This window comes from Ambystoma mexicanum, chromosome 8 (genome assembly GCF_040938575.1).
Source record: "Ambystoma mexicanum isolate Mex_15411 chromosome 8, UKY_AmexF1_1, whole genome shotgun sequence".
NCBI classification, from domain to species: Eukaryota; Metazoa; Chordata; class Amphibia; order Caudata; family Ambystomatidae; genus Ambystoma; species Ambystoma mexicanum.
In genome coordinates this window covers 45,661,298-46,238,013 of record NC_090929.1, presented here as the reverse complement: position 1 = coordinate 46,238,013, position 576,716 = coordinate 45,661,298, and the positions used below count along the sequence as shown (strand labels likewise).

At 48.6% G+C, this 576,716-nt stretch overlaps 1 protein-coding gene across 7 annotated transcripts; it reads right to left on the bottom strand.

The window, feature by feature from the left end:
* Positions 1-129,735: 129,735 nt before the first annotated feature.
* GPR107 (G protein-coupled receptor 107) lies at positions 129,736-517,087 on the bottom strand. 7 transcript variants are annotated; one of them, XR_011268472.1, is made up of 20 exons: positions 516,921-517,087; positions 423,118-423,243; positions 421,881-421,931; positions 411,498-411,586; positions 410,669-410,787; positions 388,717-388,754; positions 379,884-379,940; positions 364,659-364,769; positions 361,784-361,917; positions 361,070-361,145; positions 359,370-359,443; positions 359,150-359,267; positions 343,329-343,459; positions 319,438-319,481; positions 258,365-258,414; positions 257,877-257,960; positions 207,853-207,974; positions 134,221-135,368; positions 133,995-134,090; positions 129,736-133,927 (listed from the first exon to the last, which is right to left on the bottom strand). XR_011268472.1 is itself a non-coding variant. In XM_069609259.1 (18 exons), the coding sequence occupies exons 1-18, from the start codon at positions 517,026-517,028 to the stop codon at positions 135,272-135,274; spliced, it is 1,629 nt and encodes a 542-aa protein (XP_069465360.1). In that variant the 5' UTR covers positions 517,029-517,087; the 3' UTR covers positions 129,736-135,271. The 7 variants fall into 7 exon arrangements, 1 of the variants encoding a protein (XP_069465360.1); XR_011268468.1 differs by having other exon boundaries at positions 129,736-133,564; positions 133,717-135,368; XR_011268470.1 differs by having other exon boundaries at positions 129,736-133,870; positions 133,947-135,368.
* Between the last annotated feature and the right edge of the window lie 59,629 nt (positions 517,088-576,716).

Sequence of the window (576,716 nt, the reverse complement as noted above, 5' to 3'; positions counted from 1 at the left end):
ACAGGGCTGTGCAGGTTCTGCCTCCCCCCATGTCTTACCTGCACTGCTGCAGGCCATGCTCTACACAGAGCTGTGCAAGCTCTGCCTCCCCCCAGGTCTTACCTGCACTGCTGCAGGCCATGCTCTACGCAGGGCTGTGCAGGTTCTACCTCCTCCCAGATCTTGCCTGTACTGCTGCAGGTCATGCTCTACACAGGACGGTGCAGGCTCTGCCTCCTCCTCCTCCTCCCAGGTCTTGCCTGCATTGCTGCAGGCCATGTTCTACACAGGGATGTGCAGGTTCTGCCTCCTCCCAGGTCTTGCCTGCACTGCTGCAGGTCATGCTCTACACAGGGCTGTGCAGGATGCGCTTCCTCCCACGTCTTGCCTGCACTGATGCAGTGCATGCTCTACACAGGGCTATGCAGGCTCTGCCTCATCCTCACAGGTCTTGCCTGCACCACTGCAGTCCATGCTCTACACAGGCTGTGCAGGTCCTGCCTCCTTCCAGGTCTTGTCTGCACTGCTGCAGGCCATGCTCTACACAGCGTTGTGCAGGTCCTGCCTCCTCCCAGGTCTTGCCTGCACTGCTGCAGCCCATGCTCTACACAGGGCTGTGTAGGCTCTGCCTCCTCCCAGGTCTTGCCTGCACTGCTGCAGTCCATGCTCTACACAGGGCTGTGCAGGCTCTGCCTCCTCCTCACAGGTCTTGCCTGCACAGCTGTAGTCCATGCTCTACACAGGCTGTGCAGGATCTGCTTTCTCCAAGGTCTTGCCTACACTGCTGCAGTCGATTCGCTAAACAGGGCTGTGCAGGATCTCCCTCGTCCCAGGTCTTGCATGCATTGCTGCAGTCCATGCACTACACAGGGCTGTGCAGGCTCTCCCTCCTCCCAGGTTTTGCCTGTACTGCTGCAGTTCATGCTCTACACAGGGCTGTGCAGGCTCTGCTTTCTCCAAGGTCTTATCTGCACGGATGCAGGCCATGCTCTACACCGGGCTGTTCAGGCTCTGACTTCTCCCAGGTCTTGCCTGCACTGCTCCAGTCCATGCTCTACACACGGCCGTGCAGGTTCACCCTCCTCCCAGGTCTTGCCTGCACTGCTGCAGTTCATGCTCTACACACGGCCGTGCAGGTTCACCCTCCTCCCAGGTCTTGCCTGCACTGCTGCAGTCCATGCTCTACACAGGGCTGTGCAGGCTCTGCCTCCTCCCAGGTCTTGCCTGCACTGCTGCAGTTCATGCTCTACACAGGGCTGTGCAGGTTCTGCCTCCTTCCATGTCTTGCCTGCACTGCTGCAGTCCATGCTCTACACACAGCCGTGCAGGTTCACCCTCCTCCCAGGTCTTGCCTGCACTGCAGCAGTCCATCCTCTACACAGGGCTGTGCAGGCTCTGCTTCCTCCTCCTCCCAGGTCTTGCCTGCACTGCTACAGGCCATCCTCTACACAGGGCTGTGCAGGCTCTGCTTCCTCCTCCCAGGTCTTACCTGCACTGCTGCAGTCCATGCTATACACAGGGCTATGCAGGATCTACTTTCGCCAAGGTCTTGCCTGCACAGCTGCAGGCCATGGTCTACACAGGGCTGAGCAGGTCCTGCCTCCTCCCAAGTCTTACCGGCACTGCTGCAGGCCAAACTCTACACAGGGCTGTGCAGGCTCTGCCTCCTCCTCACAGGTCTTGCCTGCACAGCTGCAGTCCATGCTCTACACAGGGCTGTGAAGGCTCTGCCTCCTCCCAGATCTTGACTGTACTGCTGCAGGTCATTCTCTACACAGGGCTGTGCAGGCTCTGCCTCCTCCCCCTCCTCCCAGGTCTTGCCTGGATTGCTGCAGGCCATGTTCTACACAGGGCTGTGCAGGTCCTGCCTACTTCCAGGTATTACCTGCACTGCTGCAGGCCATGCTCTACACAGCACTGTGCATGATGTGCTTCCTCCCACGTCTTGCCTGTACTGCTGTAGTCCATGCTCTACACAGGGCTGTGCAGGGCCTCCTCCCAGGTCTTGCCTGCACTGCTGCAGTCCATGCTCTACACAGGGCTGTGAAGGCTCTGCCTCCTCCTCACAGGTCTTGCCTGCACCGCTGCAGTCCATGCCCTACACAGGGCTGTGCAGGATCTGCTTTCTCCAAGGTCTTGCCTGCACCGCTGCAGTCCATGCTCTACAAAGGGCTGTGTAGGTCCTGCCTCCTTCCAGGTCTTGCCTGCGCTGCTGCAGTCCATGCTCTACACAGGGTTGTGCAGGCCCTGTCTCCTCCCAGGAATTGCCTGCACTGCTGCAGTTCATGCTCTACACAGGGCTGTGCAGGTTCTGCCTCCTTCCATGTCTTGACTGCACTGCTGCAGTCCATGCTCTACACAGGGCTGTGCAGGTTCACCCTCCTCCCAGGTCTTGCCTGCACGGCTGCAGTCCATGCTCTACACACGGCCGTGCAGGTTCACCCTCCTCCCAGGTCTTGCCTGCACTGCAGCAGTCCATCCTCTACACAGGGCTGTGCAGGCTCTGCTTCCTCCTCCTCCCAGGTCTTGCCTGCACTGCTACAGGCCATCCTCTACACAGGGCTGTGCAGGCTCTGCTTCCTCCTCCCAGGTCTTACCTGCACTGCTGCAGTCCATGCTATACACAGGGCTGTGCAGGATCTACTTTCGCCAAGGTCTTGCATGCACAGCTGCAGGCCATGGTCTACACAGGGCTGTGCAGGTCCTGCCTCCTCCCAGGTCTTACCGGCACTGCTGCAGTCCATGCTCTACACAGGGCTGTGCGGGCTCTGCCTCCTCCCAGGTCTTGCCTGCACTGCTGCAGGCCAAACTCTACACAGGGCTGTGCAGGCTCTGCCTCCTCCTCACAGGTCTTGCCTGCACAGCTGCAGTCCATGCTCTACACAGGGCTGTGAAGGCTCTGCCTCCTCCCAGATCTTGCCTGTACTGCTGCAGGTCATGCTCTACACATGGCTGTGCAGGCTCTGCCTCCTCCCCCTCCTCCCAGGTCTTGCCTGGATTGCTGCAGGCCATGTTCTACACAGGGCTGTGCAGGTCCTGCCTACTTCCAGGTCTTACCTGCACTGCTGCAGGCCATGCTCTACACAGCACTGTGCATGATGTGCTTCCTCCCACGTCTTGCCTGCACTGCTGTAGTCCATGCTCTACACAGGGCTGTGCAGGGCCTCCTCCCAGGTCTTGCCTGCACTGCTGCAGGCCATGCTCTACACAGGGCTGTGCAGGCTCTGCCATCTCCCAGGTCTTGCCTGCACTGCTGCAGTCCATGCTCCACACAGGGCTGTGTAGGCTCTGCCTCCTCCCAGGTCTTGCCTGCACCGCTGCAGTCCATGCTCTACGCAGGGCTGTGCAGGCTCTGCCTCCTCCTCACAGGTCTTGCCTGCATTGCTGCAGTTCATGCTCTACACAGGGCTGTGCAGGCTCTGCTTTCTCCAAGGTCTTACCTGCACAGCTGCAGTCCATGCTCTACACAGGGCTGTGCAGGTTCTGCCTCCCCCCAGGTCTTGGCTGCACTGCTCCAGGCCATGCTCGACACAGGGCTGTGCAGGATGTGCTTCCTCCCACGTCTTGCCTACACTGCTGCAGTCCATGCTCTACACAGGGCTGTGCAAGCTCCGCCTCCTCCTCACAGGTCTTGCCTGCACCGCTGCAGGCCATGTTCTACACAGGGCTGTGCAGGTTCTGCCTCCCCCCAGGTCTTGTCTGCACAGCTGCAGTCCATGCTCTACACAGGGCTGTGCAGTATCTACTTTCTCCAAGGTCTTGCCTGCACAGCTGCAGTCCATGCTCTACACACGACTGTGCAGGCTCTGCCTCCTCCCAGGTCTTGCCTGCACTGCTGCAGGCCATGCTCTACACAGGGCTGTGCAGGCTCTGCCTCTTCCCAGGTCTTGCCTGCACAGATGCAGGCCGTGCTCTACACATGGCCATGCAGGTTCACCCTCCTCCAAGGTCTTGCCTGCAATGCTGCAGTCCATGCTCTACACAGGGCTGTGAAGGTTCTGCCTCGTTCCATGTCTTGACTGCACTGCTGCAGTCCATGCTCTACACACGGCCGTGCATGTTCACCCTCCTCCCCGGTCTTGCCTGCACTGCTGCAGTCCATGCTCTACACAGGGCTGTGCAGGTTCTGCCTCCCCCCAGGTCTTGGCTGCACTGCTGCAGGCCATGCTCTACACAGGGCTGTGCAGGATGTGCTTCCTCCCACGTCTTGCCTACACTGCTGCAGTCCATGCTCTACACAGGGCTGTGCAAGCTCCGCCTCCTCCTCACAGGTCTTGCCTGCACCGCTGCAGGCCATGTTCTACACAGGGCTGTGCAGGTTCTGCCTCCCCCCAGGTCTTGTCCGCACTACTGCTGCAGGCCATGCTCTATACAGGGCTGTGCAGGATGTGCTTCCTCCCACATCTTGCCTGCACCTCTGCAGGCCATGTTCTACACAGGGCTGTGCAGGTTCTGCCTCCCCCCAGGTCTTGTCTGCACTGCTGCAGTCCATGCTCCACACAGGGCTGTGCAGGCTCTGCTTTCTCCAAGGTTTTATCTGCACAGCTGCAGTCCATGTTCTACACAGGGCTGTGCAGGCTCTGCCTCCTCCTCCCAGGCCTTGCCTGCACTGCTGCAACCCATGCTCTACACAGGGCTGTGCAGGTTCTACCTCCTCCCAGATCTTGCCTGTACTGCTGCAGGTCATGCTCTACACGGGGCTGTGCAGGCTCTGCCTCCTCCTCCTCCTCCCAGGACTTACCTGCATTGCTGCAGGCCATGTCCTACACAGGGCTGTGCAGGTTCTGCCTCCTCCCAGGTCTTGCCTGCACTGCTGCAGGCCATGCTCTACACAGGGCTGTGCAGGATGTGCTTCCTCCCACGTCTTGCCTGCACTGCTGTAGTCCATGCTCTACACAGGGCTGTGCAGGCTCTGCCTCCTCCTCACAGGTCTTGCCTGCACCGCTGCAGTCCATGCTCTACACAGGGCTGTGCAGGTCCTGCCTCTTTCCAGGTCTTGTCTGCACTGCTGCAGGCCATGCTCTACACAGCGTTGTGCAGGACCGGCCTCCTCCCAGATCTTGCCTGTACTGCTGCAGGTCATGCTCTACACAGGGCTGTGCAGGCTCTGCCTCCTCCCCCTCCTCCCAGGTCTTGCCTGGATTGCTGCAGGCCATGTTCTTCACAGGGCTGTGCAGGTCCTGCCTACTTCCAGGTCTTACCTGCACTGCTGCAGGCCATGCTCTACACAGCACTGTGCATGATGTGCTTCCTCCCACGTCTTGCCTGCACTGCTGTAGTCCATGCTCTACACAGGGCTGTGCAGGGCCTCCTCCCAGGTCTTGCCTGCACTGCTGCAGTCCATGCTCTACACAGGGCTGTGAAGGCTCTGCCTCCTCCTCACAGGTCTTGCCTGCACCGCTGCAGTCCATGCCCTACACAGGGCTGTGCAGGATCTGCTTTCTCCAAGGTCTTGCCTACACCGCTGCAGTCCATGCTCTACACAGGGCTGTGCAGGTCCGGCCTCCTTCCAGGTCTTGCCTGCGCTGCTGCAGGCCATGCTCTACACAGGGTTGTGCAGGCCCTGCCTCCTCCCAGGTCTTTCCTGCACTGCTGAAGTCCATGCTCTACACAGGGCTGTGCAGGTCCTGCCTCCTTCCAGGTCTTGCCTGCACTGCTGCAGTCCATGCTCTACACAGGGCTGTGCAGGCTCTGCTTCCTCCTCCCAGGTCTTGCCTGCACTGCTGCAGGCCATGCTCTACACAGGACTGTGCAGGCTCTGCTTCCTCCTCCCAGGTCTTGCCTGCACTGCTGCAGGCCATGTTCTACACAGAGCTGTGCAGGATGTGCTTCCTCCCACGTATTGCCTGCACTGCTGCAGTCCATTCTCTACACAGGGCTGTTCAGGTCCTGCCTCCTTCCAGGTCTTGTCTGCACTGCTGCAGGCCAAGCTCTACACAGGGCTGTGTAGGCTCTGCCTCCCCACAGGTCCTGCTGCACTGCTGCAGTCCATGCTCTACACAGGGCTGTGCAGGTCCTGCATCCTTCCAGTTCTTGCCTGCACTGCTGCAGTTCATGCTCTACACAGGGCTGTGCAGGCTCTGCCTCCTCCTCCCAGGTCTTGCCTGCACTGCTGCAGTCCATGCTCCACACAGGGCTGTGTAGGGTCTGCCTCCTCCCAGGTCTTGCCTGCACCGCTGCAGTCCATGCTCTACGCAGGGCTGTGCAGGCTCTGCTTTCTCCAAGGTCTTATCTGCACAGCTGCAGTCCATGCTCTACACAGGGCCGTGCAGTATCTACTTTCTCCAAGGTCTTGCCTGCACAGCTGCAGTCCATGCTCTACACACGACCTTGCAGGCTCTGCCTCCTCCCAGGTCTTGCCTGCACTGCTGAAGGCCATGCTCTACACAGGGCTGTGCAGGCTCTGCCTCTTCCCAGGTCTTGCCTGCACAGATGCAGGCCGTGCTCTACACATGGCCGTGCAGGTTCACCCTCCTGCAAGGTCTTGCCTGCACTGCTGCAGTCCATGCTCTACACAGGGCTGTGCAGGTTCTTCCTCCCCCCAGGTCTTGGCTGCACTGCTGCAGGCCATGCTCTACACATGGCTGTGCAGGATGTGCTTCCTCCCACGTCTTGCCTGCGCTGCTGCAGTCCATGCTCTACACAGGGCTGTGCAGGCTCTGCCTCCTCCCAGGTCTTGCCTGCACTGCTGCAGTCCATGCTCTACACAGGGCTGTGCAGGCCCTGCCTCCTTCCAGGTCTTGCCTGCACGGCTGCAGGCCATGCTCCACACAGCACTGTGCAGGATGTGCTTCCTCCCACGTCTTGCCTGCACTGCTGCAGTCCATGCTCTACACAGGGCTGTGCAGGCTCTGCCTCCTCCCAGGTCTTGCCTGCACTGCTGCAGTCCATGCTCTACACAGGGCTGTGCAGGCTCTGCCTCCTCCTCACAGGTCTTGCCTGCACCGCTGCAGGCCATGTTCTACACAGGGCTGTGCAGGTCCTGCCTCCTCCCAGGTCTTGCCTGCACTGCTGCGGTCCATGCTCTACACAGGGCTGTGCAGGCTCTGCCTCCTCCTCACAGGTCTTGCCTGCTCCGCTGCAGTCCATGCTCTACACAGGCTGTGCAGGATCTGCTTTCTCCAAGGTCTTGCCTACACTGCTGCAGTCTATGCGCTAAACACGGCTGTGCAGGATCTGCCTCCTCCCAGGTGTTGCATGCATTGCTGCAGTCCATGCTCTACACAGTGCTGTGCAGGCCCTGCCTCCTCCCAGGTCTTGCCTGCACTGCTGCAGTCCATGCTCTACACAGGGCTGTGCAGGCTCTGCCTCCTCCTTACAGGTCTTGCCTGCACTGCTGCAGGCCATGCTCTACACAGGCATGTGAGGGCTCTTCTTTCTCCAAGGTCTTACCTGCACTGCTGGAGTCCATGCGCTACACAGGGCTGTGCAGGCTCTGCCTCCTCCCAGGTCTTGCCTGCACTGCTGCAGTCCATGCTATTCACAGGGCTGTGTAGGCTCTGCCTCCTCCCAGGTCTTGCCTGCACCGCTGCAGTCCATGCTCTATGCAGGGCTGTTCAGGTTCTGCCTCCTCCTTACAGGTCTTGCCTGCACTGCTGCAGTTCATGCTCTACACAGGGCTGTGCAGGCTCTGCTTTCTCCAAGGTCTTATCTGCACGGATGCAGGACAAGCTCTACACCGGGCTGTGCAGGCTCTGCCTCCTCCCAGGTCTTGCCTGCACGGATGCAGGCCATGCTCTACACATGGCCGTGCAAGTTCACCCTCCTGCAAGTTCTTAATTGCACCGCTGCAGTCCATGCTCTATGCAGGGCTGTGTAGGCTCTGCCTCCTCCTTACAGGTCTTGCCTGCACTGCTGCAGTTCCTGCTCTACACAGGGCTGTGCAGGCTCTGCTTTCTCCAAGGTCTTATCTGCACGGATGCAGGCCATGCTCTACACCGGGCTGTGCAGGCTCTGCCTCCTCCTCACAGGTCTTGCCTGCACCGCTGCAGTCCATGCTCTACACAGGCTGTGCAGGATCTGCTTTCTCCAAGGTCTTGCCTACACTGCTGCAGTCTATGCGCTAAACACGGCTGTGCAGGATCTGCCTCCTCCCAGGTCTTGCATGCATTGCTGCAGTCCATGCTCTACACAGGGCTATGGAGGCTCTGCCTCCTCCTTACAGGTCTTGCCTGCACTGCTGTAGGCCATGCTCTACACAGGGATGTGCAAGCTCTGCTTTCTCCAAGGTCTTACCTGCATTGCTGGAGTCCATGCGCTACACAGGGCTGTGCAGGCTCTGCCTCCTCCCAGGTCTTGCCTGCACTGCTGCAGTCCATGCTATTCACAGGGCTGTGTAGGCTCTGCCTCCTCCCAGGTCTTGCCTGCACCGCTGCAGTCCATGCTCTATGCAGGGCTGTGCAGACTCTGCCTCCTCCTTACAGGTCTTGCCTGCACTGCTGCAGTTCATGCTCTACACAGGGCTGTGCAGGCTCTGCTTTCTCCAAGGTCTTATCTGCACGGATGCAGGCCATGCTCTACACCGGGCTGTGCAGGCTCTGCCTCCTCCCAGGTCTTGCCTGCACTGATGCAGTCCATGCTATTCACAGGGCTGTGTAGGCTCTGCCTCCTCCCAGGTCTTGCCTGCACCGCTGCAGTCCATGCTCTATGCAGGGCTGTGCAGGCTCTGCCTCCTCCTTACAGGTCTTGCCTGCACTGCTGCAGTTCATGCTCTACACAGGGCTGTGCAGGCTCTGCTTTCTCCAAGGTCTTATCTGCACAGATGCAGGCCATGCTCTACACCCAGCTGTGCAGGCTCTGCCTCCTCCCAGGTCTTGCCTGCACGGATGCAGTCCATGCTCTACACAGGGCTATGGAGGTTCTGCCTCCTCCTTACAGGTCTTGCCTGCACTGCTGCAGTTCATGCTCTACACAGGGCTGTGCAAGCTCTGCTTTCTCCAAGGTCTTATCTGCACGGATGCAGGCCATGCTCTACACCGGGCTGTGCAGGCTCTGCCTCCTCCCAGGTCTTGCCTGCACTGCTGCAGGCCATGTTCTACACAGAGCTGTGCAGGATGTGCTTCCTCCCACGTATTGCCTGCACTGCTGCAGTCCATTCTCTACACAGGGCTGTTCAGGTCCTGCCTCCTTCCAGGTCTTGTCTGCACTGCTGCAGGCCAAGCTCTACACAGGGCTGTGTAGGCTCTGCCTCCCCACAGGTCCTGCTGCACTGCTGCAGTCCATGCTCTACACAGGGCTGTGCAGGTCCTGCATCCTTCCAGTTCTTGCCTGCACTGCTGCAGTTCATGCTCTACACAGGGCTGTGCAGGCTCTGCCTCCTCCTCCCAGGTCTTGCCTGCACTGCTGCAGTCCATGCTCCACACAGGGCTGTGTAGGCTCTGCCTCCTCCCAGGTCTTGCCTGCACCGCTGCAGTCCATGCTCTACGCAGGGCTGTGCGGGCTCTGCTTTCTCCAAGGTCTTATCTGCACAGCTGCAGTCCATGCTCTACACAGGGCTGTGCAGTATCTACTTTCTCCAAGGTCTTGCCTGCACAGCTGCAGTCCATGCTCTACACACGACCTTGCAGGCTCTGCCTCCTCCCAAGTCTTGCCTGCACTGCTGAAGGCCATGCTCTACACAGGGCTGTGCAGGCTCTGCCTCTTCCCAGGTCTTGCCTGCACAGATGCAGGCCGTGCTCTACACATGGCCGTGCAGGTTCACCCTCCTGCAAGGTCTTGCCTGCACTGCTGCAGTCCATGCTCTACACAGGGCTGTGCAGGTTCTTCCTCCCCCCAGGTCTTGGCTGCACTGCTGCAGGCCATGCTCTACACATGGCTGTGCAGGATGTGCTTCCTCCCACGTCTTGTCTGCGCTGCTGCAGTCCATGCTCTACACAGGGCTGTGCAGGCTCTGCCTCCTCCCAGGTCTTGCCTGCACTGCTGCAGTCCATGCTCTACACAGGGCTGTGCAGGCCCTGCCTCCTTCCAGGTCTTGCCTGCACTGCTGCAGGCCATGCTCCACACAGCACTGTGCAGGATGTGCTTCCTCCCACGTCTTGCCTGCACTGCTGCAGTCCATGCTCTACACAGGGCTGTGCAGGCTCTGCCTCCTCCTCACAGGTCTTGCCTGCTCCGCTGCAGTCCATGCTCTACACAGGCTGTGCAGGATCTGCTTTCTCCAAGGTCTTGCCTACACTGCTGCAGTCTATGCGCTAAACACGGCTGTGCAGGATCTGCCTCCTCCCAGGTCTTGCATGCATTGCTGCAGTCCATGCTCTACACAGTGCTGTGCAGGCCCTGCCTCCTCCCAGGTCTTGCCTGCACTGCTGCAGTCCATGCTCTACACAGGGCTGTGCAGGCTCTGCCTCCTCCTTACAGGTCTTGCCTGCACTGCTGCAGGCCATGCTCTACACAGGGATGTGAGGGCTCTTCTTTCTCCAAGGTCTTACCTGCACTGCTGGAGTCCATGCGCTACACAGGGCTGTGCAGGCTCTGCCTCCTCCCAGGTCTTGCCTGCACTGCTGCAGTCCATGCTATTCACAGGGCTGTGTAGGCTCTGCCTCCTCCCAGGTCTTGCCTGCACCGCTGCAGTCCATGCTCTATGCAGGGCTGTTCAGGCTCTGCCTCCTCCTTACAGGTCTTGCCTGCACTGCTGCAGTTCATGCTCTACACAGGGCTGTGCAGGCTCTGCTTTCTCCAAGGTCTTATCTGTACGGATGCAGGACAAGCTCTACACCGGGCTGTGCAGGCTCTGCCTCCTCCCAGGTCTTGCCTGCACGGATGCAGGCCATGCTCTACACATGGCCGTGCAAGTTCACCCTCCTGCAAGTTCTTAATTGCACCGCTGCAGTCCATGCTCTATGCAGGGCTGTGTAGGCTCTGCCTCCTCCTTACAGGTCTTGCCTGCACCGATGCAGTCCATGCTCTACACAGGGCTGTGCAGGCTCTGCCTCCTCCTCACAGGTCTTGCCTGCACCGCTGCAGTCCATGCTCTACACAGGCTGTGCAGGATCTGCTTTCTCCAAGGTCTTGCCTACACTGCTGCAGTCTATGCGCTAAACACGGCTGTGCAGGATCTGCCTCCTCCCAGGTCTTGCATGCATTGCTGCAGTCCATGCTCTACACAGTGCTGTGCAGGCCCTGCCTCCTCCCAGGTCTTGCCTGCACTGCTGCAGTCCATGCTCTACACAGGGCTATGGAGGCTCTGCCTCCTCCTTACAGGTCTTGCCTGCACTGCTGTAGGCCATGCTCTACACAGGGATGTGCAAGCTCTGCTTTCTCCAAGGTCTTACCTGCATTGCTGGAGTCCATGCGCTACACAGGGCTGTGCAGGCTCTGCCTCCTCCCAGGTCTTGCCTGCACTGCTGCAGTCCATGCTATTCACAGGGCTGTGTAGGCTCTGCCTCCTCCCAGGTCTTGCCTGCACCGCTGCAGTCCATGCTCTATCCAGGGCTGTGCAGACTCTGCCTCCTCCTTACAGGTCTTGCCTGCACTGCTGCAGTTCATGCTCTACACAGGGCTGTGCAGGCTCTGCTTTCTCCAAGGTCTTATCTGCACGGATGCAGGCCATGCTCTACACCGGGCTGTGCAGGCTCTGCCTCCTCCCAGGTCTTGCCTGCACTGATGCAGTCCATGCTATTCACAGGGCTGTGTAGGCTCTGCCTCCTCCCAGGTCTTGCCTGCACCGCTGCAGTCCATGCTCTATGCAGGGCTGTGCAGGCTCTGCCTCCTCCTTACAGGTCTTGCCTGCACTGCTGCAGTTCATGCTCTACACAGGGCTGTGCAGGCTCTGCTTTCTCCAAGGTCTTATCTGCACGGATGCAGGCCATGCTCTACACCGGGCTGTGCAGGCTCTGCCTCCTCCCAGGTCTTGCCTGCACGGATGCAGTCCATGCTTTACACAGGGCTATGGAGGTTCTGCCTCCTCCTTACAGGTCTTGCCTGCACTGCTGCAGTTCATGCTCTACACAGGGCTGTGCAAGCTCTGCTTTCTCCAAGGTCTTATCTGCACGGATGCAGGCCATGCTCTACACCGGGCTGTGCAGGCTCTGCCTCCTCCCAGGTCTTGCCTGCACGGATGCAGTCAATGCTCTACACAGGGCTGTGTAGGTTCTGCCGCCTTCCGTGTCTTGACTGCACTGCTGCAGTCCATGCTCTACACACGACCGTGCAGGTTCACCCTCCTCCCCGGTCTTGCCTGCACTGCTGCAGTCCATGCTCTACACAGGGCTGTGCAGGTTCTGCCTCCCCCCAGGTCTTGCCTGCACTGCTGCAGTCCATGCTCTACACAGGGCTGTGCAGGCTCTGCCTCCTCCAAGGTCTTGGCTGCACTGCTGCAGTCCATGCTCTACACAGGGATGTGCAGGTTCTTCCTCCTTCCATGTCTTGACTGCACTGCTGCAGTCCATGCTCTACAAACGGCTGTGCTGGTTCTCCCTCCTCCCAGGTCTTGCCTGCACTTCTGCAGTCCATGCTCTACGCAGGGCTGTGCAGGCTCTGCCTCCTCCCAGTGCTTGCCTGCACGGCTGCAGTCCATCCTCTACACAGGGCTGTGCAGGCTCTGCTTCCTCCTCCTCCCAGGTCTTGCCTGCACTGCTGCAGGCCATCCTCTCCACAGGGCTGTGCAGGCTCTGCTTCCTCCTCCCAGGTCTTGCCTGCACTGCTGCAGTCCATGCTATACACAGGGCTGTGCAGGATCTACTTTCTCCAAGGTCTTGCCTGCACAGCTGCAGGCCATGGTCTACACAGGGCTGTGCAGGTCCTGCCTCCTCCCAGGTCTTACCGGCACTGCTGCAGTCCATGCTCTACACAGGGCTGTGCAGGCGCTGCCTCCTCCTCACAGGTCTTGCCTGCACAGCTGCAGTCCATGCTCTACACAGGGCTGTGCAGGCTCTGCCTCCTCCCAGATCTTGCCTGTACTGCTGCAGGTCATGCTCTACACAGGGCTGTGCAGGCTCTGCCTCCTCCCCCTCCTCCCAGGTCTTGCCCGCATTGCTACAGGCCATGTTCTACACAGGGCTGTGCAGGTCCTGCCTCCTTCCAGGTCTTGCCTGAACTGCTGCAGGCCATGCTCTCTACAGCACTGTGCAGGATGTGCTTCCTCCCACGTCTTGCCTGCACTGCTGCAGTCCATGCTCTACACAGGGCTGTGCAGGCTCTGCCTCCTCCCAGGTCTTGCCTGCACTGCTGCAGTCCATGCTCTACACAGGGCTGTGCAGGATCTGCTTTCTCCAAGGTCTTGCCTGCACTGCTGCAGTCCATGCTCTACACAGGGCTGTGCAGGTCCTGCCTCCTCCCAGGTCTTGCCTGCACTGCTGCAGTCCATGCGCTATACAGGGCTGTGCAGGCTCGGCCTCCTTCCAGGTCTTGCATGCATTGCTGCAGTCCATGCTCTATACAGGGCTGTGCAGGATCTGCTTTCTCCAAGGAATTGCCTGCACTGCTGCAGTCCATGCACTACACAGGGCTGTGCACGATCTGCCTCCTCCCAGGTTTTGCATGCACTGCTGCAGTCAATGCTCTACACAGTGCTGGGCAGGTCCTGCCTCCTCCCAAGCCTTGCCTGCACTGCTGCAGGTCATGCTCTACACAGGGCTGTGCAGGTCCTGCCTCCTCCCAGGTCTTGCCTGCACTGCTGCAGGTCATGCTCTACACAGGGCTGTGCAGGTTCTACCTTCTCCCAGGTCTTGCCTGCACTGCTGCAGGTCATGCTCTACACAGGGCTGTGCAGGTCCTGCCTCCTCCCAGGTCTTTCCTGCACTGCTGCAGGTCATGCTCTACACAGGGCTGTGCAGGCTCTGCCTCCTCCTCCCAGGTCTTGCCTGCACTGCTGCAGTCCATGCTCTACACAGGGCTGTGCAGGTCCTGCCTCCTCCCAGTTCTTGCCTGCACTGCTGCAGGTCATGCTCTACACAGGGCTGTGCAGGTTCTACCTTCTCCCAGGTCTTGCCTGCACTGCTGCAGGTCATGCTCTACACAGGGCTGTGCAGGTCCTGCCTCCTCCCAGGTCTTGCCTGCACTGCTGCAGGTCATGCTCTACACAGGGCTGTGCAGGTTCTACCTTCTCCCAGGTCTTGCCTGCACTGCTGCAGTCCATGCTCTACACAGGGCTGTGTAGGCTCTGCCTCCTCCTCCCAGGTCTTCCCTGCACTGCTGCAGGCCATGCTCTACACAGGGCTGTGCAGGCTCTGCCTCCTCTGAGAGTGGTAGAGGAAGTTACTGCAGTAGGATTGGCCAGCTCCTTGCAGATTTGAAAAAGTTCTGGCTAAAAGCGTGTTTTAAACAACAGCAAGCCATTTACCATACAGCTATAAAGGTGGTCAAGCGCCTTTATTATGCAAAAAAACGTCAATCTGTGGTAAATGCTCCCAAGGAGGTATTCCAGGCAGTGAACGATAGGATATGATAAGTCATTTATAGCAAGCCTGTACACACGTCTTTCCAGAAGATGTACTCTTCTGACCTCTCAGACCCTGTGTGACAACTTGTCCAATTTTTGTGTTCACAAACTTGAGACTATAAGGTCCTGTTGCCATTCCATCCTCTTCCCCTTTGCCTCCACGGACGAATCTTGGCTTTCCTTCTTTTAACTCGTTGCAGCGTATTGATCGTTTGGACTTTGTTCGTGCCACGTTAGGTCTTAAATCGCCCTCACCGCTGGATGCCGTTTATTTATTTAATTTATGTATGGCGCGTATACACAAGTGTTTCCAGGCACCGCAAGGCAAGAAGGGGGGGGGTCAGGCGGTAAACATTGGAAATCAAAGGAAAACAACAGCAAGAACAAAACTAAATGTTTATATTGGCCTTGTGACAATCCTACCGTGTAAATGCATGATAATGTGATACACGTGAGGCATGGGGGGAAGAGGGAGAAGTGCAATAGTGGGGAGCCTTACGGGTGGGGGCAGGTAAGTGCCATTCAAGCCAGGGTGGAAAAGTGCCCAGGGAAAGAAAAGGGAAGGGGAGGAAAAGTGCAATGGGCAGGAGGACTGGGTAGGGATAGTCCGGGAAAGGACACCCAAGAGCAAGTGCTGGCATAGGAAGCTGGCAGGGAACTGGTAGATGGGTGGGCGGGTCCCTGTATGACTCTGAAGAGACCAGGCCCCATTTGCTGCAGTAGCAGCTGGAGAGCTTAGCATGCAAGAGGGAAGGAAGAGGAGAAAGGGAAGGTCTAGAGAAGTCTCCGGTACTTAAGAAGATCCGGCTCATGTCTGAGGGGGGAGGGAGTCTGTTCCAGAGGGAGGTGCCATTTCTTATTTCAGATCTTTAGTTGTCTTTTTTACTGAGGCTATAAATGCGTCCCTTACGTTTGGTCAGATTCCTGATTCACTGAAGCACGCTCTGGTGATACCACTTCTAAAAATAAACACACTGGATGCCTCACTATTCCCTAACTATCGGCCCATTTCCCGCCTTCCTCTTTTAATGAAGCTATTAGAGGCTGTGTTTACCCCTCGGCAAAGTTCTTTCCTTGAATCCTTTCACATTCTCGACCCCTTCCAACTGGGCTTTCGACCCTTTATGGTACAGAATCGGTCCTGGTGTCTATGGTTGATGGTCTTACCCTCACTCGTGACCAGGGTGGTATAGCTGGTCTTACCCTGTCAGATTAGTCTACCGCTTTCAACACCATCGATCATGCCACTCTGGTTAGGCTGTGGGATGCTGGCCTCTCAGGTCCTGTACTTGAATGGTTTCGGGCTTTTCTGTCATCACCTTCTCAATCAGTATCCCTATTTCCGTTCAAATCTTCCCTGGTTCACATTTCTCGTGGGGTCCCTCAGGGCCCTGCGCCTTCCCTGTTACTTTTTACGTTTTATATTCAGCCCTTGGCTCGTCTTATCCACTCTCACGGGTTTCATTTTTATTCCTACTCTGATGGCACCCAGATACTGTTAGGGCTCCACCTTTAACGTGAGGCAACGGCAGCCCATCTGAGATCCTGGAAGCTGCGGTAGTTTGGATGGGGCATAATTGGCTGAAACTCAACGGCACAAAAACTGAAGTCCTGGTGATGGGCCCCTCTTCTTAATCTTCTTTATGGACTCCTGATTTCTGGCCACCTACTACTTACATGTTCCAGGCAAGTCAGTAAAAAATCTTGGCATTAAGATCTGGGCTTCTTTGTCGCCTGATGCTCGGATCACCTCCACGTGCAGCGCAGGCTGAAGAAAGTCATTGCATATATCCCCGTCACTCTTCATGCCCCCATCATAGCTGCCACTACCCATGGCAGCCTTGACTATTGTAATGCCACTTTGTTGGCCCTACACTCCTTTTTGCTTAACCGACTGCAGGTGCTGCAGAATGCTGCGGTTCACCTGGCCAAAGGTATACCCTATGGTCAGTCAGAATCGTCTGCCCGTCTGAGCCTTCATTTTCTTCCTGTTGAAGCACACATCCAGTTTAAGTCACTTTGTATGATCCATTGTGCATGTTATAGGCAAGGTTGTCTATCTTGAAAAAAGAAAATTGTACCTTATCGCCCTAGCCATGCGCTGCGTTCTGCATCTTCTGTTATTCTCGTTGTTCCTCGCTATCGCTTAGAACGCTGTGGTGGGCATGCTTTCTCAGTGGCTGGCCTTAAGCTTTGGAGTTTGCTACTGGCGTCCTTGTGGGCCATCCCTGATTTTAATCAATATGAGGCATCTATTTGCTTAAATCCGCCGGTATCTCTAAAGCGCCATAATACCTTCTTGGTGAAAGTCTGCGCTACACAAGTCGTAGATAGATTGATAGATAGATAGATAGATAGATAGAGTTAAGACGCCGTGTTTTATCTCTGATCGCGCCGTGATCACGAATAGCTGGGGTGACTCTAGCAAACGAGCACCTGAAAATGAGACTCTTACCCACAGAGACAGGCAGCTAGAAAGAGACAGAGTGACTGAGAGAAAGCCATGGAGAATGAGACAGAAAGAGAGCACACAGAGAGAAAGCACTAGATAAGCGTCTAGCATGCCAGATTCAGCTAGTGGTTGATCTTTCCCTTGAAAGGAAGACAGAGACATGGGGTGGTTGTGTCCTTGGAAACATCTCCTCTATCTGCCTCATTCCTGTACAAACATCTTACTCCTACAGAAGTAAATAACGCTTCAGATCATGGGAGGGCTGTTTGTTGCTTTGAATTGGGATACGAGATCTCAGATGCTGAATGGAAACATATGTGTTCCTAGTCCATACCGGTTTATATTAGATCTGCTTCTGAGATATTCTCAGCAATGGATTTTGCATTGTATTTCTTGGTCGCCTTGGAGAATGAAAAAGTGTAAACTGGCTGAGAATGACACTTCATGGAATGGTAAATCTGATGTGGAGACTTTCCTCCATATGTTTTGGTTGTGTTCTAATATCAATTCCTTTTGGGAAGATGTCCTTCAGCGTGTCATCTTCATTCAGGGTCTTGCACTTCCTCGTGATGTGCGGGATATATTGACCCTCTCAACAGCATTGCCTCACATCACAAAGCTGCATTTGCGTAAGAAACAGCAACCTGGCGGCGCTGGCTCCTGTGCGCACCAGGACCTCAAAACTGCATTTTGGCAGCAACAAAAGAAGGCTGCACCATCCTGCCTAGCACACTTCAGGCAAGATGGAACAAGGGAATACACTGAGAAAGGATGCCAGTGTGTTCTGAGACATATATATGGAATTGAGTGAATAGGCAGCACTGCATTGCTGTAAAAGCCGAAAATTCCCCTTCAAAATGAAACCTTTTGTTCAAATGCTGTGCTATGTTATTTCCATCTGTGTATTCTGAAACCACTGTGATGGAAACGGCAATCCCAGGCCCAGGAAAATTCATTGTGCCTCAGGAAAACCGGGCATAATTCCTGAATGACAGGTCATGTCAAAGTAGATTTGAAAGAAATCAACAAGCAACTTTCTTTGCGCTCGCACAGGAACACGCGTTGATTTCTTGTCAAAATGTATCCAGGCACAGTGGTTCAAAGAAGGCTTTTTACTCTCTGAGCCAGGTCAAGGGTAAATGTATCTTTACTTTAGACCAGACTCCTGCTGCAAGGAAAATGACTACAGCTGCAAAGACAGTGGCAATCTGAGGAGCTGCAAACCGAATTAAAGAAAGAAATGCTAGCAGTTTGTAACGTGTGGAAAAATGGGCTGTGCTGACTGAAGAGGAAAAAAATGGCCTGTTTAAAACTAAATTGTTAATGAAAGCCGGTTTACTCAGCAATATAAAGGAAGTATGTTAGTGGTGATAAAACACACATAGGATATCTTCTGTCATAGGTCTGTTTAATTCAAGACAGAAAGTAAGAAATTAAACAGTTTAAAACACATAGGCTGGAGTTGAAAGCTCTAAGATAAACCTGTTATTCCAGTTGCCAGACATGAAACTCCTCCTGTCAAAAGAGAAATTATATTGTGCCTCCTAATGCAATAAATATATGTTTATTGGCCTACGCCAAGCTGCTCGTAAGTCGCTTGCGAAGGAATCCGTGTTGCAAGGTCCTGACCTTAAAATCAATGTAAGCCGCCATTTTAGGCCAATCTGCCATTTTAGGATTCGCTTTGTAAAGTCACCCTGTGAGTTAAAATGGTGGACAATGTCATTCCAAAATACAACATGGCCGTCTTGACCTCTGTACGTAGCTAATATGTAACTTGCCTGGGTCGTGAACTGAGACCTTGTCCTTCGTTGATCTATGTGTAAGGGATTACTCGTGCAATGAAACTAATCCACGAGTATACGATAAAGACAATGTATTCGAATACTGAACGTAGAACTCTTGTTTAACTACATTGTATTCATGTTTAAGAAGACCTACATGGAAAATCCCAGAATACACAGTTGCCGTATAGGCTTGTTGATATATGTATTAAAAGCAAACCAGTTATATGCGGAGGTGCAAGACTTGGCATGAACCCTAGATCGATGATGTATTAGTGGAATATTAACCCGAAGTTGGGCTGGACAACGTGCTCACAAAAAGTATAAAAAGCCAATGCATTCTAATGTACAGCGTCTCTCACTGAACACATTGAACCACGCTGGAGTTCGTTGTGTTGTACTGAGGGCCGATAGCTATCTTATTTTTGCTCTGTTTGTAGTAACTGGATTCAGTATAAAATAAAGTACTTTGTATGTTCCTTTGTAACCCATGTTCGGTGTATTTCCTTTTGGGGTACTCAGGCTCGATATTTTGATTTTGTTTTCACAGTTGGCACCCGAATAGGAACCCTCAAGATTGATGCCGGATTGTTGAAGGTTGACTCAGGCTATCAGACCGGGATCGGATGGTGTGACAGAAGGGGGCCACCACTGAATGAGACGCGACACCTCAGCAGCGCTGCACGACCCGATCCCTGGACGATTAGCTTGTGGTCCGAGACGGCATCTTGACAAGGGTCCACTTATCGAGGCGGGCAGATTTGCCGAAATCACCATACACGAGGTAAGATTAGTTAGGTAAGATTCTTTGAAATCCGATTGTACCTCCTTAGGTTTGTTCAGCTGAGTCGTGACCCGACTCTTAATTCAACCCTGATAATTTGAATTTGGCTCTTTGTATCTGCAGACACAATTATTGACAAGGTAACACCAATAATTTGATATGCCTGGGAAATTGTCTACCTGCTTCAGGACGTTGTTCCGCAGCAATAGACAATCTTTGGAATTTAGCTGTCCCGCACCACAGGAGGGGTCGCCGGCATGTACTATGTACTGTAAGCATGGTATTGGAAGTATAGTATTTAATGACATTTGGCACAGACAAACCAGACATGCCTCCGAACTTCAGTGGCCAATCAATGGCAATTTTGAGATCCCTCGTATTGAGTATTTAGAGTCAATTCTATTAAAGAAAAAGGCTAGACCTGCAGCATTTGATGTTTTGCAGAATTAGAAAAAAGAAGCGCTGCAACAACTTAAAAGTAGAGAAAAACACGCGTGCCGTCATAAGACGAACGCTGAAAAAGCATTATTGTATGACCAAGATAAACATTCTGAATCGACTAGGAATATGGATAGGGCTTTCTCACTTGGAATTCAAAAAATATATCCTTCCAAAGACCTCCATGCTTCCGATGAATTTATAGATACATCGTTAAATGAGCGAAGGCCTGGTGCCTCTGCACCACCTCCGTATGTTCCTCTTCCTGCTGCTTTGCCTCTTCCTCCTGCTATTCCTGCTCTACCTGCTCTACCTGCTGTTGTTCCCGTTGTTCCTACCCCTCCTAATGTTCCCCTTCCTCGGGCTCCTCCACCTCTTCTTATCGCACCAGTTACAGTACCTCCATTGAATTTGCCTGTTCCCTCTCTTCCAAGTGGTCCTGAACCGCTTGTAGTCGATCGAGGTGCAGGGTCAAAGGGTGTCACTCGCAATACTGTACCACCAGGGAAGAAACGTGATTTGATTGCATGGGCTAAGCATTGTATGGAGAGAGATGATCAAGCTAATGTTTTTGCCACACTTTGTAATTTGAATAATTTTCCTAAGAAAAATGTTTTTATTGAAGGTTTAGGGATTCATTTGTGTGTAATGTGGGGAAAATTAAATAATACAGATCTCCCGCAAGGGTTAAGGGATCTAAATACTTTAGCGTTTTCTAGAGACACTGTGGAGAAAGTAAATGAGCATGTCGAGAGGTTATTTGGGTATAGAAAGGAGTTAGAAAAGTTGCAGAATGAGGATGACGAGGAGGAAAGTATGTATGTACAGAAACGGTTCCTTCCTTGTCGTAAATCGATATCTGAGGAAGCACGAATTTGTACGAAGGACACGCTTAGATGGATTTCGGATATGTCGATAAGTCCAGTTGAAGTATATGACACATATAGTCAGTATACGCCAGAAATGCAGAGGAAAGTGATACAGGTAATGATAGAGTACCTACTGGACGATTGTGTAAAAAGAAAGATTAGTTGTCCCACAGAGTTTTTCAGTATTTACAAGAGAGCTTTTTCACTTGACACTTCTTCAACTGCTTTAGCACTCGATTTAGCTCTGTTGCTTAGTAAGAGTTCGGAGCGACCTACTTCTCAGTTGCCTCTGAGAGAGGTTCCTCCGGCATTTGTCCCAAAGGTTGAGATTGCGGCCGATGCTGCACGAAATATAGTCGCTGTGAACATTCCTGCACATTATGCATCACAGTTTGTCCACGTCCCGTTCTCAAGACAGGAAGTGAATACTATTAGGCAATCCATTCCTGATATTAGGAAAAATCCAACAGGATTCTATAAAGAAATAGAATCCGTCTTGCAATACTCAGTGTTCACTTTAGGTGATATTGATTTGTTATTCCCTGTACTCCTGCCCGTAGATTTGTGGAAACAAGTTAAAACTATAGATGACGTGCCAGGGTTCGGAGATACATGGGTGAATATAACTAGACTCGATGGAGAAAGGCCAGCTGGTGAAAGACCGCCTCAGGTGATATTAACTTTGCCTGATAGAATCATTGCAAAATTGAAAACCATAATTCCAGAGAAAAGAATTATTTGGGACAAACTTACGGCCTGTGTCCAAGGAAAGTCTGAGGGTGCTACCGAGTTCTTTAATCAGTTCGAACAGGTATTCTCGGATTTCAGTGGACAAGACCTAGGCACAGAGTCTGGGAAAAGGTTATTTGTGGACAAATTTGTGCGTGGATTGCTGCCTGACATCCAGTCACAAATTATGTCTTCTGAGAGCCTTGGCAGGCGAAATCGCAATCAGAAGTACTGCACATGACTCAATACTACAAGAAACGTGTACATAATGAAAAAGATAGAGTTGAAAACAGGAAGGTGATTTGAAAACTAAAGTGCTATTGCAGCAAATTGTTAGAGGCCCCAGAGGGGGTAGTTCTCAGATTAGAGGTCAGTATGTCCCGCAATGGAATGTGCCCTTGGGTCCTGTGAACATTAACCAGTGCGCCTATTGTCGTCAAGAGGGTCATTGGCGTGCACAATGCCCCGTCCTTCGACAAAGGTCAAATAACACATTCGGGAATATGGGTAGACGATCCAGAGGTCATCTGGGTGTAGGGGGCCCTGGTAGAGGTCAGTTTACAGAGGATACTCAGCAACCTTTCTCGCAGGACAATCAGATTTCGAGTGTGGACACCAGGAACATATTTGATCATCCTTCCGCTGCATATTTATCTGAAGAGCTTCCTTTTGATGACATTCTGTTTCATTAGGATTGCCCGAAGCAGGGTTTGGAACCTACACCTATTCCCGTCAATCAGAAAGGTCCCTACATTGAAATGATGGTGGGAAATAGGAAACATCAGTTTTTGATAGATACTGGAGCACAGAAGTGTTCCATTGATCATTCACGAGTTCCAAACATTCCACTGTCAGGGCAAATCAATGTTTCTGTAGGGTTTTCTGGCACACCAGTTGTTTGTCCGGTTTCTTTGCTGGTACCCATTTCTTTGGGTCCCTTTATGGACCACTGTCCATTTCTGTTGACTTCAAATTGTGGAGAGAACTTGCTGGGGTTGAATCTGTTAAAAGAATTAAATGCAGTGATTTATTGTTCTTCTGATGGAGTGCGCTTGACGATTTCACCACAGCAATTTTCTGTCTCGCAATTCTTGACTAGACCTTTGCCACCAGAATTCATTAATGTACCAGAGAGCTTATGGGCTATTGACGACAATGATGTTGGCGTTTTACAGATTGAACCTGTTAAGATAGTTTTGTAACATGGAATTGAGCTGTCACGCATTCCCCAGTATAAGATTTCAGTTGAGGGCGAGCAAGCTTTGAAATGCATTGTTTCCGATTTTGTGCCTCGCGGGGTGATTGAGGAAATTTCAGGAAGTTTGTGTAATAGTCCGATTTTACCCGTGTACAAGAAAGGCGATAATGCAATTCCATTCCGTTTCATAATAGATTTACGTGCCATTAATAAAGTCATTGCTCCACAATTTCCAATTGTGTCTGATGTAACAACAATCCTAACCATGATTCCAGCTACAGCTACTTACTTTAGTGTGGTGGATCTAAAGAATGCTTTCTTTAGTATTCCTATACACAAGGATAGTAGATACTTGTTCACGTTCACCCTAGGGGGACGCTCGTTCACATTTACTCGTGCACCTCAAGGGTACACAGAGAGTCCTAGCATCTATAGTAGGGCTTTGAAAGAACAGATTGATACCCTTGAATTGGCCTCTACTTGTAGATTGCTTCTGTATGTTGATGACTTGCTCTTAGCTGCTGACTCTGAGAGCGCCTGTAAGGAGGGCACTGTGTTATTTTATCCATCTAGCTAAGCATGGTCACAAAGCTTCGCTTAAAAAATGTCAATATTGTTGCCAGGAGGTCGCCTATTTAGGCTATCTCCTGTCAAAGGAGGGAAGAAGATTGACACCTGAAAGAATAAAACACATTTCTGGCATGTCTGTCCCAAATACACAGAAGGAAGTTAGAGCCTTGATAGGTATGGCTACTTACTGTAGGTTGTGGATCCCACATTTTTCACTAGTGATCAAACCGAGGTTGGCTTTGACAAAGAAGGGCATTTCTTCGCCATTGCCATGGAACGCGGAACACCAGCAATCGTTTGACTTGCTTAAAACTGCATTATGCTCTGCACCAGTTTTGGGCACACCAAACTATGAAAAGGCCTTTGTGTTGTTTGTGCATGAATGTGATGGATGTGCTTTGGCTGTATTAACACAGGAACATGGAGGGAAGAATGGGCCGTGTGGTTACTTTTCTTCTGCCCTTGATCCTGTAGCATGCGCTTTGCCAAGATGTTTGTGAGCTGTCACTGCTGCTGCTGCGTCTGTTAAACAAAGTGAGGGAATGGTCCTAGGCCATCATCTAACCCGGATGGTGCCTCACTCTGTAGATGTTCTATTGAACCGAACCCAAACGCAACACCTCACTTCTGCACGGTTGACAAGATGTGAATTGATCTTGTATGCTCCTCACATTCAAATAAAGAGGTGTTGTGTTCTTAATCCAGCTGAACTCCTACCTTTCCCGCAAGATACTACTTGCGGCGATGAAGAGTCACAGGACTGTCTGTATACTACCAAACAAGAGGCAAAGGGTAGAATTGATTTGAAAGACACTCCTTTGGATAATCCGCAAGGAGAACTGTTTTGTGATGGCTCCTGCTTCAAACTTCCGGATGGTACATCCACAGCTGCTTATACAATCACTACATTAAGCACGGTTGTGGAAACTAAGAGAATCACGCATAATTCTGCCAAGGCCGCAGAAATAATAGCATTGACCCGAGCTTGTGAACTTTCCGAAGGGCTTGCAGTAAATATATATACTGATAGTCAGTATGCCTTTGGGATGGTTCACAACTTTGTGAGACTTTGGTCAGAGAGAGGGTTCCTAACTTCACATGGCACTAAAATCCAACACGGCTCCCTAATAGTACAACTACTCTCAGCGCTTGCGTTCCCTATTCAGTTAGCAGTTATGAAATGTGCAGCACATGGAAAGATTACAGATGATATGGGGAAAGGGAATGCTTTCGATGATCAAATAGCTAGACAAACTGCTACCGATCCCCTTATGGAGATGTATGTTTCAAGGGAGACTGTAAATGCTTATCTAATGGATGAGGGTGTTGGGCCTGTACGGGATTTCCAAGCTGATGCCACGTTAGAAGAATCCAAGAGGTGGGCTGAAGGCTTGGGGAAACTTGATGATGACGGGTGTTGGGTGGATATAGTGGAAGTGACATGGCTACTCCCTGACGCGTATATAATGATGATGGTCATCATGGCCCGTGGTCCTACGCATGTATGTGCCCAGAAGATGACAAAAATGTTAGAGAAAGTTTGGGTAAATGACAACATTTCAAAAATTGCCCAGTGCTACGCCCAGGATTGCATGATTTGCCTACAACACAATGTGGGAAATGGAACGGTAACTCCAAGGGGAAGTTTTGGGCCACCCTCTGTCCCTTTCGAAGTTATCCACTTTGACTTTATTGAAATGGAACGATGTGACAATAAGAAATATGTGCTGGTGGTCATCTGTGATTTTAGTAAGGAACAAGTTACATACCTGTAACTGTTATTCTCCAGCATGGGTCTGGCATGGATTCACATGCTCATGAATATTCCCCGTCGTCAGGCTGGGAATCCTCGGTAAAGAAAAAATCAGTATCAGTTTCTTTTCTGATCTGTCTTAGTAGGTGGTTGGGTAGGTGGGAGGGTTTGCATGTGAATCCATGCCAGACTCATGCTGGAGAACAACAGTTACAGGTAAGTAACTTGTTCCTTCCCCAGCATGGGGTCTGGCATGGATTCACATGCTCATGAATAAAAGAATACATAGCAGTATACACATGCACAACCACAGGAGGTGGCAAAGGCTCAACATTAAGCATTACATACCAACTCAACATTAAGCAATTCTTACCTCCTCACCAGGCTCACCTTAGGCAAACAGGTTACGCAGTACTGCTTGGCCGACCCTGGACTCCTCCCTGGAATCCTGATCGACGCAGTAGAATCTTGTGAAGGTGTGCGTCGACCTCCATGTAGCAGCCCTGCAGATGTCCAGCAGGGGCACACCAGACAGGAACGCCATGGTAGCAGCGATCGCTCTGGTCGAGTGGGCTCTCGGATGGCCGGGCAGCGGTCGGTTTGCCAACCGGTGACAGTGCATGATGCAGCCAGAGAGCCATCTGGAAATGGAAGTCTTCGAGAGAGCCTTCCCTTGATTCACAGACCCAAAGTTCACAAACAGCTGTGACGTCTTCCGAAAACTCTTCGTGCTGTCCACGTAAAACTTCAGCGCTCTAGCCACATCCAGCGAGTGCAAAGTCCTCTCGGCCGGTGTCGAAGGCGACGGGAAGAAAACTGGTAACACCAAGGGCTTGTTGAGGTGGAAGTCCGATGGCACCTTGGGCATGAAGGAGGGGTGCATCCTCAGCACCACCCTTGTGTCATGAAAAGTCAAGTATGGAGGCTTGCATCTCTCCCACTCGTCGTGCGGAGGTGATGGCCACAAGGAAAGCTGTCTTCCATGACAGGAACTTCAAAGGCGCCGAATGCATAGGCTCGAATGGGGCCCCCATGAGTCTGGTCAGCACCACATTAAGCTCCCACGCCGGGTCAGGGGCCTTCACTGGCGGGAACGATCGGAATAGTCCCTTCATAAATTCTTTCACCAGGCGATGAGACCACAAGGACGCCCGTCCCATAGTTCTGGTATATCGGGAGATGGCAGCCAGATGTATTTTGATGGAGGCGTGAGCCAGTCCAGCTTTGGCCAGCGACAGTAGGTACGGCAGTACTTGAGGGGCTGTAAACCGCAGAGGGTTAATCTTCTGTGCACGGCACCAGACAGAGAACCTCTTCCATTTATGACCGTAACACTTGAGAGTTGAGGACGCCCTGGCCTTTGCAAGAACCTCTCGGCAATCAGCCGGTGTATCGTACCCTCCAAACTCTAGTGCTGCAGGAGCCAGGCCTGCAAGTTCAGCGACTGTGGGTCGTGATGGAGAATGGCGCCTCCTTCTCTGGAGAGAAGATCCGCGTCCGCCGGCAGCTTGACTGGAGGGGACGTTGACAAGTCCAGAAGGTCCGGGAACCAGATCTGCCTCGGCCACACCGGTGCAACGAGGATCATCCTGCACCTGGACTTCTTGAGCCGGTTGATGAGGCGGAGCAGCAACCGCAACGGAGGGAACGCGTATAGAAACAGCCCGTCCCAGGGGAATGAGAATGCATTACCCATGCTCCTCGGCTGTGGGAACCTGCTGGCGAACCTCTGGCACTTGGAGTTTGTTACCGTCGCAAACAGGTCGATCTGGGGTTTGCCCCATCGTTGGAAGAGCCGATATACTTGATCCTGGCGCAGTTCCCACTCGTGGCACAAGTGCAACTCCCTGCTGAATGAGTCGGCGAGGTTGTTTTTTATTCCTGCCAAGTGGAAGGGAACCAGAAACATCTCCTGGCCGACAGCCCAGTGCCACAGATCCTGGGCCTCCTTGGATAGGGCTGGGGATCTGGTGCCCCCTTGTTTCCTTATGTAGAACATCGTGGTGGTGTTGTCGGTGAAGATCCTCACCACCTTGTCCTTGAGGGACGGATGGAACGACTTGAGAGCCCAGAACACTGCTCGGAGCACCAGAATGTTGATGTGAAGAGACCTCTCCTCCGGGAGCCAAAGGCCTCTTGCGTGGAGATCTCCGGTGTGGGCCCCCCAACCCTCCAGAGAGGCGTCCGTCGTCACCGTCCCCTGAAACGCCGGGGTTTGAAAGTCTGTGCCTGTAGTGAGGTGAGCACGGGTGCCACACCATAGGATCGCCCGGCGGAACTCCTCGTCAAAGAGGGATCCTGTCCTCGAAGCAGCCCCTCGCCTGAAACCAGCGGGCGTCGAGGAACTCCTGTAGCGGACGCATCTGAAGTCTGCAAAGGGGTACAAGATAGATACATGAGGATATTATCCCGAGAAGGGACTTGATGGACCTCACCCTGGCCACGTCCGTGGCTAACAGGTGCCGCACCTTGTCCAGGATGGTCTTGGTCCTCTCCTCTGAAGGGGAGGCCAATTGCCCCACTGTATCGAGCTTCGCTCCCAGAAACAGTGCTACTTGCGATGGAACCAGGTGGGATTTGGGGTAGTTGATGGTGAACCCCAGCTCTGTGAGCAACCGGACGGTCCTCGCCGTGTGTTCGACGGAGAGTTCCCTTGTCCTTGCCCGGATTAGCCAGTCGTCCAGGTAGGGGTAGACGTGGATCCCCTGCAGGCACAGCCGCGCCGCCACTGGTGCCAGGCACTTGGTGAAAACCCTGGGTGCCGACTTTAATCCGAACGGTAGGGCTCTGAATTGGTAGTGGTGTCCCTGAACCACGAACCTGAGGAACTTCCTGTGCTGTTTTAGAATGGGGATGTGGAAGTAAGCATCCTCCAGGTCCAATGACGATAGGAAGTCGCCCTCCTCCAGCTGTCCCAGCACGTGCTGGAGGGTGACCATCCTGAATTTCTGCACCTTGATGTATTTGTTTAACCGACGCAGGTCCAGGATGGGGCGCCAACCGCCTGTCTTCTTTCTGACGAGGAAGTACCTTGAGTACACTCCGGAGCCCCGGAGCCTCCTGGGGACGAGCTCAATGGCACCTTTCTTGAGCATCACCCTTACCTCCAACAGCAGTTGAGGGACGTGATTGTCCTTCCTGGCCATGGGAGGAATGCGAGGGCACTTCTTTTGGAATTCCAGCGAGTGCCCGTTGGCCAGGGTGTCCAACACCCAACGGTCGGTGGAGATGGACTCCCACACGCTGACAAACTTCGTCAGCCGGCCTCCCACCGGGCTGCTTCTGTGGGGGCCCGACAACACGGCCGGGTCAGTCTTGCTTGGAGGTGGCCTTGCCGCCTTGGCCTCCCTGGCGATGACAGCGGGATCCCCCTTGCTTGCGGTGACCTCTGTAGGCCTCCTGGGAAGAGGCGCGGGGGTTTCCTGGCGGTAAGTGGAGGAGCCACCGCTGGATCCTTTGGAGGCACCCTGTCTGCCTCCGGAGCTCCGAAAAGGACCGTCGCTGTTGAAGCACCTCTAGGGCCTGGGCCATCTCCGAGTCGGTCTTGATGGCCTGTAGAGACTCGTCCACCGCCTTACCAAAAAGGTTGTTGCCGTCGAACGGCATGTCCAACACTCTGGTCTGGACGTCCTGGCGAAGGTCTGTCGCCTTGAGCAATCCTCGTCGTCGGAGGCAAACTCCGTTGCCCAGTTGGCGAAAACCGGTATCGGCAATGTCCGTTGCCACCGTTATGGCGTGATCCGACGCCACCTCGCCTTCCTGCAGAATTTCTAGGGCCTCCGCCCTCTTGTCGTCAGGTAGGAAGTCTAGCAGGGGAGCTATCTTGAACCAGAGCTCCCCATCGTAGCGGGCCACGATCGCTAAGGCATTGGCCGCCTTAATCGTCGTCGCCGCCGACGAGTTGACTCGTCGTCCCATGGAGTCCAACTTCTTGCCCTCGCTGTCCGGCGGGGAAGTGGAAGTTGAAGCCGTCGCACCCGCTGCCTTCTTCTTAGCCGTTGCCGAGACGACAGAGTCCGGCGTGGGCTGGGCCCCGAGGCACAACGGGGCGGCATCGGGGACTCGGTACTTCTTCTCGTACCTGTCCCTCTTGGCGGGTGTAGTGGAAAGGTTATTGAGGACTGCAAGCCCCTCGTCCCAGATGTCGTCGAGCAAAGGCACCGCGAGGACCGTCTTCCTCTTGGCCTCTCGTCGTTGGTACAGAAACCCTTCCTTTTTTTGTTCTTCAGGGCAGAGCTGGAAGAGCTCGGATGCCCTGGTTATCATGGCGTGGAAAGAGCCAATTTCGCTGGCTGGAGAAGCCCGTGGGGGGGATGACGGGATGTCCGCTGTGTCATCGCCGCCGTCATCATCCGTCCCCGTCGCTGAATCCGTCGCCGTATCCTCTCTGGGGTCTAGCGAGGGGGATGCGGGGTCCACAGGTCTCACAGACACAAAGGGCAGAGTGGGGTGGACTCTCCTCCGCTTGTTCGGAGGGCTTCCCGACAGGCCGGGTTCTGGATCCTCCGTCGGGGTACGTGGCAATCTCGTCCTTATCTCGGTACATAAGGATTGGATTGCCAACAAAATGGCCGCCGAGCTATCTTGGGGCTCGGGTAATGGCTGCGACGGACGGGATGGCCGTTCCACTGGGCCCTCTTCGTCGTCATCGTTGCTATCCTCAATCACGTCAGCAGGGACAGCCCCCTCAGTTCAAACCTTCTAGAACCTCTCGTTGAGGCCTATGAACCTCTCGTTGAGGCCTATGGACCTCTCGTTGAGGCCCTTCTCGGTTTCCACCAGCTCTTCCTCAGAGGCTGATTCCGAGTCTGTAATGGCCACCGGGCCCCCCCCTCTTTTTTTCTACCGGGGGCTTCACGGGGGTCTTAACGATGGGCTGGAAAGAGGATTCCCTCCGCGTGGCAGGGATACTCTGGGTCCGGAGGCCGTTCCCACTGGTGTAGTCTCAGCCGGCTTCGCCAGGGTCGCAGCGACCACTTCGATAGAGGCCTTTGCCAGCTGGATCAAAGCCCTCACCACCTTAGGTGTGTCCTGGGCCTTTGCCTTAGGGGGAGGGTCAGCGCCTCGCTCCCCCTCAAGATCGACCGGGTCCGCTCCAGCAGCTTACCCGGATTCTCGGACTTCCTCTTCCCCGAACCAGAGCGCTGGCTCGTGGTCGAACGTGCCGGGGAAGTAGCGCCCTGCCTGGCAGCCGAAGAGCCCGGCCTTTCGGCGCTCCCGGTGCCCGCGGACTCGCGGTGCTTAGCCTTCTGTTGGGCCCCCGTCGCCGGGGCACCCTCACAGGACTTAGAAGCCTGCTCAGACTTTTTCTTCGCCTTCTCACCTGCTGTGCCCTTCTCCAGCCAGGCGGCGAATTGGGAACGACGATCTTGTTTGGTCCTTTCCGAAAGGTACTTGCAGAACGCACAGTCCTTCTCCACGTGCGTCTTGTCCTCATGAAGGCAGTAGAGACATTGCGATTGCTCGTTCTCCTTGAAAACGTTTTGCAATCCGCATCCAGGGCAGCACCTGAACAGCTTGGATCCGGGCGTCGAGCTTCCCTTGTCCTGGGCCATGTCTGTTGAGGTAGGCCGCAGATCTTGCGGAGTCCCCTAAAAAGTGTAAACTTGATGAAAACTTCACCCTTGAGGGGCATAGAAGAATTCCGAAACGGGTCCCCGTTGTCGGAAGTAGAAACAGTGTAGCTTGAGGCTCGATTAAACCGAAAAAAGGAGAAAATCTCCTGAAAAAGCATGAAAACGCAGCAAAAAACTCGAGAGCTGAAGCACGAGGACTCCCAACACTTGAGCGTGCAGTAAAAATCTGAGGATGGCTGCCAGAGGCGGGGCTTAGAGAAAGGGCAGTCATTGGCTGGGGGCAGTATGACCCAGAGATCAGTGGTTGGTTACTACTAAGAAAGACAGATCAGAAACGAAACTGATACTGATTTTTTCTTTACCGAGGATTCCCAGCCTGACGACGGGGAATATTCATGAGCATGTGAATCCATGCCAGACCCCATGCTGGAGAAATGGGTTGAGGCTTTCCCCGTTAAAGATGCTACAGCCATGACTACTGCAAAAACCATGTTAAGGGAATACTTCCCGCGGTTCAGGCTACCAAGAATTATCTGGTCGGACAATGGTCCACATTTTGTCGCTGCTGTAATTCTGCAGATATGTGCGGCGTTACAAATTGAAAAACGGTTCCATTCGGCCAGACATGCTCAGAGCGCCGGACTAATAGAAAGACACAACGGTATCATCAAGAACAAGCTCACTAAGACGTGTGCCGGCACCAAACTGAAATGGCCGGACGCCTTACCGATCGTGTTATTATCTATGCGTACAACCCCTCAAACTAAGACTGGGCTCTCTCCATTTGAGGTGGTAATGGGGAGACCTGCCAATATTTGGAACCTTCCTAAATGCAATTCATTGAGAAATGTTGAAAATGTATTACTTTCAGACTATTGCAGCCAGTTGACTAAACACCTGTATTTGATTTATCACCAGGTGCGAGAAGCTTTACCTGTGCGATACGAGGGCCCGGGCCACAGTATATGGCCTGGGAGTTGGGTGCTCGTCAAGGCATTCGAGCGCTCTTCCTGCCTTGCGCCTCGCTGGCGGGGGCCATTCCAGGTCCTGTTGGTCACCCAAACAGCAGTGCAGGTCTCTGGAAGAAAGAACTGGATCCACGCGTCCCACGTCTAGAAACTTCCTCACCCAGTGCCACACGTTACAGAAGAAACAGAACCTCTCACTAATGCTGCAACCAACGATCCCAAAGCAGTAAGTAGCACTGAGAGTGTGTTGGAGAATCTCTCTGAACAGGAAGTGATGACATATTGTTTCCGGATCAATCAGTACCGGGAAAAGCAAGGCACAATCTGCGTCCAAGAAATTAGACTTACGGCACGGTTTTGCTGTGCATCTGATAGATTATGGCACGGTTCGGCTGTCCATTCGAAGAAGAAATGGATCATCGAGGGCTTGTTTTTGCCCAAATTTGAGAAAGGGGATTCTGTTGGCTAAGGTTGTGGAAGGAACAGGAGGTCGCCAGCAACGAACATTGGGGTATCCGTCTGAAGACTACAATGCCTGCTACCGCTACCGCTCGTATGGGACTTGTAAATGAGGGGGTGACCAACCGGGACAATGGACAAAATGCCTAGGCCCCGAAAACGTATTGCTGTGTTTTTATAATGATATTTGGGTTTATAATAGTCACTGCTTTAGGATTGTGGTACCTTGAGGAAACTCATTCTTTAGAATTTTTGTTACCTACTGAAAGTATACCTACTGTTCCTACTCCCTTTGTACATTTGCATATTCTGTCCCCTAGGGACTCCCAGCACAGACAAAGGTACCACAATAATACTGTAACTACTTATCATGAATACAGAGGAATGGAACTCAGTCAATGGGAGATTTTCTAGGTTATGCCAATGTTGGAAATTTGACTGGGGAAAACAGACCTTTGTATGTAGGCGAACCTGTCTACTTTGTCTGCGGTAATGTAGCATTCCCATGGTTGCCCAGGGATTGGCAAGGAACCTGTTATTTAGTGATCCTGTTACCTGGGGTGTTTATAGCTAGTACAAAAGAAGTTTCAAAGGCTCGTCCACGGCGGGACGAGAATGGTGACACCCCAGCACAAATATTGGGAGATAAAACAAAATCAGTTGTGCCATTTTGGGGGCAGATAGCGAATTCAGAAGATATCAGAAAACTAGCGAGAGTACTGGAGAGAACCATCAACCGGACCACAGACATACTCTATAATATGACGTTAGAACAGAAGGCAATAAGACTAGTAGCACTTCAAAACCGGATGGCATCAGATGTCATTCTGGCTGAACGTGGTGGAGTGTGTAAATTAGTGGGGTCCGCTTGCTGTGTTTTCGCACCAGATTCCTCCCCAACCATCTTCAAGGCATTACAGAATCTGCACGTCCTTAGTTCAGAAGTGCATGTTCCCGAGGGAAACTGGGATCTTAGAGCTTGGTTCTGGGACTTCTTGCGATCTTGGGGTTGGAAGGTGCTTTCGGTCTTGCTGATTATTTTGGGAAACCTGTTGTTTCTTTGTTGCTGTATTCAGTGTCTACCTGGTATATGTTCGATGCTAGGGGGATGTTGCGCACAAGCGATAGGTTTGATAGGACATAAAGTGTTTGCCCCAGATAAAACTTCCAAAGAATATGTGTTGAAAGAAATTTTAGCGAATGACCTAATGGCAATAGATATTTCCGACAGCGATTCAGGGTGCATGGACAATGATGCATGGAGTTATTTGCAAGGAGATCCAAAGTAGTTTTAGCACTTGGCATAGGCCAAAAGGAGGGTTTGTCAAAAGAGAAATTATTTCGTGCCTCCTAATGCAATAAATATATGTATATTGGCCTACGCCAAGCTGCTCGTAAGTCGCTTGCGAAGGAATCCGTGTTGCAAGGTCCTGACCTTAAAATCAAAGTAAGCCGCCATTTTAGGCCCATCCGCCATTTTAGGATTTGCTTTGTAAAGTCACCCTGTGAGTTAAAATGGTGGACAATGTCATTCCAAAATACAACATGGCCATCTTGACCTCTATACGTAGCTAATATGTGACTTGCCTGCAGGCCACTTGTTGAGGTCGTGAACTGAGACCTTGTCCTTCGTTGACCTGTGTGTAAGGGATTACTCGTGCAATGAAACTAATCCACGAGTATACGATAAAGACAATGTATTCAAATACTGAACGTAGAACTCTTGTTTAACTACATTGTATTAATGTTTAAGAAGACCTACATGGAAAATCCCAGAATCCACAGTTGCCGGATAGGCTTGTTTATATATATATTAAAAGCAAACCAGTTATATGTTTATGTGCGAGACTTGCAATGAACCCTAGATCGGTGATGTATTAGTGGAATATTAACCCGAAGTGGGGTTGGACATCGTGCTCACAAAAAGTATAAAAAGTCAATGCATTCTAATGTACAGCGTCTCTCACTGAACACATTGAACCACGTTGGAGTTCGTTGTGTTGTACTGAGGGCCGATAGCTATCTGATTTTTGCTCTGTTTGTAGTAACTGGTTTCAGTATAAAATAAAGTACGTTGTATGTTCCTTTGTAACCCGTGTTCGGTGTATTTCCTTTTGGGGTAAATACGGGTGTAGAGAAGCACTCTGGAATTCCGTGTAAATTGAGGTGATTTCTTGTGTAATTTAAACAGTGCTTAGGTGATATACAGAGTCTGATTCTGGGCTTTGTGTGATCACTCTAGCTAAAATGATCGTACTCTGTGCACACTTTTGAGCATGAAACATGCAAAACAACTTGCTAAATCTCGTTCGATATAAACATGTTTTTAAATCCAAAGATAAATGAAAAGTTTCTCAATTCTCTCAATCAATGTGTCTGTTTGATTTAGTTAATTTTCCAAAATAAACATTTTAGCGAACATTTCATTCATGCAATCTTATATTTTCAGATTATATACAGTTTTTAACACATAAACAATATAAATCTTTTGTCGAGTTGTTTTTAAACCAAGGTCACTTGATTTCTTTGATAATTGATTTCCCGTTGGGTCTTTATGCTTCAAAAAGTGTCCCAAGTTTACAGTCGACTCATTTTATAAATGATGTTTTTTCTCTTTAATGCACAACGCGTTTCGGGCTATCTGAGCCCTTCATCAGGTGCGACCAAATTCTATTCTTCAAAAGTGGTGTATCTGTAAATAGATATATATTTTTGTTTAGTTCTTGTATCCTTATTTCCAGTGTATTATTCATTTAAAAGATTTCCCTATACTACAAAATAGGTCATTGTACCTGCAACACTGTGGATCACTCCCGTCTTCAAATATCTGAGCCTCGTCAGTTAAGCTTCACTGTTATATCTTCATCAATTTTTATATCCTCCATGTGTGTTCTGCCCAATCTGCAAAACGAATAGTTCAACCGCTTTTAATCGGAATTTGTGAACATGCATATGTGGGTTTTGTGCTGGGAACAGTCGCTGTGCCCCAGACACAAAACCCACATATGCATATTCACAGGACGGGCGCGGGGGTGCTAGGGTTGAACTTGTGAGTCAACCCTGGGGCTTACTGTGTCTCAATCTGGTAGCCTACACTGAATGCTCTAGTGTAGAGTAAAACTGTCCTTGTTAAAATTGATTTCTTTTCCTTTTTCTTTTCCTTTTTCGCGCCTTCATTTTCTCAAAATGCACCCCACTAGATCTTGCATAACCCACTCAATTTGGCAACTAGAGACCTCATTTCACTACCATATTGTACCTAGGATCCATAGCTACACCCCAACACCGTATCACAAATTACAATATTTCACCCATTTTTATTAAAAACCGTTTTGGTAAATTCAGGCAGGAATTATAAAAGTTTGTTAAATTTACACTGTGTCATTTGACTATAAACTGTTTTAAATCTTCCATTCAATTTCGAATTGTATGCTTTTGCTCAATCCCTAGCTTGTGATTGCTCGTATCTTTCCAGTGTTGCATTGCTTTTGTTTCAAGAGTTTTATGCGCATTCATTCTTTTATTCGTCCATTTCAAAGTGTCATTTTTAGCATTGCCTGCCAGGGTTTAAAATCCGTTTTTCTCTCTTGTTTGGGGAGGGAAAGTCGGATTCCAGTTCTGTTTTCCATTTGTCATTCCTGATTATCTGTTGCTTCTGTTTATCCACTTAGAATTGATTATTTGTGGTTTGAGGGAACATTGCAGGGAGACATTCTAACTCAAGTGCTACCTTACCTAAAATCAAAAAGTGCACCTATTCCCTGGTGTTTTGTAGTTGTGTCAATAGAAGGTTAAACTAAGTGCATTGCTTACATTCCTGTTGTTATTATCACCCCATTGGTGATTGCTGCCCCATGTTAAACATTGTATGATTTCTTTTGAATTTTAAAATAAAGAAATAAATATTGTATTTTATCAACCAGCCTGGTTCATGGTCCATTGTGACCCGGGGCATTTGAAAAGGTGGTGTGATATGAGTGGTGTGCCATCTCCATATTGAATCTGACATAATACATAAGCATTTCAATCGAGCGCTGCATACTGGGTCGAGACTAAGGTGTGCGTCGCCTGATTGAAATCCTTAACAGTGACATGTTATTGCGTGTGTTGGGGTTATTTACGTTCGGGTTTCATTTGTGTGTTGTCCTGCGCTTTTGGGCCTACACAGCTCAGACAAGAAGCAGAATTTAAAGTGCTGGAAGAGCGACCTTAGGCCCCCTGTAGAAGACTGGCTACATGATGTATTAATTCTTTCAAGTAGAGAAAGAGTGACTTACCAGGTCAAGAAAAACGTTGACATATACTCTGACATTTGGCATTTTTATTTGTCGTCTTCTCTCTTCTTTCTCGTTTTTATTCCTTCTTCCCTTTCTTTCCTCTTGCACTTCCCTTCTTTGCTTATAGATAATGGTTACTGGTATTACACTGTTGTGTAATACATACACCTTTCTTTACTTTGTGTGGATTTGTATCAACTTGAGCATTTCAATAAATACATGTTTTTTTTATTTTTTGAAAAGCAACTGTTCTGCTCATCGTTGTATCTTCAGGGGTCAGGACAGTCCATTTTCGCACATTCCTCCCTGAAACAGACATTTTGTGAAGCGGCGCTGGAGAGACATTCAGCTCAGCTGTCTGCTCTCACCCAGAAACCCCGCAGGTGACAGGGGCCACATTTCTGGCTGGAGACTCCATCAGCATTCCTTCTTGCCCCTGTGCTTTTGTCACTGAAGCAAACCTATCAATTTTCCTCCCATTCGAGGTATTTCCTGTGGCTCTGCACAGCTGCTTCCAGCCATGACCTGTTGGACCCAAATCAGGTTCAGGGCTAGAGGCTTGTTCCCCAAGGCCCCAAAGAATTGCTAAATATTACCTTTTAGCAGAGCCAGATTTTGTTTCCCAAGGTTGTGCTTTTTCGGTGATTGGAAACCACACAGTCTCTTTGATATCACACTGAACGTTGTGATAGGACCGCCCCTATCACCCACATCAGACACATCACTTTCAATGATAACCAAATGTTGAAGTCACTAATTGACAGGAGGGGGAGGGGTGGCTAAAAACGCAAGAGGACATGGTGCATTGTAACAGAGGCTGGAATCTAAATTCACAGAAAAAAAGGACACCAATTCTAGAAACTCAAGCGACTCTTCACAGCAGGAGATGTGAACAGAGGGAGATGTAAAGTAATGGAGAAAACCCTCAAGACAGAATCATCAGAAAGCAAATATGATGTCACCTACAGGAGAAATTTCCCAACAATGGGTGCAGTGGCAACTTTTGGGGTAAACCTGGCTAGCCAGTGGTGGGTGCTGCCGTAATATACAACCGCTAAGTGTTCCCTGGTATACCCGAGTGTCGGGACTTGCTTGAGTCCGCCGGGTCTAGCAGGGTACTTGGAGTCCAGGGGCTTCAAGCCCAGCAGCAGCGTTCAGGGGCATTGGGGCCAGCTTGGTTCTCAGAGGCATCATAACCAGTTTGGCATTCAGGCCCATCGAGTGCGGCATGGCACCCAGTGGCCTGAGCACCAGTCTGACAGTGTGGGATCTTTGCATTATATTGTGAATAGTGTTTGCAGATGTTGTTTGTGGCCCAGTGTTGTCTTCGAGAAGAAGAAAGAAGACCGGATGGCTTCCCCTTCAAAGGTCTCTGCAGACTTGGGGTGGTCAGAGTTCTGTGATTGCTCTGGTGAATGAGGGCGAAGATGGGCCACAAAGAAGCGTTGAACTGTTATGGCACTGTCGGTACATTAGGGTGATCAGTGCTCACCAAAGTAGACCACAAACTTTCCTAACATTGAATTAGGCCTGATGCATTCACAATTCCTAGGCATTCACCTGACAAGTCCTTATTTTCTTGGTAATGTTGAGTTTACAATAATCGTTCTGTTCCTCTTTAAGATGGATGCCCTTAAGGGTCATTGGGGTCCGCTCACTATTGTTCTAAAGTTGGATTGTTAAGAAGATTAAATCGAGCGCTAAGACAATCATCAAACATGTAGCCGAGTCAGTCACTGTCCTGCCGTGTCCACGTGCTTCTCCCCGCTACTATTCTCCTCCATCCTCTGATGTTCTATATTTTCTGTCCCTCCAATATCTCACATTCCCATATCTTGCCTCCACCCTTTGATGTTACTACCTTCTTTGTGACCCTTCTACTCCCTACTCCACACCACCACTACTTCCTGTGTACTCCTTCCTCGGCACTGCTACTCCCTAAGTCCTACTACTGCCACTTTACCATACTACTACCCAGATACATTCTTGTCGCTTACACCAATCACTTCATATTCACTCCATACACTTACTCCCCTAACCACACTAATTACCCTTTCATGCCCACTCACAAAGCAGTATGGCTTCACTAACCATTACGTCACCTGATCCAGAATTTGCCTCCACGCTCCACTTCTTTCACCATCCTCCCAATGGATCCTTGGTCTGCCACCACCTCCTCCTCTGACCTCACCCGAACAACCCACACCTTCCTGTTTCCTGTCTCCTCTTTTGTACTTCCCCCTCCTTTTTCCATTGGTTCACTTGCCTGAGCCAATCTAGTCCTGACTTTCCCTCCCGGGAGGTGTTACAGACAGTGAAGAAGCTAAATTGCAGGCTAAGCCCCACCCCTTTCTCCGCATGGGACCACAGTAATCCTGCAATGGCGGCCAGTGAATCAGCAAGTCTCAGTTCATGCTACGGGGTCTGTGGTTGGTGCGTCCCCAGGTAAGTAAGGCTCCTTGTGTGTCTCTGGTGGTCCAGGATTTGGTCTCTGTTGCTGGCCGAGCATCCACTAGTGTTGTGGAGCAGACCAGTGTTTGTTCCACAGTCGCATAAGTCCGATGGCTCCTGCGTTGCTCTCTCTCCTGTTGGATGTTGCTTTGTTTGCATACGGCACTGGTGGGCTGTTGTCACTGGTGGGCTGCTGGCGCTGGTGGGCTGCTGGCGCTGGTGGGCTGCTGGCGCTGGTGGGCTGCTGTCGCTGGTGGGCTGCTGTCACTGGTGGGCTGCTGTCGCTGGTGGGCTGCTGTCGCTGGTGGGCTGCTGTCGCTGGTGGGCTGCTGTCGTTCAGGTCCAGTGTGATGTCTCTCAAAGAAAGGAAAGACTCTGGTGAGCAATGTGCTTAGGCGGCATGGCACAAGAAGAGTGTGCACAGAAAAGAAACCTACTGGCACAAGGGGACAGGAACTGTGGCCCTCTCAGATGTCACCACCCTCCTCAGGGAAAGAACTGGCTCTGGATGTCTCCCTGGTAGGCCTACCAACCCCGGTTACCAGGGGTTCCAGTCCTCTCTTGACATGAGTATTGGTCTTCTCACACATGTCATACAGGCTATGTGGTTATAAAGATTATTATAACTTTACTCTGGGCCTCATTGCTTGCCCGCGTGGCAGCTCTCTTCTTGATACACTGGGTGGTCATTGACCACAAGTTCCCACATGCAACATTTATTTGTCAGTTCCCTTTCTTAAATAGCCCTTTCTGTTCCCTAGGGCATTTCCTAATGGGCTGGGTCACATGACTACAGTCAGGGAAGACAGACTCAATGCATGGTCGTCCACCAGAAGTTGAATGCATGTTACCTCAATACCAGAGCGATGAATGCTGTTAGTGCTTTCCCATTCTATTCTTGTGAGGCTGTTGTGCACGTCACCTTCCATCGTTGCCCAACAACGTGCATATAAGTGACAAGTGGCCAGCATATGGGCACTTCACAAGTCTTCTGCTTCTCTATATTGCAGCCACCTACCAGGGCTTTCCTTACGTTTTTGCCTGATCCCAGTAGAGTCCTGTTTTTTTCTTAGCCTTGCAGCTGCCCCTCTGCCCCAGAGAAGAGAATTTCCTATGTTCGTCCTAGTTCTCTCCCTTAGTACCCAGTGCCCATGCGTGGCACCAGAAAGGCTAAACACTTTGGAATAAGAGGGTGGGGGTGAAACCAGAGCGTCCAGCTCGTGGCAGCTTATTATGCAGTCCTGCAGATGTTCTGGACTTCAACTCCCAGCAGCCCTGGCCAGCATAGTCAGTGCTGAAGCATCCTAAGAGTTGTAGTCCAAAGCATCTGGGGGGCCACATTACGAGTCAACATGATCCAGATCCAGACAGTTGTGGCACAGGTGGTACTACTAGCTTGTGATACAAGCTTGGGCAACTCCCCTGATCCGGTAATTGGTGTAGGAATCCTGTAGATTCAGGTCCTAATGTATGTTTTCAAATTTGAGCCACTGTTAAAAGAAAAAGAAAAGGAAGATAGGAAAAGAAAGAAAAAAGGGCTTATTTGCATCTTCCAATATTGAGATGAATATTCCTTTTTCTCTGTGTCGCACTCAGAGCCCAGGCCGCCATCTCATTAGCTTTATCACACCTGGATTTTGGTTCGCCTAGTGCTCAGCTTGAGCTGCTACAATCCTTCCTCATGTGCGTTGGCCGTGCAGCGCGGGCCACCAATGGAGCAACAAGAGAGGAGGCCAGGAAATAAATAGGGTCCGGTGAAGAGGGAGGATACAGGCAACTCCTTACAGGCACACGGATTCTCTTGCCATGGTTTGCTTTTCACAAAAAAAATCTTCTGCATTGGTAAAAAAAAACAAAAAAAAACGGGTGCATATGTGAGGCATTTGAGTAACAGATCATTGTGAAACTACTAACCCCCCACACCTGTGTGTCAAAAACACCATATTATTCAACACATATAGACCAGCAAGTTAATCTACAATTGTCTGCGTTGTAGTTGTAGAGTAAGTCACCTGGCCACATGATAGTACTGTAGGAAGGGTCTGTTCTGAGGGTACCCGCAAAGCTTTGGATCATGCCTAGACTTTCCTCATAGACATGCATTAGACTTGGCTATCTCAGTGATGCTTAGACTTTGCTCATAGACATGCATTAGACTTGGCTATCTCAGTGATGCTTAGACTTTGCTCATAGACATGCATTATACTTGGCTATCTCAGCGATGCTTAGACTTTCCTCATAGACATGCATTATACTTGGCTATCTCAGTGATGCTTAGACTTTACTCATAGACATGCATTAGACTTGGCTATCTCAGCGATGCTTAGACTTTGCTCATAGACATGCATTATACTTGGCTATCTCAGCGATGCTTAGACTTTCCTCATAGACATGCATTATACTTGGCTATGTCAGCGATGCTTAGACTTTCCTCATAGACATGCATTATACTTGGCTATCTCAGTGATGCTTAGACTTTCCTCATAGACATGCATTATACTTGGCTATCTCAGTGATGCTTAGACTTTACTCAGAAACATGCATTATACTTGGCTATCTCAGTGATGCTTAGACTTTACTCATAGACATGCATTATACTTGGTTATCTCAGTGATGCTTAGACTTTGCTCATAGACATGCATTCGACTTGCCTCTCTCAGTGATGCTTACAGTGTTCATAGACAAGCATTAGACTTGGCTATATCAGTTATGTTATGTTATGTTAAAGGTTCTTGTACTGCGCACTGTTGCCACCTGCGTGGTCTCTTGGCGCTCTGACAGATCTGCAATCCAAGGAGAGTGGCGGGGTTTGTTAGTCAGATTGAGCGGGAGAAGAGCAAGAGAGCAGTGATGTGCTGTTGGCAGCTTCAGTTCGGAGAAACCGGTCACTGAACGTTGGTGCGTTTTCGGTTGGTAATGTCATGTGGTGTTGAGGTGAGGTGTATGATTTGTTTCCTTGTGGGGGTGTTGTGACGTGCATGTGGTTTGTGGTGCTGTAGAGTTATAGTTGTGTTTAGTTCAGAGTTTGAGAGATCATATGCAGTTGGGTGAGTTTTTAGTACGGTAAGTTAGTGGCAATACATCTCTTTCCCCCGACATTCCGACACCCCCCCCCCCCTCTTAATTCATCTGGGTATGTTACAATTCATGCTCCCATCATTCTATTGGGTTTGATGCATTTCCCACCCCAATTAATCCATCTCGATTGGTCCAGCATGATGCAGAAGTTATCTAGTGTCTGTTTCAGGGTGCAGCAAGGGGCATAAGGCTTAGGTATACTATTAGACTGGATGCTGAACGCGGTTAGCCTCCACTATGTGAGAAACCACAAGGCACTCTCACAGCCACTCCCCAGGGATCTTCTGCTCAGGTGACCAGGGAAGTGCCATCATTTTTGGATCCCGAACCCTGGGTGCAGACAAGCAAGGCAAGATTACCTGTGTGGAGGGTCCCTAGGGATTGGGGAGAGGGTGCCGGATGGCGAGACATGGTATCTCCCCTTCCCAAACACTGACTTACCCTCCATTCCTTCAGCCTTCATGGGCTACTTCGATTCATGCCCCGTTTGTCCCTGATAGTGCCCACCAAGTACCGAGAAGAGGAAGAAGTAACTAGGAGTAGTGCACACTTCCTATTACAGACACCACTTTAGTACTGGGACGAGGAAGAGGGGCATGAAGGCATCCAATACTGAAGGTCAGGCATGGCCCATTGATTGGGCTCCGAAATGAAGTACTCCCCAGCCTCTTATGGTTACTTCTATATGGTTTATTCACGGGTTCTTCCGTTACATTGACAAGCAAGTTTCATAGGTTACAAGTAAGATAAGTAGGACAGACAAACACTGGCTCCCATCACCTAGGCAGGGGCTTCCTAACTGCCTGGGCATGGAACCTTCACCAAACATTCTCTCATTCACAAGCAACACTCCAGATGACATCACAGACTTCCATCATGCAAAAGCAGGCACTACACAACACATCTCCTTCCCTTACAACACCATAGCACACATACGTCTGACCAGTCACACTCTTCCATCATACGGTGGCAGGCACTACACAACAGGCTCATTATGGTCAGGCAAGACAAACCAACAGCTCACAACGAGGCCCCTTAATAGGGCTCAGGTGTTTAAAGGGAGAAAACCCACGCAAGTGAGAGAAGGAGAAACGCTGTGTTGGAACGAGATCAGGAAGTCCAAAGAGTGGCAACGATCCCAGAGGACCTGCAGGACTCAAAGTGAGCCGGTTGTGTGGTGGTTGCAGGACCGGGAGCCTTCAAACTGGTAGGCAGACAACTGAAGCTGCCAAACCGCTGAGGAACAGATAGGACGCCGTCCGCACCCACACCACAGCCCGGGTGCAACTGGAACTGCGGAAAGAGCGGGAGCAAAGAGGATGCATACATTGCGATGCAACTAGTATGCCGGCATGTGCAGAGACGTGCCCGGCAAGTAAGCAGAGCTCAGGCAGTCTGCTTCCCGGCTACAGAAAAGATGAGCGGGAGCAGCGGTAACCGCCGTTGGGAGAAGCAAAGAGCCGGTGAGTGTCAGAGGACACAGGATCACCGGAGCGTTCCCAGGGGACCGCAGGCAAGTAACAGTCCATGAGTATATTTGAATGCGAACTATATTGAATACTGTGAGACAGGCATGGTATCAAGAGATGACACTGACAACAGATCTCAAATTTAACAGAATTTGTATTGATTATCAGGATGGTGTAATGCATTACTTGCCCTATAACTATGGTGGAATTTCCCCTACCTAAGGAAACTAAGGAAAGTCTATGTCTGTAAGCCCAAATCAAATATCGGTGTGTGTCAAAACCTATCCTTGTCCTCATGTCTAATCCTAAATATAGTGTAGGGTTATTAAAAATGAACTCTGTGTTCAAAATAAAGTCTGGAGCGGCTTCTGGCTCCCGTCCCCAAGTTCTGGCTATAGTTCTCAAAGTTGTAGGTCTGAAATACTCCACCAGGACTTGGATTTCCCTTTCAAAGCACTCCGGGTTTCAGTATGCAATGTTCAACTGGGTCCACACTGTTCCAATAGGAGTTCGGGGTTTCCTTCCTCAAGTTCAAAATATTGGTTCACAAAAGCAGTCTGTCAATGTTCATCATGAGTTCAGGATTCCCTTCCCCAAACTTGAAGTACTGATTCACAAAAACAATCTCACACTGTTCATTTGGAGCTTAGGGTTCCTTCCCCCAAGCTTTCACATTTCTCTTAGATTTAGTTGGGGCTTCGTGGTCTAGGAGCAGTTGATAGACCGCATGGTCCACCCATTACAGGTCACGTAACAGTGACCATCTGTAAAGCTCACCTTGTATCCACAGGGACGCCTCTGGACTGGTCTGGGACACCTCTGGCCTCTCTGCACCTTCCCCGGACTTCGTTCTGCCAGGAATCAGTTCTAGAAGATAGGAGGGGGGTTTAGCGACTTCTCCTTCTCTCCCGCGGCCCACCTCCCAGTTTTCCCTTGCGGTTTCCCCTTGGGACTTCGCTCACCTTGATTTTTGCAATGCCGCACTCTCCGTCCTGCCGTACTAGGCAGGGGCACGTCATTGTTGGCTTGATCCGCCGAGTTACTTCACTGGCGTTTGCCTGGAGTCCAGACCGGCTGCGACTCCACCTTTCAGGTAAGTCTTTTTAGTGTTTTTTGAATAAAGTCTATATTGATGAATGTCCAAGTAACCTTCTTCTCTTGTCTTGCAGAGGCTGATGGAGATTGCCGAGGCCGACAACTGAGTTCAAGAAGGTAAGGATGCGCTAGCTGCAGCGCTGAAAGCATCCTTGCAAGGTGACTGACCTGTGCTTTGTTTCTTCGCAGGTCGCAGGGAATTCCTGGAAGCGATGATGTCTTGGGACAGAACGCCAAAGGAGATGTTCGGAATGGCAGAGGCCTTCCAGGTGAGATGGTAAGTAGCTTCTAATTCTTGCCTCTATTGTCCTGAAGATGTAGCTGGGGACCGGTGGAAAAGTCCTCAAGGCGCTACTGGATGGAAGAGCTGGAGCTGAGCAGGTAAGGATAGCGATGTACTTCCAAGTTGTTCGCCCGAGCAGGCCAGGATACAGAGCAGGACCCAGTGAACGTCACGCTGATAAAGCAGAATAACGCGAAGCGCGCGCCTCGGGTCGGGCGTGGTTTAAATACCCGGCAGGTATCCCAGGTGCCTTTGGGGCAGACCCCGCCCTGAAGCTAGCCTGCTTGTTGCAGTTCCCTGATAATCCTTGTGGGGGCAGCCATGTTCACCCATTGTCCATTGGAAACCATACTTGCCAAGTGAACCTGGTGCCAACGGCGCCAGGATTGCATCCAAGGCACCCGCAACGGGCAAGTGTGGGTCTTTCTGGCCTTGGAACAGTACTGAGGCGGGGGCCATGGTGCCCAAGACCCATAGTCTGGGTTCGAGGTCGTGACACCCTCGCCCAAGTTTTGTGCCATCTTGATTTGAGTTGATTCACAATTAATTTACAACGATTCAATAGTTCCTTGGTTATCCAAATATCTTCCTTATCACCTTTTATAATATCTAGATACATTTCTACTTGGTCGGCTTCCACTGATAGCCTTTTCCCTTATTTATGCAGCTTTAGTTTGATGTTTTGCTCAAACTTCACTGCTCCCTTCGGCATCCTTCGGTTTTGCCAATGTAATATTTTGCTCACACTTCACTGCTCCCTTCGGCATCCTTCGGTTTTGCCAATGCAATATTTTGCTCACACTTCACTGCTCCCCTCAGCATCCTTTGGTTTTGCAAATGCAATATTTTGTCACACTTCACTGCTCCCCTCGGCATCACACCACTCACAGATTTCATAATCATCATCATCAACAGCTTCATTCGGATATAAAACCACCAAAGCACGTATCACAAAATCTGCATCATCATCACTTCAGATAAAGTCCATAAAACAATTCAGGGTATTAGAAGTCCTTGAAAATTCTTAAAAAGATAAGAACAGTATATCATGATTACAAATATATAAAAATGAAAAAGAACAAATAAATATAAAATGTAAACTAATTTAACCGATTCTTTAAGAATTCTCGTTCTCTTTAGCCAGGCCTTGTAGCAGCATTCTGGATTTCGATAGAATTTTCAGTTTTAATACAAAAATAAAGAGCATCCGCTACCCTTCAAATATCATGCATTCCAAACATAGGAAGTAAATACTGTGATCTTAAGGGAGCACATACAGGACATAGCAGCAGAAAGTGAGAGACTGACTCCACAGGGGCCCCACACATTAAGCAAAGAAGTGAGTTTTGTGGGGACAATTTCACTGAATATGCAGCTGTTCTCAAGGTGCCAGCTCTTAGGTTCAGAAAAAAGAGAATGTGCATAAGGGGGTTGTACTATGTCTAAATAGGGCTCATACCCACAAACCTGCTTTCGATCCCAATGCTGTTGGCCGCAGGAACGGTTTAAGCAGGATGTTACCAATAACTTCCTGCTCACATTCACACTTGCTATCTTAATCAGGCGCAGACTTCCCCTAATCATATCATATGGCCGGTCCCAAAGGTCAGGCAAGCCGAACCTGCGCAACTTGACATGTCTGAGCCACAGAGTCGCGCCACTGCCATCTAGTGATATAAACTCGATAAGCATTGACTTAAAGTCTGATAAAACAGGAAACGTCCAAATACGGACCCAAAAAAGCTGTGGCTTTATGGACAAAGTTACTTCAATTGGACAAATGTCACATTCCAAATGTAATGTCATTGGGGCTCATCTGGGCTGTAAAAGAAAAGATTTTAGAAAGTTATTCTCTGAAACACATAGGTCCGTTGAGTTTGCGTATTCCCAGATTCCGGCCCCATAGAAAGACGCTTGCACTGCTTGCAGTTGTAGAGTTGTAAAGCTGGAGGTAATGCACCACCACCATGCGATGAGAAAAACGTCTGTCTTCCTCCTCCATACGTCACCAACTTCAAGTTCGCTTTCACTACTTGTTCTGACCACAGACCATTCTCGGCGAAGCGGAAACCCAAGTAATTGTAGGCATTCACTTGTTGCAGCTGAGCTCCATTGGCTTCAATATGGATTTTGGTTTTCCTACATGATGTGTATCTGAGAATCTGAGAATTGGCAGCTTTGTTTTGGCTGTGTTTATGTCCAGACACAAAATGTCTTACACTTCTCTGCAAAGGTCATCATCCCGAGCTTGATACCCAAAGGGCTAGTTGCAAGCAGCACAGCGTCGTCCACAAAAAATAACGCATCCTGGAACATATTCCACAATTTGAATATTGCCATTCTCTTATTCAATGTTTTCCTCTTCTAAGGCTTGTGTATATGAGTGTGTAATTGTTGCTGCACACATTTGTAGAAGGTCCCTCCTGTTGGCCATGGCTGAGGCATGTCCGTTCCGCACTATATTTACAAATGTTGTCCTTTTATCGTAGAAGGGACCTGCACATTCTGTAGGGGTGTGACCCCACATTGCTTCCATGATACATTACTTTAATACTTACTTGACCCCAAGACGGGGCTTTCGACACTTCGCTGTTATCGGACAAATACACTTTACTTTATGTTAACTTCAAATTCTCAATCAACAGTTCAATTCACAAAATCACAACCCTCTCCAGCTCTCAATCAATATGCTGGGACTGCTCCACACACCTTCCTCCTACAGCCCTTGGCCTTCTCATGCACACCCACCAATCTCGCGCATGCACCTTCCCGACAATGCCACAACTCTGTCAAACCTTGATTGTAAAAAAGTTCTGTACCACCTCGTTCTCTCCGAGTCCTATACAGAAACGTCACTGGTGATCGCATCTCTATAGCGACACAAAATTGCCAATACCCACCCACTCACAACATTGCAGACAACATTTCCCAATGACATTGCGACCCTGACAAGTACAAACAACATATATCCACGGCCGTCTTCCTGCCTCCTAACAGGGGATACCAATATTTCACATGCTCAATCTGTACCTACAGCGTCACCTTGTAGATAAAACGCCTCTGCAAGACTTGACCAGAAAAAAACCTTCTGTGATTCAAGCTAGCTTCACTTGCTGTGCCCTAAACACAGAGATACCATCATCCATGGGCCGAGATACAATGCTCAACCCACAGGAAATCCAATATCTACATAACTTCTGTCATCTGTACCATTAACACAATCGTCTAGGCCAACTGCTGCAACTAATCGCCTCAAGATCGAATGTTCCCTAACCACAAACAGCGAACATCCACTTCTACGTCTTACCACCCAATACTCAACAATACCCAATACTACCCCACACCCAACATCTGTTCACCCCCTTCCCCCTATTTGTCATATGGCTCAGTCAATACTTGCACTCCGTGATCCGCTGAGGCTGCTCGGCCACCGGCTCTCCCCAAACCTGCCCTTCTGGACAGCTGGGCGTCCCACGGACTATGGGCAGGATTTTCTCCAAGGGAGCTCCTGACTGCCTTTTCACGGGGTGCACCTTCTTTGTGGTCCTTGTTTTTCGTGGGTCACCTCACAGTCCTCCAGACATTGCGACGGATGAGTTGGCTCTGTGCCGATCAAACGTAGCGACCCTCCTCTGAAACCAATTTGTACAGCAGTCCAGAGGACCAGGGGTCCGTTTCACAAATCACTGCTTAGCGGGACCCATATTTACCAAACAGACAGGGATCATACAGGAAACAAACATCTCTGGCAATCACAGCTCCTGAGCCCGTGTCACAGGCTTTTATCCAGTAATGAAATCACAATATCAACCCTTCCCGAAAAACCTAAGAGCCAGCTCCATTGGGTAGCTCGGGTAGTAGCACCTATAGGCATCCCCTATATGAGCTGTCTAACTGGTCCTTCCATGTCAGGTGGGTTAGCCTGAGACTTCCCCAAAAATGATCTATTACATTGTTGCATGGACTCAGGATGACCATTGGCCCTTGCCCCATTATACATCACCCCAGGATCGTGCTCCCTGATTGGCTGTAGCGGGTCTCCCCAGGCCTGGGACCCTGTTCTGTTCACAGCGCTCAGTGTACCGTTTCAAGGTAATGAGAACGACTGTGTGTCCCCATTGTTGCCACTGGTGTAGCCACCTAGTCTGGGAGAGTGCCTGCAGGCTGCAATATCTGTTGGACAACATATGCAACAATTTTGTCTGTCTTCGCTGGGAACCGCTTCTCTTCCCATCGCGGGTAAATGGCCATCATTCAGCTTGGCTGAGTCATGTGGGTAATGCCTGCAAAACCAAGCTTTTCGGTCTACAATTAGTGAGGATTTATTCTGTTATTTTGCAGGTGGCTCCCTGCCCCGGGAGCCAGGAATTGTCCTCCCACCCTTGTTCTTGGCTGTGAGCACTGGCTCCGTGCCTCGGGCTGCACCTCTTCTTCCCTTATTCTGTGGCCTGTGGCTTCATGTGAATTCACTACAGTAGTTCTATGGTTTTCATATATATATATATATATATTGTATTATTCTCCTTGTATTATTCTCCTTGTATTGTAGTAGTATTTGGCTCATCCAGGTTCCTTACACGTGCCTGAAGCTCCATATGGTTAGTTGCAATAAGCAGCTGCAAGCTTGCTCTGTGTGAATTTTGCTTTCTTACGTTTCTGCAGTTGGCTAGTGAAAAGGAAAGGCTTCTGACAGTATGTATATGTATCCGTCCTCTAGCTACAGAACTGTGTATGCATGTTATTTGTGTGTGCACGTGTGTGTCTGCGTAACTTCATGCAGGAATGCAAGTTTACTTTGTGACTAACGTTACTAGGTTGTGGTGTCACTAATGACGCCAGCACGGCTGAATATTTTTCATTAGTCAACCTTGTCCATTGATAGGGCACCTGTATCCACGAAGACATCAGCAGAATAGGGTTTGAACGGTTGTCTAAGAGAATATCTGCTCACATACGTGGAATGCACGGGCCCACCTGGGGGTTGGCTAAACAGCGGCTGACATCTCTTGTTTCTCATCCTTTGGCTGACATACGCATAGGGGACACAAGGACCATTCTAGGGGCCCTCTCTTCAGAACATTTCCCATCCTTGGTGCATCTAGGATATTAGCCACTAGCTCTTTGCGAATTGCTCGGTGCAAACGCCTCCCGGACTCCAGCAAACAACAGCCTTACTGTCCCTGTAGAGTGCTTGTATTGAGCTGAGTAACGCTGGTGGTATTTTTACAAGCGGCTAAAACAGACCATAGCTTGCTCCGTGAGACTGAAGAGCGCGGTACGGAGATCCACGAAAATAGCATAAAGTTTGGTCTTGTAAAGAATTGTGTATTTTTTTACCAGCAGATCAAGCCAGAGACATTGTTCAACTGTTCCCGTGCCTCCCTTGAAACTGGCTTGCATCTGGCTTAGAATAGCCTCGGAAACAGTCCAGCTCTGCAGGTGGTCCAGTAGAACCTTAACATAGATTTAACATAGATTTTCCCATCTCCATCGAGAAGGGGGATGGGTCGATAATTACCCGGCATCTCCCTCCCTCCTTTTTTATAGATGGGTATTATTATAGTCCCTTGCCAGCTCTGTGGGACCATGTCCAGTTCATTGATGGCATTGAACACTCGAATGAGTACAGTTAAATGTCATAACCCCGCATTTTAAAGCCTGAACATAAAAAAATACTTTTTTTGGGTCTGCTTTTGTGTAGGTTTAAAATGCGATATTATTACATAGAACCCCGTCTTCCCCCATCCTCTCCCACCCATTCTCTTGTTAATTGGGGGGGTTTAACCCCCCTTTCCCACACCTAAACATGCATTCTCCCCACACATACACATAAACACACACAAACGTACCCGTTCTCCCACAACGGTTCTTCCTGCTACTGACATGCCTGTTAGGCATTGCATGCACTTGTGTGCAGCAGGGGAATGACAGTTTGATGTAGAAAGACTGCTCTGTGCGGTCACAGAGCGGTCTTTCTAAATTGATTCTTTTTAGTTTTTCTTTTTTTAAAAGGTCCTTTCACTTTGGACCATGAGTACTGGGCCCCATGTTGATGGCTCATACATGTACATGTCAATACTTAAACAGTCTGGGCCAGGAGCTTTCCCACCTTTCATGACTCTGATTGCCCTGTTCACCTCCTCAAGGTGAACTCTAAAGCTTGTGTCTTCTGAAACTACTCTCGAAGGCTCCAGCATCACAGCATTTCTGCTCTCTTCTATCTGATATAGTGTTCAAAGTGGCTCCGTCAGGTTTCGGGTGCGATGTTACAATGTTGTCCATCTGTACGACTGGAGTCATTCTCGGCCACAAGCTTCCAGAAAGCATTGGAATCCTTGTTTCTGCACACCGCAGTTAAGGTTTCCCAGCTCCTGTCTGCAAAGATCATTTTCTTGGTTCTGTTAGTTGATTTGTAGACGCTCTGAGATTTTTCAGATAGACTTTGTCTACAGCAGGCTACGGTGTGAGGCAGGAAGTTAGAGCTGCTCTGCATTTTCTGCACTCCTTGTCGAACCAGGGCTGCCTAGGTTGGTAGTGTCGCATATGCTTTTTCTTGGCTAGCAGTGGTTTCAGACTATGCTTAATAGATGAGAATCTACTGCCTGATAGAGTTAAGGTTTAAGATTGTGATCTAAAATCCTTGACCATTTCACATTCTGTTTTGTAATTCGATACCCATCAGTTGCTTTGACACTCTCTCCTCGTAATCTCTTTTCTGTAACATTGGCAGCTTTTGCGGCTTTCTAATTGTCCTTAATTGGTCAGAGACTTTTGAACATGTAATACTTTATCATGCGTGACCACTCGGACACTTCTAGAAAATCCATTGTATTTCACTGCCTTCGTTTGTTTCCTCATTCCTCTTTAATCAGAGACTTTCGAGAACGTGCCGATTGCACACGACCACTCCGATACAATGTATTTAATCAACTTTCATACGCGCAACAGGTTTTATGAATTCTCTGAAACTCATCAGTCACGTTGCTGGTTTCACCTGTTTCTTCGCACACACAGCTTTTGCTTTCTGAGGTCAGGGTCTCACCGCCTGCTCCTCAGGTACCCCTGGGCTATTTCCTTCACTCAGGGGAACGAGCACTGTTCTGCCAAAACGAAGGGACCAGCACTCTTCACAGTTCCCTTCTACCGCTTCCACCGGCTCCCTCGCTACACATTTTCAACCTGCTTCACCTTTCAGTCTTTCAGCATCTCAGTGTTCCATTCTCCCATGGTGCATAGCAGGTTGGGCTGGCCTTCCTGCTGTTCTCTCCTCCTGCTCACTTGTACTCCACCTTTTATACACCTGAACCCTTTCAAGGGGTTTCAGGTGTAACACCCTCGCCTGGTTTGCCTGACTCCACTTAAACCAATTAATATGACATGCCGGACCTTCAGTCCTGTATTCTTCAGGATCTATCTTCTTCGTCTCAGCACTATAGTGGTGTTTCTTACAGGAAATCTATGCATTTCTCTTGGAGGCCTCTTTGGGAGGGAAGGATAGCTCAGGGGCAACATGTTAGTTTTGGAAGCAAGACAATGCAGCACAACACAGGTTCGAATCCCGATCCTGCGATTAGAAACCACTCGCTGGAATTAAACCTGTTATAAAAGAACACTTATATTTATAATTCCTCCTCTCAGTACTTGGTGAAAATTCAAGGGAAATTTAGGATCTGAACATCAATATCCTATGAAGACTGATGGAGGGTCAGGCAGGTCAGTGTCAGAAAAGGGGGATACCATGTCTCATCTTCCAGCACACTCTCCCCAAATCCCAAGGACCCTCCACCCAGGTGATCCTCCCTCGCTTGTCCACCCCCAGGGTTAGGATCCAAAAGCAATGGCCCTTCCCTGGCCACCTGAGAAGAAGAGCCCAGGGGAGTAGTTGTGAGAGTGCCTTCGGGTTTCTCACAATACTGAACTGAAAGGAAATTTCTATTTGAATAAGACCATGTTATATTGAATACCGAACACACATTTGAAGTTAAACAGACATATTGAATGTGATACTGTATATAAACAGAACTGTGAGCAGAACTAAAGCATATGGAATGTTTAACAATCACTTTAGTATTCAAACAACCAATATGAGAAAGAATCATAAATCTGTGGCAAGGCAAAGACTGATGCAGAATAGTGTTACACTAGCAAAAAAGAATACAAGTGTGAGAAATCAGAAGCCCGAAGCAGAATAGCCTGTCAGGGGCCAACCAGATCCAAGGGGGACTTATGGTTGCGCAACCTGTGATGGGTGGACCGCGTGGTCCGACAACTGCGCTTAGACCAAGGAGTTCCCTACTGTGAAGATCACAGACATCATGGATCAAGCCAAGGAGAAGCATAGGGTTCCTGGTTGCGTGACCTGTGATGGGTGGACAGTGTGTTCTGACAACTTTGCCTAGACCAGGGAGCCCTAAATGGCCACAAGCAAATGACATTGTGAGTAAGCCACGGTGAACTGTGAAATAATTGGTAAAACAAGCGAGAAGGTGGGTCAAGTGGACCTATTGTTTTCTTGTATTGAATATTGAGCGAGTGAAATCAGTATAAGTACTACAGTGAAATCTTGGGGAAGGGAACCCTAACAGTCGAAGGAACTGAGAAACGCTGTCTTGGGAAAGGGAACCTAAAGACCTCCTTTTTGTGTGAACTGTGCTATATTGAGCTTGGTGAAGGGAACCTCAAGACCTGGTGTAACATTGTTGAGACAAGCAGCTATTGGAACTGTACTAAGCCTGAGATAGAAAGCCAAAGAAGAACTTAAGCTGAGAGCAGCTGAGACTTTACTTTTGAACACTATTTTGTAAGTTAAGAACCCCATGCCATGTTTATTTCTAGATGTGAGGGCAAGCATAGGTTACAGACACAGACTTCCCTTACTTTTTTTATGCAGGAGATAACATCCCTGCATGCTAAGTGCAAGAGTGGCTGTTTTACACAAAATAGGCTGTATGCTGGATAAGGCCGGCATATGTGGGTTGGTTGAATGCTGCTCGCAGGATGTTATCATGCTATTCACATAGGGGGATTTCCCAGAGCACTTTATTTAGTGATTGTAATGTCCGCTTTTCAGGCAGGTTTCTCGTGCTGGGTTTTGTCTGGTTTGGCCTGTTGGATTGTGTTGATGGCGGTTAGTTCCTATGCTCGGTCTCGGTTCATGTCGGGTGTGTTCTTGCTGTCCTTGGTTTGGCTGTGCTCCTTTTCTGTCTATTTGTTTTGTAGAGGAGGAGCCAGGTACCCCCCACTCCACTTGCCCCGTCTACATTACCTGAAAAGTATGAACCAAAGTATGTGATGTATACTGCACCAATAAGAAAGCAAGAAGAAGAGCAACAACTCTGTGCAGTACCCATAAGAATACCTATCCCTAAGAGAATATGGGAAGTAAAGTACTAATTGAGGAAACCATACCTGCATCCAAGACAATATGATGGCCATTTGAACGCGATTTCTGATGAAACAAAGAAACTGAATGACTAGGGTGAAATGGTGAAGTATTACGAGACTGAATCGACTCTATGTAGAAGATAACCAGACCAGAGAGGCAGACGATTTATGAAGAACAAAGAAGTATCATGGATAAGTGACATCTTGGGATCAAGATAAAGGGATTTATGCCATAACCACGATGAAGAAACTCAGTTTAAACCTGTGCAGAGGCAATGAAACGCAAGCAGCAAAGAAATCATGAAGCTAGCCAAATGCTTGTAGTAAATAAATTGCGACAAGCGCCAACATATGCATATATACCTCATAGATACATATGGATTAAATAAAGAATGAATGTTCCACTACGTATATAGCAGTCTTGAGCAACGAGGAAGGCCTCAATTCAGTGTCGAAGTTACAAATGCAATCAAATTAAACAGAATATATTTCAGCTAAGCAGTTGGCTGAGCAAAATCAGAACTAGAATTGGCTGACATTGGATACAATTAACATGAAAGAACAGAAGCTCCTGTTCAAGAAGGTCAAGTGAAAACAAAAGACATCAGAGGACTATTGGAGAATAAAATCAAATACATGAAAAGGCTCAAATCATGGTGTCCAGTCACGTGATGGAAGAAAGTTGGATGCATGAGATGTATAAAATGGGGTGTCCAATTCTTTGCCACCAAAGCAAAAACTGCACTGAAACCAATTTTAGAGGAATCTGTTTGTGAGAGAGGGCTTTGAGAAATCTGGCATCATTAGCAGAGTTTGACTGCATTAGGTGTTCCTTCAGATGTTGGAAGGTTTTTCTTCTTCCTGGCACGATACACCTCCAGTAGGTTGTCCATCCCTCAACTTAGCCTTGAAAGATCTTTCAATAGTGAAAAAAGAGGGAACGATTCTACGGGAGTCCCTGAAAGGATTTCAGTGCCTTCTTTGTAAGATGTAGTGATGCCTGCTGAACAACCTCTACTGTCTTCACCAGCTATTTCACAGCTGGTTGGGTTACTTTTCATTTTGTAGGGCTGGCTGTGGAGCCCATTCAACAGTGTGGACACCAGATATATTTAACATCATGCAACCTTCATGAGTTGCTGTGGATCATTCAATCCTCCAAGTACATCCCAGAGACCTGCAGGAGCCCCATCAATCCAAAGGGTAACACTGGGAATTGTAATAATCATTACTGGTAGGAAAATGTTTTTTCTTCATGAGCTAAAACCGGTACCCGCCCACCTCATCACAGCCATTTTGACACATTTTTTTTTTAAAGGGGGGAGTGGGTGGTTTATAGATTTAAAAAATGATTCGTCAGGGGCGGAGGCTACATGGGCTTGCCCCCCCCCATTAAAAAAATGCCATGGAAAATTAGGCAAAAAGACCCCTGTCGCTGGCTAGATTGGCTAAAAACATCTGCAAGTATCCTCTGATCACGTCCACAGTAGAGATGACCGCTTTTCAATAGGTTCATCCATCTGTGACAACCATCAAAGGCAGATACCTCATTGACTTCCCTAATGTATATGCGAAAATGCCAGGATCCATCACGTTTAGCTACCAGCACATCGATGCATTCCTCCAACCATTAGTGGTTGAGAAAAGAGCTTTTCTTAAAGACACTATGGCAGCTATCAATACATTAGAAGGTCTGCAGTATAGCCCTGAAAGAGAATGTTTGGTTACTTGCGACATCACAGCATTGTACATTGTACTCCAATTTAACCCATTTGGAGGCTCTGGAGATTATCAATAACAAGCTTAATCACCGGCAAGACCCGCATTTAGACCCCACCAAATTTATAGTGACCGCCTCAAGATCGCACTGTGTAACAATTACTTAATGTTTGGACAGGGCTTGCATCTTCAGAAAAAAGGCGTAGCCATGGGTGCGTTCTTTGCTCCGAGGCTGGACAATATATACATGTCCGATTCTGAAGACAAATTCACATTCTCGAATAATCCTCACCTTGATCACATATGTTGGAAGTGATACATAGGTTATATTTTCTTCCATTGTAGGGGTACCAAGACAGAATTAAGTATTTTAATTAATTGGCTTAACCAATGCAATCCCAATTTACAGTTCACTTGCCAACACAACAGACTCATTGCCTTTCTTGGATCTTGGCATTGGCCATAGAAATGCCACTTTGTTCACTAGTCTGTATAGGACAGAGACAGACCGCAAGTTGAGTGCTACAATATTCTAGCCAGCATCCGAAGGCATTGCGAGACAATTTACCTTACAGCCAATAAACAGTGTTCAAACATGAGGAATTCCAATGGGCGTTCAGAAGCTTCACCAATTGTAACTCAACAAATGTCATTTATTTATTTTTTGCATTTGTAAAGCACCCAAGCCCAAGGGCATCGGGGCGCTGTTGCAACCAGTTACACTGAATTCAGTTCGAAGTAGGAAGTCTGGAGGTCTTGTTTAGGCAAAGAGACAGGTTTTTAGTGCCTTGCGGAAAGGCTATAGGAAGTCTCTGCTCTCAGTTCAGGCAGTAGGGAGTTCCAGTGTTTAGCTGCGACTGAATGCGAAGCTGGAGCCTGCTCGTCTTGCCCTTTCTGTCTTGAGCGTTTTTAGGCGGTTCGCATAGATTGTCCTTACTGGTCTGGTGGATGTACATCTTTCAATCTTCTGGCATAAGTATTGTATAGCCATGTTGGACAGACATTTGTGCGTGATGGCAAGAGGTTTGAAAATGATTCTTTCCCCAGTAGGTAAGTAACCAATGGACTTTTTTCTAGTTCTGAAATATGGCCTCTTTTGGAGATATTTAAAGCTGCTCAAAGAGCATTGTTTTGGATGACTTGGAGTTTGTTCACAATGTATTTTGAATTTCCAGTGAGAAGGACATTACAATAGTCAAGTCTTGCTCCGATGATTGCTCTTGCAGTGGTTAGGCAGCTTGCTGGGGAGAGGAACTGTCTAGCTGCATTGATGAGTTTCATCATGTATGCGGCCGAGGATGAGATTGTATTCACTTCACTTGCTTGGTGAAGGAGAGGGTAGAGTCCAGGTTTTACCCCAAGTGTCTTCACTGAAGAGGAAGTTGGTATCCGTAGACCATCAATGAGGAAGGAAGTGAAATCTCCTCTGAGTTTCTCAAGCATGGTAGGGGAGCCCACCAAATGAATCTCAGTTTTCTCGTCATTCAGACATAAGTGGTTGTTTGCCATCCAGGTTTGGATCATGGAATAGATTTTGTTGATGGTAAGGGAGTCAGAGTAGGATCCGGATAAGGGGAAGGACAATTTGGGTGTTGGCAGCATAGTTAGTGTAGTAGACACAGAGGGAGCCTAGGAGGTTGAACAGGGGCTTGGTAAAGATATTGCAAAAGGAAGGGGAGACACAGGACCCTTGTGGGACCCCGCAGGGTTTAGGGATGGGGGGTGCAATGTCTGTGTCTGAGAAGACTCTCATGGGTCTGTTAGTTAGGAAGGAGTTGACCCATAACTTAGCTTCCGGTGAGAAGTTGGCTGAGGTGGCAAGATGGTGGCAATGGGTACCATGGTCCCCCAGCTCAAAGGCAGCCGATAGGTCTAAGAGGAGGATGATGGCTCGTTTGCCTTAATTTTTATAGGAGTCCAGTTGCATTTTTAAATCAAGGAGGGTCGATTCTGTGCCATGTCCTGGGCGGAAGCCTGATTGATGAATTCCTAGGATGTGGTGTGCTTCAAGGTAGGCTTGAACTTCTAAGTAATCTGCCCTATCTAGGATCTTGAGGATAAACGGTACTGTGGTGATAGGGCGATCGTTGTTCGGGGAGAGTGTGTCAAGTGAGGGTTTCTTAAGCAATGGGAGTACCCAGGATTCTTTTAGGCTGATTGGGACTAGGCTAGAGGCGAAGGAGACATTCATAAACTAGGAATTAGGAAAGGGACTAAAGTTGCCGAGCAGTCTTTGATGATCATGGCTGGTCATACATCCCGTTTGCACCTTGAGGGTTTTGAGTACCTGTTATACTGGGCACACAGACTACAGCCAGAGAACACATACATGTTAAAGGCTTACCAGGACTTCAAGTATGCCCTGGTTTGAATTGCTGTGCCCTGGTGAATGATGAACCTTTGTAGTAATAAGACCTCCCTAATGATCAATCCCACTAGCTGAGAGAACCCTAAAGCTAGTGGATCACCGGAAAGGGCGTGGTGTTCCCTATTACGGGGAAGGCCAGAGTTGAAGAGCTGCAGGTTCTACTGATGGATCTTCGATTGCATCTTCTCCTTAGCATGGAAATATTAGGTACTCGATGAACTGGATGAATCCAAGAAAACGAATTAGGAAGGGTGGTTAGCGAGGGACTATAACACTAACGGCACGAGGGACGCACTAGAGTCGGGCTGGTGCACCACAACATCTGTAAAGCATCTATAAGTCCAGTGCACGGGCGATATGTGTATGGAGATCCAAATGATAGCAATAATAAGTATAGTGTACGTGTCAAATGATTTGAAGATCCCCATGAGGAATGAAAGTAGCGAGGGCGTTAGAGGTAATGTTGAATGCTTCTGCCATATGCGTGCTCAAGCACAAATACAGGCAAGTAGTAGACTGTAGACACTTGAAGGAAAGTAGTGCCAGTAGAAGCAGAAGCATTGTTACCTGCAGTTGGTAGAAAACTGCACGGCTGGAGAAGCTTATCAGATGTTAAACAGCAGGTAATGGAACAGCTGTTGTTGCGGACGATATCTGTTCAGTTGTGTAACCCAGACGACAGGGGAATCAATGCAACCCGCGGGCTGTGAGCGGCTGTAATGCTAGTGTGAAAAATGCCTCTTTCCTAACGGTGAAGTTCCCTATATTCTAATTTCTATCTATCTATATATATTCACTAAAAAAAAACTTTGTTAAGGGGACGTTATGGTTAAGTTGCACTACTAAAAACCTGTGAAATTCACTAAAAAAAACTTTACAAATGTGACATTATGGTTCAAAGTAAAACCGAAAACCCCCTGAAATTCGCCAGTTATGGTACGCTAAGCAACCATATCTGCCCACACCACTGTGCACTGCTAACACTAACACCCAGGACATCAAAGATGACATCACAAATGACAGGCAACCGCTCACCAGCAGTTGTATTTGCCGTCCAAAGAAGCCCTCACTCGGCATTTGGAAACTATGGCACGCACAGTACGGCAATATGTACCTAGGCGGGAAAGGTTACAGAAAATACATGTCAATAACCAACCTCTACCAAATAATTTCAAAAAAGACACAAAAAATGTGCAAACTACTACACAAATGTACATGTTCAAACATGACATTTTAGTAAAATGTTACTAATATCCATGTGTACCTATAGTAGCAGGCTACAAACGCTGAGATTTTGCATGCCCCGTAAGAGGAAAAAAAATAGCAACTACACAGGAAGAGGTTAATTCAGTTATGAAATGAAAAAGAATGGACAATTGAAAAAAAATTATGTCTTGTGATTTCAAAGAAGACCAAAAAAACATGCAAAGTTATACACAAAGCTATGGTGACAAAGATAACATTTCAAATAAGAAATATGAATGCTAAAAAAGGATGAGTGCAGTCATCCCCTACAAATGTGCAACCTGTGCACTCTGCAATATTACAGGAAAAATGTAACAGCGCAGAAAGATAATACAGTAATTATAGTGGCACAATTAGATGTGCGGTAAGGTAACACTAAAGCGCGGTTCGCTGTAGAGTGGCCAAAACTAAACTTACATAATATTTACTGCCTCCATTCTTTGTGTGCAAGTCAGACACCAATGTATTTGCATCGAAGAATCTTTGTAGACTGATATTGCATGTCCCTTACAAACTTTTTAAAACATAACCTTATCAATTGCTATTTTTTTCGACCCTTTCATTCCGTGAATTGCTAGTAAGTTTCCCTTTTGCTCATGGTCAAAAAACAATTGCCCCTTATACATTCACTCGGATGCGCGGGGGTATTGAGCGTTCAACCAAAAAAGCAACTCATGTGGCCTTTACTAAGAAGCCAAATACATTCTTTCTTTGAAGCAACATATTGAAATCCAATTATGAGAACCGCTACTCCCATGCACCTCCAGAAGCGCTGTTTCCAGCAAATACTGCAGATGGTGGCCTTAGTTTTCAAAACTTAGGAGGCCAGTCTGACGCCAATATTATTGCAAAAACATTTTAACCCACACGCAGTAATTGGTCGTGGTACAGTGAGCATGAACTTCCATTTAAACGTATCACTTTGGTGAAAAGAAAACTCCACTTTTTCAGTTTGTGCTTCCACATCCCATTCTGCCCCCCTCAAAGGTCACCTTCTGAAATACTATTACATGAGTGTGTCAAGATGCTGTCTTGTTTTGGATGTGTTTCTGGTGATATCCGTGTACACTAAAACATGAATAAAAGATAGGGGTGGCACCGAAGAAAGCTGACTTACTTCACGCTGTTCTACAACCAATCAGGGAAAGAGCCACATGTTCGCTGGCACAAACCTTTTCCCCCATTCAGTCTAAGGGGAAAAGAGACTTTTTGAGAACCTCTCCCCCTTATAACTTTCACCCCCCTGCACCAAACATCACCAAACTTTCCAAAGAAATTCCGAGTGTTCAATATATTTTTTTGCAAAGTTTGGTGATGAATCGTCCAAGGGTAGCACAGATATAAGGCGCCAAAAAGTGTTCTTCCTATGGAAACAGCAACTCCACCGTAACAACACTGCCACTAACGTGCCTGTTTAATGTGCTGCAGTGGTTGTGGGCAGGACCTAGAGATTTGGATATATGTCCACAGATATTTGAATGTATGTACATTTGAATGTACATTTGCTTATAACTCCACCGCTTATAACGTCGTTTCTGGATGCATGGCCTTTGGCCATGCACCCAAGACTGTACACCCTCCCCAAAACCATCTAACATGCTAACCTATAGTACGGGTGTATGCATTGCTGTAATATGATGTGGTGGTTCTAGCCAGGGCCTAGGGTTATAGGAGTATGTTGTATGGGCTACAGCCTGCAGCCATGCAACCAAAACTCTACATCCTGCCCACAACCACCTCAGTGATGTGCAGTAGTACACACCCAACACTGTACACACTCCCCATAACCATGTAATCGATAATCAATACTACAGGTGTATCCATGGGTGTGACATGCTGCGGTGGTTGTGGCCAGGGCCTACAGTCTTGGAAGTATGGTCTACGGCCATGCATCCAAGACTCTAGGCCCTGGCCACAACCAATGCAGCATGTCACAACCATGCTGGCGTACTAATCAATAACAGACCCATAGGAAAATGTAATGTAATCATGACATGTACTCAATTTCAATGGTCACTAATACCACGCGTGTCCTTCGAAGATTTTCAAGGTGCCTGTACAGAGCACGGACTGAAATACTACCCTTATTAGACCCCTCATTTTCGGCACGTACAAACATCCTGAACAAGGTGGCAATGGAGAACACCTGCCACCCAAACGAGTACAGTGTTTAACCCATCTCTTATTCTGTGATCCTCCCCATGCACTGTAGGAGAGCAAAACAGTTTCCGAAACAGCATTTCGCCTCTGGTAGCGACCGCACTGTCTTCGGACCCAAGATGTTGGCGCATCCACACATTCTGATGCACATCACGGCTCGCTGTAGCCAATCGGCGAAGATGTCGCGTGTTCGCGGTCATGACGCCACCCCCCTGGCCAATCAGTATCTTGTCCGTGGAGCGAACAGGGAAATGTGACCGCGGAGCGGACACAGATATCACTAATTGTTTGAGCCATATTTTTGGGTCGTTTTAAAGGAAAGTACTGTACGGATTGTCATCAAATTTACTAAAGCACGCTTTCTGGACCAAGCCCCTGCCCCTACTGCAAATTTGGTGAAAATCCATCCAACGGTTTGCCCTGTAGGCGTGCGCAAAGTTTTTCCCCCATTCAGTCTATGGGAAAAAAAAGATGTTTTGGGACCCCCCCCATAACTTGTGGCCCCCTGCACCAAACATCACCAAACTTTGCAAAAAAAAATCACAGTGCCCCATATACTTTTTCTTCAAAGTGGTGATGATTCGTCCAGGGGGAGCGAAGTTATAAGCCGCCCAACAAGTGCTCTTCCTATGGAAACAGCAACTTAACCATAACTAAACGGCTACTACCGTGGCCGTGTAATATATATATAGACATATATATATTCAAATGTGTAGGTTTATTTGTGTCTATATATTTACATGGTATAAATAAAGGGCCTGTAATGAGCCGTTTTATAACTTTTTATGATATATGTGTGTGCTTTCTGCTAGTCGAGTCCAATTACTTGTTTTTGCGAGAGGGGCTGGAGAGGCGCAAGTATTAGTGTTTTCCCTATAGGGCCAAAATGACGCAAAACATTTTGGCGCTGTGAGCAGGGTCTTTGTGCTGGTATGGATGCCAAAGAATCCTGTAGTTAAACTTAGATTTAAAGTTTTTGGACTCGGAACAGTAGAAAAAAAAGGGGGGGTTTCTTTCCTCTCACCCGTGGAGATAATATTATTTAAATATTTTTTTTGTTTGCTTTGTTGTGTAAATATGTATGTGTTGCCATTGCAATAGGGGAATTGAAAGATCCATTCATTGATAATGTCTTCCTTATTTAAAAAGATATAAAGAACTGTGGCTCCGCTGGCAGGGATTGCCCAGAGGTAACTATTCTGGGTTGGTCCAAAAGCCCTTACAATAAAATCGCACAGACTTGGGCATGTGGTGCAGGACTGAGTGAGACCTGGGATGCTAGCATAGGAGAAGCAAGTCCAGATGAATTGATTAAATGTTTACAATTAGTCCTAGTGGAAAAGGGGAAAGAATGTTCATCCCTGAGGAGAAGAGGTTGGATCTTATTGCATGTGTTTCAAAAAATGCATCAATTAAATATATAATTACAAAGTTCTGTTCAGAAATTAGAAAAAGAGTTGGCTGCTGAGAAAGAAATTGCATTAATGCAACAACTCCAGATGAAATGCTATCACAACAAAGCAGATAAATATCAAGCAGTAGCTGAGAGAGCTGCAATAAGACTTGCTCGATATAAATATTGAAAAAGAAGAGGTATGGTTAATTCATGTAAGGTAGCAACAGTGATTGCCGCCGCAGGTGTGGATTGGGATCCCGACCGATGGGATGGCGATGTTTTGGATAGTACTTCCACTGGTAGCGATTCTGATGCATCAGATCATGTGACTAAACTGAAACCTGCATGTAAAGAAGTGACGGTTAACCCAGTCAATTACAGGAAATCCGGTCGCCATCCGTTAAATCCGGGAGGCAGTGTCATAGACATGATGGCCCTTGAGGATTATTCACAACAAGAAGTTGGGGAAATAATGAATCGATTAAAACAGAGAGCAGGTGAATCTCTGCTAGCTTGGATGGTTAGAATGTTTGATGGAGGGGTTGCAGGTCTTCTTGTTGATTCCACGGATGCTGCTAGGTTTTTACATTTGTCGAATGATGTTCAAATACAGGAGGCCCTGCGTGCTGGTCCTCCTCGTGATGGTAATGGACAATTATCCCTTTTACAATTGGCTGCCCAACAGCGTAATCATAAACATCGAATTACTTCAGATTGGCCGACTGATGTCAAGAATTGGCATACATTGAAAGAGGCGTTTCAAAGGATTAGAGCACATGCTATGAAGGAGGCTATTCATTTAGATACTCCTGAGTTTATGGGAATGGTAAATGTATCTGTTTTGGCTAGGAACACATTAGTTTGTCTCACATATAAAACGTCATAATGACCTTATTAATGGGAATGACCGGAAAAGTCACTGATGAAGTTGTCATTGCAATCAGACAACTAGAAGATTTGAGTGAATGGGAAAAGCCTCAGGAACAATTTCGAGAAAGGGAGGGGTGAAATGAAAAATGCACTCCTGGCAAAAGGTTTGATAGTCGAGATTCCTGTGTATCCAGGAAATTATATGTTCCTAGCTTTGCTGAAAGATGGTGCCCATGGGAAGAAATTGAGGGGATTGCAAAGCGTGATATGTATTTGTTGTATAAAAAACGAGGTTTGGATAGTAAAGAGCGATATAAACAGGTGAAATGATAGGATTTGCATAAACCAAAAAACGAGGTGGATCCTTTTGGATCATCCCCGGATGGGACTGATGTGGAATCCACTACTATATTGATACCCTCCCAGCAGACTTATGCTGATTTGAGAAAAATGGATAGTGCCGTGGTGGAGAGGGAGTCAAAAGGTACACACTCTAAAGATGAATAGGATATTGGTCAAACTCCAGTAACTACAGCCCATGTTAAGGTAGACAGACGACCCCATGGAAAAAGTGAAATTATTTTGCCATTCAGGTAACACACAGGGCGTTCAGCCTTAATAGATACCGGAGCGGAGGCCTCTTTGATTCATGGCACCCCTTCCAGACTTAAAGGTAAACATTTTATGATAACTGGATTGGGTGGCAAGGAAACGTTTGCTGTACAAACAGAAATGAACATGAATATTCAGCAATTAAAAAGAAACACTTACCAGGTATTGATTGTTCCCTTGGCTGAATAAATTATTGGATTTGATATTTTAGAAGGATTGACCCCAAGGATTGGGGGGGTAAAACGTATCAGTTCGGTGTCAGTGCTTTCACTTGTACACCAGGGGTGGTTGGTAAACTAAATATGCCCCCTGTACAGGTTCCAATTGCTACAAAGAGTATCCATGAAACAATATCAGATACCCAGTGGGAAAAAATAAATTTCGGAAACGATTAAGGGATATGTTGAGGTGGGTGTATTACGTTCTGTTACTACAGCTTGGAATAATCCCATCTGGCCTGTCTAAAAACCGGATGGCAGTTTCAGAATGACTATTGATTATCGTGAATTGAACAAATATACTCCTCCTTTAGTACAACCAGTACCTGATGCCGTAACGTTGATTGAGAATATACAGAATTTGAAGGCACCTGGTACGCCGTGTTGTATTTGGTTAATGCCTTTTTCACAGTGCCTATTGCGGCTGAATGTCAAGAACAATTTGCATTTTCTTGGAGTATACGTTTAATCGTCTGCCTATGGGCTGTATGCATAGTCCAATGATGTGTCACCGGCTGAGCATTTGGATAAAATTCTGTGTAAACCTGATGTGCAAACTGTAAATTACATTGATGACATTTTAATTCAAGGAAAAACTGAACAGAGTGTACGAATGCATTTAGACCTCATTAGTGAAGGTTTGCCTAAGGAAGGATGGGAAATAAATTGCTAAAATACAGGATCCAGCAGAAACAGTTATTTTTTGGGGAATTCTATAGCACAATGGACATCGTGAGATGGTGCCTTAAGCTAAACAAAAGATTCTTGAATTTCCGACTCCGAAAACCAAAAAGCAAGCACAATTGTTTTATTCGGATGCTGGAGACAGCACGTCCCTCATTTGGGACAGATTCTACCACCCCTATACAAGATTACACGTAAGAGGTTTGAGTTCCTATGAGGTGAAGAATAGGAAATGTCAATTGGCTAAGAGTACCATCCAAAGAGTGCTCGATTTATGGCCCCTGAGGGATGGTGATGTTGAGTTGAATGTATCCACTCAAGATTCATATGCAAATTGGAGTCTGTAGCAAAAACAGGACCGAAAACGTGTTCCGTTGGGGTTTTGGAGTAGGAAGCTGCCTGATGAAGGTGATAGATATACCCCTTTTGAGTAATAATTGCTGTCCTGTTATTGGGCTCTAGTAGATACTGAACAGATGACTGTCGGGCATGATGTGATCATTCGACCAGACATACCCATCATGCAGTGGGTGCTTAGTTCCCCTAAAACACACAGGATTGGATATGCTCAAGAAGCTAGTGTTATTAAATGGAAATGGTACATACAAGACCGTGCTGAACCTGGTAAAACTGGCGCAGCTAAACTGCATGAGCAAGTGGCAGGGGGTGCCGCTGATTGATCTTGAACCGGATTTTGAAAGAACTATGGAGAATTCTCCAGTTACGTGGGGAATCCCATATGGAGAATTGACTGTTGAACAAGCAGTACCTGCTTGGTTTACTGATGGTGCAGAAAAATATGTAGGGATTGAACGTTATTGGAAAGCGGTTGCATACAATCCCAAGACAAAGAAGGTGCTTACTACTTCAGGTAAAGGGAGAAGTACCCAGTTTGCGGAATTATATGCTGCATATCAAGCATTGAAACAAGAATCTCCTGGTACCCGTCATATTTATACCGATTCATGATCTGTTGCTAATGGTTTGGTTGTTTGGCTACCAACTTGGAAAAAGAATGGATGGAAAATTCATTATAAGGAAGTGTGGGGAAAGGGAATATGGCAAGATGTTGCTGACATGCTGATGCATATTACTGTGACTGTGTATCACATAGATGCGCATTGAGCAACAGACTCATTTGAACGGTGGTTCAATTCTATTGCAGATGAACGTGCAAAGATTGAAGTTATGGACTCGAGGGCTGAAGATGAGTTGGAGGGGATTGCTAAATGGCCCCACCAAAAGTGTAGACATCTTGGAGAGAAGGCTACTATCAGGTGGGCACAAGACAGAGGTATTAGTATCCAATTGGAAGTGGTGAAAACTGTTATTTTGCAATGCCCTGTAGCCAACATCAGAAACAGATCCCAGTCCCACATATAAATCATGGTACATTGAAACGAGGAAAGTTGCCTGGTCAGATTTGGCAAATTGATTATATTGGTCCCATGCCTACAAGTATGATATGATATGATATTTTATTTGTATCGCGCTCGTACACAAGTGTTTCAGACCGTGACTAAGCAAGGGAGGGGAACAAGGGAGAACACAGCACAACATAAAAACGATCTTACTAGGCCCAGTGACATTGAGAACGCGCAAGTGCATGGGAAAGGGAAAAGGGAAAAAGTTAATGGAAGGGGGATAGTGGAAAGTGCAGAAGCCGAGGAGCGCAAATAAATAAAATAAATAGAAAATTGAGGCAAACTGTGGTAGTGCAGCCAGCAAGTGCTGTGTTTAAGGCAGCAGACTGGGTAAGTCTGAATAAGTGCAGAAAACGAAGAAAAATGGGGGGGGGGCTGTATGGGTACAGATACAGTCCCCAGTGCAAGGGGTGGCCAGGAGGCAGTGCAGGAAGGTGGCAGGGTGAGCAGGTACCTGGACCCAGGGGACAGAGGGTGGCCAGGTGCACAGTGCCAAGAGAGCAGATCAGCAGGGGAGAAGGGGAGCAAAGGCAGAAGCAAAGAGGAAGGTTTTGAGGTGCTTCCGGAACCGGAGATTGTTCTCCTCAGATTTTAGAGTGGCAGGGAGGCTGTTCCAGAGGGAGGCCACAGCCAAAGATAGAGATCTACCCCCACCTCGTTTCTTTGAAAAACAACTGACCCTGAGGGAGTTAGAGGTAGAGGAGTGAAGAGCTTGAGAGGGGAGGTATTTGCGGAGGGATAGGTTGTAAAGGTTGTCAATATGCATGCACTATTGTAGACACATATTCTGGCTACCTAATTGTTCTGCCGTGCAAGAGAGCTACTCAACTGAACACAATTAAATTATTGGACCAAGTAGCCGTGTACTATGGTGTCCCATTGCAAATTCAGAGTAATAATGGATCCCATTTTAAAGGAAAAATGGTTATGGATTACTGCAATGATAAGAGAATAGAAGGGATCTTTCATGTCCCTTATCACCCGGAAGCATTTGGTCGTATAGAACGCATGAATGGTTTATTGAAGCAACAGTTGTGCAAAATTGGAGATGGTACTTTGCAAAGTTGGTGAGAACACATATTTGAGGCTGTTCAAATTTTGAATAACCATCCCATTGCGAACAGCGAAACTCCATTGATGCGTATATTAACGCCAGCCTTGCAAATGAAACCAAACCATGCAAATGAGGCTCTGTTATATTGGGATATTTCTCCTGGTGCCTTAGTGCCTTACCGAGCCACTCCGGTGGATTTACATGCAAGAGAGGCGATTCGGCTACAGCCAAAAGGCAGAGTTGTAATTGACACTGGAATTGGTGTACATATGCCTTCTGCACATATGGGTTTGATTGCACCAAGATCGGGCCTGACGCTAAAAGGCATTCAAGTATTGGGTAGTATTGTTGACACCGACTAGCAAGGCGTCATTAAAGTAATTCTCTTAAATAACGGTGAAAAAGTACTGCCTATTCATAATGGGGACATAGTTGCACAATTGATTTTGGTACCTGTTAAAATGTCCACAGTAATGAAGGGTGAGCCTCCCACGGTGTTAACTATTAGTGGGATAAAGGATTTGGCTCATTGGATAAAATGGTCCCTAGTGCAAAAGTATGGGTTGAGACGCCTACTGGTCCGCCTTTGCCAGTTGATGTAATTGCGGCCGAAGATGATCAACTTGTATTGGTGATGGAACCCGGGAAGAAGAAATGGGTGCATATCCTAGCTGACAAATGTTATTTGCGTGAGTGATGTATCTCACTGATATATATATTTGTTTTAATTTTGTTTTAGATCCGGAGTGTGTTGAGTGCCTGTGTGTCCATTTGGGACGGTCTGGGTTCATAACCGAGGAAGTGGCAGACTTCTCTATTCTTCAAGTGGAGCAGGGCATATAGATGAAGACTGACACTCGACCCATTACTTATGCACCGCAGGATGCATTTGTTGGTGCCAATCATATTGCATTCAGGAAACGGCGCAAACACAAAAATAAAGTACTGCCTTTATCTCCTCCTGGAATTACAGCTTCTTTTTCCCCCATCATGGATATTCATCAGTAGTTAGGCAACCTGAGAATGTTTGGGTCTTTTTGGCCCAACGAGTTTTGAATATTTCGCATTTCTGTTTGATGGTGTCCACAGCTCTGCGGATTTGATTTCTACTTGTCTGGTGGTGATTCCAATGCCTACTCTAATTTTGAAAAATCTATTTGGTATTTTACACAGTGATTGTATGATACAGCATTCGGATATTAAAAGTTCATTCTCTGTATATGAATACTGCAGGTTCTGCGATGACACTGTTCACAAATGGAAAAACATGACTCGCATTATGACACATGATATTGCTCCTGCTGACGTCTGCTACCGCATGACATGCGATCCTATTCATATCAAAAAGTGTCAACTATTGAAACTCGATAAACACCTCAAGAGGACTGATTTTGACAACCGACTATATACTAGATCTGTAAAAGTACGTGCTGATGTTTCAAACAATATGATGTGCAATTTTACAACTGTCACTGCTGGCCACCTGAACCATGTAAAACCTCCACCTGGTTGGTTATCTTCTTGCGGTCATTTTACTTATTCCTACAAATATTTCAGGTGGTCCATGTGCTTTGACACGACTTGATGTATCCATTGAATCTGCTATTTCACGTTCTATACGTGCTGCTTCCTATACCACTTTGACTCCAGATTGTAAGAGGTGCATTCGCTTTCTGAAGCTGAAGTAATAGCCTTAGCTGTTTCCATTATTGGGGTTTAGCTGGTAGTAGTTATAAAACCATGCTTAAGCTTGCTTGTTAAGTGGTTAAAGGGCTTAATGAAACCTCACAAGCATTAACAGAATTGTTATTAAACAGTAGACTTTTAATAAAAAGCTATTTTGCAGAACAGGGCAGCCATTGATTATTTGATCCTGAAACATAATTTGGGTTGTGTAGCAATGGAAGGTATGTTGTTTTGACCTCAGTGATGATTCCCTCTCTATTGAGAAGCATATTAAAAACAGTAAAGGCCTTGTGGCACAAGTAACGCAAGATCGATATGAAAATTGGTGGGAATACTTATTATCATGGATTCCTGAAGCACTACGTTCTGCTTGGTTTTGGCTTTTTGGTATTGCTATAGTTTTAATTGGTCTTTGCTGTTGTGCTACTTGTATTCCTGTTATATAGGGCCTCATTACATGGAAGGAGGTAACCATGGCGCTATTAGCGCCATGGTTGCCGCCGGTAATTTACCGATCCCGTCATGGTGAATGGCAGAATTACCGCCACATTCCAAGGTTGGCGGGCCGTAATTCCCCATTCACCACTGGCCCTTCCCCATTCCCATTTGAGCCCCCATAGGGCTCAATGGGAATGGGAAAGGCGGCAATTACAGTACCGCAAATTGCGGTGCCGTAATTGCCTCCAAGGTCCCTTTGCGGGTCCCGTCCTTAACGGCTGGTAAAACCAGCTGTTAAGGCAGGGACCAGCAAAGGGACCTCGTAGTAGGGCGGTAAGGGATTACCAGCACCGGTGCCCTAACTGGTGCCGGTAATCCCTTCCCCCATCCATGTAATGAGGCCCATAGAGATGGATTAGTTGATTTTGGACTACATCTGAACGACCTTCTGGGTATGGCAGTTGAGTGTTCGAGGGGTGGAGTGTAATTCTAGTGCGAAAAATGAGAGCCAGAATAAAATGGCGTCAATGCGCAGCCATTTTGAACACTCTTCTCCCAGTATAGTAATAAAGTCTGCGTTTCAGTGGGCCTCACAGAATGAGCAAGTTGCAGGGAAAACAGAGCAAGGTCACGAAAACAGTATTCGAGTGAGCGAACTGCAGAGAATAGTTATCATCCGTTGAAGGACAAATACACAAAGGGAGTCGAAGCGCACTGCAAATGCATGATAAGGGGTCTGGGAATGCATGCGAGAGAGAGGGGCGCTGGGTTTTTCAACTTCTAACTGGATTTTTCCACACCATGTCCCCTCGATTTGTGATCTGCTTTTCAGCCGAGAACAGAGTGCAGCTGGAAGGGGTGGGGCTGGGAGGGGAATGCCCGCATAAAGGAGAGAGCATTATATGGAGAAAGTTAGCTGGATGTTGAAACCCCAGGTGATGCAGTCTCGCTGAAAGGGAGGACGCTCCGCTTCAGACCCGGTTGCAGTGATCTCTTTGCCCACCTGCTGAGGGACTACTAAGCAGTGTTGCTGGTGGCCAAGATCAACTTTTCTTCTGCCTCTTTCCTAACAGTGAAGTTCCCTATATTCTAATATATATATATTCTAATATATTACATGGCCTGCGGTAGCTGCCATGTAGTTATGGTTAAGTTGCTAAAACCATAGGAAGAGCACTTTTTGGGTGACTTATAACTTTGCTCCCCATGGACGAATCCTCACCAAACTTTGCAAAGAAAAGTATATGGCCCACTCTGAATCTTTCTGCAAAATTTGGTGACGTTTGGTCAAGGGGAGGGGCGGGGGGGGCAAATTTATACCAGACATAATGTAAAAAAACTTCTGTCACGCCTACAGCCCAAACCACTGGATGGATTTTCACCAAATTTGCAGCAGGAGCGGCAGCTTGGTCCCGAAAGAATGCTTTTATTAATTTGGTGTAAATCCTTCCAGTAAACAACCAAAACGTAAGGCAAAAAATGTTTGTGAGATCTATGTACGCTCTGCAGACTCACTTCCCTGTTCAGTCCGCGGACTGGCCTCTGATTGGCCAGAACAAATCAGTGACTTTTTTGCGTGGTCCGCAGACATCGGGACACGGACGCTGATTGGGGGGTGAGAAAACGTGAAATGCGTAGGTTTTCCTGAAACACCCATCATCTTGGATTCACAGGCTTTTTTGGGGACCGTGCACAGCGCAGTGAAAACTAAAGAAAAAGCAACATTGCACTTGTCAAACTCAACCAACAATCTCTGGGGAGGTGGGGGGATGAGGATGGGATGGCATATGGCCATAAGAAGTCAAAAAATGGGTTGTTTCACCCCCGACAGTCCGCAAACACTCCAGATGTCCTGGGGCAGTCCTGCGGTGGTCGCGGGCACTTCAGATGTCCTAGGACATCTGTACCTATTTCTGCATTACAGGGTTGGGGGGGAAAAGCAGTTTTTGGATGGCTTTTAACTTTTGCGCCACTCAATGAAACTGCGTGTAATTTTGCAATTTTATTCTAGAAATAATCCTGAATGGTTTTGCAAAGTTTTGTGGAATTCTGTCAAGAGGGGGCAACATTAGACGGGGGGGGGCAAAATATTGTAAAGGCATATAAATGTGGTGTCATTTCACAAATCTGCACAACATTTGGCAAAACGAGTGGATCTAGATATAAATGGTTTTCTAAAGTTTGGTGGGATTTTCTCAAGAGGGGGGTCTCAACATTTTTTGAAGACATAACTTTGTTGCTATTTGACGAATTTGGACAAAAGTTTTGAGAAAGATTATAGACCCAACCTTCAATGTTTGTGTAAAGACTGAATGGATTTTGTCAAGTGGGGGCTAGGTTATTTGACTATTGTATGTACATTCATTTTGACACTTTAAAAAAAAAAAAACATGGGCAGATTTCGAGCAAACTTGTGAGGAGCATTGGCAAGGACATTAAAGCATTGTTTTGCAAATGTGCCATAATGGAGGTACAAAAAATAGTCATATATCTTTGGTGACTGAGGTATAGCCTGTGGCCGTGGGCAGTTGCCAGATTTTCCGGGTCATGGCATAAGGTAATGACGTGGACAATCTGGCTACTGGCCATGACCGCTAGGGACGAAAAAATGGTGTTAAAGTGGCTATGTCTACCTGGGACCGGCTATGTGGTAAAGTTACTCGAAGGTAGGATAGGTTTGAATGGGAAAAAAAGTGCTTGTGGTACTATGTTCATAGGGTTTTGCAGGCTGCCATGGCAAGGGAAGAGGGGCTGTGTACGGAGCCCCGCCTTCTCTTTCCATGTTGGCTGTCTTTGAAAAGGCTTCCTGCTATAGGAAGAGAAATCTATGTTTTAGCACCTTGGGTTCCCGCGTTGGCCTTTATCCCCCATTTCAGGGGCTGCAATGGACGATAATTGTCCGTAGCCCTCCTTATTTATTTTTTTATTTATAACGCGCCAAAGCCCACAGACATCAGGCTGTGTGGTTACAGTATTTGTTGAAGAAGATGAGGTGGAGGGAAAACCTTTCTGAGAGCATTGCGGTCATTGGATTTGGTGTGGCGGCGCATGGAGGTGGTCCCTCTGGAGTACTGTCCAGGTAGTCTGTGACTGAGTACAAAATTGCACTCAGTGCATTTCACTTTGGTAGCTTTAGCCTTTTGTACACTCCCAACAGTAGCAAAGAACTGGCACACCTATGATTCGATCTTGGTGCTAGAAGTAGGCACTTCCTCTACCTCATCTTCTTGGTCCTCTTCATTGTCTTTGAAAGTACTGCGCTTTTTTTTGTTGTGAAGGTCCTCCAGCTGGTGGAGATGGTGGCTCTTGGGGAGGAGGGATGGTAATAACTGATGCCATTTTTAAGGTAAATAGCAGTTTTGATACAATTCTTCCAATTATGTACTTTGTACAATATTGGTAATGGATAATGAGTACGAAAAGGTGTAGGAGGTGTGCAAGGGAACTTTTGAAGTTGAAAGTTCCTAGATCAGTAGAAAATGCAGTTCCGAACTGTCTTGGAAGCATGTATCCGATCACGAAGTGCAGACCCCTTCGTGAACACGTCACCATGCAGCGCGCAAGCGCATGGTCGTGGCACTGTCCAGAAGGTCTGAGATGAAGTCAGATGTTCCTGGACGTCTACAGATGCAAAATTATTTCAAAAAGTTGCAAAAAGTGTATAGACGTGTTAAAAATGATGCTACAAGGTGGGAAATTGAGTTTTAAGGTGAAACTTTCTAAATTGGACAAAAGAACAAGTTACTCTCTTACATGGTAATGTTCTTTCGATGGGATGGTCCGACGACGTATTCCATATCTATGACAGTAATCACCACAGCTGTGCTGCTTCGGAAAATCTTTCGGCGTCTGCGTCCTGCGTCGATACGCTGTCCCCGAGGGCCTCCGTCGAGCCGACGTCACTGGATGTTATAAGTAGGACACACAACGCCAGTAGCCTCAGTTGTAGTTTTTTCCCAGAACGTGTGGCACCAATCTTCTGCCAGTATGACCACAGAAAGCCTTGCGGAAACGTAAGCTGCAATCGCATAAGAAATTTTGTAGTGGGGAAGGCAGGGAGGGAGCGATATGGAATATGTCGTCGGACCATCCCATCGAAAGAACGTTACCAGGTAAGAGTAACTTGTTCTTTGAGGGGATTGGGTCCTCCGACGTATTCCATATCTATGACAGACTCCCAAAGCAGTACCAACGTAAGGAGGTGGGGAAAGAATTTAGCATATACAAATTTAGAATGCCCAATCAAATTGCAGAGTAAAGGACCGCCTTGACAAAGGCCAGATCCTGCCCATGGATAGAATCTAGGGAGTTGTGACATACAAAAGTATGGACCGAAGCCCAAGTGGCTGCTTCACAGATGTTACGAATAGGAACACCCCTATGCAGGGCAGTAGAGGCAGCCATACCCCTAGTCGAAAGGGCCTGTAAGCCTACTGGAGGGTCCTTACCCGCCAGGCGGTAACATTCAGACATTGCCAAGATAATCCATCTAGATAAAGTCTGCTTAGTCACAGCTTGTCCCAAACGCCTTCCAGCGTAACCAGTAAAGAGCTGATCGTCCACTCTGACCCAGGACATGCGTGAAATGTAGAAACGTAAAGCTCTCCTAGGACCTAACCTATGGAGCCTCTCCTCATCCTTACCAGGATGCGGAGGAGGATAAAATGCCAGAAGAATGACCTTCTGGCTCAAATGAAAATCTGACAACTTTTGGAAGAAAAGAAGGACGAACTCTAAGAACAACCCTGTTCTTATGAAACACAAAGGGAAGGGTGGCTTAACAGACAGTGCCTGTAACTCACTCTGCGAGCGGAAGCGACCGCAACTAAAAACACAGTTTTCAGAGTTAACAGTCTCAAAGGACAAGAATGTAAAGGCTCAAATGGAGTACCCATTACAAACTTGAGAACAAGGTTCAAATCCCACCCAGGCACCTGGAAAGGTGACGGAGGGAACACATTAGTGAGCCCTTTCAGAAACTGAGAAAGTAAAGGGATTTTAAAATAAGAACACTCCTCAGACGAGCGCTTAAATATGGACAGCACCGCCAGGTAACCTTTAATGGTACCCACTTGCAAGCCCCTGTGGGCTAAAGAAAGCAAAAAAGAAGAACCACAGGAATGTCACATGAAAAAGGATTCACATTCTTAACCCTGCACCAGTCGCAGAACTTTCTCAATTCCGGTTGACACTGGAGGCGAAGAGATCCACTTAAGGTGTCCCCCAAAGGGCGAAGATCTCCAGGAGAATGTCCTGAGCCAACTCCCACTCGTGAGAGATCGCACGCTGCCTGCTGAGAGCATCCGCCGTCTCGTTTTCGTCTCCGGCCAGATGAACTGCCGAGATCGAAATTTCCTGCTGCATGGCCCAGAACCAGAGCTGCATCGCCTCCCTGCACAGAGGAAGTGACCCTGCTCCTCCCCCCTTTTTGTTGAGGTAGTGCATGGCCAATGTGTTGTCCGTCAGAATCGGGACATACTGTCATCGCACAGTCGGCAGAAAAGCCTTCAGGGCAAGCCTGACGGCCCTCAGCTCCAACAGATTGATATGGAGTCTGGACTCCGACGGAGACCAACGACCGCTGACTGTCAGCTCGTTGGCATAAGATCCCCATCCCGTGAGGGACGCGTCCGTCACGATCGTCACCTCTGGCCAGGGCAGCCAAAACAGAGCCCCCCTCATCAGATTGCCTTCAACGGCCCACCACAGAAGGTCCTGGGTGACTGAGGTTGGCACGTGAACGGGGTCCAACATCCTGCCGAAGGACTGTGACCACTGGAGCTTGAGAGCCCATTGCAAAGATCTCATCCGCAACCTGGCCTCTGGCACCAGAAGAATGCAGGATGCTATGAGGCCGAGCAACCTCAAGAACTCGAACGCTGGGAGACTCTGGGCATGTTGAAACTTGTGCACCATCTGCTGAATCTGGTGAGCCCTCACCTGGGGAGGAAAACACTGCCCCAGGGACTTGTCGAGCACTGCTCCGATGTACTGGAGCCGCTGAGTTGGCGTTAATTGAGACTTCTTTAAGTTGAGGGAGATGCCCAGCTTGTGAAGGGAGTGGTAGGTGATGGACAGATGATCCAGGACTTGCTCGGGAGAGCGCGCTCTGATCAACCAATCGTCCATGTAGGGCTAGACATGAATCCCCCCTTTCCTGAGATACGCTGCCACCACCGCAATGAGCTTGGTGAAAACCCTCAGGGCGGAGGTCAATCCGAACGGCAGGACCCGAAACTGAAAGCGAAAGTCGCCAACCGCGAACTTCAGGTACTTCTTGTGCTTGGGATGGATCGGCACATGAAAATAAGCGTCCTTGAGGTCGAGAGACACCAACCAGTCCTGAAGTTGAAGGGCCTGGAGGACTTGAGAAAGAGTAACCATCTTGAACCTGTCCTTTCTGAGGAGCTTGTTCAAACCGCGCAAGTCCATGATGGGTCTCAATCCTCAGTCTTTCTTCAAAATCAAAAAATAAGGGGAATAACATCCCTTGTGCCTCTCCGCTACAGGCACCAGTCCTATGGCGCCTTTCTCCAGCAGGGATTGAATTTCCTGCGCAAGGAGCAGATCCGGACTCTTCAAAGAGAGGTTCCCTGCTGGATTGTCGTGCGGCCTCTGCCGGAAAGGAAGACAGTAGCCCTGGGTTATGATCTCCAGAACCCACACATCTGAAGTAATGGCACGCCATTCTACAAGATGCTGCGCCAGCCTTCCCCCAACCGGAGAAGCATGGGCCTCATGACTGAGCTGAAGCGGCAGTGCCTGAGGGCAAAGAGGCAACTGCTCGCGCGGCCTTGGCACCTCGAGTACCTTGTTTTCCACCTCTGGCACTCCTACAGTTGCCCCTTTTGTCTTGCAGCCCCTCTCGATTTACTAAAGGATGAGTAATATCGAAAGAAACCTCCCCTCCATTGCTGTCCCCTAGGACGAAAAGGCAGAGGTTGGCGAACTGCAGCGACCAACAACTTTGCTGCAGCTTTGGAGGTAGGCAACCTCTCAAGACTCTCGTCAGCCTTGCTGCCAAAAAGATGGTCACCATCAAAGGGCATGTTGAGGAGCCGGGCTTTCACATCAGGAGCAAAACCCGACTTCCGCAACAACGCAAACCTGTATATTACGGTGCTCGCCGCCATGGACCGGCTGAACGCAATCAACCATTTCCAGACCCGACTGAACGGATTCACACATTGCATCCTTGCCATCCTGCACGCTAGCAAGGAAACCATCCCGTTCCTCCCCTTCGGGAATATGATCAGCCACTAGGGATATACAGTTCCACAGAGTGTGCTTGCAACAAGACAAGGCACAAACGGAGTTGGCAGCCTGAAGCGCCATACCACCAGAAGAAAATACCTTCTTCGCCCAACCGTCAAAACGTTTGTCGTCCCTATCAGGAGTGATGGTAGGGTACAACGCCTGCTTTGCCGGAGCCGTAGCCGCCTGCACCACCAAACTCTCCGGAGTAGGGTGCGTGGTCAAGTAGCAGGGGTCGCCACTGGCTGCGCGATATTTCCTCTGCAAGGACTTGTTCACTGCCGAAAGACTCTCCGGAGCAGTCCAAGCCGCAGCCATCCTTCTCTGCAAGGCCATATGGAATGGCAGCACCAGGTCAGTTGGAGGACCTTGGTCCAGGATATCAGTCAGATCATCCTGCTGAAAATCCCCAGGGGGGTGGTGGGGCAGACCACCCCAGGTAGTCTGTGACCCTCGACATGAGGCACCGGTATGAGGATTCGGCATGCGTGCCAGGCTCCGGCCTACCAAACTCCACCTCCGGAGAGGTGTCCAGACCACAGGCGTCGTGCAGCGACTGACGCAGGTCCTCAAGTTGACTATGACCAGAAACAAAGTCATCAGGAACCTCACCTTCCTCAGAAATATAATCCAGAGGCTGGAAGGAGGGCACAGAAAAAGGCACAAAGACATGTTTAGCCTTGGCCAGCGCCTTTCTGGGGGGTCCACCGTGCCACGGGGTATCTCAGACAAGGCCGCCTCGAAAGGAGTCAACGGAATCGGCGTCGAGCGTGGCGCTGACAGCTTTGACGGCATCGACACAGGCCTCGAGGGCAGAGCCCCGAGCGTGTCTCTCAACAGCCTAGGCGCCGATGGCGTTGACAACTTCCTCGGAGGCGGGGCCTTGAGAGAGTCCGTCGATGACCTCGGCGCCGCTGGCGTCGATGCCTTCCTCGAAGACTTCACAGGTTCTCACGGTCTCGAGGGCGTCAAGGACCGGGACCTGGAACGGGCATGTCTAGAGCGACCATCCTTGTCCGACCGGGACCTCGAAAGCGCCCGGTGGTCGCAACGACTGCTCGAGTCCGAAGGCGTACGAGCGGTGTCTGTAGGACGGCCACGACTGGCGTCCTCAGACGGCGCGGATGGACCAGAACGAAAAACAAAGGGGACGCTGCAGGTGACCTAGACGGGTGGATGAACCCCATTTGCAATGCCTTGTCAATGTACTGTTTAAGAACCAAATCCTCCGTTTGTGTTAATGAATAAACACGACCTGCAGGAATCTTGGCGCCGGGAACCATCTCGATAGGGCAATCATACGGTCTGTGCGGAGGGAGTTGTTCAGCCATACCCTTGTCGAATACATCCGCAAAAAAAGCATACTCAGGTGCTACCTGTGCCTCTTTACTGGATACAGTACAACTGACAGGAGCAAAAGCCATCAATGCTAGACAAGGCGACTTCCGGGTAACTTCCTGATCCAAGAAACAATAATCATTGCAATACGAAGATGGAAACTGCAAGTCCCGATTCACCCACTCCACAACAGGGTTATGTAATGTTAACCATGCTAACCCTAGGATCAGTTTATACTGCGGAGCGGCTATGGTATCGAAGGCCATAACATCAGTGTGCCCTTCCTTGGTGAGCATGCGTAACAGAATGGTTTCTTCCGTAACCAGGCCCGAAGAAAGAGCCGTACCGTCTACAGCACTCACAGTTTCGGGACTGTCCTTAGTTTGGAAAGGAATCCCAAGGGAATTGGCGTATTGTTGATCAGTGTAGTTCTTAGTTGCTCCTGAATCTAAGACAGTTTTAGCCTGTTTATTCGCGATTGAAATGTGCAGTGTAATAGGTACCAATATGGGTGAAAAAGAAGATATAAGGCAGTCAGGGCACAAACCCGGCAATGGGACCCCAACTATTGGCGTTTCCCTGCTTCCTTGTGGGTTTTTTAGGGCAGGTAGCAAGCATATGTTCCGCAGAAAGAAACAAAATACATACAAAGATTGTTCTTCCTACGGTCCTGGCTTTCACGACGACAAACAACCCCTGACTGCACCAATTTGCGTGGGTTCTGGTTCAGGAGGAGTAGGAAATGTGATATCAAGCCTCGAAACAGATGGAGGTAAGGATTTCTTTTCACCCTTTAACGCGGACCATTTGGCTTCAATCTGCAGGACGAGATCCACAAACTTGCTGAAAGCCGTGGAGACAACTGGCACTGTGGAGAGGGTATCATTCAACTCCTATGAAAGACCTTTGTAGAAAACTGCAGCTTTCTTCCCCTCGGCCAGTCCATCTCAGTAGTCAATTGATTGAACCTGGCCAAATATGCCAAAAAGGACTGATTACCCTAATGCAGATTGAGAAGTTCCAGATCTGTAACCTGTGTGGCATATCACATGTCAAGAACTCTACACATAGCAGTAAGGAGAGCATCACAATCATACAAGAAAATACTGTTGGTCTCCAACAATGGATTAGACCAAGATGCAGCAGTCCCTCCTAAATAGGAGAGTATAAATACAGCCTTAGTCGTAGAATCCGGAAACGAAGCGGGCGGCAAAGGAAGTGTAACCACATTGGTTCACAAAAGTCCTGTATGACTTAGGGTCACCTGTGAACCTCTCTGGCGGAGCCAACAGGAATATAGTAGGCACAAGAACTGGTACTGCTTCCTGTTTTGGTGGCGGGAATCCAGACCCTGAAGCAGTAGCACCAGGCATTCACCCCCTTGAACAGGCACACTTACCGCATACTGTAAAACATCAATGCGATAACGCATTGAATCATGGGCTGTGGTCATGCCATTCCGCAATTCGTTAACCAATTGCACCAAGGACCCCAGGGTCTCCTGGACATCCATTCTGGCTTCTGATTCTGTTGTACTGGGCACACAGAATACAACCAGAGAACAAATTAAAGTTAAAGGCTTATCAGGACTTCAAGTACGTCCTGGTTTGAATTGCTCTGCCCTGGTGAATGCTGATCCTTTGTAGTAATAAGACCTCCCTAATGATCAACCCCACTAGCTAAGAGAACCCTAAAGCTAGTGCAGTGGATCACCGGAAAGGGCGTGGCGTTCCCTGTTACGGGGAAGCCAGAGTTGAAGAGCTGCAGGTTCTATTGATGGATCTTCGATTGCATCTTCACCTTGCATGGAAATATTAGGTCCTCGAACTGGATGAATCCAAAGAAACGAATTAGGAAGTGTGGTTAGTGAGGGACTATAACACGAACGGCACGAGGGACGCACTAGAGTCGGAATGGTGCACCGCAACATCTGCAAAGCATCTATAAGTCCAGTGCACGGGCGATATGTGTATGGAGATCCAAATTATAGCAATAATAAGTATAGTGTACGTGTCAAATGATTTGAAGATCCCAATAAGGAATGAAAGTAGCGAGGGCGTTAGAGGTAATGTTGAATGATTCTGCCATATGCGTGCTCAAGCACAAATACAGGCAAGTAGTAGACTGTAGACACTTGAAGTAAAGTAGTGCCAGTAGAAGCAGAAGCATTGTTGCCTGCAGTTGGTAGAAAACTGCACGGCTGAGTAAGCTTATCAGATGTTAAACACTAGGTAACGGAAAAGCGGTTGCAGACGATATCTGTTCAGTTGTGTAACTCAGACGACAGAGGAATAAATGCAACAACAACCTGCGTGCTGTGAGCAGCCAGATTACCTGTGTGATCTCCAGGTGGGTAGGAGGCAGCTGCTGTACCTAGAGGATGAAGGAAGAACGCCGAACAAGCCACGTGAATGCAGCAGAGCTGGAGTTCACCAGCGATTAACGCGCTGCGTAACTTAGCAGCAAAGGAGGCTCAAAACCAACCTGAGCAAAATGCCGAAATGCAAGGCAGAATTCTTTCCCATATAGCAGTGGGAAAACAGGAAAAAAGTCACTAGGCTAACACAGAGTAACTGGAGCTCTGATTGAAACCTAATCAGACACACCAGGCTACTATCCCAGCAGAGCTGATTAATGAAACGCACACGCCCCCAGACACGTGATCAGAATCACGTACCTTGTGAACGGCGTTTCCAGATACTAATGCTGTCTCCATGGGAACCTCCCAAAGAGTCTGTAGCATGAATAGAACTGTCTGGCAGCTGTTCTATGTGCAAAGTGTTGTTTGCTAAGTAAAGCATTTGGACTCCTGGAAAGTGATCTCAAAGAAGCATTAGAAGCCAATCTAGCAGGCATGACAGTATGTTAGCGGTTTCCTCCTGCGTCACCTTTCTGAATTTGAAGGTAGGAGTGGTTTGATAGGACTTTAAATGGATATTTAATATTGGAATGTCAACCCGTAAAATTGATACCCGGATGACTGAACACCGTTCCAGAATACACAGAAAACCATCAACCGCCCCTTTGGTACAACACTTTATAAACAATAACCACAATGATCGAGATCTTAGATGGATGGTTATAGATAAGTTGACATCTGACATACATAATGAATCTAGGACTAGCAGGCTGTTGAAATTGGAACACATTTGGACACTGTTTAAAAACACATCAAACAGGCTTGAATGGGGGCTTCCAATGGTCAGCAATTTTCAGATGAACATATGAGAATAACTCAAAAGCAACATGTTCAGTTTTTCCTTTCAAAGTTGCAGCCTTGCCTCTTTTTCAAAAATGCTTCTTTTGGTTTATTTTATGGTCTTTGCTATATTTATACCAATAGCGCTGCGCCCTAGTCTTGATTTTCAGACTAAGGGCATTAGTATCTCCGATAGAACATGTATAAGTTACGTAGAAGTACAGTTTCGTTATTCAAAATGGCTGCCATGCTAGCCCATTCTTTCAGTATATATAGGTTCTAGTGGTCTACACAGTTCCTTTAATTGTATGATGTTTTGTAGAAACAATATTTCAAAATGGTTACCATGTAAGGCTTTACTTCCGGCGTAGTACGCTTTCGCTGTTTTCACAGGCTCTCCTAATGCTCTTATAAAAAACATAGAAGCACTCCTGTGCAGTGCAACCAAGATATGAAGTGGTGTTGCACCAACATTAACACAAGTTAAAGGGCAGGCAAGTGTCAGAGGTCAAGTCGTTTGTCTAACAAGTGGGTCAGATCCTATAAGTAAGCTTTCAACAGTCTTTATTATAGAAGCAATCAACAAGTCACAGTGTCAAGTGCTCTGTCCCTCTATTATAATTTGATCTCGACTGTAGACTAATGGCACGGTTACTAATGCATACCCTGTTTTTGCATTTTAGGTGGAAAAAGTAAACTTTGCTGTGTGATGCCGATCAGACAGGTAGGCTGATTTTCGAAAACCTCTATAGGGCTTTTGTTTACATTAAGATACCTAGATTATAGCGCCTTGTGGAGCCAATTTTTGCATCCAGCATTTGATGGGCTCCTGGATTCCTATCTGAGGATAGTGGCCTCTCGCACAACGGCTCCATACTAATAAAAAGCTTTGTATAGTTGATCAGGTGCGTTCTCCTTATTGTGATCAATTATATTTGCAACTAACGGTTGTATAGCCCCAAGAGATTGTAGCAGGAATAAAAAAAAAATAACATTTTTTAAATACATTTTTAGATATGTTTCGAAACTCTCCAATGTGGCAAAAACAAGACTCGCCCCACGGAAGGCTAGGTGTAGAAATTGTGAAGCCCAGATAGCCGAAACTGAAGTTGGCAGATCAATTTAATAGCCTTTTTGATTCACAGCAACATTTAGGATATGTTCACAAAAAGGCACGGACACGTTTCATCTCGTCATGCTAAACTAGGATGGACACATTTTTAGAATGTGCGAGTGTCTGGTTTACACTTATTTGTAAAACAATTGTGTGATTGTGTAATGTGCATTGTCTATGTGTGTTTAAGTTCTTTATTTCAACAGCAATTGTGTCGCTGTAACTTGTCAGTGAAGAGATGTAATGTGAAATGCTTACCATCGAGATGCGGCATTTTTTAAGCTCTATGTATTTTCTCATGATTGTGTAATTTCAATGGCAAATTTACGTTTCTATTGATTTGACAAAACACTTGAAATCAATTCAGAAATCAATAAATGAACACTTAAATTGTAGATGATTAACAATTTAGAAGCCATTTTATGGTTTGTTTTGTTCCCCCAAGATCGTAGTAAGGGGAAAGTCCTTCTGGACTAAGGCAGACCCCGACGGGATCCGGATAAGATGAAATTCCTTGCATTCGGCTCTGCGGTCACGGAACACATCAGGAACGTTACCAAGGAAAGCCTGCAAGTTCTCTTTGGCGGTATGAGACAGCTCCAAAGGAATCTTCATGTTTTGTAGGTCTTGGTAGACTGGGGCCATCCTATTGGAATCACTGCTCTCTTGCTGTGCTTGAGTAGACAACATAGAATAACTGATCGGAATGAAACCGTATTGGCCGATTCTTTCCAGCCATGCTGGAGTATTGATTGGTTCTTTACTGCTTTCTCGACTGTTGCAGATCAGGAGAATACTGACAAACTTCAGTTTCTTAAGAGTCAGCTGTGTAGGCTTCAACATTTGCATCAATTACACTATTCTGAAGAATTTTGAAGTCTTCTTTAGAATGAGTACACAATGGAACACTCTGGATAATAAACGTAGCAACTGAAGTTCTTCCGTTATTAAATGCGTTTGACAAATGACTAGAGGCAGTGCAAATCTAAGTAAAGCTTTGTGAAAAGCTGCAGAGATATTTCTGCGGAGTCGAATTCCATAGTTCTGCAAGGGAAATCCGCAGGGACTTCTAAAATGAGCAGAGTATTTTGAAAGTATGACTATAATAAATCTGCCTACAGATTTGGACACTCTCTACACATGGCCCCCTTATGTAGATCAAGTTCAACACATAGTTATGAAGTATTGGAACGTTTTTGACTTTGAAATAGGGCCATTGTATATGCATTAGCAATTATCAAATTTAGTCAACCAGCGTATACAATGTGATGTCCTTAATCCAAAGAAAATACAGAGGTTTCACTGAAGCAAAGTGGGGAATTTGTGCCCGGCTGAACTGTACTTTCTGGGATAATGCAATCAAGTTGAACTATCATCTAGTGGGAGAACATTTCGCTGCAACAAGACATCACCCGCATCAGTGTTCAAGTGATACGTGGTCCTAAATGTCCCTGTGGGAAAATACATAAAGGACAACGTCACAAAAGGTCAAAAGACAATTATTGAACATGGATCAGATATCAGAAACACTAAGTCACCTCTTGCTGGGCATTTGGGCACACAGCCTCTTACCATTCCAAGGTTTGAAACGCATTATTCTGCGTCCTAGACAGAGACAATATTAGTGCAAACCATTGTGGATTCCCAAACGGTAATCTTGTCAGCCATTAAATTGAAATGAAGACAGATTGGAACGTGGGTCTATGTTGAACAAATTGGACTTATTGTTTGGATAGTTTTTTAAATTATATTATTGATGTAATTATACATGGTTGAAACAGCTGGGCACTTAATAAAAACATTCTCAGGAGGATCTACTTTCATTTATATTTGCGATGGGAATAAGCGTCATTAAGATGTGTTTATTATTTTGTATTCAACAGCAACGATTTAATGTAGTTGATATAATTATGAGAGTTTATCTAGTTCCATTCTTACGTTGATCTTGATTTTATTTTGTGCATGATCTAGATTGTTAAAGTATTCTCTTCGGGGAGCCATCATTAATTAAATATATTAGAATTGTATCTTTGGATATTTTCAATTGTTTCATACTGTTTAAGCTGACATTGTACACATTTCTAAGACGATTTGTCATGCACTTCAATGATTGTGTCATTGTATGGAGGTGCATGCAGGCTGCAGTGCTCTGGTGCAGCACCTACGACAACGAAATTGCGCAGTTGTGTGTACCAAAGGGTAAGGTTTCACATTTCCTGCGCTGTGCATGTGCAAGGCAGCTCACTTTTATTAAAAAATTATCTGGACCAGAGGAAAGGTTTTTTACCTTCGGTCCTGGCTGCACATCAAGCTGACATGATATTCCTTTCAAGTGTTGGGAAAATGCGTTGAGCAGATTCTGCTTTGTTTTTCATAATAAGTAATTTATTTGCACATTGTGAGACTATATTCAAATTAGACATAATCCCCATGTTGGTGCATTTCCGTAAAAAGGGACAAAGGAATACCAGGACATGTCATGGTGAGAATGGATAGGTTTTGTATTGTGGCTGGCTTAATTATATTGAATGCTTTTACAAAACAGAACAGTACTTGATCATTCTGGAACACTTTGGGAAAGTGGTACTAGAGTGTATTCTATCAGATAATAACGAATACCCCAATTTGCATATTAGTTGCTGTTCTCCTGCCGGGCTTGAGACACTAATACTTGGGACAGTAGTACTAGAGTGTAGTCTTTGAGATAAGGAACAAGTTACTTACCTGTTGTTCTCCAGCATGGGCCTGGCATGGATTCACATGCTTGTGAATTTTCCCCGTCGTCAGGCTGGGAATCCTCGGTAAAGAAAAAAATCAGTTTCGTTTCTGAACTGTCTTTCTACTAGTAACCAATCACTGGTCTCTGGGTCATACTGCCCCCAGCCAATGACTGCCCTCTACCTAAGCCCCTCTGGCAGCCATCTTCAGATTTGGTAGCACGTAAAATGCCAGTAGGACCAAGTGAAGAGCCGCAGAGGGGTAGGAGGGAGGGTTTGCATGTGAATCCATGCCAGACCCATGCTGGAGAACAACAGTTACAGGTAAGTAACTTGTTCCTTCTCCAGCATGGGGTCTGGCATGGATTCACATGCTCATGAATATAAGAATACATAGCAGTACACACATGCACAACCACGGGAGGTGGCAAGGCTCAACATTAAGCATTTCATCAACTAAACATTAAGCAACTCTCATCTCCTCACCAGGCCCACCTTCAGGCGAACACGTTGCACAGCACTGCCTGGCTGACCCTGGACTCCTACCTGGAATCCCGGTCGACGCAGTAGAATCTCTTGAAGGTGTGCCCTGACCTCCACGTAGCAGCCCTGCAGATGTCCATCAGGGGTACGCTAGACAAGAACGCCGTGGTAGCAGCGATCGCTCTGGTCGAGTGGGCTCTCGGACAGCCGGGCAACGGTCGGTTTGCCAACCGGTGACAGTGCATAATGCAGCCGGAGAGCCATCTGGAAATGGAAGCCTTCGAGAGGGCCGTCCCTTGCTTCACAGGTCCAAAGTTCAAACAGTTGTGATGTCTTCCGTAAGCTCTTTGTGCGATCCACGTAGCACTTCAGCGCTCTAGCTACATCCAGCGAGTGCAAAGTCCTCTCAGCCGGCGACGAAGGCGACGGGAAGAAAACAGGTAACACCAAGGGCTCGTTGAGATGGAAGTCCGACGGCACCTTGGGCATGAAGGAGGGGTGCTTGTCTCGTGGAAAGTCAGGTATGGAGGTTTACAGGAGAGGGCCTGGATCTTTCCCACTCGTAATGCAGAGGTGATGGCCACATGAAACCCGGTCTTCCACAAGAGGAACTTCAACAGTGCTGAATGCAGCAGCTTGAATGGCAGCCCCATGAGCCTGCTCAGCACCACATTGAGCTCCCACGCTGGGAGCCTTCACCGGCGGGAATGATTGGAACAATCCTTTCATAAACTCCTTCACCAGGCGATGGGACCACAGAGATGATCGCCCCGGAGTTCTGGTGTAACTGGAGATCGCCGGCAGATGCATCTTGATGGAGGCGTGTGCTAGCCCCGCCTTGGCCAGCGATAGTAGGTACGGCTGCACCTGGGGGGGGGGCCGTAATCCCCAGAGGGTTAATCTTCTGTGCACGGCCCCAGACAGAGAATCTCTTCCACTTATGTCCATCGCACTTGAGAGTCGAGGACGCCCTGGCCTTTGCAAGCACCTCCCTGCAGTCTGCCGGGATATCGTACCCTCCAAACTCTAGTGCTGTAGGAGCCAGGCCTGCAAGTTCAGCGAACCCGGGTCGTGGTGGAGGATGGCGCCTCCTTCTCTGGCGAGGAGATCCACGTCAGTCAGCAGTTTCACTGGGGGGTTGGGGGGGGAAACGCTGACATGTCCAGAAGGTCTGGGAACCAGATCTGTCTCGGCCACACCGGTGCGACGAGGATCATCCTGCACCAGGACCGCCTGAGTTGGTTGATGAGTTGCAGCAGCAACTGCAACGGTGGGACGCATACAGGAACAGACCGTACCAGGGGAATGAGAAGGCTTCGCCCATGCTCCCCGGCTGGGGAAACCTGCTGGCGAACCTCCGACACTTGGTGTTCGTTGCCGTCATGAATAGATCGAACTGGGGGTTGCCCCATTGTTGAAATAGCGGATCCACTTGATCCCGTCACAGTTCCCACTTGTGGCACGAGCGCAGCTCCCTGCTGAGTGAGTCAGCGATGGTGTTCTTTATTCCTGTCAGGTGGAAGGGTAGCAGAAACATCCCTTGGCCGACGGCCCAGTGCCACAGAGCCTGCGCTTCCTTGGATAGGGCTGGGGATCTGGTACCTCCCTGCTTCCGGATGTAGAACATCGTGGTGGTGTTGTCGGTGAAGATCCACACCACGTTGCCCTTGAGGGACGGAAGGAACAACCTTAGGGACCCAGAACACGGCCCAGAGCTCCTTATGTTGATATGGAGTGACCTCTCCTCCGGGAGCCAAAGGCCTCTTGCGTGGAGAACTCCGGTGTGCGCTCCCCATCCCTCCAGGGAGGCGTCCGTCGTCACGGTCTCCTGATGTGCTGGGGTCTGGAAGTCCATACCCGCCACCAGATGCACGCAGGTGCACCACCACCGGATTGTTTGACGGAAGGTCTCGTTGAGCGAGATCCTGTCTTCAAAGCTGCCCGCCGCTTGCATCCAAACGGGCATCGAGGAACTCTTGCAGTGGCCGCATCTGCAGTCTGCACAGGCGCACTTTGAAGATGCACGAGGACAACATGCCGAGAAGGAACTTGATGGACCTCACCCTGGCCACGTCCACGGTCAACAGCAGCTGCACTTTTCCCATGATGGCCTTCGTCCTTTACTCCGACGGGGAGGCCATTCACGCAACTGTGTCGAGCTTGGCTCCCAGAAACAGTGCGACCTGCGACGGAACCAGGTGGGATCTGGCAAAGTTGGAGAATCCCAGATCCGTGAGCAGTTGGACGGTCTTTGCTGGGTGCCCGACAGCGAGTTCTCTTGTGTTTGCTCAGATGAGCCAATCATCGAGGTAGGGGTAGATGTGGATCCCCTGCAGGCGCAGCCGCGCCGCCACTGGTGCTAGGCACTTGGTGAATACCCTGGGTGCCGACTTCAATCCGAAAGGTAGGGCCTTGAATTGGTAGTGCTGTCCTTGGACTACGAATCTGAGAAACTTTCGATGTCCTTTTAGAATGAGGATGTGAAAGTAGGCATCCTCCAAGTCCAGCGACGATAGGAAGTCGCCTTCCTCCAGCTGCCCCAGCACATGCTGGAGGGTGACCATCTGGAACTTCTGGGCCTTGATGTACTCGTTTAAAAGACAAAGGTCCAGGATGGGTCACCAACCTCCGGTATTCTTTCTTACGAGGAGGTATCGAGAGTACACTTCGGAGCCCCGGAGCCTCTTTGGGTTGAGCTCGATGGCTCCTTTCTTCAGCATCGCCCTTACTTCCAGCAGCAGTTGAGGGATGTGGTTTTCCTTCCTGGCCACAGGTGGAATGCGGGGGCACTTCTTTAAAAATGAGAGTGTGCCTGCAGGCAAGGGCATCCAGCACCCATCGGTCGGTGGAGATGGACTCCCACACGCCGACGAACTTCGCCAGCTGGCCTAACACCTGGGGTGCTCAGGTGAGGGCTCGATGCTACGGCCGGTTCAGTCCCGCTTGGCAGCGGCCTTGCCGCCGAGATCCTCCTGACTTGCCGCGTCCTCTGTAGGCCTCCTGCAACGAGGAGCGGGCCCGCCTGGCGGTACATCGAGGAGCTGCCGCCAAATCCTTTGGAGGCACCTTGCTTGCCTCCGGAGTTCCGAAAGGGCGGCCGTCAATGCTGCAAAACCCCCAAGGCCCGGGCCATCTCTGTGTCAGCCTTGATGGCCTGCAGTGATTCATCCACTGTCTTGCGAAAGAGGTTATTCCCGTCGAAGGGCATGTCCAAAACTGTGGTTTGCACGTCCTGTCGGAAATTGGTCACCTTGAGCCAACCATGCCGTCGAAGACAAACACCGTTGCCCAACTGGCGGAAACCAGTGTCAGCAATGTCCCTGGCCACCATTATGGCATGGTCCGACGCCACCTCGCCTTCCTGCAGGATCTCCAGGGCCTCCGCCCTCTTATTGTCCGAGAGGCAGTCCAGCAGAGGAGCCATCTTAAACCAAAGCTCCCTGTCATAGCCGGCCACAATCACTAGAGCGTCGGTCGCTTTAATCGTCGTCACCGCCGACAAAAGGACCCGTCGCCCCATGACGTCCAGTTTCTTCCCCTAGACGTCCGGAAGGGAGGTTGAAGTCAAAGCTGTAGCCCCTACCGCCTTCTTCTTGGCTGCCGCCGAGACAACCGAATCCGGGGTCGGCGGCGCCCTAAGGCACAGAGGGGCGGAATCCAGGACCCGGTACTTCTTCTCGTACCGGTCTCTCTTGGCAGGGGTTGTGGACGGGTTCTTCAGGAGCAACAGCCCCTCGTCCCAGATGTCGTCAAGCAACGGGACCGAGAGGATCATCTTCCTCTTGGCCTCACACCGTTGATAGAGGAAACCTTCCTTCTTCTGTTCTTCGGGGCAGAGCTCGAAGAGCTCAGATGCCCTGGCAATCATGGTGTGAAAGGAGCCAATTTCGTCGGGCGGGGAGGCTCGAGGGGGTGGTGATTGGAGGCCCATCCCGTCGTCATCCGTTCCCGCTGTCATCCGTCCTTGTCGTGGCCGTCTCTGTTCCCGTGTCCTCCCTAGGATCAGGGGATGAAGGCTGTGAGGGCAGCGAAGGCTGGAAGGGCAGGGGGGGGGGGGGGGAGTGAACTCTCCTCCCCTTGGTTGGAGGGCTCCCCGACGGGCCAGGCTCCGCTGGATCGTCCGTTGGGGGTAAGGGCAACCTCATCCTTATCTCCGTACATAAGGCTTGGATCGCCATCAAGATGGCTCCCGAGTTGTCCCGTGGCTCGGGTACCGGTTGCGATGGGCGCGACGGTTGGAGTGTGGAATCCTCCGCCTCCACAGGAACCTCATCGGCACCGCCGTCGCTCTCTTCGCCCGCCTCATCGGGATCCCTCCCGTGGGACCGGACCTCCTCGAACGTCTTGTTGAGGATCTTCACGACTCCTCTTTAGAGGCTGTATCCGTGTCCGTGATGGCCACCAGCCCCCCCACCCCCTCTTCTTCCACCAGGGTTCTCACAGGGGTCTTATCGATGCGCTGAAAAGAGGATTCCCTACACGGTGGCAGGGAAACTCTGGGCCCTGAGGTCGCCTCCACTGGGGGACCCTCCACAGTCTTCACCAGGGCCGCCACGACTCCTTCGATAGAGGCCTTAGCCGGGTGAATCAAGGCCTTCACGACTTTAGGTGCGCTTGAGGCCTTCACCTTTGGAGGGTTTGGGGGGTCACTGCCTCGCTCCCCCTTGGCTGCTTCTGTCGGGATCGACCGGGGCTTCTCCAAAAGCTTACCGGGGTTCTCCGATTTTCTCTTCCCCGAGCCAGAGTGTTGGCTCATGGTTGATGGCGTCGGTGAAAGCACACCCTGCCTGGCAGCCGAGGAGCCCGACCGTTCGGCACTCCCGGTGCCCGCGGACTCGCAGTGCTTAGCCTTTTGTGGGGCCCCCGTCATCGGAGCACCTTCAAAGGACTTAGAAGACCGCTCGGACCTCTTCTTCTCACCTACCACCGGGCACTTCCCTTCCAGCCAGTTGGTGAGGTGGATCCGCCGATCCTTCATGGTCCGCTCCGATATGTTCTTACAAAATGCACAGTCCTTCTCCATGTGCGTTTTGTCTCGTGAAGGCAGTAGAGGCATCTAGAATGCTCGTCCTCCTTGAACACATTCTGCAATCCGCATCCAGGGCAGTTCCTGAACAGCTTGGATCCGGGCGTCAAGCTTCCTTTGCCCTGGGCCATGTCCACAGGGTAGGCCTTCTGGAATCCTCCAAGAAGCGTAACTCGATGAAAACTTTGCCCTTGATGGGCATAGAAAATTCCAAAACGGATCCCTGTTGATCGGAAGTAGAAATGGTGGAGCTTCAGGCTCGATTGACCGAAAAAAAAGAGTTAAAACTCTTTGAAAAATCGCAAAACACAGTAAAAGCTCGAGAGCTATAGCACGAGGACTCCCAACACTTGAACGTGCGGTAAAAATCTGAAGATGGCTTCCAGAGGAGGGGCTCAGGTAGAGGGCAGTCATTGGCTGGGGGCAGTCTGACCCAGAGACCAGTGATTGGTTACAAGTAGAAAGACAGTTCAGAAACTAATCAAATTGATTTTTTCTTTACCGAGGATTCCCAGCCTGACGACGGGGAATATTCATGAGCATGTGAATCCATGCCAGACCCCATCGTGCAGAATACAAAATACCCCACTTTGCATATTAGTTGCTGTTCTACTGCAAGTCCTGAGACACGAATACTTGAGACAGTGGTACTAAAGTGTAGTCTACCAGATAATATTGAACACCCCAGTTTGCATATTAGTTGCTGTTCTACTGCCGGGCTTGAGACACTAATACTTGGGAAAGTGGTACTAGAGTGTCATCGCTGAGATAATAACGAGTACCCTATTTTGCATATTAGTTGCTGTTTTCCTGCTGGGCTTTGAGACACTAATATAGATGGTTTGCCGATTCAGAAATAAATCTGGGTATTTTATTTTTTTCAAAATAGGTTAAAACTTTAGATCCAGTATTTAGGGTTGGGGTAGTCAGTCACATGTAGGGGTCTTTTATATACTATTTCACCATTCAGAAGGAACCTTAGCACATTGTGGGATGTGCCCCCGTCCTACTGGCCTTTAAACCATGCCTCTTGCGATAGATGCTGATGCAGCCCCCCAACAAGTCTGTTGCAGTGACAAAATGATGCAGCCATAAGAGGCTTCCAGCCATCACTAGACTGTGTGTGACTGACCCTGTAAAATCCCAAGCTGCTCGTCCAAAGCACCACTCATTTGGGAACCCCCAGCATTTTACAGGCATGTATCATCAGGGACAGTAGCAGTACATGAAAGAATGTGGTCCTAGTTGATAGACATTTGGAAAGCAGCAGGGTCATTTTGCACGCCATTGCCAAAAGGAAAATGATTGCCATTTCAAAAATGCACTCGAGTTCTGCCCCATGTTCATTTAATATGGCCATTGGCAGGCATGCAGTGATTTGTAGTATGCTTATTGGCTGCCATCTCAAGCCATTTCCAGACCTGTGACAGGTGTTCCCGTGTGCTGCCGCATCACATTTCTTTTAAAGGACAAGTATTTCTTTGTAAGCTGGGGTCAAATAAAGGTCAATGGCAGACTTCTCGTCTGCAGAAAGAGCTTCACTCCAAAGGGTTCACAGCTGAGAATTACTCTCCTCCCAGGTCCAGTGAAAAGCAATCCACAAGGACCGTGTATTTGCTGCTCTCATTGGTGAGTGGGCAAGTACATTTCTCGAGGCCTGCCATGCTGGAGCTCGAATTTATGTTCTCAAAGTGTTTTTGGGCCACACCTTGATGAATTACTCATACTAGTGTAGAGATGGAGTTGGGTACCCGCACCCAAAGCTACTCTCCCATGATGCCTATATGTTGGGAGCCAGAATGGGGAAACACGTGCATTGCCAGTAAGAATACCTACACCAAAGAGAATCCTGGAAGTAAGATTCCCATTGAGAAAGCCATACATGCATACACGACAATATGATGTCCATTTGAATTAAGTCCCGGAGGAAGAGGGAAAGGCAAGCGAGAAAGCATATTGGTGACATCATGGAAAGCAGAGTTTGACGCACTTAGACGAGATGCAGAAGACGAGAGAACAAAGATTCTATAAGCACTTAGGTCAAGGTATTAAAGATAAGCAACATTTCGGGCTCGAGATGAAGATCTTCATGCTATAAGAATAATGGAGAAATTATTGAGTCATTTTACAAGTGTACAGTCGCAGTAACTCAAGTAGATGAAGTATTCTTTAAGGCTGGCTATGTAGTGAATAGACTGCAGCAATGCGCCAACGTTTATACATACGTCTTTTTCTCCTTAAAATCGACTCCAGATCCAAAACTATCTGGAGTCACACCAGCTATTAGGTTCACGGCAATCTGGCTTCAGACCACTTCACGTTACTGAAACGGCCCTAATCGACTTCAAGACACAAATCGACGAGTTGAAGGATAAAGGTAGACCAGCTATGCTCCTCCTCCTTGACCTATAAGTGGCCTTTGACCTGGTGGATCATGCAGTATTATGCAACCACTTAGCATCTGCCGCCCATTTCTCAAGTGAAGCTATAGCATGGGTACAATCCTTCCTAGCCAACCATACGATAAGTGTTCTCCCCCGTAGCTGCAGCGGACCCAATCCATATCACTTGTGGTGTCCCACAAGGCTCATGTGTCTCCCCAACAATGTATAATATCTTTACTAAGCCACTCTTCGACAAACTTGACAGATTAGGGGTAATCTATACTAATTATGCAGACGATACGCAGATTCTCATACCACTATCAGGCACCTTTGTCGAAGACACAGCTCTAGTAAATAAAATGTACCTCCTCATTCAGGCATGGATGGGCTCCCTGCCTAAATGACGACAAAACTGAGATACTGCTCTTGGGCTCCGACTCCACCCTAAAAAAACTTAGTACCAATTATCGCAATTTCAACATAGATGGTAACACAATCAAGGTGGCAACCAAGGTAAAAACACTAGGCTTTTACCTTGATTCCACTCTCTCTCTCAAAAAACAAGTTAATACCTTGGCATCCTCTACAGCGTACACCTGCAAATTAATCAGGACCTGTAGACCTTACCTCTCCAAAACTAACTGCATCACACTAGCTAACGCATTAATAATGTCAAAGCTGGACTATTCTAATGCCCTCTATGCAGGAGCTAATAAAACTATCATAAATAAAATACAAATCCTTCAAAATAACGCTCTCAGAGCAGCCCTTGACATACCCCGTAGAGCACACATTTCCAACATCAGGAAAGACCACCACTGGCTAAAAATCTGCGACAGAGCCCTTCTCAAGACACTATCTCTCACCCACAAAGGGCTCAACAACACAGCACCCCCCTACATCTCGGCCAGACTGACCAGAAAATCGTCCAGCCATCACACCAGAGCTACTAACCACTTCCTGCTAGAAACCCTTCGATTTAGACGATCCAAAGCGGGCGGAGAAAGCCTCCCTGTTAGAGCTGCCCAGGCTTGGAATGCATTGCCCACTGCATTAGGAGCAAACCTATCCTATTCCAGCTTTAGAAGGTAAAAAAACTGGCTGTGGTCCAACGAAAACTAATTTTCGCTGTACCCAACTGTCGTGATACTCCTGAAATCCGGTTCAAAGACTATTTTGCCTCTACCCATCTACCTATCTGTATACATGTACTCTTATGTTAGCTCTCATTTCGACTGCTTGTATTGACATGTATGCACTGTACTGACATGTTTCTTATCCTCCGTATAAATGTAACCTAAGTTTAAGTAACCTTGTACCTGCTGCGCCCGGCTACCCCTGGGTTTTGTGCGCATTATCAAATAATAAACAAACAAACAGACTATGGACAATTCCACAATGCTTTTTAGCAGAGCTGGATTCCAAAAGCAGGAAGACGTTTTCAGTGTGGCGCAGTTAGAAATGGAAAACTTATCCATGGAGGCGGATCAAAGGAAGGCTTGGTAGGATCAACACCAAGTAGTCAAGGTCGTCTTAGGCCTCAATGTGCGTATAAACAATTACAGAACGTGTGAAAGAACAAAACTACTGCCTCTAGTGAGGGGCGACAACATTAAAGACGTCAGAGGTCCATTAAATAGTATTATTTTAAATACAGTAAAACTCAAACTCGTGGTCTACAGTCACGTGGTCAGATGAAAAAAACTATGATGAACTGTATAGAAATCAAGACGACAGATTATGCTATAATCCATCATATTCTTCAGCACGGAGAACACTTCCAAGGCCAAGTTCAAAGCCTTAATTGACTAGTTGCAAAAAGTGTGATGATGGATGCCAGGGCTAATTGCTGGGAAGCTATGGTTGTGGCCATCCCACTGGCACTTGGATGCCAGCCTGCATGTTGCTTAAGCATGTGGAATATTACAGAGGGTTACAAGGGTTCCAATTAATTATAGAGTGACACGTAATAGAGCCCTATAGTTTGTATAACCAATGAGACGTGTATTTGATGACGTTCATAGTGATCTGCACTAGAGGAGGGTTTAGTTGCCCCACCTGATGTTAGACACCCAATCACTTTCCCTGATTGGAATGTATACCTAGATGTACCTTGTAAGCCTAGCACCATTCCAAATAGGTTTTTGTAGTTTGCAACATAGATGGACGTCAATAGTGACTAGTTTGTAGTACATACCCTGCTTTTTTTTAATGTTTTGAATGGAGTGTGAGGATCGAGCAAACGTGCTGATGTTCTTTGTAACTCCCCGTTTTAGATAATTGACATTAAAACAGTTGAATTTTCCCAACTTCCGTAGTTTGATTATTGATATTTGCGTAATATTCTGCATCCCCATCTGTCTTCAAGTATTGTTAGCTCATCTTAAAGGGCTGTGTCTTTCCCAGTTCAGGTGGTAGCAGAGCTGATGGTTAAAACCCATCTAGTAAGCTTTGGGGTCCCTGGTAATATCAGACGTCCTCTGCCATTTAACTGGAAGACAAGAGACTCCCTGTAAACAGCGACAATTCTTTAAAAAAATCTTGCAAGTTCATTTTCAAGCAGAATCCCCTCCCGAAATCTACAGGAAGCTGAGCGGACTGAAGGATGAAGCGGCTGGTTTGAGGAGGAGACGATCCAGAGGGTCGGAAGTCAAAAACGTGAAAGGTGAGTAAGCTGAGTGAAGTGGCAAACTGAATAAGTATCAAGGTGGAAAAGTGATAAACGGGATAGAATAACAGAGTTGATTGGGGTATTTTATTATTTATTTGAGGCTATGAGCGTCACAGTTTAAGGACCTATAGACGAAGAGCATTCTACGAGGTGAAGCCTGTTAAGCTACATCAAGGATGTTTAGAAGGAGCTCTTCGTAAAAGCCAAGCGTATATCTAGGCTTCAAACGACCAAGGCATCAAAGCGGACAGCTCATACTCCATTGGAGTCATTTTAGGGGCAGAAGAAGTCACAAGGACTGTGGACTAAAATATGTGGGACGGACAGTTTGTCAGTATTGTCTGTTTGTTAATATGTTGCACGAGATGAACTTCTTACCTTGTAACGTTCTTTCGATGGGATGTTCCTCCGACGTATTCCTCATCTTTGATAATTCGTCTCCAGCTTGCTGGCCTCGGAAATTTTTTCTCTGTAGAGGGCGCTGCGCGTCGACGTCCGCCGAGTTGAGGTTCCTCGACAGCCACCGTATCGACGTCACCATGCCCATAAATAGCCACGCGCAGCGTCCGTTGCTCAGTTCCGTTTTGTAGCATAAGATAAGTCATGCCTGAATTGGTTATTGACCTTGAAGGAGCGTAAGCTGCAACCACAAGGGAAGTATTACTGCGGGGGTGGATGGGAGGGGGCGATAAGGAATACGTCGGAGGAACATCCCATCGAAAGAACATTACAAGTTAAGAAGTAACTTGTTCTTCGAAGGGATTGTGTCCTCCGACGTATTCCTTATCTTTGATAGACTCCCATAGCAGTGGCATGTAATTGGAGGTGGGAGTAATAATGTCATGTATCCCTTTTAGGAATGCACCGAATGTAATATGGCTTTGCCAAATCTGGTCTCTTGATTAGTGGAGGAATCCAGGTTGTAAAATCTTGTGAATGTATGTGCGGACGACCATGTGGCAGCCGCACATATGTCTCGGACCGGTACCCCTCTTTGGGGGGCCGAAGAGGCTGCGATACCCTTGGTTGAATGAGCCCTAAGATTTTGGGGTGGCTCTTTCCCTGCCAGTTTGTAACATTCCAGAATGGCCAAAATAATCCACCTGGAAATGGTCTGTTTTGTTATGGGTAGTCCCAACTTGTGACCTGAGTATCCTACAAACAGTTGGTCTGCTTGCATAAACCTAAAAGCTTAGAGCTCGCATTGGGTCCAGCCTATGTAGCCTTTCTTCCTCTTTCCCCGGATGGGGTGGAGGGTAGAACGAAGGTAAGGTAATTGTAACGCTCACCTGATTCCCGCAGAGGCGCCGGTCTTGACTGGGTGAATGCCGTATCTTCAAAGGTGATGTGTAACACACGGTTGGCTCTTTGGGCTGGACCTCTGTGCACTGTATGTCTGACTCGAAGAGTAAGATGTCTGCAGATAGAAAATATGGGATTAATGAACTGGGGTTATTGGGTGCCTCTCTCCTCTTCCCTTTCTCTTCTCCTGTAGAACCCCAAAGGTTAACGCCCTCACCTTAGGTAAGTGAACTCCGAGCTCTCCATCTGCCTCAGGGCAGGGTGCCGTAACCAGTTTCTTCACTGGATAAGGGTGCAGGCCTCTTGACCTCAGAGGACTGCTGTCCGTCGTTAACTGCACGAACGGTAAGTTCTGGGCACTTCAAATGTCTTAAAAGTCTTTTGTAATGATATCTCTTGTTTTGCAGGGTTCCGGCGATGGCGGATGGCGGGCTGATGAGAGTTGAGGATCGAACCCGCGTGAGGAATAGAAGCGCCTGGAAGCACGTAAGTAAGCGCTTGTAGCCTGCTTCACGATGCGCACTAACTGTCCCTTTTATCTTGCAGGTACAAGTTCGGAGCTTTAGAGAAGCTGAAGGGTGCTGGAATACCCACTGGATTCGGCGTGGGAAGGAGTAATGGCACGTGAGTAATAAAGTTGCCCAATGTCTTTAAACGCACCTTCTTTTGTCTTTCAGATGCGGGATGCAGCGCCGAAGGCCTCCGGAGCGTGCAAAGAGCTGGTAAGCTTTTGTCTTTCAGATGCCGGAATGCAGTGCGAAGACCTCCGGAGCATGCGAAGAGTAGGTAAGCCTTTGTCTTTCAGATGCCGGAATGCAGCGCGAGGCGTTGGTGACAGCCGATGGACCAGGTAAGAGATGCGCTGCCACTGAAGACCGTAGTGCTAACCTGTTCTTTCTTTGTCTTTACAGGTGCTGCTGAAGACTGGATTCCAGGATGGTAAGCCTTTGTTCCCTTAGGCCCAGGATCAGAAGCAGAAGACACGATGAGCGTTCTGCTGCAGAGAATGCAGAATAACGCAAAGCAAGATTCATCCATCGGGTGTGGTTTAAATAGCCTCCTGTAGTGCTTAGGTGTCTCCTTCCACAGCCACGCCTAGGTGAGAAAAGAGTTCCTGCTTTCCAGAAGAGTTCCAGTGTTCTGAACCTAGGGAGTGGCTCCTGCCCCACCCAACAGGAAAAGTAGTCCCAAACAGAAGAGGATCAGGGGTTCAACTGGCAGGTAAGTAAGCAGCATGGTCTGCTGCAGGTAAATCCACCCAAGCATTATGAGCCCGGCGCTTCCAGCGCTAGGACTGGGCATCTTTATGAGCCTGGTGCCACTGGTGCCAGGACAGGGTCCAAAAGGTCCCAATTGGGACTGGCTGGCACTCGGAACCGGGGTTATGGGTCTGCTTCCAAGGGAGTCGGGCAAGTCCTGATCTTTTGGAAGCAGAGATCATGACAGTAATTTTCTGAGTGATGTGAAATTCAGAAACAACCTTTGGGAGGAAATTAGGCTTCACCTGTAGGACAACTTTTGTCCTTATGGAAAATTGTATGGGCGGATTACAAGAAAGAGCTTGTAATTGCTCACCCTCCTAGCAGATGTTAGTGCTACCAATAGGACAGTTTTAAGATTTAGAAATCTCAGCGAACAAGAGTGGAGTGGTTCGAAGGGAGTACCCATTAGGAAATTTAAGACTAAATTTAAGTCACATAAGTGAACTTGGAATGGTCTTGGAGGATAAACATTAGTTAATCCCTTGAGAAATTGTATTACTAGGGGTAGTTTGAAATACGATGGTTCCTCCGCAGTGCGCTTGAAGATTGATAGCGCTGCGAGATAGACTTTTAGTGCCAACTTGAAGGCCTGAGTTTGCCAAGTAGAGTAGAAATGATAACACCGTTGGTGTACCACATGGAAAAGGGTCGATATTCTCTTCTCTACACCAGCTGCAAAATTTGTTGCAACGGCAGCGGTATAAAGACTTTGTTGCTGGCCTTCTGGCCGAAAGCAACACCTCCATGACGTCATCGGGGAGGTCCCAATCCTTGTACCTCACCATTTCAGAAGCCAAGCGTGAAGGTTGAGGGTTCTGATGTCTGGATGGAGAACCTGACCTCCCTTCTGTGAGAGAAGATTCTCTTTGAGTGGAAGACGGATTGGAGGGCAGATGGACATATCTAGAAGGTCCGGGTACCACGTTCTCCTGGCCCGGTCCGGGGCAATTAGGATCATGGTTTTCCGGAATCTTCTCAACCTCCTGATCATTTGAGGAATAACAACAGGGACTGGTGGAAACGCGTAAAGGAGTGGGAACTCCCAGTCCACTACGAACGCGTCCCCTAGAGCTCCTCTCGGGGGAAATTCCCTTGAACAGAACAGATCGCACTTCCTGTTGGCGCTGGTGGCGAACAGATTCACCTGAGGGGTTCCCCAAAGGGCGAAGATCTCTTGAAGGACTTCCTGAGCTAGCTCCCACTCAAGGGAGACTGTGCTCTGCCTGCTCAGAGCGTCCGCTGTCAAGTTCTTCTCTCCGGCTAGGTGGACTGCCGATAGAGAGATTCGTTCCTGAATTGCCCAAAACCAGAGCTGCATTGCCTCTCTGCACAGTGGTAGTGATCCTACGCCGCCTCTTTTGTTGAGGTAGTGCATGGCCACTGTGTTGTCCGTAATTATCAGGACATTTTTCCCCTGTACAGAGTGCAGAAAAGCTTTCAGCGCTAGTCTGATTTCTCTCAGCTCTAACAGGTTGATGTGTAGTCTGGACTCCGATGGAGAGCAACGACCGCTGATGGTCAAGTCGTTGGCATGGGCTCCCACCCCCTGAGTGAGGCATCTGTGACTACAGTTATCTCCGGCCATGGTAGCCAAAACAGTTCTCCTTTCAAGATGTTCTTTGGATAGGCCCACCATTGAAGGTCGTGGGCTACCTTGTCCGGAATCCGGAGCAGATCTGTCATTCTTCCCGAGTATTGTGACCACTGGGTCCTTAGTGCCCACTGGAGAGATCTCATTCTCAGGCGAGCCACTGGCACAAGGAAGATGCAGGATGCCATGAGGCCTAGCAATATCAAAAAGTCGAAGGCTGAGAGATGTTGGGCATTTTGAAACTTGTTGACCATCTGCAGAATATCTTGAGCCCTCACCTCTGGTGGCAAGGCTTTTCCCAGGGAAGCGTCCAGGACCGCTCCAATGAACTGGAGTCTCTGTGATGGTATCATCTGTGACTTCTTTAAATTGAGGGAGAATCCCAGTTTGTGAGGAAGTGGCAGACATAATCTAGCTGGGTCTGAGCTTGTCCCGAAGAAACAGCTCTGATCAGCCAATCGTCCAGGTAGGGGTAGACGTGGATCGCTTCCCTTCTTAGACTTGCAGCCACTACCGACATTAGCTTGGTGAAGACCCTTGGGGCGGAGGTCAGCCCAAATGGCAGAACTCAAAATTGATAATGAGAGCCGCCAATTGCGAACCTCAGGTATCGCCTGTGTTTGAGATGGATTGGCACATGGAGATAAGCATCCTGGAGGTCCAGAGATACCAGCCAGTGCTGTATCTGGAGGGCCTTAAGGATCTGGGAGAGCGTTACCATCTTGAACTTGTCCTTCCTGAGGAACTTGTTCAAGTCTCGTGAGTCCAAGATGGGTCCCAGTCCTCCGTCCTTCGGTATGAGAAAGTAGGGGGGGGGGGGGGGGGGGGGAGTACCAGCCCTTGTTCCTCTACGCTACAGGTACCGGTTCTATGGCACCTTTCTCTAGCAGGTCTACAGTTTCCTGCAGGAGGAGCGGATCTGGAATTTTTAGAGAGCTGTGCCCCGGTGGATGACTCTGAGGGATGTGTAGGAAGGGTAAGCAGTAGCCCTGGGCAACTGTCTCCAGTGCCTAAGCATCTGACGTAATAGCCTGCCATTCCGTCAGATGGTGAGTTAACCTGCCCCCTACAGGTGTTTTGTGTGGAAAGACCTCAGAGTGGTTTGGGAGCGGCTGATGCAGATGCCGATGGTAAAGAGGCACCTGCTGCTGCTGCGGCCTTAGTACTTTTGACCCGTCCACCTCCGGTGGATCTCTTTTGGCCTCTTTGAGCCGGCTGTCCTCTGCCTTTCCCAAATGCGGAATAATAGCGAAAGGACTTTCCTCTCCCAGAGGTTCCTGAGGGGCGAAGAGGAGTTTGGCGGATTGCAGCTCCTAAAGATTTTGCTGCTGCTTTAGATGTTTGCAACTTTTCCAGACTGTCATCAGCCTTTTTACCGAATAAAGAAGAGCCATCAAAGGGCATATTCAAAGGTCTGGCCTGTACATCTGGAGCAAAGCCAGACTTTCGCAACCATGCATGCATGCGGATTGTAGTACTTGCCACCATGGCCCTGCTGATACTGTCAGCGGAATCGATGCCAGTTTGGAGAGATTCGCACATGGCATCTTTGCCATCTTTAATGATGTTAAGGAAGGCTTCCCTTTCCTCTCCTTCCAGTATGCAGTCAGCCGCTGATGAAGCACACTCCCACAGTGTGTGACTGAACCTGGCGAGCGTACAAGTGGCTTTGATGGACTTCAACGCCATACTACAAGCAGAAAAGACTTTTTGCCATAGAATCGTACCTTTTGTCATCTCTATCCTGTGGGACAGTAGGGTAAGCGGATCTGCTGCTTGATGAAGTTGCTGCTTGAACCACCAGGCTCTCTGGAGTCAGTTGTTTTGATAAATATTCAGGGTCAGCCGCAGCTACCCTATACTTGGCTGACAATCTTTTATTGACTGCAGGGATAACCTCAGGAGTTTCCCAATTTGATGAAATCTTCCTTTGTAAGGCTGCATGGAAGGGGACCACAGGATCCTCCTGTGGACCTTGGTCTAGTATGTCTGTAAGGTCATCCTGTTGAAAAACAGGTGAAGGCGCAGACCAGCCCATGCGTTCAATAATCCTTGCCATTAGGGTTCTAGAGGTGGTTTCGGCATGTTCCCCTGGGTCTGGTTTTACAAATTCCACTTCCGGGCAAGTGTCCAGCCCACTTGCCTCATGTAATGATTCCTGTCGGTCTTTCAACCTTCTTTCCTCAGAGGTAAAATCCTCTGAAACAGGTGGTGTGGTCCTCTGCAGCCCAAAGGGTCTTTCCAGGTCAGAATCCTCCCCTTCTTCATAGATTGAAGATAATCTGGGGTACTCTGACCTCGGAAATGGTGTAAAACCCATTTCTAAGGCAGAAGGAGCCAAACTCGTCATTATTGGGCAAGAAAGTGTTGATGTCGTCGAAGCTGATGTGAAAGGCTTCGAAGGCGCTGAGAAAGGCGTCGAGAAAACCGGAAGAGGCCTCGAAGAACTCGAGAGGATCACGATCCTACTCGAGGATGTCGACAACGTTCTCGGCGTCGTGCCGGAGGCTCTTGGTATAACCGTTGGCTGTGAAGTAGCTGTGGTTTTCTCTTTTATCGGCGTTGATTCGATCGACCGATGCGTCGAAGAACCCTTTGACAACGGCATCGATGGCGCCGATACATGCGTCGAAGGGATCTTCCTACCCGATGGCCCGTGGCGCTCTTGGGTGGACTCTTTCGCAGGGTGCAACGACTCGCAGCGTTTCAATTGTTTGGGTTTTTCACCCAGGGTATCACCCTCAGCTGTCTTTCGAGGGGGTCAAGGCCGCTTTCTCGAAGACGCTTAGCATTTTCTTCCTGAATTCCTCCCACTCAGCCTGAGAGCTGTGTTTTGTGGGGCAGGAGACCCTTTCTGGGGAAGCAGAAGATGACGAGGAAGGGGATCTTCGACGTCTCTTCTTTAAGTGTCTAGATCACGAGTGATGGGAGCTACTTCGAGACCTAGAATGGGAATGCTTTCGACGGCGAGGAGACGAATGTCTCGACCGAAGAAACTTTCGAGGATGTTTTGACTGACTTACCTCTCTCAAGCTTCCCCTTGCGCTCCTTCAAGGCTTTCGCCATCATGGACATGCAGTCCTCACACTCCGAACAATGGTGCTAGACTCCCAAGCACCACGAGCAGATCCTGTGAGGATCCGTTATCGACATTTTCTTTCCGCAGTCTCGACATTTTTTGAAGCTGGATCGCGGAGTCGGTTCGGATGAAGAAGCCATCGAGACCGAGTTGGTTATCGAGTAAATATAAGAGGTTTATTCTGACTGAACTGAGCAAAGATATTCCGAGGCCCCACGAAGCGCGGAAAAACGGAACTGAGCAACGGACGCGGGCGTGGCTATTTATGGGCATGGTGACGTCAACGCCGATACGGTGGCTGTCGAGGGACATCGACTCAGCGGACGTCGACGCGCAGCGCCCTCCACAGAGAAACATTTTCTGAGGCCAGCAAGCTGGAGACGAATTATGAAAGATAAGGAATATGTCGGAGGACACAATCCCTTCGAAATATGTGGTAAGGAAACGAAAAGTTGAGAAATAAAGAAAGAAATAGACTGCGGCGGAAACTATGAAATTTGAAGCAATCTGATTTTTTATTTATTAGTTAAACTGATAATGTTCAGTGAATAAGAGACTGAAGTAAAATGTGATAGAGGCTTGGAGCGGCGATGATTGGTGCACGCTCATAAAGGTATTTTTCTGGAAAGCATTTATTTGTGTAATATAACAGAAAGTGGTGATAGTCAATTGTGACTAAGTCATGAAGGAGGATATTACCTTGCTCATACATTTGTGAAGCCAGCTGCCAAAACACACATCCAAGCTTAAGCAATACAGTGCAGAATGAGTTAAGGGTATGGCAGATAAAGTGTTCATGCCATAGCCACAAGGGGGATTGTGGTCTAAAGCGGTCCTGCAACATATGACGACATACTTGCATGTAGCATAGACAGGAAAGAAGTTACAAAAAAGATTAGCAAGCTTAGAGCTCTGGAAGATGTACCAGGTAGAACGGGAAGACGCGCCTCCTGAGGACTGGATGCTTAATCAGTGTAAAGAGGGGGTGGAGAGCCTTCTGATCCATCTTCTCCGTCTGAAGTAAATGGCGATAATATGAAAGACGACGGTTTATATCCTTTAAGAGAGCTTAAGGCATCGACAGGATCTAGTAACCCACATTGTTACTCACCACTCCGAAATAGGCCAAAGATGCAGAGAAGTGACCTTGGAGATGATGTGGTACAAGAATCGATATTTAGCCTTCCATCCCAGCTCCCCTGAGTACAAGACTTCGGCTTCCTCAAAGAGGGGCTCTTTTCCACAATGTACCTCTCTGCTGTTTCAGTTGGGACAGACAAGGTGTCAATTGAATAAAAGAGCGGGGAGAACACACACCGCCAATACCAATGCTGCAAAGGAATACAAAGACAGTGTTGAGGTTAAATGCAAGTGATTAGAGCAGTTAAATTAAATGGGCAACTACCTAGATAGATATTGGAGTGGAGCTTCCCCGGGGTGGATCTACAAGGAATAACACAAAATGAGTGGAAATGGTCTAATTCAATATCGGTCCCAACTATATATAGAATTGATAACAACTAACCTGAATAAGGATATATTGAGGAAAGGAATCCAGGAAACAGAAGACAACGACAGGAGAAAATAACAAACAGGGATGCTATTATAGGGAAGTAGCCCCGGACGGCACGAGGGTCGCACTAGTGCCGGGTGTCAGGAAAGCGTTTATATGTACTTAAGGACAATCTCACAGGAAAGTCACTCAATGTCCCAGAATCCAACAGAAGACAAATATCCAAACAAGTCGTGGAGATAAACAGTAGCAGAGATGTGGATAGTCAATTAAGTATGTACCTGAGCACACATGTAACCCGAGTAGCTGTAGAAAAGATCCGAATAGTAGACAGCAATTTGATTCCGAGTGCATAAGCGGCAACCAGGAATGAAGTACCGCAAGAGACAGAAGGGAGCCGGATCCAGTAACGTCCAGAGTCAAACAACCAGATGAGCACGACAGGAATAAAGGAGGAGACGAGGCAATCCAGTAGTCAGGCAAAGGTCAAAACCAGGAGTTCAGATGAAGAATCGTGTAGGAAGACACAAAGAGGAAACGGACGAAACCGCGTGTAGCTTGTAACGCTAATTAGCAGCAACGAGCCCCTTGGAAAACGGTTTATAGTCATAAGAGGGGCGTGTCTTGCCGTACGTCTTCCACATACAAGACGTGTCAGCTGCCCCGGAGTCCGTCGAAGTTTGTACAGACGCGATGGTAGCCTGTATCTGGTCCATAGAGGAGCTTGTAAAGAAGTCGTACTCTGCAAGGAGTCTCGCGGGGAAGCCTGAAGTGTAACAGCATCCTCCCCCAAAGACTCTGGCAACCCCTTGGCAGAATGGAAACTCCTCAGAAGATCCAGACAATGCAAATTGGAGAGAGGCTCCCAAGTACGGCCCATACCCCTTCCAATCCGCGAGGTAGAACAACGTACCCCTAGGACACCCTGCAGTCCAGGATACGCGAGACCTCATATTCTTCCTCACCATCCACCAAGATCGGCGAAGGACAAGTAGGCAGATAGGTACCCTGGATGAAAGGCTTAATCAGGGAGACGTGAAAGACTGGATGTATGCGCCATGATCACGGCAGAGAAAGCTTAACCGCCACAGGATTGATATCAGCAATGACATAGGGTCCCACATATTTGGGTAGAAGCGAGCGTTTGCCTGCAATTCACAAATTACGGGACAACAACCACATCTTCATGCCACTGCGGTAGACTGGAGCAGGTGATCGATGCACATCAGCAGACTTCTTGGCACGATCTTGAGTTTGGAGTAAATGACAGCGTACATCCCGATGAATCTTATCGAGATCTCTCCTACAATCTCTTGCTGCAGGATTAATGGCCGGTAATACCGGATCAAGTGGGAGTGCCCTAGGATGTCCACCATACAGGGCAAAAAAGGGAGAAACTCCAGTTGATGTATGCATAGAGTTGTTATATGCAAATTCTGCATATGGCAGAGAAGTAAACCAAGACTGTTGGAACTGAAGGCATAAACAGCGTAGGTACTGTTCGATAGTAGCGTTAGTTCTCTCAGTCTGCCCATCCGTTTGAGGATGGTAAGCCGAGGAGTACCTGTCCTCAATACCCAGAGAAGCAGTAAGAGCCTTCCAGAATCATGACGTAAATTGTGTGCCACGTTCGGAAACAATAACCGAGGGTAATCCAAAGAAACGAAACACATTCGTCAAGAACAGTCTCGCCAATTCTGGAGCCGCGGGCAAACCAGAGCAAGGTATGAACAATGCATATTTTGTGAAATAATCAACGATTACCCAAATGGTGTCATGGCCCTGAACGTCAGGAAGTTCCACAATGAAATCCATTGACAGTATCTGCCAAGGTTTGTACAGAACAGGAAGAGGTAACAAACCGACTGGTTTGGCTCTAGAAGTTTTACACCGAGTGCATATGGAACAAGTCAAAATGTAGTCTTTTACATCACGAACCATGGAAGGCCACCAAGCCCAACGCCGTAAGGCTTCAAGAGTTTTTTGACTTCCTGGATGTGCAGCAATCAAAGAATCGTGAGGCCACTGAAGCGCTAAATCTCTAGCTTGACCTGAGGGTATATAGACGCGCCCTTGAATGAAGGGCATACCCTGAACTATTTCCAGGTTGAGGTCAGTGATCTCTTTTGGATGGTTTGAGACCCAATCAAGGATGATTGAACGCAAAGAGGGCTGAACCGAACAACCACAAACAACTTTGTTCAGTAGAAGAGGAAGTGCTTCGATCTGTTGAGACTGGCCATCCGCATGTAAGCGAGAGAGAGCATCAGCCGACACTTGAGCTTTAGCAGGACGGTATGTGATAGCAAATTGGTATTGTGAAAAGAACAAATGCCACAGCGCCTGTCTAGCTGTAAGACATTTCATAGATTTGAAGGCTAACAGGCTGCAGTGATCCGAGTATATTGTTACAAGATGTTTGGCCCCCAGAAGATGATGTCTCCATTCCAAGAATGCGTCTCTGATGGCTAAAAGTTCACGTTCTGTGATGGAATAATTTCTTTTGTAAGCTGTCAATTTACGAGAGAAGTAAGCAACAGGATGAATCTCTCCCGAATGAGGACAGGTTTGAGACAACACCGCCCCAAGAGCATAACCTGAAGAGTCAGCTTCGACAAAAAAAGGAAGATCAGGATCAGGATGTTTGAGGACAGGGGTGGAAGTGAAGGCTGATTTTAATTGATCAAAAGCTTTCTGAGCTTCTGAAGACCATACAAATGGCACCTTGGCACTAGTCAGAGAGGTAAGAGGTGCAGAGATTTCAGAAAATCCATTGATGGTCTATAAAAGTTTGCAAATCCCAGGAATGATTGTAAAGATTTGACTAAATTGGGCACAGGCCATTCCAGGATTGCACTAATTTTGGACTGACTCATGCGCAGTCCATTGTTAGTAAGATCATATCCTAAAAATTCCACCCGTGAGGCATGAAATATGCACTTTTCAGCTTTTACAAACAATCTATGTTCTCTCAGGTGTTGGAGTACTGTTTTGACATGTTTTTCGTGGTCTTCCTGGTTTTGTGAATAAATCAAAATGTCATCCAGGTATACAACAACAAATTGATCAAGAATGTCATAAAACAAATCGTTCATGAATGCCTGAAAGGTGGCCGGGGCATTACATAACCCAAAGGGTATGACAAGATACTCAAATAGACCGTTACTGTTTTAAATGTGGTCTTCCATTCGTCCCCCTCTCTCATGCGGACGAGATTGTAAGCTCCTCTGAGATCAAGTTTAGTAAATATTTTGGAAGAACCCAATTGATCAAGGAGGACAGAAATCAGAGGAAGGGGGTACTGGTTTTTTATGGTTGCTGCATTCAAAGCACGATAATCAATACAGGGACGTAGATCTCCTTCCTTCTCAGGAACAAAGAAAAGCGGTGATGAAATTGGTGATTTGGAAGGACGAATGAATCCCATGGCCAAGGCCTTGTCTATGTCATCTTTAAGCACTTCATCTTCTTTGAGAGTGAGGGAGTACACTCTGCCGGATGGAATCTTTACTCCCGGTATTAGGTCTATTGGGTAATCATAGGCTCTATGTGGGGGTAGAGTCTCCGCCATCCCTTTATCAAAAACATCTGTGTAACCTGCAGATTGAGAAGGTATCACAGAGACAACATTTTTAGAGACAGCTTCAATATGCATAGTAGGAGAAACCAGCGCCCTGACCGGACTATCCTGGGTAATACCGAGTAATGTAGTACATCGAGTATTGCATAAATTGGAAGGGAAATGAATCTGAGACGTCGACCAGTCGATGGCAGGATTATGAAGCTTCAACCATGGAATGCCCAGAATGACTTTGTAGGCTGGTGCTTTAATGATATCGAATGATATGTCTTCAGTATGGCCTTCATCGGTACTCATATGCAGTGGAACCGTTTGGTGAGTTACCATTCCTGAGACAAGAACTGAACCATCCACTGCATTTACTGTTTCAGGTATAGTTTCACGAACCAGTGGTATTCTTGACATGGAGGCAAAGCATTGATCAACATAATTACCTGTTGCACCTGAATCAATCACGGCTGTTGTCTGAAATGAAACACCGTGATCTAAGGAAAATGTAACAGGTAGGCGGACTAAATGACTCGGATTCTGTAATGTAGAGTCCAAAGGTGAGTTTCCCCGACATAGGGACTCTCTCTACTGTCGGGATTTGGCATTTCCCGCCTTTCTTTTGGGATTTTTGGAACATTCAGGCAATAAGTGATCCGAGGCCCCACAGTACATGCAGAGATTGTGTGATCTACGATATTCTCGTTGAGCAGGGGTAAGTGGTCCCCTAACCACACCAATCTGCATAGTTTCTGGTGCAGTAAGTGAGGAAACCGAGGACTTTGCTGAAACCGTGCTGAACAATGCTGGTTTCTTTTCACCACGTCTTTCGGATTTACGAGCATCAATCTGAAGGACTAAATCTAGCAGTTCCCCGAATGCCGTGGGGACTACAGGAACAGTGGAGAGGATGTCCTTTAATTCATCTGAGAGGCCTTGATAGAAGATGGCTGTCTTCTTTTCCTCAGGCCAGTCAGTCTCTGCTGCCAACTGATTGAACCGGGCCAAATAGACCAATAAAGAATTGTTCCCTTGTCGATGCTTTAAGAGTTCCAGGTCAGTAGCTTGAGTAGTATAACGAATATCAAAAACTTTACTCATCATAGAAAGAAGGGCATCACAATTGTAGAGAACAGGACTTTTGGATTCCAACAATGGATTAGCCCATGCGTCTGCAGTGCCTCCTAAATTAGACAAAACAAAAGCCGCTTTAGTTGTAGAGGTGGGAAATGAAGCGGGGCGACACAAAAAAATGCAGTTTGCATTGGTTAATGAATGTTCGATATTGTTTAGGGTCGCCTAGGAAGCATTCAGGAGGAGCTAGAGGGAACTGGGTTGTAAGCATGATCGGGTTTGATTCCTGCTGTGGAGGTGGAAACCCTGAACCTGATGCTGTAGCACCAGCACCGGCCATCTGTGGCGCTGGTGTGTTAACCAAAGCCTGAATGGCGTCCATACGTTGGCGCAGTGCCTCTTGTGCATTGGTCAAGTCGGTACGTAGATCCGTGAGCATTTGCACGATTTGATTCAAAGCATCACTGGCCTCCGTGGACATTTTCGTGGCTGCTAATTCTGTTACTCACCACTTCGAAATAGACCGAAGATGCAGAGAAGTGACCTTGGAGATGATGGTGGTACAAGAATCGATATTTAGCCTTCCATCCCAGCTACCCCGAGTATAAGACTCAGGCTTCCTCAAAGAGGGGCTTTTCCACAATGTACCTCTCTGCTGTTTCAGTTGGGACAGTCAGAGGGGTCAATTGAGTAAAAGAGCGGGGAGAACACACACCGCCAATACCAATGCTGCAAAGGAATACAAAGATATTAGACAGTGTTGAGGTTAAATGCAAGTGATTAGAGCAGTTAAATTAAATGGGCAACTACCTAGATAGATATTGGATTGGAGCTTCCCCGGGGTGGATCTACAAGGAATAACACAAAATGAGTGGAAATGGTCTAATTCAATATCGGTCCCAACTATATATAGAATTGATAACTAACCTGAATAAGGATATATTGAGGAAAGGAATCCAGGAAACAGAAGACGACAGGAGAAAATAACAAACATGGATGTTAGTATAGGGAAGTAGCCCTGGACAGCACGAGGGTCGCACTAGTGCCGGGTTGGTGCAGTTTCAGGAAAGCGTTTATATGCACTTAAGGACAATCTCACAGGAAAGTCACTCAATGTCCCAGAATCCAACAGAAGACAAATATCCAAACAAGTCGTGGAGATAAACAGTAGCCGAGATGTGGATAGTCAATTAAGTATGTACCTGAGCACACATGTATCCCGAGTAGCTGTAGAAAAGATCCGGATAGTAGACAGCAATTTGATTCAGAGTGCAGAAGCGGCAACCAGGAATGAAGTACCGCAAGAGACAGAAGGGAGACGGATCCAGTAACGTTCCGAGTCAAACAACCAGACGAGCACGACAGGAATAAAGGAGGAGACAAGGCAATCCAGTAGTCAGGCAAAGGTCAAAACCAGGAGTTCAGATGAGGAATCGTGTAGGAAGACACGAAGAGGAAACGGACGAAAACCGCGTGTAGCTTGTAACGCTAATTAGCAGCAACGAGCCCCTTGGAAGACGGTGGTTTTATAGTCGTAAGAGGGGCGTGTCTTGCCGTACGTCTTCCACGTACAAGACATGTCAGCTGACCCGGAGTCCGTCGAAGTTTGTACAGACGCCATGGTAGCCTGTATCTGGTCCATAGAGGAGTTTGTAAAGAAGTCGTACTCTGCAAAGAGGCCCGCGGGGAAACCTGAAGTTTAACACACATGTAGCAGTGATGTAAGTCCCCAAAAGACTCCAGAAAGCGATATGATTACTAAAGTCCTACGGGACAACGAAAGAAGTGACCGACCAGGCATGTCTAGATATAGAGAGAAATAAAAAGATGGAAAGGAGAGAAAGACAAAGCTGACAAAATAGCGCTCTTACAGAACAAAAGAATGGGCGGTCAGATATTGTTCAAACTTGATGGAAAGATCATTGAGAAAGTAAGGCAAGATGATCAGGGTGAACAGGATCAAAAAAAAGACAGGGAACCAGAGAAACGATTAAAAGAGGACAAGGCTAAAAGAAAGGACAGACAAAGAAGGGAACAGCTGTATCAAGATGACCAGTTGAAAACAAGAAAGAGGAGAAGAACTAACAAAGCATGATAATAGACACAGCAATCAAAGAATGAGAAGCTAGAAAAGAGAAGAATAGAAATTGAGAGATAGAAGAATACAAAGATGAAGAGATGAAGTGCATAGAGCCAACGAGAGAAGAGGGATGAAAAGATAGGAAGAGTAAAGGATTAGAGAAGAATCTAAAAAACGAAGGGAAATCGAAGAAATGGCACGAAGAGAAGGCAAAGGGCATGCGACATTGATCGCATAGAGAAAGAATTAATGGAACCTAATCCAGTAGTAGCATGGGAAGACATAGAAGAATTCTTCCCGGCACGTGAGCCAATGCCAGGTCAGTCGAGAGCAAACCTAGAAGATGATTTGGATATCAGAAGCATTAGGGATAAAATTGATAAGGTTTACCATGACATGAGGACCAAGAAAGAATTGCAAGGCAAGAGCAAAAATTATCGATTTGAAAGTACACAGTCGCAAGGCAAAGAGGGAAGCTTGTTTAGCCTCAAGCATAGAGCTTTGTCTTTGTACAGGCTGACTCCGAATCGAGAAAGAGGAAAGTCACACGAGTTGGGAACAGGATAGGTCAGACGAAGATAGAGAAACTTTCCATGGGGAGGAAGGGGCTACTCCATTGGTCCTGAAGGGTATTCTCCTACGGACAGAGAAGTAAGACGATGGGGGGGGTGAATGCGATTTCGGAATGCCCATTGTTAGAAAAAGGAGGGGTCAGACCACAGTATATACCGTGGCCCCAGATGGATAAGGATAATTTAAGATGTAAACTCCTGAGTTTGTCGGGTGCCGGAAAATGGATCTATGAATTAGAGAAAATGACAGGAGGAAAAAACATTAGCTATAGGGGACATTAAGGGTCTTCTAACAACTATACTTGGGGAAAGAGCTTCTAACATTGGGCACGAGCAGGATACACAGGTGTCACTGCTCAGAATACTGCTCATGATGGAGCACTGTTGAATTATTGTAGAGCAGCGGTCTGGGAAGCGCTTGGAGTGCAATTATCCAGCCACATCAGACATGGGAGCTATAATGGCACAAACGATGCAAAGAGGACAGGATCCATTGATTTATTCTCAGAATTTCCAAGAGCAACGACGCTTTGAAACACACGGGCCGTGGGAGAAATCTATACCTGTATTCTATCATATATTATGTCTGGGATTGACAGAAAAGGTACAGAGACAGCTCAAAAAGCTGGTAGGTATGAAGGCAAAACCTTGGCCAGAAATACAGTTGGCAATAGCACATCATTGCCGTCTATTACAAGAGAAAAACCAAAAGAAAGAAGAAGGAAGGAAGCTTGGAGGCGGCTAAATTGGTACAGAAAAAGCTATCGAAGTATGCTATTGAAGGGGCAATGTTAACTAGTGGAGAAGGGCAGGGAGCACAGCAAGTAACATGTATGCCACAGGTGAATAACCAACAGCAGTTTGATCAAGAAGGGATGAGACTTGTACCAAGAGGTAGAGGAAACTTCAGTGGAAGAGGAGGCTTTCAGAACAATCAAGGGAATTTTCAGAGTAACCAGGGTGGGTTTCAGTCCATACAGAATGATAATCAGGGCATGCAGGGAGGGCAGATTCAGGGACTACCTCCTGTATGTTGGACATGTGGAATAACAAGACATATAGCGTGAACATGTGGGAGTCAAGGGAATGTACAGAATGGGCAGTTCTCAAGAGGGGTTGGCTGCTTTCCCACCTGCATATGGCACACAAAGTAGGGATGGTTTTGGTCAAGATCAAACAGTATATCAAGCCAAGGCGCCGAGAACACAACAGGATTTGCAACCACCATTGGGTCCGCCACAAAGGCCGTCACAGCAGAGTGCAAACACGGGACAGTTACTGACTCCTAGGATAGGGGGTGTCACCATCGAGGGAAGGAATCCTTTCACAGGCACAGGAATAAACATGTACCCACAATAGGACAGCTCACTGGGAGACTTGATGTGTTCAGTACTACCTGTCAGGAATAGGGTCTGGGGCAAGCCTAGACGACAATATTGTAGGAAATATTAAACAACTACGATTCCCAGCATGCTTAGAGGCACAATGTAGTCCCGGATTCACGCCAAGAGACAGCTGGAGTTCTTTACTGGTGTATTTAGCCGTTAACTGCCCTTGCACAGGTGCTGATAATTAATGTTGTGCAACACGGGCGGCCACGACGGCGTGAGGAACACAGGAGGAAGAGCGAGTGATTTATGTCCATGAAGGCGGACGAAGGCTTTCGGCAGTAAAGGAGAGCGTCTGGCCTGAGCATGGTTAACCTTGCTGGTTAACTTGGGAGGCAACGCAAGCATTCACGCAGCTCTCCCCATATCTCCCGGGCCGCAGCGGTGAACAATTCCTCCCTCTCAGACCGCTGCCTTAGCTTCTATACGCGGCAGCTGCTCCACGGGGCGGCTGCGTTTTCACTGCGTCATATCAGATCGTCCGGGTGTACTTGTGAGTCACCCGGACTCAAAGATAAGTATCCTGATACAGGTTTGTTTATATTGGCAAGAATTATGTTTACATGATACGTTAAAAGACTCAATTAAGTTTGGCAAGCTGTATGTAACATTATTTCCAGGAAAAGTATGAGGCAATACTTATTGCAGGAATATTTCTCCTGAGAGATAAAGGGCAAGACTGTTCATTCAGATTCTGAAGGGAAAACTTGGGTTATGTTACTGCTTCTGTTTGCTCATGTTCAATGTCAGCCATTGGGGCCATATGTATGTTGACTTCATGTAAGTGAGTTTCTCCTTGTATGTGCCATGCAGTTCGTATCACTCTTGTCCACTATGTGTTAGCTACATGTTATACTACACGGTCATAAGTATGGTCATGGTATAGGATAATTAAGAACCCTAAGCGCTTAGGAGGCTAGTAAAACAGGTAGTATCAAGTAGGAAGTACCAGGCTATATTTTTGGTTCAGGATTAAGTATTGTATTGCAAATGCAGGTTGTCTGTGCCCTACCTTTCCTTTGTCATTCCACCCCCTTTCCCTAACTCCGTCTTCCCCCCCCCATTGGCTGCCACGTGGTTATCTGTGTATTTCCATTCAGAGGCCCGTGCCAACACACGGTGGGAGGGTCGATCTATTCGGCTTCTGTGGTTCGGGAGAGGGGGTTGAAACCCTATCTCCTTATTAGACTTGACACTACCTGTAACGCCAAAACCTCAAGAGGAACCAAGGGTTGATGTCACGATAGGAGGCAAATCCTTTTCTTTTTTAGTAGACAGGTGCAACACGCTCGTGTACATGGGAGGGAAAAAGTTTACTCTTGGGTAATGCCATGAATGCGCAAGGTTTCTGTCAGGATTAGTCAGGCGAGTACAAAGGCAGCGAATATGGCAAGGGAAATGTGCACTAAATAACACAGTGAAGAGCTTCGAATTAAACTACGTGCACCCAGGAACAATGACTCATGTATGCTAGAACCCAGGAGTGCAAATAGAGTGTGACAACAAAACCAATATATGAAAAGGGATGTGGGGTAAGCACCTGACCGCGAGGAAAGTCGGCAAGCGCCTTACCCCCAATTGCTGTTACAGGTACTGACAGCGCTAAACCCACGTGGAGGGCAAGCAATGACAGGATCTGTGAACTAACACTCTTGATGGTATTAATTAAGGGAACTAAAGAACAGTACTCACAAGGACGAGATAAACCTCTTGAATGTCAGCTAGCCCACGAATCCTGTTGATGAAACTGGGACCCAGAAAGGCTATAACAGCAATGGGAGAAGTAGGAAGGTCCAGAGGACAAGGGCTGTAGGTTGCCAGAGAGAGGTAGACTGCAGAGCAGGGGGCCCCAGAGGACAAGGGCTGAGGCAGGAAAGCAGCAGAGCGTGATCAGCTGCAATGTAGCGTGTACGCAGGGCAAGGGCGGAGACTGGAAGACAGCAGAGCGTGATCCGCTGCAGAAAACTAAATACCTAAGTGGGAATAGTGATTACAAATTAGAGAGGAAAACATAAGCATTCACACAGGAGCTAGCTACAACAGCACACCACACCTAATAATCAAATGGGAAATAAATGCAGAAGTGTAAAGGAAAACATGGAATGGATCCCAATGGAAAGTAAGGATCAGGAGCAGGGAAAAAACGAACTAACCAATGCAAACTTCTCCCTACCTCTCCAAGGAAAAGACAGGAAGCTAATCTAAGAGGAAGGCTAAGGCATACGGGTTTACAGCAGCAAAGGACAGAGTGAAAGAAATATAGAACACAGACAAACTGGGCTGCATCTAAAAAGGGAAAGCACTGAGAATTGCTGCCTGCAAACAGAGGAAGACAAAAAGGGAAATCAAGGGAGCAGAAATCAATTAGCGCATGAATCCGAAATTCAGGGCGGAGGAAACAAGAAAACAGGAACCAGGGACTAGTCAAAAACAGGAACACTGCAATCGATGACCAGCGCTGGACTGAAGTAAGACTGAGGCTTTTAAAGCTGCTTAACGAGCACAAGCCTCGGGTGTGCTGATTGCTGCACCTGCCACCACAGCTGTTACCTATCCTCCACCCAACCTTGTGTTGCAAGGGTGGAGGTGGAGCAGTGGACCAGGCATTCTGGGAAGCATAGTCATTTGGTTAAAGAAGCATGCTGGCTGCCAAAAACCTGAAATGGATCCGGAAGGGAAGTAGCTGGGAAAATAGGGATTTAGCGCTCCCAAATCATCACAGCGCTGTAGCATAAAGTTCGGAGGAAAAGTCCAGTAGGGAATAAACCCCAAATCATGCCCCCAAATGGTGGGAACGGGAGCGAAGGGAGCGAGTCGTGACAGTATACCCCCTCCTACGGCCGGCTTCGGGTGCCCGCCACCCGCACGAGACATCTTCTTTCCATGATGGGAGTGCTTTTTCTTTGGAGGTGGCACTGATGGTAATGGTGGCCTGTGGGCAAAGGCAGATGGACTTCCATGATAGGAGTGCTTTGTCTTTGGAGGTGGTACTGATGGAAACGGTGGCTTCTGGTGAGGAAGAGACTCATGGTTCGAAGAAAGGCATGAAGGACTTGCAGGACCAGAAGCAGAGTTGGAAGGTGCAGGAAGCTCAGTCACTGGGAGTGGACCCTTATAAGTCTTTGAGGAGGGAGGCAGGCTGGTGCAACATGCCTTAGGCAATGGTAGAAGCTCTGTTAGCCTTTCTGCCGAGAGTGGACATGCGGGAGGTGAGGAAAATGCTGGCTTCAGGAAAGGTTTATGCCCAGCCATTAGAGAAGGTGGTGGCTGAGGTAGAGGTTCAGATTTCCTTCTGTCATCCATCTGGGAAAAGGCTTGTGGTTGAAAGTGACTAAGGTTTGACTGCACGTGTTCTACGCCTTGGAGACCTGAAAGTCCAATGGGTTGTACAAGGCTAGTACTCCTGGTGACAGTCGTGTAGCCACTTTGTTTCACGTGGGATACCACAGCAGGGATGTTTGGCATCCTGATAGGAGTGATAGACGCAGTACTTGGTATTTCAGGCAGACTCGCAGAAGGAGCAATAACAGACACATCTTGAACTGCAGCAGTCATTCCCTTCCTTTGGTTACTAGCACCCGACTGGTGCTTCTTGGCGGAATTCTGTTGCACAAGTCCTGTAGGTAATACGCCGGTCTGCACCACCCCTTGTGCACACCCAAGTGAGTGGTTCTGACTCACCACTTGGTCCAGCTTGATGACTCTGAAGCGGGAGCTGGCAAAAGTCTCAAACTCTGATGCTGCATCCTTAGGAGGCTCTGATGCTAAAGTGAAGCAGTTGGGAGAATCGTCTTTTGGAAAAGGCAGGCATTCTGGTGCTCCTGCTGAAGCAAAAGAAAGGCAGGCTAGACGTTCATCGACTGTAAATGGTTGGGATTCAGGAGGAATCGCTGGAGCAGAAGAAAATACAGCAGAATCTGATGGTGTAGACAGGTATACCTCTGATATTGGCAGCGAGGCTATGCAGGATACAGGCGTCTCATGAACTGAAGGCAAATACTCAGTATACTCCGGGACTGAAGACATGCTCTTTTGATGGACTACCGGAGGCTCTAAAGCTGAAGGATGATCTGCAGGATGAGTCACTGTAGCTGAAGACAGGCAGGTCAGGGGAAACCTTGAGGCTGAAGGCATGCAAGCTGGAGCAATCTCGGTTGCTGGATACAAGCATGTCCAGGTCTTTGGGACTGGCTCTTGAGTAAATGGCAGACATGGCAGCGGTTCATTGGTTGAAGACAGGTGTGCCAAAGAGGACTGCAGGGCTGTGGATTGAATCATAGAAGAGTCAATGGTTGTAGGAGGACCGACAGAAGTCTCAGAAGTTGACAGACCCATCGGTGGCTCAGGAATGAAGGGCACCTTTAGGGCAGTAGACTCCTTGGCACCAGTAACCAAAGACTGAGCTGTACCCTTGCAGTCCCTTTCTTTAGTGGGTGACACAGAGTCTTTTTCTTTGTAGAAGTCAAAGTCAATCAGTGGAATCACCATAGTAAAGTCTCTGTTAATCAGGATTTCGTCTATTGTCCATTCCTCTGTTTTAGCTTCTGAAAGAGGCAGATTATCAATCAACAGTTCAGGAACCGCCTGACGGTTCTTTGGTTCGGTATACTGTGGAATGAGTCCATCAGAACATGAAATCTGTACTATCTCTGACTGTTCGTATTGATCAGAAGTGGCAGAAGGAAGAGTGAACCCAGAGGTAACATTGTTTTCCACATCAGCTCTAACATCTACTTCAGTCTCAGCAGCTGTATCAAGAGCAGGGCCTAAGCCTACGGTAGTGACTGAATCTGTGTATGCCACCATTGTGGATTGTGTTTGGAAATCAGAAGCTTGTATGTGTGCTAGCTCAGAATTATGGCAAACTGCTACACAGGGTATTTTTGGTAAAGGAGTGGCTTGTAACTCTTCAGCTAACTGCAATCCCTGATAAACAGCAGAACAATTGTTAGAACCTGTGCCTAGATTAAGCGCTGTGCTAGACGAAAGACCTTCACTCCCAATAGATCTAACATATCGACAAATATCATGGTTTACCAAAGTCTCTGCACTCAGGGGCTGAACAGTGTTCACTTCCTCCACATCAACAGATAAAGTCTGAGGTGTTTTCAGTAAAGAGTGTAAGGTTTTATTTTCCTCTTGTGCAGGAATGAGTTCTTGTCTTAACTCCTCAAGTTTAGCTCTTAGCATGCCCTGCATTAACTGTACATCACTATCAGTAGGCACAGGGGGAAGCATAGTGGCATCAGGGCTGGATCCTGCACTAGCAATCTGGATGTGCATCGATTGTACATTGTCCTCTACTGCTTGCAGGTTCTGTGATTTATAGTTTATTTTTCCAACTTGGTCTGTGTTTCCCTTAAACAAACTATTGACATTAGACCTCTTGGCATTAGGGACTACAGTATGTACCTGTGCAACGGAGTATGCGTTAGACTGAGGGTAGAAAACAGAAGTTATGCAAGAAACCCCTCCATTCTTTATGTTGGTATCATGAAACTGTTCTATCTGAGGTGAAGCACAACTGGAATCATGGGGTTCAACAACAGAGGTACTCTCGTATAATAAGTCTAACAGTGTGTTGTTTTCTGCGGCTAAGGCTTGTGCTGACATAGAATCGGGATCAAAACCAAAGATAGAACTAGGATCAGGCCATGTAGGATGTGCCATCCTATGGGAAAAATACTTTGCACGTAAATGCCCATTCGTGACAAGGAGTTCATTGGAGTCAGGACTAGTGATTTGATTGTCACAGGTAAATGTAGGGGAAGCTTTCTGTACAAACTTGTTAGAGGCCTTGCTGCCTTTCTTTCTTAAACTTGCCATATTCAATGGGAATTTTGGGCTGGTCATTCTGTCAGGATTAGTCAGGCGAGTACAAAGGCAGCGAATATGGCAAGGGAAATGTGCACTAAATAACACAGTGAAGAGCTTCGAATTAAACTACGTGCACCCAGGAACAATGACTCATGTATGCTAGAACCCAGGAGTGCAAATAGAGTGTGACAACAAAACCAATATATGAAAAGGGATGTGGGGTAAGCACCTGACCGCGAGGAAAGTCGGCAAGCGCCTTACCCCCAATTGCTGTTACAGGTACTGACAGCGCTAAACCCACGTGGAGGGCAAGCAATGACAGGATCTGTGAACTAACACTCTTGATGGTATTAATTAAGGGAACTAAAGAACAGTACTCACAAGGACGAGATAAACCTCTTGAATGTCAGCTAGCCCACGAATCCTGTTGATGAAACTGGGACCCAGAAAGGCTATAACAGCAATGGGAGAAGTAGGAAGGTCCAGAGGACAAGGGCTGTAGGTTGCCAGAGAGAGGTAGACTGCAGAGCAGGGGGCCCCAGAGGACAAGGGCTGAGGCAGGAAAGCAGCAGAGCGTGATCAGCTGCAATGTAGCGTGTACGCAGGGCAAGGGCGGAGACTGGAAGACAGCAGAGCGTGATCCGCTGCAGAAAACTAAATACCTAAGTGGGAATAGTGATTACAAATTAGAGAGGAAAACATAAGCATTCACACAGGAGCTAGCTACAACAGCACACCACACCTAATAATCAAATGGGAAATAAATGCAGAAGTGTAAAGGAAAACATGGAATGGATCCCAATGGAAAGTAAGGATCAGGAGCAGGGAAAAAACGAACTAACCAATGCAAACTTCTCCCTACCTCTCCAAGGAAAAGACAGGAAGCTAATCTAAGAGGAAGGCTAAGGCATACGGGTTTACAGCAGCAAAGGACAGAGTGAAAGAAATATAGAACACAGACAAACTGGGCTGCATCTAAAAAGGGAAAGCACTGAGAATTGCTGCCTGCAAACAGAGGAAGACAAAAAGGGAAATCAAGGGAGCAGAAATCAATTAGCGCATGAATCCGAAATTCAGGGCGGAGGAAACAAGAAAACAGGAACCAGGAACCAGGGACTAGTCAAAAACAGGAACACTGCAATCGATGACCAGCGCTGGACTGAAGTAAGACTGAGGCTTTTAAAGCTGCTTAACGAGCACAAGCCTCGGGTGTGCTGATTGCTGCACCTGCCACCACAGCTGTTACCTATCCTCCACCCAACCTTGTGTTGCAAGGGTGGAGGTGGAGCAGTGGACCAGGCATTCTGGGAAGCATAGTCATTTGGTTAAAGAAGCATGCTGGCTGCCAAAAACCTGAAATGGATCCGGAAGGGAAGTAGCTGGGAAAATAGGGATTTAGCGCTCCCAAATCATCACAGCGCTGTAGCATAAAGTTCGGAGGAAAAGTCCAGTAGGGAATAAACCCCAAATCATGCCCCCAAATGGTGGGAACGGGAGCGAAGGGAGCGAGTCGTGACAGTTTCACAGGAGCTACAAGTAGAGTTCCTTTTACTGAAGAATTACCCGTCTCTTTAGGAGAATGATATTTCTGTGCTATTGTATTCAAGGCAGACACCAGTTAATATACTGGGTCGAAATTTAATGACAAAGTTGAATAGGACAATTTCTTTTACTGATGAAAGCATAGTGTGTTCTACACCAGGAATACATTTAAATGTTAATGAATTCTTTATGGCATTTACAGGACAGATAGCCATACGATGAGTACTGTTAGAACCAGAGGTGTTTCATTATGGGGTACACATTCTGTTAACATGGCTGCCTGGTTTAGTAAGTAAGATGAGGATACCTGATGAGTTTCTCTTTAGACCAGAGATTCCCATGGACGAAGAGGTGGGACAGATTTGTCCCTTAGAAAAGCAGCTGTAGTACGAGGGGTCTTGGCTATGCTTGTAGGATTTAACGATCATGGCAGAACATGGAGCACAGTAATTGCTATTGGAGAAGACTACAGATTAACTGATGAGAACATGTTTAATGATGACCCATCTGATGACGAAGTAGTGTTCGAGATGAGCATTGCATATTGGGTTAGAGCAGAAAAACACGAGTCCACAAAGGATGATGTTAGTGAGACAGCGACCTACATTTTTTGATGAAGACATGGCGAAAGTGCCAGTTTCTTTATGGACCACAGGCCCCTATGACGCAGGCCTATTAAAGCGGGTTGGAGAAGTTAAGATTAAACTGAACCCAGGAGCAACTCTACTATGAGCACGACAGTATCCCATGTCTCAAGAGGCAGACAAGGGTATTTTTAAGACAATATCCGCCATGATGGATCAAGGCATTTTAGTGACATCAGAGTCACCATGCAATACCGCGGTATATCTGTGAAAAAACATTTTCGTGGCACTTAGTGCAAGACATGCAGCCAATTAATCAGATTGTAGAGGCCGAGTTTTCTCTAGTTCCTAATCCAGCGACTATCTTATGTAGTATCCCTGTTGAGGCGCAATATTTCACTGCGATTGACTTGTAAAATGCGTTTTTCTCAATCCCATTGCATAAAGATTCTCAAGATCTGACATTTACATTCAGACAGACTAAGTTACAAAGCATGAGATTACCCCAGGGGTACTGTGAGGCTCCATCGATTGTCAACGGAGCCCTGCAGATGGACTTAAGCAATATTTATTTGCCAAGTGTTGTGTTGCAATAAGTAGATGATATTTTTGTCTGCAGCATATCAGAAGAGGAGTTCAGCCGAGACTCAGTTCAGCCAATTATCATCTAAGCTGAAAAGGGATGTAAAGTGGACAAGGAGAAGTTGCTATGTTGCCAAAAAGAAATAGATATATCTAACAGTTAATTTCACGTGAAGGAAAGAAAGTTACAACTGAAAGGGCTGAGGCCATTTTTGGGACTGTGCAATTAAATGAGAGCATGGGTATTTGATTAAAGTTCGTACACAAAGCCATTGTTGCAAGCCCTGAAGAAGGCACAACGTCCAGAAAAGATTGTATGGACAGAGGAAAGGTTTGACGAGTTGAAAAAGGCAATTTGCACAGCTCCAGTTCTAGGGATGCCTAATTATTCAGAAGCATTCTTTTTATTTTCGCACACAAATGGAACAGTTATGACAACAGTACTCACGCAGAGAACCAATATTACAGTGGGATTTTGGACCCAGTAATGAGAGGTCACTTCCCGTGCAAACATTCCTTGGCAGCCGCAGAGTTCGTTATTGAGAAGGCTGCCAGCATAGCAATGGGGTGTTCTATGACAATGTTTGTTGAACATGCATTATTTGCTGTTTTGGAAAAACCTAAGGGTACGTTGGCGTCTCAAAGAGCTTTTGCTTATGAGGTGGTTATATCGAATCTGCCGATTAAAATAGTCAGTTGTAAAACAGTAAATCCTGCCACGTTTGTAGCTAAACCACTGTCAGGTGACAAGCAAGCACATGATTGCTCCAATTATGAGGAGTTCTATGATGAGATTCCGAGGGTGCAAGAAAATGCAAATGGAAGTTCAAGGTAAAGCATCGTAGGATGAGAAAGGTCTGTGGACACAGAGAGGGTGTTCTTTATACCCTCCAAAGTATTGTGGTGACAGGAAAGCACAGGTGAACCAGTGATGCCCTTAGCCTTATTAAGGGTGGCGTTTGAACAGCTACACTATCCTGCACATGTCACTAGGATGAGCCTCGCAGCAACCATTGCAGAAGATTGGTTTGTACCAAATTTGTTAAATACGTTGCATTTTATGTGGTAAATTGCATCGTATGTCAAAGGTTTACTGCTGGGCACACGCTGCAAACAGTTCGAGGTGTTACTCCTCAACCAAATGGTCAATTTCAGCATTTACATATCGACTATGTTGATATGCTGCAGGTCTGAAATGGTTGCGATACTGGTAATGTGCCCTTTCTCAAGGTATGTCAAAGCTGGCCCGTGCACACATCCAGATGCCACTTGCACTTCGAAGTTTCTAGTCCAAGAAGTATTTCCTAGATGGGGAAATTAAGGTATTAAGATCAGATAATGGCCCCCAGTTTGTGAATGAAGTATTCAAGCAGATCAGTTTAATATAAAAACATATGTTTTCCTCCATTTTTTTTATTACCTGCAAGCCAATGGGATCTGTGAGAGACTTAACAGCTTGCTTAAAGAAAGGTAGCTAAGCTCCAATTAACTTTGGAAAATAGATGGCTGCATTGCCTACCTCTTGCATTATATGCGTTGAGGAATCAGCCAGGCTCTGATCATCATCTTACGCCCCATGAACTAGTAAAGGGAAGGCATATGAGAACGCCTCCAACACCTCCATCGAGGACTAGAAGTGATGCCCAGACAACAGCAGAATTGTTAGGAGATGAGCTGCATGCCTACTTAACACGTATGACAAGCATCTGTCATCTCAGAACAAGTCAGCCGAACGGGGTGTAGGTCTCAGAACACAGATGAAGACCATACAGCAGCTGGATCAAAAGAACTTTCACTGCCAAAAAATTTCCCCGGAGATCAAGTGCCAATCCAAAATTTCGTTCGCAAATTGCACCAAACCAGGTTTAATGGCCGGTTCATCATGCAGGATGTTACTCCATTCGCAGTGAAAGTGCAAGAAGACGTGCTTGGATATTCCTGCGAGATGTGAAGATCTACAGCGGCGAGACCACCACACCCCATTCGGAAGCACGTCAAGGAGAAGTATTTCAGCATGTGCAGACAAGATCGATGACTAGGAAGGAGGACGCAGAGACTGTTAAGTAGACAGATGAAGAGTTCATTGGACTTTGGTTCGTTCGAGAAACGTTGTAGCTGCCAAACAAGGAGTGAAAGGAAAAAGCTATTGTTCGCGAGCCACAGAAATTTGCTGACATTGGACTGAGACATTTTGAAGTCTTGAAAGGAAATGCCAGATCTAGAGTTAGTCTTTGACAATTGGAAAAGGGAGCAATATCCAGATTCCTCTCACTGAATTTCTTTTTGGAAGTGTCCATGGTGGTGCCTAACAGCAACATTCAGCGGATCATTCTTGCATTTTTTCTCTTCATTCTTTGTGCTTACCCATCATTGGTTGGGAGAACTACTGATGTTCATGTATTCTTGCAAGATCCTATAAATTGGCTAGTTATAAGGAGATTGCTCACAGCTATACTAGAGCCAATCCGCCAGCTACCCGAGTACTCTATGGAAAACACTAATGCCTCTGTCTGATGACGACGGGAGTAGACCATTTGGAATGGTCTTTCATTTCTTGATTGAAGAACGCCCGCATCTTGTTGGAAAACAAAGCGATGTTCGTATATTTCTGAGAAATCCTAGGAATCAATTGGCAATCAATTGCTACGTGACATAACTGAACAAGTATGTTCCTTTTCTGAGGCAACACAGAGCATCTTGAATGAAGCTTTCGAGTGAAGACATTCAAAACTTACTGTCCTTGGTCTTTTATTACTGACTGGAAGCACATCCTCCTTTGGTCTGGAGAAAGGACAACTCTTTTGTTTTCATCAGGAACCTGCCATCAGCCAGTTGCTTGTGTAGCTTGTGAAGCAGATCCAGATATTGCCAGAATATTTCATGAAATTACCCAATTAAAGAAACAATGAGAGATCTCTACGACATGCAAGAGGTTATTGTTACATCCGGATGACCGATTGGTATATTACATATACATACATTAGGTTTATTATTCTACTTTCTCTCACAGTACGTACTGTCTATTACGTAGATCCAAATAAGGCAGGAGTTCCTGTGTATCTTCCTATGCGATTGTGCCTACACCCAGTAGCACATGTAAAAACACCAGTTCTACTGACAAATGTTTGTATGATTACCCCAGTAAGAAGGAACTATGAAGACATAATTCATGATATGAGAGCTCATGAGGCAAGAAGACCGCCTAAGAGAAGTACAAGGGAAGACTATCATGGCTTGAATGATTATCTAGACAGCATAGTACATTTGGGAAACAACATGTGGTATCAGCACATGAAAGAGGTATGCAAAAAGAACCTCAAAGGAGGAATGCTATGTATGTGCACTCCTGCCTTATAATATGGGGGCAGTCGATATTTGTAGCCATTGAAATAGATGTTCAGACAGCGCACTGCCTATCTCACATTGCACTATGCCGAACAAGAGGTCAATTCATGAACCAAACAGCTTATTTAGCATGGCAACTGAGTGGACAGATCCGGATGAAGATTACTTTGTGCAAGACACAAAAAGAGCAAGAGCCCACACGAGGAATCATGTGATAAGATCTGAACAGCCTGGAGTAAAAGGGGCTGGAATTAGATGGAAGTAAACAAAAGACTTGAGTCCAGGAAATTATGCAGAGGACATTCAAATATGGAAGAAGAGGCCAGATGCAGATTTGGGGATCAGTACTTTCACCAGATGGATGGGAAGGTGGTGTGGTAATCTGCAGAGCTTGGATAGTCATTGGTTTCTACAAACCAACTGTTGACATTGCACAGAATCGATACAAATCTTTATGGCCGAGACTTGCTAAACTACTGACATGGGTCAAAGATAAAGGAGGGTCTTTGCTGATAGTGCCTCTGGAAAGTGCAAAGCTGTGTTTCAGAAATAACGGCACAAGAAAACTTGGGAGAAAACTGGAATTGTGGTCAAATCTTTGACGTGCCAGGAGTGAGTATAGGAACAGCAGTGATAATGGATCACTACTGTGCTTGTGGATCCAGAGATTATATGAAGCTGCCCAAGGATTGGGGAGGACTGTGTTCTATAGTGAAAGTTCATGTTCCAGCATTGGGGATTCGTAAAGGTGATCTGAACATTGGCGAGTTTCCAAAAGCAGATGCTCATTTGAGGAAGTAGAGATCTGTTGAGTTCCTGAATCGAATGAAAAGAGAACTATTTTTCAGCTAAGTCAATAGAAGCTTTTGATTCTATTCCATATGAGCACAGACTATTCAGTCAGACTTCATTGATATTCACGATAATCTTCATGCCAAGGATCCAAACTGCAGCGAATACCAAGTGCTTACAGATAACCAGATGGGAACTTCTACCGACGATTAAGACGACTATCAAGGGATTCAATGCAATCAAGAAGGAGCTGAGAGCCATATGACTGATGACTCTTCAGAATAGGTTTGTCCTGGACATGATTACAGCTATGGACGGAGGTGCTTGCGCCAAAATCGGAGAATCATGTTGCACGTTCATACCTGCCCATGACAATGAGAATGGCAACTTGACAGAAGCCATAGAAAAGCTGACGAAGCTGCACATCCAAATGATAGACGAAGTAGAGATAGTTGGATTGGATCACTTTTCTTGTGGGTGCCACAATGAATGGCAGATATGTTTAATTTCCTTGGAGCTCTGTTGGTGATGATCATGCTTGGATTCTGTGTAATCTGGATAGTAATCTCACAATGCAAGAAGACTGCCAAGGAAGCTGTGGGAATGAAGATCATGATTGATGTCAAGTCAGGATGAAAGACAAAAGAGCCCACAGATAATCAATGACTACGTGAAGGCCAGCGTTCATGCACCTGAGGGGACAAGGTTCCTGTACCCGAAGAACCACAACAAACATGTGGGGAAATTCATTTATTGCAGTCCCAGTGGACAATGCATGCTTATGTCTTGGAATAAAGATGAGCATGTGAAATCGACAGGTTGCTTGAAGGGAGTAATACAAGATAAGGGTCTCAAAGAACTAGTTTTTCAGACAAGGATGTCTAGATGTGAAGACTGATGAGTGGTCGATAAATCGCCCAGAGAGGGGAGTGAGAGGTGAGTCGAGTACCCCCATCAAAAGCTCCTCTCCCATGATGCCTATATGTTGGGAGCCAGAATGTGAAATGCATGCATTGCCAGTAAGAAGACCTATACCAAAGAGAATCCTGGAAGTAAGATTTCCATTGAGGAAGTTAGATGCATACACACAATATGATGGTAATTTGAATGAAATCCCAGAGGAAAATGGAAAAGCAAGCGAGAATGCCGATTGGTGACATCCTGCAAAGCAGAGTTTGATGCACTCGGACGAGATGCAGAAGAAGAGAGAACAAAGATTCTATAAGCACTAAGCTCAAGGTATTAAAGATGAGCAACATTTCGGGCTCGAGATGAAGATCTTCATGCTATAAGAATAATGGAGAAATGAAGTCATTTTACAAGTGTACAGTCGCAGTAATGCAAGTAAACAAAGTATTCTTTAAAGCTCGCAATGTAGTGAATAGATCGCAGCGATGCGCCAACGTATATACATCAGTATAAGGACTATGGACAATTCCACAATGCGCTTTAGCAGAGCTGGATTCCGAAAGCAGGAAGACATTTTCAGTGTGGCGCAGTTAGAAATCGAAAATTTAACCATGCAGGTGGATCAAACAAAGGCTTGGTTGGATCAACACCAAGAAGTCAACGTCGTCTTGGGCCTGGATGTGCGTATAAACAATCACAGAACGTGTGAAAGAACAAAACTCCTGCCTCTAGTGAGGGGCGAGAACATTAAAGACGTCAGAGGTTCATCAAAGAGTATTTTAAATGCAGTAAGACTCAAAATCGAGGTCTACAGCCACGTGGTCAGATGAAAATAGACACTAATGAACGGTATCGAAATCAAGGAGACAGAGTATGCTGTACTCCCTCATATTCTTCAGCACAGAGAACATTTGCAAGGCCAAGTTCAAAGCCTTAATTGACTAGTAGGCTGCAAGTGTGATGATGGATGCCAGGGCTAATTGGTGGGAAGCTATGGTTGTGGCCATACCACTGGAACCTGCATGCCAGTTTGCGTGCGGTTTACACAAGCGGAATAGTACAGTGGGGTACAAGGGTGGCAACCAATTATATAGGGACACGTACTAGAGAGCCCTATAGCTTGTATAACCAATGAGATGTTGTGTATTTGATGACGTTCGTAGTGACCTGCACTAGGAGGGTTTAGTTGCCCCACCTGATGTTAGACAGCCAATCACTTTCCATGACCAGTATGGAACTTATACCTAGATGTTCCTTGTAAGCCTATCACCATTCCGAATAGGTTTTTGTAGTTTGCAACATAGACTGACATCAATAGTGACAAGTTCGTAGTACATAACCTGCTTTTTTTATGTGTTGAATTGAGTGCGAGGATCGAGCGAACGTGCTGATGTTCGTTGTAACTCCCTGTTTTAGATAATTGATATTAAAACAGTTGCATTTTGTCAACTTCCTGAGTTAGTTTGATTATTCCCCATCCGTCACAAAGTATTGCTATCTCGTCTTAAAGGGCTGGGTCGGCTGTTCAACTTCACTGCAGCCTAGGGACAGTGTGTTAAGAAATGAAAACCCTAATCCTTCCAGCAAGCCCCATTCTATCTGGAAGCATCAGGTAGTGGGGTCCTAAATGCAGCAGCATTTCCCTATAAGCATTTGAAACAGCGAAGGTGCGTTTCAAGTAAAAATCAAGACATATGGTATAGACCTTCGAGACCTCTTGAACTCTCTCACCGCTAATTGATGTATAGGGAGATTTTATTGTGTATAAAACTGATGCTTTATCCTTCATGAGTGGAGATTTCTTTTTTGGATTGTATATGCCTAAAGACTTGAGCTCAAAGCACTCCAATAAAGTGCATCTTGCCTCATCGCCAACCTGCATGGATTTCCACTAAATCCAAGTTTATTGTAAACCCTAGAAACTCCAGAGGAAACCAATGGAAGTAGTTTTGCTCTTTAAATTCCATCTTGCACCTTTTGCTAGCATCCGAGCCGATATTAACACCAGAGACCAGTCTCTAAACGTGGGACCGGGATTCAAACCTATTTTGCTCTGCGTCGCCTTGCTTCCAAGACAAACACGTTGCCCGTGTCATGCTCTCCCGGCATCAAACCCACTGGCAAACTAATACAAGCTTGACATGAGCAAGATCTGATTTCAGAACACAAACTCTGAATTGTTATAAATTCACTGGCTGCACAGAACCGTGCAGATCCATACTGCAAGCAGGATTGTGCCTCATGCATTCCCCAAATCCACCACCACCACCTCACACATCTGGCTTAGCTCAGAGACTTCAAATCAAACTGCTGATCCCACAAGCCATCAAACAGGACTTTTTTTTGCCAACCTTTGTTTTCTGAAATGTGCCAAAATGTTAAGCTGCAGCTACTTCGATTCAACCAGTGTCTTCTTCACACTGGACAATTACAGATTTAAACCATCTCATTATGGGGCCTTACACAGAAGTCGTATGCGGTCCGCCTTCACTCATCCACACGTTACACCAACATTCATCTCTACTCTGTGCCATACGTGCTCCACTTATAGATTCTTTATTATCAGCGCCCATATTTTTCACATAAGCGCCAGTGAAAGAGACATCAACCCCTTCAAGACTGACGATTTCACCAGCCTCCTGTTCAACGCTTTCCTCTGACCTTTGCTTAAGTTATTTTAAAAATGGACGAATCGATCTGTGTTCCAAGCTTGGAAGAAAATTATATTCATATTTACAGATATACAGACATCATAAAACAGGAACTTCTGCTTTGCAACACAACCTTGCCTCACTGCTATAGGGGGCAAATTCCACCTTGGGTCTGTGTGGAGTGGGGCACGGCCACCTCCTGGGCTAACAGTCTCACCGGGGGGTGGGGTACGGGGGTGCATGCTCTGGACGCCCAGTAAGAAGGTTCGGAGTGCTGCAGCATTTCTGGGTTTTGACAGTGAAGGTCAGACTGCATTTCAACTCCCCTTATTTATAGTCCAGGCTGCTGGATTCATGTCTCTGGGGGCCTCTTACTGTACCAAGAGACTCCTTTTTATTCTTTACTGCTTCTTTAATCCTGTGCACATTCTGTGTTCTTGATCCTAGTCTCTCGGCTTGTGGGGATGGATAGATTTCAGTTCCCTCTCAATGTCTCTAGTGGACAAAGCAAGGAGGGCAGTGTTCTCAGGATGGTGCCCTACAAGGATCACAATGGCAAGAAAGCACAGCAACACCCTGAGGATGCTAAAATCACACCACAGAGCGCGATAAACAAAAGCACTGTGGGTTTCAGAAATTAGAAAGATATTGGCCAGGCATTGTGGCCAAAATCCCCAACTGCTCTGCAATTGTACTGACTGGCACTAACATTTCTGACTGCAGATTGCTGTGCATCACGTACACCCACACACCAGTGCCGTGTCTACCTCTTTTTCCACGTCCACGCAAGTTCCTCAAAAGGGGGGTGCTGCGGTGGAGAATGGCCACTTCTGCATCTTTGGGGCCTATGAAATCTGAAAGGAAAAACGCCCTGCCTGCTGTCATGCTCAGTTTGCTCAGGTGGGAACTGGCTGCAATTAGCTAGACATCCACCTTAGACTTCACAAGAGTGCAAATAGAGACATGACAATTCCCAAAATTAAAGGGAAAGCTAAAAAAAATCCCCCCTCCTGCAAAGGAACAATATGCTTACTAAACAGTGCGCCATCATTATCTGCAATACCAATCAAGGCTCAGTGCAAGCTTCATCCATTGACTGTGTGTAGTAGAGTTTTCACCGCTAACCAGTATGAAGAGTAAGCTTTCGCCCATGCCCTTCAATGACACCACAAACGGCAGCCTAGGATTCCTACCAATGGCACCAATAAGGACCCGAAAAGTAGTCCAAGCTTACTCCTTGGCTAACACACATCTTGGATAACTAACACCTGTCACACAGATAGAACCAGCACCGGTGCCAGTTGGGACATGCCCCAAGTGACTCCCTTCAGCTACAGTGAGTTTGCATGCCCTCAAAAGCACATTGGTGTTTCAGGGATTTCAAAACTAGAGAAGGCTGCCTAGAGGAGGATCATGGAAACAAGAGGTCTAGTGCCCAAGAAAAGACCACAGACACAGTCGGCAAGGTCTGAGCAAGTACATATATCATTCTACATAATATGAAATGCACCAGCACGCAAGCTCGGGGGGGGGAGGGGGAACAACCCACAATCTCCCCAAACAGCCGTTACCATCTCGGTGGCTTCCAGTAGCATCTTAACAATGACTCTTTGTAAGGGCCACTGTCATTAATGCTTCGCGAGGGAGCTAAAGGGACTTCACCACTGACATTGCTTGGCCAAACTTCTGCAGCGACACTTGGGGATAGCCGGAATACAGACTCGTGTGAAAGGGGAGGTCCTATTATTGCTACATGATCCCATTGATGTAAACATATATTATATATACATTCATCCTGTACAGGTTTATACAGATATGGAAGGAAGGAAGGGTATTCCTAGCTCAACAAGGGAGTGTAACGGCATACAGCAGAACGCAACCAACACTTTAAAGCAACTGTTTCAAGAAATGGAGGACAAAGAATGCCTACAACATGGAGAGCCCGACCAACAGTTGGCTAACAGGAAATGTGTGCAAAAAGAGTACACCTTAAAGGCAGAGGAGTGCATATGCATAGGTCATACACGGGAATAGGGGCAGGAGAGACCTGTGCCGGCCCAAGCTGTACTCGGGGTGTTGGGGTTAGGGTGTGGTGGGTGGGTGGTTTGGATCTACCCCTGCAGTACACCTGAAAGACGAAGGAGACTGATCTGCCTCTACAAGGAAATCCCTGCAAGGGCTCAAGAGATAAAAGGAGACCTGGTTCTAGGCGTGTGAACCATGGTGTTGTGTAGCCAGCATCTCCGGTCCTAGAGCCATGCGGGCGGCCCATTTAGCACTGTCACCTAAGGAAGCATAAGCAGATAGGTAATGTCAGCACACACAGCATGCCAGGGCACAGAGGGAGGAATCCATGTGGCATGCCCGCTGCCTCTGTTTGCAAACGAATGAAGCAGACAATTTCGAAACCCTGTGACTATCTACATCTTCCGGCAATCAAAGCAAAATCACTGACACACACACACAGGCAGACAACCGGTACCCAAGCAACATATGCCTCACAGGTGCCCAACCAAAGTACCACCTGCCCGTCTACATGCAACATCTGCTGCACTATTGCTTTGCCTCACCTACCACCAGCACCAAATGCCTTGCCCCACTGCTCACTACTGGCATCAGTGTCTTCTGGCATGGGCCCTACAGCAGTGCACCAACTGCCTTGGGCTGGGTGCACTACACTTGGTAGTGCACTCTACACCACCAACTTCAGTCCTGCGCACATAGTCTACCGCCAACACCACCTGCCTCACGAATGCAGTCTACCGCCTGCATATCTACCATCAATACCACCTGCCTCACGAATACAGTCTACCGCCTGCATATCTACCGTCAACACCAACTGCCTCACGAATGCAGTCTACCGTCAACACCACTTGCCTCACGAATGCAGTCTACCACCTGCATATCTATAAAGATCACACTCTTCTGCAGGTATGCCCACCGCGGCACAATCTAAATCACACGCACAACCCTCCACCCACACAGCACCATCCGCTTCATGCATGTGTTGTAAAGGAAAGTGCCATCTGCCATCCACACTCTAGAACTGCACACTCCACCCCAGGAACCATTTTGGTGTTCTCTACCTCCAAGTCTCATCTGTTTTGCATGTTCTATCCCTCAGCACTAAGCCTCTCACTTGCACATTCTATCCCATCCCCCACCCCATCTCCCCCTCGCTTGAGTCTACCATGCACAGTCCCACGTTGCATACATAACACCTATGCGCAGTAACCCGGCAGAATATGCGGCGCACAAGCTCCGCCTGTGTGCCTGTTCATACAGAAAGTGAGCCTAGTGTAGCTCGCCACCAGTTGCCAAGCATGCTCCTACCGTCAGCGCAATCTGCCCCAGAGCCCCATCCATCGTGCATGCCCTGCCCATGGCATCTTCCTCATGCATGATGTGACCCTGCTATGCCAAGACTGCCATGCTCCGAGACCACCTCACACCTACTAACCTCTCCTGCAGCCTCCCGGCAACGGGCATAACCATTACCCAAACTGCAGAAGGTTTTCAACCCTCTTCCCACAGGAGCTACAGCTTCACACTCATCACTCCGACAGCTGCTATAGCCTCACACAGAGTCCCTTCCACTAACCAAGTCCAAGTGCAGCTGCAACATGGACACAGCGGCCGCTGCTGCCACTTGCATTTACACAAACCTATCACAGCTCCGGCTGCACAGGAACCCAATCCAAGTCTATCTGCAGAGGGACATGCCACCTTCATCCATGAGTGCTTCCTGTGGACCCCCTGCCAATCCCACCCAATCCACGTCTACCTGCAGAGGGACATGCCACCTTCATCCAGGCGTGCTTCCTCTGGACCCCCTGCCAATCCCACCCAATCCAAGTCTACCTGCAGAGGGACATGCCACCTTGATCCGTGAGCACTCCCCGTGGACCCCTGCCAATCCCACCCAATCCAAGTCTACCTGCAGAGGGACATGCCACATTGATCCGTGAGCACTCCCCGTGGACCCCTGCCAATCCCACCCAATCCAAGTCTACCTGCAGAGGGACATGCCACCTTGATCCATGAGTGCTTCCTGTGGACACCCTGCCAATCCCGCCCAATCCAAGTCTACCTGCAGAGGGACATGCCACCTTGATCCATGAGTGCTTCCTGTGGACCCCCTGCCAATCCCGCCCAATCCAAGTCTACCTGCAGAGGGACATGCCACCTTGATCCGTGAGCACTCCCCGTGGACCCCTGCCAATCCCACCCAATCCAAGTCTACCTGCAGAGGGACATACCACCTTGATCCATGAGTGCTTCCTGTGGACCCCTTGCCAATCCAAGTCTACCTGCAGAGGGACATGCCACCTTGTTCCATGAGTGCTTCCTGTGGACCCCCTGCCAATCCCACCCAATCCAAGTCTACCTGCAGAGGGACATGCCACCTTGATCCTGGAGTGCTCCCGCTGGACCCCTTGCCAATCCCACCCAATCCAAGTCTACCTGCAGAGGGACATTCCACCTTGATCCATGAGTGTTCCCTGTGGACCCCTTGCCAAGAGAGGGACATGCCACCTTGATCCATGAGTGCTTCCTGTGGACCCCCTGCCAATCCCACCCAATCCAAGTCTACCTGCAGAGGGACATGCCACCTTGATCCACAAGTGCTCCCTGTGGACCCCCTGCCAATCCCACCCAATCCAAGTCTTCCTGCAGAGGGACATGCCACCTTGATCCACGAGTGCTTCCTGTGGACCCCCTGCCAATCCCACCCAATCCAAGTCTACCTGCAGAGGGACATGCCACCTTGATCCATGAGTGCTTCCTGTAGACCACCTGCCAATCCCACCCAATTCAAGTCTACCTGCAGAGGGACATGCCACCTTGATCCAGGAGTGCTCCTGCTGGACCCCCTCCCAATCTATACCCTGGAGCTCTTGGCAGGTTTCAGGGGGACTGTGTAGATGTTAAGTGACACGAGGAGGATTAGGAATTAACTGTTAACCCCCATACATGAGTGGAACACTTCCCCCAATAGTCCGCCGACTCAAAAGAGCACCCACCCGCTCTTAGAATAGAGTGTTTATAGTCGCAGGGGGCCTGTTGAAGAAGCACACTTCCAGTGGGAAAGGTTATGGACAAACATTGTCCTGGGCTCCCAGAGCAAAGGGACGGATTAGATAAAGGGGGCATTTGAACTCCACTGCTCACACTAGTGGCATTTGCCGTAACTAGGCAGAAAAACTAAAAACGAATCCCCTCCTCCCCAATAGACCCTAGAATAAAATATGTTACACTGCAGAAGGACTGACTGGCTCTAGTCATTTTACACTCAACCCAGGCCCTGCTTCTCTCACCCCAAACCCAAATAAATGAGGCTCTGCCTCTTCAGGATAGCACACATCTGGAAAAACGGAAAAAAAAATACTCTGTCTTAATCGAAAAACTCTCCATGGCTCCGATGTGTGTTCCACAAATAGTCCTGGCTCAGGGTGGTGGGGGGAGGGATGGGGGAAGATCTCATGCGGAGGGGGGCGTGCTACATCATGTCCTTAAAGCCCCTCCTTCAGAGGTATTAATAAATTAAAAGTCTGAGTGAAAGCGCCACGCCAAGCTGCCACTCCCATCATGCCGTGCTCTCCCAGCTGGTGCGTTGTTCTGCGGAGCCATTGACCACCTTCTTGACCTTCTTTACGCCCTCCATGGCCCCCGACGTCGTCACCCTGAGAGGTACAAAGGAGAGCGTTAAAAAGGCAAGAGAGAAGACACTTCACTACTTCCAAGAAGAGCTTTAAGCAGTACCTACACATTGAAGCACCTGAGAAGCCATACCACAAGTTTCATAAAAGTGATATATTCTCACAAAAAAAGTAATGGCAATTCAAACCACGCATGAGAGCAGGGGAAGCTTCATGGGGTGGGAAACCAAGTTTGGGTAACAAGACAATTTTCCTCATCCATGTGTTTACAAATGAGGGGAGAAATCCCACAACATGGGAAGAGTTTCCCACTAGCGTTCTCTGTCACAATTAGTTTTAGGAGTGGTTTAGCAGTTAAAGGCAATTTAGGGTGTTCGAGAACACACGTCTGCACAATAGTTTACGAAAAGTAGAACTTTATGTTCTGAGAAGGCAAGTCAAATGTTATCCAGGTTACAGATAAGTAAACTATACGAAGAGGAGTCTCTTCAGTCTTTGAAGGGAATGACCCCTCATTTAGGGTCACTAGAAACGTTGACAATCACGCAGATAATTCAGGAACCCAATCCCGTTGGTCAGGGGGCGGTGCTTGCAGATCGGCAACCGGCAGCCAGTCTCTCAGAGGAAGAGTACGAAGAGACTGAACAGGGTCCGATTGGCTGAGCAGAATATGGCCCAGATGGCGCGGGCTACAGGCACGATTTTAAAGATCAGGCCCGTGCCCCTAGGTCTGTATGGTTCAGACGGTGGGCTGTTGAACTTTGTAAAGTTTGTCCCCGCTCTCCAGATAGGCAGAGGAGGTTCAGCAGATGCGCGGGATGACTGGAGACCCACTGGAGAAGGACCTGTTTCAGAGGAGATGCACTTCTGAAGTTTGGGGTCCCTTGCATGGCTCCTTTGCAGTCAGTGACCAGCAGTAACAGTTATGATATTTTATTTATATTGCGCCCATATACAGGTGTTTCAGAGCGCCACCAGGCAAAGGGAGGGGGAGCAGGGGAGAAAAGAAAAACAAACGATCTTACTAGGCCCAGTGACATTGAGAACGTGCAAGTGCATGGGAAAGGGGGCAGTGCAACAGAAAAAGGGAGGGGGGCAAAGAAGTGCAGGCATTGGATAAATAATAAGTTAGTGGATACATAAGTAAATAAATAAGGTAATAAGAGCAGTGATTGGTGCAGCCAGTGAAGGGTGCAGTGCAGGGCAAGTCAGATAGGGTAACATCTGATAAGTGCAGGAGAGGAGTGGGGTGACCTGCGAGGGTACAGATAACCGGCCCCTGTGCAGGGGTGGCCGGGAGGCAGTGCCGGAGGAAGTCCAGGAGGGCAGGTAACTGAGCCAAGGGGGTCCCGTTGGCAGGTGAGGCAAGACTGGACTCCTGCCCTCAGGAGTCCAGTCTTCCAGTTATGGAAGACTGAACTCCTGTGAGTCCCGATGATGCATTCAAGGGTCTTGTATGGGTATTGTCAAGGCGTCAGGAAGCAAGACACAGACAAAGTCACAAAAGATCTTTATTAACTTAAATGTCAGGATGGAAGAAGGCCCAACTTTCTCTATGCTACGGTGGGATTTCCCTACCTCAATGAAACAAAAGAAAGTGAGTCAAAGAGTTTAACTTAAACGTTTGTGTCCAAACTCTATACTTGCCCTCACAACTAAAGCTAAACAGTGTGTAGGGATGTCAATAACCAAAGCAATAGTGATGAACACAATGTCTGAGCTTCTACCAGGCCTCAGTTTATTCTTCAGCTCCCCTTCCCCAAGTGCAAGACAGTTCCACAAAAAAGTCTTAAGATTGACCTTGTTCAAGTTCACATAGTTCAACAAGCTCCTCAGGGCTCTCTTCCCAAAGTTCAAAATAACAGTTAAAAAAAAAAAAGGTAGGTCCTGTCCACAAAACAAAACTTGTAGTTCATCAAGCCTCAGGCTTCCCTTCACCAAGACTTCAACATAGAAAACAATGTGTCATCCAGTCTTTTAAAGTTCAACTAAACACTGGGTCATCCTGACACTTTCCAGTTTGCCTCACCAGTTCACTTGCAGCGCTCCTTCTGGGTTGGCATCATGCCTTTATCTTCACGATGTAGGACTCACTGGTCTAGGTGCTATTGTCAGACCACACGGTCCACAGGTCGCACAACCAGGACCCCTTGGCTCTTCAGCCCCCGTTTCCTCTGCATTTGTCCCTGCGTACAAGGTCATGTTCCTTTAGCTTCTCCTTGATGGCTTCTTGGCTTTCTGTGCAGTATTTACACTCCTCTGGCTTCTCCCGATTAGCATTAGTCACAGAGTTCACTTGGTGGTGGTCCTGTTCATGCCCCACCTTTACTTGCGCTTCTTCACACTTGCTTCCATCCCTATGGGTTTCTTTCATATGGGTGTTTTCCTGTTCAACCTTTATTAGCCATTTGCTTTGCTTAGAAAGGTTATATTTCCTCTCACAATTCAATATGGTTTTGATTTTTAGGTTTTCAGTTAATTTGGTATTCAACTTGCGTGGTTTAGCCCAGTTTAAACTTTCATTCTGTTCTGCGTTCAATATGCGTTGCTTGACACTTTAAAACTTTCATTCAGTTTGGTATTCAATATGTATATTTTTAGTGCTGTTTTCACCTCCCATTCAGCTCGGTATTCAAAAACTATATTTTTAGTGCCATTTAAGAACTTCCATTAATTTCGGTATTCTATATGTAACTCATCTTTGAAGATTCGATTCGTACAATTCTTAATTTGTTGCATGCAGCCTGCCCGGAACGCGCTGCGGTTTTCTAGTGTCGTTCCCCAACGCTCACCAGTCTGTTGCAGCAGCACTGCTACTTTCTCTGGCTTCCCAGGTTGGCGCTCAGACCTCTGCAAGCCCTGCTCACATGTCGGGTTTACTTCTGCATGCGCAGGCAACCCTGTTAGCTGTGGGTGGACATGGACAGCATCTTTGCTCGTACGCAGCTCCTAGCTGCTCAATCTTGATCACAGAGCCTCCCACGCCTCGGGATTGTCTTCCCACTACTGCAGCTGCCTCTTCATGAAAGGGGTCCCCTGGTCTCTCCTACACCAGCCTCCCTGTTGTGCTCTCTCGTTCTCTTCATTGGTGTCCCTTTATACACCTGCAGCCCTATGACAGGCTTCAGGTGTGGATGCCTAATTGAACTTGCCCAACCATGATTAAGGGGTCATGCCTGACTCTCTCCATACTTTGCAGACATCTTCCTCATCTCAGTACCATAGTTGTAAAACAAAAGTGTAGTGTTCATTCCTCATAGTATCTTCTTTGTCCCAGTACTTTAAAGTGTTACATGCGGGGAAATTAGGGGAGAAGTCTTGCAAAACCCCATAAAGGTTGGGGTGGGGGGGCTAGGTTGGTCAAGGTTAGGGAAAGGTAGCTATCATGCTTCGCCCGTGGGTACCCCATTCCCAAACTACGAGGACCCTCTACCCAGAACTGGTCTTTGCTCTGCAGCCTTCACTCTTCCAAAGTGGGAGGAAGCCACAGCCACACATGCCAACATCCGTGCCCCATTTATACAAAGTGTACCAGGAGAGGGAACCAGAGAAGAGCGTAGCCCAGGGGACCCACAAAGAAGACTTCCAGGACCAGCACCCCAACCCCAGGACTCCAAATGCAGCCTAGTAATGGAGGGGTGTTTGGCCGTTATGTTTTAGGACTGCTAGGGTAGTTGGGGGCTCTGGCTGGGGTAACTCGAACCCATGATGCAGCAAACACCCAGAGGCTCAACAACGACGACACCAGAAAGGAGCATCTCCACGGTGAATAACTCTGAAGCAGAGAGGACACTGGCAGAAGCACTACATGGCCCAGCAAATGTGACAGGACAGCAAAGAGGGAGCAGAAGGGAACAGGGAGCCAGCAAGCAAATAAATGGTCCCAAGGTAACGGCTGAAGGTGACTGAGCGGAGGCAGAGTAGCAGTGACCTACTTGGATTTCCAAGCCAGTAACCCTGTACCCGAGACATTTGGGCCAGAAGGCTGTTTAAAGTGGCTCTGAAAATGCAAGTGAGGAGAAGTCCAGTAGGAACCACCAGGACAACAGCACGAAGCAAAGAAAGAGCTTTGGGTGGGAGTCAACCAGCAATGAGACGCAGGATGTACAGGACAAAGGAGCCAGGGAGAAACCACTCTGGCCAGACCAAGATGTTCACAGCAGAAGCCCATCTTTACAGAAGTCTTCATATAAGTTTCAAACAGGTCAGAAAAACGCACACTGTCTCCCTAATGAAAACTCACCCATCTCCCCAACCCCTCTCTAGGAAGCAAACTAAGGTCTTGATTGCAGTCTGCCCAACCCACAGGCACCTCCACAGAGGATGAGGACTGAGATGCCGGTGAGACTTTAGACAAGTATGTTTTGATCTAAACCTAAATTAGAGGGTGAGCTCACGAGGAGCTTAAATCAAGAAAACCTAAATTCTGGCCATGGATCAAGGTGCACACAAAGGATACCCAGCATGAAGACATCATTACCACCAATGGCTAACATATAGAAGCATTTGCGGTCTACTAATGCCATAAAAACAGCTACAACCTGGGTGTAGCCAAAACTAAACTCCAGCCGCCACCCGCCTTCTCCACAACACACTTTCACAGTGTTAGAACATCTCCTTCCAAGGAAGCCAAATGAGAGCCAAGGTCAGCACACTAGCAAACGGTTGCTGTGACAGAGAGGGCGGGGAGGGAGGGGTCTTTAGTGCACGTCTTGTTGCGAAAGGTCCACAAAACAGTGAAGCTAGCAAAAAGATTGAGGAACCCAAAAAGTTCAGGAGCAAGAACTTCAAAATGGAATTGTGTGATCATGACATGAAAACGCACTTTTGACGACAGTGGTTTGTAGCAGCAGTCTGTATATGTTGAGCAGGGCAAAATCTCAGGTTCTTTTCACTATGTTGACTGAGCAGGTGGTGTGAAGAACGGAAACAAAGAACATCTCAGAGACCAACACAGATTGGTTTCCGAGGCAGAGTTTGAAGAGACAAAGATCGGTGAGAGCACAAACAAGGAATTTGATTTTCAGGTAAACATATACTTTGAATTTTATGTTGTTCAACATTTTGAGTTAGGGAGGCCTCAAACTAAGAGGCAATAAGATGAATGTTTTGTTTTTAAAGAGTAGCATGATGACCGTCAATCTAGCAGCAAGAGGCTGAATGAGATTTAAGTGTCTCAAAATGAAATGTAAAAAGCATGTCCCGTTAACAGAACCTTTTTCACATTTCACAATAAGTAGAAGATAGAACAACAACAATTGGACATTACCAAATTAATCAATTAAAACAATATAGTGCTATCTTGTCTTCTCCCCGATGGCTACAGGTCATGTCCATGTCCCGCCCCAATGGTGCTGGCAGCGGGGTTGCTTCAATTACCCTAAGTAGGTCCCTTCTTCCCTCATACCCACCCAGCCTTACTCCTCTGAGAGACTGGTCTGCAAGTTGGTCATTTCTCTCCTCCCTCCTCTCGGACCATGGCCACTGTCTACAGGCCCCTTCACCCCTCGGCTCTACCACCCTTATCTCTGAATAGGACGATTTCTGCTCGTCTCTCCTCTCAACCACCTCTGAACTCCTTCTCTTGGCCGATTTCAACTTCCTTCTGGACTTCATCACCGCATCCACTCTCTTCCATGACCTCTGCACCTTGCTCTCCCTCTCCCTCCTGGTCCAACCCACTCAGCTGGACACACTCTAGACACCCTCATCCACTCTGATCTTTCACACTCTTCTCCCCACTGGTCACCCCTCTATTCTGTTCAGATCACTCTCTTCCCACCAGGGTCCCTTCGGCCCTCTGACCGCACCTCCCCCAGTCCTGCCAACCTTGTTAATGGACGTCCGTCCGGTGAAACTAGTCTCAGCTGCTGCCTTTGCTTCCACTTTCACCCCCCCCCCTGCACCCAGACTACCTCCGACTCTATTCTCAGCAACTTCCATCTTACCGTTAGCCACGCTCTGGACATTCTTGCCCCAATCATGAGGATCCGCCCGAAACCTGCCACTAAACAACACCTGGTACGACTCTGAACTTGCAACCCTGAAGCACAAGTGCAGAGCTGCGGTACAGAAGTGGCAGTGCTCTAGCTCGCCCACTGGCGCTGGCGACCGGTCAGTTTGTCAAAGACAATACGACTTAACATTTGTGCCAAGAAAAGCGCCCACATTCAGGAGCGGGTCTTTGGCACATGAACCAACTGGGCTGAACTCGTTAAAAACTGCAGGGAACTAGCCAACCTATCTGCAGGCTCCTTCTCACCCCTGCCCTTCCAAGCCGTCTGCAACGCATTGGCCACATACTTCACTACTAAAACTCAGGACATCCTGAGCACTCTTGCGTCCCTCTCCCCTGACCCCTCCTCCACTCCCTTGCCTCCTATGGCCTCCCACCTTCCTTCCTCTTCTCCCGTCATCACCTGATGAGGTCACCAGAGTTGTCTGCTCCATGAAGCACTTCTCCAAACACGTGTCCCCGCCCCCCCGCTCCTCCAGAACCATTAAGGACAACATTGGCTCTCTTGGCCCTGCACTCGCGGATTTCTGCAACCACTCCTCTGCCACTGCATCTTTCCCCTCAATCGCTCCCTTGTACGCCCTCCCTGCTCATGAAAAAACCTCCAGCAGACCCCACCTGCCCAGCCAAATACCGCCTTATCTCCATCACCCCCTTCCTTGGGAAACTCTTGGAGGAACTTGCCTTTTCACAACTTACTTCTCATACTGAACTTGATGGCGGTCTCCACGACCATCAGTCTGGATTCTGAGCATCCAGAGGAACGGAAACTGCTCCCCTGAACACCTGTGAAGAACTGCTCGCATCTCTGGACTCTGACTCCAGCTGTCCTCATTCTACTGTCTCTTCTACCTTTGACATGGTCAACCATTTCATCCTCATAAAACAGTTCCACGATACCCTGGTATCTCAGAACAGGCACTGGGCGGACGGACCCCCTTCCCAGGTTATTCTGGGCACCTCATTCTCCACCTGCGGTGTCCCCCAGGGCTCCAACCTCTCCCCTTGGCTCTTGAACAATTAACTTGCTCCAGTGGCACTCCTCATTTTCACCTTTTCTACTAACTTCCAGTGCAAGGCAGAGGAGACAGAACTTTTCTGCTGACCCTCTTCTTCCATCATCCCGGACTACCTATCTGCCATCCAGTACTGGTACACGTCCAACAATCTCTGCCTCAATATCAGCAAGACTGAGGATCCTGCCTATTGGAACCCCTGCTCCCTCTTTCTTCCCCTCACTTTGGTCATCCTCTATGGGCCCTCCCCCTTCTCTTTCACATGAAGACAGAAACCTTGGGGTCACCTTCGACTCCCCTCTCATTCAGGACATTGCCAAGAAGTGCCACTTAACTCTTCCTTCTCAAAAGGAATTCTCCCTTTTCTCATGTTCCCCCAGAGGTTCAACGTTACCCGAACCCTGGTTCTCTCTAGGCTTGAATACTGCAACAGCCTTCTCTTAAATCTACCCTCTTCCTCTACGACCCCCTCCAGCTAATCCAGAATAGGGCAGCAAGACTTATCCTTGGCCTCAAGTGCAAGGGCCGCATCTCTCCACTGGCTAAAGTTTGCTGGCCAGATTAAATTCAAATCTCCATCGTCCATAAGGTTGTCTGGGGCCGTGGGCCACACTATCTGCAACTTGCTCTTACTAAATACTCTCCCCCTAGACCTCTGTGTTCCTGTGGTACCAAATCCCTGTGTGTGAAGTGTTTTGCTAAACAGAGGACCGGAGAGCGACATTTCACCTCAGCTGGATCCCTCTTATGGAAAAGCTTCTCTGTTCCTTGTCTGCAGCCAGACATCCTCAAATTCCAGAAGCTCCTCAAGACTTTTTTCACCACCTCCTTCCCTCCTCTACTAATCTTACAGTCGCAGTGATTGGTGACGAGGGCCCTTCTGTGTCCTTCGGGGCCTTGTTTCCCCCCCCCCCCTCCCCACAACCAATCGACTCAGCCTCTGCCTAAAGACAGCACTTGCCTTGGCACTCACTGGCCTACGTCACTGCAGGCCTGCACTTAACTACTTAGTGCATCTCAATGCTCCCTAGCGCTTACTACACTGAGCACTTACATCTGCTGCTCACCAACACGCACAGGCACTCCAGCACTTACCCACTCCCTCCTTCCATTTACCTCTTTGCACTTGCACGCTTTGAATGCTCACAAGGCCTAGTAGGTTGATCTTTATCCTCCAGTGTATATATTGTTTTCAATCCCTTGTTCCCACTGTGTTGCCCTGTGGGCGCTTTGAAACAAGCCACTTGTTGTATAAGTGCCTAACAAATGCACAATCAATCAATAAATGCCAGTGCTGGGAGGAAAAGGGGCACCAACCTCTGTCCACAGAGACAGGTCCCAACATTTTGGTTGTAAAGACCTCAATTGTATCCATTTGAAGCCATCGATCTTCAGCCGCCACACTTGCCACGAGGGTGGTTCTCAGCTGTACCCATCTGAAGAATGCTCATGCGGCGGCGGCTCCTGTCCTGCAAATGCTAAAAGCAGACCAGGCGCACGGGACCTTTGGATTAGGAGCCACTGCTATCTAAAGTGGAAGCTTCTCTTGCTAAGCGTTCCTCCTTCAGCATTTTCCATCCGACCCCCTGTGCAGGGACCATAACCACCATCATGTGGTCAAACTGAATGCAAGATATGCTCCAGTGTCCCGCGGACACCGTGAATCAGACTCGGCACCGAGGCGCGAACGGAAGCCCATCGCGCAGAGACAAGAGAAAGCCTGATGGTGTGGGCCACCACTGTGTAGCTTGCACGTTCCAAAATGTTAGGATGTCCCTCACAGAGAGAGGAATGAGAGAGCGAGAGGCACTCCTTCGGGGATCTGAATTCTGCGCGGCAGGGCCTGCAGCTGCTGAGGGTTGATCCAAGGCAAGCCCCTCCCCCGGCCCAAAAATAAAGAGTGCACTATAGCCCGAAGATTGGGGCACCTGCAAGGCAATGCTAGCTGCAGTACAGAGGACAACAGGTGACACCCTGCTCCGGTGGGGACGATTAGAGGAGACAGCACCGCTTAAGAACAAAGGGTGAGGCGTGCTCCTCCTGCCAATGCAGGGTTATGGAGGAGCTTGAAGTTCAGATTGCACGGTGATGGGCACAGAGAAGAGGGCTGAGTGCCAGGGCCTCTCACCACACAATAGGTAATCGTGCTCTGATGTGGATTAGCCGTATAACAGTCAGACATGAACTAAGCAACAAGAGGCACAATAGCCCCAATCAGCAAGACGGGTACCTGGCATGAGGAGAGAAACAGAAAGGAGGGAATTTAAATTACATTTAGCACTTACTGATCATTGTAAACTTTGGATTATAGTGGTTCTGCCAAACCGCTGCAGCAACTGAGAACAAGCCAAGAGAATCCCTCCAACACTCTAGATCTGCATCTAGAGAAATCCCCCAGCCGACTACATCTCAAATGAAGTCTCAGAAAACAGATGGAGAAAGCAAACAAAAGCACCAATAGCAGAGATGTTTGCTCACGATTGCAGCGCAAGATAAGTCCAATAAAATGGGCACTATGATAGATCAGACACACATAATGCACAGAAGGGGATAGCCATGAAAGCACTGGTGACCAAGGCTGACGGACAACTTTAAATAAAAAAATAAATACATTAAAAAAAAAAAAGGATCCCCACCAACATAGCGGAACGAACGCAAAAAGACCCTGCAATTAACTAAACAATTCTGGAAGAGCAAAGACTGATTGAAGAAATTGAAACAGCATGTGAACAGCGCTATGATACTTCTGAATCAGATAAATTAGTCAAATGTTGAGGCAGCATGAAAAGCTATGCAAGACAAACTGGCGGATCTCAAAACCGCTGCTGAAACGTAAGGGTGAGGGGTGCCACTTCACACATTCCTGACACAGAGTTGGAAAGCTATTGTAATGCTCTGCTGATTGGAGCGAATAAAGGCTGCCTCGATAGACTCCAAGTGCTGCAGAACGCGGCGGTTCATATTATGCGCACATGTCCCGGCCGCAAGCAGGAAGCTTCACTAGTTCGCGGTATCACCTAGAGTACGATTCAAGGCTCTCTTTGGCCCCCAAATGTATCAATGGTAAGGTGCCCATTTACAGTTAAAAGAGCGTATGAGATTATACGCTCCTTCTAGATCACTCCGTTCCAGTTTTTGCTGGCTCTTGCAGGTGCCAAAACAAAGGGTTTTAAATGATTTACTAGAAGAGGGTTCACTGTAGTGTAAAGAGGCAGGATTGCAGTCAGAGACTTGTTTGCACCCGCCTCATGCTTTCAAAGGACTGAAGGTTCCGCCTCAACGCGGATAAGAAAAGGAGAGGAATCCTGCACTCTGCAAGCAACATGGGCACCGGCTAGACAGATTTCCTCGAGACAGACGAGTTTAGTCTAGGAGGCCGCTATTCCCACTGCAATCCTCAAGCGGGTCAAAAGGGGTTCCTTGGCAGAGCCAGAGCCTAGCTAGAAAATCAGGGGTAGAGCTTTATGGATTCAAATGCACCTTTGAAGTACCAAGTTAAAAGCCAAATTAGACTTCTGCAAATATGGCAGTTACAGCAGCCTGACGAAATTCATTACACCGTCTTCTGTCATGTATATAGAGGTTTTTCCAGAATAGATGACACTTTAATGTCCCCAGAGCTTTTCTCTGCCTATATTAATAAGAGACATTAACAAGAATGTTAGACAATTCTCCAGCATCCATTAATATAAAATAGGCAAGGTGAGTCTTAAAATATTTTAGTCACCATGGGGAGGGGGGTGGGGGGGTTGTTTTATTCTTCAAGATGCAGTGATGAAAAAGAAAAACGGCAGAACTCTATACAGTCAAGAAAATAGCTACTAGAAGTCCACCCAGGAATCTCACACAGCAGTGGCGGGGGGAAATAAGCCAAGCATATGAGTTTGTAAAAGCTTCTGAATTACTGAAGGAACACCTGCAGCAAGAGGCTAGGCAGTGTGGAAAAGCACACAAAATAAAGGTTCCATTCAAAAAATATAGGAATTGAGGATAGCTAAAACAAAACGAGTGGCTCATTTGACCAGGACAGTTGCCAACAGTATGTTTAACAAAGAATACTATTTTGCATGTGGCCTTCAGACATCTGGGGCATAAAATACATTAAAATGATATTCCTCATCTAAAGGATAGAAGGGCACACTACTCTCAGGAAAAAGAAAAAGCTAACATCTTAAAGGGCTGCTTCGACCAGTTAATGAAACTTGGTCATCTAGATTACACAATACAGAATATATCTCTAGCCTCATCAGAAGGGAGAAAGCTCGGCATTACAGGCCGCAATCCCAAGGCAACAGAGGAATCTATTAACACTTCACTCACCAATAGAGCCCTGGGCCGACCCCAAATATTATAGCGTATTTAAATCCCAACAAACTTAAGCCATGGATACATGATCAGTTTCAACTCCGGCTCGCTAAGACGGAAACAACAACCGCTCTGCTTTTAAACCAGGCAAGGCTAGGACTGAGCGCGAGGCCGATAAACCTTAGTTCCTTGGTAAATGCAGACACCAAAATCTATGCAAAAGTCCTAGTGAACCGCCTGATGAAATGGGGACGAACTAATCAGATGCACATTGTAAGGCAAGCAATCCATTTAATAGGTAAGTGCAGAGATTCAAATGTCTCTTTGCTAGCTTTAGACACCAACAAAGCTTTGATACCTTTTATATAAATGGTATACTTTAATGTTTTTATTGTGCATTGGTTTGAAACAAATTTCACACAAAATCTTATTTCACAATTACCGATCACATGTCAAACCACAAACAATTTAAAAACAGTCTTACAAGTCATAACAGATTAAATGCAATTAACACCAGCTATAACAGGCGACGTTTGTATCCTTTGTTAAAAGCTTGATCATGTACAAAACGCGCAAAGTCAATTTTCTCGAAGTTGCAAAACTAGGCATTCCGTGAATAGAGGTTTCAAAGCTTCCACTGTCTTCACATCTAACCAAAAGCTACAATAATGCGCTGCTCTCAATAGGTCACTGGATACAAGTTCAGACACGCCGCTATAAACCTAGGACTCAACTTCTGGTTCGTAAATGTAGGCAAATAGCACAGAAGGCAATAGAATCCCTTTCCTCTATGTAGATCTATGTAAATAATACATCCGGTCCTGCTATCAACATTTTCATTTACCATTGAGGGGACTGAATAATAAATGATCTTGTGTCAAGTTCAATAAAACTAGTAATTAATTGGTGTGCTGAAGCCAATTAAGTTCTCGACAACCCCCTTTCTAAAATGTCCAAACAGCACATTGGGCGTACGGGCTAAAATCTGTGTATGCAAATTCAACATTTTCCAATGAACTACTGGACACAAAGACAGAAGACCCAACGCATATCCAATAACTGCAGCTGGAATATGATTTGGTAGTTGCAATGTCTTTTCCATAGCACAGCCTCAGGTTTTGGCCACTTCATTTCCAAAATGGTTCAACATAGTTAGGCCCTGTAAAATAGATACAGCACTCTTCATTATCAATGGTGTAATAGAAAAAAAAAGACCATATTCTTTTCTCATTTGGGCCACAAATACCATGATTCACCGTTTAATATTAGTAGAGGTTTTCGTATAATTCGTCTTCTCAGTTACCATAAAACCGAAGTATTTCCAATTATCCACAACCTTCAACCTCACATCTTTTAAATCCGAATCAACATTCTTTTTGTGTTTTCTTTTAAAGGGCCAAGAGTCAAGCTCTTGGTTTTTGAGGTGTTTATTTCCAAGTCATTCTCTCACATGTAAGGCTTCAAACCATTAAGTGCATGCTGGAGACCTAGAGGGGTGTGATCGAACATAATTAAATCATCCGCAAAAGCCAAAAATGGAATGGAAGCTACCAGTGGCGGAAATGTTTCACAATCACAGCGGAAATGGTAATATTCAGAACGCCGCAAGAATACACACCATATGATAGCCATCAAGAGCAGAACACTGCAGGAATACACAGCATAAGATAACCATCAAGAGCAGAACACTGCAGAAATACACACCATAGGATAACCATCAAGAGCAGAACACTGCAGAAATACACACCATAGGATAACCATCAAGAGCAGAACACTGCAGAAATACACACCATAGGATAACCAAGAGCAGAACACCGCAGAAATACACATCATAAGATAAGAGCAGAACACCGCAGGAATACACACCATAAGATAACCACCAAGAGCAGAACACCGCAGAAATACACATCATAAGATAAGAGCAGAACACCGCAGGAATACACACCATAAGATAACCACCAAGAGCAGAACACTGCAGGAATACACACCATAAGATAACCACCAAGAGCAGAACACCGCAGGAATACACACCATAAGATAACCACCAAGAGCAGAACACTGCAGGAATACACACCATAAGATAACCACCAAGAGCAGAACACTGCAGGAATACACACCATAAAATAACCAGCTAGAGCAGAACACCGCAGGAATACACGCCATAAAATAACCAGCTAGAGCAGAACACCGCAGGAATACACACCATAAGATAACCAGCTAGAGCAGAAAGGTAGGAATGTTTAATATGAGCCCGCTGGAGGAAGAACAAGCTTCGTACTCGATGCATTATCTTTTGTTTAATAATAACTACACAGGACGACAACTTGTTGCACCTTTTTATTACAAATCATTTTTGTGATTTGCATTAAAGACACCAAAAGGAAGAGCACAAGGAGGAGACTGAGTGCAGGAATGTCCAATATGAGGGGGGCCAGTGGCCTTCTCCAACTTGCTCCCAGAGTCCCGGTGCAGTGGAGCGAGCTACAGCAGACTGCACACCAAGCCTTCAAATGGCTTCCTACAAGTGTCTCAAGTCACTGAAATGGCTGCTAAATAACTGATTCACTACATGTTTCTTGGAACTAGGATTCCATTCTTGCGTTTACTCCGGAGCCAACCCAGCTTTAGTTGCAGGACTAGTTAAGCTCTTGGCTCATGTCCGGGCGCAAACGAATGCCTAGAGGCAATGTCCATGTGCTCCACATTTACACTGCAGGGTGTCTGGGCAGGTAGGTCAAATTTAAAATAAACTGGGGTACCGCCACTCCCGCTCCAATTAGAAGTGCTTGAAGATTGGGGAAACGCGTCCATTAGGTCCTTGACTCCAATGAGCATTGGCGTGGGCGATCCTTGGACGCTGGGTAAGAGCCTGGGGTCTAACTTAACAGGGCTCTGCTGCCAAACAGTGGCCAAGGAATGGAAGGCACTCTTGCAGGCCGGGACACTGCGGTTCGTGCTTTCTCCATCGCTGCACAGGGCACCGGGCACCGTCTACACATAACCAGTGAAGCACCCGCCTCTCTTCTGAAGATAGTTTATGTCACCGTATATGGGGGGCACGCGTGGCATGACGAGCACTTGGTGACCTCGGGATATAGCCAGTGCGAAGGGTGATGTGCGCCTCCAAGTACAGTCGCATATTGGTATGATCACGTGGTTTGGGCACAGCTTGTTTAAACAGTGCTCTGAACACGGATTGCACGTTTGCCACTGTAGTGTCGCTGGTCCCCAGGTTCTGGGCCTTTTTCTGTTCTCCGAGAAAGAAGAGAAACACGGTCTCATGTATTGCGCAAAGCCCGTCTCCATCACATGCAGCGATGCCACAGGGGAGTAAAGCTTCCTGGCCACAGCGATGCCACAGGGGAGTAAAGCTTCCTGGCCACAGCGAAGCCACAGGGGAGTAAAGCTTCCTGGCCACAGCGATGCCACAGGGGAGTAAAGTTTCTCCATTCACCCCTCTCCATTTGTTTCCAGAGACCGGAGTGATCACAGGTACTATGCACCCCGTTCCTTGCGACTGTACCCCAACATGCTTTCACCCCTTGTCGGGGGAAGTGCTCCGATAAGCGAAGCTGCAAAGCCTACTCTGAGGAGCGGGATATTGCACTACGTTGCAGCCGCGTGTTGAGACAGGAGGATGTGATGGGAAAACCCTTGATGGGCACCCCTGAACCGGGGCGCCTGGTGACCCTCCCCACGCTCACCTCATCGGGCTGAGAAACTACAAACAGTCTGTGGGTGAGTAACGTTCGCCACCCTCACAACCCCTTCCGTCACTGATTGCCGCCAGGAAAGTCACCCCCAGAACATTGCAGAGAATTCACAGCAGAACGCCGCCTGGCAAAGCTTGGCACAGCCCCAGCCTGTGCAGCAGCACTCGGGAGAATTCTGGGATAGGATACGGCCTGCCCTCAGTCGCCCCCACCCTCCCCATCCCATCCATGATTTCCCCCTCCCCACTGGCCAGCCCCCGCTAATATAGAAGATGGCAGAGCAGCGCGCGGGCAATGGGGTCCTTGGAGCAGAAAATGAAGGCGGCGGCGGCCAGACACCTGAAATGATTGGGGTGGCAGTGCGCGGTGACCCAGAACAGAGGAAGACCCGCCACCCTGTCACCAATCCCCGAGGCATGGGCAGCTGGGTTACATGTGCGCACCCCTCCGAAGCCGACGCTGCTAGAAAGGTTCAGGATAGGCTGCGGGGCTCCTTAATGCCCAGTGCGAGGCCAACAGGTCAGGTGTAACCCCCACCAGGGGAACGTGCCCACCGTGTGTTACTGGACTTGCGTTCCTTCTGCGGGTGCAAGCAGAAGAGACGATGCAAGCGTTACAGGGAGGCCACTTTTTAGGGCAGTGACTCTAGCAGTCACTTAATGCTCAGCGGTTCCGTGCGAGTCCCAGGCAACGTTTTTTTTTCATCCTATAAAATACAGTCAAGAAGAAAGCTCCGAGTCCAGATTTGGCACAATGCATGCTTTCGCACCGCTTGCAGCCAATGCTTGCAGCCAATGCTTTGCTACGAGCCCAACACGAGCAGAAAGCTCACAGTTACGGTGAAAACGAGCTTTCAAAGTCACAGAACAACCAAGGAGCAGGGTGTGCAGCCAGGCACCCAGCCAAGGACGACTTGCGGGCCCTGGACAATGCTGCTGGCATACTCGCCACATGAGCCAGGTATGCAGCCAAGGACGACTTGCGGGCCCTGGACAATGCTGCTGGCATACTCGCCACATGAGCTAGGTATGCCGCCAAGGACGACTTGCGGGCCCTGGACAATGCTGCTGGCATACTCGCCACATGAGCTAGGTATGCCGCCAAGGACGACTTGCGGGCCCTGGACAATGCTGCTGGCATACTCGCCACATGAGCCAGGTATGCAGCCAAGGACGACTTGCGGGCCCTGGACAATGCTGCTGGCATACTCGCCACATGAGCTAGGTATGCCGCCAAGGACGACTTGCGGGCCCTGGACAATGCTGCTGGCATACTCGCCACATGAGCTAGGTATGCCGCCAAGGACGACTTGCGGGCCCTGGACAATGCTGCTGGCATACTCGCCACATGAGCCAGGTATGCAGCCAAGGACGACTTGCGGGCCCTGGACAATGCTGCTGGCATACTCGCCACATGAGCTAGGTATGCCGCCAAGGACGACTTGCGGGCCCTGGACAATGCTGCTGGCATACTCGCCACATGAGCCAGGTATGCAGCCAAGGACGACTTGCGGGCCCTGGACAATGCTGCTGGCATACTCGCCACATGAGCCAGGTATGCAGCCAAGGACGACTTCCGGGCCGGGCCCTGGACAATGCTGCTGGCATACTCGCCACATGAGCCAGGTATGCAGCCAAGGACGACTTCCGGGCCCTGGACAATGCTGCTGGCATACTCGCCACATGAGCCAGGTATGCAGCCAAGGACGACTTCCGGCCCTGGACAATGCTGCTGGCATACTCGCCACATGAGCCAGGTATGCAGCCAAGGACGACTTCCGGGCCGGGCCCTGGACAATGCTGCTGGCATACTCGCCACATGAGCCAGGTATGCAGCCAAGGACGACTTCCGGGCCGGGCCCTGGACAATGCTGCTGGCAACCTGAGAGATGAGCCAGACGTGGTACAGCACTGCAACTTCAGTAGCCATGATTGCAGTGTCAGCAGTCAAAGAGCCATAGGCGACGGGCCGCGTTTCAAAGAGGGCAACACGGTGCCTTGGGCAGTCGGAGGTTGGACATTACTGCCATCCCTTGATATGATATTTTATTTATATTGCGCTCGTACACAAGTGTTTCAGAGCGCGACCAGGCAAAGAGAGGGGAACAGGGGAGAACACAATACGACAGCGATTTTACTAGGTCCATTGACATTGAGAACGTGCAAGTGCATGGGACGGGAAAAGGGAAACGTGCCTGGAAGAGGAAGAGTGCAAAGCGTGGAGCAGAGGAGAGCATACATAGAAAATGGGTGTCCAGTCAATTCGTCGACCTCAAATTGGTCGAATGACATTTGGTCGACGCAATTTCGTCGAAAACCATTTCGTCGAATTTTTTTTTTAAATTATATATTTTTTTTGGGTGTTCGTTTAGGCAAAAAAAGGTTTTTTAAGGCAAAAAAGGGGGGTTGGGGGGGACCCCCAAAAAAATAAATAAATAAAGGGTTAAAATAGAAAAAAAAAATTTCGACGAAATGGTTTTCGACCAATTTGCTTCGACCATTTGTCTGGTCGACCAATTTTTTTCGACGAATTGACTGGCAACCATCCAGGCCTCTATCTGCAAGTAACTCCAGGGCACCAGGGCCGGATGGCCTGACAAACTGCACTAAGAGGATCCAGAGGGATGGACTGAGGTTATGTACAACTTATTCAGAGAAATGAAAAGAACAAAGAAAATTCCAACCTCATGGAGTACCTCGATTATTGTGCCAATATTCAAGAAGGGCGATAGGGAGGAACCATCTAACTACAGACCTATCGCTCTTCTTGACGTAATGGGAAAGATCTCTGGTGCCTTGATTTTTGAGAGCATTTAATTCCTGAAGGATGAGTTCGGGTCAATTTGACAAATGGCAAGCAGGCTTTGAAAAGGGCATAGGCACCGATCTAAACCTCTTTTCCATCAGTCACATGAAGGCATATGTTAAAACCTAAGAGCAGGGGGCACTTGGCGTCAATAGACCTTGCTCAAGCTTTTGATGTGATTGAGAGGCCCAAACTGTGGGATAAGTTAAAGAGATGGCATTGCCCTGACGACTTGAGAGAAACATTAATGGTCCTTCATACGAACACCAGTATGCGGGTTAGACTGGATAAACAAGGCAATCTTACTGACCCTATATCAACAACAGTAGGGCTGAAACAAGGCTGTAGAGTAGCGCCGACAATGTTTAATCAATGTATCTCAGACATACCGCTAGCCTTTGGTAAGATCAGAATGTTTCCCCCCAAGAGTGGCAGGGACTGCCGTGGGCCGTCTGCAATATGCAGACGACCTAGTCCTGCTTGACCAAACAAAGGTAGGCCTGCAAGGCCAGCTGGATGCAGTAGCGAAGTACCTAGATGAAAACAGTCTGAAAGTCAATATCTCTAAATCCAAAATCCTGTCATTTACGGGGAAGGACGCTCCTAAGCCATCAGGGAAACAAATGTGGTACTTGAAAGGGGAGAAAATTGCAGAAGTCACGAGCCTCGTGTTTTTGGGGACTTGTATTAACAGCATTGTAGAGGCAACACAGGGTCCAGATTAAGATTAAAGATGAGAAACCTTACATCGCATGGAAGAATAAAGAAATTCTGTAAATCTACCTTACAACCAGCTATTGACTTCTATAAAATGAAGGTTGTACTGATTATAACATACGGTTCAGAAACCACATTGCTCCTTCCTAAGGATCTTTGACCTAAATTAAAAAGCATATACTGGAGACAGGTGTTGGCCCTTCCTTCTGATCTTCCTATTGACCTGATACGAGAGGAACTGGGGTTGAATTCACTTTTGGCTACTGTGCAATGGAAGACCCTGGCCGCCTTCCGTAAACATATTCTAAACAACCTGGAGGGCGGTTTTAAAGTATTGAACCAAGCACTCCAAGACGACTTGGATCAAAAGTTAAAAACCTGGAAAAACTATTGTTTAAACATTCTTGCCGAACTGAGTACCTTGGAAGAAAGCCTAATGACAAACCCTGCCAAAACCAAACAAACCATTGGATCTATACTAGAGAAAACGCCGGATCCTTAAAATTATATGGACAAAGATCCAGCCCACAGGGCAAGAGGAAACCCTCTGCAATATTTGAAAGAATTCCCTTGCAGCTGATCGAGAACGGAGTTCATGAGACTCCGCATGAATTTGATGCCCATTAAAGAAGTCCTGGAAGCAAGAAAAGCTAAAGTTATGAGAGATTATACGTGTAGGTGGTGTAAAGAGCAAAAGGAGACGCTGCAGCATCTGACCATGCTTTGCCCTAACTTAAACTTACAGAGAAATAGATGGATGGGCAATTCTTTCGGAAGTATACAACTAGAACAGTTGAACATTGGTGGTCAACAATCCTTCAAGGTGTAAGTACTTCTCTGATCTTAGCAGTACTTGGATATCTGAAAGAAATATTTGCGTGGTCAGCTGAGGAAGATACTACAGATGGAGTGGCCGCTTCGACCAACCCAGGTGATACCACTGCATCTTGGGACTTCATACTCGCCCCATGATAAGATTGTTCTTGCTTCCTAAGTGGTCAGCTCTTATCTTAATTCATTGTGTTTTAAAACTTAATTTGTTTCTTTCTTAAGAAAAGCTTAAGGTTTTCAAGTGTAAAGCCAAACGCTTAATAAAAAAAAATATCTATTTTTTAAAAAGATGAGTACCACAGAATGAGTTGCGTGAAATACATGTTGTGGCAAGGTCAAGAGAATGCCAATGAGAATCTGAAATTGATGTTGATTGATATATCTGAAGCATACAGAGACTTAAAGTGCCACGGGTTATTGGTTGTGTGGCCTGTAATGGGAGGACCGTGTGATCCGACAACTGCGCCTAGACTGAGTGACGCCTATCTGGAAAAGGCCAAGGAAAGCAGATGTGAAGAAGTTTGCATTTTGCCTCGGTTACTTCTGCATGAGAAATACAGAGGCAGAAAAAGGAAACTTTGTGAATTATTGAAAAGCCTGAATGGTTAACCAGTTGAACTGGAATCAGTTTTGAAAGTCAGGGGACTTGAACTGTTCGTTGTTCTGAAACCTAGAAGAGCTGACCTCTTGCGGAAGGGAACCCCAAGACCTTTTTGGAACTGTCTAATTGGAGACCTGGCGTTTGGTCTCGGTCTCAAATTACAGTCTCAGCCATTCCTCCCGGTCCAGTTACCAGGAGAATGACTTCCTTCTCCTGGTGGTCTTCTCCTCCTTGGGTTTCACACTTGCGACACCCAACTCTGCGTCCATGACCTGGTTTCTCTCTTCTTTGATTTGGCCCATTTCCCTGTCAAGTACTGCCACACGGAAGATAGTCCTGCTTGTAATCTTGGTGCAGGGTTTTGTGCCTCCTGCTTCTTTCGGCTCCTACCGGTCCCTGAGCATCTCCCGTTATCTTGTCTGCACCTGGAATGCGTGGCCGGTTCTTCCTGGGATCCTTCTCCTGCTTGGAGTGTTGCACGGGCTTCTCTGCGTCTCAGCTCCTTTGCCTTGCGGATCTCCTACCTGGCCTTTGGAGTGATGGTATGGAAGCTGCTTCTTGAGGTCACTGTCTACCATTCTCCCAGTACCATCTGGACGCCATCATGGGGAAGGAGTCCTGTTGTTGTCTTGACTCCGGGAGCAGACTACTCTTGGCTCTTTCCTGCCCTCTCCACGTCTCCTTCTTGCTTCCTGGGCTTCAGTCTCCCGTCCTGGTTGGCTGCATCTCCCAGATAGGCAGTCCTTCTTTAGTCTTTATTGCGTAAGTGGGACTGCATCTCTGTGGAATTCTATACCGTTGCAGTTCCTTCTTATTCTTCATTGCTCCTGTCGCTCATCATCCTAGTACTCGGGTTAGCTATGTTCCTGATATTCTTATTAATTTCAGTACTTTCCAGGAGCTTGAGGTAGTCTACCTTACAGGATCACATAGGCCTAGTCTCTACAAACAGATTAGCAGTGGGAGAAGAGGCCAGAGTGTGTAGGGATGTGATGTTCCTAAAAGGGCTACACCTTAGATGGCCGTAATTCTCACAAGGGGGGAATTCCTCCTCATGAGGGGCGTTCCTCCCTATGAGTTCCTCTCACAATTTACCACCCCTGGGGGGGGGGGGGGGGGGGGACTATATTTTACCAGTCGCACCTCTCTGGCTTCATGGAAAGGGTTGATGTCAACCGAAGGTTCGTCGGATTCCACAGAAAGAGGCCCTACTATCCTTTAATTGGGTCAATGAAGCGCCAGTCTTGGAATTGTGGTTGAACCAGCCTCATTCCAACTGTGCTTCGCGATCCTCCGGGAAGCAGTGTGGCCCCTTCTGATCCACTATTCCATCTCGTGCCTCCCCAGAGAGTTTAGCTGTCCAGGCGGCTACAGCAATACTGAAGATAACTTGTTTCCCCACTTTGCCCCCAGACCGGGAGAGAGTGGATGTCTGGAGGAAAAAGGTTTTTAGGTCAGGCAGCCTAGGCACGAGATGCATCAACTCCTGTGCCTTGGCAAAATCGTTTCTCTGTTCTGCGATTTCAGGAGTGGTGGATCATATTCCTGGGGGTGACACGAAGGAAGGCTTTGATGCCCTTGCAAAGGATGGCAAGGAGTCATGTCAGGTCCTCAAATCGGGTCTGATACTGCTGATTGTGTGGCTAGGACAATGGCCACTGGAACACTGTGGAGGAGGTACTCCTGGCTGAGTATCTCGGGTTTTGTCTCGGATGTCCAAACCAAACTTGTGGACAGTCTGTTCGGGACAAAGGTCGATGAGTCACACCAGAAGTTTCAGGTTTTTAAGGCTGCCACAAAGTCTCTGGGCTAAGCGGTCCAGCAGCAAAAGCCACTGACACCCATGGGCAGGGATGGGATTTTTTTCACTCCTTCACCTTCTATGCCCATGGGGGCAGAGGCCAGGCTACCTCTGGCAAGCAAGTGTAGCACGGTCAAGAGGTTATGGCAGAGATGCTCCTACAGGAGAATTGTAAACCTCTGTTGTACCCTCAGCAGCCTGCAGTGTAAAGCCCTGGTAAATCAGACTACCACCACTCCTTCCCTGTCTGAGGCAGAACTTCCCAGTTTGGCAAGGAATAGATTCTTTCCACATCCGATGTTTCGGCCTTACAGGTTGTTCACTAGGAATATTGTCGTCTTTGTTAAACGCCCTCCAGGCCTTAGCCCAGGCAACCAGTTCTTGCTTCTGGATCCCCCGCCCCCGCTTGAGCATCTTAGTCGGCTTCTAGCGAATGGGGTGGGGGCAGGCATAGGTCTGGTGCCCCCCTTGAATCGATGCAAAGGCTGGTCCTCCATTTATGTTCTGGTGCCGAAGTAGGGACAGGAGCTTGAGTCCAATTCTTTCGTTCTTGAACCTGTACTGGTGCAGAGATAATTCCAGATGGTTACTCTGGCTCTGAACCTTCATCCCCTTGACCTGCAGGACTTGCTGTTCTCTCTGGATCTCCAGGACGCCTACTTCATGTGCCCATTCACAAAAGGCCCAGAGTTTCACAATGCAGCACTGCCACTACCAATTCACAAAGTCCTGCCATTTGGTCTCTCTTTAGCACCCAGGATCTTCAACCTGCTGGCGGTGGTAGCGGCTCACTTCCAGAGGGAAGGCATTCATGTCTTTCCTTATCTGGACGAGCTTGCTCCCCAGACCAGGCGTCGTCACACTTGTACCAAAAACGTGAGGCCTATTGCACAGCTTTGGCTTCTCCCTGAAAGTCAAGTCTTACGTTTTGCCGTCCCAGTCTGTTTCATCACAGCGGTTTTGGACAATAGCCTGAATGGGGAACATCTCCAAGATGACCTGTGTCCTTCAATCATATGAGAAAGTTCCAGCTACAGCCTTCCTGCACTTGCTAGAACGTATGGCCTCCTGCATTCTTGTGTTGGAGGCTGAGCTACTCATGAGGTTCCTACAGTGGCTTCTTGTAAGTATTTTCCCTTTCAGGGATGCACAGATCTTTTTTTTTTTTTCAACTTGAATTTTATTGGTTTTGACATTGGAAATGAACATACAGGTGGGTGTATATTATGCATTAACAGTTACATCAGAAGACTGCTTTGTTCCACCTTAACAGTGTTTAACAACATTGATGCGTTCTGTTCCAATAATAGGAAATTTAAGGTCCTGCCCCCCTCCCCTCTTCCCAGCTAATGAGTCTTCTTTGTTTGTGGCATTGCTGTGGTGAACCGTATTGGGCTGCGTGACGTTCATCTTTAGTGACCCATGGATCGTGGAGCCCTATCAGTCTGACAGGCATGGGTGGTTGGTAGTGAGTCATTTGGTGTTCAGTTACTGATGGCGCAGACTGGGTGTCAAGGTCCTTGTTGCGTCGAGTCATCTGTGACTGGGCGTGTGATGTATTACTCGGTAAAGTCGCACCAGGCTTCATGTCGTGCGGCTTTGCCGCTATTTTCTCCATTGTATAGATGTTTGTGGCAATCTGTACCCAGTCCTTTTTGTCTGGAAGGCGAGATTTACATTTTATAACCAGGCCCGCCCTCGCTGCGAGTAGCAGGGGGGACACTAGTCCTTGTATCCTAATCAGTTTGTCATCCTCCTCTTCAAGGCCAAAAATAATCAAGAGGGGGGATGGTTCTCTCTCTCTATGCCATCAAGCTGTTTAATCAATCCCAGGATTTCTTGCCAATAGATGCAAACTTTGGGGCAGTTCCACCACATGTGCCAGTAGTCGGCATCTGGGGCTGGAGGTTTGGAACATTTTGGACAGCCTGTGTGGGTCCTACTGCCACCTGTGGAGTAATTTTATGTCGTGTAGTTTATACTGGGCTGCGATTGATATTTTGGATGGCGTTTCACAAATTTTGTCCCAAGCCTGCTGGTCAAATTCTCTGCCAAAGTCTTTCCCATCTTCCCTTGAGATGGAGACTTGGAGTGTCATCTTTAATGATTTGGGCCCTGTACATTCGTGCTATTAGGCCTTTGGAGGTGGTGGACATGTCCAGTATCGTCTCAAAGGGCGTGAGTTTTCTTTGTGTGATGGCCTTCCATTCTCTTCTGGATAGTATGCCTTTCAACCGCAAATACAAGAAGATCGGAATCGGGTGGATTTGGAGAGCTTACTCTAGTTCCGTAATTGAAATACATTTCCCTTTTCTCCACAACTGGCCGACTCTCCCAAGGCCAGTGTCAAACCAGGATTGGTATCTGGCGTGTTCTGGGATTTCTTCTCTGATCCCGGGGGACCAGAGATGGCTCAGGGATGAAGGCCACGTGTTGACCCCCGACATTGCTTTCCCTTTCTTCCATATGTTCCACATTGTTCCCAATATCGGGTGATCGCGCAGTCTTCTTGTGAGCTTCGGTCTGGGGACCCATAACCATTCTGCTAGGGTCACAGTGGCTAGAATGTTATCCAACTGAATCCATTGGAGGTCCTTTCTGTCTCGCAGGTGTGGGATCAGGATTCTGAGTTGTGTAGACTGATAGTAGCGTTCTATGTTCGGAAGGCCTACTCTACCTAGTTCTTTGGCAGTATTAAGATGTCGTAGGGGATCCTGGGTTTCCTTCCATTCCACAGGAATTCTAGTATGGCCTTCTTGACTTGTCTGAACAAGTGTTCGGGGATCGTGATGGGCAAGACCTGAAAAGGGTATAAGAACTGTGGGAGGCTCACCATTTTGATTGCGTTTAGGCGTCCCATCCAGGAGATTGTGAGTGGTTTCCATTTCCTAAGCCTTGAGTGCTTCAAGAAGTGGAGGAAAGTTTGCTTCGTATCGTGTCGAGATGTCGCGTCAAATTGATCCCCAAGTATTTCAGTGTTGGACCTCCGATGATCAGCCCAAGGCGTTCAAGAGCCATTTGCTGTTCGGGGGATGATTCGTGAAGTGGAAAAAGAATGGATTTGGTTTGATTAATTTTGAAACTTGAGAGTGTGCCGTATTCTATCAAGTGGATCGCTCGCGGGATTGAAGACGTTGGGTTTAATACATGGAGTAGGATGTCATCTGCATACAAGGCCAGCTTATATTCTCTGCCGTTTACCTGTATCCCCTCCATGGCAGGATCTGCTCAGAGCGTTAGGGCAAAAGGCTCCAAGCACAGAGCAAAGAATATTGCCGAGAGGGGGCAACCTTGTCTCGTACCCCTACTGAGAGGAAACCAGTGGGACAATTGGGAGCCCACTGCCACCGATGCTCTTGGGGCCGTATAGACAGCCTTGATCCCGCGACGGAGTGTGGGGCCTAATCTTCTTTAATGTGGCTTCTAGGAAATGCCATTCGACTCTGTCGAACGCCTTCTCGCCATCGATTGAAAATAACGCTGGTGTGTTCAACGATTTTTGGGCCTCATGAATTAAGTGCAGGGTCTTTCGGGTGGAATCTGCACCCTGTCTCCTTAAGATGAAGCCCACTTGGTGGTTGTGGATTATTGCGGGCATGTGTGACTCCAGCCTTGCAGTGAGGATTCTTGTATAGATTTTAGCATCGATGTTTAGAAGGGATATTGGGCGGTAGGAAGCGCACAGCTTTGGGTCCTTACCCTCCTTGGGAATGACTGTTATTAGTGCTTCTGAGAAGGATTCGGCTCCACGCCGGATTGGAGGATGTTGTTAAAGAGGTGAACTATGAATGGGAGAAGGGCATCTTTGAAGGTCTTATAGAACCCCCACTGTGTAGCCATTGTTCCCGGGGCTTTCACTATTGGGAGTCTTTTGATTGCCTCTTCAATTTCTTCTCCTATAATGGGCACTTCCAAGGTTTGTACTGTCGGGTGGGAGAGCGGGCAAGGATATTTTGTCCCTGTAATCTGTTATCGCTTCTGGATGCGGGGCAGCGTGCGACGTGTATAGCTTTTCGTAGAAGTCGGCAAAGGCTTCGGGGACACTGGGGGGATATGGGTCGCAGGGATCTCCTTCGTTTTGGATCGTGGATACCCACCGCTCTTGGCGTTGGCCACAGAGTCTTGCGGCTAGTAGGGTGCCTGCTTTGTCCCTGTGTTCATAATGCTTCTGCTTCAGGCATTGGAGCTTGCGAGTGATGCTGCCTGTCTCCATCTGTCGTAGTTCTTCCCTTTTGTCGTTGGCTTGCTTAATCTTTTGTGGTCTATCTTGGTCTGCAGATTGCGCCATGAGGTAGAGTTGGGTAATTTCATTTCGGAGCCTACTTTCTATGAGTTGGTGTTCTTTTCTTCGCTGCTCCCTCTCTGAGTAGTCCTCTACAGGTAGCTTTGCCAGCTTCCCATACTGTATTCATGGATATTTCGCCCGTGTTGTTGTGCTCAAAGTATTGGGTGATGTCCTGCTCAAGCTGCTCCCGAAAGAGTGGATCTTTAGAGAGTCTTGTTGCAGCGCCATTTGGAGCTCCTCCGAGGGAGAGCGATCTGATCAATAGTGACCGTGACCATGTCGTGGTCTGACCATGTGACTGCATTTATGGTGGCTTCGGACATCGCCGCGGTGAGGTCTGAGGTTGGGTATATGTAGTCTATTCTGGAGAATGTCGCGTGTGGTGCTGAGAAGAAGGTAAAGCCAGTTTGGTTGGGATTCATATGTCTCCATGCGTCGGTGAGATTGTAGGCTTCCATCATGTCCGCAGCCGGTGGGCGTCCAGAGCCAAATGGGGGTGGGGGGCCAAAGGAGGATGGCCTGCTTGCCTATCCTGATTCAGATCCATCCAAGTGTTCAGATCACCCCCCATTATTACTTTGCCCTCTACTTCGTTCATGACTTTCGGGATTATTTGTTGTAGGAATCTAGATTGTCCTGTGTTGGGTGCATACACTGACGCATGGGTGATGACGGTGCCTTGTATCTTTAGTGGGCCGGAGCCCCAGTATTCCGAGCCCAGCTTGGCGTATAGGACCTTCCTTTCTTCTCCTTTGCTGTATCGGGTTTCTGGTAAAAAGAGTATATCTAGTTTCGCCCTCTTGAACTTTCTGGACACCAGCGACCTTTTGGTGGGGGAGTTAAGTCCCTTGACATTCAGCGTGCCAATTTTGAGTATGCCATGCCTGTCACTTGATTAGTTATGCCTGTGGATCAGTGCTATGTTCATAGAAATCAGTCGTCCCGTCGTGCTGCCCATTGCAGGAAATTGCCACAGTGGAAGTAGTGTAATAGCTGCCCCCGATTGACGGAGGCTTTAAGATTAGATATGCATCATACCCGTTGTCCCCAGTTTTAGCTGTCCGCCCCTCATTTTCCTCATGGGGGGGGGGTCTGTGTCCCAGTTAGATGGCGTCCGAGTTGGACCAGGTGCATACAGCCGGTCTGTCGGACCACTAGTGAGGGGCGTAACCGCACGACCCCGACCAATGCTATCTAAAATTCTGAGCCCCCCCCTTTTCATTTTCTGCATTTTGGTCTTAACACTTTAACAAACAATAACTGCTACTGTGAACTAGTACGTGAATTGATACGTGCAGTTTTTAAGGATTCATCTCCACCAGCTGTTCGTCTCTGCATTTCGGATGGTGGTTTTGTCATGTGCCAGAACAGGCCGGACCACTGTACTGGTCTCCAAAGTGCCGATAGTCACCAAGCAATGGTGTCGAGGCGTATGTCGCCGTGATAAGGGACCTGCATATGCCCTTTCATTTGTTACTGTCGGGTGTATTGTTGGGTCGTCTGTACTTTCTAGATCCCTTGACTCTTTTTCTCCTCTGGCCCGGAGGTTCCCCTCTCGCTCTGTTTTGTGTAGGGATTCCTCCTGCATTCTGTCACTTGGTTCGGTCTCGAGCAGGTCTGCTATACACTGACGGATGTCCTCTTCAGAGCGGAGGATTATCTTCCTACTTCCGTGCTCAAACTTGAGGGAGAAGGGGTATCCTCACCTATATCTGGTCCCTTGTGCTTTCAGCCATTTTGTTAGGGGACTACGGAGACGCCGCAGGGCCAGGGTGAGTGAGGATAGGTATTGAAAGATGGTTATCTGGGCTCCCCCAAGGGTGAGCGCATCACAGGACCTGGCCTTCAAGAGTATCTTGGCTCGATCTTGGTATTAATGAAATCTGGCAAAGACGGATTGCGGGCCGCCTGGGGGACCTCCAGCTCTACGTATTCTCTCTTGTTGGTTCATCGATGTTCTCGTCTGCAGCTAGGATTCTGATGTCATGCACAGTTTGCTTGAGGTCTTCCTCTGTCTCCCCTTCACATTCCGGAACACCGAAGAACCGTAGGTTATTTCTTCTTTCTCTATTTTCTAAATCGTCAATTTTCAGACTAATTTCGTCCTCCCTCTTCTCTATATTGTGCATTCTGAGGTCTAGTTGGGTTTCTAGTGTATCTATCGAGGCTTGATTGTTTTCAACCCCTTCCAGTCTCTCTTCGATTTTGTCTATTCTCTGGGTCATCTTGTCCATTTTGCCGCCGAGGTTAGCACCCATGTTACGGATTTCATTCGGAGGGCGGCGATGTCTCCCTTCCTGGCTGCCACTCCCGTCTCCGCTGTTTCTACTGACATTGTGGCGTTTGTGTCCATTTCCAAGTGCGGTGGGGTGTATGTGTACCTGGCCAACTTGCTTTGGGTGCTCATATGGTGCTTCGGTGCAAGGAGGCACACGCCCCTGGAATGGGGGCCCTACCCTCTGCACCAGCGTGATGTAGAGTTCTTGGAGTGGGTAGTGGAACACCGCCCTGGGACCCCGATGGTGGGAGGAGGCACACGCCCTGGGACCAGGGGCGTACCCTCCACTTGCGGTGGCTTCCGACTCTGAGACCGCTGTATCTTCAAGGGGCGGGGGGGGGGTCTGATGCGTGGACCAGTCTAGTTGGTGGGCTCAGGAGGGGTCGCAATAGACGGGTCCTGCGGCGGGGGGCTCAGTTTTCGCAAGGTTCAGAGGGACACCCATACAGATATTCGGTCCGTGTTCGTTGGTGGTCCGCCTGCATGGCCCTTAGAGGGGTTGTTGACTGGGTGTTACACGGAGGTGGGCACACGCCCCACATGTGGGGGCCCAACCCTCCACGTTGCCCTCTGTTCAGGGGCCAGCTCCTTGTGTTATGTTATGTGACGTAGTACCCAGTGATGTGTCCAAAGGGGGTTCATGGAACGTTTCCACGGGCTCTCGTGCAGGTTCACAGACCGTAGCTCGCGGTGATACGGTCAGTTGGAAGAGGGCTGGGTGTAACGTGCGGTATGTGGGAGCCAGAAGAATTCCGTTGGCTGTACTCTCGTCTTTGCCTCCTGGGGAGGGGGTGTGGCTGTGGGCCCCCTTGTTGGGGTTCTGGGGAAGGGGGGGAGTCCCTTCGCCTGAAATGCAGCACTGGGTGTGCCGCAGGGCAACTTATGTTAGGCCCGCAATTCAAAGTTTATCCGGGGCCTCAGAGCCTTTTGGGGTAGGTGGCGAGGGGGGGGATTACCCCGTGGTGGCGCTCCTCCTGTGCAGGGCGAGTGTTGATACCATCGGCAGCAGGTGTGGGACGAGGTCCTGCTCAACCCGCGCCCCGCTCGCAGCTGAGTCCGCGGTCAGAGCTGGGCAGCAGGAGAGGGCCCCCCCCCCCCTCCACAAACAGGGCCTCGGAAGGCACTCCGGGGGGAGGCGAGGCCGCGGTGCTGGCTCGGGGCCGCTCAGTGTTCCAAGGGAGGAGCAGGAGGGCACTTACCGGGTTCACTGTGCAGCTCCTCTTAGTGGGGCGCCGGGCCTCGGCGCTGCTCGAGCGGCTAAAAGGAGGGTGTGCGTGGAGCTCTTCGCAACTCCTCGACCAGCTCCACTTGAGTCCGCAATACGGGCAGAGGAACGGAGAGTGCCTGGGAAAACCGTAGCGATGCCCGTGCTCTCTGCGAGTGGCTGATGGGAGGGACCGGATACCGCAGGGTTCGTCCTGGCGCCTCCGTCGCCTTGATTGCTGCATGTGCACTCGGGGAGGGGGAGGCTCATGTCGTTGGCCTTTTCTCCTGCTGGGTCCACCGTTTTTCACCTGAGTTTCGATTATCTGGTGGAGGATCGGTTCATGCTGCTGGGGGTGTCAATGTTGTGCATGGGGGAGGGGTCAAAAACAGGGGCTCAGGTCGCTTTTGGGGCTCGTGGGTCCAGAGCTCACACGGAGGTGTTGCTCATCCGTGCGACCCTGGTGGCCGATGCACAGATCTTTTTAAGGTCTCTGCGAAAGTGTTCAGCAACCCGGATTGGTGGTCCCAGAGAGATAACATACTGAGAGGGGCCTTGTTTAGACAACCCTGGCACCCACTGACGCTAGTCATGGATGTGTGCCTGAAAGTATGGGGAGCTCAACTACGAGGACCAGGCTGTGAACATCCAGTGGTCTGTGTTGGAATGCCCAGAGCACATCAGTTTGCTGGAGCTGAGAGCGGTCAGGCTAGCCCTGGTTGCCTTCCTCCCTTCTGTACGGGGCACGACTGTAGTGGTCCTGATGTACATCAGTGGCCACCCACTACCTCAATAGGGTGGTGTGGGCTCCTTGCTTCTGTACAGAGGAGCAATGTGACTGGCTCTGGATTCTGGAGAACATCTCTGCGGCTGCTCATCTTGCTGGCAGGGACAATGTCATTGCAGATGCCTTGAGCAGGCAGGCTTCGGTCTCCCACGAGTGGGAGCTCTGTCAGGAAGGTCTGGGGATGTTCTCCTGTTGTGGGGATATGGGGGGGGGGGGATCCTCCTCAGGTGAACCTCTTTGCCTCCAGTGTGAACAGGTGCAGGTGTTTGGCTTTTGGGGATGCACTGACAGTCGAGTGGTATTTCAACCTACTCTAAGCGTACCTGCTGATCCTGGTCATAGAACGCTGGTTCTCAGGAGTCTACGCCTGTTCGGGTCCACAATGGTTTTAGAGCGTTCCGGTCTGGGCCTGGAGAATGTGGTACTTGTAGTTGCTGGACATACGTATCTGACCTCCCTGATGCCTTCCATGGAGTATGAATCTTCGCTTCTAGTTATGATTGTTTATATAGCGCCTATACACAATGTGTTTCAAAGCGCTTAAAGGCCGGGAAAGGAACAAGGGAAAATACAATAACATTCTTACAGGCCATGAACAGTAAGGATGTGAAATTAACTATCGTACTCGGCCTGGCGACATTTCAGATAGTGCAATGCTAAGACATAGATAAAGAAGGGAGGGGAGAGTGGGAAGGAAATGGAAATAGACAGGTGACTACCGTACTAGGCCTGACGACATTTCTGGTAGAGCCGGATAAAACAAAAGGTGAGGGAGAGGGGTGCAGAAAGAGAGGAGAGGAACAAAACAAGCGACTATCGTACTAATTGGAAGGACAGGTCCTCCATCCGAACGTCACCAACCTGAACCTTCATGCCTGGCTGCTGAAAGGTTATGGTATAAGGAGTGGGATTTGTTGGGATGTTCTGGGCGTGCTTCTCTCTGCATGGAGGTCAATCACCAAATACATTTATGCCTATAGGTGGCATAGATGTTCTGTTTGATGCTGCCAGAGGGACATGGACCCTTTTCCCTGTTCCACATCCTCGGTTCTGGATTTTCTGCTTCCTTTGGCCCCGACAGGCATGCAGATCGGCACTGTCAAAGGGTTATCTTGTTACCATTTTAGTTTTCATGGTAAACCGGAGCAGGGCTTGTTTTTCAGTCCCCACAGTCCTGCAATTGTTAGGAGGATTGTGTAATCCGTTTCCCCATGCCAGCATGTTCTGGCTTCGGGCTTGGATCTTTTGCTACATATCAGACTGCTATGATCTGTCAGGTTAGGATGTGCCTGAGGGTTTGAGCTCATTCCACAAGAGGACTGGCTTTCACCTTGGCTCTGCATGTGGTGTGCTTGTTCTGAACACTTGCCAGTAGGCTGTGTGTGCATTGTTTTCGCTGCACAATTTGCAAAGCAATACTGGTCGAATACTTGGATGCTCATTGTGGTAGATTTCTGATTTAAGTATTGTCCATGCGCTCTTCCCTCCCCGAGGTCAACATACTGATATGGCAGTCTATCAAAGATGAGGAAGCAGTGGCAGGAAGGAATTCCTTGGAAGAACTAATTACTTGCCTCTCAGTTATGTTCTTTTTAATGGATGTTCCGCCCACAGATTCCTCATTGCCCTCCCTCCCTCCCAACCTACCATTCTTGGTGGATAGCAAATACACTTAGTACACCTTGGTTCTGCATTTCTCAGCATTGGAGTGATAGAGGGAAAAGGGTGTAACTGTGGGTATGGGATTGCAACGCCTCAATATCTACTGACCCAGACATCATGGCTGGCGTGTAGAGATGCACTGTGTCCCTTGCGGTGGAAATGTTGCTGACTAGTAGCTGCTCTGGGAGATGGATATCAAAGATAAGGAATCTGTGGGTGGAACATCAATCAGAAAGAACATTAGAGAGATGCGTTTTGTTGTTTTTGAGGATTTTGGCAATGAAAAGTGTGTTGGGAATTGGATAGTAGTTTTTAAGAAGTTTGAAGGCTATTTTGAAGGCATGAGGGATGGTCCCTTGATGAAGCCTTTGAACAGGGCTTGGAAGACAGGTGCTCATCTTTGTTGGTTACTCATCTTTTTGTTAATGGGGGAAGATGTCCTGTGTAGTGAATGATCGAGAAGCTGTTAGTCATGGTAGAAGGTTCCGTTTATAAAGTGTCCATTGTTTGTTATGGCGTCACTAAGCTTTTTTTGTTTTGATAGTTTCTGGGTTGTTGAACCGTAGCTGTTGATGGTAGGCTAGTTTGTTGGAAGGTAGGTTCTTCTCAAATGTTTTGAGCTTTCAGTTTTCTTTTTTGATGCAAATAAATGTGGGCATAAACCATTTGGTGACTTGTTTGATGGGATTTTATGGTGCTAAACTGGTGAATGTGATCCAGTTGTTGAGTTGGCTGTTCATTGTTATCTGGATTTCGGTTGTCTTAGTGTTTGGTGCTTTGAGTTTTTTCACAAGGATGTCCAGATGGAGCGCTTTCCGTGGTCTGGTTATTGTTGGGGATCACAAGTGCTGGAGCTCTGGTGAAGATGAACTGGGAGGATAGGTGTCTCCAGGGTAATCCGACTGTGGTAAAATTCTCATTGCACAACACTCCAGCTAATGTGTCGGACTTCGAGGGTGGGTCCTCTTTAAACCAAGCATTTGAGGTGCAGCATGCAGAGCCTTGCAAAGAGTGACTTTGTAGCCAGGTTTTCTTCCTCCTCAAACAAGGTAGTGAAGCCTCCTAGTATGTCAGGTGTTGGTAGTCTCTGGAGAGAGTGGTGAACGTGTCAACCAAGTTGTGAAAAGGAACGTTTTTAAGATGGTGCTCTGTAGAGGACAAGGAAGGTTAGGGTGGATGTTTGCGAGGTTGACTAAATTAAGACAAGTAATTTGCAGTACAGGATCCTGTGTAAGAATGGTGCTTTGACTGGATTCTCTGTGAACAAGTGCATCTCCTCTTCCTTGGTTAGCTGTTCTGTTTAATTGATTGTGTTGCCTCTGGACGATGTCTTCGTGTTCAACTACTGAGTGGCCCCCGAGAGCCAAGCTTCTGTGTTGAAGAGTAGGTCTATTTTGTCCTCTTACTAGAGATCAGATGTCATGAGAATGTTTAGCTGTTGCGGGTGCTTTTGAGGGGGCATCGGGTTCCCAAAGTTTCCTTGCTGCTTTTTTGTTTAGAGGTAAGTGTATTGGCTTGTTAATTTCTTGGAGGTGACGGGAGTGGTCATCTGAAGACTCTTGTGTTGCAGCTCGGCTTGGTTGTCCTGCCTTCAGTAAGGATTGGCGGTAAAGTGCTGTTTTGCGATGACTCCTGGAGTGAGATGCTTCTGGGAGTTGGTCTCTTTGGTGGGGTAAGTCTGGCAGTCAAGGAAGAGGTGGTTTGAAAGCTGGTGTAATGTTTGTTGTCGTATTGTTTCTCTGTGGATAAAGTTGCTGGCTTGAGGCATGACTTGATCGTCTGTTGTCGAAGTGGAAGGTTGTTTTGGCAAAGTACTTGGAGATGGAGGCAGTCGGTGGTCTTGGTAGGACTACCTCCAGTGCATTTAGTTGTTTCGAAATGTTAGGTTTGCTTTGTTCTTGTGCTTGAATCTTGCTGTGTGATATGCACTTTTGCTGTGTGCTGGGCATGATTGGATGCGGGAGGAAAGATGTGAGGACCCCGCTGTGTAATGCTGTCACATTTGCCTCTGCGTGATCCTTCTGGTTATGGATCTTGAGCTCGGGGAGGAGGGCGAATCTTCGTCTGCCAGATGGGTTGTGTTAGTGGTGCACTAGATTCATTTTGTGGCATTGTAGTTGGACTGGGGGCCACGTTGGGCTATCGCAGGGTGTAGTGAGCCGATGCTGTATCCGAGGCCTCATTTTGAGTGCCTGCTAATCCTGCTGCGGCCTCGACGGTGCCAGTGCAGAAGTACTTGTATGATGCCATTCGTGAGCGCATATGGCTGGACCCTTGCTTGGTTCACTGTCCCACGATAGCAGATGGCTTGTAGACGCAGCCCTTGCTTGGTCGGCTTTCCAGCCCTCGCAAGAGTTCCCATAGCTTGCAGGCGGTGTTCTCACTCTAGCTGGGCTCCACTGATGGAGGCCCATGGCTTGTACATGCAGTCCTCTCTACACTGATGATTCGCATGGCTTGCTTATTGAAACAGCCGTTGTGTGGTTCTCCATCCCACATTCATGTGTCCCTCTTGTTCCAGAAAACCCCTTCTCAGCCTGTCAGGAACTTATAACATAAGGCAGAAACGTTTCATTCCACTCGCCAAACTGCATCCCAAAGCCCCCCCCCCCGGGTATCGGGTGGCACAAGCACTGTAGGCTCCTGGACTGCTTCCTGCTTTATTGTGCGATGGAGTGTTTGTTCCAAGCCGAAGTCTTAACAATGAGTCTTTTCCTTGCATGACTGGTTAAGCAACTCCATGTTTCCTCAGCCTGTCCCTGTCCTGGGGCTCACTGGCGATGGAACGGCGTCATGCGTCCCTGGGTAACTGTTGGCAGGGCACTCCAATGGGTCACAGAGTAAGTCTCCCTGCTTGGCTTATTATGCGGTTTACTGGCTGATGGTGGGTCTTTGAAGAAAGGTGCAGCTTTCCAAAAAATACACAAAGTAGCAAAGAGCCGATATGCCAGGATATATGGGGTAGCGTTAGCTTAAAGAACTTCCCACCTCAGGAAGCGTGTGGCTCTGATGACAGGCGTTCCAAGGTGAAGCACTACTGTGCTCTGTGCAATGCAGGGAGCCACTCCAGTACTCTCGACCCCTACACCCAGTGGGGGCAGGTAGGTCAATTGCCTCCAGGACTACTCATTCAGTGGCGAGCATGCGCTGGACCCTGTGTAGCTCGCCTCATGTCTGGAGCACCGAACCTTCTTGCACTACCACTGTTTATTGCCCCATTTTCTGGTTGCCAGTCAATTCGTCGAAAAAAATTGGTCGACCAGACAAATGGTCGAAGCAAATTGGTCGAAAACCATTTCGTCGAAATTATTTTTTTCTATTTTAACTCTTTATTTATTTATTTTTTTGGGGGGGTACCCCCCCAACCCCCCAACCCCCCTTTTTTGCCTTAAAAAACCTTTTTTTGCCTAAACGAACACCCAAAAAAAAATATATAATTTAAAAAAAAAATTCGACGAAATGGTTTGACGAAATTGCGTCGACCAAATGTCATTCGACCAATTTGAGGTCGACGAATTGACTGGACACCGGCCTGGATTTCAGATTTCGCTGCTAGAAATGACCAGGCAGTGTTAGATAGAGATAACTCCACCCTGTGTCATTATCTGACTTGAACAGTGTTTTGAAATGATTCCTTTATTCCTCCAAGTTGTTGCTGGGACCCTGGTCCCCAGTACAGAGTTTTGTGGTGCGTTCAGGTTGTTTAAGATCTTCCAGGTTCCCATAGTATTTTTAGTAGGGATCAAGTACAGCATCTTTTCAGCATCTCGTTGGTGTAGGAGCCATTTGTGATTTCTTAGACAGTTTTAATACTGATGTTTCAACTAATTATCTGGTCCGAATGTTCTTTTTTGGCTTTAGTCAACTTAGCCATGAGAACCTTTTTTTCATGATCTCCATATGAAAAGCGTGGGTTTTAATGAGAAATACATTTAATGGGACCCCTAGACACTTCCTTGAAGGTCTCCAACCTACAGCTCTCATGGTCCAACACCAGGACACCTTTTTCAATCATGAGCCTTTTGCCCCCCGGTTGAAGGTATAAAGCCATATTTGTTTTGTTCCAAGAATCGTAGGTCCAGTTACCAATAGACAATCAAAATCTCGAAGTCCTGATCATAAGATCTATCAGGTCCCCAAACAGATTCTCTGAGGCAAACACGTAATTGAGGGTTTGTAGTTCGGTACCTCTTTTCCAGGTGGGTTTAGCTGGAAGATCCCCCTGTATATGACCATTTGCCATACAGATGTTTCTTTCTTCCATCCCTCTCGAGGTAAACCCTCGAACTACTTGTGCACAGGGGTTTGTTTGTGTGTCGATTAGATATTATTTTAGCTTTCTCATCGAAGCAATGGATGTTCACATTTCCACAAATCAGGACTTTCAGGTGTGCAGTTAAATCCCTTGCACTGTCCATGATGTCCAGTACTGCTTTCACATAGTCTTCGTTCTTATTCCCCAGCGGATTCCAGTAGAGATTCAGAAGTAACATTTTTCAGCTGGGTATGGTCGTTTGTGCCCGTTTCAATAAGGAGGGATTGAATCCAAGGCGAACGGCAGAATTTTTTGACTACCTGAAGTTTTATAGTTTAAGGAGATTAAGAGGCCAGCCATTGGGCGCCCCTTCCCCCCCCCCCCTTTATTGCCGGGTTAATGTGCGCCTCATAGCCCTCTAGTAATGGAGGTTCAGACAACCAGGTCTCTTGGAGTCATATTTCATAGAGCTCAAACTGCAGGTCCCCTGCACAAAACAAATGGGCGAAACATTGCGTGTTCCAAGACGCGAGAGAGACAATCTTGTTCTGGCTCGTCCCTAGACTTTCTGCTCTGGATACTGCAGGCTAGGAGCTTGAACTTTCCACGGCTAATGCACCTGCCACCCTCAGCCAGTTCTCACTTCTTTCAAAATGTCTTTCCAGAGTGAGAGTGTCACCTGTCCCCACCTTCTTCTGACTATTCGCAGCCTCAGGCGAGTATTGTCTGCATCTTTTTGATCCTTTTGACCTCCAGGGACGGTTTTCATTGGATCTTCCCCTTGTGAGTCGTCACCGTCATATTCAAACAACGCGAAACCCATGGGTAGTAATTTCCCGGCAACTTCCATAATCTTGTTCTTTTTGTTTTTGGAGGAGACGTAGATGATGTCTTTATCCAATCTCTCGTCTTCCGGGAATTCTCTTTGTCGTTTCAGAACTCCACCCACAATGCAAAAGCAAGCAGCCAGAAAACCCCGGACCCAAAGCATACATCCTAAAAGCATGAAATGCAGCAATTCCAGCAGACTGAATTGGCAACACCAGCAAAGCACATCTAGCGCATCAGAGAAGCAGGCTACTCATCCTCCAAGCAGAAAAACTAACTTTCAGCCACCAGCATCACGGAGAAACACCAAACTGCTAGTAAAACTGTTCTGGAAAAAGGGGTGGGTCTTAGAATGGGTTTTAAAATCTACCAGCTATGTAGCCCTCCTAGGGAAAAAGCAGGCACTGATTGGTGCAGGAAATCAGCTGAGCACTTCAATCAATGTGGGGTGAGACAGTCCCTGCATACAGAGTGGTGCACTAGAAGAGCAGACGGCAGCAGAGGCAGAGTGAGAGTTGTATGGGGGAGGTCGCTGGTGGAGTTGAAGACCAAGAGACCAGGTGGACCAAGGCCAGCAGAGCAGGGAGGTGGATTGCGAAAAGGTGCAGTATTTGAGAGAAAGTGCTATCAGTGGTGCTTGGTGTAGTGTTTTGCAGTGCAGGAATTGGGGAGGGGGAGTTTAGGAGTTGTGATTGAGAGGAAAAGGCTGAACATAGTGTGGGAGATAGTTGTTCGTGTGAGAGGGAGTGAGTGTTGAGAGTGAGGCTAGTATGGAGGGTGTAGAAGTGGGGAGAAAGGAGTAAGCTGTAATAAGGAAGTGGGGAGGGGCTGAGATTATCGAAAGTGGGAATCGTGAAGGGCAGCGTTTCTGGTATAGTGAAAGGGGTGAGCAGGGTACCATATCCCTAGGTTGCTTGAATAGCGAAAGGGTGTACATGGCACCATACCCCTGGGTTGCTTGTATAGAAAAGGGTGTGCAGGGCACCATATCCCTGGGTTGCTTGTATAGCAAAAAGTGTGTACATCGCACCATATCCCTGGGTTGCTTGTATAGCAAAAGGGTGTGCAGGGCACCATATCCCTGGGTTGCTTGTATAGCAAAAGGGTGTGCAGGGCACCATATCCCTGGGTTGCTTGTATAGCAAAAGGGTGTGCAGGGCACCATATCCCTTGGTTGCTTGTATAGCAAAAGGGTGTGCAGGGCACCATATCCCTGGGTTTCATGAATAGTTGCAATAGGAGTAGAGCTGGAAGAGTCATAGCGTGGATACAGTAAATAGCTGTGGTTAAAAGAAAGTTGGCAGTGTTGAGTAGGAGGGAGGAGTAGAATAGGGAATAGAAGGGAGGGTGATAAGATCAGGAGGCTTGCATACCCCATCGCTAGTATAGGCTTAGGCGGATGATCCCAGAGGGAGTGCCTTAGCCTTCACTTAGGGAAGCCACTCATCCCTGAGGGAGTCAGTTAGCTTCATTTCGGGAAACCACCTGTAGTTTACATCCGCTTGAGAGAGTGGGAGTTACCGAGCATACGCACTTACCTCCCTGATAAGGACGCCTGGGCTCGAGAGGAGGAATCCCACATGGAGTGGAGATGGATGGCCCTAGCACCACTTCCCATACCCTTTTTCCAATATGTGCATCTTTTTGTTCCATTTGTCTTTTTTCTAATCCTTATTCCAAGAACAGTCTATTTCTGTGATTATTTTAATAAAACCCCCTGAAAAAGGATCAATACTTTGTGCTTCATTCAGGCCATCTTTTACAATAGAAAAAAAGACTGACTGCAACAGCCTGCTGCACCATACAAGTTTCCACCCAAGAGGATTGAAGGCGAACTTACCATATGGTCAGTTCCTGTAGGTTCGCAGGAACTGCACTGACAGAATTTTACAAAACACGTAGGGGATCTACAAAACAGATGAATCCAAGGAGGCTGAGAAAACCGGTGAAACAAAATAAGAAAAGGGCAGCAAACACGTCAAGGGACATCTGCCTTACACAGAGAGATAAGGAATCCGTAAACAGAGCCCTATGTGTATCAACTTTCAGCCCGATCAGCGACAAGGTCAAGACCATCATTAACAAGAAGTGGAACTTCATAAAAAAATACTGTGACATTATCAAAGGAGCCTCTCTCTCAAGGAGAACCAAACTTGAAGAGAAATTGGTGCACACCTACCAACAACCCAGAACACCACAATCCCTAGAAAGGGCATGGGCCCTTCCCCCAGTGTGGATAATGTGCGGCATGTGAATCCACAGAGACCAAACACTGCTTTGAACATGCTCACCATCAAACAGATCTTAAATGCATACACCAATTGCAAACAGCAAGGGCTTCATAACAGAATGCCCATGCAAACGTCTATACGTGGGGGGGACCATACGCCCCATAAAACTGCGCATCTCTGAGCACAGGTCATGAATAAGAAATATAGTTGCAGACAAGCCGCTAGTCGAAACATTACAGGCAGAAAACCATACAAAGACCTTGGTTGCTTCATGCTGCAAATGATCATCCCCAACAAATGGGAGGGCGACAGACAAAACCGTATGTAGATTACAACAGCACTGGATTATACAGCCTTGAGTCAGCCAACACAGGTTTAAATGTCTCGGTTGAGTGGAATACCTTGATAAGCAAATTAATCCATGACAGTGCAGGACTATCAATTGAAGGCATTTTTGGCCACCTTGTATTGGATAACTAGTTACACACTTGTATATTAGAAATACCAACTATCCATCGAGCACCATGTTTATGTAAACTGTGAAAGATGGGGACGCACATACACAAGGGAAATGAGCATGCAACACACCATAGACTTGTAGGGTGCATTGAAACTGTATACCTTGACACTGACAGACGATTGCTCAGTGAATCCACCAGAGCAATACCAGGGGATATTCTCCCCTTTGGAGGGAAGTAACATTCACTAGCTGAATACCAGAGAGCCTAAATGGGCCACAGGAATAGTAGGATACTGCAATGAATAAATAACCTTGAACTGACAATTGATTGTTAGCAGGGCCTTCTCCGAGCCTCAGTGCATGCTTATAGCAGGACTCAGCCCTACGGTGTGAATGGAACAGACTAAAGTTACTGCCTTGATGCGTCCACAGCTGTTTCATATTTAAATCAGACTCAATATTGCGGTGTGTCAAAGAAAAAAAATATAAAAGAAAAACTTTTTTTAAAAAAAAGTCTTGAGTTGGGTTCACATCACAAATTTGATGAGGACTATTTTGTTCGGTAAACTATACAATTTAAAATATGATAAAACTCGAGATGTACCATGTTTATGAGTCAAACATAATGAAAAGGGCTTGTAGTATCTACATAACCCGACTAGTACAAGATGGCCACCACACCGACTTACATTCATTGACTTTAGTTAACCTAGCAACTAATAAACAGTGTTTGAACACACGCGCCGTACCGGGAGTAGGTGAATCCAGTGGCATGGCTCAGACTCAGGCACGATGAGTCCGAGTCCTGCTTGTTCATCACTGCTCTTCACTGGGCGAAGACTGGGTGAGTAGTGCCATTGAAGATTGCCGCTGCATAATATCATGCTCACCGGTAATGCAAGGCACGTAATATTAACACCCTGGCACCAGATCGATCCACTAGGTCCATTTATCACATACTGCTTAACAGCATGCTTGAGTGATTTCTTGCAGCACATTTAGGAGAACGCTTGTGCATTCCAAAACGTGCACGATTGCTTTACTTCAAGGCCATACAGCTACAGCATAGAATCCAAAGCATCACAAGTTGTTCGGGTGAATACGGTAGCACTTGTTGACAACAGCTAATATAAGTGGTGCTCACTATGTCAGTCGCTGCTGGTTGACGGCTGCAGGCTCCACACTCCAATGCTGCCTGGGCAAGGGCTGCCCTGGATGGCTGTTTATTAATGGGCTTCGGGACCAATCAGGGTCAGCATGGGAGATGGGTTAAATGTCCGGGAGTGGGCAGACAGGTCGCAGGGATAACAGTGTGCGCACAGAGCGCGGAATGAAAATATAATCATTAGGGGTCAAATAAGTATTTCAGAAACCCTAGGGTCTCCTCCCTACCTCTCGCCTTGCAGTTAAAATCACCTAAACCCCATGTCCGCCCCCTAGACAGGGCGTGAAAGCTATACGATTACTCTCATTGGGATACAATTTATTTAGCTCCTGAGAGATAGGTTTTTGGGGACAATTCGGTTAAAAAAATGGTTACTTCAGTACAATGGCAATTGTACGATTTGATACCATTATGTCCCACTAGCACATTCATGAAGCGTATAGTTAATTTGGAGCAGGGCTCCAAGGTAGAAAAATAATAATTAGATGATTAGTCGTGGCTCCCAGCTGCACCTGCCCCCAATGATGCATTTTCACGGCCGGGCTACCCATCTCTTCAACACGAAATGTGTTGGTCATTTCGTGGAACTTGAGGGAACAAACTCTTCACTAGTGCATTCTCCTCCGATCTTATTACATTTGGAATGATAATTACAAGAAATGTGGCTCATCATCTTCACTTTTTGCTGGACGGCTTTTAGAGTTTCCTTCAGCCTGCCTTAGCTAGCTTGAAGGGTAGACCAGCTGGTAGTCTCCCGTTTGTTTGAAAATGATACGTTCAATAATTTCGAAAGATTGCCATCCAGTAATCCGGGAATTCTGGCAGTAAGTGCTGAATCTGCCAGGGTGGATGAGGGAATTCCGATAACATCTGCCTGGGAGATGTTCTGCATAGCTATATATCATCACTTCGAGGGGAACATTTTGGCTGAAAAATCAAACTAGTAGCTCGAAGGGTTTAATGAAAAAAGGTCAAAAAGTGGGCTAATTTATTTACACTTCGGGATTGATTAAAATGAACAGAAACCTGCAAGGGGGCATACCTCCAGCCACAACTTGGCATAATCAATCTTTTTTCGCACATAGATTTTGTTTTAGTCTGAGTGTTTATCTGTGTACTGATTTATGTTTAAGTTACACAACCTTGAGTGACCATAATTTCCTTCAGAGCCACATGAAATATGAATATCTTGATGAGAGGCCCATTACGGTGTCCCAGGGTCTCCAGGTTTCAGCCCAGGGCAACAGGCTGACTTGGAACTATAGGGATATCTCCAATTTCAAGACAAGATCAAGTTTATTCCTAAAAGTGGAAAATGCAAGACTAATTTAATGACCTTTCACATCCAGTTCAAAGTTCTTGCTTTATCAAAAGGTAGTAGTCAACCGGCACCAATACCTAAAAGTACAGGGCATGCATTCTCCAAAACACAAAGGATTGCACCAATATAAAGACGGTATAAAAAAATAATCTGTGGGCCTCATTGAGAGGAGATTGAAAGCTTCAGACTGTGTGGGTGATTTCTGCTATACAAATGCCAAACAAGATTTTAAACAACAGTATAAGAATTGGCTAAAACATCAGATTCCATCTTTAGAATAAAGAGCCGATGTATGCTTCATTCATTAGCATCTAATGACCAAGCTGAATTCATGAACACAAGAGACAACGCAGACTAATCTATTTCTAAAGATATTTGGTGCGTGATAATGTGGTTACAGTTCAGATACGAGCGTGCATGAAGTAGTCCCTGCTGTTACAATCTGCTAATTAAATCGAAAAATTCAAGGGCAGCAGGACTCCAATTATAAATCCAGTTATGAAGGTTCCCCCTGGGAAGGGTCAGAGATTTTTGGCACCTTATTTACTACTATAATACGAACAAAATAGTTCCCCCCCTCTTGGTCAAAGCCTACATGTTGCCTATATATAAAAAAAGCAATAGACGTTCTCCTACAAATAACCGCCCGATTGCGCTGTTCTATGCTTGTAGCACATTTTTTCCATCGCTAATTTTGCAAGAATTGGAAGCCTGGGCGGATAACACAGGAAGAAATAAGAAATTTCAGACAGGCTTTAAAAAGGCTATATGGAACCGAGCTTAACGGCCATTTCCTAGTGAGTCTACAAAATAAGACTTGGCAGAAAAAGGCTAACAATCTATTTGTGGCAACTATAGACCTGCCCACAGCTTTTGATTCTGTAAATAGGACGAGACTCTGGAATAAGGGGGATGCTTGGGGTCTTCCTCGAAGTTTGGTTGACATAACCATAGAACTCCATACTAACTCTTCCATCAGGTTTAGGGTAGGAAGACTGATTGAATTCCTACTCTAAGGAGTGTGAGAATGGGGTGCGTGCTCGTTCCCAGTCTCTTCAACCTATACATCTGCGACCAGAGTCAGGTATTTTTAAAAATCAGAACATTGCCACCCAAACCTAGCAGACCAGATTATCCAGTGGATAGCCTATGCTGATATTTTAATATTTGATCAAACTGCAGTGGGGCTACAGCGAGTACTATATGCTCTATATGTTTATCTGCTAGAGAATGTATTGGTGATCAATATAGAGAAAACAAAAATAATTAATTTTTCAAGTACTAGAAAGCATATGAGCTCCAAATGGGTACTCGAAGGGAGAAATATAGAAAAGGTGAAACAATCTAAATATCTGGAAACATTTTTTTGATAAACCATGTGGCCATTTACTATTCCCAGTGTTTAAAAAAAAAAAAAAGAATCATACTACTTGCATACAAATGATGAAGACTCATTTGTAGGTTCTGCCGTTTTTCGTTTCTCCCTTTCATTATGTACTACAAAGAGAAAATTGTGCCTAGCATTATGTTTGGGTTGGGACTCTGGCACTGGGTGGACTATTAGAAGGCATTTTGTAGAGGAAGACACTGTTCCCCAATTCGCTGCCAATTGCTGTCATCAGGTACGAACTAGCCATAAACTCATTAAGAGCTTGTGTTGAATGGAATATGTTATGCTTATATCACAATATCATTGCTCCTCTGAAGATCTCAATGTTTGAAGTCCAATACAAAATCAATGTATCTTGGAGATTCCAATAGGCTAACATTTCTGTCTGAGAAATGTGAATTAATTCTGGAAACCTTAAATATAGAGAAGGAATTATTGATTGAGAATCCAGTCAAGTTTAAGAAAAAACAGTGGGAACATAACTGGATTGACAATCACTAAAGAATTATCAAATGTAAATTATATAGGAATCGCATAAAAAAAAAAACAATGGAACACTTCCCAATATCTGTTAAAATTCCCCTCGGCACAATTTTGGAATACATCTCTGAGAATCAGATTTAATACACAATTGACTAGAGGAATTCTATCATTACAGGCTAATCTGGGATCCCACCCTCACTTGTAAATTCTGTGGGAATGAAGGACAAGTTGAATCCTGGAAGCATTGGCTGGTTGATTACAGGGACACCTTAAAGAGAAGTACCTACATTGGAGTTAGGGGTATATTGGCTTCTCCCCATTTTTGGAATGGCTTATCTACAGGTTATCAGACTTCTATTACTACTGCAGTAGTCAGACTAATTAATTCTATCTGTGAATCTAGGAGTGCACTATGTCCCTGAAATGAAGCATTGTTGCTATGGGATTGGACATTTTAGGACCTTCTGATTCTATGTGCTGATTTGTCGTGCATTTCTATTAAATATACATTTATTTAGATCAACTCAGTAGGAACATCAGACTTCTCCAACTGTTGTAGTAGCCAGAGATTAATGTTATCCTTGGATTTAGGACTCGGGATTGCAGTATGTCCTTGTAACAAAGTATTGCTGCTATGGTGTCAAATTTGTCTATGATCTTATCTTTCTATATGTCAATTTATTTTTGTGTACTTTTATGAAATGTAAATGAAATAACTTATTAACCCAGTAAAATTAATTGAACCATTTTAGCAATTACTTGAATAGTAGTATTTTTTAAAAGTGATACTATAAACTGATATCTTAAATCAGTTTTGCTTTTTTAGTATCTTATAAACTTTTCACGCTCACATACTAACACTATAAAATAAAAAGGTTCATGGTTGGTTTCTTGCACACCTGGGCAGATGTTTAGTAGAACGTCCATTAGGGTTAATCTCTGGGTTCTCGCACTCGTCTTGCTCCCTTTAAACTCAAGGTCAGCAGCCCTATGCCCAGACTGAAACATTGTTCTTAGTCTTTGTCAATGCCTCTATGCAGTACTGCGGTGTTCACATGATTATTGGTGCCTACGCGCTAGGTTCTTGGAGCTACTGAACCCCAATGCCCAATATCCCATTACTTTCTTCTGGGTTCACTTGACTTTGTTAGGACAGCTGCGCTATGTCTTTGAAACGTTGGGCCAACAAAGCAATTGTCTTTCCTGAGATTTAAGCCCAGGTAATACCCAAATTCGGTTCAAGGGTCCTCTGATGGTTGTGCACTAGGATCCCACACTCCTCCGCCCACCTCTTCATACGCCACTAGCCCTTCTGCTTTATAGCTTCACTTCTTCCAGACAGTCCGCTCACGGCTACTTTTTCTGCAACGCTGCAGATTTCTGGCAAATATGGTCAGTGGATCGAGTCTCTTGTGTACAGCTCTCGAGGTTGGGCTTGAATTTGTGCTCCACTCTCCACAGGTCAGTGCCAGCGACCCTTTGGAGAGTTGTGCTGGGCTTAGGCGTCCTATTGAAACATTTTCCAATGGTGTCTTTGGCACCTCATCTGGATCAATATCCAAGGCAATTGGAAACAGCTTAGCATCTGGATTCTCTGTACCCCCGCCTCCCAAGAATCAGAGGCAACCGCACAAATCAGTGTCCTTTCTACACCATCTAAGCTCCAGTGATGACTCCCTCTCCTCTGGTCAGTCTATTTTTGTGACCTTTGGCTGTGCTTATCGTGTTGCATAATCGTTACGAGACTAAAAACAGCTCTACTGTCATGATGGGGGGCGGGGGGATTCCTCATGTGGCCAATGGGGTCCCTCCATCCAAATGTGTACAGTTCATTTGTGTGGGCTCTGTAACATAGGAGGGAGATGGACACAGTCTGCTCATGGAGAGAATCATACAGGGCCTACAATAACAATGCGCGATAAGAATCAACTCAGACACCTTAACGCACAGGCTTCTGAGGTAACCCAACCAAGACTCAATAATAGCATTCAGATGAAAGAAAACAGATCAATAAACCAGGCCAGAAGACCTGCAACAATTAAGAACAAGAGAATTACACCCAGCAGAAATCTTTTGATGAAAGGCAAGACATTGATTTGAACAAAACGCTTACAGAAAAACAAGCCACAGATCCCACCTTAGGCAATGAAAGCAAGATTGCATCCAAAGCAGGGGAGTTTGAGGACACAGAATTAAGTTAATGAGATATATATTGATCCGGCATTCACAGGTAGAAGTGAAATCTTGGTATTTAGAAAAAGTTAATGGGGATAATTCTAATAATGGGGTGCACTATAACCCCCATCTTTACATGCGCAGATCGAATTAAAAATGTATTAAGCGATTCCGTCTGAAGGACCAGATAAGAAAAGCAGGTGTTAAGATTGAGCCTTAAGCAACAAACTGTTTGGCACCATGAAAACCTGTATCATGCCATAGAGGAAAAAATATATTACCCTGGGCCATGACAACTTCTCCACACAGAAGGCAGAGCTGGGAACTTGACTAGTGGTAATGGGCAGAAAGCACAATGCACATCGACATCAATCATAGCACCAACTCCTTTGAGTGCCAATGCAGCCTTTAAACAGAGAAGGGGAACAATAAGAGCCCTCTATGCAAAGCCGGGGACTCAAATAATATGGGTCAGCCATACCTAGATTGGATGAGGAAAGAAAAGGCTCCTGCGTAGTGTAACTAATCAACAACCAGGCCCAGCAGTTGTCCAGGGGTGAATATAAGTTTCTAAACCATCAATCAGCCCCACACCTCTAGTACATCAGAAGGGAACCAACAGATTACAATAACAACCAAATTATAAACCTCCTTGTCTAATTGTGGTTACGTGGACGGAACGGCAGGCTTATCTCTGCAGGCCTAGTATGTAGTTGCCTGTCTGTTTCCATTTCCTTCCCTCTCTCTCTCTCTCTCCCCCTCCCTTCCTTCCTTATCTATGTCTTAGCTCTTGCACTATCTGAAATGTCGTGAGGCCGGAGTACAATAGTTAATTTCACATCCTTACTGTTCATGGCCTGTAAGAATGTCATTGTATGTTCCCTCCCTTGCCTTGAAGCGCATTGAAACACATTCGGGGGATAGCTTAGGGGCAACGTGCTTGCCTTGGAAACAAGAGGACACGGAACACCACAGGTTCGATCCCCGGGTCCGCGCTTAGAAACCTCTTGGTATTAAGCATGTTATAAATTACCAATCACATATATAGGCGCTATATAAATAAACAATCATTTCATATCAAGGTCGTGGATCGTTGGTTAGTTTTAACAGAGAAAACACAATCATTACCCAATGATAAAAGGGACTGTCCATTCAAGGATGTATAAAAAAAATATCTACTTTACCATCACAACGGACAGTTCTAGCACACTACGAAATACAACCCACTTTGTAAATGAATGCAGAGGACAGTTTCAAAGAAGGAAAAGGGATGCACTCTGGACAGGACGGTAGTCGGTATAGTAAATAATCGCAACAGTTCAATGATAATTGGTATCAGCACAAAGTGAGCAATGGGTGGTAAAATGTCTCTAGGGGCCTTAGGAGAAGGACCAGAGGGACAGAACCACAATGTAACTTGTGCTGTAGATGTTCTTGGTGATCGACCGGGTCGAGTGGGTTTCAGGGTGCTTTGCAGCTTCTGTGACAGAGTTCAAGGCAGGTGACAGCTGCGGGTATTAGGCGACAGGCAGTTCGGCGAGTGAGGCTAGGCAGACGGCTGCAGGCTGGCCTACCCGGCTGCTCAGGGTCAGTAATAGTCAGCTCAGTGCTGGTCGGCAGTTCTGAAACACCCGTCGAGGCATTTCAGCAACTGCAGCGTAACAGTCAGCAGTGCAGTCGGTTGCAGCTGGAGGGGTTCAACCGGCTCGGAAATGTCCTTTAAGGTGGATAGCTGTAGATGCTGGTCGATACACTTGTCCTAGCTTCTTCACTGGGCTTGTGTCGTCCTTTAACCCAAAGCTGAGGCGAGTATTGCAGGCAGCTGCACTGTCTTTGATTTGGTCCAGAGACACTCTGGACCTTGCCACCTAGGTAGTTTATTGCAGAGCCTAGCAGGGCATGATCTGTGCTGGCTGACTACCGGTTCTGGAGCTGCTGGAGGATCCTCTGAATTCGGTATCTCCCTCTGTTCCCTGGGAGATGTTTAGGGGAGGGATCTTGCTTTCCTCATGGAGGTCCTGGCCTTCTTTCACTGGCGTAAGATGTAAGGCGGACTGTACCTTCAGCCAGGGTCCAATGAGGAGTTCTTGCAACGTCTTCAGATCTTCCAAAAGAAGGGCTTGGCCCTATTTTAAAGCCCAATGGGCGACAGTGATTGGTGTAGGCTAAGCCTACCTTAATTAACCAATCGTGGGTCCCCACCAACAAACTCCTGCATGCCTGAGGTCATAACCAGAGTGCCTTGCAACAGAAAAGGTAAAGGTTAATAGTAAGTCCCACCCATCTGCCTGTCTGTTGTGGATCAAAGGGTCCCTCTGGTTAATGGAGCTCTCTGTGGTTCCTGATTAAAGTGGCAGGTCTCCCTTGAAGCTGCAGCAAGACCAGACTTTCTGGCTCTGTCAAACCACATGCTTGTACCTTCTGAATGGTTTCTCCCTGAGGGGAGGACTACTGTAAACAAGCAGTCGCAGGCGTGACATTTTACTGTCAATCAATTGTGAGGGCAGGAGCTGGCATCAGGTTGACAGTGCATTTCTAAGTGTGCTGGGATTTCCCGTCTCCTTTGTTAGTCATGGCAGCCAGGCCCTATGTGGGCTTGTTTGAATTACTCTGATTAGTATGTGAATTGCTGCCACCAGCTATAGGGGTCAACAAAAGGACATGGTGGATCCATGGAGCCTTCGATAGTTAATTAGGCTGGCCATGGATGGGGGAAGGTTTGGCCCTCCCTCTTCTGGAGATGCATTGTGTACTCCTGTCATATCCCAACTAAATATAACAGGGGGAGGAGGGAGATTGTGCTTGTAGGCTGTGCCCTTCCAGAGTACACGGATCTATGCGTATGTCGTGCGGTGAGCATAGGAAGATTGGTTCCGATTAGCCCCACACATTTTCCTAATGTTGATCCACCAGAAGCTCAAGGTATCCCAAACTCTGGTTCTCTCTAGGTTGGACTACGGTAACAGCCTCTTTCTAAATCTACCTTCCTCTACTCTCCACCCTCTGCAACTAATTCAGAACAGGACTGCAAGACTTGTTCTTGGCTTTAAGCCCTGGGAACGTATCTCTCCAGCCTTGAAATCTCCACATTGGCTCCCTGTCGAATCAAGGATTAAATTCAAAGCACTCTGCATTATCCATAAGGCTTACTGGGGCCTGGGTCCAAAATACCTTCAGCTATCCCTCTGCAAATACCTCCCCTCTCGAGGTCTCCGCTCCTTTACCTCTAATTCCCTCAGGGTCAGTTGTTTTTCTAAGAAACAAGCTGGGGGTCGATCTCTTTCTTCCGCTGGGACCTCCCTCTGGAACAGCCTCCCTACAACCTTAAAACTTGAGAACCACATCCGGTTCCGGAAGCACTTTAAGACCATCCTCTTTGCTTCTGCTTTCGCCCCCCTCCCCTCTGCTGATTCTGGTCTCTTTGGCATAGTGCGCCTGGCCACCCTCTGGCTATTGGGCCCAGGCTCCTGCTATCTTTTCAACCTTTTCAACCTTCCTGCACTGCCTCCCACCCACCTGTTGCACTGGGGTCTGTATCTGTACCCACACAGTCCCCCCTCTCTCCGTCCTTTGCACTTACCAGACCTACCCTGTCTGCTTCCCTTAACTTAGCACTTGCTGGATGCACTATTTTTCTGTGTTTGCTGTTTTATCATGTACTTATCAGTATTTATTTCTGCTCTCCCCTTGCTCTGTACTTTCCACTTCCCCCCCCCTCCCTTGCACTTTTCCCTGCACCCCCTCCCAAGCACTTGCACGTTCTCAATGTCACTGGGCTTAGTAAGATCATCGTTTTGTTTTCTCCCTGTTCCCCTCCCTTTGCCTGGTCGCGCTCTGAAACACCTGTGTATGAGCGCGATATAAATAAAATATCACCATCGTTCAATTTAATTTAAAATGTCAAGAAAGCCCAGGCAAGCCCACACCCACCATGCGGATGGTATAATTTCTCACAGTGAGAGCGCTGCTACCACACACCTTTAAATATGGTGCTCCTTATGCACGTTGATATGAAAACTCATTGCTTGCAGCTGCACCTTCCCAGCACACCAAACTCAGTTGGTAAGTGAAAGCCAAAAACTGTTATACAGTAAGCATCACTGGCTTCACTGAGGGGCAATGCATTACCAAAACTGATCATCTCTCCCCAAAATAACAAAAACGTATTCGATAAGACCACAGGCGGGGCTTTGGTATACAAATAAAAAGTTAAGAAAACCACTATGGCCCACAAACTAGTCTTCAAGACATCCTGCTATAGCCGGCATAGAAAAGTTACCAGATATAGAATAATGGGAGTCCTGGAGGTACATGTGATCAGAGTCCTGCTTTAGTCTGCGTACCACAAAAGGAGGTTTTGAATTAGTTTACTCAGTAAAAACATTAAAAGGAAGAAACCCTAAGCTAAAAAAAGTATCCTAGGAAGCAACCAGTCAGTGAAATTACTCAGTTATAAACGAGGATGGAGCGGGTCACTTCTTAAAAATGATAGGGTCTTGGGAAAGGACCTGCCAGTGCCCTGGAAGGTTTGTTAATAGGGCGTCTAATAGCACTAAAGGAACCCATGTAGTCAAAATGACAAGGCCATGCTGGGAAAATACTTCAAGAGGGAAGGACATATTATGTTTGATGTGTCCTCAAGTTAGCAGCCCTCAAACACTACTAATGGAGTGAGGTCTATGTGGGCAGATGAGTGAAGACCAGCTTACAAGCGATGTGTTCTCCCAGCCTTAAAACCCTAGTCCCACTCATAACCCCCTCCACACGTGTAGACTTTGGATGGCAACCATGATTCTGCCATTTAAAAAAAACAGACTTCAGGATAGCCAGTGTTGCAAGTGCAAAACCTAACGAGAACGTCTAAACGTTGTATCCTGAAAGCACATAAAACTAGCACCAACAAAAGACAAAATACATGATAACTTAGTTTTAGGCTTTAAGCAGCCAACTTAATCTGTTGATAGTGTTTTAGCGCAAAGACTGAAGATGCCTGGTCCATAATAGTTCAAAGTCTTATTACGCATAGAGCTGGCAGCTACCATCTCAGGGGGGGAGGGGGGGCACACATTTACACATTGATATTTGCTAGATACAGCAAAACAGATGTCAAAAGACAACACAGAAAAAAAGATATTGGTAACAATAGTTTTACAGCTTCTATCAGTTATAGATGATTCTTCTACTGTACATTATCCTGCGCCTGAATGGATTGATCTGAAATGACTAAAATTAACATCTGTGAAAATATGGTCAACTAAGGGCACACAGAAATAAACACTAAGTGCCATATTTGGACTTCTTCCCCTCTCCACAATGCTTCGTTTAGGGGTAAAAAAAAGCAAATCCAGAGAGACAAGGGGAAATAACCCAAGTAGTTGTGCATTCGAGGAAGATGTTCTTTGTAAATGTTAGTTTTTCAAATAGGGCATGACACACCAAATGCAGGGGCATTAAGGAGCCAGCACACACCAGTCCTTCCATGACCCCGCCTATTATTCACCCCGACCATGCGTGCTCCACAGCTAGGGCATTACGCACTGAGTGCAGGGGCAATGAGGAGCCAGCGCACACCAGCCCTTCCATGACCCAGCCTATTCTTCACCCCTGACCATCCATGCTCCACAGCTAGGGCATGATGCACCGAATGCATGGGCAATGAGGAGCCAGCGCACACCAGTCCTTCCATGACCCCGCCTATTCTTCACCCCTGACCATACATGCTCCACAGCTAGGGCATGATGCACTGAATGCAGGGGCAATAAGGAACAAGTTACTTACCTGTAACTTGTTCTCCAGCATGGGTCTGGCGTGGATTCACATGCTCATGAATATTCCCCGTCGTCAGGCTGGGAATCCTCGGTAAAGAAAAAATTCAGTATCAGTTTCGTTTCTGATCTGTCTTTCTTAGTAGGAACCAATCACTGGTCTCTGGGTCATACTGCCCCCAGCCAATAACTGCCCTATCCCTAAGCCCCTCCCCCGGCAGCCATCCTCAGATTTGGTAGCACGTAAAGTGGCAGTATGACCAAGTGAAGAGCCGCAGAGGGGCAGGAGGGAGGGTTCGCATGTGAATCCATGCCAGGCCCATGCTGGAGAACAACAGTTACAGGTAAGTAACTTGTTCCTTCTCCAGCATGGGGTCTGGCATGGATTCACATGCTCATGAAAATAAGAATACATAGCAGTACACACATGCACAACCACGGGAGGTGGCAAAAGGCTCAACATTACGCAATACAACAACTCAACATTAAGCAACTCTTACCTCCTCACCAGGCCCACCTTCAGGTGAACAGGTTGCGCAGCACTGCTTGGCCGACTCTGGATTCCTCCCTGGAATCCCAGTCGACGCAGTTGAATCTCATGAAGGTGTGAGTCGACCTCCACGTAGCAGCCCTGCAGATGTCCAGCAGGGGCACACCAGACAAGAACACCGTAGTAGCAGCGATCGCTCTGGTCGAATGGGCTCTCGGACGGCCGAACAACAGTCGGTTGGCCAACCGATGACAGTGCATGATGCAGCCAGAGAGCCATCTGGAAATGGAAGCCTTCGAGAGAGCCTTCCCTTGGTTCACAGGTCCAAAGTTCACAAACAGCTGTGATGTCTTCCAAAAACTTTGTTCGGTCCACGTAGAACTTAAGCACTCTAGCTACATCCAGCGAGTGCTAAGTCCTCTCGGCCGGCGACGATGGAAAGAAAACTGGCAACACCAAGGGCTCGTTAAGATGGAAGTCCGACGGCACCTTGGGCATGAAAGAGGGGTGCGTCCTCAGCACCAACCTCGTATCGTGAAAAGTCAAGTATGGAGGCTTGCAGGATAGGGCCTGAATCTCTCCCACGCGTTGTGCGGAGGTGATGGCCACAAGGAACGCTGTCTTCCACGACAGGAACTTCAACGGAGCCGAATGCAAAGGCTCGAATGGCGGCCTCATGAGCCTGGTCAGCACCACGTTGAGCTCCCACGCCGGGGCTGGAGCCTTCACTGGCGGGAAGGATCGGAACCATCCCTTCATAAATTCCTTCACCAGTCGATGAGACCACGGCCGTCTTGCAGTTCTGGTGTATCGGGAGATCGCTGCCAGATGGATCTTGACGGAAGCGTGAGCCAGTCCAGCTTTTGCCAGCGACAGTAGGTATGGTAGCACTTGAGGTACCGTAATCCGTAGAGGATTGATCTTCTGTGCACGGCCCCTGACAGAGAACCTCTTCCACTTATGTCCGTAGCACTTGAGAGTGGAGGACGCCCTGGCCTTTGCAAGAACCTCTCTGCAGTCAGCTGCAATATCGTACCCTCCAAACTCCAGTGCTGCAGGAGCCAGGCCTGCAAGTTCAGCGACTCCTGGTCGTGATGAAGAATGGCGCCTCCCTCTCTGGAAAGAAGATCTGCGTCCGTCGGCAGCTTGACTCGTGGGGACGCTGACAGGTCCAGAAGGTCCGGGAACCAGATCCGTCTCGGCCACGCCGGTGCGACGAGGATCATCCTGCATTGGGACCTCTTGAGCTGGCTGATGAGTCGAAGCAGCAGCGGCAATGGAGGAAACACATACAGGAACAGGCCGTCCCAGGGGAACGAGAAAGCATCGCCCATGCTCCTCGGCTGGGGAAACCTGCTGGCGGACCTCTGGCACTTGGAGTTCATCGCTGTCGCAAACAGGTCAATCTGGGATTTGCCCCATCGTTGGAAGAGCTGATCCACTCGATCCTGGCCAAGTTCCCACTCGTGGCACAAGCGCAGCTCCCTGCTGAGTGAGTCGGCGATGGTGTTTTTTATTCCTGCCAGATGGAAGGGAACCAGAAACATCCCCTGGGCGACGGCCGAGTGCCACAGATCCTGGGCCTCCTTGGATAGGGCTGGGGATCTGGTGCCTCCCTGCTTCCAGATGTAGAACATCATGGTGGTGTTGTCGGTGAAGATCCTTATGACCTTGCCCTTGAGGGACGGGAGGAACGACTTCAGCGCCCAGAACACGGATGTTGATGTGGAGGGACTTCTCCTCCGGGAGCCAAAGGCCTCTTGCGTGGAGATCTCTGGTGTGCGCACCCCATCCCTCCAGGGAGGCGTCCGTCGTCACCGTCTCCTGATGTGCTGGGGTCTGGAAGTCTGTGCCTACCGTGAGGTGTGCATGGGTGCCCCACCACTGAATCGCTCGACGGAAAACCTCGTTGAGCGGGATCTCGTCTTCGAAGCTGCCCGCCGCTTGCATCCATCGGGCGTCGAGGAACTCCTGTAGAGGACGCATCCATAGCCTGCACAGGCGCACTAGATAGCGCATGTGCATGAGGACATCATTCCGAGGAGGGACTTGACTGATCTCACCCTGGCCACGTCTGTGGCTAGCAGGCGCTGCACCTTGCCTAAGATGGCCTTCGTCCTTTCCTCCGACGGAGACGCCAATCATTCCACTGTATCGAGCTTCCCAGAAACAGTGCCACCTGCGACAGAACCAAATGGGATTTCGGGTAGTTGGAGAAACCCAGCTCCGTGAGTAAGCGGATGGTCTTCGCCGTGTGCTCGACATAGATTTCTCTTGTCCTTGCACGGATGAGCCAGTCGTCCAGGTAGGGGTAGACGTGGATCCCCTGCAGGCGCAGCCGCGCCGCCACTGGTGCTAGACACTTTGTGAACACCCTGGGTGCAGACTTAAATCTGAATGGCAGAGCTCTGAATTGGTAGTGGCGTCCTTGGACTACGAATCTGAGGAACTTTCGGTTTCCTTTTAGGATGGGGAAGTAAGCATCCTCCAAGTCCAACGACTATAGGAAGTCGCCCTCCTCCAGCTGTCCCAGCACGTGCTGAAAGTGACCATCCTGAACTTCTGTGCCTTGATGTATTTGTTCAACCGACGTAGGTCCAGGATGGGGCGCCAACCGCCTGTCTTCTTTCTGACGAGGAAGTATCTTGAGTATACTCCGGAGCCCCGGACCCTCTTGGGGACGAGCTCAATGGCACCTTTCTTGAGCATCGCCTTTACTTCCAACAGCAGTCTAGGGACGTGATTTTCCTTCCTGGCCACGGGAGGAATGCGGGGGCACTTCCTTTGGAATTCAGAGTGTGCCCGTGGGCCAGGGCATCCAGCACCCAAGGGTCAGTGGAGATGGACTCCCACATGCCGACTAACTTCACCAGCTGGCCTCCCACCTGGGTGCTTCAGTGGGGGCCTGACGCTACGGTCGCTTCACTCTTGCTTGGAGGCGGCATTGCCGCCAAGATCCTCCTTGCTTGCCGCAACCTCTGTAAGCCTCCTGGGACGAGGAGCAGGCAGTCTGGCGGTACGTAGAGGAGCCACCGCCTGATCCCTTGAAGGCCCCCTGTCTGCCTCTGGCGCTCCGAAAGGGCCGTCGTTGCTGAAGGACTCCCAGGGCTCGGGCCGTCTGTGTCGACCTTGATGGCCTGCAGCGACTCATCCACTGTTCCCCCCCCCAACCCCCAACAGGTTGTTGCCATCGAACGGCATGTCCAAAACCCTAGTCTGCGCGTCCTGAAGGAAGTCTGTCGCCTTGAGCCAGCCTCGTCGAAGGCAAACACTGTTGCCTAACTGACGAAACCCTGTGTCGGCAATGTCCGTTGCCACCGTTATGGCGTGGCCCAACACCACCTCGCCTTCTTGCAGAATCTCCAGGGCCTCCGCCCTGTTGTCCTCTGGTAGGAAGTCCAGTAGGGGGGCTATCTTGTACCATAGCTCCCTGTCGTAACGGGCCCCAATCGCTAAGGCGTTGGCGCCTTAATTGTCGTTGCCGACGAGATGACCCGTCGCCCCATGGCGTCCAATTTCTTACCCTCGCCGTCAGGAGGGGAAGTAGAGGTTGAGGCTGTCGCCCCCACCGCCTTCTTCCTGGCCGCCGCGGAGACGACCAAATCCGGCATAGGTTGAGCCCTGAGGCACAAAGGAGCGGCGTCAGGGACCTGGTACTTCTTCTTGTACCTGTCCTTCTTGGCAGTCGTCGTGGACAGGTTCTACAGGATCGCAAGTCCTTCGTCCCAGATATCGTCGAGTAACGGTACTGCGAGGACCGTCTTTCTCTTGGCCGCTCGCCGTTGGTAGAGGAAACCCTCCTTCTGTTCCTCGGGGCAGAGCTGGAAGAGCTCGGATGCCCTGGCGATCATGGCATGAAAGGAGCCAATTAAGTCGGGCGGGGAAGCCCGAGGGAGTGGTGATGGAAGGTCTGTCACGTCATCACCACCGTCGTCGTCATCCGTCCCCGTCGTCATATCAGTCGCCGTGTCATCCCTGGGGTCCGGTGAAGGGGGATGAGGGCTCCACGGGTCGTGGGGGCATGAAGGGCGGGGAGGGGTGAACTCTCCTCCGCTTGTTCGTGGTAATCTCGTCCTTACCTCCATGCATAAGGTTTGGATTGCCATCAGATTGGCCGCCGAGTTGTCCTGAGGCTCGGGCAATGGCTGTGACGGGAGGGAGGGCCTCGTCGGCACCACCGTCGCTTTCTTCGACCACCTCTTCGGGTCCCTCCCGTGGGATTGTACCTTCTTGAACCTCTCGTTGAGGTTCTTCACGGTTTCCACCAGCTCCTCCTCAGAGGCTGAATCCGTGTCCGTGACAGCCACCCCCGAACCCCCCCCCCCCCCAACCGGGGTCTTCACAGGGGTCTTGTCGATGGGCTGGAAAGAGGATTCCCTCCGAGGTGGCAGAGAAACTCTGGGCCCCGAGATAGCTCCCACTGGTGTAGCCTCCCCAGGCTTCGCCAGGGCCGCCGTGACTCCCTCGATAGAGGCCTTAGCTGGGTGAATGAAGGCCTTTGCCACCTTTGGCGCGCTTGAGGCCTTCACCCTGGGGGTGGAGGGGGGGGGCCACCGCCTCGCTCCCCCTCGGCCAAATCCTTCGAGACCGACCGGGGCTTCTCCAGAAGTTTACCCAGGTTCTCGGATTTCCTCTTTCCCGAACCAGAGCGTTGGCTCGTGGTCGATGGTGCCGGGGAAGGCGCGCCCTGCCTGCCAGCCAAAGAGCCCAACCATTTGGCGTTCCCGGTGCCCGCGGACTCGCGGTGCTTAGCCTTCTGTTGGGCCCCCGTCGCCGGGGCGCCCTCACAGGACTTAGAAGACCGCTCAGAACTTTTCTTCTTCTCACCTGCTGGGCCCTTCTCCAGCCAGCTGGCGAGGCAGGAAAGACGATCCCTCATGGTCGTTCCGATAGGTTCTTGCAGAACGCACAGTCCTTCTCCACGTGCGTCTTGTCCTCATGAAGGCAGTAGAGACATCTCGAATGCTCGTTTTCCTTGAAAACATTCTGTAACCCGCATCCAGGGCAGTTCCTGAACAGCTTGGATCCGGGCGTCGAGCTTCCCTTGTCTTGGGCCATGTCCATAGTAGGCCTCAGATCTTCTGTAATCCTCCAAGAAGCTTAACTCAACGAAAACTTCACCCTTGAGGGGTGTAGAAAATTCCAAAACGGGTCCCTGTTGATCAGAAGTAGAACGGTGGAGCTTGAGGCTCGATTTAACCGAAAAATCAGAAAATCTTTGGAAAAAAAAAATCACGAAAACGCAGTAAAAGCTCGAGAGCTATAGCACGAGGACTCCCAACACTTGAACGTGCGGTAAAAATCTGAGGATGGCTGCCGGGGGAGGGGCTTAGGAAGAGGGCAGTCATTGGCTGGGGGCAGTATGACCCAGAGACCAGTGATTGGTTACTACTATGAAAGACAGATCAGAAACGAAACCAATACTGAATTTTTTCTTTACCGAGGATTCCCAGCCTGACGGGGAATATTCATGAGCATGTGAATCCATGCCAGACCCCATGCAGGAGAAGGAGCCAGCGCACACCAGTCCTTCCATGACCCCGCCTATTCTTCACCCCCGACCATACATGCTCCACAGCTAGGACATGACACACCCAAGGCAGGGGCAATAAGGAGCCAGCACACACCAGTCCTTCCATGACCCAGCCTATTCTTCACCCCCTACCATACATGCTCCACAGCTAGGACATGACACACCCAAGGCAGGGGCAATAAGGAGCCAGCACACACCAGTCCTTCCATGACCCCGCCTATTCTTCACCCCCGACCATACATGCCCACAGCTTTCAGCTTCCTGACCAGTATGGGTGTCCCCTTTGGCATGCAAGACCCTCGAATATACATCCATTCAGTTTAACAGTGCAAACGCGTAACAATGTGGTGTGTTCAGATGTACCAGTCTTGCTGCGCCGACACGCAATAATGCTACACACTGCTACAATTGCAGATTTATTTTGTACTGAAACAGCCAGACACGTGTTTCGAGCAGTCCTCGCTCTTCATCTGAGGCTTAAAATTGTTGAACAAGTGTCTTAAATTCTGGGAGATGTATCTCAGTCAGATGCATCGCTGTTGCAGCATGCTCTTTAAGAGTCGAGACTGGTGGTCTGCTGCACGGAACGAAACTAGCCCCTGGGCAAGGTATCCATAAACCCCAGTCCACTGCAGCCCTCCGTTCACCTATTGCATGGTGCAAGCGCTTTGTTCCAATTTAGGTTTGCTTTGCCCATACCTTTTCAGAGTAAATGTGTTCAAATGTACTGGTTCCTGAACATAGAGTGCATGTTTCGCTCTACTGGCCTCCGCAGATTTCCTGAAACCAGTTCCAGCTCAGGTGTCGGAAACCTTAGCCGCATTTTAGTTTCCCGCATGCCCACGTCCACGCAGGAGAGGGTGCTGAAAGCCTCACTTGCAGGCTCTACAGTATCCGGTTCATCTCTCTGGATTTAATGAAGGGTTTCCCCAGCTGCTTCCCTGAAGCTCTTGGCAGGAACCTTGGATTTAGCATGCATATTTCAGAGACGCCCTTTTCTTCTGCAGAGTCAACTGCCCGTCAGTCATGAGCTGAGAAGCTCCCCGTGTCCGACGTGAATGAACAGGGAAGAAAAGCACCCCCAAGCACCCCCCAAAGCACCCCCCAAAAGCACCCTAGCTACAACCCCGTTCCTGGAGTGTCCTAAAAAATGTTGTCGGAAAAAGCCCCCATCCCCTTGCTTGATAGGTGTACCCCATCCTGGTGAAACATGTACGGATTGTTCCGGTGTATTCCATGCTTTATGAAGTGTAGCCCTGTGCTCTTGAATTACTTTTCTACTGATTTATTTAGTTTCTTTTTGGCTATTTAGATTGTGTGCCTCCTCTGTGCCCCGTACCAGACCCTTCTTTGTATTATTTCTGACATGAAAATCTCGGTTTTCCACCAACTGTGGGCTATGCTATGTAGTTACTCACAAATGTTCCTCTGTAACTTACCCCTATTTGTGCTCACCAGATCGTTCCCCCCCGAGGTGTATAACCAGGTACTCTTGGGGGGTCCCTGAACCCTATCAGGTCCGACAGCCTGCCGTGAATGTCCTCCCAGTGCATCCCCGGGGGGCCCCACCAGGATGTGATTGTTTTTGAAATGTGGTCCGTGCTTCACTTCCTCCAGCCACCTGCCTGCCTGGGTCATGAAAGAGTGCCCCACTAGCCATGCCGACTTGTGGGGTCCAGCCCCTGTGAAAACGGGGGAAATTAGCGTTTATATCAGTTCCACCCTTATGTATTTTTGAAAACATTGCGACTTCCACCCCCCAATCCTTTTCACTCCCTTTGCTCCCAGGCCCCACGCAGGGTTGCCGCCCCTATCCTGAATGAGTGTGTTCCAAACTCAGCTGGATCCCATCCTGCTTTGGCCACCGCCTGTTTTAATACCTCGTGAAACTGGTACCTGCTGATTGCGCTGCCGTCCCTAGTAGCTGCCCGTCGACCTCTGGTCGGAGATCCAGGAATTCTTGGGTGATGCATCTGGGACAATGGTCCTTCTCTCTGATGCACTTGAGGTCTATTCCTCTCCCCTTCCCCGTTTGGTCTGTTTTAGATTTCTTTAACATTATAGACATCCCCTTGTTTCCCATATTAATATCCCTCCTTGCCAGGCCGTCTCCTGCCACCGTATTACTGGCCACCAGCTCCCCTTCCCTGAAAGCCCCGTAATATGCCAGCGCGAATGCTGCCCTGACCAGCGCGGTTTCGTACGTGCTGCTGCATGTATCTCGTAACACTTAACAGGATTATTTACTTCCCCCGGGCTTCTGCTATCTGGTTTCTTCCTCTCTAATTTAGCCCATCCTCTCATAGCATATTTTATTCTAGCGCTGTCGGTTGGATCCGGTATACCTGCCACTTTTGTGGTATATGCCACCGCCGCTAGCAGTGCTGCAGCCCAGCTTTTTTTCTCCCTTTGGCCCTTCCAGAAATTCACACATTTTTACGGTTTAAATTTTTTCCACTTCTTGCACACCTGTTTTCCACCAACACATCTTTTATATGCCTTTCGTACTGCTTACCCGTTTAATACGTTAGGGCGTTCCTGGTCATTTTGTCAATGACCCGTTCCGTTCTGTGTTTTCTCCCACTTCTTTTGAGTCGACCTTGTAGCCACCCGTTCTTTCCTTTCCAGTCGAACTTCCGATGCTTATTCTTGGAAACCCTGCCTTTCCCGGTATGGGCGTTATTTTCCTGCCATACCCGTGGCCATATTTTTCCTTTTCTATTCCAGCCTTATGGCTAGCCTTTCCATTATTTCCACTGTTTATTTGCGGAACCCATGCCTTCCCTGGTGTGGCCGTTCTCTGCCCTACGGTTGCCAACTATTGCCCCCAAGCCATCTTTTCCTCGTGGTTGATCTGCCACTGCCAATAACTGCTCTTATTGACCACTTTGGAATTTCCCCTTTTCTGCCCTTCTGCTTATGCTCCATGCTCCCAGCTATGTTTTCCCGATATCTCCCGTGCCACCCCCTTGAGCCGTTGGTGGTATGTTACTTTGCTACTCTGCCGTCCTCTGTGTCCCCGATTGACTGCCCCAAAGGTTCTGTTCCCCTGACCTTAAGCGATTCCCTGTCAATATCATAGTCTCCCCTGTTGTTGTACCTGTCTTTGCGTATTCCTTTCATACATCCCCCTTGCGGGCTGTGTCCCAGGTCCCCTGGGTCACCTAGTGGAATTGGACCTGCCCCTCTCTTCCTCCTCGCTGCTCTCTCCCTCGATTGTGGAAACCCCTTCCTCCCTGTATTTATTCGGCTTTCTCCTCTTCCTGTCCCTGGTTCTGGGCGACTTTCCCGTACCAGTGATGCCTGGGCTTAACCTCTTTACCATTTACTTCCAATTTTTCTTCTGTCCTGATGGTAGTGCCCCCTCTCCTGCCGCCGGGCTCCTCACTCAGCAAAGGCGACATTTTCCCTTGCCCTGTCCTGCCGTAGGACGCCCAGTTTCGGCTACCAAACACTTTTTCTGCCTTCTCGGCCCAATTGCTGCCTTCCTTTTGCCCTCTTTGTTCTTACCTCGGCCATTTTCTTTTTCGCCTTGCCTCGCTTATTTCCACATCACTGCGCTCGGAGCTGCACCCCTGTTACAACGTGCCAAGCCGCGTTACCGAGGGTGGTCACCGTGGGCACCCCTGTTCACCGCGCTGGCCCACATGCTATCATTTAACAATACTGGTTCTAAAATCTCTCGTGAAGTGTTCAGTTTTTTGACTGAAAAAGAATCATTACACCCCCACGCACGCAAAATGATCAGCAAAGAATCCCCCTAGTGCACCCAGACTGGCAATAAACGCACACACTTTTTCTGATCACCAGAGATTAGAGAAACTCCAGGCGTTCATAGTAAGAGCAGATTTACATTTTACTTCAACATTGGAAGCTACCAATGCTGTGTGCCTTTCTACTACGTCTGCCGCATAGCCGCCCATACAAGCATTGACCTCTTTGCTATGCAGCCGCTAGGGAGCATATCTCCACACCCCCTTGTAGTTCGTAGCTGCGACCCTACAGTGGTCCTTGTGCACTCGACTATGAAATCCCCCATGCAACCCCCCCAGGCGAGGCAAGCAGAGGGAGGGAGGGAGGGAGGGTGAGTGTTACCCAGGGCCAGTGGCGTGAATTAAATCCCCAAAGTGCTCACCTACTGCTCGACATTTCCCTTTACACGAGGCTACAGTGGCCCCCAGCGCTGAAGTCCCGCTTTCATCCCTCGCATTACTCTGCTCCTTTACCTGACTGGCTGCCACCATATTGCCTCTGCGCTGGAATCCCGAGACAACTGGAACCCTTCCTCTTCTGTTGTAGCACATCTTCTTGCTCGGGAACAGTCACCCAGGGAAGGACCCGAACGAAGAAAACGCACGTACTGCTTTCTGCTGCGTTGGGCGACACCCATCCGGGTTATGCTTCCTTCCTCAGCTGGCGTTTCCAAACCGGTTCCTTTTCCCTTGTCCAGGTCCCAAAACACTTACCCGAACGAGGCGAGTGTCTTGCCTGGTTGCCAGTTCACTGAAATCCTGGGCTCTTCTTGCCATTTCTTCCCCCCTCCTTCTTGTCTGACTTCCTTCTTTCTGCAGGGCTAACACCTCCTCAGAGACTTCCTTGAAAACACGATCTTCCTTTAATTTTGCTGCTTCCCGCCTCCTCATGGTACTTGCTGCGCCAGTGGTGGTCTTCTCGTGGTCCTGCCAGGCTGGTCGGACCCGCTCTCCGACACAGGTGAAACGATGCCTGCATGTTCAAACGAGGAACAAACAGTGAGCCCGCAAGAGCAAACGTGTTTCCTTCCCCTTATCCAGGCACTAAGAGCCTACCCGAGAGAGGTGAGCTCTTTACCTGGTTTGTGCCGCCTCTCCTTTTCCTGGTTTACTTATACACCCCAGGCCTTTTGTTCCTTCTTGGGGGCCGGGTTTCCCCCCTGGCCCCTTGCTGTTATATTTCGCACCTTCCCCAGGTGCCGTTTCCTGCCCTTTCCTGGGCTTTTGTTTCTTGTGGCGCCGTTCGGACGCCCCTCCCTACTGCTTTCGCGCCGTTTCCCCCCACCCCGCGTCTAAACTCCCATGCCCTCCATCGTCACGCATTTCATGCGGCCCAGGGCCTGGGGCACTCCCCTCCTCGTGCGTCTTGAGCCCTCTCCCCTCCTCGTGCGTCTTGAGCCCTCTCCCCTCCTCGTGCGTCTTGAGCCCTCTCCCCTCCTCGTGTGTCTTGAGCCCTCTAACCTCCTCGTGCATCTTGAGCCCTCCCCCTTCCACCTCCTTCCACTTCGCTGCTCCAAACACCCACCTCTGTCTGCTTCCATACCTGGCTGTCTATAGGGCTCTGGTCATGCCTTTGCGGCCGGAGCTTGTTTCATAGTTTTTTTGCTCTGTCTTGCAATCACCCTTGCTCTCGGGTTTGCTTGTCTGCACACGTCCTACAAGATCAGATTTGTGTACTTGCCTGAAAGCACAGTCTGCATGCCACGCCCCAAGACTCTTAAAAGCTAGTTTGCCCTCGTAGACTGGTCTAAATCTTCGTTCATGTTAGACTTAGTTGGTTATGTGATCTGGAGCATATACAGAGAAGTTCCTGCACAGAGCCCTCCGGAGCAGTGTCTTTCCCGCATTCTGTGGCTGTGAGCTGTGAGCGTCGTTACTCGTGGGGACTCTGGATACATGGCTCTCTTCTACAGGTGGAGCTTGATTAATAGGTACAGCACTGGTAGTGCGGCTCATGTGGGGAGTGAAGAGATCCTCGCCATAACTCCCTTGGGCTCCATATCTTTTAGCTGGTGGTGGAGCCCATCCCTCTGTGTCGCCCCATATTCAAACGAAGGGCCAGGCAGGGAGCACAGTCTGTGCGAGAGAATTTCCCTGACTACACACGTTGCGTGTGCTTTCTGGATCACTAAAATTAGTACCATTGCCTAGTGACTCCTAGCATTCAAGCCCTAGTACCTTGTTAGTTTTGTGGCGTGCGCTGCATTATTGGTCAGTGTGATTGGCTTTCTTACTGCCAGCAAAAGAACTGTTTGGACATGTGCTTGGGGAAATACCACTAAGCACACACTGCCTTCTGGGGTATCCGCAGAAATAATCCAGTGCAACATTACCGAATGAGAAATGGCTGTCTTCTTTTTTATCGAATTTGTTAGGGATTTTTGTACATTTGCATTAATATATAGATCGAGGGTGGGGTATGGGAATACGTGAAGGAGGGGGGGCGTGATCCGCCTCTCGCATTACTTAAACAAATATTCGACCAAAAGTAATTCGCTCATTTCTCATTGAGTGTTTTTATTGTGCAATCATTTCATGGGAATCCCTTCTAGTGGTTGCAGTATAGCCTAATACTGCCACCTGAGGGTGTGGCTTGAGGATGAAAGCACGAATCACCACTAGTCTGTGTGGAGCTCTTCTGTTTCAGAGTTTTGATTGGCTGCCATATACCAACACACAAGGTGCCCAAAAGCATATGGCAGTATACTGATTTTTGTTGTTTTGTATTTTCTGTAAGAAAATAAAATGCCTACGGCCTACAACTTTTTCCATAAACATAATTGGTCCGATTTATTATTTAGGTAGGGATCTGGTAAGATGAGCAAAGCAAGCACACACTACTCTGCCTAAGGGCTCAAGACGCACGAGGAGGGGAGAGGGCTCAAGATGGACGAGGAGGGGAGAGGGTTGAATGTGGCTTTCATGCCCAGGTAGGAGTGCAGACATGGCATTTACTGGCCCGCCAGACGGAGCAAAAATCCGGCCTCAGCTCGGGCTGTGGACCCTTAACAGCCATGCCTGCTCGACTGGCAGGGCATGTTATGTTGAAGGATATTTATACTGTGCATCACTTTTAATATCCCCTGGTGGATATTAAAAGCAAGAGGGTAAGGTGTGGGGGTGGAGGGGGTAAGTTAGTAGGACTGAGCAGGGAAAAAGCACACGCGAGCTGTAATGTGCTGTTGACAGCTTCAGTCCGGTTTACAATGCTCGCTGAGTATGTGTGAAATTTCGGTCAGTGGTCGTCATGTGCTGTTGTCTGAGGCTATAGGCTATGTACATTTTGTTTAGTTGATGCGGTGTAGTGAAGCGCGTGAAGTTTGTTGTGCTGTAGGGGTCTGGTTGTGTTTAGAGTTTTAGAGGTGTAAGCAGCAGGATGAGTTTTCTGGGTGGGGTTGGTTAGTGGCAATACTTTATTGTGCCCCCTCAGCTTTGGCCACATGTGGCACATACCCCCTCAGCGAATGAGCAACACCCACACCCATGGAATGAACACACAAATGGAAAGACAGGGGACTAGGCCAGACCACGACGAAGTGCAAGGAAGCGGGGGACCTCAGAATGGGTAGGAGACCCAGGTGCATCCGTTCCCAGAGGGCCCTACTGGAAACTAAGGAGAGCGATAGGAGCGTCCCGAGCAGATCCACAGACGGAGGGCATTAGAATTGAAATGGAAAGGTGTCGACCGAATATATAAACTACAGGGCCAAGACAGCTCAAGGGCACAGGGAAGAGCCTCCCACCCCTGTCAAGGGGGCCAGGGAGGCGATGGTGGCTACACACCAGGAGGTAAACACGCATTAGTCTGAGCACAGGGTGGAAGAGGGATTACCACCACTAAATAGCCCCGACAACAACCCACAACTCTAAAGCGGGAACCCTAGCACACCACAATGTATGACACTATGCGTGTCCCTCCTTTAACCATCTGGCCAAGTTTGTGTCTCAAGCCGCTTGGTTAGTGACTTCGGTGAGTTTGCGTTCTCTTCAAACAATATGTTGAAGTCCCTGTGGATTATCAAGTGATCGTGTTTGATGGCCAGGTTCGCGATGGCTTCTATGAAGGAGTCTTCAAAGGTTGCGTTGTAGGTCGGTGGTCTATAGAGTATGAATGTGAGGTTTACTTTTGAATCCGCTGTCAGGTGAAGGATGAGGAATTCTCAATTTGATGTTCAGCGGGACAGCCGTTTTAATTTTCAGGTTTTCTTGGTAGGTTACTGCAAGTCATGATCCTCTTTTTCCTTTTCTATTTACCTGTGTGCATTTGAAGTTGTCAGGTAGACAGCTGTGTAGTGTGACTTTGTAGTTGTCATGTAACAAGGTTTCTGTGATGAACAGGAGGTAATTTTCACCGTTGTAGAGTAGGTCATAGATCTCTGTAGCATGTTTGGACACTGATCTTGCGTTGATTAGATTGCAATGTGTTTTTTGTAATTTTCAATAGTGCCTCATTAGCTGAAGTTAGAGGAGTTCCATGAAGGCAGCCAGCTACTTAAGTGGACGAGGAAGCCGCTGCAGAACCTGGTGACTATTTTGTCAGATGTCCTCTTTTGAAAGTAGTAACTGTTTGTGTCTTTCCTTTTCAGCAAACAACGCAAAGCACAGGCTCACTCTTTGCCGTGGCTTAAATAGGCAGCCACGCTCAATGACTAGAGCTCTCCCTGGAAGTGTGGGAGGCCGACTAGGCGGCCATCTTAAGAGTACCAGGAAGTACCTAATCCTCAATGTTTACAGAACTTCTGTGACGATAATAAATGCAAGGAGCGCCAGGCTACCACCCATTTAGCCCCCATATTGGTGGTCTGGTGTCTAACACCCCGGGGGGCGGGGGGGAGGCAGAGTTCCCTGACAACTTGGTAGTGATCATGACACTAGGTTTCTTATTGGGTTCCCTACTTATTGTTCCTCTTCTGTATCTTGTTGCCGTTGGTGCCGTAGAGATTTGGTGATATATGGAGTGAAGGTGTTTTTAGTCTCTGGTGTTTCTGCTCTTTTCCTGTGGGGTCCTGTTGAAAAGGGGAGCCCAAGTTTGGCCCTCACTACCCCTGCCCACCTCTCAGACCGAATTCAAAGAAACGAGAGATGCATACAACTCCTGGGCCCTTTCACACCATCACTGATGTACCGCAGATGTGAAAAACGCTATTCACACAGCCAGCCATTTAAGCCATACCAGATGGACAACGTGGAGGAAATGCAGTTGTCCTCGATAAAACAAGTTGAGGGACTATAACCTTGAAAAAGCTGATGACCCCATTACTGGCATCACAGTCATCACTGATACCATGACATAGATGCATTAGACATGAAGCATATAGGCATCCATGCACGAGGCTACAAAAACACAATAGTTTATTGCAGATGGACATGAAACAAATGCTTATGACAGAGGACTGAGACACATGCATTTTGCTAAGCCGAAACAGCAAGAGGCTTGAGACTACGTATAACAAGCTTACTCCTGCTTAATTGCGACTCATAAGGACAGCCATAAAACAAAGATGGATGCCATAGGCGCATTGGAATGAGTGGGGAAAGGCTGACCGACTGATCCAGTCAAGGCATGCAGACAGGGCTCCGAGCACTAACACTGTCCACAGCTCTGCCAAGGACAAGTGCAGATGGAAGGTTTTCAGTTAGTCAGGGCAATAAAGCACCTGTGAGGGATGCAGCATAAATTCCTCATAATTACAAGCAGAAGAGCTCCATTTCGTGGTCCCTACACGCGTGACGTGAAAACACAGGCCAGAGCCTATTCATTCGAGGTGGATGAGGGAAAGCTGTTCCCATCGAAAATAAGGTGGAAAGATTGAACTATTATACAGGTTCAAAGCTGGATGTTCCGTCTCAGGCGATCAGAGATGGCAAATTGCAGGGAACACAGAGCACCTTCCTGTTCGTTCCCCACCTTTAGAGTTTCACTTGGTTTGGTAGCCGTCCAAGGCCCCAAGGCTAAGAAGACCTGCTCTGCCCACTCCCGACTGCCTTTCACGTTAAGCACACCATTGCGTAAGCCAATTAACCTTTAGTTTAACCTGCAATTTTGTATTCCTGACATTTAGAGGTAATGCAAGGAGGAGCCACCAGATATGGTGATCCACTAACCCCTATAGGATGTATATGTAGCTTTCCTCGATTAACAAATTCCCTTCCCTGATAGGTTTTTTGAGATGTAACTTCGCTTGTGATGTCACCAGCGGATACAACCAGGTGAGACGTTTGGAGGATGCAAGTTCGTGGAATCGTTTTCCAGTTGTAATCCCTGTAATTTCGATGGATCTATGCGATTATTGCGATAGCTGAAAATTGAGACTTTAAACCTTTACACCTCATGTATGTGTGGTGAGACCCCTGCAGCCCCCCCAAATAATATTCTCTAAACCCCTCCACATATATATGTGGTGTAAAGGGGGGGGGGGTAACCATGCCTCTCCTTTACACTGGTATATTGCTGGAGTGTTTAGCGTGGTTGTACATTATTCTGGTGAGTGGTCCGTTGCGAGGTATGGTGTTAAGTATAAAGATATATATATATTTTTTTTTTAGTTTGTTCTGTTTTCTGTCATGCTTATAGGTGTGTGTTCCGTTCCTGTGTGTGTTTTTTGGTGCAGTGGCATGGTGCGTTTCCATTTGGTTTACGTTTTCACAGTTTTCTCTGTGCATTGCCCTGTTCTGTGTTGTGGCATATTGTTGTCCTCTGAAATCTTGTAGTTTCATGCATTTGCATTGTGTTTGGATTGCAGGGGCTCTTAGCCACTGCCGACACAAAGTTTTGTTGTAGTTCTTCGGCTTGTGGTTTTAGCGTTCTGTGGTTATGGTCTTGGAGGCACGGTCATGGGGCAGGGGTCTTGGAGTCTGATTGCTAGCTGATTTGGTTGGGAGCGTCTTAAAGGGCAGAGGAGGTTGGTGCTTCCTTGTTGCGCACCTTAGGTGGCCTTATCCTTTGGGCTCTCTATGTGAAGTCTACGTTCCACTGGCAGTCTGTGGCTGCCCTTCTCCTTCCTGCCAACTACCCCTTGATTCCAAGCACTGTGGAGGACGGGGGGTGGAGAGGGAGGGAACAGCGAGTGGCTCTCCCGCATTGAAACAATGAAAAGAAAAAGGCACCACCCAGGGAAGGGGCGGGTATTCTATATTCTCACCCACTGTTCCAGCCACTTGATTGGCTGAGTGGTCTTCCCCCGGGTGCAAATACTCAAATAAGTCACGAGGAGTGCAGAGGCCAAAAAGGTGTAGGAGGTGGTGGAGACATAAATAAAAACGCTAGCGGAGCAGGTGGTGGAGGATACGTGTAGAGGATTGAAGGTGGTGAAGTGGAGGGGGTGGAGGTGCCGAACGAGGTGGATAAGTGCAGAGGACAGAAAGTGGCGGAGGGGACTGGGGTGCAGTAGGAGGTGGATACGTGCAGAGGACTGAAAGTGGTAGAGGGACTGGGGTGCAGTAGGAGGTGGATACGTGCAGAGGACTGAAAGTGGTGGAGGGTACTGGATGCAGTAGGAGGTGAAAGAAGATTAACTGGCAGCGCATCAGAGGTCAATGTCCACTCACAAAGAAGCAGGGATATTTTTATTTGTACTATTGGGGAGACAGGAAGAGAAGATTCAGAAAGATTCAAAGCAGACCAGAGATGCCCTAGGAAAAAACCTTTCTGCTGAGAAATAGTCCATTATGCCCGAGGTGAAGGAGGGAGAATGCTCTCTGAGCAGCTTCCAAGTCCTGTGCCTCGCTGCCAGAACAGGACTAGGAGCCTGCCACTAAGAAAGACCCAGAAGGTTCCGTCACCAGAGAACTGCAAAGAGCTAGGCAGGCCCACTGCATGGTAGCAGAGGCAAAGAGGGGGGCACTAAATAGGCAATGCCACTGGGGAAGCCAATCAAGCCCAGAACAAGGAGGGCAGTGAAAACCATGCAACAGGAAGTGCAAGCAAGTCCACGTGATGACAGCAGCAACACGGAAGCAGAGAATGATCAAAGGGACAAGGAGAGCCAAGCAAGCAGACGAGACACGGAAGGCATTGATGGCAAAGTAACGGATCCTGGGGGCAAGCAAGCCCACATCAGGGCTCAGAAAGGCATAGAGTAGGGCAGATGTATAGATCTCCCAGGGAGCGCCAAGTAAGCTGGGGCCAGGGCAGTGAATGCCCATGGTATAGAGAGGGGCAAACTGGCCCAGAACAGTGTGCCAGATGCTGAGGGCAGTAAAGAAGCAACAGGACAGGGAGTGCCAAGCAAGCCCTGTGCATCAAAGGGAGAGAGGGAGGGGGACAGTGAATGGACCGTGGGACAGTGTGTGCCAAGGAATTGCGTCACAGGGCATTGGAGGCAGGAAAAGGCAGTGAACGGGCCAAGGGGCAGGCAACATCATGGAACGGAAGTATAGAGGTGGCAGTGAACAGGCCTTGGGGGAAAGTGTAGCAAGCAAGCCCAGAGAAGGGAACCGGTGGGCAGTGAATGGGAAAATTGATAGTATGTGGCAAGCAGAGCAAGGCCAGGCCATCAGAGGCACGGTGAGTGGTGGGAATGTTTGGGCAGGGAGTGCCAAGCATATAGAGCGCTAGGTGGCAGAGACAGAGGATGGGGCCACAGGGTGTAGCAGAGGGGCCAGTTCGCAAGCAATGGTGGAGAGCCAATCATGCAGAGTTCCGGGCACCAGAGGCCGCGAGGGGCAAGGAATGAGCAATGGTGGAGGGTCAAGCAAGCTAAGCATAGGGCACCAGAGGTCAAAAGGACAGGGAATGGGAGAGGAACACAAGCAAACCTAGCATGCATGAGAGGAATTGGACCTGAACGCTGGTGCGCCGTTACATGGAATTCCGAGACCCTCAAGCCCCCAGACTGAGGAAGCTCTGTACCCTAGACTGCAAATTAGTTTCTGTGCTGCTTAAACTCGCTCCAGGAGACCGTCGGGCTGCAGCGATTGGCAAAAGGTTTAGAAGTACCATTGAAACGTTGTCTTTTGCTCACCAGGACAGCCCAAATACAAATGGTGAAATGGTTCAAAGTAGTGCATGGCCTTTGAAATGTAATGATTAGGTTGAGTATTGATGCAGAGGAAATTAGTAACACGTCTAGTGGGCATTACATGCTCAGAGGGTGTGTGCATGCTTGAATTACTATTGCAGACATAATTGTGAAATTGCTGCTCATTCTTATATTGCCAAAATGCACTTTGATTTTATGCAACGCAGGCACCACTTCCATTACTCTACAACTAGAGGGTTCCCACAGTACATTTTCTCCATTTACGGCACTGCCACCACATGGTACAAATCCAGACATTGCGGTGGGAAGGTACAGTCAAATAGGACGACAGAACAGCAAGTAACAGAACAAAGACGTTTTGGCATGAAAGAGGGGGAGAATGGCCACATTGGTAAAAGGGCTGAGAAATACAACGGGAAAAAGGTGCTATGGCACCTGGCAGGGTTCTCTCAAAACAATGGGGAGATGGCAAACAATGGAGACAAGGGGAGTGGCTGGGTTGACAATGGGAGCGAGAGAGAAGAGGAACAACCGAGAAAAGAGGGGACAGAATGGGCTCAACTGGAAGGGACAGGGGGTGGGGGTGGCCAACGGGTAGGGTAAACAGTGGTGGGGGAAGGGGGAACATTGGGGCAAGAAGGAAATGGAACAAAATGGGGTAGATGGGTGACAATAGGGAGAAGAGGCAACGGGAAGATGGAACGACGAACAATGGAGAAACGAGAGAAAAGCCAATGGCAAGGTCAGAAATGGAAGGGACCCAATGACAAGGTGGGCAATGTGAAACACGTTTGGAGAGTAAATAGGAATGTGTGAACTGGAAAATAGTGGGCTAGAATGCAGCACTGAAGGGGGATTGGGGGGGAAGAGGACGTGGGTGCAGGAAGGTGAGCAAGCCAGTGTGCAGGAAGCAGCCTCAAGGGGTTGAGTTGCAGAGAGACTTAAAATGGGGTGATGGAGAGGGGGCAGAAAGGGTAGAAGAAAAGCGAGAGCAGACCAAAGTAGGTGGTTTATGGGAAGAATTAAACAAAATGGGAAAGGTTTGTGGAAATGTGAAGCAGTAGGGAACCCGTGGCAGGAGGATGGGGCAAGACAAGAAGTAAAGAAGTAATACAGACGGGGTAAGGAGTGCAAACAGCTGATGGGCATGGAAGGGCTGCATGGGAGAAGATAACAGAGCTTTGAAGGGGCCATTTCAGGTTTGGGACCAGCACAGAAGGTTGCCAGCACACCTCCCGCAGTCTCACAGCACCGTCGCTCTTCTACACAAAGATCCACCAACACGCAAGAATGCTCAGCAGAAATTCCTGCTGGTCCGAGTCCAATACAAAGCTCTACTAAAGCACCCCAATCCTCCCCTGCTTCCTACGGGTATTCCAGTAAATCACTCAAGTTGCTTTAAGACCTGGCTCGGGATTTGGTTTACAACTCAGTACACCCATCATTATCCCCCCCCCCAAATCAGAGTTCTTAAGGGTCACAAAGGGTCATGCTGCTAAACAGAAAGAATACACCCCCTCTGCCCCCACAGCTCAGCCCAGAGTTACCTCCTCCTAGCCATCCTCACGACCCAGACGATGCAACTGGGCAAAGCATCTGGTAGGCTAGACAACGGCTATGTGGACAAATGTAAACTAAAGCAGGAGCTCTCCACTCACACAGCTTCCATCTCCAAGTCATCATCATCCTGAGGCAGCTGCAGGTAGGGGTTATCGGATGCCGGGCGGAATTTGTACCCAGTTAGGACGAAGAAAATCAATGTGGCCAACTCATCCAACAGCTGTGGAAGAAACATTCAGAAAAGAAACATTAATTTTGGTTTGTGATCAGTCTGTTCGGCACAAGGGTTTCACTCCAACTGTTGTTGGGTGTCAGCAAATCAGTTTCCCCTCAAAAGAAGAGTCAGCGTAACCTGAGCCATTGTTACTGCTGCCTTTTCAAGACCACTCTGCACATGTGTATCGAAGCAAACTGGAGCACTACAGAACAGGCAGAGACATACAATCAAAGGCAGGAAGAAGCAGTGATCTACCCACACTTGGGCAGAATGCTGGAGCAGTGGCCTACACAGTGAACAACCTAGACATGTACACAGGAAGCAACTTGAAGCAGTGGCCTGCCCAGACACCAGAAGCAACCAGAGCATTGACCTACTGAGGCAGACTGAGGGTGAATCCTGGGCATCAACTGGAGCCCTGGCATTTGTGAAGGTTCGGAAGGAGAGACTAGATTTTTCCATTTTATAACGGAGTTTATTCAAACAAGAAAATGCCTCACTTTGTGCAATCTACGGGATTCCCAACAACTAACTGGGGTGCTTGTCTGCCAGCAGTAAAGTCCAAAAGAAATAGTCCATCCTCTGACCGAATCTTAGCTATTCGGACCCCACCACCGATATCAAAACTGAAGCCAGGAGAATGACACCCTTTCTCAGCAAGAATCTTGAGACAGTTCTTGGCTATCATTTGAATCTGTTCTTACTTCATTTAGCAGTTTCCTCTCCTCTTGACTTTTCAAAGTTCTGTTTAAATACATTGTTTACACCTGAGATTTTCTCTTTGGGCTTCGCACACAACTTCCACAATCTCTTCGTCCAACAACCAACTTGTATCTTGAATATTATAAGTACTTGTACTCTTGGAGTTCTTACTCTCATCACTGGGACGCCTTTGATGAACACACTAATGGTCCTCATTCTTCTGGTTAAACTGGGTCTCACTAGGGAGAGTAGGATTGAGCCAGTAATGACTCTTGCTCTTCAGGATGCTTAGGCTTTCACTGGGACGAGTGTGATTAACCCAGTGAGTCTTGCTATTTTTGTTACTTGGGTTTTCACTGGGACGAGTAGCAGTATAGTGTTTATTATACTCTCTATGCTCCCTAGGTCTCCCGCACTTCCTGTTACCTTTGCGGTGTTGGGACTGCGGCACTGGGTCAGTAAATTGCTTGTTTGGTTTCTTCTTCATGGGTCAGGACGGCAACTTCTGTTGTCGCTTTCTCTCTGACACTGTGGTCCTACGCGGCTGGGGAAAGTGTCCCCTGATTGGCGACCAAGGAGATGAGTTCAGTGTGCAATAACTTTAGGATTGGTCTAAGCAGGAGAGTTTCAGGCAGCTGCAACTTGAGTCAGGGAAGTGCGGCTCAACATGCTTTTTGGTGCTTTCCTCTAATGGCAGAGAGATGAATTGGCTACGCCAAACGAGCTAAACAGAAAGGTTTCCTCCCGCGTCCAGAGCCGGGTGCAGCGGGAAGCACATCAGGTGATTCTCCTGACCCGCAGAGCAGTGCCACAGGTGACAAAGCTTCTGGACCTTGGAATGTGGTGGTGCGTGCATTCAGCACCCCGCACATTCAGCCCCTCCCAACCTTTGTTAGATCCTAGTAGTCTGTGGTGCTTTGAGGTCTCTGTACCCCTGTACTTCCCCCCCCCCCCATTTAGAGTGCACTGTGAGTGCCAGTTGGCAGTTAGACCCTTGGAGGCCACGAGTCTGCATTACTTCTTTGCATACTTCTCCCTCTGTTTTTTAACGTGTGTCACTTTGTTTGAGAGCGTGGGCAGCACTTCAATTGCATCTTGCCTCAAGAGCTGTTCTGGGTCAGCAAGTGCTTCAGGAGTACTGCCAGGACTACTGGATTACTGTGCACAGGGGAAAGTGAAGGAAAAGGGGTAACTACAGTTTTGCAGAGGATTACAGTTTGAATGTGGTTAAAGCGGCTTGTATTTTCTGCACTCTTCTACTCCAGCCTGGGAGCTCGGTGCTCGACGTGGGAGGCTGCTGCCTCCTTCCTCATAAAAATCCCCAGGTCAGCACGAATGCACGCGTGAAGGAAAAAGTGTAACTGCAGTTTGGAGTGGTAGCTGTTTGATTGGATGAAACTTGCCGATATTTCTGAGTTCTGGGTGAGTCCTCTTGATAGGACTTGCATGTACGCATTTTAGATGTTTATTGGAAGTCAACTCGGACCCTTTATTCCCTCCCCTCACATCCCGAATTCTCTCTTCCTAAGTGTGGGCTATTTAGTTAATTAGCTATGCCCCTCGAAACCCAAGAAAAGAAGCCGCAGTTTGGTTTCTGTGGAATGACACTCCGCCCCAGTGTATGTGTGTGCAAAAGAAAAAGGCTAAGGGGCTGCTGAATTCAACAACTGTCAGAATGTAAAGAAACAATCCTGTGGGCTACGCTAAAGATGCAACCTAAAAGTTTGGGTACTTCGTACCTAAATTTCACAGCCAACAACGGGCTCAATATAAATACCTTGGAAGTCAGTGAACCAAATATATGCACGGATAAGTACATCCGTCTCTATGGTGGACAACAACTCATTGTTGAACTTGTTATGAGTTTAAGAGGCAATCTGAGATTGCTGCATCCACCCCCTGGCATTAGAGGGAAAAGGAGAAGATGCTTGACGCAGTTGAGGGTCTTAATATTATTGGCAGCAATTTCTCAGTTTCACCTGATTCATCACGTTTTGCAGTCGCTCCTCGTCCTTATAGTGAAAGTCATTCGCCTGAAAGTACCACCTTGGCTCAAGTAACTGACCATGCAACATCTCATTATGACAGTAATAATCTGGAAAGCTAGTATTTGTCACAAACCCTTGAAGAGGATTTGATATGTACACCCAATAAACTGGATGAGATTGCTGCTACATTGGACGCAGTTTTTGGTCTTTGTTCCACCATTATGAAGGAGTACCCAGATATGAATATCGTAGTGTCAAAAATTGTTAATATAATAGTAAATATGATAAGTATGGTTTAAGTTACTTACCTGCAACTATTCTCCAGCATAGGTCTGGCATGGATTCACATGCTCATGAATATTCCCCGTTGTCAGGCTGGGAATCCTCAGCAAAAGAAAAAAAAAAACAACAGTTTTACTTTAACTTTAAAACTGCATTAATCCTCTCAACCAATCACTGTCCTCTGGGTCATACTGCCCCCATCCAATGACAGACTTCTCCTTAACCCCAGCCTCTGGCAGCCACCTTCAGATTTGGCAAGCATGTAAAGTGGCAGTATATCCAAGAAGAGCCGCAGAGCGGCCGGAGAGAGGGTTCACTTGTGACTCCATGCCAGACGCATGCTGGAGGACAATAGTTACAGTTAAGTAACTTAAACCTTCTCCAGCATGGGGTCTGGCATGGATTCACATGTTCACGAATATCAAATACACAGCAGTACACGCATGCACAACCACAGGAGGTGGCAAGGCTCAACAGAAGCAATCAACACTTACCTCTGGAACAGACTCACCTCAAGACCTTCCTCTTTGCTTCTGCCTTCGCTCCCCCTCTCCCCTGCTGATCTGCCCTCTTGGGCACTGTGCACCTGGCCACCTTCTGTCCCCTGCTCAGACTGCCATCCTCCTGCACGCCTCCTGGCCACCCCTCGCACTGTGGTCTGTATCTGTACCCATACATACAGTAACCCCCCCCCCCCCCATTTCCTTCTTTTTCAGCACTTATCAGACTATCCCAGTCTGCTGCCGTAAACACAGCACTTGCCACTGGCTGGCTGCACTACCACCGTTTATTGCCTCAATTATCTATTTATTTTTATTTATTATTCATCTGTTTCTCCTCTGCCCCACACTCTCCACTCTCCCCCTTCATGCACTTGCGTGTTTTCAATGTCACTGGGCCTAGTAGGATCGTTGTGTTCTCCCGTTACCCTCCCTTGCCTTGTCAAGGGAGGGTAACAGGGGAAACACTTGTGTATGAGCACGATACAAATAAAATATATCAAGCAAATAGGTTGGGTAGCACTGCTTGGATTCCTCTGGACTCCTCCATGGAATCCCTGTCGACGCAGTAGAACTACGTGAAGGTGTGCGTGAACCTCCACGTAGCAGCATTGCAAATGTCCAGCAGGGGCACACCAGAAAGGAATGCAGTCGTCGCAGCAATCGCTCTAGTGGAGTGGGCTCTCAAACGGCCCAGCAGCGGTCGGTTCGCCAACGGATGACAGTGCATGATGCAGCCTGAGAAACACCTCCAAATGGACAAGGCCTTTCCATGGTTCACAGGACCAAAGTTCACAAACAATTGAGCAGTCTTCCTAAAACTCTTTGTGCATGTCACATAGAACTTCAGGGCATGAGCAACATCCAGCCAGTGCAAGGCCCTCTCCGCCCGCAAAGGTTTTGGGAAGAAAACTGGCAACACCAAAGGCTCGAAGTGGAATTCCGACGGGACCTTTGGCATGAAAGAGGGGTGTACACACAGCACCACCCTTGATTTGTGTATAACAGTTGCAGGATAGGGCCTGGATTTCACCCAGACGTCGGTCACAAGGAACGCAGTCTTCCACGAGAGAAACTTGAGTGGGGCCTAATGCATAGGCTCAAAAGGTGCCTCCATGAGCCTCTTCAGAACCATGTTGAGTTCCCACGTCGGGAGAGGTTCCTTCACCAGTGGGAAGGATCGGAAAGGTCCCTTGCGAAACTCCTTGACTAGTCTGTGGGACCACAGCGAGGATCTTTCCGGAGATCTGGTGTAGCGAGAGATTGTCGCCAGATGTACCTTGATAGATGTGTGAGAAAGCCCAGCTATTGCCAAGGACAGCAAGTATGGAAAAATCAGTGGCACTCTGAGCCCCAGAGCGGTAATCTTCTGCGACCAGCACCATGTAGCAAAATGCTTCCACTTATGGTCGTAGAACTTCTGAGGAGACGATGCCCTGGCCTTAGGGAGGACTTCCCTGCAGTCCGCTGGTAACTCATAACCTCCAAACTCTAAGGCTGCAGGAGCTATGCCTTCAGATTCAGCTATCAGGGGTCATGATGAAGGATTGCGCCTCCTCTGCTGAGCAGAATCGGGAACACTGGCAACTTGACTGGAGGCGACGCCGATAGGCTGCGAAGATCCGGATACCAAATACGCCTCGGCCACGCCGGGGTGAGGAGTATCATCTTGCATCAACAGAGTGGGTTGATGACACGTAGCAGACGAGGGAATGCGTACTGAAACAGACCACAGGAAGGAGAACGCGTCCCCCAAGCTCATCGGCTGGTGGAATCTGCTGGCAAACTTCTGGCATTTGGAGATTTCCGCCGCAGCAAACAACTCGATCTGGAGTGTGCCCAATTCGACTAACAGGCGGGCCAACTAACCCCGTCGACGTTCCTACTCGTGGCCAAAGCGCTGAGGGAGTTTGCAATGGTGTTCTTGACTCCCACCAGGTGGAGAGGGACGAGGAACATCAGCTGCTGGACAGCCCAGTGCCACAAGTCTTGAGCTTCCTTGGAGAGCGCTGGGGATCGAGTGCCCTCCCCACTTCCTGATGTAGAACATGGTGGTGTTGTCTGAAGATCCTCACTATCTTGCCTTTCAGAGACTTTAGGAACGACTTGAAGGTCCAGAACACTGCCCGTAGCTCTAGGTTGTGCAGATCCTTCTCCTCCGGCAGCCACAGGCCTCTGGTGTGCAGAGGTCCGGTGTGCACCCGCCAAACTCCCAGGGAGGCATCTGGGGTGACCGTCTCCTAGTATGGGGGTTTTGAAATCCCATGCCTTGGGCGATGTGGGCACGGACCCCCATCGCCTGCCAGAAATCCTCATTGAGAAGGATCTCGTCTGTGAAACGTCCAGACACCTTTATCACATGGGCAGCCAAGAATTCTTATTGGGGTTGCATCTGCAACCTGCAGAGACGGATGAGGTGGATGCAGGACTACATCATACCCATAAACGACTGGATGGCCCGCAGTGTAGCAGTCTTCGCACCTTTCCTTGAATGGCTGATAGCCTCTCCTCGAGGGAGACGCCAGGCAAGCCATCATGTTGAGTCTGGCACGGAGGAACAGCACGTTCTGCGATGGCGTTAAGCAGGACTTCGGATAGTTGAGAGAATCCCAGATCTGTCAATAGTCGGATGTTGCCTTTGTGTGTTTGTCAGCCAGCTCCTGTGAGCTTGCGCTCATCAGCCAATTGTCCAGGTATGGGTAAAGGTGCATGCCCTGCAGACATAGATGGGCTGGCACCAGTGCCAGGCATTTTGTGAACACTCTTGTGGCCGACTTCAAGCCGAATGGTAGGACCTTGAACTAGTAGTGCTGGCCCTGCACCACAAAACGTAGACATTAGTTTTCAATGTTTGTGAATGGGGACGTGGAAATTGGGCGTCCTCCAGGTCCGACGTCAAGAAATCCCCTCTTTCCAGCTGGCCGAGCACGTGCTGCAACGTGACCATCCTTAATTGTTGGGATTTTAAGTATTTGTTCAGACGTTGCAGGTCCAGGATGGGTCTCCAGCCCCTCTGCCCCCTCAGTCTTCTTTGTGGCTCCATCGCCCCTTTCCGTACCTCTTCCAGGAGCAGAGGGATGTGCTACTCCTCACGGGGAACCGGCGGAATACCAGGACACCTGCGCTGGAACTCCAAGGTGTTCTCCTGGGCAAGCACGTCCAGCATCCATCCGTCAGTGGTGATCTTCCACTGTGATGCTGGAAATGCATTGGAGGGACAGGGCCTCCCTGTCTTTGTTCTGTAGTCCTTTTTTATTTGTATTCTGCATTTTCAGCCCAGGAGTCCATGTAGGACTCCTGGCAGTGCAGCTCTTCCTGTTTTTGGTTTGGTGTACAAACCCATGGGATGCCCTTATGGCACCCATGGGTGGGGGTGCAACCCTGTGCCCCTAGTGTATGTTTTTGGGAACCTGTGTGTGGCCCACAGAGAAGGGTATGGGCTGGTGGCAGCTCAATGCTGAATTTGAATGGTGCTCCGAGTCTCCTCCATTTTGGGATACCCAGGCCCTACCATTGGAATCAGTTGATTCCTGATAGGAAACCAGGTGGCCCCTGTGGCCTCTTGCTTCCTATTCCCTGTTACCTTGTTTTCCTAAAGTCCTGGGAAGCCCCGACTGTCCCTTCCCCCTGACTGGCTGTTGGGTGGAAGTTCCATATATGATGGTGTTGTGAAGTCCAGGCCCGACTGGCTAGAGCCTTCCCAGGGATTATGTTGTGGGTACACCCTGTCGGTGGGACTTGGGTGAATGGAGTGTGTGACCAATATGCACTTCTTATTGTGGGTGTCTGGTATGAGACTGAGCCAGCCCTGCCCAAAACTGGTATGAATGCAGTGTGTACTTGTCCCAATACACATTCCTTGTTGCGAGTGTCGGAGAGAGGAGTATGGCCTGAATGCACTATATGCCTGATTGGCTGGCTGACTGCATGAATGTCCTTCTGTATGATTGGCTGCTGAGTGTGACCCAGCAGTGTGGATGAGAGGCAGAAAGGTATATCTCGGGACCTCAGCACTGGAAATTGTTCAGAAGCTGAGTCAACACTTGAAGAGTAACTGGAACTGCTTATCCTCGACACCCAGCTGGAAGAAGAACTGCTGCTGCATTTGCTTTGACCCAATCTGAAAGCTGTCGAGTTTGTCGAGGACTGATCTGAGAGAGGACCTGGCTAGGCACCCTCTTCCCATGCTCAGAGGGACCATCGAGCACAGCCAACCTTCGCCGAATCTCCCTGGAAGTCAGACCCTTGAAAGGCTGCCGACCGGAGACAGGGACCGATGAGGAGAACGAAGTGAAGCACCCGGACATTGATGCCGTCAAAGTGCATTGTCGTCGACCAGGGTTCCGATTATCACTGTAACCGCTGGAGGCCCGTCAAAGCCGTGTTGCCCAGAAGAGGGGACCGATTGACGCCGTGCCCCCGACGACCGGAGCCGCCCGCTCCTTTGCCAAAGACTGTTGAATCGAAGGACTCCCTTGTCCGCACCGTCGACCGCTTTATCCCGCCGGAGAAAGTCGAGCATGCCGATGCGCCGAGAAGAATGTACCGATGGGTTTCCCGCCACCCAAAGACCACAGAAAAATGACTGGAGGCCCTCGTCGGGCCACAGTTCTTCAGAAACTCTTTGCGGTCCTGAACTATTCAACGCGAGGTACCCCTCCTCACAGGACGTCATCGACGAGCACCGCCTGGATCGACAACGTGGTTTCGGCACCTTCGAATTTTTCATAGACGCCAAGTTCACTCTCGACGATTCGTGGCTCCTGCTTTAAAGGGAGTCACTCAAGAAGGATCCATCGCCGCCTCTTCGAAGAACTCTGTTCCACCAGGTACATTGGGGGGTAGAAACATTATAGAAGGAAATAAGACTTGTAGAACAATGTATGTCTGGGCTTGTTTTATCTCCATTTTAAAGGTTGGCCAGGTTGGGGGTGGGGGGGTCTCAACACAGAAATGTGTTTAACAGTAGAGGCCAGTATTCTGCCAATTGTTCTAACCAACTGCTTTCCTCCTAGGTCTATTGTTGGTTACCTTTATTAATTGATTTGTGTGACATTTAACCAGAGCACAGTTGATGCACTTTAATGAAATCTGATAATTGTGGTACCACTTAGAATTGTATATATTTGCCATTGTAGATTTCTGAGCACAAAGTGAGTTATTGTGATAGTGTACATAATCTTGAATATTAATTATATAAAGATTGTTTTCAGTAATATAGTGTATGGACATTCCTTTGTGGGGGCTTGGGGACTACACTGTACTTAAGAACCAGCCTGCATCACCTCCTGAGAAGCTAGGCCGTGATAGCTCGACTACGTTACCAATAATAGAGCATCTTGGCTGGGGTCCTCTGTGCCTCTCCACTACCATATAGAAAGCAGGAGTACAGACGCCCCCTCCAGTCTTTACATTCCTCATCGGTTCGCCAGGAGGACAGGAGCCCATCCATGATCCCCCGTCTGTCTGCTGCTGGCCTGTAACGCTGATGCGCTACTATACCTACTGCCTGGGTAAGGCCACATGCATTGCCCACTAGCAGTGCCCACCGCCCCCACTACCAACCCGCAGCCTCCTCCATGCTACTAACTACGAGATCCCCTCTCATGCCGAGACGCAGCCACAGTCAGCTGTTCAGGCGCCATTGACCTAATGGAGACGCTGGTAATGGCCGACCTCCTGTTTCTAGGTTGCTAAGCAACCTGCCTGCTCCTGATTGGAGAGCAAGGCCCACATCTCCACACCGCCGGCACAGGAAGGCGCGAGCCGGCCTCTCCGAAGGCACCTCTTATGGCACAGGAAGCCCGTCTCTGCCTGTACGTGACCGCCGGACCGCCTTTGCCAGGAAACACTGCCCAGACTACAGGCCAGTCGAGAGTACTTTTCTACCCTATCCCCTCTCACAAAGCCTATGATCAACGCTAACGCGCCCACCCGCAGCCGACTCAAAGATTAGTGCGCCTCGGCACCCCTGACATTTTCCTGATCCATTTCGCCCATGTGCACAACCATAACCGCTAATAACATTGCAAACCATAATATGTCAATATAAAAGAGTTACTCGCATAAACCTTACACTGCAGCCTTGCTGCCATCTTCGTAACTACTACCCGCACCGTTATTGTCCAATTTAACTGACCTTATACCGTACTGCCTCAATTTGATTACCGACGCCAGGCGCAGCCCTCTTTTGCCTAAATATACTTAAGTATCTAGTTGAACCAGCCTTTTCCATATTTGCACCGGCACTACATTCGAATTAGCCCACCTATGCCTTACTTATTTGCACAGGCACTTTATTTGAATTAGCCTTACCTATGCCTTTGTTATTTGCACAGGCACTGCATTTGAATTCGCCTACCTACGCCTTACTTGTTACTGTAGCCTCCTGGTATTTGCCCATTGAAGTCGCTAGCTGTAGCCTTCTGTTATTTGCCCATTGAAGTTGCTAGCTGTAGCCTCCTGCTATCTGCCCACTGATCCCGCTAGCTGTTATTTGTCAACTTGATGCTGCTACCAGTAATAAGCCGTGTTCTGCCCAACCCGAGACAAGTAACAACTATAAGTCAGACCAGCATAGTGCAGATCACCAAACCACCTAGCCCATACCCTAATAAGCACCAGCTTTGTTCAAAACCACCACGCCCAATGTTGCTAACTCTCCTAACCATCATCATGCTCCCGTTCTGCATAATACCAAATTCCATGCCCTGTACAGGAGGTCATTTCACCTCGTTCAACAATGGACTCGTTAGACTAGGCTGCCAACGCCACCACCCCATTCCGTGCCCCACGCCATTCCTCCCTTCCCTCCCGCCCCCTTTCCCATCACAAGTGCACAGTATAACTGACAACATCTCAAACACCACCCCAGAAGTCCTCTCCACTCCCTCCTGACACTATTCTGTATCCCCGGCACGCAAAACAGCCAACCACAAAACCACTCCCTCTCTGGGACTAAATAGATTAAATAGACTTGGAGCCAGAACCAGACCCAACTCTCAAACGCCCAGACCCATCGCTAACTAAGACACCGGCACCAATTTAGCCTTATCCACCAACGATAGGCCACCCAAAACCTCTGTCATAAAACAAAACGATCCTCCGGTAGAAGCCAAAAACAAAATTCAGCTCCCTGACCCAGGAACCACACCCATCACCCAGCCTACGCCTCTGATCAGAGGTGCACTCATCAATGCTCGCTCTCTATGTGCTAATACCATAGAAATCTGTGACCTTATCGCAGATCAACAACTTGACCTTTTAGTAGTCACCGAAACCTGGCTACACCCAGCGGCAGGACCTCTACTAGCTATTGCCATCCCCCCAGGGTACAGTATCCACAGAACAGACAGGAACAACCTCCAAAGAGGCAGAGTGGCAATAATAGCTAGAACAACTCGGCAATTCAGAGCTAGCCCCCTGGAACAAGTACAGGGTTATGAACTCCTCCTAACCAAATTCTCCCCTTACCCTAAAACTACTACTAACTTCTGAGTAATGTACAGATAGCCCAACAAAGCTAGCCAGCCGAGTTTAGACATTCCCCTACTACTCACGCCCCTTATTAAGCCCAAGACTAAATTCATCATCCTATGTGACATCAACCTAGGCTTTAACGATCCTCTTGACAAGAATGCGACTGCCTTCCACACAGCCATGTCAGACATGCACTTTACCCAGCTGATTAACAAACCTACTCATTCCAAATGTAGGACACTTGACTGGATCCTATCCCTCAATTCACAAGTTACTATAGAGTCTATCCTCCCGGTAGCTTGGTTAGACCATTCTATCATCATCATCTTTACCCTGGAATATAAAATTACTGACTACACCAGCCCCAAGGCACCCGACACCTTTGAAGCTAGAAATATCAAGAAATGTACAGTTGACAACCTTTCACCCACCCTTCAACTGACCCTAGCCAATGTCAACCCGAACACCAACAACCCTTACTACCTAGCAAACTGCTATCAACAAAGTCTCACAAGTACCATTGTTCTATTTGCTCCCGTCACTACTAAAATGCGGAAATCCGATCAACGATCCCGTTTCTGGTTTCACAAGGAACTAGTCACCTTCAGACATACCAAAAGATCATGAGCACCTACACAGGAAAACTAATACCAACGATTCAGCACAGGAATTCATAAAAGCCAACAAACAATATAAAACAGCCATATCTCGCACAAAGCTAATGCCCTTAACACACGCATAACCAATGTCAACTCGGACAGCAAAGAACTCTTGTCCATTCTCAGAGAGCTTGAGAACCCTTGTCAAGTGACAGCACCCCATAATTCCAGCAAATCCTGGTGCACTACAATACAAAACGCGCTAGCTTCCAAAATTCCTCTTCTACAGAACAAAATAGACAGCAAAAAAAAATACTCCTCGCAGGAAAAACACTACCCAACATAACAGCTAGCACTCTCACGTTGACAACATCCAGTCCATTCCAATTTACCCTAGTCACCAAAAAATAAGTACTTGATACTATCACGAAACTCAAAGCTTCCAACTGCAAAGAAGACAAATTCCCCTCACATCTAGTCAAACTATGCGCCCACACACTATCACCCATCATCACGGAATTTGTTAATGCATCCTTTAGCTCAAAAACAGTTCCCACCAGCATCAAAAAAGCCTGGGTGACTCCCCTCAACAAAACCAACCCTGGACCCCTCAATCTCCATCAACTACAGACCCATAACTACCGTTCCATTTCGACTGAAAATCATCGATAAAATTGCTTACTCACAAATTCAAAATCATGTAGAACAGCACAACCACTAGGCGACCATCAGTCAGGATTTCACCCTAACCATAGTACCGAAACAGCCCTACTTGACCTAAAGATCCAAATGAATGCTTCGAGAGAGTCAGGCAAACTCTGCCTACTCATGCTCCTTGACACCTATGCAGCTTTTGACCTGGTTGATCATGACAAACTCTGCGCCTCCCTAAACAACAACTTCGACCTATCCAATAATGCCACAGAGTCGATCAAATCGTTCCTCGCAGATAGGACCTCAAGAGTTTCCATTGGAAAAGAATCAGCAAACCCTATACCAGGCCCGCTAGGTGTCCCTCAAGGCTCTTGTCTCTCCCCGACCTTATATAACGCCCACACCAAACTGCTATTTGCAGCATTGGACGCTATGGGTGTCATCTACACCAACTTTGCTGATGACACCCAGATCCTTATCCCGCTAACAGGTAACCATAAGCAAGACTCCCTGATCATCAATGAAATACATGCAATCATCCAAAACTGGATGGCCAACAACTGCCTCTGTCTTAACGATGACAAACAACTTACTCTCTTACCTGGTAACGTTCTTTCGATGGGATGCTCCGACGACATATTCCATATCTATGACAGTAATCACCACAGCAGTGCTGCTTCTGAAATTCTTTTCGGCGTCTGCGTCGATGACGTCGATATGCTGTCCTCGAGGGCCTCTGTCGAGCTGACGTCACCGGATGTTATAAGTAGGACGCACGACACCCGTAGCCTCAGTTGTAGTTTTTCCCCAGAACTTGTGGCACCAAACCACTGCCAGTAGTAGGACCACAGAAAACCTTGCGGAAACGTAAGCTGCAATCCCTTAAGAATTTCTGTAGCGGGGCAGGTAGGGAGGGAGCAATATGGAATACGTCAGACCATCCCATCTAAAGAACGTTACCAGGTAAGAGAAACTTGTTCTGCAAGGGGATTGGGTCCTCCGACGTATTCCATAGCAGTACCAACGTATGAAGGAGGGAAAAATAATTCAGAATATAGAAATTTAGAATACCCAATCAAACTGCAGAGTAAAGGACCGCCTTGCCAAAGACCAGATCCTGCCCATGGATAGAATCTAGGGAATAGTGTTGTACAAAAGTATGGACCGAAGCCCATGTGGCTGCTTCACAGATGTTATGAATAGGAACACCCCTCTGCAGGGCAGTAGAGGCAGCCATACCCCTAGTAGAATGGGCCTTAACGCCTACCGGAGGGTCCTTACCCGCCAGGCTGCAACATTCAGAAATTGCCAAGATAATCCATCTAGACAAAGTCTGCTTAGTAACAGCTTGTCCCAAATGCCTTCCAGCGTAACCAATAAAGAGCTGATCGTCCACTCTGACCTGGGACACGCGTGAAATGTAGAAACTTAAAGCTCTCCTAGGATCCAACCTATGGAGCCTCTCCTCTTCCTTACCAGGATGTGTAGGAGGATAAAATGCCGGAAGAACAACCTTCTGGCTTAAATGAAAATCCGACACCACCTTCGGAAGAAAGGAAGGACGAACTCGAAGGACAACCCTGTCCTTATGAAACACAGTGAAGGGTGGCTTAACTAAGTGCCTGCAACCCACTCACTGTGAGCGCAAGTGACCGCAACTAACAGTTTTAAGGGTTGACAGCCTCAAATGACAAGAATGTAAAGGCTCAAACGGAGCACCCATAAGGAATTTCAGAACAAGGTTCAAATCCCAACCAGGCACCTGAAAAGGTGACGGCGGAAACACATTAGTGAGTCCTTTGAGAAACTGAGAAATTAAAGGAATTTTGAAATAGGAACACTCCGCAGACAAGCGCTTAAATATAGACAGCGCCGCCAGGTAACCTTTAACAGTACCCACTTGCAGGCCCCTGTGGGCCAACGAAAGCAAAAAAGACAGAACCACAGGAATGTCACATAAAAAAGGATCCACATTCTTAATCCTGCACCAGTCGCAGAACTTTCTCCAACGGCAACAGTACAGGGGCTTTGTTGCAGGCCGTCTGGCCGAAAGCAACACCTCGAACACGTCTTCAGGGAGGTCCCAGTACTTCTACCTCAACCTTTCAGAAGCCAAGCGTGAAGGTTGAGGGATCTGACCTCTGGATTTAGAACCTGACCACCCTCCCGTGAGAGCAGATCGTCTCGGTAGGGAAGACGACATGGAGGGTAGATGGACAAGTTGAGAAGGTCCGGGTACCATGTCCTCGGCGCCCAAGCCGGAGCAATGAAGATCATCCGGGAACCGAACCTCCGTAACCTCCGCAGCACTTGCGGGCTGACGGGGACTGGAGGAAACGCGTACAGCAGCGGGAAGGACCACTCCACCACGAACGCGTCTCCTAATGCTCCTTTTGGAGCAAATTCCCACGAGCAGAACCTTTTGCACTTCCGGTTGACACTGGAGGCGAAGAGATCCACTTGAGGGGTCCCCCAAAGGGCAAAGATCTCCAGGAGATTCTCCTGAGCCAGCTCCCACTCGTGAGAGATCGCGCTCTGCCTGCTCAGAGCGTCCGCCCTCTCGTTTTCATCTATGGATAGATAAACCGCCAAGATCAAAACTTCCTGCTGGATGGCCCAGAACCAGAGCTGCATCGCCTCCCTTTACAGAGGCAGTGACCCTTCCGACCCCCCCTTTTTGTTGAGGTAGTGCATGGCCACTGTGTTGTCTGTCAGAATCAGGACATTCTTGCCTCGCACAGTCGGCAGAAAAGCCTTCAGGGCAAGCCTGACGGCCCTCAACTCCAACAGATTGATATGGCGTCTGGACTCGGACAGAGGCAAACGACCGCTGACTGTCAACTCGTTGGCATGAGCTCCCCATCCCGTGAGGGATGCGTCCGTCACGATAGTCACCTCCGGCCAGGGTAGCCAAAACGGAGCCCCCTTCAACAGATTGCCTTCGACGGCCCACCACAGAAGGTCCTGGGCGACCGAGGGCGGCACCTGAACGGGGTCCAACATCCTGCCGGAGGACTGCGACCACTGCATCTTGAGGGCCCACTGCAGAGATCTCATCCGCAACCTGGCCTCCGGCACCAGAAGAATGCAGGGTGCCATGAGGCCGAGCAACCTCAAGAACACGAACGCCGGGAGACTCTGGGCGTGTTGAAACTTGTGCACAATCTGCTGAATGTGATGAGCCCTGACCTGGGGAGGAAAACACTGCCCCAGGGAAGTGTCGAGCACTGCTCGGATGTACTAGAGCCGCTGGGTTGGCATCAAATGGGACTTCAAGTTGAGGGAGAAGCCCAGTCTGTGAAGGGAGTGGCAGGTGACGGACAGATGATCCAGGACTTGCTCGGGAGAGCGCACCCTGATCAACCAATCGTCTACGTAGGGGTAGACGTGAATCCCCCTTTCCTTAGATACGCTGCCACCACTACCAGGAGCTTGGTGAATACCCTTGGGGCGGAGGTCAATCCGAACGGCAGGACCCGAAACAAAGTGCGAGTCGCCAACCGCGAAGGAACAAGTTAATTACCTGTAACTGTTGTTCTCCAGCATGGGTCTGGCATGGATTCACATGCTCATGAATATTCCCCGTCGTCAGGCCGGGAATCCTCGGTATAGAAAAAAATCAGTATCAGTTTCGTTTCTGATCTGTCTTTCTTAGTAGTAACCAATCACTGGTCTCTGGGTCATACTGCCCCCAGCCAATGACTGCCCTCTCCCTAAGCCCCGCCACCAGCAGCCATCCTCAGATTTGGTAGCACATAAAGTGGCAGTATGACCAAGTGAAGAGCCGCAGAGGGGTAGGCGGGAGGGTTCGCATGTGAATCCATGCCAGACCCATGCTGGAGAACAACAGTTACAGGTAAGTAACTTGTTCCTTCTCCAGCATGGGGTCTGGCATGGATTAACATGCTCATGAATAAGAGAATACATAGCAGTACACACATGCACAACCACAGGAGGTGGCAACAGGCTCAACATTAAGCAATACAACAACTCAACATTAAGCAACTCTTACCTCCTCACCAGGCTCACCTTAGGCGAACAGGTTGCGCAGCACTGCTTGGCCGACCTTGGACTCCTCCCTGGAGTCCCGATCGATGCAGTAGAATCTTGTGAAGGTGTGCGTCGACCTCGACGTTGCAGCCCTGCAGATGTCCAGCAGGGGCACACTAGACAGGAACGCCGTGGTAGCAGCGATCGCTCTGGTCGAATGGGCTCTCAGACGGTCGGGCAGCTGTCGGTTTGCTAACCGGTGACACTGCATGATGCAGCCGGAGAGCCATCTGGAAATGGAAGTCTTCGAGAGAGCCTTCCCTTGATTCACAGTCCCAAAGTTTACAAACAGCTGTGACATCTTCCGAAAACTCTTCGTGCGGTCCACGTAGAACTTCAGCGCTCTAGCTACATCCAGCGAGTGCAAAGTCCTCTCGGCCGGCGACAAAGGCGACGGGAAGAAAACTGGCAACACCAAGGGCTCGTTGAGGTGGAAGTCCAACGGCACCTTGGGCATAAAGGAGGGGTGCGTCCTCAGCACCACCCTCATGTCATGAAAAGTCAAATATGGAGGCTTGCAAGATAGGGCCTGGATCTCTCCCACTCGTCGCGCGGAGGTGATGGCCACGAGGAAAGCGGTCTTCCATGACAGGAACTTCAAAGGCGCTGAATGCATAGGCTCGAATGGGGCCCCCCATGAGCTTGGTCAGCACCACATTAAGTTCCCATGCCGGGGCAGGAGCCTTCACCGGCGGGAATGATCGGAATAGTCCCTTCATGAATTCTTTCACCAGGCGATGAGACCACAAGGACGCCTGACCCGTCGTCCTGGTATATCGGGAGATGCAGCCAGATGTATTTTGATGGAGGCGCGAGCCAGTCCAGATTTGGCCAGCGACAGTAGGTACGGCAGTACTTGAGGGGCTGTAATCCGCAGAGGGTTAATCTTCTGTGCACGGCACCAGACAGAGAACCTCTTCCATTTATGTCCGTAGCACTTGAGAGTTGATGACGCCCTGGCCTTTGCAAGAACCTCTCTGCAGTCTGCCGGGATGTCGTACCCTCCAAACTCTAGTGCTGCAGGAGCCAGGCCTGCAAGTTCAGCGACTCCGGGTTGTGGTGAAGAATGGCGCCTCCTTCTCTGGAGAGAAGGTCTGCGTCCGTCGGCAGCTTGACTGGTGGGGACGTTGACAAGTCCAGAAGGTCTGGGAACCAGATCTGTCTCGGCCACGCCGGTGCGACGAGGATCATCCTGCACCGGGACCTCGTGAGCTGGTTGATGAGCCGGAGCAGCAACGGCAGCGAAGGGAACGCATAAAGAAATGGGCCGTCCCAGGGGAACGAGAAAGCATCGCCCATGCTCCTCGGCTGGGGGAACCTGCTGGCGAACCTCCGGCACTTGGAATTCGTCGCCGTCGCGAAGAGATCGATTTGGGGTTCGCCCCATCGTCGGAAGAGTCTATCCACTTGATCCTGGCGTAGTTCCTACTCGTGGCACGAGCGCAGCTCCCTGCTGAGTGAGTCGGCGATCGTGTTTTTTATTCCTGCCAGATGAAGAGGCACCAGAAACATCCCTTGGGCAACGGCCCAATGCCACAGATCCCGGGCTTCCTTGGATAGGGCCGGGGACCGGGTTCCGCCCTGCTTCCGGATGTAGAACATCGTGGTGGTGTTGTCGGTGAAGATCCTCACCACCTTGCCCTTGAGAGACGGAAGAAAGGACCTGAGGGCCCAAAACGCCGCGCGGAGCTCCAAGATGTTGATGTGGAGAGACTTCTCCTCCGGGAGCCAAAAGGCCTCTCGCGTGAAGATCTCCGGAGTGTGCTCACCAACCTTCCACGGAGGTGTCCATCGTCACCGTCACCTGGTGAGCTGGGGTCTGAAAGTCCGTGCCCGCCGACAGATGAGAGCGGGTACCCCACCACCGGATCGCCTGACGGAACGTCTCGTTGAGGGATCCTGTCCTCGAAGCTGCCCATCGACTGGATCCAGCAGGCGTCGAACTCCTGTAAGGGTCTCATCCGAAGCCTGCAAAGGCGCACCAGATAAATGCAGGAGGACATCATCCCGAGGAGGGACTTGATCGATCTTACCCTGGCCATGTCCGTGGCCAGCAGACGCTGCACCTTGCCCAGAATGGGCCTGGTCCTTTCCTCCGACGGCGAGGCCAGCCGCGCCACTGTGTCGAGCTTGGCTCCCAGAAACAGGGCGACTTGCGACGGAACCAGGTGGGATTTTGGAAAGTTGATGGAGAATCCCAGGTCCGTGAGCAGCTGGACGGTCTTCGCAGTGTGCTCCACGGCGAGCTCCCTTGCCCGGATGAGCCAGTCGTCCAGGTAGGGGTAGACGTGATCCCCTGTAGGCGCAGCCGCGCCCCCACCGGTGCGAGGCACTTGGTGAACACCCTGGGTGCCGACTTCAATCCGTACGGGAGGGCCTTGAACTGGTAGTGCCGCCCATGGACCATGAACCTGAGGAACTTTAGGTGTCTTTTTAGAATGGGGATGTGGAAGTACGCATCCTCCAAGTCCAACGATGACAGGAAATCGCCCTCCTCCAGCTGTCCCAGCACATGCTGGAGGGTGACCATCTGTAACTTCTGTGCCTTGATGTACTTGTTCAGTCGTCGTAGGTCCAGGATGGGGCGCCATCCTCCTGTCTTCTTTTTTACGAGGAAGTACCTTGAGTAAACTCCGGAGCCCCGAAGCCTCTTTGGGACAAGCTCGATGGCACCCTTCTTGAGCGTCGCCCTTACTTCCAACAGTAGTTGAGGGACGTGATTTTCCTTCCTGGCCATGGGTGGAACGCGAAGGCACTTCTTCTGAAACTCGAGGGCGTGCCCTTGGGCCAGGGCGTCCAGCACCCAACGGTCGGTGGAGATGGACTCCCACAGGCCGACGAACCTCGCCAGCCGGCCTCCCACCGGGGTGCTTCGGCAGGGGCCTGACCCTATGGTCGGTTCAATCTTGTTTGGAGGCCGCCTTGCCCCCTTGACCTCCTCGTCGACGACGAGCACCACCTGACTTGCCACGTCCCCTGTAGGCTTCCTGGGACGAAGATCTGGCCGCTTGGCGGTAAGAGGAGGAGCCACTGCCGGATCCCTTGGAGGCACCTTGTCTGCCTCCGGAGCTCCGAAAGGACGGCCGTCGCTGTTGGAGCACACCCAGTGCCCGGGCAGTCTCTGTGTCTGTCTTGATGGCCTGAAGGGACTCATCAACCGCCTTCCCAAATAGGTTGTTCCCGTCGAAGGGCATGTCCAAGACCTTGGTTTGTACGTCCTGGCAGAAATCCGTGGCCTTGAGCCATCCTCGTTGTCTCAGGCAAACGCCGTTGCCCAACTGACGGAAACCGGTGTCGGCGATGTCCGTTGCCACCGTGATGGCGTGGTCCGAAGCGATCTCCCCCTCCTGTAGGATTTCAAGGGCCTCAGCCCTTTTGGCGTCCGGAAGGAAGTCTAACAGAGGGCCGATTTTGAACCACAACCCCCTGTCGTAGCAGGCTACGATAGCCAGGGCATTGGCCGCCTTGATAGTCGTCGCTTCGGATGAGATTATCCGGCGCCCCATCGTGTCCAACTTCCTGCCCTCACCGTCCGGCGGGGAAGTTGATGTCGAGGCCGATGCCCCCCCAGCTTTCTTCTTTGCCGCCGCCGAGACGACTGAATCCGGGGTAGGTTGTGCCCCGAAGGGGCAGCGTCGGGGACCCGGTACTTCTTCTCGTACCGGTCCCTCTTTGCCGGCGCCGTGGCAGAGTTCTTGAGGAGGGCGAGCCCCTCATCCCAGATGTCATCAAGAAGCAGTACGGCGAGGACAGTCTTCCTTTTAGCCTTGCGCCACTGGTAAAGGAACCCTTCTTTCTTCTTTTCTTCTGGGCAGAGCTGAAAAAGCTCGGATGCCCTGGAAATCATGGCATGAAAGTATCCAATCTCGTCGGGCGGGGACACCCGAGCAGGGGGCGACGGGGGACACGTCCCATCGTCGCCTCCGTCGTCATCTGTACCTGTCGTAGCCGTGTCCGTGCCTGTATCATCCCCGTGGGTAGTAGACCCGGGGGTAGGCAGAGCAGGCCGCAGAGGTGGGAGAGGTGGCGTAGGATGCGTCATCCTCCTCTTATGCGGTGGACTCTCCGAAGGTCCTAGCTCCGGTTCCCCCGTCGGGTCTGGCTCAGGTACCTCCGTTGGGGGAAGGGGCAACCTTGTCCTTATCTCTGAGCATACAGACTGAAATCGCTGACAAAATGGCTGCCGAGGTGTCCTGTGGCGCCGGAATCGACGGCTCTCGAGGAGCCTTGTCGGCGACACCGTCACTCTCGTCGTCGCCCTCGTCGGGATCCCTCCCGATGGGCTGGGCCTCTTCCACGACGTCGATGAGCACTTCTTCAGAGGTCGTGTCCGTATCCACGATGGCCATCATTCCCTCCCCCACCTTCTCCAACGAGGACTTCGTGGGGGTCTTCTCAATGGGCCTGAAAGACAGCTCCCTCCGTGGTGGCAGGGAGACTGGGTCCTGAGGGCGCCTCCACTGGTGTAGCCTCCACAGGCTGAGCCAGGGCCGCGGCGACATCCTCAATCGAGGTCTTAGCAGGGTGAATTAAGGCCATCGCCACCTTCTGGACGCCTGGGGCCTTCACCTTGGGGGGAGGGTCCGAGCCTCGCTCCCCCTCTGCCAGAATCTTGGAGATCGACCGTGGCCTCTCCAGAAGCTTCGCCGGGTTCTCGGACTTCCTCTTACCCGAGCCAGAGCGTTGGCTCGTGGTTGATGGCACCGAGGAGGATGCGCCCTGCCTGGCAGCCAAGGAGCCCGACTGTTCGGCCCTCCCGGTGCCCACGGACTCGCGGTGCTTAGCCTTTTATTTGGCCCCCGTCGCCGGGGCACCCTCACAGGACTTAGAAGACCGCTCGGACTTCTTTTTCTTCTTCTAGCCCGACGAGCTCTTCCCTTCCAGCCAGTTGGCGAGATGGAGGTGGCGATCCTTCATGGTCCGCTCCGACATGTTCCCACAAAACGCAGTCCTTCTCCGTGTGCGTGTTGTCCTCATGGAGACAGAGGCATAACGAATGCTCGTCGTCCTTGAAAACATTCTGAAGCTGGCATCCAGGGCAAGTCCTGAACAGCTTCCCGGCGTCGAGCTTCCTTTCTCCTGGGCCATGTCTGGGGTAGGCCTTGGAAACTTCTGGAATCCTCTAAAAGCGTAACTCAACGAAATCTTCACCCTTGAGGGGCGTAGAAAACTCCGAAACGGGTCCCTGTTGATCGGATGTAGAAACGGTGGAGCTCGAGGCTCTATTTAACCGAAAAATAAGAAAAATCTCCTGAAAAAGCGTGAAAACGCAGCAAAAGCTCGAGAGCTACAGCACGAGGACTCCCAACAAATGAACATGCGGTAAAAATCTGAGGATGGCTGCCGGAGGCGAGGCTTAGGGAGAGGGCAGTCATTGGCTGGGGGCAGTATGACCCAGAGACCAATAATTGGTTACTACTAAGAAAGACAGATCAGAAACGAAACTGATACTGATTTTTTTCTATACCGTGGATTCCCGGCCTGACGGGGAATATTCATGAGCATGTGAATCCATGCCCGACCCCACGCTGGAGAACCTCAGGTACTTCTTGTGCTTTGGATGGATCGGCACATGAAAATAAGCGTCCTTGAGGTCGAGAGTCCTGAAGTTGAAGGGCCTCGAGGACTCGAGAGAGAGTAACCATCTTGATCTTGTCCTTCCTGAGGAGCTTGTTCAAACCGCGCAAGTCCATGATGGGTCTCAACCCCCAGTCTTTCTTCGAAATCAAAAAATAAGGGGCATAACATCCCTTGTTCCTCTCCGCTACAGGCACCAGTTCTATGACGCCTTTCACCAGCAGGGATTGAATTTCCTGTGCAAGGAGCGGATCCAGACTCTTCAAAGAGAGATTCCATGGTGGATTGTCGTGAGGCCTATGCCGGAAAGGAAGACAGTAGCCGTGGGCTATGATCTCCAGAACCCACACATCTGAAGTAATGGCACGCCACTCTACAAGATGCTGCACCAGCCTTCCCCCAACCGGCGAACCATGGGACATGGCCTCATGATTGAGCTGATGGGCTTAATTCATCCTTAAGGTTTTTGGCCTTCTTGAATGTGATGGTTGGTTTGACTTCCAATATGGTCGTGAGGCCAGGGTCTGATTTGAGGATGTTCCAATATTTGGTAAGAGTTTTCCGAATGATCAGGTTATTCGAACTGTAGCTTGTGATGAAGCTGATTTTCCTATTGGTGTTTGCGATGGTAGGGTTTAAATTTTCTGGACATGTATTCACCATCCATCCTAGCCATTATATTTCTTCCAAATTATAAAGGCTCCGCAACCGCATACATGTTATTGCAGATAGGATGCGTGGGCACAGCGATGCGTGGACGCGATGATATCACGCAGCAACGTGCGTGTGACATCATCGCGCACGCTTCGCATCGTAACGCCAGCGTTTTTAACACACCATTCTAAACCAGAACGGCAGCAGAATTCGAACGAGAAGGACCTCTGACTTCTTAGCGGTAAGCAGCTGTTTGATTAGTATCATGCTAGATTACTTTTACGTTGGCCCATTTAAACATTTCCTCCCTATTAACATGAGCACACTTCATTTGAACTCCAAATTGTTTGTTTGGCCTCTTCCCCTCACTATTGTACTTACTTACCGCCAGCCTTAGCACAGACCAATTTATGTATTTTTATATTCCTTCCATGAATTTATTAATTCTATTTTTTATCTGCAGCATATTTAAACCCAGAACTGTCCTCACAAGTTACTGGCTAACTATTTTGTTGTAGCCAATATATACGCGTAGTTATCCACACCAGATCATAGTATATGCATAACTGCTATTCCAGAACCTCTAAATACAAGTGCCCTTAAAGGTTTACATTTTAATCACTATAGATCAGACCAAGACACGCCTCATTTGATTGAGTGGAAATCATCATATTGATATTGACTCCTCAAATTTGTAAGTACCAATTCCGCTATACCTTTGATACAATACAGAGTTGCACTGACAAGACCATCAAGTACATGTCTCAATGCTCCCCCACTTTTCACCCCCTTTCTTCCTCTCAGACCACTTCAGTGCCAACATACCCAACACTCCTCCTGAAGGATCACCGCGCCCCTGCGGCTGGGAAACACGTGTTGAGGCGACAAGTCGAGTCCAACACAGGACTACGAGGAATTGTATTGTTTTGCTCAGAATCATACCGAAAAGTCGAGTCCAACACAGGATTACTGTCTCAAGGAATTATTCTAACCAAACAGCTAACCGTACTCGAAACAAGAATCAGGATCGATCAGCAATATTTCAGGCCACAGCTAATTTGCAGTCATCTCCTTGTAACATTGATCTAAATACCAATATTTAGTGACAGTAAACTAAGGATTTTTCAAGTCTCAGCTAATCAGCAACCTTTCTTTTTGATTTGGATCATAATTTCAACACTTAGGGCCTCATTACACGGTAGGCGGTGGACCAAGGTGCTATTAGCACCTTGGTCCATGCCGGTAAAATACCGGCACCGCCTTGGTGGAAAGGGGAATTACTGCCCTATTCCAAGGTTGGCGGGGCGGTAATTCCCCCCTTCCACCGTTGCCCTTCCCCATTCTTGCCCCATAGGGCATAATGGGAATGGGGAAGGTGCCAATTACGGTACCGCAAATTGCGGTACCGTAATTAGCACCCTGGTCCCTTTGCGGGTCCCTACATTAACGGCTGGTCTACACCATCCGTTAATGTCGGGTCCCCCAAAGGGACCTCGTAGTAAGGCAGTAAGGGTTAACAGTCACCGCTACCATTACTGGTGACCGTTAACCCTTACCGCCTTCCGTGTAATGAGGCCCTTAGTACAAACAACTAAGGACACTAGAATTTTGCAATTGATTGGATTTCACCACAGTATTAGTGAAAACAACTAAAGACCAAGTGAAAACCACGAAGGACTATCATTTTGCATTAATTGGATTTCATCATTAACTTAGTGAAACTAAGGACATCATAATTTTGTATGGAAAATATTCCACTTCGTAAGACTTCATCTTAAATAAGATCCTTTTTCCGTATGTGCTTTAATTTAAAAATTTTGTTTAGAACTAACCAAAGTTTTTTTAACTATGTGTCCATACCCACGACTTGAAATTATAAAATCGTATAATTTTTTCTGAAACTTACTATTTGTGTCAAAATGTAATTCTGAGAAGCGCGATAGGAGGGTCTCTTTCCCTTTAGCTTGTCCAAGCCCAGGTCAGCCTCTGTGGCATCCCTTAGTTGCAGCATCTCTTTTCTCACTGTTTTCAATTCGCTAAATATCCTCCACCTAGAGCGCCACCACTGTTTCTAAGGTCGACCCCTTTCTTTTTTCACTATTGAATTTCAGATTTAGTGTAATTTATGGTGAAGCCCAAAAATGTGCCAATTTTTGTTATGTCACGTATAATCGGGTCTAAATGGGCAGCCGGGTCTCGGATATAGAGAAGTACGTCATCGGCATACAATGAGATAATCTCCGGGGTGTCACGCAGGCGTATACCTTTTCGTGTATGTTTGTCTCTAAACACTGTCAGCCATGGGTTCGATGGCAAGCGCAAAAAGTATTGGGGAGAACGGACAACCTTGGCGAGTGCCTCTATGGAGCACGAAGGGGGTCGAGACCTTAGAATTGATGACGACTCTGGCTACGGGGTTTGTATAGAGCAGTTTGATATGATATCATGCGTGGGCCAATTCCCATTTTGTGAAGTACCGCCCACATATACTGTCACGACACCATATCGAATGCCTTCTGGGCATCGAAGGTGATCGCTATGGCGCTGGGGTCAATTCTGGACATAACATTGAACAGTCGGTGGAAGTTGAGGGCTGTGGATTTACCAGGGATGAAACCACTCTGATCAGGGTGAACTAATTGGGTCATTATGGGGAGGAACCTGCTTGCAATGATCTTACCAAAGATTTTCATGTCCGTTGATTAGAGACAGGGGTCTGTAGGACCCGCATTCGTCCAGCAGCTTGCCCGGCTTGGGGAGCACGGTTAAGACGGCCTTGCGCATGGACTGGGGCAGGATAGCCAGCCCGAGTGACTCATTCCAGACCTCGAGGAGTCTGGGTACTAGGATGGCGACATGCTCCTGATAAAACTCCGGAGTGAGACCGTCTGGGCCGGGTGCTTTGCCCTTCGGGCAGTTCGAGATAGCCTCGGTTATCTCGTCAGGGGTGAATGGAACATCTAGCTGATCTCCAGTAGCGCGGGAGAGAAGGGTCATGGGGATTTGGTCCAGCAGGAGATCTGTATCTTGTGGGCTGTGTTCTTGCTGGGGGCCATAAAGGGTTGTGTAAAATGCAGTGAATGATTCGAGGATGTGTTGGTCAGACCAGCACAGGGTGCCACTTGCGTCCTTGATGCAGTCTATGCGGGTTCTGCCACCCTCCGCATGTACCAGTCTGGACAACGTCTTACCCGGTCTGTCTGTCTCACCATATTTCCGGGCTGCCATGGGACGGGCATGGTATTGTATCTCCCTCCGGGCGTGGGCCTCAAATGTCTCCAGTTCTGATCTAATCTGTGCCAGTATGGTCGGGGAAGGGGCAGAGGTGTACTCCCTTTCGAGTTTTTAGCTTTGCTTCCGGCCACTGCAAGCTATTTTTAAATGTGTTTGAGGACCCCAGCCTCCCTGGAGAGGCACATCCCCCCCCTGATGAAGACCTTGAACACCTCCCACCGGACCCCATCATATGTATCCTGTCTGTTATTGCAGTCAAAGAAGGTGTTAATATCAGCCAGGATTTCAGCTCTGAAAACTATATCTTGGAGGGCCTCCGACTTGAATCGCCAGGCGGAACGGGGAGACTGGTCATGTCCCAGTGTGATTCGCAGCGTTACCGGGGAGTGATCTGAAAGTGTCCGCGGCAGTATCTGTGCATCTATGGCCCTGTCCACCATTCCACTTGATATGAGAAACAGGTCTATCCTAGATAGGCTATCATGTACCGATGAGTAAAAGGTATGCTCTCTAGCCTGTGGGTGGAGAACTCTCCACACATCTTTGAGGCCCAGCGTGTCCATGTGTGCGTGTAGTCTATTGGCCGCGCGTGATGTAGCTCTTCGGGTGGTCCCAGATCTGTCGAGCTCATTGTCCAAAATTAAGTTCATGTCTCCCCCCCATATGATTGGAACACCGATATATTTCACAAGTATGGTGGTGATTGCATCAAAAAAATCCGGAGCGTCAAAGTTTGGGGCATATGTGTTCATGAGGAGGCATTCCATGTCGGCGAGTAGGCAATGAAGAATTACATATCTGCCCTCTGGGTCAATGTGACTGGTGCGCAGCGAGAATTGGACTGATTTGTGAACTAAAGTGAGTACCCCCTGGACTGGGTTGAATACTTTGTGTAGTACCTGTTGGTGCCCCAGGTCGGGGCGAGGTATGTCGCTAGGCGCCCCAGGGCATGTGTTTCTTGAAGGAGTAGTATTTAAATTCCGTGCCTCTAGGCATAGGCGGTTATCCTGCGGGCTTTGGTGAAGTTACTCAATCCCCGGACATTCCATGTCATGATGTTAAGTGACATAGAGCCGTATTATGGGATCCCTGCAGTGATATTCATTACCATTCAGTACCTTGCGCCCATCTGCAGTACAGGCATATTGTGTTGCAATCATGTAACCCACTACCATGCCGTTTTCCTTTAACCAATCCCCAACATTGCCTCCCCCCACCCTCACTGCCCACCCCCAACTTGCAGTGCAGACCCCCCTCACCCCAAACACAGGTGCCACCAAATGAACCGACACTGACTAGGCGGTAGAGGTTGGTGGGCCAGATCTAACGTGGATATGCCCCTTTCATGGCCCAACGGGGGCCAACTAGCAGCAACAACCAAATGAAATTAAACATTGCAACTGCAGCAGGGTGCGCTGTTGCCGTGCGGCCGGCATTTTAAGCATGATGTAGGGCAGCATGTGCTGTCCGGGACACGTTACTGCGGTAGACGGATTCCATGTCTGGCCCCTGGAGCCAGAGAGCATCTCCAAGCAAAATAAGACTGCAGGAGGAGCTAGGGCACGTGGCCAGTTCCCAGCACCGAGAGAGAAGAGTGGCTAATGTCTACAGTCCAGGAGCCGGTCCGTGACCCGACAGCAAACATGGCTCCCTATCACATGCAGAGTGAACAATACTACATTACAATCAACACATACTTCAAGGATCAGCGGATAGGATGGGCCTCCTCGAGCTAAGCAGCTCATGGTCAATTGTCATTGGCGCGATCGCCTCCTGGATTATGAAGTGGTATTTGTGACTCGAATTTCACCGCTTCGTCTGGGACAGTGAAGAAGTACAGTTTACCATTGTGGGTGATTTTGAGTCGCGCCGGGAACAGGATGGCATACGGGACATTGCGCTCCCTAAGCAGTTACCGGACGCTGAGGAATTGACGCCTCTCCTGCTGTACCGCTATTGAGAATTCTGGGAAAATTCTAATGGTGTGGGCCTCAAGTCGTAGGTCTCCCTTCTCACGCGACAGGCAGAGGATGAGCTCCCTGTCACAGTAATTGAGAATCTTGGCGATGATGGGCCTGGGGATGTCACCAGGCTTAGGTCGTGGTGATAGGGCCCATTGAGCTCGTTCCACAGTGAAATATGGTGAGAGGGCCGGATTATCCAGCAGGTCTTTGAGTAGTTTTTCTACCGCGTCTTCCATCTGCCCTTTGAGGGCATTCTCGGGAACCCCAATAATGCGCAGGTTAATTTTGCGGGAGCGAGACTCCAAATCGTCACATTTTGCCCTTACACTCTTCATGTCTCACGACAGGGAGGCCACAGTGTCTTGGAGCGTGTGTACTTCATCCTCATTGACAGAGATTCTATTTCAGGCTTCAGTAATCCTGGACCCCGCCTGGTCAACATGAGTTTTGTGTGAGGCAACATTTGCGTTGATGTCATCCAACTTTTCATGAAAGAAGGCAAAGTTTTTGGCCATTGACTCCATCAGCGTAGTAATATCTGGCGCTACAATCCCAGGATGAGGATCCGACTTGGGCTCCTCTTGTAGAGATGATGTGTGGCCCGCCTCAGCCCTCGGGACCGCTTTAGCAAACTTGTCCATAGTACGCCCCTTGGCGGCTCCCTTAGATCAGCTCAACATTGGAAGAAGAAGCCCAAGTGTGGTAGGGGCCCACTGGAGGAGCAGATGGTAGTATGGAGGGCACATGCCTCAAAGAGATTAAAGGCTACCAGCCGATGCCCCGGTGTCAGCAGGATGCACAGGCCATGGTGGGGGCAGACAGCAGTGGTGAGGCTGCAGCCAGATGTGCGGCGCGGGTCGCCCAGGGGCAGTTGCAGACTGTTGGGTACAGCTACCTAGTCGATGGGGCAGTAATGGCTGTGGCGTACTGTCTCATTCCGTGTATAGACCGCGTATGTTGGGTCAGCCGAGTCAGGCAGGGTCCGTATCCATCAGCACTGAAGTACCTCAGGAGGGGGGTGGGAGCGGCTCACCCCATGCATGCAGAGGCCAGATGGTGAGAGGCCATGCCAGGGCGGGGGGCCACAATGTGGACCGGGGTCATGTAGAGCAAGCAGGCAGGTTGTCTTGGCAGGCAGAGTGAGCCTGCATAGGCTTATATTCAAATTTTGTGTCTGCAAAGCAGAGAAACAAGAGGGTCATCTGGTCCGGCCCAGGGAGGGTAAAGGTCTATGATCCAGGATGGCATGCAAGGAGTGATGCCCTGGGTCAGTGAAGCCGGTAATGTTCCTGGACACCCGCAACCCGGGGACGGCGCAAGTCTCCGGGTCATTCCGCCTGGGCGGCAGCCGGGCTTCAATCCACCCCGCCTGGGTGGCAGCCCATCTCCAGCCCGCGAGTATGGTTCCACCCCCAGTAGTCGAGCGCGGGCTCATAGCGCAGGGGGGTGGGTGGGGGGGGGGATGGGCCACGCTCCGGCGCAGGCCCACGGCCCGGGCCGCGCAGCTGTCAGCTTCATGTTGGAACCCCGGCAGGCAGAGTCAGGTCCTCCCCGAGACCTCAGGTGGAGGGAATTTGGGGGTGCCTCTCCAGCGGCCACAGCAACAGGCCCAGGAGAGAGAGAGGAGCCAGGCAAGCGAGGCAGGGGGAGCCGGAAGTCAGGCGAGCGCCGGGGCCAAGGAACAGACACGGCCCGCTGCAAGCGCCACAGCTGGGTCTCTGGAGGTCGGATCGGGCCCAAAATTGCAGGATACATGCTGTGTAGCGTAGTTAGAAGCTCGACGAGGTGATGATAGTAGAAAGCGTGGCAGACCACAGATGTGGGCGGATTAGTGCCGAAGCCGCACGGAGCTGGAAAGCTAGGCAGCCATCTTGGGCTGCTCCACAGCGCCACCTGGTTTGTCTTTTTAATTGTTAAGCGGATATGTTGCAGATCTGTACATCCTTACTTTTATAAGGGTTGATGAATTAGGGAAACAGGATAGGTTCTTCTCTCAGCATAGTTCCGCTGTGTATGTCCTTATGGGCATTCTTTCTGGTTATGGGGTGAAGAGCCATGATTTGAGGATTTTCCTGAATAGAAGGTGTTCTCTTGTGTTCTGCATGTTCTTTGGTAGTTTGTTCCAGGTTTTTGGGGCGAGATGAGAAAGAATCCACTGCGTTCTCTTGTTGTACGATTTCGGTTCTAGATGGACGTCGCTGCTCCTTTTACCTTTTACAGAAGGTAAAAGGAAAAGATTAAGACGGAAACGCAACAATAAAAAATATGGAAAAAATAAAGTAGTACATGATCAGAACGTTTCCTTGAAAGTGGTCAAAAAGAATAGTGAATCTCTGGCTAGAACTGAGACCGAGGACGTGATGTGCATCAATGTTGGTAGGAGATATGGAGTGACCACGGTTCCTAAATCATTGGTTAAACTGAATGGGGGTAGAAAAGACTGATGGCCCTATGAATAGATGGATGAAGGCCACTGGAACATCTTACTGGGCCTTCTAATAGCCTTGAAGAGAAGACTAGTGATTGTCTAACAGAGCCAGTATCTTTGCCATTGGCCACCGTAGTTGGAACAGACGGGGAAATGAAGGATGATGTTGTAACGCAGTATGGTAGAAAGGATCAGAACAACAATATAGTGCTACTCGTCTGATAAGATCCATGATTGTAACCCTGTGGGGAACGGAGGCAAATCATTTATATTGGATAAATCCCTGAAACTTGGGGAACTTTAGCAGATGGATAGTCCATTCATCAATTGGAAAAAGGTTTTACATCTGCTCCATGTTGTCCCGGAACGAGGCAGGATTACCTCTAGCGATACTGAGCTAGTGGGCCTACCTGATTTATAAAGTCAGGCAAATTGGGCTATTGTACAAATTGTATCCCCGATAAAATGTCATTTGGTCTTTTTTTTTAGAACTGGATATGAAATGGTGATATGCAAAAAATATTCCATCTCAGACAGATTCTTACTGTAGTACCTCCTAACCACCATTTTACCCTGTCTGACACAAGCTGAACAATCCATGTATCATGGGGAAAGTGAATTTTGGTATGCAGAAGTCTACAGGATAATGGGCAATGAAGATCAGTTGCCAAGGACAATGTTGAATTTGTGGCATGGAACACGAAGGGCCTTTGCTCTTTTCTTAGCCCAGCAGGTATTAGTCATATTTCTAATTCTGATGTTTTTGCACTACACAAAAACTGGGTCAGTGGTGAAATTATGATAGATGGTTATAAGATGCTAAGCAATCCGGCTCTTCATTCTAGAGTTGGTCGCCCCACTGCAGGCTTTTGTATAGGTGTAGAAATACATTGGCAATTAGGGAATACTGTAAATTCAGGAGGTCGTCTTATGTGCTTAGTTGCATTATAACTGGACTTGGCACCATTGGGGAGTTGCTTCTCAATGTATATTCTCCCCCAGGGGATGCCTATATTGAAGCCATCCTGAAATTAGTCGATGCCATAATGGAGGGGTGGATAGATGAATCCCCCAATATGGAGCCGATGGTAGTTGGGGATTTTAATTTTTACTGTCAAATTGGCATCCACCATTATGGATGAATGGGGAGGCATGTCGTTTGTTTACGGTATCCCCCAGTAGACTTGGTTAAAACCCATCTCAAAGCAATCCAAATAAGAAATTGTATGAAATGGCTTGAACTGCTCAGAAATATAGGGTTGAAATGTCTTAATCCTTCTCCATCTAAAATCACAGGAAGTTAGGATACCTGGTCTAATGGTATTGTAGCCTCTCATGTGGACTACATTTTTTTAAGTGAAGGATTTGACGATATTGTTAAATATATTGTCCATGAAGAGACGAAGCTTAGCGACCATAGGATTTTGAAACTTACACTACATGAAATGATGAAAACTGCAACAGCTCAAAAATAGGAATTTACAAGTGAATGCTGGAGGAAACCGAATTATATGCTCCAACCAAAATATTGGTAGATTTGAGAGGAGCTTTTTGTCACTACACCTGGGAACCCAATATTTGATATCAATGAGCATCAAGGACATCTGTGATATGCTTGACTATTATTAAGACTTTACCCAAAAGTCAGACTACACTTTATACGGGTAAAAAACATGAACAACTTATGATAGTATTAATCAGGCCAAGAAAAGAAAATTGGGGCAGAATATATGGGCTATTAAACAAAATATTAAGCCGATTGAAGTGGGGAAATTGCGTGCCATGCATTCCCTTCGAACTCAGTATAAGAATTGGCTTTGTTACCACTATGATGTTAATGCCAACTGGAGGATGATTTTTAAAATGTTAAGAACTAATGGCACCAAGCGTTTTTGGAATCTTTATAGGAAATATCTAGCAGAGGATAATCTTAGAGAAGTCACTTTGTTGAAGAATCTTAGAGAAGTCAATGGCATTACTGTAAAGGAATGGGAGGAATATGTCCACGGAATATTACTTTGTAGAAAATGTTGATCAATTGCCTCCAGTTTTGGATAAGGGCCTCATGATCTCTCCTACATTTTATCTGGAGGATATTAGTAGGGTAATTGCCAGACTTAAAGCCTCTAGGATCTGATGGGTTAGCTGATGTTATTAAATGCAATCCAACGAAATGGGCAATTGTATTACTCAAATTGTTTATGTCCATATGGGAAAGGGGCGATGTACCCGCAAGTCTGAGAAAAGCTATTTTAATTCCCATTTATAAAAAGGAATACAATCATCTCCATTCAATTATAGGCTATTAGCAATGTCAGATACATGCATCCTATAGAAGATCAATAAATGGATTAAGGATAACAACCATATACCATATCAGCAAACAGGATTTAGAACAGGACATAATAAACTTGACAATATGTTCACACTTAATTATTTAATGACACCCTCTGAAATAATGGAGGTAGTTTTAACCTGTGTTTGATAGATTTTGGTGCCTTCGGATAGTGTTAACTGTGAACAGGTTTGGCACAAACTCTTGGCTTGGTGCATTTGTCCGCTGGTACAACATTTTAAGGCGATGTATTCGGCCACTATTGTCTCTGTGCTGGCGGAAGTGGATCCTTTACACCTCCGATACAAAAAAGCAGAGGCCTAAAACATGGCTGTATGATCTCACCTGTGTTGTATAATTTATATGTGGCAGATAGGAATTCTAGTCTGGAGGATATTAGTAATTTTCCTCCCAGAATTGGCCAAGTGGGATTCAAATGGTTGTCCTAAGAGGACGATACCGTCATTATTGCCAAGACTCCCATTGGGATGCAGAGGATAATGATGTGATAATTATGTGTTATTTAACGCCTTAATCCAAAGCTCTTTACAGAGTACATATTTACATACAATATCACCCAACCAAAATTAGTACTCATTTATCGACCTCGGAAGGGTGCGAGGCTGAGTTGGCCTAGCCGGGAATCGAACCTGCGACCTGCAGATCACACTCAGATCGCAGCAGCGATCGCTGAACCCACTGAGCTATCTTACCGGCTATTTTACAGGATGTTGAACGCACAGTTTGATTTTGCCCAATAGAATGAACTTGTTATCAATATAAGAAAAAGACTAAGGTTATGATTCTTGCTGCTCAATCCAGGAAAAGAAAGCCTTTCTTGTGGAGGATCAACAAGGAACATTTGGAGGTGGTGGGCATTTAAGGAATGCCCAGTGTAACACGAACCTCGGTAGTGTTTTATGAAAACACCCTATTTGGCAAGATCACTAATAGATGGAATGTAATAAAAGATATCTTGGCAGAAGGGGTGGGTATTCAATAGAAGGTTTTCTTCAAATGTACAATAGTAGCATTGGCCCGGGAGTCCTATATGTTTTGGAGACTAAGAAAAATATGTTGGGTGGCTTGACAAACTGGAGGGTAGATTGTGGAGACCAGTGCTCAAACACCCTAAGGAGGAGTCTGTGGAGGCAATTAGGTGTGAACTGGGTATTGTGTCTCTCGCCACCCACAGGAAAATATGATGTGTCAAGCTATATAACAAGATAATAAGAATAACAGATCAGAAGAGTATTCTGGGTATGATATCCAATGCCATTCGAATTGGGCATAAGAAAAATGTGATGTGTAAATTGGAATTAATGGTCAACTTATTTTTAGAGGGAATATAAACTTAAATACTTTGGACGTTAATATTGATCCTGGCTTTGATTAGTAGATACAAGAAAGCTAATGAATGGGATATGAGCAACTCTAATATTTAAACAAAATGAGATATGCACTTTATACTGTGTAATGTTTTAAGATTGGAAAACCAAAAGACTATTTATCGAAACATGGGCATTATGGTTTTAAAAAGTTTCATTATGTTTTTGCGTTGGAGCATATTACCATGTGAAGAGTATACTGGGGCATGGAGTTCCATTCCCTGTGAATGCAAGAAATGTTGTCATAGTGAACAAGATATTGATACAGCAAGACATTTGCTTACTGGGTGTCCACATTTGAGTATTTGTTACTATAGGGGCTATAAGGATTTGGCAAGTAATCTGGCAATGATCACTACTCATCAATTTTGGGCAGCTATATATTCGGCTCATTCATTGGTGCTGCTTCATTTCTATGGAAAAGGATTAAAGTGATGTGATATCTTATGAATTGTGATTTTATTTTTTATGGTGGTTTTAACATGAATTAAGCAATGTAAAAATGCAAAACAATCCCTGTTTCTTCTCTCTCTCCAGGTCTGGATACCTCTACTTGCTTGCTTGACTCTCAAGTTGTTTCGGTTTCCCAGTGCAACTCAGGCACACCTGCATCCAGGTTTCCTCTGTTGCAGTCTAGACATATTTTTGCTGCCAGGTTGACTGTTTCCAAGGTCCACCTGAAAGCTGTACCTTCCTTTTAGTGTGCTGCCCTGAATAAATCCAGGCAGCAACACCGTGAAGCGCCCTTTTTATCCATGGGAGAGTTTCCTCACCCAGAATGTGTGTTTGGGTCATAGGCTGCAGGGCTCGAAGTTGAGTGGAGCTGGGAGCTATTTGGCTCCTGCTCGGAGTGTAGAAGTACCTGGTTAGTTTGACAGGAGCTACCTTTGGCCCACCAGGACAACTGATGCTGAACAAGCATAACTGTGTGTCATTAACTCTGTGCGTTTGGGACAATCTATGAATAAGCATTAGGACATATCTATATGACATGTAAAGCATAAGGGGTCACAAAAACTTGACAAAATGTTTTGCCGCTCAGGTGAACGTTATTAGATTTGTGGAACACTATGCACTAGCTCCTGGTTACCATTGGCAGTTCCTTGTCACTGGTTGATGCAAGAGACCAGGAGGAGCTTTTAGCTCCTGTTTATCCAATCTTAATTTCGGTCCCTGGGTTAGTGGCAGATCTGTCCTTCATGTTTGCCATGTGGAAATGGCAGTATCCATATGTCTCCTAACTGTGGGTTTTCATTTTACCAATATATTGCGTGACTTTCAGGTTTCCTAAAAGTATTTTCCACCTTGCACACTACTGTATATTCACTGCACTGTTTATGCTAGCTGTTTATTTCTGTCAAGTGCTTGCATGTTCCCCAACATTGCCTGATCACTATATGTTGTACCCTACCCTCAATCCCCATAGTTGCTTGTTTCTGGCACACTGGACATTGTTCATTCCACTCCCAGGCAACCAGCCTACAGCCAGTAACAAAAGGACCACAACCCTCCCAAAGTCCTGGCCAATTCCCCCATCGGAAAACCTGTTCAGCCGCCTCCTTGAGACAAAAACCAATTCCAATGTAATCTGCTGTCTAGGGCTGAATCTTTTACTCTTCCCCGAGACCCTCCTCCACTACCCAGTGACAGTTGACCTGCCCTCTGCAGGTCACCAAGCTAGCTCCTGCTGGGAACCTACATTCTCCCCCCAACAATTAGCGTGCCCTTTGGCCCCCCAACTGGCCAGCACTGTATAATTTCATCTTCCCATACCGGGCAATTAACATCCCCTCTGGGCTCAAACTGCCAACTCCCCTGACCTGGGAATCACACAGAATACCTGAAAGTGTGTGCTCCACTCTGCATCCCATCTCTCCTGCTAACACTTGCCCAAACAAACACTTGCCTGGGTGGAGGGCTGTCCCTGCAGTGGGTGAAGCAATAGTCTTATATAAGCCTGTGGAGAAAGGACTGGGGACTCACTCTTCTCGCTTTGGTTGCTGCTGGTGGTGTGCTGACTGGGGCTGCAGAGCCCAGGAGGCCCCTTCCAGAGGTATCCTTGTCTTTCCTCTGCACCCCCCCCGTCTGTGTGCGTCTCTCTCTGTCAGGGGGTGTGCGAGAGTGGGTGTCTTTCTCCCTCGTGTGGCCCTGCGTGCACTCTCACTGGGAACCACCTCACTCATTTGGCGCCCATCTCCCTCGCTTCCTTTCTCATTTGTCCTCCCCCGCTCAGCCCTCTGTCTCTGCCAGCCCCCTACTCCCACTTCCTCTCCAACCCTTCCCTTCCCTTCAGCGCCCTGCTCCCCTGGGCATCCAAGGGTGCTCCCCTGGCCCACGAGTTGCAGGCCAGTCAGTGTGCCTAGCTAGTGTGCCCGTCATCAGTGCCTCCGCCTTGAGCCTGCATCCCGGTGTAGGCAATCACCTGTGTCTAATGTGTCTGATTTGTCCTGCTGGCAATGAGTTTACTCCTCTTCCTTCAATACATCTGTTCCTGGTATCTACAAAGACTTTGGTGCCTTCATTGTGTTCCCACTTCAGTGCAGCCTGCCCGATATTGCCAGAGGGGGGACCCAATCCGTCTGCGTACAGAACACACCCCCACCGGGTCTGAGGACTACCTGGTCCAAACCTGTAGCCTTTCTACTGCTGGGGGAAACCCTTACTCTGTGAGAAGAAATGGACTAGCATGGCAGGTTTAGGTCTTATGACCCGGCCTCTTTGTTTAGACCATTCTTTCCATGGCTTTGACTGCGAGAAATGCTATTCAGGCCACTCTGTCTCTGGCCTCCAGCCAGATATCACAACCATCACTTTGTGTAAATTGCGATTCTAGTGATGACTGGGCGATGGTATTCCAGACACCGCAATCACAACAACTGTCCTGCATGCCCACAAATGTAGAGCTTGGCTGGGCATCCCTAATTGGCTGGCAGCCAAAACATGGTCACTAGAGGGCTGGGTGGCAGGGGGTGGTGGAATCATGAGCCGCTCAGAAGTACTTACTCACAACTACACTCCAACTAGGTGAAGAAAAGAGGATGTTGCTGGAGACCCCTGGCTGATGTGTTGACACAATCTCCTGGAGGCGAAGCTCTGCGTTTTGTCCAAGGCAGTCCTGCCACATATTCCACCTCCTGTTTCAGCAGGGACAACTGGATCATGTCACAATGCAGCCCCTTGTGCACCCTTAGGGACACATGGACCTGGTCCTTCATATGGCAGAAGTGGGTGCCCTGCAGGAACAAGCTGCTGCTACTCTGAAGTGCATGTTCCATGTGACACCCTGATCTCTCAACACCAGCAGGTATCCTTCCTCGAAGGCCACTCCTGCATCCGGTCCAGAATGCCTTTTATCTTCACCTGAGCATCACTGATGCTTCCCAAAGGCTCAGTATCCTGGTAACTCACCGATGATGAATGGCCCTCCACTACTGAGACAGTCATGTTCTGTGAGAGTGTAGACTCCACTTGCAGCAGTTGATCTATCATTCTGTGTCCAGGGACTTCATGAGCAGTGCTTGAACCAGGAACCAAGTGTTCAAAACCGTGCAACTCACCTCTGCACCATTGAACCGTGCTCTGTTCCTTCAATGTGCAGCATAATATCCACATGCTTGGGTATTTGGGTGTCAATTTGGTCAATGTTTCAGATGTCCCATCCCTGGGGACTGTGCCTGCAGTCCTTTTAGGGCCCCTTAACCAAGTCTTTCTGGATTCAAATACTTCAGGCAGGAGGCTAATTTTCCCCTCTAAGGACCTTTGGTCGTGGAACCTGGTTCTGGATGTTGACGGCTGGGAGTCCTCCATCATTAGCCTGAAGGTCACCTCATCTGCAGTGCCCCCAGAACCTGGGCAATACTTTCCTGTATTTTCACCATCACCTGAAGCGGCCTTCTGACTTTGCCTTGTTAACATACAAGGACAAACCTTTGAAGCTCTTGAAACTAGGTACAAGTATATCAATAGTTTACTTACCTGCCAGATGTTACCGAATACCCACTTAGAGTGGTGTTTTTAGAGGCACTTCACTGTTTTTAATATGCTTGTTCTAGATTGCTCAAGTACTTACTTGTATTGTAGAGATGATATTGCGAAGCACAACTTCACATGAAAGAGAAAATGTCCAGTAATTTACTGTGTGGCACTTAGGTTATTGTGTGCTGATGTGTGTGTTTGCAAACTATTGTGGAATCAGGAAGAGTGAAGCCAGACTGCTGTCACGTTAACCGTGGTGAGTTGGGTTGAATTTAAGATACGCCCGACCTACCCCCATGGATTGGTCTTCTGAATCCCTCACCAGAGTGCTGGTGGAACATCTTCCAATCACCAGTGCTCAGATTACACTAGTTTCTGCAGTTTTTGTACCACCCTCTGAGGATGCTCCAACCCCTAACTAAAGGGTGAAGGCCAAGACACCCGACAAGAAAGGGAAGCCAACCCTCTGTATTTGTAGGTAACTGTCAGAGTGACCAGGCTTAACTCTCAAGTAGGGGTAGTAGGTCGACACAGAGGTACGATCAGGTCAAATAAGTACTTTAGAGGATAACACATTAAATAAATACCAAGTTAATTTATAAAGGACTCTCCCAAACTCTAGGTCTTTATGTGGGTCTCTACCAGAGGTGAGCACCAAACATAAAATAACAGGGGGGTGGGCAGAACCAGGGAACCATAAAACCCACCCATCAGGTCAATACGATGTTAGCCTGCACAAAGTATTGCTATAGACCAGTGTTTCAATTAAGTACAGTGTCCTAAAGACGTACCCTAATCCTGGTATATGGTGATGGCCCTATATCACAGAGAACACAAAAGAGTTCTGAACGACAGCCAGAGGCTTCCAAGAATCAACAGAACATTTAGCAAAAAAGGACCTTCCTTAAACATTTCAGGGAAAATGATAGTGTCACAGCAATGCAAGTGCACGTACCATGATAGCAATGCAGGGCAGGACTTTAAAATGCATACAAGATCACAGGCAAGCGCAAAAATGATGAAACTTGGCAAGGAGCCCACTGAACTCATAGGAGATCCAGGCAAAATGCCCAGAGTCCGAGTTCCCTAGGAATGGACGGGAGAGAGTTAACCAGTCATCTGCTTTAATGGCTATAAGTAGAGATCTACCCTACAGCTGCTGCGACAATCAACAAGAGAGAAGTCTGGAGGAGACCCTAGGAAGTGTTCCAGGTCAGAAGATGGACTCGTGACCCAGGAAGAAGTAGTAGCAGAACAGGAGGACATGAACAGAAGTATATGGGGAAATCGGCACCCAGCAGCTCAAGGCACAAATGTCCCAGAATAGTGACAATGGATGATAGCACCCTACGATATCCTAAGCTGAAGATCTGGAGGAGAGTTAAGGAGCCGGCCATCTTCTGGACATCAGCAGTGACCCACAGCCAATCAGAGGAAGGTGGTAGTAAATGGCAAGTGGCAGCAGTAATTGGCTCAGACAGCTGTCCTGGAAGACTCGACCCTGCAGATGTAGGGAGAGGGGAGTTCAAGGGTGAAGAGGAAGTGCCAAGCACCATCCACATTCCAGCCATCCCCTCTGTAGTACCAGGTACGTTCACGCAAAAGTATGTCACGTATGAAGAACAGATAAACCAGCAGAAAGGCACTGGGCAGAGCCTGACTGCGGCTATCAGAGTAATAGCACCTATTGAAGTATCGACACCCAAGACACCCTGGACAGTAAGGTACCCATTGAGAAAACCATATCTACAGGCAAGACTAAATGACATTTGTCAGAATGGAATACCCGAAGCCAAGAAGATACTAAAGGAAGACGAATGGTGACGTCATAAGAAAAATCGGACTGTTACACATATAGAAGAGATAATGACCTAAGAATGCTGACAATCTTGAGCCTAAAACCGTTGATGTCAAGATGCAGAAACTTATACCATACGCACGATGAAGATATTCAATTCATTTAAACGTGTACAGATGTAAGAAACCACAAAAAGCAAAGAAATCATGAAGCTTGCTTATGCTTAGTGGTAAAATAGATTGCGGCAAGCGCCAACTATATATATATATACATATACACACACACCCACACCTCAAAGGCACTTTATAGTGAGTGAAAATCCACTACGCACATGAACAGAATGGAACAAAGGTTACTAAAGGTCTCAAAGGAGAGTGTTGTAGCAAACAAATCGAGAATTAAAACGGAGAGAAACCCAGCTGAAGGTTACCATGCCAAGAAGTCAAAGTCGTATCGGGCTGGAAAAGGCAAACAGTGGATACAATTAAAGAGAAAAAGAACAGTGGCCTGTTCAGAAAGGTCAAGATAAGCCACAGATGGTAGAAGACTGGCAAAATTAAATCAAATACATGAAAATACATGAATGTCGATTTCACAGTGTCCTAATCACGTGACAAGGCAGGAAGGAGTGAGACTTTCACACCTACGCATGGATCCCTGCCATACCCATACGACCTAAACCTTCTCAAGACCTAAACCTTCTCAAGGCCAAACTACAAAGAAGTAATTGACACATGACCACTGAGGTGATGATTGATGGTAACATAATTGGAGGGAGGCTAGGGTGCAGACACACTCCCTGCACCTGGCTGGTTGTTCTGCATGCTGGTAGACGCGAGTGGAAAAGTATGAGTGGGGTTTATGCCAACACAATCATAATGGGCCGTGTAATCTAGGGTCCTATAGTGAGTAGAACCAATGAGACTTCGTACTTTCAGTGAAGTTTACAGTGGCCATTTTGAGGAAGGGCTTAGTTGCCCCACCTGACATTGATTATCCAATCCCCTCTCCCCGTTACCACATACAGTTATAGTACCTATGTTAAAGTTACCTTCCTATAACCAATCACGTTGCATATTAGGTTAAGATTGCGCGTCAGGGAGGACGAGTTTTTGATATAAATACTGTGTTTCTGAAATTAAGTGGAGTTTAAGCGAGAAGGAAGATCGAGCGGTTGCTGATGTTCATTGAACTCCCTGTTTTTTTGTACTCGTCATTAAACGGACTCCCTTTGCCAAACTATTGAGTTGTCATAATTATTTGGTGCAAGAGTACAAATCTGCATCCCCATCTAGCTCGAGGGTCCTGCCGCTCATCTTAAAGGGCTGTTTGGAGAAACCCCCAGTCACATGGTCCGGCCGGGGTCCATCCAGTTCAAGGGGCCTGTACAAGACCTACAGAAAACCCAAACCAAGATATGCCTAAGCTTCTGTACTTAGCCAGTGTGGCCAAGACAGGACTCCAGTTGCAAAAATGGCAGGAATCACGGTAAGAAATCTCCTCAAGCAAGCCAGCCCAGCACTTCCTTCTCGTTGCAGAACAGGAAAAAAAGAAAAAGAGTGCAACACGGGCAGGACAAAGCCTAAATACCCTTGCACAAAGGCTGAACAAAGGCCAGTCAGTCAAGAGGAGGCTGGGTGCTTGGGCCAGATACTGGTTGGTCAGAAGGGCTACCACTTACCGAAGCCAGTCCCACGGGAAGGTAGAGGGATAGTCCAGGGACAATATATTGGCCTAAACCAGTTAGAGCCAATATGGTTGCTGCCACTGTGGGCTCAGAAAGGCCCACCTGGTCAGAACAGCCATTTTAGCGTACCTTGTAGTGACCTAGAAAAAGGAAGCCCTGAAACACAAAATGGACTAGAGCATGTTTTAAAAACCCCATTGGTATCCCAATCTCTAACAAAAGAAAGGTGCAATGGGCAACCAAGGCAGTAAAATGGCTTGCATCCTCCAATGACGCCGACCTAAAGCCTAGCTGCCACCAACCTACTCCCCAAATCCTGTGTAGCGTGATCAAATCACCATAGGGTAGAAATGGAGCCACCAAGAGGCACCCCACTGTCTGGATACCTTTGGGGCGACCCAATACCATATACATTAAGGGTATTGCAGGAGAATATCAAAGAAAACCCCGAATGTGCTTTTACTGCGCTTTCGTCACTACTGGAAATGCTATATCCCATTATAGCAAACAAGGGGAGCAGGGTTGTCCCCGCTCTACTTGTTCGGTATAAACGGTTCAGGGGTTGTGGGGGTGTCCCCCGTTTCCATAGCAAAATATGCAGCAGATAAAGTGGAGGGAAAAGAAAACATGTTTTTAAAAACAGACCCTGCGGCGGAAGTCCATACACACTTTAGGGATAGGAAACCTCAGTCGCAGGGAGACGGCGAATCAAGGTGTGAGGGCAAGTATGCAGAGGAACAGGTAAGTAGTTGTAAAGCGGGACAGGGTGATCTTTGTGATCACTGCAAGCTGCCGTTTTTGGATTTAGCATTTTCGTATTCGAAATAACGGGCACGCAGTGATCCTACATTAATCAAGGTATAAAGGGACGTATTAACATGGGGGGGAGGGGAGGGGAACTTCAGGAGAAGACCCTCTGGCCACCAAAAAGATAAAGGAACCAAAACAAGACGGGGGGGAAAAAGCCTATAAAATGAGGGGCCCCAAAAAGTGGCCCTAGGGATGCCCAAAATAGGAATTCTGGCTCAACAAGACAACATGTATATAGATCTTGGGGCATTATTCAAAGATCAGATTTCATTTTTGTTTTAATATCTGTTAGTGATCTTATATTTTAAATATTTGCAAAAACTGCTTAAAACTTTTTCATGAATTTTCTGAAACATGAAATTAGTGCGAAGAGAAGAATTCATGGACGTCTAGTTTGCCAAAGGAAATCTCTGCAACTGACCAGGTAGCAAAGAAAAGGTAGAAACGAAGATGGTTAGTGTCAGGAATAGAGCTCAAAACCGCCTTTCATCAGGAGGGTTATCAGGGGGTCTACAGCTCTGATCCGCCTGTTGGTTAGCCACAGCCCTTTCCTTCTCCCCTTAATCACGACAGGAGCTGGGGTTTCAAGTCTCAGGATGATCCAGGTCTGCAACTCAATGTTTCTCCTTTTAGCCTCTGCTTCAATTGGCTTTAGGACCTTTTTTTCTGCAATTCAAGCATCTCCAATTTCAACCACTTCCTTAAATGGCTATCAAGTTTGGCCTTCTCTCCGGTTACCCGACTCCGCAATGGTGCAGGTTCGTAAATCTCACTCTGCCTGCTGTCAGTCTCCTGCCATGGTCATAATAGCACAGCTCATAATCCGGGAAAGCTCCAGTGGCTCTCTGGGGTGGACGTTGTCTGGCATTTATTGTCTGCATCTACATACCACTTTGTGGGGTCCCATTCTTCAGACTGTTGCCCTCCCACGCTCACTGCATTTCCTTGCTTCAGGCCAGACATGGGCTGCCTCTCTGCTGACCTGTCCGTATTCGCTGACTCTCCACCACTTTTCTTGCGCACTCCTGCACTGCAGCTCGAGCAGGACTCAATTGGCTATGCTTTCAGTCCCTTTCCTGATCTGTGGTGCTGCAGTGGGCAAGGAACAAGTTACTTACCTGTAACTGTTGTTCTCCAGCATGGGTCTGGCATGGACTCGCATGCTCATGAATATTCCCTTTCAGGTTGGGAATCCTCGGTAAAGAAAAAAAAAAATCAGTTTAGTTTCTGATCAGTCTCTTAGTAATAACCAATTACTGGTCTCTGGGTCATACTGCCCCCAGCCAATGACTGCCCTCTCCCTAAGCCCCTCTCCTGGCAGACATCCTCAGATTTGGTAGCACGTGGGCCAAGCGAAGAGACGGAGAGGGGAAGGAGGGAGGGTTTGCATGTGAATCCATGCCAGACCCATGCTGGAGAACAACAGTTACAGCTAAGTAACTTGTTCCTTCTCCAGCATGGAGTCACATGCTCATGAATATAAGAATACATAGCAGTACACACATGCACAACCACAGGAGTTGGAAAGGCTCAACATTAAGCATTACATCAACTCAACATTAAGCATCTCTTACCTCCTCACCAGGCCCACCTTCAGGCGAACAGGTTGCGCAGCACTGCTTGGCCGACCCTGGACTCCTCCCTGGAATCCCGGTCGACACAGTAGAATCTCGTGAAGGTGTGCGTCGACCTCCACGTAGCAGCCCTGCAGATGTCCAGCAGGGGCACACCAGATAAGAACGCCGTGGTAGCAGCGATCACTCTGGTCGAATGGGCTCTCGGACGGCCGGGCAATGGTCTGTCAACCGGTGACAGTGCATAATGCAGCCGGAGAGCCATCTGGAAATGGAAGCCTTTGAGAGGGCCTTCCCTTGCGTCACAGGTCCAAAGTTCACAAACATCTGTGATGTCTTCCGAAACCTCTTAGTGCGGTCCACGTAGAACTTCAGCACTCTAGCTACATCCAGCGAGTGCAAAGTCATCTCGGCCGGCGACAAAGGTGACGGGAAGAAAACTGGTAACACCAAGGGCTTGTTGAGGTGGAAGTCCGACGGCACCTTCGGCATGAAGGAGGGGTGCGCCCTCAGCACCACCCTCGTCTCGTGGAAAGTCAAGTACAGAGGCTTGCAGGAGAGGGCCTGGATCTCTCCCACTCGTCGTGCGGCGGTGATGGCCACAAGAAACGCTGTCTTCCACGATAAGTACTTCAACTGGGCCGAATGCAGAGGCTCGAATGGCGGCCCCATGAGCCTGCTCAGCACCACGTTCAGCTCCCACGCCGGGGCCGGAGCCTTCACCGGCGGGAATGAACGGAACAGTCCTTTCATAAACTCCTTTACCAGGCGATGGGACCACAAAGATTCGCCCCGGAGTTCTGGTGTAGCGGGAAATCGCTGCTAGATGCATCTTGATGGTGGCATGAGCTAGCCCCGCCTTGGCCAGCGATAGCAGGTACGGCAGCACTTTCGGGGCCGTAATCCGTAGGGGGTTAATCTTCTGTGCGCGGCACCAGACACAGAACCTCTTCCATTTGTGTCCGTAGCACTTGAGAGTTGAGGATGCCCTGGCCTTTTCAAGCACCTCCTTGCAGTCTGCCGGGATATCGTACCCTCCAAACTCTAGTGCTGCAGGAGCCAGGCCTGCAAGTTCAGCGACCCTGGGTCGTGATGGAGGATGGCGCCTCCTTCTCTGGAGAGAAGATCTGCGTCCGTCAACAGTTTGACAGGGGGGGGACGCTGACAAGTCCAGAAGGTCTGGGAACCAGACCTGCCTCAGCCACGCGGATGACGAGGATCATCCTGCACCAGGACCTCTTGAGTTGGTTGATGAGTCACAGCAGCAACGGCACCGGGGGGGGAACGCATACAGGAACAGGCTGTCCCAGGGGAACGAGAAAGCATCGCCCATGCTCCTTGGCTGGGGAAACCTGCTGGCGAACCTCTGGCACTTGGAATTCATCGCTGTCGCGAACAGGTTGATCTGGGGTTTGCCCCATCGTTGCAAGAGTCGATCCGCTTGATCCTGATGCAGCTCCCACTCGTGGCACGAGCGCAGCGTCCTGCTGAGGGAGTCGGCGATGGTGTTCAAAAACATTGCCTGGGCGACGGCCTCGTTGAGCGGGATCCTGTCTTTGAAGCTGCCCGCCGCTTGCATCCAACGGGCGTCGAGAAACTCTTGTAGCGGACGCATCCGCAGCCTGCACAGGCGCACCAGGTAGATGCACAAGGACATCATGCCGAGAAGGGACTTGATGGATCTCACCCTGGACATGTGCGTGGCCAGCAGGCGCTGCACCTTGCCCAAGATGGCCTTCGTCCTCTCCTTCGACTGAGAAGCCAATTGCGGCACTGTATCGAGCTTGGCTCCCAGAAACAGCGCGAACTGCGGCAGAACCAGGTGGGATTTCGAGTAGTTGATGGAGAATCCCAGATCCGTGAGCAGTTGAACGGTCTTCACTGTGTGCTCGATAGCGAGTTCTCTTGTCCTTGCACGATGAGCCAATCGTCCAGGTAGGGGTAAACGTGGATCCCCTGCAGGCGCAGTCGCGCCGCCACTGGTGCTAGGCACTTGGTGAATACCCTGGGCGCCGACTTCAAACTGAATGGAAGGGCCTTGAACTGGTAGTGCCGCCCCTGGACCACAAATCTGAGAAACTGTGTCCTTTTAGAATGGGGTTGTGAAAGTAAGCATCCTCCAAATCCAACGACGACAGAAGTCGCCTTAGTCCAGCTGTCCCAGGACGTGCTGGAGGGTGACCATCCGGAACTTCTGGGCCTTGATGCATTTGTTTAACCGACGCAGGTCCAGGATGGGTCGCCAACCGCCTGTCTTGTTTCTGACGAGGAAGTATCGTGAGTACACTCCGGAGCCCCGGAGCCTCTTTGGGACGAGCTTGATGGCTCCTTTCTTCAGCATCGCCCTTACTTCCAGCAGCAGTTGAGGGACGGGGTTTTCCTTCCTGGCCATGGGAGGAATGCAGGGGCACTTTAGAAATTTGAGAGTGTGCCCATGGGCCAGGGCATCCAGCACCCAACAGTCAGTGGAGATGGACTCCCACACGCTGATGAACTTTGCCAGCCGGCCTCCCACCGGGGTGCTCATGTGGGGGCCCGACGCTACGGCCGGTTCAGTCCTGCTTGGCAGAGGGCTTGCCGCCTTGGCGACGACGAGATCCTCCCGACTTGCCACGTCCTCTGTAGGCCTCTTGCGACGAGGAGCGAGCCGCCTGGCGGTACGTCGAGGAGCCACCGCCGAATCCTTTGGAGGCACCTTGCTTGCCTCCGGAGTTCCGAAAGGGCAGCCGTCGTTGCTGCAAAACTCCAAAGGCCCGAGCGGTCTCAGTGTCGGTCTTGATGGCCTGTAGAGATTCGTCTACTGTCTTTCCAAACAGGTTGTTCCCGTTGAAGGGCATGTTCAAAACTTTGGTTTGCACGTCCTGACGGAAATCGCCACCCCCGTCGCCGAAGGCAAACACTTTTGCCCAACTGGCGGAATCCGGTGGCAGCAATGTCCGTGGCCACAGTTATGGCGTGGGCCGACGCCACCTCACCTTCCTGTAAGATCTCCATGGCCTAAGCCCTCTTGTCGTTCGGGAGGAAGTCCAGCAGGGGAGTGATCTTAAACCACAACTCCCTGTCATAGTGGGCCACAATCGCTAGGGGGTTGGCCGCCTCGATTGTCGTCGCCTCAGACGAGATGACTCGTCCCATGGCATCCAGTTTCTTCCCCTCACCGTCCGGTGGGGAGGTCAAAGTTGAAGCCGTCGCCCCCGCCTCTTTCTTCTTGGCCGATGCCGAGACGACCAAATCCGGGGTCGGATGCGCCCTAAGGCACCAAGGGGCGGAATCCGGGACCCGGTACTTCTCGTACCGGTCCCTCTTGGCGGGCGTCGTGGACGGGTTCTTCAGGAGAGACAGCCCTTCCTCCCAGATGTCAAGTAACGGGACCAAGAGGACCGTCTTCCTCTTGACCTCACACCGTTGATAGAGGAAGCCTTCCTCCTTCTGTTCTTCGGGGCAGAGCTGGAAAAGCTCGGATGCCCTGGCAATCGTGGCGTGGAAGGAGCCAATTTCGTCGGGCGGTGAGGCCCGAGGGGGTGGTGATGGCAGGCCCATCCCGTCGTCACCACCGTCTACATCCGTCCCTGTCGTGGCCGTATCCGTTCCCGTTTCCTCCCTAGGATCAGGGGAAGGCAATGAAGGCTGAGAGGGCTGAGAGGGCCGCAAAGGCTGGAAGGGCGGGAGGGGGTGGGGGGGATGAACTCTCCTCCACTTGCCTGGAGGGCTTCCCGACGGTCCCAGTTCTGCTGCGTCGTCCGTCGGGGGTAAGGGTAACCTCGTCCTTATCTCCGTACATAAGGCTTGGATTGCCATTAAGATGCCCCCCCACCCCTGCCCGAGTTGTCCTGAGGCTCGGGCATCGGCTGCACAGGCTTGTCGGCGCCACCGTTGCTCTCTTCGTCCGCCTCTTCGGGATTCCTCACGTGGGACCGGACCTCCTCGAACCCGTTGAGGACCTTCACGAGTCCAACCAGCTCCTCTTCAGTTGCTGAATCCGTGTCCGTGATGGCCACCGCCCCCCCTTTTTCCATCGGGGGTCTTATCGATGGGCTGAAAAGAGGATTCCCTCCACGGTGGCAGGGAAACTCTGGGCCCCAAGTTCGCCTCCACTGGGGTACCCTCCACAGGCTTTGCCAGGGCCGCCACGATTCCCTCGATAGACGCCTTAGCCGGGGGAATCAAGGCCTTCACCACCTTGGGCGCGCTTGAGGCCTTCACCTTGGGGGGAGGGTCACTGCCTCGCTCCCCTCTCGGCTGACTCCTAGGAGATCAATCGGGGCCTCTCCAGAAGCTAGCCGGGTTCTCAGATTTTCTCTTCCCCGAGCCAGAGCCTTGGCTCGTGGTTGATGGCGTCGGTGAAAGTGCACCCTGCCTGGCAGCCGACGAGCCCGACCCTTCGGCGCTCCCGGTGCCCGCGGACTCGCTGTGCTTTGCCTTCTGTTGGGCCCCCATCACCGGGGCGCCCTCACAGGACTTAGAAGACCGCTTGGACTTCTTCTCACCTTCTGGGCCCTTCTCCAGCCAGCTGATGAGGCGGATCCGACGATCCCTCAGTCCGTCCGACAAGTTCTTGCAAAACGCACAGTCCTTCTCCACGTGTTGTCTTCATGAAGGCAGTAGAGACATCTCGAATGCGCATCCTCCTTGAAAACATACTGTAATCCGCATCGAGGACAGTTCCTGAACAGCTTGGATCCGGGTGTCGAGCTTCCCTTGTCCTGGGCCATGTCCACGAGGTAGGCCTCAGATCTTCTGGAATCCTCCAAGCACAACTCGATGAAACTTCTTCCTTGAGGGGCGTAGAAAATTCTGAAACGGTTCCACGTTGATCAGAAGTAGAAACGGTGGAGCTTGAAGCTCGATTAACCGAACAAATGAGATTAAACTCTTTGAAAAAACACAAAACGCAGTAAAAACTCAAGAGCTATAGCACGCGGACTCCCAACACTTGAATGTGCGGTAGAAATCTGAGGATGGCTGCCAGGGGAGGGGCCTAGGGAGAGGGCAGTCATTGGCTGGGTGCAATATGACCCAGAGACCAGCGATTGGTTACTACTAAGAAAGACAGATCAGAAACGAAACAGATACTGAATTTTTTTCTTTAACGAGGATTCCCAGCCTGACGACGGGTAATATTCATGAGCATGTGAATCCATGCCAGACCCTAATGCTGGAGAAAAGAGGATCACAGAAAGGGAAAACACTCAGATTTCAGTGGCGTTCTCAGTCTTGCAGTGGTCAATTCACTACTATTACTGTATAAGATTCAGAGGCATTTCAGGTTAATGCTGGAGAGAGGATAACCCCGATCTATTGTTCTGACTGCAGTGAACACACAAGGACGATTTTGCCACTGCTGTTGCAGAAAGTCATGGGAAACCCTGCCCTCACCCCAGCCATGACACTTGTGGCTGAAACTCCAAAACAGCATGAATAGTAAGTAATTGCGTCAGTAGCGGGATTGGCCTCCACTTGGAACATCCCCTGTCTGAGGGTCATGTTTCCGGTCAGAGTACTTAAGGTAATTAGATACCTCCCTTAAACAGAAGGCAAAACGGAGCAGAATTGTGTTGAATCTTGACAGTATAAAGAGCTTGCACAGCTATGATTCAGTAGAACTGTGGAAGGGTTCATCTTCCCGTGTCATATTTGGCAAATACAGAAGTAGCCGCTAAATGAAGTCATGTACCACATTATCAGCAACTCAACCGTTCATCGTGCATAACAGCACAGGAAATGCATCATAACGCTCAGCCCTACAGATAAGGGGTCTATCAGCCACTTTTATTCCCTAAAAATAGGCAAATGCCCCCAAAAAATAAAGATGGGTAGTAACAATACTCCCAACAAATAGGAAACGCACACGTAGGACCTTGTGCCCCGCTTTCACCCACACAGCTCCATGGATATGTTTGGACCAGTAGTGCACGTAGCACAACATGAAGAAACTTACTGCCTAATTTGAAGAAGTAAACATGTAACTTTTAATGTGTATGAATAACTAAGTGCAAAGGAATTATTATTGCAAAAACATTTCCGTTTTCCAGTGAAAACATTTTCACTTGCTTATAAAATAATCCTATTGGGACTTGTACTTACATTTTACTCCCTACAAAATCATTTTACCCTCAACTCTAAAATATAGGGAGTAAAATACCCTCAGGTACCTTGTGACGTTCGTGCCCTGTTCACATCTCACACGCTCACCCACCACTTCATAGCCATATGGCTGCCCCTCATACCTCGTAGAGCCACTTCCACTGGAAAGGCACAATAATCTTGATGAGGATGGCAATAATTCGGGTGCAGTAAATGTAACAGACAATCTGAAAAAGAAAGCAGACAAACCAGAAGCACTCATGAAACTGGGGGCAGTACAGAAAATATAGTAGAATGGTCTGTACTGAAGCAAGCGTGCATTGCCGGGCTCAGTTGTAGCATTATACAGACAGTGTATGCGATATATAACCAGGTCACAGCACAGCTCATGTACTGCCATACATACACATTCATACATACTAACAGGCATGAGCCGCAACAGCATTAGCCCACAGGTGCATGTGAAAGCAAGAGCATGAATAGCTCTATCCCACCAGTGCATGTACTCCATGGCTCTGTATAGCATTAGGAATGCAAAGCACAGATCCTACGCATCTTTCCTGCTGCAAATGGCGACTATAGGATCCCCGTCCCAGCGCTCACGGCATGAGCAACACAACTCCCGACTTACCATGACATAGTAATGCCGGAACAGCTTGAGCTTGGCCAGGTTTATTGCAGCTGTAGGAGGGGGAAGAAACAAGGAACACTTAGTGACAGAGGGCAAAGAAAGCAGAACATGTTTGATGTGTACTCGTGGATCCAGATAAGTTGAGGCTCATAAGGGATTTTATGAAGGGTAAGAAAAGCTTTAATGACTGGCATACATTTTGGCTAGTAAAAATGGATTTGAACAAAATAGGCATTTTTCTTGCAATCCACACATTTATAGTTAGCAATGCTTAATCATAAATATGAAGCGAGCGTAGAAGAAACAATACTTTTCATCAGGATGTCTCGCTGTGTAAGGTGCTGCTCAAGCCAGTCTGAAGGCATCTGCTGGGAAGCGGGAGCGATCGTCTGGGATCGAGCTGGGGTTTGTAACAGTGCGACCTCGAAAGGAGCCTCTGCGCTGATATCTGCAGTACCAGATGCACATTAGGGCAACAGAAAGGGCATGCTAGGATTTCTAACTTTGAATTGCTAATTGGGAGCTGTGGACCGGATGACATACTGAGAAGAACCCCACGTGGAAGACGACGGAAAGGAGGAGCTGGGACCAATGACCTGGCATCCAGCTACGTAGATTTGTACCTTATGCGATGTACGTCAACTGACACGCGTTTCACCTTTAAAAAGTAATGCTTGTACTAATTTTGGCAGAGTGCTGCATGGCAGCTGAGTTTTTTGCCATCACTTACTTGGTTTTATGAGAATAAACCTTGTACTCCTTGCAAGAGGTATGCTGGGCCTTCTTCCCTACTGGGTTGTATTTTTTTTGGTGTGAGTGTTGAGGGGCTTCTCTACACATCACCTGAGCAGTGCATGTGCCATAATGTCCAACTCGTGTGTTGGAGACATTTTTCAATAGACCTCTAGTGAGGGGTGTCCAGAAAGCTGGCCTAATAGGAGAAAGGAAGGTCCAAAGATTTATTTATTGTGCATTTTTAAGGCGCTTATACATCAAGACATTGTGTTTCAAAGCGTCCACAGAGCAAGGGAGGGAACATAGGCAATATATAAGTAGATGATCAGGCAAAAGGGGCAGTCCTACTAGGCCTTGTGAGCATTCGGAACGTGCAAGTTTAGGGAGAGAGCGCGGGATGGGGGAAGGGGTAAGTGCTAGGAGTTCCACAGAGGGAAGTGCAGAGGAGTCAGTTGTGCGCAATGATAAGTGCATTGCAGAGATTGCTTGATCACTTACCATTAGCTAGTGAAGGCTTGTGAAACACAAGCCGGTGGGTGCCTGAAAGCAAGTACTGGGATGGTCCGGAAGACTGAAGGCGATTGGGTGGAAGGCAGGGACCCAGAGAACGATTTTCAGTGATTTGTCTGCGGCTGAAAGTACTGCGGGCGAAAAGTTTGCATGAGAAAGGGGCGAACTACCAAAAGTTTGCACCTTTCTCATGCAAACATAAACTCATCCCCATAACACACCCACCACCCACACCCCCAACATAAACAAACCCCACTTACCCTCATCTACACGCTGGGTTCCTACAGCACCAGTTCCCTTTCACTTCCGTGATCGGGAACCGGCGCTGCAGGGCCCTTTTCTTTTTTTTTTTTTAATGCAAGGCTGTGGGGGTGTCCCCCGCAGCTCCCGCTCACTATACCACAAAGTATAGTTTTTTTACACAAAGCTACCAACAAAGGTTCGATGCTCGAGCCTTTGGTGGTAGCATTTTTAGAACTTTTGGTCATTGCGACGATTTATTTTCGGTAAAATTGGCCTAGACCCAGAGAACACAAGGTCCCAGGTCACCAATCTCAGCGATTGAGGAGTATTGGCACGGGATTGAGAGGGGGAAGGAGGAGGTGAAGAGGAGAGTCTTGAGGAGCTTCTGGAATTTGAGGCGGTCCAGCTCAAGAAAGAGAGGAAGGTGCAGGTTGTTCCAGAGGAGGGAGGCAGCAGAGGAGCACGATCTGCCACCAGTTCGCTGCTTAGAAAAGCACCTGACACGGAGCGATTTGGAGCCGGAGAACACAAGGATCTGGAAGTAAGGTATTTGGTGAGAGCAAGTTGTAGATAGATTGGTCCATGCCCCAGACAGCCTTATGGATGATGCAGAGGAATTTGATCCTTCCAACAACCGGGAGCCAGTAGAGAGATTTTAGGGCTGAGAGATACGGTCCATGGGCTTGAGGCCAAGGAGAAGTCTAGCAGCCCTATTCTGGACAAACCGGAGGGGGTGGAGAAAGGTGGAGGGTAGATTAAGAAAGAGGAACACTCTGTAGCAGAGCCGTCAAGCATGACTCTTGGGAGGGGTTGAGATCTCACAAGCCAAGACACTATACATAAACTGAAATATAAACTCTTTAATAAAGTACAGCACATAAACGTAAGTGACTAATAAGAGCCAAGCAGACCATTTAAAAAAAAAATACAAGGGCTTTAGCCAAGACCACACCACCCCTGAAACCAACAACGGGGTCGCAACATGGGGGCAGAATGCTGTACACATTACAAGATAAAGGATTACTAGACGCAGGTAAGTACATACACATTGAGTCACAGATTCACAATATGGAAACACAGGAACTGTGTTTCCTACAACCTCCAGTACACAGGCAACACCAACACAGGAGTGCATGAATGGTGTTAGAAGAAGGGTTAAAAAACAAAGGCAGACCATAATAGCCAATCCAAAAATGATAAATAAAATTAAAGCAACACGATATTGGCCCAAAATGCAGGTCGTAGATCACTCGCAACCTGGAACACCTAACCGGATCAATAACGGATAGAAAAGATCCAATGTAATCCTTGGGCAAAGGGTAAGCTGCCGCGATGTATTATTCTAATATAGTTAATGAAACACTGGTATAGCCTACAAATCGTCAAAATGCTAAAAAAGAGAAAAAAAAAATCTAAAGAAAAAATTCCAGGGTGGGCCCACGAAAAATGTCACTGTCCTGGTAAGTACCAACTAGTGTCCTGTTCGTTCAGCAGACTTTTAGGAATTCACAAACGTTTTTTCAGAGAACTGAACAAATTGATTCGGCTAGCCACAGTGATGGGGAACAGTAAGTTAAGTTTCCCCCCCTTTAGCCCACAGGAGCAGAAGAGACAACTGGCCCAAGGGGGCATCAGCGGAGACCCCAAGAGAGGTTTAAGCCCAGGATTCAAAAACCAACAGGACAGGAACAGCTGGTGGAAGAGAGCCCAGCCCCGCTACTGACCATAAAAAACGGTGTGAAAGCGGTGCAGGGGAGGGAGGAACCACAAAACCCCACTACTCCCATTCCCAGGGACCCCCCCCCCCCCTTGAAGAAAATATAAGGACTCTGGAATCCAGGGACAAGTACTCCTGTGAAAAATGTGGCCCAAGAACAGCGGAAGAAACAGGCAGTCCGGCCAGCAAGGATGACTGCAGGGACACAAAGGCAGAACCCAGGATGGGATGCCGGGTCTAGCCAGCACGGCCCCACCAGGTCAGCAGCAGCAGCTCATCTCAGCATCCGACTTACACAATCAGGTGTAGATCCGAGGAACCCAGGCGGCCTCCCAGGCCGGGCCGGATCTCACCAGAGCACACAAAGGCCAAAACTAAAGGGTCAGTATCGGGAGGTTAAAAAAAAAACAAAACACATTAGTAATCCAATGGCTACCACACGAGTGCACTGGGCTACTTAATCAAGAAAAAGGACTACGCCGCCGGTGAAGCCGAAACTAAAATCACAGCGGTCACAAGTCGGTTCTATGTTCTTTCATCCAGGGCTTTTTTTTTTTAAGACTTTTTTTAACCGAAATGTTTTGCTTAAAAACGCCATCGAAAAATGTGTATTTTGGCGGTCCCTCCCCACCCCCGCAAGCACCACCTCCCCTATTGGTTTTACTAATCCCGACCCCCCTAGACCCCCTCCCCCCCCCCCCAACACCTTATATGCCCCCCTATATTTTTCGATGTTTGTTTCCGACAAAACATTTTCCTAAAAAACCCATCGAAAAAATAGCAGTCGATGAAAGAACGGTATACGGACCAGTCTACTCCACAAATCACTTGTAGGGCGATCAAATCACATGGGACCAAAACGGGGTGCTTAGAAAAAGCAGCCTGCCATGGTAGCCGCATGGGCTACTAAAGGCAGCACATCCGTAAAAGAGTTGCAAGGGCGGGTGGACTAAACTAAATCCAAGGGAGCCAGCAGAGACGCGAGGATCCGAAAGTTAGGGAGCCAGACTCCAAACATGGAATTCTGTCCCAACGCCAAGCATACCAGTTACTCTCTACCTGGCTTTGCTGGGACTAAGTGGCTGATGTCATGGAGTGCCCAGTGATTGACTTTCCATGGGCTCGGCCGCAGCTGCCGAGGGTTAGCCAGAGGGGAACACAATAGGAAAAGATGGAGAACTGAAAAGATCGAGGTAATTAAAAAGAAAGCAATGCAATGGAAAGCAAATTGACTGAGCTAAGGCAAATAAGAACAAAGAAAGGCTACAGTTAAAAAAAAAAAAAAAAATGAACAAAGGTGGCCCATCCTAATAAAAATGGATTCTGACGTCGCATAGACATTCATAGCCCAAGGGCTAAATATCAAAGAAAAATAAGAAAGCTTGCATCACTGAGTAACATATCTACAACAAACTCACACGGACGCCAACTAAACTAAACGGGCCCAGGCATATGGATGGCAGGAGCCATTCGTGCCCGCCTCATAAGGGGAATTGCAACGCCAGTGATGAATCCGACCTAGAAGTAAAAAAAAAAAAAAAAAAAAAGCTAAAGCGATCAAACAAGATCCCGGGGCCATTGTGTGTGTAACCCAGGAAATCAGAATGGACTTGCTGGAAATGGTAGACGTCACACACAGCTCACTGACTGTCAATTTTAAAGGTCACAACGTCCAGAAGAGAGGAGCGCAAGCAGTCACGGAAGCACTGCTGTGTGCTCGCCTACTCCATGCTTTCTATTCCATACGCAAAGAGGCCGCGAGGGCCAACATTGCCTCAGTTGCTCTCAGCCCTACAGATAAAGGGGTGTATCAGCCACTTTTACTCCCTAAAAATTGGCAAATGCTCCCCAAAAATCAATATAGGGAGTACAAATACTCTCAATACTAAAATGGGAAATGGACAGAGGCACTTGTGCCCCTGCTTTACCCCAAAGAGATCCATGGATGCGTTTGGACCAGTAGTTCATTTAGTAGCACAGGAAGAAACTAGAATTATTGAAGAGGTCAAATGTATCTTTTAATGCCCATGAATAACTCAGTGCCAAGAAGCATTTCTCTCAAAAACATTGTTTTACAGTTGAACATATTTTCACTCGTTTATAAGATACTCCCATTTGGGTGGGGACTCGTTTTTACTCCCTAAAAAACTCCAACTTCTTCAAAATCCTATCTGGAGCACTGGTCGCTCTGCCCAGCGACAAGCTCTGGTCTACAGTCTGTACAAATCAGGCCTGGTACAGAACCACCAATCCTTCAGGTGAATTCAATGGCAGTACATTGGCTCCTGCCTAGGTAGATCAGGGAGGCCCCAGTTGGACTATGGAAAACGAGGAGTGATGGCCCAAGCTGGTCCAGGTCCAAGTGTCATGGATACCCTCGGCCATAAGCCACAAGGTGTTAGGGCAGAATTCCATTTTTGGTGTCCCTTTGCCATTCCTCTCCACTCTTTGTTGCTTTCTTGGCTTTTAGACTGTTCTTTTAATATCAAAAGGGTTTCTATGGAAGTCCCCCTGGCATGGCAATCTTTTTTGGATGTTCCCCAGTAGCCCACATGGCTACCATGTACGGTTTTTTAAGCACCCCTTTTGGTCCCTGGATGTGTTTTCTCACAGTGCATCAGGGAGAAGATTAGTTGTAATTTGTTTTTTGGCCACACCAGACTGCAGCATTTTTACCACTGTAGCCAAATGCCACATGTGGTTGCAATTTGGGTACTGGTGCCTTTTACTCACCTTGGCCCTTTTGTTTGTGGCCTTTCATTTCTTTGCCTGGGCCAGGGGGACAACAGCCAAAATGGCAGTTCCGCCTATGTGGGCTCTCTGGACCCACCATTGTATTTTCTATTTATTTTATTTGCAGAGGAGCAGGTAGGCATTCTCACCAGTTCCCGCCCCCCCCCCCCTCCCTCACTGCCGTCATACTGGAACAGTCGGAGAAGAGCAATACATGGGACCCCCCTGCATTGCTCCCATGCAGCATCAAGTGGACGAGAGACGTCATGCACTCAGACAGCCACACAGAACCTACCCTAGCAGTGAAAGCGTGGAAGAATGTTGCATGGAAGTATGCTACATGGAAGGATGTCACCTGCCAAGATGTCAGAGTGCATCAAAGAATATTATGGATGGACGTTAAAGGGAAATCTGGCAAGGACAAAGGGATGTCATGAAAAAGATATATGAACCCATGTTCAAACGATATGAAAATACTTTAAAGTAACTATGTCACTGAAGCACTAAGAGCAACATGTCCTAAAAAGCTTAAGTAATGGTGGATCTCAAGAAGATGAAGTAACTTACTGACCAATAACTAAATAAGCAGTAACGCATAGAAGCTTGCTATAGGGGAATATATAACGTGGCAAGGATGGCCATAATAGGAAAATGGATGCTGGCTCACGTTGAACTTAACCAAGCTTCCTCAGAGACAGGCCGAGGCTGTAGAATCAGGAGATGCGGAACAGCAGCTGCTGTGTGTGCAGACCGGACGATGGGTAAAGGTTGGCCTAGAGTTAAGGATGCTATTTCGAGGGATAAGCACAGAGCACAAAGGGAGTCCATGGATCAGCTTTGAATGTGGGACATTCTTCATAAATGAAAGAAGAAGAAAACATCTGTGAGAGCCAAACTGCTGGTCAATTAAAAGTATACAAAGTTAGATATGAGAGAGTTAGCAAGTCTCTAGAGGCCAAGAGGAGCAACAGCACCTTGCATAATTAAATCAAATAGCAGCCAATAGAAGGGTGAAATGGACAAATTCATGATCTCTTCACATGTGACTCAGAAGTGGAAAGAAAAAAAAATAAATAATGACCATTCATTAGAGCAAGCTAAGATAGTGGTGTGCTCACATTCCTTTGAATGTTCCAGGATAGTGAACAGGCAACAGAGTCAGCTACAAACGGAAACCTTTGGCTGATGGCCTACCGATAAGATGCTGGGCTAATTGGAAAACCGGGGAGTAGTTTGACAGGATTCAAACACTTCCATTTCTTTTCATGTACGTGCTACTAAGGAGGCAAAAGTCCAAGGTTGGGATAGAATGCCAACCAATCAGTGCAGTCGAGGGACAACCTAAAATGCAATGTAGCACAGACCAATCCACTGTTTTGTCTGATATAAATCAGTACTATATGTATTTAGAGGTAGTTCAAGGCGTGCCCTACAGATAAGGGGCAGCCAATGATGAACTAATCCTTCTATGTTCTACAAGTAGATTTGTTCCCTTAACCAATCCCTTGATTGGTTTTGTACTTTGCCACGTAGAATGATGTCATAGATGACACATATTGGTGTCTAAGACCTTCATGTAATCCAGCTGCTATGAGAACGTACTTCAGTCCAATGTCCGAGTTCTCCCTACTTTATTACATGGACAATAAAGTAGAACTCTGCCATATTCTTGGAGTCTGTCTGATTATTTGGTTTAAGACCATTATTGTAATCCCATCTAGCACAGACGCTTCAAGGTGCTAGAGCACATTGTTTAAAGCGCAAACCTAGCTCGAGAGCAGCAGAGCACTGTACAGAGTGCGCGTAGCCTGCATTTGGGCTGCCATCTTTCAATAGTAGCGCTGTACTGTGAGGTCTGTGCGTCAGTATGGGCGTACATTGGAATTAGTCCTTGGTCAGGTTTTGAATAAAGAGCAACGTTTTTAGAGATTTGTAAAATTGGAGAATTGTGGGGGCATTTCACGGTGACACCGGGATAGAGTTCCAGAGGGTGGGTGCATGACAAGAGAAGGATTATTTGGTGGTCCTCTCTTGCAGACAAATTGTGATTAAACTCAGTGGGTCAATTTGCTGCACGAGATGTGTGTGCCACCAGATATGTGGAGCTTAGCCGCCAGGTACGCTGGTGTGCTACTCTTGACTGCTTTGTAGATGATGCATGCAGAAGCCAATCGCGTAGGATGGGGTTAATTCAGAGGAGCAAAGTGAGCAGCTTGGAGTCCTGTCAGGAGAGCATTTCCCCCCATTGATGTGCAAGACCACAACGGCCTGCACTACGGTCCGAAGTGCTGCAGCAGGATGAAGGGTAGAGATTCTAAGCCAGGTTATTTGGGCCTTCTTGGCTGTTTCTGGAAGGAGAGGTTGCCGTCAATGGTGAAGCCTAAGGATTTTGCTGAGTCAAGTTATCGATCAAATCCTTCTAGGCGCATATCATTGAGCCATTGTGCGACAAGTTATTTTTTAGCAGACGCACCTGCCTCTTGGGGCACTGGGGTGTGGGGGAGTGCATAAAACTTTGGAGGCTTGTGGTAAAACATACCCGTTAGACTGCAGGAAAGATGGGCTGCTCCTTAGAAAGCGGAATGCTGCCGTCCAGGGTGGGCCCTGTCCTTATTAGGCAGCGCCTGTCTGTCCGTGTTGGATGAAACCCTCGTTAGGTGCCTCTTCTGCTTCTCTGACGTTGCATGCTGGAACGCCAAACTTCCGATGCTCCCCTGAGCATTCCTGCCCCTGTGGTATTTACTGGACTGAAAGTGAGAGCCCATCAGCTGCCCGGCTGGACCTTGAGCAGCTGTTGCTTTAGCATCTGGACTTGCTCCACCAGGACACACTTTATATCTCCTGCTGCCCGTGCAATCCCTTTCTTCTCGGAGCCACCTAGACCCTCAAGCTTCTGTGATGCTGTGGTGCCCTCCGTCATCAGTGATATGCAGAGGGATCTCCTACATCTGGGTCCTGGTCCCATCACCTGCAGGATCTATACTATTGGGCACCAGTGCCCCGATGAAGTGACTTGCCAGACCCAAGCCGAACCTGAAACTACCCTGTACATTCGCACTTCCTGGGCCATTTCTGGCAGCTTCAGCCACTAGTCCTGTCCTCTATGGTTCGGTCCTCTGGCACTAGATGCCAAGGGTTTTCTGTATCCCCACACATGCAAGCACAAGCCTTTGATCCTTTTCCAGGCCTCTGGTACTAGAGCTTGGGTCTGGAGCTCTTCCAGCAGGGCCCCACAGACTCCCCAACCAGGTGCCTGCTGCCTCGCTCGCACCCATAGACTACTCTTGGCTTGGCCTCATTACCCTGCATGGGCAATCATTCTGACAGTCCATAGAAGGAACTATAGCCTTTACTTAACTAAATTGTAATTTCCCCAAAAACTACTATATCCGTTCTTCGGCCCAATTTGTAGATATTGTAAAACTATGCATCGATTCTTAGTAAAATGGGCATAATGGCATTTTGAGTTCCGGGACCCATTTGCTGTACGGGCGGAGGGCAGTTTGGTGGGGGGAGTGGGAGGCTATGTGCACAATTGATGGGGGAATTCCAAAGAACACATGCACAACTGATGCATGAAGTCATCACAGCAGGAACACGTACACAGGACACCAGTTAACACCTAGATTACAGTGCTAGGAATCCATCGGTGCAGGAAGACTGAGAATTCTGGCTGTGGCTATAGGGCAATTCTGGGCTGGAAGTAATTACTGGAAGCACATCTTGGAAGTCATCAGCATGTGCTGGAAGGACATTCGGGAAAAGCTGGTCTTTCAGCCGCAGATTTGTATTTTATTGATTTATAAAGCGCCTTACGCCAAAGCGCTGTACAAAGAACATGATACATAAAACATGAACGATAAACTGTTGAAGCATAACAATATGAATCAAACGACAAAACAATGGAAAGAACAACTGAAAGGGGGGAAGAAGGGACAGGTTGGGGTGGAGTGAAGGAGGAGGGCAAGAGGGGGAACAGAAGGGAGGAAAAAGGGGGTAGAGGAGGGGAGGGAGAGAGTCAGGGAAAGAAGGGGGGAAGTGGAAGGGGGTAGGGGATTCAAGGAGGAGGATGGAGAAGAACAGATTTCAGGGAAGTGCGGAATGAAGGGAAGGTGGGGGAAGAACGGATGGCAAGAGGAAGGGAGTTCCAGTGTAAAGGAGCTAAGAGTTGGAAGGAACGAAAACTGCAGGAGGCACAGGTAGGAGGAGGTGAAGTGAGAAGGAAATGGTCAGCTGATCGGAGGTAACGGGAGGGAGAGTAGAAGGAGAGAAGGGAGGAGAGATAGGGGGGCAAGACCATGAAGAGATTTGAAGACAAGACAGAGAAATTGAAATTTAAGTTGTGAGTGAAAAGGAAGCCAGCCAAGGTAGGAGAGAGAGGAAGAGATGGAATCACGGGAGGTAAGGAGACAAAGGGTGCGTACAGCAGAGTGGTAGATAGATTTAAGAGGGGCAAGGTGAGAATTAGGGAGTCCAAAGAGTAAGGAAGAGCAGTAGAAGAGGCGGGAGAAGATAAGGGAGGAGATTAAGAGTTTAGTAGCGTGGAAAGTGAGAGAGGGGCGGATTTTACGAATATTGAAGAGGTGGAAGCGGCAGGAGCGAGAAGTGAAGGAGATGTGTTGGGAGAAGGAGAGAGAGGAGTCGAAGAGAATGCCTAGGTTGAGAGCCTGAGAAGAGATAGGGTGATTGGAGGGAGGGAAGTGAATGAAAGGGGGAGGAGAGGGAGGGGGAGGGGGAAGAGAGTTAGAGGGAAAAAATTAGACTTCTGTTTTGTCGGTGTTAAGAGAGAGAAATCGAGAAGACATCCAGTTCTTGATGTCAGTGAGGCAGGAAGAGAGCTGTAGGTGGAGGTCATTTGAGACGGAGGAGAAGAGGAGGAAGAGTTGAGTGTCGTTGGCATAGAAGTGGTGAGAGATGCCAAACGAGGAGATAACAGGGGCAATGAGGGAGGTGTATAGAGAAGAGAAAAGGGCCAAGAACAGAGCCTTGGGGTACGCTATAATCAAGCTAGGAGAGGACCGACCACCCCAGGAGACAGTAAAGGAGCGGGAGGAGAGGTAAGAGGATAACCAGTTGAGCACGGAGCATTTGAAGCCAAAAGAGATGAGAGTGGGAAGGAGGAGGGGGTGATCAACAGTGTCAAAGACTGCAGAGAGATCAAGGAGAATAAGGATAGAGGATTGTTTAGCATGACGGGCAGTAAGAAGGGAGTTCAGAATAGAGGTGAGAGCAGTTTCAGTGGAGTGTTTAGGGCGAAAGCCTGATTGGGAGGGTGGTAGGATAGAGAAATTAGTGGTGAAGGATGAAAGTTGAGAGTATGCAAGGCGTTTGAGAAGCTTGGAAAGGAAAGGGAGAAGAGATAGGTCTGAAATTCAAGGTGAGGCATGGGTCAGCAGAAGGTTTCTTTAGTATGGGGATGACCGTGGCATGTTTAAAGGCAGAGGGAAAGGTAGCGGAGGAGAGACAAATGTTGAAGGAAGTGAGGTAGGGGATAAGAAGAGGGTAAATCTTAGGGATGAGAAGGGAAGGGAGAGGGTCAGTAGGGGCAGACGTGGGATGGGATTTGGATAGGAGGGTGGAGACTTCAGAGGGGGACACAGGTGAGAAGGAGGACATACAGGAAGGGGGAGAGGGGGTGAAGAAGAAGGGCAGTCAGAGGTGGAGGTGGGAATGTTTTGCCGAAGGGAGACAATCTTAGAAGAGAAGAAGTTAGCAAAGTCAGAAGGAGAGAGTGAGTAATTAGAGGGATCAGGAGTGGGGGGAGAGAGGAGTCGAGAGAGTTTGGAAGATGTGGCGAGGGCGAGTCGCTTGAGATTGGAGTAGGTTAGAGAAATAAGAGGATTTAGTAGAGGCCAGACAAGAGTCGTAGATGGAGTGATAAGAAGTAAGAGGTTTGGTTAGATAGCGAGGGGGTTTTGAGCCAGAGTCTCTTGAGACGTCTGAGAAGGCATCTCAGAGAGGAGGTGAGGGGGTGAGCCAAGGTTGAGAGGGTTTCCGGGTTGGGCGGAAGGACTTTAGAGATAATCAAGGGAGGATGAAATAGCAGATGAAAGGGAGGAAAAAGCATCATTCGCTGATAAGGAGTAGTTCTGGATAGATGGGAGAAGAGAAGTGCAGGTGTTGGCGAAGAGAGAGGGGTCAAAGTTGCGGAAGTCGTGTCGTGAGTAGACTGGAGCTGAAGGGTAAGGTGAGGAGGAGTGAGGGAGAGGAGAAAGGGAAAAATGAGAGTAGTGCATGGTCCAACTCTTTCTGAACCTTTGAGACTTGTGCACTTTTCAACCGTGTGACCTTGGACACATTTCGTTCTGATCCTCTTAAAGTGGATCCGGCTTTCTGAACTCTAACTTCACGGTTTGACTTTGCCTTCCTCTCTTGCTGTGTTCTTTTGAAAGTGTTGGGATCTGTTTCAATTTATGCTCTGCCTTTCTCTCCCTTTTAAACCGAATTATAAGAGTGCCATCTGCGTTAAGCGCTCACCGCTGTCTGAAAATAAGTGGGGCTTTACTTAAGACTTGTCTAATATTCTTTTAAGGGAGTGTATATCTTTTAGTGACTGTGTTTTTGAACTGCTTAATCTTAGTGCCTGTGTGTTTTATTAGATGTGGTTTTAAATAAATAATTATATCTCTTTTACACCAAGCTCTGGTCAGTGTTTGCTTGTTCTACTGTGTTCTTGTGACCTATTGTGAATACTCTGTATACTGCCTAACTCTTCTTGAAGGAAGTCTGACTGCTCAGCCACAGCTACCAAGTGAATCTGTGTGGTACAAACTGCTACCAAGTGAGTTTATTGCCAAAAACCTGTAGTCTTAAATCTTTTGCAGTGGTCCCAGAGGGAACTGCACAGGTTTCTGCCCAACAGCCGAGCTTCTACGCCCCCAGATGGCGCGCAACCTCCAGAGAGCAAAGGAGGCAGGACCAGAATGCTGGGTGCACGAGCCACAGGCACAGAATGAGGGCGAGGGCCAGGCCACTGTAGAGTTAAGGCACGGCCTCCTATGGCTGCAGTGCACTGCGGTCCACCGGCTTTTCCGATTGCTTTCCTTCACCATGCCACACATTCTGGGTATAGTTTCTAATGCCAAGGACAGATGGTGTGCAAGGATGAAAGAGCCATGTGGGGGAGAGGGACAGAAAACAGGTGTATAATGTTCTCATCTCATTTGCCCACTTGGGCTTCTGCCAGTTTGCCCGTGGCAGGCTTTGCCCATTGGGTGTGCAGCGAGCCCTGCGCCCAACCCATTCCCAGTGGCAGGCTTTCCACTGGCTAACACCGAGGCTGGCAATCAAGCAGGGCCCCCACCCGCCCCCGCCCCCAGTGATAGGGTCTGCAGGGAGTCCTACATGAATCTCCCCGAGTGGTAGGCCTTGGACCCACAAGCGTGCCCCAGTAACAGGCTTCCCAATGACAGTCACATAACACGTAGTGCCATGAAGTCTTGACGTGAGCACTGAATCCGTAGCAACAGGCTTCATACAAGTCCCCAAGGCCAGGCGCCACAGAAGTCCGCGATGAATATCCCAGGAGCCCCGCGAACTCAGCGCTTGCACCATTCCTCCCACCCGGACACAAGGGCACAAGCGGGACCAAAGGCACAGAGAAAGCTGGCAAAGGCACCAGCAAAGCCATCCCCCCCCCCCGGAAGAAGGAACACTGGAGAAGAACACAGCCTCGCGCTCATCTAGATGCCCTAAACTCAGCCATCAGTAGTGCCCTCAACTGGCCATCAGTAGTGCCCTCAACCGGACTTCAAACTCAGCCATCAGTAGTGCCCTCAACTGGCCATCAGTAGTGCCCTCAACCGGACTTCAAACTCAGCCATCAGTAGTGCCCTCAACTGGCCATCAGTAGTGCCCTCAACCGGACTTCAAACTCAGCCATCAGTAGTGCCCTCAACTGGCCATCAGTAGTGCCCTCAACCTGACTTCATAAACTCAGCCATCAGTAGTGCCCTCAACCGTACCAAGGTCACACTAGATCACCTGAGAATAGAGATCACCCACACAGTCCCACACCTGAAGATTAGGTTCAGACGCACCCACCAATCCAAACTATACTCAATAGAATACAGCTGGATCAGCGCAACACCACCTAATCGAGTCGGCCCACGAGGAACCAGCGACATCCGAACCCACAGGTATACAACTCTAACGGAATCATAAGTACCTGAACCAGGATACAGACCCCACTAACCAAACCCTCAATCTTCTGCATACTTAAACCCACACAAAACCACACAACCATCTCTCTCCCAGCAATCCGCACGCACTTTACCACACCGCATCAACAGCACATAAACCTCACCCACAGCATTCGAGGCCTTCCTCTGATCTGATACTAGCACCAAAGCCCAGCACTCGGTGTATACCGAGCTGAAGCTGCCAACAGCACCCCACTTCTCCCACTCTCCTTCTCCCCTCCTCCCGACTAACCCTACCCTCCCTTCTTGTTTACAGATCCGCCAGAGCGCCTGGGGACCAATTCCGTTGGGGATGGTGCGCTATACAAGTACCGCTAACATAACATCAGTAGTGCCCTCAACCGGACTTCATAAACTCAGCCATCAGTAGTTGCCCTCAACTGGCCATCAGTAGTGCCCTCAACCGGACTTCACAAACTCAGCCATCAGTAGTTGCCCTCAACCTGACTTTATAAACTCAGCCATCAGTAGTTGCCCTCAACTGGGCATCAGTAGTGCCCTCAACCGGACTTTATAAACTCAGCCATCAGTAGTTGCCCTCAACCTGACTTTATAAACTCAGCCATCAGTAGTTGCCATTCTAAGAACGTGTGACCAGAACAACAAAAGTGTGCACAAGCACCAATCGTCACGTCACAAATCATCAGGGAACATACAAGAAAACCAAAGGTTCAATGTGCAGCCAAGCCAAACGCTGGAATACTGCAATGCCCCCGCACATCAGGCTGGGGGGGGGCAAATCAATCCATAATGCAGGACCCTTGGTCAGTGCTCTCCTGCAGCTGTGCACCACCAAACCGTACACCTCTGCACCAGCTGCAAAGTCCATGATCACCACCCAGAAATGTGCAGTGTCACCACAAGACCGGCCGGCTGGCCCGCCCAGACGCAGTGCCTCGCCAGTCAGGCAAACTAGGCTACTCCCCAAGCGCTGCTTGAATCTCCGACACTAGTTACCCGCTTAGCAGCCATGACTACACCGGGCAAGGGGAGGCTGGCAAACCATCCAAGGCACCATTACCGAGTCCACATGGGCGATCCCATGTGGAAGGACCTACACCCCTGTGGCAGCATGAAAGGGAACGCTGGTGACGATGGCAGGCCTTCACCATCTGCTTGACACGGGAGGGGGGGGAGATGGACAATGCCGGCCGGTGTCTGCATACACAGGCAGGCAGCTAGCTAGCTTGCAGCCAGCTGCCACGATGAACAGGCGGGACGCGCTCTGGCATCCATTGCTTCGTCTTGTCCAGGCAGGCACTGCCTCGTCAGCAGCACAATATCCTGAAGAGAATGTGCCCTTGGGCAATGCTCAGTCTCATCCCTGACCCAATCCCAAAAGATGCCCCCGCCCCCCCAGTGGGTAGATCTCCCAGCAGGTGCACGCGCAGCATGAATAACTAAGGCAATAGAACAGGACCATGGAGCAGCGTGCAGCCCTGGCCTCACCGAGGACAACTTGCCCCTAAACACACATAAGGGTTCCAGGAGGTGGCAGCAGACGGATCCAACATCAACATCCAGTGCTGCAACTAACACAGAGGCAGACTGCTGTGTGGCCAGCCAAGCTGGATGCGAACTGCACACCCTACGAGGGTGCCAGGCAGTCGGGGGGGGGGGGGGTCGAGGAAAGCCGCTCATCTCCAGGTGGCCTGCAGGAAGAGCACACTGCGAAAGGGAGGCGTTGATGCCAAGACCCCCAGCAGTCCCCAACCGAAAAGAAGATGCTACCAGCCGAGATGGAAGGTCAGTGCGCGGCATAAACAGTGGATCACATCTTGGATGCGAACACTGGCACCTTTGCAGAGTGCGGACAGCATCGCAGACATGTCCTTACCAATCGCTGCAATACACCATGACATATGTGCAACATTCCACACTGTAGCCACTGGAGGGGGCACTCTAAGCGGCTTCTGCTCCTTTTCTGTGCAGGTGAGGACAGCGCCTTGGGCCAGTATGCTGCAAGACTGATGGAAGAGCGAAGACCTCGCTTCCTTTCCAGAACAGGCCTTGTCCAATGGTTTCAAGTGCCCCTAATGCCAGGTGTTTTGGCCAGGCGCTTTTTCTTGTACAAGTGAATGGGCCTAGTTCATCTACAACCCAGAAACACCAGGAGCTAGACAATCTAGGCTTAACCTGGGTTTTTGTCTGCAGGTGCAATAGTGTCCAATCAAGTGGCTGATGGGAATAGTAGTTCATGGTGCTGAGGGAGAGGAAAGGGGGATTCTTAGAGAACTGATGGTGGACTTTTTAGAACAGAAGTTCTACCTCACCACAAGGGAAAACCAAATCAGTCCAATTTGGGGTCCAATAATATGATTAGGGAGTGCAAGAGGGAAGAAAAACCCAATAGAACAACATGTCATTGTTTTGGGGAGTCTGAGGGCCACACTGTTCTAATTCATGACTTTGAAAGCGAGTGGCAAATGGGCGTGGGCTTGGAAGAGGAGACCAGCCAAGACAAACTAGGGTCTCTGGCGAAAAGGGGAGTTCTAGTTGCTGAAAGAACCCTGGTCATAAAATCCTCCTCATAGTGGGCAGGTAGGCCACAAGATGCCCCCTGCCCTTGCTTAGGGTAGCAGTCAAAACACAGAACCTGGTCAGGCAGTTCACCCGAGTGCTGCAAGCCTGAAATCAAACTGAGGGGGCACGAACCCTGCAATGATATATGCCAGTGGGAGACCGTGGGATGAAGGATTGCCATCTTGCACTAGAGGCCTGCAAGTGCTGCAGTGGCGCCACAATATGCCAAGCTAGGAACCCAAAACACGACTGCCAGTGCCTATACTCGGTCGAATTGTATGGACTAAAGCCTTCAACATCATCCCGCGTGACAGCGCCACTATTCCAATACCACTGGATAGGATAAATGATGAACCTGGTCTCTAGCCTCCCACACAACATTCTGCACTGCCACACCTGAACTCCTCTGGCTATCCAGAAAGATAATCGGGGTCCGGCAAAGCAAAGGAGCATTGTCAAATAATCTAAACCCCACATGTCAACCAAGTAGCCAATCACATTCCAGATCACTAACTCACCAGCAAACTATGGACAGCACTAGTGGTCAAGACTGGTTTAGTGCTCCCGGCTAATTTCCCTCCTTCACCCACATTCTCTGCGAGGGCTGAAATAAGGCAAAGTTGTGTTGATGTCTGTTAAGACGGATTTCTGAACTCTGTCCTGGTGGCGCAGAAGTTCAGAAGGCCAACCTAATTACTTGGAACAGGGTAACCTCTGGACGAGCCAGACCAATCAAGGTAGCGATCGCGGCGGTCAAGACTAGGTCTCAAGAGGGGTGAGGGTGACTGAAAGCCCACAATGAGCACCCAAAGCAAGGACACTTACAAACTACTCCAAACAGGTGTTATATCAAAAATATATACACATTTATTCCAAGGCCTTTAAAACAATGACCGTAGCGAGAAAATCACAATATAACAATAGTAAACCAACGCATACCATACCAATACAATATATACACAAATACAACAAGTCTCAAGCGTTAGATGCACGAAATGTGTAGTCCACCTAAAAGGGAGGGAAAACAGGCAGTGCGAAATAATGCTTAGACACAGTTCGCCTTCTGAGGCACCTAACTAAAAGGAAGTCCGAGCCCTACGAAGAGTGGAGCCTTGTGCTCAAAAGTACCTGCACACGCTGGTGCCAACGGGCAAAAGGGGAGTCTCTTCGAAGTAAGTCAGGCAGTTCAGTTTAGTGTATAAATGAAGAACAACAAGTTCCGCGACTCAAGCGCAGCCTCCACTGTGGGCAGAAGCAGAGCGCGAGTACGGAAAAGGGTGCTGTTTTTACACAGCGGGGAAAAGCTATGGGCTCCTGCAGGAGGGCGACCAGTTCATAGCTATGCTACTCACCGGTCCCCGATATAAGCAGACCCAGGCTTCTCCGTGTCCGTTTCAGTCGCTGGCAGGTTCAGAAGAGCAGGGAACATCTCGTCGTCGTGTTGAGTCTGCAGCAGCAGAGTTGAGTAAAAGACGTCCCAATCGAAGAAACCCGCACAGTTTGTTACCACAGCCGGGCAACGGAGCGGCCGTGTGTATCTGAGCCAAATGTACACTACTCACTTCACACCTGGGAACGCCAAGTGTACAAAGCGTGAGAGTGACAAGGACTCGAAATACTACACAACCTGGCGGCGGTTACAGAGCAAGACTCCCGTGTAAACTGGTCAGTCTACTGGATGGCCCAGAGACGCTTCCGAAGGCTTACGAGCAGGAGATGGTGAAGATGCCGAGAATAGCTGTTCCCGCTATTCCAAGGGTCGAAGTACCAGTACAGGCCTTCTGGTTCGATCAAAGGTGAAAAGGGTTTCACAAGGCGACAGCAGTGCAGAGGAGAAGTCCTTCAGCGGGTCACCAGCGATTCCTCGGTCCAGCCTCTTGGTTGCAGGATACTTGGCTCCTGTATTCCTTCGTTCGTGAGAACTCAGGAGATCGACATGGTAGTGGTGTTTCCAGCCCCCTCTTATCCACGGTTCCCTTCGCGCCAAAACGGAGGGGACCCAATGGGAGATCCGCTCATCAACACTCACACCATTCGTGGACCAATCACGGACCACGGTGGTCCCAGGCATTCACACCACCCTAGACTCTCTGGCACCCAGGATGTGTATTGGGACCAGACATCCCAGCCCACATCCTGGAGGCACACACAAGACATGTAGAAGCCCGCGAAAGCATCTGTGTTTTGCGGGAAAGTACATGCCCAAATAAGGAAGGCCCCGGGTCAGCTCGACCTGGGGAAGGTGAAGGGAGCAAGACAGTCAGCGGGCAGGACAAAGGAGCCTCGTGGTCTGGCCATTTTGGGAGCCAGGCCACCATTTTGGGTTAAGCGCGAGAAACGCGCTTAGAACGCCAAAAGGAGCTCAAAACACAAGAAACGATCGCTGCCACCATTCCCGTCCGTGAATCACTTGCACCGATCAGTTACAATCCTAAAAGAGTATCTAGGGCCTGTAGAAGGCTAGAGACCCAAGAGAGCTGTAACTTAGCTTACAGTGCCCTCTTGTGTCATGTTGCACGAAAGCCGCAACATGATAAAAGAAACTACGGAAAACAGCGTTTCCCGGTACTGACTGTCTTAAGGGCATGTCAGTTTCCCCGTAAGAAAGGAGCGAAAGCCCAGAGGAGTGCGGCAGAAGGCTGCACTTCTCTGGCAAAGTCAAGAACAAGGTGAAAAACAACAGCAAAAAGTTTAGGGGTTGCCACATGGAAGGAAAATTACCTACAATTACAAAATCTTTCCTAACAATGTCCCGGTTTAAAATATTTACACGAGAATTCTCCAACGTTTGTCGGGAGACATCCCATTTTTAAAAAAAACATACGACGGAAAAGGGCCAATTTTAAACTTTCTTTGGCTCAATTTGTTCATGAATTCATTAGAGCTTGAATAAAGCTGTGTGATGACTTTCTAGACGTTTCTGAAAGCCGGGCCGAAGGCAGCAGTGAACATCGCTCCCATAGGGGGCAGGTGTCCCCCCTAAAAGGCGTTCACTTGCTGTCAATGCTCAACATTATATCTATATTTCTTTAGAGGTAAAGAAAAGTACAGTCCAATTATATATTCTATCAAAAAGAACCTGTTCTCCGATTGGGTTCTGTGGACAGACATGACAAGTCTCATCAATTGATGAAAAGCAATGATCCTGTAGGTCGCTGTTCCGAATCGCTTATCGCGCTTTACACCCTGAAGCAGACTGCACTGAAAATGGGTGTGTGGCTGGCTGGCATACCCCGGAGCAGACATTGCGGGTGGGGGAGGTGGGAGGTGAGGGGGGGGGGGGCAGAGTTGGTGTGCTGCTGCATTACTGGGACCTACTGTGCCCCCTCCCCACCTGTCGCCTCACCCTGGCGTGGTGCAGTTTGTTGTTGTGCAAATATCTCGGAAACCGTGCATCCTACGGCATTGAAATGTGTTTTTTGTGTTCCTCGTGTCGAGACCGGTCCTTCTATGAACACATTGATGTTTCGCCGATTTCAGGCAACCATCTCATGTGTGAAGGTGCTGAAGGGGTGGGGTGTCCAAAGGTCACGCAGCCAGTAATGTCCGGAGGGTCCCAACGGGCAACTATGCAAAATGTGGTGCAGATTGGGGAAACTGAAGAGTTGTATAAAGAACAACCCACACATTTGCACTTTTATAAATATAGAAATAAGAATTCTTTGGGAGCACGTGGGGTGGAAGAGAATACACAAAGCCAAAAAAATCAGTCACGTGCTCAAAGTTACATTTTATCTGTTGAGAAGAAACAATAAGTTTGGTGGATGCATTGACGGTTCGAATGAGTACAAAAAGATAGAAATCCCGGAGAACAGTTTAATGAGCACATGGTAGTGGCCACGCCCGATCTTGCGGGCAGCACCTTTGGATAAGAAAAGGGGCTCAAGTCATGACAAGCTGAACACACGCATTAAGTGCACACGCTGACAAGTCATCTGGACCTGCAGTCTGATGAAGGACCCACTACCTCCCCCAACTGCAGGGGCTGTTGGTGCGCCGCTGGGCAGCCCCTTCCTCCAGGACACGAGCCGCAGTCTGAGATCCGGTACTTAACACTCGCTGGAGCCGCACTGACCCAGCCAGGGTTCCAGAGTCAACCCCATGCAGAGCCAGTCTTGGATCCAGTTCTTAACCCCTCACTGATCCAGCCTGGGGTACTGTCCTTCACTCTGTCCAGACCCTGTCGGGAATCCGGTCCTCAACGCATGATGGATCCAGCCATGGGATCTGGTCCCTACACGCTCAATGACTGAAGCCAATGATCTGGCTCCAATCGCCGTCTCAGCCCACCTTGGGATCCAGTCATTGCCCCTTCAGTAACCAATTATGGGCGATAATTAAACCCTCGCTGATGCCAACTAAAACAGTCCTTCACACCCTCTCAGGGCCAATATAGGATGGGGGCCCAAATGCCCTCACTCTCTAGTCTGTACTCTTTTGGTGTAGGCCATATTCTAGAATCCTGAACGCTACGTTAACCTCTTGTTGACTCCTCCCTCTGGAGTCTGGGATCCTTCATTCAGGAATGCATTGAGAATGAGGCCTACAGAAAGCAATGCTTGTCCTAGAAGTGCCCGCACCTGCAGACCAATGACCTGCTCTACACAGGACGACAGACCTCTACAGACACTGCTCATGCTCCAATGGACCACGTTCTACTGACATTCTCTGGATCCTCCTACAATAAGGGGCGGCCATTGAAACAAAAACCACCCCAGTTACAGCGGAGCTCTAGAGAAATGCTCTAGAGGCGACAGGCTTGTTGCAGAGATGCGCTCCATCGGCTCACGGATCCCATAGAAATGACATGCATCCCAGATGTCGGGAGGCTCGCACAGTGCCAATCACAGGGTCTTCTAGTGCACACCACAGTATGCATCACTGACCTGACACATACCTGCCCTCCAGCCGCCCCAGTTGATCACACCGCCCTCACCTCCACCAAGGGGAATGCGACGGAGACAGGCGATGGCTGCCCCCGAACCCCCCATGAATGCCAGGAGCTCCGACATGCCGCCTGCTAGCGAGGGACCAGCGGCAGCCTCCCATCATCTTCTCCAAGTTAGGGCCTGGAGAAAGGGAGGCGCCTTATATAGACAGAGCTATGGAAAAAGCATGCAAGCAGCAGAGGCCCAAGTCCAAACTGGAGCCCATCAATTAGAGCGGGTGCCAGGCCTGCAGGTGGCTGGAGAAGCTCAGGTCCGGCACTCCGTCTCCGCAATGCACGAGCCCCTGCATAATTCATACGAACACAATGGAAATGTTCAGTCTACACTGCCCTGAAGCCTTCATGCCGAGAACAGGGACTGCCAGCGGAGCGCATGTGCATACGGTGGCCGGTGCACAGACAACATGCGTACCGTGTTCACAAACATACAGTGCCATAGGATTGAACTAGGCTGCTGCACAGGGCTGACCGTGCACGGACGGGTAAAGACTAGTGAACTTCACGTGTACTGCATGGAGCGTCAAAGTGACCACGGGCATCAGCAGAGCCGACAGGGTTGCAGGGGTCTACGACTGCTGGTGGTTGCATAGCCAAAGGTCAAAGGACTGCAGGTACGGGGGTCAGTAGCACTAACGCCCAATGAGGTTGCAGCAAAGCCCTCGTTTCCTTGCTCAGGCAGAGGGCAGAGCATGCTACTCGGAAGGGCCCAGGCAAGTCTTCCTGACGGTCTGCAGCACAACGAGGAGGCGTCCTGTGCATGGGCAGCAAAGGCTGAGGGTGGGGGGGGCTGGAATGGACGTTCATAATGGTGCCCTTCTGGGCAGTGCTTTTATGCCAGTAGCGTGCACTCATGGCCGGAACGCGCAGGTGCCTCCATCGCGCCTCTCCTTTCAAGACCAGGGGGCGATCTGTGGAAGGAGGCAGCACACACGGGAGTGATCAGTGGCAGGCGGCCGCACACACGGGAGTGGTCAGTGGAAGGCGGCCGCACACACGGGAGTGGTCAGTGGCAGCACACACGGGAGTGGTCAGTGGAAGGCGGTCGCACACACGGGAGTGGTCAGTGGCAGGCGGCCGCACACACGGGAGTGGTCAGTGGCAGGCGGCAGCGGCCGCACACACGGGAGTGGTCAGTGGCAGGCGGCAGCGGCCGCACACACGGGAGTGGTCAGTGGCAGGCGGCCGCACACACGGGAGTGGTCAGTGGCAGGCGGCCGCACACACGGGAGTGGTCAGTGGCAGGCGGCAGCACACACGGGAGTGGTCAGTGGCAGGCGGCAGCACACACGGGAGTGCACACACAGGAGTGATCAGTGGCAGGCGGCCGCACACACGGGAGTGGTCAGTGACAGGCGGCCGCACACACGGGAGTGCACACACAGGAGTGATCAGTGGCAGGCGGCCGCACACACGGGAGTGGTCAGTGGCAGGCGGCAGCACACACGGGAGTGGTCAGTGGCAGGCGGCAGCACACACGGGAGTGCACACACAGGAGTGATCAGTGGCAGGCGGCCGCACACACGGGAGTGGTCAGTGGCAGGCGGCCGCACACACGGGAGTGGTCAGTGGCAGGCGGCCGCACACACGGAGCTGGTAGATCCAGTGGAGGTGCCTGCATGTGACCAAACGCGACGAGGGATCTGAAGGGCAGCGGCCCGAATCCTGGATATTCCAGAGTCCAGAATGCCGAAATGAGTCTCGTGCTCGAGATATTTGGGTGCGTGTCTTATCCACGAGGAAGGCGCGGGGGAGCGGCGGTTGGCCGGGGGATACAGCTGAAGGAGACCTCTGGCATTGCTCTGCCGATGCAAACAGGGAAATACGCTGTGCTTTGGCGAGAGGTGGCCAGTGTGTCCTGTGTGAAGGCGCCGAGAGACGGAGATGCGAGTCAAACAGCTCGAGGGGGGGGGGGGGGGGGTTTGTGGGATTCACGAGGACTTCTTTCATTGAACTTTCATGAGTCCCAGTCTGCTGTTGCCCTGGCAGATAAGTTTTGCTGTTCTGGTTTCCATTTTATGAGGCTTGTTGGGTGGTGCTGACGATGTAGGACTGATGGCCAAGAGCAGGCTGAGGTTAGAGATGCCACCCCCGTATGCCGGTATATAGCATGTGTTGACAGTCATAATCTGACAAAGTCTGAAGGCCTTAAAAAGCGCCCCATGTGTTACGCAACCCGGCGTAGAACTTCAATGATTGGCAATGGGACCCGTAGGAATGACCACCCACGCTGCAGTCTCCTGTCCTCGCTCTAAACATCAGCTTCAAATTAGGACTTGGAAGCACACCATGAACTATGCATAGTCAACTTGCCAGCAGACATGTCCAGCATTAGGCTGTAGAACGTTTATTTATTTCTTCACAAAACCTCTCCACACTCCCAGCCAATGCCGAACACACATTGATGCAAAGTCCTAGCCTACTGCGTCCCTCCTTGATCATACAGTAGCCAAGCAAAGGTAAGCACACAGCCTACTGAATGGCTGTCATTTACAATTCAGAACCCCAAGTCAGGGAGGACCTGTTCCGCTCACCCAATGAGCAGCAGAGATTCGCCGGCCCCCCTCTGCACCCTAGGGCCCTGGAGTCAACACCCTAGGGGCAAAGGGCAACAAAGGAATCCGGAACCGTAGACACTGCAGTGGCACGGATAGGATTCCTGCACCACCACCAAAGCCTGCACAACAGGATCCCCGACCGCCTGCACCTTTAAAAAGCATCGACCTATGGAGTGACCCAGGGTTCCTGCCGCTCACTGTTGCTTTACAACATTGGCCTATCGCTTCTAGCACGAGCAACCACCGTTTTAGATCATAAGAGGACAATATACCCCCTGCAGGGTCTGCAAGTTGTCAATGAAGTTACTTTCTCAGATTTCCTAACTATTGTAGAACAAGAGGATGGTTATAGTAAAGAGAATGGTAGAGAAACTCAGCAGCCACCAAAGGTAACCGTGCCCCCACCCTCTTCGAGATGTAGATGTTTAAGTATACACAAAGTCTTGAGGAAGAAAGAAAAACATCTACGTAGTTCCGGAAGTCAAACCAATATCAGTCGACTGGATACGATCGTCCAAAGCAGAGGGAATGGAGGATTCAGAGAAAAACATGCCACAGATTTCTGGTCTAGTTCCCCAACACCACCACCACCACCAAACTCAAACCCGAACATGAGCAAAACACTGGACTCGGCCGACCTTTCTTCTCCAGATGAGAGCAGCAAATCACCGCTGCAAGCCCCCGCCTCCTTAAAAACAAATAAAAAAGGAACCACCAAATGCAACAAATTGCCCGCATGCACAGATTACCACAACAGGTCTACTCCCCATGGGCCAGTGATGGTGGACTCTGGGCGGGTAAGAAATGGTGTGCAGGTTGCGTGTAGAGAACCGAGTGGGCAAGTGACTTTATGCCTGGCGAGTAGCTTCCAACCCGAGACTCACCAAATTGGTCTCTTGGCACTGGGCCCGCTCTGAAGGGCAGAGGTGAGAAACTGCTACTAAAACTAGCTTCAACAAAGCGGGAATAGACAACATCCAGTAGCCCGACAATACATCGGCATGGACTAGTGAAAATACAATGCCCGTCTCGAAAGCACCCTGCTGGCTCAACTAGAGCTTACAATGAGTTTCATACAGTGCTCTGGACTAAGAATAAACTCTCCCAAACCCAGTTCAAGCAAAGGGGCATGCGGCAGACGTCGCTCGGAATCCTGGGCAAGGCCTCTAGAACCCAGTGGACAAGTATTTGAGAGAAAAACCTATAAAAAAACACTTCTGGAAACTGCCCACTTCAATACACCCCAAATATGGGCTCAGAGGAGAGCTCAGACTTTACTCCAAGCCAAACTCAGTACACGCCCCGTGTCCAACTTACTCGGGTGCATGCACAAAACCAGTTTTATTTAGGTCACATAGGGCTCAGAAAGGCCCCCAAGGATCCAGGCTGCCACTTTCTTTAGGCAGAATTTCATTGTTGGAAGTGTTTGCTCCCCAACTTCGCAGATCCCCTAAAATGTTTTCCTAGCATGAATGGTTTTGCCTCTGGTCATAAAAGTGAAGTCCTCCTGTTAATGAGCCCCCTTTATGAAGTGCTTCCCCTAGTAGCCCATAGGAGTACCAGGGCACAGGCACTTTGTAAGCACCTGCTTGGAGACCCAGGGTGATTCCATTACACTGAATGCAGGTTTTACAATATGCTGGCGACGTTGGATTCCGTTTTGGCTGAACTCTGGTTGTAGGCACTTCACTGACGTAGTCCACTGCCCCGACAAGACTTTCAAAAATCTACATCCAACATGGGAGTGCCTCAAGGACCAGAATGCTTGGCTGGCCACCAAAACCAGTGTGTGCGGCCTGCGTAGCGTAGCGCACCCCTGGATGAATATCAGTGGGAGACCCTGTGCATTCCCTAGCTCTGGTCCTTATCCTTACCTGAAGGCCGAGGAGGAGAGGGGCTGCTGGTGAAGTGCATGATCTCCCGTGCCGTCTTGGCCCCCTGGCTCCTTGTCCTGTGCATCCTGCTCGCTCTTGCTGGTGGACTCCCATCCAGGGATCTTTCTTCGCTTCTTACGTTGCTTGGACTGGCTGCAGGTGCTGGATCCCTTGCAATAGCCTTGCGGCTCAAGCAGCTTTGGTAGAGGGCCTTAAGCCTTCCTGGCATGCAAATCAGACTGGCTTGCTGCAGCTCCACCTCAGCCCCACTGGGGGACATCTTGCGTCACCTCCAGCAGTTGCGTCCATCTTGGGACAGGTTTATTGATGTCGCCTGCTTGCATGGGCCAACCTGTGACCCCTTGCGATTTCTCCAAGGCTCCACTTGGCTTCTTTTCTGCTACAGAGTTGTTCACCTCGTGGGTCGCCTTTGTTGGGCCTTCTTTGTATGGGTGCTGGATTGGTTGTGCGTTGGATGACACCGATTATACAAAATTGTGGGAGCGCCACTAATGAGAACAAACAGTTCAAATAACCTGTTTTATAGGCGTTTTCCCACTCAGCAAAGTCTGCAACCAGGTTTTAGCTCACTGTACCTTTCAAAGATGAGAACTAGCCCATTTGCACATCAGCCTGGCCCCACCCACTTGGGCAGTCCAGCACCGAAATGCTAGGCAAGTCTTGTATAATTTCCATAATTGCCCAACAGAACCCCATCGGCTGACCCTGGGCTACGAGGTAGGGTGGGGTACCTTGGAGAGACCCAGATTAGCAACACCAGAGCCGGAAACCATCAAGTAGCAAGTGTGAGGAATCGCGGGATTCAGTCGCTTCTCCCCAGGAGCAAGCCTTTCCTTGTGAGGGTATGGAGGGGAGTCCGCTATGCAACATTCCTCCTAGGGGTGGCGGTAAGCGGGACCTCACAGGAAGAGACTCCACTCCTGGGGACGAGAGGAGACTGTTCCCTAGAAGAACTACCTAAAAACCTTTATCATAAACCAACAGTAACACCAGGGTTTCAGAAAAACACAGTTATTGTTCTGTGAGACCCAAGACTCAACATGAAATATTGGTTAAAAATACTGAAGGATGAGTGAGCCATACCCATCACTCAGTGGGTAGAAAACAACAATACTGTGACAAGGAAGAAGGAACGAGCAATAGAACATCATAAAAAGGAAAGAAGGACCATTGTCAGTGAGAAGTAAAACCCGGGAGATTCAAATCACCAGTGTTGCGGAACCGGAGGATGACCGGGAGACCGTCCGTCGATAGGAAGCAGCCAACTATCGTGTGCAAGAAGCACTAAAAGAGCTGAAGGCCAAGGAGAACAGGAGAAGAAAACCACAAGACAAAGCCAGTCGTGAGTGGCAGTGTGACCCGTGAGAGGTGGACTCTGCAGTCTGTCAACACCACCAAGACTGCTGCAACACTTGTCCCGTGGAGCAGCAGAGAAGAAACAGGAAGAGTGAAAGCCAAAGCCATTATGACTAAGCGAAGTCTCTATCCTGCCTGCAGGCCCGGTGATGCCAACCCGTGGGAAACAAAGAAATGGGGACGGCGTGAGGAAACACGGGAACAGAGTACCATCAGCCTACTTGTCCCAGTGAATAGCTAAATATTAAGAAGAGTGAGCATCATTCAGGGACTATGCCTACCCGTCCCAGTACACGGCCTAATATAAAGAAAGGTGAAAACCATTAAGACAATCCTCCATCTCCTCAAAGTGACCCAAGGGAGAACCAAAAAGAGCGATAATCAGTACAGAACTCAAGTTTATCGTCTCAACAAGAGACAAATTTACCAGGAGAATAAGTAACTATGGGTCTACTATACTCGCCCCAAAGAGAAAATCCGTAACCCAGACCAGGAGAATCTTGCTATCAGATATATTGTTCATGAGGAGTTAAGGAACCAATGGAATACCAAGAAGAGGAACAAAGTAAATGGGGCTTTGTATTGGAGAATGAGACCCTCAGAGAAACTTCAGGAAAACAATTGAGATTCAAAAGCCAAGAACAGAGAAGAGAAGTACATAGAGGGAAAAGGGGAACCAAAAACACGGTAAAGTCCCCTTGAACAGGACAAGTTAATGCAAAAAATATCTGGCCATCTAAAAATGAAGTCCTGGATAGGCCTCCTCCGTCTCAGTATAAGGGAATCATTCTCTTGGACTTTTTTTGTCTTAGTGTTAAGGACGGTAGCTTAGTTTTGGGACGGAGGACAGGCTTTACTTTTGGACTTCAAAGACTACGAGGCCCCCAGGCGGGGAAACCCATAGATTAGGCACAGTTAGGCCTTTTTCACTTATAGATTCAATAAACTATACATAGAAGTATCCAAAACTGGTGTTTTTCCTTCCGAGCTACCACACAAGACAGATCCTGTCTAGTTCCAGGAAGAAGTGTGCAACACTACAAATCCCAAAGACGGAGTGATTGTTTCCACCAAGAAGGTGGACATTAACTGCTGGAGAGAGGGAAAGACTGAAAAGAATGGGCCTAAAGAAAGGCTGGCTGGTGTAACCCTGGCCCCTCTCCATAGGAACAGTCAAAGCCCCAACACCTTGGTTTTCAATTTCCTACATGAATAAAAGGAGAAAGGTATTGAGTAATCAGTTAATTCCCCGGCTGTGACCAGGTCCATGTGCATCAGGTCATTCATTCACACACAAGGCGCCAATTATGTACACACTTACCGGGGGAAATGACAAAGTAAAGCACCATCTGTCAAATCTTAGAAGTCAATGTACAAACATAAGTTTAAATGGTCCTCTACGAGTTCTAGAATTAGCTATTAAGTCTCAACATGAAATCTAAGCAGTCTACTGCAGAGCAAGTGAAGAGTGCTCTTACAGAAGGCGGACCACTGCTAGAGTTTGGATTGTGTGATGTGGAGGGTCAGAAGCAGGAGACAGACCAGTATTTGCCACTTCAAGGATTGTTTTTATAAAAAAAAGAAGAAAATGCATTACGTCCCCAATTCTAAGGGTTTCCCTACCTAACACCAAAACTATGGTGCTCGTCATCGGAGCGAAAATCTGAACAAAAATCAGTCTTCCACCCAAAAGCAAATCTATGCTGACCCTACCACTAAAGACCAGGAGAATGACTTCTCCTAGACCGCTTTCTCAGGAAGCTTGTGTTGGCATTAGATCCTCAGATAGCACCAGGCTCTCTTATATCAAATCACCTAGTTCTTGAAAGGGGTTTCTCTACACACTGTTCTTAGGTTGGTTTGGGTTTCTGAAGTTAGTATTCGGGTATTTCGTCGTCCTCACGACCAGTTCAGTCTCTTCTCCAATAACAGTTCCTCGAATTGTACACTTCTTCCTCTTTCCCATACAAGAGGTCTACGATCATGCAATAAGTAATCTCACCCTTGTGATTTCGCCATGTTACTCACTCTTCTGATCGTTACACCATTAACTGGGACCAGTAGGCAGAGTCCCTAAATGATGCTGCTCTTATTTTTGTACCAATTACTGGGACGAGTAGGCTTCCTCCAATCACTATATATACTTTTTTACTGGCCGAATAGGTCTCTCCCCTTTATCTACACCCAGTCTCCCAGTTACCTGCAATGTACAGGGGCTACGTCACCAGGTTGGCTTTCTCCTTCTCCGTGTTTGTTTAGAACGGCTCTTTGCATCTTCTCTTGCCACCCTTCGACACATCTGTGTCTTGATGTGGAATTGCGATGAAAGTGTTCACTCGTTCCCCCCACAGGACACCACCTCTCCTTCGATTCCCTCTCTGGGCCCTCCTTCCTTGTACAGAATCCCACGGGTCCATTCTTTACGGGTTGCCACTCCGGCATACCAACATTGGGGCTCATCTGACCCTTTGACAGGTTTTTCTCCAGCTTGTCCTTTGCACCGCATTCTGCTGGTACCTCTCAGTAGTTGCTTCACAACACCTCCCCAGGCTCCCAGCCTCCTCAATCCAGCCCATTTGAAACTCCTGGGTCTCGCACTCCCATTCCATGGCTCCTCCCCATCTTAAGACGGTGTGCTGGGCTTCCCTCAGCTTCTCATGGTAGTCCTTCCTCTGTTTCTGACCGACCATCAGCAGGAATCCTTTCGGTTTCCTCCTGCCAGTACCTGGCAGGTACTTACGCTTCATCCCTTTGTAGTTTTACTAGTCTCAGTCCTAGATAAGTAGGTTTCTTCAGGTGACACATCACAATAGTACATACAAGAGGTATTTTCGGGTTTGATATTAAGATACTTCTGAGTGAGATGGAAAGGGATTTCCTCCTCGGGATGGGAGTCCTTGGACCCATGGCAGGTGGAGGAAGGGGGTCTCTCCCTGCAAGATCCCGCTTGTCGCCAAACAGAGGAGGAATATTGCATAGCAGCTCACCATCTTAGGCCCCCCCTGGACACCCAGGGAGAATTGACAGAGTCCCACGATTCGTCACCGTGCTCAAACTGATCGGAAATTGGCCATTAACGCAGATCTACCCTGAACACAGGCTTCAGTGCTAAGAAGGCCGAGTTGACGTTTTATCCTTCTGGAAATAACTAAGGCTTGGTGGTAGCCAATGGATAGAACACAGTTTCCAATTCATGGACAAACACAAATCAACGATCAAACATTCTTACACAAATGACATTGACCCTCATTACAACTGTGCAGGTCCGGAAACAACTGTGGCGGTAAGCTTACCGCCACCGTTGTTTCCGGACCGGCAAAGTACAAGTCTGCGGCCTGGTGCCATGCCGCCCAAAAAGTCTGCCCTGGTGAGCGGAACGGCACCTGGCCGCAGACGTTCATGGAAGCACCGGCAGTGGAGTCCCATGGCACTGGGAATGGGGATTAACAATTTCCGCCACCTGACTTACCGGACTGCCGGGGGTGTAATGCCTCAGTTATTCCAGCAAGTCAGGCGGCAGTAATTCATCACAGGTCCGGCGGTGACCTGCCAGTTTTACCGGCACAGTTACCATCGGACTCGTAATGAGGGCTATTGAGTTGGAAGATCAGCCAGCCTGAAGCATCAGCCCATGTAGCCTGGTTCTGCCCAGCCCAAATGCTGTTCAGAGCCTCGAGTTCTGCCCAGCTCAAGATTTAGCTCAAACAAGAGTCCACTTCCGATTGATCCAGAGCCATGGTTACGAAAGATTACAGGGCACTGACAAACCTTGTATCTGAAGGGTTAAAAGCATGACACCCCGCTTGAGCGATGCTCATCTCCAAGCCCTGCATGAGCCATCGGTCCGAGGGGAAGGGGGTACCTCAGTCCATGCTCTAGCACCCAAACAGATCACCTTCCCGAAAAGAATGAAATTTGGCAACAGACATGCGCATCCATTTTGGTACCAGATATTTCCCAAATTCCTGCAAGAAGGTTGCGATGGGCTTTTATTGGTGACAGTAGATACAAGTGGTCATCTTAACAAGTATTTGCCAGTAACTAGTCTCTCTCTCTCTCTCTCTCTCTCTCTCTCTCTCTCTCTCTCTCTCTCTCTCTCTCTCTCTCTCTCTCTCTCTCTCTCTCTCTCTCTCTCTCTCTCTCTCTCTCTCTCATGCAGTCACCATCTAGAAGTTCCAGGATGCCCTCAGCCTGCTTACTCAGGCAGAGAAGTGAAGAGACAGCCCATCCTACCTGCCTATACCATTCAAAGGAAACAAAGTAACGATGCAAGAACACAGTACCCTCCACTCTTATAACAGCATGTCCCGACTAGAACTCCTATGACCCAGTGGAAATGTAATCCTGCATGCGAGACACCAGTCCTTCATGCCTGGCCGAGGTAGAGCAGTGGACTGGACGGGCAGAGAGATACCTCTATGCGAGATCTGCAGTTACACCCACCAAGGCAATCTTGCCTGACCAGAGCCCGTCGCTCCCTACATAGGCTTACCTTGGTAACACCCTTCAGATGATCCTGCACGCTCAGTGCCTTGTAAAGCCTTCCAGTTAATACTATAACCTCACGTCTGCCAACTCTGTTCCTCGTCACAGTGCGTTAGGAAGCCCGAGTGTGGATCCTGTACCACGCTTCCTTCCCCCTGCACACTTAACCCCGGGATGCATCTGGGCGCTCCCAATCACAGTGCATCGAGCTGCATGTGGACACTGCCTCACGAGTCTTGCATCCCTCTACATGTAGACACTACTGCACGTCTTGCATTTCTCTGCATGTACTTCAGTGTAACACTTTGTACCTGGTAAGTGGGTCATTAATAAACATTAGTGGGCGCCAGTCATCTTCAAATCCTCACTGCATTTTGCACCTAATCTCATCCAATCCCTTACACATTTTGATATCACTTAATCCAACCCCACTCCCCCCCACAAAACCCCCAGCCTTCATCAGTCCACGTGCCACATGAATACCTCATTCAAGTAATTAAACTACAGTACTATAAAGTTTCAAAGTAATCCATGCTTTACAAGAACCTACATTACAACTGCCCCCCACTCCTTATGTTTCACCAACGCGAGTTGCCTCGACTTCCCTGCTCTTCATTTCACCAACTAAGACGTTGTCTTCTTTTATGTCCTCAAACCGCCATTGTGCATGCAAGTACAACTTTCAACTCAGTTACAGAAATTGCAATCATTTATTCTGTTCTTTTTCTTTATGTATAGTACTTGCTTGCTCTGCGATTCACCCTACAATCCTTTCAGGTCCTCTCCTCAAATGCGTCACATTTTAATGAGCCATTGCGTCTCATCACCGCGATGCACTGAAGTCCCTTTCCGACCAGTTTTATCGGCCGAGACTCGACCCCTGTTCAGAGGCTGCGTGATATCTGCGTGACATCTCGGACAGCACGCACCTCTCTGCTGCGTACGCATAACTGAAAGCAAGTGGCAAATTTTGGTATGTGGGGTTAGGAAATGTTGCCCTTTTACCATTAGTGGGTTTCCATAAGGAAGGCACTGGGGAAACCGCCTGGCATACTTGGCGTCGTGGAGATAGTTCTTCCATGTTGGACTATATCTACCTCGATGACTACCTGAGGAATCAATGCACTTCCTTTAGGGTCACTACTAATGATTGGAGTGACCATGCCATACTAACTGCACGCTTTGATTTGACTGTAACCACCAGATACTGTAAACCACAGCCCCATGTAGCAGCTAGCTCATCTGGAAATGCGGTCAGATGGACCCCCAGAAATATTGATGCCTTAAATCAAATCCTGTGGGCCCCTCTTAATAAAACCACCCTTGAATGGAAGCTGAACAACTTTAATGTGCATGAGGTCAAGTCCCTGATTGACTCTGCGGTTTTGGACATAGGCTTGAGACCTAACAGAAGTGTGGCTAATTCTAGACATACCCACTGTTTTAATCAAGAACTAGCTTTTGCCAAAACTAACTCATCCACTCTTCCACCAAGGGGGTGCCCTGCTTTTCCAGCGTAGCAATATCGCACGCTTAGCCAGCAACAGGCACAGATTTAGAAGTCTGCGCCGAACTGGGTTCATTTTACATACATAGCCCAATAAGCATGACACCTGTTGCCACACTATGGGCTGGTCTACCACCACCTCCAACGCTTTACATACATTGGCTCAGTACTCTGAGCGCTCTACAAGACCACATCATATGAAGTATATCTGCCTCATCGTTCCCACATCTAGGGCACTTCCCTTCAGCTGTGGCATACATTTTCTTAAGTCTGGCTGGGGTGGGGTGCACTCGGTTTGCTATCTTTAAATGCATTAGACAGTATCTGGAGTTGCATCCTGTGCGTGTCCGTGAGAATGATCCCCAAGTCCCTCTCCCACTCCCCTTTAATGTCCGGTGCATGCACCTTCCTAGCTGACAATGTGAGCTTGTACAGTATTGAGAAGGTCTTCTTCATTGTGCTTGGCGAGAGTATGTACCTCAGACTCGGGTATGGGGGTGGCTCCTGGGGGAACCCAACCCAGGTTGTCGCTATTGCCGAACACAGTCTTAGGTACTGCAATTTATGTAAAGGCGTGTCGCTGATAGATAACTGTCATCCCAGCTAATAAACTGGCCATCACGGAATAGGCCTCTGAAGTGAGATATGCCCTTGCCCCGCCAGTGCATGGCTAGTTCTGTATCCTGCGATGGGGGCAGGTGACATGTCCGGGTTGTACATTGTCATATCCCTAGGATGACCAATCAATCTGCTCCATGCCCATTGAGTCACCAGGACAGGGTCCATTTGATTATCACTCCTCGACTTTCTTAGGCTAACTCGTGTAGGAGGTTTGCAGTCTCTCTCCCTTGTGTCTCCAGTGCCACATGAGACACCGGGTCCATCCTCCACCCAGTACACCGCATAAGCCTGCGCAGCTAGGAAGTAAAGTTCAAAGTCGGGAGCCGCAAGCCCCCCCAGTTCATATGGCATTATTAGACCCTTCTAGCTTGCACATGTCGGTCCTTTCCATAAAAACATTGAACATGTCCCCTGTATTCAAGCGAGGAAGGCTCTCCCCGGCCACAATGGTACTGTGCTAAACAGATAAAAACAGTTTAAGGAGTATAATAATTTTAACTAGCGCTAATCGGCCCATAAGAGATAGGGAGATGGTTCCAACGGTCGGTCTTGGAGCAAAGAGCATCTGCTAGGTCGTCATAATTGAGGGAGTGCACCAGTTGTAGCTGTGCGTGCTATTTCAACACCCAGGTATTTCACCCGGTGGGGTGCCCACTTAAATCCGTACAGGTCGCTTGGTTCAATCGTTACGTCTGTCAGCGAGAATCTCCATGTTCAATCTGAGTCCCGAATGTTCTCCAAATTCTCTTAACGCAGCCAGTACTATGCAGGTATCTCTCAGGCTCCCTCACATACAGCATGATCTCATCCGCGTAGAGCGTTATCAACTCCACTCTCCCTGCTATGGGTATCCCTGCCCGGGTGCGTCGCGCTTTTAGGAGGTCAGCCAGCGGTTCTATCACCAATGTGCATAGCAATGGGGATAACGGGCATCCTTGCCTTGTACCCCCGCTAGTTCTAGGAGTGAAGATAGCTTCCCGTTGACACATATGGTTGCGTATTTAGAATGCAAACCCATTTGATGAAATTGGGTCCGAATCCATAGTTGTGCAACACTCTGAATAAGAAACGCCAGTACACATTGATGAATGCTTTTTGCATATCCAAGGCAATTGGAGCTCCTATAGTATCTCTCGGGATTCTTGCTAGTATATTATAGCACTGCAGTATGTTGGATGCCGTGGATCTGTCCTGGACGAATCTCGCCTGGTCCTCATGCACCATATACGGCCAGTATTGTTGCAAATATCTTTGCGTCAGTATTAATGAGGGACAACCGGCGATACGATTCACAGTCCTACTGGGGTTTTCCTGGTTTCAATAGTAGGGTAATTACCGCCTCAAGCGTTGTGTCTGGCAGCTTGCCGGTTTTCAGTGCTTCGATCCACATTAAGAGGAGATGAAGAGCAAGTACATCCATAAATTCCCTAGAAAACTCTGCACCCAGCCCTTCCGAACCCAGAGCCTCCCCCTCGGAAGATTCTTGATAGCTTATTTTATTTTGTGTAGCATTATTGGTGTCTAGGACATCGCAAGCTTCCACAGACAGGAGAGTCGTGGGTATCTTGGCTAGTTAACTGTCAATCTCACTGTCTGTGGCCACGCTTTGAGGAGAGTATAATTTTGATTAAGTCATAAAACACCATGCTGATCTCGTGACCACCAGCCCATTGCTCCTGGCAACGCACGGCATGTTCGTGCTACCCCGCTCACTACGTACCATTTGTGCCAGAAGCCTACCAGGCCTTTCATGTTACCCGTACCTGCTTGCGGCTGCTGGTCTGTCGAAATAGCGCAGCTCCCCGTCTGCCGCCGCCCGGAATTCGTCTAGTTGTGTTTTAATATCAGCGCTAGTTTGTGTTGTGGGGTTGGTTGCATATTCGGATTGCAGACTGGCCAGTGATGCTTCCCTCCTCCTGTGTTCCCCTTGGATGTCCCGGAGTACTCCTAGCTCTGTGGACATGGTAATACCCCGAATGTAGACCTTGAACGCTTGCCATTGGACTGCCCGTTGGGTTACAGATCCCTCGTTATTCTCAAAAAACTCTGATATGTTGTGCCAGGCTTGTTCTAAACAAGGATCAGTGCAGCTGCTTTGAACCTCCAAGGTACGGTCTGTGGAGTTCCCTCTGGCATATCCGACACACACTGGGGAATGATCTGAAAGCGTCCTGGGCAGTATCTTAGTTTGTCACCCAGCCTAGAACCCCATGAGATATTACCCATAGATCTACCCTAGAGTGCATGCCACGGACTAATGAGTAAAATTTGTAATGAGCGCAAGCATCTTTCAAGCCCAGGCCAGTACTATCTGCGAGTATTGTGTGTGCTGCTCCAGTCCGGGATCTGGGCGTGATCAATGTTATGTCTAGGTCTAATATGATATTAAAGTCCCCCCACATATGATTTGAGCGGTCGGGTATTTAGCACATTTCCGAAAGACCTCTGAATACTACTCCAGGTCGTCCATGTTGGGACCATATAGATTAATCAAAAGTACTTCAACGCTGCCTAGTTTCCCATGCAATACCACATATCTGCTGCAGGGGTCACTCTGCCATATATAGGGTAAATGGTAAAGATCTGTGAATCAGAATCATGACTCCTCTGGGCCTTGTAGAGTAGGAGGTGTAGAAATGGTGAATGGTCTAGTAAGTGTTTCTTGCAGGAATAATATCCGGGCATTTTGTCCGTTTACATATGCCATTACTTTCCTCATCTTGACAGGAATTCCAAGGCCCCAACACGTTCCAGCTAAGCAACTTTATACGGCCAACCCCTTATCAGCCATCGTCTCTCGTACATTATTTTATTGCCTTCACATTCCTTCTTATTCTACCAGCATTGCAGCAACTTGATGCAGTCCATCAGTGCATTTTTATAAGGTTTTCTCCCAAACTCCCCTCTTCAGCCCCCTCCCTCAGATCCCTGAAATTCAATGATGCAAAGCACTTTGCCCTCCTCCCTTCCCCCAACACTCCCCCTTTTAACTAAACAATGCACTTGCATTGGGGGGCGACCACTGCAGCGGCGGCCAGGGCCCCAGTGCATTGCATTGATGCTTTGTCCGGTCTGAGTTTCTTCACACAGTAACGTTACCAACACACATTGAATAACTTCGGTCTGCAGGACCCTTGCAGTTTATCCCAGGCCCCCATAACTGCTGGCGGCAGCGCTTGCCAATCACATTGCATCTATATAGGCTAGGCCAAATCACCAGTTCAGCATAGAACAGTCAGTGCTGCACCTTAATTGAGAACACACAGCGTGTTCTGGGGGGGTTCACATGGTTGAAGTCCCCCATGCCTGGTGTGCCCGGCCGTCCAATTAGTACCATTACGGGAGCAACGCTGCCCGCACCTCTTCAAGCGCACCACCCCATGCTTCTGTTGTATGCTGTGGACCAACCTCAAGGATCAGTGTCTCCTCAATTTATCATTCACGTAGTCACATTTGCTGATCACACTATAGTGGTGGTGGCCTACTTACGAAGCGGGTGTCAAGTCTGTTCTTGTGGGGTGACTCATCACCCTGTCAATCTTCTTCTACTTCAGGTAGTTGCCAATCGGGCAGGGGGATGTTAGCCTCTACGAAGGTAGTAGTTTCACCCGGAAACGTGAAGTAGGTTTTATTTTTTTATTGTATGTGCAGCCTGGCCAGATATAACATCTTGCGGTCTCTCAGCAGCTTCTTCACTCCAGTGAACATTTGCCGTTCCTGCTGGACTGCCAGGGTGTAGTCTGGGAGAATACGGATCACACTGGACCCCATCCTTAGTTCTTGCCACTCTTAATACCATGTCCCCGTCTCTGTAGTTCTTGAGCCGTGCTATGATCGGCCTGGGGAAGGCCTTGGGCTTAGGTTGTGCAGCTAGGGATCTGTGTGCTTGCTCAACTACAAACTTTGTCGACCAGCCTGGGTCCCCAAGCAATTCTTTCCTTAGCTCTTCAGCCAATTCCATTCCCTTCCCTTCAAGGCGTCCTCGGCCACCCCTATAATGTGGATATTGTTATGCCTAAATCTCGCCTTTAGATCCTCGCACTTCAATTTGACAGTGCCCAAGTCTCTCGCCAGGAATGTCACTGTGTTCTGAAGAGCCTCCATTGTATCCTCCGGCATGCCGATCCGCGTCTCTGCCTCTGATGCATTGAGTTGCTTTTTCCAGTTGTGCGCGGATTGTTGCGACATTGATATCGATGCCATCAAGCTCGTCATTTATGGATGCAAATCCTTGTTGCATCGAGGTAAAAACGGTCTGTAGGTCCAGGGTGGCCGGGGCTGACATTGATGATTATTTTGGGCTGTCGGTTCCTTCGTTCTCTGTGCTGTTCGATCTGGCGAATGTATCCATCGCTCCACTTTTCTTAGAGACCGCCCCTTAGGCATTTTGTTGGTTTCTGGGCTCCCACTCCATATGGTGTTTTGCTTGTGGTACGGCGTGTGTTAATCCAAAATTTGCCCCACTGGTACCTTCTCAGGGTATGATCCCTCCTATGGTGGTATGGGAACCAGCCCGGTGTGTCAAGCGTGGATCTGGCATGCATCACTTGCCTCTTTTCTCTGGGTGGCTACTTAGCGCCCTCAGTTTTGTTGCGTGGAGGGCCTCTTGTTATGTACCATTTGTCAACCACCTTCCCAGATTGCAGGGTTGGGTACGGTCCTTGTTCCAGTGTCTCCCCATGTGACTTGTCTTCAGAGTATAACTAAGCGTAACTGTAGCGCAGTTGCTGTTTCACCACAGGCCTACTTAAGTCTGTCTGTGCACGGGCGTCCGCTGCCTCCAGTAGCTGGTGTAAGCTACCTAGGCTGTTGCTGGGTATCACACGATGCGGGAGACAACCCTGCAATATAGTCTGTGGAAAGGAGCAGCGCTTTGTATATGCCAGATGTGGCCTACCAGGGGTGAGGTGTTCAGATAGGTCCTCGTGGAAGCCAGTGGTACGCTGCTAGGCTTTTAAGGGGCTCCTTGTAGGTCAGCCTGCGCATGATACGTCACGCTATGGATAGTTTTCCTCCTGCTAGTATCCCTTTTGTTTCCCTTATCCTGTTGAAGAACACTGCATTCAGTAGCTCCCGCCCGTGTCGGCCCCCCTGTTAAAGTGTGGGTCTCGCAGATGTCACCATTGCTCTGAACGCCAGGGGAGCGTTCATGGGCCGAGGCCAGGATATGAAGGTCCGAGGCGCCCCCGAGCCCTAGGAACAGTGATTATGTCCTGTTGCAGATCCTCGAGCACTCAACGTTATGTCCCCGGTTCCTCCTTAACATGCCTGCTGAGGGTCCTTTCTTACGGTGTGCGCAGGGGTGTCATGAAGAGAGGCCAGCGAGAGTCAAATTGCCCTCCAGCCACGATATGGAGTACAGTTATTCTATCGTGGGCCGCCTTTGTCCACTGCCCCACTTTGCTGTAAACCTGGCTTCTGGACGTCCGTGGAGCTCTCCCGGGACCATCGCTGGTCCAGACTTCCGCTCATGGTTGTCCGGTGCAGATGTTTCCACCCGTGAGCAGGATAGGAGTGCCGTCCCCACTGCCCGCCCGCGGCCATTTATCCAGCCGTTGCACCCAGAGCAGGTTGATCCGTCCGGGTGGATTATCCGAAGTTCAGCCTCCAATTCTCGCTTGCTGTTCATGTTAGTGTTGCTCCTAGCGAGAGGCGTTCACAGGAACGCGGCGTCCCCCGCCTCAGAGGCCGTTGCAAATCCAATTTGAAGAAAGGCTGCATCTCCAGTTCTACTGGGCCGATTGGGCAGGGGGTCCCCAGCAACCTTGCACGCCTCTCTGTTCGGTGTGGTGGGAAACCAGACTCTTTTCAGCTAGATTTTTGCCCAGGAACTGGGCTCGTCACTGGAGCTCACGCAAGACTTTACATTCAGCTGCGTGCGCAGCAGCGCCTCCCATCCACAAACACAAGGTTTTTTTTTAACAAAAGGTCTATATTTTCTATAGGTAGAGTGCTTGGGGTATTATTTCCCCCTGTGTCCCAGAAGGACACTAATGCCACCGATGACTGTCAATCCTTTTGGTCTTCACCACCTTTCACTTGCTCACCCTGGTAGCTGATGGGCTCCTCCTTGAGCCATGCTTTCCCCACTGAAATCCGGGGGTGAGGGGGGGGGCAGTAGCTGCAGATTAGGCTAACCCCCCCCCCCCTCCAGAGAGCAATTGGTTTACCTCGTCGCCATCAAATGTTGCGTTCAATGCTGCATGCGGCGATGACTCGCTCAATAGTGGTCGCCTAAGCAGGTGTAATATAGAAGAGTCGCCACCGGCCCCCTCTTTAGCTCCGTCTGGAACAGAAGGCCCATCACCTGACGCTTCCCTGATGCCAGCGCTGGTCATTGGGCCGGCTCTCGCCGGATCCGAGATCCGGCACCAGATGTGTAGCCGGATCTCGGGATCCGACCAGAGTCAGCCCCTAAACCCATGCTCTGCATTGGGTTACAAAAAAAAAAAAAAAAGCGCGCCCGCGACGACAGGGGCAGAGAGCAGCTCCTTGCCGAGCCTCGATCTAATCTGCACTGTACTCTGTGCACAGTGCTCGCACAGGGCAGATTAGATCTCTGAGCCCCCACCTTGGTGGCCTTGGGGTCTAATCTGCCCCACCATACAAGCGGACTGTGCACACTGCACAGAGCATTTTTGTTATTTTGTGCTCTCCGTTCGGGTGCTTTAATTTTCATTGTGCACCCGTTTCCTTTGTCTCTCTGGTGTTTATTCTTAGTTGGTTATACTTTTTTGGATAAAAAAAAAACAGACACACGGAGGCAGCACACATTGCACTCTGACCTCTATAAAATGCAGCACATCAGATACGTTATAGATTATGTGATGTGCTGCATTTTTTAGAGGCCAGATTTTAATGTGTGCCGACTCCGAGTAAAAGTGTGGTTTGTGAGTGATGCTGTACGCACATTTTATGCGTCTGCATACTGACTGCCAGGGTTGGCCTCGGCATAAAATGTTCTCCGCTCCAATGCAAAAGTGGCCCACATTTGCACATGGCCATTCATTCATTTTGTGCCAGAATGTTTGATATTGATGTTTAAACTATTATTTTGGACATTTCCTTTGATCGGAGGTCAACTGCCAGCCCCGCCTCCTCAGACAACGCCCCCCCAAACTCCACCCCCACCTTGACCCTTGTGGGATCCCCCCCACCAACTTTTTTCCATTTCCACCACTGCCTGATGCCACCAGCCTGCTTACTCCACATGCCGTGCCCCTAGTCCAGGGCTCGCCTTGCAGGCCCCGCCCGCGCAGCACCGCATTCACGCGCCCACCACAAGCCACTCGACGCACACGCAGCCGGGCCCCCAGACCCCCCACAGCAGGCAATAAGCGCCCCTGCGCTTCTGCTGAGCACGTTATAGAGTTTCTGGCTCGGCGCCTGCCCGTTCCCTGGAGCAGCGGGAGGAGAGCGGCAAGGAAACATGTCCCCATCATTCAGGGCACAGCATGGCGCAGGTTCCCGAGGGAGAGCCGCCATTGGCAGACAGAGGGAACACACCAGCCAGGAGATGGCGGAAAGTAACCCCCACGGCAAGACGAGCCTGACCCAAGAACCAAGCGCAAAAGCTGTTCCGACCAGCAACACAAGGTGGAAGAACCCGGAGCGCCCGACTGCTTCTGGGGAACGCCTCCCGGCGATCCCGTATACAGGGGCCGGGGGGAACTTGTACACTGCCAATCTGCGGGCCACTTCAACTATAGGGCCCAAGCCTGACCGTCCAGATTCCCGGCCGAGCGGGCCTCCGCCCAACACCTTGCAGCGCAGACCACAAGCGTTCCATACTAACCGCACATCACATCTTAGAAACAGATGCGGAGCCCGCCCAAACAAGGTGGTGGTGGGGGGGGGGGGGGCAAGGGGACACATCCAGGCACTCGCTGCTTTAGCGGTGCTCAACCAAGAAGGTGCCACCTTTATACGCAGAGCAAGGTGCCAGCTAGCACACACCGGGGACCATGTGGTCGATGAGTAATGCCGAAGAGGTGCCACCTAGGATTGAAGGTGGGGGTCATCCGGCAGCCCACAGAGGAAGATGCTCCAAGTGACAGGGGTGCAGCCAATGAACTGACCTCCAATACACAACACAGCGGGGCCGATGCTCGCGGTGTGCTCAGTTTAGCTCCAGGTGATCATCTCATCGGGTTTGCCAAATTCCACTGCAGAAGGCAATGCTTTGGGGCTGGCTGCAAAGAGACTTCTAGAACAGATCTTGTGTGAGATGAAGATTGCAAAGCATGGGGTCCACGTTTTTGAATGAAGAGGCAGACGCCACAGTTTTGGGGAACACTTATATTCACCAATAACCCACTTAAATAACCATTAACCATTAACAAAAAAAGCCCAGGTTTCCTCGCTGCAGTGACCACTGCCCTGCTGCTTCATAGACTCCTTCCCTCCATATTGATGTCCAGGTTTCATCACTGCACTGCTGCTCCATAGTCCCCTCCCTCCGTATTGATGTCCAGGTTTCCTCGCTGCAGTGACCACTGCCCTGCTGCTTCATAGACTCCTTCCCTCCATATTGATGTCCAGGTTTCATCACTGCAGTGACCACTGCACTGCTGCTCCATAGTCCCCTCCCTCCGTATTGATGTCCAGGTTTCATCGCTGCAGTGACCACCGCACTGCTGCTCCATAGTCCCCTCCCTCCGTATTGATGTCCAGGTTTCATCACTGCACTGCTGCTCCATAGTCCCCTCCCTCCGTATTGATGTCCAGGTTTCATCGCTGCAGTGACCACTGCACTGCTGCTCCATAGTCCCCTCCCTCCGTATTAATGTCCAGGTTTCCTCGCTGCAGTGACCACTGCACTGCTGCTCCATAGCATCCTCCCTCCGTATTGATGTCCAGGTTTCATCACTGCACTGCTGCTCCATAGTCCCCTCCCTCCGTATTGATGTCCAGGTTTCCTCGCTGCAGTGACCACTGCCCTGCTGCTTCATAGACTCCTTCCCTCCATATTGATGTCCAGGTTTCATCACTGCAGTGACCACTGCACTGCTGCTCCATAGTCCCCTCCCTCCGCATTGATGTCCAGGTTTCATCGCTGGAGTGACCACTGCACTGCTGCTCCATAGCATCCTCCCTCCGTATTGATGTCCAGGTTTCATCACTGCACTGCTGCTCCATAGTCCCCTCCCTCCGTATTGATGTCCAGGTTTCCTCGCTGCAGTGACCACTGCCCTGCTGCTTCATAGACTCCTTCCCTCCATATTGATGTCCAGGTTTCATCGCTGCAGTGACCACCGCACTGCTGCTCCATAGTCCCCTCCCTCCGTATTGATGTCCAGGTTTCATCACTGCACTGCTGCTCCATAGTCCCCTCGATCCGTATTGATGTCCAGGTTTCCTCGCTGCAGTGACCACCGCACTGCTGCTCCATAGTCCCCTCCCTCCGTATTGATGTCCAGGTTTCATCGCTGCAGTGACCACCGCACTGCTGCTCCATAGCATCCTCCCTCCGTATTGATGTCCAGGTTTCATCACTGCACTGCTGCTCCATAGTCCCCTCCCTCCGCATTGATGTCCAGGTTTCATCGCTGCAGTGACCACCGCACTGCTGCTCCATAGCATCCTCCCTCCGTATTGATGTCCAGGTTTCATCGCTGCAGTGACCACTGCACTGCTGCTCCATAGTCCCCTCCCTCCGCATTGATGTCCAGGTTTCATCGCTGCAGTGACCACCGCACTGCTGCTCCATAGCATCCTCCCTCCGTATTGATGTCCAGGTTTCATCACTGCACTGCTGCTCCATAGTCCCCTCCCTCCGTATTGATGTCCAGGTTTCCTCGCTGCAGTGACCACTGCCCTGCTGCTTCATAGACTCCTTCCCTCCATATTGATGTCCAGGTTTCATCACTGCAGTGACCACTGCACTGCTGCTCCATAGTCCCCTCCCTCCGCATTGATGTCCAGGTTTCATCGCTGCAGTGACCACCGCACTGCTGCTCCATAGTCCCCTCCCTCTGTATTGATGTCCAGGTTTCATCGCTGCAGTGACCACCGCACTGCTGCTCCATAGCCCCCTCCCCTCCATATTGATGTCCAGGTTTCATCGCTGCAGTGACCACTGCTACTCCATAGCCCCCCCCCCCTCACCTCCATATTGATGTCTTCAATTTCATTAGCATTCAAAGAGGCCAGCAACATTATATCACTGGCAGTAAGTTGAGAAATTAGTAATTTAGCTCTTATAACATGTCTGGTGGACCAGGAAATGCAATTGCCTGTGTGGTTTGACTGGGCATTAACACAGTTTTGTGGGGGGGTTTTCTCCACAATAGGCCTTTGTAAATTCAAGGTCAATAGTCACTAAAGCCATTCGGCTTCACCTTTAAGTCAATTGTTTCCAACAAGCATGCATTATTGCCAAATAAGTAGTCTAGGGTGCAATCAAGTGGCTCACAGAAAGTTCCCAAACTTCACAAGTCCCCAGCCATCAGGCTCTCCTGAATCTAAAACGCAAATATTAAAAAAGTTCACAAATCCTGGTCTACAAAGTCTATTGATAGACTTCAAAACAAAGGAGTTTTTCCCGGTAAGGCTCTTCCAGGATTTGCTCGCAGTCTAGACCCTCAGGGGCTCTTCATGCTTTTGGATTTTTCCTCTAGGTCTCTAGCATGTCTTCAAGCTTGACCTGGAAGTGTGTGCCACACTCCTCGCTTTACTGTCAGATTTCTCGGCAACTTCTAGTACTTCACTTGAGCAGATAGGTCTGCTAGACCCATGCATTCAAGGTATCTCTCCCTTAGACCTCAAGGTTTCAGTATTCACAGGTTCCATGACCTTGGTTCTCAACATTACCTTGAGGGGGGTCTCACCATGACCAGGTTCTCAGGATTGACTTGGGAAGGGCTCACCAAGTTCTGGGCTACTTAGGTCTTTTCTAGACTTCTGGCAGGCTCCACATTCTCCTATCAGAGTCCAGGTATTAAGCAGTATAACCAGCAAAGTGGCAACCTTGCACCATCTGGCACTTCCTGCAGAAAGAGGTAACACCTCCTACTTCAGGTCTACTGTGGGTTCTACGCCAGTTGCCACCTTCCCTGGGCTTACACCGGCACTTTTATAGCTCCTAAGGGTTTCCTCATTCGACATCAACCCTCACAATTGGTTGGGCATTAGGGTTTGGCCTCTTGGTTTTAGATTGTCTGACTAACCTTGATCTTAGTTTAAAAGATCCTCTCACCACATGGCTCAATGATTAGATCTCTCGCTGGTTTGTTCTGCAGCTTTATAAGCAGCACGGGATGCTGCCAGTATCTAGGGATCCCTACTCTAGGCAATCTCAGATTTGCAGCATTCTGCATCCTTGTGAGAATGATAAGTGCTCATCTGTGATGTGTCTGCCTAACCGCCCAGGTCACGTTCGCTTCCGTGCTCCGGACCTCAAGTAAGTTCAGGAACTCTTCTCGAAATGTACTTGACCTCAGTACGCGCATTAATAAACATACCTTTCTGGTCCTTTACCGTGTATGGTGATCACAGTAGGTCTTTACTGAATGCTCCTTTTAACTTGCTTCATGGTAAGGATTTTAGAGGTTCCCGATAGTAAAGGGGGTTTTAAACACCCTGACCGTGGAGTACTACACACTTGTGGGGGTGACCATGCAGGATACCACTCCTTCCAATCTCTGTGAGCCACACCAGATAGCAACTGGACCAACCCAGTTCCTTGCGCCCCCCCCCCCCCCTCACAGCATGGGGAATTCTGACAACGCACCACAGGTCCCAGACGGGTGAGGTCAACCTAGAGGGACGATTATTACTGGAATAATCTGCTAAAATGTCTTGACTACCCACCGGGTTTGAGAGGATGACCACCTTAGAACCCATGGCGAGTTTGTTATTAGGGCCTTTATGGGGCACTGACCCACCCTCGGGAAGCAAGAGCATGCTTTACAAGGCATTATGGCAAGCACACAGAGTGACGAGATAAAAACGAGTGGGGAGCCAACAACAGGGGGAGGGGGTATGCAATGTGGCAGCATGGGATCTACAAGCAACCAGGGTGGCAGGTGGCCAATTGAGCAGTCTCAGATTATGGCGGTGGGGGGCGGGGGGTTAGAGGTGGGGGGGTTAGAGGCAGTGGGGGGGGTGGATGTGTTCGTTCCACCAACAGATACACCCGTCAGAACTCTAGAGAGTCTGTCTTCTTCCAGGTGAGACATGAAGGGCACAGTTCCTGGTCTGGCATGGAGTAGATGGCCGTCTCTCTCCAGAGATCAGCAAGTGAGTACACTTTCTGGTTTATTGTGAACCCGTACAGTACTTTTGTCTCCTTTCAAAACCTCATGGTTCCCCCAAACTAAAACCTGACCACAACACTATCTCATCGGGAAACAAATTAAGCAACATGGGGAGGGGGGGCAAGAAAGCACCAACCATCCCCACCCATTGCACCTGGAGATCTACACTGTCAGAAACTAGGGGAGCATCTCGTGAATGCAGCAGCTAGGATAACAGTATTAGTGTAAATGCATGTTGGCTTCCACCCTCCCATGAAAGGGGGAACCCATCGCCCAGGAAGTAGAGCCCTTGGCACCTCCACAGAGTGTACAGGGAACACTATTGTTCAGAGAGGAGAACAGATCCAGAAGTGGAGAGCCCCAATGACCAACAATCGGAAGCAGACCCCACAAAGGGAGTTCTCCAAGCAAGAGAATTGGAAGTGTGCCTCTCTGCTCGTTTAGATAAACATTTCTGTGCTGTGTTCCATCTAGATCAGAACTCTGTGTCCTTTGAGTGGCAACGGGAAAGTAGTCCATGCTAAGAAGATTGCCTTGAGCTCCAGTGAATGGATGTGGAGAGTGGGCTCTTCCCGGGCTCTTCCTGGGCTCTTCCTGGGCCCCCCCCCTCCAAGTCGGGGAAGTGAAGAGAGCAAAGGATGCTCTCTCCTCTCCTGAAACCAGCCAGTCAAGGATTGGTCGGCCTACATGTTCTTGTCTAGAGTGGGAATAGAGTAGGACGACCCTCATGAGGTGGTTTGCCTTCTCCATTGACCAATGCGGAGTCTTTTTTCATGGCAACAGATATTGGGATGTGATGCGACAGAGGCTGGGTCTCTTGGGACAGTGTGCTGCCATGTGCAGCGGGTCTCATGTGGAGTCTTGCGTACAGGACAACTAGAATGCAGGAAATCACAAGTCAGAGAATCATTTAAAAACAATGGGCGGACTGGTGAGGAATTGATCAAACCTTGGAAAATATCCCAAACTCTCCCCGTTAGGTAAAGATTTTCCACTCAAATTTTACCAGAGGAGGCCAAAAAATGAGTATGCCTGGTTTTAAAACCAGAAGGCCATGAGTGAAGACGGAATCCAGAGTGATTTGCAGGAATGTAAAGCACTTTTCTCTTGGTTTGCTAGTCCCCCAAATAGGGCTAAACGTACATGCCTCTATCTCAAAAAGCAATCATCTTTGTCATTACTTGGTAAATACTCAAGGGGCTGACTTGAGGCCCAAAGGACCTTGAATTGGCACCCCTGCAGGACTGCAACACACAGGTACCTGTGTTGACGAGGCCACACTGGGATATCTGTAGGCCTCTCAGAGACCCATGAAGCACAGCCAGTCTCCCTCACTCAGGGACGCCAGATCCTGAACCACTAGGACATGCTCTGAGGTTTGACCATGGAGGACGAAATCAAGCCACAAAAGTACACTCAGTGTGGTGGAGTATCCAGCAGTGCAGACGGGTCGGTCTAAACTCTGCTTATAAGCATGGAATCCCAGGAGGCCTCTTCCCATCTCCCTTCTGGTAGAAGGACCGCTTGCAAGCTGGCTTGGTTACTATGAATAAAGCTTTTTCTGCTAGGGTCCTCGCTTTCTCGGACAGTAGGTTGCCCATGGTGGGGTAAATATGCGACACCATAGAAGTTAATTATCCTTTGTCTTCTGGATCCATTGTGTTCCTCTGAGGAATATCAAGTGTCTAATGTCTGGTCCTACACACATGCCACGTGTGCCCATTTCCACTTGGCCCGCAGCAGACTCAAGGTCACCTGGTACCCCTTGGCTTCAGACTTGCCCGCTAGGAACTTGTCTTTCCTGTCTACAGGGACATCATTTGCAAACTCACCCATATTCCACCAGTACTTCAGATTACCAGCTCCAATGCCGGTGGTGTAAGGAGCTGCTAAGAATCATCTTTAGCCGAAAGAAATTCAGAGCATTTGTGTCATTTTTATAAAGGAGGGGGACAGTTTGGCTAGACTAGGCTGGGGAGGAACAAGGACCGTGAGGGCAATAGGCACCACCACTGCTGACACCAGGGGATGGTCAGGGTTTTCCCCAGATAGAAACCTGAACTAGACATCAAGCTTCCCAATGTGGGGAGACTCGGATTCTTTAGCTCATTTCAAAGGCTTTGGGCAGCATGGAAAAACCAACCCTCTGACTAACATGTACTCCACTATCTCAGACAATACTATTCCTCAACCTGAGATGCTGAGGGACACTGAAGCTAAAGTCCACCATCACCATCCCACGTGTCCTTCGGTGAGATTGGGTCCAGAGACTGTGCCGTCAGAGGTGGAAGGCAGGGGAGTCCTAGCGGCCATTGTAGGAAAGGGCACCAGAGTTAAAGCGGCCAGGTTCACAGTTGGAGCACAGTTTGCTGAGGAAGTCATTGTAACCAATAGAAAAAACCTCTGAGGAAGTTGGTAAAGGAGGCCCTGGGTGTAGTCGGCCATTAACAACTTCAGCAGTGATCCACTGTGACCCTCAGGTCTAGTGCCAGTGGCTCAAATGAGGCCCCTAGGGAGCGTCTGGGTAGAGGATGGAGTAGCACAGTGCAGGACTGTGCAAGGCTCTTACAGACGGTGCAACATTGGGTTCAGCAGCATAAATGCGGCCCGTCACAGGTCCGACCAGTCCACCCTGGGTTGAAGATTCACCCTGTCCAGGATGGAGAAGCCAAAACCACCTCTTGTCCCACGGTCAAAGCCTGGGTCCGAGCGCACAGACTGTAGGAAGGGGCCTGGTCGACTTGTGATAACAGATCTTTGAGGAGGCAGCCTGTGCCTCCAGATTATGGTGGCTGGACTCCCTCCCTTTAGTTTGAAGGGCTGTTAAGGGGCTTTGGAATGGTGCCCTTTGCACTTCACCTTACACACGCCCGCAATGTGCCACCACCCTCGGCGTGCATTGGTAAGGGAGCAAATGTGTTCCTCTGCTATAGGGTGAAGCACAGTGGCACATTGGTGCAAAGGCGCCTTTGCTACATGATCCCCGTCAGAGTCTGTGGTGTCCTGCAAGTGCCGACGCATGAATGGCAGTCAGAGGTGTAATTGAGGAGGAATTTGTCGCCCGGCCCCCACAGGAAAACATCCTGTGGCAGGGCAAACCTAAGGCACCCGGTGAAGGACAGGTAATGGGATCGCACTGCACCAGTTACCTCGTCAATCCGCAAGGGTAAACTCTGCTGGAGAGAGCACAGGAGCTCGCTTTAGTCCCGGAAGGAAACTTGGTGGGCCGTAACACCAGTTGAAGGATCATTACTGCCTGCATTAGTACCCAGGTGGCCATAACCCCAGTGGAAGGACCATTAGTGCCTGGATTAGTACCCAATTGGTCGTAACCCCAGTGGAAGGACCATTAGTGCCTGGATTATTCCCATGGGAACCTTGGTTGGTGGGAATCCCCAGTGAAGGAAGTCTTTTGCATCTCAGAGGAGGGTTACTCGAACCTCTGTGTCAGGGGCATGCCAGGGTCGGGTTCACGAGCCAGGGGCGCTTGGTTGAAAACGGGCCTTCCATTAAATGAGGCAAATTCTTTGATGTGCGGAGAGTGGAGCAAACATAAGGCACCTGGTGATGGACAGGTTATGGGATCGCACTGCACCAGGTTACCTGGTTAATCCCCAAGGGTAAACTCTGCTGGAGAGAGCACAGGAGCTGCCTTTAGTCCCGGATGGAAACTTGGTGGGCTGTAACCCCGGTGGAAGGATCATTACTGCCTGCATTAGTACCCAGGTGGCCGTAACCCCAGTGGAAGGACCATTAGTATCCAGTTGGCCATAACCCCAGTGGAAGGACCATTAGTATCCAAGTGGCCGTAAGCCAAGTGGAAGGACCATTACTGCCTGGATTAGTCCCAAGGGAACCTTGGTTGGCGAGAATCCCCAGTGAAGGAAGTCTTTTGCATCTCAGAGGAGGGTTACTAGAACCTCTTCATCAGGGGCATGCCAGGGTCGCGTTCACGGGTAAGGGTGCTTGGTGGAAAACGGGACTTCCATTCTATGCGGCAGATTCTTTGATGTGCCGGAGTGGAGCACTTGCCCCCACTTCAAGTGCCTTGAGAATGCCCAGCCAGAAAAGGTGTTCTCACAGGCAAAAGCTGGGTGGCGGCCAAGGCAGAGGGCATACAGATATGTGGTGGAGAAGCAGTGAGCAGTACGTGCCTATGAGGTGTAGAAGCGCCAAAGGCTTTTAGGGGTCAGTAGCAAAGACTGTTCATGCACAGGAAGAGATGGTGGTTAGTGTTGCGCATGTGCCGGCGGTGTGCCCACATACCCTGTGCCCACTGATCATGCTGCTGGGCAGGCGGCTACTGACCCTTCCCAGGAGGACATCGATATGTGCGGAGTAAAGGGCACTGGACGAAGCCATTGGGAGTCACCGAGGGCCACAGAGTGGCTGGAGTACCAAGCACTACTTCTTGGACGTCACAGGCCTGACAGCACTAAAACACTAGCATCCGCACTAAGCAGTCTATGAAAATGAGATGTTTACACCGTGTCAAAAATAAAATGCATTTAAAAAAGGTTTGCCATATACTTTGTTGGACTGAAAAGTCAATGGAGGTAAAGTCAGAATGGCTCAAGAATACCAAAAGCATTCGGCACAAAATTCCCCCGAAAAAAGTCCTACTGTAGCAAAGAAGTGGAATTGGATGAGCAGAAGACACGGTTTGCCCCTGAAGGTGCCTGCACTAGGCATCTCCCTGGTGAAGATTCTCGCACTGGCACTTATGGACTGGGGGATGGACGGCCGACAGGCCGTGGGTTGCTGGTTCTGCACCAAGGTTCCATTGAACCGCTCAGATGCCAGGGTCCCCTACAATGTCCCTTGGGGTGTGGTGGGCGTCTCTTGGGAATTGGAGACACTATAGGTTCAAGCATCAGGTAGCTGGCACTGACAGTGCAGGGAATGGGCTGGAACGAGAATGATCGGCGCTCCGGCTGCTCCGTCCCCTAGACCCAGGGGCCAGCACATGTCTCCACAGGTCCTGCGCCTTAACGAGCAAATCGCGGTAAGAAGACTCAGCACCCAGCGCCGTCTGGTCTTCTAAAAGCAGTCTGCCGGTGACCGCTCAGGTTACGCCCGTGCTGCTCCTTCCTCAGGGACAGGGGCCTGCACAGCCATCTACCAAGCCGATCTGAAGCTACATTATCTTAACTATCTCTTCAACGAGCTGTCAGAAGTCTGGAAACTACCAACGCCTCCCAAACCGTGCTGCAGCTGCCCAAACTGATAGACATGTCCTGCAATGTACAGCCATCTCTTTATTAGGGTGAATATTATGACCAATCAAAACAGAAAGTCCACCATTCACTCAAAAGGGCTTCTTATTTAATCAATGTGACATTATCTTCCCATAATACCCTTTGCTTCTATGTAAATTGCTATGATTGGGTTTGATGAAGAGGGGCCCCGCCCCTCCAAGGAGGTGACAGTTCCCCTATGAACATGGTTTCCATTTCCAGCACGGCCCGCAGGGCCATCTCTCGAGGTTCTCCTGAGAGCAACCCCTCTGGCGGGTCCCATGGCATCATTCTCAGACTCGGATAGCAGAGGGGGCAAACACAGGCTCAACAGGTGGACCAAGGAGAACGGCCCCCCCTCCCCCGTGTGCCTCTTACCTCAAAGACAAACAGCCAGGGCTTTCCATGGTCTCCCAGTGAGGTCTTATACTTCAGAGGTCAGATCCCTGCCTTCGACTAGGGTCTCCCTTCGGAACATCCTCCCGGCCACCTTGAAACATGAGGAGAACCATCTCCAGTTCCGGGAGCACATCAAGACCTTCCGCTTTGCTTTGGCCTTTGCCCCCCTTCTCCCCTGCTGATCTGTTTTCTCTCACCTTGCCACCCTCCTGCACTGGGATCTGTACCCATACAGCCCCCCACTTTTCTTCTGCACTTATCAGATATACCCTATCTGATCAACCATGCACTGCCACTTGCTGGCTGCATTACCATTTTTTAATTGCCTGTATTTATTTAACTTATTTTTTTCTCTCCTCTGTTCTGCACTTTTCACTTCTCCCCCTTCGACACACTTCTCTCTCCCCACCCCCCATTCCCTTTCCAATGCACTTGCGCGTTCATGTCACTGGGCCTAGTAAGATCATTGTGTTTCCTCTCCCTTGTTCCCCTGACTTTGCGTATGAGCGCGTTATAAATAAAATATATCTAATGAGAACAGCAAATTGGCAGTCACTATTGCTGTGACACCCTTTCCCCAAGAAATATGTACAGTTTTAATAACTTATGCAAGTATGATTAAAAATATTGGTGGTAGAGAACAGATCAGGAGTTGGGCGGAGCGGGAAATTGCAGCAGTAATGCTATTACCGCCGCATTTATCCCTCTGCCCAACCCGGAGTATGGCACTACCTGGACGCATTCACCTCCAGCTCTTAGCTGGAGGTGAATGCGCCGCCGGTATGGGCATTTTCGGCGCTATTAACGCTGGTGGTAATTGCGCCACTGATCCCCCTTTGGGTCGATTGGGGATGGGGATTTACCTCCTTACCACTACTTGTGATCCGGAGCAAGTGGCGGTAACATTAATTGCGTTGGGAAGTATCCTGGCGCAATTACCGCCGGGATACCACCCAACTTGTGATGAGGCCCTAGGTCAGGTCGGTAGGCTGTTTCAAGCAGGAGTCATACCTCTAAAAAAGCACAGACATCCAATGACAGAAACAGACATTTAAAACCATGGATCATTGAACCCTAAAGTTAATCATTGCTGCACACTTGACTGACATTAACTTCTCCCACCATAAGCTCCGCCCAAGTCCCTCCTCCCCAGGGTGCTCTGTCAATCTTACCCAAGGCGCACTTTGCCTTAAATACGCCACTGAGAGGGGACCCACAGGGCACATTAGCTCCTCTTTCCCGCCACTAGCTAGGATTTTTGGAAACTGCCGGAGCAGAGTCCTGGCCAACTTAGACTTGAGAATCTCCACATGAAACTGGTCCTTTAGTCATCGCACAAGAAAAGTGACAGCAGAATGTGACCAGACTTTGGACCATAGACTTCAAAGCGGAATCGGCTGGGAGGGCCATGAGGAATCTGTGGGAGAAGAATCCATAAAAAGAACATTACCAGTAAGAAATGTCTCCTTCAATGGATTCAAGGGATGTCTCCCACAGATTCCTCATCTCGACGGACTCCCAAAGCAGTAGCCATACTGGAGGAGGCATGCAAGTTAAAACCAAACACCCCTGGAGGACCACCCTACAAAGCACGCAGCAGCCCCACGGACCAAGTCCAAATTGTAATGCTTGGCAAATGTGCAGAGAAGACCACCTTGCTGCGCGACAGATGTCTCTGACCGGCACTCCCCTCTGAACAGCAGAGAAAGCCGCAACCCCTCTGGTAGAGTGGGCCGCAAGCCCTGCTGGGACCTCCTTGCCTACGTATTGATAGAATTCACCAATGCACAGCACTATCCACTGTGAGATGGTTTAACAGCTGGCCCACACCTGGACTGCGAAAAGGTAAACTGGTCATCCTTCTTGAAGGAACTCGTCCTGGCCAGGTAAAAGCTCAGCGTCCTCTTGGAATCCAATCTCCGGAGCCTCTCCTCATCCTTCAAAGGATGAGGTGGAGGGTAAAATGCAGGAAGGTCTATGCTCCAACCGGCATACATGAAATTCCAAAACTACCTCTGGGAGAACCTTTGGGCGCACCTTCAAGGAGTCCTTTTCCTTAAAGAAATGTGAGGAAGGGAGCTTTGCTAGAGAGTGCCTGCAACTCGCTGACCCTTCTATCAGATGTATTCGCCACCAAGAAGACGGTTTTGAACGTGAAGAGGGCAGAATGCAAGGGCTCTAATGGAGCCGCCATCAGAAACGTTAGGACTAAATTCAGGTCTCAATCTGGGACCACAAAAGGCAAAGGAGGGAAACAATTAACAAGACCTTTCAAAAGCTCTGCCACCACAGGAACAGTAAAGAAAGAGTCCTGCTCTGCAGTCTTCTCTGCCAGATACTCCTTCACTGTGCCCACTTGCAGACCCGATTTGGCAAGAGCTAACAGCAACCATCACTGATGGAAGTGGGACATGACATGGGGTCCAACCCTTTTGCCTTGAACCAGGTTACAAATGATCTCCACCTGCAAGCATACATGGACCTAGTGGACAGTATCCCTGCAGCCAAAAGCACCTCCAGCTCCCAGTCACCGTACTTCAGCCTCTCAATAGCAACACATGCAGGTTGAGAGGATCCAGGTTCGGGTGACTGTCTTTCTGCTATCCAGGAATGGTGTGCCGCCAACGACCTCTGCCTTAATGCCAGTAAGACCGAGATTCAACTCATCGTGACACCCACTCCCTCCTTCCCTACAGCTCTCTGGCCGGCCTCTCTTGGCCCTCTTCCTGCAAGGCAAAAAACCTCGAGGTCATCTTCCACTCCACACTCTCCTTCTCTCCTCACATTTCTGAAGTTTCTAAGAAGTCACACTACCAGCTGCACCTCCTCAGATGTATCCTTCCTTTCCTCTCCTTCCCCCAGAAGCTCACTGTCTCCAGAGCCCTGGTTCTCTCGAAGCTGGACTACTGTAACAGCCTCTATCTAAATCTTCCTGCCTCTACTCTCCGCAAACTCATCCAGAACAGGACTGCAAGACTTGTCCTTGGCCTCAAGCCCAGGGACCGTATCTCTCCAGGACTGAAATCGCTTCACTGGCTCCCTGTGGCTGCGAGGATTAAGTTCAAAACCCTCTGCATTGTCCACAAGGCCTTCTGGGGCCTGGGGTCACATTACTTTCAACTCTCCCTTCCCAAATATCTTCCTTCTCGAGCACTTCGCTCTTCCGCCTCCAACTCCCTCAGGGTCAGCCGCTTCTCCAAGCAACGAGTTGGGGGGGGGGGGGGGAGATCTCTCTCCGCAGCAGGGGCCTCCCTCTCGAACAGCCTTCCTGCCTCCCTGAAACTTGAGGAGAACCATCTCCGGTTCCGGAAGCACCTCAAATCCTTCCCCTTTGCTTCTGCTTTCTCTCTCCCTCTCCCCTGCTAAATCACTGAAACTGTACTGAATCAGCAACTGGGCCACTCACCAATCTCGGTCCTTGGCCCAGCCACTCTCCCCTGCACTGCCTTCCTGGCAACCCCTGCACTGCGGGACTGTCTCTGTATCCCTACAGCCCCCCTTCCCAGCACTTGTCTGCACTTGCCACCAGCTGGCCCTTATTATTTATCATGTTCATTACTAACTCTGTACTGCACTTTCCCCTTCCCCCTTGAACTTTTCCCGTCCCCCCTTACCCATACACTTGCGCGATCTGAATGACACCTGGCCTAGTAGGATCGTTGTCTGTCTCCCCTTGTTACCCCTTCCCTGCCTTGTCGCGCCTTGAAACACTTGTGTATAGGCGCGTTACAAATGCCATATCATACCAATGTCGTCCGACAATCGCATCTGCACATTTCTTGCGCAACAAGGAAGAGGAGATGTGATGAGTGATAAGATTTGCTCTGAGAATGGGAGCTTTTCTTTAACTTTTTATGCAGACCACCCTCCTGAGGTTTTTTGGGAATCTGTTCCTCCGTCATGCTCCTTTGAGTGTGGGTGCGACTTAGCCAGGGATTTGGATGGTGGTCTGCTGAGCAACAGCTTTGCTGATCGCTCCCTGACCGAATTCAGTTTCATAGATTGGCAGGAACCACATTGCTCTGTCATGCCCCACTCCGAGAAACCACACAAATAGTATGCAGGTCTGTGAGGGACATTTTGGATTTGCAGTTGTTGCAACATTTGAACCCAGATGGTTTAGGCCCAGACATACTGACACAGTAATTCAAATTACTTCTAGCATGTTCCGACTAGTGTGCTTAGTGATCGGAAAAAAAGCAACGGAGGTACAGGGGCATAGTGTAACCATTTAAACGACGCCAGACTTTACGATCAAGGAATGGTGCAGCCGTATACGAGGGAGTCGTCAACTACGGCAAAGTTGAGCAGCACTACACCCCTGTCAGAAATATTTGAGCAGCTAACACTATCTTTCAAGTTGAGGAATCTGTGGGAGAATGCAATCCATTGAAAAGATAATATAGCACATGATGTGAAGAGGTGATGTGGGAAAACACACATACCTACCTGACAAAGGCATAATATCATTGGACTGCTCAAGGACAACTGGGAGATCAGAAATTTCACATGACCGCACAGACAAGTAGTTAAGCACGTAAATAAGGGTCCTCTAAAGACTACATTGCATTGAGTCAATAGGCCTTTTTTTTTAGGTGAATTCCATCACAAAATGTGAAGGCCTCCCAGAATTTACACTTTGAACTATTTGAGCAAAGTGTGAACAGGGCATCAAGGTTTTACGGTGTGCTTTGCATTAGGAAACTCACAAACACTAGATACTCAAATGTCTAGTGCCGGGGAGCGGAATCTAGTATTGCAGATGAAACCGCTTGTCTCCTAATTGAGAGACAATTCAAGCCATGCTTTACTGTATACATGGTTGCAAATTTAAGTGCTATTAGAATTTCAGATTTCTTCTATTTAATTTGACTGTACACAACTATTGCATGTTTGCACAGATACAAATCCATAAAGCGATCAACTTTTTCAAATAGCCCATATGTTAGATGGATTTATATTGCGCACCACCGTCTTTTGCATAGTCTCCATGTGCTCATATACAAGCTCACCTAAAAAAGTTCAAATGAATCACATTTGTGAAGGATTAAATTCCATAAAACTTAGATGCCACAAATAAAACACTACACGTCTAACAATTACACCGCAATTGGAACTAAATTGCACCTTCAGAGAAGTTAGCCATACATAAAATGGTTGCAGATACTCAAATCTGCAGGGGCATAGGGGGGGTCTCAGGTTTATTCTTGAGCAATTTTACCTTCCCTCCATAAAAGTAGAACAAATCACAATCAAGTTTACCCCAAGTGCCAGGGCTATGGTGGCCTGCGGGATCATACCACATTCCTCTTGCTGATTTTTAAAGCTATTTTTACAAAGGTAGCCAATTTATGCAAATTCAATAGACCCTTAAATTTGCAAGATAAAAGCGCTTCACTGTATGCTCAAGTATTCGTTCCCTAAGCAAGGGAACTTTCCAACTGAACAAGTGAATCTACTGTAGTTACAGTTTGGGTAAGCGATGTAGGGACGTAATATCGGACGATTTCTCAAAACACTTGTTTTCCATCATGATTTTAAAAAGTCTTACAATTAGAGGAGTACCGAACTTTGGCTTCAAGTAAGTATTCAGCCGAATTCGGTCTAAAAACAAACTAGTTGGTTCCTACTGAATACTTTGTCTTCTCACATGAATGCAATGTAAGAACTGAGCAGCAGATTCTGAGGTGTGCGCAAACTTCGGGAAAATATTCTTCCATGAAGGAGGAACACTTTCCTTACAAACACTATATTCTGATAAAGAAAGTGGTGGAAGTACACGAAAGCGTCAGCTTTTGCACGTGCCCAATTTACGGCTTGATAACAGCCCTAGCAACCATCAGGACTGCAGGGAACCCTAGCAACCATCAGGACTGCAGGGAGCCCTAGCAACCATCAGGACTGCAGGGAGCCCTAGCAACCATCAGGACTGCAGGGCAGCCACATGGAGGGGATTCTCCACCCAGAAGTACTAGTTTAGCACATCAAAAAAAGGAGTTCAAATATGCACCTGTGTGGTGCAGTTTAACTCTACTGCACACTTCCACCCCCCCACCCCCCCTTTATAAATACAGCATTTCTTAGACTGTAGCACCACTTTCCTAGTTTAATGCCATGTTAAGAAAACTGACAGTGTTAAATGATTGTAATGCCACTGGAGTAAGTGTCCCTCACGACGAGTGGTTTTGGTAGCTTTTGCTGCTGGAAAGCACGGCATCTCCCTTCCAATACTTCCCCTCCAATACTTCCACCCACCTCAGAATGGGGGTGCTGGAAACTGGAGGGGAGAATGCCGCATTTCCACACTTCATCAAGTGAAGTAAATATGCAGTACAGTTGCTACGTATGACAATAGTGACAGCATTCCTAATTAAATAGACTGAAAAAAACATGTTTGTGTGTTAAGGAGAAGTAAGCATGGCTTGATCCTATGGGAAATGCCGTTGCGGAAAATAAGAATTCACAACAAGGAGTCAAGACCAGTATGGACGAGGTATTGAGTTATACGTCATGGAAAGTGACATGCCCCCACGGAAGAAGCCCATGTATGGGACAGAGCTATGCTCCGAGGAGAGGATGCTTGGAAACGAGAAGACTTCCCAATAGGGCTGGGGATGAGATAAGTTACACTTCAGGCAGTGCAAGAGGTCGCCCACATTTCCCAACGCATACTGGCCTCCAAGGAAACGTGCCTATTGGCAATTCCCCGGACTGCCCCAACAGGAAAGGGGTCAGAGCACCTTTTTCTGTGGCCAGAGAGCACTGGATCAGCCTATTTTGTGGGGTGGTGGGTTGAAGGAGTGAGACGGAAAAAACCACATAGCCTTGCATCCTCTAGTGAGATTGAATAACTGGCCACGTATTGAGCGACTCCCAACAGGCAAGTCCCTTGTGAGGGTTTGGATGGCCTGCTCCTGCCCCATTAGCTTCTCTGGGAGAGCCCTCTCCCTCGCTTAGCCTAGAGGGTGGAGGTCCCCTCTACAGAAACACTGTCACATACACCTTCAGACTCGAGTCCCGCACGAGCGCACAGAAGCCATTTATATATTTCTATATCAGCTGCAAAACAGGTTTGAAACTAATTTCCAACAAAGCTACTTTTCATACTGTACACATTGTAAAATCTTGCAAGTTTAAAGGCAATTGAAAGTGGAGTATCCATTTTGTTCACTGATACCTAGATATTTTCACTTGTGAAGCCGGCCGTTTTCAGGAGCACTAGCTTTGCATGTGCAACATTCCTTTGGAAATGCGGTCCTTGCTTTGTTAATCTGTATGTTATTTGGCTTGTATGCTTTAAATTAGGGTGATACGTTGATTAAATGGGAAATAAACTATACATGGAACACATTTAAAATAGTGCCTTTTTTTTATAAAACGTGTTTTTTCAAGTTTCGTACAGGATTAAATAAAATAACTATTCGACCTCTTAATTCGGCTGAATACTTGACAAACTATTCGGTATCCAGACAAATGCCGAATATACTATGTGGCACAACCCTGTGTCTAAAATAATAACACAGAAGACTTGCTCGCTGGCTCCCCAAGACTCCTCCCACTAGTCTGCTGTTGCTGTCGATTGAACAATTAGCTGAGCCAAGGGAGGTCTGCAACAAGTATTCAGGGACTCCCCTTTGCTTCCAGTTTCCCACATGTTCTCTATCCCGTCTCAGTTAATCGCACAGGGAAATCTCCAGCCAAACCAACGCCAACTCATTGTGCACTGAAATCCTGGCCAGAAGAATAGTTTTAATAAGCATTGCAATGAATATAAAGGAATCCTAGCCTGCAGTCCCCAGACACTAGCCACATGCATGAATTAATTTATTAGGTGCTCCCGGCCTCCAATCTCCATAATTTTTTATTTCTTTGTGTTCAGGCCAAGCTGTGCTCTTCAGAAAACTCAAAAGCCAGTTCCGTCTTAGCTGAAGGAGCTGAATCATCACAAAGGTGCTTGGGGCAATCTTTGACCTGGGGGGACATCAGGAGTAGTTTGCTGCAATTGGATCAGAAGTACAGGAGGCATCGGCACACATCCCCGTCGCCCCCCTCCCACTTGTGTCAAGGGGTCTGCTTCGTATGCTGCCCGGCGGAGTCAGAGCTTTCCTATACCGAGAGCCAAAGTGTACTCGACTGGCCCTTACGGATAGCGAGATTAGCCAGAATAGAGCAGCATTTCATCGGCTTCAGCAAGTCAGAAGATGCACTCCGACCGCCAAAAGCCACCAAGAGAGTTTACTTTCCAAGCAAAGGACGCTTCGCCTTCAGCAAACGCAGGCTCAGGCAATGTGTCGCTTGCTTCCCCCTAAGCCCAAGTTGGCAAGGAGACATTACTTGACTTTCATTCAACCATTCAAAGCGTCTCATTAACAGGACTTTACCAATGTTCTCCCTGTAAGCGCAATAGCAACACCTTGGATCAGCCCATGCCCTTTTCCAAAAGTGAATAGCAGATGCTTTTCTGCAGGACGAGGGCCCATCTCCCCGATCTACCAAAACATTAAATGCTTTTGGCAACGCACCCCAGATCTGCGGTTCAAAGCGGCTCATGTCTGGGGGTGCCCATTTGTGCTAAAGGCTTTCTCCTTCCATTGGATTTAGATAGGACTCATTTCGTAATCTGTGGTTTCAAACCATTTAGTTTGTTTGCATTTAGTTCCCCTCTTTGTTATTACGACCAAAAAATATTGTGTGTTTATGGTGTGGGGTGGGGAGTTAATGGGGCTTATAGGAGGGATCGCCCATAAAAAGAAAATAGTCCTAAATTAATACAAACTACAAGGTTTTGCAAAAACCAACAGAACCCACTCATTTACCTAAAGGGGAAAACATGCACCATCTACCTTTCCCATTTTGACTAACACAAATTCCCATTATTAAATGTGAATTGTGCTTCTCGCTTATCAAATTGCCTGCACATCCACAGGTTGTGTGTGTTTAGTTTTGTATTGTTTACAGAAGAAAATCAATTGACTTAAAAAGGTAGAGGTATAGAGCCCAGTAAACACGAACCAGAATGGACTCCACCTTCTACCTCTACAAAGACAGGTCTACAGTGAAGCAGAAGAGAAGAGCCATTCCCGACCCAGAGGAGACTGGTACACAGATAAACCACAGAGCGCAAGTTTCAGTAACGGGACGCACGACTTGCCTTTTCCATCTGTTGCGGACGCCTCTTGTAAGTGCCGTATCGACCTGCAGAGAAGAAAGGATCATTAAAAGATCATGAAACCGCCTTGAGTAATGATGCAAATGTCCATAATGTATGAAACATGCAAGGAGCAGAACTGGAGCTGCGGCCCACTGACCCAGCCATGTAACCAGGGAAGTCATGCAGCAGGTTGGCAATGAACTCTGAGATCATGCAAGAGACCAGCCACATGGACAAGAGTCTCTAAAGCAGGGGTCTGCAACTTTCGACTACTCACCAGGTGTTTTGGGCTACAACCCACATTATAGCCAGCACAGTGAATGGTGAGGGACCATGGGGGTCTTTGTCCAAACCATGTGGAGAGCAACACAATGTATCCAGGAGAAGCAGTGAGGTTATAGCAGTTCCCACCAGACACTTGAACCAGGCTATGAGAACCGGGCTGCCAGAATCACCAAACCTCTAACTGAAGACTGTCAAAAAGTCCTATGGGGTTCCAATTAGAGAATAGTATGCTTCTGAATTATACAAGTATTCTGGATCCGATAATCAATGTATTCCTCCACCCGATTACAGATTTCTACATTTCAGAATGGTGCATTGGGGCCCTGGCAGTCCCTCCCACTGTGGGAGCAGAGACATTCCGCTCAAACCCATCAGACCAGGACCATTCCCCAATCCCACTTCCTTGATCCCTCGACTCCCGCCTACCAACCTTCCCACAGCCCTGATTGGCGAGTATTCGCCTGTCCGGTAGGTATGCCCAACTCGGCACAACTCCCTGCTCGCCATTTAATATCAGGCGAAGCAGGTGGAAGGAAAGGTAAGAGACCCTCCTGCGCCCTGATTGAACGCATTTTGCATTTTTTTTCATTCCCCCAGCCCTGCTCGCACCCCCAACAGACCCAGACTCATTCCCCAATCCCACTTCCTTGATCCCTCGACTCCCGCCTACCAGCCCTCCGCCCGGCCCTGATTGGCAGGATACTTGGTCTTAACTGACTTTCCCCAGGGCAGCCCCTGCGGCTAAGGGCCCCAAGGCAAAGGGCAGCGCCAACTGAGGCAGCTCCAGAAAGTGTCAGCAGGTGTCCGCAGGAGATGCCAGTGGCAAGCCGTCAACCAGCACCAACCACCAAAGTAAGTGTGGCATGGGGGGGGGGGGTAGAGAAATTACTCTACTCCAAAAACCCCTGACACTCTACATTACCCCTACCTCGGAACTGTGATTGTTAGCATGTGTCATACTTGCATGGAGTTCCGATAGTTAGCATGTGCCACACTTGAATGCAATTGTGATTGTTGGCATGTGCCACACTTAGAGGGAATAAGCAGGTTACTCACCGTAGTGCAAAAACAAAGGTGATGGCTGGAAGGTTTAGAATTAATCTTAACCACTGGCAATGCTCTGGGCAACCCTCCAGACCACCGTTCTTCGCCTGCCAAGCCATTACAGAAGGGAAAGACCATATGCAAATCAGGCTTGGCCCCACCCCAAAAGGGGCGGTCCAGCCCGAACTGCTAGGCCACATCCCCTCTGCACGAGACCACAAGCATCCCCAAACAAGTTTCGCCCTTGTTGGGGCTCATCAGTGAGGAGTAGCTTGGGTCCCTTGCTCGCCACAGGGAACCAGGCTGCACCTCACTGAGGAGGTCCAACAAGGCCGAAACATGTCTGGGGTTGCTTGGTTTTCTGTGCAGAGGGGACTTGGCCTAGCAGTTCGGGCTGGGCTGCTACCTTCGGTGGCGGCAGCTGCTGACTGATTTGCACATGGCTGGTCCCCTTTTGCAATGGCGCAGACGGGCTAAAAAACGGTGGTGTGGAAGGTTGCCCAGAGCAATTGCCAGTGGTTTAGATTCATTCAAAACCTTCCACCCATCACTTTTGTGGTCAGTACTCACCGTAGTGACCACCTTACTCCTAGTCCATAGTCCCCTTTCCTCCATACTTATGGGACATCTCTCCGTCCTGTGAGACGGAGTAAAAAGCATCCAAAATTTTTTCCAAAAATGTGTCCTTCCTCTCTTTCTTGCGCGGGGCCCGGCACGCAGCTGTAACCCCGCCCACCTTGGCTCCGCCCGCGCATCGCCCATAAGTCCTTTTCTATCGCCAGGTCAGAGACCTATTAGCAATAATAGAGGAAGTTTATTAGAGGGGACAGCGGGCGTATGGAGGAAAGGGGCTGTGGACTAGGAGTAAGGTGGTCACTACGGTGAGTAACCTGGTTATACTCCTACGTCCCGTCCCCTTTCCTCCATACTTATGGGAGATTCCCAAGCACTCCCAGGGGACATATTTCTGAAAAGGACCCGCGGCTGCCTTGCCCCGCAACAGGTGTGCATGAATACCCGTAGGAGGTTTCAGCCCTTGGACGGTGAAAGGCTCCGTGATGCAGGCAGCAATCCACCGAGAAATAGTCGCCTTAGACGCCTGCTTACCCTGAGGGTTACCAAAGGTCACAAAAAGTTAAGAACTCCTAATCTCGGAAGTCCTGTCCAGGTAGAACTTAAGAGCTCTGACATCAAGACAGTGCAGAACCCTTTCAGCCTATGAGGCAGGGTTTGGAAAAAAGACTGGTAGGGAGATCGACTGATTCAGATGGAATTCAGTTACAACCTTCGGTAGAAAGGCCGGGTTTGTCCGCAGGACTACCTTGTCCTTGTGAAAGACCAAGAAAGGATGCTCCACTGACAAGGCCTGGAGCTCACTCATTCTCCTCGCTGACGTAACGGCGACCAGAAAGGACACTTTCCATAAGTACTTTAGGTCCACCGTGGCCATTGGTTCAAAAGGTTTATGGCACAGCGCCATCAGGACTACATTTAGGTCCCACGGCGGATGCGGACTACGAACCGGAGGGTAGAGGCGTGTCAAGCCTGCAAAATGCCTCTTAACCACTGGGTTACTCAGAATAAGAACATTGGTCTTTAGAAAGATAAGCGGAAACTGCTGAAAGGTAGGTTCTGCATGACAGAACGTGAACAACCGACTCTGCTAGGGAGGACACGCAGGACAGTACCGTGTCAATCATAGCCACCCTTGGATCCAATTGCTTCTCCAAACACCAATGACAGAACCTGAGCCATTTACTCCTGTATTGGGATCTGGTCAAGGGTTTCCTGGCTGCCTGTATAATACGCATGTTATCTGTAGACAAGTTAAGATGCTCTAAAGACTTGAACTCAGGCACCATGCCACCAAGCTGAGCAATTGTGGGGAGGGGTGCCACATCTGCTGTTCCCCTTGATGAAGAAGATCGGAAGTAACCTGATCGGCGGATACACTGACAGGTGTTGAAGTTCTGAGAGGTGGTCAGTCATAATTTCAACAAAAAAAATGTCTAAAGACAATGTCGAAAAAATAATGTGAAAAAAAAAATATCGAATTCTTTATTTATATATTTTTTGGGGGTTTCGCAAGTAGAAAAAAAGGAGGGTTGGGGCACCTCCCCTTTTTGAATAAAAAAGGTAGTGAAAAAGAAATTTGACTTTTTTTTGATGATATTTTTTCGAAATAATGACTGACATTTTGGTATTCCAAATTATTACTAAACCATTCTGAGAACCAAAACCTGGCCGGCCACCACAGGGCTATGAGTAGAAGTGAACAGTTCACAGAGTTCTTCAGCTTCCAAATTGCCCGATCAAATAGAGGCAGAGGCGGGAAGGCGTAAGCTCTCATGTTGTGCCATGGAATCTCGAGAGCATCCCCCAGAGACGAGGCTCCCAGCCCCCCTCTGGAGGCATACTGAGGAAGCTTCTTGTTTACCGCCGTAGCAAAGAGGTCCACCTCCGGTGTGCCCCAACGCGAGAAAATCCTTGAGAGGACCTCCACCTGCAACTCCCGCTCGTAGCTGACCACTGTCTGCCGGCTGAGGGCATCCGCTGTGACATTCAGCTGGCCCGGGATGTGTACTGCAAGCAGCCAGACACCATGAAGCAAGGCCCACTCCCATATCTGGATAGACAGGTCCATGAGGAGAGGAGAGGGGGGGAGGGGGGAGGGGGAAGGGGGCGGGACTTTGTTCCCCCTTGCTTGTTGATAGAATACATTGACACCACAGTGTCCGTGCGTATGCGGACCACATTGTTGGCAATGAGCGGTCTGAACGCCTTGATCGCCAGAAGCTCCAAATGATTTATGTGCAGGATCTTGTCCTGAGGCGACCAGAGGTCCAAGATCTGAAGATCTAACATCGCGCCCCACCTCAGAAGGGAGGAGTCCATCGTGATCGTCACCATGGGGGCTGGGTCCTGAAACCCCGCGCCACCCGACAGGTTGCTGAAAGATGACCACCAATCCAGGTCCACTCTCATGGAATCCGGAATCATTATCCGCTTGGAATCCGGATCCACAGCCTTGCGCCAGGAACTCCGAAGAGCCATCTGGGTCCGTCTCATCTTGAGACGAGGAAGAGCCAGCACACACGAGGCCATGAGGCCCAGAAGCCTCTGGAACCACCAGGCCGACATGCTCTCCGACTGCGCAAACATCTGACGCATGCCTAACAGATCAGCCATTCTGTCCCCGGTCAGGCACACTCTGCAGTCGATCGTGTTCCAGCGAAAACCCAGGAAAATCAGGTCCTGCGAGACCGTCATGGAAGATTTCCGCCAGTTCACCGACAGACCAAGAAGGAACAGGAGCTGAAGGAGAGACTGGAGATTGCCCGCTGCTGCCAGCGGACAAGGGCTGCGTAAGAGCCAGTCGTCCAAATATGGATACACATGGATACCCTGGAGACGAAGATAGGCCGCAATCACCGACATCTTCGTAAAGACACGCAGCGCTGAGCTCAAAAGGAAGCACTCGAAACTGGAAGTGCTCCTCTCCCAAAGAGAAGCAGAGATATCTCCTGTGTGGGTTCCAAATCAGGATATGCATGTACACGTCCTGAATATCCACAATGCTGAGCCAATCGTTCATCTGCAAGAAGGAGCGTATCTGCTGGGCGTGATCATCTTGAATTTCTGTTGGGGTAGGAAAAGATTGAACTGGGAAAGGTCTAGGATGGTGCGCAGGCCAGCCTGGTTGGGTTTGGGCACCGTAAACAGCCGGGAGTAGAAGCCCTCCCCTCGCTACCCGAGGGGAACGGGATCCACAGCTCTGAGGTCCAGAAGTTTCTGAACTTCGGCTTTGAGGGAGGGCGAGCCCGACGGCTGAAAAGGAGGGTTGAGGAGTGGGGTAGGGGGGTAGAGGTAAGCGGAAGCCCGCCCGAGCGACTGCCAAAACCCATCTGTCTTCTGTGATGGTCTGCCATGCCTCCCAATGAGACGCAATGAGTCCTTCCACCTGGGTCTCGTGCTAGCGCGGAAAACCCTCATGTAGGTTTATCGGTGGGGGGTGCCACCTGAACCTGAGGAGGCTGAAGAGCGGGAGAAAAACCACGTCTGTTGTTGCCTACGGTGGTTATTCCCCGCAGGGGTATCCACTCTGCGAGATATGCAGTCGAGGAAGCCCCTAAAGCCAGAGGAAGGTCGACTTTGTGACAACGGTCTTTGGGTTTTGAAAGGAGCCTTAACCAGGACAGACAATGATTTAGCGGTCTGAGTGCTATCCTTTGTCTTGGTGCACTCTAAATCTGTTGTAGAATGAAAGAGCTCCTTACCATCGAACAGAAGGTCCAACGCCTTGTCCTGCATTTCTTTTGAAAATGTAATGGCATGCAGCCACGCCTGCCGTGAGGTATCAACCCCCAGCATAAGGCCCTGAGCCGAGGCGTCTACGTGATGAGCCACAGCCTCCAGGAGATCCTGGGCCAAGACCCTGGCGTCGGATAGGCCACCTTTGAAGACTTCCAGCTTCTCGACCAGGATAAACTCCTCAAACTCCGACAGACCTTTCCACATCTGCATGTTAGCTTCCGCTAAAATCAATTCAGCGTTGGCCTGCCTGAGCTGCAAGGCCGAGTTGGCAAAGATTTTCCTCTTCTGAGGGAGTCTAGGAGCTTGTCCTCCTTTCCCAGAACCTGAGTAGCCGTCGTGGACGAGGATGCTGCAGGCCTGGACTGCAACATGGCCGCAGCCACCACAGTGGAGGAGGGAGGCAGACAAGACAGGGCCACCTCTTCTGAACAATGCAGCCTGTATCTCGCTTCAATTTTCTTATTGACAAAAAGTCCATAGTGTGGCTTTTCCCCCCCAGACTCTGCGGACCTCGGCCAGAACGTCCTTCTGCAAGAACAAGCCGGTATGCTCCAAGGGAGACAGGGTGAACGCCCCAGAAAGCACGCCCTCCTGCGGAGCGGGTGCCTCGGGCACCGGAACATCTAAGAAACTCATGTCCAGTACCCGGTCATGAAAAGCTCTAATAGAGCGGGGAAGGTCCTTGTTGTCCTGATCGCCTTGGGCATCATCGATCCTGCTGAGCCGTGTCAGGCGCTGCCTTGTCCACCGGGGACAATGGAGGCAAAGGCGGAAGAGTCGGGGAAGACACGTAGGCAAGGGAGGCATTGACGGAACCACCGGAACGGGTGGAGCCGGAGGTGCAGGTGGACATATCTCCCTGAAAAGCCCTTTGAAATATTCCCTCATGGGGTCGGTACGCATAAGCGTTTGAAATTCATCGAATAAGGCGTCCTCCAGGGACTGTTTCGGAACCTGGGGAGGCCTCTTTTGAGATGGACAAATCCAGGGACGTAACGGGGTAGGGTGCCACATAGGCCTCTCCACCGACGTATCCACCTAAATCAAAGGTGCCGACCCCGCAGGCAACAAAACATTGTGCGGAAGAGGCATCCGGCAGTTCCAATCGTAAACTGGCCAATAACGATGCGCACAAGGGACTCTATGTTCACCCAAGGGACCAAACCCTACACCTGAGGCCGATGGCGTAGTTGTAGGGTTAGCACCTAAAACAGCTGCCGCGGTCGTGGTGGGAACGGGCGCCATTTTGTCCTCATCTGAGGGGAACTGCGGCACGTGAGGAAGTGAGGCAGGGGTCCCAGTCGATGGATCAGGGGTCTTAACTTTAGCCTCAACATAAGGAACCTCGGCAGAGCCGGTGATGTGAGGCCTGGAATGTGTTTGTGACATACCAACCGCCAACTCAGCCTTCGAAGGAAGGACCTTGGCACTACCGGTAAAAGAAGAACTTTGCTTCTTTGCCCCCTCAACAGGTCTGGTATCACCGCAGGAGCGGGAACAGTGAGAAACACCTTTCACCGACAAGGCCTTGTCAGGCCTCTCAGAACTGTTGGTCGCTTTAGCCTCTGAACGAGGGACCTCGGACCCAGGTCCGGTAGCAGCCTCATCTACTCGGGCCTCGAACATCCGTTCGGTAACGACAAGCCCACCCAAGGCCTTGGGGCGCACCCCGGTCTTATTTTTGAGAGAAGCCAACAGAAAGGCATCAGAGCGAGCTCTGGTACCCCACGACTCAGTAGAACTGTGTCTACAAACAGCCCCCACAGGAGGGGCATCGGAGCATACTCCGGTATCCACAAGCCCCTTACGGAGACCCTCGGAGAAAACTCAGGTAGAATTATCAGGCCCAATGGGCACCTCAGGGCGAACCCCGGTGACAGAGCGATCAACGCCCCTCCCGGCCCGAGAGGAACCCGGAAAGGTATCCCCCGGCCGGGGTGCTCTGAAAAGTAAAGACCTTACCGGGCGTTTTTTCTTCTCGTCGATGAACGCCTGAAAATGTGAAGGAGTTTGCCGGAACACCACCTCCCACCGCTCCAACCGACGTTGAAGTGCCCGGACCGAAAGGGAGTCGCAGTAAAAACAGGAGTCCCAACAGTGATCCGGACCCAAACACTCTAAGCCAAAGAGGATGGGGATCCGCCCTCGCGAAACGAAGGTAACACGATGAACAATCTGGAAAGTCTAGTTTGAACGACAGACTAGTAAACGATCGCTAGCGAGAGCCAGAGAGGAAAAAGGGAAGAAAATCTTCCGAGGATGCAAGTGCGTCCAGTCCCGAACGAGCGGAGAAAAGGACTGATGGGCGATGCGCGGGGCGGTGCCAAGGTGGGCGGGGTTACAGCCGCGTGCTGGGCCCCGCGCAAGAAAGAGGAAGGACAAATTCTTGGAAACATTTTTGGATGCTTTTTACAAAGTGCTCCGGTCCCGTCCCACAGGACAGAGATGTCCCATCAGTATGGAGGAAAGGGGACGGGACGTAGGAGTATTGTGGTTATTAGCATGTGCCACACCTAGACGTAATCGTGAACATTGGCCGGCGTCATATCTAGATGGAATTATGAAGGTCAGCATGTGCCACACTCAGATGGCATTGTGATTGTTACCACGTGCCACACTCAGCTGGAACTTGTAAATGCCAGCATGTACCATACTTGTGAACATTAGCCGGCATTGCATCTGGATGGATTATGCACATTGGCCTGCGTCGCATCTAGATGGGTTGAAAAATGTCAGCATATGCCACACTTAGATAGAACTGTGATTGTTACCATTTTAACCAATCCACTAATAATTTCACCCCTCTGCATATACCTCTCAAACTCTAACCAAACACAACCACACGCCTATAACACAACAATCAGCACAAACTTCACTGCAACAACAAAACAAACCGCACAGACTTGCACAACAACTACCGGCTGGAAAACACCCCAAGGCCAGCCAACGGAGTTACCGGGTTGAGGCCGCCAACAGCACATCACTGCTCTCTTGCACTTTTCCAGCTTATTCCCACTAACTCACACACCCCTCCCTTCTGCAGAGCCGCCAGAGCGGTACAAATATCCTTTAACATTAACATTGGCAAAGACCATGCAGGGACGTGGCTTTATTCAATTGTTACCTTGCACTTTGCAAGGCTAAAAGGCACAAGGCACATGGTGCAAAACAGACCAGCCATTATGCATTCCAGGGCTTCCCTCACACTATGTTATGTTATTTGGCATTTACATAGTTCTCTATATCTCATCGGTATGATCCCAAAGCGCTGGTAGGTTGAACGCCCTTAGGGACCGCAGTCCAAGTCAGAGCGAGAAGGTGTCGTAGGGTGCGTGGGTGCACCAGTTGTGTGTGCAGCTGATGTAATTGCCAGATGGTAGCTGCATCCTAGCGTTTAGGTGTGGTGGTGAAGATATCAGTTGAATGTGTGCAGTCTGGTGGGTGGACACCCAGGCTGGGTTCTGGCTGTGTTGGGCCTGTAGGACTCTTATGTGAGCTGCTAGGCCGGATTGTCATGGGATAGCTGTGTTTTATTAGAGTGATGAGGTTTTTCATGGGGTAATGAAATATGTTGCACAGCTAGGCCAAATTTATCATGGGTATAGCTGCATTCTAATTGTGTGATGGTGTAGATTAGAGAGTAAGCATAATGTTATGGGATTGGAGTGTTTGTGTTAAATTATGAACCAATGCAGCAGGAGCAATTTCTAGGTTGAAGTTACTGATATTTGTTCTTCTATCCAAGTGTGGCACTTGCCGACATTCACAATCCTGTCTATATGTGAAGCAGGCTAATGTTCACAATACTAATTAGGTGCAGCATTGCTAAAATTCACTTTCCTGTCTGGGTCCGGCGCAGGCTAATTTTCACAGTTCTAACTAAGCGCGGCATTGTTAACAATCACAATCTACACAATTCTGCATTATGGCAGAGGAGTACTAAGTGCCTCCAACTAGCTCATTGATCACACACAAAAGCCTGTCGTGTAATACACCCAGACTCTTGATCCGAGCGTTCTTGCAACTTTTGGCACCCTGAAACCTTCCTCCTTTAAACCACACCATGCTCCTATGTACGATTAGTCCTGATCTGAGTGCAGTGGCTCTTGCATTGCTCGCTGTTGTGACCTGGTCTGGTGTTCGTTCCCCATTTTCCCTTTGTGTCGCTCTTGTTTCCCAACTTCCTGGTAACAATTTACAAGGTGCAGTTTTCGCAATATCTGAATTTGCTGGATAAAAGGTCTTGGTGGCACCCACATGGAGTGAGTTACCATAGCTCATACTTCCACTCTGGCTAGCACACTTGAGTGACACTCAACTAAATAGGGGCAAACTGTTTTAAAAAGCCTGAAGCAAGAGCGACGGGTGCTCAATAAAGTGCTGACCCGAGCTCCCATACTCGGCTGAGAATCAAACAAGATACCCTGATCTTTAACCCAAATCAAAATAGGATGAACCAAAGAAGTGATACGGTAAGGTGGTGGGCTGGAATCTTCTGGCCAGTAGTTTGGCATGCCAGTCCACTTGTATTGCTGTTAAGAGAGCCATGGGGACTGCATCCAGTCCATTATGGAAGAGAACAGTTCTGTTGGCCCGACCTGTAGTCCGTTCCAAGAATAACTCTGAATCACCTGCGCATTCTTATAACTCATGCAAAACAAGGATGGACTGCACACGTGGTGGGGTTAAGGTTAGAAATGAACAGTCCCAAAATCCTTGAGGGTTATACTGACATCTGAACAGCACATCAAGCTTAGAACAGTGGCAGTCACGTGCCAGGGGTGAATGCAAGTTACTGTTAGAAAGGACATTTAAATGCAGAACATTTTCACAGATGTTCTGGGCTTCATCAAAGATGTGATGGCTTTTCTGAAGCAACCCAATTGGGGGGCGATGAGGGAGAGATCAACTTCTGTGACAAATCCTTGGATGTCGTCCCTTCTCTCGGCGGAGTCCCTTACCATGAGGCCCTGGAGCTAAGGCCACTACCCGATAGTCCCCCTGGGTGTGGTACTCAGCTGGTGGATCGCATGGGGATGGTTCCCACCCCATGGGACTAGGGAAGACTTCCAGGAAGAACGCAGTATGATTAAGACATATCCCCACTTCCCTCAACCTCCACAGAGTCCCACAAACCCACACACTTCCACGCATCTTTGTAAAAGAGATGACCTAACCTCCCGAGAAATTACTGGGACGAGGAAGAGTAGGATTACCTCTGTGAATCACCTACAGCAACTGATATTGATATTGTATTTATATTGCGCTCGTACACAGGTATTTCAGAGCTTGACAAGGCCAGGGAGGGTAACAAGGGAGAACAAAAAACAACAATCCTACTATGCCCAGTGACATTGAGAACGCGCAAGTGCATGGTAAAGGGGAAAAGTGCATGGATGGGGGAGCAATGGAAAGTGCAGAGCAATGAAACACTGGACAAAAGAAGATGGTAAGAAACACACTGGAGAGTAATATCAATATTGAGGCAAGGAGGCTGCGCATAGCAATGTGCAGTGACCTGCAGAACAAATTTGAGCTGTCCATGCAATGTGAAACAGGTAAAGATAAAAAGGGAAGAGGAACTTTACAACTGGTCAGATCCTTTCTGGAGGAGCGGGGAAATTTCAATGCGGCTGAAGCAACTGAGACAATTGGCTGCAGACATAGGCATCCCCAGTAGACCCGCCGTAGACAGACAACAGAAGTAGGCAGATTGCAGGACAACCAGTCAACATGAAGAGCTGGTGTGTGCTGAGAGCACCGCCCTGAAGAAGAGTAACGCAACAAGGACGTCATGGTCCCTGGCACGTTCAAGAGGCGTAGAGAAGCCCACAGACAGAGGTTGCTGTTAAGTCTGGAAAGGTCTGCGTAACCAGGACGGTTGGTGGGAACCCTGAGGGGTGGAGAGTTTGCAAGGAATGGGTCTGCAATGCACAACAAGTAACAAACTGCCTCCAAAGACATCTTCATGGTCACAGTACCTGGCAGGGTAGTGAACCAGCTGGGCTGTAAACGTTAAGAAAGCCTGAGAAATACCAGGAGAGGAAGTACAGCCCCCTACCATTTTGAAAAGAGCAAGCCTGAGAGACCAGGGGAAGAAGCATACCCCCTGTCATTTTCAACTGTGAAAGCCTGAGAGAAGCCAGGGGAAGAAGCTTACATCATGATGTTGTGAAGGGGTCTGGTACCCGCATATAAGAGAACCAGGGGAAGGGAGTCATTGCCCCTGGTGCTTGTGTCTTTGAGACAGAGGCCAAGAGGAGGGCGCCCTTCCCTTGGCATTTGGAGTGAACATGGTGAGAAGCCTGGAAGAGACCAAGGAAACAGTCATTCTCTTGACATCTAGGCTTTACAATTGGCACATTGCTTTATTTGTGAACGTTGTGAGAGAGATCAGGAGATGGGAGTGACTCTCTTGCTACCAATGTTTTGAATTAGAACTTTGCTTTTGAATTGAGAACAAACCATGGTGCATAAGCATACAGAATGCCTTAGCAAACAAAACATTACTTCAAAACAAGATTGCTAATAAGAAAGCCACCTTGCCTTATGAGCTGCAATCCATTGAAACCTCCAGCACTGTAGAACAATTTAGATTCTCTAAAGTATCCATCCACGAAACTGAAAATATGATCGCTTCCTTGAAACCATCGAACTGCCAGGGTGACAACTGTCCCACCCAAATAATCCAAGACACAGCGAGAGATCTAGCGCTGTTCATCTCGCAATTAACGCCTCCTTCGCGACTAATACTGTCCCAAGTAACCTAAAAGCCCTGGGTCTAACTGCTGCTAACAAAAACAGACTCTGGGCCCCTCCAGCCCAACAAATTACAGGCCTATTACCACAGTGCCCTTCCTTCACAAAAAATACTTGATAAAGTAGCGTACCTACAAATACAGAACTACCTTGAGGCTAACCATCTCCTAGGCTCCCGCCAATCCAGCTTCAGCCCACAACATGGCATGGAAACAGCATTAATCGATTTAAACTTAAATTGATGAGCTCAAGGACAAAGGGAAAACTGCCATGCTACTCCTCCACGACTTGTCGGCCGCCTTTGACCTGGTGGACCATGAAGTTCTGTGCAAACGCCGGCTTCGGCTGCCCACTTCGAGGGATGCAAAAGCATGGGTCCAATCCTCAAATAACAGAAAAATGAGAGTTTTCTCCCCATCAGCATCTGCAGGCCCTATCCAGACTACACGTGGCGTTCCACAAGGATCTTGTGTATCGCCAACCATGTACAATATATTTACAAAGCCTCCGTTTGACAAATTGGACAGGCTGGGTGTCACCTACACCAACTACGCAGATGACCCCCAGATCCTCATTCCCATTTCGAGCAATTACTGTAAGGACACGGCTTTGGTAAATAAAAACTACCTCCTCATTCAGGCATGGATGGCAGCCCATGGCCTCTGCCTGTACGACGACAAAACAGAGACGATTCTTGGAACAGCTGCTAACCTAAAAAGACTGAATTCCAACTACTCCGCCTTCAACATAGACGGTAATACAATTAAGGTATTTAAAGAAGTGAAAACTTTAGGTTTTTACCTCGACTCCACACTAACCCCAAGTAAATGGGTAAATTCAATGGCATCATCATCATCATCCGCCTACACATGCAAGCTAATCAGGGCCTGTAGGCCATTTCTATGCAAAGCCATCTGCATTATCCTTGCTAACGCACTAATACTTTTTTCAAAATTGGATTATTAACGCCCTATACCTAGGTGCCAAAAAGTATATCTTAAACAAAATCCAAATCTTACAGAATAATGCATTAAGAACTGCTCTGAATATACCCAATAGAGAACATTTTTCAGAAAACAGAAGAGAACACCATTGGCTGAAGATAAATGACAGAATTCTGCTCAAAACAATCTCCCTTACTTCCAAGTGCCTAAACAATGCAGCACCCCCATACCTAACGGAGAGAATAGTTAGAAAAACCTCCACCCGCCCCTCTAGAGCAGCAAACTCTTTGTTTAAACATACCCAGATTCAAGCTTAACAAATCCAGAGGAAACAGCTTCCCAGTGAAAGCCGCCCAGTCCTGGAACGCAGTACCTCTATCACTCAGAGCCGACCAATCCTTCCCCAGCTTTAGACGCAATACCTTGAACTGGCTGCGATCCAATGACATACGATTTTTGCTGTACTCAATACTTTGTGTATGTTGAACTCACCTGCTATTTGCTACCTACTGTATATTTTATGTTTGATTCCTTCCTGTATAATTTCTGCTGCCTTCCCGTTTCACTGTGTTACCCATCTCACTATGTAACCTAAGCTTTAAGTGTTCTTGTATTAGTTGCGCCCAGTTACCTACAGGTTCGGTGCGCCCTACAAATCAATAAACAAACAGGAACTTGGTGTGCTGCCTTTGACAAGAGCTGCAGTCTGGGGAAGGGAGTCATTCCCCATGGAATAGTACTGGCATGGTAGTCCTCTCCACAGAAGGGAGCCATTTTTTCAGCATTAAGACGACTCAACTTAACTTTTAGTTTACTTCGAGATGTAAAGGAAGGAATAGGATTTCACAAAGGGTGGTGGACTTTTTAGTTAGGGACATCCTTAGTATTAAGATGAGGCGGGGAAACTCCTCTTAGTAATAGGGTCAGGTAGGGATTTCCTTTATTTTGTTGAAATAAAAGTCTGTCATGCCCCCTGTGAGTCCAGCTCCTCCTTCCACACCTTTACACTTTGAAGGAAACGGCAGAGACCCATTTTCCAGCAGTTTGAGGATTTGAAAAAGCGTATGTCGTGCTTTGGGCATGGTCACTTTACACGTTTGAATTCTAAAAGAGGCAGTTTTCATTGCTGTCCTTCTTGGAATTTTGTTTGGGGGGTGTGGTCGGTGTCAGGTTGAGGCGGTGGGTTAGATGGGGTGGAGGGAGGAAAGACCTTCCACATTTTCTGCTTAAAAGACAGTGGTGAAAACTGCAGAGTTAAAGTGCAAACAGGTAAAAGGGCCGCTGTGAAAACACATTTGCTGCTTCAATAGTATGAATGTAAAACAATTTCTTTGGCTTCATGTCTGGTTTATATTTCTCAAGTTCAATAAAGGTCTATTGCTTTCTAACATGTTATTAGACCAATGCCTTGCAATCTCCTTCCAGCCGCCAGGTTGCAGGAGATTCGGGCCTGGATTAGTTTTAGATTCTTTAGGTGCCTCCTTTTCTGTGACGTCATTCAGAAAGGTATTCTATGCACCTGCCTGCTTATACTAGTCCCGACAGAAGGAGATTGCTTGAAATCCCCGTCGCATGAAGTCGAAATTGTTCAACTTTCAATAGTTTGGGCAGGCGCGATTCCTCTCACTTCCAAGCGCTGTAATAAAATGGGTGATTACCAAACACCATACTACTCCATTTATCAACCTTAGAAGGATGAACAGCTGAATGCAGGTTGCAAGTAGATCATTGAAGCAAGCGCATCATTTGCTATCCCACCAATGAGAGCTACTTGTCAATATGTTTAGAAGAGCTTTCCTGGCCTATTTGCACTTGTACTTTTTGGTTTCTATCGCCCTGGGAGATCTGGATCCGCAAGCTGTATGGCATTGCCAGTAATAGCAAGCTACTCGGAGGGCGCTGCTCAACTTGTTGGGTGACCAATCAGCTCGTGCAAATCTGGAGCGTGGATATCCCACAGGTCCAGTTGAAATCTACACTGCTTCTTCCGACTGAATCGCTCTCCTCTTAACTGGCAACGCCCTGAACTAGGTTTCAGTTTATGTTCTGGACAAAATGCTTTCTGCATTAACACCATTTCAGAGACTGCAAGCAGCTACTGGCCAACGATTGTGTGCACTAATCACGTGTGGCACAGTTCAGAACAGATGCGTTTGTTGCTCATGCTTACATCTGTAAATCCACTCCCTTGACTATCTGATTTCCCAACCATATGAGAGTGAAGTTGATGGCTCTACAACACAACCGCTTTCCATCCCTACATCTTCATCTTCCATCAGCATCCCCCACCGACTACAGACATGAGGGATTCAGACCGTACGTACTACAGTATGGTCTATAGAGTGGCCGCACAGCAGAAAATCCTGTCCCAGATTGCCCACTTCCCACAGTACTCGCATATTACAGTAAAGAGGATAGCACAACCACAGCGCAACACATCACATCTAGAATATCCTATCCGATATTGCCCACTTCCCACAGTACTCCGCATATTACAGTAAATGGGATAGCACAACCACAGCGCAGAATATATAGAATATCCTATCCGATATTGCCCACTTCCCACAGTACTCCGCATATTAGAGTAAACGGGATAGCACAACCACACAGCAGAATATACCATCGTAGACTGACCACTTCCCACAGTACTCGCATATTACAGTAAATGGGATAGCACAACCACAGCGCAGAATATCTAGAATATCCTATCCAATATTGACCACTTCCCACAGTACTCCGCATATTAGAGTAAACGGGATAGCACAACCACACAGCAGAATATACCATCGTAGACTGACCACTTCCCACAGTACTCGCATATTACAGTAAAGAGGATAGCACAACCACAGCGCAGCAGATCTAGAATATCCTATCCAATATTGCCCACTTCCCACAGTACTCTGCATATTACAGTAAACAGGATAGCACAACCACACAGCAGAATATACCATCGTAGATTGCCCACTTTCCACAGTACTCTTCATACAATGCCTTTCTTGCACCCAGGCTCAGGGAGTTCAAGAGGGCACTCTGTATGGCTTTTGAGTTGTATTTAATTTGTTGGTTTCCAGCCCTCCCCACGCTCCTTTTACAGCCCTTCATCTCCCAATCCATTTCCCAGCCTCCTAACCACCCTCCCACCCCGTTGGCAGTTGGATCGGCCCGTGGGCCTCGCCCACGTGACCCATAAGGGTCCTTCAGCAGTCCTCCCAGCGCAGCCTCTGGCCAGGCAGCTGGCAGAGGGACAAGCGCAGAGGGCAACTCCTCTGGAGCACCTCCTGTTCACCTGCGCCTGATACAGACAACCTACAGCAACAGAAAAAGTGTGGTGTGAATGAGGTATACAGAAATGACTGTACTCACTAAAACTCCCCCACTCCTATCTAATATACCTAGTTGCATCTAGCCCAATATTGTAAACTATCCATTTTGCATTTGGTCTAATTGTGAATGCAAACCTCCCCCCAGCCCCCAACCCCTCCCGCCAACTCGTGGTAAATCCGCCCACCCTCTTGCGGCCAGCCTTCCAGGTGTCAACTCTTCTGCCTCCAACCGCACCTCAGCTTTCGATATTCCTCACAGAACCCACCACCACCTCCTCCCTTCCCTGCTCCCCCACCCTCATCCACAGTGCACCCACCCCTGGCACCTCAACAATCCAGCCGCCACTTCCACTTGCTAAACCACTGCCACTGCCCACATTCTGATTGTTTCAGAATTTTAGACCGTGTGAATCTAGGGGGCTTTCAAAATTGCTGACTGCTTCCACGTTTCAGGTCTGTGCATCTTTTGAATCTAGCTGTTTTTTCTTCAAAACTGTTACTTTAACTGTCTCTGCATGTTAGCCACCGTGTGCACCTTTTGAATCTAGGCAACATTCAAAACGGTCGCCATTTGGAATGCTTCCACATTTTAGGCCCTGGGCACCTCTCGACTGGGTGGTTTTCAAGCAATGTTGATATTTTGATTGTCGGTACATTCTAGGCCCTAGCCAACTTTCATACAGACTCAGTTTTTCACTCACCGCCATCAACCCGTATCACAGCTGTCAAATTCCCACTCCTCTCCCTCCCCCCCCACCCCCCGCTCCGAACCCTCTCCCTCCCCCCCCACCCCCCGCTCCGAACCCACTCCACTCCCCGCCCACCCACCGCTCCAAACCCACTCCCCGCCCACCCACCGCTCCAAACCCACTCCCCGCCCACCCACCGCTCCAAACCCACTCCCCCGCCCACCCACCGCTCCAAACCCACTCCCCCGCCCACCCACCGCTCCAAACCCACTCCCCCGCCCACCCACCGCTCCAAACCCACTCCCCCGCCCACCCACCGCTCCAAACCCACTCCCCCGCCCACCCACCGCTCCAAACCCAAACCCCCGCCCACCCACCGCTCCAAACCCACTCCTCCACCCCTCCGCTCACCCACCGCTCCAAACCCACTTCTCCACCCACCGCTCCAAACCCACTCCTCCACCCTCCTCCCGCTCTAAAACCACTCCCCCGCCCACCCACCGCTCCAAACCCACCGCTCCAAACCCACCGCGCCAACACCCCCGCCCACCCACTGCCCCCCCCCCCCCCGCCCACCGCTCCAAACCCACAGCTCCACCATGCCAAACTCCTCCAAGGCCATCAGGAGCCAGAAGACTTACCCCCTGCCACTTCTTCCTCCTATCCCACCAACCCCCCCCCCATGCCCCAACATCACACTTCATATCACACTCCACACTGCAAATCCCATTCAAGTGCCGCCAGGTCTCACATCCACCCTTCCCAACTCTGCGTCCTCCGGCACAACCCCCCCCCCCTTTTGCCTGCACACCCCGCCTGAGACTCTTTCACATCCCTAATCGCACCCCCATCCTTTCCCACTCTTCTACACCCCTCCCCCCAACTTAGTCCATCCTCTTCCTCTCACCTGGTAACCCACCACCCAAGCTGCAAGGCTCCATGCTCTACCATCATGCATCTCACCCCCCCTCCCTCCCTGCCTCCCTCCCTCCCTGTACCCTGGTTTCCCTCATTCCTACCCGGAGCATCTCCTTCCACAATCTTCTCAACCCGCCCCCCCCTACCCCCGCTGCCCAACCCCCTCTCATGCACACTCAATGCCAGATCTGTCACCAGAAAAACACATGGTTTCTCATCTTGACTACTTCCTCCCCACTGCATAGGAGGCCTACGCCACCCCCACCCCCAGCTACTCCCTGATCAATCACAGCAGAGCAGGGGGGGGGGGGGAATAGCTATCCTCCACAAACGTCTCCTCACACCCATACATGTAGAGAAACATCCCTGCAGTGACTGAATCCCTGCGAGTGAAATAATTCTAACCGTCTCCCACGTTCTTACTCCTCCTTTACAGACTCCCCTGGCTACAACAGAACTTTTGCAGACTGAGTGACTCCCTAGTGGCCATCATGATCTCTTAACCCACGCTTACCCTCCTAGGTGATCTGAACATCTGGTTCGACACCCCTCAAACTCCATAACCGGTCATCTCATTCACAACTTGGAAGCCCTCAATACGACCCAACCATCGGGCCCCGCATCCTCAATGTGAAGTTCAGTTCTTCCAATCTGATCTCATTCCACCTCACTCGCCCCGCTCATCTGGACTGATCACTCGCTATTTTTTTCTCAGCTCAGACTCACTCACCTCTTGCCCCCCCCCGCCGACTCCTCCAGGATCCAGCTCTGGAACAAGTTAACTATCTTCCTGCATTTATCCTCCCTTTCCTCGTTCCCCCTCCAAGGAGGAACCCCTTCCCCCCCATTTCGACCAATGGCTCTCCAATGCCCTAGCCCCTTAAGCCCCGCCAGACCCACTTCCCACTGCAGAGGGCCTTCCCCAGGTGATTTAGCCCTTCCCTCAAAACCCTCATTCATAGTCTGGAACGCCATTGGTGTGCCAACCCTTCGCCCCCAAAACAAAGCAAATCTTGCTAGACAGACAAAAGCCTACAGAGTAGCCAAACATTACTTTGAGAACTCCCTCATTGCCAACGCCACCACTGCAAAGAACGCCATAGGATTATCTCAGTTCAAGACCCCCCCTCTCTCTCTCTGCCGCCCCCCCATTTCCCAAAGCACACTGCGACACCCTGTCTGACCACTGCTTCAACATAGCCATTGAAAGGAACCTCACCATCAACGCTAAACTATCACCCTTAGCCCACACCACTGCTACCCCCCCATCCCGGACCTGACACGCACCCTTCAGCTCCTCCTCTGCAATCTCCCGCTCTGAGAGTTCTTAAGGGTTCTCTAAAAGCCTCCCCTGAGGATCCCCTGGAGATAGTTGCGCCGCATCCCCCCCCCCCCAACCCGGTCCTTGTCAAAAACATTCTCTCCACCTGCACAAGCACCCTCGCCAGATCAATTATCAACTATTTACTAACAGCTGGGATCTTCCCAGCAGTATACAAAACCATGCACGTCAAACCGCTACTAAAAAAGGCCCTCTCTTGATTTCCCTCCCCCTCCTCCAATACAATTACCACCCCATTTCCAACAATCGCTTCATAGCCAAAACTCTAGATCGCACAGCCTATTCACAGCTCAGCCTCTTCGTAGAATCCCACGGCTTTCTTGACCCCTCCCAGTCAGGCTTCAGACCAGTCCATGGAACTGAATCCTTCCTTGGCTCAATCTGGGAGGACATGAAAAGAACAGCACACCGACGGCAGCGCCACACATCCTCTGACCTCTTGGCAGCTTTCGACACAATCAACCACACCATGCTCACAGACTCTTCGACCTAGGCATCAGGGGCACCACCCTTACATGGATCTCCACTTTCCACTCAGACCGTTCCCAAATCATTTTCCTCCATCCGTTCTCCTCTGCCCCCCCACTCAGTGCACCTCCCTCTCCAACCTTTACCTTTCACCCCTCCCTGTGCTTATCCGCTCCCACAATTTCACCTGTCACAACTACACCAATGGCACACCGTCAAGATCCCAAACTCCCTGTCTTCACCCCACCCAGATCTTGCCTCTGTGAGAAACCCGACTGTATTCTCCCATCTACTCTCCCTGGATCTTCCATTCAGGAGCCAGGGAAGAGCCATCACTTTTGGATCCCGAACCTGGAGGTGAACATGCGAGGGGGAACATCACCTGCGTGGAGGGTCACAGGAGTTTGGGAGGAGAATACCCAAGGGCGAGACATGGTATTCCCCCCTTTCCCAATTATAGACCAACCCACTCTCCCTCAGCCTTAATGGGGTATTTCCAAGCACACCCCATCTCCCCCTCCCCATTTCCAATAAATACTGGGACGAAGAAAAGGCAATCGCGAGTAGTGAGGATTGCCTATGGAAAAACCATTGAGAAACCGGGGTTAGATTACTACCAACCACCACTGAACTGTCCCACTAATGGAGTCAGACAAGGTCAGGCATTTTGCCCCAACTGTGCCCACCTGACTCCAACTGACTCACCTGCATTATAAGAAGGGTAGTTTTGCCAGAAGCATGGAGCGAGCTGGATTTGTGGATGGAACCAGGAGAGCCAAGGAGCAGGGAGCTGTAGTCAGAGAAGCCTGCAGAGTTCGGAGGGGAGCAGTGTGTCGACACGCCGACCCAGTGCGTTTCAGGGGCTGCAGCATGTCTGGGAAGCCGTGTCTCCAGAGATCCAGACTGAAGCAGACTGCGACCTGCTGGCTGAGTCCAGAGAGATGCTGGTTGCTTGGGATGTGTACCGCTCCCAAGTGTGTCTGAGGGGCAGGTGGCAGACCCCAACCTCGACCCAGTGTATCGCGAGGAGACCGCCGGTCAGCACCACGCTACATGGTAAATTTCGTGAAAGTGAAGAGAAACTCAGGAGTGTGTGGGTGACTGGAGCAGGAGTGGAAACAAGTTTTGCAAGTCGCACAAAAGTAAAGAGCAGAAAGCAAGAGAGCAAGCATAAAGAAAGAGGCGCTAGCAGTGTGGAAGTAAAGAGAACTTTAAAGAATAGAAGGAAAAGGAAACAAAGTGGCTAGCAGCATATAAGCAGCAAGAAAAGGTTGAAAGGGACCCGAAAGCAAGGAAAGGGGAGCAAGCAACCCAAAAACAAAAAGGGAAAGGTGCAAGTGTGCACAATAAAATAGGAAGAGTGCAAACAAAATAAAGGTGAAATATAAAGGGGTGCAAGAGGCACCTGTGAAGATGAGCTAGGAGGAAGTCAAGTATAGGAGAGGGGTTGAGAGATCAGAGTGGTTGCGGCTGGGAGGAGCAAAGAACCCAGCGTTCTCTAAAGTCTCTCATACTCCCCCCATGAAAGAACTGTACATTGAAAAGTACACCCTGACGAGAGGAACGTTTTGTTTGTTGAACTTCGTAAAGAGGGGCCTACACTTGGGGAAGGGAACCCTAAGAAGCCTGACAAGAAATGCGTATTTCTGTTAGGAACCTGAGGATTCCGAGCTTGGGAAGGGAACCCCAGGAGACCCAGACATTGTGAATTTTATTGACTTGCTGCACAAACCCTCCGTGGAAGGTTCCGAGGGCAACGCTTTGAGTTGAACTCTTTTTGATCTGGCAGGACTACACCTATAGGTAAGACTACCTGAAACCAGCTGTGGCTTACATTTCCTTTTTAACCACTATTTTACTTCAAGAAGACTCCATCACATTTCATTTAAGCGTGAGGGCAAGCATAGGTGTGGACACAGCCAAACACTTGTTTTGAACATTGACGGCCCGTAGAAGCATCAGTTGAGGGAACAATCCCTTTAGAGTTAGGGCCAGTTAGGTATTACACCAACCCCAGAACTTTATTCAATAAAGGTTTTGAAACTGTTACTTTTGAGTGTCTCCCTCGATATCATGCCCGACTCACACCTCTCAGATGTAGACCGCTGGATGACTAACAACCACCTACTCCTCCTCCATACCGGAAACAAAAAATCCTAATCTCCAGCAAACAGCACTTTCTCCAACGTACCGCTTGGCCACCTTCCTTAGGACCCCGACACCCATTCCATCGCCCTTAGTCAAAAACCTATGATGCACCTTTAGCTCAGACATGACCCTCGCCACATCAATCCTGTCTCCAGATCATGCAACTTCCAACTCGGCATTCTCGAGCAGATTTGTCCATATCGCTTACCCCCATAAAGTATCCGCAATCATGGCCATCATCCTCCCTCGCCTAGACTATTCCAATTCCCTCCATCTTGGCGCGCCTGCCTCAACTCCGAAAGGTCCAACAGATCCAAAACTCTGCAGCAAGGCTTCTCCACGCACTCTCCCCTAGAGAACCCATCTCCCCTGCACTCTGGGTACAAAACTGGTTACCGGTCAGCCGACGGGCCTCCCTTAAAGCCATGTGCATTACCCACCGTGCCATCCATAAGAAAGGCCCTAAATTGCTCCAAAACAAACTCACAAGACCACCCGAACAAAATCCTCAGTTGAGGTTCAACAACTCCCGGTAGTCCCCACTTCAAGTTCCAGACTAGAAGTGTCTGCTTCTCCGTCCTTGCACCAATGTTGCCTCTTCCCCTCACTCTTCATCTCAGAGGATCACCTGGCCTTCAGGAAGGCCCTCAAAACCACCCGTCTGTTCCCTCCTGCATCCTGTCCCACTCACACACTAGCACCAACCAGCAGTCAGAACCTGTCTGAGCTCTAACCCCCACACACACTTCCCCGAGCCACAGCCACCCCCAACCCCCCCCGCCACCCCCAACATCTGGAGAAGTGAAGAGGGCATCCACTAAACTTGCACATACGAATTCTGAGAGTAGGCATAATATTGCACACAAATGGGATCTGAGGGTGGGCAATGTATCACACTTAAACGCACCTTTAGGTCAAGCAATCGGATCCATTTGAGGAGCATTGAATCACCATTTGGATTCGGGAAAGTGAGGTAACCAATGCATACGAGGGTGGGAACTGCCGCTGCAACTATACACTTAAGGTGGGAATTGTCTCACACTTGGAATAACCTGGGGATGGGTAATGTATCACTCCAAGCTCGTCGCAGAGGGTGGGTATTTTATTGCACTCAGATCTCATGTGATTAAAGCACTGCTCTTTTGACCTAGATGGAATACAGGGGGCAGACAACCAAGCCATTTATTCCTTTCGCACTCTGCACCTTCAGAACTTGCCCGAAACACAGCCTCACATCTGCTCTCACATTTTACTCAAACACTGCTGCACAACACCCCTGCCATAAGAATGAAGCTACCTTTGATGGGGGAAAAAAAATTGAACTGTAGCTACTCCCATAATTGTTCTATCCTCCTAAACACCCCATCCTGCTTAGATCCTATTATACCTCCATACACCCATACAAATGCCCTTCAGACATGGGTGACTAACAGGATCTTGGCCTCCCTCTCATAACTTTAACGGCTAAAATGCACACACGCATAATAGCACCACCCAATTTTCCCATACTTTAGACCCTCTGAGGGCGTTCAACCACCAGCGCGTTGGGACCATAATTATAGTGAAAGCCACTATTATAAATGACAGAAATTAATGAATACATATTACAGGAAACCGGATAGTGCCACAGAATCTCCCAACCCAGATTTCTACTCACCATATTACAGGAAATAGGATGGCACCACAGCATAGGAGGTCCACAAGGAAGAGGATCTCCATCCACAGCCCGTACTCCGTGGTGCTCTCCTCTGTAGATTCAATGATTATGTATGCAGTGTTTGCCAGGACCTGGGGGGGGGCACAAGGAGATGTTGAGAGGGGGCCCTTGAAGGAGAAATGCAGACAAAGAAGCACAGTGCAGTCATTCAAAATCAGAACATTTTAAGGTGGTGGTGGTCCTGCAGGCAGACATGGGGATACTGTGCTGCCTATTGAGGGTGAGCCAGTGCAGGTGAAGGGGCAGCAGCCGACAAGACACTGTGGCACTCTGCTGCTGTACAGAGCAGGCGACTGCAGACCACTCACACGGGTGACAGCTTTCAAAGTGAATTCAGTCTGGGGGAAGGAGTACCTAGAGGGAGCAGAACAAGCAGCCCCAGCAGGAGGTAACTTAATCGAGACCACCATCACAGGAGCAGTCTCAATTATATTCATCTGCTCATGTGCATGGACCATACAAAAATAAACTGAAAAACTTGCTAAGATAGGCTACAATGAACAGTCGCCAACATCGACCCAGCGATGTGTCAGGCAAAAAGTGGATTGAATTCCAGGGAATGTAAGATGGATTCCATAACATACTATCCTCATGCAACACCACGCAGGGCAATCGCAGTGCAACCCACTAGTGGAAGATGGGCACAATATGAAGAAAGACTGTTCGCTTCGGACTACCAAACGAAGCAGCAACATAGATTTGAGAGGCGGGAAAAATATGCAGCAAGAGGCCTATGTTAGGAGGGTTTTTATCAGCCAGTATTCAGAGTGTGAAACACCTGTGTGGAAAACCCAACAGGATTGCTTTTTCACCTCATGGTTCACCGACCATTCTCCCCCAAGCAAATTCCCACCCACAGATGACTGGCAATACAAGGAGTTGGCGACCTACCACTTGCCAAGGCTTCACCGTCCAGGGTCCATGGTGTTGTCCCTAGCAGAGAAGCCTCCACCTGCAGGCCCTGAACCTTGCATGATGGAATGCTATGTTGACAGCCGCTGCCTCTCAAACTAGTTGCATTCTGATAGCCGTAATTACAATTAATGCAACTGTCTAATAGGAAACTCTTTGGCACAAGCCAAGTACAAACTTGTGCGGACTCTGGACTTTGAACCACTGGAATGCATAGGTTTTTTGTTAATAAAAAAAATAAATCCTACCCTAGAACTTTCAGTGACTTCCACAGAAGGGACCATCCCAAATACACTATTCCTAAAAAGCTACTCCCCTGTAACATACTGCATTTTCATTAAAACATACACAGAGAGCATATCAAGCATACAAACTGTGTGGGCTACCCATACTGTATGTAATTGCATGTTGCCCTGTCTGTACCCTTCCACCACCCTGCTCCCCTCAGAGCATAGCATAGTATATTGGCTAGTACTACAATAACCCCCTTCTGCAACGCACCCCCCGCCCACGTGAAAGTTGACCCATCCATCAAGAAGCTCTGCAATGTGCAGACTGAGCTTCCTGAACCCTAAAGTTAGGGTCAAGTGAAAGAAATCCAAATAGATGTTCAGACTCAGCCCTAGAGATGGGGTCGTTTCTGAGAGACCCCTCTATTTAGTGAACAGGGTTATTGCCCCTTTGGTCAAGCTATACTCTATTAAGGTAGTGTAGCAGAGCAGCAAGGCAAGACGTCCAGAGCTACGGGGTGAGGCCATGGTACAATGAGTCACACTTGGAGCACTCAAAACATTAGAAGTACAAAAAAGTCACACTGGGTCACCCACACTTCAACTATGGCCTTTTTTTCTAAAAATGAATTTACCATTTTCCGATTAAAGTGAGTAAAAGAAAGTGGAAAGCAATTGAAACAAGTACCATGCTTTATAAAATAAGGCCCAAAGTCCTTCCCTGCTAAGGTAAGTAGGCCACATGCCCCAAAGAGTCAACAGTCCCTCTGCTCCAGAAGGCCCCACTTCATTATGGAGAGCAGCAGCTGCAGGAGTACAAGCCTTCGGCCACCAATACACCTGAGCAGTTGCAAGCCAAAACTTGCAATGGGGACTGAAGCACTGAATATGCCCTGGATGAAGCGTTCAGCCCTCAGGATGGCTCCGGGAAGCTTTTGATGGCAGGATCCTCATACAGGAGGTCAATGGGTCTAAGCACGGACAAGGGTCTTCTTGAGATCGATGCAGAGAGCATTCTTGGGCTCTTCAGCAGGCTACTCCTCTTTGTAGGGATCTTGGCTCCAACATTCTGGGGAACGGCTGCAGGACTCCTTTTATCCAACATTTGAGACAGGGTTTTCCCTCAGCCCACCAATGGTAAGGTTCTGGCCCATTCAACCATGAAGAGCCTTTTGCCCCACATCTTCCCAGCAGCAGGCAATACCTGGCTAAGTGTGGATTGGGACAGTACAGTTCCAAACCCCACATCTGGCCAGATGCTCACACCACCGCTTTACCCTGGAAGCTCTAGGTTTTGCCTGCTACACCATATGTATCATATATACCATGTGTGTCATTCCCCGACTTGAAAGTGCAGGAAGAAAGCCAAAAGGACAAAGGACAGAGTGAGCAAGAAGCTAGATGTGCATCATCTAGCTAAGCAGTCGCTCACACAGTGGACCCCCAAAAAGGGGGTTACTGCAAACTATTGTAGAAAGGATGTAGAATTTTTTAATCCAAAGATAGCGATTCTTAGATGTGACGAGTTCATTCAAGATTAAAGACCACAATCAAATTGTGATTCACGCTATAATCAAAAAAACGTGATTTTTTTAAAAAATTGGAAGCCAGCTTTCACTCAGGTTTGTATGTAGGGCTTAATTGCCAATGCATTTTGGAGTGGACATTACCTTCATCAGGGCAAAGCCCTTCAGTAACCACTGTTTTACAACGCAATAATTATAGCATCAAAGTCAGCAACGTTTGTATGAAACATAATAGAAAATAAATAAGTTTTCTTTGCAAAGTCACAGCATCAAGAATATTGTGAAGAATTGGGAGATCCTCACTTGCGACACAAGGGTACAACATCTGTCTAAGGAACCCCCCCCATTTTTGCACACCAGAGGAGTCAAAATCTAAGAGATGAATTGGTATCTACTAAAACTCCATCCAAGGGACCAATCACACTACGAACTGGGACTTTCCCCATGTCTACACTGTGCAACTTGTGGATTTGTGACGAAAGGGAATACCATCAAACACCCACGCACAGGGGAGAATATCAAACTCCAGAGCTATGGAACCTGCGACAGCAGCAATATCGCCTACGCCATCAAGTGCCCATGTGGACTCCATTATGTGGGGAAATCAAAGCGCACCGCAAATACGCAATGGAATGAACATAAACTGTGCATTAGAAATGCCAATATGAATTCAGCGGTAGCACGCCACTGGGTAGAGAGGAGATCTAAAGAGGTCTTTAATATTGAATGAACTCATCACATCTAAGAATCACTATCCTGGATTTAAAAAGTCTATATACTTTCTACAATAGTTTGCAGTAGCCTCCTTTTTTGGGGTCCAGTGTGCGAGCGACTTCTTAGCTAGATGACGCACATCTAGCTTCTTCCTTATCTGTTATTTATGTGCAGGTGTCTCTGGACTTTTTTGCAGTCGGCTCCTAAAAGAATTGCCTAAAGAACCACAGTTGTGGTACATAAGTGTTAATTACCTGGAGTGAGCAGATTTAGTCACAGTGATGCCCACCTTTCTGCATAGCCAAAGGACAGGGTGAAAGACACATGACATGGCCAGAGTATATGGTACTTGAAATTACATTATGTGGTCAAATGCAAAAGGGAAGACAGTAAAAATGAAACCGTAGAACAACATCTACAATCACTAGCCAGTCTTTACCACATTGCAACAGTACCCCCGCAGCACTTCACTGTACGGTGATGTAGCAAGGAGTCCCACAAATGGGGCAGGGTCCCTCTGCACGAAGACTAATATGGCCTGACCAGTGCCCTGAAAAGAGGAGCTGAGCAAGGAAGGTATAGTAAAAAGGCTTCACTTGCATCCAAAAATCAGGACATGGTTCAAATCATAGCAAACGTTGGGGTTTCCATTGATGTCAATGGAGGGAAAGCTGCAAAAAGAGCATCTTACCTAACAAGGACGGCAAGAAGGGAGAGAAGCCAAAGCCTGTGTTAGGATCAGTCTCTGTATACCATAATCTCTCGCCTTTGGCGTCTATTGAATTTAGAGGAATCAAAGATCTGAATCTCCTCAGATTCAGCTCGCTCTCCGACTTTACTGAGCAAGCCTCCGACATACAACCCATCCTTACTCTTACCATTAATTCTAGAGTCCCCCTCAGTGCAGTGATCCACAGCTTCCCAGCTAGGCTCTGAATGGTTCATCTAATCTTTCTTTAAAATAACCGTAGCTTGGTCTTTGGTGTACATGAGGGATTAGCTCCACAGTACAAGGAAGAGGTTTTCGTAGATTCTCTTTGGTCACTCCTGTCTTGGGTTGAAGGTGTGTCTGGACCACAAATCCCAGGGTACATTTCTTCTTCGTTTTGGCCATCTTCCCCCAAGTGCTCCTGCAGTCTTCTTCGATTTACATCAGTCAATGCCTTTGCGCTTGAAATGGGTCCCATCTCCAACTTCTCTCCCAACTCTTCCCACACTCCCATCTCTCCTAGAGAATATATTCAGGGCTTTCTCCATCACGCACCTCTTCGGGCTGGAGAAAGGTACATTTTGCTGACCGGCAGCAAAGAGCTTCAAACCGCTATCTGCAAAGTAAGAAGTACTGATTGGGCGCACAGCTCTGCGGCTTAGCATTTTCTCCCTGCAATGGCCCCGGTTTGCTCTTCACTGCTGCTTCAATCAGGAGGGAATGTGTTTGTTCTATATCCGGGAGCCTGTCTTTCAGTGGCTATGGAACTAGCAGGAGACATTGCATGCATGCACAAGCCCTCACTGCTCACATGTTTCTCCGGCATCCATGAGGAAATATGCAGGAGCGCAGAACAGCTGCGCTTGCCCTGGGGTTCGGAAGAGAGGCTTACATATTGCATTAAGCAGATGGGGTGTAGGGGTTGTAAGGGTTTTTTTGCTGGGAGGGAAGGTGGAAAAGGTGAAATCTTGTTAGCGTCTAAGAGGGGAACCTGATCAACACCCAGCATCCACTCCTGTCAGAGTGAGGGGTAGGGGGAAGGGGGCTCTGCCCCGCGCCCACCCACTCTAAACCATCTGCAGGTAGCGCTTCACTCAGCAAAAGGACTTCCCCACTCTCCAGAACCCATCACATTGCCAAGATCATATAATAGGACTGTCGCAGGGATTCACATGACTCAAAGTCAATGTTTATTCTCAGATTGGGCACAAAGCTCACAGAGCAAAGACCATAGGCAAGCACTCACTGTTATGGTGAAGCAGCTGCAAGCTTAAACATGTTTGGGAGAAAGTTAGAGAGATGTATCCGGAGTTGACCAAGGCAGCTGCCAGAGTGGAAAGTGATGGTGGGCTAGAGACAAAGCTACCCTGATGCGGAGGTAAGCCGTCTTTTAGCCAAGTGCACAGGAGAAGTACCAGACGGCGAAGCCTAAGGCCCAGTGGTGAGAGTCTGGTAAGGCAAGCATGAGGCTCTTCAGAGTCCCAGGTGTCTTAGATGAATGTCCCTTCTGTCTAGACTTTTATTTAACAGTAAGCCGCTGGCTCTACACGTTACCAGCTCCCAGTGGTCCGAGTACTTCCCCCTCTCCATGTCAAGACGCACAGGGCCAGCAGCAAGACTTCATTTGGGAGCATCTGGGTCTTGTATTCTTGGGGGCCAAGGGGGGAATGCATGGCTATGGTCCCCATTGGTCTTGGAACAGGGTGAATCGGAACACAGCAGTGCTTTGACATCAGAGTGATCTTGGGCAACTTGCCGAGGCAGATCTCCCGTCATGGGAGACCAACCCACAGTAGACTATTCCTGGATGTACGATACAGGTATATTTCTCCACCGTAATCTTCACATTCACGTCTACCCTGAGGTGGTACCCACTACTATCTCAAGCCACTGGCCGGGTACACGGTTGTCTGGCCTGGATGAATGTGTTCCCAAGTCTTCCTCCACACTTATTTACAGGTGCTCCTTGTTGTTCACTGCCAGGCATACCAGCCCACTTGAGACTGCTTCAGGACTTGCCCTCATAACTACGCAACCAGGGTTACCTACTCTGTTGCCCAAACGTTTTCTTTGTTGCCTAGGATGTTCCAACTCATTTCTGTTGGTGAGACCCTAACCAGGGCACGCAGAGGGCCAGACTCAAGCTTTGGGCCTTTAAGGGTCCCTTAGGACTGCTAAGGGAGAGACTACCTCAAAAGTGCGTCTCTCTGGGACAACAATCCTACTCAAACCTTTCTGGTCGATGGTGGCATATCTCAAGATGGTGGCTTTGCGATCAGCATACATTTTAGCTCACCAGAAGCCCTTTTCCTTCCTAAATACTACAACACGGAGAATGCATGTGATAAAGTCCCCTGCCTATCCTTGAGGTGTATCGGCAGTGCGGTTAAATGGGCCAGGTACTGGGCCAAGCTGAGGACACACTCCAAGACAGGACATCCACAGTGAAAACAACCCCACCTACATTAACAAAATGGTTAAGATATTGTTTAGGCGCATGAATTCAACCAATCGCCAGACAAAACCACCTGCATAGAAATAGACCCATTCCCTGTAAGGGAAATTATTTCCAGACACTCAAAGGCAGCAAAGGATTTGATGCAATTGTAAGTTAGCCTAGAGTCACATCCAATGGGAGGAGATACCACAGAAGATAAGCGAGGGCACTAGGCCTGACAGGGGCAGTGGGAAGATTAAGGAGAGGAGTTTATTAAAGAGAGGAGAGCGAAAGAGCTCCATGTGCGAGACGGGAGGAGTGTGGGAAGGAGATTTGGAGTAGGGAGTTTCAGTGGTCACCCGAGACCGTGACCAGGGGGTGCAAGAGTTGCCCATCCATTTTGAGGATGCAGAGAACTATGCCCAAATGGATGAAGGAGATCGAGTTAAAGGTTGGGCATTGGGAGAAGAGTCCTGTGAGGGGAAGAAAGATACTGAGGGAATTGAAAAGTGAAAAAATGCTGGAGAAAGAGATACAACAGGGGCAATGTGAGACCAGCTTACCAGTTCAGGAAGGTTCCGCTAGACCAGGACGGTTCCGGTGGAGCAGATGAGTCCAAGGCACATACAGAAGGCAGCAGGAGCTACGAGATTGCTGCTGCTGCACCGAGGGCGAAGAAAAGTATAGTAGGAGTAGCGAGGGTGAAGTGATATCAAGCCCCGAGGCCACAGAGAAAAGGGGTTCAAGAGGGAGGTTAGGGTTATGCTACTCACTCTACCTTATACAATCTGGACCAATATGGGCCCAGCGGACAAGAATGTGAAGTGGGCTGTGGCACCAGGGAATCCCGCACGAGATTGCAATGAGAGGGCTGATGTGGACCTTGTGGGTGGTCAGCAGTGGTTTAAGGAACCCCAGAAACTCAATAGATTGAACTATTCAAGGCAATGAAAGGCAAGACAGGATCCAAAAACAAGGGTGCACGGGGGGGCAGGGTAGATGGAGCAACATTGGCCAGCATTTATTTTTTGTAATCCTGGGAAGGATCTGCACCTTACTTTGAACTACTTTAAATGCCATCTTGTTCTTGTAAATCAGCCTCCTTTGTGCCGTTTAGTTGTGCAAAAATCCTGTAACCAGGCAATCGTACTCCGCTGCCCTTGTGTGATCAATTCGAACTCTGGCCAAGAGCGTACTAAGGACTTGTGCGAGTATGTGCCTGTGGGATAGATGTGTGGAATTTCTCTGAAATCCAAATACAGAGTTTCCCCACAAAATTTTAAATATGGCAACAAGAACTAATAGTCTTGTCGCCAAATGTCTAAACAGCGCATTGTATTGCCGGAGAACAGGTCACCCTTTGAACTCTGGCTGACGCTTACAAGCAAAGACACTGGACCAGACTTTTGTCAACTGCTACGATTTGCCTCGAAGCACAGAGTATGCCAGGCACTCTGCATCAGTATCGGTCTTATATATGACCAAGCATTGCCTCTCTTGCGGCCAGAGGGAACGCTTCAGTCCACATTCCCTTTGATCCAGTGCACAAGCTGAATCTGTACCCTCTGAAGGATTTTTGTGCTCCAACTACCAGGACTGCATTCTTCAGGAGGGCCGGTGTGGATTTAGCTGCTGCTGGACTCTGTATTCGATGAGTGAATGTGTAGCATGACCCTGGTGCTATCATACCAGCATGTATGTCTACACTAGGTGCTGCAGTTTGTTCCAGCTTTGACCTGGGACCTAGACTTGTGATTTTCTCATTCTTTGATCTGAGGATGCTGAGCTGCTGCTTCTGTGCCTCATCGCCGTCCACAGGTCCCTCTTTTCAGCTGGGGTCAGCAGTCCATTGCCCCAGAGTCGAGGTTGAAATCTGCAGACCATTCTCATCTGGCAGCAAATACAATTATGCTCCAAGAACCCTTCTCAGTGGCAAGGCTCAGAATCCCTTCTTCATTCCATCGTCATCCAAGCAAACCCTGAACCCCAACTCTGCTCCAAGAACCCTTCTCGGTGGCAAGGCTCAGAATCCCTTCTTCATTCCATCGTCATCCAAGCAAACCCTGTACCCCTACTCTGCTCCAAGAACCCTTCTCAGTGGCAAGGCTCAGAATCCCTTCTTCTTTCCATCATCATCCAAGCAAACCCTGAACCCCTACTCTGCTCCAAGAACCCTTCTCAGTGGCAAGGCTCAGAATCCCTTCATTCCATCGTCATCCAAGCAAACCCTGAACCCCTACTCTGCTCCAAGAACCCTTCTCAGTGGCAAGGCTCAGAATCCCTTCATTCCATAGTCATCCAAGCAAACCCTGAACCCCAACTCTGCTCCAAGAACCCTTCTCAGTGGCAAGGCTCAGAATCCCTTCTTCATCCAAGCAAACCCTGAACCCCTACTCTGCTCCAAGAACCCTTCTCAGTGGCAAGGCTCAGAATCCCTTCTTCATTCCATCGTCATCCAAGCAAACCCTGAACCCTAACTCTGCTCCAAGAACCCTTCTCAGTGGCAAGGCTCAGAATCCCTTCTTCATCCAAGCAAACCCTGAACCCTAACTCTGCTCCAAGAACCCTTCTCAGTGGCAAGGCTCAGAATCCCTTCTTCATCCAAGCAAACCCTGAACCCCTACTCTGCTCCAAGAACCCTTCTCAGTGGCAAGGCTCAGAATCCCTTCTTCATCCAAGCAAACCTTGAACCCCTACTCTGCTCCAAGAACCCTTCTCAGTGGCAAGGCTCAGAATCCCTTCTTCATCCAAGCAAACCCTGAACCCCTACTCTGCTCCAAGAACCCTTCTCAGTGGCAAGGCTCAGAATCCCTTCTTCATTCCATCGTCATCCAAGCAAACCCTGAACCCCTACTCTGCTCCAAGAACCCTTCTCAGTGGCAAGGCTCAGAATCCCTTCATTCCATCGTCACCCAAGCAAACCCTGAACCCCAACTCTGCTCCAAGAACCCTTCTCAGTGGCAAGGCTCAGAATCCCTTCTTCTTTCCATCATCATCCAAGCAAACCCTGAACCCCAACTCTGCTCCAAGAACCCTTCTCAGTGGCAAGGCTCAGAATCCCTTCTTCATCCAAGCAAACCCTGAACCCCTACTCTGCTCCAAGAACCCTTCTCAGTGGCAAGGCTCAGAATCCCTTCTTCATTCCATCGTCATCCAAGCAAACCCTGAACCCCTACTCTGCTCCAAGAACCCTTCTCAGTGGCAAGGCTCAGAATCCCTTCTTCATCCAAGCAAACCCTGAACCCCTACTCTGCTCCAAGAACCCTTCTCAGTGGCAAGGCTCAGAATTCCTTTGTTCCTTCTTCATCCAAGCAAACCCTGAACCCCTACTGAGGCAATGCTTCTGCTCAAATAGCAACAAAGTATTTGTGTGCAAAGCTTGTCCATCCACAGACAACAGCGAAAACTCTGGCAGCTGCTACAGGACTTATCACGGCAAGCTCGGGAATAGTGCCGTTCTGGGCCACTTTCTTCAGCTGCATCTCCTCTTGGTTGCCCATTGTCTAAACTTTGTACCTCGGTTCCATCGGGTTCCAACGGTGGTCTACCTTACTTGACACATCAGAGTCCCTCTCTGCAATCTCCCATACAGTAAGATGGCAGGTCACATTTTATGACCGGATCTCTTCAATAGGGTTCAATCAGCCGGAACGCAGTTGAGATCCCCTGTGCAGACTTGCTCTTACCGCCATTGACTTACCTTGGGCCACTGATTTATTGTGCTACCAACTAACATTGCGCTGGGGAGAGGGGGGTGCGGAATCAGGTCCTATAGGAGGCCTGTATGCCTCTCTAAAGATTCTGTTGCACTGTGTGGATTGCCTAACATTTTATGACCCGGTGTGGTCCATGTTGCTGTTTGTTTCACCAGGCATAAACATTGTTATTTCTAACATTATAGATATTCCTTAGCACAAGTTTGTACAAAGATAGGTTTTCTAGACTGAGAAACCTAAGGGTATTCTCACTCCTCGACCCCTTGGATCCTCTACGCAGGTGGCCAGGGATAGGCCATCACCATTTGATCCCAACACTGGGGGCAGAGAAGCGAGGAAGAATCACCTGGGTGTAGGGTACTTGGGGAGTGGGGTACCCTTGGGTGAGAGACATGCTATCCCTTTCCCCACTGACCAACCAAACCCTTCTCCAACTTTAATGGGCTATTGTAAGATAGCTCCCCGCAATTGCCCACCATTGACACTTGACAGCACTGGTATGAAGAAGAGGCAACTAAAAGCAATGAAGACTATGCTCTTTGACCACTCTAGTACTGGGACGAGGTCAGACAGGTCCCTTTAATTGCAGTCAGGCGAGGCTGAATGGGCATCCACACCGGCAGCCTGTTAAAGGGCTGTAGGTGTAAAAATGGAGCCCAATCCACTGGGTGGGGGCTGGGGGGGTGGAACGACAGGAGGAAGGACCAGGCGGCCGGTGCAGGAAGAAGAAGGAGACTCTACAAAGTGGCATGGGAGTGGGGCCTCCTTGAAACAGACTGGGAAAGGTGAAGGAAGCCGTGCTCGAAGGCTGTCCCTTTCCTTCCTATTCAACATGCTTGTTCCCCTGTGGTGGAAGAGCACCCCAGGAGTGTCTGAAGGGCAGAAATGGAGCCCTGACACTGAAGGAAGGCGGCCGTGTGAGCTGTGCTGCAGCACCACATTTTATTAGTGTTTTTTTTCCTTCAACCTCTTTTTATTAACATTTGATCAACATAACATGAGCAACTATACAAAAGATATTAAATTCAAGTCATATAATGAGACAGTTCAGGCAAACGACTAAAGTTTTGTGCGGGGCACATGCGAGTTCTTATCCAGACGGGGTATGTGTAGCGTTGTGGGGCTACGGGTTTGGTTAGGGGCAGGCAGGTTCCGGGTCACACAGTCCTCCAGGATCTCCTAGTAGCAGACTGCTCTATTCGGGTTGAGGTTGGATTGTCTTTTAAAGGCTACCCTTTCCAGCCTGCAAGCTCTGGAGAGGGAGTCAGATCATTCGGTGACCGTAGGTGTTGTTGCAGATTTCCAGTGCGTCAATATTACTTTCCGTGCTGTGAACGTCGTAAGAGATGAGTCTGCGTTTAAGTCATGCCGGTCCTTACTATCAGCGCAGAGGATCAGTGCCTTAGGGGCGAGCTGGACATCTGCGGCCTCCATGCTAGTAAGTTTGTGGTGAATCCCCTACCAGTAGGAGGCGATGGCAGGGCAGGACTAAAGCATGTGTCACATTGTTCCTGTGCCGCTGCCCCCTCCCCAGCACAGTCTTTTAGGTGCGAGGCCCGTGTTGTGGAGTTGGACGTGAAGCTTAGTTGCAAGTCGGTGGAACGGATTGCCATTCCTATGTCTTCTGACCAGGTTGTTGCGAGTGTCAGTAGCCTGCTTTTGTTGTCTGGTATCGCCATTCGATAAAAGGTGCGGATGCGCGGGAATGCATTGATGTTTTGTTGCATTTCGGTTTCGCATGGTGCAGGAGGTTGTGAACATGTGTCAAAAAAGGTGTTTGGCAATCGCGACCTGGATGGTGCGTTAGGTGAACCAGTCTCCCATCCCCAGGCCCAAGATTCTGCTTGCATCTTGGAATCCCAATAGTGCTCCCTCCTCAGTGATGTCCATAATCCGCACCCTGGTCCAGGTGTCTGTTTGGTTTTGATGAATCGTCAGTGTTGATTTGTATTGTAGGACTGATTGTATGCAGGCCCAGGCCGGTGCATTCTTTGTTTGGACCCCTTGTGTGGCGCGCAATTTGTGCCATTATAACAGGCTGGGACCGATAACGGGGTGTGTCTTGATACTTAGCGGCATGTGCTGTGGTTGCCATGAACTCTATGGGTGAGAGTGGGGCCATTCTGGCTAGCGCCAGCTTGCGTCTTCCTCTGGGTTGAGCCACCGTTTAATCCAGTTCAGTTGCGTGGCTTGGTGGTATGCTCTGAGGGAGGGGACTGTTGGATTTGTCCGATTGTAGTATAGACAGGCGGATCCGTGCTTTCTTCCCCTGCCAAATTAATCTATTGATGGCTTTATCTAGTGCTATTAGCATAGGGGGGGCCTTTGAGAGCATCATTGCTGCGTATATCAGCTTTGGGAAGGAGTTCATTTTTAGTGCGTGGATTATGCCTGACATGGCTAGGGTTAGCGTGTCCCATCTCCCCAGATCATTTTGTATGTTGCAGAGAATCCGGGGGTAGTTGAGGTCTCGGAGCTCTGCTATTGAGGTGCCAATATGCATTCCTACGTATTTTTTAGTTCAATTGGAGCGAGAAGGGTACCTACCCGCCCGGGTCCCAGGGGATGTCACTTCGGAGGGGCATTACTTCAGCACCACATTTCAAAGCGGCCTGTGAGCTTCTGGGAATTGAGAAACCAGGTGCCCATGTGTGAACTTAAGCATTTCCTGAAATACTTTGTTATCGGAGTGGTCGCGAAGGCGAGATACACGTTTTCAAAAGGTCTCCAAACACTGAATTGCTCAATTAAAGGGAAACAACTTTACTTGTCCATTATCTAACAGAGGGAAATACTATGCATCGGAGTGGTCGAGTATGGCAAGCAACACGTTTCTGAATATGTCTGAACGTGGAACAAATCAATAAAAGTGAAAGTTATATTTGTCAACTAATAAACAAAGGCGAATATTTTGCATCGGAAAGGTCGCGTGTGGCAAGAAACACGTTTGGCGAAGGTCTCTGCGCATTGAAGTATTCATTTAAAGTGAAACGAATACTTATTGATCCATAAGATGAAGGAAACATCAACACTAAGTGCAAGGCTTAATTATTGAATACCGAATAGAATTCAAACTTTGCTACTACCCAAATGAAAGTCAAAAGGAGAGGAAACTTAAATCCATGCAAACCATCATACATGGAAGTACTAAAAGGAATATAATTCTAAACCAACCACAGTATGCTGAAATATAATAAGATTTCAAATGAACAGGAAACCAAAGGATGCTGAAGCCTAATTTAGTGACATTTTCAAAAGGTGTGAAAACTACAAAATTATCCTAACTGTATTTGATAACATTTAACTAAACTGTGGAAGACCAGGACATTTGGCGTTTCCTCTTTGAGTGTGGCACTTGGAGCTTGGGGAAGGGAACCCAGAGCGCTGACAAGAAACGTTTCACTACAAGGCTGTTTGAATTATACGGTTTTGAACTTGACGAAGGGCACCCAGAGTCCTGAAAAGACTTTTGCATTCTATCTCTAAGGGAATTTTGAGACTTTACTTTGTTGAACGGTTTTATACTTGGGGAAGGGAGCAGAAAGAAAGCTGTGAGCTGGAAGCAGCTCAGGACTGTTAAAACACTGGTTTTATTTTTGGTTGTGGATTAGAGTTGTGAAAACAAACATAGGTTTTGGACACAGACAGGTTGCCAACGTGAAAACCCTTGACGGAGACCTTTTATTTACATAGGGAAATACCACCTTATTATAGGGCAAGTTAGGCCTTTTCATTCTGACATTTAAGTTAACAAAACTGATTTTTTTCAAACCTGGAATCTTGCTGTCTGTGTCCTTCCACATGATGCCTTCACAAGACATTGTGAGAACCTTCCATAATTGGCAACTGAAGTGGTCACTTTACCTTTTAACCATCCTTTTCTTCCTGAAGAACTACCTCGACTGCTCCGCCACACGTTCGGAGTATGGATAACTAGAGGGAATGATACCCTGCAAACCAAGATACGCCGAAATATCTGGGCACTAGTAAGAAGGCAGTCTTATGGGTCTGGTTCAATCACTTTCTCTCTCCGTCAACCTTCTCCAAACCAACTCCTGTCTCCACTCTCCAGTTACAATCTTCAACTCCAAACACCCACACCAACTAACTGGGTCTCCATTTTTTTGGGGGGCTATCTTGCCCCCACCCATAGGTGAAGGTCCCCAGCTATGTTCTGAAATTGTTGAGACTGAGATTGGCTGTCTTTTCTAGGTTCACCTGAACCCACTTCAGGCTTTAGGGGGAATGACCAAGCCTTTACTCGCCCGTTTCATCTTGAAATCAACTCCGCCCAAACTCCTCAATTCCTGGTACAATCCGGCACTGCCTGGGAAAGACAGATCCGCCAGATCCAGACCTGCTGCCGGTAAATCCACTGAAATCTTGCCAACCCTTCTGAACATGAAAAGAATTCTGGTGCTGGTAAATTAGCAACTTTGTATCCTTGGCAAGGGAACAAAGTCGGAAGACAATTTGTCACTACGTTTCTATTATTTGCAGGCAAAAATGCTTCTGTAACACTGCAATCTGACAACACAATATCACACACTGGCCTTCAGGGCTCTACCTGAGCGTTGGAAAGGACTTACCTACCACATGATGTGCTGCAACAGCATGAGTTTTGATTGAATGTTGTGCGTGAAACGGACTGCTGATGAATCGGTTACAATGAAAAAAAAACTTTTTATTTAGAAATATCTAGTCTTTCTAAATGAAACGGTCATGCCCCTACCACACACACACACATATGCAGGGGCTGACAGTCGCCTCCGGCAAGGGGGCGGGAGGGGTGGAGGATCCAGGGGGCTGGAGGTTGAAAGGGGAGAGAGAAGGCTTGCGGTATGGCAAGGAAGGTCAACAGCAGGGGATAAGGTAAGTACAAGGGTGTTTGTGGGGGGTCGTGGGGAAGAGCGTTTGTGGCATGGAAGGGAGGGGGGGCATGTGTTTCAGTGGATGTGTGCGTCTGATGGGAGGGTTTGGGTGTTGATGTGTTTGAATATTGATACATTCGAAATACAGAAGGCTGCACCAAATCGCCCTCCTTGCAAAACTTATTGGGATGGGGATCGAGGGAGTTGGAGGGGATAAGTGTCACGAGTAGATGCATTGTCAAACGCTAAGCAGCCATACAAGAATGGAGAAATGCATAGGTATATATGGAGGTGGGGTACAGACACTGAGTGGGGGGTCAAGAGCTGGCCCACAGTGTACGAGACTGCTCAGCTGTGAGAGATGCTTTGCACGCAGAGTCAGCATCCACATGGGTACAGTGAACCACAACTGAACATGGAAATCATGCCATTAATAATTCATTTCCCAAGGAGAACTGCCATTGTGTGATGCCTCTTAAACACCAAACTGACTTTTGTGGCATCAAGAGTGGCACACTTTTGCATCATCTGCAAACTCCCACAACCCAGAGTTAAATCATCGCTCCTAAAGAAGTGGCCTTAAATGGCTGGCCCCCCTCCCTCATGCAACCTCCTAAACAAAGTCTCTTCCCATTGCTGCCCTCACCTGCAGCGGAATGACAATCACAAAGATCTTCTTGTCCTTGTCGGAGAGGATGTGCTTCACGAAGGCCCAGCCGGTGCCTATCAGTGCAATAGTGATGAACAGCAGCGCCCCCTTCAAGCTGTAAAACACTCCAAAGTTACCAGAGGGCTGCGTTATGAAACTTGCAATAAACAAAAACAAGATAGTCATACACTCTTCCCCACAAGTGCGGCACACTTACAGGTGTGTGATGTAGTATACCACAGCCCAGCCTTCTATGGGGAAGCCTTGCGAGGAGATATAGTGGTAATCAATCTGAAAGAAAAAGGAGCAGCTCAGACAAGTACTGCTTCCTCAAAACAAACCAAAACTCAGCCATAAAGAATGGAAGCAATACATCTGTCCGCAAGATCCTGCGTATGACAGATATAGTGGAGCAGCATGCAGTAAACCAGGAGCGGTTGGGAATAGCTCGTCTGCGGTCCTGGGGGCAGGGGATGGGGGGGGGGCAGAATGCACTAGTAAAGGAGTCTCTGGGAACAGGAGAGGGTCATGCCAACATGCACCAAACAGGGAAGGGATAGGTTAAGACGGCAGGCTGGGAAGCGATGCATATAAACAAGACAGCCTGTATATACATAACGAGGCAGAGATTAAATGGGTTAACACAAGGGGTTACACAATCTACACAATCCAAACAATGAGAGGCGGCATAGGTCTGACATGCTGGCATTGTGCACTCGGCTGGGTCAAAACTGAGGTGGTAGCACATATGGTGAGGTCAAGTGCATCTGGTATGCCATTCGGGCCATATTCTACTATGGGTAACCTAAAAGGCTTTACACCAAGTTAAGGTTTGGCCAACTCTGTTGCATGTAGTTTGCTGGGGGCCTGCGTGCAAGCTTTAGGCAACAGAAGCACAGACATTCCCTCACGGGACATGCAGTGGCATACATGCATCTGGATATTTTGCCCTTTAGCTTGCGGACCCATTTTTGGATGATTAAGGAGCCTTTAGGATGGGGGCAGGGGATTGAGAGAGTGGAGCCTACCATGTTTTGATAAATTGTGGTTTTATACATTTTCTTTTTAGCACAAGTGTATGGTTTTTAGAATTTGCTTAATGTTGTTTAGAATGGAGAATCGGATATGATGGAGCTGGGCAAGTTTAGGGCCACCTAGATGGAACACATACAAAATATCTAATACGGCAAGTCCAACAAACAAGCTAGAACAGAAATTGTGGCAGATGTGCGTAAGGCAGTGTGTGGGGGGGGTTAGGTGGTGGGTTGCAAACACGACAAATCGTTACCAAAACAATAGTAAGTGGTATATATTTCCATACAGCAAAGGAAAATTGGAAAACTAAGGTTATGGATGAATACAGTACAAGTAAGTCTGATAAAGAGGATTGCAATTGATTCTTTCCCTCGCTCTAGGGGATGGGTTCAATCCGACAGTAGGGTCAGGGGATGCCTGCACCCCCCCTCCCACAGACTGAGGCAGGGGTAGCAGGCCTGGTTTGTCTGTTCTGGTGGGGTGCAGCAGCTAGGCGGAGTTTATGCCTGAGAAGTCTCATCTAGGGGACTCAAACGCTCTTGGGCATTCCATCAGCCCACCTCCCTGTATAGTTTGAATGCCACTACTATAGAGGGCAAGAAGTAACCTCACAGCAGCAGGTTCCCCTACCACATGGGAAAGGACGGACAGCCAGAGGGCACACCCATCCACAGCTCTCCAAAACATAGTGTGGAGTCAGCTGCAGGTTAAGGAATAAACTCCATACCCCAAACTCCCACCTGCCACGTCTCAACCTACCCAGCGAACCAGGTCTGTTGTGCAAGTAATGATCAGATAATCAGGCCACAAAGCTAAGGTCATGGCACCAGAGGTGCCACCCTATAGAGCAAGGCCATGCCAAGGTCAAAGACTCATACACACCGCATGGAATACTAAGGACAGTGATTTCGTGAAGGGGAGGGCAGCCATCAGCCAGTGGATCTTGAACACGTCATTCCTGGAAAGAAACGGGAGAGAGGAAAGAGGGCAGCGGGTCAGAAATGCTTACATCCATAAAAATATTAAAAAGGCAGATTCAGCATTCCCAGCACTTCCTTTAGAAGGCAATTAAGCGTCACTCAAAGCATCTACTTTGGGCAGGGCATGGTATAAAATGGCATGCATCTGTGCCCTGCCTATGGGTTTTAAGCAGATCACCACAGCAATATAAATCTGGCAGAATGCGTACATGCATTGGGTGTACCTGGTCACCAGCAAGGCTGACTGCAAGCATCACCACTGCCCAAGCACGTTCATTGTAACCATCGTCGAGGATTCATTCACAACTTAAACCAAGGTCGTAGTTCGAGGATTCCTCCAGGGCTTAAAGTAGCCTGGCTTACAAGCGTTTGCAGCTCTTCCCACATGAATTGAGTGCACCGTCAGCGTTACCGACAGTCTTCACATGAATCAGATGGAGGAGTGCATTAACCAAAGGTGATGGCTGCCAGAGCCTTGTACCTTAAATGAGCATTCCCAGAGATTTCCATAAAGTAGTGCATGGTTATCTAGTGGCAGCCTAAGCAGGTAGTCTGCACACAGGGGCTACCAGTATGTCTGCAAGTATTTTATACTGTTGAAAGGTTGATATCGTACCTGCGTGCACGAAGAATGTGAACCCACACAATGCCGGCGAGCAAGAAGAAGACCGCCATGGAGATGTAGAGTTTGGGTAGCGGGATCTCGCCTGCAGACAGGAAACTCTCGGGATTCTTCTCCACAATGATAATCTGTAAAATGAAGCACTTTTCAGACACTTGCAGTAGGGCGTAATCTTTGCCTTTACCTGGCTTCTAGAGACAACCACAAGAGCATTCTCTTCCCCTCGCAACTCATGTCTACCACCCAGAACTCACAAGTGTTAGGGCCTCGATCGTACCCTACTCAGGCAGGACACCCCAGCAATGGCCTCTCTCTCGTTAGGGCCTCGATAGTGCCCTACTCAGGCAGGACACCCCAGCAATGGCCTCTCTCTCGTTAGGGCCTCGATAGTACCCTACTCTGGCAGGACACCCCAGCAATGGCCTCTCTCGTAAGGGCCTCGATAGTACCCTACTCTGGCAGGACACCCCAGCAATGGCCTCTCTCTCGTTAGGGCCTCGATAGTACCCTACTCTGGCAGGACACCCCAGCAATGGCCTCTCTCTCGTTAGGGCCTCGATAGTACCCTACTCAGGCAGGACACCCCAGCCATGGCCTCTCTCGTTAGGGCCTCAATAGTACCCTACTCAGGCAAGACACTCCAGCAATGGCCTCTCTTGTTAGGACCTCGATAGTACCCTACTCAGGCAGGACACCCCAGCTTAAATCTTGCTCTGCCTACAAGTCAACTTGGAGCCAGCGGATGCTGCCTACGGGCCGAGCAGCAGAGACCCGCCCCAAAGGCACTAGCTAGAAGCAACTCAAACTTGCTATAGGCCTCAGAGCAGGCCAACCAATAGGCCATCTGCCCCAAACATGCCACACATCCAGCCCTCAGAGCGGGCACCCACCCCCCTGTCCGTGCTCTCATATGGCATCACCCCCAATTGCCACCTTAGGGGCCTCGTAGCTAGCACCCGCCCACCCCTCAGGACCGTCACCTACTCTAGGATTACAGAGCAGAGTCCAAAACTCTCAAGGGCTTCACAGAGCCCCAATCACATATCACACTATGGCAATTGCCTCCCTCTTACAGCCCTTTCACGAATAAAAGTGTCATACAGCCAGCTCCTGAACAAGACGCGTTCCAGCCGGCTCCCACACAGCGCTTACGGCCAACTTCCTTTATGTATGGCCTGTAGGTTCAGAATGATATGATATGGCATTTGTAACGCGCCTATACACAAGTGTTTCAAGGCGCGACGAGGCAGGGAGGGGGGGGGGGAACAAGGGGAGACCGACAATGATCCTACTAGGCCAGGTGTCATTCAGATCGCGCAAGTGCATGGTTAGGGGGGACGGGAAAAGTGCAAGGGGGAAAGTACAGGTTTAGTAATTAACAAGATAAATAATAAGGGCCAGCTGGTGGCAAGTGCAAGATAAGTGCAGACAAGTGCTGGGAAGGGGGGCTGTAGGGATACAGAGAGTCCCGCAGTGCAGGGGTTGCCAGGAAGGCAGTGCAGGGGAGAGTGGCTGGGCCAAGGACCGAGATTGGGGAGTGGCCCAGTTGCTGATTCAGTACAGTTTCAGTGATTTAGCAGGGGAGAGGGAGAGAGAAAGCAGAAGCAAAGAGGAAGGTTTTGAGGTGCTTCCGGAACCGGAGATGGTTCTCCTCAAGTTTCAGGGAGGCAGGAAGGCTGTTCCAGAGGGAGGCCCCTGCTGCGGAGAGAGATCTCCCCCCAACTCGTTGCTTGGAGAAGCGGCTGACCCTGAGGGAGTTGGAGGCGGAAGAGCGAAGTGCTCGAGAAGGAAGATATTTAGGAAGGGAGAGTTGAAGGTAATTTGGCCCCAGAAGGCCTTGTGGACAATGCAGAGGGTTTTGAACTTAATCCTCGCAGCCACAGGGAGCCAGTGTAGTGATTTCAGTCCTGGAGAGATACGCTCCCTGGGCTTGAGGCCAAGGACAAGTCTCGCAGTCCTGTTCTGGATGAGTTGCAGAGGGCGGAGAGTAGAGGCAGGCAGATTTAGATAGAGGCTGTTACAGTAGTCCAGCTTCGAGAGAACCAGGGCTCTGGAGACAGTGAGCTTCTGGGGGAAGGAGAGGAAAGGAAGGATACCTCTGAGGAGGTGCAGCTGGTAGTGTGACTTCTTAGAAACGTCAGAAATGTGAGGAGAGAAGGAGAGTGGAGTCGAAGATGACCCCGAGGTTTTTTGCCTTGCAGGTAGGAGCAGGAAGAGGGCCAAGAGAGGCCGGCCAGAGAGCTGCAGGGAAGGAGGGAGTGGGTGTGCCGGTGAGTAGAATCTCGGTCTTACTGGCATTAAGGCAGAGGTCGTTGGCGGCACACCATTCCTGGATAGCAGAAAGACAGTCAGAGATGAGGGACGGAGAAGAGGAGGCCGAGGGTAGCCTGAAAATGAGCTGGGCATCATCCGCATAGCACTGAAAGTTGGGGCAAGGAGCAGCGATGCGGTGGGCGAGAAGGGCCAGATACTGGTTGAACAGCCAGGGAGAGAGGTTAGAACCCTGGGGGACACCACAGGTAGAGAAAAAGATTTCAGACAGGAAAGACCCCAGTTGGACCTGGGAGGGTCGATTTGAGAGGAAAGAGGTCAGCCAAGCCAGAGCCTGACCAGTGATACCCAGGTTATCACGGAGACTGTTGAGCAGGATGGTATGGTTGACAGTATCAAAGGCAGAAGAGAGATCAAGCAAAATGAGAACACATGGAATGTTAGAGTCAAGGTTCGAGAGCAGGTCCTCACGGATGTTCAGGAGAGCGGTTTCCGTGCTTCTGGCAGCTCTGAAGCCAGACTGATGGTCATGAAGGCTACCAACAGATTCAGCACGGAGATTAAGCTGGGAGATGGCAAGTTGCTCCAGAATACTCACCTCGAGGCTGAAGAGTAGCTTATCCCCCATAGCAAGCTGTTCCTCTGTGCAGCTGTGGAAGTAGAGGCTGTAGAGACCCTCCTGCTCACCTGAGCTGACACTGAACGAGAACTGCACCAAAAAGAAGAAGAGTTATCAATGAGTAGTACTGCAACCTATCCCCCCCAGAAACATGACCAAAACATTGCTTAAGACAAGGTGCACAATTAGCATTTGCCACTAGCCATTGACGAGCAAGAAGAACAAATGACTTTCCTTTCGGTAATTTTCTTTCCAAAGGATGTTCCTGCCATGGATTCCTAATCCAAGATATCCCTAATCGCAGCGGAGCTGTTCACTGGAAACATCCTGTGCTGTGCGCATAATCATGCTGCGGCAGATCCTTTTTACACTTATAATTATAAAAAACAGTGTGTAAAATGATGAGTATGCATGGTCTAGATTACATCCATTCAACCTTGCAGTCAATGGGGTACATTAATATAAATGGTCAGTGGCAGCAGAGTCTTTACGCAAGGGCGAATGATTGTCATTACACAAATCGCAGGTGTTCTAGCCTCTCAAATCTTCAAGACTACAATTAAAACATCCAAAACCTGGCTCTCCAGAAAGTGCATGCGCGGTTCAAAAACAAACAAAAGTTACTTTTGTAATAGAAATAGAAACTCAGCAAAACCTGTACCCGTTATAATCCAGGTAGGTAAATGACTATGTAGCGCTTTATAAATGGTTCATCCAACATCTAGGCACTGTCATTATACCTCAGTCGATACTCAGTTTACAGACCTCTGAAGGAGGTTAGTCAATAGGATAACTCAGCTGAGCGCTCGTTGCTGCAATCTGTGTCTGATCTGGAGGTTGCTGGTTCGAATCCCGGCAAGGCCAACTCAGCCTTTCAACCTTTCGAGGTTGATAAAGGAGTACAGACTTCGGTTTGGTGATAAATATGTTCTATGTACAGGGCTTTGCCAAAAGTGCTATATAAATAACCATTTGATCATGAGATTAGGTATACAATTTAGCATGGAGTCCTTGCCTCTCTGCACTGTTGTATCATAACATTGGCATACCATTAGGTAGTTCGAGCTCCAAGAAATTAGCATTAAACGTCAAAAGACAATTCTGCTATCGAATCTCAAAACACAATACAATTCATTTTTGCTTTACTATGAAATTGGCTAGGTTTTTGTGTTTTCATCATTTAACTATATACAGGAGAGATTGTTAGAGAGAATTCTCTGAAATATGTTTATTCCCTCCACTTTAGAGACCCCCAGCAACTTTGCTGGATTTGGAGGACTTGATATTTTTTTTTTTACCTGGAGAGACCAAGACCCTTTTTCCCCCCACTCTCACATATTTTAATGTGATTTGAGCTTTGTATTTCTTTTGGTTATGGAGCCTGTCAAACTCCATAGGTATCATCTTTTACATTGTGTCACACAGCACCTTCAGTGCAGTGGCACAGGGAAGTCTTTTGGACTTCCCAAGGTTTAAATACTTTCTCTGGGATAAACTACTGTTTCCCAGAGCAGTAAAGTGAAATTGAATTTACTTACAACTAACTTTCTAGACACAGCACACACTATCTTACAGTAGGGTGCTGGAGGGGTTACCTAGTCTAGCTTCTCATATAACATTTTTATGTTACCCTTTCCTCACTGAACGGCTGGTGACAGTGGTTTTGTTTTAACTACCGTGGTTTGCATTTATCGCGGGCTGCCTTCGCAGCTGCAGTAAAGCACCGAAGGGGGCACATTTTTGTCAAAATTGCTCCGGTGTGCTTTTTTCGCCATTTCTTTGTGGAAAGGTACTTCGAGATTTACTCTGCGCGCCAAATCAGGTTTGGTCCCATTTGTCGCCTCGCCTTTGGCGTGATTCACGAGTGAAGCCCACCTCTGGCTCCAGGGTGTCTGGTATAGGCTACGCAGGAAGTGAGGGAGGTGCCCGAAACTCCCTGTGCGGAGTCTCCTAGGAGACCCAAATGCACTCTGTAGTGATTGGCCGGCTGACTGTCCGCTAGGTACAGCCACCCTGCTGGATGACAAGACAGCTAGGCTGGAATGAATGGGAGAGTACTGAAAAAAAGAAAAAAAAAAAAAGGCTTTTGGCTTGGAAGGCAGTCGACCACTGGACGAAGGAACCGAAGAAGAACTTGAAGAGGACGCCTGCTGCAACTCCTGGACCGTTGGTTTGCCCGGTGAAGCCCTGCTGCTGTGCTGAAACTCCAAATTCGTATCGACAGAAGCCCCTGCAAGATGACTTCTCCCCTTGAGTTGGTGGGACCAAATTAACTCCAAAGTAAGCCACCTGGACATCCTTCTCGGAGCAGGTTGAATTTCCACAGAGTTGCTGCTGGAAACCGTAGAGCCAGGGAGAGGAACACCAGATTGTGTGCGTTGCTTTTAAGCTGGCCTAGAGCTCCAGGAAGCAGGCATGACCAATCCTTTTACCAACTTAAAACAGTATTCTAAAAGCAAACCGCAAGATATTAATGTCCCCTCCCAATGCTTTTCGGCTGACTCACCAGTGTTGATTGGCGTGCCCGACTCATGGTATCCATCTGAAAATCTGTCAGTGGTTTTAGGAAGCACTCTCCACCTTTCAGATCCTCCTGCGACTCAGTTGAAAGCTTCTCCATCTCCCGCTGGTGAAACTGCTGTGTTTCCTGGCAACCTCGCCAGCATCTCCTCTGCTGCTGGTCGGCAAACGGTCCTTTTGCGGAACAAGCTTGGCTTCTCCTGGTCTCTCGCCACCTCTGGAGTAAACGCCCATTTCCTCCAGAGTTTTTGTTCGCATACGTCTGCTTCCTGCTGCGTTCGCGATCTGCATTCCTCTTCACTACGATCATGGAAAGAGATACCAATTTTAATTCTCCCGCAAAGCTGATTAGAGTTGCAACAACTAGTCTGCAAATTGCTGGTTCTTCTGCTCAACAACTTTCTCCTCCTCTTCTTCCCAGTACTAAAGGATCATTTGGAATTGAAGTCCAACGACTGGTTACTCCTTTTTGAGCCATTTTGTCTTGGGTTTTTGTTCACATTAAAACCAAAATGAGCAGATGTTATGTGAGCATCATAAGACATATGAAGTGGAAATGGTACATTGCTCAGATTGACAATATGCCATCAATACGTCAAAAGTTAGTTTCAAGGGTAGCAGAAGCATACCAGGTCTCTTCCATTGGAGTCATCACTTCCTCCCGATAGTTGTCCCCTGCCACATGATCCTGCCTCATAATACACCCCGAGGATCATGTAGAGGCTGCCTTTCCCTGACCATGTGGGAGATCACCGGGGAATCAGTGATGACTCATTTGGAGTCATCACAAAGTCCACTCGATCGTCCATGCATCCCCCAAAGTTCCCAGACGAGGAAATTCGCTGGAACAGAAACATTTGCACTTCCCGTTGACACTGGGCGAGAAGATCTCCTCCAGAACTTCCTGACCGAGCTCCCACTCCTGGGAGGCTGAGATCTGTCTGCTCAATGCATTCGCTGTGATGTTCTCCGGTCCGGCCAGATGAGCCACCATCAGGGAGACTGTTCTCCAGAGTCTAGAACTACAGTCTCATCGCTTCTCTGCACAGAGGCAAGGATCCTACCCCATCTCATTTGTTGAGGTAGTGGTGAGGGGTCAGAAATGCGAGTCGGCACATTGTGAGGTTTTCCCCAACAAATGCCATTTTATTAGAAGGTTGGATGAACGCCTAGCTAGCCCTACCCTGATGAGGATTTCCCCTAAAATAAACTAAAAGAAACACAAACTATCTGTCCCTCACACTTACACATATAACAAATTAACAAGGAAATGCATAGCAGTTCAAAACAAGGATCGAATTCACAATGTAACCACAGTCTCTTAACCTAGGCAAACTCCCCTTCCCCAGGTTTAAAAGTGATTCGTCTTCACAGTTCAAGAAAAGAAAATAAGGAAATCCTGGTTTGTAACAAAGTTCCAATAAAGTTTGATGCAATTTCAACTTGTCAACAGAAAGTTCCAACATAGATAATATAAGGCTCTTCTTCCTTAAACTGCTTCTCAGTTCCTCAACAGCAACAACAATTGTCTTGGTCAGGATGTTTTGCCACTCTGATAACTCAAAGAAATACAACTTCTCTGCAACAGCCTTGCACGGTTCTTTCTTGAGCATCAAAAACACATTTCTCTGTAAGGACCACCTTGTAGTACATCCACCTGGCCTACTTTCATGCCAAACCTACCATCTCCAAAGGCTTGCCATCCGGGTATACTCCATTGCCCGAACAGCATTTCACTACGACGGGTGCTTGTGGTCAAAGTCAACTGACAAGAGGTTTACAACAGCTTCACAGCATTCAACAAATTGCAGCTTCAAAACCTTCAACAACCTTTCTGGGAAAACAAGATTCACATTAATGCTCGTTAATATTCTTCTGCAAATGATGCTCCTCTCCTTCTGGCTATCTTTTCCCAGAAGGGGAGCCTTTTTGACACTCTCGTTGATCCTCTACACAAGTAACCAAAGACTGATGGGGATAGGGCCTCTACCTGCTTCTCCCTTGGTTTTAGCAATGTGCCATTATCCATGCTTGTTCCATATGTTGTACACAGTATAGACAACACTTTGTGTTTATGGCCCTTGCATTGCCCCCTTCTGCTGTTGGCAATATTGGGTAGATTGCATTTACCTTGGTTTCAGTTTCTCTTGGCTTAGGCAATGCTTATTAACATTAGCTCAAAGTCGCACCCTCAGGTGGCTGGGTTTTCCCACAAAAACACATTTAATGTTACAGTCATTTGCCTTTGATATAATGGGTTTATGCTGATTTTTCAGAATTAACTTGGGAATCACTTTTACTCACACCCGAGTGCTGCTTCTGCTGCTTTGAACTACTTTTGCTTCTACGCAAGCATTGCTCACTTGCCGAACGCCTCTGTTCCCCTCACAACTCACAGGACCTCGGTTGCTCTGACTCTTCACAAGCCGGCAAACTGCTTCGGTAAGTTTGCTGTTGCCCACACCACCTACACTTGGAGCTCCTCTTGCTCCCAAGGCCCTCTGGTGCACGACTGCCCGAGGGCCTCGGGTGCACGCCAGCCACAGGAGACAGCCTCTGGCAAACTTACTACTGTGCAGCCTCTGTACTTCAGTGGGGACCCTCTCAGGACAGTCAGCTGATATCTGCCAAGCAGTGGTCCCAGCGTCTTCCCTTTCCTCCAGCTTCTGCTTGGGTGTCCAGCACAAACAATGTGGCTTCTGCTTCTCACTTCTTCTCTTCTCCACCACCACTAACAACTCTATGTCCCGCACCCGAGGGGGGCCTTTTAAGCCTCCGTCCCCCTCAGGTTTGGGTAATCTGCATTAATGAACTGACCACTCCTGCAACTTTGTGCCTCTTCGGCCCTCTTCTTCGTCCCAGTACTTAGAGAATTATGGGACTTGAAGGCTCTAATGGAAAAATGTGGTTCTTATTTCTGATGTTTTACAATTTAACTTCAGTTAGTTCTTTATATAACATTCTTTAAAGGCACACCATAAGGATTAGTCATTTGCCTTGATTGAAAAGGGAAAGGCAATTCATTTACAGTGTTACTCATACATTTCCTTTCACTGTACCTTTGGATGTTAGAGGTCTTTGGTTTTACAGGGCTCTTGAATTTTAGAAGGATTTAGATATCTCCCAAGGCTTAGGAGTTTATGATTGGGTTCACCCCCATTTAAATGTGTATCTTGTGGAATAGCAAGATGGTCCTTACAACACGCCATTACATACGTTGGCATTGCAGAGACATCCTCCCTAGAGGAGGACAAATACTGTGTCTCATCCCACAGATTCCTCTCATTTCCCCCCCCTGCGCCTATTCTTCCAGGTGATCTTCCCGCAGAACACCGCCCCAAAGGTCCGGATCAGAAAGCAACCGTCTTTCCCTGGCCACCTCGGAGGAGACTTTAGGCAGGGAATTAGGGAGGAGTCTGCAGGACTCGTCAGGTAATGAATGGCCAGCCTGATCGCTCTCAGCTCCAGCAAGTTGATGTGCTCCCGAAAACTCCACAGAAAACCACATTCCTCTCACTGTCGGGTCTGACAAGTGAGCACCCCAACCGGTCAGAGATGAGTCTGTGACCACCGTCACCTGAGGCAAAGGCTACCAAAACTACACACCTTTCAGCAAATTGCGTCACCCAGCCCACCACGCTAGTTCCTGAGCCACTCAACTCGAGACCTCCAGAAAGTCCAACATGTGGCCCTAGAACTGTGACCACTGGCAACTAAGACGACACTGAAGGAATCTTATGCGCAGCCTTGCCTCCGGCACCACTAGGATGGAGGAGGCATGGGGCCCAGCAGGCATAGGAAGGCTGATGCTTGACATGTGGGTGACTGGAGGAAAGTGACCATCCAAAAAGTGTTTGCCACTCCATTCTCGGGCAGGAAAGCCCTGCTTAGGAGAGTGTCCAAGCCTGCCCCGATAAATCGGAGAAACTGGGACGGCAGAACCTGAGACTTTTTTGAAGTTCAGGGAAAAGCCCAGACTCTGCAAGAAAATACATGTACAGAGTAGATGTTCCAACACTATCTCCGGCAAGTGAGCTCGGACGAGCCAGTCGTCCAGATAGGGAAAAGACATGGATGCCCTCCTCCCGAGTTAAGCCGCACCCACTGCCAGCAGCCTAGTGAAAGGCCTGGGTGCTGACAAAACTGAAGGGCAGGACCCTGAATTGGCAATGTTGTTGGCCCACCACCAACCTCAGGTGCTTCCTGTGCTTCAGATGAAACAGTACATGGAAGTAGGCAGCCTTAAGATCAAGGTAAAGCAACTGGAAATACAGGGATTGCAGGATCTGGGCTACAGTGACCCTCTTGCACTCTTCCTTGCGAAGGAACAAGTACAGTAGTCCCAGATCCAGAATGAGGCACAAGCTTCTGTCCTTGGCACCAGACAATAGGTAGAGTACCACCCCCTACCTCATTCTGAGCATAGAACTAGATTTAAAGCATTCTTTGCCAGAAACAGATGGTCTTCCTCCAGAAGGATGGGGTCCGGAGAGAGGTGGCCAGTGGACCTTGGTCTGGTGGCCATTGGAGAAAAGGAAGGCAATATATGACCTGCAGGGCACAAACATCTGACATGGTCTCTGACCACTCTCTGCTGAACCAGTGCCAGGTGCTGGAGCCCATCACTGAGGTTTGGTGCCCTGGGGAGCTGAGGGGACAACGGTTGCCACAATGCCTCCTGGCTGCGAACCTCTGCCTCTCAGCAAGCATCTGCCTTGGCCCCTCCCTGGGGCAGGTTGTCCACAGCCCCTCTGGGCAAATGGAGGTAGGGAGTAAAAATCGCTGCCCGTGGTGAGGTGTGTTGGGCTGCTGGGACCACGAAGTAGATGACTGGACTTTCTGGAGGGAGTCATCAGGCTTCGCTCCAAATAAGTTATGTCCGTCAAAAGGCTCATCTAGCAGCCTTGACTGTACGTCGGCCGCAAAACTGGATGTCTTTAGCCATGAATAGTGCCTGACCACCGTGCTAGTGGCCATGGACCTGTCCACGCAGTCCACAGTGCATCTGCTACACTTCCTGCTTGCCGCCCGAGACCAGGGATAAAAACCCATCCCTCAAATCACCCTCTAGAACAGGGCTGCACAACTGATTTTGACAGGGCTGAAAGTACCTTACATGAAGGCTATAGTGAGCCGAAAAGTAAAAGTGGGCGGGACATGTCCGGAGGCTTTTTTAACCCCCAATTTGTATTAGACACATGGAAAAAGAATGTTTTTGAGGGGTAACGATTTTTATTGCATTTCAAACTTACATTTTGTACTACACTTCCATTGTTATCATTTATTTCGATTTAGTTATTGTATATCATCTGTTTAATTAAATTATATATATTTTATTGACCCTTGATTGGACATTCCGTTATTTTGGACTGCTAAAGTCTGCTGTTTGGGTTGCCCAAGAGGAGTATGGCCTTCGTTGAGTCAGGTTTCCTCAAATAAAAGCAAAGGATGTACATCTCCTAACTGTGCCTGTTTTAGCTTTATTATTGGGATCACTCTTGGAGTGCAACACTATGCCCCATGGCCCCCTAACCCCCAAGCAAACACTATGCCCCCTGTCCCTCACCCCCCCAAGCAAACACTATGCCCCCTGTCCCTCACCCCCAAGCAAACACTATGCCCCCTGTCCCTCACCCCCAAGCAAACACTATGCCCCCTGTCCCCCTAACCCCCAACCAAACACTATGCCCCAAACACACTCAAGCATGCACCCACATTGACCCAAACCCCCCACCCACCAACTCAGCACAAACACTCAAGCATGCACCCATACAGACCCAAACCCCCCAACTCAGCACACAAACTCTGAAGCATGCACCAATACATGCATCTCAACATACACAACACGAACATACAAAAACAAACATTCATGCACATCCGACACCCCCCCCTGACCCCCTCCATCTCAACATACACAGCACAAACATACAGCAGAACAGACCCGACACACAAACACACAGACACAGACCACTTACCGGAGACGTGCTGGAAGGCAGGTAAGCTGGAACGCTGGCGAGTTAAGTGGAATCGTACTACGGCTGGCGTGGCTAGCAAGTCTGAAATGTCTTCCGGCATCAAGCCTTACTGGCCACGCCAGCCGTCGTGCTGGCCCTCCATTGGTGCAGCACACATGCACTACGTGGCTCATAGGAGCGACGTGGTGCGTTTGTGCTGAGCCAATGAGGGCCAGTGTTTTGTCCGGCCCAGAAGACAACAAAGACTTTCCTAATAAGGGCGGCCGATGCTGCTTGCGGGCCGCCCTCCATTAGGACAGTCTTTGTGCCTCGCGGGACGGAAAAAAACAGCATGGCGGGCCGCAACTGGCCCACGGGCCGTATATTGTGCACCCATGCTCTAGAACGTGCTCCGACTCACCGGCTACAGCCGACCAGAAGCCAAAGGAACACTTCACAATGGCACATGATGCATTCACTGGTCGTAGCACTAGACTGCCTGATGCAAACACCTTCTTGCCCCACGTGTCCAGCCTTCTCCTTTCCCTGTCTGGTGGAAGGGACGGAAAATTACAGGTCTTCAGGCTCGCCTATACCACCAGACTTTCAAGTGATGCGTGGGGGAATAGTCAAGCTGGGTCCGAAGGTGCAGAACAGTGCTTCCTCGCCAGATCCCTGTCCACTGGGGCAGGTTTCTCCCACACTTCAACTTGGTGGTAGAAAAGTGTAGGAAGGGACACGGCATTTTTTTCTTTGGAGCATCGTCCAGAATGTCGCAGAGTTCATATTGCACTCAGGACCTGGACGGCGCCGAGTCCCCCAGGGTATCGGCCACCTTTGCCATCAGGTGCTGAAAAGCAGCCCAATGTTTTCCTGGTGTTGGCATGTCCAACTCCGGGAAAGTGTCCAGACAGCTGGCCCCTTGCAAGTCAGCTGCCGGGTCCAGCATGTCGCCAGTCCCATAGAAGTCCTCAGAGAAGTCACTCTCTTCCCTACAGCCCATGGGTTCCAACCCAAATGGGACCTGGTCATCTTACTCATCATAAAGGTCATACATTATTGACATAAGTCTCTGGGAAGTGGGACGTATTCCTGCTGAGCCGTGGTGTCCACAGCGCTAAAGAGGATGCGGCCTGAGCAGAGTGGTCTTGCTCTCTGTTTAGACCAGGCCTGAGCCTGTAGGCATGTGGGAGTGGTCACCTGAAGGTACCCTGCCTGTGGCAGATGATGCAGTAGGACACATCGGTGCCATGGCTGAAGCCAATGGCACCCCTGCCTGCACATCAGATGCCAGGGCTGAACCAGCAAGTGCCTTGATGAAGATGTCGAGATCTTCAGGTGATAACTATCATTCCTTCTTCGTGGAGAGTTGGAAAGGGTACCTGCGCCGACTGCTCTGGTGAACCCTTCGAGTAGTGGCTCTTTTTCTTCCGAGGAAGAAGAGTGCCGGTGAAAAGATTCACACGACCACAATCATGGGTGTCGTGGTCTTTGCCCAGACAGTACAAGCAAACGCAGTGCGGATCGGAGACAGACCACTGCCTACCGCAGCCCACGAATGGCTTGAAACCGTAGGTCTTCAACAGAGTTGGCATGGCAAATTACTTTAGAAAAGCTTGAAGAGCACATTCCAGATAAGCAAATAGAGTGCACACAAAAAAAGATACTGAGGTCGTGGGACGCGGGGCTACTACTTACATTGGCCGCAATAGATTTTCCATCGAAGGGCATGTAGAGGCATCAAACAGACCCGACGAGGAGCCTCGTGGCGTCCCCTGGCGGTGGAAAAATTTCCAGAGAACAGCTGTGCTGGGATATGGATATCAGATGAGGAATCTGTGGCAGGAAGGAATCCATTAGAAATGGTCTGCTGCGAGTATGTGTGGAACTCAGGCGGCAAGTTACTTTATGTCCGGCTAGTAGCTTGCACCTTGAAATGTTTATTCATGGCATGAGATCCCTCAACCAGCAAGGAACAAGAATGGTTGATTTACTGGGGCAGTGCAAAGAGGATTGAGACTGGTTTGCTGGACAAAAGGGGTCTCTGTTCAATAAAATATCTAGATTTAACACCACTACATACTTGGTGTTTAATAATGGTTTTTATTCTTGCGGAAAACACAAAGGTTGGTCAGATAAAGTAATTAAAAGACACTGAAGTTCGTATTACTGGGGAGAAGATTTCAGATCGGTTGTGGCAGTGTGTCTGTAGTCTAAACATGCATGATAACTAAATTAATTTCAGGTGTGGTACCTCCTCCTTGATTATCCATGGAAAGAAGCAGATATGCACATTATCGCCAAAAACAGGTCAATAAGCCCCTTCACAGGGTATGCAAGGAGCGGAATTGTGTGGGAGCACATTGCCTCACATGATGCCCTATGAATGAGACTAACCACCATATGCCCTGTGCGTATCAGTTCACCGCAGCAAATGTGGGCTGCAAAGTTGCCAATTTGCCATCACCATAGGGATTGTATATGTGCTATAAAAAAAGAACTGGTGCCTTCTAGAACACTGCTGTAACGTTTCGCTGTACTCGATCATGTTACGGAAAGGAGACAATACTGTATTAGTACGGGGAAGGGGCGTGGCTTAGTCCTCCCAGCCAATGAGGCTAGGAGCGGGGGCATTACCATACGGTAATCCCGCCATTCCAAGCCACCTCAGTGCTGGAGGAGGCAATCGGCAATCGACGGGGAGCCTCTTCCCCCTCCACTGCCTTTTAGAGACATTTCTGTCCGCCCACTCCTGCCCCACTTACCTTGTGCTGCCTGGTCCCTCGCCGGGAACATCAGGGTTCTCTGCGAGTCCCTGCAGAGGTGCGAATGGCCGCCATGGAAAGGAAAGGGAGAAGGGAGAAGGGAATACGGAAGCCATGTAAGCCATCTTTGTAATTTATTTTCTGTTGTCATTGGGACCCCTGTTCCCGCTTTCTCACTCTGGCCACCCTCCTTCGGCCCTCTTCCTTCGCCTTCCTGCGAGGCAAAAAACCTTGGTGGCATCTTCAACTCCCCTCTCTCCTCCCATCACAGACCTTGCTAAGGCCCATTACCAGCTGCACCTCCTCAGGGGTATTCTTCCTTTTCTCACTTTCCCCCAGAAGCTCACTGTCTCCAGAGCTCTGCTTCTCTCTAGGCTGGACTACTGCAACAGCCTCTTTTTTAATCTGCCTTCCTCTACTCTCCACGCTCTGAAACTAATCCAGAAGAGGACTGCAAGACTTATCCTTGGCCTCAAGCCCAGGAATCTTATCTCTCCACTGGCTCCTGGTGGCTGCAAGGATCAAGTTCAAGACCCTCTGCATCATCCACAAGGCTTTCCGGGACCGGGAACCACACTACATCCAACTCTCTTCCAACATAGCTTTCTTCTCGAACTCTTCACTCAGCTACCTCAACTCTCCAAAGGTCAGACACTTCTCCAGGCAGAGTGGGGGGTAGATCTCCCTACTCTGCAGGTGCCTCCATCTGGAATGGCCTCTGTGCCCCTCTCAAACTTGAGCCGGACTACCTGAGGTTCTGGAAGCAGCTCAATACCTCCCTTTACTCCTCTGCCTTCTCTCTCACCCCCTCCCTCCCTCACCTGCTGACCTACCCGTCTGCTGAGTCAACTGGTTGCTTGTGTTAGGGGAGTTTTCCTAAAGTCCTTCTGGCAGTAAGACTTTAGTAAACTAGCCCAGTGGTTTGTAGATCCCCAACTCTTAGTATCATTCTGTACTAGCTCAGGACATTGGTAGTGTGGCAGAGCAGTGAGGCTTATCGTAAGAGGGAGATGTGAGCTGTAGGCAAGTATGCTGAATCTTAGCTAGCCAGGCACAACAAAGAAGCACTTGCACGTATATATACATATATACACACGCACACACACACACACCCCACTTATACTTCAGACATTTACTATAGAACACGTAGGAATACTAGATGATACACTTTAACTGGCACTCAATTTTGTGTTAGTTTGCGGTTACATTTGTAGCAACGTTAGAAAGGGAAACAACAAGGTGATCATATAATTGGTTATTTCATACAGTAGTGCATTTACTCTGCAAACACATAGAAAAGTCACTTAAAGGGAGGGAAATAAGTGGTTAGTACAACATGAGCTTAATCCAAGGTTGTAGAGACGATTTCTTCGCCTGGCAAGTCTTTAAAGTCCAAAAACACCACCCTGGCTAGAGGCAGTTTGGAGAGGGCTTGAAGTCTTGACAAACGGCGAATTATGAAGAGTTCCTGTGGATTTCTTCCAGTGTCTAAAGTTATTGAAGCAGCAAGTTAGCAACTAACAAAACAGACCTAAAAACGGACTCTAGAAGGTGACACAAGCGGCGGCTTGGGTCAGAGGTAATATGGGGGTTAGTGACTTCTTGGAAACAGGTAAGCAATACCTTTTTCCCCACAGTACCTTTGTTTTAGAGAAAGTGTGTTGGCTTCTCTGCGATGTGGCAGCTCTGGACCCAACCTCTGGATTCCTTGGTCTGATGACGAAAGTCATGACAATTGACGGCATCCCTCAGCATCAGTCTCGAGGGATGACCTGTAGCACGACTTTCAGCAACTTCTTGGTTCACTGTGGTTTTTGGTGCCTTTTCAGCAGCACCAACAAAGAACATGGATCGCCCGGTCAATCATCTTCGCTTCCTGCAGTCCCACACTCTGGTGAGAGTGTCTAGGCGAGTAGGATCGGATCTCTGGAGTGTCCTTACGGGTTCAGCACACATTTGGACAGATTCGGCCTTTTCACGATGCACAAGAAATGGGCAGGTCTACTGGTATTGGGGTTCTGCAGCTGTGGAAGCTCCTAGGACCTCGGGAGATGGCTAATTTCATAGTTAGTCTTGGGTCTGGTTGTTCCCACCAGCCAAAAAGGGAAGGTGTCCTCTTCGGAGCTCCTCGGTGCATAGAAAATTGGGTCAGGACAGCAGTGGTCACCTCACGGTCTTGCAAAGGGTCTGCAGGCGTCTCTAGACATCATCTTCAGTTACTTCTGTTTCCTGTGGTCGACTTGCTTTACACTCCAGAAGCCTCACCTTTTATACAGTTCCAGCACACACTCCTCTGCAATCTCTCATAAATGGGGCATTTTGCTGTCCAATCCGGACAGCCAGACCCCCCTGTGGGAGCTGGACCCATTAAGGCACTCTGGCAGACAAAGGAAAGGGGGGGTGCATGACTCCTCACCCACTTCCTGCCGGCCCAGACAATCTGGAGCCTAGGCGGGGATACCTACTGGTTCCCGCCAAAGGCAAACACACACAAAGACCTCCACCTCCCAGAATGGTAGCAGGGCTAACAGAGCAGCCACGCTGGTAATGGTGAAAAAAGAAGTGAGGCCCCAAGTTGGTACGTGGGTGCCCCCATTGTGCACTACCAAGGCTATGTACATAGCATGCGGTACAAAAATTACACAATAGTTGGTAGAACATGTCCACTGCCACCAGTCATAACTAGGTGATTATCTGTGCGACTAAAAGGTCACAGGAGCAGAGAGAAGGGGGTTACCAAGTATCCCTTTGCCACTCCACTGAAGGTGGTGTGGGCCAATCTCTCAGACTATAGGGCTTGGGAGATGTACTAAGTATCTCTCCATCCTTAAGAACTGTAGTTACTTAAGGATATAGAAAAAGAATCATAAAGAAGGACCCCAAGGGTCCTCAGCGACACTGCCCATAGGGCGCTGTGTGCTGCAATAGTAAAAAAACAGATGCCTTTAAGCGCTATGCAGCAGACAGACTCAATAGTACAGGTAGAATAAAAAGAATAGAGTTCCAAAAGACAGGCCACAAGAATGGGGGGGGGGTGGAGGCTCAACTCCTTCAGGATTGAAAGAAAAAGGTCCAGAAGTCCAGCAAAACGTGTTGGGGGTCTCACTAGGATAGGGGATGAAACATGAAAATGATAAATCTCCCTAATAGCTTGCTACCCTCAGAGTCTCACTGGGTACCAGGCTCCTCCATGATCAGTCTCCTGTGCAATGCCTCCGGGCCTACCGCTTACTTTGGGGCTGTAACTAATATCTAGTCCCCTGCCTCCTTACACTTACCCAGAGCCGCTCTGCACTGACTGCACTTCCCCCGTGCACTTTGCATTGTCACACTCACGATCTGAATGGCACAAGGCCTAGTATGATAGTTTGTCTTGTCCTACTGTCTTCCCTCCCTTATCTTGGTGCGCCTAGAGACACTTGTGTACAGGCGCGTTATAAATGACATATCATTTGCAAGTTGACGGCAACAGAAAAAAAACAGTAACAGAAAAAAGGCTGGCCATTCACAATATTGCCAGAAACAAGCTTAGCCAGCATATGGCCACTCACAACATGCCCAGTACCATTTGAATACCCCAGCATCCACATGCCCAGTAGCAGATGGAGAAAGTCCCCTTCATGGTAGCAAATACGGCTAGTCCCAACTTAACAGGATTGGCAGTCCCTGCACTGGCCAGAAAAATGTGTACACAGTAACTGCTTGCAATCTAACAGGTAGGTAAAGCCCCAAATGACCAGTAACATATCCCCAGGCACAGTAAAAAAAAAATATATAATTTAAAAAAAAACTGAAGACCTGCTTATATGCACTCAATACCCTAACACTTGATTAAATACAGAAAGATATTGTGATTTCTAAGTGCTGCTTGCGTTTATGGATACAGAAAATATGATAAAGACTGGCAAGCAGTATTGCACTTTTCTTGTTTACACAAGACAGGGTCTGCGTAAGGAGTATCCTACCTGAAATGACACAGTCCGGTTGTTCCGCAGGAATGGAAAGGATTCTTCAGCAGGAGCCTGAAAGACAAGAGATTGGGTTCTGAAAGAAGCAACAAGGGAGGAGACTGGGCAATAACAGTGGACAGCGGAGGAGAAAGCACAGCAGGAACAGAACTACTCTGGGAGACATCAATAGCAGGAGAACCCGAATATTCAGGGGAGAGTGCTCAGGAACCCACACCCAAAGGTGTCGGACAAAGGAAGGATGAGAGAATTACAGATACATTCTGGGGGCTATAAAACAAAGCTAGCTCAAAAGGAAGAGGCTCCCAGGAAGCCCAACGGGGAAATACACCCTTCACTGCTCTCCCCAGGTGGTCATATTCTGCTCATAAATGAGACACCTCGTCCCTACTGCCACCACCCAATCAGGCACCACAGGGCCCGATTACTAACAGAGCACCAACGAGCCAAGGGCTGTGATATTCTGAATGAAAGGCGTTATCTGATCATAATACCACCATTTACTTTATCCTCATTTATCGTCCGCCATCCACAATGCCAGAATTTCCTCTTCAATGAGGCGATATGCCGACTGCTCAAGCCATTGCCAGAAGTGGTCATACTGCACGACTTCAATCTTGGGCTTTTGATAGCTCCAACTGGGCAGCTACTATGGAGTCCACTTTGACTGACTTGGGTTTTTTTCACCAGGCCACTGCTGCAGCTCATTAAAAGGGAGAATGCTTGACTGGACTACAAGCCATGTCATAACCATTAACAACTTGGAGCAGATTCCTTGTCCAGACCATGCAGCGATTCATTTTTGTCTGCTTGTCACAGTACAAAAACCCTAAACCCAATAAGATGGTTATTACATCAAGAAATATTCATAGGTTGTCTGTTGCATCAATGGCAGGCCCATTTAGAGGCACCATTTAATAATTGGCCAAATATGCTTCAGCCGGTGAACTCGCTGAGGCATACCTAAATATGCAGTCTAAAGCAGTTGACATAGTGGCCCCAGAAGAAAGGGACTCAGAAATTCTAGAACTTACGGTTGTTAAACGCAAAGCCTTTGAGTAGTGGAGAAAAAGCAACTCTGAAGTAAATAAGATTAAATATAATCTTGCAGCCAAGGCTCAAAGCTGCCATTATCCTGACATAAATATGTTCCTATGACCAGAGGATTGAAAATACTATCTCCGACTCTAAATAACGTGATTCTCAAAGAGCTAGAAGGGCCCCGTCCATCTGCTCCTTTGGTCAATAAAAATAAAGTCTGGTGAACGTCTATTCAGGACACTATGATCAATAAGATCAAAACAATTCAGTAAGGTATTATGGACAAACAGGACACACTAGATAGGTCTAGGGTAAATTTAGAACTTTCTAGACCCGAGAGCACCATGCCTGCATTGGAGTTTTGATTGGCTACAAAGCTTGAGGCCTCCGATTTGTTACAGCAATTGAAACTGACCCATTGCAAGGAGGATGTATACCCTGCACTGGTTGTGAAGACATGTGCTGTTCAGCTTATTCCTTCAATTGCTACATTTATCAATGCATCTTTTAGTGAAGGTTTTGTGCCGCCATGCATTAAGCAGGCATGAATTTCAGCATTACTTAAAAGAAATCTCTTGCTCCCAACGTCCCCTTGGATGTGGGCATATTATCAACATCCTGTTCCTACTTAAGATCCCGGATAGGGCTGCCTATATTCAAGTACAGGACTTTACCAAGTATAACATCTTGGGCCAGCGACAATCGGGGTATCGGAGTGCACGTAGCACAGAATCTGCCCTACTTGACCTGAAGGCTAACAATCTTCAAGTCTTTGAAAAGGGTGGTACAGCTCTCCTTATGCCCTTAGATCAGTCCTCCGCCTCCATGCATTGCTGGTTTCTAGGCTCCTACATTCCGCCTCCTTCTACAGCAGCGGCCAACTGGGTGATATCTTTTCTGGCAGACCCTTCAGTTAGGGTTTTTCATGGGGACGTCAATACAGATGTCTTTGTGGTGACATGCAGAGTCCCTCAGAGCTCCTGCCCGTCACCCACATTGTACAATATCTTCACCCAGCCGATATTGTAACTGCTTGATGCTAATGGCAACATTTATACAAATTACGGTGATGACATCCAGTGTCTTTTACCCCTTTCGGGTGATTACACCAGGAACACAAGCCATCAACCCAGTCTATTCTCTCATACAGACTTGGATGGGGGATACAATTTAGCCTTAATTGATGCAAAAAACTGGGCTGATAGCCGGTACAGCAGCTCAGTTGAGAAAGTAGAGTCTCGATGTTCATGATTTTCAGATAGCAAGTTGCGCTTTTGCCACACTTCCCAAAGTGAATACTGTGCATCATGGATCAAGAGCTAAACATGAAAGCACATGTGAATAGCCTTGTCTCTTCATCTTACTATCTCAAACTGTTAGTTCAGGTAAAACCTTTACTTAACCACAACAATTGTGCCACTTTGCCCGGGCTAATACTGGTGCAAAACTCAACTATTGCTGCAGCTTTCTGCAAGGTATGGACAAAAGAAAAATCGTCTGGTTACAGATAGTGTAAAATAATGCGGTACAGGCTGTGGAGGGATCACACAGAATAGATCATCTGTCAGAGGCCAGGAGGGCTCCTCAACAACTACCTATGGCCAGTAGAGTTACCTTTCGCCTGCTGTGCATTGCACAGAAGTGCCTATATGGCACAAGTCCTGCGTACATATCTGCACTCTCCTGCCAGCCCGCACGGAGGGTGCTGAGAACTAATCACTCCTTTCTTCTTCGGGTGCCCGGGGCCAAGCTGACCATAGTTGCCAAAGGGTCTTTCCCCAATGCAGCTTCAAGAAGCTGGAATGCCCTCCCTCCTGATCTGAGGGTTTGTTGCTCCGTTGCCAGCATTAAAACGTGCATTAAAAACAGCTGTGTTTTACTGCTTTTTTTCTGCATAGCCTGCTCTACACCGATGCTTGGACCCTGGTTGCTTTGGTTTTTGTAGCGTTTCTATGCCCGTGGGCCTTTTCTGTGGAGCTTTATAAATAAAGTAAAGTAAAAATTAAAAACGGTGTGCGAGGAAAGTATGACGCAAGTTTGAACCACCACACCCCTTTTTCCCTGCACACATCGAATGCACTCCTCCAATGGAATAATCTTTTATTACGTGCTAAACACGTAAGCACAGGACCGGGATTCGTACCAGTGTTGCTTTGCATTGTCTTGCTTCCAAGACAAACGCATTGCCCTTGTGCTATCCTCCCGGACGATCTCTCAGAATTTCTCAACAGGGCTATAGTATGTTGTGCGACAGTACAACCACTTCCTAGAAGGGCTGCTACCTATTTCTGGAGATCTGTTCAGCACCTCACACAGCATGGAACCCTTTCAGAGCACTAGAAATTGGGGTGTAGGGGTGGTGTACACAAAGGAGTTAGAATGGGCAGTGTGGCGGACCTGGAGTCGCTGAATGTTTTAAGAGATCCTGTAGCTTGTGGTACACATCCGTGTCGTGTGTCCTGGGGCTTGCAAGATCGGAACTTAATGTCCTTCTGATTATCCATCTGTATATAATCTTTTGTAACTTCTTATTTTTACTCCTGCTGTATCATTGTATTGAGGTCTGTCCCTCTTGGGGTTTTATTCGTGTCTCTCAATGGTGAGGTACCACCACCCCTGGGGCCTCTCCACCAGTTTCCTACTTTCCTGGATTTTTATAATTCCGTGGTTTGTGCTTTAACTGATTCAAATTGATTTGCAAAGTCTTTTCATAATGCATTCCAATGTTAAATACTTGGCAACTTCGGTTCCCAATACACATGTTCGTGTTTTCGCAATGCCTCACGTTCAGTATTGCAATTACTTTCACATATGACACGCAGTCCCAATTGCCTCCCCCTTTCTTGCTCTACCCTAGTACCTTCAATCCACGCGGTTAGTTTGGGGGCCTGGTGTTGGGATTGAGCGGCATCCTTGAGGCTCTATCTGTTTCATCGGCTCTGCCGGTGACTCGCTCCAGACCCCTCGCTCAGTGTGCTTGTTCTGTCGCAGGGAGTTTGTGTTCCTCTTGAGTAGAGGCGTCATTGGTCGGGCTTCAGGCCCACCACAGAGTTCCCATGGTCACGCCGACACAAAGGACAGCTTCCTGGACTCTGTTCTGACAGCAAGTTCACCTGCACTCGTCACACCCCGGCCTCCAGCGATCTCGGTTGGCATTCTCTTCCTCACTGACAGCCGCGGACCCCACACTGTTCCACCCCTTTAAGGCATAGCTACATCAGAGGGCTTACCCCACATATGGCTTGCTCTCTTCTCGATCGGTTCGCCCAAGTTACATACAGATCGGAGATTAAAGGGGCGTTCGTTTGACTTCATGTCTCGTATTTGAGACAGCATTGCTTGAAGTCAGCAAAAAGAAGCACATATTACTTGGTATTAAAAGCAACCCCATATAAGCAGATATTGTTCTCTAGGGAGTTCCTCGTGGGAATGAGTCATTGTCCCCTAGAGGGGAGTCACTCCCAGTGAGGTCCCACTTGCCTCGACCCCAAGGGAGGGTCTTGCTGAGCAGGCTCACCTCCCTAGTCTCATAGGGGATGGCTCCCACCTAGTCAGATGGGGCGGAATACCCTTGATTCGTCACAATGGGATATGCAGAAAAGCATCATTTGCAGCTCCGGTGCTGAATCAAAAGAGTGAAGTACTGGATGGGATATGCTGTGTCCTGCCAGGGCTAAGAGGGTTACTTACACCATGAGTCTGCAATCTGTGGCTCGAATGCATAAAACAGACTTCTTTGATTCCTCACCTTTGACCCCCACTCGCTGGGGCTGATGGGAGTTGTAGTTGAAGACATCTGGTGCACCAAATGTTCCTGATCCAGGGCGTAGAGCTGGGGAGGAGATACAGGTCCCCAGTCATGCATCAAGTGGAACATTGGATAAGGAAGGCCTTGAGGAACTGGCCAGTGTCGCACTTACTGGGGCGAGATCAGCAGCTTTCAACAGGACAACGCTGCCCTACTAGGAACACCAGGGCCTGCTGTAGGCAGGAGGTCGAATCGGCACAGAGTCTGAACCCCTTCACAGTACACCACTAAGCAGGTGTGATGTGTACACACAAAACTTGCCAGCTGTTAAAAGCAACTTCCTGAACGAAGGGGTGCCACAGCGCGGAGTACAGCTTCAAAGCGCTTGCATAAACCATTAATGGCCCACCAGATGAAATCTCTTCAAATAGGGATCAAAGGGGAGGTTTGCCCATGTTGCAGGCTGGGGTGCTCTGCAATGGACTGATCGAGCTGCATGGAAATATGTACATCAGACAGAGATCTGAGCTTTCATGCTGGGCTGACTATTTATTTTACTCCAACTCCAGCAAAAATGCACCAAAAGCGTCAGTCTGAAAATACAGCCCACTACGCAGCGGCATGGAGTGTCTGGATCGGAGGGATATTCCAACGTGCCAGTGAGGACATCTTTCCCTTCAGAAAAGAACGCTGCACCAATCCTGGCAAACGACACAGGGCTATACACAAGAGGCATGTTCCTATGCCCGCCGGATGGCGCCATTGCACAAGGCTGCACTGCAACCACACACAAAGCCTATTCCTGGGTCCCGCACAAGCAGAGAGATATCCTGCATTCATGCTTTAGCAATGAAGGTTCCATGGACAATGCAAGATGGTCTATGACCAATGAAGATTCCATGATGGACAATGCCAGATGGTCTATGAACAATGAAGAGTCCATGATGGACAATGCACGATGGTCTCGACCAATGCAGATTCCATGATGGACAATGCAAGATGGTCTATGAACAATGAAGAGTCCATGATGGACAATGCACGATGGTCTATGACCAATGAAGATTCCATGATGGAAAATGCAAGATGGTTTAATTCTAATGATTTTGATAAAAACATGGGCTTAAGCGAATAAGAAAAATGCTGTGTGTAAACCACCCATGACTAAGAACTGTGTCCAATCTGCAGGTTAAAGATCTAACCCCGGAAGGATAGCTCAGACAGTTAAGCCGCATGTACAGAGTTCTGCTTCAACATGTACATTTAACCTGCAGGTCGCAGAAAGCAATCCCAGTATCAAACCACATTAGGCTAATGTGGTTTGTGTGCAGCCCCAGTAGCAATGGCTTGCTTTTCATCCTTCCAAGAGGAACAAAACAAGCACCAAGTCCGTTGGGTAATACTAGATGTCAGTCTTGCTGAAGCATTTCTACAAGGTCACAAGATTACGGAGCTGGATGCCTTTCGCTTTAAAACGTTTACGTTTCCAAACCCGAGCCCCCCTGCACGTTAGGCATGAACCATCAATCGACCCTCTGTCTGATGGTGGACCAGTCTCACCTTTATCAGAGGATTAGTGTCGGTTCCCGTCTAATCTGGGCGGAGGGAAACACTTCATAGATGGCAAGTAATACAACACACTACCACTGGCCCCACCTGCCCTACTCCCAGGGAAAGGCTGTCAAAGTTTACAGGCCAGACTAGAGTGGTCATGGATAAGACTTCACTCCAAAACTCGTTTACTGGGCTGCTGGTGGCGTGGGAGGAAACCGGCCATAGAGCATCGCCAAAAGTGAGTCAGAGGACAGCAGCATTCCATTGCAGATCGGGGGAGAATTGAGACTGGCCACAAGTCACAGTGGACCTTCAGTTAACGACTCCTTTGGAAAACAATAGGTTGGAAAATGAACGTTTGTCATCTGCAGGGGCAAATGATGCAGACTGCTGCATCCAAGTGCACGGGTTGCCCCTTAGAGACCAGTGATATTATTTATAACGCGCTTAATACCCAGAGGTTTCTAAGCGCGGACCGGGGAATCAAACCGGGGGTGCTCTGTGTCTTGCTTCCAAGACGAGCACGTTGCCCCTGAGCTATCCTGCCGAGACACGTCACTGTGGGCCTGTCCAGTCAGGGTGGTTGGGTTTGCAATAAGGGTGTGAGTGAGACATACGTTACTTTATGGACCCACTGAAGGGAGTCAGAAGCCGGACTCCATTGCTCAATTGTGCCTCGAGGTCGCCTGGCTGCAGGGGGGTAGTGTCCGATGGCTGACTGGAGGACAAGGAGGTGGGGAGAGTTTAGCAGATGTGGGTCGTACAATCCCGTCTGTTTCTAGGTGGTAGTGTGAAGGATACTGTAAGGATTCACAGAGAAACCAAAACAGATGGAGTAAATAAAGTGCTATTGCGACCTGCCCAAGGGTTCGGGAGGAGGAGTAAAGAGAGCCACTGAGGGACGGGTCACATTTACAGCAGGAAACAAAGCAGCAGCTTCCCACAAGTCCAACATATGATGTAGAGTTCTGCCCCACTACCTCTGCTGGCAGCCTCCTTAGTTCTGCGCCACTACCTCTGCTGGCAGCCTCCTTAGTTCTGCGCCACTACCTCTGCTGGCAGCCTCCTTAGTTCTGCGCCACTACCTCTGCTGGCAGCCTCCTGAGTTCAGCCCCACTATCCCAGCGTACAGCCTCCTTAGTTCTGCCCACTACCCCTGCTTACAGCCTCCTTAGTTCTGCCCCACTACCCCTGCTTACAGCCTCCTTAGTCCTGCCCCACTACCCCTGCTTACAGCCTCCTTAGTTCTGCCCCACTACCCCTGCTTACAGCCTCCTTAGTTCTGCCCCACTACCCCTGCTTACAGCCTCCTTAGTTCTGCCCCACTACCCCTGCTTACAGCCTCCTTAGTTCTGCCCCACTACCCCTGCTTGCAGCCTCCTTAGTTCTGCCCCACTACCCCTGCTTACAGCCTCCTTAGTTCTGCCCCACTACCTCTGCTGGCAGCCTCCTTAGTTCTGCGCCACTACCTCTGCTGGCAGCCTCCTTAGTTCTGCGCCACTACCTCTGCTGGCAGCCTCCTGAGTTCAGCCCCACTACCTCTGCTGGCAGCCTCCTGAGTTCAGCCCCACTATCCCAGCGTACAGCCTCCTTAGTTCTGCCCACTACCCCTGCTTACAGCCTCCTTAGTTCTGCCCCACTACCCCTGCTTACAGCCTCCTTAGTTCTGCCCCACTACCCCTGCTTACAGCCTCCTTAGTTCTGCCCCACTACCCCTGCTTACAGCCTCCTTAGTTCTGCCCCACTACCCCTGCTTACAGCCTCCTTAGTTCTGCCCCACTACCCCTGCTTACAGCCGCCTTAGTTCTGCCCCACTACCCCTGCTTACAGCCGCCTTAGTTCTGCCCCACTACTCCTGCTTACAGCCGCCTTAGTTCTGCCCCACTACCCCTGCTTACAGCCTCCTTAGTTTTGCCCCACTACCCCTGCTTACAGCCTCCTTAGTTCTGCCCCACTACCCCTGCTTACAGCCTCCTTAGGTCTGCCCCACTACCCCTGCTTACAGCCTCCTTAGTTCTGCCCCACTACCCCTGCTTACAGCCTCCTTAGTTCTGCCCTACTAACCCTGCTTACAGCCTCCTTAGTTCTGCCCCACTACCCCTGCTTACAGCCTCCTTAGTTCTGCCCCACTACCCCTGCTTACAGCCTCCTTCGTTCTGCCCCACTACCCCTGCTTACAGCCTTAGTTCTGCCCCACTACCCCTGCTTACAGCCTCCTTCGTTCTGCCCCACTATCCCTGCTTACAGCCTCCTTAGATCTGCCCCACTATCCCTGCTTACAGCCTCCTTAGATCTGCCCCACTACCCCTGCTTGGAGCCTCCTTAGTTCGCCCCCACTACCCCTGCTTGGAGCCTCCTTCAAGCCCATGTGCTGAGGCCCAGTCTTCACAAAGCTGCACTCGCTACAGCCAAGAAAGTTAAACAGCCCTCAAACACAAGTACATGTCCTCCCACATCACTTAAATTAGCAACAAGTGACCCTGGCCTTACCAGAAGCTTGTCCACGTTGCGCTTAACCTTCTTCACATCTGAAAGCAGAGAAGAGTGTTAAAAGATGGTCACATGGCCCTGAACTCATACGAATGAAAAGAGGACTGCTGCAGTAGTGTCCAAGACAGTGTTCTCCCATTACAGGATATTCCTGCACGACAAAACCAAACACCCTACAGGCAGTGCCCCGGGCGCGCCTAAGCTCCTGGTCAACGCCCTCCGGCGCCTGAACAGTTAATGAAATAGGCCACTCTTGTTAATGCACGAGTGCCCTATTCTAATGAAAACCGCCTTGCATCCGGAGATCATCATCTCAATAGGGTGCTGATGCTTTCGCATCATCACCCGGTTATTAAATGCGCCACGCCTCCGCGGGCACACTTAATAGGGCGCCTGCCGCGCCTTCTCCCACTATGCCAGCTCGGGAGAGCGTTTGAAAGACTGCCCGTCGCGGGGGAGCTAATGGCACCCAGGGCGATCTCCCTCCCGCCCCCAAGGCTGGCCCTGCCTACAGGCTGTCAAATGAAGGAGGAGCCCAAGAAAGAGTGAACTATAGGTAAGTCTCAGTTTTATGGTATTTTTTTACATTTCAGTCTGTATTTATCCATATTTATTTCTTGGTCTTTTTATCTGTATGTATCTGCATTTATTATTTTTCTTTACTAAAATTACGTTTTCTAGTATTTGTTTCAAATGTAATGTTGACATGAGCTCTAACTCTGAGGATGCATTTCAAATGTATTATGCATAGGAAAATGCAAAGTAAACTGGAATCCCAAACAGCTGCCTACTTTCCACCCCTGAAATCACCATGGAGAATAAAATGGTCACAAGTTTACTTTGTGATTCACATTTAATGTTGCCTTAGGATGAGGCATAGATTAAGCAGCTGAAAAGTATAGTCGGCTTTCAGTTGAAATTTAGTGTTTTTTTTTAATGTTGTAGTTGATAAATCAACTTTTTAATACATAAATACAAGAAATGTATAACCACGACAAACATTACATACAAACTTTAATAAATTCACATTACATTATTACACAATAAAACATGTCCTATTAAAATAAATTATTATCTCAATATTGGTAAGAATAAGTTATTACATTCAATTTTACCATATTTTCTCTTTCGCGTTTTTTCTAAAACAATTTATTAAGGTTTCTCCCTAATGGCTTCCTTTAATTTCAAAGTTCTTAGGTAATTCACCACTGCTATTCTTATTGTTGTTATTTGAGTATTATACATTTGCAGCCAGAAGAGTTCAACCGTTAAGGGGACAAATGTTTCAAAGTGTCTTCTGAAATACTCAATTCTTTTGTGCAGTAGCATAGGACATTCTGCAATTAGATGAGCTAAAGTTTATGAAATTCTAGGGTCTTTACAGAAATTGTTCTTTTTTCATAATGATGTTCCATTTAGCTAGAACACTTCTTGTATGCCATAGGTTCATTCTGAACCTTGAAATGAATCTCTAGCTTTAACACCAGGACATTTTAGCAAATAATTTTCCGGAGTCCTTACTTTTTTCATGATTATTTTGTGGACTTTTGCATGTTTTGTGTTTTGGCATTGCTCGTAAGTATAGATCCAATCCCACATCATGACTTTTTCTTTGGCTCGCTCAGGGTTTATTACTAACAGTTCCTCAGAGACTTCCGCAATTTGGAGGAAATGTTTTACACATTGACGCCACATACTCATGACCTTGTGTTCGCTGGTCTTTATATACATAGGCAGTACATGTAGTAGAGAGCTTTGTTGTTGCTCCATGATGCATTTATGATAAAGACTACATAATCTCCACATGTACATGCTGTATAACGAGGATAAGCCCAGTTCATATCTTAGTAAGCACATTGGCACTGTGTTGGGTACATGCAATATATTTTTCCAAAATAGGCCTTCCAAGCTTGTCCAAGCCATCTCGTTTCTCCACGCTCTAGTCTCTGCACCATATAGTACCGTAGGGACCACCTTTTGACAGTAAAACAATTATCGGTTGAGAGAAAGTACCATATTTTTGATTTATAATAGAAGCTTGGAAGGTAGCAGTTCTGATTTTCTGTCTAAGTTCTTCTAAATATGGAGCATCGACAATGGATGTATTAACATTCATCCCCAGGTATTTATACTGAGTTACATCTTCTAAAGATTGAGACATTAGGGACCACGTGAAACAAGGTGCTCTGGTTCGGTTGTTGGGTACAATCTTCATTGTCTTTGTTTTGGAGACATTTATGATCAGATTTTTGACTTCCACATATTTCCCCAGTTGATCAAGTAAAGTTTGTAATCCTCTTGGCGTTTTAGCCAGCAGAACCAGATCATCGGCATAAAACATCCAAGGTATTGCGTGTACTCCAAGTCGTGGCGCATCTGATACCACCTTTCTAAATTCCTCCGCTACATCTGCTATGAAGTAATTAAACAGGGTGGAGGCCAGGAGACACCCTTGTTTCAAGCCTTTATATGTATTAATGGACTCGGATAGAGTTCCATCCATTGTCAATCATACTTGTATAGAGGTTTCAGTATGAAATTGGATTATCCAATGTAGTATGTATTTAGGGCATAAGTTTTTTATTAATTTGTTGAATAGTAGTTTTCTTGATAAGGAATGGAACGCAGTTTCAAAATCAACGAAAGCCATAAAGACTGATTGTTTAATTTGTAGTTCATGTTGCTTAATGGCATTCAAGACCTGTAGATTTACGGAAGTACCTATGCCCACCACAAAACCCATATGGAAAGGATCATTTACACCCACTGCTTTAGACCATTTGTTAAAGTCTCTTAATACCAGTCGCGCAAAGATCTTTCCTGGTGCATCAAGCAATGCAATGGGCCTGTAGTTTCTAGGGTTTAATCGGTCCCCTGTTTTATAAATGGGGACAATTATAGATTTCTGCCATGAACAAGGTATCTTTTTGCGGATTATGATTTGATTAAATATAACGCATAGTATAGCCGCCCATGCCTCTGGATTTTTTTTTTTTTAGCATAAAGTTGGACAGACCCTCAGGTCCTGGGGCTCTAGATTTACTTAGTTTTTTGATGTAAATTTCAATGTCCATATTATCAAACCTTAATTGTTCGTGTCCCTTGAGACTATGATCAATTTGTCTCCACGGGAAATGGGTTTCAACATATAGAGATTTGTAATATTGTACCCATACTTCAGATACTACATTTGTAGTATTGATCGTCTTCCCCCATAAGTAGCTTTTAACAATCCCCATACCAAAGCAGAATTCTTTGAGGCCATTGAATATAGCATGGTTTGAGCATCTTTCAATATCATTTTTGCTTTTTTATCCAGTTATTATAACTATTTTTGCACTTAGATATCATAAATGCTTTGTTATAATTTTGCTGTATAATATAGCGTACTTCTTTCCTAAGCTCAGCTTTCTTAGTTCGAATCTCTTCATCATATACATGTTCGTGCTTTTTCTGATTCACAGAAATAGGCTGTTCCGATTTCTTAAATAACTAATGTTCCCACATAGTCTCCATCTAGATATTGTATATTAGGTTTCAGAATGTCTTTAGGATAAGATACCGCCAAGAGAGGTTCATCCAAGACAGCAGGAGTCCATCTAAAGCGATTGCCATTTGTGGATATTTCTAGATTAGGAGTATATTTCTGGCGAGTATTTGTACCCGTATTTGTCGGCCATGGCCATGTTAGTTGTAGAATGTTATGATCACTTTTGGTTTGCTGTAGAACTTTGAAAGAGGTAACATGACAGAATAGCTCACTGTTGGTGTAAACATAATTGATTGTAGAAGCATAATTCCCTTGCTGCCATGTAACTTTCAGGAGGTACATCCCCAAGCACTGAGCCATTTATCATGTTGAAACCCCTCTTCCATTAGGCACATCCACTTTTTCTTTGTATCCCTTAACTTCCCAGTTCTTTCATTAATGCAGTCCATATTTAGATCACCCGCAATGACTGATAAGGATCCCCTTGTCAAGTATACAGTCATGTTCAAACATTGTATCAAATCCTTAAAAGAACGATTGTCAGAAATACTAATATGGTTCCAGTATATATCTAGGCAGGCAAAAATCTGACAGTTCAACCTAATTCGAACCAACTGCATGTAACTGTTCGGGGCTGCCCATGCTTCAACTTTCATTCCACTTGACATTCTTACATCTGTTAGAAGACCTGCTTTAGGCCGACCTTTCGTTCGTTTAATAGCCGGTTCCAAGATTACATAATGATTCTCCCATACTGGGGGAGAAATGAGCCATACTTCTTGCAGCATAATAATGTCATAAGTACTCAAAATGGATATAGAAGTTGAAGCAAGATTAGTGTGGCCTCAGGTGTTCCAAGAAGCTAACTGAATGCATTGCTTACTTTCCTCGGAATTAAGCTAACATTCATTTGTTCCTTTTCCCTGAGAGAAGCTAGTTACCATTCTTGTCCGATTACCATCGTCAGTGAAACATTTTATCGTCAGTGGTTCAGATGGGCCATCAGCAAACCATACCTTTCCATCTGGGATATTTGCTCGTTACATTAGAAGGATATATGTTGGCTACATTCGGAGGATGGATATTTGTTGCGTTTGATGTTACTGTGGGATTGTGTGTCAGAAAACCTAATTGGAATATTTCGTCCCTTTCTTGCCAAATTGTGTATTTAACTATAGCTGAAGACATCCATATTTTTACAAGTGACCCATCATGATCATGGATTAATTCAACTTTTGATATGTCATCAGATTTCACCCCTTGTAAGACTGGAATACTCTTTAGTATATTTAGTACTGAGGATCGATTCAAATCTTATAACCCATACTGTCCACCTCGACATTGCAAAATTAAACTCACATGTGTTAAGACATTAAATTTGTTATGCCTGTTTCACAGTGGCAGCTTCATTTAATTTTGTTTATTTGTCACCACAGCGTTCACGCTTACTTGAGTCACTTTTGCTCCACCAAAGATATTATTTTTGATGGGTTTTCTGGTCATATATTTTAGGGTTATATTTCCCAGTCTGATTTGTCTCAATTTCAGGGAGCCTTGTAGCATATGTTTTATTACTCTGAATTCCGTGAAAAGAAAATACCCATTGATTGCATGATTTCCTCACGCCTATCTTTTAGAGTCAAAAACGAAGAGGCTTTTATTTTGCTATCAAGATTGATTCCCAGTTCTTTTGACTGGATCAGTTGGGAGGAAGGGTAGGTTCTCAATTCGCCAAGTGACTGTTCATTTTTTGCTACTTCCTCTACCAGATTGTCTAGAGGATCATACTTAAGATCCATCTTTAGTATAGTTTTAGTTTCTCAAGGAGCCTGTTGCAAGGATGCTTTGTTTTTATTAATTGCAGAATATTTCCAAATAATTGCTGCGCTCTTTTCCTGACTTCTTTTGTCAGGTAGAGACAGCAATTTGACAAATTGACGGGAATTTGTTTTTCTGCATTTTCGTAATCTTTTGATTTTTAGTTTTTTTAAACTCAGAGTGTTCGTTAACAAGTTTTTTTTTACCTCTTAGGTCACACTGAATATGTTATATGTCTCAGTGTTTGTGGAGGGGGGGGGCAGAGTTGACATTTCCTTTTTCAATAGATCTCTCTTCTATTATATTTTTTTCTTTTCCTGCTTCCTCTTGATCAAATATTTTCTAAGGAATTATCATGCATCACGGAACCCATTTTCTTTTCATTCACACGCAACGAAATTAGCCTTTCTTCATGTAGCTGGTTTCTATTGACAGGCAAATCACACGTAGTTTCTTTGAAGCCTGTTATTTTTGGCGAACATACTTTGGGGTCACTTACATTTTCAATCGTCATGTTTTCAATTATCGGAATCACAGTGTTCCTACTTTCTAGCAATTCTTTCAGTCGGAAGTTCTGATCTGATATTCTTGCATCTATGGTTTCATAAAGCTTGGCTAGTGTAAACAAAGCAGTATTCGTGGCTTGTAACGTAATTTCAGTGGAAGTTATTAAGGCAGGATCTTGAGAACCTTTGGATGCTGAATGGTCATGCTTGGCGTGCCTAGGGGAATGTTGTGTGAATGATAGCGATAAGATGGAAGAATCTTGGGAGCTCTCCGGGAACATTATTGCCGATTGTGATAAATGTTCCTCAATATATTCAGCATTACTTTGTTTTTCTGCTTCACTGCTAACTGGTGTCGCCAAACCATCTATCACATCAGGAGCCTCCACCTCGTCATTCATTCCTTCTTGGTCATTATTTACAGGACATATATCAATAGGTTGCGCAGGTTCTGGATGTACGATTACATTAGTCACAGATTTATGATTTGCAGGTAGGGCATAGTTGCCCAGCAGGTTCTGTTCAGTAAAGGCTGCTAGAAGTGAGTCTGAAGGCGTACACAAATTGATCGCCGGCGCTCCCGAGGTGGAATTTTCAGAGATCGCCAGAACAGTTTGTGGCTCGTCACTTATGGTTTTACAGTTTTTTTTCCTTCTCTTTTAAGGGATTAGGATCAGCCCCCAACAGACCATCGGAATAAAACTTCCTTATGTCATTCGTATGCGATAGAGATCTACCACGCGATGATCCGCGTGGTGGAGGGCCCTTCCCAATGCGCTTAGGGGTTGTGTGAAAATCATACGGTTGGTAAATTATAGGTTCCATTTCTAACATATTTACTCGTAAAGTATACAATTTTACCATAAGTACAATTGAACAATATTATTAGTGATATCTCACCAAGGGAAAAACTTTTTGGAACAAAATACTAACAGATATACACTCTTTAATCGAAGAGGACAACCCACTCTCTCAGGATTCCAGTATTCGTTTTACTGCATTGTGTTTTAGTTAATCCAGCACTATTTTATCAGACACTCACCACTCACCGTTAACAGTGAACAGTGCAAGGGGGGACGCTGTTGCGCACGACGAAGATGGCCGCCTGAATCCTGAGCTCCTGCTCCATTACAAGATCCATCCAGAAAACATCAGTTTTGGAGCCACCTAAGCACCCACAAATGGCTGTGTAGACGAGCCGAGGTCTGGTCCCCAACGTCTCCAAATCCTGAGGAAATCGGTCTCTGGCGCCGAAGTTACGCTGCTCTGAATTTGGCCCAACTGGTGTTGGGAGCGCGATCCGGCTCGGAGTTCCAGGCAGAGGCAACGCGGAGCCGTGGACTCTGGCGAGGAGGAGGCCGAGTGTTGGCGGGGCCATTGTCAGCGGCCCGCGCCTGACTCGCGCCCACTCTGAGCAGCTGCGGACTGAGCTGTTCGGCCGTGAAGACGAGGAGACGTTGTGCCCCCCTCAGGTACGATACCCGCTACTCTTCTGTGGCCCCACACCCTGGAATTTGCGGCGGAGACGCCACTAGACACGGCGGTGACATCCTGTTACGCGGCTGCCTGTGGCAGGGAGCCGGCACGTGGGGCGCGGAGGAATTGGCCCCGAGTGATCCGACACTCCCGGTGGAAGGGAAGCCGGTCTCTGTGTTACGTGCAGGCCCACGCCCGCTAAGAAATTACATACATTTACGGAGGCCAAAGCCCACGGCTTCGTGAAGCAGCGGGAGGTGAAGGGCCCCTGTGCCAGTGAGGGGGGCCTGATGGAAACGCCCTACTCGCAGGCAACATTGCTCCTGATATTACATTGCACGCCCTACATCCGTGTAGTCTTCTGCGGAGTCCTTGCCTCCCGGTCCCCATCCAGAACTATGTTTGTCGTGGGTGCACATACGCAGGAGATTACACTACCTTTGGCGACTTCAGGCACGGTCGCCCTAGCGCATGAAGCCCTGTGCTGGTGGCCTGGCCGATCCCACGCGCTGGTGGACACCCAGTCATCTATATAGGCCCTCTTTGGCATAAACTGTGGCGCGCCCTGAGTTTTGACACCTAATTACGTGGGAGAAAATATCCATCGCTGGTGCCTAACATTGGGCCTTGGTGCCCTGGTACTGGGGTCCCTGCCGGAAAATCTACAGACGTCTTGGGAGCAAGGGGGGTGAGGCGGAGGACCCCTGTTGCCTCAGCTGCAAACTCTGTCGTCCTGATCCAGGTGGCTTCGCTGAATATCCACAAACAACGGGCCGGTGCTGGCACCATGGACGAGCCGCACAGGGTTGGGAAGGGAGGCAAGACGCCCAGTAACAAGAGGAAGGGTCCTATGGATGCATTTACCGGCAGCCAGGCGCCGGACGCCATAACTGAGGTGCACGCTGACGCTGATGAAACCCCACCTGCAGACTTTGAATGACGGGAGGACAAGCTGACCATGCTTGTGGAAAATGGATTCCGAGCAGTGAACATGAAACTGGACGAAATAGTGTCTACCATTGGTTCCCTGAAGGCAAGAGCATACGTGTCACTGATGCAGAAAATAGAATTAGTAACGAAGACGCTATCTCACAACATGGTCGTGACATCGCTCAGCTTAAGGAAGCCATGACTAAAATGCAACATAAATGCGAGGATCTTGAATCTAGATCAAGACGTAATAACATCCGTGTGGTCGGCGTGGCGGAGTCATTTGGGAAAGGCCAAATGGAGAAACAACTTGAACAACTGCTTAAAACACTATTCGGTCCCGAGTCATTCTCCGAACATTTCTTGGTGGAGAGAGCCCACCGTACTCTTGCCCCGGCCCCCAAACCAGGTGCTCCCCCTCGCACAATAATTGCACGGCTGCTTAACTATAGAGATAGGGACACAATCCTGCGGCTGGCCAGGGAGGCTGGTACGCTTCAACACGAGGAATGCCGAATACATATATATATATATATATATCCATACTTTTCTGCCGGGGTCCAGGCGAGCAGGCGATCATATGAACCAGTCAAGAGACTCCTTAGAGACCGCCAGATTCCATATGCTCTGATGTTCCCAGCAAAGATGAGGATCCAACGTGTGGGTAGGGCGCATTTTTTCGAATCCCCGACTGAGGCCACACAGTATATAGAGACTTCCATACCTCTCCCCCCGAGGGGGGGGCAGGCCGGCACAGAATAGACCAAGACCCGAGGACTAGGGATTTCCGGCGACCGGATTGGTCTGTATCCTTATGTAGTATCCACTGCAGCCTTATGGGTCCTACAAGCAGGGCGGCTCCATTCCATGCGACTATTGAAGACTGGAGCCAATCAGGCGGCCATGTGAGGCAACATGGCTACCCCGGGAATGTTCCACGATTGTTTTTGGGTACATCGTCAAGTTGGGGGTGATGATGAGGGTGGGGGTGGAGGTAAGAGGGGTTGGAAATGGGTGTTCTTGGTGTGGAAATTTGGACCACCTGAAGGGGTTTCATTCGAATACAAGGTTGGCTTCGGCCGGAAGTTTGGTCAATGCCAAAACAAGCTCGACCACGGTTATTGAGTGGGTCAATATTCCGCAGTTGATGAGGGCGGTGGGTGGGACAAAGTTGGGGCAGATGATGTGGGTTCCTGGTGTCAGATCGGGATGGTTTTGGGAGTTTCTGTTTAAAGGAGTTTGATTGTTAAAATCAGAGAGCAGTTGCATGGCAGACTGGCCGCATCACTTGCGACAGGGGCGAGGCTACGGACAGATTATTTTTACAACATGCGGGTATGGCACAGGCTGATAGGGGCTTAGAAGTCAAGCTACTCTCCTGGAATATTCGCGGGCTTAACAACCCGGTGAAGGCGAGGAGGGTGGCAGCATATGTTACACGCCACGATCCTCATTCTTTTCATTCAAGAGACGCACGCACTGGGTAATGTCAATTCTGTATTCCTGCCAAGATGGGGCCCCCAGAGATACTACACGGAATACTCAGTCTAGGGGAGTGTTAACCCTCATACACCCCAAGCTGTGCTTTAAATACCACTCCAGTAAAATAGATCCGCTTGACAGATATGCACTAGTCTGGGGGGAGTTGGCGGGATACCAATTAATACTTGTGGGCCAAATGTGGACGATCCACAGTTCTATTGTACGATACTTGATATGCTTACTATGTCAGGGGAAGCACTGATAATCTGGGGCGGCGATCTCAATACTATTTTGGACCAGTCCCTTGATCGGTCCTCTACTGCCCCCGGGGCCCCTTCCAGAGCCGCATTGGTTGTGCGGCAGTTGATGGAACAGATGGATGTGGTAGACGCTTGGCACACACTGCACCCTACGGAGAGGAAATTCACCTTTTACTCTTCTGTCCATGATTCCCATTCACGTATCGATTACTGGTTCATTAGCTGACCCCTGGCCAGCATGTTCACCAGTTGTGAAATATACCCCCGCACCCTCTCTGACCACTCCCAAGTAACACTTGGCATTCAGCTGGGTGATGCCCCTCCTCCAGTTAGACGGTGGAGAATGCCCCCTGCCATACGCAGGGACACTACTATTTGCAAAGCCCTCCATACTGAGATCACGGAATTTATTGAAATAAATGAGGGATCGGTAACCACTTATGCTACTCTCTGGGAGGCATTCAAGGTCTGGATCCGGGGTACTATCCTGGGCAAGTCCACGGGTATGCTTAAAGCTGTAAAGTGGGAGCTGGGCGCAGTCGAACTAAAATAGGCCTGTTACAAACTGAATATAGCGCCACACAGGACAAGGCAACACTATCGCAAATGCATGTCTCGTTGAAGGAATTCAACGCGTTAGTCAGCAGGGAAGTCTTATACATGGCTGCGCCTGCCAAGGCCCGTAGATATGGGGAGAGTAATAAGGCTGGGAAATTCTTAGCCACCATGCCTAAAACAGATAGACATCGGAGCCCAATCCCTGGTATTTTGACACCCACTGGGGCTTTGGTTAATAAGGAGCAGGATATTAATTCCACCTTCGCTGAGTTTTATTCCTCCCTTTTTTCCAATCAGGACATCAAAAGTAAAGAAGACACGTTCCGGTAATTGGATAGCCTAGACCTCCCTACACTGACCACTGAGACCCGTAACATACTGGATCAGCCCATCACTATTGAAGAAATCGTAGAGGCCATTAAATCTCTGTCAGGGAGCCGTGCCCCCGGCTCGGATGGACTTAGCACGGAACTATATAAGGAATTTAGGACTGAACTAGCCCCACTACTGTTAAAGGTGTGGGAGGAGGCGATGGATCAAGGAAACCTTCCAGAATCGATGCGCGAAGCTATTATTACTGTCCTCCTGAAACCCCGTAGACCTGTACATGACATGGGTTCGTATAGACCGCTCTCCTTGATGAATACCGATGCGAAAATTTTCGCCAAGGTGTTAGCCACCAGGCTCCTGCCGTACATGTCGATCCAGACCAGGTGGGCTTTATACCAACTAGATCTACAGCTCTTAACCGGAGGCGCTTGTTTAATGTTATGGCACACATTGATCCCACAACAAAGGCTGCCGTGGTGGCCCTTGATGCCGAGAAGGCCTTCGATTCCGTGTCCTGGTCTTATCTCTTCCTGGTGCTTGAACGATTTGGCTTTGGCCGATACTTCATCAAATGCATACAGCTACTATATACTCACCCGACTGCTAAGGTTCTGACCAACGCCACTTTGTCCACCTCGTTTAGGCTCTACAGAGGTACCAGGCAGGGCTGTCCCTTTTCACCTATACTTTTCGCACTTACTATCGAGCCGATGGCGGAACATATACGCCAGAACCACACAGAGGGATTAGGATGACCGGCCCCCCCCAGATCATTTCACTAAATGCCGACGATACCCTGCTATATGTCCGCAACCCAGTAGAGAACGTACAGCACATAATGTCGGACATACATGAGTTCTCGGAATATTCAGGGTACAGAATCAATGTTCCCAAGTCCAAAATATTTCCCCTTACAGATTGTACGGGTAACATCGCTGCAATTGCTGGGCTTAGGCCCACCCCGACTCAAGTACGTTACTTGGGTATTATGGTGGCCAGGGACAAACAATTGTTATATACACAGAACCATGGTGAACTGTTACTGAGTTTGACGACCAAGTTCCAAACGTGGGCTAGCCTTCCCTTGTCCTTGTATGGTAGAGTGGCTATTCTCAAAATGGTAGTCTTACCCAAACTCTTATATTATTTTAACAACATTCCGATATGGCCCGGCAAGTCCTTTTTCATGAAACTCAAGTCGCTCGCCTCCAATTTCGTTTGGAATGTGAAGACGGCCAGATTGGCGTGGGATAACATGGTGGAACCATTCTCACGGGGTGGCATTGCTGCGCCAGATTTTGAACTATATTATCTGGCTGCACAGGCTCAATTTGTTAAACACTGGTTTGACCCTGATGACATCTCCCCACATCCCCATGGAGAAACATGCTGATCGCCCCAATGACATCAGATCACTTCTTCTTAACCCTGTCTATGGAGACACATGCCCGTTTGACCCGGTATATACAACCATACGCACCTGGGCCAAGATATATAAAAGATTAGGCCTTGAGACCCCCTATGACCCGGAGGTCCCCCTGTGGAACTTCGAGTATATCCCCAACATTTGATAAAGCCATTCAACAATCCTGGGATCCTAACAAGTTATTCACACTAAGGGACATGTTCCCAAATGGCACATTCTGTGAACTCACTGACTTCATCGGGATGGTGGGAGGAGGCCCACTTAAACGCTTTCAATATCATCGTATGAAAACTGCTTTTGCGGCTAGATGGCCATCTTTCCCGTTGGAACCCCAGGTACATGAATGTATTAGAGCAGTAGTATCCCCCAATAGTCACAATAAAGGGGTCTCGTTGGTATACTCACTAGTACAAACCCACTCCCCGTCACATAATACGATAAGAGACCTGGGAGCGGGATACGGGCACTCAGATTGATGATACGGTGGTCACGCTTCTTTCAACTCACCAGATCCGTCTCTATGAACGCGGGGCTACGGCTGATCCAGTTTAAAGTTCTGAATCAGCTCCACTATGCCCCCGCCAGACTGGCCAAATTTGTTCAGAGTTGCACGGGAGCCTGCCCCAAGTGCAATGCACCAAACGCTAGCCCCTACCACATGTACTGGTCATGCCCTTTGATTATGGAATTCTGGCGGGAGGTGGCAGAACTCCTCGAAGACATAACGTCGATTCCGGCGACCCTGTCCCCCTTAAAGTACTTGCTTGGTGACATTGGTAAGGTGAAAGAAACTATGAGGCGTTTATTTAATATTTCATGTGTTGTCACCAAGCGCTGTATCCTTAAATCATGGAAGTCTACAACTGCACCATCCAGAGCCAATTTCTTAAAAGACATGTTTGGTAAACGACGATGAAGTACTTTGTTTTATCGGTCCCGACACAGTGTCGGCCCAAAGACATTTGGTCACTGTTGCGTATTTATTTGTGTTCCCAGATACCGGACGAGGATGCTACGCCTCTCCCTTCGCCATGATGTGGGATGTTGTGTTTTTCTTGCTACTCTGTATATATGTGCCAATACTGTACATGCCTCAATACCTTGTCAAATTCTTTCTTTAGTGGACGGTCTGAATGCTAACCTGCTCTCTTAATAAAATAAATGTTTAAAAAAAATGTAAAAAACACATCTTCATATAGAACACCGCAACAGTTGGTCCTTCTCACAAAAGCCAAACAACTGCTTGCTGGGAGGCTCTCCTAAAAATGAACCCCAAGCCATTGAATGCTGCTGATGTGCTTCTGTGATGAAAAGAAAAAAAAAACATGAAATGCCCATGCTGCTGCAACTGCGCTGCCTCTATTAAAGCGGATTAAGACCGAGGAAAATGAAGCAGAAATGCAGCCCTTTTTTAAGACAATTTTCATTTTACACAATACTGTGTCCTAAAGCAAAGTGAAAAGCATGTTCATGATTCAAGATGTTTTAATAACACTAACCTACAAAATGAGGGCAGTTTAACAAAGTGAACAAAAAACACATTTCCTTTTATATTACTCAAAGTATTATCTTGATATGATCATTAACAGAGGAGAATGTTAACAAAAATTAAATAGACCAGGACTCAAAAAAAAAAATGTGAACAGTGTACTTGCATGTACTTCCAGGTGCGCTGCACTCTGGGTAAAAGTACTGGTGAGGGGAGCTGTTGGGAGGCGAGGTTAAACTAGCACACCAATCGCTGATTCTGAGGATCAAAGGAAAGAGCGAATCAGCTTTTAGATTACACAATGGGAGAAAGTTTGTATTCAAATCAATTGGCTATGGCAAACGCTTAAGGCAAGGACTAGGCACTTGTGGCTGCAATCAAAAGAGTCAGTATAAAAGTACCTAGGTCAGGCAACAACTGTGTGTCACAGAAAGACGTCCTCTTCGAGTGCGGGCAGCCGCTGCTTGAATAAGAGTTCAAAGTGAAGTTCAAAGTAAAGCACGTCGAAAAACCTCTCGCTGCGAAAGCGGCTCCCGAAAACTGCTGCTTCCAGTGAACAGTGTACTTGCATGTACTTCCAGGTGCGCCGATAATTAATTTTATAATACATATAAAGGCTTGAAACAAGGGTGTCTCCTGGCCTCCACCCTGTTTAATTACTTCATAGCAGATGTAGTGGAGGAATTTAGAAAGGCGGTATCAAGTGCACCACGACTTGGAGTACAGGCAATACCTTGGATGTTTTATGCCGATGATCTGGTTCTGCTGGCTAAAACTCCAAGAGGATTACAAACTTTACTTGATCAACTGGGGAAATATGTGGAAGTCAAAAATCTGATCATAAATGTCTCCAAAACAAAGACAATGAAGATTGTACCCAACAACCGAACCAGAGCACCTTGTTTCACGTGGTCACTAATGTCTCAATCTTTAGAAGATGTAACTCAGTATAATTACCTGGGGATGAATGTTAATACATCCATTGCCGATACTCCATATTTAGAAGAACTTAGAAAGAAAAATCAGAACTGCTACCTTCCAAGCTTCTATTATAAATCAAAAATATGGTACTTTCTCACAACCGATAATTGTTTTACTGTCAAAAGGTGGTCCCTACGGTACTATATGGTGCAGAGACTAGAGCGTGGAGAAACGAGATGGCTTGGACAAGCTTGGAAGGCCTATTTTGGAAAAATATATTGCATGTACCCAACACAGTGCCAATGTGCTTACTAAGATATGAACTGGGCTTATCCTCGTTATACAGCATGTACATGTGGAGATTATGTAGTCTTTATCATAAATGCATCATGGAGCAACAACAAAGCTCTCTACTACATGTACTGTCTATGTATATAAAGACCAGCGAACACAAGGTCATGAGTATGTGGCGTCAATGTGTAAAACATTTCCTCCAAATTGCGGAAGTCTCTGAGGAACTGTTAGTAATAAACCCTGAGCGAGCCAAAGAAAAAGTCATGATGTGGGATTGGATCTATACTTACGAGCAATGCCAAAACACAACATGCAAAAGTCCACAAAATAATCATGGAAAAAGTAAGGACTCCGGAAAATTATTTGCTAAAATTTCCTGGCGTTAAAGCTAGAGACTCATTTCTAAGGTTCAGAATGTACCTATGGCATACAAGAAGTGTTCTAGCTAAATGGAACATCATTATGAAAAAGAACGATTTCTGCCATTGCTGTAAAGACCCTAGAATTTCGGAAACTTTAGCTCATCTAATTGCAGAAGGGCCTATGCTACTGCACAAAAGAATGGAGTATTTCAGAAGACACTTTGAAACATATGTCCCCTTAACGGTTGAACGCTTCTGGCTGCAAATTTATAATACTCAAATAACAAGAATAGCAGTGGTGAATTACCCAAGAACTTTGAAATTAAAGTAAGACATTAGGGAGAAACCTAAATTGTTTCAGCAAGCGCTAAAGAGAAAATATGGGGAAATTGAATTGAATGTAATAACTTATTCTTACCAATATTGAGATAATTAAATGTCCTATTAAGATAAATTGTATTAAGTGTTAAAAGTTCTGGGAGCACACATCTTTAAGAACCTTCAGATTGACAATTGTCACACCAATCACTGCTGATCTGCAGATGAAAGGGCTGCACGTTACGAACCAGTGCAGAAAACAAAAGGGTCAATTAAAAGTATTGGCCAGGCCATCAAGAGGCCCTGCAGAGAATACACCTTTGCCTACAAAAGAAAGTCGCTTTCTTTGATTACAGGCCTGACTGACAGCATGTGAACAAATGCTTTTCCATTTTTTATGGCTTGAAAACAAATAGACAGAAAATCAATTTCCATCTGCATTTATGCGTTTAAATTAGTAAAAACGGCAAACCGGAAGCCCTAGTTAAAAGTAACTGGCTGAACTATTCCATCATCGTTCGCGCTCGTGAAACCTCCATTGTGCAGGATGTGCCTCCCACCTGGAGCTCCAGATAGCAGCAGAAAATCACTCTGCAACCCCACATTGAGGGTTGTGACTGAAAGAGACAAAGAACCTTAACCAGATGGTAAATGCCTCCTTACACATGGGCCAGACCGGCAGCTCATGCTTCAAGGAACCGGTATAACTGGTACAGGCGTTAATAGTCCATCTGTGATAGGCTTAAAGAGGATTACTGAGTTCCTCCAACATCCACAGGTAGGTTATTCTGTTGCAGTACATGGCTACTGTGGTTGGTCAGAAGGAGGAGGTCGACCAGAACAACCTTGTTATGGGTTTCCCTAACCAACAACTAACTAGTGTGCTTGCGGTCAGTATTGCAGTCCAAAGTTAAGTCTGTCCTTTTTCCAAAACTTCGCTATGTTGACCCCTACCACCATTATCAAAACAAAGTCCAGGAGAATAACCTTCTCCTGGGTTGGCTTTCTTGGCCCTATTATTTAATATAGGATCTTCAGAAAGTTCTTGGCTATCCCAGTTAAATTTAGGGGACTTTCCCAACTTCCCGTCTTCCCCAGAGTTTGCCAGACTCTGACTGGCGTTCCTTGTGGTGAATCAGTTTCTTTCTCCAATGTCCAACTTCTTTTGAGAATTGTAACCAATCTTATTGTCACAGTTATTACTTTGTTTTCCACTGGGACGATTAGGGAGGTTCCAGAAAGAATTTTCACTCTTCTGGTTGTATACCTTTTCACTAGGACGAGTATGATGAGACAAGTAATGATTCTCACTCTCGTGTCACTTGACCTCTCACTGGTAAGAGTATGCAACTCGTTATATTCGTTTCTATTTATGCAATTAGTCGGACACATCTCTTGCACGTAGGAGGATGAATATCTCAATTGTTATCTGTTTCTCTCCCTTTTACTCTGCCACGTAGTGTGACTACCTCTCTGCCCGGGTGTACCGCCCTGCCAGTTACTTGCCTGGTAAGGGGGCAGCTTCACCAGGGTAGCGTCTTCCTCCTCTTGCGAGCCTGTTGTCGGGACAGCTCTCGCACTCTGTTCCTTCTCGTTCTCCCACATGTTCCGACGTGCTCCCCGGTAAGCGGCATCAGCTCTAGTTGTGGTTTCCTCCCTCGCCCAGTCTCGGCCGCCACTTAGTTACAATTAGAATTGTTCTTTTATAATGGGCTTAATACCGGAGACCTAAGTGCGATACCGGGATTCAAACCTGTTTTGCTATGAGTTGTCTTGCTTCCAAGACAAAAACGTTGCCCCCAAGCTATCCTCCTTGGACTGGATTCCGTTTTGAAGACTCGCTAGCCTGCCCTTCGAACAGTGCAACTCGGACACCTGTCCTCTGCAGTTCTTCCCCAGCTTGGGCATCAGCGTTTCCCAGTATTCACCAGCGTACCTCACATAGCTTGTTTGAAGCTACCAGGTTTCTCTCTCCGTTCCTTCAGCTATTTCTGTTATGATGTGAGCCTCATAGTCCTTTCTCGCTGTTGCTGGAGCGCTCTGCATCACTCGAACACTCTTAGCAGCAGAATCCTTTCTCACTATTGTTGGAGTGTTCTGCATCACTCTTCACAGTATCTGATGCTTTAGTGTTCCGTATTCCTTGAGCACTCTTCACAGTATTAGAAGTTTCTTCATATTGAGCTACGGATTCTATAGCACAGTAGCAGACAGTAGCTCGATCCTCGTGGTCTTTCTGAAACTTGATGGTTACTGGTAGTTTATGAGCAAGTAACTCAGGGGCTTCCTCTGTGGAACAGGGGTCCTTGTCCTTAAAGGGAGGGAGGTAAGGCAGGAGGGGAGGTAGTGTCTCCTGGTGAGGTCCCGCTTGCCTCTACACCTAGGGAGGATATCACATAGCGGCCACAGCTCGCTAGCCTCACAGGGAAAGATTCCCCCCTGGGCATAAGTGACAAGACTGCCTCCCACAATTCGTCACGCTACCTAGGTTTTACAGGAACAAAACATGCAGCAGATACAAATAATCAACCAAACATGACAAGATACGATACATTTTAAAAAAAATATTTTAAACGATCAACAGACGGAACTAGGGCGAGAACAGTAGCAGAACCAGGGATGAGGCAGAAAAGACTAACGGCAAAGGGCCATAGAGACAGGGGCAGAAGGAGGATTTGAGAGAAGACACTGGGCCACAAAGCTTTGGGAGAAAGATGACAAAATTAAAATGATAGTGAGCTGAAGGGCCATGGACCACAGGAGGGTCATGAGACAGCAGGAGCCAGAGGAGAGGGAGAATAGTGGGGCCGAGAGGTGGGACAGGGCACAAGACGGGTAAGGGTGATGTTAGTGGCATGTGAGGAGCCAAAGCACAAGACACAAAAAGCAGAGGAAAGCACTGGTAGAATGTGCACAGACACCACTGGAGTGAAAGATGGCTGTAAGCATCACTGCATGATCCAGCACAAATAAGAATGCTGTGGCCGGGTGCACCAATGGGATCAGCAGAAAAAGGACAGCCATCAGTGTTAAAATGGAAAGTTTGAAAGACTAGTTTAAAACAAAAAGGTTGGAAACCAAAATGTAGAAAACACTGAAAGAATGAACCCTCCAGTAAAAACAGTTAGGAGGAAAAGGGCATGTGGCTACAGGGTTATGAGGGCAGAGGCAGTCTGGAGGGATGCCTATTGTGATTAATCCTGTAGAGTTGTCACTGACCCGTTCTAATACCAGACTGTCTGGCCGCAATTCAGGAATGGCGCGCCGCCAATGATCTCCGACTAATGCAAGACAGACAGATCCTCCACATCAGAATACCAGCTCGCTCCTTTCCACTCTGACACCTCCTGCTCCTACCTGTGAGGCTAAGAACACTGGGGTCATCTTCGACTCCACTCTCTCATATCTCTGATGTCTCCAAGAAGTCAAACTATCAGCTGCACCTCCTCAGAGGTATTCTTCATTTCCTCACTTTCCCCAGAAGCTCACTGTCTCCAGAGCTCTGGTTCTCTCTAGGCTGGACTATTGCAACAGCCTCTTTCTAAATCTTCCTTCCTCTACAACGTATCCAGAACAGGACTGCAAAACTGGTCCTTGGCCTCAAGCACAGGGATCGTATCTCTCCACTGGCTCCCCATGGTGGTAAGTATCAAGATCCTTTGTATCATCCAAAAGGCTTTCTGGGGCCTGGGACCACACTACCGCCAACTCTCTCTTCCTAAACTTCTCCCTTCTCAAGCTCTCCGCTCATCCACCTCCAACTCGGAGGTCAGTCGCTTTTCCAAGTAGAGTTGGGGGGGGCAGATCTTTTTCTTTGGCTGGGGCCTCCCTCTGGAACAGCCTCCCTGCCACTCAAACTTGAGCAGAACCACCTCCAGTTCCGGAAGCAACTGAAGACCTTCCTTTTCGCTTCAGCTGGGGATGTCCGACTGCTCCATGGACTGGTCACCTGGCTACCCTCTGAACTTGGAGCCAGGCTCCTGCATGGCCAGTTGCCCTTTGCACTGCCTCCTGGATCCCCCCCCCCATCACTTGTAGTCTGTATCTGCAACCCTACAGTCCCCTTGCTCTGCACTTATGAGCCACCAGCTGGCTGCACTTGAGTTAACTGCATTTCTCCCCTTCCTCTTCCCTGCACTTAAGCAATCTGAAGGACAAGGCCTAGTAAGATGGTTGTTTTGCCCTCCCTCCGCCCCCCCCCCCAGTCTTGTTGCGCCTAGAAACACTTGTGTACAGGCACGTTATAAATGCCATATATCTCCTGGTGACCATCTCCTCTCACATGGTCTAAGGATGGCAGCTGCTACCTGATTCGGACCCTGGGGGTGGCATTAGGAGGGAGGATCATGTAGGAGGGGATAACTATCGAGAGGAAGGGATGACTCCACTAGGGACGGATGTCTTCCCCACACACCCCCTGCCACCCTTTTTGAAGAAAACCCTATGACACCTAGGATCCTGATGGCATACTGTCATCCTGAACAGAATACCATTTCCACCTTACATGTACATAACACACACACACACACACACCACCTCCTGTCTCTGATGGATTTGTGCTAACGAAAAATTCCAAACAAAACCTCAGAAGTCCTATAAATTCTATGGACTCCAACTCCCATAAAGTCTCAACTACTGAGACGAGAAAGATGAATGAGTTAATATGGATCAAAACAAACCCTAAACTAAATATGCAGGCTAGTGGTTGCGATGAGACCCAACTACGCGAGAGATTTAAAAATGGTGTCCACATTTGCAATAGGGAGAGAAGCCGAAGGACGAAACAGAACCACGGGAGAAATCAGAAGCACGGGAATGGACCATGCTAATGAGAATAGGTGTTCTCGAACTGCCGCTTGCAGGCAGTCCTTACAGGAGTGGCGTGAGGCCACAGAAGACACATTGCAGGCACCTGGACAGCACAGCTGGGGAACAAATTGCAAACAACCAAGCTACCGACAGCATGGTCGAGTCCAAAAGCAGCAGGCTTACCGGCAGATGAACACAGACCAGATACAGAGCTGAGAAGAGGTCTGCAGAGCGGAGAACGCCATCCTGGGATGAAAGCTTCACCGGAACAACATAGCACAAGTCGGCGGCACTGGCGAGTCTACCCAGAAATGTTGGGGACCCCAGAGCATTCCGACAGGCATATGAACCATTAAGAACTTATATTGAATACCGACCAAGTAGAAAACAGACAGGATTTGCACAAATCCTCATGTATGAGATGTCGATATGGGGAAGATTGGATCAAGTATTGCCACAAGCCAATGAATACTAATGAAGGAGTTAAGCGAAAACTTGAGCAAATCTCCATATATTAATGTGGGGAAAGTTGGAACCATTAATACCATAAGACAAAAAAGTATAGACAGTAAAGAAATACATCTGTGCTACACTGAAAACATTTTTAAAAAAGCACCCCTGGTGAAAGAAGCACATCAGGCAGTAAGCATTTGGGGAGATACCAGCTGGCAGGAGAGTATACCAGGGGATCTGCAGACCTCGGGAAGGGATTCCTGGCAGGGGAGTATACCAGGTAATCCATTTGAAATACACAGAGGACAGACATTGTGGAAAAGGAATCCTGGCAGGGGAGTACACCAGGAGGTTCTCCATAAGAAGTTATTTGTTTTAAAAGACATTTCTGCTATCCTCGAGAAGTGGTTATTTGAAACACACGTAGCATCCTACACAAAGCACCCAGGGGAAGGGTACACCGCCCCTCTCTGGTTCCAAGGATTACTTTTTTGAAGTTAGCCATTTTTTTTTAACACGTTTTGCCAAATTTACATCAGAGACACTTTCCTTGCACCTTGTTAATTTTTAGTATGAGGGTCAGATTAAGGTTATGATCTTTAGTTGTAGTTTCCTAGGTAGGGAAACGCTTTAGGATAGGGACAGAGGTCTTCATCACAACCTTTTATATGAATAAAGATGTCCGATGTTGGAAACACTGGCACTTGGTTGACCACTTCGCATTTATGACCCCTCACACTACGCACTTTAAAATTAAGAGAAAAACGTTTTAAAATGCAGTTTCAGGTAAAAGGGAAAATAGTGGATGCCGAGAGTGAAGCAGAAGGAAAAGCCCTTTAAACAAACATTTGAAAATTATTTTGTTATTACATTTTTTTAAGCTTACATTTTTTAAACGGATTGCAGAGCAATGATTTTCAAACGTTGGTGCGGCGACCTGAACACCTACACTGGAAAGGCTGATGGATAGAATGATAGAAATCCCCCCCCCCCCCACAGGGCTGCAGGAGGTACAGTCATTGGTTATTACCGGGCGTCGCTTGCGGCTTTGCAGTGCTTGTTGCTACGGCAGTGTCTTTATCCTCAGCCGCCTTGGAAGTGATCTCGGGCCACTTAAAGGTCTTCTCCGGGGACTTGGTGATTCTCACGCTGCAAAGAAACAAGACTCGTGTCAGAAGCGCTGCAGGGAATGAGCTAGAGTCACATTGCACCTCTGGGGAGGCAGCGCTGCGTCTGGAAAACCCTGGCTGTGCCGTGAAGGCGCTCTCAAGACCAAGACCAAGAGACCCTGGTCACCCAACAAGCAAACGATGCTCTGCGCCCGCTTGTACAAGGTCGCACAGGAAAGGTGCAGTGTGCTACTAAAATGCGCTGCACTGAGAGGGCTCGCCTGCCAAGAGCTCTGTAGTGAGGGGCCCACAGAGCAGGACATTTCGGCGCGACATGTTCGGCGCAATTCTAGTTCTTTTAACATTACAATATGAACACAATAAAAAAAATTAAAATACATTCAGGCCGTCTCGAACCCTGGCCTATAGTGCTGCGTGGCTGCAAAGTTTACCACAAGGCCATACAGATCGCATTGATTTGGATGCACCAGTTACATATATTAAGCGTCATAAGCTCAACTTGCTCTTCATGATCCATGTTAATATAAGTAACTCGCGGCCCTGCAGCCAAGTGTTCGAGACAGCATTCATTCTTTTAATTAAAAATAATGCACTTCCGCGCCTAAACATGCTGGGCCAAAATATCCCTGCAGAGGACTGGTCGCGCCAAACCGGCCTTTGCCAAAATGGGGTGTAGCGAGGGGGCGATGTTCCAGAAAGCGGCGAGGCGCTGGAGGAAGTGTCACTCACAGGCTGCTGTTGAAGTCCAGTCTCAGGAGAGCGACAGACAGGTCCTTCTGGGGAGCCTTCTTTAGGAAGCAGTACTCCTCCTCTTCATTCTTTGGATAAAAGGAAAGTGGGGTGAGCAGGGCAAGCACAGCAGCGTCACACAATGCCAGAGGTACTCTGGCACTCGCTCACCCAGAAACGCAAGACCCAGCTAGAAGAACAAGTTACTTCTTACCTTGTAACGTTCTTTCAACGGGATGTTCCTCCGACGTATTCCTTATCTTTGATAATACGTTTCCAGCATGCTGGCCTCGGAAATTTTTTCTGTAGAGGGCGCTGCGCGTCGACGCCCGCTGAGTCGATGTCCCTAGACGGCCACCGTATCGGCGCCGACATCACCATGCCCATAAATAGCCACGCGCTGTGTCCGTTGCTCAGTTCCGTTTTGTAGCATAAGAAAAGTCATGCCTGAATTGGTTATTGACCTTGAAGGAGCGTAAGCTGCAACCACAAGGGAAGTATCACTGCGGGGATGGATGGGAGAGGCGATAAGGAATACGACGGAGGGACATCCCGTCGAAAGAAAGTTACAAGGTAAGAAGTAACTTTTTCTTCAAAGGGATTGTGTCCTCCGACGTATTCCTCATCTTTGATAGACTCCCATAGCAGTGGCATGTAATTGGAGGTGGGAGTGAGAATATTATGTATCCCTTTAGGGATGGACCAAATGTAATACGGCCTTGCCAAATCTGGTCTCTTGACTAGTGGAGGAATCCAGATTGTAAAATTTTGTGAATGTATGTGCGGACGACTATGTGGCAGCCGCACATATGTCTCCGACCGGTACCCCTCTTTGGAGAGCCGAAGAGGCTGTGATACCCCTGGTTGAATGATCCCTGAGATTTTGGGGTGGCTCTTTTCCTGCCCGTTTGTAACATTCCAGAATATCCAAAATAATCCACCTGGAGATGGTTTGTTTTGTTATGGGTAATCCCAACTTGTGACCCGAGTATCCTACAAACAGTTGGTCTGCTTGCCGGATCCTAGCCATTCTGCTGATGTAAAAGTTGAGAGCTCGCCTTGGGTCCAGCCTATGTAGCCTTTCTTCCTCTTTCCCCGGATGGGGAGGAGGGTAGAACGAAGGTAAGGTAATTTTCTGAGTAATATGAAATTCAGAAACCACCTTTGGGAGGAAATTAGGCTTCACCTGTAGGACAACTTTGTCCTTGTGGAAAATTTTATGTGGGGGTTTACAGGATAGAGCTTGTAGCTCGCTCACCCTTCTAGCAGATGTTAGTGCTACCAATAGGACAGTTTTAAGCGTGAAAAATCTCAGCGAACAAGAGTGAAGTGGTTCGAATGGAGTGCCCATTAGGAAGTTAAGACTAAATTTAAGTCCCATAAGGGAACCTGGAATGGTTTTGGAGGATAAACATTAGTTAATCCCTTGAGAAATTGTATCACTAGAGGAAGTTTGAAATACAATGGTTCCTCGCAGTGCGCATGAAGATAGAAAGCGCTGCGAGATAGCCTTTTACAGTGCCAACTTGAAGGCCTGAGTTTGCCAAGTAGAGTAGAAACGATAACACCGTTGGTGTACCACATGAAAAAGGGTCGATATTTTCTTACCTATACCAGCTGCAAAATTTGTTCTAACGGCAGCGGTATAAAGACTTTGTTGTTGGCCTTCTGGCCGAAAGCAACACCTCCATGACGTCATCAGGGAGATCCCAATCCTTGTACCTCACCCTTTCAGAAGCCAAGCGTGAAGGTTGAGGGTTCTGGTGTCTGGATGGAGAACCTGACCTCCCTTCTGCGAGAGAAGATTCTCTTTGAGTGGAAGACGGATTGGAGGACAGATGGACATATCTAGAAGGTCCGGGTACCACGTTCTCCTGGCCCAATCCGGGGCAATTCTGATCATGGTTTTCCGGAATCTTCTCAACCTCCTGATCATTTGAGGAATAACAGGGACTGGTGGGAACGCGTAAAGGAGTGGCAACTCCCAGTCCACTACGAACGAGTCTCCTAGAGCTCCTCTCGGGGGAAATTCCCTTGAACAGAACAGATCGCACTTCTTGTTGGTGCTTGTGGCGAACAGATCCACCTGAGGGGTTCCCCAAAGGGCAAAGATCTCTTGAAGGACTTCCTGAGCTAGCTCCCACTCGTGGGAGACTGTGCTCTGCCTGCTCAAAGCATCCGCTGTCAAGTTCTTCTCTCCGGCTAGGTGGACTGCCGATAGAGATTCCTTCTTGGATTGCCCAAAATCAGAGCTGCATCGCCTCTCTGCACAGTGGCAGTGATCCTACTCTTTTGTTGAGGTAGTGCATGGCCACTGTGTTGTCCATCATTATCAGGACATTTCTCCCCTGTACTGATGGCAGGAAAGCTTTCAGCGCTAGTCTGATCGCTCTCAGCTCCAATAGGTTGATGTGTAGTCTGGACTCCGATGGAGACCAACAACCACTGATGGTCAAGTCGTTGGCATGGGCTCCCCACCCCGTGAGTGAGGAGTCTGACTACTGTTATCTCCGGCCATGTTTGCCAAAAGAGTTCTCCTTTCAAGATGGTCTCTGGATAGGCCCACCATTGAAGGTCGCGGGCTACCTTGTCCGGAATCCGGAGGAGATCTGTCATTCTCCCTAAGAATTGCGACCACCGACTTCTGAGTGCCCACTGAAGAGATCTCATTCTCAGGCGAGCCTCTGGCACAAGGAAGATGCAGGATGCCATGAGGCCTAGCAACCTCAAAAAGTTGAAGGCTGGGAGACGTTGGGCATTTTGAAACTTGGTGACCATCTGTAGAATATCTTGAGCCCTCACCTCTGGTGGCGAGGCTTTTCCCAGGGAAGTGTCCAGGACTGCTCCAATGAACTGGAGTCTCTGATGGTATAATCTGTGACTTCTTTAAATTGAGGGAGAAGCCCAGTTTGTGAAGGAAGTGGCAGACATAATCTAGCTGGATCTGAGCTTGTTCCGAAGATATTGCTCTGATCAGCCAATCGTCCAGGTAGGGTAGACGTGGATCCCTTCCCTCCTTAGACTCGCCACCACTACCGACATCAGCTTGGTGAAGACCCTCGGGGCGGAGGTCAGCCCAAATGTCAGAACTCGAAATTGATAATGAGAGTCGCCAATTGCGAACCTCAGGCATTTCCTGTATTTGAGATGGATTGGCACATGGAAATAAGCATCCTGAAGGTCCAGAGATACCAGCCAGTCCTGGAGCTGGAGGGCCTGAAGGATCTGAGAGAGAGTTTCCATCTTGAACTTGTCCTTCCTGAGGAACTTGTTCAATTCTCGTAAGTCCAGGATGGGTCTCAGTCCTCCGTCCTTCTTTGGTATAAGAAAGTAGGGGGGGTTCTGGGGGGCGGGGGGGGTACCGGGGTCTACAGGTACCGGTTCTATGGCACCTTTCTCTAGCAGGTCTACAATTTCCTGCAAGAGGAGCGGATCTGGAACTTTTAGAGAGCTGTTCCCCGGTGGATGACTGAGGGATGTGTAGAAAGGGTAGGCAGTAACCCTGGGCAACTGTCTCCAATGCCCAAGCACCTGACGTTATAGCCTGCCATTCCTTCAGATGGTGAGTTAACCTGCCCCCTACAGGTGTATTGTGTGGAAAGGCCTCAGAGTGGTTTGGGGGCGGCTGATGCAGATGCCGAGGGTAAAGAGGCACCTGCTGCTGCTGCGGCCTTAGTACCTTTGACCCGTCCACCTCGGGTGGATCTCCTTTGGCCTCTTTGAGCCGGCTGTCCTCTGCCTTTCCCGAATGCGGAATAATAGCGAAAGGACTTTCCTCTCCCAGAGGTTCCTGAGGGGCGAAAAGGAGTTCGGCGGATAGCAGCTCCTAAAGATTTTGCTGCTGCTTTAGAAGTCTGCAACTTTTCCAGACTGTCAGCTTTTTTCCGAATAGTGAAGAGCCATCAAAGGGCATATTCAAAAGTCTAGCCTGTACATCTGGAGCAAAGCCAGACTTTCGCAACCACGCATGCCTGCAGATTGTTGTACTTGCCGCCATGGCCCTGCTGATACTGTCAGCGGAATCAATGCCAGTTTGAAGTGATTCGCACATGGCATCTTTGCCATCTTTAATAATGTTAAGGAATGCTTCCTTTTCCTCTCCTTCGGGTATGCAGTCAGCCGCTGATGAAGCACACTCCCACAGTGTGACTGAACCTGGCGAGCGTACAGGTGGCGTTGATGGACTTCAACGCCATACTACAAGCAGAGAAGACTTTCTTCGCCATAGCATCGTACCTCTTGTCATCTCTATCCTGTGGGACAGTAGGGTAAGCGGTCCTACTGCTAGATGAAGTTGCCGCTTGAACCACCAGGCTCTCTGGAGTCGGGTGTTTTGATAAGTATTCAGGGTCAGCAGCCGCTACCCTATACTTGGCTGACAATCTTTTATTGACCGCAGGGATAACTTCAGGAGTTTCCCAATTAAATGTAATTTTTCTTTGTAAGGCTGCATGGAAGGGGACCACAGGGTCCTCCTGTGGACCTTTGTCTAATATGTCCATTAGGTCGTCCTGTTGAAAAACAGGGGAAAGCGCAGACCAACCCATAAATTCAATAATTCTTGCCATAAGGGTTCTATAGGGAGTTTCGGCATGTTCCCCTGGGTCTGGCTTAACAAATTCCACTTCTGGGGAAGTGTCCAGCACTTTTGCCTCATGTAGTGACTCCTGTAGGTCCTTCAGCCTTCTTTCCTCAGAGGTGAAATCCTCTGAAATAGGCAGTGTGGTCCTCTGTAACCCAAATGTTTCCTGGTCAGAATCTTCCCCCTCTTCATAAATTGGAGATAGTCCAGGGTACTCTGACCTCTGAGATGGTGTAAAACCCATCTCTAAGGCAGAAGGAGCCAAACTCGTCATTATTGGGCGAGAAAACGTCGATGCCGATGTGACAGGCTTCGAAGGCGCCGAAAAAACTGGAAGGGGTCTCGAAGAACTCAAGAGGATCGGGATCCTACTCGAGGACATCGACGACGGTCTCGGCGTCGTGCCGGAGGCCCTTGGAATCACTGTTGGCTGTGGAGTAGCCTTGGTCTTCTTTCATCGGCGTCGATGTCGGCGATTGACCGATGCGTCGAGGAACCCTTCGACAACGGCGTCGATGTCGGCGATCGACCAATGCGTCGAGGAACCCTTCGACAACGGCGTCGATGGCCCCGATCCATGCGTCGAAGGAATCTTCGACGACGGCGAAGATGGTGCCTTCTTACCCGATGGCTCGTGGCGCTCTCGGGTGGAATGTTTCGCCGGGTGCTGCGACTCGCGGCGTTTTGATTTTTTGGATTTTTCACCCAGGATATCACCCTCAGCTGTCTTCGAGGGGCTCGAAGACGCTTAACATTTTCTTTCTGAATTCCTCCCACTCAGCATGAGAGCTGTGTTTTGTGGGACAGGAGACCCTTTCTGGGGAAACAGAAGACGACGAGGAAGGGGATCTTCGACATCTCTTTTTTGAGTGTCTTGATCTCGACGAATAGTGGGAGCTACTTCGAGATCTATAATGAGAATGTTTGACGGCGAGGAGACGAATGCCTCGACTCAGCCAAAGAAACCTTCAAGGAGATTTTGACTGACTTACCTCTCTCTCGAGCTTCCCCTTGCGCTCCTTCAAGGCTTTCGCCGTCATGGACATGCAGTCCTCACACTCTGAGCAATGGTGCTCGGCTGCCAAGCACCACAAGCAGATCCGTTAGACATTTTTTTACCGCAGTCTCGACATTTCTTAAAGCCGGATCGCGGCGTCGTTGGTTCCGATGAAGATGCCATAGAGAACAAGTAGGTATTATTCCAGTAGATATAGAGTTATCCTGACTGAACTGAGCAACGACGTTCCGAGGCCCCACGAAGCGCGGAAAACCGGAACTGAGCAACGGACGCAGCGCGTGGCTATTTATGGGCATGGTGACGTCGGCGCTGATACAGTGGCCGTCGAGGGACATTAACTCGATGGAGGTCGACGCGCAGCGCCCTCTACAGAAAAAAATTTGAGGCCAGCAAGCTGGAAACGTATTATCAAAGATAAGGAATACGTCGGAGGACACAATCCCTTCGAAGGGTAGCTTTGCAGGAGCGTGCAATCACTCAACGGCTAACACGTGTTGCAAGCTAGCCTTCAAATGTACTCCAGAGATCCTTGCACCCAAAAACACAGCATAAGAAGAAACGCAATGGTGCACATCTTTACACGGCGCTTAGCAGTCAGAGGTTTTACTAGGCTTCCATAAACTGCCACATGCAAGATGCCAACACGGACTTACAGTTTCTACAACTGAGATGTTCATAAACCTAATTACAGACATCAAGTTTCCAACACGTTCACAGTAGGAAGACAAGGTGTTGGCTGTGTGCATTTATTAGTTTATAGTTCAATTATCACATGAATCTTTACCACACATTAGAAAGAAAAAGATATAACTGGATTATGAATAAAACTGGATTAAGATTTTACCTCCAATTAATCATTAATACTTGGTAAAACTGCAGTTCTATTTGAGAGTGCAAGTAAGAGAATTACAGAAGCTCCTTAAAACCCAATGGTCAATGCAAGCTTTAGAAAAAAACCTATTCCATCTACTCTAAGGGCTCTTTCATATGAGGCTCGAGGCATTGTGCATTCACAGAACCATGTCCTCTGTAGCAAGTCTACCCCTTCGAATCAGAAACAACCACTACCTATTGCCCAGGATGCTATGCTAGCAGACACGTGCCCACTACTTTCCAGACTGAATAAAGTGCCACGTGCAGTAACTGTGCACCGCACTGCCCAATAGACACGTGTGTACTGGCTCAAGGGCACTACATTCTGACAATACATGCCTTGAAGAGTCCAGGTGTACATTTCATGTAAAGATCCAGCACAGCCTCTTTTCTTTCGGGATGCCCAATTGTGGACCTTTAATGGTGAATAGTGGCAGTAAGTAGATTCTCAAAGCAAAATGCAATACTGCAGGGCTGGGACTTGGTGTCAGGTAACAACGAGATACCCGAGTAACAGCACTATAACTGCTTAGAGGAGTCAGGTGCGTGTCATTTTTAGTCCAGTCCCAGATGTTAATCTTTCTAAAAAAAAAATAAAAAAAAAGGATGGTGTTACGCAATCGAAATTGTACCAGGCCTCTGGACGAGGCGTCCAGCTCTATCAAAAAACGCCAAATGTAGAGATTCGAAATTATTTCCACTAGTAGTTCCTTCATTTCCACAACCCATGGCCAATTTTTTTCAATAATGGGCATACAGGTGACATTTTAGGTTTTATGTAAAAGCATCTGGGTACTTAACGATGCAATGCCCAAGTCAAGCCGTAGATATTCCACAGGACACGAGGTTGGTAGATGAAGCGCCCTACAGCAGAACCTGCCCTCCAGGCGACCCAGCCAACTAACATCTCTCACCACTATGGCCTCCACCCATACAACATCATGGGCCAATAACATTACTTCTATAAAGTCAAAATGCCCTGCATCGTATATCCTGCAGTGGTGTTCATGATGCGTAGCAGCAACGCCTGGTGCGCTCCTTGGTTTGGACTCTACGATTTCATTGTAGTTAGTCATTTCTGTTATTCACTTCTGTCCCAAGTATACAACTTCCCACGTAATCGATCACACACAATTTAGTGTTCATAGCTGTTTTATACATTTTTTTTAGATTAACATACATTTAGTCTTGAAGAGATTTACAGCGAGAGAGTTTTCCTGTGTGTAGTCAAAGTTCATTTATCATGATTTTCATCCCACTAAACGCATGTCAAATAAAACCAAATCAGCATACAACATGCACCCATATTTTTACCCTCCCTATTTTTTGGGGACAATTAGAGGTCTTTAGAAGGCGAGCAAGCACGTCAATGTACAAATGATACAATAGGGGAGCCAGAAAACATCCGTGCTTGACTCCATTTGTACTTATTGGCCTGGACATACTTCCCTCATTATCCAGGTGCACTCTTGCAAGATTATTATAACCTTATATTTTATGAAATGCCTGATGGCATGTATTACCCATTCAGGGCAACCAAGAACCTGCAACTCTGACCACAGTCTATCTTGGTCGACCCGATCAAACGCTGCCTTAAAGTCCACAAATGTGACATAAAAATGGGCTGTCTTTACAGGCCGACCTTTTAAGCAAAGTATCTAACAGCCTAATGTTGCGGAGCCAGGCCGAAAACCTGTTTGGTATTGGTAGAGCACCCCTGCTGCATCCGCCCATCTATTAAGGTCGCCCAACAGCAGTGAACCAACAGCCTGTAATTGTCCGGGAGATTCCGGTCCCACTTTTTGTAAATGGGGACCAATACAGACTGCTGCCAAGAAGTCGGTATCATGCCAACACTAATTTTCTTGAACAAGACCAAGAGAAGCGAGGCCCAGGTATCAGGGGAGGTCTTCAAGGCCAAATTGGACAGGCCATTGGACCAGGAGCCGGTGAGCTTTTTTTAGTTTAGTAATAGCTTCTACCAGTGATTTGTGGGTACGTTTTACTGGCCACTTGCACCCGGGGTCTGGGTCCACGGAAACCGACACATTAACTTTGTCGTTACTTATTTTTAAATACCCTCCCACCCTGCCCCTCCTATGGGGCTCATTATGGTTTTGGACCCTTTCCCCTTTGCGAGTCTCTTGACTTCCGGGCAGCAGCATTTGCTGCCATTTAGCATTCTTAATAGTCCAGCCCCAGCGCTTAAGCCCATTCCTAGATCTATTTTTCTCCCGCTGCACCAGGCTTAATACCTCAGCTGTGTCTGCCTTAGAGGAATTCATGAATCTGAGGGCCCTTCCTAGCTGTATGCATGCAGGGCGCCTTGCACACCCTCCGAGGGCCCTTCCTAGCTGTATGCGTGCAGGGCGCCTTGCACACCCTCCGAGGGCCCTTCCTGGCTGTATGCATGCAAGCCCTTCCTGGCTGTATGCGTGCAGGGCGCCTTGCACACCCTCTGAGGGCCCTTCCTGGCTGTATGCGTGCAGGGCCCCATGCACACCCTCCGCGGGCCCTTCCTGGCTGTATGCGTGCAGGGCGCCTTGCACACCCTCCGAGGGCCCTTCCTAGCTGTATGCGTGCAGGGCGCCTTGCACACCCTCCGAGGGCCCTTCTTGGCTGTATGAATGCAGGGAACCTCGCACACCCTCCGAGGGGCCTTCCTACCCTTGCACACCCTCCGAGGGCCCTTCCTAGCTGTATGCGTGCATGGCACCGTGCACACCCTCCGAGGGCCCTTCTTGGCTGTATGCGTGCAGGGAACCTTGCACACCCTCCGAGGGCCCTTCTTGGCTGTATGCGTGCAGGGAACCTTGCACACCCTCCGAGGGCCCTTCTTGGCTGTATGCGTGCAGGGAACCTTGCACACCCTCCGAGGGCCCTTCTTGGCTGTATGCGTGCAGGGAACCTTGCACACCCTCCGAGGGCCCTTCTTGGCTGTATGCTTGCAGGGCACCTTGCACACCCTCTGAGGGCCCTTCCTGGCTGTATGCGTGCAGGGCACCTTCCACACCCTCCGAAGGCCCTTCCTGGCTGTATGCGTGCAGGGCACCTTGCACACCCTCCGAGGGCCCTTCCTGGCTGTATGCGTGCAGGGCACCTTGCACACCCTCCGAGGGCCCTCCTTGGCTGTATACGTGCACGGCACCTTGCACACCCTCCGCGGGCCCTTCTTGGCTGTATGCGTGCACGGCACCTTGCACACCTTCCGAGGGCCCTTCTTGGCTGTATGCATGCAGGGCGCCTTGCACACCCTCCGAGGGCCCTTCTTGGCTGTAGGCATGCAGGGCACCTTGCACACCTTCTCAGGGACCTTGGCTGTATGTGTGCAGGGCACCTTGCACACCCTCCGGGGTGTGCTTCTTGGCAGTATGCATGCAGGGCACCTTGCACACCCTCCAAGGGCCCTTCTTGGCTGTATGCGTGCAGGGCACCTTGCACACCCTCCGGGGGCCCTTCTTGGCTGTATGCGTGCAGGGCACCTTGCACACCCTCCGGGGGCCCTTCTTGGCTGTATGCGTGCAGGGCACCTTGCACGCCCTCCGAGGGCCCTTCCTGGCTGTATGCATGCAGGGCGCCTTGCACACCCTCCGAGGGCCCTTCTTGGCTGTATGCGTGCAGGGCACCCGTCACACCCTCAGAGGGCCCTTCTGGCTGTCTGCGTGCAGGGCACCCGTCACACCCTCCGAGGGCCCTTCTTGGCTGCATGCGTGCAGGGCCCCTGCACACCCAGTTACACTGCAGCATTTGGAAATGTTGCTGTTCACATGATTCTGAAGTGGAAACACTGTTGCGCAAACATCCAATCACATACACAATTGGAGGGGTGTCCAGCCAATAATATTTCTTCCATATGAGAAGCCCATCTGATTTTCAGACCCCTTATCCCCACCCAATCCCCTAAACTTACCAGATAAGCGGGAAAGCCGTCATTTTTTGTCTTGTGCAAACTGAATCCATACTGGGAAAAAAAAGGGGAAAAGCAATATCACTCATTACATCATTTAAGAAATACTCATTTTTTTCCGTCAATATGCCCTTCGCCCACTTTACCCATTGGCACCGATCAGTAACTCATCTTGTGCTTTGTTCACCTTTGACTGCTTCAGTGAGCCATTATCAAAGTTCCATTATTACTGGGCACGCGCCTTCTTACCAGTGCCGATGCCTGCCCATGTCTACCCACCCACTGCAGTTTACCTCAGCCCAGTTCTAGGTTATTGATGTATCTAGTTACACCCGTTTTGCCCACCGTTTTCCGCCGGTACATAATCACCGTAGTCGGGTATGCACTCATTTACTACACCTTCCAGAGTGTTTGGGCTCAGCATGATAAGCCACTATGAAGTTTCAGCAGTAGGCTTGGACATGCAGTTACCCATCAAATTAGGTCACGCCTTGCCCAAGAGTGAAAGTAGTACATCAAGCAAGCTCTGATCATTGAGGTTTCCTGGATTCCAGGACATCTGAGCCACCCTTCTCAGTAGGCACAACATTACTGTCTACTGAAACATCCAATTTGCTCCCTGAAAGAAGGGCTGCTGGAATGTCTTCTCTAGTTAAGCCAATCAAATGTTCCATCTGTGCAATGTGCATCAACTGCATCAAATGAACTACAAGAGAAGGCAGGCAATTGGTCTCAGGAGACTACATCCGGTGCTCCTCTTCCGGCAAGACCCCACTCTAACCCATTACAAGCTTCTGATGGCTCCCACTTGCACACACCAGCCCCCTCAAACAGGAACACAAACGAGCTTTCTTTACATCCTTCACCCAACAGCAAATCTCTAGCTCCATTTTTTTGGTAACCCACTTCAAATCCCACAGGCGCCATGAGCTATATGGCCAGTTACATGATGCCACCCATTAATGAGGTCATGAGAAGCAGTCAGCCATGTTGATCATGTCCTCGTCATGGAGTTCTTGGGCTATAGGTAGTTCTACAGATTCGGTTCTGGCTAATGAGGGTGCAAGTTAATCCTACTCATTTTGACCCGTTAGTGATGTGATGGCACGGCTTCCTATTTAAGAATTTTTATTTAATTAAGGCCACAGGCTGAAGTCTAATTCTGTAATAAAGAATCTGTCCTTAATACGAGCTGGGGGATGGGAGAGGGAGCGAGGGTGGAAGCGTTAAAGATAGTTACCGTTGATGCATCCTGGTTCGCTGGATCACGGCCCCCTTTCATCTGAAGCTTTTTGACGTCCACCTCCATGTATCCATCCTTGAACAAGCCAAAGGTGTTGAGGTGAACCTTTTGACGCACATCATTCTGCAAGAGAATTGAGAGGTAAGTGAAAGCAAACTTGCTTCATAATGCCACCACTCCCATCATCCAACGCAGCCTGTACACTTCATGTTTGAAGTCTATTACAACATGCTAAAGTCAAGCCTACAGTGTTGCTCCAGTCTACACTGGTCTTCTAGCAGCGGCACTAGGCCAATGTGGACTGTTCTACTGCCAAAAAGGGAGAGACTGAAGATATCCAGAATAGAGAGGGGTCCCCTTTAAAGGTTATTAAAGTGTTGCCTTTAAAAAGCTTGGATGGGTTGGGTCTATTCCCGACAAAATGATGGCAGCAATTCTCATCCAACTGGTGCGCTGCAAAAATCCAACACGGCTCTGCTCCAGGGAATGGGCCCAAAGCCACCACTTGCTGCGCTTGTTTCCATTGCAAGACTGTTTGCTGCGGCCGAGCCAGACGCAAAGCATTCTGAAGCAGCCGAAAGCGAGCATACACACTAGATACAACACTTGAGCAAGAACAATCCATCGGAAAGCACAATGCCCATAGGCTGCAAACTGCACATACTTGGCAGGACTTCCCCTTGAAAACCCCAAACCTTGGCAGTTTCACGCGTCAGCTGTTGCTTGCATGAAATAAGTTCGAGGAGGGAATCAGTGCAAATTGTGGGACGGTTGCGGGGGCTGCCAACAGGTGAAATTCGCAGGACACAAACATTGCTGCAGGGCTCACAGTCTTGATGTTTGAGAGAACAATTGGACTGAGATTTCAAAAGTAAAGCCCTCCTAATGCCAAACCCAAGCCAGAGCCCTACAACAGCAATTAAACAGGGGAAGATGCATTATCCATCCCTATTCCTTGCCCTCGAAATCCCAGAGCTCCCTGGGTAGGGTTACCTCTCGCCCAGCCCCTGCTTCTGCGATCACTCGCAACCCCAGTTAAGTCGTTCCCATCACCATCTCCATCTCCATCAGCCCAACTCCGAGACTCCCCTCTCAGCCCTCAGTACATTCACTCTTCAATACCCCCAGTGATTCCCAGGTCCTCCCTCGACTCCACCTCAAATCTTCTCCAGATTCCCCCAATGCTCCCAGTCTCCACCTTAATCCCCTTTAGCGACCAGTCTACCACTCACCCCGTCCCAGTGTGCAGTCTCAACCCAGGCCCCCACCAGTGCCCAGTCTTCAGCTCAGTGCCCTTCCACCATCCTTTTACCTCCAGTCTCCTCCCGGACCCTAATCTCTAGTTTCCTTCCATCGGTCACGTCTCCTGCCCGATTTCTTGCCTCCTTCATTCAGGTGCCCCAGTCTCTATCCCCTTCCCCGGCACCGATCTATACCCTCTGCCCAGTCTCCAGTCCCCTTCCGTCCCCCAGTTTCAATCTCCCAGTCTTCTGTCTCAGTATTCCCCCCCCAGTCACCTTACTGCAGTTCCGCCCCATCCCATAGTACCCCAGTCTCCTTCCATCTTCGCCCCTCCCCAGTCACAAGCCTCCTTCCATCTCGGTTCCCCCACCCATCTCCCCCAATCTCCTTCCATGTCTTTGCCTTCAGTCTCCATCCCCACCTTCTGCCCCCAGTCACCGGCCATCTGTCTACACCCCCTCACCCTACCCGTCCTCATACTCCTGCCTTCTGGCCCCCTCGACCACACCGTCCAGTTTCAACTGCAGTCTCGCCTTGTCCCCCCAGTTTTTGCCCCACAGACCCAACATCAGGTACCACTCTGATGGAGATTCCAGAAACAAAAGGCTGAGAAGGTATTCCAGGTGAGGCCAGGTCTGAGAGGAGGCTGCAGGAGCACCCTGTGCCTCACCCCAGTTCTAAGTCTCGCCCCCCCAGTCTTTCCCTCAGGGCCAAGATCTTTATTTTGGTGTTAACACACCATAAAAGAAAACACGGCAACAAAAAATAATCTTGAGACCAAAACAAAACATCATAAATAACATTAAGACCGGTAAAAACGCTTCCTAAAAGCATCATTTTAAAAAGTTACAATCACTTTAATTTCAGCTAAAGAGCCACTTTTCAGTTATTCCAGCGCAGCAAAAGAGGGTCTTGCACCAAGGTGGGACCAAATTGGCTTCAGCCAGCAGGATCTCTCCCTAGCATAAGCAGGGCAAAAAACAAACAAGGTGCTTCTCGTCCTCAATTGGGGCAAAACAGGAACACCTGGGGGACATGTTCTCCCCCCTCTCCCCCTCCATTTACAGGCGTGGCATGCAAGCAGCAAAATACCCAATCTAAATATTAAAAATATATTTTCACTTTCAAGTTCAGATGGGAATACAGACACTGTTCAAAACCCCCCCCCCCCCCCCCCCCCCAAGACATTTTGATCACGAGGTAATGGCCACTGCTTACTCCTAAGGCAGGAGTCAATCATCCTCCCCCAGCCCAATGACTGAACAAGGTCCTAACACGGCCCTTTAGACCCCCCAAACCCATTTTAGTAGGATTGATCCATAAGTCTGCAAGGCCAATATTAAGAAACATTTCGTACATGTGAAAACCAAGGGACCGATCGACCTCCAGCCGTGGAAAGCAACTCAGCCAACGCTTCCCTACAAGGTACAAGATCCTCAGAGTTCCAAATCCTCAAGCACGGGCAAGAGCATCATAACATATTTACTCTGGACTCGCCCTACTTCACATGCCACTGGTACAGAGGGAGCATTGATACACAAACCTAGTCATCTTTTGAAGAATGTGTTCTCGATCACTTGGATAGATGCGCAATCAGCCCAGCCCCATAACTCCGCTCCATAGGGTATTGCTGGTACCACTTGGATTGAGTAAAGTTTTAGGGGTATCAAATTGCCTCCCCCCTCATTTTAGTTTGTTCAAAAAAACCAGGCCCAAATAATTGAAAGAATCTACCATCTCCAATGATTGATTATTGGAGTAAAATGAGAATACTAGACAAGCCCGAAGCCCACGGGGGACACAGACCATTGTCTTAGTTCGACTGATTACTGCGATGGCCATTTGCAACACATTGTTTCTCTAAGGTGTCAAAATGATGTTGGAGCCCCACCAGTGTTTAGCCAAAAGAACAGCAAAAAGGGTCCATTTGTAGGAACCCAAGGCTGGAGCATCTTGGCCACTTGTGCAAATCGAAGGCAAGATCACTTACAAATAACAAGAATAGAATAAAAGAAGAGCCACCACACATCCCTGCTCTACACCGATCTCGGGGTGGAGGGCGGGGGGGAGAGGGTCTGTCTTTTCACTATTGTGGCCCCAATGAATACGAGCACAGTTACCAGAGTACAACGACTTAATGGCACGTCCTAGTCGCAATGGAATTTGCAACCTCTGTGGACACCCACAATCAATCTCTGGGAACCGTGCCAAAAAGCCATTTGCTGGTCAACAAACGCTAAATACATTGGAAGCGATTTTAAGGATTGATGTTTGCCCAATAAGAGATCCAAGCTCATAGCTTGATCAAGTGACGAAAGCCCGCTTGTACATGCAAGAGGATGCCCAAATGATCCACCCAGACCTATAATCAATGCAGGATAACCTTCGAGTACATTTCTGCTAAAGAATCAAAGAAACGGGCCTATAGGTTGAATTTAAAGACCTGAACCTTGTCCTTGACCTCAGACCCCCAGAACCACCCACAGTCTGATGGAGCTGGCAGGGAAAGGCTGAGGGAGAGGGATCGGGGTGAAACTAGGGTTTGGGGCCGAGCACATCCTCGGCATCATACTCAACCCTCGACTCGCACCAGCCACTAGTCCCGCGCGCTACCCACTTCTCTGGCGGCCTCTTCTCCTAGTCCCTGCTATCGATATACACAACCAGCACTTCCTATGTCAATCTGTCATGGACCACAGCTCTCAGTTTCGTATCAGTTCCTGACTTGCCCCCCCCCCCCGTCTTAACCTTATCCCCAGTCCCAACCAGAGCCCATTGCCTTGCCAGGCAGTCTTTCACTCAGCCCATCTCACCCCATTCCCACCCTGCCGCCCCCCCCCCCCCAACTTAATCACTGGACCACACACTCTATCCCAGACTTTGCCCCCAAGATCAGGGTCTGGCCAAGCTCATTCCATCCTCCTCATCCACCAGCATCAGCGTCCGCCAACCTACTCACCCCCAAGCCCTCATCCTCCCACATCTATCCCCAGCTCCTGCTTCAGTTCCCACTGCCAGCCCCTGCTCCCACTCCATCGCCCCGCTGTTGTCCCCAGCCCAAGCTACCACCAACAGTCCCCACAGGCAACCCCAGCCTCCATCATTATGAATTCCTCCAGTCCCAGCCTCTCCAGAATAAACATCAATTCCCCACCATCCACCACCATCAGCCCCCAGCCTCTACCCTCCTCAGCCCTAAGCTTTAGGGAGGTGAGCAAAACATACTTCAAGATGATATCCGTTTCTAATCAATACTTGCACCTAGTAACTTGCAACTGAAAATATGCATCTTCACCTTAAATTGCTCATCAGAATCAACAGTCATAATATTCGTGCTCCTTCCCGTGCATAGCTCTGCTGCTACTAAGGATCCAAACTTATTCATGGTGCAGTGTGGGTGGGACCAGGGAGCGTGCGCTGCTGGCACCATGGAGGAGAGCAGATCTGTGGAGCAGTGTGGGTGGGACTAGGGAGCGTGCGCTGCTGGCACCATGGAGGAGAGCAAATCTGTGGAGCAGTGTGGGTGGGACCAGGGAGCGTGCGCTGCTGGCACCATGGAGGAGAGCAGATCTGTGGAGCAGTGTGGGTGGGACCAGGGAGCGTGCGCTGCTGGCACCATGGAGTAGAGCAGATCTGTGGAGCAGTGTGGGTGGGACCAGGGAGCGTGCGCTGCTGGCACCATGGAGGAGAGCAGATCTGTGGAGCAGTGTGGGTGGGACCAGGGAGCGTGCGCTGCTGGCACCATGGAGGAGAGCAGATCTGTGGAGCAGTGTGTGGGACCAGGGAGCATGCGCTGCTGGCACCATTGAGAAGAAATCTGTGGCATTGGGAGGGGGTGGGGAAGCAGGGAGAATGCGCCGCTGGATGCATGGAGGACAGCAGATCTGTGGAGCTGTGAGGGGGAGAAGGGAGCATACGCTGCTGGCAGCATCGAGAAGAGCAGGGAGCATGTGCTGCTGGCAGCGTTGAGGAGAACAGCTGTTGGGGGGGGGGGGGGGGAGGGAGTTTGAGGGAGCATGCGCTGCTGACCGCGTTGTAGAGAGCAGATCTGTGGAGCAGTGTGGGTGGAACCAGGGAGCATGCGCTGCTGGCACCATGGAGGAGAGCAGATCTGTGGAGCAGTGTGGGTGGGACTAGGGAGCGTGCGCTGCTGGCACCATGGAGGAGAGCAAATCTGTGGAGCAGTGTGGGTGGGACCAGGGAGCGTGCGCTGCTGGCACCATGGAGGAGAGCAGATCTGTGGAGCAGTGTGGGTGGGACCAGGGAGCGTGCGCTGCTGGCACCATGGAGTAGAGCAGATCTGTGGAGCAGTGTGGGTGGGACCAGGGAGCGTGCGCTGCTGGCACCATGGAGGAGAGCAGATCTGTGGAGCAGTGTGGGTGGGACCAGGGAGCGTGCGCTGCTGGCACCATGGAGGAGAGCAGATCTGCGGAGCAGTGTGGGTGGGACCAGGGAGCGTGCGCTGCTGGCACCATGGAGGAGAGCAGATCTGTGGTGCTGTGGGGTTGGGCGGAGGAGCAGGGAGCATGCTCTGCTGGCAGCATTGAGGAGAGTCCATCTGTGGAGCTGTGAGGGGGAAAAGTGAGAATACGCTGCTGGCAGCATTGAGGAGAGCAGAGATGTGGGGCGGGGGGCAGGGAGCATTCGGTACTGGCAGCATCGAAGAGAGCAGATCTGTGGTGCTGCGAGGGTGGGCGGAGGAGCAGGGAGCATGCTCTGCTGGCAGCATTGAGGAGAGCGTGTCTGTGGAGCTGTGAGCGGGAACCAGGGAGCATGTGCTGCTGGCAGCATTGAGGAGAGCAGATCTGTAGAGCTGTGAGGGGGAGAAGGGAGCATACGCTGCTGGCAGGATTGAGGAGAGCAGAGATGTGGGGCGGGGGGCAGGGAGCATTCGGTACTGGCAGCATTGAGGCGAGCAGATCTGTGGTGCTGTGGGGGGGAGCATGCGCTGCTGGCAGCATTGAGGAGAGCAGATCTGTGGTGCTGTGAGAGGGAACCAGGGAGCATGCGCTGCTGGCAGCATTGAGGCGAGCAGATCTGTGGTGCTGTGGGGGGGGGAGCATGCGCTGCTGGCAGCATTGAGGAGAGCAGATCTGTGGTGCTGTGAGAGGGAACCAGGGAGCATGCGCTGCTGGCAGCATTGAGGAGAGCAGATCTGTGGTGCTGTGTGGGGGGAGCGTGCGCTGCTGGCACCATGGAGGAGAGCAGATCTGTGGTGCTTGGGGGGGGCGGGGCACATGCGCTGCTGGCAGCATTGAGGAGAGCAGATCTGTGGTGCTGTGAGAGGGAACCAGGGAGCATGCGCTGCTGGCAGCATTGGGGAGAGCAGATCTGTGGTGCTGTGGGGGGGGGGGGGGAGCGGGAGCATGCGCTGCTGGCAGCATTGAGGAGAGCAGATCTGTGGTGCTTGGGGGGGGAACCAGGGAGCATGCGCTGCTGGCAGCATTGAGGAGAGCAGATCTGTGGTGCTGTGAGAGGGAACCAGGGAGCATGAGCTGCTGGCAGCATTGAGGAGAGCAGATCTGTGGTGCTGTGGGGGGAGCGGGGAGCATGCGCTGCTGGCAGCATCGAGGCGAGCAGATCTGTGGTGCTGTGGGCGGGAGCGGGGAGCATGCGCTGCTGGCAGCATTGAGGAGAGCAGATCTGTGGTGCTGTGAGAGGGAACCAGGGAGCATGAGCTGCTGGCAGCATTGAGGAGAGCAGATCTGTGGTGCTGTGGGGGGGGAGCGGGGAGCATGCGCTGCTGGCAGCATCGAGGCGAGCAGATCTGTGGTGCTGTGGGGGGGAGCGGGGAGCATGCGCTGCTGGCAGCATTGAGGAGAGCAGATCTGTGGTGCTGTGAGAGGGAACCAGGGAGCATGAGCTGCTGGCAGCATTGAGGCGAGCAGATCTGTGGTGCTGTGGGGGTGGGCGGAGGAGCAGGGAGCATGCTCCTGTAGGCCTGTGTCTATAGGGGCTACTTGTATCCCATTCTTGTGTTGGTAGTAGTTGCCCGTTTTAGCCATTATGTCCCTTATGTGCAGGGGTACCCTGAACCCCAGCACTTCGGCTCTGATGGCTAGCGTGTATGTGCACGGCAACGGCCAGTAGAGGAGAATGCTGCATCGCCCCGCGTCGGTAGCCAGGCCCGGGAATGTCCACGTTATCCTGTACCTTCCAACTCAGCCTGGATCTGCACAGCCATGTACACGCAACCAGGTCAGCAGGATGTGTTCCAAGGCCACCGTCTCGTTCTGTCCGTGCTACATATGAAATAAAAGGTTTTATTTCTATCGCGCTCGTACATAAGTGTTTCAGAGCGCCAAGTGTTTAGAGCGCGTTGCACGTTTATCTGGGCACCTGCCGCGCTATAGATCAAGTGCATTCTGCATTTATGGGAACTCAGAAAATCTATACAAATGAGAGCCTATTTTTGCAAGAACTTTAAAGAGAAAAGCCATCTTCAGCAGAAGGCAGAGCGATTGTTTTGGGAGCATGTTCATACGCGAATGTGTGTGCACGGCCAATGTGCAGACTTTACACTCGAAAGGAACTCTGCTGCACGCATGTCTAAGTGATCGCTGGCAAACGCCTGTGTGACCGTGTAGCACTGAAGTCTGTAAAATGCTTTGCATGTTCGATGCTGAAAGCGGAACCCCCATGCCAACACGTGCCAGGCCTTCCTGGAACCTGGCTTGCAGCGTCAAGGAACAGGGAATTAGATAAGCCAGGTACAAACACGGACATCCTGCTTCCCGACAGCTGCCGTGGAGGAGTGGCACGCATATCAGCTGCCACCTCCTGCCATCGGTCGGGATGGCGCATGCGAATGCCCCACTGGCCGGCAGCTCCAATTAGGCATGTGGCTAGGGGATTGTCAGCCAATCATCTCGCAGGACACAGCGGACAAGCATCTTGAAAAGCTTCCAAAATAACACGTAGCGCATAAGACAGCTCATGGCATCCATACAGCGGGTTCCGGGCGTTGCCATCACATGTCCGGGCACCCTTCAGCACTTGCCAAGGGCCAGTCGTGGTCTCTCTCTTACGCACACGCGCACGCGCACACACACACACACACACACACACACACACACACGCGCGATGCCAGGCCGAGTCTAGTAAATCCGATTCTGCTATATGGCTGCCAACACTTGCAATCGATTAGTGAGGTTTGCTGGCGTTCCAGCCCCCACAGTACATTCACACACACATGCCCGGACTAACACCGCACAAAGTAGGAACACGCCAAAGCCCACGACTCCCCGGCAAACGATGTCTCAAAAAGGGATAGTGTCCTTACAGTGAGATAGAATGCACTCAAAACAATGTTATCCGTGTTAGGAGGCCGCCAGTCAGTTATTGGCCCCAGGGAAGTCTGCCTTGCCTTGCCTTGCCTTCCCGCATGCCCAATCATACATGACGGAATATTTACATGTGGGACCAAGTCGGGAGTTTTAGAGTTCCCCTCTCAATCCGTGGCCAGTCTTCACATAGGGTCAAACACTGCCTGAACATACTGGCTCCAATGGTGATCTGTGCGGTACTGGCACGCTACCACATGTACCGGACCACGGAGTCCCCCCCCCCCTTAGGGGCATTCACCGTGGCAAGTTGTTCTTAGAACCTTGCACCCCGCAGCGGGGGGATGGAATTTCCATAGGCAAGAGCTCCCTCCACTCCGGCCACATGCAAGGCTGTACACATGTTACAGGTGCTTGCCTGATCCCAGGGTATTCCATGCCTGGAATAACGAGGTTACGCGAGTAGGGTTTCCACTTGGCTGCCGTCACATTCATATGACCAGTTCACTCTTCTGTTTTGCTCTCTTCAGCCCATCACTCGAGACATAGTAAAGGAAAGTTTCGGATCAGGCACATTGGTCGTTGAGAGTTTAGCCATCATGTCATTCTAGCCTTCTGTATGCCACTGCTCAGAGGGGCACCTGAAGAGGGATATGAACATCCGAAATGCATTGGACGAATGCCAAAAGGACTGAGCATTACTCCAATGGGAAACGTAATTAAAAACGCATGTGCAACACAGCCATTCCAGAGCTCGTGATCCGCAGGGTTCCACCAGTTTCTGACAAGGTCTTGCCAGAAAAGGTGTGCGCTTTGGCGATACTCTCCGAGTGCAGGAGGGCTCTGGAGTAGAAGCCAGATATTTGCATGAGTCATACCCTTGCTCAACATGTAAAGTGGTAGTGCCACTGCTTATATTTTACCAGTACCTTAGACCAGTGGCAGGGACCCCGCTTCATAGAAATGATAGACAGACCAGTAACACTGATGGCCATTGAGCCAGCGGCCGCTGTGAAGCACAAGAACAGCCACACATCCCATCTAGTGCCAGAGTGTACGATTAGGGTTTCTATGCCAGCAAGGACCTTCTCAGAGACGGTAAAGCGCTGCCTGAGACCTATGCAGCGCGCCAGGCTCCACTGCACGATTCTCTACAAGTAGTGGAAGGAGAGAGATGCAGAAAATGCGAGACCACAGAGCCACTGAGAAGCCGAATATTGAAGGTGGCCCTGCCCAAAGATGGCCTGGGTTCTCATAGCACTAGAGTACCAAAGAGGAACTACAGGTAAGAGCAATGGGGCCCCTGAGTGGATGAGCCGATCAGACCCTGGGACAGTGCCAACTGAAGTCCCAGAGTCCCACCCGGCCAGGAGAGAAGCCAGCAGATGCGATGCCGACATAAGGTCCAAGAAATCCAGGGGGCCAACCATTACAGAGAACAGAGGGAGGACATTCCACCAGAGTCACAGTGGGGAGCAAAGCGGAGGAAACTACGGCTGCAGGCCTGCCCCAGACACAGCAAGACCCAAGAGTCGAGGGTCCAGAAAGCCTGAAACTAACTCCAAGTGAGCCAGGCCTTATATCCCTGTAAGGATTACAAGTAGCAAGCTGGGTGCTATATCCCAGAGACTGTTTACATCAGAAAGCTGGAGGGAAACGAGTCTCATTGGATAAGGTAACCCATCCATTGGGATTGTCCCAAGACATGAACTTCCCTTTCAGATAAACCCCTAGCACCGAAGGGAGTTTCAACATTCCCAGTGCCTTTGGCTCTGGATATATTCCCTGGCCCCCTTCAAAGAGACAAGTATCCCTAATTAGATAAGGCGCACAAAAGCAATAGTATCCCCCTCCTACACCTTGTGTAGAAATGTTTACACAAAGCCAGAGTAAACTTGAAGCTGGTATCACATTTGTCACCCTGACTAACATTATAAACTTCTTGAAGCCACATGTCTGGGCATCAAAGGATCTGTTGATCTGCAACGTGTCATCAGAAAGGTAGAAGATGTATGTGAGGGGTTCATTCTTGCCGGGCATTGGTAGGACAGAGCATTTAAATAAGGTCCAACTTCACTCTTTCCGGTAATCCTCAGATTTCTTCAGTTACCACAACCGGCAAAAACGGAGCCGGCCTCCCCATGGTCCTCATCTGCCGGCACAGTGTGCAGGCAAGACCTGCCCTTCAGAGGACCAGCCTCATCCTTCAGCTCTGCATGCACAGTGTGTTGGCAGGACCGCCTCATCCTTCAGCTCCGTATGCAGTGTGTGCCGGCGGGAACCGCCTCATCCTTCAGCTCTGCATGCAGTCTGTGCCGACAGGACCCGCCTCATCCTTCAGCTCCGCATGCACAGTGTGTTGGCAGGACCCGCCTCATCCTTCAGCTCCACATGCAGTGTGTGCCGGCAGGACCCGCCTCATCCTTCAGCTCCGCATGCAGTGTGTGCCAGTAGCATGTGCCTCATCCTTCAGCTCCGCATGCACAGTGTGCCGGCAGGACCCGCCTCATCCTTCAGCTCCGCATGCACAGTGTGCCGGCAGGAGCCGCCTCATCCTTCAGCTCCGCATGCACAGTGTGCCGGCAGGAGCCGCCTCATCCTTCAGCTCCGCATGCACAGTGTGCCGGCAGGAGCCGCCTCATCCTTCAGCTCCGCATGCACAGTGTGCCGGCAGGAGCCGCCTCATCCTTCAGCTCCGCATGCACAGTGTGCCGGCAGGAGCCGCCTCATCCTTCAGCTCCGCATGCACAGTGTGCCGGCAGGAGCCGCCTCATCCTTCAGCTCCGCATGCAGTGTGTGCCCGTAGCATGTGCCTCATCCTTCAGCTCCGCATGCACAGTGTGCCGGCAGGACCCGCCTCATCCTTCAGCTCCGCATGCAGTGTGTGCCGGCAGGACACGCCTCATCCTTCAGCTCCGCATGCAGTGTGTGCCGGCAGGACACGCCTCATCCTTCAGCTCCGCATGCAGTGTGTGCCGGCAGGACCCGCCTCATCCTTCAGCTCCGCATGCACAGTGTGCCGGCAGGACCCGCCTCATCCTTCAGCTCCGCATGCAGTGTGTGCCGGCAGGACCCGCCTCATCCTTCAGCTCCGCATGCAGTGTGCCGGCAGGACCCGCCTCATCCTTCAGCTCCGCATGCACAGTGTGCCGGCAGGACCCGCCTCATCCTTCAGCTCCGCATGCACAGTGTGCCGGCAGGACCCGCCTCATCCTTCAGCTCCGCATGCACAGTGTGCCGGCAGGACCCGCCTCATCCTTCAGCTCCGCATGCACAGTGTGCCGGCAGGACCCGCCTCATCCTTCAGCTCCGCATGCACAGTGTGCCGGCAGGACCCGCCTCATCCTTCAGCTCCGCATGCACAGTGTGCCGGCAGGACCCGCCTCATCCTTCAGCTCCGCATGCACAGTGTGCCGGCAGGACCCGCCTCATCCTGCAGCCAGGATCTGCCTCATCCTCTGCCGAGTCATAGAAATTAGCTTGCTGACCTGCCATCCCCTACATTGTGCAATGCAGAGGAAATCAGCACAATGTCACTCGCAGGCATGTTGACAAGTTTCCAAATGAGTCACCACTTCTGTGGATCTTCTGTCGCAGATGCCGATTGCCAGTGGAACGAACCACCATTTGTATTTTTTTATTTTATTTATTTTTTGGACATGTGAATGGCTCGTGTAAACAAGTGTTTCAAGGCGCCACAAGACAAAAAAAGGGCGGGGAGGCGAGTGGGGAAGAAAACAATACATGGTCCTACTAGGCTTATGACATTCGGGCCATGTCAAAAGTGCAGGGGGAGCAGGCAGGACTGGACAGATGGGCTCTGATGAGGGAAAAGGGGGAGGGGAGAAGTGCAGGAGGGTTTGGGCTGAGGGGAGCCCAAGAGGGCAAGTGCCAGGGGAACTGGGCAGGGGTCAAATAGTGTGAAGATTGGGGACCAGTTTGAGGCAAGGCTGCAACGTTGATTAAAATCACTCAATATAATCAGCAAATTGTGCTTTCAATTTGATATTGTGTGCGCAGTGTGAGAGCAAACACAGTCTTCGCTAGTCTGGGAGGATGGCCGAGAGCAAGTGCTGGTTAAGCGGTACTAGGGAAGACTGGGCGAGGGAGGGTCTGCCATGCCACTGTAAGGCACACAAGGGACCAGGCGCCAGTCGCAGCAGCAGGGGGGGGGGGGCATTAGCAAGGGAGGGGGAGATGAAGTCTTGAGAAGTTTCTGGAACTTAAGGAGATCCGGCTCAAGTCAGAGAGAGGTAGGAAGGCCGTTCCAGAGGGAGGCTCCTGCCAAAGAAATATCGACCCATCCCCCCCCCCCCCACTCTCTGGCTTGGAGAAACGTCTGATCTGCGTATCAGATGTTTCCTTAATATACTCCTTGCTATTGGTCAAGCTTGCACATACGTATATGGACCGGCACTGTGCAGTATCCTTGACGCCAGGTGGTTAACCCTTTGTTTCCCTGCAGTTGCAGTGGCACTTGTACAAGAGTGCCACCCAACACCAAAAACGTCTCATCTGAGGGACTCGCGAACAGAAAGGGACGAGAGCACAGCATCTGCCAACTAAACCGAGGCAGCTCCTAGTCGCTTCTTCGTACTGTGTACTAGCACCACCTGCGTTGTACCTTGGCACAAAACGCATTGGATATGAAATTCTTAACCACCTGTGATTGGTGAAGTTAAAGCAATGAAATTACCTACAAACAATGATTACATCAAATTTCTTATTTTGAAATTGCATGAAAAGTTTATTTTTTATTTTGAAAGGGTCAATATTAATTGTGTATTTAGGAATTGTAAAGCTATATGAAAGCTGTATGAATTCGTTTTATCTAAATTTGGTGAACCAAAATCTATATAAAAAGTCACAAATTGGAAACAAGATTCATGCTCGGGGCTCGATTTAATTTGTTATCTAAAGTGTTAGTTGAAGAGTTCATTCGTGGTGTAGGATACAGGAAGCTGAACCTCGAATCTTTTTGGGAGATGTTAGATCATTTGTGTTGCCAGGGTTAGGGCGTACTCTGTTGGCTTCCCAGCGTGGTACAATATTAAAGTGATTGAGAAATTATACATGCAAAAGTTGGCTTAAGACAGTGCACCCGATCGCCATGAATGTTTTTGCTACAGCACCCCAATTGCAATCCACCCAGGGCCATCAGGCGTCATTCATGGCTTTTGCAGATGCAGGTCTAATGATGGGGTTTTCTTGGTAGAACTATTAGTTCTATTTTATTTGCTTTTTTTTGTTAATAGTGAGAGGGAAGAGACCACCATGCACTCACCCAACCCACCAATATTGCCTGACAAACTCCCACACTTACCAGTTGCATTTTTTGGCCAAAAAACAAAACCAAAAAAAAAAAAAAAACAAGCAGAAAAATGTAAACTTAAATATTTCGACCAAAAATCATTCCATCAATAGAGCTACTATGCTAACCTTCTTGCTCCACCCATGGGAGGGAGTGGCCAGCCCCCTCTTCAGAGTGCTAGCCGTCATCAGGGAACACTAGCAGTTTCAGGTCCCCTTCAGGAAGGGCATGATGGCCGGGCTAGGTGCGAGTCTGACTGATCCAGACACCAAGCTTCTTCTGGCCTTTCTGCGCCATCCATGCACTCAGACACCCTTGGCCAAACCCTGCATGTCATTCCAGTTCTGGTGGGACTCGCCCCCCTTCCTGCTTGCCGCCAACTGCAGCCCCATTATTGTGCCTCGGCATAGATCTGGGCTTGGGGCCTATATAAAGCTAAGGCCTGTAGTTGGATGTGTTCAGGTTTGCAATCTCTGGTACATCCATAGTCCAATGGAGCAATTCTAAAACCGTGAATAAGCCGTTGCATGTCTCACGTGATGCCAAGACTTCAAAAGCTTCCAAGGCCATATTAGTTTTGGCAAACCTCCCAATTCCCATCTGCATGTCCGGGGCCCTGGTAACTGCTTCTCTGCTGCTTTGGGCCAGTGTTTGCCGAGATCTTCCTTGGTGCAGCCGTTTCTACTGCCGCTTTCTATCCTTTTCCTCATGCGTCTGCCATTGTGGGTCATGGCCTACGGGTAACTCCTGCCAGAGGGAATCGAGCAGAGAGGCTCCGGCCGCAGAGTCTCTCTGAAAGGGTCCCCCAAGGGCCATTGGGCCCTGCCACATTCCAGCAGGCTGTACTTGGTCTGCAACTCCCTCTACTGATCCATGGAGACGATTTCATACAAAGGCAAGGGGGAAGAGATCTGGCCTCTGAGGAAGGCTCGCCAGGATGAGTGAAGGTGTGGGGGCTCTGCAGCTCCTTCCCAGTGCTGCATCCAGGTGGCATCACAACGTGGGTCATGAGGCCCAGGTAGTAACGATTTCCGGTTCTACAGAGTTCCCTCCATGCTTCAGGACAGGGCAAGACAAGGCACCAGACCTCTACACACAATACAATCCTTTATTTGTTCACCACTAGGGTAACATTGAACAGATGCCTTGTCTAGGAGAAGAGTCATCTCACGAGTATTCTTCAGCACCGTCACTTCAACAATGATACATTTGTTTTTTTAATTGGTTATTTATAAAGCGCTTAATACCCAGAGGGTTCTAAGCTCGCACACAGGGATTGAACCCGTGTTGCCCTCCCGAGACAAATACTGCATGGGGAGGACTACGTTTCACTCATGGGCCGATTGTGGGAGCCTCGTTTTCCCATTGTTTATACTGGTCAATCATCGGCCATCGTTTTACTTCGAGAACCTCAACTCTTGCCTTCTCATTTCCCACCAATTGTTTACAGCACCTTGCTAGGTACCCAGCAGTTGCACTGGGTATCCGCTGGACGGACTCACACCAAATAAGAAACAAGTTGGACACAAAGCTTTGCAGATATTCCTTTTTTGGTTTGATGGAAATCCTTCCAGTAGCTTTAAAAAAGTTAAATAGAGAAGGGGTGCAGTAAAAATCTCCCATGGTGCATTGCAGGAGTGAGGTTTATCCACAGAGTTCTAATAAAGAACGCGAGATGGCCACTGGGCACCACACTACTGGATAAAACAAACCACTTTCCTATGCAGCCCATGGCTCCTTATCCATAGGTATGTGTCCAGGGGCTGCCTCACTTTGTACAGTCATTAAGTAGGACTGTTAGCCCTCTAGTTATTTATAGAACAGTGGGGTTTTCAGAAATGAAAAGCTACCTTTTTTCTTCTTTTGCTCAACGTAAGACATAACTGAGAAGAGAAAAGTGCTCACAACGAGATTCGGAGGGAGAGGTTCACATTAGGGTAGAAGTGGGCTGGGGGAGACATGACCACGTGTGTAGTTGAAGTTTGGGCATGCTGGAGAGCACGTTTCGTGGTAGACTGCTTTCATTTTACCACTGGAATCCCACACATTGCTGCAGACGTATAGGAAGATGCTCTTGAAGGGGGTTACAGGAATCAGTGAGTGAAATAAATAGGAGAGAGGATTTATATAGAGTGGGGCAAATGGGAGGCGGGACCTAGACAAGGAGGCGTGTGCATGGAGAGCAGCATTTGGGATGGGGAAGATCTACTTTGTCAAGTGGTCCCGGTTAGTAAGCAACAGATAATGTATTACCACGGGAACAATCACCGCAATTTATTTATTTATTTATTCGTATTTGTTAAGCGCACAGAATCCGCCCTGAGGCATCGTGGCGCTGGTTACAGAATAGCGCTGGTTACAGGAAAAAGCGCGTCTTAGTTACAGCATAGAGGCATACAGGCATACAAGTTTGGGCAGTAGCAATATTTAGCAATGTGTGCCTGATTGGCTGTAGGTAGAGGAAATTTAGTTAGAGAGAGGTTTTGAGTTTTTTTCTAAACACTGTGAGGGAGCCTTCTGCTCTTAGAGCGTAGGGGAGATTGTTCCAAAGTTTTGGTGCTATGTAGGGGAAACCCTGCCCTCCTGCTGTAATCTTGTTGATGTGTGGTACAGTGAGTTGGTTAGTGTAGCACAGTCTGGTAGGTCTGGATGAGGTCGGTCTGAGAATGGTGTCTGAGAGATATGATGGTGCAGTGTGGTGGATACATTTGTGGGTAGTAGTCAGTACCTTGAAGGTGATGCGTTCTTTGACAGGGAGCCAGTGAACTGATTGTCTTGCCAGTGTGATGTGGTCCCTTTTGGAGATGTTTAAGGCTGCTCTTAGAGCGTTATTTTGGGTGACCTGAAGTTTTAGGTTTTTTTTCCAGAGGTGCCGGCTAAGAGTGCATTGCAATAGTCAAGTTTAGCGCCTATGGTAGCTCTTGCTATAATACAAGGCAGAACTTGTGTGGGAATAAAATGGGGGGAAAGGTCCACTGTTTTTGCCAGATTGTTTCAAATCTGATACCGGATATAGCTGCAGGCTGTGGCCACTGGCCAAAGGCCAAGGCTGGTAGCATCGGTATAGTTACTAGGCAGAGGGATGTGGACCATGGCCATAGGCTGGTGTCACTGCCATGAACGAAGCAATGGCCAATGGGTGAACATGGACACAGACCATGGCCAGTGTCTCAAGAAGATGAAGCATAAGAAAACCTTTGAAATTAGGTGAAAAAACCTTAGTTAAAACAGAGATAAAATGATTCAAATCACCACATCAAAACCTAGCAAATTTAACAGCTCTAGGAAGGGATTAGCATCTTAACTCAGTCTCTTCCTGCCCGTTCCTCAGCATATGAGCACATACATGAGATCACAGCCAGGACCAACAACGAAATACAAAAAAAAAATGACACCCTGAGTGGCATCTACAGAGGCTGGTCTCAGAGGTAACATGGTTTTGATTTCTCACAACCGACACATTTCCCAGGTTTTGATGCCGTTTTGTTGATCTTAAAGCAGAATTAGCAATTTCAGCTAAATCGGGGCAAGGGTGTACAACCTTTGGGGGATAATATGCAGTGGGTTACTGAAGGGGTTTGGGATTTACAATCTCTTCATGACAGAAAACAAAAAGGGGGTGGATGGGTGAACAAGGTCGCTCAAAATGAGAATGCAAAATTTACAGCGGCCAATCGAAGGTGGTTTAAAAAAACATGCATAATCCTTCTATTTTGTTAAAAAACGGCTCTTCGTGTCAATGAGGTCGGCAATGGGATGAATGAGTAGACAACGATAGCAATGAAATTACACCAGTACTACTACTACACGCGAATCAATGTGAACATAAAATGTACACAATTTCTACTGCAGATGTCAAATCTAGGGTGCGACTATTGATGAATGTGTGTCAGTATTGCGTCATCTCGCTGTGTACCCTGAGACTGGAGCTAGCATTGGGCTTGACAAATTAATTATGGACACAATTTTAATGCAGTGCAAGATATCCTATAGTTCGTAACTGATCCAAGTTTACAAGAAGCTATTTCTTGAAAAGCATTTAATAACCAAGACCAGCCCTACAGATAAAGGGTGCATCGGCCAATTCTAACCCCTAAAAATAGGCGAATACTTCAAAAAAAAAAAAAAAAAAAAAAAGGGGGAGCTTGTGTCCCTGCTTTCACCCACTACTTGTGTCCCTGCGTTCTCCCAAAGAGATTGATGGATGCGTTAGGACCAGTAGTGCATTTAGTACCAAAGGAAGAAACTAGAATTATGGAAGAGGTCATATGTAATCTTTTACTGCGCATGAATAACTCAGTGCCAATTAGTATTTCTCTCAAAAACATTTCTGTTTTATAGTTGAACATATTCATTTATAGTACACTCCCATTGGGAACGGGTGTCATGTTTTCACTGCCCTAAAAAAATCATTTTACTGACAACTTTCAAAAATAGGGAGTAAAACAATCTTAGCTGGAGCATTGACCAAGACAAATGAGTGCAGAACGTTCAGGACAGCAACATGCAATAAAGTTCCTGCTTTGGTTGAATAGGTCCCGCTCGCTGATTTCAAAGCCTGCCCACATTTGGGCATTTTGCTCCTGTCTACCATAAGGTTAAGTGCAGAAGAGAGGATGACAAGCAGGACCAAGAGGAATAAATATCCGCATTGCATGCAGAAAGATACAAAATGCACAAACATCCAGTAAGAATTCAAGGAATCAGCTGGTTCTCCAGATGCAAAACTCATACAAAGAACACAGGAAGAGGGACAACATGGAAAAGTCCACGCTAACTAATATCTCCAGACATTGAATCACCTTCGGCATTTAAGGATTCCCCATTAGGATCATAGGATAGGCCATTGTCATGGCCGATTTCAAAGAACAATAACTTCTGCTCTAAAAACAGGATGCAGCCAAAAAGGAGGCATCAGTCCTTGGAAGGACCGAGGTGAGCTTAAAACCAAACTCTGCTCCAACAGCCCAAAGCAAGCATCGACAGTCTAATAAGGTTGTACAAGAAACAAAGTATCCTGCAATGGTAAAGGTAGGAGCCTAGTTCCCAAAATATTTTGAAAGAAAATTTGAAAAAGGGAGGATGTAGCTACACACATTATAAACGTTTATGCTACTCTACGCATAATTGGCAACATTACTTTGGTGTTCAAAGTTAAAGTGAAAAGGCAAGTAGAACACCACATACAACATCTAGACGCTTCATGGGTAGCCCTGATAGTACTGGCCACGAAAGCCAATAGAGTTGTCATGACCCGACCAGTAGATTATTGGCAGAAAGGTACATCAATTTACTTATTCACAGAGCACTGCTTCCAAAGCGTGATACAGCATTAGGTAAATTATTACAACAAAAAATACAAAACATTTTAAAAAGTTGACATTAAGAACACATTTCATTCAGGAAGAAGGGTTTAAAAGAAGAGCCCAGGAGAGAAACGAACAGTGTGAAGACCATTCGCAAGTTTAAGAACCATGAGTAAACAAAAAACAAAAAAAAGCGCAAGCGAGATTATGCACAAGAAATATGAGGAACAGTCAAGAGAAGTAAAGAAGAACAAAGTGTAAGAATGGGTACACAGATTGAAACCAAAAATATAAAACGGGGGTTTGCAAGTTCAAACAAAACTAAAGATTGGTGGGAAAAGGAAGCCAGAGAAGGGCTAGAAATTGGGTAATGCGAGAGCAACGTGGGGGTAGGCAGAGCAGAAGTCTGGAGAGGATCAAGAGTAGAGGAAGGCAGCACAACAAGAGAAAAAAAAAAGTAATTGAGGCGCGAGTATACCATAGAAAGAATAAAGGTTTTAGCAGCAGAGAAAGTAAGAAATGGTGAAATCCTGCAAATATTAGAGAGCTTATAGACGCACTACAAAGCGTGAATAGAAACGAGAGCAATAAAGGGAATACTCTAAGGAATCATTTCGATTATGAACAAAAGTAGACGAGGTGAGCGTGGGGGGAGTCGGAATAAAAAGGAAACTGATGGGGGAAGTAATCAAAACGTTTTCAAAACTCTACTTTTAGATGGATTAAAATGAAGAGAGCTTGCCAGCTGATACACAGAAATAGATCGAGCAACTCTGGAAAAGAGAACGAGAGAAACATCTGAGAGTCGTCAACATAAAGTGACAGGAAAAGCCAAATGATCGAATAATTAATAAACAGAATAGAAGGGCATAGTAAATAAAGAAAAAAGAGTAAATGATTGGAGACATAGCCTGGCAGACCTGGGCACTGGAAGTGGAGGACTAGGACATCGCAAAACCAGATCTACAGAAAATAAAGCCAAAAGTGGTCCACAACCTCAAAAGACGGAAAAATCAAGATGAATGAGAAAATTGCTGCACATCAGAGAAAGTGAAAACTAGTGATGTGTAAAAGCGCAGTCTCAGTGATGGGCAAGACCGATTCCATAAAGAGGACGAATTTAGCGAAAGCTGAGAATAGAATGCATGTTACACAAGCTTAGATAGGAAAGGAAGAAGGGATGGTTCGTTATTTAGAAGAAAGGAATAGAAGTGTCAAGAGGAGTCTCCTTGACAAGAGGTAGATTAGAAGCATGATCAAAGGAATTGAAGAGTGATTGGATAAGGAAATAGGAATACCAGGCGGATAAGAGGCTAGAGAAGACATTTCGAGGGTCAAGCAGTGGGACTAGCCCGTTGAAGTAAACAGGAAGGGAGTGTTAGGAGTGAGGAATAGGGAAAGGGTGATGAGACAGAAGAGCGAGAAGCAGTGAAGGAAATGAGCATGATGATGAATCTTAGAAATAAAAGCAAAGTCCTGAGCCCGAAAGGGTAGAATTAAGCAAAGCATCAGAAAGACAAGAGTATGAAAAATATTTAAAAAAGTGACGCGTGGGAAGAAAATAGAAAGATTCATAGTCGAGTCATTTAGCAAGAAAACCAAAGATCAGAAGAAGCACAGAGGCAAGAAAAGGAATCAACATTAGATTAAGAAGGGGTATTTTTTCCTGGAGGATTGCAGCTTGCACAAATGTCAGATGGGGGTTGCATAGAAGCAAGGGAAAGAGAACCTAAAGAGGATATTTTGAGCGCCATCAGGAGGAGCCAATGATTTACCGGTTTGGAACTTTTTACTGTGCATCTTCAAAGACTGTTGCACACTAGTACAGGCACCTTACTACATTCCTGACACAATTTGGCACCTTTATTTCTGTAATACTCCCTTCAAATACCATGACTGACTAGCAACACTTGTATCTCAGGAAAACCTTTCAACCTCAGCTCTACACTCAACCCTCCTAGAACTAACATCCTGTGTGACCTCATGCACAGGAACATTAAACTATGTTCAAGACAATCTAAATTACTCGAACTGCCTGCCAGCCGCTCCACCACACCTACCTATCATAGCAACAAATATGATATTCCCTTAAAAAGATGAATTACACCAATCCCAGGGCCACCCATAATTGGAATCCTAGAAAATCTCAACTTAATAAACATAAAACTAACTGCTCAGCTCAATAGTATGGCCCGGCCCACTATAGCAACAGCTACCCTTGCTCCCCCACTCATTAATGCAAGGTCACTAGTAGCGCACGCTACAGAATTGTTGACCTGATACAAACAGAAAATTACAAATTCTTAGCCATCACCGAATCCTGGCTACAGCAGGCCTGCCTTGAAGCTTGCTGTGCCAGCTAACTACACTATCCTTAGAGAAGAGAGTTGACACCCGCGGAGGAGGTATAGCGATCATAGCTAAATCTAGCCTAGCAATGACAATAGCAGTACCGCTGCATGTCCACTCTTGTGAATCCCTCATAGTCAAGCTGCCCATCTCAGACTCCCACACAATCACTATGTATCTTATATACAGACCTCCAGGCCCCATGGGCTCTTTTGAGGAGGACCTTTCCATTATCCTTTCGGATAACCTAAAAAATGCATCACAGGCACTTCTACTAGGAGACATGAACTGGGGCTAAAATGATCCTAAAGATGCACATGCAATGTCCATTGCCAATGTCCTCTCGGGCTTCTCCCAAAATGTAAAACAGCCAACCCATGAGAAGGTTAGAACGCTTGACTGGGTGGCTGACCATAACTGTAATACTACCATTACCACCATCAGCCCACAGGTATGGACTGACACTCGCTGATAGCTTTCACTTTAAATGCCAAAATGAACTTCACTCAAACAACCTCATAGCACCTCCCATGTCAACCAGGAATAAAAAATATATAACTTCGACAGACTATTACCGCTCATACTCCCCACCTTAAACTCACTACCAGATTTACTAGATCCATCTACCTTAGTGAACAAATTCAATGAATAAATGACAGAAGCACTTGACACCATTGCCCCCTTAAAAATGAGGAATAGTAAGCCAAGAGCACACCTAAGTGCCTGTTTACTCCATATCTAAAATCACTAAGAAAAGAAAAAAAGGTAAAAGCAAATCTGGAGACTAGCACCATCTGAGGTAAACAAAGCTAACCTTATCAACAAAATATAAAACAAATACGGCGAGCAAAAAAGAAAGCTTTAATAGGATACTGCAAGCCAAATCAGTTACCAAGGAACTCTTGCAATGCTAAAGGAATTTGAGAACCTGATCCCTGTACCAAATAATTGTGTTAAAGAGAAGACATGGTGTTCTGACATACAGAAAGTATTTGCTGACAAAATTGCTACTCTCGAAGTCAAAATCGCCAAGAAAAGATTAAACCTACCAACATCAACCCCACAAACCGGTAATCTACCCACTTCAGCTAAACCAGCACATCGCTTCAATTTCACTAAAGTCTCTATACTAGAGGTTGAAAAAAATAATACTCTCGCTCATACCTTCCAACTGCCGAGGAGATATAGGTTCTGTCCAAATTATGAAAGACGCTGCGAGAGACCTATCACCCTTCATCCGTTAGCTTATCAACGCGTCATTCACCTCAGGAACTATCCCAAGTAGCCTTAAGGAATCTTGGGTCCTCCCCATCCTTAAGAAACAAACACTGGACCCTGCTATACCTATGAATTATAGTCCAATCACAATGGTGCCATTCCTCCTAAAGATACCACAAATGGTGGCTTACCTACAGATTCAGAATTTCTTGGAGCAGAGCCAACCCGTCGGCAATCAGGTTTCAGACCACAGCATGGGACTGAAACCGCGCTCATTGACCTTAAGGCCCAAGTTGACGAGCTGAGAGAACAGGGAAAATGTGCACTACTACTTCTTCTGGATCCATCAGCAGCGTTTGACTTGGTGGACCATAATGTCCTCTAACCACCTAGACTAGATTCAGCAGCGCATTTCTCACAACAAGCCATAGCTTGGATTCAATCTTTAAGCGAAACAACTATGAGAATCTTCACCTCTGAAGCAGCTGATCCCATTCCTATCAAGTGTGGTGTTCCTCAGGGGTCCTGCGTCTCCCCTACCATGTATAACATTTACCAAGCCCCTCTTTGATGATCTGGACTGTCTTGGTCTCACCTACACCAACTATGCAGATGACACCCAGATTCTCATCCCGCTTACAGGGGATTGCAATCAGGATTTGGCCTTGGTGAATAGGATACACCTCATCCAGGCATGGATGGCACTCCATGGTCTATATCTGAATGATGACAAAACGGAACTCATCCTGGGGACCACACCCAACATTAACAAACTTGGCCATAACTATACCTCCTTTGATATAGATGGCAACACTATTAAGTCTGCCAAGGAGGTAAAAACCATAGGTTTTTTCCTTGACTCTAGCAAAACAGGTGAATGCAATGGCATCTACAGCTTACACATGCAAGTTGATTAGATTGGCTAAACCCTTCCTCTCAACAAGCAGCTGTAACACACTGGCAAGAGCACTTGTGTTGTCCAAGTTGGACTACTGCAACGCCCTATACATTGGATCCAATAAACATCACCAGGAAAATTCAAATGCCTCAAAATAACGCCTTGAGAGCAGCGTTAGGAATGACCAAAAGAGCATTTATCAACAGCAAGGCGACAATCTAACCGGCTCTCCACCATTGACAAAATTAGACTCAAAACTGCCTCATTAACATTCAAATGCCTTAACGCAGCACCTCGCTACCTGACAGAGGTTCAATGGAAGACCTACACTCCGACCCACCAGAGTAGCCTACACCAACTGCCTGGCAACAGCTTCCCTGTCAAAGCTGCCCATCTCTGGATCTCCCTTCCATCCACCCTCAGGGCGGACCAAACTTGCCCACACTTCAGGCTAAAAATCAACTGGTTTAAAACTAGTAATCTTTAACCCCAGTCCAGCCACTTCCTTTAAACCTCTCTAGTCCCTGAAACAACCTAGTTTAAATCTACTGTTCACAGCTATAACTGTACATATCTGCAATCCATCTCCTGCATCTCCCCTGTCCCTGCATTTGGTATCCTACAGTCTGCATCACATGCTTGTGGTGACCCCTATTGTAACTAACATGGTACTTTGTATGGATCTGTGTAATATCTGTGTAATCCTGTAAACTATGCTATATTCTGTATCGTACCTTGTAACTATGTAAGCTGAAAACGTACATATCCCCGAGCCCCGATACCCTTAGGTCTCTTGCACGTTACAAATAAACAAAAAACAAACAGGTATAATAAAGAACCACCAAAACAGACTGAAACAGACAGTAAACAAAAAGGTTATTTTCTTGGTAGGCAGTGCCAAACCAGTTTCGGAAAGGGCAATGAAGGGAACGAAGACTGCCAAAAAAAGTCATCACCCCCCATCCCAATTCACCCACCCATCTATACGGTATATCAAATCTGAGAATAGTCATGCAACACAGGTCGTGTAAATGCATTTGGACCGGATCGTTACCAAACTCAATAAAAAGGTGACACTATTCATGTATTTTCAAAATCCATCAGGTTCCACATTTTTCAACACCGAATTGCAAAAATTGACCACTCAGGAACTTTCCAACAATGGGGAAGTATTAATATTGCTGCCATTAAAATCCTATGTATTCTGAAATGAACGATGTGAGCGCCAGTATTATACTCCCTATTTTTTAAGATTGGGAGTAAAAAAAAGTCTCTCACTGCTGATGGGAGTAGTTATTAAGCAAGTAGCAATATATTTTAGCAACTGGCGTACAGACATGTTTTGTAATAAATATTAAACCTGTATCTTTTAATATGCATGAAGAACTAGGTGCAAATTAACTCTTCAGATCAGCAGTAATGATAGTTTCTTCCTGTGGCACTACGTGTACTGCTTTCCTAGAGATATCCTTGAAGCTGCGTAGATCAGCAGGGGGACAGGCTCCTATATGCCTGGTGCTATTTTTTTGTGGGGCGTCATTTTGGGAGTATTTGCCTAGTGCAGGATAAACCCATCTGTAGGGCTGCGTGCCTCCAAAGATTAGTTACAATGGATTAACTGTTAATTGAACGTTAGTGATTTCATTGATTTTGGCTAGGGATTTCTTTCCAGGTCAATCCCATAAGTGCCATCAAGCCCACCCCTCCCAAACCTTTCCAGCAGTGGTATACAGAAGGAAATGGCTTACACAACCGTTCTGCAGACAAGGACCAATTAAAATATTTTATATGCAAGTACATTAAGAAACGTTGGGAAGCACTTGTGTACGAGCGCGATACAAATAAATATCAAAATCATTGTGACCTAGTCAAATGAAGATCCACGTTTGATCATACCTCCATGGCAAACTCCTCCCACAAGGTATGCCTACAGTACTGTTGCTCCGGAGGAGGATTGATCTGTTCAGTAGTGTGCAGGCTTTGGATACCTGACCCGTAGGGATTCATTCGGATGCGGTAATTTCAAGTAGGGAGGGTACACTGGCCCTGCTCTACAAACAGCAGTGTTGGAAATCTAATGCAAATCCGGGCATACGAGAAGTTGGACTTTCCCCACCATAAAGCTATCCTTAAATTCCAGAAACGTTGGGGGGGGGCATAATTTATTTGAGAACTGATGGCGTTTTCAGGCACATGTGGACCATAACCCAGAAGTACCAGGTGTCAAACAGGAAAAGGGGATGGTTTCCAGGGTGCAGGGACAAGGGACCCAGCCCAGCATGAATGGTCCACATTTTATTCGCTGTACACGTCAAGGAAAGTAGAGATCCTCCCAGAAGCCCATCTGAGAAAAGGGAGGAGAGGTAGAGGCAGTGTGGTAGCACCCGCTTACAGGTTCAGTCATTTTATTGGTTGCTGGGGATTGACCTACTCCAGTATAACGGGGGAGCCGAGAGGCTAAGAAATAACATTAGCAACATCAAAGCCCCCTAGATAGCCCTCACTTGTAAGAACTTTACGAGAAATACTAGGCATTTGCTTCCCCCCAAATAAAATTAAGATTTTGGGGTTCAGTGTATGCAGGAACAGATGCGGGACCTTTTTTAACAAATGACACCACCATCACCACACTGGCAGGCAATAAAATTGCACACCTCAAACCACAAAGCCCTGCAGCCACCACCATAATCCCTGGTTCAACAGCTCCCTCCGCTCTGTCAAGCAGGAAGCCACACACCTAGAAAGAGCCTGAAAAAAAAAAAGAACCCCTGCCCCATCAGCAGAACACTCCAGAAAAAAACTCTACCTCAACAAATACAAAACAGCCATAGACTATGCCAAAGCCAAGCATGAGTTTCAAGAACTACAATCGGACGCCAATCACACAACTATTCAACAATGTCAAATCATTCCCCAAGCAACCATCCACAACCCCATCCACTCGTATGCAACGCTCTCATTGACAACTCCAAAATATACATCAGGCAAGCCCTCCCCTCTGCTCGCCCAGATTCACTCCCACACCAATACATGGGACACCTCACACCACCCCATCAACAAACCACCGCTAGGGATGTCACCGTAGAACGGTATACCGTTAAACACACCGTGAACCACTTAATGGAACAATAACAACCGTCACATTGTGTATACCGTTAAGTGTGCTTTTCAATCTGATTTGGAAAGGCTGCAGTAAGCAAGTGCTGGGCAGTCTTGGTCTTGCACTGTTGGATGTGCCATCTGCCAAGCAGTATCAGTTGGAGCAGTTTTTAATGCCATTCCATAAACCACACGTGCCTGACACAAAATCAGTAGGTTAGCAATAGGAAGAATAAATACGGTGCCAAGAAGGAAAAGGGTTTCTTTGGGTTGGCGGCTTTGGGATTTATATATTTATAATGGATATTACATATGACAGTGGGGATTTCCGTGGTTCTATCATTGAATTTACATAAGTCACACCGCAAAATTCACTCATCTGTGGGTATTCCCTGCTCCCATAACAAAGGGTAAGAAGCCCAGGATTACTGAACACCTTTTGGCCCTCAAGTAAACTAAAGGCTGTAACGTAAAGAGAGCGTGCGTGTGTATGTGCACAAGCGTATACTACCATCAGCCTCCATTGATCTGTGGCATGCAGGTTATAAAGATGGCAACATGTTCATCTTCACCATTAGCCAGTGGGGGAGCTAAAAGCTTAAATGACCACTTAAGAAAAGCTATTCAGTTTGCTTTGCCAGTCGCAACAGGGCTTCCCCCCTGTTAGGCAGAAACCTGTGCAGTTCCCTTAGGGAACACTGCAAAAGATTTAAGACTAAAGGTGTTGGCAGTAAACCCACTTGGTAGCAGTCTGTACCACCCAGATTTACCTGGTAGCTGTGGCTGAGCAGTCAGACTTCCCTCAAGAAGTTAGGCAGTATGCAAAGTATACACAATAGGCACTCAGACACACTAATACAAGCAAACACTGACCAGAGCTTTGGTATCAAATTATATAATTATTTATTTAAAAACACACTGTTGAAAACACTCCAGCACTCTTATTCTAAACACAGTTACCATTATAATATATACACCCCTTTTTCCTTATTAGATAAGTCACAGTAAAACACCACATTTTCATACACAGGTGAGCACTTTAGATGGCACTCCAATAAGTTTGTGAGAAAGGGAGGGGAAAAAGACAGAATATGGAAAGGTACACCACTCTAAGATTCAGGAACACTGTTAGCAAGGCAGAAGAGCAAAAGTCACTGGTGAGCCAAAGTCCAAAGGCTGGGCCCACTCAGAGAGCAGAGCACAAATGCGCCCAAGATCACACAGTTACACTAGGCTTTGAAAGTCTTGCAGAGGGTTCAAAAAGTTTAGAGAGGCTTTAGGAAAGTTTAGCCAGGGTGTCCCAGGCTAACCCAGGTTCGAAAGCCGGGGGCTAAATCTACCCCGTACCCGGGGGGGGGGACACGGTACCTTAAGTGGGAAGGATCCTCCAGCGGTGGCAGTTGTTCCTGGCAGTGGGTGCAAGTCGCGTTGTCGTCCAGGGGAAGAGAAGATCTCGACTTGGAGGAAAGATGAAGGTCGTTGCACTACCAGGGAAGAAACCAGCCGCAGAGTTTTCCGGTTAAAGGTGGTACCTTTGTTCGCGGTAAAAAGTGGTATTCCGGTTGCCGGGGTGCTTGGCACAGGCAAGGCGGCCACGAGGTACGTCGGGAAGGAGAAAAGACGGTGAAACTGGTTATCCCCACCAGTCAAAGGAAGAAGACTCTGCGGCGGGAGATCTCCTCTGTCGTTGGGAAAAGTGGTGAGACGGTGCAGCAGGGCTCCACCGGTGGTGGTGTCGTGGCAGGTCGGCTCAGCTTCTCCCTCGTCGGATTCTTAGGTCCTGTGGCGACTTCTGAAGTTCCAGTCCCCAAAGTCCTGCTTTTATGCAGAAAACCCCCATTCACTCAGCCTAGCTGTCACTCAAACATGCTAAGTGGTGAGCCGGACGGCTCACCACTTGGGCCAATCAGGACGGAGTGCGACTTGAGTTGCCTAGGCAACTCAGTCCAGGGTGCCTAAATTCCCCTCCACCCCTCCTAAGTACCCCAGACAGAGTGGCACCACTTTGGAGGGCTTCTGTGGGGAAGCCTGCCAAAAAGTGGAACAAAGGGCTCGACTTGGGTTGGAGTCACAGAAGAGAACAAACGCCATTTTAGAATCAAGTTTTGGCAAAAAAATACCAACCGGAGAATTAATATTAATTAAATAAACCGGCAGTATGTTCGAGGCTGCCGTAAATAATTAAATAAACGTAGTAGCCTAAAACAATGGGAAATCCCATAGGAAAATATTCGTGGTTGAATATAACAAGTAGTATCCACTGCCACCAGCCAAAATTCGATCAGGGGGGACGGAGACGTGCCCCCTCGACTAACAGATCCCGGGGCAATTGAATTGCCCCAGCCAGTACGTCCACAATATGATGGTTTGTACTGGTTCTGTTCAGAATGTAAGACTAGTAAAGTCAATGGTGACTTTACACGCGCTGGGAGACAGTAGTCAGTCCCAGGGTATGGAGTCTATACTGGGGGGTCACTATGACACCCCTGTGTAACACACATCTCAACAACACATGAAGCCCTATGGAGTAAAAGACCCAAAGCCCATTAAACACATCTAGATTCAAAGAAATGCCCAAGAGTGAGGGTAAAAGAGTCTCACTCTTGGCAGGAGAAAACAATAAACCCCAAAATCCAGCAAAGCTGCTGGGGGCGGCTCCTCCTCCTCCTCCTCCTCCTCCTCCTCCTCCGGCTCCTGCGGCTCCTCCTCCTCCTCCATCTCACCCCTGTTCATCTCTCAACATCACACTTTACAAATATTACCACTCCATCACTATCCTGCCATACCTTGCCATTATCATGGAAAGCTTTGTCACTACCAAACTACAACAACACCACCACCACAAACCACCAACTCAACCCTTCCAATCTGGCTTTCCCCTTGGGCAGGGCACAAGACCGTTTCACTTCACATCCTCTATGACCGTCACAATATCACTGACAAAGGATGCACAGCACTACTCAAAACTATCTACCTTTCTGCACCCTTCGACACCATCCACCATACGATTCTAGTCCACATCCTGTCCCAGAGGATGAAACTCCCAGGCACTCGACTGGTTCACCTCATTCCTTACTGACAGGACACACTTGGTCTCCATGCAACCTTTTCGATCCGACCCTACACCTGTCAAGTACAGTGTCCCGCAAGCCCCAACCTCACAGTTCAAAGAAAGGTTCCTCAGTCTCCATCTGGGCTCCTCAAGGAGAAATGTTAAATCTTTAAAGAAACCAAATGTCTAAAGTTCTCTAAATGGTGGAGGGATTCCCTTAATCCATCTCCACCAGTTGGGCCAGTGGCTTTCTTGTTTCGACTGTATACAAAGAGAGTCCTAGTTCCCCTTTGCTTCTCCTCTTGGCTTGGCCGATTGACCCCTCCAGGTTCCCGTTCACTTATAACTTGTAATGTTCCACTTATCTCGATAGAGCCCTCTAGACCCCCTCCCTCCACCCTGGCCCGCTGACTTTCTTAGCTCCTTGGAATGTCTCTTAAGCCTCTGTTCAATACTTGGTTTATAGGACTCCCGTAACTCTCTAGGATATTCGTTCTCGGGGGCCTGCCTGACCCATATGTGGTTTTACTGCCCGGCACCGCTTTCCCATTTCAGGTTTGTTGAACTTGCCTTCTTCCTCCCTGGGCAACCCTAGTACCTTCCCTGCTTTCGGGTGTGCTGCATCAGGGTTGTACCTGAGGGAGCGTTGCCGTTCTTTGCTCTCACCAGCATCTCCGTCAAGTAAACGTTTGGCTTCCTTATTCCGCCCGCTTCTGTGCTTTCTCCAGTTCTCGCACTGGGAACAGAAATAGAGAGCTCCTAGACCATCAGATCATTGGTCTACAAGAAACATGGCTCTATCGTATTCCAATATGTGATGGATATGTGGCTTGCATGAACCCAGCTATAAAACTAGCTAAAGGACGCCCGGCTGCAGGACTTTTGACGATGGTTAAAACTGATTGTGTTAAATTGTCCAGAGTACAAATCTTAATCCCTGGACACAATACACCATCATCGAATATAAAACTCCATCTGATTCTGTGCTTAATAAGGAAAACCTCAAAATATTCCAGAAAAAATGTAGGGATTATTAACATTTACTGGAATCCAATGGCGATTAATGAAGATTTGACAGTTTTGACAGCTATTGATGATATCCCGCTAAAAACAACCAAATAGATATTTATTGTATGTGGAGATTTCAATTTCCATCTATTCGATAAAGGATGGAAAATCTAAAGACAGAACTTGCCAATGCGAGCACAAATATGATCTAAAGAAATGGAGAAAAGACGCATGATCCTGGTGAATGGCTGCCAGATGGAGGATACTGCGGCCAAGCCTACATGGTCGAGCGGTGCGACTTATGCATATATGGATTATACCTCTGAAACAATTATAGATGAGATCACAAAATTTACCAACGAAGAAACCAGCACTAGTGACCATAATAGATTGACAACAGAATGGACAATTTCCATGCTGCTTGCAAAAAAAGGCTCAATCCAGTAGAACTGAACACGGATGCAAACCGTCTAAGAATGACAGAAGCACAAGTAGCAGGAACAACAAATGCCTTTCAGTCGTCATCTCGTTTGGACAGAGAAATTACAATACGGGTGGGTACTGAAACCAATTATAATAAATAAAATACAGTAATTTGACAAAAGGAATCAGCTACATTCATATAATAAGCAAATAGCACTGAGAAAAACAGATCTAAGAAAGAATAAAAGAAACATCGTGACTACAGTATAAGAAGATATGAAAACAGTGAAACATTTAAAACAATACAAGAATGGGCATAAATCAACAAGAGCAGCGATAATTCAGAACGATGCTGAAATCATGCTTTCTGCACTCCAAAACCGAAATACTAGAAATGTGTGGAGTCTGCTTAATGAACAATTTCAACAATAGACTAGTACTCAATGTTCCTGAAGCTGAGTGGCTGTCCTATTTCTACACTCTATAAAAAATCCAAAGACCAGTGCAAATACTTACCAGATAAAACAAATGGAAAAATTGAATATATGCTGGCAATCCGATAATTTAATGCATATAAACCAGGTCTCTGGCTCCTGGCCTAGACGGTTTAACCAACTAAATGCTTCAACAGAATCCTGGGGCATGGAAAGATTTTTGCAAACAAATATTTACCATCATCGTGAGATACAAGGCCATACCAACATCATGGAAAACAGCAATATTAGTTTGTTTGCAAGCAAGGTGATAGTTATAGGTAATTTTCTATTGACCTATTGCGCTTCTGGATCCACTGGGCAAGGTGTTTGCCACCCTTCTTTTGCAAAATTTTACCAAGTGGGCAAAAACATCTGGAAGAACGGATCAAAGACAAACCAGATTTGTAAATGATATAGGAACTAAGGAACAAGTTACTTACCTGTAACTGTTCTCCAGCATGGGTCTGGCATGGATTCACATGCTCATGAATATTCCCCATCAGGCCAGGAATCCTCGGTAAAGAAAAAAAAAAAAGAAAAAAGAAAAAAATAAAAAAAACAGTATCAGTTTTGTTTCTGATCCGTCTTTCTTAGTAGTAGCCAATCACTGGTCTCTGGGACATACTGTCCCCAGCCAATGACTGCCCTCTCCCTAAGCACCGCCCCTGGCAGCCATCCTCAGATTTGGTAGCAAGTAAAGTGGCAGTATGACCAAGTGAAGAGGGGAAGGAGGGAGGGTTCGCATGTGAATCCATGCCAGACCCATGCTGGAGAACAACAGTTACAGTTAAGTAACTTCTTCCTTCTCCAGCATGGGGTCTGGCATGGATTCACATGCTCATGTATATAAGACTACATATCAGTACACACATGCACAACCACGGGAGGTGGCAAGGCTCAACATTAAGCATTACATAAAACTCAACATTAAGCATCTCTTACCTCCTCACCAGGCACACCTTAAGCGAACAGGTTGCGCAGCACTGTCTGGCCGACTCTGGACTCCTCCCTGGAATCCCAGTCGACGCAGTAGAATCTCGTGAAGGGGTGCGTCGACCTCCACGTAGCAGCCCTGCAGATGTCCAGCAGGGGCACACCAGACAAGAACGCTGTGGTAGCAGCAATCGCTCTTGTCGAATGGGCTCGGACGGCCAGGCAACGGTTTGCCAACCGATGACAGTGCATGATGCAGCCGGAGTGCCATCTGGAAATGGAAGCCTTTGAGAGAGCCTTCCCTTGGTTCACAGGTCCAAAGTTCACAAACAGCTGTGATGTCTTCCGAAAACTCTTCGTTCGGTCCATGTAGAACTTCAGCGCTCTAGCTACATCCAGCGAGTGCAAAGTCCTCTCGGCCGGCGATGAAGACGACGGGAAAATGACTGGTAACACCAAGGGCTCGTTGAGATGGAAGTCCGACAGCACCTTGGGCATGAAGGAGGGGTGCGTCCTCAGCACTACCCTTGTCTCGTGGAAAGTCAAGTATGGAGGCTTGTAGGATAGGGCCTGGATCTCTCCCACACGTAGTGCAGAGGTGATGGCCACAAGGAACGCCGTCTTCCACGACAGGAACTTCAACGGAGCCGAATGCAAGGGCTCGAATGGCGGGCCCATGAGCCTGGTGAGCCCCACGTTGAGCTCCCACGCCAGGGCTGGAGCCTTCACCAGTGGGAACAATCAAAACATTCCTTTCATAAACTTCACCAGGCGATGAGACCACAGGGATGACCGTCCTGCAGTTCTGGTGCATCGGGAAATCACTGCCAGATGCATCTTGATGGAAGCATGAGCTAGTCCAGCTTTGGCCAGTGACAGTAAGTATGGTAGCACTTGAGGGGCTGTAATCCATAGAGGGTTAATCTTCTGTGCACTTGTGTCCGTAGCACTTGAGAGTTGAGGACGCCCTGGCTTTTGCAAGAACCTCTCTGCAGTCAGCCGGGATATCGTACCCTCCAAACTGTAGTGCTGCAGGAGCCAGGCCTGCAAGTTCAGCGACTCTGGGTCGTGATGAAGGATGGTGCCTCCCTCTCTGGAGAGAAGATCTGTCTCTGTCGACAGTTTGACTGGTGGGGACGCTGACAGGTCCAGAAGGTCAGGGAGGGAACCATATATGTCGAAGCCACCTTGGTGCGACAAGGATCATCCTGCACCGGGACCTCTTGAGTTGGTTGACGAGCCTGAGCAGCAACGGCAACGGAGGGAGCGCATACAGGAACAGGCCATCCCAGGGGAACGAGAAAGCATCGCCCATGCTCCTCGACTGGGGGAAACTGCTGGCGAACCTCTGGCACTGGAGTTCGTCAGCGTCGCGAACAGGTCGATCTGGGGTTTGCCCCATCGCCAGAAGAGTTGATCCACTTCATCCTGGCGTAGTTCCCCACTCGTGGCACGAGCGCAGCTCCCGGCTGCGTGAGTCGGTGCCGGTTTTTATCCCGGCTAGGTGAAAAGGCACCAGAAACATCCCCTGGGCAACGGCCCAGTGCCACAGATCCTGGGCTTCCTTGGACAGGGCTGGGTATCTGGTTCCTCCCTGCTTCCAGATGTAGAACATCGTGGTGGTGTTGTCGGTGAAGATCCTCACCATCTTGCCCTTGAGGGACGGGAGAAATGACTTGAGGGCCCAGAACACTGTTTGGAGCTCCAGTATGTTGATGTGGAGTGGCCTCTCCTCCAGGAGCCACAGGCCTCTCCCGTGTGCGCTCCCTACCCGTCGTCACCTGGTATGCTGGGGTCTGAAAGTCCGTGCCCGCCGTGAGATGCGCGCGGGTGCCCCACCATCGAATTGCTTGGCGGAATACCTCGTTGAGCGAGATCTTATGCTCGAATCTGCCAGTCGCTGGCATCCAACGGGCGTCAAGTAACTCCTGCAGAGGGCGCATCCGAAGCCTGCACAGGCGCACCAGGTAGATGCAAGAGGACATCACGTCCGTGGCCAGCAGACCTGTACCGGGGGAAGAGAGGATCTCGTCGGGGAGGAAGACAGGAGTCTGTTGCACTGCCACTGCCAGGGAAGAAACCAGCCGCGGAGTTCTCGGGTAAAAGGAGCGGTCCTTTTTATTCACGGTCCAGCGGTAAGTGGCTATCTGGTTGCTTGGCACGGGCAATTCGACCACAAGACGGCCTGGGATGCGAAAAGGTGGTTGTGCCCACCAGTCAGGGGAAGAAGCCTCTCCAGTCGGGAGATCTTCTCTGTCGTCGGGAAGTGGCGAGTCGGTTCCGCAGGGCTCCACCGGTGGTGTCGTCATGGTAGGTCGGCTCAGCTTCTCCCTCGTCGGATTCTCAGGTCCTGTGGCGACTTCTGAAGTTCCAGTCCCCAAAGCCCTGCTTTTATGCAGCACACCCCCATTCACTCAGCCTGTCAATCAAACATGCTAAGTGGTGAGCCGGCGGGCCAATCACACAAGAGTGCGACTTGAGTTACCAAGGTAACTCAGTCCAGGGTGCCTAAACCCCCTTCCACACCCCCTGTCGTACCCAGACAGAGTGGCACCACTTTTGGAGGCTTCGGTGGAAAAGCCTGCCAAAAAGTGGAACAAAGGGCTCGACTTGGGTTGGAGTCACAGAAGAGAACACAAACGCCAGATTAGAATCGAGTCCTGGCAAAAAATACCAACCGGCAAATTAATATTAATTAAATAAACCGGCGGTATGTTTGAGGCTATGAGAATTAAATAATTAAAGTTGGTAGCCTCGAACAATGGGAAAATCCCATAGGGATATATTTGCGGTCGAATATAAAAAGTAGTATCCACTGCCACCAGCCAAAACTCGATCAGGGGGGACAGAGACGCGCCCCCTCGACTAACAGACCCCAGGGCAATCGAATTGCCCCGACCAGTACGTCCACAATATGATGGTTTGTACCGGTTTCTGTTAATTTGCGACTAGTAAAGCCAATGGTGACTTTACATGCCCTGGGAGACAGTAGTCAGTCTATGGTGGGGTGTCACTATGACACCCCTGTGTCACTGCACGGACGGTGCTATGTAACATAGTAAAAACACATGGGACCCCTATGGAGTAAAGGACCCCCATAGCCCATAAAACACATTAACAGTCCAAGAACACCATGAATCATGTCCAAGAGTGGGAGAAAAAGAGTCTCACTCTTGGCAGGAGAAACAAACAAACTCCAGAAATCCAGCAAAGCTGCTGGGGGACTTACTAGGTTAGGAAATTCAGCCTAAAGAGAGAATTCTCCCTAACAAGGGCTAAAGGGGCACTGGATGAATTCTCCTCTTGTTTGGAGGGCTTCCCGACAGACCCGGTTCAGTTGGGTCGTCCGTGGGGGGTAAGGGCAGTCTCGTCCTTCTCTCCGTGCATGAGGCTTGGAGTGCCGTCAAAATGGCCGCCGAGTATCCTGCGGCCCGGGCTGCGATGGTTGCTCCTCATCCACAGGAACCTTGTCGTCGTTGCCACCCTCGCTGTCATTGTCCCCCTCGTCAGGATTCCTCCCGTGGGACTGGGCCTCTTCCAAATTCTCGGTCAGTTCCTCCTCGGAGGTTGTGTCCATAATGGCCACTGCCCCCCCCCCCCTCTTTTTCCACGGGGGTCTTCTCGAAGGACTTAAAAGAGGATTCCCTCCTCAGAGGCAGGGAAACTCTGGGCCTCGAGGTCGCCTCCACTGGGGTAGCCTCCACAGGCTTTTCCAGGGTCGCAGCGACTCCCTCGATAGAGGCCTTAGCCGGGTGAATCAAGGCCATCACCACCTTGGGCGCGCTTGAGGCCTTCACCTTAAGGGGGAGGGTCACCGCCTCCCTCCCCCTCGGCCGGTTCCTTCGAGATCGACCGTGGCCTCTCCAGAAGCTTAGCCGGGTTCCCTGATTTTCTCTTCCCCGAGCCAGAGCGTTGGCTCGTGGTTGATTGCGTCTGTGAATGTGCGCCCTGCCTGGCAGCCGAGGAGCCAACCGTTCGGCGCTCCCGGTGCCCGCGGTGCTTTGCCTTCTGTTGGGCCCCCGGACTTCTTCTCACCTGCTGGGCCTCTTGCCTTCCAGCCAGTTGGAGAGACGGGTCCGACCCGACATGTTCATGCAAAACGCAGCCCTTCTCCACGTGCGTTTTGTCCTCATGGAGGCAGTAAAGGCATTTTGAATGCTCGTCCTCCTTGAACACATTTTGAAGGTTGCATCCAGGGCAGATCCTGAACAGTTTGCCGGGAGTCGAGCTTCCCTTCTCCTGGGCCATGTCCTTTTCATCCGCGAAGTAGGCCTCAAACTTCTGGAATCTTCCAAGAAGCATAACTCGACGAAAACTTCACCATTGAGGGGTGCAGATAAATCCGAAACGGGTCCCCGTGGAAGTAGAAACGGTGGGGCTTGAGGCTCAATTAAACCAAAATATTTTAAAATCTTTGAAAAAGCGCAAAACGCAGTAAAAGCTCGAGAGCTATAGCACGAGGCCTCCCAACACTTAAATGTGCACTAAAAATCTGAGGATGGCTGCCAGGGGCGGGGCTTAGGGAGAGGGCAGTCATTGCCTGGGGACAGTATGACCCAGAGACCAGTGATTGGTTACTACTAAGAAAGAGATCAGAAACTAAATTGAAACTGATTTTTTTCTTTACTGAGGATTCCCGGCATGACAACGGGGAATTTTCATGAGCATGTGAATCCATGCCAGACCCCATGCTGGAGAATGTCAATCTGATTCTACTCAATCTACTGAAACAGTAAACCAGGCATGAAGAGATGCGACTCATGCTGCCTTTATGGACTTCAAACTTGCGTTTGATGCTGTCAATAAAATAAAGCTGTGGAAAAAACTAGATGCATGGAAATGCCCAATAGATATCCTTGAACAAATTAAAGCTCTCTACACAAATACGACAATAAGAATCAGGCTATTTCAAGACGGATTTTTATCATCGTGAATTCCAACGTGGAATGAATTTAAACAAGGATGCCCACTAGCGGTGACACTATTTAATCTGTATACATCAGACTTAGCTGACTGCCAACATGACATCATAGCGAACCCATCAAAGTTGAATACACCAATACCGTACTTCATGTATGCTGACGATTTAGTAATCTGTGACAAAACTCAGATTGTGTTCTAGTTTTCTCATTCTTTTTTGTAAACCAATGAGAGAACTAGAATCCTATGTCCTAGAAAACGATCTCAACATTAACATCCAAAAAAACACAAGTTATGCAATTAACTCAATCGAAAAAGAATGGGTACAACAACTAAAGATGAAAGCTGCGTCTCTAGCTCGTTAGGGAAAGATCTTGCATAACAAATACGGTTCCTATTCTATGAAACCAATCATTGTATTCTATAGGCTAAAAATAGCGGCGATATTAACAATGTTGCATGTGACCTGTGGAATTATCTAAAGGTCTAATCTGGCCCAAGATTCTGTCCTTACCTCCTGCATTCCCAGTATCGTGGATACGATTTGAATTGGCATTACAGTCCCTTGAGTCTATAAGAAATTGGAAGTTCTTAACATTATTCAGGAAGACCCCAATAGAAGATGATATACCAGCAATAGCCATTTTACGACCACAGGAGCCTTCATCGAAACAAACTGTTAAACATATGGAAGAAAGCATGTGTACAAATAATGGAGAACAAAGAAATCTCTAGACATGCTTCTAAATTGCCCGCAAGTAGCAAAAAAATAAAAAAAAAGAAAAAGACTCCAAAGGAACAACTGGATTTATACTATAGATTAAATAGCTGACTATCAACTAACAATGTATTGTGCTACTGATGTGCGCCGCAAAAACAATTACCCCAATATCTGCAAACAAACATTTCCAGATAAACGGATGTTCCTGCGGCTGCGCCTTAATTTGCTTCCAACTCACAAATTATTAACCACAACAAGCAATTGCCAGAAGAGTTGTCCTTTTGTAGATTTTGTTTACAATCGAATCAAACAGACAATTTGCCATTTGTTATGGACTGTCTGGCTCTGGAAGGAAAAAAAGACCTTATTTAGAGACATGATGCAGCCAACAAACGTCCAAATTGATGCTGGGCAACGATGGACTCTAATTCTAAGCGGAGATGACAAAGTACTCACATTCAGAATTGTTCATTCCTGGAGAGCCATGATCGCTACACTTGTTAAAGGCGTAATAGCAAATACAACTTTGTGAGCATTCAAGAAAAAGAAAGAAAAAAAAAGACTTGCAATAAATTTTATGATTTAAACTATCATCTTTGTTTTTATGTATTTTTAATTTTTTCTCTTTGTTTCAATATATGATCTAATGAAAAGGTTTGTAATAAACCACATTTAAAAAAAAAAAAAAAAAAAAAAAAATGTATCTTTGTCGCTCTTTGGGCTCGGTGTTTGTTCACGGCCACAGGCCCACCACAGCTGCAGTGTGGCTACACCACCAGCTACTATTTCACTTCTCAATGCCAGTCTCCCAGCGTCTCTCTTCCATGCATTGGTCTCTCCAAGCCACCGCTAGCTCTGCAGTGATGGGCGGCTGTGCTTCTCCAGGACGTCGCGTCACCAGAGGATTGCCTCTGAATAGGATTTTTCACTCTCCATTCATGATTGGTCAATATTTTTTCTTGCTGCCGTACTTCCAGGCTGCGTGCTGCTTCTCATCAGCTGTTGTGTTTCGTGAACGTTCAGCATTACCTTGAGCCAAAGGTACTGAAGCAATGTCAGTATGTTTTCAGTTTGCATCGACGGATACAACATTGGTCTCTTCTACTCTCATACTGGCAGGCAAGGTATTTCTCATGGGGAGTCCCTGATGGGAATGGGAGTCCTTGTCCCCTCAAGGGGAGTCCGAGGTCTTGCTTTCCCAAATCACTCTTCCCTAGCCTCATAAGGGGTGGCTCCCCTATGGCAAGAACTGGTGAATTCCCTAGATAAGTCACATGCCCCTCCCGATAAGCTAGGGGCTCCCCTTTCAGCATTTAAAGGGAAATTACTCATCCAGGTTTGCTTGTTCTTTCCCTTTTCGGTGTTCCACTGTAAAACAAAAAGGTTGTAGATCCAGTAACCATCTCATGACCTGGCCATTGTAATCTTTCCTAAGGCTCATCCAGGTTAGGGGGTGAATGGTCCGTCACCAGTCTGAATTTTCTATCTGTCGGGTAGTACCAGAGATTCACTACTTACTGCCCACTTGATGGCCAAGGCCTCCAATTCAACGGTAGCATAGGCCTTAGAGAGAAAAGCTTCCTGCCAGTATATAATACAGAGTGTTCTATGGCATCCTGTTCTGTTCATAGAACTGCCCCAGGGTGACATTAGACGTGTCTGTCTGGAGCATAAACTCTTGATTAAAATCAGGCCTTCAAGATCGGCTCCCGACAGGGGATCCCTTTAACCCTTCGAAACGTCTATCAGCTAGTGTCCAGATAAGTTTTGTGCTTGTGCAGTTTGTCCAGCAGCAGTGCGCCAGATAAGATTTTGAAGTAGGAGTAATTTACTCCCCATTTCTTAACGTTGGGAGTAAAATAGATTTTTTAGGGAGTACAAATGCAAGTCCAATTCCCAATGGGATTATAAGTGAGTACAAATGTTTTAACTGGAAAACAGAAATGTTTTTGTAATTATTATTTCTTTGCACCTAGTTATTCATACACATTAAAAGATACAGGATTACTTCTTATCAGCCAGTAATAATAGTAGTTTCTTCCTGTGCTACTATGTGCACTATTGGTCCCGACATATCCATGTAGCTGTGCAGGTGAAAGCAGGAGCACAAAAAGGTCCCATGTGCCAGTTTCCTATTTTTTGTTGCGAGTATTTTTACTGCCCATGTTTATTTTTTGGGAGTATTTGCCTGTTTCTAGGGCGTAAAAGTTGTTGATACACCCCTCATCTGTAGGGCTGGCACCAGGGTGGAATAATTTGAGATAGTCTACAGTAGCCCACCAACCCTAGAAAGGCTTGAAGATCCTTTTTGTCTTGGGTATAGGGGTTAGTTGAACGCTTTGACTCTTTTGGTTTGTGGTCTAACCAAACCATTACCCATGAAATATCCCACATATTTTACCGCAGACGGGGCTAAGTGGCACTTCTTTGGATTCACCCTTAGACCTACTTTTCGTAGTACCCGTGTAATTACACAGAGGTGATGCATATGCTCTGGCCATGTGCAACTATGGATGACAATGTCATCCAAATAGGGACCTACAAAGTTAGATTAGTGTTTCAAAACTATCCATCAACCTCTGGAAAGTGGCATGAACTCAGTAAAGGGAAGGACTATGAATTGAAGAGCCCCTGGGGTGTGGAGCAGGCTGTTTTTTCTCTCAATCTGTTAGATTCTGGGGCACTTGCCAATGTCCTTTGGTCAAATCTGAAATGAAGATGTATTTGGCAAACCAACATTTCAATTAGTTAATCTATTTGGGTATGGGGTAATTATCAAAAGTGATTTTAACTTCGAAAATCAATACAGAACCTCCACTCATCAGGTTTTTCGACTCAATAGGGGGTGGCTCCCCACTGGAAAGAAGGGACAAATTCCCTAGGTTCGTCACACAGGGCATTAAAGTAAGGCTAATGCTCCTCCGTGTTCAAGGTCCCCTTTCTCTAGTTACCACAGCAATTCCAATGACGGCACAGGATTGGGCCTCTACCTTACAGCTACACCTGTTGTGGGGATACTAGAAAGCAAGTGGAAAGCACCTGGCTGAAGGCAGAGTAACGCTTTAATGAACTCAAACACGGAGCCTTTACAGAACACCAGAAATGACAGATGGGCAATGGGCAATGGGGATGAAGACTTAAGGAGCCGGAGCCAGTAGCAACACTCCGTAAATCCAACCAAGTGGAGATGCTAGCAAAGTCCCTTTATTCATATTAGTGGAATTAAAGTTACTGGTACATCTTGTAGTGCCTTCTAGAGGACTCCGAATGTAGGACCATAAAACAATGTGCGGCATACTCAAGAAACAACGATCTTGGAGATATTAGGATTAAGAAAACATCTATTCTTTTCTAATCTTATTTGTTTAGGATTTCACTTTTTCATTCATCAGTAGGCTATGAATTTCCACCTAGACTTCTAATCTTCTAGGCCTGCTTAGTAACATGTACTCCAGATGCCACAAGGCAGTGTGGATTTCTCATAAACTAGTACGATTGTGCACAGATGAACGTTCACTCCATGATCCAAAACGCGATGAGTTTCTCTCCATCACAATGTTCAACTTTTACATTTGGTCATAGGTGTGCCATGACAACAACTGCGCCTGCTTATTCCAGTGTATGGCACCCCCACCCTTACCTTCTAGCTGTTGTTGGTCCTCTTAGTGTTTTCTGGGGATCTCCGTCCCTCTCCCTACTGTGGCAACATAGTCACCCTCACAATACTTCCCTGCCAGTCGGTCATTCACCAAACATCCTGCTCTCAGATTTTGGGGACACTGTTCTTTGCAGTCTCTCCTTCAGTGTTTTCAGTACCGCCTGCTAGGACTACGGAAACAAAAACTCCCTCAGGGTTTTCCCCAGGGACCTCGTTGGATGGCCACCCCCTCCCCCACACACAATCTTCAGTCATAAATCTTTCTTCTGCCTTTCAATGGGTAGCCCCCCCCCCCACAGGCCCTTCTGCTCTGAAAGGACTTCCTTTCATCATACAATGCACTCCTCTTCCACGATAGAAGTATTATTTCAACTTCCACCATTCATTGCTCATCTGTGTCCATGGCATGCACTAGCAGGACCCACTCCCTGGTCTTGCCTGTGGCTTTTCTTGTGCCTGAGAAGTCGAAGAGCCACTCTTGTGAAAATCATTGTGTTGTGTTGTGTTTGCATTTGTACTGCACTAGTCACCACTGGTGGTCTTATGGCGCCTTTCCTTCTCTCGGAGGTCACATACTGTGACCCCGTCAGGGTAACTCCAGATCTTAGACTGAGCTGAAAAGAAGTACATGGAGTGGGTGAAATTGATGGGAGCCATTTAGTTTCTTCTGGCCTACGAGGGCCAGGCTAGCTTGAAACAGGCCAATTGGTGCCTTACAAACATGCATATCTGACATCAAACTTTAAGCATTTCAGAATGGTAATAAAGAACAAAGGCACAACTAGTGCACATTTACAACTAATGGATCTTCCATAAAGGCTGAAGTTTGCCTCGTGTGCAAGTTAGGAGTTGCTGTGCACTCGCTCCTTGTTGCCCAGCAGTAGCTGCGGCCTACTGGTTTACGCCCATCACCCAAGAACTGGTTATGCTCCTGCCAAGTGCATCTTAATTTCTAACCCTGAAAGGATAGACATAGAACTAGCATTAGAAGTGAAGTAATAGATAGCGAGGAGAGGTTAATGACTTGAAGCAAACAAGTAGTGGAAATGGTGGTACGGGATAGTTTGTGGTAGAATCGATGCAAGCCTTTAATCTGTGCTTGCTCATCAAGCAGTATTTGAGGAAACGGATGAATGGTTTAAAAGAAATGCAGCTACCTAGGCCAGGAGGTGCCTAGTGCTAGGAGTAGGTAGCAGAGGCCAAACATTCAAATTGCAAGCCACTAGCCATACATACACACACCACACCATGTCTTACTTGCCAAGAGTCAATATCATTAGCTAATGGCTAGAGGCGAGTGCACGTTGTGCACCCTGTATGTAGTGTCGATTGCCTGAACCTTGTAGTTTGAAGGATCTGAACCATATAGCTGATAAAGGAAGCCTTTCTGTTGGATGTGGGCAATACGCTTCGGACGCCTCCGTGTTATGGGCAGCAACATGGACCTGGCTTCAGGAAGCTTCGTACAAGGTTTTAAGATGAGGCACATTAACGCAAAGGGAATGAACACTGTCTCCAGGATCAACCCCAGACTCTTGGTCAATGCAAGACCAGGTGGGAGGTTTATCAACGTGGCAAAGTGGCAATCATTTTAAATGAAACTACTTTTATATGCATGTGTCTGGTCAGAATTTGAGTCCTAGACTGGCTTTCTTGCCCTCCTGCAAGCGGTCTCCCTAAATGAACATGAGCATCTTGGAAACTAGACTTCCATTCGTAGATTACACTACTCGCTGCTGATCTTAACCCAGTCTGTAGAAGATGGCATGGGTCTCATATAGTTATTCACTAAATCCTTTATAGCTTGGTCTTCAATTCCCAGAATGCAGCATTTGTATTCATGTGTAGCTGCTTTCTCATTTATAGAATGGCTTGGGACTTCATTGCCCATCAGCAGCTGGTCTGCATCTTTACAATCGTGTTTACATTTCTTGGACTACACTTCCAAGAACACCTTCTTGCTACTTTCTACTTGCACTCTCTCATCCAACACACTTTGGGACTACACTTTTTCTGGAATGCAATGTTCTCGTTTCTTCCTTGCGACTTTCACATGGGTGCAGGAATGAAGACGCGCTTTGGGTACCTGGCATTCGGATTGTTGCCCCCTCTGGGTCCCCATTCTCCATGATTGGCAGGGATTGCTGGCCTCACTTCTGCTTTACTGTCGACGTATTCAGTAGCTGGGCCTCGCAAGCTCCCGACTAGCAACTCGAATGGCGCCTCTAATCTCCAGGTTGGCTCACCGTGGTTCAAGAGCTCCGCAGACTCTCCCATCTACTCCCTGGAGCTTTTTGGGGTACTCAGTGGTTTCTCACATCAGAGACTCGATTACTTGTCACTGGTCAGTGATTTTGTTGCTTCACCTCCACAGAGTCTTGCTCTCAGCGACTCTGCCTTCCCTCTAATCCTGGGTGTCTATGTGTATAAGCCCTTCCACTGGCCGCCGTGGCGGGGCAATATACCTCAAAGTCTTATGTCTGCCCACCATATGCATCATTAAACGTCCTCGGAGAGTGATTAGTCACTACATGTTAGATAACTTACACATTTTTAAAACAAGCAAAACATCCGGAGATTGCCAACAAAAGGTGTAAACTCACCAGTTTCCTTTGACAATGAAAGGTAAGTCCTTGCACCAATTTGTATTAAACTTAAGATATTCTAGGCCACAAGCAGAATCGCTTCCAGCTCTGGGTTACAATCACTACAGGACAATGTGGTTAGAGGAGCACCCCCAGGTGCATCCAATGGAAGCACCACTTCCTTCAAATCACAAAGGATTGCCCAGAAAGTAGAATATTCCAGGAGTACCCAGATCAGCGTTTACTGCAGGTCAGTCTTGATCTCAACAAACGAGGTCTTCTGCGGAGAACATCTGCATTGCAGACACCTAGACACTTCCACGGCACCAGCTAAGAACGCTACACATCACTTGTCAACAAAAGAGAAGGTGCACTGCAACAAATGAAGAATTACTAGATTAAAAGGATGGATCATCTGGTCTGGCGGGACGAAAAGATTCAAACAATGGGGCAGTTCTTGGAGACTTATGGTTATGAAACCACCGGTGAAGACTTTGGAACGCCCCAAGGCGCATGCAATGTATTTGGCCCCACAAGCCAGTGCCTTCTAACAGATGGCCAGTAAGGGCTGCCTACGAGAGGAATCATTTAAATGTCATTGTTGCAAGGGGCAGTCCCTAATCTGTCGCTGTGCTAGAGGCCATATCTGCACTATGAACTGGATTTGTGCTGTTCTGTGATCAAAACTGAACAAACAACGGAAGTCCTTTTAAAGAAATTCTTGTCAGAAAACAAACATAAAACACACAATCTATAGCACAGAAGGTACAGTCTGGGGCCCATTCTAGTCTTCCTGGCCCACATAGCACCAAGAAGCCATCAACTTACAGAGTGAGCACTATGAATAAAACAATGATACGTATGCACCTGCGGTTCGGTCCACAGAGCTCCCGTCACCTGCGCCTTCTGGGCACCTTCTGGCACTGCTCCACCCGCCTCGCCTTTAGCCATACCCCTGTCAACACTACCTGTCCCTTCTGCAGCACTACTTCCAGCCACCCTCTAGCCTAGGCCCAGATTCCCAGAGGCCTGCCTGCAGCCTCATGCCACCCCCGCAACCACCCAATCGCATCAATGCACCGGCCACTGACCACCCTTTGTCACTTCTGATCTGAGCCCCAATCGCACGGTCCAGCTGGATCTTTTGGGGTTGCAGTATCTGCAATGCTACTCCACACTGCTCTACTAGCCTGCTCCTGGCCTCACCTCTCACTTGGAACAACTTCCGGAGGAATAATCGGTTCAGGGGAAGGAACAGAGCCATAGTTACTAGGATGTCCCATTCCAATCTGTAAGTGCTTATCCAGTCCTGGCTTTTTCTTTGCATTCTGGGACTTGATGGACGAGATTTATTTATTTTGACGTGTGTCTAGCGAGCATAACTCAAAGGTATCGAAGCGTATTTTGCTTAAGAAATCAGTTACAGAAAATGCTTTTGCCAACAGGTTACAGTCATTCTTTAGAGCGGTCACATGGGTAGCAATTTGCAGTGATATCATGTGATAGTTACAGGTCAAATGGAACAGTAATTAGTTGCCTTAGTTGTATTAGTTACAGGCAACCTCAGGATCAAATGCATAGGTTGTGGAATACAGTAGGTGCTTATGGTAGCAGGTTACATTCATGGCACAAAAAGATTACATGTGTAGTAAGTTACATGTTACAGAAATATCTTGCATGGACATATGAAGTGGTAATTGGTTACAATGGGGCATTCATTACAATAGTTCCAGTCAGCCATGGCATCCAGTGAGTAAGTTGGGGAATACAGAGGATGCAGACAGGATTGCCCAAATGACAACTGATGGCTACCTAGGCCTTAAGTTAGATGAGATCTTGGGTAAAAAGCCAGGTTTTGAGGCCTTTACGGAAGGACCATCAAGATGGGTCTGTCCTCAAGGCTAAGGGCATAGAGTTCCACTGTTTAGCTGAAAATACTGGGAAGCTGAAGCCACCTGCTTTTTGTCATCTGAACCTAGGAATAGCAACCAGGCCAGCGTAGGTCGAGCAAGTGGGTCTATTGGACTTGGTTTTGGAGATTTGACATGTCAGGTAGGCCGGGGCACTATTGGAGAGGCATTTCTGTGCAAGTGAGAATGTTTTAAATTTGATCCGGTCTCGTATCTTAAGTCTGGCCGAGATGTGTTCATGTTCAGGGATATTGAGTGCTGCTCAGATAACATTGTTTTGCACAATTTTTAGCTCGTTGATGTTTCGGGCATTAGAACCGGCAAAAAGGGAATTGCAGTAATCAACCCTTGGTAGGATAAGTGCTCTAGCCAAGGTGATTCAATTATCTGGGGACAATAAGGGTCCGCTAGTTCTGATACATTTAGAAGTATAGGCTGCTAGCCTATAGCGTTGACTTGCCTTGTTAGTGTGATTAAGGGGTCAATATAGACACCTAAGGTTTTTACCTCCTGGGCTACGGTTAGGATGTTGCTGTCAATTTTGAACGATTGTACGACTGGGGTAGATTATTCCATTTCGATTGGCTACCGATGAGGAGTTCAGTTTGCTCATCGTTGCGACATAGCTCTTTTGCGCCATCCACACTTGGAAGGTGAGGTATATATTTTGTTTAACCGATTAGAGTCAGTGTCATATGTTCCTCTGATTGGTAGGAGTATGAGTGTGCAATTAGTATGCATGACGCCCAATTTGTCTAGGCAGTCAAAGAGGCTGGGTAAACATGTTTTACAAGGTTGGTGAGACGCATGAGCCTTGGGGCACTCCGCAGGAGACCAGGGCTGGTTCGGCTGCCGCTGAGGTGGGAAAAAACATTAATTGTGCGGTTAGAGAAAAAATGATTCAATCCATTCTATGGCTTTGGATGAGAAGTGGGCAGCTAGAGCGAGGCGTCTGCATAGAATACTGTGGTTAACCAGACTGAACGCTACAGATAAGTTGAGTAGGAGGATTGCTAAATCTCCTTGGTCTTTGATTTGGTCCATTTGGATTGCTGTTTCTGTCCGTGGCCAGGGTGGAAGCCCGATTGTAGGAGGCCTAGGAGATTGTTGAATTCTAGGAATTTTTGCATCTGTAAGTAGGCTACTCTGTCGAGTATTTTCAAGAGAAATTAAACCGCGGTGATAGGCTGATAATTGATAGGGACATTGGGGTCCAGAGTGGGTTTTTGAAGTAATGCGAGTACCCGGGCTTCTTTCAGGTTATCAGGCACTTGGCTGGAGGAGGAGTTATTGATCAAAGTTGGGATTAAGGGTGCAAGCTCATTGACACAATCTTTAATAAGGGTGGCCGGGCAGATATCGCCCTGGCATCTTGAAGGCTTGTCCTTTGATGATTTTTATGGTTTCCGCGGTGGACACAGGAGTGAATTCGAATTTATGGGTGATACACTGACACCGTAGGTGTTAGCTTGTAGAGTGTCTTGGGAGAGTTTGGCTTTGATTTTGTTTTGGAGAAGCGCGATTTTGTCGGAGAGGGCGTTTGACATTTGAACACCTAGGCTGATCCTTGATGCAGAAATCCGGTATTGGAGCCGGGGATTCAAGCTTCCGAAGTATGGAGAAGAGTTTGCTAGTACCTGATTGAGCATTTTCGATTCTTTGGTTGTATGAGTCGCCCTTGGCTTTGATGGTTGCTTCCTTGTATTCTATGGCATTGAAGTGTGCCTTGATTGCAATTGAGGGTAATTTTTTTCCAGGTGCACTCGGCTGTTCTTTTTGCAGAGCGCAGGGTTTTAAGGTCCGCAGAAAACCAAGAGTTAGCGTGAGCCATTGGTTTCATTTTACAGATGCCTGGGTGGACAGGGGGGGGGGGCAACTTTGGTGATGGCAGCCAGGACGGTTTGATTGTAAACGGTCACCATGGAGGTAGAGTTTGGGTTTGTGAGTGGAAGGCTAGTTATATGTAGTAGCAGAGGGAGCATGGTGTCAGGGTTGATGTTCCGCTGGTTTTTTGATGGCGTTCCTAAGGTAAGTTGGGTCATTCTATCCGGCTTGGTTTTTACTGCGATAAATAGGATGACATTGTGGTCCGACCATGGGCAAGGGTTATTGGCTAATATATTGTTGGCACAGTTGATGTCAGCTAACCACTCCAGTGTTCGTCCGTTGGCGTGTGTTGGGAGGGAGATGCGATAAGTGAAGCCTTGACTTTCTATCGTGTTGGCAAGAAGGCACGCTTGGGAGTCAGTTGGGTCGTTTAGGCCTAAAATGAAGTCTCCCAAAATTACTATTTTGGACGAAGGTTTTGTGTTGGTTGTCAGGAGGGAGGCAAGATCATGCAATTTGAAGTGAGATCACTTCTCCCAATGGGAATTATTTCTTGCGCTAAGCGCCACCCACCCCCTTTGGAAGTAATTCCATCTTTCCTGAAGATGGTGTACCCTTCAGGGATAGCCATAGAGCACTGGGCCAGCTGCAGGGAGCAGCCAAGTTTCAGAGATCAAGAGGATGTCTAAGTGATTGGTCTTGATGAGGTCTGCGATGTCCGGAGTGTGTGCAGGGAGGGATCCGGAATTGATGAGGGCGCCCTCGATATGTGCAGTGGTGTCTGTCGGTAGTGTACACAGTGTTGGTTTTTGGGGGTTTCAGTTTTTTTAGCCTTCTATTTGAAGTGCGGGGGATGGGCCAAAACAGTTGAAACATTTGCGGGTACGCTTCTGCACATGGGTGCTTGTTGAGGATGGTTGGTGGGGCATATCTGCTTTCCAAAGGAGGGAGATTTGTTTTTAGACAATGGACCTGGTAGGGGGGGGATCCATTTTTGGAGGTGGGAGTGTGTGTGGGATGCTAGACGTTTATTTCTCTGGTTAATGGGGCATTGGGTTGAACGAGGAGGAGTGTCGGATTTATTCCTAGGTTCTCTGGAGTGTTCCCTTTAGGGGTGCACAGATATGAGCAGGGTGTAACTTCAGTAGGAAGTAGGTCAGTGGAATGTTGCGAGTTGGGGAGTTTGTGTGCCATTTGCAGTCTATGTGAGCTATGGGAGGTATTCATCCTTCCGCCTGTTGTGATCTGCATTCACGATGATGCAGTGTAAGCGGGATCATGGAGAGATCCGTAGTATGCCTTGTGGTTGGTCAGTTTGCGCACACGGACTCCTAGTTATGAGTGTAATCCTAGGCCTGTGATGTCTCAGATATATGGCCTCTATATAGGGTGCATATAGAGTGTGTAGGTTCTGATTATGTACTGCAGAGGTGAGTACACCTGGTTACAAGCGCTGACTGTAGGCAAGCAATGCACAAATATAGCTGTGTTTAAATGCCCATAGTAAGCTACCCCTTAAAACTCAGATATAGTTCACACGTTGTTGCTAGTGTAAGTCTGATGTGTATAGAGCAAAGGCAAACATATACCGCATGGATCGATTACAGTAGGGCGGGCAGTGTGCAGATCTAGTTATGTCTGCACACTGCCCGCCCTACTGCAAGTAGATCTGGACTCAGTCTGGGCCCATGCCTCGCTACCATCTTACATGCGAATGTAGGTCGCACAGCATAGGGGGTGTACATCCCAAGTATGAACACCAAGAGGCCACCTAGAAAGTAGACCGCTCACAATAGAGGATGTAATACATGCGAGTCATAACAGAAAGCACTCGTACAAAAACAGATATGGAAGCCGAGCAAGGTCTGTGCTGCATTACAATATTGCAGGCAGGAGTCATAAGCCCAGTTAACATAGTATGACTGGTTCAGTTTAAGGCGCATCACATTCAAGTTTGCAGTTTCATAATCGGGTGCAATGAGGAGGGCACAGCTAGCAACGACCGATATGTTTAGATATCGCATAAAGATGCAGAGCAGGGCACTAGCGTCCCGTTATAAGGGGAAAAGACAAAACTACAAGTCTCAGAATGAAAAGAAAGAAAAAAAAACAGGCCTGGATAAGCACCTACAGATTGGAATGGGTCATATGTTGGCAACTATGCTGTGACAAGCACGAAATGTGCATTCTCCGTTCTCAGGGATCAGAGGCGCTCGAAGGCCTTTGCAATCATTCTCAGGGATCACAGGTGCTCACTGGCCTTGCAATCATTCTCAGGGATCAGAGGTGCTCACTGGCCTTGCAATCATTCTCAGGGATCAGAGGTGCTCACTGGCCTTGCAATCATTCTCAGGGATCACAGGTGCTCACTGGCCTTGCAATCATTCTCAGGGATCAGAGGTGCTCACTGGCCTTGCAATCATTCTCAGGGATCACAGGTGCTCACTGGCCTTGCAATCGTTCTCAGGGATCACAGGTGCTCACTGGCCTTGCAATCGTTCTCAGGGATCACAGGTGCTCACTGGCCATGCAATCGTTCTCAGGGATCACAGGTGCTCGCCGGCCTTGCATTGTCATGTGCGCCTTCAGGAGGAGGAAGTAGCCGGCCGCCTCTGCCTTTGCCCATGTATTCTTGCCTTCTCTGGACTACCTATGGGTGGCTTTTCCGAGACCTTGGGACGTCAGCCTGCTGCATTTCTAGCCCTTGAAGCCCTGGCTCCGGGGGACGGCTCGCCCTTTACACCACAGCTGCAGTGACGTCTTGACGCCTCTCCATTTCACCACAATGGAGGCTGCGATGATGTCCGTTAACATTCAATGTATTTCTGTCACTCCTCCATGTTCTGAATTCCAGGTCCATATTGTGCACTGTATCTCGCCCCGCTTGCTTTTCCACCCTATAGGGACTGGCAATTATATTCGAAAAGCACTGGAATAAAAAAATATAGCACAAGTCTAACACAACCAATTCAATTAAAAAGACTGAAAAGAAAATGCCCGTTCCTTGGAGCAGTCGACTCCCCCGCCCGCCCCCCACACCCTGAAATGTAAAGATGATGGGCTTCCATCCCGCGAAACGCCTAGGAAAAAAATTAACGAATCTGGTCAACAGCACGTACCCCAAGCCATACAATGTGAAAGGGGTTCACCGGCAGCTCCCATCTCTTCCAGTTAATAGTAAAGCGCTAGAGAGTCGCTCAGGGCCTGGGGACAGTGCTTTGAATGGGCAGGGCCTTGCCGGACCCAAGTACTGGCACTTCTCATCGGGAAGCCACTTCCGTTAATGGAGCACCACCGCCCGGCACTTCGACAGCAAGCAGGTACTCTGGGGTAGCGAGTACCTACCTGCACTTCAGTTTCCATTTGCAGCACTGCCTAAGGTGGACTATAAACAGACCCAAAAAGATCTTAAGACTAGGTGTGACGCTGCTCTGCCGGCAGAAGGCCTCTGTTGCGTCGAGCGCCTGCACTCCCGCACAGAATCCACTTTTCCAATGAGCCCTTCCCGTCTCTGTGACAGGGCATCCCACACACATGGCGTCGCAGTCACAAGATTCTCAGCTGAACTCCCCCACTGAGGGTCTGCAGGTCCAAGGAATCGCAGTCCAACATTCAAATACGAGAGGAGCACGACAACAGGAATGCCACACAATGCAAACACACTGCCAAGACTACTGGTGTAGCAAGAATGGGACCAAGCAGGGCGGCCTCAACTTTCACTCAGTTTACGGTACAAAAAAATAATATTTCAAGAATGTCCCAACTCCAAAAGCGATTCACCAATGTGAGTACACGTTTCAATGCGTTTGCCTGGTTACCACCGTCACCAACATGCAACGGTGGCTGGGTTCGAAACTGAGCGGAGCAGGGAGCTACTTGGCCCCCGCGTGTAGCATAGGAGAGCTTGGGTAACTAACAGGACCGCTGCCAGGAACGGCTACCCAGGGCCAGGCCAACTGATGCCAAACAAACACCTATGCGAATTAACACTGTTTGAGAGAATCTGTAAATATAGCTCAGGATACATCTATACTATAGTCATAAAGAATGGACACTATGCTACGTGTGGTCTTACGTGGAAGTCAGATTTGCGGGTCGCTATGTACTAGCTCCTGGTTCCCCTGCGACTGGTTAATGCTGCTTTTAGCACCTGATTATCCAGTCTTGATTTGGATCCCCGCTGGGGGGATATTTACATAGTACGAATGTTGCTGTTCACTGGGTATGTCAACATTGCACTCTCCGGAGCGGGATTCCGTGCCAGCGGAATACTTTTAATTGCCTGCACATCCCCAAAGGCGTACCTACAGGCAGGGCCGTGTACACTGGAACATCACCCGGGCCCTAAACTGACAACACAAACTATTGGTATCCTAGGCATTGTGGCATGTTCCCACATACCATCAAGGGACATTGGCCCACAAACCAGATGGCATCAAATATCAATATTGAACAAGCTTGTGTAGAGAACGGCCCAATGTTTAAGCCTTGGCCTGGCCTTTCATTGCAAAGACTGCATACAGATGCAGGCAGTTTCCACATGTATGAAACATGCCATGGGAATGAGTCCAAGACACACACATACAGGAATAATTTAGAAGGACTTTGAACAGGTATGAGAATTGATCAATTTCCCTAATAGCAAAGGGCAGCAGATCCAAAGCCATGGTGTCGTATAGAGAAGCCCATACCACCTGCAGAAGTATGGGTATGGCAGGAATCAGAGGGGGGGGGGGGGGGGGGGGATGGGCAAGTGAATTCTTACAAATGGGATTAACAATATGATTTGGCTAACAAAGGGGCAAGCAGAAACTCCAGCATTTGAAGACCAGGAGACAACCTAAAACTTGGTGATTGAATGGAAGCAGGGCAAGGCTTCAGATTGCAGGAGATCCCCTCCCCAGCCCACTAGACCAGCGGAGAAAAGCGCCTGGTCCACGTCTTCCGATCATTCTGAAAGCAAAGGTCCGGGATTTGGTGGATGTCTTTGCCAATGCCGGTTGGGGTAGCAGTCCTCGGAGGGCCTCTGGCATTCCTTTAGCTACACATGCTTGGATCATGTGGTCGGCTATCTGGAATGGCTTCAGGTCTCCTTTTATCCTTAATTCGGATGCCCGAGGGACAATGGCACAACAGAAAACGGAGAGGTCCCATGTAAGTAATGCTGATGGGGAAGCACACCAACACCCTGGAAGAGTAGGCTTGGCTAGACTCCAGTGTCAGCCCCATCCATCACACGATCATCATATTGATGCAGGGGCCCGCTGCACTAGATGAAAGATGCACCTTCCATCTTTCACCTAGCCTAGAAAGGGAGGAGCAGGGGGAGTAGCGCCTGGCACCCAAAACGTTCCAGCTACCACTGTGCGTGGCCAATACATTACTACGTTCATGCCAGGGGCAAAGGCAGCTTTTGGTGCCAGTTAGTGTGGGAGGCTCCTGAGTGGGTATCAGCACTGTAAATAATTAAAGGACAGAGGTCCCAGAGTAATAGTTTGAGCGGAGCGACATGGGGTAGGTCGAAACGTTTTTTTAAAATGTGTTGAAATGGTGCATTTTACAGCACAATTGTTCAGATAAATGCTGTAAAATACATAACTATTTGTTCTCTAGAATAACACAAAAATCAATCTAGGAGATACTGTGTCTCCTACCATACACATGAGCGTTTTGCAACATTTCCATAATACCTGTGTCCACTACATATGCCAGCATTGTAAAAACAGATCAAAGAGGACCTTTGCACCCTCCGCTGCCGCAGAGCCAACAACCGTTACCTGCAAGGTTCGTGTGTGTCCCCAACACTCTATATATAATGTGTTCACAAAACCTTTGTTCAATAACCTTGACTATTTGGGTGTCACCTTTACCAATTATGCGGATGACACCCTAATACTCACCCCTATCACGGGTGACCACGCCACTGACAGCAAAACTCTGAAGGACGTCTACCTCATAATACAAGCATGGCTGGCCAAACACGGACTGTCTTAACGACGATAAGACAGAGTTACTCCTCTGAGGTTCCCCAGCCAAACTTAAACTAGATGAACTGTTCCCCTCCTTCAATATTGACGGGAATCTAATTAAAATCTCCAAGGACGTAAAAACCCAGGGCCTCTACATTGATTCCGCTCTTACACTGACCAGACAAACCAATGAAATTGCTTCATCCACGGCCTACACCTGCAAACTGATGCCTGCATGCAGACCATTCATCTCCACTGCAAACTGTATCTCAATAGCCAGAGCACTAGTCCTCTCTAAACTAGACTATTGCAATGTGCTATATCTTGGAACGAACCAAGAGAACTTAAACAAGATGCAAGTTACACAAAACAATGCCATCAGATCAGTAATGAACATTCCGAGATCACAACACATTTTGGAAATTAGGCGTAATCTGAATTGGCAACCCATCAGGCAAAGAATGACACTGAAGACTCTCTCACTCACACATATGTGCCTCGCAGACTTGGCATCCAAGTACCTGTCCAACAGCATCTCACGCAACATACCAACTCGCCCCACCAGAACAGCACAGTCACAGTGTCTGAAAGTCCCCATGTTCAACCTACAAAGAGCAGGAGGTATTCACTTGCCCGTATTGGCAGCCAAAAGCTGGAGCGTCCTTCCCATATCGGTAAAATCTGAACCCTCTCACCACCTGTTCAGAAAGAATGCAAAGTTGTGGCTCCATGAGCAATAACTAGCAGTTCCCTATGACACCACATACTACGGTCGCCATCACACCCGACACTCTCATGGCAACTATTGTATTATGTTCTGTATTTAACTACACTGCATACTAGTAAGTAAAATATGTCAATCAGCCCTTACAACTCCCGTGCACTGTAATTTCCTATTGTCTGTATATGTAACTGCAAATATGAAACTGTACATGTAAGACAAGCGCCCAGATGCCTCAGGGCTTGGCGCGCTCTACAAATAAACTAGTTAACATTCATGTAGCTGTGCCCGCACTGTATGCCAGTATGGTAACTGTAAATCACCTTCATGAATAGGTGGCCATAATCCAAGCTAGTGTAGTCACTGTAAATCACTTTCATGAATTCATGGCCACATACCAGAATTCTCAATACAGCACTTTGAACAAACACAATAAGCCTCATTTTACATATGATCTAGCCACCCATCATCAATAACTTTATTTCAGCCATAAGGCCATAAAAGTACATTGACACAAATAAAACAGTGACAAATTAAACATTCATCCACGTGACAAGTACATCACGCTCAGAAAACCTTAACTCCCCAATGGCACACTTCCATAAGTGACCCCTGTGCTCAAACAGCACAGGATAATCTTCTCGGCGTTCACCACAGCGGTTTGGCACAGAAAGAGTTTCCCCCCAATGGAACTGCATCTGCACCCGACAACACAGGCCAGCGGGGGCAATTTTCGGAGTGGGCATCAGAGTTTTCCCCCCAGGTATGCTCGGACTTCTATCGCAGTGTTGGCTGGCGGGGGTGGGGGGGGGGGGGATCTCCTGGCAAAGCCCGATATACTTTTTCCCACCTTTGGCTCCCTAATATTGATTTTGGACATAGTCATGGGTAATTTCCCCCTGGTAAGATAGCCTGGTCCACCTTCAGATCTTCTCTCATGTTACGAATAGGCAACCCTGCACAACCGAATCCACTGGATACACTTGTTCACAATGGCTTCCCTGTTTTTGTAATTTGGGGGTAGTTTTAGGGCCCACAATATACAGATCCTCCCATATTGGGCTCCATCCCCTTGCTGGTGTTGGCAGTAAGATTCAATGGCGCATAGCCAACCCTGCCGAGTCGATTTCCCATTGGAGCATTGGGCCTAGGACCTCCTTCACCCTTTCTCCTAATGGTATGCGAGGGTTGGGGTGGAGTGGCCTTTGAATTCATTCGGAATAGTCTCACCCCCATTTGGGCCATGGTGGCCAGAGATGCGCGGTCAAGCAGGGCACTTTTTGTTTTGCGGCTTTGCCAGCCACTAGTAGACCCCAGCCTGACATTGGGATTGCATTATTAAAAGAGGATGGGGTGGACAAAACATTTGGATCCCCTTCCCCCAGTCCCCCTGGATGGTAGAAACCTCCCCCTTGGGCCCTCCTTTCCCCATGATCGCCCTGCAACAATTGGCAGAGATTTTTAATTGACAAGTTCAAACAAAACAGGGTTGCAAGGAGCAGGCTACACCCCGCAAACTCCATTGCCGCGAGGAGCTGCAGGCGAGCAGATTTTGTTGGTAAAGGCCCATGGGCCTCTGTTTGAGCCCATTCTCGTCAGCTTAAAGCCCCCACCCCTTTCTTCCTATCTCTCCTTCTCCCTTGCCCTTCTGCTTGGCCTCTCTCCCTCCTCCTAGCCCACCCCCAGGCCCTGATTGAACAACTCAGTGCACTTAACTCACCCTCACAGGGCAGCCCCTCGGCAAAGGGCGGCTCCCACGGAGGAGGCTCCAGATCGTGCCCGCAGGTGTCAGCAGGGGAAGCCAGCGGCAAGCCGTCAACCAGCAACTACTAGGACCAGTACGGTAGGGGTGACCTAGAAGCCCGTCCACCTTTAAACATACCTACACCACTACAATAATAGTGCAATTAATTCCACCGCCTCCCTCCAGCCCGTTTTCAAACTGCATTGCCTGCACTGTCTGGGATTCAATTTGCATTGCTAGCTATGGTCCTTTCTCCCACTATACAGAACTCTCAAATCTAGCTGTGTCCTGTATTCAGGATTGCATTGTGGGCCTCTCTCCCACAGTTGGGGACTCTCCAACTTAGCCGTGTCCTATTGTCATACTGCCTCTACCCTAGATTAGCACTCATTGACCTGATTCACATCTAGAAACCTCCATTACAGAATAGCACTGTATTTACTACCTTGCGCCCTCTAAAATGGTACCACAATTGCTAGCTTGCGCTACCAGGACAGTACTGCGATTATTGCCTTCTTCCCTAGGATAATACTGTAATTGATCGTTAGACTGAGTAGTAACCTGGAGATTGGCACACATTAACCAATTCACATCTTGAGAGCATCACTGAGTAGTACTGGGATTATTGGCTCACACCTCGCGAGATGACTGATTATCAGTTGCACCCTTTAGGACAATTCTGTAGTTATTAGCTATACCCTTCCGCACACCACAGATTTTGTTTACTGCAGTAAGCCTCTTCCAGGGAGACCCACATTAGGGACAGCCACTGAAATATCCCAACGATATAACCCTAGTAAACATCCACTACCCAACTCGAGACAGCGACTGGAACACCCAGCAATATCACCTGACTAGACCGAGCTCAAACTTGTACTGGACAATCCCACACACCCAATACGCCACCACAAGACAGACCGATGAAACCAAAAAGACCAACTCGGCATCAAGGAACAGGAATAAAAACCAACAAAAATGCTCAAGCTCAAAATGCTGCGCAACCAAATTGGACCAAAGGAAAGACAAAGACAGAGCAGCAAGAACAAACAACTGAACACCACCGAACACTCACAAGTTGTCGAACACACTGCACAAACAGAACAAACACTGAGGAAAAAAAAAAGAAATCCCTCTACCTTACCCCATACCTCGCAAATAACCAGCCACCAGAACAAGCCAACCCAACGTAAACCATCAACAGACAACGAAATACAACCACGCAGAAGAACTGACAATGCAAGGAAAAGGAAAAAAAGAAAAAGAAAATAATCGATGCACTAACACCTTACATCACCAAACAAGAGGACTTTCCACTCGACAACCACTAAACTTACAAGAGGAAGCTGATTAAAATAAAAATAAAAACCCAAGAGTGAACCTAGAAGAACTTCTTGACGACACAGACACAACTGCACCAACACCTCAACAAGAGATCGACCTGAAAGGAAATCGCAACACCAGTCAGAAAGACAACTTCGACATTAAAACACAAACCAAACTACACCTTTAAAATCCACTTCAGCCTAATAAACGCAATATCCATGTGAAAACACTCAGATCTTTGACCTTCTCTGCGACTACAGCATCGACATGCTATTCATCACAGAAACATGGCTGGAAGACAACTACAAAAAAAAAAAAATATATCACACTCCAAAGCTGCCTCCCCACCAACTTCAAATGCCTTCAGGTAAACAGGAAGGGGAAATCCAAGAACAAACATCACATTAATTCTGGTCTACATTCCACAAACATACGAGGCAACCTTTGTCGACAACTTCATAGAAGCCATCACCAACATAGCCATCAAACACGAACATCTAATAATCCTGGGAGACTTTGGTTCGAAGAAAAAAAAAATGCCACCTCCCAAAACTCACTAATTGGACAGCTGACAACCCTGAAACTACAACTGTTGGTCAAAGGGGCAACACATTCAGCAGGACACACCTCTTGACGCAATCTTCGCCAAGAAAAAAAAATAACTTATCACAACACTGCTCCACAGTATTTGGTTCGGTGACCACCTCATCATCCCATTCGTGACCACACTACCAACTCAAATCCGCATCAAGCCCCCACAAGCTCACAAAAAGAAACTGTAAAACTGTCAAAGCAAGCAACCTAATGGGACAACTGGAGATGACCAAACCTTCAACTACAGAATTGGAGCTAGCAGACCCAGACGGGAAAGGGGAGCTACTCCACAAATGGATTGCTGTTACAATTGAAACATCGCCACGGAAAAAACATTTACTCCCCCCCCCACCCCCCAACAAGAAAAAGAGCAATGGCTAAATGGTTCACCCCACTACTAAGCACCATGAAAAAGAACAACAAGAAGATGAAATTGGAATCGAGGAAAGAATACAACCAAGACAAGAGTTTCAGAAACAAATCTGAGATACAAGAAGGAAATTCAAAAGGCGAAGAGAAGGCATAATGACAGAATCACCAATGCCACCAACACATAAAAAGAAAGTTCATCAAAAGAAATGAGAAACCCACCTGGTTGCGACCCACCTGGTTGCGACAACACTCCAACCCCCATAAGAGAAACTGGACCTTGCCTGTCCATGGTGTTGGGACAGGTGAGGGATACAGCTCTGTTAGTCCGTTGTCACTCACCGTGAACTGTCCGTGAGAAGGTGTTTGTGTCTGAATGAAAGGGGCAGGGGGTTGAATTCCTAGGTATCCTATCTGGTAGGATGGGCAAAAGGTGTTCTTGGCAAGGGGATACTGCGTCTCACCCTCTGGTGTCCCACCTCCACTCCCCGAGGACCCCTCACCCAGGTGATCCTCCCACACTGGTCCATCCCCAAGAACTGGATCCAACAGCAATGGCCTTGTCCAGGCCACCTGGATGACAGATCCCAGGGGACTAGCAGGTGAGAAACCTTCAGGTCTCCCACAACCCCGCCTTTGCAAGAGGCTGGAGGCAGATCCTTTAATGCTCTTTGGATCTTAACCATCAAGGAACAAGCACACAATCTAAGTACTTTGGATGAAGAGAACAACAATATTAAGGGGTCTTTGAGCAATGGCCTGTCGCTGAAACAAATAGGAGGACACCAAACAAAAATTGGAGGCCAAGAAAATCACAATATTTAGGAGAGACACAGAACTACAAATTATATGGTCTACAGCTGGCAAGATTACTACGGACAGAGAGCCCCCAAATCAAACCAACCAAGAACACCAAAACCTGTGACTCCAAACACTGAAACATCTTCTGATGCATTAAGTATAGTACTAGGAAGTTACTTCAGACACCACAGCAGATGCAGTAGTGGCGTTATCAAGTACAACCCCTACTGAGAAATGCCCGCCTCCAACTCATCCAACTGTACATTACCAACAGGGCCTACCTTACACCTGATGCCATATCGAGGTTCAAAAGGAGCCACAACCCAGACATGCCCCAAATGCAATGAACCGAGGGCAGGAATGACCCACGTGTTCTGGGGCTGCCCGACGGTCCAGTGGTTCTGGGCCCAGGTGAAGGAGAGGGTAGCAAATGCAGAGATTAAAGTAGAAATTCACGAACCAGCAACTATTTTGGGAAGGTATAAGCGAAACGGAAAGAATAAGCCCCTAAATAAACTCAAAGACTTGATATACATCAAAGCGAAAAGACGCGTAGCCATGGGATGGAAAAGCGCCGGAGGCCTAAGCGAGGCCCTTTGGTGGGGTGGCCTCAAAAGATGGATAGCCGCTGAGACCACGGCCTGGGAGTCAGAGATTCAGGTACAGAGGCTGGACTCCAGTGATGAACTACTCCGATGGGTGGAGTCAACAGTGCCATTGCTCCACCCAGCGGCTCAAGAAAGCACCTCGGTCAGTACGGGCAGTCCCGGCCCGACGCGAGGTCCAGAAGAATAAAGTGGATGTACCTGAGGTCTTGGAGGGAGCGGGGTGGGGCGGGAGAGTTGGGAATGTTATGTTGTTTTTTGGATTATGCATATTGCATTGACTAATCAATGATCCTTTGTTGGTCACTACTTGTTGAAAATCCAATAAAGATATTTTTTTTTTTAAAAAGTACAACCCCTACTAATGCGACTCATTTTTTTTAAAAAAGATCAACAAGAGGGAAAAAGAAAACCTACAGAGAAAGGCAGCAAAAAGGACTTGGATTACTTGAGATATTAGCTACCGTCTAAAGGTGTTTTACAAAAAAGGTCTCATTCGTGCCACAGCATAGTAGTACACTACTGAAAGAGAAAATAGACTTCTTCTGTGCTAGTGAGAAAATTACAACTAAAAGTGTTTGATTCTCTTGAGGACCAGAGTGGCAGTGAAGAAGGCACAAGATATTTAGTAATGTCAACCAGAAGCACCTTTTTTCCACCACTGCACAACGCTATCCTGGCAGCCTTTGAAAAACAGGAATTAAGAAACAGTCATTTTTTCTAATAGAGAGAGGCAAGTACGAAACAGTTAACTAGACAATCAGGAATTGATCTTCAAAGCATTGGAAAAGGGTGGGGCACTTGTCCCGATGGACAAAGCTAGCTACCCGAGTGGAAGTAGAAAGGCAACTCACGTATGGTGAGACATCTAGAGATTCCATTGGACCCTCATTGAGGAGGTTCTAGATGAAGCAGTGAACAGGAAAGTAATCTCGGAACACCCCAAAAAAATTCTGGAAACCACAAATCAGACGATGCCAGTGTTTTATATTTTACCAAAGATCCACAAGAGTTTGGCAAAACCACTGGGACACCTTATTATTGTAGCTATGGGCAGTCTACTAGAACCACTAGTGATATATCTAGACAAGGTTATGCTGCCACATACAGGACAGCCCTACCTACTTAAAGGATAATACGCATTTTCGAACCAAATTTCAAGACATTCAGTTCATGAAGGGACGAAACAATGTTCACAATGGAGGTTACTTCCCTGTACACGAACATCGTTCATGAAGCAAGCTTGGAGGCCATGGAATGGCTCTTACTCAAATCGGATACGTGTAGTCTTCGTCCTTACACTCCTGAAACGCGTGCTAATGAATAACTTTTTCAGGTAGGCCAAGTTCTACCTCCAACTATCAGGAACAAGCATGGGGGCAGCGATGGGCAGTTACACTAATTCTTATATTCTCTATTTTGGAAACAGAACATGTTTTTAACTTGACAAGATGGATGCGTCTCCTCTCTATTTTTGTTAGATATATAAATTATGTTTTTGGTATCTGGACAGGCCCAACAGATGAATTAGTTCTGTTCTTTGAAATGATGAATCCGATGCATCTCCGGATGAAAGTCACCACCCAATCCAGTGACACGAAAACCCATTTCTTGGATGTTCAAATATACTATGTGCAAAATGGCCTGAACACCAGGATCCACCCTAAGCCTACAATCGACAGCATGCCCATTATTAGCCAATTCCTGATATACAGGAGGAACATATCGAACAGGGAAGAGTACCAGAACCAAGCATCTGAACTACAGCACAAAATCCTGGACAGAGAATTTGACAGAGGTGATTAAAAGGATATCAGGAAAAAGATACCACGAGACACAAACACTGCTGACATCAAAAGCACACAAAGTTATACACAGGTGTATGTTACAACTCACTCCACACAAAGTGCTACGGTCAAGAAGGTTATTAAAACACAACTGGGCTATGATGTGGATAGATCCTATACTACAGAGGCCTTTTCTCAACTCCCAACATTCGCCTAAAGAATGTCAAGCCCTACATAACACGTTAGTAAGAGCAGACACGGCACAAGCTAAAGGTCCCAGGAGACAACAAAGGAACACAGCCCTGCCGCAATTGCCAACACTGCAGTAATAACAAAGGGTAAAAGAACAACACATCCACATTCCGGGAAAGCAATTGAATTAAAACATTCATGTACCTTTGCTGTTTATGCCTCGAGATGCCATGTGGCTATTATGTGGGTATGACAAGTGAGATTGACAGAACATAAGTCCAACATTAGAATGAAATGTTGCAAATCACCAGTGGCTACACACGTTTTAGAAGCTAGACAATGTAGTGCAATTTAAATGAGTAATTCCTGAACAAGTGTTAATGGGAGAAAGAGGTGGAGACCCCCCTTGGGAAATTAATGCAAAGGGAAATCGCCTGCATAGAACAGTTAGATTCCCTTGCTCCGTGGGGGATGAACTGTGATGGGACCCGATGTGCTTCATCTAGACTGTGCGCAGGACTCACCCAAGAGGAGCACCCAAAAATCCACAGATATATTGTTGCGCCCAACTTGGAACATATACTTTACAACCCCCTTACAGGACCACCCCTCTAAGATCTGCTTTCTCTGCCAGTTGATGAAATGTTTGTTTGTTTTTGTTTGTTTGTTTTATTTAGTATAGCGCTCCAGACCCAGGGGTAAATGGGCGCTTAAGGATAGGTTACATAATTACAGTAAATAATCAGTTATACAATTGTGGCGTTAAGATGCCAAATATAGAGTATATAGGCAGGCAGTAGGAGCATTTCAAGGTATGTACAATATATACAGTTGGTGCAGGTCTAAGACAATCATCTATTCAAGGTATGTACAGTAAACGCAAGTGGGACTGAGCTTAATTTATCTGGGGATTTCCTTCTCTAGAAGCCAGCTAATGACTGATCTTCTGAACAGTTGGAAGGATTTGGTCAATTTAATACTCAGTGGCAAGGTGTTCCAGAGTTGAGGGGCAAGGACACTAAAGCTTGAGCCCCCCGCTCTTTTGGCGGAGAATCTGGGCACGGTGAGGCAGAGAGTATTGGATGATCTGGTGAGTCTTGTGTTAGGCTTGAGGGAGAATTTGTTGGTGAGGTACTGGGGGGCAAGGTGATTTAGGGCTTTATAGGTGAGGCAGAGGGTTTTCAAGTCGATTTTTTGTTGGATAGATAACCATTTACAAGCTAGTCTTATGTGTGAGATGTGCTCTCTCCTGGGAATGTTTAGAGCTGCTCTCAGCGCATTATTCTGGAGGATCTGAAGTTTCTTGATTATAGCTTGGTTGGCACCAAGGTAGAGGCTGTTGCAATAATCGAGCTTAGACTGTATGAGGGCCCTCGCCAGAATGAGGCAGCTGTTTGTAGATAGAAAGGGTTTACAAGCCCTAATTAATTTCCCCGTGTAGGCGGTAGCTGAGGCGGTCATATTAACTTGTTTGGAGAGGTTGGTATTGGCGTCTAGGTAGAAGCCTAGGGTTTTCACATGGTTTACAACTGGAATGATGTTGCCATCTATGATGAATTTGGAGTAGTCAGGGCTGAGTTTCTGTAGGTTATTGGGGGAGCCGACCAAGAGGAGCTCAGTCTTCTCATCATTCAGGCAGAGGCCGTGTATGGCCATCCATGCCTGAATGATGGCGAAGATTTCGTTGATCCTGGTGGCGTCAGTGTTGTAGTTGCCAGTGATGGTGAGGAGTATCTGGGTGTCATCCGCGTAGTTAGTGTAGGTGACACCCAGATGGTCCAATTTGTCAAAGAGGGGTTTGGTAAAGATATTGTAGAGGGTAGGGGAGACGCAGGACCCTTGTGGGACACCGCATGTGATGGGGATGGGGTCTGCTGCAGGCAAAGATGAAAAAACCCTCATGGTTCTGTTGGCTAGGAAAGATTGTATCCAAGTGACAGCAGAGTGTGAGAAGTGGGCAGCAGATGAAAGGTGGTTACAGAGTATTTTGTGGTCAACCAGGTCAAAGGCTGCTGAGAGGTCTAGGAGGAGTAGGATGGCTGCTTTGTTGTTGTCCTTGATGCCATCAATCTGGCTTTTGAGGTCAACGAGGGCTGTTTCTGTTCCGTGTTGAGGACGAAAGCCAGATTGACGCAGGCCTAACAGTTGATTGGTCTCCAGGTAATCTTGGATTTGCAGGTAGGCGACTCTGTCGAGGATTTTTAGCAGGAAAGGGACCGTAGTGATGGGTCTGTAATTGGTGGGTATGGCCGGGTCGAGAGATTGTTTTTTTAAGAGGGGCAGAACCCAGGACTGTTTCAGGTTGCTAGGTACAGAATTGGTTGAGAATGAAAGGTTTATTAGTTTGGAGATGAAGGGGGCTAGGTCTCGTGCAGCATCTTTGATGATCTGGGCGGGGCAGCTGTCCCCTTTACAATTAGAAGGTTTGAGGGATGCTATGATTTTTTGGATTTCAGGAATAGTAACCGGTATGAAAGTGAAGCCAGAGGTGTTATGGGTCGGGGTGGGTGCGCTAGGAGTGAGGGCATTGCTGTTGGCGAGTTGTTGTCTTTTGGTTTCAATTTTGTTTTGGAGACCAGTAATTTTATTGGCGAGGGCATTTTGGATACTGGTGCACCAAGGCTTGTCCTTCACGCAGGTATCGGTAGGAGGGTTAGGGTTTTCTAGTTCCTTCAGGATGGTGAAGAGTTCTTTAACCGACGATTGGGCATTATTTATTCTAGTATTGTAGGTTTCCTTTTTAGTGCGGATTATCTCTTTCTTATAGAAGGAAGAGATGGTTTTGAGATTAGATTTGTTTTCTGCAGTGGGGTTGGATTTCCATAAGGCTTCCATCTTGGCTTTCTTTTTTCTTATGGATTTGAGTTCTGGTGTGAACCAAGGGTTCAAGTGGGCTATGGGTTTACCTTTGCGTTCCTTTAGGGGAGCGACAGTATCAATGGCGCTGGTGAGGGCATCATTGTAGGTGTTGACTAGAAGGTTCAGGTCGGCAGTGGCAGGCAGTGTGTTTAGCGAAGGGAGGATCAGAGGTATGAGGGTCTCTGCTGAGATATTGCGCTTGTTTCTAGACAGGCAGGCTGGTGCACAGGGGCTCTGTTTGGGGTTGGGATTATTTAGGTTGATTTCAAATGATATGAGGGAGTGGTCAGTCCATGCAAGTGGTTGTGGGGCTTTGCAGGTGATATTACAGTTGTGGGCTGCAATCCAATCTATGGTTCTACCTTTCTGGTGGGTGGGTAGTGTAACGACTTGAGTGAAGTCGTGCTCGGATAAGGCGTTGGCCAGGGAGGCAGCTGGAGAGTCGTTAGGGTCATTAAATCCTAAGTTGAAGTCTCCTAAAATGATATTTTGGGAGTGGGGTTTGGTGTTCTCTGCTATGAGAGTGGTAATGTCTTCCTCAAAGGATCCTGTGGGGCCTGGGGGTCTATATATTAGTTGCACAGTAATGGTACTCTTGGGGGTAGTTTGTACTTTGTAGGTGAGGTGCTCGCAGGACTTTAGCGGGGGGGAGGTGATGTGTCTGAAGTCGAGTGAGGATTTGAAAATGATAGCTACACCTCCTCCGCGAGCATTAGGTCTGTCTGCTCTGAGGATGGAGTAGTTGTCGGGGAGGGCCAGAGTGAGGTAGGGTCCTGCTGCTTCATGTAACCAAGTTTCTGTAGTGGCAAGGAAGTCGAGGTCTCCTGAGAGGATAATGTCAGCAATTTCGGTGGGGTGGGCTACTAGAGATCTAACATTGAGTAGTGCACCTTTTAGAGCAGTTGCGTTAGTGGTCATGGCCCTATCCTTAGTGGTTGAAGTTTTAGTCATAGGTTTGGTAGGCAGTTTGCTAGAAGTGGTGGGGAGTCTAACGCCAAGTCTATTATTGCGGTCTTGGAAGGTGGGGTAAGTTGTGGGACAGTGATCTAATAGGTTGGGAAGGAGAAGGTTGGAGGCAGTATGGTTGGCATTTGTTGAGTTGGTACTGTTAGGTAGGATGTTGGCTGGTGTGGCCTTACTTTTAGCGAAGAGTTGTTGGTGGGGGTTGTGTGAGAAAGGTGGAAGGGAGGGGAGGAAGGGTGTGGGGCAGGGGATGGGGTGGTGCCTAGGGCAGCCTAGTTTGGCTAGTCCATTGTTGTATGGTATGTAGCTGTTATTGCTACATGGAGTGTTATTGTTTAAGATACAGAAAGGGAACATGGTGAGTATGAGCCAATGGATCATAATTGGAATTGAAGAGAGCGTGGGTAGTTTGGTTGTTGGCGCAGTAGGATAGGCAGGGGCAAGATTTGAACTAGCTGGTGTGGTGCGGAGACGGGCAATTTTAATTAAAGCACAGCCGAGGTTATAGATTGAAGTTGCTGTTATAGTGCAGAAAGGGCAGTTTCAGTAATACCGCTACAGATGGCACAGGCTAAAATCGAAATTGTAGCTAGGGTGCAAGAGGGCAGTTCAAATAAAGCCAACATAGGTAGGCACAGGCTAAATGCGAAGTTGTAGCTAGGGCAGTTCAAATGAAGCAAACACAGGTAGGCACAAGCTAAAATCGAAATTGTTGCTAGGTGCAAAAGGGCAGTTCAAATGAAGCAAACACAGGTAGGCACAAGCTAAAATCGAAATTGTTGCTAGGTGCAAAAAGGGCAGTTCAAATGAAGCAAACACAGGTAGGCACAAGCTAAAATCGAAATTGTTGCTAGGTGCAAAAGGGCGGTTCAAATGAAGCAAACACAGGTAGGCACAGGCTAAAATCGAAATTATTGCTAGGTGCAAAAGGGCAGTTCAAATGAAGCAAACACAGGTATGTAAGCCAGAAACTTTACTGTGCTACTTATACAAAACGTCAGAGAGGTAATTATTGCAAACACTCATGTGTTTGTATCAGCACTACGGGTGTGACAGTTTAGCAACCATGAGCCGAACCAAGCTTCTATTAATCTATAACACTGAAGCGTAGTGTGCAGTAAATTCTTGCCTAGTTTATGTCCTTGAACGGACGTGCGAAGCAACATGGCAACGCACATACAGCGTGCAGGTGGGTTGTAGCCATGGCAGCTGAAGTAATTTACACAGACGTGAGGCACCCGACCGGATCCCGGTTTGCTGCCCGACGATCTGTGGGTTTGAAAGAGCCCAGAATTAGTAAGCGTACCCAACGTTTGCTAGCCTTAGAAGCTAGTTAATGTTACTTGTCCAACTTACATAGCTAGTGAACATTGGGAGGGCCGTGAAGATAGCATACATGATAATGGTGCACCCAGAAACGCGTTTTCCTTACAATGCGCGTCAGGCCCTAGAACTGAGCTAGTCTTTACATTCAAGTTTTAAAAGCCCCACTCTCTTGATTTCCCTTAGGGATAGGAACTAGCTTCCTTCACGGAACTTCGAGTACAAAAGATCACCTGGCAAGCTCCGCCTTCAATGAGGCGCGTGCTATGTTTTGTTTTGACAAGTTCATGCGGTTACATTGACATTTTGCCCATGTGACCAGGTTTTGCCGAGAAAGACATGCGACCCATTTCTCAGTGTTCCTATGTTTTTTTGGTTTACATTTTTCAGATGTTTTCAAAAAATTATATTGTGCATTTGACAGTGCCCTTTGTGATTAGATGTGTTTCGAAGATATCCTCGTCTCTCTCAAATCAGGGCTGATCATGTTTAATTTGCAAATTATAATTTCAAAAAAACATATTTTGTATATGTACAAATAGCATTTACATTGACCATTACATTACATGTAATACGCACTTTTTGTATGATATTGACAGACAGTCATATTGGTATATTTTTGCAATTTTGTCATTCATTACAAAAAAAAAAAACCTTCAAAAGATTGGCCGTTGGGGGGGGGGGGGTAAAGGGTAGGAGTGTTTTAGGGATGGTAGAAAGAACATCAAAGAAGAAAATTAAAAGTAATAAAATGGTGAAAGAAAATTGGTTACTTTGAAATAATAAACTTCAAAGAAAACAAACAGCAATAGTATCAGATTTGATATTTCTTTGAGTTTACTTGTAGGTTCATAAAAAAACATGGTTTGTATGGTATTTTGGTTCCATCTGAATCTGCTTACCCAATGATGTTTGTTTGAATGTATAATCTTAAGGTCTTTGGTTCAACTCACAGGTTAAATCCCAGCCTAGTCAAAGATGTAATAAAAAATGGATCAGGACATTTGTGTTTGTAACTGGGCTTTAAAGTAGAATAGTCCACATATAGTCCCACTTGTCTGGTGGCAAGTGAGGAAGACGAGATGCGCCATGTAAGGCGCAAGCTCTTTCAGAGGTTCCTTATTTCAACCTCTCAAAATTGCAAATTAAATGACCCATTCTGGTTTCGAACAGTCGTGTAAAGTCCAAGGTGATCGTAACAGTTTTACCTCCAATTTATATAACGTGGAACCATTGCAAACATGCTTTAATATCCCAAAGTAATGCCCCTTTACGATTCAGTGTTGATTTAGACTACGGACAAATCTCCACGTGAAACCGTGTGTGTCTTGGTCAGCAGTATTTCCCTGGGGAGCCCCTCATGCACGCTTACCTCCATTACTTGTTCTTGTGTGAAAATGTCCTTGTATGCTTCACGTCTCTGCCGAGCCTTTTCTGTCAAAAGTAACGTTGCCTGGCAACGTAGTCCTACTACCTTCTAAACTACGGCGTCCATGTTTTGGGCTTGAAAAAAGGTTACAACGTTGTATCTACGTACTTTTGCTGAAAGTTAGTTTTAGTCTGAAACATAAATTGTTTGAGGTTGACACGTTTGAAATGCTTAGGTGCATCCATCTTAATAGATCAAATTTATAATCAAATTATGGATTATTACGTCACCCAGCACTGTGGTCCTTTTATGGTTTCGGCGGCCATATTTTGGGCAAAAATAAGGTTTAGTCAGAGTTAGTGCGCATGTTACTTAAACATTTTTCAATATTGGAATACTTTGTTTGCCTCATTGGTGATAAATTGAGCTTTAGGATAAATGGGAGAATAGGTACAGTGAACATTGTGAGATGTGAAATGTGCTTAAGGAGCATTTACACCCCGATACTGCAAATTCGAATTTACTACCATCACATGTGGTCCAAAAAGTAAAAACCTCCCCTAATTTTTATCACATGTCACCCAATACCATACATTGCCATTTTACAGTATTTATGTTGTATTGCATGAACAAATTAATTACAGATTACAAAAATGAGGCTGTTTCTTTGTCAAAGTTCAGGCCCCCCTCTACTGTGCGAAATTTACAGATTCATTTTGCTTCTTCTTGTCCAAGTTTCAATTCCTGATCTCCACCTCTTGGGCCTAATGACACTTTTTTGAGACCTATAAATCTCAGCAATTTCTTGTCATTCAGGTGGTGGTTCCTCTGCCAGTGTTGGGCTAATGGTAGGTTAGTATCTTGACTTCCGATGGTTGATAGGTATTCTCGTTCTTAGTTCCCGAATGGTACTTCGGACATACATTTCCTCACAATGAAAAATTATAGCATAAACCACCACCAAGACTCATCTGCATGGATATGTTTGTCCTCATACATTGCCATTGTTAGATTCGCAAGGGCCAAGTTTGTGACTATGCACGTTTTTAATGGCATTTCAAAGACCTTTGAACCAGACCACACACAAGCCAACCACACTCCTATAGACTGTCCTGATCGGACAGGCAATTGACTGGACACAAACCCAAGACATATTTCAGAACCATAGTGCTCGGCAACAAGGCCCGATCACGGCCCCTGGCTGTCATGATGCCTACCCCCGGGGACCCAGACCAAGTCCAGCAACCCCGGAAGCAGGCATCAAGTTATCCCAAGCAAGCCCAAAAACCCCTGCTAGGGGCTATTTGGGTGCAGTCCTGACATCTATGGCGCCAGGCTCAGATTAAAACTTACCTGATGCAGACCATGCTGCAAGAGCTCCAAGCCGAAAGAGGCTTGGAGGGGACTACTTTACCTAGGGACTATTTTTTACTCGGGTGGGGCTGGGGAGGAATACTTACCTGGGACTACTTTGGAGGCTATTTAAACCACACCCGAAGAGCAGCACACGCTTCGCGTTATTCTGCATCCAGCAGCGTAACGCTCACCGTGCCTGCAAGTCTGCATCCAGTCTTCTGCCACGCCCGCCTCGAGTCTGGAGCGCCTAGAAAAAGGGAGAAAGAAGGAGAAAAGGTTAGAACAAGAGCAATACCTTTGATCCTTACCTGTATTCCTGATCCATCGTGCCTTCGAGCTGGAAGAAAGAAGTTATTTTATGCTCATCGCCTTGCCTGCTGCAGCGCCACTCTGAACTCACCGGCCTTTGCAGCATCTTCACATTCCACCGCATCCTTCTGCATGCTCCCGCCACACTCCGGCACCTAAGGGGAAGACAAGAACAGCAACGTGAGCCAAGGGAATACACAGAGGCAATATTAGTTACTCCTCCCCACAATAGACTTAACTGATTTTACCGCCAGAGGCATTATTCCCCGAGACTTCATACTTTCTCTCAGCGCCTGAATAAGGGAGAAAGCAACAGGTTACATATTGACATTATTTTATCGAACTGTGTTGGATAATACAAATCCTGACCTGAATATTACCGGTTGCCACAAGGAACTCTTCGCTAGGGTCAAGCTGCAACCTGCAAGGAATCGGACAAAAGTGAAAGTCAGACATTTGAACTCTTACGAACTACATACTTACGGCATCTTGCCGGGAATCTCAGAGTCAATATTGTTCTGGAACTAACCAATTCCTTCGAGCCAGTGAAGCAACTGGTTGACTATGCGTCCCTGCGCTCAATGCAGGATGGAGAGCTCATCTTTCCAAACCATCAGGTGAGACTATTAGAGGGAACACCAGAGGTGATCAGTGGGGAGAACAGCGGGAGTGGAGGGGGGGGGGGGGGTTAACGCTCAACTCCAAGGGTGGTTAATTCCCTTTCGCCATTTGCAGAAGAATATTCCTACAGGCCAAGCAAACGAAGCTAGGTGGGCCAGTCCATCTCGGCACTACGCGTCACATTGGTGGAGACCGCAGCTGTCCAGTTCAGATCGACGCCCCTGTGGGAGCCAGGTGAGTGTGACACTGGCTCCATGGTTCACCTTGTGTGCCTGCACCACTCCGGCGAAGATCATTAGGTGCTGGAGGCCCTGTCCCTCTCCCCATGCCATCGGGAGCCCGCCGCAGCTGCCAAACACCATCTGGGAATCAAGGTAAGCCCTGCTGGCCTACTGATTCATTGCACGAGCGAGGGCAACATTTGGCTTTTTTTTTTAATCAACGAAATTGTTCTGCTGCGAGCAGCGTTCATCTGCTGTAACGGATCACGATTCTTTATGTAGTACTGCTTCGAGGCAGTCTATACCTACACAGCATAGTATGAGATGCGAACCATTCCATGAGGACAGCCCGCTCTGCATGCACCAGAGTGCCCGGGCCTCTGTAACTGATGTTGCCCCTGATTGGTTGGGGTCTTGGTTTATTGCCCTATCAGGGAGCCAGCAGACTTGGCTGGCCCTCCAGGCAAGGCCTGATCCGAAAGCCCCTCTCTGCTACCAGGTGGCTCCAGGCCGAGACGCTGCACCTCTACTGCAAGCATGTTTTTGCCTGCCTACTTGACTCTTGCTCGTGTGAGGCTGGCGCCCTGCAACATCCATTTGTTCACCCCAAAGCCTCTTCTGCCCTTTGCGTATGATGCATTACCTCTGTATGTTCCTCTTTGCTGTAATCACTTTCTGCGCTTCCTCTCTGTAACCTGAAGCACTGTAACTAATCTATTAAGTATAAGCACCTAGATACCTCTGGGTTTTGAGCGCTATATAAATAAATATCAAGGCGATTAATAGACGACTCAAAGAGCCCAAGAAATGCAGCAGTTACAAAGCTCTGAAGTGACTCCAGGAGTCAGTGATATTTTACAAGACATCACAAAGAATCAATTTGCCACAGATATCACAAGTTCAAGCCTCTCCGACTGTAATGGCGCCCGCCATTTGCCTTAAGTTGCACATATTATTTCATTCTAAAATTACAGCAGCAGAGCTCCTGCATTCCTTGGACAACAGAGCCTTCACATATGCAGGTGCCATCACAGGACAAGTCAATGAAATTTTGTTAACATTTCACCCTGCGCGTCCACAGTGGGGAGTCGCACCTGCCCTGCTGCATTCCAAATTCAGAACTACCCACACAATCTAGCAGGTCTACTGGGCCAGCGCGTGATATTTTTATGCTGAGGAATATCGGGCACGAGTACTGGAATTTCAGTAGCTAGTCTCTTAATACCAATGGGAGAGGGCTCTCTCAAACCCTGCATACTCCAACATCTGCCCATGGTTCTGAGGAAAGCAAGGTGAATATATGACAGCACCAGGGCTATCCCCACTTCCCCCTCGTGTTGACTTGTAGTCCTGCAGAAACAAGAATTGATTAGCGAGAGGGCGTATGACAGTCTATCAGAAAATTCCACGGGGTGCAGGAAAAACAATGCAGTTCAGTTAAATCATTTAAGCCAAAGGTTATGGAAAACGGACTGACCTCATAAAGACCATCACATGCTTAAAGTCGGCCAAGAACAAAGTATGTTTTCCAACTACAATGATCATTAACACAGAACTAATTCAGGTAAATTGTATTTGCATGTGAAGGTAAAGAGGAATTGGGCGGGGCTTTTTCAAAAAGTTAGCATTTAAACAAAAAGATCAGTGCCGATTGTGGCAAAGTATTTTCACTAGGACTCTGCTTAATATGAGACCTTGCATATTCTTACATTGGAAAATACTGGAATGTTGGGGAAAAAACAATCACAGGTGTGTCCTTAAGCCGCAAATGCTGGTCTTTTGGGGCAGAGCCATCACAGGTGTGTCATTTGTCAGTCTAGTTCTTCGGCATGCAGCTGCAGGTTCACTCCTGTGTGGAAATGCCCGTTCCTGCTCGCCATCACTTATTAGTGCTGACACATGAGCAAGACGCAAGACATGGCACCCCATCAATAATAAATCATTCATCATTAAAGAAAGACGTGTGTACATGAAGTTATTGGGTGTCTACTAGCGGCATTGCTGCTTTGATTTATAGATTCTTTTTTTTATTTTTTAAAAGGCAGCAATGAGGATACTACCTGCTGTTAAGATGGATTTCTAAACTCTGACCTGGTGGGCAGAAGTTCAGGAGGCCAGCCTAGTTTAGTTGAACAGGGGAACCTTCTGGACAAGCCAGACCAATCACGGTAGCTTGGTCGGCAGTCAAGACAGTCTCAGAAGGGGTGAGAGTGATCGGGAGCCCACAGCGAGCACACAGTAGAACTCCACGCAATACACTTAGACAAGTGTATATAAAAAAAATATATATACATTCATTATAGGCCTTAATAATTAAACACAAATACACCACAGTAATATCAAACAGTTACCACACACGCATTTCACCAATTACCATGCATACAATTATGTTTCGTCTAATGCGTTAAAGGGGAAAACACAACTACAGCCCGCAACAGAAGGTTAACACAAATATAGCATTAGGCAATTCTTCAGAGTCGATCCCTAACTTAAGCAGTCCAGCCCCATGTGCGGGAGCCTTATGCTCAAAAGTACAATAGTGAGCTAAAAACGCAGTCATGCGTATGAGAGAAAGCAGGTCCTCTTCAGGGAGCTGTAGCAGTTCAAGAAGGAGCTTCAGGTGATGAAGACTAGTGTCCTACTATTCGAGGAGGGTCTACCATTGCAGGAAGAGCGAGTTTGGTAATAGCTAGAGAGCGCAGGCTAGCTCAGCTAAGGGGAGCATCTTTTCAGGGATTCTCGTGCGTAAAGAACAACGGCTGTGCCAGGGGGCCACCGGTAAGTGATGCAAATATTCACTGACCCTCAACACATTTCGGCCAAACTTTGGCAGTCTAGGCCAGGTCGCTTGTAGGTTCGACCCCTGCAGTTACACGTTGCTTCTGCTCTCAGAGGCTGCGGGACGATTGACAGTGGCGGGACAGTATTCTTTTCTCAGCTCTCGATGAAGAAAAGAGGACAGTGCCAGTGCAGCATGTCTCAGAGCACATGGGGGCTGCTATGCAAGGTTCCTACAACGACCGTCCCCACAGCAGGGCGACACAGGGCCCGAAAATACTCACAGCATGGCACATTCTTAAATCGTGACACAGGAGCTAGGACTACGAACTTTGGTGGGTTCGGGCCCAGGACCACAAGCTAGCGAGTCTCGAGTGTCAACTAGGGACAGCAGCACTCAAAGGCAATACCCCGGGTTCGAGCTGTCAGTTCACTCGATAGCCCAGGAACACTACCGAAGAGGCTCTATTGATGCCTCATTAGGAGATGTCGATAGTTACTGCCACTACTCCAAAGGGTCGAAGCGCCCTTGCAGGCCTTCAGTGATCGATGCAAACACAGGGGTTTGACAGGACAACAGTGGGCTCAGGGTGCCAAACCTTCCAGCACGTCTCTGGCAGTTCCACTGGTCTGCTTTAGCATTTCAGGATGCTTGGCTCCTTCTGTATTTTGGTGTGAACTTCAGGCAATCGTCCTGGAATGGGTGCAAAGCCCCTTCTCTTATCCAAGATTCGTTTTGTGCTCAAATCTGGGATAACATATCTAAGATCTGCTCCCTTGCATTCACGTCCGGTGTGGGCCAATCACAGCCCACAGTGGTTCCAGTAATTCAGGCATACCAGACTAGATAGTCCCAATCCTCTTCCTGGGCACTAGCACATGTGACATGCAGGAGCCTGCGAAAGATGCGGTTTTGGCGGGAGGCTGCATGCCCAAATAAGGAATACCCGGGTCGGCTCGACCTGGGGGAAAGCAAAGGGACAGAATAAAATACTTGTGGCACAGCTATTTTCGGCATTGGCCAGTCTTGAGCCAAACACAATATGTATGATATGGTTCATTAAAAAGAAGTCAAAATACTACAAAAGTAAACTGCTGCCACCAGTTCGTCCTAGGCACACTTGGACAATCACCCAAAAAATCCTTAGAAGGTGTCTGGGGCCAGAAAACAAAAGGACCCCCATGCGTGGTACTATAAGGTACTTGGCACATGAATAAACAGTTACCAATAAATGGCAGCATAGTCAAAGAATAAGGGAAATAGTTTACCAGTACCATCTGAAGGACGTGTCAGTTTCCCCATAACAGATGAGCAAAAGACCAGAGGAGCGCAGCTGGGCTGTGCTCTACTGGAAAAGTCAGGTTAGGTTAGACAAACAAAAGCAAAAAGGTTTGGGGAGGGAAAATTGCACCCTAGGGAAATTTCCCAGCACCTGCGAAAAGGTGGAGTCCACAAATCTTATGAATGCATATGTTTCAATGCAAACTATCAGTCCAAATATATACCCCGAATACAAAGGCTATTATAATACTAATTCAATCTTAACCTACATCAGAGCACCGACTGCTGGGCTGGGTAGCAATTGTAGGGCCTACGCAACAGGACTCTCCCTTCTTCAGTAGAGGGCCAAGCAGGTCAGGTGAAATCAGGCTGCAGTGGTATATAGAAACAGGAAGTCTGACAGGCTCTTGAATCAGAGTTCGCCAACAGCATCTGAATGTACAGCCAGATCAGTAAAAGTCGATGGTTGCTAGAATGTCCATGCAATGGGCCAGTTTCAGGACTTTTACACTGAATTCATTGGACTTTTTTGCCCATTCTCAAGTGCTGCCTGTTCTGCTGCAGAAGCCGGAGCAGATGCACCGTCTTTGGAACAGTTGCGGGAGCTCCTCTATGCATTACCCCGAATTCATAAAACAGTGGTAGAATATGTGAGGTACAGGTGATTTTGGTCTACTGTCACTTCAGAGTGGGGGGGAATTGCCAAGCAACTCTAGCTTTCCATATGGAACCGGATGCAACGGAAATGTAAAGGGAGGGCCTCCAAAAGCAGATCCAATCCTTCATGAGCGGTGTCTCTAGGAGGTGCTCCCCCCCAGACCTTACAAGAAGAGTTGCAGTGTACTGCAAAGGATATTGGGCCCGAGGGTGGGGTGGGGGGGGGGGGAGATGGAGTCCCCCTATTGTCCAGTGACCTGCTGGATGAGACACACCATAGCATGTAAGCGAGGTGAGCAAGGAAGACCAGAAACGGGCAGGCAAGGTGAGCAGCAGGCGGATAGGATTGCGGCAAACCCCCTCTATTCCGAGATTCTTGCAGGATGATTTTCTCTAGGGATGTCAGTGGCTTCTCTGGGATTACCTTGGGCAAAGATGAAGACTTTGGGATTTTTGGGCACAGGGCAATTGCTCAATAATTTAAAAAAAAATCTTCAGATGCCCCTGGTTGTTTCAGGCAATTTAGTATTCGTCTGAGCTGTCAAGCATCATCCGCTCAAACCAGTGGCCAGAACCAATGACTGTCCTTGAACAACATTTCCTTTTTTGGTGTAATCGCATCATATTGGAGCCTGGAAGAGATAGTGGCTTTGCTCTGCAAATATCCCTACTTCGCATTTGCTCCACATTTGGTAATCCTCTGCCTGGATCCAGCTTTCAGGCCCAAGGTCCGATTTGTTTCATGTTACTAAGGGCTGGTGTCGAATCTGTTTCGCTCTTCAGTTTTTGAGGAGGAATGGTCGCGCACACATTGGACTATTTTGATGCACCCATACAGACTTCCCGGCTGAAAGCCTGTTTGCCAAATTTGGTGCAGCAGGGAAAGGCAGAAAGCATTCACCAGAACTCAGTCGATGGATGCAGGGGGCAAACATTTAAGCAATAGACATGCAGGTCAGCAATCTCGGCTGAAATACCCCCCTCCCGCCCCTGCAGGCCCCATCCATGCCCTAGGGCCTAGGCGGATGCTGAGCGAGTTTCTCCAATAGACTGGACCAATTCACATGTATTTGTGAAAAACGATCACATTTATGTGGAAGGTTACACCATGCATAATTTATAAAAGCTCAAAGCATCTCTTGCCTGCACTAATCTTTGCAGGCGATAGTAAAATGTGTTGATTGGTTGGTTGCAGGAGATAGTGAAATCTGAAGTGTCTTCTGCAGATATGGAGAGATCGGGGATGATTGGTGCTCCTAGAAATTAAAGATGCCTCCCAGGAAGAGTGATGTTGGTATCTGCTTTAATTCTTTACTGGTAATCTTCATTACTTGTAGCTGTACTCTTCATCGTCGTCATGGACCTACTCGTTCTACTGCCCCTCCCTCCCATGCAGGGGTTGGGACCCTTTAAACTGGCTCCGCTCTAGGGGCCGACCACTACATCGAGTGATTATATTTAAAGGAGGACGTGGGTGCGAAGATGGTCTATGGTGCGCTGAGGAGTCACCACATGTGTTGAAGTAAACACTAGAACAATTGCGAGAGTCTCGAGAGGGCGGAGTCCCCGATTTTGTAGTCGAGTTCTCTATTTAAGAACGATGCTGATTTTAACACCTTATTCCGAAAGCCATTTATAATCTGCACATTAGGATTATTATTAAAAAAACCATGGCGCAGATTAATGCTTTGTGTCTCCCCGACTCCCCCCTAAAATTCTATTAATAGTGTGCGAGAGGTCTTGGAGCCACAAAGTAGTATTGGAAGGTCGCCCTTCTGCACAAACTCATGAGCGGACGCAGCAAGCTTTAGACTGCTCTGACACATTGGAGAAAGAAAATATGGCTACGACTGTGCCTAGAATTAGTCCCACTCATCTTTTGTCTAAGGGGAGGGCGACAGAATATTGGGTGGGGATGAGGGCCAATTGGTGATCTTGAAGACTTGCCCAAAGTGGGACTGCAGGAAGACTTCTTGTGGATGCCTAATTTTTAAGACTGTGGTGAGATGTAGGGGGCTGTAATGAAAGGGGAGTCTGTGCTTCCCGCCCATGGTCTTTGTGAGAGATCTACTTCGCTCAGGAGAGAAAATACGAACGGCTGGCAACAGATTATTATACGCCTAGGAATGTGCAACTACGTAGAGACGCCAACATTCTTCCCTGAATAAATTCACTGGGCCCAACATTATTTGTACTTCGTATTGGAATCTTTCCTGAGATTATACAATAATATTAAGGATAATACACAGGAGAAGTCAAAGTTACATTGATTGGAATCAAACTTTCTGATCCACAAGCTCACGTGACAGCTCCTCATTGAATTTCCAGTTATCGCCCTTTAACACTCTGCCACCAATTGGGCATGAAGTAGAAACCACTGTGAGGCTGGGTTCAGAGAATAACCAAGTTAACCCGAGTTGCTCTCCAGATCTTTGTGGCGATTTCTCCGAAAGGTTCTTTGATGCCCAACAGTGATGTACATACTTCTAGAAGCTCGCTTTCTCATCTAGTGGCTATATTGGACTCCAAGATGAATGATGATGATACGCCAATTAACAATGCGCAAGTGGAGCGGGATGCAGTTGAAAATGGGCCTTTGAAACGTACCAAGCTAAACAAAAGTAAAAAAGCACAACACAAAAGCAAAATCAACAGTGCACCAATACTAATAAAAACATCCTCGAGGACGTTTAAGGTCCTAACCACGGATCAATGAAATAATTGGCTTTAATGTCTCAGAAGAGGTAAGGGCTGGGAAGGCCCTTAATCCAGCAAAAACGAAGCAGAAGGACAAACAAGGGAAAGCGATCATTCAAAAGAAAATTAAAACATTGTTCTCTGAACGGGCTCCACCAGTTGTATCAAACGAGCCTTTGAAGTAAAAAGAAGAAGGTAATGAGACATGCTCCTTGTCCCTCTTAATGGTATCAAATAAGTCCTCTTCCCCATCACTCTAAAGAGGGGGCTATTGTTTTAGGTGGTGAAGACAACAATTTGACAAACTCTAAATCCCTAAATCCTTAGGATCAAAGACCCAAGGGGAAAGGGTTAATAAGGTAACCGACTACACGTTACAATTGACTGAAATTCATATTTTTGATGAACGAACCGTCATGTTTTGGAACATATTTGATTCACTTAGAATTGCTTCATATATTTGAAAACATTTCAGCCTCATCACTAGTTCATACAGGGGATATCGACTACAATGAGATTACAGAAGATGGCACAAATAGATTTATTGTCCACTTTTATTCTCACACGGTGGCCGATCAATGTGTTTGGACCCATTAATGTTTTCTAATGTAAAGTCTAGGTTTTCGTTTTTGCCAGCCCCCTAGCCCCCACCCCCATTTCTTAGAAAATTGACTAATAAACCTCTTGTCTGAATTGATTTCGAAATCTGCTGATGAACCTACAAAATCTTTGGGGGTCACAGGGGAAATTGTTAGTTCCTGCCATGGTGTGGTATTGGCTAGTTGCACATTTCAATCTGCCATACCAAAGGGCTCTTTAAATAGTCTTTGACATGGATAAGTTAATGATTTTGACCTGGAACACATGGTATAAATAACACCATAAAATCTGCAAATCAACATTCTATATTCATTGGTATGAATATCCTGATCTTGCAAGAAACTGACTTTGCTTGGTTTCTTGACAAAATCAAAAATAGCTTGGCAAGGCCCAATGGGTTCCCCGAAAGGGGGTTTAGTAGTGGCTATTGACCTGTCTCTAAAGATGTCTTCCTTTGAGATTGAAACAAACATGGGTCTTCAGGCAGTGGGCATCAAGTTGGAGGAACCCGAGTCCTATTTTTTATTAACCTGTACTGAAACATAGCGACCCAGTCTTCACTGGCCATTCTATCAGCTTTGGATGAGATCATAGCTGACTGGTTGGATACTCAAACATTATCATTGGAGGAGATTTTAAAGCCACTTGTGCATAGGATAATAAAAAAAAGCAAGGACAGGAATTCACAGAATAAAACTGGAGATCAGGGTGATCGGTGGGAGTTTTACATGAGTATATGGGAATTTACCCTTCTAGTTTCGACATTTGAGGGCCCAGATGAAGTCATTAAAACATGGAAAAGGGGATCATCAAACTCTTGGATTTAAAATGTCTTTCTGCTCGGTTGTCTCTTTGCTCACATTTTTATATTCTCAAGCTAAAACTTAGTGACCATTCACCTATTAATTTCTCCTTAAAAAGTTACCAAAAGGCGAGTTACACCCCTCATTTGCATTGATTAGCTCTGCAATGGGTGGTCTAATTGTAAAGTGGATTTTTTTAGTTTTCAAAGATTTAATCGGGAACTGGAATACTTGTGGGAATCTGTCTGTACAAGAAGCTTTATTCTCTACAGGGGCCTTCAATGAGGCAATAAGATCTTGCTGGATACTATTACAGGAAAGGGTTGAATTGCTGATCCTCAAACATGTGCATTGTCATGAGTGGATGGCTCAGGCTAAAATGGGACAAGCAGAAGGGATCACGAGCATTACAGAATAAATTTGGGCATGATGTTGCCAAATACTGCAGTGATAAATAGTTCCAAGAGTATTACATTTTGGGAACTAATCAATGGGGCTGTACCTTGTAAGGATGATAGAGATGTTTTCCCTGTTGCTAAATCCTCTTGGGTTGATTTTCTGGGGGAAACTATAGGAAAAGAAAGCATACTTTTTAAATTAAAGAAATATGGTGCTCTAAATGCTCTAGGAATGCAGGCACGGACCATCTTATTTCCTTTCGTTTTGGACATTCTGGTTACAAATAAGTTTCCCTCATGGAAAACATCTTTTCTAATCCCGATACTTATAAAAAGGGGACTGGGCTTTTATCATCGTGTGGCTATTTTAGATGCTTCAAGTAAAATATTGACATCCTTGTCGGTACGCGATTTAAACAGATGGACAGAGAAACTCTTCTCTCCAGCTTTCCAATCGGATTTCGGAACACTTGAACTACTCTGATGGGACTAGTTATTACTGACTTGCTGGCCGAGGTTAACACAGGAAAACTTGGGACTATATTGCCCGATTATATACGAGCAGCGCTCTTGATAGAGTTGAACGGGAACGGCCAAGGCAAAAATTGCTGAATTGGATTATTTCAGTTCCTATTGTGAAGATTCTGGCGTGTCTGCATGTACATATCGATGTACGTGTCTGGCTAAATCGCCAAGGTGCCCGGTCTAAACATATTAACATATCCATCGGTTTAAGTCAGGGGGGTGTGCTGGCACCATTGCTTTTTAATTTGTAGTTGGCTGATTCGGAAGAGTTATGGAAGGCAAATCTCAGCCTTCCTGTCCATTTGGAAGACTTGCATATTAATTGGCTGGCATTTGCAGACAACCTTTTGTTTCTGGACCCGACCCCTATAGACCTGCAGAGGAAACTCTAGATATTCTCTGAAAATGCCTGGCTGAATAATCTGCTTATTAATGGGCCCAAATCGAAGGTCGTTCATCATACCAGGAAACGTAAACCCAAGAGTATGATCTGGACGGTGGGGGATGCAAGGTTAAGTCTGGTCCCTTTCTTACACTACCCTGGTTGTATTTGGTCTAACGTTACGGCACAAAGAGCCTAAAGAGAGACTTTGACTTAAAGCACAACCTTTGCTTGCACAGATGAAAATAGTTTACAATAAAGAATGCACATTGCATGTTCATCTCTAATTCGTTTTTATGTTGCAAAAGCAGAACCTTCTTTGACTTAGGGTCTAGAGCTTTTACAATTCGTTAGAAGGTATACTGTGGAAAAAAGCATTTGGTTTACCACTTACAATTCCCAATGCTATAATTGGGCATGTGTTTGGCTTAATCTCATTTGAGACACAAATCATTTGGAAACAAATGTATCTGTTTGTCAAGCTGCTCTGTCCTCCTGCGAGATCTTTATGTGTTAATCTTGCAGAAAGGTACAAAGCTCACTCCATTTGTTCCGTCAGTTCATTTTTGATAGAATGATGTTCTGCAGTCTATTGAATCATCCAAAAACAAGCTCAAGAGCGTTCGACTTTCGGTCAAAAGGAAGCTACTTGAGATGGATTGTGCTGTGACTACAAGGCGTATGGGAACTTATAAACTTTATAACTAATACGCTATATATCAAGGGAAAGAAAAAAAACACCCTGTACCCATATTTGTCCTGGTTCCTTGATTCTAAGGCTCGTATGTCTGTTATGCATTTAAAATGTAACCAGCTCCACACTTGAGGTTATGAGTCCACATTTGGGGATGTCTCTCAAGGATTTTGTCAATTATGTGGGACGCCAGAGACATTATGGACTATTAAACACTTGGCACTTTATTGCAAAAAAACTTCAGGCTTATAAATCGCACTTTATGGTATCGGCTATGGGAGGGAAATAGTACATCACTGCTATTATCATTGCTTAGATTTTTAGACAAAGTATTTCTTTTGAACAAATTCTATTCATTTGTATATTTGACTATTAGTGAAAATGCTGATATAATTGCGTATTTCTACGTTTATTGCGGTTCATGAATTTGTTAAAGGTTGAGTAAACCATATCACAATACCCAAACATTTTTTTAAAGGAATTTAAGGGGTTGCTTTAAAAATGTGCAGCCTCTTCATTCTCTGAACACCAAATTCAGATCTGTGAGAATTGAAGAACCTCCCAGGCTCTCACAATCTCATAAGTGAAACTTTACATATCACACAGACTAATGTGGCCTCCCGTTTTCTTTTGAGTAATAAAGATTCCCTCTGCATAAAACGAGGGCGTATACAAAACATCCATGAATATTGGCCAGCCTAGTCAGGCAGCCCCAGAAGACGCCCTTCATCAATAATGGACTAAATCAACATCAAAGAGAATGAAAATGCACCAAGGGTTACCTCAAACTCGCAGGCAATAACTAACACCGCCCCCCCTCTCATTCTCCTTGACCTCTCATCTGCCTTGGACACAGTTAACCACAACATCCTGACCACAAGTATATGAACCCTGGGAATAACAGGCCAGATTCTGGCGTGGTAAATCTCCTTTCTCTCAGACCGCCCATCCCAGGTGGAACTCTGAGTTCTCTCAGCCTGTGGCGTTCCCCAGCGATCTAACCCCTCCCCTTGGTTCTGCAACATCTATATGGCTTCCGTGGTGCGAGTGATTGCCACTTCACCCTTAACTTCCAGTGTTACGCGGATGACAGGCTACCCTCGGTCACCTCCTCCTCGCTCATATCTGACTGTCCACTATTAAGTTACGCTGCCTACCTAAATACTGTCCCTCACAAGCCCTCTGCTCATCTACCTCCAACCTTCTGCGACTGAACCGGTTCTCCAAGAAGAGATTTGGAGGGAGATCCTTATCCTCAGCAGGTGCCTCCCTCTGGAACAGCTTCCCTGCTGCCCTCCATATTGAGCCTGACCTTAAGTTCCGGAAACTCCGAAAGACCTTCCTCTTCTCCTCCTTCCCTCACCCTCTACCCTGCTAACATAGCCCTCTCCTCTCACTCTTCCTTACAGCTTGCTGACTGGACGCCTGGTGTACCTCAGAGTCTCGCTGGTCTCGGGCTCCCACGCCAGTGCTCACACTTGCCTCAGGTCCCTAGACCCAACCACCTTCAATGCACTTAGAAATACACCAAGAGAGTGGCTCTCCATGCACTTACCCCAGTCTCCACGGACTGGATGCACTTGGACCTCCCCCGTCCCTATGACCGTCTATGTACTTGCGCGATCCAAATGCAACGTGCCTGTGCAGACCATCATCGTCTCTGAATTTTAAAGGCTCTGAGCGACTGTTCCCACCCGGACCCCCCGCCCCTCCCATGAAAGGGCCAGACCTCCTTGAGCGCTTTGAAACACTTTCCTTTGTATAGGTGCTATATAAATTAATACATACTAATCGTAGAAAAAGTAATGAACATGCAAAAAATATATAAACACATGCTTGAGTGTTTCCAAGCAATGCCAAACTATCGGCAGAGGGTTTGGAATTGCTGGGAGCCATTTACCTTCTGGAGAAGGCCTAGAAGAGCCTCGTTAGCCTGCATGCAACAACTACCAGGAGCTATTTCTGGCTCCCACAGGCAACTGGTGCCTTACTAACATGCATACGCGAGATTAACAGAGTGTTTGAGAATATAAACAAAGAGGAATTAGGACACATCATAATGGATCATACACAATGGTCAAAAAGTTAGTGTGTGCATCTCATGCGTATGTTGGATTTGTAGAGCATGGTGCACTCACTCCTGGTTCCCCAGTAGTAGATACTCCCCCCTACACATAGGAGCTTGTGTTTACCTCCTGCTCAGGACCCATTTAATCAACTTGTCACAATGCAATCAAAAAACGTATTTCCAATCTCAAACTAACAATAAGAAAAAAAAGCTTCAGTGATATTAGCCAACATAAAATATTGTGTAAGACAGTTTGATTTGATATGATGCCTCAAACAACGGGAGGTGCTCTCTCCTCCACAATAGAAGATTAAGAAGGGAGGAAGATGTGGCCCAAGTCTGCGGGGAAGGGTGGGTTCACAGACAGTGGCATAAACTGCAGTTATGTTTATGCTCATCTATTAGAATGCTGGCTTATACATATCTGTTATAATTCTGATGTCACTACTCCTTTCTGATCTATAAATAGACAGCGTTAATACAAGTCACTTATAAAGTTAAGTCTGAGCTAGTGCCTCCAAGACTAAAACGAGGGACACAACAAATCGGGGCAAATTTCCAATGAGCAGCGGTGCAGTGGACTTCAGAGAGGAAGAAACGGGGTCGAGTGGAGTGATCAGTGAGATGCTGTTTATGGTCTTCAAAGTGGAGGTTGGAGTCTTATAAGCTTTGGTAGCTTGTTCCAGGGTTCATTTGGCCCGTTTATAGCCTCGGGGCAGCAAGGCTTCAGAGACATTAGGATTTCCTGTGTGCATCTCCGAGACCATGTAAGGATGCACCCCTCACATCCAGACATTTAATGTACATCAAATTGAAAACATGCATCAGAAACACAGCAATCCAGATTGCTTCAAAGTGCTACCACTCCAATAGTGCCACCACCCTGTTCGACTAACATATTCCACCCTCCTCTTCCTCTACTGTATATGACAACTTTATGTATCCATGATATATCCTCACAAATTACTGTACCCAATGTTTGGGAGTAACACCCCCCCTACTGTTTACCTATTGTAATATATGCACTATGTAACAAGCAAGACTACTTTCAGCGCCACAATGCTCCCGGGAAGATGTGCGCTATACAAATTCAAATAAATAAATAAGATCCTCCCACAAGGCAGTCAAGAACTTGTAGTGTAAAATAGGTTCAGATTTATGACAGAAAACTCGCCCCCACAGTGTTGACAAAAAGTTGTATGCGGATAAACTAAGATTGCTCCGACTTCTGACATCCCGGATATACGTTTGTCTGTCTTCACCTGCAGCATGTCCAGCATTTAATGAACGGATTACTTTAATTTATATAGCGCACCAGGGGACCCAAAGGCTTAAAGGCGCTTACAGAACAAACAACATAGATACAAAGAGAAAAACTAAGAACAGAAATAATACATTCAGTATGAGAAATTCAAAATTAATTCAGGAAATTTCAACAAACTCAGGGGGTGAAAGGTCTGTATCTTTGGTGGTGGGTAAGGAGAACAAAGGTATACCCTGAGCGTTCGTCAGGAGGATCAAATTACAGCTCGAAGGCCCCCTGGGTAAATATTTATAACATCTGAGAAACACAGGTAGGGTATTGTCCAAACAACCGGCTAAAACACAATTCACTGTTAGGTTGAGAGCACCAGTCACTCTGGTCCATTCTGCGCGGGATTTTTAAAATCGGAGAGACTAACCACACCAGGTCCAGTTCTCTGCCTCAACCAGGCAAGAACCTTATTGCGCAGACCTTCTCTAGTCTCTTTTCCTTCTATTTTGCGAATGTTGGTTATAACAAAATTTCTTTGGTTCATGATGAAATAATGCGTATTCGAGTCCTTTATTGTTGGCATTTGTGACTTTTTTAGATGAATGTTCCATATGGGAAAAGTTTCACATTTAGCTTTCATCATTGTGGGCAGATTGGCCGGATTTCTGATCAGAGGGCAATGAGGGGAGCAATCTATCCTGTATTAGGCTCTTGGGGGACAAATTGGGGGTTGTTATTTTCCTCCTGCTGTCTAATACAGGCATGGTGGAGTTAGGTGGCCTCTCGCTACAAATCAGTTTTTACAGCTTGATCTCTTTATCTCCTTTAAAATACGGACTTGACAAGCATTGTTGACCTTTAATATCTGAGGTGGGACTGAAGACTGAACAGCTCATCTGTTTGTGACGCAGTATTCACTTTAGGCGGTCGCATGTCCACCACCCAATCGTTAAGGGCGTCAGCCAGTAGACCAAGGTCAAAAGGATCCTTACAAAGAAACTCTTTGGCTATACTGGCCATAAGAGCAGACCATTGTGAGGGGTCAATGTGCTCAAATTGAGCTAAAATGGGCATGGCCCGACCTTGGGGAACATGGCCTTGATTGTTAGCAGTGTAATTAATTAATTTTCCCGGGCATGGGGATTTGACTGGGGTTAAAACTGGCACTGTTGTCTCAGCAGTGCTAGATTTTTGAAAGCACTCTGGTGACACAGGTTCTAGGGGGCCAATTTTAAAGGAGGAACTACATGGTTCCTGACTGGGAGTTTTTTTCGACTAGGCAAGATTTTTATTGTGAGGCATTATAGTGGCAGGAGGTCTATCACGCAATCTCAGTCGCCTGCGAGTACTGAGTGCCAAGACCTCCGAAACACGGTCTCTGTTGGTCGGACGGGGAAGAGGCCACAGAGCTCATGTGAGGCCCCCAGTCTGTTCCTGAGGTCTACTCAACGTGCAATCAATATTTCCCTTCTTATTAGCGGACATGATGACCTCACGCTACACGACTGGGGCTAGGCAAGCGAAATCAGCTAAATATGCAGCAACGGCAGATTGAAAAGTGCAGAGAACGAAGGGAGCACCAGCCAAATGCTACACCTTTAGCGTGGTGCAGAACTATCCAAAAATTATGTACGAGTCCTGAGCGCTTACCGCAAGGGCTGGCTAGAATGCCCGAGGTGGCTATGTGGCTTACACTGACACTCGCCGCCGAGTATCGGTGTGTCAGCCTCTTCAGCTCCAGTCCACTGTACTGCGGGACCTCTGGAGCCGTGGAGCTGGCGGAGTCTGTACGGCAACACGCCAGATCGGGAGGGGAGCTTAGAGAAAGGGACCTATCGAACGTCCCATCAGTGTCAGCATCAAGCCGCAAGGCACCCTAGAGCTGCCGCCGCCTCTGATACACAGTGGGTGCAAGTCATTTACCATTTCTAAATGTAACGGAACAGGTTTCTGAGAACAGATGCACTCCTCGCTCCCTTGACATAACTATTTTCAAGTCAACTATTTAATGGACACGAATCACCCTCAAGTCTTGCTGCATTATCTATAAAGGCAGTCGCCCAGAAGTCACCCAGCTACCTCGCCGAGAAACTCAGCATCTCCGTGGACAGCGCACCACCAGAAGCCATGACACGTGCAGACTTGAAATCCTGCCACTACAAAAAGGAAAGGAACAGAAAACAACCCTTCTCTGCCTATGCCCAAAGGCTATGGAACCTCCTCCCTGTCAGCATCTGACTTGCCCCCTTTCAGAAAAGAACACAAGACCCACTTCTTCAAGAAATCTCTCTGCCTTAACACCTCAGCCATTACATCGCCTGTCTCGCCGCCTGACTCATTAGACGCCACCTGCCCATCTCCTCCCTACCACCCAGTACAGCTGTACCCCTCATCTATATCCCACCCCCCGCTGTATATCTTTTCTGTCGTTACCTCTGAAAAGCAATCTATTATGCATCTGTTCTGCTGTATACACCTGTAAAGCGATCCGCCGCTTCTCGAAACTAGGTCCGCACTCAATAAATACAACAAGAAGAATAGAAGGTAAATGTTAAAGGATATTTCTACCGCGCACTATCACCACCGGAGTGGTTCCCTGGCGGCTCTGAAAAAGGGAGAGGGGGGCTGAGTTAGTGGGAATAAGCTGCAAAAGTGCAAGAGAGCAGTGATGTGCTGTTGGCATCTTCAGCCCGGTGGGTCCGTTGGCTGGGCTTGGGGTGTTTTACGGTCGGTAGTCGTGTGCTGTTGTGCAAGTCTATGTGTGGTTTGTTTTGTTGTTGCAGTGTAGTGAAGTTTGTGCGGATTGCTGCTTTTTAGGCTTGTGGTTGTGTTTGGTTAGAGTTTGAGAGGTGTATGCAGAGGGATGAAATTGTTAGTGGATTGGTTAGTTAGCATTGCTGTCCTTGCAATTATGTCTAGTTGTGATGCTTGCTATCATTCCCTATGCCATCCGAGCGTGGCACCACCTAACCGTCAACATTGTATCCAGATGGGAGGCAGGCCAGTGATCACTAGTCCATCCAAGTGTGGCACCAGTCATCACTCACAGTTTCATCTGAGTGTGGTACATACTAACACTCATATTTCTGTCTAGAAGTGACGCACACCAAGTTAAGAATTCCATCTAAGAGTTGCACATGCTAACATTCATAGCCCTGCCAAGCATGCATAATCCTGTCTAAATGTGACGCAAGCTAAAGCAAGGAATTCCACCTAAGTGTGGCACATGCTTACATTCACAATGCCATCCGAGCGTGGCACCATCGAACCGTTAAATATTTGGGAATCATGTTACACAAGTGCCCACCTGCTCAAGTACGTGTGGGATGCAACATTACAAAATAGCCATACGAATAAAGGACAAACCAGAACTGTACTTCAACGTTCAGTGCGAAAATTAAAGAAATTGATCAACATTATATTAAAAGCAAATATCCACCAGCATGCCACTCAAATTGCAATGAGTATTCAAAACATTGTAATCGGTACCAGCATCACCCCCAACTCATCCGATGCCATCAACGTGGATTCATAAATTGACCAATGACACAAGTCATCACATCCATACAAAATTACACTCCAGCAGATTGGGTAACTTATTCTTATGGAAAGACTTGTTTCCAGAAACAGTGACAAAATATTTCTATTAAAAAACAGCAAGAGAATAACACAAGACAAAGGAACAAATATCAAGACCAACAATCACATTCACCAGAGTATTTTTACTGCTTTAGCAATAAAATGTTAGATGCCATGTGCGCAAGCATTCCCCTGAATACAATTTCACATTGGTAGTTTGCAGCTCTCGGCCAACTCACTTTGGCAAAGTCCAACCCCCCAATGCACTGGTGTGGCTTCTCAGTGTCAGGTATCCCTACTGCCATGCTACCACTCTGGCAAAGTAGCTGCCTCACCCCTGTGTTCCAATATCTCCATAAGCAAACTGTATATTCCCCAATGTCACCTGCTTCCAAAGCTTCTATGGCAGAACTGTCCCCCACTTTAGGTCATTTGCAGCCACAGCGATAGCTTATGCCATGCTGCGCTATCCCGAAGACTGTTCCATTGAAATTCTTGTTTATAGCTGTAGCATCCTTGTCATCAGGCGAAGCAGGAAGGACTCCGAAAACACGCAGGACCAGGTGAGTACAAAGGGAAATATACTTTATTGGTTACAGGTATAATAAGTATAGAAGGTTAGACAGGAGAGCAGGCAATGTACATCCTTCCAGTGAAGCTCCCATCCTGAAAGTCTAGTACAATGACCAGACCTGGAATCTACAAATCGCCAGGTTCCACAAGTTCTCTTATTCACTCAAGATACTTAAATAGCACAATCAAAGCCTATAGGGTAACAGGGTGCATTCAATTAGTTAGGTGCAAGCAACCAAATAACACATTATTTTCCAAATAACTGGCTAAAAGTTTGTTTTTTTAAAACACAGAATATAAATGTAAAAAGTGGTAACCTCCATCGTTCATTGTCATGGTCTCTCATCCCTCCACCCCAATAGCCGTCCTCTCCTCTATACCTAAGAAAACACCCCATTTCACTCGCTGTGGTATGTAGCCTTATAATACATTCTGCTGATCCCTGTGCCATGGTGTCCCCTAGCCTCAACCCACCCATATTCCTGAAGCTACCACAGACACCACCCTCTGACAGTCACTTAACCTATGGCTTCTCCATATGGCCCCCAATTAATCTTCCCTACTCACTCACATGGTCTGCATGCTTGCCCCTCCTAGCCACGACACCCGGGCACCAGTATGTGAGGGGCACTCACCCTGTGGCTTCTCCCAGACAACACCATCCACAGCTCCTCAACGTGTGGCCTCAACAAGTGACACGCATGTACCCCCAGAGCACCCATGATCTCTTCAAGCGCTGCCCGGAGATGTGATCAGTGTCCCAATGTACATCCGAAGACTACCCATGGTCTCACTCAGATAAAGTTATAGACAAAAGGGCACTCAAAATGCAGTTAGCAGGGTGCAGCCCTAACAGACTAGTATTGTATCACAAAAGAGGGCAACACACAACTGTATGTCATTAAAAATAGGCAGTAGGAGACACCCATTAGGTATAAGGCAAAAGACACTAACAAAGTGGCCAAGGAGATGCAGGGTCAGTCGAAAGACAGTAGGATAGTAAAGAAAAAAAACTGTCTAGACCTGTCCTACCCTTAAGGTTTTAAGAGAAAACCCTGTCCCTAAGAAGCGGTGATGTGCCGCTTACAAACAGGGAGAGACAGTAAAAGAAATCAAAAGAGAATTCATTTTTGAAAAAACAACAACAACGTGAAGGTTGTTGAACTCCTGAAAATCCTTGGTCACTGCAAGTCCTCCCAGAGGAGGAATGGGCACAAAAAAAGGGAAGGATGTCAAAGTAAAAGTAAAGTATACACCTTGGTCTAGAAATCCAAATAGATGGGTACGAAAACTGGACTGTCTATTATGGGTACATTACACCTTTACTATCCCATAGACAGATCGAGATTTACCAAGGTGACTCTACAAGTAAAATTATAGAGGAAAAAAAATTCACCACCATGTTATTGTATTGCTGTAATCCAAGCTAATTAGTCCAGCAAATATCCCCTGGTGGGGATGCGGGAAGCCAATTTCAAGTGAAGACAAAACGTGAAGACAACATAGAGGTCACGTTAACCATTCCTATTAGGTGTTTAAGTAGTAGGAAGGGACGTGAAACCTCATAAAAAGACATAAAACAGGTTGTGCATGGTAAAGGTAGAGTATGTTTTGGTTCTCCACCATGTAACAACCACCGTCTACCGGCTTCAGTGGTATAGTTTTGGTGTAACCATATTCATCAGGACAGTCTTCTAAAACAAGGGGGGGAAAATTTTCTATGCAATGCTCAATATTCCATCACCATATTGCTGCCATGGGGTTTTAAATACTTTACCCTATTTTCTAGTGCCAGTGCAGGAAGGTTCATGAGAAAAACCTTAACCCCCGGGGGTTTCTACAGCTGTGCTGTGTCGAAAATACGACAACGCAATGCACACTGATCCCGTTTAGATCCATGTGCTCCTGCCATCTAGATGCACGACATCTCTTGAATACATCCTGTTGCAGTGGTTAAGCTTTTTCTCATGAACCTTCCTGCACTGGCACTAGAAAATGGGGTAAAGTATTTAAAACCCCATGGCAGCAATATGGTAATGGAATATTGAGCATTGCATAGAAAACTCTTTCCCCCCCTTGTTTTAGAAGACTGTCCTGATGAATATGGTTACACCAAAACTATACCACTGAAGCCGGTAGACGGTGGTTGTTACATGGTGGAGAACCAAAACATACTCTACCTTTACCATGCACAACCTGTTTTATGTCTTTTTATGAGGTTTCACGTCCCTTCCTACTACTTAAACGCCTAATAGGAATGGTTAACGTGACCTCTAGGTTGTCTTCACGTTTTGTCTTCACTTGAAATTGGCTCCCCGCATCCCCACCAGGGGATATTTGCTGGACTAATTAGCTTGGATTACAGCAATACAAAAACATGGTGTTGAGCTTTTTTTCCTCTATAATTTTACTTGTAGAGTCACCTTGGTAAATCTCGATCTGTCTATGGGTTAGTAAAGGTGTAATGTACCCATAATAGACAGTCCAGTTTTCGTACCCATCTATTTGGATTTCTAGACCACGGTGTATACTTTACTTTTATTTTGACATCCTGCCCCTTTTTTGTGCCCTTTCCTCCTCTGGGAGGACTTAGTGACCAAGGATTTTCAGGAGTTCAACAACCTTCACGTTGTTGTTGTTTTTTCAAAAAATGAATTCTCTTTTGATTTCTTTTACTGTCTCCCCCTGTTTGTAAGCGGCACATCACTGCTTCCTAGGGACAGGGTTTTCTCTTAAAACCTTAAGGGTAGGACAGGTCTAGACAGTTTTTTTCTTTACTATCCTACTGTCTTTCGACTGACCCTGCATCTCCTTGGCCACTTTATGTTAGTGTCTTTTGCCTTATACCTAATGGGTGTCTCCTACTGCCTATTTTTAATGACATACAGTTGTGTGTTGCCCTCACTCAGATAAAACCTTCAGACCCCCAAAACGTTCCTGGGCCCCTTAACTACTCACCCTCCCACCCCCCCCAAAAACCCCAGGACAGCTATGGTATGTCCACAGGCTACACCGGCAACAGTCCCCCCTACCCCAATAGGGTACCCTAGATGCTTCCATGAGCTTTAACCCATGAAGTGCACCCTGAAGTCCCCCAGGTGTGTGCACAGAGGAACCCCTCACCACTCTCCACCCCCCCCCAGAGGGTACCCCAGATGCTCCCATGAGGTCCAGCCTCAGGTCCCCCAGGTGTATGCACAGATGAACCCCCAACAACTCTTCCTCCCCCCCCAGAGGGTACCCCAGATGCACCCATGAGGTGAAGCCTCAGTTCCCCCAGGTGTGTGCACAGAGGAACCCCTCACCACTCTTCCTCCCCCCCAGAGGGTACCCTAGATGCTCCCATGAGGTGCAGCCTCAGGTCCCCCGGGTGTGTGCACAGAGGAACCCCTCACCACTCTTCCTCCCCCCCCCCCCCAGAGGGTACCCTAGATGCTCTCATGAGGTGCAGCCTCAGGTCCCTAAGGTGTGTGCACAGATGAATCCCCCCCACCACCCTTCCTCCCCCCTTCCCCAGAGGGTGCCCAGATGCTCCCATGGGGTGCAGCCTCAGGTCCCCCAGGTGTGTGCACAGAGGAACCTCTCACCACTCTTCCTCCCCCCCCCAGAGGGTGCCCAGATGCTCCCATGAGGTGCAGCCTCAGGTCCCCCAGGTGTGTGCACAGATGAACCCACCACCACTCTTCCCCCCCCCCCAGAGGGTGCCCAGATGCTCCCATGAGGTGCAGCCTCAGGTCCCCCAGGTGTGTGCACAGAGGAACCCCTCACCACTCTTCCTCCCCCCCAGAGGGTGCCCAGATGCTCCCATGAGGTGCAGCCTCAGGTCCGTGCACAGATGAACCCCCCACCACTCTTCCCCCCCCCAGAGGGTACCCCAGAGGCTTCCATGAGGTGCAGCCTCAGGTCCCCTAGGTGTGTGCACAGATGAACCCACCATCACTCCCCCCCACCCCCCAGGGGGTACACCAGATGCTCCCATGAGGTGCAGCCTCAGGTCCCCCAGGTGTGTGCACAGATGAACCCCGCCACCTCTCTTCCTCCCCCCCCCCCCATAGGGTACCCCAGATGCTCCCATGAGGTGCAGCCTCAGATCCCCCAGGTGTGTGCACAGATGAACCCCCCCCCCCTTCCTTCCTCCCTCCCGCTGTCTCCCGGGGCCGGTACCTGAAGGTTCAGGTGGTGCACGCGTCCGCTCCCCCCTCTCAGCAGCAAGCTCAGAAGGAGCCCCCCGAGCAGGCTCCAGCCGCCACTCGCAGCCCCTCCACCAGCCATCTTCCGCACACAGCACCCGCGCCGCTCACTTCCGGGATCAACCTGGCGTGGGGTCACAGTGTAAACGGAAGCGCGCGATGACAGGTCCCGCCCACGCACGGGAGCCACGCCTTCTCTCGCTGTGCGACACGTCAGGGTTTCCCTACTCCCAACATGGCCGCCGTACACGGGACGATGACGTCCATCCCAAGGTCAGGCAAAGCTTGGTAACTTTCCTCGCGTTCGAGGGAGAGGAGATAGATGCCTGGCGCACACATGGCCGCCAATAGGATGCTCATCTCCTTGGCTTCAATGAAGCTTTCTTAGAGTGACTAGGAAAGAAGCAGGACATGATAAAGCTTGAGGATGGACGGGGACCTGCCAGCCCACCCTTGATTTAAACTCTGCATTCTACGATGCGTACTCCTGAAAAACTCCATTTATAAATACAGCTTTCATATTTCCCATTCCATGTGTGACAAAACCATCCAGGCTACTTTGTTTTGTGGAATTCTGGGATTTGTAGTCCTAAAATATAAAATGACTAAAACAAAACAAGCCTCACAATTCCAACATATAAAATTGGACCAGATGTATTCATAGCTCTCAACCATTTGTGTCACAAAGGCGGGTGAAAAAACATACATGCCAACCCTTCCAATTTAGGCATGAGACTCCCAATTTTTTAAAGAAAAATCTGTCTATTTTTTACTGTCTCCTGCCTAAAATAATTATAACCCTAATGCAATCCTATGGGAAAGATACATTCTCCCGATTGCTGTCATGAAATCTCCCCCTTAGGGCCTAACGTGGCATGTCTGAAAACACCCGATTTTGTTTTTGGCGGGTGAGAGCCCATTTAAGCGAATGGGCGTGCAAGAGGCTTGGCGGATGAGTCAGCTGTTTACAAGGCGGATGACACCCGCCAAAAGCGTGTGAGTTGAGAGCTATGTGTATTCCTCACAATTCTCCCTTTCATCACCTTCTCCCAGAAACTTAATGGGCTTCGTTACGAGTTTGGAGGTAGCCATGCCCTTAATGAGGGCATGTCTGCCTCCAAACCCCGGTCCGGGTTCCCTGAATGGGGAAATACCGGGCGATTCCGACCTTGGAGGGTCCAGTATTTCCCCATTCAGGGAACCCGGACCATCCCCATTCCCATTTGAGCCCCCATAGTGCTTGTTGTGTTCTCCGGAGGCCCAGCACGAAGGGGCTGGCTCCGGTCCAGGAGGCCGCGTGGGCTGGAGCGCGGCCTAGGCAGGAGCGCTGAAAGAACACACACACACGCTGGTTTCGCTTTGCCCGGAACTGCCTCCCACTCGAGGGGGCGGGGCTTTTATTCAGCTGCCCTACGTCACCGCGCTGCGGGACGTAGGGCGGATATAACATTCCTCCTTTATTTCAAAATAACCTAACAAAACAAACATAAACAACATGCTCAACTATAAACTCCTGCCACTGCTGTTGGCTTAGCATACATAGTCATTCAGCCTCGTAGGCGGTCTCGTGGTCTTTCTCAGACTGTATCGCTTCGCTTGGGGGCTGTCCCCGCTCGGTTCGTAAGTCTGCTCACCTTCGCTGCATGTGTCCTCACTGCTGGGCAGTCTCGGTGATTGCCAGCTGCAATCCCCTGTGGATTCCTCCTCGGGGTCTTGCGCCGGCACGTCGCTGCTTTGTTGCTCGTTGTCGTTGTGAGGCCCCTCGCAGTCCGTCCAGAGGTGCTGGGGCACAGGCTTGAACCAGGAGGCGTTCCTTGTTACTTCCCGACCTCCCCGTGTGACAGTTATCATGGTCCCACGCCGGTTGCTGATAAATGGCAGTTCCTCATACCTGGTGTCTAACTTGGATTTCGTGGGATTTCGCAACATGATGACTTGGTCGCCCACTCTGTGGTTTGAGGGCCTTGCTCTTCTCTTGGCGCTCATGTGAGCATTGGCACGTGTTCTCCTCGTTTCCACGCGTGCATGGTCGACGTCGTCAGGGGTTCTGCTTGGATGATGGGGGATCGGCGAGTTGATGATAGTTCCGAACATAAGGTCAGCAGGTGGTATGCCCGTGGTACTGTGGGGGGTGACCCGATAGTTCCTTAGGAACCGGAATAGGTCGACCCTCCACGGGCTGGCGTTTGCCTTTGATACTCGGAGTACCTTGTTGATGGTCCTCATAAATCGCTCGACGTCCCCATTCGCTTGTGGCCACCTTGGCATGATGTGGTGATATTTAATGCCCAGTTCCTGTAGGTATGACCTGAATTCCTCCCCTGTGAATGGGGGTCCATTGTCACTCTTAATGGTCGTGGGCAGACCATGGGTGGCAAACATCTTTTCTATTACCGGGATGACCACTTCCGCGGCGGTGGACTCCAGTATCTCGACCTCTGGATAGCGTGAGTGGTCATCGATTGCCACCAGTAGATGTAGACCCTCTCTGATTTTGCAAAAGTCAATGCTGATCGCTTCCCATCGTGCCCGGCCACGCTCGGCCGATAGGATCGGTTCTGGGTCTGGTGGTCCACTCGTTATTTGGCAGGGTAGACATGTGTTCACTAGGTCCTCAACACGATCGTCGATGTGAGGGAACCATACCCTGTGTCTGACCCGTGCCTTTGTTCTTGCATGCCCTTGGTGTCCTTCATGCGCTAGAGCAACTATCCTGTCCTGCAGCCTCGGGGGTATGATGATGCGGTCACCCCTTAGCAGGAGCCCTCCCTCCGTGATTGAGTGGTCTTGCCGAACCATGAACATGCCTGCTAGGAACTCCTCGGCCCCCTCGGTTGTGTTGCGTGTGTGCGACATGAAGTCTTTCCAGTTGCCTGACATGATGGCATCTTTTACCAGATCGCAACAGTGGTCATTCTGGGTTTCGGTTGCAATGTCCTCAATGTTTATCGCTTTGGGCCTCATGGTGTGGACTACTTGACAAATGTGCTCCTCCGTTTCTTCGGCGACTAGCACTTCCTGCTGGGTGGCTGGGCGTGGGTGTCTCGACAGGAAGTCTGCGGGGTTGTCACTGCCCGGTTGGTAGACAAGTTCGAAATCATATTGCTGGAGGTGTAGTAAGGCAGTTCTGAATCAACCAATAAATGGCTGGTGGGTGTGCTGATGACCCAATGAAGATTGGTAGTAGGGGCTTGTGGTCGGTGATCGCCGTGAACTTACGCCCATATAGGTACATGTGGAAGTGTCGACAGCCCCATAGAACGGCGATTGCCTCCTTTTCTATATGGGAGTACCTTTGTTCCGTTGCTGTGAGCGCCCTGGATGCATATGCAATCGACCTTTTGGTGCCCTCTTTCGTGACCTGCATCAGGATTGCTCCAAGTCCGACTGGGCTGGCATCCACAAATAGTTCGGTCGGGAGGTCCGTGTCGTAGTAGGCCATCTTGGTATCAGTCGACAGGGAGTCTTTTATGCTCTCAAATGCTTCCTGGCATTCGGGCCCCCAGTCCCACTTGGTGCTGGCCTTTGTTAGTTCCCGCAGCGGTTCGGATAGGGTTGCTAAGTTCCGAATGAATCTGCCACAGTAGGTGGCCATTCCCAGGAAACTGCGCACCTCGGTGGGAGTCGTGGGGGGGCTGGCAGCTTGTATGTCCGCCACTTTCTGGGGATCAGGTGATATGCCGGTGCGGTCGAACCTGTATCCAAAAAAAGTTATTTCCGGTTTTAGGAATTCGCACTTCTCTCGATGGATTGTGAGTCCGGCGCTTTCCAGCCTGCCCAGTAGTGTCTTGAGTCTCATGATGTGTTCCTTGGTGTCCGGTGCATGTATTAGGATGTCATCGCTCACGTTCAATACCCCTGGTATGCCTCTGATGACCTCCTGGATGGTCTGTTGAAAAACCTCCGCGGCCGACGATATGCCGAAACTCAGGCGCTTGTACCTCCTCAGACCTAGGTGGGTTGAGAACGTGGTGATATAGCGCGACTCTCTGTGTAGCTTCAGCTGGTGGTACCCCGCCTTTAGGTCTACCTTCGAGAACACACACGATCCAGTGAGGTCAGTGATGATTTCATCAATTGTAGGCGTTATGTGTCGCTCTCTTTTGATGGCTGCATTGGGCAGGCGCATGTCAATGCAGATCCGAACTTTTCCTGGCTGTTTGGGCTTCCGGGTGACCACCATCGGGGAAACCCACGGTGTTGGTCCCGTGACTTCTTCAATAATACCAGCGGCTTCGAGTGACCTTAACTCCTTCTCAACTTGTTCCCTCATGTGGAAGGGTGTCCTTCGGTGTCTTACTGCGCGTGGTTGCACTGATTGATCAATATGTAGTTTGATGGTCTTTCCTTTGAGACAGCCTATCCCCCTCTGTAGCTTGGGGTGTTGCCTGAGGAAGTTCTCAACCTCGGATGTGTCGTCAACGTGGCATATGAATTTGACCATGCCCAGGTCTTCAGCCGCATCTCCGCTCAGCAGGCTTTCAATTCCCGCCTTGACAACATAGATCTTCGACCATAACTTCTGTTCGCCATGCTCAAGAGTGGTGCGGGACCTCCCGATGACTGGTAGAGGTTTCCGACTGCCGTAGGCAAATAGCCGAGTGTCTGTGGATTTTAGCTCGGGTCATGGTGCGAGGGTTTGGAAAACGGTGGTTGGCATGACGTTTACCGAGTCCCCCATGTCAATGGTCATTTGTATGTCCTGGCCTTGTATGTTGACCATGCATTTCCGTCGCCTGGCTTTTCTTTTCGACGGTGCTGGCCCTTGGTTTAGTGTCGATACTAAGTACACCTTTCGGCCCTTTCCTTCATTCTCCGTGCCTGCTGTTTGTCGTAGGGCTGAGAGGTCATCCCCTTCTTCTTCTGTCGAGGAGTTGACTACCGCTACCCTCCTCGCGCTGGCTTGTTTCTTTTTTTTCGATGACCCTTTTTCCTGGGATCCTTGTGGAGGCTGTAGTGGCGTGTTCACTGATCTGCACACTTTCGCGTAGTGATCCTTCCTGCCGCATGCTCCGCACGTGGTGCCTTGCGCCGGGCAGTTTCGCCTTCCGTGCCTTTGACCGCCACACCATCCACATTCGGTTGGTCCTGGTGCTCGAGGTTGCCACCTGTTCTGGGTGTAGCCGCTGCCACTTTCGCTCCTCGTTGATTGTCTGTCCGAGATTTGAGCAATCATCTCTGTGGAAAATGACGGCTGGAGTTTTTGTAGGGTCACTTCCATGTTGGCGGCCCTGGAGTGGGCAAGCTCCCTCTGTCGACCCAGTTCCAGGATGCGTTGTAGAGGGATGCCCTTTTCACTGAGCACGAGACGCCTCAGCTTCTCCGAGTGAATTCCATTTATGATTTGCCTCCTGATCTCCCTTTCAGTGTTCGTAAACTCACACGACATGGCCAGCTTCCTCAGCCTCGTGTGGTAGGCGTCGAGAGTCTCATCGGCAGCCTGGATGGTTGTGCAAAAGATGAAGGTTTCATAGTCTGGATTTAGTTGCGGGAGAAAATGTGCTGTTAGAGCGTCCTTCGCACTCTGGTATGTATCTTGGCCGTCATCCACATCCAAGGAGTTAAAAATGCGCAGCACCTCGTCGCCCACACTGAGGAGTAGATGAGCTTTCATTTTTCTGGATGACGTGACGTCCTTACATTCCATGGCCATCTCAAACTTCTGTAGCCATAGCTGCCATCTGGGCCCACTGGACGATGGGTCTGTGAATGGGTCGAATGGTTGGATCAACGTCGACAAACTCCCCTGCGTGCGAGGCGGTGGTGACGCCATAGACAGGTTTGCCGCCATCCTGGACGGTGTGGAGGGTCCAGGGGTCGATGACCCAGTCGCCATGGTGTTGCGTGCGCTTGATCACCGATTCTCTGCCTTCTGGGTTCGTGCGCGCCCTGTGTTGGGGCAGTGTCCTACCGGCACTTGTACTCCGATGGATTGACGCTTCGTGGCCTGTGTGCCATGTAGGAGACGTTGTGCAGTCGATGACCGGGATGACACGAGAAGACCAGAAAAACAAATGTCACCCCCTGAGGATGAGGTGTGGGAGGGGAATGAAAAAAAATGTTTTTTTTTTTTTTTGGGGGTGGGGGTCACGTGATCGTGGGGGCCCCCACCGGGTGTCCAAAAATTCACACGGAGCCTCCGTGTGGCTTCCGCGTGCAATGTCGTGGTGGAGCGCGTGGATGCTCGCTCACCTCGTCGCCATTGTTGTGTTCTCCGGAGGCCCAGCACGAAGGGGCTGGCTCCGGTCCAGGAGGCCGCGTGGGCTGGAGCGCGGCCTAGGCAGGAGCGCTGAAAGAACACACACACACACGCTGGTTTCGCTTTGCCCGGAAATGCCTCCCACTCGAGGGGGCGGGGCTTTTATTCAGCTGCCCTACGTCACCGCGCTGCGGGACGTAGGGCGGATATAACATTGCTCAATGGGAATGGGGAGCATGTTAATGGCGGGCCCATTGTTAGCATGCTGGGCCACTCGCGGGACCCGCTAAGGACGTCTGGTAAAACCAGGCGTCCAGAGCGGGTCCCGCGAGCGGACCTCGCAATAGGGCGGTGAGGGGTTAACGGCTCCGGCACCTTTACCGGTGCTGTTAACCCCTTACCGCCCACCTCGTAATGAGGCCCAATGTCTCCAGAGCTCTGGTCCGCTCCAGGCTGGACTACTGCAATAGCCTCTTCCTCAATCTGCCCAACTCCTCCCTTCGCCCCTTCAAATAATACAGGATAGCAATGCAAGATTTATCCCTGGCCTCAAGTCCAGGCGCTGCATCTCCATACTTGCCAACCCTACCAATTTAGGCAGTAGGATACCACTTTTTAAGCAGTCCTACTGCCTACTGACTTTCCTGACAGCCCTTCAGATTTTCAGGCCTGTCTGCCTGAGGCCCAGAGAACAGAGCACAGCAGCATCCAAGGGGCATGTTAGTGGCCCATCTCATCATTTTGATTGATGACAGGGGTGCGCCTGACCATGCCTGAGTGAAACAGACACAGCTCTGCCCTGCACACCCTTGGTCTAGTGTCAGAGCCGTCAGCGTGACGTGAGATCCTGTACCTCTCAGCTAGCTCATTGCCAGCCAGGTGTACAACTCCACTCTCTGGTTGTCATAAGGTAACTACTTTTAAACTTGTTTGTGTCCATGTTTTGGATATTATTGTACGAATCTGTATGTGCCGTTGTATGCTTTGAATTTGTGCATCGTTGGTTATTTGTGATTTCAACTTCATTTTGAATGGGGGTTTTGTCTTCCGACCTTTTCCTTTTGTGTTTTGATTAATGCATTCACGTTGTAGGGTTGTTATAGTGTGTGTTTGAGTATGCCGGGCTAGTATTGGTTAGTGTGTGAGCTTGCGTGTTTGTTTTTCTCTGCATGCGTATATTTCAACGTTCATGTTTGTGTGCATTCAAGTTTATTTTGGTTTACAGTGCACATTTGTGTATGTGTTTGCGTGTGTGTGATTATATTCTGTGCATTTGCTAGAGTTTATGTTTTTTTCCCGATGGGTCTGTATTTATATTTTAAGCGTTTGTGTATGGTCTAAAAATATCAATAATTTGGAAAACCTGTGTTAAGGCGGAAGAAGCTGGTCACAGTGTGCACAGCTCAGTTATTTGCTAAATTTCTTTCTAACGATGGGTCAGAGGATCTGGATAGGCCACACCAGGCAGTCGTTTCCTGTGATCTCTTCAAAGCCATGTCACTTGAGGTAATTTTCTGTGATGTCATAAGGTCAAAGTTCACATCACATGTCCTGTGATGTCATGTCCTATCATTTCATCGGATCAAGGTGATGTGACACCATTTCCTGTAATGTCATCATTATGCTAATTACTATTTTTGAACCTTTTTAATCCCTACAGATTTTTGGTCACAGAATGTTGGTATGTATGCAGGCCTCTTCCAGTTTTCAACACCCAACAAGATATAGCACAGTTATTCAGCTGGTCAGGATGTGCCTTTTCCTCATTTACAGCTTTTCTAACAAACAATCCTCTCATGGGGTAGAATCAGAGGCTTTTGAAAACACTAGGTTCTTTGCTTTTCACTAAGCACGACCACTCTGATCCTTCGCCCTTCACTTTGCTTCCTACTTGCGCTTTCCTTTGTACCTTTTTTCTTTAGGTGCTTGTCGTGCACTGTTGTACTGTACTGTCTTTTTATTCTTTTCACTTTGATGTGTAAACTTGCACAGTTCTTTTCCACTCTAAAATTCCTTTGTGCCTCATACACCATCCTGCTTTATTGTGCTTCTTACACCCTTCTGTTTTAAACACTTCTGTCTTTGGTCCTGCACATTTGCCCTTTCTTTCCTTTGCCGTGCATCCTTGCACCTTTAAACTGTCACTTTCCTTCTCCGTGCCTACTCGCACCTTGCTTTCGGGCAGCTTGCCCTCTCTTTCAAATCTGTTTGCTTTCTGTCTTTTATTTCTTTACTGCTTGCACACACTGTTTCTCTTCTGTTACTTTCTTTCACTCGCTTCCTCTCTTTCTACTTTTTGGTTTCTTCATACTGTCCTTCTTGCTTTCTGCTTTGTGCCGTTTTACCAATATTGCTTTTTCCTCCCTTCCCCGCTGCAGCCACCTGCACGCTCCTGAGTTTCTCTCTCTGTCATGAAAAACTCACCAGGTAGCCTAGCACTGGCAAACGGTCTCTCCGAGATGCTTTGGGTCAAGGTAAGGATTCTCACCACCTGCCCTTTAGATCCCCTTGGCTCTGGAACAAGGCCCAAGGGAACAAGCAATTGCACGGACTCTGCCAGCAGGGACCCAGCTGCCTCGCTTCTCAGGAGACACGGCTCCCCAGCCACGCTGCAGCTCTCCTCACACACCGGGACAGCGTCGCAGCGCGCCGCTGTACACCGGATCCTTCTTCCTTCTTTACTAATCTTAGTTGCCTCTTCTTCGTCTCAGGATTTGTTGGAAATGGGGAGGAGGAGATGGGGTGAGATTGGAGATACCCCATAAAGGCTGTATTATTACAAGGTGATTGGTAAAAGATAGGGGGAGACATCCTGGCCCTAGATTGGTAGACAAAAGGTGATTCCTTTGTATTCAAGTACTCTCTTTCTTACCCACCCGGGCATGCAACCCGGGGCCTGTATAACTGTTCCCATGAACTGAACTTGGGAAAAATAAAGAAGCGCTGGAATTGAGTTTATGTCTTTGTCTTCCCTTTCTTTCCCCTTTCCCCGGGGTTGTTCTGGGATAGCCAGTTTGTCTCTCTCTGGGGTTAGGGGTAATGGGACCTGCATAAACCATAAAGGCTTCTGAGATCTCTTCACTTATTGTCCCATTAGAATTTGACGTCTCTTCTAGGGTATTCTCATGAGGGCAACCCCGGCCTCCGCTGCCCAGGTGATGCTCCCTTAGTTTTATGCCCTTGCTTGTCCACCCCAGGTCTGGGATCCAAAAGCAATGTCCCTTGTCCCTCCCCTGGCCGCCTGGGTAGAGGATTCTTGGGGTCTACATGGGAGAATACCCCTAGGTTTCTCACAACACACACACACAAACTTGATTACACAGAGGTTTTATACCCCAATATGTATCATCTATGACGTCATCCTACGTGGCAACCATAAAACCTATTGGCGGGAAGGATTAAGGGATTGGTTAGGGGAACATATCTACTTATAGAATGTATACGGGACTTCAGTGGCTGTCGCTTATCTGTAGGACATGCCTCGAACTACCTCTAAATAGATATAATACTGATTATAGCAAACAAATAGACGCTATGATTGGTTGGCATTCTCGCCCAACCTTGGACTTTCGACTAGGCTAGCAGCACATAAGCGAAACCCAGGTGCTTGAGTCACGTCAGATTACCCCCCACTTTCCCAATTAGTCCATCGTCCTGACCATAAGCCAAAGTTTCTCATCAGTAGTTGACCTTGTGGTTGCTCTCTGTTCTGGGACATTCAAGGGAGTATGAGCACATCACTATCTTCAACCAAGGCTTAATGAATAGCCCTTGTTTTTGACTTCTGCATCACATGTGAGGAGACCGCAAATGTGTCCATTTCGACCTCCTATTTACTGCTATTTCATTCAATTATGCTGGGTTTTAATGCTCCTTTGGCCTCTAGAGACTTGCTTACTCCATCTTGTATGATCCTTATTCACTGTTAATTGTCCAATGCTTGGCTCTTGCACATGTTTTCATCTTCTTTAACCTAAGAGAAATATGTCTCATGTCCATGACTCATCCGCCTGCCTCTCTTTGTGCTTGGCAGCTATTCCTTGAAATAGCCTCCTTGATCCCAGGCCAACATAGACTCCTCTTCGTTTGCACACAAAGCTGTTTTCCAGCATCTCCTGACTATGCAACCCTGGTCTGTTTCTGAGGTAGCTAGAATGAATCTTTGCACAAGCCAGCGTCTATTTTCCTATCATGGCCGTCCTTTCCACGTTATATTTTCATCTATAGCAAGCTTCTATATATCTCTTCTACCTTGCGGTACTGCGTATTTACACTTATTGATCACCAAGTTACTTTATCTTCTTTTACATTCATGATTACTTTATCATTTCATACATTTTTCTCTTGTAGCTTCAGTAACGTCGGCATTCTTTAAGTATTTTCATATCGTTTCAGTATGTCCTTGGATATCTTCTTCATGACATCACTTTGCCTTCATGAGATGTCACTCAGCATTACATAATATCCAATGCTGTGTGCAGATATCCTTCCGTCTGTCAGTGTGAGGGTATATTCGGTATGGTATATGAGTGCATATCGTCTCTCGTACACTCGATGCGGTATAGGGACAACACAGGGGTTCCCACATGCAGCTCTTCTGCTTTTCCAGTATGATGGTGGTTAGGGGCCAGGAGTTAGGGTATATACGTCCAACTGCTCCTCTACAAGTGTATTGCTCGCCAAATGCACGGACAGTAATTTATCACCAGTACAGCCGCAGAGCCAAAACATGTATTGCTCGCCAATAGTGCACGGACAGTAAGTTATCACCAGCGCAGCCGCAGAGCCAATACTTTGAACGCAGGTAGACAACGCAATGACTTACAACCACACGCACGCTTAGAGAGTAAGTAGCACTTATACGGCTATTTATTCATAGTTAGGCATATATACAATACAAGCATAAATCAGATAAATCATAGGAAATTAGCAGGAATACATCACCATGGGCGTAACTTGACAAAACCTCATCTCGCCAGAAGCGGCTGAAAGACCCCGACAACAGCCAGGCCAAGAGCACAACAGCCCACAGGTATATCGGACCAGGGCGTCCCCCCTCCGACTGAGGTCTTTGTGCTTATCCCATCTGACCGTTGAGGGTTTCCGCATATATGCCCTCCTCAACAAGGGGTGGCAACTTCTCGAACCTTCTGGCAAATGCGCTTGCGCATTGATGGGTGACCGTTGATTGCCAGCTGGGTCAACCGACAGTAACCTCAAGGAGCACAGCGCTTCCCTCTCCTAAGCGCCCCGGAAAACAATTCCATAACTCATCTCAAAACCTTGGCGCAGGCATAGTAAACCAAAACAAACTTCGTTATCAGGTACCAGCCGGCACCTGCGGATCCTAGCTTTCCCAGCGCCGTGTCCTTGGCTGAGAAGGCCTGCATTCCAAACCCATCAGCGAATAACGTTGAAAACATGTTGTTTCGCAAAGCAAGTGCAGCTTTCCACTGAGGCATGGATAAATATCCATTATGGCTCTGAGTTCCCCCAGAATGCACTGCGCCATGTTTTTTAGCTCGAACACCACAGCAAGATAAACAGTAGAGGGTAGCATACTGTCAGAAGTCTGGCCAGGGAACACAGGGCAAAGGCTATAGCTCACAGTATGCACTGTAGATTAGGGGTGATTCCGGAGACAATGCTAGCATATAACAGAAACAGGGTACATACCAAGCTGATCTGAGTTGAAACAGGTATTCACAGGCACTGCAGGGGCAGAAGCTGGTTGTAAACAAAGAGACAGAGAGAAAGCAAAGACAAGGAAATACACTGGGCAACACGGATTGATCAGAATAAAGGGTGTACTGGAATATGATAAGAGGTCTCCAGGGAATAAGGAAAGGCATTGGGATCAGTTCCAGCAGATTAATCTGTTACACATTATCAACGTTGGTCATGGTGGCAAAGCCGTAGAATAGGGAGAACGGCGCATAACATGATAATGCAGGCTCCCATAACGGCGACTTTTCCTAGAGAAAACAACGGTCTAGTTGTTTCACGTACATCTGACGCACTCGCTCCGGGTCACGTGACTCCTGATAAGGAAGGAAGTGCTGTCTGTATACGCGTCGCTACTGCCTTTGTGGACGCTCCGTAAGTTCGCCTCTAGGACTCACACTCCTTTCCTCTACTGACTCAGAGTTTCTCCTTATTCCTTACTTCTGTTCTGATTTATATTCCCTTGCTTAGACTCAGCTGCTGGCCGTATTTGGTGGGATTCGTGGATTTTCTGGCGGGTTGGCCACCCGTGTTAATGAGTACAATCAGACTCATCTCCCTTCAGTAGATTTCTCTCCCCGGCATTCTAAAGCTTACTTTCTATTCTCTGCTAGCGCCACCACATCCCCGGAACAGACTGGCTTCTCAAGCCCTCGGACACTTCCGAGAGCAGTCTCTTTCCTTAGAGGACACCCTCCTTAATCCCTTGTACGTGGTTTCACACTTCCCACTCTCACTTATTTCTCGCTACCAGTCTTCCTGGAACTTACCTGTTCTATCTTGTTTCCTTGGAAAGGTCTCCGACCCTCTTCGTTGTCCAGCGCGCATAGAGGATCCGTCCAGACTTCCACCTCCCGTTCCAAAGAGTTGCAGCGGCTCAGGGTCTTTTCCCCCAGGAGGGTTTCCCTGGGGATCCTGCTCTCCTCCTAACTGGTTTATCATTCAGGGAGCTGGGAAGCAGGACTCCCACGGGGGATTCATCCATTTCCACGACATCCGCCAGTTGTCTCCATTCCGGGTCGCAGTCTGCCCAGGTTAGTGCAATTTGTTACCGATTTAACAGTTAGAGACGCCAAAAACAGACTGGCCGCGGCAGACGGCAATCTGAAATGGAACAACAGATGCACCAACTTATGGCGGCAATGCAGTCCATGACATTGGAAGTGCAGACTTTAAAACAGGATAACTCGCAATGAAAACAACAGTTAGGTCGGGCGTTTTCTGATCTTCCTCCGTCAACATTCCAGATAGACAAGTTTGACGGGAATCCGCTTAAGTTAAAAGAGTTTCTTGACAGCTGCAATGTTCAGTTCACCTTTAAACCTAGATTTTTTCCCACAGAGAAAGATAAGGTGGGATTTGTTATTTCCCAGCTATCAGACCCAGCCTTAGCATGGGCTACCCCCTTGCTTACTTCAGGAAATATAATTCTCAATTCCTATGCTGCTTTCACCAATAGCTTGAAAACCATGTTTGGTCGTAAAGAAATTTCAGTTTCAATTCAGGAAAAATTACTTGATTTAAAGCAGGGATCTAGAGACCTCATCTCATATATCACACTTTTTAAACAATTGTCTTCAGAGACAGGATGGCCAGATGATGGTCTGGTTACTTTGTTTCGTCGAGGGCTCTCAGAAGAGCTCAAAGATGAGGTGTCTAAGGTCCCTATACCAGCCAATTTGGCAGAGATGATTTCGATCTCTATGCAGATAGACTATCGATTGCAAGAACGCCATCAGGAGAAAAAGAAGGGAAAAGCTTCTCGGGTTCATATGGAATTCTTTCCCGGAACTACCAAAACACACTCGCTAGTAGAGCCAATGCAAATTGGGACCGTGAAGGGCCCTCTTTCCAACTCCGAAAGGGAGAGAAGAAAGACTTGCGGCCTGTGTATGTATTGTGGTTCTTCCTTACACCTTCTAAGAGACTGCCTACTTGTTCCACCACGTAGAAATCCATCTCAGCTTTCGGGAAACGCAAGAACCCTACCGTAGGGGGAACCACGGTAGGAGTCTTTCGACAGGGTTCCCCTACTAACAAGAATTCTTCCTCAGATCCTGGACAGGTAGAGCAGTCTATGGTTGTGATTTCTTTAACCATAACCCTTCCAACTATCATCCTTACTAATTTCCCGGCACTGATTGATTGCGGGGCGGCGGGCAGTTTTGTGGATGATGCATGGGCAACCAAGAAAGGAATTCCTAGGGTTGACAAGATATTAGCCACTCCAGTTCAAGGGGTTGATGGGACGCCTTTGAGTTCAGGTCTTATCAGGGAACAAACCAAACCTTTACATTGTGCTGTAGGGACACATCAAGAAAACATAGAATTTGATCTCATCCGGACGGCACATTTTCCAATAATCTTGGGGCTCCCGTGGTTGAGATTACATAATCCCTTCATCAACTGGTCAGCGGGCACTCTCTTTTTAGGCTCGGAGTATTGCACCACTCATTGTTTGTCCCATACTACAGTAGGAGTACATATTCCGTCTGAAATAGAAAGATGTCTGAGCATTCCATCTATTGGTCACATTAGTAGGATTCCTGATTGTCATCAGCGATTTCTGTCAGTTTTCTCTAACCCCAAATTTCCTACTCTTCCACCTCATCGCAGAGATGATTGTCGTATTGACCTGATGAGCCTATTCCTTTCGGCCGCATGTATGTACTATCCCAGAAAGAAAAGGCTGCTCTAAAAGAATATCTACATCAAAACCTACAAAATGGGTTGATCTCAGAATCCACTTCCCCTGCGGGTGCATCACTATTTTTTATTCCAAAAAAGGACTCAGAAGAATTACGACCATGTATTGATTTCCGCGGTCTAAACCGGATCACAATCACAGACAAGTACCCCATGCCACTTATTACTGACATCTTGGAGGCCGTTCAAGGGGCCTCGGTTTACACCAAACTTGATCTCAGGGGAGCTTATCATCTCATCAGGATAACACCAGGAGATGAATGGAAAACAGCATTCCGCACTCCCTTTGGCCATTACCAATATCACTTCATGCCCTTCGGGCTAGTTAACGCACCGGCGATCTTTCAAAGATTTATGGACCACCTATTTTCTGATGTCCTCCTTCACTTTGTCATAATTTATCTCGATGACATCTTGATTTTCTCTAAAAACAAGGAATAACACATCAGTCATGTAAACCTCGTATTATCTCGCCTGGAAGAAAATCAATTATATTGTAAAGCAGAAAAGTGCGAATTTCACGAGAGCCAAGTTACATTTCTAGGATTTGTGCTGTCCCATCAAGGGATTTCTATGGACCCCAGAAAAGTTTCCTCAGTATTGAATTGGCCTCCTCCATCGTCAATAAAAGAAATCCAGAGGTTTCTAGGATTCACTAATTTCTACCGTAAATTTATCCCAAGCTTTTTGGAAACTGTTCAACCCATAACCAGACTGCTTAAGAAGGGAGTTTCCTTTGAATGGAATACTGAGGCGCAGACATCCTTTGAAAAACTTAAACGTCTTTTTACTTCTGCTGAGATATTGGCTACCCCGGATCAAAATCGACCATTAGTGGTAGAGTCGGATGCCTCTCACCATGCTCTGGGGGCCGTGTTACTCCAGAAGAACAAACAAGGAGACGAGAAACCAGTAGCTTATCTATCCAAGACATTCAATCGTTCGGAAGAAAACTATTCCGTTCTAGAAAAAGAGTTACTGGCCATTAAAAGAGCCTTTGAAGAATGGAGACATTTGCTCTTGGGAACGAAGTATCCAGTGGAAGTGCGCACGGATCACCAGAACCTTAAGGTGCTGCAGCAAGCATATACCACGAATAGCAGGCAGGCAAGATGGGCACATTTTTTTTTGCCTTTTAGGATCGAGTTCACCTATCTTCCTGGTAATAGTAATCTTCGGGCAGACGCTCTTTCACGAAAAGACTACTCCTCCTATAAATTCTCTCCAGAACCCTTTTTTGCCAAAGCTAAATTTGTCGCAATGACGGGTGACTTTCTTCAAGAACTAAGACTGGCCACGTGCCAGAACAGACAAAGATGCGAAGAGTTAGCTGATCTTCACTCGCTCAATTTGACCCAAGGTTGCTACTTTCACAAGGATCAAGTTCTTGTACCTTCTGCATCCTTACAAAAACAGGTGCTCCACATGTGCCATGATTCCAAGGCTGCAGGACACAGAGGAGTTCGAAACACTCTAGAACTTACATTTCAACATTTCTGGTGGCCCGCGATAAAGAGTGATGTAAATGATTATGTCTCTGCCTGTGTCGTGTGTCAACAGTCTAAAACTCCTTGTGTGTCTCCATACGGTCTGTTAAACCGTATGCCTATCCCAGATCGACCCTGGAAGTACATTTCTACACATTTTATTGTTGATCTTCCCGTTTCATCTCAACACACGACCATTATGGTAACTATCGATTACCTCACTAAAGTGGCTCACTTTTCTCCTCTTCACAAGCTTCCTGGGGCAGAACAGATGGCAAAGATATTTTTAGCGGAAATATTCTCCCGACATGGCCTTCCAGACACCATTGTTTCCGATAGGGGTTCTCAATACACCTCTAAATTCTGGAGAATTTTATGTCGGAAATTGGGCATCAAGAGATCCCTTAGTTCCAGATACCACCCGCAGACCAACGGTCAGACGGAACGCTTGAACCAGACATTGGAAGGGTATCTACGATGCTTTGTCTCCGCAGCTCAAGACGACTGGCTGGAGTTGCTTCCACTAGCAGAATTCGCATACAATAATGCGTATCATTCTGCATTGAAGACTACTCCTTTCCATTGCTCTTATGGTTATCACCCTTCCTTTCTCCCTACCGTCTCTCCTTCTTTGTCACAATGCCCAGGGGTCAACCACATTATGAGCAACATTCAGGAAGGTCATCGCTTGGCTCGCAGGTCTTTGAAGGACGCTCAGGACCGAGTCAAACGATATGCGGATCGTCATCGCAGACCGATACCTACACTTCAGGAGGGCAACCTGGTTTGGCTAGCTTCCCGTTTTCTCCCCAAACATTTAGTTCCTTCTAAATTGTCTCCTCAATTTTTTGGTCCCTTTAAGATCCTCTCCTTGGTAGGATCTTCGGCAGTACGTTTAGTGCTGCCTCATTCTTGGACTCAAATGCACCCGGTCTTCCACATCTCCCAGATTAAACTATCCATACCAGACCGTTTTGTGCGAAGACCTAATTCTCACCCTCCTCCAGTGGACACAGACACAGGCCCGGAATACGAAGTGGCCAATATCTGTGACTCAAGATTCAATCGAGGTCGACTTCAGTTCCTTATTGACTGGAAAGGGTACTCACCTTCAGAAAGGAAGTGGGAAAACGCTTTGGGGGTTCATGCCCCCAAATTGGTGAAAACGTTCTACCGTTTCCACCCCAGAAAACCAGGAGCACCTCCCCTGAGGAGGGGTCATACTGTTACACATTATAAACGTTGGTCATGGTGGAAAAGCCGTAGAATAGGGAGAACGGCGCATAACGTGATAATGCAGGCTCCCATAACGGTGACTTTTCCTAGAGACAACAACGGTCTATTTGTTTCACGTACATCTGACGCACTCGTGCCGGGTCACGTGACTCCTGATAAGGAAGGAAGTGCTGTCTGTATACGCGTCGCTACTGCCTTTGTGGACGCTCCGTAAGTTCTCTTCTAGGACTCACACTCCTTTCCTCTACTGACTCAGAGTTTCTCCTTATTCCTTACTTCTGTTCTGATTTCTATTCCATTGCTTAGACTCAGCTGCTGGCCGTATTTGGTGGGATTCGTGGGTTTTCTGGTGGGTTGGCCGCCCGTGTTAGTGAGTACAATCAGACTCATCTCCCTTCAGTAGATTTCTCTCCCCGGCATTCTAAAGCTTACTTTCTATTTTCTGTTTGCTAGCGCCACCACACCCCCGGAACAGGACCGGCTTCTCAAGCCCTCAGACACTTCCGAGAGCAGTCTCTTTCCTTAGAGGACACCCTCCTTAATCCCTTGTATGTCGTTTCACACTTCCCACTCTCACTTATTTCTCGCTACCAGTCTTCCTGGAACTTACCTGTTCTATCTATCTCGCATAGAGGATCTGTCCAGACTTCCACCTCCCGTTCCGAAGATTTGCAGCAGCTCAGGGTTTTTTCCCCCAGGAGGGTTTCCCTGGGGATCCTGCTCTCCTCCTAACTGGTTTATCATTCAGGGAGCTGGGAAGCAGGACTCCCACGGGGGATTCATCCATTTCCACGACATCCGCCAGTTGTCTCCATTCCGGGTCGCAGTCTGCCCAGGTTAGTGCAATTTGTTACCGATTTGACATACTCTTAACAACGGTCATACAGCAGCGTCATGAGTTAGGCGTGCCAAAGAAACTGTTGTTCTCAGTGCAAGGGTAAAACTAGAGACCATATACTGAGGCAGGTAAGACTTCAACGGACTAGGCGATGGCAACAGAAGTCTTTCCCTTATCCGATCTGAACGGAGACCAACCCAGGGGTCACATTGTAAATGGATTCACAGCGGAGGCACAACAGTGGACCAAGATGTAATACAGGTAGAAAGCAGCGTTGAAAGAAATAACCAGGTACAGGACAGGATAGAGAAACAAAGTCCAAAGCATAAACTGGAATATCAGTATACACAAGGCAAAGGACTAAGGCAAGGTAGGTCGCTGCCAACACAGCGAATACGAGGGATTCAGGAAATTCAGAGTACTTAAGAACAGGCACTAGAACTAAGGACAGAAGTCGGGAAATATCGTGGGCAAGGAACAAACAGGAAAACCTCAAAAGGCTGGGTTTGCAGAAAGAAAGAGAGAAACGCAAGACAGAAACAGGACAAGTCTGTGAAGGAGAAATGCTTACAGAAAACAGGGTGTTTACAGAAAGTCAGAAAGACAGAAAAGATATCAGTAAAGAACTGAATGTCTTAAAAGGTATCAGAAGTCAAAAGCTGGAAATCAAGGAAAGGTTGAATAACAGGCAGGCTGCAAGGCAGGGGGCACAGAGGAGCAGGGAGCCCAGAGGAGAGTGGCAGGGCTGCCAGGCAGGCTGCAATGCAGGGCAGCAGGCAGAGGAGAGTGGCAGGGCTGCCAGGCAGGGAGCCCAGAGGAGCAGGGCAGCAGGCAGAGGAGAGTGGCAGGGCTGCCAGGCAGGGAGCCCAGAGGAGCAGGGCAGCAGGCAGAGGAGAGTGGCAGGGCTGCCAGGCAGGGAGCCCAGAGGAGCAGGGCAGCAGGCAGAGGAGAGTGGCAGGGCTGCCAGGCAGGGGGCACAGAGGAGCAGGGCAGCAGGCAGAGGAGAGTGGCAGGGCTGCCAGGCAGGGAGCCCAGAGGAGCAGGGCAGCAGGCAGAGGAGAGTGGCAGGGCTGCAAGGCAGGGAGCCCAGAGGAGCAGGGCAGCAGGCAGAGGAGAGTGGCAGGGCTGCAAGGCAGGGAGCCCAGAGGAGCAGGGCAGCAGGCAGAGGAGAGTGGCAGGGCTGCAAGGCAGGGAGCCCAGAGGAGCAGGGCAGCAGGCAGAGGAGAGTGGCAGGGCTGCCAGGCAGGGAGCCCAGAGGAGCAGGGCAGCAGGCAGAGGAGAGTGGCAGGGCTGCAAGGCAGGGAGCCCAGAGGAGCAGGGCAGCAGGCAGAGGAGAGTGGCAGGGCTGCCAGGCAGGGGGCACAGAGGAGCAGGGCAGCAGGCAGAGGAGAGTGGCAGGGCTGCCAGGCAGGGAGCCCAGAGGAGCAGGGCAGCAGGCAGAGGAGAGTGGCAGGGCTGCCAGGCAGGGGGCACAGAGGAGCAGGGCAGCAGGCAGAGGAGAGTGGCAGGGCTGCCAGGCAGGGAGCCCAGAGGAGCAGGGCAGCAGGCAGAGGAGAGTGGCAGGGCTGCCAGGCAGGGAGCCCAGAGGAGCAGGGCAGCAGGCAGAGGAGAGTGGCAGGGCTGCAAGGCAGGGAGCCCAGAGGAGCAGGGCAGCAGGCAGAGGAGAGTGGCAGGGCTGCAAGGCAGGGAGCCCAGAGGAGCAGGGCAGCAGGCAGAGGAGAGTGGCAGGGCTGCCAGGCAGGGAGCCCAGAGGAGCAGGGCAGCAGGCAGAGGAGAGTGGCAGGGCTGCCAGGCAGGGGGCACAGAGGAGCAGGGCAGCAGGCAGAGGAGAGTGGCAGGGCTGCCAGGCAGGGAGCCCAGAGGAGCAGGGCAGCAGGCAGAGGAGAGTGGCAGGGCTGCCAGGCAGGGAGCCCAGAGGAGCAGGGCAGCAGGCAGAGGAGAGTGGCAGGGCTGCAAGGCAGGGAGCCCAGAGGAGCAGGGCAGCAGGCAGAGGAGAGTGGCAGGGCTGCAAGGCAGGGAGCCCAGAGGAGCAGGGCAGCAGGCAGAGGAGAGTGGCAGGGCTGCAAGGCAGGGAGCCCAGAGGAGCAGGGCAGCAGGCAGAGGAGAGTGGCAGGGCTGCAAGGCAGGGAGCCCAGAGGAGCAGGGCAGCAGGCAGAGGAGAGTGGCAGGGCTGCCAGGCAGGGAGCCCAGAGGAGCAGGGCAGCAGGCAGAGGAGAGTGGCAGGGCTGCAAGGCAGGGAGCCCAGAGGAGCAGGGCAGCAGGCAGAGGAGAGTGGCAGGGCTGCCAGGCATGGGGCACAGAGGAGCAGGGCAGCAGGCAGAGGAGAGTGGCAGGGCTGCAAGGCAGGGAGCCCAGAGGAGCAGGGCAGCAGGCAGAGGAGAGTGGCAGGGCTGCCAGGCAGGGAGCCCAGAGGAGCAGGGCAGCAGGCAGAGGAGAGTGGCAGGGCTGCCAGGCAGGGAGCCCAGAGGAGCAGGGCAGCAGGCAGAGGAGAGTGGCAGGGCTGCCAGGCATGGGGCACAGAGGAGCAGGGCAGCAGGCAGAGGAGAGTGGCAGGGCTGCAAGGCAGGGGGCCCAGAGGAGCAGGGCAGCAGGCAGAGGAGAGTGGCAGGGCTGCAAGGCAGGGAGCCCAGAGGAGCAGGGCAGCAGGCAGAGGAGAGTGGCAGGGCTGCCAGGCAGGGAGCCCAGAGGAGCAGGGCAGCAGGCAGAGGAGAGTGGCAGGGCTGCAAGGCAGTGAGCCCAGAGGAGCAGGGCAGCAGGCAGAGGAGAGTGGCAGGGCTGCCAGGCATGGGGCACAGAGGAGCAGGGCAGCAGGCAGAGGAGAGTGGCAGGGCTGCAAGGCAGGGAGCCCAGAGGAGCAGGGCAGCAGGCAGAGGAGAGTGGCAGGGCTGCCAGGCAGGGAGCCCAGAGGAGCAGGGCAGCAGGCAGAGGAGAGTGGCAGGGCTGCAAGGCAGGGAGCCCAGAGGAGCAGGGCAGCAGGCAGAGGAGAGTGGCAGGGCTGCAAGGCAGGGAGCCCAGAGGAGCAGGGCAGCAGGCAGATGAGAGTGGCAGGCTGCAAGGCAGGGAGCCCAGAGGAGCAGGGCAGCAGGCAGAGGAGAGTGGCAGGGCTGCCAGGCAGGGAGCCCAGAGGAGCAGGGCAGCAGGCAGAGGAGAGTGGCAGGGCTGCCAGGCAGGGGGCACAGAGGAGCAGGGCAGAAGGCAGAGGAGAGTGGCAGGCTGCAAGGCAGGGAGCCCAGAGGAGCAGGGCAGCAGGCAGAGGAGAGTGGCAGGGCTGCCAGGCAGGGAGCCCAGAGGAGCAGGGCAGCAGGCAGAGGAGAGTGGCAGGGCTGCCAGGCAGGGGGCCCAGAGGAGCAGGGCAGCAGGCAGAGGAGAGTGGCAGGGCTGCCAGGCAGGGGGCCCAGAGGAGCAGGGCAGCAGGCAGAGGAGAGTGGCAGGGCTGCCAGGCAGGGAGCCCAGAGGAGCAGGGCAGAAGGCAGAGGAGAGTGGCAGGGCTGCCAGGCAGGGGGCCCAGAGGAGCAGGGCAGAAGGCAGAGGAGAGTGGCAGGGCTGCAAGGCAGGGAGCCCAGAGGAGCAGGGCAGCAGGCAGAGGAGAGTGGCAGGGCTGCAAGGCAGGGAGCCCAGAGGAGCAGGGCAGCAGGCAGAGGAGAGAGGCAGGGCTGCCAGGCAGGGAGCCCAGAGGAGCAGGGCAGCAGGCAGAGGAGAGTGGCAGGGCTGCCAGGCAGGGAGCCCAGAGGAGCAGGGCAGCAGGCAGAGGAGAGTGGCGGGGCACAGAGGAGCAGGGCAGCAGGCAGAGGAGAGTGGCAGGGCTGCCAGGCATGGGGCACAGAGGAGCAGGGCAGCAGGCAGAGGAGAGTGGCAGGGCTGCCAGGCAGGGAGCCCAGAGGAGCAGGGCAGCAGGCAGAGGAGAGTGGCAGGGCTGCCAGGCAGGGGGCACAGAGGAGCAGGGCAGCAGGCAGAGGAGAGTGGCAGGGCTGCAAGGCAGGGAGCCCAGAGGAGCAGGGCAGCAGGCAGAGGAGAGTGGCAGGGCTGCAAGGCAGGGAGCCCAGAGGAGCAGGGCAGCAGGCAGAGGAGAGTGGCAGGGCTGCAAGGCAGGGAGCCCAGAGGAGCAGGGCAGCAGGCAGAGGAGAGTGGCAAGGCTGCCAGGCAGGGAGCCCAGAGGAGCAGGGCAGAAGGCAGAGGAGAGTGGCAGGGCTGCCAGGCAGGGGGCACAGAGGAGCAGGGCAGCAGGCAGAGGAGAGTGGCAGGGCTGCAAGGCAGGGAGCCCAGAGGAGCAGGGCAGCAGGCAGAGGAGAGTGGCAGGGCTGCCAGGCAGGGGGCCCAGAGGAGCAGGGCAGCAGGCAGAGGAGAGTGGCAGGGCTGCCAGGCAGGGAGCCCAGAGGAGCAGGGCAGCAGGCAGAGGAGAGTGGCAGGGCTGCCAGGCAGGGAGCCCAGAGGAGCAGGGCAGAAGGCAGAGGAGAGTGGCAGGGCTGCCAGGCAGGGGGCACAGAGGAGCAGGGCAGCAGGCAGAGGAGAGTGGCAGGGCTGCCAGGCAGGGAGCCCAGAGGAGCAGGGCAGCAGGCAGAGGAGAGTGGCAGGGCTGCCAGGCAGGGGGCACAGAGGAGCAGGGCAGAAGGCAGAGGAGAGTGGCAGGGCTGCAAGGCAGGGAGCCCAGAGGAGCAGGGCAGCAGGCAGAGGAGAGTGGCAGGGCTGCCAGGCAGGGGGCACAGAGGAGCAGGGCAGCAGGCAGAGGAGAGTGGCAGGGCTGCAAGGCAGGGAGCCCAGAGGAGCAGGGCAGCAGGCAGAGGAGAGTGGCAGGGCTGCAAGGCAGGGAGCCCAGAGGAGCAGGGCAGCAGGCAGAGGAGAGTGGCAGGGCTGCCAGGCAGGGAGCCCAGAGGAGCAGGGCAGCAGGCAGAGGAGAGTGGCAGGGCTGCAAGGCAGGGATCCCAGAGGAGCAGGGCTGCAGGGAGAGGAGTGTAGCAGGCTGCAAGGCAGGGAGCCCAGAGGAGCAGGGCAGCAGGCAGAGGAGAGTGGCAGGGCTGCAAGGCAGGGAGCCCAGAGGAGCAGGGCAGCAGGCAGAGGAGAGTGGCAGGGCTGCCAGGCAGGGAGCCCAGAGGAGCAGGGCAGAAGGCAGAGGAGAGTGGCAGGGCTGCAAGGCAGGGAGCCCAGAGGAGCAGGGCAGCAGGCAGAGGAGAGTGGCAGGGCTGCAAGGCAGGGAGCCCAGAGGAGCAGGGCAGCAGGCAGAGGAGAGTGGCAGGGCTGCCAGGCAGGGGGCCCAGAGGAGCAGGGCAGCAGGCAGAGGAGAGTGGCAGGGCTGCAAGGCAGGGAGCCCAGAGGAGCAGGGCAGCAGGCAGAGGAGAGTGGCAGGGCTGCCAGGCAGGGAGCCCAGAGGAGCAGGGCAGAAGGCAGAGGAGAGTGGCAGGGCTGCAAGGCAGGGAGCCCAGAGGAGCAGGGCAGCAGGCAGAGGAGAGTGGCAGGGCTGCAAGGCAGGGAGCCCAGAGGAGCAGGGCAGCAGGCAGAGGAGAGTGGCAGGGCTGCCAGGCAGGGGGCACAGAGGAGCAGGGCAGAAGGCAGAGGAGAGTGGCAGGGCTGCAAGGCAGGGAGCCCAGAGGAGCAGGGCAGAAGGCAGAGGAGAGTGGCAGGGCTGCCAGGCAGGGGGCCCAGAGGAGCAGGGCAGCAGGCAGAGGAGAGTGGCAGGGCTGCAAGGCAGGGAGCCCAGAGGAGCAGGGCAGCAGGCAGAGGAGAGTGGCAGGGCTGCCAGGCAGGGAGCCCAGAGGAGCAGGGCAGCAGGCAGAGGAGAGTGGCAGGGCTGCCAGGCAGGGAGCCCAGAGGAGCAGGGCAGCAGGCAGAGGAGAGTGGCAGGGCTGCAAGGCAGGGAGCCCAGAGGAGCAGGGCAGCAGGCAGAGGAGAGTGGCAGGGCTGCCAGGCAGGGAGCCCAGAGGAGCAGGGCAGAAGGCAGAGGAGAGTGGCAGGGCTGCCAGGCAGGGGGCACAGAGGAGCAGGGCAGCAGGCAGAGGAGAGTGGCAGGGCTGCAAGGCAGGGAGCCCAGAGGAGCAGGGCAGCAGGCAGAGGAGAGTGGCAGGGCTGCCAGGCAGGGGGCCCAGAGGAGCAGGGCAGCAGGCAGAGGAGAGTGGCAGGGCTGCCAGGCAGGGAGCCCAGAGGAGCAGGGCAGCAGGCAGAGGAGAGTGGCAGGGCTGCCAGGCAGGGAGCCCAGAGGAGCAGAGCAGAAGGCAGAGGAGAGTGGCAGGGCTGCCAGGCAGGGGGCACAGAGGAGCAGGGCAGCAGGCAGAGGAGAGTGGCAGGGCTGCCAGGCAGGGAGCCCAGAGGAGCAGGGCAGCAGGCAGAGGAGAGTGGCAGGGCTGCCAGGCAGGGGGCACAGAGGAGCAGGGCAGCAGGCAGAGGAGAGTGGCAGGGCTGCCAGGCAGGGGGCACAGAGGAGCAGGGCAGCAGGCAGAGGAGAGTGGCAGGGCTGCAAGGCAGGGAGCCCAGAGGAGCAGGGCAGCAGGCAGAGGAGAGTGGCAGGGCTGCCAGGCAGGGAGCCCAGAGGAGCAGGGCAGCAGGCAGAGGAGAGTGGCAGGGCTGCCAGGCAGGGAGCCCAGAGGAGCAGGGCAGCAGGCAGAGGAGAGTGGCAGGGCTGCCAGGCAGGGAGCCCAGAGGAGCAGGGCAGCAGGCAGAGGAGAGTGGCAGGGCTGCCAGGCAGGGAGCCCAGAGGAGCAGGGCAGCAGGCAGAGGAGAGTGGCAGGGCTGCCAGGCAGGGAGCCCAGAGGAGCAGGGCAGCAGGCAGAGGAGAGTGGCAGGGCTGCCAGGCAGGGAGCCCAGAGGAGCAGGGCAGCAGGCAGAGGAGAGTGGCAGGGCTGCAAGGCAGGGGGCACAGAGGAGCAGGGCAGCAGGCAGAGGAGAGTGGCAGGGCTGCAAGGCAGGGAGCCCAGAGGAGCAGGGCAGCAGGCAGAGGAGAGTGGCAGGGCTGCAAGGCAGGGAGCCCAGAGGAGCAGGGCAGCAGGCAGAGGAGAGTGGCAGGGCTGCCAGGCAGGGGGCACAGAGGAGCAGGGCAGCAGGCAGAGGAGAGTGGCAGGGCTGCCAGGCAGGGGGCACAGAGGAGCAGGGCAGCAGGCAGAGGAGAGTGGCAGGGCTGCCAGGCAGGGGGCCCAGAGGAGCAGGGCAGCAGGCAGAGGAGAGTGGCAGGGCTGCCAGGCAGGGGGCCCAGAGGAGCAGGGCAGAAGGCAGAGGAGAGTGGCAGGGCTGCAAGGCAGGGAGCCCAGAGGAGCAGGGCAGCAGGCAGAGGAGAGTGGCAGGGCTGCCAGGCAGGGAGCCCAGAGGAGCAGGGCAGAAGGCAAAAGCAGACTGGAGGAGGGTGCTGAAAGCAGCAACAGCAACAGGATTCAAAAGTCAAAATGAGGATTTTCAGGAAAGGTCAAAAACTGGTAACAGGAGCACAAGCACGAACCTCCAGTGGAAGCAGTTGACTGACAACTGCTTCTGTTCAAGGTGAGCTTATAAAGGCCCTCCCAGCCAGCAGGCCAACAGGGTGGAGCTGATTACAGACTCTGGCAGCTGTGTCCAACTAAGCCCAGCCCTGGCTCCAGTAGCCTGCAGCAGTGGTTTCTAATTAGAGGCTCACCAGCTCTCTACAGCCTAGCCTGCAGTAGCCTGCAACAGGAGAATGCAATCAGGTTCTCTGCAGCTCTTAGTAACTTGTTGCAAACAAATGTATTTAGTATGCCTCCTCCAGCCCTCTGCCTTTTGGACAGCATACATGTACCAGAATGCATCTGCTGGTTTCACCCAAAAGCCGGAATGAAACATGAAATTAGATTGGTCCAAAACTGCAGCGGTAAAACAAGTAAATAAATGCAGAGGCAGTTTGCAGGCAGGTTTTAACTTTGCAAGTATAACATAAACAGAAACATAAACAGAGTCCCTGAATGTGCACATATAGCGGTGCTGGTAGGCAGGTGAGTAGGATCGTGACAGATACAGAGGGGCACAGAGGAGGGGTACAGCTGTACCGGGTGGCGGGGAGGTGAGTGGCCGGTGGCATCTAGCGAGTCAGGTGGTGCGAGGGGTGATGTGATGGCCTAGGTCTTGTGGAGGAGAGACTCCTTGAACAGGTGGGTCTTGAGATCTTTTCTGAATTGTAGGAGCGTGGGGGCGAGTCTCATGCTGATGGGGAGGAGGTTCCATAGTCTTGGGGCCTAGACAGAGAAGGCTTGTTTTCTTGTCCTTTCTTTTTTTGTAAGGGATATAAAGCTCCTTTCTGTCCTTTCTGTCTGTCTGTCTGGAACAGCCTCGCTTTCCCCTTGTGTATGTCAGGGGCTCGCTCAATAAGAGGCGAGCGTGAGTAGTGCTGCAGAGCCAGGACCACATCATGGCCCTGGGTTTGGTATCCTTAATCCTGGATAATCAAGTGAGTGGTGCATGGCCTGTGGCCAAGGCCAATTGTCAGCCTGTCAGACAGTACTTGAGGCCCTCTATGGCCATCTTGTAGTGAGGCGATGACGTTCAACTGTGGCGTAGATTTTCCAGGGAAATGGTGCTTCAGGCTGATGACAAGAATGGCCTGTTCACCCCTTTTCCGACTTGTGGGAGTACGGCCTGTGATGAAGTCCCCTGTCTAGCTCTGTGGACTTCTATGGGGTGACCAAAGGGTCTGTGCATTATGTAAAGAATGATGGGCCCGGAGGAAGTGTATGGGGATACCCAAGTCACCCCAATTAAGTCCCCATCACTTTGCAGGGGATAGTCCCTGGAAAACCATAGTTAGACTATCAGACCATGTCCCTCTAAGAACCTAGGACATGGAACTGTTAGGAAAACAAGTAACCACAGTGTCCCTGCCCCTTTAAGCAATCAAGGCTTGAAACTGATAAGGAAGCAAATAAACAAGCTGTAATAAATGGTGGAACGAGTATATTACATTTTATGACTATTATTTAAGGTGTCAGGATTGTTGGGGTAGGTTATAGTGTCCCCTGACTCTTCACAAAGACGCTGTATGTTCTGCTTTCCTGAGTTAGTCCCCAGGGGACCTTTTACTTTCTTCACTTCCTCCTTTTTGTTACCTTCTTGGTCTCCTAGACCAGGGTCTCTGCCCTTTCATTCTCTGCCATCTCTGTGTTACTTCCTCTTTATCTCTGTTCAGGGGTTGTCCAAGCCGCCGTAGGGGGCGCTAGAGGGACATCCCACATAGCGGGACGCCCCTCTGGCCACCCCCACCCCTCTACAGGGTCTCTCCACCCCTCCCGCAGGAAGGGGGGGAGTCAGTTCTCAGGGCACGAGCTTCCGGCTCGCCCTGGGGACTGCTTATAAACTGGGGAGGGACTGGAGCCCAGTCTCTTTCCAGTGCCTCCCCAGCTGATAGTTCTGCATCAGCATGGCATATCCCTTTGGAATTCAAGCTGAGGATTTGGGCAAGGGAGCAATTTGACATTTTTTGCATATTAGAAACTGAGAATGCAGGACCAGATTTTAATCTTAGCAGGGAGGAGGACAAGAAAAGGCAGAGGAGAGCCAAGCCAGAAGAGAATATACAGAACTGGGAACTAGCTTTTGACCTCTTGTCAGCAGTCTGGTTAGAAAAATTCCCTACCGATGGCCAGGCATTGATCACATACAAAAGGGGGATTACGATGGAGTACAGGCAATATGGGACCACGGGTTGGATTGACTATGATAGGGCATTTAGGAGAAAAATGGCCTTAGTACCAGAAATGACTTGGGATCAGAAGGATATGGAGGCATGGGTAGGCTTCATGGGAGGTAAGAATAGGACCAGCAGGCCTAATGATGAGCTGTATCCTGGATCTAAGAAGCCATGGTATGCAAAAGGGGAGCACAGTAAGCAGAATGACGGGCGGCCCTTTCAATCACCCCCCCAGGACAGAAAGGGGGGGACGCAAGGGCCACATGGCAGGTAAGGCATGTCGGTCATTCAATAAAGGGTCCTGCACTGGGGGGCCCAAGTGCAAGTTCCCCCATCAGTGTTTCAAGTGTGGAGGTAAACACCCTATCACATCCTGCTTTAAGGCAGAGGGGGCTCCAAGGGCAGGGAGACAGCATAAAGGTGGCCAGTGACGGGGGGCTGGCAATGTGCCCATCCCCAGTGGACAAACGGGTGCTCTGGGAATTTTTGCAGGAGTACCCACGAAGGGGGGACAGGGATTTGTTGTGGGAAGGTTTTTCTGAGGGGTTTAAGATCCCCTACGGGGGTCCCTTGACAGGGCAGATGCCAAGGAACTTGCCATCCGCACTCAACCAACCCCAGGTGGTGACACAAAAAATTGACAAGGAGCGGCAATTGGGCCGGGTGGCGGGCCCTTTTTCAAACCCCCCCCTCCCCAACTGTATTATCTCACCCCTTGGAATTGTGCCCAAAAAGGAGAAAGGCAAGTTTAGGCTGATCCACCACCTTTCCTACCCAAAAGGAGACTCGGTGAATGACTGGCTGGACCAGGACCGGTGCTCGGTACACTATGCCTCATTCGTTCAGGCCATGCTGATGGTCGCTGCCACAGGGCGGCGGGCACTCTTAGCGAAGGTAGATATTGAGTCTGCATTTAGACTTCTACGGGTACACCCGGATAGCTTTCACTTGTTGGGGTTTCATTGGGAGGGGCAGTTCTATGTGGACAAATGCATGTCCATGGGCTGCTCAATTTCTTGTGCTTCTTTTGAGGCATTTAGCACTTTTTTAGAGTGGGCAGCACGTAAGGTGGAAAAAAGGGGCGACATGATCCATTATCTGGATGATTTCATGTTTATGGGTCAGGAGGGATCCAAGGATTGTGGGCTCGCTTTAACTTCCTTTCAGAGCTTGATGGCCAGGATGGGTGTTCCACTGGCACCTAAGAAAACACAGGACCCACAGAGGTGCTGACTTTCCTGGGCATTGAGATAGATACCAGGAAGGGGTCTTGCAGGCTGCCACACTAGAAGGTGTCTGAGCTGATTGAGGAAATTGAAGCTGTTTTAGCAAAAGGCAGGACTACATTGGAAGGGGTGCAGCAGCCAAGGTTATCCCGGCCAGGAGGGTCTTCGCCCGCAGGTTGGCCAGGGCCACAGCGGGGGTTACGCTGCCCCACCACCACATCCGCCTGGGGGCAGGTTTGAAGGAGGATCTGCGCATGTGGCGGGCATTTCTCGCTGATTTCAATGGGGTACTGTTGTGGAGGAGCCCTTGGCAAACCAGCGAGGAACTGCAGCTGTACTCCGATGCTTCAGGAAGTGAAGATTTTGGGGTTATTTTGGGCCAGGAGTGGTGTGCCCAGAGATGGCCAGGGCAGTGGCACAAGAAGGGCAGGACTAAGAACATAATGGCTCTGGAGCTATTTCCCATTGCCCTGGCCCTTATGCTGTGGCCCAGGCGACTGGGCAACAGCAGGGTACGTTTTTGGTGCGATAACAAAGCTGTGGTTCAGGCCATTAACTTGCAGTCGGCCTCTTGCCCTGCGGTGTTGAGCCTACTCAGGAGATTGGTGGAGGCATGTTTAAGAAGGAACATTGAATTCAGGGCACGGCATGTACAGGGTGTTGTAAACGTGGCTGCTGACGCTCTCTCTCGATTTCAGTGGCGCAAGTTCCGGGCAGCACACCTGACTGCAAAGAAGGAGGGAGTGGCGTTCAGGGACGAATGGTGTCAGCTGGTGACGTGGACCAGGTGCTCTGGAACTTGGGGGAGCGATCGCTCACACCAGGCGTTAGATCCCGGTACCGCCAGTGCTACAGTAAGTTTATCAGCATGATTGAGGGTCAGGAAATTGCTGGAGTTTCCCTGGAAGAACAGGTGGGGGCATTTGTTGTCTGGGCTAATAGTAACGGTAAGAGCAGGTGTTGGGCAACGGGGCACCTGGCGGCCATTGCTTTCCACTGCAAATTGCAAGGATTGTGTGATCCGACCAAAGGGTTTGTGGTACGCACAGCCTTGAAGGGATGGGGCCGGGTGGAGGGGCCCAAGCCGGACACGCGGAAACCCATTAGCCTTGACTTGCTTGAGAAATTACTGAATGCACTGCCTATGATATGTTTTGATGGTTTCGAGGTGGAACTGCTCAGGGCAGCGTTTTCACTGGCATTCTTTGGGGCCTTTAGGATTAGTGAACTGGTGGCAGCAGGAAAAGGAGATCTCTCTGGTAGGGCTCTGGCATGGGGTGATGTACAGTTCAGGCCAGGGGGGGACAAGTGGGTCTAAACAATCAAACTGCGCTTCTGTAAAACAAAACAAACCGGAAGAGGGAAGTTGGTGGTACTTCACCAATCCAGCGGCAGCAGCTGCTGCCCGGTCACTTTGTTGAGAAGGTACATGACTGTGAGAGCCCAGCGTCCAGGCCCCCTCCTGATGCACGAAAACGGCACTCCTCTCACCAACTACCAGTTTAGGAAGATTTTATCAAGCACCTTGGGGGCAGTGGGGGTTAAGGGGCAGGGCTGGTCCTCTCACAGTTTTCGTATAGGTGCAGCCACTTCTGCCTTTTTACAGGGCATGCCTGGACCTGCCATTCAGAGAATAGGGAGATGGCAATCTAAGCGCTTCCAGCTTTATGTGAGGCCACAGAACAGGCAACCCGGGCCAGGTGGTACATAGGGTGGACCTGCTCCATGTAAAAATGGACGGATTTGAGGTTGTTGGACTTGTATTTTCAACGTTTTGTTTGTTCTGACCAATTTTTCTTTGCCCTGAACAAATAATAATTCATTGATTTGTACCCACAGATGAGAGCGTATGGATGGTAGGCCATTCCTTTATAACAAGGGCAGAGGCCGCAGCCCGCCAATGGCACCTGGGCCTCAACCTGGGAATGGAAAGGAGCCAGGTGGTCTGGTTGGGCACGTCAAGGATGCAGTGGCACTCATTGTTACCTGCGTTGCACAGACGGTTGCAGTGGAAGCCTGCGCACAGGGTGCTGGTGGTGCACCTAGGTGGCAATGACCTGGCCATTATGGGTAGGGGGCGATTGTGGGCCCAAATGCAGGTCGGCCTCCGGGCCCTGGCACAGGAGTTGCCGGGCACCGAAATCATCTGGTCAGAGGTTGTGCCCAGGCTGCAGTGGCGGGGGACGGACTCGCACAGGGGTATGGAGAAGTCCCGACGCAGGCTCAACAAGGGGATTGAGAGGTTTGCAAAGGCAGAGGGGTTTGGTTTCGTGAGGCACACATGCCTGAATTTGCTTCCTTCCCACTATGCGACAGACGGGGTACATCTGTCGAATAAAGGGAACGATCTGTTCCTCACAGTCATCCTGGGGGCCCTGCTGAAGGTTGGGTGCAGCTAGTAACATGGTAAGTTTGAATAGAGCATGGGGGCATTGGGTGCGGCGGAAGGGCCACCTCCAAAGCGTGGCGGAGTTCGGGCAGTCCTAGCCAGGGAGGAGAGTATGCCGCGGCTTGAACCGTGGGCAGGTTTCCCGATGGCCACACGCGAGCCAAAATCGGACGAAGGGCACTGAGTCCCTTAGGGACACTTGAGATTCCTCACCTTCAAGATTCAGTGGGCCGAGGAGGAAGTACTCCGTGCAGTACAAAGCTGGAGCGTATGTCCGGTGCCTTGTGGAAGCCAGGGGCGGCGAGGGGACACCGAGAACATTCAGCAGTAGAACGCTACCCTGCTTTTGGGCCACTTTGAAAGTATGGTTGTGAACCATGATGTTTGTGGGCTGGGACTGCCCCCATGTTGTATGCTCCAATAAATTGTGACCTGTTGTTTCCAAATGTAAAACCAGTGTCTGTCTTTCTGTTAGTTAGTAGGTAAGTCCTTAGGTATGTTTCTTCCTCACAACAGGAGGGGTGGGGTGGCCAATGGGGGCTGACACCACTAAGCACCTCTGCCCTTTCTTGCTCTGCATTCTCCTGAGCCAGAACCTTCAAGGTCACCCTCTCTGTCTTTCCCTTGTCAAAGACCTCTGGCTTTTCTTCCTCTGTCCTTTTTTGTAACTAGAACTTCGGGCATGGGCTCTGTTCATCTGCTCTTCTGTCTACACTTAAATCTCCCTTCTTTTCTATGTTTCTGGTCTCCGGCTTCCAGTCTCGTCCAGTCTCAAGGTCTTACAATCAGCCTCTCTTCTCCAGGAGTCAAAATGCACCACTCCTCTCTAGGGCTTACAATTTGCCCAGCAATCTTCCCCTCCGCTCTGGGTCTTGCAACCTGTTTTTCTCCTCCAGTTCTTACAGCCAAACCAGCGATTTTCCTCTACTCACTGAGACTTTCAATCTGTACTTTGACTCTAGGCCTTAATACGAGCCCAGCACCCTTCCTCTCTGCTCCAGCAATCTTTTTCCTCTTGAAGATCACAATCCGCCTTCTCTGTACCACAAAACTCCCTCCCAATCGTGTAGTGGGAGCTGGCCCTTATATAGTGCTTGGACAGACTAGCTTCCCGCAGATTGGTCAGGTGGGTCACATGCCTGCTCTTGGCATACTCCATTCAGGGATACCTTGTAGTCATGAGTTCATGGGGGAAGTCTTTAAACAGGGATGTGTGAGAAACCTAATGATATTCTCCCGTTTACTCCCCCTTTTTACCAATCACCATACCCAGTTCCTCCCATCTCAGACAGGAAATATAAAGGAGTATAGACACTCTTCGAGAACTACCTGAACCACAATGCCTCGGATACTTACAAAGATAAGGGAATGCAGGGAAATGGGAGGAAAGTACCCAAGCTTGAGACTCGAGATTCCTCCTTTCTCCTATTCAAGCCAGAACCCTCTCATCTTTACTCAGTGGTTACTTACCATCATACCTCAATATCACCCTCCCTCAATCATTGGGATAAAGAAGAGTAAGGGAGGAAGATTTCCCATAGGGATCAACAGGGAACAGCTTCCTATGGAGAACGGCCATGTTGTCAACTTAATGGAGTCAGGCAAAGTCAGGCAATTCATTTTAATCATCCACACCTAACTTCACTTACCCAGATGCAAAGTATAAAAGGTGTGGTTCTAAACAGCACAGTGAGTGAGCTGGGAACCTGTTTCACACAGATGAGACCGCAAAGCAGAGGACTGCTGGACCAGAAGCGAGGAGGAGCATAGCATGCCAGATTGCCGACCCACTGAGCAAGAGAGGCTGCAGCACGGCAAGGGTGCCGTGCCCCCCGAGAGATGGAACCAAGCAAAGTACTTGCTACAGACATTGTGTGAACAAGTGCTCGTTCCCCTGGGGTAAAGAGAGCCCAGATGTCAGAGGGGCCGTGAGAGTGAGCCCTGATCCCAAGGCCGAAGGAAGGCAACTGTTACAGTGCCACGCAGCAGCCGGCCAGTGTCCAAAGCTCAGAGGAGCCCGTTGCGCGTGTGCGTTAGGATTAGGTAAACACAACTAAACAAACATTTTGTATATATGCAAAGTACATTGCCACCAAGGAAAGGGCATGTGAGAGCAAGATTGCTGAAAGCCAAGTAAGAGAAAGAGCAGTATAAAAAGGGTGCAGAAGAAGTGCATTCTGGAACTGGAAGCTTACAGTATTTGTGTATGAAGAGAAAGAGGCAAGAACAGAGCCTTATGGGACTTGTGGTCCAAAAGTGAAAAATGAAACTAAAAATACCGGAGACACAGCCAGGATATCAGGGGGGTCCCGCACAGCGCTGGAGAAAAGATACTGTGCTTTTTCGAAAGGCCCTGATATTAGGAAGTAAAAAGAGAGCGAGTAATCGTGAATCAAAGTGGTCCTTCGACGGGGTGGAGCGAAATCTAGCGCATAATCGAAAGTCTTCAATTTTGTTGAAGTAAAGAAAGTTTGGAAAAGTAGATACATTTGGTCTGAGCCAGAGGGAGATCAATTAAAGGCTGTGTGTCAAAGTGGGTCTGAGCCCGGCGGAGGGGAGGCCGGGGTGAACAGTAAATCACCCAAGAAGTTGTACATGTGAAATCCTGAGAGGAAAGACATTTTAATGTTTGTCATGTTGCATCAGGCCCTCTGAAATAAGAGACTTTGAATGACAAAGAGACTTTGGCACAGAAGGCCCTTATGTGTAGTTTTTGAACTGCACCCTCGTGCTAGAGAAGCCAGAGACTGTGCTAAGCTCGAGTGTGCGCCTTGTCCTGTGCTGAAAACGTGGGGAAGGGAAGCCAATGGCTTGAATATCCTGACATATAATTTCTTGAATACTTTTCATTTGCATAACATTGTTTCCCACACTATTTGTATTTAGAAGTAAGGATTGACAATAGGTTTATTAGTATAGGCCCTTTTATTTTGACGAGCAACCACTAGGACTGCATTATAATTATTGGATTGTCGTTGCTTGCTCGCATCTTTAGATTTAGGATTAGATAGGCATTTTTGAAACCCAATTGAAGTTCAATAAACACCCTTGAACTGTGATCACTTGTGTCTGTTTTACTGTTTGTTTACAGAAGCCACCATCTTGGAGTTGTGATGAATATAGGGAATTCATCCCTCCTCCCCAAGCGCGAGACTCCTGCTTTGAGGCTAGAGAGGTATGCCTGGTTCGCAAGACCCTCCTTAGTGGTCTGGGCAAGTGGGACCTCACTGGGAGAGACTCCCTGTGAGAACCCGGGACAGCGGTTGTGAGAACCAGGGCCAGCCGTGACGTGGGTGGAGGATGCTGCCAAGGGCACAGTATGGGTCAAGATGACACTGAGGCTCAGTGAAGTGGCAGCAACCAGCTAGGGCCTGCAGCCGCACAGGGGACGCAAGGTCCTCCTGCCGCACAGAGGACCAGCCGGAGGAGGGTCGCCACAATAGGCAACAGGTGATAAGCCGCCAGATAAGGCGGAGTCGAAAACACCTGACTGGGAGCGAGATCTGTAGCAAGACATCGAGCCATACAGCGATGCAGACCCGAGATGCCTCACAGAGAGAGCAACGGAGGGCCTCTCTGCTGAGAACACCAGCCGCAACAACAAAGTTGAGGCACCAATGACAAACAGCTGAAGCTGCAGTGCCTAGGGGCATTGTGGTTTGGAGCCAGCCCAGCTCACAAAGGGAGGAAATAGGGAGCAGGCAGATAAGACCAATAGATAATGGTACACACCACTCCAATAGCATTACAATAAGGCCCCCCAAACAAGTAGACCCCTCCCTTAACTGGAACACGGTCGGGCTGAAACGGACTGGGACTGAAAGGAGGCAAACGCTGCTCTAAGTCTACCGTTTCAGCTGTGGCAATAGGTGGGGCTGTTTAGAGCTTAGCCAATCAGAGGGTGGAAGGGGAGCTAAAGTGACACCTGCTGAACTCTGATGCCTGTTCATTTTTCCCCAGCCTCAGTGGAAGAGGTTGTGTGGGAAGAGCAGCAGTATACCTGAGCCTATTAACCAGAGGACTGCTTTTGAAGATTAAGAGACAGCCAGTTGGACTGGAAGAAGACCAGAAAGGCCAAGAGAACCTGAAGGAAGATCTACAATGAGGACCTTTGCAAAACTGTTAACACCCACTTTGATACCAGATGCGAAATCTCAGTACTCTCCTCTGAAAGCGTGGGAAACCTCTGTAGATCTCTCAGAAACACCCACCTGGAATTGGGGAGAGGCCAGAATTTCAGAGCTGGGGGAGACGAAACTTCAACCCAAAGCAACAAAGACAAAAGGGTACATTAAAGTAGGAGATGGGGATGCCACGGGGAAGGGTACGTGATGAATCGAGGGAATTTGTCCCTTCTCCTCAAGGGGGACCCTCCCCCTTTGAGGCTAGGGAGGTGAGCCCGCTTCGCAAGATCCTCCCTGGGGGTCTGGGCAAGTGGGACCTCACTGGGAGAGACTCCCCTGTCATGAATCACCGACATCGCCCCTTCTGGACAGCTTGGTCGCTTCGACGCCGCACTGTGGCGTCCATTTTTACTTTCAACATGGTGGACGCCATGGGAGAACAAGCAGTCTAGCACCAGACTTGCGCAGCAACTTCATTGAAAGGCACCACGCCCCTGCGGTTCGGCGCGTCTCAATGCTCAGCTCGTCCGTGCTCAGCGCATCTGTTGTGCTTGTCTCCTGGTTGTTCTGCTCTCTCATAGCCTACCTGTCCTTCCTGGCTTTGCTTGCCTTGCGTGGCCGTCCCTGTTCCTTGTGCCTCTTTGGTTTTCGTCCTAGTGTCGTCCTACTTACTTTCATTTTCTCTCTCCGCTCATGCGTGGCTGCACGGCTCCCGCTTCCTGGAGCGTCTCCGGGCCTTTTGGTGCTTTCCTCCCAGAAATCCTGGTCCCCATTGTTTCCTGGAATCCTCCCTGGACTTTGGACCTGCTTCCTGGATTGAACGTCTCGGCCCTGGGCAGAAGCCCCGGGTGCTACCTGCCTGGAACTAACCAGCAGGGTGGCGTCAGGGGAGGCTCGCCCATTCCTTGACGAGACCTGTACTTCCAGAAAGAAAGAGAAACCCGTGACTGCAAAATCGAAGATACCCAAAACCAAACAGGTGATCCAAGAGTCAGAAGATTCAGAATCTGACACCCCTTTGGGAACAAGGACTCCTGTGCCTGTGAAGAACTCCCTAAGCCATTCCCCATGTTGCCCTACATGGGATTATGCGTCAGGTTTTTTGCTCACCTGAGTCGAGGTGTGTGGAGAAGGCGAAGAAACGTGTTACTGACAATGCTTCTGGCGAAGGTTGGAGTCCTGAAGGAGTGGGCGCCTCTCTCCAGACATCACGCTGCCCAGTGTATAGAAACTGGGTCATGTGACCCCCGGAGTAAGACTGCGCAGTGTGAGGGACTCATGTTGGCAACAAGTATGACAGACACAAGTGATCACAGTTCAAGGGTGTTTACTGAACAATACGTGCTGTATGCAGGTTGGAAAAACGCCTCATCTAAAGCTTTATCTAAGCTGGGAGCAAGCCTCGACCATAAAATGAAAAATAAGGCAGTCCTAGTGGCGTCCTGTCAAATAAAAAGGCCTATACTAAGAAACCTATTGGCAGACCACAAAACTAATACAAAAAGGGTGTAGGATAGTTCTCAAGAAAAGAAAGAAGTGTTCTCAAATAATATGTCAGGATGCAGTAGCCTGGGTCTCCCTTCCCACGTTTTGTGCATGGGGTAAGATGGGAGCTTGGAGCACAGTACAGTCTCGGGCTTCTCCAGCACGAGGCGACAGTTCCAATGGCAGTTCTCAGGACCGTCGATGGCCAACTCTTGTTTTGTTTGAAAGTCTCTTGCCTTTGGGGCCTGACGTGTTCGAATAAAATCAAAAGTTCCTTTAACCAAATGAAAGCTCATAAGGGTGATAATGCTTCATCCCTGGGTCCCCCTCTTCTGGGAGCTGACCCTTCTCAATTGTATTGCACAGTTCACGTAGGGTGATGGTCTCACCCCTGGGTCCCCCTCTTCTGGGCCCTGACCCTTCTCAATTGTATTGCACAGTTTCATGTAGGGTGATGGCTTCACCCCTGGATCTCCCTCGGTCAGGTTAGGACCCCTCTTAACTTTTAGTACTTGGGTGATGACTTCACCCCTCGCCTCAGCATCCCTTGGTCGGGTTCACTCTTACCAACTTCACATTCACAATTGCTTGCGGCCTTCACCTCCCTTTCTTTCACACGCTTGTAGATCAAATGATTGTACAGGGATTTTGCTTGACCCTCTGTATGACCACTTTGACCTATTTCGCTGGCCCTCCTATGGCTTTCTGGTATCTGTAGTTTCAATGGAAAACAAAGGGGGATCAGCCGGAGCCTTTCACACGAGCACCCACGTGGTGCCGGAACACTCTTCAGCTGGTCTTGAAGGTTTGATTTGTGTCTTATAGTTTCACCACTGGGTCTCCCTCAGTCGGGCCCGGAACATTCTTGAAGTCCCTTCTTAAGGTTTTCCCTCAGTCGGGCTCAGAACCCTTTTTAGGTTCATACAGGCCTCCCTCTTCTGGTATGGAACCTGCTTGCAAAAGTCACAATTTTAACAAAAAAAGGTTGTGGGACTTCTAATCCCAGAATGCAGTTGGGTGGTTTTTGCTCCTACTTCCTTTGCTCCCGAAATGGCATTTTGTCATTGGGAGCTGCAGGAGCCAAAAGAAAATGTTTTTAGGAGGCCAGGGTCTCTCCCTCTGCCCCTCAGAGACCTGCGTGTGCCTGCCTGGCCCAGGGGAGGAGTTTAACTGTTTATCGCCAGGCCACCCCAGCTGCCCCTGGTCTTGCCTTCTGGAGGGATAGTTTCATCCTCCACACTGCAATCTCCTCTCTGGTAGCAGGGCCAGTGTTTGGGCGGTTTTCTCCTCCAGGTCTCCGAGGGTCTCTCCAGCTCACTAGGGTTCTCTCCAGTACCTTCCAGCATCCCCACCTCGCCGACAATGCTGGTCCTGGCTGCTGCTTTTTTACTCCGAGCTAGAGTTTATTGGAGTTAGGTGTGAAAAGTTCTCCCTCCCCGCCTGACTCTACCTGACCTCGTTATCGGGACAACATGGAGACTGCCCACAGGAATCCATTGCCCATTGATTCATATGGGTAATCCTCATGACTCCCATCTGGCTCTTCCTCATTCCAGTTGTTGTGGATTTCAATAGGGCAATGGAATTATGGGAGTTGTAGTATTGTGGAGAGGTAAAATTTGTTTTGGGTTTTAGAGGTAATTTGGATTTCCCCTGTTGTTTTCTCCGTCTTTTCCGTCAGGGAAAGTGCTAGGGGAACGGGTGGGATTTTGGTAGCAACATCCCATAAAGACTGCTGGCATATCGGGAAGGGGTGCATTGGACCAATTGGAATACAGCAGCTCGCCTTGGGTATTCCCATGAGAATGACCCCGGACCTCCCTACCCGAGTGATCCTCCTGCACTGGTCCAACCGAAGGGTCTGGATCCAAAGGCGATGGCTATCCGCTGGCCTCCCGAATAGAGGATTCTCGGGGTCCAAATGGGAGAATACCCCTAGGTTTCTCACAGCAGGAATGGGAAAAAACCTTAGCAGGGAAAAAACCTACTGTGGAATGAAGATGTCCAAGATACAAATTACTGTCTAGCAGGTGATGTATTAGAGGAGGGTTATAATGGCCAGGTAGGCAAGACAGTTCTAAAGTCCACAGTCTGCAAAGTCTGCAAAGAGCTTGCAGCAGGAAACAGGGAACAGGAGTCCAGAAGGTATGTAGCAGCAAGCAAGGCAGTTGTAAGAGTCCAGAGGCCAATCAACGAAACAAGGAATAAAGCGGGATCAGGAATCCAAAAGAAGATGGAAAAAACACAGGGGACAGCAGAAGAAACGGAATCTGTGAGGTAAGTAATACTCTGCGGTGAAAATCGGGAATGGAGAAAAAGGCACTGCAAGTGGCAGCGTAGAGTGAAGAAATAGTAGAAATCTGGAATTGGCGTAGATAAGGAATGGGAGCCAGGGACAGAAGCAGTAATAGCAAAAGAGGAAAAAAACAAGCAACTAGAGTCACTGAAAAAACAAGGAAGCTAAGGTTTAGTACAATTAGCTTAGCGTTGAGATACGCTGCGGGCCCCGCGGCTGGAAGGTTTGTAGCTAAGGTGTATTCCGTTGCCATGGAAACGCAGGCTCCCGTAAGAAAGGGAACGATAGAGCAGGAAGAAAAAGGTAAATTGTAATTGGTTATTTATAACGCGCTTAATACCCAGAGGTTTCTAAGCGCGGACCCTGAGATCGAACCTGTGTTGCTCCGCATCTTCTTGCTTGCAAGGCAAGCGCATTGACTCTGAGTTATCCTCTCTGCCCCCTGAGTTATCCTCCCGCCCAGGCCCAGATTGTTGTGCACAGTGGCAGCCATCTTAACAGGGAGAATGCATGATGTTCTATTCAATGGAAAATGCCAGGTGTGCAACAATGACCATGAGTGAGACATGACACTATGAGATATGAATAACATTCTGAAGTCCCGAGATGTGGATGACAATAAAACCAAAATACACTGTTACAAACAAGAAAGAGCTCTGTCTCCTTAAGGAGAGACCTCCATTTTTATTAAGACGAGTAAATTGAAAACAGAGCACACGAGAGAAGTGAACGTAAGCAGGTGAAGCACCCTGACAGGGTAACTTCTGAGAGAGGCGGAGTTGAGGTGAGACGCGGAACCCGCAACTTTCAGAAGTGTCCCGAATGGGAGAGCGAATCGTTGGAGGCCCCGCATTTTCACACAGTGTGAAGGAAATGTGACGGGAATCCAAATCCTGGTGGTGGCGTGACCAACGACTTTGTGGTTGGCAGTGCACCCATCAAACGATACCGAAACCACAACACTGAGGAGTCAGCAAGATGGCCAGTTACCTGCAGCCATACCTGGTCACAGAGGGAGAGCGGGACAAAGGTGCAATTGAGAAGGCAGAGTAACAGAGGGAACAAAAGAGAATCCAAGTGAGTCCAGGCCCCTGGGACGTTCTCCTGCAAACCCAGAGATAACAGGGGGAACTGAGAGGCTGCCAGGAAATCGTTATGAGGCAGGAAAAACTCGTCCAAGTGAAATTGATGAGATATTGAATATAAAGTCGATAAAGTAGAATCTCTCTAATGTGAAGAAGAAAATCATGTTTAAGTCGAAGAGAGAGATCACTAGGACTTGAGCACAAACACCCTGGGAAGAAGGGAAAGTATTGCATTGTTCTAGATGCACGGAGTGGAGCATACAAGAAAGAGAAGTCTATGGTTATGAAGTGAAGTCAAGTGAAGCCCATAAGGTAAAGGATGTGCAAAGTGAGCAACCCCAGGAGAGGGGAAACATTAACTGTCAAGAAAGGCTTTCCCACTTAAGAAACTATAGCTTACCAAAATCAAGAAGGCATGCTAGCCTGGAACAGAAGATTAAATGGGTTTATTGCAAAACTATCCCTAGAGAGGAGAGACAAGCCAAAGGCCTTGTGAGGGAATTGCAAGAACGTATACAGAAAGTGACGAGAACCTATTTAAAATTAGTATGCTAAGAAGAACTCTGGAGTGAAGAAGAAACATTCAGACAAGAGACAAACAGGAGAAAGGAGACAGTCTCCTGACCTTATTTAAGTTGGTTAGAATAGTGCTAGGGTCCGTTAGAAATAGTTTTTGGACAGCAGACTTATTCATGTGAGTCTTCCTGATGACCGAGGAGCCCCTTAGTTATTTATATAAGCAGGGAACACCCATATAGCAATAGGGAAAAAAAGTCTTATTCTTATCATTTAATAAGTAACTTGTGGAAATGTCATCAAAGTGTCTGCATCCTTCTTCTGACCCACCACAGATCCCACTTCCATCTCTATCTGTTGCTGCCTGCAAAGCAGCTGTTTGCTTGCTCCACTGTGTCAGGCTGGGGAGTTTCCCTTCTCTGGACATTATTTTGGGGACCATTTGCTTAAACAACTCACGGTGTGTATTGAGCATTACTCCTGTGGGATGGGGTCCTTTGTTTGGTGCAGTGCTGGTATGCTTTACCTGGCATTTAATGAAGGCTGCAGGTGATGTGGTCTCCCTTCCGCTGGCAGTTGTGAGGGAGACATGAGTTCTCTCTTCACTAGTGTCCCTGGTATTGTGGGAAGGATGTGGGGCTCTGTGTATGTGCCCATGAACTGTGAGTGTGAGGAATGGGCTTACTGCTACCTCTTTGGATATGGAACGGGTGAGGAGTGGGTGTTCCCCAAAACTGCCCTCTTTGGGAGGTGATAAACACTCTAGTGGGTTACCAAGGTATTTCCTTTATCTTCCTGATTCCATATCTGTAAAGTGCATTTTTCTAGGCTGGTCTGGGTTTCCTCTGTTGCAAAAAGAGATTATGGGAGATATAGTCCCACTCTTATTGGTTTCCTAACATGGTTTGGGCTGCCTGGCCGAGGTATGTGTTTTCTAGCCTTCTTCCTGGCCTAGGCAACCAGACTAGATCTTCCATATGGTTTAGATCCATAATTCCACCTCTGTCTGCACTCTGTAGCATTAAATAGTTCCCGGGTATCAGAACAAAGCCAGGGGTCTCTGTTATGGTTGCCGCAGCAACCGTGTACACCTTCCATCCCACGAATACGTGGAAGCCGTCAGCTGGGCCCCAATGCATGTTCGGAAGGTAGAACATGGCACAGCCCTGTATGCCGCAGTGGACAAGGCTGGTGCCCCATGTCCCGAACCCTCTGCTACCTTAGATGTCCCCAACCCAGCGGTGGTACAGGCACCAGGAAGCGGCACCAGAACGAGGCAGGTAAGTGAATGTGTGTGTTGCAGGGCGTGCAAGGGTGTGTGGTTTGGAGTGTGTGACTCCAGTCCATGGTCCCCCTTCTCGACACCCCAACAGTCAGACAGGGGACATCATCACACCTCCTAGAGCACATTGGAGGTCCAGAAGCGTGATGATCGCCTCCAGCATTTACAGTGCATTAGAGACAAGTGTGGCCATCATGGTGTTAAAGACAGACCATGCCATTCCACGCCCTCATTCAGGCCATTGATATGCCTAGCAGTGACTCAATCACACATCCCTCCCTCCACCACCCTTGATGGGGCCAACTATGTGTCCCTCAATATTATCCAGACTGTGTCTTGTCTGGTCTAGATTTCGAAGGCCAGCATGGGAGGCACAGTTCTGTGTTAGTAGCAATGTGTAGGAATGGGGAGGGAGTGTTGAATGTGGCTACAGAGTGGTGGGTACTTTCACCACAAGCAACCGGTGGTCCTGACTAGGTGTCAGGAGTGGGATCGGGCTCAGTTGACACAAACTCGGGGACCCTTAGGTTTGAGAAATTCAGTAACCGAACTTCCGACCCAACAGTGGCCACAGAACACTTGACTTGTGCAGTAGCAGGGGGAAACTGATTCAACCCAGGGAACAAGTTTTGATACCTACTGACTTAGTTCTCATCCCCCCTCCTGGAACCTACATTAGCCTTGCCCCTAAGTCAGTTTAGCCTGGCGGCATGCTCTGGACATCTTACAGAGCGCCATAGTCCCTGACTACAGAGGAGACATAAAGATTTTGATACAAAATAATGGAAAGGAAGAATATCAGGTGAAAGCTGGGTAAGGAATAGCCCAAGGCATTCTGGAAAAAGTTGTATTTCCTAAACCCCTCTGATAATACTGGTAGAGGAAGCAAGGGCTTCGGAGAAGCAGATATAGAACCTCACAGTACACCAGAGGCAGCTCTACCTCAAGTGATTGAAGAAGAACCTCTAGTCATCCCTGAGTTAGCCTTTGCCCAAGCAAGCAATCATTTGCTTGCTGAACCTTTTCTTGAGGTCTTACCCAAAGAGGAGGGAAGAAAGAAGGGTAGACATTTTATTTTCCTAAAGAGTAGGCTGTTGTATAGAGGAGATAATGGGCCAGAGGGCATCCGTGGGTCACAAATGATAGTACCCTAGAGCCACAAGAGCACTGTACTAGAGATCGCCCATTCCCACCTGACAGGTAGACGTCTAGGGACAACCAAAACTCATACCCAGATCCTTAACTGGGTTTATTGGCCCGGGATCTATGCAGATGTAAAGAGCTTTGTGCTCACCTGCCCCCTATGTCAGAAAACCAGTATGCAGATGCCCCTTCCAGCTTCATTGCAGCCTCTGTCCATTATTGATATTCCACCTTCAAGCATAGGTATGGATAAAGTTGGACCCCCTGAGCCCTCCAAGTTTGGAAACCGGTACATGCTAGTGATATTAGACTATAAAACCTGTTACCTTGAAGCTTTTCTTTTATGGAATAACACGACACAACACATTCTCAAGCATTCCAGACATCACCTTTTTGTTTTGCTACAGGTTTTGGACACAGACTGAATTTTCCTTCGGACTCTGCTTAGTTTTCTTTAGGTAGGGAAATCCCACCTTGACATAGGACAGGTTAGGTCTTACTCCAACTTGCATTTTAAGTTCCATAAAATGTTTGAGTATAACATTTGAATCTGTTGTCTGTGTCTACGTCATGATGCCTTCACAGGTATTAATTAATTTACTGTCTGATGAAAACCAGTCAAATACACTGATGCCTTTGGATTTAGCTCAAAATCAAAAGGAAGATCTAATGGACCTCTTAGAGCAGTTCCTTGATGTTTTGAAGACCGAACCTGGTCAGATAAAACGGATGTAACATATCCATACACCCCCAGGAAAGGTGGTCCCTCTAAAACCATATTGGACACCTGAAGTCAGACAAAGCATTATTAAGGAAGAACTATGTTTAGGGCTTTTAATATCAAGCCCTCACAGAGTACCTGGTCATACCCAATTGTGTTAGTTGCCAAGCCAGATAAATCGTGGGGGTTCTATATTGATTTCAGGAAGATAAACGCAGTCTCCCAATTTTCCAGTTACCCCAAGCCCAGAACTGATGATCTTATTGATCGATAGGGGTCCGCCATTTCACTCTCAAACATTGATCTGACAAAGGGGTACTGGGATGTCCCTTTTTACCCAGCAGACAGGGAAAAGACCACCTTTTCTACTCCCACTGGGCTTGGTCAGTTTAAGGGGCTACCTTTTATTTATTTATTTAAATGTTTGGATAGCTCCATACACCCATAGGTCTTAGGGCGCACATAAAACACGGACAGCAATAGGAGTCAGGGGAGGAAGTGGAGACAGTGATCAATTATGGTGCAAGGTTAAAAAGATGGGTCTTGATCCTTTTCTTGAAGTCAAGCAAGGGTATTTTCTTTCTCAGAACTGAAGGGAGGGCATTCATGTCCAGGGGGCCTCCACATTGAAGCTGGTGCCACGAAACCTTTCAGTTAGAATTTCGGTTGTTGGTGGCTCACCTGGTTGGAAGATCAAAGTGAACGGCATGGTTGGTAGACCTTTGCGCGTTGAATGAGATAGGAAGGGGCCTTGAGATAAAGACATTTGTGAATCCGTGTTAGGGCTATAAGAGTCACAAAATGTTTCACCGGGAGCCAGATAGCTCCCTCCTCGCACTGGTTATATGAGCTCGTTTGGCAAGACCTTTAGTTGCACGGACAGCCCCATTCTGAACCACCTGGAGTGCTGAAAAGTTGGCCTGCAAGGTGCCCAGGAACAAGCTATTACAATGATCCAGGCAAGAGTTAAACAGTGCTGAAGCAATGAGGGACTGGTTCCCAGGTGACAAGAAAGGAAGGATGTGACCAAGGAGTTTATTGATGTAACCGTAGGATGCCCGAAGGAGCGCAAGCTGAGGTTTCATAGTAAGTTCAGCATCGCACATGGCCCCAAGGGTCTTTACACTTTTTGCCACTGGAATGATGGAACCAGCAATGTTGAAGCTTTGGAAGTCTGTGGGTAGATTTTTTAGCCGGTGCCATGAGTAACCAATCAGAAGCTCTGTTTTATCTTTGTTCAGTGCCAGCGCATTGGCAGCCATCCATGCCTGGATGGTTCCATAGACCATGTTAATGGTTGCTGTGTCTTACGCGTAAGCACCCGAGAGCTTCAGGACGACTTGGGTGCCATCAGCATAATTAGCATACTGCACACCCCGGCCGTCGAGAAGTGTCAGGAAAGGCAGGATGCACATGTTGAGGAGGATCGGTGAAATGCAAGAACCCTGCGGTACCCCAGCGCAGATGGCATCTGGGGTGGATTCTGCACCATCCACCGCAACTCTGGCATTGCGGGGTCCCAGGAAGAATGCAACCCACCAAACAGCAACCTCGAAGCAACCTGCTACTTCTTGTAGCCTAGTGACCAAAAGAGAATGATCCACGAGGTCAAAGGCTGCAGAGAGGTCCAATAGCATTAAGAGGGCAGAATGATGGAAAGATTGGATTTTAAATCGAGAAGAGCGGTCTCCGTACCATGTCGGGCTCTGAAGCCGGAATGACGTGAACCCAGGATATTACTTCTCTCAATGTGGCAACGCCGCTTGATCCTGTATTTTTAGCAAAAAAGGAACATTCGTTATAGGGCGATAGTTCCCAGCCTGAAAGGGGTCGAGGTTACTCTTTTTGAGGAGGGGCGTAATCCAGGCTTCCTTCAAAAACTGGGGGACCAGGCCTTCTGCAAAGGACAGGTTCACTAACTTAGTGACCCATGGAACCAAACTGTCTGAGCAGTTTTTAAAGACATTCGAGATACAGATATCACCTTGACAAACGGTGGGTTTCAAGGAACTAATGATTTTGGATATATCATCTTCAGAACAGGTGGAGAAGGAGAACCCACTGTCATTAAGGGCTAGAACAGGCCTGGGATTAATCCCATGGATGATAGTATCCGCCCCTTTGAGGAGATTGGCCTTCATATCGGCGCAGATAGTCTCCCGATGTTTAGTGATTTTACGTTTGAATTAATCGTGAATTCCCTGACACCACTTTGAGTTCTTGGCAGAGATTGGTCTCACAACTGATTTACTTTCGAATTCCTTCAGGATCGTGAAGAGCTCTCTGGAGTTAGATGTGGCCTGGGAGATCCTATTGTTAAAGGTGGTAGTCTTGGCAGCCATAATACCTAACTTTAGGAATTGCACAGCTTGTTTGTAGAGGGCAAGCGTCACTGGTGAGGGAGATTTGCACCAGTTTCTTTCTGCTGCCCTTTTGGAGTGCTTCTGATCAAGAACATCCTGATTGAACCAGAAATTCTTGATGGATGCTAGTTTAATTACTCTTGTTTGAATGGGGGAGCAAGAGTTGTCCGCTTCATTCAGGGTTTCCACAATGAATATAGCCAGGTCAGTAGCATTGTCAAATTTTCCAAGCTCAATAAGTTTGGCTTTAAGAATGGGAGATATGTTCTCGGGATGTCTTTTTTAAAATGTCTAGATGTTGTGGTAAGGCAGGGGGCAGCACTGGGCCTCTGGGGAAGGGGTCAGGAGGGGGAACGAGAGAGGAAACAAGAAAGTGATCAGGCCAGGGGCATGCTAGGACTAAGTTATCTGACACGGACAGGCAGTGTGACAGAATCCAATGAAGGGTGTGGCCTGCAGGCTGGATGGAGCACCAGCTACTTTCCAGAGGCTAATGGACCAGATCCTCCATCCCTGTGCCTCCTTCTTTGGATCCTACCTCGAGGATATCAACATCCACAGTGAGCCATGGATAGAACATACTTATCATCTGTATTTGGTCACCAGGGCACTAGGAAAAGCTGGGCTTACAGCCAACTCCACAAAATGCCAGCGAGCCAGATCAGCAGTCAAATATCTGGGGGGTTTCGTAGGAAACAGACTGATACAGCCCCAAACTGAAACGGTCAGGGCAGTTAAAGAAATCCCCAGTCCCAAGACCAAGAAAGATCTGAGAGCCTTTTTGGTTTGGTAGGATATTATAGATGTTTTATCCCTAATGTTTAATCAAGTACGTCCTGTCTTACTGACAAACACAAAAACACGGATCCCCAGAAGATTAAATGGCGAGAAGATCAGCTGTGCTTTGACAAACTCAAGCACCTGTTATGCAGCAAACCTGTGTTGAAGGTGGCACAGTTCAACCCAGAATTCATCCTACAAACAGACACTTGGCATACGGGTCAGGAAGCAGTTCGTTCATGAGATCATGATGTATAGAGCACCCCATCCTCAATAAGCAGAAAACTGTTCCCAAGGGAGACAAATTACACAACACGTGAGTTAGAGGCTTTGGTAATCAAGTGAGCCATAACTTATCTAAAATATTATCTGACAGGCAGAAAATTCAGATTGGTCACCGACCATGCTCCCTTGATATGGATGAGCCTTCGCAATGACACTAATGCGAGAGTCATGCGCTGGTTCTTAGATTTACAGCCCTGTTGTTTTATAGTGGAGCACAGGAAAGGAAGGGACCAGGGGAATGTGGAGTTCCTTTCCCGTTTTCCAATAGATGCTGCAAGAACCAGTGACATTAGGGAAAGGGCATGTGATGAATTCAGTGGAGTCATCGCGGTGACCTCCTCCCATGTGGCCAGGGGACGGCAGCAGCTATCTGATCCTGGCCCTGGGGGTGGTTTCATGAGGGAGGATAACACGGGAGGAGACAGCACCGGGGAGATGTCTTGACGTCACTGGACGAGACGCAGTGTCTCCTCCTTTCCCATGAGGAAGACCCACTAACACCCAAGACCCTTTTACATGAGGAAGACCCTATGATGCCCCAGACCGTCATGGCATGCTGTCAGATACATAGTCCCACTGGTAGGAGAAGTGAACCCTCTTCTTCATATTATTTAGCCAAACAGACAACCATAACACCAACTCACACTGCTCAAACATAACATCTTTTTCTTATAAGGTTCCAGTAGGTAAAGCCAGTAAAAAGGACTATTAAAATGCCATCACAACATCTATGAACTTCACTCCCAGAATTCTCCAAGTACTGAAATGAGGAGGATTCAGGAGTTTGAATCGTGTACCAAGAACTTGAACCACAATGTGAGGTTTTCCAAAGCACCTGTGCAGAAGACATTTAAACCTGGGGGGTGCACTATTTGGATAGGCAGTGCAGGAGAAGACGTTGGCTCCTATTCACGAGCTCATGAATGCAAAGAGCACATACCGGTGTGGCAGGGCTGAAGAGGCCACCATGGGAGAGACGCTGAGACAGAGATTGGAGTGGTGCAGAGACACTGGGAGCCATGGGGATGGTCATGGGCGCACAGTGAATTGAGAAGCTGGCGTTCTCCATTCCAGAACCCAAAGGGAAGCAGGTGTTCAATCACAGAGCTGTGAGGGATGCAGGAAGAACATCTACAGCCTCCATATTGGAAAGCATGTGGAATCAGCACACCTTAGAAGTGCGAACCCAACTGGAGATGTTGGAGAAAGCTGGTGGTTCCGCCTGAAGCCAAGGCATTCCGGCAACCGCGCCAACATCATTTTGAACATGATAGCCTTGTGAATACGATGAAAGGCTTGCTGTGAATACAAGAAAGCTAAAAGGCAAACCCCAATGAACTGTTTATATGAAATGTGAATATATGATATGTAAATATGGGGCCAAACTCTAAGAAACCTTACCAAGAGCATATATCCCAAACTGAGAGCCATACCTACAATATTGATGATACAGTGAAAGCATATGAGAAGTCCTGGTAAACCAAAGACACCAGGCGAGAGAAATATATGAGAAATCCTGACAAGCAAGACAGCAAGCAATTGATATATATAAATGTCCTGGCAGGTGAGTATTCCATGTAAGTAAAACTCATAAGTGAAAAAATGGTAGGCGAGTACACCAGGCAATTGACATTGCATAAAGGAACCTGGCAGGGGAGTAAACCAGGCAATTTGCAAGCCCCTAGAATTGTTAAAGGAAAGATCAGTGTTTATTTACAGAACCTTGGAAAGCTGGATGTTAAAGAAAGACATTGCTATCCAGACGCGGAGAAAGTAGCATTAAAGAAAGACTGTTAAATGCTTGGTTGACGAAACAGGAATCTTGTAAGTGCAAACAAGACACCAAGGAACAGTTTACAAAAGTGACTATTTTTCTTGTAATTAAGAATTCAGGGGAAGGGATCCACCCTCTGGAACCAAGGGCTTCCGCCTTGGAGAACATTTTTGTTGGAGTTATACTTATTTCAGTTGTGAACCCTTTTTGACCAGTTGAAGATATTTTTCTTACACATCGTCATTTGCTTATAGTGTAAGGGTCAGGCTAAGATGTTCTGGACACAAGGACGGTTTTTCAGTTATTGACATCCTCACACAGGCAGATCCTTCATTTTGGTTTATAGGTAGGGAAAGAGCTCTTTAGCATGGGGTCAGAGAGGCATCTTTCCAACCCTGTTTCTTTTAATAAATATCTTTGGTAAAAACATACCTTGTGTCCAGCTCTCAATTCTGACCCCTCACATCAGGCATCAGGCTCTTTTGGGATCAGTTGGATGGCTAGGGTACTTCTGTAGTTCCCTCCTGTGAGGATTCTTATGGAGATTCTCGTACTTGGGCTACTCGAGAGGTCACCTCACATGGCCTCTTCTTGCCACATTACTCTCGACTTTGGGTGGCTCCCTTCACACCCAACGTAGAAGCAATTTTCTGGCCCTGGTCTTAAAGAGCTCTCTATGCTTCTTCTCCCACTCTTTCTCCTACTCTTTATTGTTCCGTACATGTTCTTCTCTGCTCATTCCTTACTCGTCTGATGTCTCTCCTCCTCCTACTCCTCTCCTTTCCCTGCCTCCTCCTCCTATTCCTCACTCTCCAGTAAATCCTCCTCCAACTAGCCTCTCTCACTCCTCTGTTTCTCCTCCTCCCCCTCTCCTTTCCCTGCCTCCTCCTCCTATTCCTCACTCTCCAGTAAATCCTCCTCCAACTAGCCTCTCTCACTCCTCTGTTTCTCCTCCTCCTACTCCTTTCCTTTCCCTGCCCCCTCCTCCCATTCCTCACTCTCCAGTAAATCCTTCTCTAACTAGCCTCTTTCACTACTCTGATGTTTCTCCTCCTCCTGCACTCCTTTCCCAGCCTCCTCCTCCTATTCTCCGCTCTCCAGCGAATCCTCCTCTTACTAGCCTCTCTCACTCCTCTGATACTCCTCCTCCTCCTCTCCTTTCCCTGCCTCCTCCTCTTATTCCTCACCCTCCAGTAAATCCTTCTCCAACCAGCCTCTCTCACTGGTCCAATGTTTCTCCTTCTCCTATCCTTTCCCTGCCCCCTCCTCCTATTCTTTGCTCTCCAGCAAATCCTCCTCCATATAGCCTCTCTCAATCCTCTGTTTCTCCTCCTCCTCTCCTTTCCCTGCCTCCTCCCCCTATTCCTAAACCCTCCAGTAAATCCTTCTCCAACCAGCCTCTCTCACTGGTCCAATGTTTCTCCTCCTCCTATCCTTTCCCTGCCCCCTCCTTCTATTCTCCGCTCTCCAGCAAATCCTCCTCCAACTAGCCTCTCTCACTCCTCTGTTTCTCCTCCTCCTATCTTTCCCTGCCCCCTCCTCCTATTCTCCGCTCTCCAGCAAATCCTCCTCCAACTAATCTCTCTCACTGGTCCAATGTTTCTCCTCCTCCTATCCTTTCCCTGCCCACTCCTCCTATTCTCCGCTCTCCAGCAAATCCTCTTCCAACTAGCCTCTCTCATTCCTCTGTTTCTCCTCCGCCTATCCTTTCCCTGCCCCCTCCTTCTATTCTCCGTTCTCCAGTAAATCCTCCTCCAACTAGCCTCTCTCATTCCTATGCTGATTCTCCTCCTCCTATCCTTTCCCTGCCCCCTCCTGCACAAGATACATTTTCCACAGGTGTTGCCTTTTATGCTGCAGAGTGGGTCACAGCTCTGTGCACCTAGGAGTTCTAGTGGAGATCTGTTTTGGCTTGAAGTGAGAGGGACCGTCCTCATGGCCATCGGACTCCAGGATAGAGCTGGCGCTTTTTATGTGGCTGGATTCCCCACTTGAGTGTTTTCTTCCTCTGCCAATCAGATATTGAGCTACCTGGATTCTGTGCCAGGCCATGCAGTGTTCTTCAAGAGCCAAGCTCACGCCATATTACTCACGGGCAGCTGGTAACTATCAAAGATTGGTGATGGCTCGCAGAGCCCCACGAGCAGGGGATCACAAGAGCACTATGCAATGTGTTCATTGTTTTCCTTTTCAAGCTCAGTGGCAGAGCTGGGGGGGAAGTAGGGGGGAAGTTGCTCCCTCTTGATACACCCTGGTGCCCGGTGGGTCCCCCTTTTGAGGCCGGCTCACGCACGGCTGGCGGGTGCTCTACTCGGGCATGGACCGTTACTGACGGTGCGTTCCGTGCGTGCACACGCAGTTGACAGTCCTGTCCTAATCAGCCTGAGTCAGAGAGCCACTCCTGGCCACACCAGTAACGCCTCCATTTCCCCTGCTGCCTGGCCTGTCTGCAGACCCACCATCCCCTGGCTGAGGCAAGCCATGTGAAGACTGCCGCGCGGATGATCGTCACTTGGAAACTGCAAAGGTAAGTGTTTGGTAAGTTAGTTTGTGCAGTAGCTTGCGTGTATGCATCTGTGCATACATATATGTGTTCTTGCGCTTCAGGATGTGCGCTTCAGTCATTTGTGGGGCGGCAACACTACTGTTTTATGTAAGGTTCCTGACTTCCTGCCTTCTGGGCTGGCACAATGACTGGAGGGGAGATTGGAATTGAACGGACCAGGCACGTGACAGTCACATTTCCTCCAGGCACTTCCTGGTTTGCCTCAGGGGGTCTGCACATTGCAAAGGTTGTTTGCTAGGCAGCATGTACATGGGTTTCAAAATCAAGCCAATATGTTGGGACCACTGGGGGGAGGGAGGGCTGTATTATTAAGTGAGATTGAGAGCTTAATTGGCAAATGTCTGTTGATCTTTTAACACATGTGGCAGTGCTCTGAGACAAAGCAGTAGCTGCAGGTCTGTCACAGTGACAATCTGGTCGTTCCCACCGCAAGTCCATTGTGAGTGTATGTGGTAGGAGCAGCAAACAGAGGACAGTTTGCAGATGGTGCACACGGTGGGAGACCTATTGACTAGCTGTGTCTGTTTTGTGTCTGCATCGAAGGTGCATTTTGGTGACAGCCCAGGATGTTTGCCAGAAGGTATTGTCCGGTTACCAGCTCGAAGGATATTGAGGTCTAACCCTTCAAATGTGTTATCCGCGCCTAGAGTACAATTGGCCACAGTAGGCAAATGTGCTTTCCACCTACTCTATGGAACTCACGACCCCCAAATCTGAGGAGTTGTAGCTCATTGGCTGTTGACAAGCAAGTTCTCAAGACCTATTGGCTTGCCTGCGCGGTTGTGGCGTGCCCTGCTTTGCATAATATGGCTCTCTCAGGAGTCAGGATTATTTGTTTTTTTGTTGTTTGCCTTTTTAAGCACCCTGATGCCCATGGGCTTGTTTGTCTTTTGGGGTAATATAAATTATTAACAACAAAAAGTTGATGCTGAAATGTTGGTCTGGTGGGGTTTGGCGAATGGCAAGTGGCCAGGAGATTATTGGTGTTGAGGCGGTTAACGTGTCCATGAGCAATATGTTTGTTTTGTGACATTGAGGCACAGCTGTTAGTCATTTATTAGTCATTCATACAGCTTTGCATTTGAAAAAGGCAGTGTTAGGCAAGAATTGATGTAGTAACACTGTGTGAGACTACACAACACTTGTCTATTTGGTATTAGGTAACTCACCTTTTAGTATAGGGCTGTACTAAACAAGTTGGTATTGTGACTGAGCAGCCAGGCTTATCTCAAGAGGGGTAAATGTGAGCTGTACAGCTGTAGCAATGAAATTAGCAAAAACAAGTAGCCAAGTAACGCTTACACTCAAGGTTTCAGTTATAAATAGTAATTTATTTATTTAACATGAATGTTTAAATAAGCGTTCTTTAAAAAGGGCAATATATGTCACAATCAAATATACTTTCAAATACTGTTCCAGAATCAGCATAAGTTTATTGGATACTCTTTAGACATGCTTTTTACACACTTCCGACACCCGGAGGTGACTTCCTTCACAAGGACAGTAATGGCATTTATATATCACTAGTATACTTTGCAGATTCTGAGGTTGCAGAAAGGAAAGGTTAAAGGAAGGAAAAAGGTTAAACAGGTTCTCAGGGCATGGGAGAATACTTAAATCTTCCAATGAAGTCTAGACAAAACCTTTCCCAGCAATACCAGTCTAAAAACAAGTTATCACCTCTGAGGGACAGAAAATACCAAAGCCAATGGACCAGAAGAGTCTGCAGGGAGCCAGGACAGAAAAAAGTCAATTGGAGCACAGCCTATGGATCTGAGGCACTTCTTAGATAATAAATGTCTTGCACAAAGTTAGAGAGTTTTGTAGAAATCACTTGAAGGGTCACAAGCTGTTACGCTTGTGGAAAGCAGAGATCAAATCAACTTTAACGAGGGTAGCCACTGCAAGTCTCAACTGAGAAGAGCAAAGCTAAAGACACTGAGGTAAGTGCCCCAAGTCTGAACAGTACCTCTGGTTTGAAGAAGAGTGGTCCAGCTGGATTCTGTCCTGTTGCAGCGGTGCAGATCCTGGGTTCCTGAGCCTCAGTTGTGGGGGCAAGAGGGAGGACGTCTGGTGGACTCCTGCGGCAGAAATTTGGAGGTCGTCAGCAGCTACAGGCTCTTTTCAGATCAGCAGAACTTTGTGGTTTCAGCGAGCGGTAAACAGCACCACTGCAGATCTTGGATACTGGTTGGGCTTCCTTCACCCCTTGGGTCCTGCACTCTGGTGAGGGGACTCGAGCCCTGTTCGTCCTGCTTATGGAGGGTCCTTAGGAGACTCCTGGAGCTTCAGGCCGGCTTGCAGACGTTGCACTCGACTACAGATTTATTGACCCATGGCACTCAGTTCCTGCAGCAGCAAAGAAAGACAGCCAGTCGGGGAAGATGGTCCGGTGGAGTTCGTCTCAGGGTTAGTTGGTCGCACTAACCCAAGGGAAGAAGTTGTCCCTTCCGGAGCTTCTCGTTTCGACCAGAAAAAGGAGGTTCGGCACAGCAGCAGGGCTTCACCGGGCAATTCAACGGTCCAGGAGGATGCAGCAAGTTTCATTCATGGTTTCTTTGTCGGGTGTTTCCAGTGTTCGATTCGTCCTCTATTCCCAAAACCCTTGCCTTTTAAGCAGGTTTCTCCCATTCATGCACAGCGTAGGCTGTCAATCACATAGCAGGGTGGCTGTCCTGAAAGGACTGCCAGCCAGCTAATCAGGACTGGTTGCATTCAGGCACTCCTAGAGACAAAGGACAGGGGAGTTTTGGGAACCTCCCTCACTTCCTACCTTCCAGACACACTGGAGCCAGAGGCAGGTTTTAGGGGTGAAGCCCGCCAAAGGCAAAACGGACAAAGGGCTCAAACCTGGCTTGGCGCGCAGAGTAAAATGCAAGAAAGACCTCATGAACAGAAAATGGTGAAAAAAGAAGACCGGGGCCATTTTGAAAAGAATGGTCACCCATGGGTGCTGTACTGCAGCTGAGGATTCAGCCTGCTGTAGGAAAGAACAATGGTAGGAAAATCAAACCACTGCCACCAGCCATTTAAAGTAGTGGGGGGTAACATAAAAAATGTTAGATGAGTAGGTAAGATAAGGGGCTACTAGGTAACCCCCCAGCAGCCACATAAGATGGTGTGTGTTTGACCCACAAAGGGAAAAGGTAAGTAAAGTCAATGTCACTTTGCTATTCATGGGAACAGTAGTTCACACAAGAAAAGGTATTTAAACCTTATGAGAAATCTAAAGGATTTCTCTGTGACACTGCACTGAAGGGGCTGTGTGTCACCATCCAAAAAGTAGATGCCTATGGAGTTTGTAAGACTCCAAAAACAAAGGAAACACAAAATCCAAATCAGGTCAAAACACATGAGAGAGTGAGAAAAAGGTCTCTCTTACTACAAGGTTAAAATTAAAAAATCCTAAAGTCCAGCAAAAGAGCTGGGGGTCTCTAAGGTTGAAGGCAATTAGCACAGAAATGACAATTCTCCCTTGCAGGTAGTGGGTGGGGTTGTTGGCTGCACCTGTAGCTAGGTGTTATGCAGGGTTTGCATGCAGTAGCTGATTTGGAGAATGTTGATGGTGTGTGCTGGTGGAAGCATGTACACATTCACAAGGGTGGCTGAGAGAGCAGCCTCCTGCCGTGCTTAGCAGCACATTGGAATGGCTGGATATTAGATTTTTAGAATCTCCTGATTGGTGTGTTTGGTGAAGAGGAAAGTCATTTGGGTACAGAACTCAGTGGCGAAAGTGGATTTGCATCGATGCATTCGAATACTGAGGCCCACAGAATAATTGGCAACAAAGGTTAGTATAAATGAAGACACAATCATGACGCTGGTCTCTGGGTGAACACAGCTGTTCAAGGATGTGCATTAGAGTAGATTTGGGGAGTATCCACTGATGAAAACCAGATTAGATTAAAGGCACTCAAGTGGACCTTCGATTCGATCAGGACTCTGCAACCGGTGGCTCTCCAGATGTTTTCAACTAGGACTCCCATGATCCCTTCTCATTTATTATACTGTCGATTGCTGGTGGGAGTTGTAGTCCAAAACATCTGGATAGCCGAAGGTTGCAGACCACTGGATAAGATCTATCATTATTATGGTATTTATTGAGGGCGGACCTGGCTTCGAGAAGCAATGGAGCGCTTTACAGAGGTGCACAACAGTACAGATGCAAAACAGAGAGCTTGGCAGAGAGCAGTGCAATGCAGTGACCACTGTCCCTCCTTTTTGTAGCTAGCACAATTCCTTTTTTGGGGCTGCCAATATATAAGAGCACTATGCTAGAAAGGAGAAAACGAGAAGGTGCCAAATCATTTCATTCATAGGTAATTTTCTTTTTTAATATAAAATTTCTGGTCGTAGCCAGTTTGTGCCGGTTCGTGTAAGGTGAGTGTTGTCAATACCTAGCTGTGTTCTTAAATATCCCATGACGTATCTCTTGAAAAAAGGCTTTAATTATGGCTAGACGGTGCGGGCTCTTAGCAGCTATCCAGAGAAACCGTGAAGTTCGTCTTCGGGCTCTGTCAGAGGACACATGTACTGGAAACTGTTCTGCTCAAGAACCAGTAACCAAGCACATGGCGGCTCCTAATCTGCCTACCCCAGGTTGTTTGCCTCTCTCGGTTAGTATAAAGCAGAATGCTAGGACTCTTGTACAATCCCAAGACTTGACAGCCAATGCAGTTAGCCCTAGTGACTGTCAGGGAAGACGGCCCTCTGCGGTACTAACCTCACCCTGACTAAAATGTGCACTATTAAATACTCGCTCATTGGTGCAGCATGCAGTCGAAGTGTCTGACTTTATACTGGAAACAAATCTCGATGTTATGGCAAATGTTATGACAATTACAGAGACCTGGCCCCATGAAGCAGCCTTTCCTGCTGTACATTTGGCTACCCCTGATGGCTATTCTTGCCTTCATACTGACCTGACCGTGAAGGGTGCAGAGGAGGGGAGTAGCCTTGATCTTCAGGCAGGATATTACATTTTATATTTCGGCTGTACCAGCGTTGGATCGATGCGAGACCATGTTGTTGAAGGTGAATATTAACTCAGTGAACTCAATTGTTTTTTTTGGTACTTTACAGACCCTCTAGGATGACACCATTGTTCGAAGAACAATTATTAGTGTTTATTGGTAGTGTTGTGAAAAACCACTCAGCGCTTATTGTGTTGGGTGATTTAACCTGTGGGCTAATAACCCACTGGATTATGAGGCAACATCTTTATTACAGACCCTTCAATCCATTGGTTTTCATCAACATGTTAATACCTCAACACACAAGGGTGGTATGATATGATATGGCATTTATAGCATGCATGTACACAAGTGTTTCTAGGCACGACAAGACAAGGGGGGGAACAAGGGAGGACAAAGCAACGATGTTACTAGGCCCTGTGTCATTCAGATCGCGCAACCGCTGGGAGGGGGATGGAGAAGTGCAGGTAAACGATTGCAGCCAACGGGTGGCTAAGTGCCAGTAATCAGAGGGTGCAGCCAGCGGGTGGCTTATAAGTGCAGAGAGTGGGTGGAATGTAGGGTTACAGATAGCGACCATAGTGCTGGGGGGTCAAGAGGCAGTGGGAGGTGCAACTGGACATGCAGGGACCTGGTCCCAAATTCATAGGGTGGCCAGGGGGCCAGGTGCGTGGAGCAGACGGTTGTAACACAAGAAGGAGGGTAACCGCCAGTGTTGATTTGAACATACTGCTAATTGTGTATGATTTCTTAGGCATAAAAGCTGTAGTGGCAATGGAATAATTGCCAAGGACCCTTACCCATGGTCTGAGATGCAACTGAGGTTTGCTCTTTTCTTACTGCAGCCAGACCCACATGAACTGGGGTCATTTCCTTTGAGGACACACAATTTTAGTTCCTTGACACTAGATAATCTTGTTAGTTTGTATTTCCACTATTTTGTCTACTTTATATGTGTATTTGTGGAGTATGGCACTCAATTATGTTATTTACCTGCTTCCGCTTGCACTGATGTTTTGATTCAAATGTGAAGTCTTGTACTGTTGTTCCAAACATCGTTTACGTTCAGCACGAGACTCGTGCTCTGTACCATATGTTTACATTTATCAACTGGTATGTATCCTCTTGAAATGTCTCACCTACAATAGTAAAAAAAGATGAGATGAACATACAATAAATCCCATGTTCTAGCCAATGGAAGAAGGCAACTGTTACAGACTGCTTGATTTCTTTACTGCAACTCTTGCCATTTCATTTGCATCTGAGACCACGGGTAAGGGTCCTTGGCAATTATTTCATTGCCACTACAGCTTTTATGAATAAGAAATCATACACAATTAGCAGTATGTTCAAATCAACACTTGCGGTTACCCCCCTTCTTGTGTTACAATTCCTAACCCAGCCCTATGTTCCACCAGTCAGAGCTGTCCCTCTCGTTATACCGCGCGGAATAGACCGGTCATCAGCAGGGGAGAGGAAGAGAGAAAGCGGAAGTGAAGAGGAAGGTCTTGAGTTGCTTCAGGAACCAAATATGGTTCTGCTCAAGTTTGAGAGAGGCAGGTAAGGCTGTTCCAGAGGGAGGTCCCAGCCAAGGAAAGACATCTGCCCCCAACTCTCTGCTTGGAGGTGGATGAGAGGAGAGCTCGAGAATTGAGATACTTAGGGAGAGCGAGTTGGAGGTAGTGCAGTCCCAGACCCCACAAAGCCTTGTGAAAAATGCAGAGGGTCTTGAACTTGACCCTTGCAGCCACTGGAGATACGATCCATTGGCTTTAGGCCAAGGACAAGTCTCAGAGTCCTTTTCTGGATAAGTTGCAGCTTCTGGGGGCAAGTGAGGAAGGAAAGAATACCTCTGAAGAGGTGCAGCTGATAGTGTGACTTCTTAGACACGGTAGAAATGTGAGGAGAGAAGGAGAAGGTCCCCAAGGTTCTTAGCCTCACAGGTAGAAGAAGGAAGAGGACTCAGAGTGGGCGGCCAGAGAGAGAGAGAAAAGGAGGGAACTGGTGGTAACATTTTTTGGACTGGATTTTATCTGAGAATCAGAAGGTGTCCCTAATCTCTGTTGATGGGTGTATTTGGTCACACCACCACTCTCTTCTTTTCGAGGTTTCTCTCCCATCCTCTTTAAATAAAAACTCTCAGTCGGATAAATTGTCCGTCTTGACTCGAAACTGTAGAAAGGTCACACTTGAGGCTTTTGATTCATTAGTAGTACCTTTATTACCTTTTCTGGCAGAGAATATTCCTCTTGCACACTTTAAACCTTATTTTAGAGTAGCAGCTAATCAAGCTTTTGATACCCTGGCTCCACTGAGATCTGTGAAGCAGAACAAAGCAGATAAATAGAATCAGTGCTTTACTTCAGAGGTTACTTCATTCGAAACATCCTTCGAATGATTCTGGTAAGACCTCTAAACCTGCGGCTAGGCTCCTTAAGACCGCAGTGTTTAAAGATAAAGAACTGAATTTAAATGCAAGGATAGAAAAAGCAAAATCAAGACCAAAAGAACTGTTTGCAGTCCTGCAGGTGTTAAAGGGGACCCCAGCTCAGTCTTACCTGGGTATTGATAATGGATGGTGTCCAGGCATTCATGATGGTTTTGTTCAGAAAAGAACACAACATCAGCAACATATTTTGGATCAAGTAAAATTGACACAGATTTTAGATGAGACTGGACTCCTCACTAGCAGTATAACTAATTTTGAGACCGCCTTATTTGCCTTTAAAGAGGCATCAGAATAAGAGATTATAGAGACAGTACATAGGATGAATCATACGTCGTGGAAGGGGGATATTTTTCCTGCCTCACTGTTTAAGGATTTCTCTAGGATGCTGGCTCGGTGGGTCACTAGAATTGTTAACCATTCCTTTCAGGAGGCCTATGTTCCAGAAAATATTAAAGTGGTCTGGATTACACCTTTATTGAAAAAGGACAATCTTGATCCAACGATCGCGGT

Bases quoted from the DNA above. Each gene is read 5' to 3' on its own strand.
- GPR107 (XM_069609259.1), bottom strand. From the start codon at position 517,028: ATGGCTGGTGGAGGGGCTGCGAGTGGCGGCTGGAGCCTGCTCGGGGGG. The intron at 379,941-388,716 runs GTAAGGCCAGGG...CTTGTCTTTCAG, and splicing joins GCAACGTGGACAAGCTTCTG to GCTCCTGCTGAAGAATCCTT. The intron at 359,444-361,069 runs GTGTGTATGAGT...TTTTTCTTTCAG, and splicing joins TGTCCTTAGTATTCCATGCG to ATTGATTACCACTATATCTC.